Raw genomic sequence first — 533,968 nt, 5'->3', positions numbered from 1 at the left:
CATAATGTTATAGGGATGTTATTCATTTTGATTTCTGAGTTAAATTGTCTCTGGTTCCCAAGGTTACATACCAAAGGGTAACAGTATTCAAATTCTAAGGTATAAAACCTTCCATCTAGTAAAAATATTCTTCAAGGAAACACAATTGAAACTGCACTCTGAGCACAGAGCTCCACGTTCAGCTTACTCTTGGCCCCGTCAAGCCCTCATTCACGGGCCTTAAACCAGATTTTCTTTCCATTTCTCCCCTCTTGTAGACTGCATTCTTTCCTATGAGGTTCTTTATTTTGATAAACTCCACCACATCCCTCTAGAATCATAAGGAGGAAATAATGTCCATTTAATCTGGGACCCCCTGCTAACCAAGATACTAAAACAATTGTATTAATTATTATTTGGCAACAAGACTGGGATACTTCTTAAAAAGAAAAGTGATGAATAGCAGGCAGTAGAAATATTATTTCAAGTATCTCAGTAAGAAAGTCCACACTGCAATTTTAATGAACTCAGTGTAAAAGGACTTGTGCAGAAAACAAGGGAGGGTGAAAAGGAAGGAACAACCACGTGCCAGACAGTGTGCTAGCCGGCTATGTACACCAGCCAATTTAATCCACACCGTGAGAGTGGTTTCTATCTCCTTTGCACAGATGAGGAAACTGATGCTTAGACAAATTAAGCCATTTCCCCAAGTTCCTACACTTGGTAAGTGGCAGAGCAGAGCTGGAATTTGAATCCAGGAATATCTCACCTCCAAAGTCTATGCCCTTCTTTCTCTCACCATATTGGCAAACAAGGTGCCTCCTGGGAATCATATTTGAAATCTACTTTTGAGCTTAAAATCTAGTGACACTATGGGCAACATAACTGACATTTTATAAAGCTATAAATGAAGTATAACCTTTAAACTGTATTTTAAAGAATCAGTCTATTGTATATGGGTAACTTATGTAATACTGTACATAAAGTGAAAGTTGCTCAGTCTTGTCCAACTCTTTGTGACCCTATGGAATATACAGTCCATGGAATTCTCCAGGCCAGAATACTGGAGTGGGTAGCCTTTCCCTTCTCCAGGGGATCATCCCAACCCAGGGATCAAAACTATACTTTAATAAAGACTTTTTAATTTTAAAAACCTGCTGTGCTTAGTTGCTTAGTCATGTCTGCAACCCCACGGACTATAGCCCACCAGGCTCCTCTGTCCATGGGGATTCTCCAGGCAAGAATACTGGAGTGGGTTGCCTTGCCCTCCTCCAGGGGATCTTCCCAAGACAGGGATCAAACCTGGGTCTCCTTGCATTGCAGGTGGATTCTTTACTGTCTGAGGCACCTAGTGAAATTTAAATATGAACAATATGTTCTATCTACAATTAAGAAAAATGATAAAATTATTAAAGAAACACTTCACAACAATTATCCTGCCTCCTGGCATTCATATGCTAAACATATTTCATCTGATATTAAAGTAAATAAATGAGAGAGAAAATCCAGTGGGGATCCAAACCTGGATATCTGTTGAAATTATCAAATATTTGTTACCAACTCCAGTAGTCACGATGAAGAGATTTTAATTTTGTCCACATAAAAAAAATGAAATAATGCCATTTGCAGTGACATGGATGAACCTGTTTGCAAAGCAGCAAGAGAGATACAGACATAGAGAACAAAAGTATGGACACCAAGAGGGAGGAGGGGGATGGGATGAATTAAGAGACTGGGATTGACATATATAAACTACCATGTATAAAAATATGAAGTGGTGCTAATGGTAAAGAGTTTGCCTGCCAGTGCAGGAGACACGAGAGACCCAGGTTTGATCCCTGGTGCAGGAAGATGCCCTGGAGTAAGAAATGGCAACCCACTCCAGTATTCTTTCCTGGAAATTCCATGGACAGAGGGGCCTGGCAGGCTACTTTCCATGGGGTCCCATAAAGTAGGACACAACTGAGCAACTAAACACACATATGTATAAAGTAGATAACTTGATGACCTAAATGGAAAGGAAATCCAAAAAAGAGGAGATCTATGTATATATATAGCTGATTCACTTTGCTGTACAGCAGAAAGTAACACAACATTATAAAGCAATTATATTCCAATGATTTTTAAAAAAAAAATATTTTAAATAAGGTATAAACTGAAGGGCTTTTAGGGCAGATTAGTGGTGAAAGGTAGAGAACAACTATCCCCAAGACAGAGCAGGCTGTACATCAAAGAAGGGCAAGAAACACAACAGTCAGCCCATATGAGACAAGGCAAGGCCACAGGTGGTCAGAGAAATTAAGGACGCATCCAATTTTTATTCTGATCTGGTTTCAGCCTCCTAAGATATAAACACTTCCCTGGCAGAGCATAACATATGGGATTTGGAAGATAAAACCTTAATTTTTTTTCTTAAAAAAAATTTTTTTTTCAATGTAAAAATCACTTGACATTGAAATGTCAGGGTTTTTATTTACATGGATATGAATTTGAATAAGTACATTAGTGCTCTATTGCTCTGTAACAGATTACCACAGATTCAGTTGCTTAAAACAGCTTATCTTTATTACCTTACCATGCTGTAGGTTATTCATCCAGGACAGGTCTCATCAACTGAAACCAAGGGGTCAGCAGGGCTGTTTTCCTTCCTGGAGGCTCTAGGGGAGAATTGGTTTTGTTGACTCTTCTGGCTTCTAGAGGCTGCCAGCACTCTTTGGATCACAGCCCCTTCTTCCATTTTCAAAGCCAGCAACATCCCATCCTTCTGACCCTTTTCCTGTGATCACATCTCTGGAAAGGGTCTCTGATTTTAAGGACTCACATGATTAGACTGGGCTCACCTCCCCATTCCTAGGTCCTTATGCATAATCACACCTCCAAAAGTGTCTTTTGCCACGTTAGGTCACATTGTCATAGGTTCCTGGAATCAGGACTGGACCTCCTTGGGGAGCCATTATTCCACCTCCCATGGTAAAGAAAACCAGATCTTCATCAGAATGAGCTAAGCACACAGCTGTCTTCAAGTCATCCAGACGTCATCAGAGGCCCATGCCTTCTCCCCGGAGTGATGAGGAGTTTTCCTCTCCCCTTGTAATTCCTAAGTCCCAACGTCCTTCAGGCTGTGTTCTTTAACTTACTATAGGACCTGGTGCCTTCTACTGAATAAAAATTTCAGTCAGTGTATCACTTGATATATTTGTTGCTCCTTGAACTCAATTAAAATACTGTACTTACGAACTTGTTTTCTGTGCTTTTGTTTATCTATATGTACAACTGTTACATCAGACACTCTCCCAGAAGCAAGCACTGTATATTTAACTTTCTTCAGATGATTTCCACACAACACCATGGAGACAGAGGATTTTATTGATGCTTTTTTTTTAATTTAACAAGCACATGGCAAAACAAGGATATACTTTATAGACAGAAAACAACAGATAAGTGGGTTTCTTTTTCTTAGGTCAAGCACACATCAAATTAGGTGAAGTTGAAGAAAAGAACTTTCCAAAGCAAGTCACTAAAAATGTCCTTTAAAAATCATTTTTGGCATGGCTAAAATACAATTTTCCACACACATGCTTTGTCAGAAATTCACTCACTTGCTATTTAAAATCAGGTACCCCATTGATGAACACTGTCAGTTATCTTAGGGTTTCCCTGGTGGCCCAGTGGTAAAGAACCCACCTGCCAATGCAGGATGTACAAAGCTCGATCCCTCGGTTGGGAAGATCCTCTGGAGTATGAAATGGCAACTTGCTCCAATATTCTTGCCTGGAAATTTTATGGACAGCGGAGCCTGGCAGCTACAGTCCATGAGGTCACAAAGAGTCGGACACGACTGAGCACACACACACATTTCTCTCCTCAATAGAGACAGGTCATAGATGCCATAGGATATCGGAGCTAGAAGGAAACTTTGAAATCAAGCGTCTCCATTTTACAGATGAGGATGCTGAGGCTCCACAAGGTGAAGGGAATGAAAGCATGAGAATCGCGTTGGTTTTATGGGTTGGACCGCCTGTGAACATGATTCAGAATTTGGACTGAGAAGGAAAATATACTCCCAGGCTTCCAACCGACAACACTCTTTTTTTCTTAGTTGCTTTTTTCTTGGAGTAGAGTTGAATTGGAATTCTGGTATACAGGCTGCATTAGTTTCTGGTATACAACAAAATGGCTCAGCTATACCTACACATACCCTTTGTCATATTTTTTTCCATTATGGTTTATTACAGGATACCAAATAGTTCCCTGTGCATATGGTAGGACCTGTTGTTTATCCATTTGCACCTGCTAATCCCAAACTTCCAGCCCATCTCTTCCAGCCCCTCAGTCCCCCTTGGCAACCACAAGTTCTATTCTCTTGCATTTGAGTCTGCTTCTGTTTCTTGGATAAGTTCATTTGTGCCAACTGACAACACTCTTTGTCCACAGCTTAACCATGAGAATGGAGGCTGGCCACAAGCCAGTGAAGCAAAAGGCAGAGGAGCAAGGGGGTGTCAGACTGGTGGGGTGAGCACACCAACAATACAGGGGAGCCCATATAAGGTCCCAAGGCAAATATAGTTCATCACTGTTTCCCTCGAAGAGTCCGAGCTTTACTTAAACCTTTTCAACCATGGCTTGCTGGATTTTAATAACTAGGCAAGCTGATAATCTTTCTTCTGAGCATTTTATCTCTGGTGCTAAAACAGATCAGCCTGCTATGTCATTGTGCATTTTCACCCGAATATGAAAACACGCAGGAGCAAAGAGCGAAGCTCCCATGGCCGTGTTCCTTACCCACTCTCAGTTCCCCCCTCCACCCTTTTCTCACATGCGGCAGCTGCGAAGATGCCAGGCAGTGTTCTCAGTCATGATTCGCTCATCTCTCAGGCTCTGAAACCTCTGTTCTCACCCATTCTCCTACCTCAGATCTTCCATATCTGAAGATGATAGGAAAATGAGAAAATATAAGGGCTCATTAGACAAACACAACATCCTATCACATGCAGTGATGGAAGTTTAATTCAGATTCGTGCATGTTTGCTAAGTCACTTGGGTCATGTTCAACTTTGTGTGATCCTACAGACTGTAGCTCTCCAGGATCCTCTGTCTATGGGATTCTCCAGTCAAGAATACTGGAGTGCATTGCAATACCCTCCTCCAGGTGACCTTCCCGACCCAGGGATTGAACCCACGTCTCTTACATCTCCTGCATCAGCAGGCAGTTTCTTTACCACTAGCGCCACCTTTATTCCAGGCAAAAGTTTCACACAGAATTCGCTCCTGTGTCTTCACCTTCCCACGAACCCCAATCATAGGCAAAAGCAGCAGAATGGATTTTTTCCCTCAGTTTTACTGAGATATAATTGAAAAATAAAATTGTAAGATATCTAAAGTACATAAGGTGATACATAAGTATCACCTTATACTATATAGACACACACACACACACATTGTGAAAGGATTCCTTCCATCCAGGTAATTAACACACCCATCACCTCCCACATTCACCCTCTTTCTTTCTTGATAAGAACATAGAAGTATTAGTCTATTAGTAAATGTCAATCATACAATACTGTGTTATCAATTACAGTCACATTTTATATATTAGATCCTCAGCCCTTACATATCTCATAACTTGAAGAGTTTATACCCTTTTACCCGCCTCTCCCTATTCCCCCCAACTGCCATCCAGTGGCTACTACTTTTCTACTCTGTTTCCATGAGTTTGATTTCTCTTAAGATTCTACATATAAGTAATACCATGCATGATTTGTCTCTCTCTGTCTGGCTTATTTCATTCAGCATAATGTGCTCCAGGTTCACTCATTTTGTTGAAAATGACAGGATCTCCTTTTTTTTTTTTTTTTTCTGAAGCCTGAATAATATTCTTCTCTGTGTGTTTGCATGTGTGTATCACATCTTTGGATCCATTCATCTACTGATGGATAATTAGGTTATTTCCACATCTTGGCTATTGTGACTAAAGCTGCAATCAACATGGAACTACAGATATCTTATAGAGAAAATAATATGGGGTTTGGGGGATATATACACATAAGGGATGGCTGGATCTGTTTTTACTTCTTGAGGAACATCCATACCATTTTCCATAGTGGAAAACATTTCCCACCAACATTATACAAGGCTTCCCTTTTCTCCATATCCTTGCCAAAATTGTTATTGCTTGTCTTTTTTTTAAGAACTTCTTAAAAAACAAATTTTATTTATTTTTAGGCTGTGCAGTACATGGGAACTTAGTTCTCTGACCAGGAATTGAACCTGCATCCCCTGCATTGAAAGCATGGATTCCCAATCACTGAACCAGCAGAGAAGTCTCTCTTGTTGTTGGTTTTGTTTTTTTTTTTTTTATAATAACTATCCTAACAGTTGTGGGGTGATATCTCATTGTAGATTTGATTTGCATTTCCCTCTTGATTAGTAATGGTGAACACCTGTTATGTATCTATTGACTATTTGCATGTCTTCTTTGAAAAAATGTCTATTCAGGTCCTTTGCTCATTTTAAATTGTGTGTGTGCATGTTTGTGTGTGTGTGTGCATGTGGGTTTTTTGTTTGTGGGTTTCAGGCCTGGGTTGGTTTTTTCATTTGTTTTTTGGATTTTTTAATTTGTATTGTTGCTATTGAATTGTATGAGTTCCTTGGTATATAATTTAGATATTAACCCCTTACTGGATACATACTTTGCAGGTTATTTTCTTCTATTCCATGGGTTTCATTTTGTTGATGGTTTCCTTTACAGAGTGAAAGTGTTATAGTTTGATGTAGGCTCAATTGTTTATTTTTATTTTTGTTGCCTCTGCTTTTGGGATCAAATGCAAAAAAAAAAAAAAAAATCATTGCCAAAATCAATGTTGAGGAGCTTACTCATGTTTTCTTCTAGGTGATCTGTGGTTTCCAATTTCACATTCAAGTTTTCAATCCATCTGGAGTTTATTTGTGTGCATGGCAGTGGTCCAGTTCCATTCTTTTGCATCTGGTTGTTTTCCTAACGTCATTTATTGAAGAGACTGTTGATTCCCCATTGTATATTCGTGGCTCCTTCATTGTAAATTCACTGGCCATATATGTGTGGGCTTATTTCTTGGCTCTCTATTCTGTCCCATTGATCTATGTGCTTGTTTTTATTGCAATATTATACTCTTGTGATAACTATAGCTCTGTAATACAGTTTGAAATCAGGAAATGTGATGTCTCTAGCTTTGTTTTCTTTTTCAAGATTACCTTGGCTATTACAAGTTTTTTTTTAATTTATTTTTAATTGGAGGATAATTACTTTCCAATGTTGTTAGTTCCTGGTTGTTTTCCTCTTGCTAGAGTTCTCACTATGTCTTTAATTCTTGGTATTTTAATTATAATGTGTCTCACTGTGGGTCTCTTTTGATATATCCTATTTGATACTGTCTGGGCTTCCTGGGTCTGGACTGGATGTCCATTTCTTTCCCTGTACTAGGAAAGTTTTCAGCCATTATTTCTCTGAATAAGCTTTCTGCCCATATTTCTCTTCCCCTTTGGGGACCCCTGTAATGCACAGTGGTCCATTGGACGCTGTCCCATAAGTCTCACAAGCTGTCCTCACTGTTCATCATTCTTTTTCCTTTTTGTTCCTCTAACTGGATGAATTCCATGTCCCTGTCTTTGATATCTCTGGTCCTTTCTTCTGTTTCATCTCTTCTGCTGCTGAGCTCCCCTATTGAATTTTTTAGTTATTACATTCTTCAGTTCTGTGTTTTGTCTGGTACTTTATATATTCTATATCTTTGTTGAAACTCTCAATTTATTTATGAATTGCTCCCCTGACTTAAGTGAGCATCCTCATAGCCATTATTTTGAACTCCCATCAGTTAAATCACTTATCTCCATTTCATTAAGATCTGTTTCTGGAGATTTATTTTGTTCTTTTGTTTGGGACATATACCTGTTTCTTCATTTTCCTTGATGATCCATCTTCTGCACATTAGATAAAACATCCCCCTCTCCCAGCCTCGACAGTGATTTCACACAGGAAATGCCCTTTATCCTCCAGCCCCACCCAGGCTCTTGGTTGTCTCTCACTTGTCTGTGTCACCTCTTTTGTTGTTAGTGGGTTCCAGTCATTGAGGGTACACCAAAAACCAACATTATCTTAAAGGTGGGGGTCACATTCAGTGCCTAGACACAGGTTGACTGGATGCTGTATCCTCAGGAAGCAGCTAAGAAAGTGTGCAGTTAAGCCCATTCCAGGTAGAAGCTAGGAGATGGGCTTTTTTACCTCTTCTCTCTGCGTTGCTGCTGCTGCTGCTGCTAAGTCGCTTTAGTCGTGGCCGACTCTGTGTCACCCCATAGCTGGCAGCCCACCAGGCTCCCCCATCCCTGGGATTCTCCAGGCAAGAACAGTGGAGTGGGTTGCCATTTCCTTCTCCAATCCATGAAAGTGAAAATGAAGTCGCTCAGTCGTGTCCGACTCTTAGCAACTCCATGGATTGCAGCCTACCAGGCTCCTCCGCCCATGGGATTTGCCAGGCAAGAGTGGGGTGCCATTGCCTTCTCTGTCTCTCTGCTTTAGGCTTATGTATATAGTCATGAAGGAGGGATGCTCTTGCACTTTTTGTAGCTGCTTCTTTGATTGCTACAGTGCTGTGGGACCATGAATGCAAGCCCAATTGCTCTCAGAACCTGCAATCCAGGGACTCATCCCTTGGGCAACAGAGCAAAAGCTGGGCATACAGGCATGCGTACAAGCTCTTTCCAGCGAGAAACTGAAGACACACGAAGCAATCTATAGTGAGATAGTAGAGAAGAAACCATTACTTTCCCTGGTCTCCAAGGAAGGTTGCTGGGAGCCCCTAGACATGGGCTAAATTAGAAGTCTGATCCTCAGACAGCAGTTTTCAAAGTACGCAGATGGACCCCTTTCAGGGAGACACTGGGAGATGATTGGTCTTGTCTGCTCCCTCAGTGTGGGGAGTCCTGGGAAACAGACACAATGAGTGCTTGTGCCCTGTAAACAGCTGCTCCTCTGCCTGCTACAGTCTTGCTGGTCCTGTAGACACAAGGACTCTTTGGCTTTCAGGGCTCAATGCTATGGGGGCCTGTATCTCAGATGGGAGTCTTAAAGGTTGGGATGCTAAGCGTGGGCTCCAAACTTCAATTATGAGGGAGAAGCTGAGAGCTGGGAGCAACCCCCACATGGTATGGTGCTGTGCCAAGGGTGTGGTTTATGGCAAGAGCGTGTTCCAGCTTTTCCTACTTGTCTTGATGTGGGTATTTTTTCATTTTTCCATTGTGTAGGAGTCACTAGTTAGTTTCTGGATTTCTTTCAGATGTAATTGCTCTGTGTGTGGCCGTAAATGTCTGGCAGTCAGTGTGTCCGTGGGAGGAGAGGTGCTCAAGAGTCTCCTATATCAACATCTGGGTCAAACCTCTCTCCTCCAGAAAGTTTTTTTTTTAATTCCCTGAGAATCTCTTTATTTCCTGGATCCTTCTTGCAATCAAAGACTTTCGAAAGTTTGAAGGAGCTGACAGTCGAGTTGGAAGAAAGGGCAAAAGAAATCCATACACAGGGCATACTAATATTACAGACTGGTTTATGAGAAGTGATCTTTTCTAATAAATGCTTCCTGCTGCTCCTGCTGTATCTTAGGCTCTGTGATGGGTGCTGAAATACAGAGGTGAAGACATAAATCTAGTCCACAGAGTTTTGAGTATAGTGATAATTGAATAAAACTAAATCTTCTCATGAAAAGTAATGGTCTGGATTAAAGACTGAAACAAACTTTTTCACCTGGTTTGGACTGGAGGTCAAGACAAACTTACCACCTGATGTTAACCACAGTTTACACATGTACATATATCTGCAGGATTAAAATGTTTTCTTGGGGCTTTCCTGGTGGTCCAGGGGCTAAGACTCTGAGCCTCCAATGCAAGGCGACTGGGTTTGATCCCTGGTCAGGGAACTAGATCCTATACGCTGTAAGTAAAGGTCCTGCCTGCTATAACTAAGATTCCACATGACGAATGAAAGTAGAAGATCCCGAGTGCAGCACCTAAGACCCAGTGCAACCAAGTTTAAAAAAAAAAGTTTCCTTTTCCACTTTTTTTGGCCCTATTATAGATGGGCTAAAAATGTCTTTATACTCTGAATAGTTTCCTGAACCTAAGGCAATACCAGAAATATAGTTAATATTCAATGAATCTTTGATGCATGAAAAAAACTACAAAAAATGTTCTGCTCTAAGATTTATTTGTTGTATTTCATCCAGGAAGGTCCAGAATCCTTTAAAACAATAAAGCTGACATAGGATCAACAAAGCCAAAATGAAGGTATGTCAAAGGGCTCGTGCTGGAAAGGGCATGTAGATGCTCTGGTCACTCTAACTTTGATTAAATAGAGAGACTCAAGTGGTAGACAAGCCAAGGGAAGAAACAGAAGGTCTGTTTCTGGCCCCACCCCCAGGGTCTGGCTGCTTACTGAGGCCACTGTGTGTCACTTCCTACCTGTCAAGATTCTGGACCTCTCTCTTCTAAGCCCTTGGCATCATCCTGATCCCCTGGAAGTTATTTATCACTCACTGAGTTCGTCTAGTCTAATACACCTTTCTGACTCAGCTCAGGATCCCCGCAGGCCCAAACATCCTTGTCAGACCTCTCCTTACTGGCATGAACTTCCCACCACTGGGAAAGGATGCTGAAATCATAAAAAGGAATAGGGAAGAGAAAACAAGCCCTCACAAAAGATAACAAAGGAATAGTTTTAAAGGTAGAAGTAACACAATGTGCTCTCACACAAGAGATGTGTTGTGGGGGGGCAGACTTCCACGCAGGGTGGAAGTGGTCAAGGACAAGAACTTTGGAGACTCGCTCTGATAAGCAACTCTGCAGTTTGCCAAGTGGGCTAATTTGGATTTATTAATCTGAGTCTTAGCATTCATGCTGCTAAGTCACTTCAGTCGTTTCCGACTCTGTGCAACCCCATAGACAGCAGCCCACCAGGCTCCCCCGTCCCTGGGATTCTCCAGGCAAGAACACTGGAGTGGGTTGCCATGTCCTTCTCCAATGCATGAACATGAAAAGTGAAAGTGAAGTCGTTCAGTTGAGTCCGACCCTCAGCGACCCCAATGGAATGCAGCCTTCCAGTCTCCTCCATCCATGGGATTTTCCAGGCAAGAGTACTGGAGTGGGGTGCCATTGCTTTCTCCGCTTAGCATTCATAGATGAATAATAATACCACTTACCCTCATGACAGTCTGTGACCACTAAATAAGTTAATACATTTAATATCTGGCACACACATTTGCAGGGCTTCCCTGGTGACTCAGTGGTAAAAAATCCACCTGCCAATGCAGAAAATGCAGGTTTGATCCCTGGGTGGAGAAATTCCCTGGAGGAGGAAATGGCAACCCACTGCAGTGGGTTGAAACTTCCATGGACAGAGGAGACTGGTGGGCTACAGTCCATGGGGTCTCAAAAGAGTCAGACATGCCTTAGTGACTAAACAACAACAACATACATTAGCAGAGATGTGAATGGACCTAGAGAGTGTCATACCGGGTGGAATAAGTCAAAAGTGAAAAACAAATACATCTATTAATGCATATATGTGGGATCTAGAAAAATGGTACAGAGGAACCTATCTGCAAAGCAGAAATAGAGACACAGATGTAGAGAACAAACATACAGACACAGTGGTGGAGGGGAAGGGGGAGTAGGATGTATTGGGAGATTGGGATTGGCATATATACACTATTGATACTATGTATAAAATATATAACTAATGAGAACCTACTATATAGCACAGGGAACTCTACTCAGTGCTCTGTAGTGACCTAAATGGGAAGGAAATGCAAAGAGGAGGTGATATGTGTAGACATATGGCTGATTCACTTTGATGTATAGCAGAAACTAACACAACATCTTAAAGCAACTATACTCCAATTAAAAAAAAAAAAAACATCTGGCACTCAGCATGTTCTCAAAGTTGGCTAATATCATGATAATAATGTTCCTTGGTCCTTGACCCTTTCATAAGTGTATGGACAAATGTAAAAGATCCTAAAGTTTGCATTTATAATCACAAAATTAGTGCCATTTTTGTTCCCAAGGGACAAAAAAAAAAGTATTAGAATATAGGAAAGGAGCCTGCTTCACCCTCTGTATTCACAATTACACATATTTCTTCCTGGAGGGAGTGAGTTTGACAGATTGTGATGTACAGTTGACTCATTGGAAAAGACTCCGATGCCGGGAGGGATTGGGGGCAGGAGGAAAAGGGGACGACAGAGGATGAGATGGCTGGATGGCATCACTGACTGGATGGGCACGAGTCTGAGTGAACTCCAGGAGTTGGTGATGGACAGGGAGGCCTGGTGTGCTGCAGTTCATGGGGTCACGAAGAGTCGGACACGACTGAGCGACTGAACGGAACTGAACTGGACTGATGTACAGTTGTTAGCAGGAATGCAGAACAACCTCGCAGTAAATCAGTTTTTAATTTGTATTTCTGGAAAATTGGGAAAATGCTTTAAAATTTTCTGCAATTATTTGCAGGTGAGGATGTGATTCCAGGGACCCAACGCTTTCCCTTTCCTCAGTGGCAGCAACTCCCTCAGACAGAACGAGCAGGCCTGGTCTTTTTTTTTTTTTTTTTTCATGTTGTACATGGAGCTGTGGAGCCGCAGCTTCCAGGCTCTAGCTGGGACGGCGTCCCTCCAGTGGAGCCATTCCGGTCACATTAAAAAAACCCTACCTGTGGCTCCTTTCAGCAGCAATCTGCTCATGCGCTCACACCATCTCGCCTACTCAGTTCAAGCTCCTGGGCGATAACAATGAAACTAAAATGGGACTGGAAAAGAATTTGATGTCATGGATGGGGCATCATCAAACATGGTTGGGTTTTAGACTTTTCAAAAGTTGATGCCAAAGTCAATAAGAAGACCAGAGGATGAGTTCCTAGGAAAGGTGACTCTTGAATGGGAGCCAAGAAGCCTTGGATGGTTAGAGTGCCAGGGAGAGGATTCATGAATTATAAAAAAAAAAAAAAAAAAGAAGACAAATCCTGCTCAGAAAAGCCAGGCCACAAGAAAGCACCAAGAACCAAGAAAAACTGAGAGACAGGGACTTCGCTGGTGTTCAGTGGCTGGGACTGCAGGCTCCAAGGCAAGGGGCCCAGGTGTGATCCCTGGTCAGGGAACTAGATCCCACACGCCACAACAAGAGTCTGCATGCCACAACAAAGACCGGTACAGCCAAATAAATAAATAAATGAGTGAATAAACAGTAGGGAAAAAAAAAAAAGATTGAGTAACAAATGGAGTATCTAAGATTTTAGCATAGACAGTGTGCCCAGAAAGTCAACTTTGGGAAATGCTACTGGGGGACATAAATGAGACCTCTGGGGCCCAGTTGCCAGACAGTTTTAACCTGGAACCAAATAGAGAAGGGAGCTTGCTTGTTCAGGAAGCATAAGCACTGGGAAAGAGCAGTACATCAGGCCCTGGTAGACTGGATTATTGGTTAGCTGCCCTGTATCCATTCCTTCTTTCATCCCTCCTAACCAAACCTTAGTTTCTTTCTCTGGATTTTTTCTTCCCCCACACAGCCTTGGAGAAGGCTGACCCCATCTCCAGGTCCTAGGGTGAGTCTTAGCTGTCTAAAAGCAATCCCATCCTCCTTTCCAGAGGTTGGAAAATTGTCCTTTGACCCATTGAGACCATGGACCGGCTTCCTGGGGCTTCTGCTAAAGCTCTGCTCAATCTTCTAGTAGACATTCTGGACATTCCTCAAAGACTGTTCTGTCTGATGAAAGGCCCAGAACTGCTGCCAGCCTGGGAATGAAGTCAGTCCACTCAGGGGTGAAGAGCTGAAGAAATACATAGGGAGCAAGGGCCGTGGAATGAGGTCCCTCAGAAGTCACTTTTCCTGATTTCCAGTTTCACAAGTCCATCAAATCCTTATGGCTGAAGCCAGTTTGATTTCTCTGCTTATGTTATAGGTGATGGAACACCTTAGAATAAAAGAAAGAGACATCCCTGGTGGTCCAGTGGTTAAGACTCTGCACTTATGATGCAGGGTGTACAGGTTTGATCCCTGACTAGGGAACTAAGATCCCACATGCCTCAGGCCACTGCCAAAAAAAAAAAAAAAAAAAAATATATATATATATATATATATATATATATGAAGAAAGAGGAAGAGAAGAAAGAGGAAGAATTAGATATAAGATTTAGAAAAACTATTGTAGGTTTGGGAGAATGGCATTGAAACATGTATATTAGGATATGTGAAATGAATCGCCAGTCCAGGTTCAATGCATGATACAGGATGCTTGGGGCTGGTGCACTGGGATGACCCAGAGAGATCGTATGGGGAGGGAGGTGGGAGGGGGGTTCAGGATGGGGAACACATGTACACCCATGGCGGATTCATGTCAACGTATGGCCAAACCAATACAATATTGTAAAGCAAAAAAAAAAAAAAAAAAAAAAAAGTTCCTCTAAAAAAATAAAATAAAAAGCTTATTTAAAAAAAAAAAAAAAAAAACTATTGTAATTTGCAATACATCAGTACTCCAGCCCAGGTCCAGCTGACTTTGGAAGCCTGTCTGCCCACTCTCATCTCACACTGCCTTTCCACTGATGAGAAGAGATGAGCACACTCTTCATTGCCTGCCTCAGTAGGGTGTGCCATGGACCTCCACACCAGCTGGAAAAATAGCTTTTGCTTGAGAGACAAAGGGCTGTACATAAGAGCGAGGGAAATAGCAAGAATCCTGGAACTCAATCTTGAAAGAAAAACCAAGATCCTGTGGAGGCAGGAGAGGCAGAAACTGCTGGCTTCCCTTCTGTTTTCTGGCTTCCCTGGGTCATGTTTCACCACAGTGCAAATCCAAGCAGGAAGGGTAAAGAAACTGCTTGTAACTCCTGTTCAAAGGCCTTAACAGAAACAAGTTGATGGAGAAAATAAAATGCTACCGGTGGAGTCAAACTGGTAGAAAAATTGACTGAGTACACTTTGGTAAAACAGCAAGGAAAGTTATGCCCTTAACTTCATCTGTTTTTATTTTCCTACCCTTTAAGGTAAGTGAAATAAGGCATATATTTACCCCCTGTACGTCATGGAAATTCAGTATGAACATGCCTTTTTAGGCACTATGTACTTTTTCCTTGGAAAATGGCTTATTAACTTCCTAGATAACTTGATTAACACAGAACACTTTGATAATCCAACAGAACACTCTAAGATGAAGTTAATGGCTTCCCTGACAGCTCAGTGGTAAAGAATCCACCTGCCAAATACAGGAGATGTGAGTTCAATCCCTGGTTGCGAAGATTCCTTGGAGAAGGAAATGGCAACCCACTCCAGCACCCTTGCCTGGAAAATTCCATGGACAGAGGAGCCTGGCAGGCTTCTCTGTCCATGGGGTCGCAAAAGAGTTGGACATGACTTAGTGACTCAACAACACCACGATGGAGTAATAATACTCCATACACGTTAAGTAATACAGTTTCTTGATACAATAATAGGTGGAAGAGGTAAGATCATCTATTCTAGAATAGATTATCTCCCTGCCCAGCTCAGAAGGGGACCTCCTACCCCTTCTGAGACAGAATGGAAGACAGATTCTGATTCTTCCAGGTCCTGATGCGGAGGTGGAGGCAAGGGAGGGCACTCTGCCCCTCCCATGAGGGAGCTCCCATCACTTCCCAGTAACAGAAGGTCTACATGCCACCACATGGCCCAGGATTCTCCATCGAAGTCTGTAACTTCGATGGTAAGTCACATGAGAAATAGTATCAGACACCACAACTCCCTCATCTGGAAATACCCAAACCTGATTATTCTCATCGATCTTCACCCCCCCCCCCCCCCCCCTCTCCCCCACCACCCCGGGTCTTAGTTTCCCAAAAAGGGAATGATTGAACCCATGGGCTCAGCAGTGAAAGCCTATAGTCCTAACTCCTGGGTCACCAGGGAACTCTCCCTCCTTGATCCTCCTAATCTGCATTTGTGCTCAACAGTTATCTGATCTCACTGTGAATTTGTGATAACAAACCTAACGTGGGTGCGATGCTGCCTGGCAATTGTGATATATATTCCCTATGCAATTCACTTTCTCACTCTTCCAATTACTCCCTTTTCTCTCCTTAGGCCTCAAACATTTCCTGCCCTCTTCATTCTCAACCAATGGCTCTTCCTCTTACTTCAGTAGGAAAATAGATGTAAATAGAAGAGAATTCCATATCTTCCCAAGATCAAATTTTCCAACTTTTCATATATACCAGCTGGGTCTTAGGAAGCACTACTACAAACAAAGCTAGTGCAAGTGATGGAATTCCAGCTGAGTTATTTCAAATCCTAAAAGATGATGCTGTGAAAGCGCTGCACTCAATATGCCAGCAAATTTGGAAAACTCGGCAGTGACCACAGGACTGGAAAAGGTCAGTTTTCATTCCAATCCCAAAGAAAGGCAATGCAAAGAATGTACAGATTACTGTAAATTGCACTCATTTCAAATGCCAGCAAGATTACGCTCAAAATCCTTCAAGCTGGGCTTCAGCAGTATGTAAACTGAGAACATCCAGATGTTCAAGTTAGATTTAAGAAAGGCAGAGGAACCAGAGATCGAATTACCAACATACACTGGATCATAGGAAAAGCAAGGGAATTCCAAAAAGTTCCTACTTCTGTTTCACTGACTACGCTAAAGCCTTTGACTGTGTGAATCACAACAAACTGTGTAATATTCTTAATGAGATGGGAATACCAGACCACATTATCTGCCTCCTGAGAAACCTATATGCAGGACAAGAAGCAAGAGAACTAGACATGGAATAACAGACTGGTTAAAAATTGGGAAAGGAGTATGTCAAGGCTGTATTGTCTCCCTCTTTATGTAACTTATATGCAGAGTGCATCATGCAAAATGCTGGGCTGGATGAGTTGGAATCAAGATTGCTGAGGGAAATATCAACAACTTGAGATATGCATATAATACCACTTTAATGGCAGAAAGTGAAGAGGATCTAAAAAGCCTCTTGATGAAAGTGAAAGAGGAGAGTGAAAAAACTGGCTTAAAACTCAACATTCAAAAAACAAAGATCATGGCATCTGGTCCTATCACTTCATGGCAAATAGATGGGGAAAATGTGGAAATGGTGTCAGATTTCATTTTCTTGTACAGTTTCAAAATCAATGCAGATGGTAACTGTAGCTACAAAATTAAAAGACGCTTGTTCCTTGGAAGAATAGCTATGACAAACCTAGACAGTGTATTAAAAAGCAGAGACATCACTTTGTTGACAAAAGTCTGTCAACCATAGTCAAAGCTATGGTTTTTCTAGTAGTCATGTATGGATATGAGAGTTGGGCAATAAAGAAGGCTGAGCACTGAAGAACTGATGCTTTCGAACTGTGGTGTTGGAGAAGACTTTTGAGAGTCCCTTGGACTGCAAGGAGATCACACCAGTCAATCCTAAAGGAAATCAACCCTGAATATTTATTGGAAGGACTAATGCTGAAGCTCCAATTCTTAGGCCACATGATGGGAAAAGCTGACTCATTGGAAAAGACCCTGATGCTCAGAAAGATTGAGGGCAAGAGGAGAAGGGGACGACAGAGGATGAGATGGTTGGATGGCATTACTGACTCAATGGACATGAGTATGAGGAAACTCCGGGAGATAGTGAAGGACAAGGAAGCCTGGTGTGCTGCAGTTCATGGGGTCTCAAAGAGTCGGACATGACTTAGCGACTGAACAACACGTATTGCATGTGTGCTAAATTGCTTCAGTCGTGTCTGACTCTCTGCAACCCTGTGGACTGTAGCCTGCCAGCCTCCTACATCCATGGGATTCTTCAGGCAAGAATACTGGGGTGGCTTGCAATTTCCTCCTCCAGAGGATCTTCCTGATCCATGTCTCTTACGTCTCCTGCATTGCAGGCAGATTCTTTACCACTCCATCAGGGAAGCCTCATATAACAACCGTGCTTGTCGCCGGTTGGAATGACTGCTATCAAAAACTCTACAAACAATAAATGCTAGAGAGGGTGCAGAGAAAAGGGAACCCTCTTACACTGTTGGTGGGAATGCACACTAGTACAGCCACTATGGAGAACAGTGTGGAGATTCCTTAAAAAACTGGAACTAGAACTGCCACATGACCCAGCAATCTGACTGCTGGGCATACACACTGAGGAAACCAGAATTGAAAGAGACACGTGTACCCCAATGTTAATTGCAACACTGTTTACAACAGCTAGGACACGGAAGCAACCTAGATGTCCATCGGCAGACGAATGGATAAGAAAGCTGTGGTACATATACACAATGGAATATTACTCAGCTGTTAAAAAGAATGTATTTGAGTCAGTTCTAATGAGGTGGATGAAACTGGAGCCTATTATACAGTGAAGTAAGTCAGAAAGAAAAACACCAATACAGTATATTAACGCATATATATAGAAAGATGGTAACAATGATTCTATATGTGAGACAGCAAAAGAGACACAAATATAAAGAACAGACTTTTGGACTCTGTGAGAGAAGGTGAGGGTGAAATGATTTGAGAAAATAGCATTGAAACATGTATATTACCATATGTGAAATAGATGACCAGTCCAAGTTCAATGCATGAAACAGGGCACTCAAAGCTGGTGCACTGGGATGGCCCTGAGGGATGGGATGGGGAGGGTGGGGCGGTGGAGAGGGGTTCAAGATGGGGAACACATGTACACCCATGGCTAATTCATGTCAATGTATGGCAAAAACCACTAAAATACTGTAAAGTAATTAACTTCTAATTAAAATAAATTAATTAATTTTAAATAAAAACCAGGCTTGTCCCTATCTAGCCAAACCCTCCCCTTGTACACAGAATCTCAGCCCCTCTCATCAGCTCTTAATTATGCAAGAACCTCAAGGGGTTGGTGAGACTCCTGAAAATACATGCAAAATGTCCTGTGTATAAGCTTTTTTGGGGGCCTGAGGAAACAGCCATAACTTTCATAAAAATCTCAACTGAAACATTTAGCTCCACCATTCTAAAAGCTAGTAACTGCCAACATTTACTGAGCCTTCGGTATGTGCCTAGTATTAGCATGAATGGGTTAAATTAATGTTGCAATCTTTAAATTAATCTCAATGCAATCTTCTGATAAAAACATTACTGAGATACCTATATCACAGGTGAGCAAACTGATGCTCAGAGAGTTTAGATAACCTGTTCAAAGCTGTACAGTTCCAGTCGTAGGGCTGGAATTCTAGGCCAGACAGGAGCTAAAGCCCATCACACTAGGAGAACTGGCCACCAAGGGATAAAGTATTCCTGTCCCTCCTCTTATCTTTGGAAAACATACAAATACACACATACAAACAATATGCTATTTTACCATCAAAATTATTCTAATAAAACACAAGGCTAGGGAGAGGTAAATGGCTTTACCTCTTAAGTAATTTAAATGATATATTGCTTTCTACGTTGTTCATCATTTTTAATGAACTATTATGAGATATTATGCAAATTAAGTTATCAGCCTTCTGTAAATAACAAAAATATCTCAAATATTTAATCAGTGATTTATAATTGCTCAAGTGATCAAAGAAGGTAATTTAGCCTGTTCCTTGAATTCTGTATATTTAGACAATAAAAAAAATTGTTCAGTTTACATTATTAATGAAAAAATGTGACTCACTACAACACATCCTTACTTGTTACATCTTGGCCAGTATTTAGCCTCACTTTAAGTCTGCAGGTCAAGGGACAGGTGCTCAGGACATTCAACTGCCCTGCCTTGAAGCTTGTTTTTCCTGGTTCTCAATAAAGAAAACCAGATAATCTTCTGAAAATAAGACTGCCAAGATGTAGCCACCTTTCCATTGCTTCACACTGCCTAGTCTTCATTTCTTGTTTTGTAGAAGTCATAAACAACAAATCCAACTATTTGGAACAGATAGAAACATTTTCTTGAGTTTCTACAATCTGTCATAATACACAAAGTTTTTGAGAATTCTTGTCTTGCCTTGTAGTAGGTTCATTCCAAGTTACAATATAAAATGATGAGAGAGGGATTTACCACAGAAAACCAATCAACTGAGAAACCTTGACTCTTAACCTGTGCCTCTTGGCAGACAGGTTTCTATATCCAGGAAATATTTCATCAAGGATCCCTAGGTGCTCTTCAGTCTCTAGGCACCACTTACACCAAAACATTTGGAACATGGCAAATCTACCCCAAATTTCTGCAAATCTCCCAATAAGTTCCTTTACAGTCCATACTCCATCTATGGTGAGCTTTGCCATTCTGCAAAACCATTCTGCTGATGCTGGATTTGTTGCTTTCTCTGCCTGGTACACCTTTCCCTTCTTCTTCTTCCTCCTTGATTTGGCCAATTCTTCTTCCTTTAAACATCACCTCAGAGATGCTTTCCTTGAGCATCCCTGCCCTAACTCTGGGAGAGTTCCCCTAGTGGTTCCTCTGTTTCCTCTTGTGGTTCCCCTAGTCCCCTATTTACTCTTATCTTAGCAACAAACTGTTGTTATGGCCTATTGTCTGTCCTCTTGCTAGACTCTACAATTCCTGGAACAAAGAACTGTTTCTTCTTTGAGAAAACATTCATCTTTTATTATAATCCAGTGCCTGGATTAGAACAGATGTCAAATAAAAATTACTTGTTGAAGGAATGAATGACTGTCCTCATTTATCACTATCCTCTGTTTAGGGCTACATGCCTATAGATGCATGCAGGAAAGTGGTATATAGAAGTGAGTAGGCCAAGGACACAGATAAATTAAATAGAGAGAGAACAAAAGCCTTACCCACTCTCTAGATTCATCAGACAAAAACTGCCCTCCAAGGTAATTCCCAGGCAGTCCAGTGGTTAGAACTTAGTGCTTTCACTGAGAGGGCCGGGGCTTAATCCCTGCTCAGGAAAGATCCCAAAGGTGCACTGTTCAGCCAAAAGCACAAAACCAAAACACTGTCCTCCAAAAGTATCCACTTCCCTCATCAGTCTTTACGATAGCCCTCTTCATTTCTCATCAGTTTATTTTTTGCCATATCTCTTCTACTGCCAACTCCAGATCATTCTTACAACTTGCCTTTCTCTCTATGTCTACTAATGACCACTTTCATCAGATTCAAATTGTCTCTTTACTTGGATGTTAAAACAGCACAGAAATAATTTTGCAAATAAATGTGGTATAGAATACATAACACACACTAATTTGTGCCTTACAATACTATGATAAGGTATGTTTTCTAGTGTGTAGCTGGAGGACATATCCCTTCATACCTGGCTCTGATGTCCAGTGGGGCTTACATTCATGGGTTCAACAGGATGGTAGTGAACAAAAGACTAGTTCTGAACTGGTTATCATCCCAGGGCTCAGCACAGAGAAAGCAGACAGAAACACCCATCTCCCTGTCTTCCCCCTGAAAGAGATATATTTGCATACTTTAAAAGCTGCAACCTGAGATTCCATCTTCCAATCAGCCTGAAGCCGCTTGTTGACTGAGATTCTCCCAATCAGGGTACTGACAGGTCTTGGAGCACCCTTAACTACTGGGAGCTGTCAAAAGTAAAAGAGCCTGCTTGGCGATCACAAAGGTTTAAGAGAGAACCAAGAGCTCAGACAGGGTTGAACAGTAAGATTCATTGCCTACGTAATGCCACTACTTCAAAATTGGGAGAAGTGGTTGTTTTATCTAATGCTAGAAACCAGCACAGAGAATCAAGAAAAATGAAGAAACAAAGGAATATATTCCAAATGAGAGAATAAGATAAAACTTCAAAAAAAAAAAAAAGTTAATGAAGATTTAGCTGATAGAGCTTAAGAGAACAATCACAAAGATTACTGAGATCAGGAAAGTAATGCATGAATAAAATAAGAATTTCAAAAAAGAGATAGAAAATATTTAAAAGTACCAAACAGACACATAGAATTAAAGATTACAATAACTGAATGGAAAACTTCAATAGGGAGTTTCAATAGTAGACAAGCTGAAATGAGAAAAGGATCAGTAAACTTTAAGACAAGGCAATGGAATTCATCCAATTAGAGGAGCAAAAAGAAGAAAGAAAAAGCATGAAGATAGCTTAAAGGACTTACAGGACAGTACCAAGGAAACCAATAATTGCACTACAGTGATCCAAAGAGGAGCAAAAGAAAGGGGCAGAAAATTTGCTGAAACAATTAATGGCTGAAAACTTCCCTAAGCTGGGGAGAGACCTGAAATTAAAAAAAAAGAAAACAACAACACCTTTATACCTCAAGCAACCAGAAAAAGAAAAACAAACTAAGCCTAAAGTTAGCAGAAGGAAGGAAATAACAAAAGTCAGAGCAGAAATCAATAAAATAGAGATTGAAAAACAGTATAACAAGATCAATGAAACTAAGAGCTTCTTTTTAAAAGATAAAATAGACAAACCTTTATCTGGACTTACCAAGACGAAAGAAGATGCACATAAATCAAAAGAGAAATAAAAAAGGAAACATTACAACCAGTACCACAGAAATACAAAGGATCATAAGAAACTATTATGAGCAATTACACACCAAAAAAATTAGGCACCCTAGAAAGAATGGATAAATTTCTAGAAACATGCAAACTACCAAGACTGAACCATGAAGAAACAGAAAATCTGAACAGACTACTATTAAGGAGATTCAATCAGTCATCAGAAACCTGCAGACAAAAGCCTAGTACAGATGGCTTCAAAGGTGAATTCTATCAAACATTCAAAGAATTAATACTTATTCATCTTAAACTATTCCCAAAAATTGCAAAGGAAGGAAAACTTGTGAAGTCATTCTACAAGGCCAGCATTACCCTGATGCCAAATCCAAAGATCACAAAAAAAAGAAAATTACAGGCCAATATCACTGATGAACACAGATGTAAAAATCCTTAACAAAATATTAGCAAACTGAATTCAATGATACATTAAAGGGATTGAGAAATGGCAGATTTCCTGCCGTATCCATAAGCAAGGATGCCACAGCCATCACGGCTTCTGGCCATCCAAATGTAAATGCCCCAGAGGCACCCGGTAAAGAGAATAATACCTGCTAACCTGCCGCAGCCACTCCCCACAGAGCGTGGAGGGGATATGAACAATGCAGGACACTGGGCCCATATAGCTGAGATGAGTACGAAAGGAATGATTTCAGTGAGCCCAGGCTCTTGTACCTTCCCATACATAAAAAGCACTAAATCCCTTAACTTGCAAAATCTGGTTTTCCTTAATTAACAATAATCTTTTGAGGTTCAGACTATCTGCCCTTTGTTACAAACTTCTATATAACCTGACTCCTTCCCCTGCCTCCTCAGAGCAGTTCTCTTGGGGTTACTCGAGATGCTGTCTCCTGGGCCTAAAGTCCTAAAAATTCCCACCAAATAAAATAAAACTCTCAACTTTTAGGTTGTGACTTTTTAAGGCCAACAGTTTCATACACCACAGTGAAGTCTGATTTACCTCAGGGATGAAAGGATGGATCAATATTCTCAGATAAATCAATGTGATATACCACATTAACAAACTGAAGAACGCAAACTATATAATCATCTCAATAGATACAGAAAAAGCATTTGACAAAATTCAACATCAATAGATACAGAAAAAGCATTTGACAAAACTCATACATGGAATTCAATTCCAGGTATGGTTAAAAACTTCTCAATAAAGTAAATACAGAGGAAACTTACTTCAACATAATAAAGGCAAGTCCACAGCTAATGTTACACTCGATAGTGAAAAGCTAAAATCTTTTCTTCTGTAAGGTCAGAAATAAGATGCCCACTCTCACCACTTTTATCCAACACAGTATTGGAAGTTCTAGCCAAATAAATTTGTCAAGAAAAAGAAGTAAAACACATTAGACTCAGAATGGAAAAAAGTAAAACTGTCTCCATTTGCAGATGGCATGATATTATGTATGGAAAACTCAAAATACTCCATCAAAAAACTGTGAAAGTAAGCAAATTTGGCAAAGTTGCCAGATACAATATCAATAGACAAAAAAATACATGTGTGTCACCAACAAGGATCTATTGTTTAGCTCACGGCGTCTGCTCAGTGTTATGTGGCTGCCTGGATGGGAGGACAGTTTGGGGGAGGACGGATTCATGTATCATGTAAATGCATGGCTGAATCCCTTCACTGTTCACCTGAAACCATTACAACACTCTTTGTTAATTGGCTATGCCCAAAGCAAAATTAAAAGTTTTAAAAAATCAGCTGTGTGTCAATACACTAATAATGAATGCTCAGAGATCAAGAAAACAATCCCATTTACAACTGCATCAAAAAGAACAGAGTATCTATGAATAAATTTAATCAAGGAGGTAAAAGACTATACACTGAAAAGTATAAGACACTGATTAAAAGAACTGAAGAAGAAACAAATATAAATTGTAAGATATTCCATGCTCATGGCTTGGAATAATTAGTATTATTTAAATATCCATATTATCAAAGAAATTTATAGATTCAATGCAATTTCTATCAAAATTCCAATGGTACTTTTCCACAGAAATAAAACAATCCTACAATTCATATAAAATCACAAAAGACCTCAAATAGCCAAAGTAATCTTGAGAGAGAATGACAAAGCTGCAAAAATCACATTTTCTGATTTTAAAATATATTACAAAGCTATAGTAATCAAATTGCCAACATCCGCTGGATCATAGAAAAAGCCAGAGAGTTCCAGAAAAGCATCTATTTCTGCTTTATTGACTATGCCAAAGCCTTTAACTGTGTGGATCACAATAAACTGTGGAAAATTCTGAAAGAGATGGGAATACCAGACCACCTGATCTGCCTCTTGAGAAATTTGTGTGCAGGTCAGGAAGCAACAGTTAGAACTGGACATGGAACAACAGACTGGTTCCAAATAGGAAAAGGAGTATGTCAAGGCTGTATATTGTTACCCTGTTTATTTAACTTATATGTAGAGTACATCATGAGAAATGCTGGACTGAAAGAAACACAAGTTGGAATCAAGATTGCCAGGAGAAATATCAATAACCTCAGATATGCAGATGACACCACCTTTATGGCAGAAAGTGAAGAGGAACTCAAAAGCCTCTTGATGAAAGCGAAAGAGGAGAGTGAAAAAGTTGGCTTAAAGCTCAACATTCAGAAAATGAAGATCATGGCATCCGGTCCCATCACTTCATGGGAAATAGATGGGGAAACAGTAGAAACAGTGTCAGACTTTATTTTTCTGGGCTCCAAAATCACTGCAGATGGTGACTGCAGCCATGAAATTAAAAGACACTTACTCCTTGGAAGGAAAGTTATGACCAACCTAGATAGCATATTCAAAAGCAGAGACATTACTTTGCCAACAAAGGTCCGTCTAGTCAAGGCTATGGTTTTTCCTGTGGTCATGTATGGATGTGAGAGTTGGACTGTGAAGAAGGCTGAGTGCCGAAGAATTGATCCTTTTGAACCGTGGTGTTGGAGAAGACTCTTGAGAGTCCCTTGGACTGCAAGGAGATCCAACCAGTCCATTCTGAAGGAGATCAGCCCTGGGATTTCTTTGGAAGGAATGATGCTAAAGCTGAAACTCCAGTACTTTGGCCATCTCATGCGAAGAGTTGACCCATTGGAAAAGACTCTGCTGCTGGGAGGGATTGGGGGCAAGAGGAGAAGGGGACGACAGAGGGTGAGATGGCTGGATGGCATCACCGACTCGATGGACATGAGTCTCAGTGAACTCTGGGAGTTGGTGATGGACAGGGAGGCCTGGCATGCTGCGATTCATGGGGTCGCAAAGAGTCGGACATGACTGAGCGACTGATCTGATCTGATCTGATAGTAATCAATACAGGATGATACTGGCATAAAAACAGACACATAGATTAATGGAATAGAACAGAAAGCCAGAAATTAGCCCATACACACATGGTAAATTAATTTATAACAGAAGTCTCAAGAATGTACTGGGAAATGGGCTATCTCTTCAATAAATTGTTATGGAAGAACTGGAGAGCCACATGCTACTAGACCACTATGTATAAAAATTAACTCAAAATGGATTAAACTCGTACGTAAGACCTGAAACCATAAAACTCTTGCAAGGAAACAGGCTTTAAATTCCTTGACATCTGTCCTGGCAATGATTTTTTTGGATTTGACACTAAAGCAAAGGCAACAAAAGCAAAAATAAACAAATAAGACCACAGCAAACAAAAAAGTCTCACGGTAAAGGAAATCATCAACAAAATGAAAAGGTAACCTTCCAAGTGGGAGAAACTATTTCCAAATTATGTATCAGATAAGAGGTTGATATTCAAAATGTATAAAGAACTCATATAATTCAATAGCAAAAAGACAAATAATCCAATTTTTAAAACGGGAAGATGATCTAAATAAACATTTCTCAAAAGAAAGCATTCACATGGCCAACAAGCACATGAAAAGATGCTCAATATCACTAAGCATTAGTGAAATGCAAATCAAGACCACAAAGAGAAATCACCTCACATCTGTCAGAATGCCCATCATCAAAAAGCCTACAAACAATAGATACCGGAGAGGGTGTGGAGAAAAGGAAACCCTTTTGCACTATTGCTGGGAATGTAAATTAATACAACCACTATGGAGAACAGTATGGAATTTTCTTAAAAAACTAAACACAGAACTACTATATGACCCAATAATCCCATTACTGGGCATATAACCAAAGAAAATTATAATTCAAAAGACACATGCACCCCAGTGTTCCTTGCAGCAATATTTACAATAGCCAGGATATAGAAACAACCTAAATGTCCATCAACAAAGAAATGGATAAAGAAGTTGTGGTACATGTGGAATATTAAATACATAATGGAATATTACTCAGCCATAGCAAGGAATGAAACTGGGTCATTTGTAGAGACGTGGATGGACCTATAGAGTGTCATACAGGGTGAAGTTAGAAAAACAAATATGGTATATGAATGCATATATGTGGAATCTAGAAAAATGGTATAAACTTTATTTGCAAAGACGGAACAGATATATAGATGCAGAGAAAAAAATGTACGGACACCAAAAGGGAAAAAGGGGTGGTGGTGGGAGGAATTGGGAGACTGGGATTGACATATATACACTGCTGCTGCTGCTAAGTCACGTCAGTCGTGTCCGATTCTGTGCTGCCCCATAGATGGCAGCCCACAGGCTCCCCCGTCCCTGGGATTCTCCAGGCAAGAACACTGGAGTGGGTTGCCATTTCCTTCTCCAATGCATGAAAGTGAAAAGTGAAAGTGAAGTCGCTCAGTTGTGTCTGACTCTTAGCTACCCCATGGACTGCAGCCTACCAGGCTCCTCCATCCATGGGATTTTCCAGGCAAGAGTACAGGAGTGGGGTGCCATTGCCTTCTCCAATATATACACTACTATATATAAAATAGATAACTAATGAGAACTTACCATATAGCACAGGGAACTCCATTCAAGCTCTGTGGTGACCAACCTGGAAACGAAATCCAAAAAAGAAGGGATGTGTATATATGGAAAGCTGATTCACTTTGCTGTACAGAAATAATTAACACAACATTGTAAAGCAACTATACTCCAATCAAAGTTATTTTAATAAAAGAGAAACTAACTTAAAAAGGTATATTTACCCTCACCTTCACTGCAGAATTATTCACAATAGGGCTAAGTGTTCATCCGTGAATAAATGGATAAAGTGTGTTCAGTTAGGTTCAGTCGCTCAGTCGTGTCCAACTCTTTGAGACCCATGAATCGCAGCACGCCAGGCCTCCCTGTCCATCACCAACTCCCGGAGTTCACCCAAACTCATATCCATCAAGTTGGTGATACCATCCAGCCATCTCATCCTCTGTCGTCCCCTTCTCCTCCTGCCCCCAATCCCTCCCAACATCAGAGTCTTTTCCAATGAGTCAATTCTTCACATGAGGTGGCCAAAGTACTGGCCACCTTTAGCATCATTCCTTCCAAAGAACACCCAGGACTGATCTCCTTTAAAATGGACTGGTTGGATCTCCTTGCAGTCCAAGGGACTCTCAAGAGTCTTCTCCAACACCACAGTTCAAAAGCATCAATTCTTCGGCACTCAGCTTTCTTCACTGTCCAAACTCTCACATCCATACATGACCACAAGAAAAACCATAGCCTTGACTAGATGGACCTTTGTTGGCAAAGTAATGTCTCTGCTTTTCAATATGCTGTCTAGGTTGGCCATAACTTTCCTTCCAAGGAGTAAGTGTCTTTTAATTTCACGGCTGCAGTCACCATCTGCAGTGATTTTGGAGCCCAAAAATATAAAGTCTGACACTGTTTCTACTGTTTCCCCATCTATTTCCCATGAAGTGATGGGACCGGATGCCATGATCTTCATTTTCTGAATGTTGAGCTTTAAGCCAACTTTTTCACTCTCCTCTTTCACTTTCATCAAGAGGCTTTTTAGTTCCTCTTCACTTTCTGTGTCATCTGCATATTTGAGGTTATTGATATTTCTCCTGGCAATCTTGATAAAGTGTGTTATATATACACAAAATGGAATATTATTCAGCCATAAAAAATGAGGAAATCTTGCTATTTTTGACAACATGGATGGACCCTGAGGGCATTATGTTAAGAGAAGTAAGTCAGAAAAAGCAAATACCATATACCTCATGCATATGTGAAACTTTAAAAAATAAAAAATAGAACTCATAGATACAGAGAACAAATTTGTGGTTGAGGGGGTAGAGGGGTGCAAAATGGGTGAAGGAGGGTCTTAAGAAGGCACAGACTTCCAGTGAGAAAACATGTAACTCCCGGAGATTTAATGACCAACCTGGTGATTACAGTTAATAGTACTGTATCACATATTTGAAAGTTGAAAGTTTTCATCACAAGAAACAAAAAAATGTGTAACCATGTGTGGTAATGCAGGTTAACTGGGCTTATTGTGGTGATCTTTTGCAATATTACATATACTAAATCATTACTTTGTACACGTGAAAGAATACAATGTTATGTCAATAATGTCTCAATATGAACAAACACATATAACTAATTTCTATTTTACCTCCTCTGCATTTTGAACACAATCTTGAAATAACTGGGCAACGAGCAGATTTAAAGCTTCAGGTTTTTTCTCTCCGGTCCTTCCTACAGCCTTGGTGGGGCTGGCAACTCCTGCATAAGTTCTGGAAAAACTATGGCAGAGGCGGCGGCAGCAACTACTGGCCTCATAGATCCTGCCCAACTGGGCTGATTTCAGGCCCTGACTCTCCGCCCCTGCCCCGCCCCAACAAGCCTGAGATTTGTTGGAATTTTCCAACCAAAGCCCACTGAACCAGGTCATCCGGCCACTCATCAGGCCCTAGAGTGTGCCGTCTGTGCTGACTGGCAGGCGCCATGGCCAAACAACTGCGGGGAAATTCCAAAGTCAAAACCAAACCAAAACCAGTAGGAGGCAAAGCCAAATCTCCAGATTTTCCAACCACAGATCCTGGGCAGTGACATCCTTTTGGCCATTGGCCAAGCACACTAAAATAAGTTAAAAAAAAATTTTTTTAAACAACTATCAGTTCAGTTCAGTTCAGTCGCTCAGTCGTATCCGACTGTTTGAGACCCCATGAATCTCAGCACACCAGGCCTCCCTGTCCATCACCAACTCCGGGAGTTCACTCAGACTCATGTCCATCGAGTTGGTGATGCCATCCAGCAATCTCATCCTCTGTCGTCCCCTTCTCCTCCTGCCCCCGATCCCTCCCAGAATAGTCTTTTCCAATGAGTCAACTCTTCGCATGAGATGGCCAAAGTACTGGAGTTTCAGCTTTAGCATCATTCCTTCCAAAGAACACCCAGGACTGATTTCCTTTAAAATGCACTGGTTGGATCTCCTTGCAGTCCAAGGGACTCTCAAGAGTCTTCTCCAACACCACAGTTCAAAAGCATTAATTCTTCGGCGCTCAGCCTTCTTCACAGTCCAACTCTCACATCCATACATGACCACTGGAAAAACCATAGCCTTGACTAGACGGACCTTTGTTGGCAAAGTAACGTCTCTGCTTTTGAATATGCTATCTAGGTTGGTCATAACTTTCCTTCCAAGGAGTAAGCATCTTTAATTTCATGGCTGCAATAATTCATATTTATTAAGTCCCTACAATGTCTAGGAACTGGTTTATGAACTGTGCTATGAACTTGAAACACAGCAGTGAACAAACGAGACAGTCTTCACCTCCTGGATTTTACATTCTAGCAGTGAGACGGCAGGGGGAGAAAATCAACAAACAAGTAGTTGTAATATAATTTCCTTTAAGAGAACTAAAGAGGGCAATGGTATAGAGCAAGATGAGGGTCAGGAAAGACCCCTTTGAGAAGGTGTTATTGAGCAGAGATCTGAATGGGGTGAGGTTATGATTGTAGCCAGCTGAGGGAACAGCAGCAGCTGCAAATGCTTTGAGTCCTAGATATCCTTGGCAGGCTTGAGGAGCAACAAGGAAGTCAAAGTGGAGGTGCAGTGGGGAGGGTGGCAGACAACAGGGTTGGAGAGGTAACCAGAGAAGACTGCAACCCCTCACCTCTGAAACACCTGGGGAGCTTTACAATCTCACAGAGGGACTTCCCTGGTGGTCTAAATGGCTAACACTGCAGACTCCCAATGCAGAGTAGTTTGATCCCTGGCCCAGGAACTAGATCCCTCATGCTGAGATTAAAAAAAAAAAAAAAAAAAAAAGATACCACATACTGCAACGAAGATTGAAGATCCTAGTGCCACAATTAAGACTTGGCACAGCCACATAAATGAATAAAAACAAACAAACAAAAACACCTCACAGATTCTAGGTCCTGACCCCAGAGATCTGAGCTTGTTGATTCATGGTGGTACCCAATCAACAGTGATTTGTCAATACTCCCCAGGTGATTCTAATGTACAGACTTGCTTTAGAACTGCTGATGTGGGGCCTCATACCAAGTGTGATGGGAAGGTGTATTAGAGTTGAACAAGGGAGGGGAATAATCTGATTTACATTTTTAAATGATCATTCTGGCTGCTGGGTGGCACAAGAAAGCAAATAAGGGAACAAGAGCAGAAATAGGGAATACTAATTAGGAGGCAATGTAATAGTCCTGGTGAAAAAGATTTTGGTGATGAGGATGGTGGAGGTGAACATGCTGAGAAGTGGTCAGTTCTGTGATATGAATGTAACGCTGACCGGATTTGCTGGTGAATTGCATGTGGGATATGAAAGAAAGAATGCTTTAAATGATGGCTCAGAAAAGTTTTGAGCCTGAGGAATCAAATGTTAGTGAAGCAGAGTCCATCAGTGAGGGGATGGAAATAAAGGAGTTTGGGGGAGAAATCAGGAGTCTGTGTAAAAATAATTCTAAAAACAGTGTTATCAACACTTTTCTACATCATTGCCTTCTTTTTTACTTAGCTTTCTGTGGCCCCATCGTGACGCCCACCCTGTCTACATATTGTCTCATCTCTTTTGTGAATCCAAAGCTCACAGTGTTTCCCTACAAACTTTCCTGCACTGATGGTGGGAATGTCAATTGGTGCAGCCACTGTGGAGAACAACATGGAAGTTCCTTAAAAAACAAAAACAGAGCTACCATATGGTCCAGCGGGCTTCCCAGGTGGCTCTAGTGGTGAAAACCTGCCTGCCAATGCAGGAGATGTAAGAGATGGAAGTTCAATCCCTGGGTTGGAAAGAGCCCCTGGAGGAGGGCACGGCAACCCACTCCAGTATTTTTTCCTGGAGAATTCCATGGACAGAGAAGCCTGGCAGGATACAGTCTGTAGGGTCCCAAAGAGCAGGACACTACTGAAGTGGTTTAGCATGCACAAATGAACCAGCAATCACACTCTTGGACATATATCTGGACAAAACTCTAATTCAAAAAGACACATGTACCTCAGTGATCATAACTGCACGATTTACAGTAGCCAAGACATGAAAGCAACCTAAGTGCCCATTGACAGATGAATTGATAAAGAGGATGTGGTATATATACAATGGAATATGACTTAGCTATAAAAGAGAATGCAATAATGCCATCTGCAGCAACATAGACAGTCCCAGAAACTATCATACTAAGTGAAGTCAGAAAGAGAAAGACAAACACCATATAATATCACTTATATGTGGAATCTATGTGACACAAACTTATTTATGAAACAGAAACAGATTCACAGACATATAAAACAAACTTATGGTTACCAAAGGGGAAAAGGGGTGGGGAGGGATAAATTAGGAGTTTGGGGTTTGCAGATACAAACTGCTATATATAAAATAGATAAAGAACAAGGTCCTACTATATGGCACAGGGAACTATATTCAATATCCTGTAATAAACCATAATGGAAAATATATGAAAAAGAATATGTATAGTGATGTATAACTGAATCACTTGCTATACACAAGAAATAACACAATATTGGAGGAAAATCAATACCTCAGTTAATAATAAAAAGTTTCCCTATAGTAATATATCACTATAAAATAATGTACCTGGACTGGTTCCAAATAGGAAAAGGAGTACATCAAGGCTGTATATTGTCACCCAGTTTATTTAACTTATATGCAGAGTACATCATTAGAAACACTGGACTGGAAGAAACACAAGCTGGAATCAAGATTGCTGGGAGAAATATCAATAACCTCAGATATGCAAATGACACCACCCTTATGGCAGAAAGTGAAGAGGAACTCAAAAGCCTCTTGATGAAGGTGAAAGTGGAGAGTGAAAAAATTGGCTTAAAGCTCAACATTCAGAAAACAAAGATCATGGCATCCGGTCCCATCACTTCATGGGAAATAGATGGGGAAACAGTGGAAACAGTGTCAGACTTTATTTTTGTGGGCTCCAAAATCACTGCAGATGGTGACTGCAGCCATGAAATTAAAAGACGCTTTACTCCTTGGAAGGAAAGTTATGACCAACCTAGATAGCATATTCAAAAGCAGAGACATTACTTTGCCAACAAAGGTTCGTCTAGTCAAAGCTATGGTTTTTCCTGTGGTCATGTATGGATGTGAGAGTTGGACTGTGAAGAAGGCTGAGTGCCGAAGAATTGATGCTTTTGAACCGTGGTGTTGGAGAAGACTCTTGAGAGTCCCTTGGACTGCAAGGAGATCCAACCAGTCCATTCTGAAGGAGATCAGCCCTGGATTTCTTTGGAAGGAATGATGCTAAAGCTGAAACTCCAGTACTTTGGCCATCTCATGCGAAGAGTTGACTCATTGGAAAAGACTCTGATGCTGGGATGGATTGGGGGCAGGAGGAGAAGGGGACGACAGAGGATGAGATGGCTGGATGGCATCACTGACTCGATGGACGTGAGTCTGAGTGAACTCCGGGAGTTGGTGATGGACAGGGAGGCCTGGCGTGCTGTGATTCATGGGGTTGAAAAGAGTTGGACACAACTGAGTGACTGATCTGATCTGATCTGATACAGATATTCTAAAGATCTGAGGAAAGGCACATCTGGCTATGCCTACAACTACTAGAAAAGAAATTACAAGCGTATCCACAAGGTCAATTACTCTCTCCTGGGTGCAAGCTGGCATTTAAAATTTGGTTTAGTCAAATTTTTGAGAAGGAGCGGGCCCTGAAGCTTTTAAGGGTCAGGCTAACTGAATTTGAAGAAGTAGCCAATCTTCTCTATTAGCATTCTTGCATATAAAATGATTGCATCACTTAGATTTTGCAAAAATTTGATGCATTTCTTTATGTATATATTATAAACAAGGCTCATTAGATGTTCCTTTCATTTAAAAAAAAATGTTAAATATCCCCATTTTTTAAGAGAAGATTTGAACTTCTGACCCCACTTCTCATTTTAACATGAGGCTTTCAGATTTCTAAAAAGCAATATTGAATGTTTAAATTTTTCTAGTGGCTGATTTCCATTCTGGAATTAATTTGGCCTATCTATTTGAAAATATTCTTCTCTCTGCAAAACATTTTAGAATAACTTAACTTCAAAATGGCACTAGATTACAACTTTAAAGAGAAAATGGTTTATACCTTTATCAAATTTTCTTTAACAAAAAAAATAAAATAGTTTAAAGTTGATAAATAAAAGAAAGACTTCAAGAAAACTTTGAAAAATAATAACACAAAGACAATGAGGATTAAAATCATTTTAAAGATATATAACAGGACAACTAGCCTGTAAATATCATTTTTCATGTTCCAAAGATGCTACAAATCAAACCTTCTCAGGCTTCCCAGGTGGCGATAGTGGTAAAGAATCCCCCTGCTAATGCAGGAGACGCAAGAGATGCAGATCCAATCCCTGGACTAGGAAGATCCCTTGGAGGAGGAAAAGGCAACTCATTTCACTATTCTTGCCTGGAAAATTCCATGGGACAGAGAAGCCTGGCAGGCTACAGTCCATGGGGTTGCAAAGAGTTGGACATGACTGAGCAACTGAGCACATACTTGAGCACAAACCTTCTTAGTTAAACAATAAAAAATAGAGGCATCATGAGCAATAATTGGACTAAATTATTTCAGAATAAAGCTAGAGCCCACCATTCTGAATTTTTAACTTACTGGAAAAATGTAGGGGGAAAAAATAAATAAAGTGTCATAACAATGCTAGTGATAAAAGTTTGGTTTTATATACCAAAATACTGATGAAATATTTCACCGGAAGGACTGATGCTGAAGCTGAAGCTCCAATACTTTGGCCACCTGATGTGAAGAGTCGACTCATTGGAAAAGACCTTGTTACTGGGAAAGATTGAGGGCAGGAGAAAGGGGTGACAGAGGATGAGATGGTTGGATGGCATCACTGACTCAATGAACATAAGCAAACTCTGGGAGATGGTGAAGTACAGGGGAGCCTGATGTGTTGCAATTCATGGGGTCACAGAGTTGGACAAGACTTAGCGACTGAATGACAGCAATAACACTGATGAAAGAAAGAAGTTCATATATTTAAAAAGTATTGTATGTATGTAATGGGGAAAAAAGAAAACAAGGTCTGCCTTAGAAAAACTGATTCAGATGTGAGGAAGTTGGGGCTACAAATAAATCTTCAAGAAAAGAGAAAGTCAAAGAGGAACATATAAGCTCCTCTTGACTCAGGAAACAAAAAGATCAGAAATGTATTTTTCCTTTGGTGTGAGTGAGTTTCTGAACAGTGTTTTCCTTGCCAAAAAAATTGAAAGCACAGGAAAAAGCATTTCAAAGTGACAAAAAATTTCCCAGGAATGTTATAGAGTAGACTGATCCCATATAATATATATATATATATATATATATATATAGCAATTTTCTTGAAGACAAGAATTCATCTTGTGCTAATAAATTTACTGCTTTATTTTTCTGCTAAATTCCTTTGCCTTTGGTTGTTTCAATGCTTTTGAAGCATTGCTCAATTACGTAAGTTGCAAAAGCAATTGTTAATGTGAAAAATTAATGATGTTTATAAAATTATGTTGCCATACACTGGGACAAGCTCAATTTTTTATAAAAATGGAACAGCTTACTAAACTTTTCTTATAAATACATTTATTCAAAACACATAAAGGTCTAATTTATCCTAATGGTGTTAAGGCAATATTAACTTGATTGTTTACATAATACTAATGTGAACAGAAGAGTTTTTTTCCTGTTACACTTTAATTAAAAAATTATTTTCCCAGTTTTATTGAGATTTAATTGACATGTAACATTGTATTAGTACTCCTCTGTCCATGGACTTCTTCAGGCAAGAGTACTGAAGTGGGTAGCCATTCCCTTCTTCAGGGGATCTTCCTGACCCAGGGATTGAACCCAGGCCCCTGCATTGCAGGCAGATTCTTTATCATCTGAGCTGCCAGGGAAGCCCAGTTTAAGGTATACCATGTAACAATTTGGTATGTATATATTGTGAAATGATTAGCACAATAAGTTTAGTTGGCATCCATCACCTCAAAGTTACAAAAAAAAATTTTTGTGATGAGAATTTTTAAGATTTACTCACTCAGCAGCTTTCAAATTTACTATGCAGTATTGTAAACTATAGTCACCATGCCGTGCGTTACATCCTCTGTGATCTCTGTTATAAGGGCACTAATCCCATTGGTGAGGGTCTCACCCTCATGACCTAATCACCTCTTCAAATCCCACCTCCTAATAGTATTACACACTTGGGATCAGGTTTTCAACATATGAATTTGAGGGGAACACAAACATTCAGATCATAGCAATGCTAGAATTTACATAAGTTTGAGGCTCAGAATAGAGGAGTCTAGGGAAGAAGTCAGAATAACTTTGTGGGTTTTGAGAAACTGATTCTGGCCAGTTGAATTAGGGTAAAATAGTTTTTCATGGAAAATTGAAGAGATTTATTTTGAAATTTTCCAAATGTAACTCACCTGTTGTATATATGACTAGCAACCAGAAACAAAGGTCTGATGTCTAGCAGAGTTCTAGGAATTGGATTTTTATCAGAGAAATCTTAACCAAAGAGAAAAATATTTTAAAATAGTGGGTAAAGATTGCCCAGAAAAATATGGACAAAAAGGCTAAGGATACAGCACTTGAAGACCACATAAGAAGGGGAGATTAGATGAACAAACTATAAAAATGCACTGGAGTCATCAAAGAAGTAGTCTGCCCAAAGAAAATTATGATCTGAAACCCTGGAACCCAAAGAAAAAATACAAAGAAGGAATGATTTCAACCTAGAGGGGAAGAATGGTGTGATGTTTAATTTTATGTCAACTCCACTAGGCTAAAGAATGCCCGGATAACTGGTAAAACATTATTTCTGGATTTGCCTGTGAGGGTATTTCCAGCAATGAGTAGTGTTTGAAATGGTAGGCTGAGAAAACGAGACAGCTCTCCAAGGCAGGAGGACATCATTCAACCCACTGAGGGTCTGAATGGAACAAAGAGCTCTTTGTTTAAACTCCATATCCTCCTGCCCTCAGACCTAGGAAGGGAGTCCTGGTTTTCAGGCCTTGTGACGTGCTAAATCACACCACAGAGTTCCTAGTTCCCCAGAGGGCTGTCCACAGACCTGGGCCTTCTCAACCTCTGTAATTGCAGAACCCAATTCCTATAATAAATCTTATATAACATATATATATGTTGTTGTTATTGTTGTTGTTTCTTAGTCGCTAAGTCATGTCTGACTCTTTGCAACCCCATGGACTATAGCTCACCAGGCTCCTCTGTCTATGGGATTTCCCAGACAAGAATACTGGAGTGGGTTGCCATTTCCCTCTCCAGGGGAATCTTCCTGACCCAGAAATCAAAGACACCCTGGGTCTCTTTCATTGGCAGGTGGATTCTTTACCACTGAGCCACCAGGGAAGCATGTATATACACACACATACGTATATATATGCACATGATATATAATCATTATATAAATATAAACATACATACATATAATATTAATGGGTTGGCCAAAAAGTTCATTCAGGTTTATTCAATCTTATGGAAAAATTCCAACTTTTTGGCCAACCCTATAAATACACATTTATTAATATACATGCATTGGTTTTGTTGTTTCTATAGAGAACTCTGACCAATGCAAGGAGCCTTCTGAGAGGGATAAAATGGTGGCTTGCTGGAGAAGTCTGTGAATCTCTCCAAATCATCACACAAAAGAGAGAAACAGGAAAAAAAAAAAAAAGGGCTGGCGGAGGACAAAGAGGGAGGAAGAGAGAGAACATGTATGAGAAAGAATCCTCCAGAGACCAACAGGGGTGGGGGCAGGTCTTCCCTCCCCACCACACCCTCCCCCCACCACAACCCCCACCCCCCCCCACCCCAGCAGCCTGACCCAGCAGGGTAAAGTGTTTTTAGGGAAGTTTCCGGAGCTGGGCAACTGGGAGCTCCCACTGGGGATCACACCCAGAGGAAGACCCACATTCCAAGTGGGACTCTACACAGGCTGCAGGGTCTCTTTGGGATCTCACTGGGAGCATGGGCAGCAGGGAGAGGGAGGCGGGGCAGGGGGAGGGAGGCGGGGCAGGGGGAGGGAGGCGGGGCAGGGGGAGGGAGGCGGGGCAGGGGGAGGGAGGCGGGGCAGGGGGAGGGAGGCGGGGCAGGGAGTGGCTGTTCCAGGCAATCGCCAGCAAGGCTCTCACAACCCTTAAGTAAACCTTCCAGATGGACAAAGCGACACCCTGAGAGAACCCCCTGAGAACACAGTCCAAGAGCAGATTCAGGAAGGAGGGACCTGCAGGCGGCTCCAGAGACGCCACAGGTTTTAGTGCTTAGCAACAGCCCTGAGGCCAGGAGAGCTTTCTTGGCCCTCTCCCATCTCTTCCAAAGGAGCTCCTAAAACTGCAGGAAAACTCAGCCCATTTTTGCCTTGGGTAACACAGAAGATGGTGTTGAAGTCCCCTGCAACTATAAGAGAAAAGAAAGAATGGCCTAAGTCATATACTGGGGCAATTAATACATCCCAGGAAAAAATACATGGTCCTAAAGCAACTGATGACTGTCATCTAACCTTTCAGGATAAAATAAAGTAAGAAAATGGGAGAAGCTTTGAAGGGAAAGCAGAACACTTATAATGATGTACTGAAAACACAGAAGGAGATGAACACAGAGTTGGCAATGGTCCTAGGCTACTGAACAAAAGGGAAAGGGCAGAGAAATGGCAGAGAGGGACACTGAAGGCAAACGTCACAGGCATCACCGTTTACAAGCCAGTTCTCACTTTGAGAACAAACTCAGCCAAGTTCCCTAGCTCATGAGAAACAAGCGGCTCCATCTTGGTTCTGCCTTTTCCTGTCCCCACCTACAATATACGCAGACCCTTCTGCATCATCCCTTAGGTGTTCCTTTTTAAAAAATATTTACTTATTTATATTATTTAATTAATTCATTAATTGGCTGCACCCAGTCTTAGTTGCGCCATGTGGGATCTACTCCCCTAACCAGGGATCCAACTCAGGACCCTTGCTTTGGGAGCATGGAGCCCTAGCCACTGGACCACCATGGACGTTCCAGCTGTTCCTTCCTGCTTCATATAGTCTCCCTAACATTCTCTGCGCACATGATTGATATTACTACTGTCACCAGCAAAGCTCACAATGTCCATGCTCTCCAAAGAGTGAAAAGTCTTAACCTTGACACCCTTGTTGTTTCCTCAAAATCCTCCACCCACCCCACCCCAAGCAATAATTCAGACTCCGGCTACAGAAGTGACACTTGGCAATTGATGACAGTCTCTCTTGGCGAATGCGCATAGGATAAACAGAATAAATGTGACCTGGATAGTGTCAATGGGCAGATGCTATGGGCTGTAAAACTCTCATGTATCTTGCCTTGACCTTAAGGAAGTGATCATTGGAATAACTGAAGTCCAAATATCACCTGTATCACAAACAGCCATATTGAACCACTTGTCCTTTCATGGCAATGACAATCAGAGAGAATGGCATTAAAAAGGTATGCCAGTGATTCCAGAAGGAAGCATTCTCCTCCCACTGTCCCCCAAGCTCTCTCCTTTTTTTCTGACCATAGTACAGTCTCCCAGCAGCCTGAGTTTCACAAGGCAGAAGACTCCATCACCAAAATGAGGTACCATGTTAAAAAGGCTAAGAGAAGTCTCCAGGATGAATGACTCTTGTTAAGAAGGAAACATTTCTGGTTTTGTCAAGTCGATGGTAGAAATCTTAATTGTCCATCCCTCTCTGCCCTGTCCTTATTTTAAATGTTTTGCTCTGAGTTTTCCCCTGAGTTAGGGATATTAAAACCACCTTGACACCTAGAAAGCTATGATAATTTAGTTAGCACATAAATCTGAACTTAATATCTAAACCAAGAGTGTCTAAAGCCTGGCAGACTTTATTCTAAAGATGGCAGCATGTCCTCCCAAACAGCTCCCTGCCACCGCGTAGATGAGAGCCTGATGTCTGAGGATTAAAGTTGGCAATGATGAGCTTCCAACTCTGTTCATAAAAGTCTAAGTAAAGTTCAGGTAACATGATCCAACACTGATGAAATGAAATGACATTTCTGATCACATCACAAGCTAGGTAGGACCAGTCAAGATATCCTTTATGCAGGTTGCAGTGGTACAGGTGGCAGATGTAATGTATAAGCAAGGAGAAAGCCAATTCAGTGGAGTTTAAAAACAAACAAACAAAAACAACCCAGACGAAGGCTCAGTTAGTGGAGGTGGGAGCCAAGTGCAATCAGGATGGTTTAAAATAGTTCATCTTCTACATAAACAAATGTTGATGTGTGAGCATGTCAGTGCTATTTCTATAGTAATATCCTAATAGTTTGGTCACCTCCTGGGGAAATTATTTCTCCCTCTGCTCTAGCTGGGGGTATGTGAAACCAATCTCTTCCAAAATAAAGCACTGAGGACAGCACAAAATGTAAGCACAGAGAGAAGAAATGCATCCCATGCCTACTTCCTGATCTTAAGGAAGAAACAAAAAAATTGAGCTTGCTTTCTGCAGCAACTTTTGTCCACTGATTTGAACAAAAGATTGGAAAAAAATCTCCTTTCTTCCTTTTTCTGTTGTTGGTGAATTTCAGAAAAGGACAAATATTGCCAACAAGAACAGAGAATAGAGAGCTGTAATAGATGAATGATGAACAATGCCTTGTTTTTCCTCTCTTGGTTTCCTTTTTGGGTCAGAGCTTGAGATGTTTTTGCTTATTTAGAAGCTATGCTTTGTAAATTGCAGTAATTATTTTTAAGAAGAATAGCTTCTTAACCTAATATAAATTAATACAAACATTATTAATACCTATGATATCTCCCATTGTTGCTTAAATTAACTGAAGTCCATTTTGGGTCCTTCAGTTTCATGAAATCAAAATTCTGCAGGTGAAAAGCCAGGGGAATGCCACTCCACCCAAAGACTGTTTATTTTGTGTTTCAATTTAATACTGGATGCTTGGGGCTGGTGCACTGGGACGACCCAGAGGGATGGAATGGGGAGGGAGGAGGGAGGAGGGTTCAGGATGGGGAACACATGTATACCTGTGGCGGATTCATTTTGATATTTGGCAAAACTAATACAATTATGTAAAGTTTAAAAATAAAATAAAATTAAAATAAATAAATAAATAAATAAAGCCAATTCCTGTTTTCAGCTGCCCTGAGACACCTAGAATTTTTGGAATAATCTTACTGTCTGGTACCTCAGGGGAGCCCAGAGAGAGTGCGGGGCTGGGGTTGAGGTGGGACACTGTTTTCTTTTCAATCAGAATTTGTAAATGCTTCCCACTTTTCCAGTGATCTGATGGATGAGAAGATGTCTAGTGGATCTTGTCTAGGCTGTAAGGTTATAGCAGCTGAGACATGAGTCTTTGATATAAATGATTCAGTCAATATGAAGTATAAATCCAAGCTCTGCATCAGATGGTGTGACTACAAACTGCAAGCACCCAAAAAAATGCAGAAAGAATTCCTTGCTAATTACTTGGAAAATGCAAACATAGTCTTTATCAAGGGCAGGGAAGAGTTGGTTCTGCCTGGGAGAGACAGAGGAGGAGGAAATGAAGGGACCTCTTCAGCCAATACACTGCACTTTTATTTTCGTCCTAAACAGAATACACATGAATATATTAACAGCATGGGAGCAAGCCAGCAATGCCATTATTCATAGGAGTGTAGAAAGTGTGTGAAAATGTTGAGTCACTCAGGAAACTCAGGTTAGTATGAGATTACAAATACCTCTTCCCTCCCCCAACATCAGAGCATAAGCATCTTTGCAGGAATTATCAAGCCGCAGAAATACAGTCCTGGCATCAAGGGCAGCCTATAAGAATGGACTCAAAACAAGATTCATAGGAAAGAATCCGTGGCAATACAGTTTAGCCTGTTACCAAGTAGAAAGCTGGACAAGCACCTTCTTGTACTTAAGCCTTGAGACAAGAAATTCAAACTGAACAGATTTTATAAAATCCCTAAATGAAAGCTTATATCCCTTTCCTTGGGAAAAGCAAAGAAATAAGCCATTAACCTTTTTTTTTTTTTTCATTCCTAACTCAGCCAGCCTCTAAAATGCAGTGCAATGCAGGATATTTAACCCACCATCCTTTGCACAAATACAGATTTCCATAAAATCAATTAATCTTCAGAGCTGAAGGGGTCTTGGAGGTCAACACCGCCCCCGCCCTCCACTCCCCACAACACTCCCACAGCCAGGGGCTTATTCAGCCTGTGTTCAAAAACCTCCACATGGGGAGCTTACCACTGTTTCAGGCAGCCCCTTCCACTGATGAAGACTGACAGTTATTAGAATGTTCTAATATCGGGCTGAAATCTGCCTCCTGGTAATTTCCACCCACTGGTCCTGGTTTTGTCCTCTGAAGCATTTCAGAGTCTAACTCCCTCATTATCACCATGACAACTTTTCAAATATTTGAAGGCAATGAGAACCTGGTTGAAGACCCAGGCTGTACATCCTTGGTTATCACACCTCTTCATTTAGAGATAAACCCCTCACTCCCCCAAGACACCAACCTTTACTATATCCTACTTGGAGAGTATCTGTTAAAATACACTGACCAGAATGTGATACAGTATCACATTTGTGCCTCAGTGCAAAGCTTTCTGCCCTCTTCCATGAACATTCACTTTTCACATGAGAATAAATATTTTGTTCAATCACTATTCCTAGAAATGCCTAGGGATACCTAGTAATACCAGAAGCATAGGTGGTTGGACTCAACATGGATGTCCCCAGAACAGAAGTTTTTCACAGCAAACATTATATTATAAGATGTATTTCAGTTTAGTTCTATACATGGTTTCAAGCGCTCATGATACAGAAAGCTTTATGCTAGGGGATATGGAAAATATAAGACATTTACAAAAGTAGGGAAAAAATCAGAAAAAAAAGCACAAATAAGTTATGAAACAATACAGAAAGAGATAAGTACCCTAAAAGGTGTGTGGCAGATTATCTGGTGGACTCAATGCTTTCACTGCCGGGGCCTGGGCTCCATCCTTGGTTGGGGAAATAAGGTCCAACAAGTCATGCTGCTCTGTCCAAAAAAAGAAGAAAAATCCATGTTCAAAGAAACAGGATTTGACAGGCTCTTGAAGGATAGGAGAGATGTCCCAAGTGACATAGTGGTAAAGAATCTGCCTGCCAATGCAGGAGATTCAAGAGATGCAGGTTCAATTCCTGGGTCAGGATGATCCCTGAAGGAGGAGATGGCAACCCACTCCAGCTTCTTGTCTGTAAAATCCCAGGACAGAGCAGCCTGATGGGCAACAATCCATGGGGACACAGAGAGTCAGACACAACTGAGCTACTGAGGAAAGCATGGCACAAGGGATAGCTGAGAGTTAGATGAGCAGAGAAACATGTCAGGAGAGTGAGGGATTCCAGATAGAACAGACAATTGAGGCTGTGTGAGGCAAAAAGGGAAGAAATGGTATGTAAAACTTCAGAATCTATCTGAAGAAGTTGGATGTATCTGAACAAATTCTTACTGATTATGCTAATTATATTAACTTGACAAATCACCTAGTCATGGCTAGGACTTTTTTACTCAGGGTGGGAATCTGTAAGATATTCATTTCCATACGTTTAACACAGTCAAATAAAATTTGGCCACACAAAAACAATTAGAATGGCTATCAAGAAAAAGATGAGAGATAACAGATGCAGGTGAGGGTGTAGAGAAAGGGAACCCTTCTGCCGTATTGGTGGAAATGCAAATTGGTGCAGCCACTATGGAAAACAGAATACAGTCTCCTCAAAAAACAAAAAGTAGGAGCACCATCCAATCCAAAAATCCTACCTCTGGGAATATAGCCAAAGGAAACAAATAGAATACACTTGAAAAAAAATCTGAACCCTCAAGTTCATCAGATCAGATCAGATCAGTCGCTCAGTCGTGTCTGACTCTTTGCGACCCCATGAATTGCAGCACGCCAGGCCTCCCTGTCCATCACCAACTCCCGGAGTTCACTCAGACTCACGTCCATCGAGTCAGTGATGCCATCCAGCCATCTCATCCTCTGTCGTCCCCTTCTCCTGCCCTCAATCCCTCCCAGCATCAGAGTCTTTTCCAATGAGTCAACTCTTTGCATGAGGTGGCCAAAGTACTGGAGTTTCAGCTTTAGCATCATTCCTTCCAAAGAAATCCCAGGGCTGATCTCCTTCAGAATGGACTGGTTGAATCTCCTTGCAGTCCAAGGGACACTCAAGAGTCTTCTCCAACACCACAGTTCAAAAGCATCAATTCTTCGGCACTCAGCCTTCTTCACAGTCCAACTCTCACATCCATACATGACCACAGGAAAAACCACAGCCTTGACTAGATGAACCTTTGTTGGCAAAGTAATGTCTCTGCTTTTGAATATGCTATCTAGGTTGGTCATAACTTTCCTTCCAAGGAGTAAGTGTCTTTTAATTTCATGGCTGCAGTCACCATCTGCAGTGATTTTGGAGCCCAGAAAAAATAAAGTCTGACACTGTTTCCACTGTTTCCCCATCTATTTCCCATGAAGTGATGGGACCGGATGCCATGATCTTCGTTTTCTGAATGTTGAGCTTTAAGCCAACTTTTTCACTCTCCACTTTCACTTTCATCAAGAGGCTTTTTAGTTCCTCTTCACTTTCTGCCATAAGGGTGGTGTCATCTGCATGTCTGAGGTTATTGATATTTCTCCCAGCAATCTTGATTCCAGCTTGTGTTTCTTCCAGTCTGGCATTTCTCATGATGTACTGTGCATATAAGTTAAATAAGCAGGGTGACAATATACAGCCTTGATGTACTCCTTTTCCTATTTGGAACCAGTCTGTTGTTCCATGTATATATATGCAAAAAAAGAGGAAATTCTGCTATTTGCAACCACAGAGATATCTGGAATAACAGGCAAGTTTGGCACTGGAGTAAAAAATGAAGTAGAGCAAAGGCTAACAGAGTTTTGCCAAGAGAATGCACTGGTCATAGCAAACACCCTCTTCCAACAACACAAGAGACAACCCTACACATGGACATCACCAGATGGTCAATACCGAAATCAGACTGATTATATTCTGAAGCCAAAGATGGAGAAGTTCTACATAGTAAGGCAAAACAAGACTGGGAGTTGACTGTGGCTCAGATCATGAACTCCTTATTGAAAAATGCATACTTAAATTGAAGAACATAGGGGAAACAACTAGACCATTGATTTAGATGTGACCTAAATAAAATCCCTTATGATTATACAGTGGAAGTAACAAATAGATTCTAGGGATTAGATCTGATAGACTGCCAAAGAACTATGGACAGATGCTCGTAACACTGTACAGGAGGCAGTAATCAAAACCATCCTCAAGAAAAAGAATTGCAAAAAGGCAAAATGGCCATCTGCGGAAGCCTTACAAATAGCTATGAAAAGAAGAGATGTGAAAGGTAAAGGAGAAAAGGCAAGATATATCCATCAGAATACAGAGTTCCAAAGAATAGCAAGGAGAGATAAGAAAGTGAAAGTGAAGTCACTCAGTCATGTCCAACTCTTTGCGACCCCATGGACTGTAGCCTATTAGGCTCCTCTGTCCATGGGATTTTCCAAGCAAGAGTGCTGGAGTGGATTACCATTTCCTTCTCCAGGGGATATCCTGGACCCAGGGATTGAACCCGGGTCTCCCGCATTGCAGGCAGATGCTTTACCCTCCCAAGTAATTAATGCAAAGAAACAGAGGAAAACAATAGAAAGGGAAAGACTAGAGATCTCTTCAAGAAAATTAGACATACCAGGGAACATTTCATGCAAATATGGACACAATAAAGGACAGAAATGGCATGGACCTTAGAGAAGCATAAGAGATACTAGAAAAGCAGAAGAGATTAAGAAGAGGTGGCAAGAATACACAGAAGAACTAACTATACAAAAAAGATCTTAATGACCCAGATAATCATGATGTGTGATCACTCATCTAGAGCCAGACATCCTGGAGTGTGAAGTCAAGTGGGCCTTAGGAAGCATCACTACGAATAAGCTAGTGGAGGTGATGGAATTCCAGTTGAGCTATTTCAAATCCTGAAAGATGATGCTGTTCAAGTGTTGCACTCAATGAAGCCGAATTCTGCACTCAAATTCCAGCAAATTTGGAAAACTCAGCAGTGGTCACAGGACTGGAAACAGTCAGTTTTCATTCCAATCCCAAAGAAAGGCAAGCCCAAAGAAGGTTCAAACTACCACACAATTGCATTCATGTCACAGGTTAGCAAAGTAACGCTCAAAATTCTCCAAGCAAGGCTTCCACAGTATGTGAACTGAGAACTTCCAGATGTTGAAGCTGGATTTAGAAAAGGCAGAGAAACCACAGGTCAAATTGCCAACATCCGTTGAATCATAGAAAGAGCAAGAGAATTCCAGAAAAACATCTGCTTCATTGATTATGCCAAAGCCTTTGGCTGTGTTGATCACACAAACTGTGGAAAATTCTTCAAAAGATGGGATTCCAGACCACCTTACCTCCCTCTTGAGAAATCTGTATGCAGGTCAAGAAGCAACAATTAGAACCGGATTAGAACATGGAACAATGGACTGGTTCCAAATTGGAAAAGAAGTATGTCAAGGCTGTATATTGTCACCGTGCTTATTTAACTTATATGCAGAGTACATCATGTGAACTGCAGGGATGGAAGAGGCACAAGCTGGAATTAAGATTGCAGACAGAAATATCAATAACCTCAGATATGCAGATGACACTACCCTTATGGCAGAAAGCAAAGAAGAATTAGAGTCTCTGGATGAAAGTGAAAGAGAAGAGTGAAAAAGCTGGCTTAAAACTCAACATTCAAAAACAAAGATCATGGCATCTAGTCCCATCACTTCATAGCAAATAGATGGGGAAACAATGGAAACAGTGACAGACTTTTCTTGGGCTCCAAAATCACTGCAGATGGTGACTGCAGCCATGAAATTAAAAGATGCTTGCTCCTTGGAAGAAAAACTATGACCAACCTAGACAGCATATTAAAAAGCAGAGCCATTAGTTTGCCAGCAAAGGTCCATATAGTCAAATCTATGGTTTTTCCAATAGTCATGTATGGATGTAAGAGCTGGACCATAAAGAAAGCTGAGTGCCAAAGAAGTGATGCTTTTGAACTGTGGTGTTGTAGAAGACTCTTGAGAGTCCCTTGGACTGCAAGGAGATCAAACCAATCAATCCTAAAGGAAATCAGTCCTGAATATTCATTGGAAGGACCATGCTGAAGCTGAAGCTCCAATCCTTTGGCCACCTGATGCGAAGAGCTGACTCACTAGAAAAGACCCTGATGATGGGAAAGATTGAAGGCAGGAGAAGGGGACGACAGAGGATAAGATGGTGGATGGCATCACCAACTTGACAGACATAAGTTTGAGCAAGCTCTGGGAGTTGGTGATGGAAAGGGAAGCCTGGCGCGCTGCAGTCCATGAAGTCACAAAGAGTTGGACATGACTGAGTGACTGGACTGAACTGGATGGACCTTGAGGGCATCATGGTAAATGAAATGTTAGGCAGAAAAAGACAAATACTACGTGATATCTCTTATATGTAGAATCTAAAAACAAAACTCATAGAAACAGAGATCAGATTTGTGATCACAAGCAGCAGGTGAGGGGTGCAGGAATTGGAAGAATGTATCAAATGATACAAACTTCTAGTTAAAAGATAAATACTAGGGATGCGATGTACAAGAAGGTGACTGACGCTAACACAGCTATGTGATGTATATGCAAATTGTTAAGAGAGTAAATCCTAAGAGTTCCCATCACAAGGGAAAATCTTTTTTTTTTTCTTTTTTGTCTTCTTTTTCCTTATTATAGCTTTAGGAGATGATAGATGTTAACTAAACTTACTGTAGTAATCACTTCACCATACATGTAAGTCAGACCATTATGCTGTATCCCTTAAATGTATACAATGATATATATATATATATCAGTTATAGCTCAAACAACTAGAACAAGAACAACTAGAGGTATAGTATATATGAATATTTTTGCAAACACAAAAACAGTTAACATACTTTAATTCATACTATTCATATGCAGGCACTATACTAAGTGCTTTACGTGAATGAACTCATTTAATACTTACAATGTCCATATGAAGCAGGAACTGCTATTTTCTTCTTTTCATAGAAGAAAACTGAGGCACAGAGAAGTTAAGGAACTTTCCCAAGGTCACACAGCTAGTGAGTGGGAGAGTTAAGATGAGAACTTAAAATCTGGCTCCAGAGTGAATTTGCCACAGCATGCTGCTTCTCACATTAAACGTGCAGTAACTTATTCTAACAACCTGTTTATAACCTTACTTATTCAGGCTTTTTAAAAGCTGTTTTTAGCCTACTGGATGAGTTCAACTTCTGGGGTTTATATCTATCTGTTCATCTTCCGGAACTCTTATGCTATTCTGGATACTGATTAAGGGGCTCGTTTAACACACTGAATCCCAAGATCTCTGAATCACCATGGAGAACAAGTCGTTCCTCTATGGCTAACAAGAGGAAAACTTGCTGGTGATAAAAATAAACCTATAGATCACGCACAATTCCCCTCATCCCTTCTCTAGAGGAGCGTCCGTAATTGAGGGAGGCTAATCTCTGGAAGCTGCCACTCCCGCCCCACTCCCAGGATGGCTCAGAGCTGAACCACTCTAGACAGACAAAAATGTAACCTGCTGTGAAAATCTCCAGGAAAGAAAATTCCACAGCCACCCCCAAGGTAACAAATCCCTGGGCTTGACCCCTTGGAGTCATGCCTATTCATCAAATGAGAACGTTTATTTACAGACTTGCAATGAAATGGCTTTGTCCTGATTTCTTCCAGGGCCCTCAGGTCCCTGCAAACCTGCTTTGTTCCCCAGCAGCTGGCACCGGCTCATTCCATGATCCTTTAATTGGGTTGTGAACCTGTTTTCTGGTCCCTGACTCCTCCGCCACCAAGGAAACTTGCTGAAGTTAGCAGACTCAGCTGAGGAGACTTAAAGAAAGTTAAAGTGAAATGAAGTGAAAGTTGTTCAGTTGTGTCTGACTCTTTGCGACCCCATGGATTGTACAGTCCCTGGAATTCTCCAGGCCAGAATACTGGAGTGGGTTGCCATGCCCTCCTCCAAGGGATCTTCCCAACCCAGGGATCGAACCCAGGTCTCCTGCAATGCAGGCAGAATCTTTACCAGCTGAGCCACCAGGGAAGCCCTACAGGAAGCTGGTCCTGCTGAAAAGTGATGTTCTCCCTGACCAAAAACCAGGGCAGACATACAGATAGATCCAAGGTTGCATCAACTCAGGAGGTTTGCCTCCCTGTAAATCCTCCACCTTCCTCAGCTGAACTGTCTGCTCTGACTGGTTCATATTTTGGGGGGCTCACCTCACTTTTCAAGTCCTTGAAAACTCACAGGAATGAGCTACACTGGGTAAGAGAGCCCCAAAATCTGAGTGGCAAGAGGTTTTCAGACTCTTGAGGTGAACACTCTTGTGCACATCCTCAGGTCACAGAGCTGGGCCCTCTACCTCCTCCTACCAGCAAGGTGAGGAGCAGAGGACACAATCATTCCCTCCTTCCATCTCATACTAATGAGACAGGAGGGAAGGGGGTGGGGCATAACCTTTAAAAGACATGATCTAGCCATTGAGGACATGACACAAACTGGTGGGAACCTACTAGGTCTGAGATGGCGGAAGATTCAACTTCCTGTAGACTTGGAGCCTCACTATACACTCATTATAATATATTAGGATATGCTAAATGACACACTCACAGATGCCATGACAGTTCTGAGGATGAGCACAAAAGGCCAAAAAAGTGGGTGGTGGGCCAACTCCTAGAGAATTTCATCCCTTCCCAAAATACTGGGAACGATCCTCCCACTCAGCCTATGAAATTACCTAGCTCATAAAAACTCACCACCTCATATTTTGGGACCACTCTTGCCTTTTGGAATGGACTGAATTCTGTCTGTGGAGTATGTATCTCTCTCAATAAATCTACTTCCTGCCTATCACTTTGTCTCTGCTCAATCCCTTCTTGTGCTGAGACAAAAAGAATCTGATCTTCAGTAAGTCCTGAGACTGGGTGTGTAATTTTAATTAAAAGAGAGTAGGTTTGAGTCCTAGCCTGCAGGCTCAAATTCCAATCTGAATTTGGGCTGGGTTCCAATCCATCTGAGCCATAACTTGTTTCGGGCCCCAATCTTGAGGTATGACTTGGTGCAAGTCTCAGTCTGAGGTGTGCGGTTTCAGCTGGCAATTTCACTTTCATCCACAGGTTCTCCTGGTATTGCTAGATCTGGGAGACGACTATTCCAACATGAATGACTCCACTCAGAACAGCAGAGTCTCAAATCACCAGCCTCTCCCAACTCCAATGAGCCCCTGGCTGGTGGTCAATTCACAAGGCAGAAAGATTCTTTCACTCCTCTATGCTCCATTCATTTATTTGACAGACATTTGTCAAGCATCTACCAATTGCCTCAGACACTGCACCAAGGGCTTGGGGGCACAAGGATGAGTAAGTCCCGACCCACACCTTGCAGGTGAGATAGACCAATTATAAACCGAATCACTGATTCAGAGTGTCGTAAGTCCTACATTTGCAGTAATGTACTCACAGGCCGTGGGCAGGCACAGCAAGAAGTAAATAACTGCCTGGAGAAGTTGCAAGATGTGACATTTCAGCTGAGCCTTGAGAATGGAGGGAGCATGCATGAAAGACCAGGGGAATCAAATACTCATGCCAAAGAAATACTTTGAACAAGACACGAAGATATAAAACTGGACATCATATGAGAAAAGAGAGTGACTCTACTATGATGAGAGAGTGGATCTTACTAGGGCTGATGGGGGAGGAGAGACCAGAGAGAATAACTTGAAAGATAGGTTGTGACTGCTCTAAGGGCCTTGCCAAGGAATTTGGTTCATTCAGCGGGCTTTGGGATACAGTAGAGCCAGGAGTTTTTCTCTGCATTTTGGAAAAATCCTTCTGATACAGACCCAAGTACTGGCAGTAGAGTAAATAGAAGCTCATTCTAACAATCCAGATGTCTTTCTCTTGTCATCTGTATCTACGCGTGGGGAGGAGGGCTTCCCTGATGGCTCAGATGGTAAAGAATCTGCCTGCAATGCGGGAGACAAGGGTCAATCCCTGGGCCAGGAAGATCCCCTGGAGAAGGGAATGGGTACCCACTCCAGTGTTCTTGCTTGGAGAATTCCATGAACTGAGGAGCCTGGTGGGTTACAATCCATGGGGTCACAAAGAGTTGGATGCGACTGAGCGACTAACACACACACACACACACACACATGGGGAAGAGGTTGTGGGGAGGACACGACAGCTGCTGTCAGATACTGGAAGGTGTGTCCTGAGGAGAAGGGCTCGGGCCCCTTCTCTAAAGCCGCTGAGTGGGATGAAGCTCCATGTGTGAGTGAGATTTCACCTTGACAGATGGTTTGGCACTGAGGATGCCAGGTGCGTACAAGCGGTGCCAGGCTGTGGAATTAGAGGGGATGGTTGTTCTAGTTCATGTTTCTCCTAAATCCACTTAGAATCACATACAAGGACCTACAAAAGGATTCCCCTAAGGACTGCCCTATACAAACCCACTGCTGTCTGTGAAAAATACACTATGTTTTTAACTTTTTGGCTAAGCGACAACATGGAGATTGGTGGCTAATATAAAAACTGCTGAATATTACTCAATGTACACTGCACGCAAGAAGGAGCCAGCAAAGCAAATATTTACTAAGCCCCTTTTGAATGCCAGGGCCAAGGCCACAGCACAGTTCAGCTTTTATTTTGAAGGCTCTTGTTCTAGCCTGCCAGGGTTGCTACCTTTATTGATCATGGGGCTCCGTGCCAGACTTCATACTAGCTGCCTTGCTAAATAAATCTTAATCTGCACAAACACCACATGAAGAAAGTATTACTATTCCTATTTTGTAGATATTGAAATAGAAGCCCAGAGGGTAAATAACTTACCCAAATCCCAGTGCTGGAGGGTGGCAGGGGTGGGATGGAGTCTGAAACCCCTTCAGACTCCATCTGTGGGTTATCTCCCCCTTCCCACATCTTGTCCCACTATGGCACCACCTTGGGGAGGTCAGGTGAGCTCTGAGTGGTGCTCTGACCCAGAACATGGAAGCTGATGTTGGAGCTGGGGAAGAAAACAGATACATGGGGTGGCTCTGAGCAGCAATATTTTTTAATCTGCTTTTTCTATGTGCAGCAGCTTTCATTTCAGGATTTTTCCAACTATCTTTCAGGATAGAAAGAGGAATGGGTTACAGAACCTAAGAGGGCAAAGAGACTCACCTTCTAACTCTGCCTTTAGAGCCTTTGTTTTTTTCTTAAGTCTTTATTGAATTTGTTACAATCTTGCATCTGTTTTATGTTTTGGGTTTTTTTGGCCCCTTGGCCTGTGGGGGTCGTAGCTCCACAACCAGGGACTGAACCTGCACCCCTTGCTTTGGAAGGTGAAATCATAACCACTGGACTCCCAGGGAAGTCCCTGGAACATCTTTCTTGGGGAGCATAACCCAGATCAGCATCCACCCAAACTATGTTTAGGGAAATAAGGCTCCTAGAAAGTTTTTTTTTTTTTTTTTTCAAAATGTAAAAAGCTTGCTGATGTGCATGCTAAGTCACTTCAGTCATGTCTGACTCTTTGTGACCCCATGGACTGTAGCCCGCCAGGCTCCTCTGTCCTTGGGATTCTCCAGGCAAGAATACTAGAATGGGTTGCCACTCCCTTCTCCAGGGGATCTTCCAGACCCAGGGATGGAACCCTCATCTCCTGCATTGCAGCTGTATTCTTTACCTCTAGCGCCACCTGGGAAGCCCAAAAAGCTTGTGTAATGCAACAGTGCAAAAACTCACTTGACCACAGAGCATTTTTTCCTTGCAACACCTGGCACCCCACAGAACCGACAGTTCCCAGAACATAGGGTGATGCAGGTTAAAGAGCAATATCCTCCAAGACAAGCCCAGTACAGAAGTGTGCATTAGTCTCTTGGGTGATGATTCCACCAGAGCCTCCTGCTGTGGATGTGAAGAGCTAGAAAGTCGCCATGTTCTGATGTCTTATCTGGGGAATCATGAACAGCTTTGAGCCTCAGTTTCTCATCTGTGAAATGGAAGCAGCATAAGGTTGTGTTGGGGATCAATGAGATAATTGATTATTGGGTTTATAACTGCCTGACGCATAATAAGACTCAAAGAATGCTCAGTTCAGTTCAGTTACTCAGTCGTGTCCGACTCTTTGTGACCCCATGAATCGCAGCACGCCAGGCCTCCCTGTCCATCACCAACTCCCAGACTTCACTCAGACTCACGTCCATCAAGTCAGTGATGCCATCCAGCCATCTCATCCTCTGTCGTCCCCTTCTCCTCCTGCCCCCAATCCCTCCCAGCATCAGAGTCTTTTCCAATGAGTCAACTCTTCGCATGAGGTGGCCAAAGTACTGGAGTTTCAGCTTTAGCATCATTCCTTCCAAAGAAATCCCAGGGCTGATCTCCTTCAGAATGGACTGGTTGGATCTCCTTGCAGTCCAAGGGACTCTCAAGAGTCTTCTCCAACACCACAGTTCAAAAGCATCAATTCTTTGGCTCTCAGCCTTCTTCACAGTCCAACTCTCACATCCATACATGACCACAGGAAAAAACCATAGCCTTGAATAGATGGACCTTTGTTGGCAAAGTAATGTCTCTGCTTTTGAATATGCTATCTAGGTGGTCATAACTTTCCTTCCAAGGAGTAGGCGTCTTTTAATTTCATGGCTGCAGTCACCATCTGCAGTGATTTTGGAGCCCACAAAATAAAGTCTGACACTGTTTCCACTGTTTCCCCATCTATTTCCCATGAAGTGATGGGACCGGATGCCATGATCTTCGTTTTCTGAATGTTGAGCTTTAAGCCAACTTTTTCACTCTCCTCTTTCACTTTCATCAAGAGGCTTTTTAGTTCCTCTTCACTTTCTGCCATAAGGGTGGTGTCATCTGCATATCTGAGGTTATTGATATTTCTCCCGGCAATCTTGATTCCAGCTTGTGCTTCTTCCAGTCCAGTGTTTCTCATGATGTACTCTGCATATAAGTTAAATAAGCAAGGTGACAATATACAGCCTTGACGTACTCCTTTTCCTATCTGGAACCAGTCTGTTGTTCCATGTCCAGTTCTAACTGTTGCTTCCTGACCTGTATACAGATTTCTCAAGAGGCAGATCAGGTGGTCTGGTATTCCCATCTCTTTCAGAATTTTCCACAGTTTATTGTGATCCACACAGTCAAAGGCTTTGGCATAGTCAATAAAGCAGCAATAGATGTTTTTCTGGAACTCTCTTGCTTTTTCTATGATCCAGCGGATATTGGCAATTTGATCTCTGGTTCCTCTGCTTTTTCTAAAACCAGCTTGAACATCAGGAAGTTCATGGTTCACGTATTGCTGAAGCCTGGCTTGGAGAATTTTGAGCATTACTTTACTAGCATGTGAGATGAGTGCACTTGTACGGTAGTTTGAGCATTCTTTGGCATTGCCTTTCTTTGCTAGCTATTACCTTTAAAAAATCATATTAAATGCTGAAGGTAGAATTACATGAGACTTGTGAAAACATTAACCCAATAACACTATGTAAATATCAGTGATTGGTTACTGTTTTTATAGGACACTTCCTGGTTTCTGTAAAGTGCCACAGTTTCGGGTATAGTTTTCTTGGAACACTAAAGTACCCAGTTGTTGGAGACTGATCACTCAGCTTGTTAAGGCTTCGTTATTCATGCAGCCCTGACCTGCAATGGAAAGAGACAAGCCCTGACCTGCAATGGAAAGAGACAAAAGTCCTCCTCTTCCCCCTCTATAAATGGAAATTATTTTTCAAGAAGTCACTTCCTTTTGGAGCACTTGGGTGTATCCGGAAAAGAACTTTTCTGAATATGTCCAGCCAGTTATTAACTTAGCACTTGAGAAAATACACACAAAGACATTATCAAATATAATCATATTGAGAAATCAGAAAACTTCCAAGAATATTGATTATTTGTTTATAATCAATTAAGTATAAGAAAACTAAGAATATTAATGCAGATCATAAGAAAGTTTTAATATAGTAGTTCTCAAGGATCTTTAGAATATTTTGGTCAGGTGATCAGTTTCTAGCTATACATTAGAACTTCAAATATCCATGGGAAAAGGCCCTGGGAAATTATCCACTGGGTGAAGATTTCACACTGGGCCAGGCCTGGCCTTCTGGAAGCAGCAGTGAACACTCTCTGCTCATACACAGGCTCTGATGAACAACTTTCCCGTGTGAGCAGGACCTTTGTGAATGTTTCCTTTTCCCTGGGTCCTGTTTCCTGTCTGGACTCTCAGAGGAAGCAGGTGACACTCTCAGCTTAAAGCTGGCAGGCTGGGGCCCAGCAGGGTAGGATCCAGGCACCTAGAGTTTAACATCCTTTCCAAAGGGGCTAACTGTCTACCGAGGCGCACACAATGTGCTGGGAGAAACTGTCCTAAGACACTGTGGGCACTTGATATGTGAGCAGCAGCCAGCCCCCGGACTGTCCATCCCCTAGCCCTCCGGCAGGCTCATTTGCAGAACGTAAACTCAGAAACGGGAGCCCCTGCTCACGTCTGCCTGCTCCTTGATCTCTTCTCTCATCTCCTGTCCTGTCCACCCCTGTTCCACCTTCCTTACCCTCCTTCCCCCAAAGAAAATACCTTACCCATGAAAACCTTTCCAGTTTCTAAGGCAATTCCACAGCTGCCCTGATACATGGGCTTGGGAGCCCAGAGAGAGGAGTCTGTGTTTGAATCTCAGTCAGGACTCCTGCCATGTGCCGTTGGACAAAGCTGACTAACTTCTCTGAGACCCATGAAAGTCAGCTAAGAATACTGCCTTGCAGAACTGTTGGGAAGATTAAATGTTCTAACATATTAGAGCCTTTTCCACTGGGACTGGCATGGAGAAAGCACTCATTTACCCACAGTATTAGGTCCCTCTAAGTTAGGAACTAATAGTACCATTTTACATAGGAGGAAATTACAGCATAAAGGGAGGATGGAATTGCCCGAGGCCATTCAATTAATAAGAAACAGAACCTTAAACCCAAGGCACTTTTTACCAACCCAAGATACGTATTTCTTAGTAACACAGATAATGATTCCATGATATTGGCTTTATTTTTCTGGATCTGGTAGCTAAGAACTGACATGAATCCCACCATCACATGCTGCCCAGGAAACAATGGTCCAATTTGAACAATTCATATTTTTATACAATAAATACATATGTAACATACACATATGTATGTATGTATATTAAACTATAATCTTTTTGTCTAAGAAAATTGTAGGTAGGTTAGGGATAAAAAATCTGCAGTGACATTCAGGGACATTCAAGAACAAAGCACAGACTATTCAATAATGGTAGAGGAGAGAAAATAAATTCAGCCTCCATGTGGTTCCAACTCTGCTGCACCATTGCTGAGTCAGGCTTTTCATTTCTTCAAAGAAATGTTTGCAGTACCTCTTATAGTTCACAAGCCAGCTTGTGCTCAGTGTTTCATAAATTCAAAATAAGAATACTTTTTTTTAAAAGATGCAAGAACACACAATAATACTGAATAGTGCTGAGAAAGCACCATCATTTGGTACAATATATTTGATGTATAACTTTTCTGAATACAATCTGGCTAGTTGTTATCTTAGCACTTGAGAAAATACACACAAACAAAGACATTATCAAATATAATTATATTGAGAAATCAGAAAATGTTCAAGAAGCTAAACAAAACACTCATAAATAAAAATTATCTTTTATTACAACTTGCTTACAAACTAGATAGACAACTGCTTTCAGGTTAAAATCAGCCTTTTAAAATGCATTAACTGATACTGGACCCATTTGAAAACTCCTAAAATGAAGAAGTTGAGGGAGAAGAGTTACAAGTAGTTTCTTGGATCCCCTAGAATATTCCCTTGAATTCTCAAACCTGGGTATCCTTATGTTTTGACTTCCCAGAAATGCCCAGGTTTTAATGCCTTGTTGCTGTAAGGAAAGGAAGGCCTTGGAAATCCAAAGGCATCTTTGTGGAATCACTGTATAAGTGACTTACTCAAAGTACATAGAATTTTATTTCCTATAATCAATATACTTTTAGTATCTAGCATTAAGTAAACCTTTTTAAAAAAAAAAAAAAACAAGAGTTTATTTTTAGGTTCATAGCAAAATTGAGCAGAAAATGCAGAGATTTTCTTATATATCTTTTGCTTTCACACATGAATAGCCTCCCCACTGATCAACATCCCCCCGAAAGTGGTAGATTGTTTACAATGGATAAACCTACATTGACAAGTCACAATCACCCAAAGTCTATAGTTTGCACTATAGTTCACTCTAGGACTTGTACTTTCTATGGGTTTGGAGAAACATATGTATGCATATGTATATGTATATGTATATGTATCCGCCATCACAGCATCATACAGAGTATTTCCACTGCCTTAAAAGTTCTCTGTGCTCTGCCTATTGATCCTTATCCCGCCTACTCCCCACCTCCAACCTCTGGCAACAACTGATCTTTTCAGTGTCTTCACGGTTTTGCCTTTTTCAGAACATCATATAGTTGGAACAATGCAGTACATAGCCATTTCAGACTGGCTTCTTTCACTCCAGTATTCTGGCCTGGAGAATTCCAAGGACTGTATAGTCTATGGGGTTGCAAAGAGTAGGATGCTTTGAGTAGCAACTTTAAGTTGCTCAGTCATGTCCAACTCTTTGTGATCCCACAGACTATACAGTTCATGGAATTCTCCAGGCCAGAATTCTGGAGTGGGTAGCTGTTCCCTTCTCCAGGGGATCTTCCAAATCCAGGGATCGAACCCAGGTCTCCTGCATTGCAGGCAGATTCTTTACCAGCTGAGCCACCAGGGAAGCCCACTTCTTTCACTTAGTAATATCCATTTAAGTTTCCTCCATGTATTTTCATGAATTAATCGCTCATTTCTTTTTAGCATCAAATAATATTCCATTGTTTGGATTTCAATGTATCACAGTTTATCCATTCACCTACTGAAGGATAATAATATAATTCTAATCACAAACAGTGCAAATAATATGGAAATAGGATGGACTATATAAACTCTCAGAGTTTTAGAGTCTACGAGCTAAATCATATTAAACTAGAAAACTATGAAGAGATACTTTTACATCTTGGCTCTGTTACTTATGAGCTATGCGTTTTTGCACAAAACATTTATCCTCCATGAGCCTTTGTTTCCTCAATAATAAGGATAATAATACATACCTCTAAAGTGCTATAAGGAAAGGGTAAAATGCAATGCATAAAAACTCACAGTGAGATGTTCAACAAGATGCATGTAAATGTAACTGATGGTTGAATCTGAATCTGAATGGAATCTGAATCTGAATTAAATCTGAAGCCAGACGTGTCCACTTCTTGAAGGCAAGACACGTGGCTTCCAATTTCCTCACAGCCCTCATGCCATCCCATATCCCTGGAGTCACATTCAGAGAATGGGTGTTTTCAGTTCGTCTGACTGATCTTTCCTTTAGAAGATCTCAAAATTTTTAGACATAACTTCATTCTCAGAAAGCAAAGAACCATGCATTTTCTTTGAAAACACCAGTTTCCAAACATAAGGGGGTTTAGTTATTTTGTACTAAGGAAGACAAGCTTTATTAAACTGAAATCTTATGTTGAAGCATAGTCTCTCAGTAAAATTTGGGTGTACATGATGATGAAGGCTTGTGAGTTTGGGACGAGATAGGGTCTGGCCTCCAGCCAGTTTGTCTTCTCTCCAATGACCAACCTGCTCCATATTCCCCTAAATCCCCTCAGATAACTCCCAGAAATCCCTAGGTTTGTTTGAAAACTTGTGTTCTTAAAGAGACAAACAAGCCTTTCCATTCTATGGTAGGAGAGCTGCCAGGAATATTCTGCCACAGTACTCAGGACTGTGATCTTGTTCTTTCATCAGCCAGATGAAAATGCATAAAATCCTGGGAAAATCAGGACATTAAAAACCAATAGGATCACTGCCTATTGAGAAGTCACAACCAAACAGAGATCTGCCCCCTTATTTTATTTCAAATGCTTGTGATCTTTAATACTGTCTTGGGTCAGTTAATTTAAAAAGGCTCAATGTGGGATTTATTTTAACCTGACTTGGTAGCCCATCCTTAGTATTGGTTTGGCGGTGAGTGACATAAATGGAGGTCACATAGGGTATTTTTGATTTGAGCACAAGAGAGAAAAAGTGGATGGGAATGTAAGTTGGTACTCTCACTATGGAAAACAGTGTTCAGTTCAGTTCAGTCGCTCAGTCGTGTCCGACTCTTTGAGACCCCATGAATCGCAGCACGCCAGGCCTCCCTGTCCATCACCAACTCCCAGAGTTCACCCAGACTCACGTCCATCGAGTCAGTGATGCCATCCAGCCATCTCATCCTCTGTCGTCCCCTTCTCCTCCTGCCCCCAATCCCCCCAGCATCAGAGTCTTTTCCAGTGAGTCAACCCTTCGCATGAGGTGGCCAAAGTACTGGAGTTTCAGCTTTAGCATCATTCCTTCCAAAGAAATCCCAGGCTGATCTCCTTCAAAATGGACTGGTTGGATCTCCTTGCAGTCCAAGGGACTCTCAAGAGTCTTCTCCAACACCACAGTTCAAAAGCATCAATTCTTTGGCGCTCAGCCTTCTTCACAGTCCAAGTCTCACATTCCTACATGACCACAGGAAAAGCCATAGCCTTGAATAGACGGACCTTTGTTGGCAAAGTAATGTCTCTACTTTTGAATATGCTATCTAGGTTGGTCATAACTTTCCTTCTAAGGAATAAGCATCTTTTAATTTCATGGCTGCAATCACCATCTGCAGTGATTTTGCAGCCCAGAAAAATAAAGTCTGACACTGTTTCCCCATCTATTTTCCATGAAGTGATGGGACCGGATGCCATGATCTTCGTTTTCTGAATGTTGAGCTTTAAGCCAACTTTTTCACTCTCCACTTTCACTTTCATCAAGAGGCTTTTGAGTTCCTCTTCACTTTCTGCCATAAGGGTGGTGTCATCTGCATATCTGAGGTTATTGATATTTCTCCCAGCAATCAGTGTGAGGTTCCTAAAAAAAAAAAAACTAAAAACAGAGTTTTCATATGATCCAGTAATCCCACTCCTGAGGGGGGGAATTATAAAAGATATAGGAATCTTACCTTTGAAAAGATATAGGCATCCACTATGTTCATAGCAGTGCTATTCAGAAGAGCCACAACATCAGTTCAGTTGCTCAGTTGTGTCTGATTCTGTGACCCCATGGACTGCAGCACGCCAGGCCTCCCTATCCATCACCAACTCCCAGAGTTTACTCAAACTCATGTCCATTGAGTCAGTGATGCCATCCAGGCATCTCATCCTCTATCATCCCCTTCTCCTCCCGCCCTCAATCTTTCCCAGCATCAAGGTCTTTTCAAATGAGTCAGTTCTTCGCATCAGGTGGCCAAAGTATTTGAGTTTCAGCTTCAGCATCAGTCCTTCCAGTGAATATTCAGGACTGATCTCCTTTAGGATTGACTGGTTGGATTTCCTTGCAGTCCAAAGGACTCTCAAGAGTCTTCTCCAACACCACAGTTCAAAAGAATCAATTCTTTAGCACTCAGCTTTCTTTATAGTCCCACTCTCACATCCATACATGACTACTGGAAGCACCCTAAATGACCACTGACAGATGAATGGATAAAGAAGGAGTGAAATAATGCCATTTGCAGCAACATGGATGGAACCAGAGATTATCACACTGAGTGAAGTAAATAACACAGAGAAAGATGAATATACGATATCACTTATATGTGGAATCAAAACTATGACAGAAGCAAACTTATCTATGAAACAGAAACAGACTCTCAGACATAGAGAACTGAGTTGTTGTTTTCACAACTCTGGGGGAGGGATGAATTGGGAGTTTAAGATTAGCAGATACAAACTATTACATATAGAATGGATAAAAAAAATAAGGTCCTACTGTATAACACAGGGAACCATATTCAGTACCCTATGATAAAGCATAATGGAAAAGAATACGAAAAAAATAATGTATTTATGTATAGCTGAATCATTTTGCTGTATAGCAGAAATTAACACAGGATTGTAAATTAACTATACTTCAATTTAAAAAAAAAAGAGCAAAACTACCAGATTCAATATTCTGTAGGTTTAAATTCATCTAATGGTTAGCACCTAGCTGCAGACATCTTCCAGAAGTCTATAAAGACAGATTCAGTTCTTTTGGATCTATATTGAGCCAAGCAGGCACAGTGACATGAGTGTATTATAGATGAGGCCTTGCCCTGGGGTTAAGTTTACTTCAATCTCCCAAGTGAAAGGAATAAAGAAAGTACTATGCTTTAATTTGGGGGCTATTTATACACCTTCATAATTACAGATGTGAAATCAATGTCTTTTGTAAAAAAAGTTTGAGCTGAAACTATAGTTTTAAGAATCTGGATAATAGCTTTCCAGAAGCTATTTGTATTTCTCTTCAGGTTGACTATCTTTACTTATAGAAATGTGCTCCACATTGATTAATCTAAGATTATGACATTTCAGGAAAGAGAAAGACCCTCTTTACTTGGTTGGAAGCAGACAGAATATATCTGCACGAATCCTCTGTAGCCCCCCAAATTTTCCCCAGCTCGACACATAATAGCCAAACCCTTTTAACTATTGAGTAAAAGTGACTACACAACTATTTTCAGTCATAAGTTCACTTCCATGCAAACTCTATTTATAAAAGGCAAGTGTTAATAATACACAGGCTGCGGTATTTACTACACAGAACGCTATCCATTAATGGAGCTTGCTTCACTCTCTTCTAAAATGGGCCTTTTCAAATCAGTGAGTGGCTCTAATCTAATAAATGAGATCAGTCTGAATTTTTTACACTCTCTCTTTTTTTGCTCTTTTCCATCTTAGCTTGAACTAAAGAGATTTATTTAATCCTAGACTTTGTATTTGCTCTTGGAGAGACACAAGAAAAATTTCCTGAAAGAATCATGTTTTCCTAGTTATGAACTGCAGAGAAACAGGATGTGCAGGGTTGTGAGACACCGAACAGCCTAACTTGGAAACAGAACCTGCTGCTCACCCTTATGGCAGAAGTTTGGGAAGTGCCAATATTCTGGTCTGAACGGGTGGCTGAGTTTCATAAATATCCACTCTGTTGTGTGATTAGCCACAGAAAAAAGAAACTGTGAGTCACAGAAATGTGAGCAAATTAAAACAAACAAATAAATGAAAACCCCCCCAAAAATAACAAAGCTGTGATTCAGTGCCATAGGCAGGGATAAAATGCTGTGTTGTTGCCAATGGCCGCAAATAACACTCCCACATTTGCTGAAAAGTGTAGGAATTCACAGAATAGCACTTGGATTCAAGATGAAAGACACGCATCAGACTACCTTTCCTCCTCTTGTGTCTTATTGAAAAGGAAGAAAAGTTGGTTGTTTTTTAAATGGACCTATAACAGTGTTAGCAAGAAAGGAATCAAACAGAAGAATAGAAAGGCTGAAGGAAACAGCAGGAAAGAAAGCAAATATGGCCAAAAGAACAAAGAAGAAAAAGTAGGGAAATCAATATCTAAAACTAGTGCTCAGTAAAAACTTCAAGGTATGTCAACTAATGAAGCCAAGAAGAAACTCTGCGGGGTTCCTGGGGACAAATCCTTCCTGTGGTCTGCCCAATCCCCCACTCACCCCCTGTCACCCACCCATCCCCACCCACTGCCTGCACACCTTGTAGGAAATGGGCTTCATTAAGTCTCCTTGGCTGACACTGTCTGCTTCGCATTCACTTAGTCCTCCTAAGTGAACAATGCAAAGAAATAGAGGAAAACAATAGAAGGGGAAAGACTAAAGGTCTCTTCAAGAAAATTAGAGATACCAAGGGACATTGCATGCAAAGATGGGCACAATAAAGAATAGAAATGGTATGGACCTTACAGAAATAGGAGATATTAAGAAGAGGTGGCAAGAATACACAGAAGAACTATACAAAAAAGATCTTCATGACCCAGATAACCATGATGATGTGATCACTCACCTAGAGCCAGACATCCTGGAGTACAAAGTCAAATGGGCCTGAGGAAGCATCATTAGGAACAAAGCTAGTGGAGGTGACAGAATCCCAGCTGAGCTACTTCAAATCCTAAAAGATTGTCAACTACAAATTGGCACTTGAGAAGAACATTGCCAATGACTGAACAACAAAGGTATTTGCCATCTGTCTCTATGGAGCTTGAACCCCATGGTGTTGACCTTCAACAGCCTCTGAGGGAATTCAGGGTGGAGTGAGGCACTCTCCTCACCAGGGAATCTGGTGGGACAGGTCTTTAGATAGTTGAATGTTTTCGGGAACAGATTTTATAATCTCAATCCTTGCATCTCCTCATATCTAGACAGTACTAAATCCATTCAGAAGATATTAAGAAAAGGTGGTAAGAATACACAGCAGAGCTTTACCAAAAAAATTCTTAATGACCCAGATAAAGATTATGGTGTGATCACTTACCTAGAGCCAGACATCCTGGAGTACAAAGTCAAGTGGGCCTTAGGAAGCATCACTATGAATAAAGGTAAAAGAGGTGATGGGATTCCAGCTTAGCTATTTCAAATCCTGAAAGATGATGCTGTGAAAGTGCTGCACTCAACACACTAGCAAATTTGGAAAACTCAGCAATGGCCACAAGACTGGAAACAGTCAGTTTTCATTCCAATCCCAAAGAAAGGCAATGCCAAAGAAGGTCCAAACTACCACACAGTTGCACTATCTCACACGCTAGTAGTGCTCAAAATTTTCCAAGTGAGGCCTTAACAGTATGTGAACTGAGAACTCCCAGATGTTCGAGCTGGATTTAGAAAAGGCAGAGGAACCAGACATCAAATTGCCAACATCCGTTGGATCATAGACAAAGCAAAGGAGTTACAGAAAAACATCTATTTCTGCTTCACTGACTACGCCAAAGCCTTTGACTGTGTGGATCACAACAAAATGTGGAACATTCCTGAAGAGGTGGGAATACCAGACCACTTTACCTGCCTCTTGAGAAATCTGTATGCCTGTCAAGAAGCAATAGTTAGAACCAGACATGGAACGATGGACTGGTTCCAAATTGGAAAAGGAATATGTCAAGGCTGCATATTGTCACCCTGCTTATTTAACTTATATGCAGAGTACATCATGAGAAATGCCAGGCTGGAAGAGGCACAAGCTGGAATCAAGATTTCTGGGAGAAATATCAATGACCTCAGATATGCAAATGATACCACCCTTAAATGGCAGAAAGTGAAGAAGAACTAAAAAGCCTCTTGATGAAAGTGAAAGAGGAGAGTGAAAAAGTTGGCTTAAAACTCAACATTCAAAAAACAAAGATCATGGCATCCAGTCCTATCACATCATGGCAAATAGATGGGGAAACATTGGCAATAGTGACAGACTTTATTTTCTTGGACTCCAAAATCACTGCAGCCATGAAATTAAAAGATGCTTGCTCCTTGGAAGAAAAGCTATGACCAACCTAGACAGCATATTAAAAAGCAGAGACATTACTTTGCCAACAAAGGTTGATAGAGTCAAAGCAATGGTTTTCCCAGTAGTCATGTATGAATGTGAGAGTTGGACCATAAAGAAAACTGAGTGCTGAAGAACTGATGCTATTGAACTGTGGTGTTGGAGAAGACTCTTGAGAGTCCCTTGGACTGCAAAGAGATCAAACCAATCAATCCTAAAGGAAATTAATCCTGAAGGATTGATGTTGAAGCCGAAGCTCCAATCCTTTGGCTATCTGATGTGAAGAACTGACTCATTGTCAAAGACCCTGGTGCCGAGAAGACTGAAGTCAGGAGGAGAAGGGGATGACAGAGCATGAGATGGTTGAATGGCATCACCAACTCAATGGACACAAATTTGAGAAAGCTCCGGGCATTGGTTATGGATAGGGAAGCCTGGTGTGCTGCAGTCCAAGAGGTCACAAAGAGTCAGACACAACTGAGTGACTGAACTGAACTGAACTGAATTCAATCTCTTCATGGTGACATCAGATCCTCATGACTAGCAAAAAACCCTTTGTAAACTGAGTGCTTGAATTCCCCCTTCACTAAAACCTTATATATTGACCTTCTTCTCCCACTACCACTTTGGAGCAGTATCTCAAAGCCATCTGAGGTGCTACCTCCCGGGCTGCAGTCCTCATTTTGCCCCAAATGAAACTTAACTTGCAACTCTCAAGCTGTACATCTTTTTAGTCAACATGATGATGCTATTAATTTGCGTGACTTTCAAAGAGTCAGACATGACTGAGTGACTGAACTGACCTCAATATACTAGCAAATTTGGAAAACTCAGCAGTGGCCACAGGACTGAAAAAGGTCAGTTTTCATTCCAATCCCAAATAAAGGGAATACCAAAGAATTTTCAAACTACTTCACAGTTGCATTCATTTCACATGTTAGCAAGGTCATGCTCAAAATCCTCCAACTTAGTCTTCAATGGTATGTGAACCAAGAACTTCCAGATGTACAAGCTGGATTTAGAAAAGGCAGAGGAACCAGAGATCAAATTGCCAACATTTGTTAGGTCATAGGAAAAGCAAGAGAATTCCAGAAAAACATCTACTTCTGTTTCATTGAGTGTGCTAAAGCCTTTGACTGTGTGCATCACAACATATTGTGGAAAATTCTTAAAGAGATGGAAATACCAGACCACCTTACCTGCATGCTGAGAAACTTGTATGCAGGTCAAGAAGCAATAGTTAGAACCAGACATGGAACAATGGACTGGTTCCAAATTGGGAAAGGAATACATCAATGCTGTATATTGTCACCCTGCTTATTTAACTTCTATGCAGAGTACATCATGCAAAATGCCAGGCTGGATGGATTGCAAGCTGGAATGAGAATTGCCAGGAGAAATATCAATAACTTCAGATATGCAGATGACACCACTCTTATGGCAGAAAATGAAGAGTATCTAAAGAGGTTCATGATAAAGGTGAAAGAGGAGAGTGAAAAAACTGACTTAAAACTCAACATTCAAAAAATGAAGATCATGGCTCCAGTCCCATCACTTCATGGCACATAGATGGGGAAACAATGGAAACAGTGGCAGCCTTTATTTTCTTGGGCTCCAAAATCACTGCATATGGTGACTACAACCATGAAATTGAAAGACACTTGCTCCTTTGGAGAAAAGTTATGACAAACCTAGACAGTGCATTAAGAAGCAGAGACGTTGCTTTGCCAATAAGTTTCAGTGGAGTCAAAGCTATGGTTTTTCCAGTAGTCATGTATGGATATGAAAGTTGGACCATAAAGAAAACTGAGTGCTGAAGAACTGATGCTTTTGAACTGTTGTGTTGGAGAAGACTCTTGAGAGTCCCTTGGATAGCAAGGAGATCCAATCAGTCAATCCTAAAGGAAATCAACCCAGATTTCATTGGAAGGACTGAGGCTGAAGCTGAAACTCCAATACTTTGGCCACCTGATAAAAAGAGCCAACTCATTGGAAAAGCCCATGATGCTGGGAAAGACTGAAGGCAGGAGGAGAAAGATATGACAGAGGATGAGATGATGGTTGGATGGCATCACTGTTTCAATGGGACATGAGTTTGAGCAAGCTCCAGGAGATGATGAAGGACAGGGAGGCCTGGCATGTTGCAGTCCATGGGGTCACAAAGAGGTGGACATGACTGAGAGACTGACTGAACAGAAGCCTTGACCTTCCAAAGGGAAGATTCAAATAGCTACTAATCAGGGAAGCGATCAGTTCAGTTGCTCAGTTATGTCCAACTCTTGGCAACCCCATGGACTGCAGCATGCCAGGCTTCCCTGTCCATCCCCAACTCCTGGAGATTGCTCAAACTCATGTCCATCAGGGAAGGGAGGGGATGAAGAAACAAGGGAGGAGCAGTCAAGAAACAGTAGTATAGACTTGGGGCAGGGTCCTGGTTTCTCCTCAAGGAATATACATAAGGATATTTTTGAGCTTTTCTGCAGAACCAAGGCCCCACCCTGGGGGAGGATGGCAACTTCAGGCTGAGCACAGGATTCCTAGAGCACTGCTCTGTTACCTCACCACCAATCAATCAGAAGAAAATCACACACACTACAGCCAGTCCTCATCCCAAATTTTGCCTATAAAAACTTCTTCCCTTTGGGAATTCCCTGGTTGTCCAGTGGTTGGGACTCCATGCTTTCACTGCCGAGGGCCCGGATTTAATCCCTGGTTGGGGAAGTAAGATCCCACAAGCCACCAATGTAGCCAAAATATATATATATATATATATATATATATATATATATATATATAAATAAATAAAACTTCTTCCCCCAAACCATGGCTCACTCTCAGGCTCTGGAAGGAATCATCCTTCTTGAAACATAAGGAGAAGAAGCAGATATCCACTAATCCAGAAAAAGGCCTACATGCTCTAAATATAAGCCCATCTGCCCCTCCTCTAATCACTAGAGAATATGCCTCATCAGACAGCACACGTTACCCTCTTTCCAAGAGCAGGTTTTGCAGAAAGGAAGGTTGACAGGAAAGCCGGAAATCAAAGAAGAATGCAAACCCAGGAATCACCAATATTTTGATGTAGAACTTCACCAAGCATAACAAATGGAAGCACTTGCATCCTGAGGAAATACAGCAAACAGAATAAACCTTTAAGATGAGTGCAAATAATATTCTTAAAGACATAAAAGTGAGTATCCATATGTCATACTTTATCCATATGTCATACTTTATCCATATGTCATACTTTATGACATATCCATATGTCATACTTTATGACATCCATAAAGTAAATCCAGTCTAAATCTTTGAGGCTAAAACTGGTTACTGACTTAGCATGCTGCTGCTGCTGCTGCTGCTAAGTCGCTTCAGTCGTGTCCGACTCTGTGCGACCCCATAGACGGCAGCACACTGGGCTCTGCCATCCCTGGGATTCTCCAGGCAAGAACACTGGAGTGGGTTGCCATTTCCTTCTCTAATGCATGAAAGTGAAAAGTGAAACTGAAGTCGCTCAGTTGTGTCCGACTCTTAGCGACTCCATGGGCTGCAGCCTACCAGGCTCCTCCAACCATGGGATTTTCCAGGCAAGAGTACTGGAGTAGGGTGCCATTGCCTTCTCCACTGACTTAGCATACCTGAGACTAAAACAGTGTCTTGATTGAGAGGAACAAGATTCAGCTGAAGGATGGGTTACTCTATGAAAAACAGAGGAATGAGTGAAACTCGAGGTGCATGCAGAATCTTGAGACTACTTGCCCTGTTCCCAACTGGATCTCAGAATGTTTTCAGTAATGTTTTAATCCTCAGACAAAAAACTAGGAGATCCTCTGGGAAATTAGAACAGCCCCAAAGAACAGACCTAGGAATTGAACTGTCTGATCAATATCACTAAAATGCCCCATTCTTAAAAGAACATAGAACCAGGGATCAATATATATCTAAGGAAAGCCTAATAGGAAAGAGCAAAGCCACATCCAGAATGAATAAAGTTGGGAGAAACAGTCTGTTTTAAAGAAAACTTAAAAAAATACTGTCATGAATATTCTTGCAGAAATAACAAAATGTTACATCCACAGAATAAGATTAGGATGCTTTAATAAGGAGTTCCAGAGCAAAAAGGCATATATTAAAAATTACATATATGATGGATAAATGTCAAAACACTGGGAACAAAGATGATTCTAAAAACTTTCAGAGGGTAGAAACGGTTGTGTACAAAGTAATAATAATAATAGTAATCAAAATTGCATCGGCTTTCTCAAAGGCAAAAGTGGAAACTTAAAGAGAATAAAGAAATGCCTTCAAAAAGTCTGCAAGAAATGGATTCCAACACAGGATTAATTTCAAATCTAGCTAATAATCAATTAAGTATGAGGATAGAATGAATATGTTTTCAGAAATGTAACATGTCAAAATGTGTATTCAATGCATGATGTACTGTTTCTCAGGAAGCTACTGGAGGAGGTATTCCTCCAGAATGAATATGTGAAACAAGTCAGTGAGATCCTGGAACAGGAAACTGAACCTAAGTGAGGTGAGGAAATTCCCAAAGTGATGGTGAGAGGAGAACCAGCTAGGCAGCAAGCCTGGGAAGACATAGGTCCAAATTAGAGAAGTTCAGAAATTTCCAGTAAAGAATTCTCCAAAGAGACAAAATTGATAGTATACCACATGCACACAAATCTATGTATAAAGGATATTTAAATAATTTGCAAAAAGTTTGAGCTTAAATTAAGGATAAATGTATTTTTAAAACTAAAATGAAAAAGGAATGAATAAGTCCAGTGAGAGCAAAAAGATATGCAATATTTTTAAATAAAGTTAACATGGGCATAATCATAAAAATATAAAATTGATCGAAACAAAATTGTGCTTAAGTTCACCAGAAAGACAGGAGGAATGGAAGACTGCATGTAGAATTAATGAAAGAATGATTGATCTTCAATTTCCATGATAAAAAATTAATAGATAATTCCCCAAACAAAAAACAAGAAGTGGCAGTAAAACATGTTACTTAATAAGATTTTTAGAGCTACTTGACTCTCAATCAATAGCAACAATTTGGAGGAAATCATGAACTACTTTAATAAAAAAAATTTTTTTTAAAGATGCACACCTACCTACAAAGAAATGAGAAATAAACTGGCAACACTGGTTACTAGAGTACCAAGTTGCAACATCTCCAAAGGTCAAGAAAAAAATAATTTTCAACCTGGAATTTTATACCTATATGAGTTATCAAATTTGATGAGAATAAAAAGTTTTCAACTGTATACAGATTCAGAAAGTTTACATTCAGATATCTCATATGAAAACTTCAGGACCTCCTTGGTGGCAAAGTGGGTAAGAATCTACCTGCCAATAGAGAGGACAGGGGTTGGATCCCTGGTTTGGGAAGATTCCACCTGCTGAAGAGCAATGAAGCCTGTGTGCCACAACTACTGAAGTCCATGTGCCTAGAGACTGTTCTCCACAAGAGAAGCCACTGCAATGAGAAGCTTGCTGCACTGCAGGGAAGAGGAGCCTCCACTCAACACAACTAGAGAAAACCCTCATAAAGCAACAAAGACCGGCGCAGCCAAAAGGAAATAAATAGGAAAACTTCAGCAAAACAAGAAGGGGATACAAGAAAGAATATGCCATGAGATCCAAGAAATCATGGCAACTGAGTATTTCCTAAAAAATGAAAATAAAACTGAAGATTCAAATCCATTTTTGGGGGGGGCAATTTGGGTATTCTTTTCCCAGTAGTTAAGAGTTCAGAGACACAGATTTTGTTTTTCTAGAGCAAAAAGAAAACTTGGCAATAAAGCATATTTTAATATTGTAAATGCTATTTTTATTTGAGTTTAAAATTTTAGGTCAATCTAAAGATAAATCAGGGAATGTTGATTTCTAGCTATCAATCATATTGTAAATGTATACGTTCATCATAAAAAATAAGAATAAAACTTTTTGAAAGCAGAAAATTGAGGGGACTGTGGTTGAGGTACATATATAATAACTTCCTCATATTCCATAGTTGAAAATTAAAAGGTGCCATCCAAATTGTGGATTATGAGCTATGAACCATAATATCTAATTTAAATTATAAAGGATGAACCAAAAGATATAAACAAAAGTATAAAATATAAAAAATAAATATATAAAAATAATAAATATAAAATAAATAGATAAAACAATACATATAAAACAAAAGTAGTCAAAAGTAGCACTAGTATTCTCTTTGAGAAATAGAATTAGTGGTAGGGAGAGATGGCAAGTATTGACATTATTTTTCATTTTATATATATATATATTATGCTTTGAATGTTTTTACTATGTTGCTATGGTCTGAATGTATCCCCTCCAAAATTCATGTGTTGAAATCCTAACTCTCAAAGGTAGGGGTTTATTTATTATTATTGGGAAGTGAGGTCTTCAGAAGGTGAATATGTCATGAGGGTGGAGCCCTCACGAATGGGATTAGTGCTCTTACAAAAGAGATCCCACAGAGCTCCCTAGCCCTTCAGCCACATGAGGACACAGTGAGAAGCCTGCAACCCAAAAAGGGCCCTCACCAGACCGTAATCTCACCCCGGCCTTGGACTTCCAGCCTCCAGAACTGTGAGAAATTAATTTGTTTTTTATAAACTACACTGGTTGTTACAGCAGTCTGAATGGACCACGACATGCCTAAATAAAATTTTAACTTTCATAAAGTAAAGTGAGGTGAATGAAGTCGCTCAGTCGTGTCCGACTCTTTGCGAAGCCATGGACTGTAGCCCACCAGGCTCCTTCGTGCATGGGATTCTCCTGGCAAGAATACTGGAATGGGTTGCCATTTCCTTCTCCAAGGGATCTTTCTGACCGAGAGATCGAACCCCGATCTCCCACATTGCAGGAAGAGGCTTTAACCTCTGAGCCACCAGGGAAGCCCTAGCTTAGACTGAGAAGAGATGAAGATGGGTGCTCACCGCAGAGAATTGAAAGTATCTTCTCCAATAGGCAGTAATGTGTCTGTGCAACGGGATCCTGGAGGATGTCAGAAGGACAGAGGGGAGTTCAGATCAGTCGCTCAGTCGTGTCCGACTCTTTGCGGCCCCATGAAACGCAGCACGCCAGGCCTCCCTGTCCATCACCAACTCCCGGAGGTCACTGAGACTCACGCTCACGGCACTCATAAAAGGATGTCCATAATGTGGTGACAGTGACAATGTTTTTCATTCATTTACTCAATCGGTATTAGTCAAGGGACTCTGATGGGCCTAGAATTGTGCTAAGTACCATGTGAGTGTACATTGGAGAGTAACAGTTCTTATGGGACTGACAGTCTGGTAGGGAAGATAAACTTAGAAATATATGTACAGGGGCTTCTCTGATGGTCCAGTGATTAAGAATCCACCTTTCAATGCATGGGACATGGGTTCAATACCTGACTGAGGAAGTAAGATCCCACATGCCCTGGGGCAACTAAGCCCATGCGCCACAACTAGAGAAAGCCCACTTACCACAGTGAAGAGCCCGTGCAGGCAAAATAAAATAATAATAACTTAAAAATTAAATAATGAAAGAAATGTATAGTTACATTAGGAGTTCTGTACAAAGACTGAGTCCTAAGCAAAAGGCCTCTCAGTTGCAGAGAGTAAATATGTAATATGATCAGTTTTGTGTTAAAATATCATATAAATACAAAAGTATACGTTTAGATGTGAGTTTATGCATAAAAAGCCTGGAAAGATGTACACCAAGAGGTCAGACTAGGGAGCAGCAGGTGGAGGAGGGAAAATAGTTTCATTATGCACTTTCTTATTTTATAATTTAAACATCAAAAATAACACAAATTCATGGTTAAAATAAGCAGAACTCCATCAAGAAAAGTGGACAATTGAGCAATATGCTATTCATTGCTTCTGAAAGAAAAAAATTAAAACATCCTTCCCATGGATAGAAAGTTGCTAGCATTATTCTACCAAAAAGAAGAATGCTATTATTTAGCCAGCAGTGCTTTCTGGAGCATTCATTTAGAGTCCTTTAAGAATAGTGAATGTCTTAGGCATTGACACTTCTGTAGCATAAGCCTCATGCTTCAATTAAGATAAGGATTTTTGTGGGCCAGCTCAGTATTTGGCAAGTCTTTAAACTCTAATCATTCAATTCACTTAGATTCAACAAACTTTTGACAAGAGTCTGTGTGACTAGACTTTCCTAGGACCCAAGGGTCACAAAGATGTGTTAGACAGGAAAACAGCTCGAAGGAAATTCACGGAGGCAGCTCAGTGTTTGTACAAGGATAGCACCGCCCTCTTGAGAGCCCTGAGTTGCTCTCACATTAGCCTGTAGTTCTCATCTTCTCATTTCCATATCAAATTCTTTGATTAATTTTCAATGTAACCAGGAGTTGTGTGGCTCTTCTGGTTAATGAAGGTTTGAAATGTGGCCTTGGAGACAAAAAGCATAGTTGTTTACTATGTTTTTTTCTGGCCAGTGGTATCGACAACTGAAATTAGAATTGCACCATGTCCAGAACCTGGAGGTAACCAGGAATAATGACTCTGTCTCCTTAAGACTTCATTTTGCCCTGATGTGAAGGCAGCAGCGAATAGATTTCTACCAGGTGACTCTGAGCAGTTTAATTTCTCCTATATAGCTCCCTGCCTCTGGAGGCCAAAAATATCCAGTAACTCAGTGTTTGTACAGTAAGTCCCTTACATACAGATGAGTTCCATTCTGAGATCACATTTGTAAGTCCAATGGTTTGTTGTTGTTCAGTTGCTAAGTTGTGTCTGACTCTTTGTGACCCCATGGACTGCAGCTTGCCAGGCTTCCTTGTCCTTCACTACACCCCAGCGTTTACTCAGATTTGTGTCCATTCAGTTGGTGATGCTATCTAACCATCTCATCCTTGGCTGCCCTCTTCTCTTTTTGCCTTCAGAAGTCCAACAAGGTTACCCTCAGTTCAGTTCAGTCGCTCAGTCATGTCTGACTCTTTGCAACCCCATGAATTGCACATGCCAGGCCTCCCTGTCCATCACCAACTCCTGGAGTTTACCCAAACTCACATCCATTGAGTCGGTGATGCCATCCAGCCATCTCATCCTTTGTCCTCCCCTTTTCCTCCTGCCCTCAATCTTTCCCAGAATCAGGGTCTTTTCAAATGATCATGTCAACTCTTCGCGTGAGGTGGCCAAAGTATTGGAGTTTCAGCTTCAACATCAGTCCTTCCAATGAACACCCAGCTCTGACCTCCTTTAGGGTGGACTGGTTGGATCTCCTTGCAGTCCAAGGGACTCTCAAGAGTCTTCTCCAACACCACAGTTCAAAACCAGTATACCTAATTAACACATTCAGCAGTATAGTACTGTATTGTGATAGGTTTATAATACTTTTCATACAAATAATACATACATGAAAAACAAACACACACACAAAAATAAAGAAAACATTTTTAATCTTATAGTATCAGTTCAGTTCAGTTCAGTTGCTCAGTCGTGTCTGACTCTTTGCAACCCCATGAATCGCAGCACGCCAGGCCTCCCTGTCCACCACCAACTCCCGGAGTTCACCCAGACTCACGTCCATCGAGTCAGTGATGCCATCCAGCCATCTCATCCTCTGTCGTCCCCTTCTCCTCCTGCCCCCAATCCCTCCCAGCATCAGAGTCTTTCCCAATGAGTCAACTCTTCGCATGAGGTGGCCAAAGTACTGGAGTTTCAGCTTTAGCATCATTCCTTCCAAAGAAATCCCAGGGCTGATCTCCTTCAGAATGGACTGGTTGAATCTCCTTGCAGTCCAAGGGACTCTCAAGAGTCTTCTCCAACACCACAGTTCAAAAGCATCAATTCTTCGGCGCTCAGCTTTCTTCACAGTCCAACTCTCACATCCATACATGACCACAGGAAAAACCACAGCCTTGAATAGATGGACCTTTGTTGGCAAAGTAATGTTTCTGCTTTTGAATATGCTATCTAGGTTGGTCATAACTTTCCTTCCAAGGAGTAAGCATCTTTTAATTTCATGGCTGCAGTCACCATCTGCAGTGATTTTGGAGCCCCCAAAAATAAAGTCTGACACTGTTTCCACTGTTTCCCCATTTATTTCCCATGAAGTGATGGGGCCAGATGCCATGATCTTCATTTTCTGAATAGTACCTTGAAAAGTGCAGTAGTACGTACAACACCTGGCACCCAGGGGCTGACATGCATGCTCGCATCTTTGAAAGTTCACAACTTGAAGGCTCATAGGCAGAGGACTTACTCTACCTTTTTACAGTCCTCAGTGTACCACTTATTAGTTTCTGTGTTTACATGTCTCTCTTCCCCTTCTGGAAAGTGAGTTCCATGAGGGCAGGGGCTCTGTCTTACTGTTTTTGGTCTTCCCAGAACAGTACAAGATTTCTGGAAATAAACATCTGACTAAGAAGTATTTAATGAATCTAAAAAATAAATTACTTAGTGGACAGTTTTGATATGAAATATTTCTTGTTTCCATATACATTCATGCTCACTTCCTCCAATTACTGAATCTTTGACTCAGTATTTTCAGAGCATCTATGAGATTCTAGCCCTGATTATAGTTGCAACATGTACTGATTCCTCTTTATGTTCCAGACCAGACACATCCTAAGTGTGTGTGTGTGTGTGTGTGTGTTTATTTATATATTGTTATTTTAGCTTCATGACAGTCCATTAGTCAGATACCATTTTATCAGCACTGTACACAAGAAAAAGGCCTATAAGTAATATGTCCCATGTGAAGACACAGATAATAAAGGGTAAACACAGTATTTTAATCCACACTCTTCTATTTTAGAACCCATATTTAGATACTGCATTGTTCAGAAGATGGACTTCCCTGGACTGTAAGAGAAAAATAGTAAAGAAATGTATTAATCTCACAAAGTGGTAGAGACAGGCAACACCTTTTAGAAAGGCGTGGCTATAATTAAAATGCTAGTCTTTGGGTGTGGCAGAAGTTTATTCTATATAAATTTTATATCTATATAGTATATAGATATAATAGATTTATATCCACATAAGTTATATTTTTCTATATAAATAAATAGAATTTATTCTATTCTACCCAAGTAGAATAAGAAGTAACATGGAAAAAGAGACACAGATGTATAGAACAGTCTTTTGGACTCTGTCGGAGAAGGTGAGGGTGGGATGGTTTGAGAGAATAGCATTGAAACATGTATATTACCATATGTGAAATAGATCGCCAGTCCAGGTTCGATGCATGATGCATGGTGCTCAGGGCTGGTGCACTGGGATGACCCTGAGGGATGGGATGGGGAAGAAGGTGGGAGGGGGGTTCAGGATGGAGAACACATGTACGCCCATGGCTGATTCATGTCGATGTATGGCAAAACCACTCCAATATTGTAAAGTAATTAGCCTCCAATTAAAACAAATAAATTTTTTTTAAAAAGAATTAACATGGAATTCCCTTGCTTCAATAAGAATACTGAACTTGAAAAATTATTCCATTATGTTTCTCAAGCAGCATTTAGTCACTTATCACTTATGTACATCGTGGGAATAATTACAACTCATTTTGTAACCTGTACAAATATGCATAATTAACTATTTACAATATTTAGACCCATGATTATACCATGTAATTATAACATAATTTTTTTTACAAGTGTTGATAAAATTAATCTTTTGGGTTTGTTTTTTTTTTAAATAATGCCTTTTAAAAAACCCCAAAGTTTAATTATCAGTATTTTCCTTTCTTTCTAATATTTTTTAGTGAACTCCTTCCCCTTGCAATGGAATTGTTTTTAAAGCTTCAGAAAGGCCTGATTTTACATCTTGCTTCTGCCACTCTACTTGTTTGACAATGGACATGTTACAAAGCTTTAGCTATCTCCATGTAAAGCAGGAAAAAGGAGTCCAAACTTGCCAGATTCTTTGAGACGATAAAGTATATGAAACTCCTCACATGGGGTCTGGAACCTAGAAACAGTTATGAAGATGATGCTAATAATGATACCAACAACCTCTACTGAATAATTATCTTTGCCAGGCACTTCTCTGAGCACTTCATACGAATAAACTAAATTACACCATAAAAAGTAGTGGGCAGTTTTCCCTGTAACAGTAGTATTCAGTTTGAGGACTGTATTCCATGCCACCATTTCCCTATGGGAAACACAGTGATGGGAGGTTTTAAAAATTGTTTCAGGGTCTTCCCTCATTGTCCAATGGCTAAGACTCACAGTGCAGGGGGGCCAGGTTGATCCCTGGTCAGGGAATTAGATCCCATATGCCACAACTAAGATTCTGTGCCTGCTAAGTCACTTCAGTCATGTATGACTCTCTGCAACTCTATGGACTGTAGCCCACCAGGCTCCTCTGTCCATGGGATTCTCCAGGAAAGAATACTGGAGTGGGTTGCCATGTCCTTCACTAGGGGATCTTCCTGATCCAGGGTTCAAACCCACGTCTCTTAGATCTTCTGCATTGGCAGGTCAGTTCTTTACCATAGCACCACCCGGGAAGCTAAAAGAGCCTGAATGTGGCAACTAAAGATCTTACATGCCACAACAAAGATCAAAGATCCTGAGTGCCGCAACTAAGGCCTGGCACAGTTAAATAAGTAAATAAAACTTTAAAATGTCATCGCAATTCCTTGGTATTTACCCAAATGAATTGAAAACTTAGGTTGATATAAAATCTATGGGTGAGTGTTTAAAGCAGCTCTTTCAAAACTGCCAGAGCTTGGGAGCAACCAAGATGTTCTTCAATGGGCAAATAGATAAACAAACTGAGGTATATCAGTGCAATTAAGTATTTTCAGCAATTAAAAAAAAGAGCTATCAAGACACAAAAAGACATGTAGGAACCTGCAATGCATATTGCTAAGTGACAGAAACCAATCTGCAAAGGATACAAAATGTATGACTCCAACTCCATGACATTCTGAAAAGGCAAAACTATGGATACAGTAGAGGGATCAGTGATTGCTAAAGGTTCAGGAGGAGAGAGGGAGGGAAGGATGAATAGATAGAACACAAGGGATTTTTAAGAGAGTAAAACTACGGTTGACCCTTGACCAACATGAGCTTGAACTGCACAAGTCCATTTATATGTAGATTTTTTCCCATAATAAATACTACAGTACTGCAGGATCAGAGGTTGGTTGAATCTTTGACATGTGGAACTGCAAATACAGGGGAACTGCATATACAGAGAGCTGACTTGTAGATTTTCAACTGCACAAGGGATCGTGCCCCTAATCCCAGGGTTGTTCAAGGGTCAACTGTATTCTGTATGATACCGTCTGTAATGGTGGATGTGGGGGCTTTATACATTTGTCAAAACCTCCTCGGGACTTCAAGATTGCCAGGAAAAAATATCAATAACCTCAGATATGCAGATGATACCACCCTTATGGCAGAAAGTGAAGAAGAACTAAAGAGCCTCTTGATGAAAGTGAAAGAGGAGAGTGAAAAAGTTGGCTTAAAGCTCAACATTCAGAAAACGAAGATCATGGCATCTGGTCCCATCACTTCATGGCAAATAGATGGGGAAAAAGTGGAAACAGTGGCTGACTTTATTTTGGGGGGCTCCAAAATCACTGCAGATGGTGACTGCAGCCATGAAATTAAAAGATGCTTACTCCTTGGAAGGAAAGTTATGACCAACCTAGACAGCATATTAAAAAGCAGAGACATTACTTTGTCAACAAAGGTCCATCTAGTCAAGGCTATGGTTTTTCCAGTAGTGATGTATGGATGTGAGAGTTGGACTATGAAGAAAGCTAAGGGCCGAAGAATTGATGGTTTTGAACTGTGGTGCTGGAGAAGACTCTTGAGAGTCCCTTGGACTGCAAGGAGACCCAACTAGTCCATCCTAAAGGAGCTCAGTCCTGGGTGTTCATTGGAAGGACTGATGCTGAAGCTGAAACTCCAATACTTTGGCCACCTGATGCGAAGAGCTGACTCATTTGAAGAGACCGTGATGCTGGGAGGGATTGGGGGCAGGAGGAGAAGGGGACAACAGAGAATGAGATGGTTGGATGGCATCACCGACTCAATGGACGTGAGTTTGGGTAAACTCCGGGAGTTGGTGATGGAAAGGGATGCCTGGCGTGCTGCGATTCATGGGATCACAGAGAGTCAGACACAACTGAGCAACTGAACTGAACTGGGGACTTCCCTGGTGATCCAGTGGCTAAGACTCTGTACTCGCAATTCAGGGGGCCCAGATTCTATTCCTAGTCAGGGAACTAGATCCCATTTGCTGCAACTAAGAGTTCACATGCCACAACTAAATATCCTGCATGCCACAATTAAGACCCACCACAGCCAAAGAAGTAAGTATTTTTTTAAAAGCCCTACTGAATGTACAAAGAGGGACTCTGTATGTAAACTACGGATTTTAGTCAATAATAATGTATCAATATTAACACTGAATCCTCAATTGTAACAAATGTACCATACTAAAGCAAGATGTTATTAGGAGAAACTATTTGGGCAGTGTGGAGAGTATTATATGGGAATTCTGTACTTTTTGCTCATTTCCTATAAATCTAAAACTACTCTAAAAACAAAGTGTGTTAATTTGTGTAAAGACAGTAGTGAGTGCACTGTTGCTCAGTCATGTCTGGCTCTTTGCAACCCCATGGACTGTAGCCCGCCAGGTTCCTCTGTCCATGGGGTTATCTCAAAAGGAATACTGGAGTGGGTTGCTATTTCTTCCTCCAGGAGATCTTCCCATTCCAGGGATTGAACCTGAGTCTCCTGCAGCTTCTGCATTATCAAGTGGATTCTTTACCACTGAGCCAAACATAGCAGAATCTACACTTTAAAAACATATTATAATGTTCTTTCAGAAAATTATTATAATTTTTTCTTTAAAAAAAAGTCTTCGTAGAAAACTAAAACACTGTCTTACTTAAGATTAGATGTGTTGGGCTCATTACTATGTTATACTGCTTCATTTTCACATATACACAAGGAAAGAAAAGGAAAAAAAGAAGAGAGAAAGAAGAGGGACTTGCCTGGCAGTCCAGTCGCTAAGGCTCTGCTTTCTAGTGCAGGGGGAGTGGGTTCAATCCCTGGTCGAGAACTAGGGTCCCGCATGCTACAGGGTGCGATCAAAAACTTGAAAAAGCAAAAAACTAATTAAAAGACTAAAGGGAACCAACCTTGAATGCTCACCTCTCCCAGGCTGAGCAATCTCAAATGGAATAATCTCACATCAGTGATTCCTAAGATGTGGTTCCCCCAACAGCTGTAGCAGCTTCCCCTGGGACTTGTTAGAAATGCGGATGCTGCTGACTCAGGGGACAGGCCCAGCAATCTGTGCTTTCCCTCCAGGTAAAAGTGAGTGTGGTGTTTCCTGAGGTTCCAGAGCTATTGCTCCAAGTCTGTGCATCTCTACTTTATCCTTTCTGTTGTTGTTGTTCAGTTGCTAAGTCATGTCCAACTCTTTGCAACCCCCTGGACTGCAGCACGCCAGGATCCTCTGTCCTTCACTATCTCTCTGAGTTTGCGCAAACTTATGTCCAATGAGTCAGTGATGCCATCCACACAGCTCATTCTCTGTCACCCTCTTCTTCTCCCCTCATTCTTTCCCAGTCAGGGTCTTTCCCAGTGAGTCAGCTCTTCGTATCAGGTGACCAAAGGATTGGAGCTTCAGCTTCAGCATCAGTCCTTCCAATGGATATTCAGGGTTGATTTCCTTTAGGATTGACTGGTTTGATCTCCTTGCTGTCCAAGGGACTCTCAAGAGTCTTCTCTAGCACCACAATTCAAAAGCAGCCATTCTTTGGCACTCAGCTTTCTTTATAGTCTGACTTTTACATCTGCACACGACTACTGGAAAAATCACAGCTTTGACTATATGGACCTTTGTCGGCAAAGTGATGTCTCTGCTTTTTAATATGTCTAGGTTTGTCATAGCTTTTTTTCCAAGGAGTCAGCGTCCTTTTAGTAGACACTTAACTCGCAAGTGAAAGTCTCCCACGTTTGACAGTGGGGCTTCAGCATAAGACTAGGACTAGGGTGAGGCAGGCAAGTTACCAAAACATGCAGTAGTCAAAATAGATAATACTTTGATGCCGCGTTTTAAAAATCATAATTAACACAGAAAGTCTACAATAAACAAAATAACAAAATTTTAACAAAGACAGGATCAGTGTGACTGATTTTCCCTTTCCCCTCAGGCTGCAATGTGGCTGCACAAGGCGGCTCCAGCCGGGGGTGGGTAGAGCTGAGGCTGAGGGTGGGGGGCAGGGAGGGGCAGGGGGCTCAGGGCGCTGGTCACTGGGGCAGGGTCGTCTCTTCCTCCTGACCGAGCGAGGCACACAGTCATCAGTATCACACCTTCCACCTTCAGTCACTGCCTATTCACTGCCTGTTTTGACCTCCCTTCCCCACCCCCACTTAAAAAGGATGCTAATTGAGTGGAAAATGGAAGCTTTTCCAAAAGAAATGAAATAATTACTGCTCTCTAGAAACTTAGCCATTTCTGTGGGAAGAGTTTACGCACAGAAAGAAATAGCAGAGAACCCAGAAGATAATATCTCTACATTCAAGCAACAACAGTGCTGAAGTTTAACTTCTGGGGAATCACTAGCGAGAAGAGTTGAGGTGATTCTAGGTGACGTTCATTTGATAACTTCATAGAAGTGCTTTGTGAACTGCACGTCCATCACTACCAGACTGTTAGCTCTGGCCATTCTCTTCTCTTCCTGAAACAGGACAGCTTCAAGCCACGGTTGAGAGAAGTGAGGTCTACAAACCTGGCAGAGGGGATTAGAGAAGAGACAAACTCTCCCACAGCCAGAAGAAGAAATGAGAAAATGAAACAGTGTGGGAAATGAAGAACAGGTTTGCTTAGCTCCTGTAGGAATAAAGAAAATAGGCCGAGACTTCCCTGGCGGTCCAGTGGCTAAGACTCCACGCTCCCAATGCAGGGGGCCTGGGTTTGATCCCTGGTCAGGGAACTAGGTCCCACATGCCACAGCCAAGAGTTCGCATGCCAAAACTAAAGATTCTAGATGCTCCAAAGATCCCACGTGCCGCAACTAAAACCCAGTGCAAGCCAAGTAAACAAACTAATTTAAATAAAAAAGAAAACAGGCCAAAAAGGTAATGCAGATGTCAGAGAGAAAGGATATGTGAGACAAAGCGCATGGCGAAGGAGGCAGAGCTTGAGACTAAGGATCACTCAGCCCAGCCTTACCTGGATTCTGGAAGCTGAGACACTGCGGGTCCTGACTCAAGGGAGAAGTGGCAAATCATTCAAAGGAGCAAGTGACATTAAAACTGAATTAAACAATCATTGTTTCAAGTGAAGGGAGACATTAGCACAATTCATACTTGTTTTCCAAAGTGTTGAGGATGAGGGACTTCCAGAGCAATTTTTTTTTTTTTTTAAAGAATTAAAAGCAAAATGAATAGAAGCCATGTTTGGAAGCCCTGACCAATCCCTGGACACCTGAATCATTCTGAACAGAGACCTTCAAGAGTATCTTTGCTGTGGGAATCTACTACCCCAGAGACTGTGTCATGGCTGAATTTTGCAAACTATTTTCTTTTTGGAGAAATGCATTTGCTGCTCAGTAATTGTTGCTGAAGACCCACAGCTAAGACCCACAGTACCTGCAGGAGCCAGAGTAGGACAAAGCTTGGCAGGTTATAGGAACAAGGGTTCTGGCTCAAGCTGAGAAAGAGATAAAAAGGACTGAGACTGAGTGAGGTAAAGCTCATTCTTAACCCTAAATATTCATTGGAAGGACTGATGCTGAAGATGAAGCTCCAATACTTTGGCCCCCTTATGCAAAGAACTGGCTCATTGGAAAAGACCCTGATGCTAGGAAAGATTGAGGGCAGAAGGAGAAGACGGCAGCAGAGGATGAGATGGTTGGATGGCATCACTGATTCAACGGACATGAGTTTGAGCAAACTCCAAGAGATGGTGAAGGACAGGGAAGCCTGGCGTGCTACAGTCCATGGGGTCGTAAAAAGTCAGACACAGCTGAGCAACTGAACAACAATAACAACAACCTGTTACTAAGAAGTATTAGTAAATTGCCAGCAGACACTAGGATCAAGTAAAAATTGAACAGCAGTGTCATTGTTTTTTGAACTGAGAAGGAAAAGGATTCCTCAGAGTTATTGGTATAGCTTATGAGAACCAGAATTATTTAAGATCAATTTCCCAGGTACAGTCCATTAGAGATTTCATGGGCAGGTGATGGCATTGGGATAGAGCCTGATTGGGCTCTGATTGGGAAGAGTATGATTATTTCTTGGGATGGGGACCTGGCTATCACTTCTGTTTAGCAAATTGTCTAACCAGAGACATCACTCAGATTAGAGGTAAGAAAGAGTGGGATGGCCCCTACAAAGTGTGGACTCTGTGGAATAGGAAAGTGGAGTGGGTGAGTTCCGACAAGCTGGTGCTCACTGTCCTAGCCCATCAGTGCTAGTGACATGGGGGCTGTCCTGGTTGGAACAGCCTTCATCCAGGAGGTCAATACCAGCTCACTGGGTCCAAGAGAGGAATCCACTGAAGCCCAGCTCTGCATCTGAGGAGATGATGACGCTACGGCCATGCCAAGGGAGGAAAAAACATAGGTTCTGAGGGGTATAGGGAATTCTATCAGCCCAGAGCCCATGCCTATTTCAGGAATGAAACGAAGGAAAGAAATTCAAGGTTCAAATCCTATAAATTGTATCAATATGTAAGATCATGGTTTTCCTAAAGTTAAAAAAGAAAACGTTAACCCCCTCTCATTGAATAATGGTCTCCTTTGAAAACACTAACTTGTCTTTGAAAAATTGGGGGTAAATAACTTTTATAACTGGAGAAGGCAGTGGCACCCCACTCCATACTCTTGCCTGGAAAATCCCATGGACAGAGGAGCCTGATAGGCTGCAGTCCATGGGGTCGCTAAGGGTCGGACATGACTGAGCGTCTTCACTTTCACTTTTCACTTTCAAACATGGGAGAAGGAAATGGCAACTCACTCCAGTGTTCTTGCCGGGAGAATCCCAGGGACAGGGGAGCCTGGTGGGCTGCCGTCTATGGGGTCGCACAGAGTCGGACACGACTAAAGCGACTTAGCAGCAGCAGCAGCAGCAACTTTCATAACTACTCGAAAATAAAGACAAGGCCAAAACATTAAGATCTTTGCATTAGAGGGTGAAGAGCTTTTAAGATTCTTGAGTTATCCAGTGACATGATAAAACCCATCTTCAACAAGACAGAACTGAGCAGCACTGTGTACGATGCATTGGAAGAGAAGACTGAGGGCATTCCCCAGTGGTCCAGTGGCTAAGACTTCATGCTTCCAATGCGCCAGGTTACTAGATTCCACATGCCATAACTAAAGATTCCAAATGCCATAACTAAAGATACCACATGCCACAATGATGATGGAAGGTCCTGCCTCAACTACAACCCGGCACAGCCAAGAAATAAAATAAACCCTAAAACAACAACAACAACAACAACAACAACAAAAACAGAAGAAGAAGAATAAAAGATTGAAAATGGAAAGCCTGGTATTTCAGGCTGTGGAAATAATGTAAAATCTAAGGTAATAATCACTAGGACTTAATGGTAATAGTGGTTCAGTCATGTCTGACTCTTTGGCCAATACTTTGACCACCTGATGCAAAGAACTGAGTCGCTGGAAAAGACCCTGATGCTGGGAAAGTTTGAAGGCAGGAGGAGACGGGGATGACAGAGGATGAGATGGTTGGATGGCATCACCGGCTTGATAGACATGAGTCTGAGCAAACTCCAGGAGTTGGTGATGGACAGGGGAGTCTGGCATGCTGCAGTCCATGGGGTCACAAAGAGTCAGATGTGACTAAGCAACTGAACTGAACTGAATGGTAATAGTTTAAAAGGACAAATCTCTAGAAATGTACAGATCTGCCTATAGGCAGAAAAGCAGGAGAGATGGCTCTATGTTCTCTGTAGAGGGGACAAGAAAAATACTGTAGCTCTTTTTTTTAATATAAATTTATTTATTTTAATTGGAGGCTAATTACAATATTGTAGTGGTTTTGCCATACATTGACATGAATCCACCACGCGTGTACTGTAGCTCTTGACAGCAGTGGAGAAATTGGGCTGGAGTGACTGGTAGGACTTGGAGGGTGGGGAGGGCAAATAACGAATCACTTCAATGTTAGATTTTGGGATGAGTGGAACACTCATATTTTATGAGCAACTAGAGCTATGGGAGAAGGCAATGGCACCCCACTCCAGTACTCTTGCCTGGAAAATCCCCTGGACGGAGGAGCCTGGTAGGCGGCAGTCCATGGGGTCGCTAAGAGTCGGATAGACTGAGTAACTTCACTTTCACTTTTCACTTTCATGCATTGGAGAGGGAAATGGCAACCCACTCCAGTGTTCTTGCCTGGAGAATCCTAGGGACAGGGGAGCCTGGTGGGCTGCTGTCTATGGGGTCACACAGAGTCGGACACGACTGAAGCAACTTAGCAGCAGCAACAGAGCTATGGAAATGGAGAGAGGGTTAGAGGTCTAATAAGATTTAGAAAAGAAAATACCAAGGTTGCAACTATGTGTTTAGTGCAAGAGCAAAGAATCAGAGGCACAGTAATTATAATCACAACATTGGTAAATACAACTTCTACTACCTATTAAAGAGCTACTATGTTCTGGCCATCGTACCAGACTTTAATCTGTTTTATCTCTAGACACCAAGAAATAGATGGGAAATCGAGGTGCCAAGAGATTAAAAGACTTACCTAAGGTCACACATGAAGAACTAGGACTAGATTTCTTTTGACTCCAAATCCAGTCTCTTTACACAGCCTGTTCATTTTCCTGTATTAGGGTTCAGTCCCCTTGTCATAAAACACTTGAGACAGAGATATGAAAATACAGATATCATGGGAATACCACTGGAACAACTTTAAATAGAAGAGCGCAAAGGAAGTCACAGTGTAAACACTGGCTGGGCCCAACAGACTCACAGGTCTGGTGTTGAAGATGGGCAAGAAATTTGTCGTGTACTCCTGGGATGAAGGAAAGTTAGTAGAGGAAGCATTTTCTCCCTTGCCCTCAATGTGACACAGCACAAAGATAGAAGTTTGAAACAGAATTTGGTTTGAACTAAGTATGAACATTATTCTGAGCATTAAAAAATAAAGAAAGAAAATCTTGGCCTGGAATGGTGAGACGGGATCTCATCGGGGCGCAATGTTTGTTCTGGGCCTTGAGAGGTGAGCACAAAATTCCTGAGAGGCTCAAGGGCACATAAGAAAGAGGGAGTATTTTTAATTGGGGCAGAAATGGAGGCTGGAGTAATGGACTAGATTAGAACTGGGAAACAACCTACAATCTAATGGATGTGTTTAAAGGAGCCTGAGGGATGGGTACCCTTTGAAAGACCTGATATTGAACACAGTCCCATCAACTGAGGGTGGGAAGGGGATGGGGGATCAATAGCTGAGCCCAGGCAGCAGGGAGTATCTGAAATCTGAGGGTCACTGGAGCCATGATTCCAGGGCTCTCTTTCTGGCCTGGGAGAGACTTTGACAAAGGCTTATCCATGAGCTCAAGACAGAGAACAGTCCCTCTTAGTGTTACAGAGGTAAGAAACTGAGCATAAGCCAATACCTAGAATACAGCCTGAGAACATCAGATACCAGGTCTGGGACAAGACCTCACCCAGCCAGAATAAACTAGTTCTGATTATCTACTTCTGAAATTACTACCACAAGGATTTACAGGAGGTAAGTATTCAATATATATTTTCTGAACAACTGCATGAAAGTGTTTTTCTGCTATATTAAACTTGTTTTGTTTCTATTTCCTACAGGACCACAGGCTACATTATCATCACCATCAATCATCACCATAATCATCCTACTGGCTACCAATTATGGTGGGTTTACCACCTGCCAGATGCAAGGCTGAGAGCTTGGGATCTCTAATCCTCAGACAATCCTACAAAACAAACGTTATTAGCCCCATTGTACAAATGGAGAAAGTCGACTTTAGAAAGATTATTGTGCTGTGTTTAGTCACTCAGTCATGTCCCACTCTTTATGACCCTTTGGATTGTAGCCTACCAGGCTCCTCTGTCCATGGGATTCTCCAGGCAAGAATACTGTAGTGGGTTGTCATTTTCCTCCTAGAGGGGATCTTTCTGACACAAGGATTGAACCCATGACTACTGCATCTCCTGCATTGCAGATAGTCTCTTTACCCATTGAGCCATTGGGAAATTGGTCTTGCCCAAACCTGCATATAGCTAATAGTAAGTGGAAGAACAGTGGGATTTCAGAGCTGTGTGCTATCCAGTATAAAGAGCACACCTCAATAGTAAACAAATCATTTTAATAAACAATTTGGTGAATTAAAAGGAAGCAAAAGTCACTCTGCTCAGTGGGTATTGTAAGAATGAAACAGCTAAGTGAATTTTTTCAAAGGTTTTATTAAAGTATATATACACAGAAAAGTACACAATTTGATTAATTTTCACCAGTTGACAACATTGATTTTTCACGTTTTGGTTGTACATATTAAGAGTTCCATGAATATAGCACAATAGTCCCATTTTCTTTCTCTATTACAGTCTTCTTACAAATAAAAGGGAAGATGTAAGTTTCTAATCTGCAGACTTTTTCATGACCTGATTATAAAATTTACCAACAGCGTTTTGGCACCATAACTCAAGTATCTTGTCAATTTTTCTGCCCTTCACATGTTTAACAATTCTAATTACTTAAAATGTGCAATTAACTCCATCATCAAGAACGTCTACACTGAACTTCTACATTAAGACATTTTATTCCATTATATTCAAGTTATCTTCTCCAAAGAAATGTCTCAATTTGCCCCCCTGTCTCCTGAGGAAACTAGGCTCCCCTTAACTCCACCCTGAATGCTTCAGAAGTTAGAGATCTGGTGGAACCCGAGTCACCCCGTTTCTTCTCATCACACGAAACTGCAAAATATAGCAAGGGAGTTCTGTGTGACTGGCAAAGAACCTTGTAACATTCCATTTTTAAGGTGTTCCTGTTTGTCAGGGTGGATGAATTATGAGTCTCTATCCCCGATCGCTAAGCCTGCCCCCTCGCATGGAGGTGCCAGCTGCTGCCTGTTCACTAGCAACAGCTCTGTCACTTTTACTTTGCATCCTAATTAAGAAGACAGAGAGAGACACACGGAAGAGCAGGTACCAGAAGGACTGTGCTATCTGTCATACTGTCCTCCAGATGTTCTAAGGATGTCTTTGAATGTGGATGGAGGAGACACACAGAAAGAACGCCGGCTCCATGAAACCTTTCTGGGACTACTTTTTAAGAAAGACAATTAACAACCGAACAGCTGCTGATGGGAACTTTTAGCTGGAGAACTTGTTATGAAAAGCATTTACCTGTCCTCGGAGGAATTCATACTGATAAATACCGTAGTTATGCTCCTTATTTGTTCTCAAATGCACAATTTATCCTTCCTAAATCAGTTTCTTTCCAATACTAAGAGAGCTCATTAAGATAAGAAAGATATATCACCAATTAAAATTTTTTTTCTGTAAGCTCATGAAAGCCTACAACAGGAATCATTGCCCGAAAATGTTTTTAAAACTTTCCAAATATTTGACTGGTACCTGCTGGTATTGTATTATAGGGGAATTGCAAATAGTTTTGAACACTAGTAGATTCCTTGGTAGCTCATCTGGTAAAGAATCCGCCTGCAATGCAGGGTACCCCTGGTCGATTCCTGGCTCAGGAAGATCCCCTGGAGAAGGGATAGGCTCCCCACTCCAGTATTCTTGGGCTTCCCTGGTGACTCAGCTGGTAAAGAATCCGCCTGCAGTGCGGGATACCTGGGTTCGATCCTTGAGTCAGGAAGATCACCTGGAGAAGGGAATGACTACCCACCCCAGTATTCTGGCCTGGAGAAACTATACAGTCCATCGGGTCGCAAAGAGTCCGACATGACTGAGCGACTTTCATTTTAAACATTGCTGCTGCTGCCAAGTCGCTTCAGTCGTGTCCGACTCTGTGCGGCCCCAGAGACGGCAGCCCACCAGGCAGCCCTGTCCCTGGGACTCTCCAGGCAACAACACTGGAATGGGTTGCCATTTCCTTCTCCAATGCATGAAAGTGAAAAGTGAAAGAGAAGTCGCTCAGTCGTGTCCGACTCCTAGCGACCCCATGGAGTGCAGCCTACCAGGCTCCCCTGTCCATAGCACCAAATAAACTTCCTAGTTGGGTGTACTGCTAATCCACTGTTTATGATTTTATTTATTTATGTATTTTTGACTGTGCTGGGTCTTTATTGCTGCCCAGGCTTTTCTGTAGTTGTGTCGAGCCGGGGCTACTGTCTAGCTGTGGTGCGTGAGCTTCTCATCGCGGTGCCTTCTCTCGTTGCAGAGTGCTGGCTCTAGAATGTGCAGGCTTCAGTAGCCACAGCACGTGGACTCAGCAGTTGTTGCAGCTCCCGGGCTCTAGAGCACAGGCTCAGTAGTTGTGGCACTCAAGCTTAGTTGCATTGCCAGGTGGATTCTTTACCACTGAGCCACCAGGGAAGCCCTCGTTTTTAAAAAATACTCCGCTTGCATATAAATCAGTAAAGTTGAACACACCCTCACATCATACACAAAAATAAACTCAAAATCACTTCAAGACTTAAATATAAGACATGACACCATAAAACTCCTAGAAGAGGGCTTCCCTGCTGGCTGGTGGTTAAGAACTCACCTGCCAGTGTAGGGGACATGGGTTTGATCTCTTTAATCCAGGAAGATTAAACATGTCACAGAGCAACTAAGTCTGCAAGCCACAACTGCTTAAACTCACATGCCTAGAGCCTGTGCTCTGTAGTAAGAGAAACCACTGCAATGAGAAGCCTGAGCGTTACAATGAAGGGTATCCCCTATCCACCGCAGCTGGAGAAAGCTGATGCATACCAAAGAAGACCTAGCACAGCCAAAAATAAATAAATAAATCCTAAAAAAACAAAAGACTCCTAGAAGAGAACATAGGCAAACCATTCTCTGACACAACCCTTACCAATGTTTTCTTAGGTCAGTCTCGCAAGGCAATAGAAATAAAAGCAAAAATAAACAAACGGGACTTAAACTTAAAAATTTTGCACAGCAAAAGAAACCATAAACAAAACAAAATGACAGCCTACAGATTGGGAGAAACTATTTGCAAATATTTGCTACTGACAAGGGCTTAATTCACAAAATAAACAAAGAGCTCATACAATTTGTAACAAAAAACAACCAACCAATCAAAAAGGGAATTAGACTTAAATAGACATTTCTCCAAAGAAGATATGTGTGCATGCATGCTCAGTCAATTAGTTGACCCCATGGACTGTAGCCCACCAGGCTCCTCTGTCAATCTATGGGCTTCCCAGGTGGCACAGTGGCAAAGAATCTGCCTACCAATGCAGGAGATGAAAGAGACTCAGGTTTGATCCCTCGGTCAGGAAGATCCCCTGGAGTAGGAAATGGCAACCCACTCCAGTGTTCTTGCCTGGAAAATTCCCTGGACAGGAGAACCTGGCTGGCTACAGTTCATGGGGTTGCAAAGAGTTGGACATGACTGAGCGACTGAAAACACATGGACTGTAGCCCTCCAGGCTCCTCTGTCCATGGGATTTTTCAGGTAAGAATGCTGGAGTGAGTTGCCATTTCCTCCTCCAGGGGATCTTCCTGACCGAGGGACTGAACCTACTTCTCCTGCATTGGCAGGTGGATTCTTTACCACTGAACCACCTGGGAAGCACAAATAAGACATACAAATGGTCAATCAGTTCAGTTCAGTTCAGTTGCTCTGTCGTGTCTGACTCTTCGCAACCCTATGAATCGCAGCACGCCAGGCCTCTCTGTCCATCACCAACTCCCAGAGTTCACCCAGACTCACGTCCATCGAGTCAGTGATGCCATCCAGCCATCTCATCCTCTGTCGTCCCCTTCTCCTCCTGCCCCCAATCCCTCCCAGCATCAGAGTCTTTTCCAATGAGTCAACTCTTTGCATGAGGTGGCCAAAGTACTGGAGTTTCAGCTTTAGCATCATTCCTTCCAAAGAAATCCCAGGGCTGATCTCCTTCAGAATGGACTGGTTGAATCTCCTTGCAGTCCAAGGGACTCTCAAGAGTCTTCTCCAACACCACAGTTCAAAAGCATCAATTCTTCGGCGCTCAGCCTTCTTCACAGTCCAACTCTCACATCCATACATGACCACAGGAAAAACCATAGCCTTGACTAGACAGACCTTTGTTGGCAAAGTAATGTCTCTGCTTTTGAATATGCTATCTAGGTCAATAGACACAGGCAAACATGCTCATCATTGCTACAATAGCCAAGCCAAACCATGGAAACAACCTAAATATCCATCGACAGATGAATGGATAAAGAAAATATATTTTATATATAATACACACACACACATACATATATATAATGGAATACTGCTGCTGCTGATGCTAAGTTGCTTCAGTCATGTCCAACTCTGTGTGACCCCATCCATGGACGGCAGCCCACCAAGCTCCCCTGTCCCGGGATTCTCCAGGCAAGAACACTGGAGTGGGTTGCCATTTCCTTTTCCAATGCATGAAAGTGAAAAGTGAAAGTGAAGTTGCTCAGTCATGTCCAACTCTTAGAGACCCCATGGACTGCAGCCCACCAGGTTCCTCCATCCATGGGATTTTCCAGGCAAGAGTACTGGAGTGGGGTGCCATTGCCTTCTCTGATAATGTAATACTACTTAACCATAAAACATAATGAAATGATGTCATTTGCAGCAACATAGATGGACCTAGAGGTTCATACTAAGTGATGTAAGTCAGAAAGAGAAAGTCAAAATACTACATGATATCACCTATATGTGGACGCTGAAATAGGACACAAGTGAGCTTATCTACGAAACAGAAATAGACTTGTGGTTGCCAAGGCAGTAGGGGTGGTCAGGGAAGGATGAATTGAGAGTTTGGGCTTAGCAGATGCAAACTATTTGATACAGAATAGATAAACAAGGTCCTACTGTGTAGAAGAGAGAATTATTTCAGTATTTTGTAATAAACCATAATCAAAAAGAATATGAGCAAAAAATATATTGGGCTTAGAGTACTGTGACATACATCCACACCCTTCTCCAGAGGCGCTTACTACAAGTTCTTGCTTTGCATATATATGACTTACAGGAATTTGAAAAGGAAGAAAGAAAAGGACATAGTCAGTAATCCTTAAATTATCATTTTGGCAGCAGGACTTGTCTTTGGGCTTCCCAGGTGGCGCTAGTGATAAAGAATCTATCTGCCAATGCAGTGGGCGCAAGCTTGCTCCCTGGGTCAGGAAGATCCCCTGGTGAAGGAAATGGCAACCCACTCCAGTATTCTTGCCTGTAAAATTCCTTGGACAGAGGAGCCTGGTAGGCCACCGTCCATGGGGTCACAAAGAATTGGACACGACTGAGCACACACTTGTCTTTGAGGGGAGCCACACTTTATTATAACTACAGGGTATGATTGTTCTATTTGCGCTAAAGTGTAAGATAAAATTAAAAGGCATGTTTTTCATAAGGAAAGTTATCTTCAGCAAATTTTAATCAGTGTTGATGTCATCCCCTGAAGGGAGAGAAAGACTAATAAAATGGTCTTTTAAATAGAAACTCTGTCAATTCCGTCCAATTTCATTATTTTAATGATCCTTTTCTCCACCCCCAAAGAAAAAAGAACAATTTTTACTAATTTTCATAAATACTGTACCATGCAATCAGGAAATAATTAATTTAGAGCTCTTCATCAGTAATGGGCATGAAGTTTCTTAATGAACAGCCTCCCTTTAATTCAATGATGAGACAACTATTACTGAAATATTTATTGATATAAAATTACATCAGGGAAAGAAAAAAGCAACTTTCGAAAAACTTGTTAAAACTTATTCTAATCTCCATTAAGGTACAACCGATTGCTTGTCCTTATCACCAAAGTAATGAATTTCTGAAGAGTACTAGAACTTCAAAAAATATTCCTAAATATAATTTTTGTTAAAAATAACAGTCAAGTTTCTATGCATCTTATATTAAATGCACTATGGAGTGATACAAGTAAAAGAAAAGAAAATTACCTCAGGAAAATTACCATCTAACTCAGATTTTCTCAGCAGCAGCACTATTGACATTTGGAGCTGGATAATTCATTGTTATGAATGCATGTCCTATGCATTGTGGAATATTCAACAGCATCTCTAGCCTTTACCCAGACAATAGCACTACCCCTTTTCCCACTTTAAATGACCAAAAACATTTTGGACATTACTATATGTAACTTGGAAAGTAAAATTACTTCCGGTTGAGAACTGACTAATTGAAGGATCTAAAGCTCAAAAAACTTCAAGCTCATAGTTTGCATAAGTGGGATACAATGACAGATCAAATAATACCTCAGTATTAAGTGAGGCATCTAAATAGCTAGGTAATTGACTGATCTAGTGATTATGAGCTTTGACTGTAAAGTCAGATGGCTTAGGTTTAAATCCTGGTTCTGCCTTTTTTTATTGTAGGTAGATTGCCTGTCACCCCTAAGCTTCAATCTCCTCCTCTGCAAAATAGGGAAAATAGCAGAATTTGCACATAGGATTGTTTTGAGGATGAGGCAAAATAAAGCAGAGAAGGATCTCAAATGATTCATTTAACCTATTATCATAATAAATGGCATTCAAATACTTGTTGAATTGGATAGACTAGACTTATGAATATTTATCCATTATTGGAACAGACATTAACAAGTGCAAAATAACTGAATGAGAATTTTGGTGCTAATGGAAAATGTAAGCATTTATTATACATTTGTATAATGCAACTTACATTTTAAATACGTTTTATACCAAATATAACATGTCTAATCTCATGAGTTTTTCCTTTAGAGTAAAGAGTACACACTGACCCAGGAATAATCCAGAATGATCAAAATTGAGACATCCTACAAAAGTTCTTAAAGTTCAAAAACAAGCCAAAAATCTGGGGGGAAGCCAGGCCAAAAACAAAACAGGAGTATATGATGAGATGAAAAAATAAGGCTGATCTCAGATTTCTCCATAGGTTCCACTGCCCAAAACAAGTAAATCAATACCTAATGCATTCAAAGAAAGAATTTTGAGCTCAGGAATTTATATTCAGTCAAGCTATTCTTCAAGTTTTATAAAAGTTTCAGTCGAACCACTTAAAAATATGGAAAAATGTAGGGAATAGTGCCACGATCCCTCTTTGAGAAACTATTGGATAACAAGTTTTATCCAATCAAAATATAGCTGGGAAAAATATAGCAAGAGAAATGATGGTGAACATTGAATGTATTTCATTGTAAACCGAAGAAAAAATATTTCAACATGGTAACAGTAAGAAAACTTTGGACAGAATTGTGAAGGAAGATGATAAGTTTTTTGATTACGTCACCTTTCATACCTGAAAATGAAAGGATCTCAAAGGCAATAAAGTCAAATGATATGTTTCAACATACTTGGGAAGGGAAACATTAAAACAACTAATCTTATTGATAGAAATAAATTGATAAAGTAAAAGAGAAGCAGGAGAAGGAAAAGAGAACATGCTAATTTCAGTATTGCATATACTAGGAAACTAGTAAGTACAGTGTAAAACAAGGAGGAACAAGATACTACATAAAAGCATAATAAAAAAAATAATGAAAAGATAATTAGAACAAACATGCAAACTTCTTAATATCAGAAAAACTAAACACAGGCAAACAATGAAAAAAGACCACAAAGTAAAGGAGTCTTTGAAAATATTATGTGAACGAATACAGCAGAATCAAGATCAAAATAAGTTCTTTTCAATATATCTAAATGGTCCACACAATTTAAATATATTTATAAGAAAGTTATGTTTGATCTTATATATATGATACATATATATATATGAAATCTAAACTAAGGTGATTCAGAAAGTGAAAACAAAGAGATAGGCAGTATTATAAAAGCAAAAATGAATACAAAAAAAGTGGGACTTAAAGTTTTCACAACAGGCAGCATGGACTACAGAGCAAAAAGCATTAAACAAGACAAATAAATCAATTTATTATGACAAAATAAAAAATTTACATTGAAGATACAAGTGCTAGAATATTTCTGCACCAAATAACACACCAATATTATAACTAGAGCAGAAATTATAGGAGATTCAAAGAAATACCTAGAAATACATTACTTTTCTCAGTCCATTAACAAATTGTACAGAGGAAATGTAAGCAAAGTTATAGTAGAATAAAATAAAAATTAACATCAGAGATCTGATTGATAAATAAAAACTGTGCAACCTGAAAATAGAGACAATACTTTCATTTCATATAAACATCAGTTCAGTTCAGGTCAGTCACTCAGTCATGTCTGACTCTGCAACCCCAAGAACTGCAGCACGCCAGGCCTTCCTATCCATCACCAACTCTCGGAGTTCACCCAAACCCATGTCCATCGAGTCGGTGATGCCATCCAGCCATCTCATCCACTGTTGTCCCCTTCTCCTCCTGCCCTCAATCTTTCCCAGCATCAGGGTCTTTTCAAATGAGTCAGCGCTTAGCACAGAGTGGCCAAAGTATTGGAGTTTCAGCTTCAACATCAGTCCTTCCAATAAATACCCAGGACTGATCTCCTTTAGGATGGACTGGTTGTATCTCCTTGCAGTCCAAGAGACTCTCAAGAGTTTTCTCCAACACCACAGTTCAAAAGCATCAATTCTTCAGCGCTCAGCTTTCTTTATAGTCCAACTCTCAGGTTCATACATGACTACTGGAAAAACCATAGCCTTGACTAGACAGAGCTTTGTTGACAAAGTAATGTCTCTGCTTTTCAATATGCTATCTAGGTTGGTCATAACTTTCCTTCCAAGGAGTAAGTGTCTTTTAATTTCATGGCTGCAATCGCCATCAGCAGTGATTTTGGAGCCCAAAAAATAAACAGTCTGACACTGTTTCCACTGTTTCCCCATCTATTTGCCATGAAGTGATGGGACCAGATGCCATGATCTTTGTTTTCTGAATGTTGAGCTTTAAGCCAAGTTTTTCACTCCCCTCTTTCACTTTCATCCAGAGGCTCTTTATCCTCTTCACTTTCTGCCATAAGGGAGGTGTCATCTGCATATCTGAGGTTATTGATATTTCTCCCGGCAATCTTGATTCCAGCTTGTGCTTCTTCCAGCCCAGCGTTTCTCATGATGTACTCTGCATAGAAATTAAATAAGCAGGGTGACAATATACAGCCTTGACGTACTCCTTTTCCAATTTGGAACCAGTGTGTTGTTCCATGTCCAGTTCTAACTGTTGCTCCCTGACCTGCATATAGGTTTCTCAAGAAGTAGGTCAGGTGGTCTGGTATTTCCATCTCTTTCAGAATTTTCCACAGTTTATTGTGATCCACATAGTCAAAGGCTTTGGCATATTCAATAAAGCAGAAATAGATGTTTTTCTGGAACTATCTTGCTTTTTTGATGATCCAGCAGATGTTGGCAATTTGATCTCTGATTCCTCTGCCTTTTCTAAAACCACATTGAACATCTGGAAGATCATGGTTCATGTATTCCTGAAGCCTGGCTTGGAGAATTTTGAGCATTACTTTACATATTAATAACATATTCAGTTCAGATCAGTCGCTCAGTTGTGTCCAACTCTTTGCGACCCCATCAATCGAAGCACACCAGGCCTCCCTGTCCATCACCAACTCCTGGAGTTCACTCAGACTCACGTCCATCGAGTCAGTGATGCCATCCAGCCATCTCATCCTCTGTCGTCCCCTTCTCCTCCTGCCCCCAATCCCTCCCAGCATCAGAGTCTTTTCCAGTGAGTCAACCCTTTGCATGAGATGGCCAAAGTACTGGAGTTTCAGCTTTAGCATCATTCCTTCCAAAGAAATCCCAGGGCTGATCTCCTTCAGAATGGACTGGTTGGATCTCCTTGCAGTCCAAGGGACTCTCAAGAGTCTTCTCCAACACCACAGTTCAAAAGCATTAATTCTTTGGCGCTCAGCCTTCTCCCCCAAATAAACTTGCAGATCCAAAAAGTAGAAATCATGACGCCATTAAAATTAAAATTCTATCCAGAGATAGTAAAACTCTCTCTTAAACAACGCTTGGGTAAAATTTGAACTAAAACTGAGTAAAATTGGAACTAAAATGCAAATTTCCAAATGTCTAGAAAATAATAGTTATGGTAATGTAACATATCAAGATAAATGAGATACAGTCAGCACATTGCTGAAAATAAATTCATAGCCTTAAATGCCTATTTGAATAATAAGGAATAAAGACTAATGACACAAGCATCTAACTTTAAAAGTTATATACAGATCAGAAAAATTAACAAAAGGAAAGCATATAAAGGGAATTAATAAAGACAATATAATAGCAATTAGTAATTAAGAAACATGTGCATGATAGAGTTTCTAAATAAATTCAAAAACTTTTTATCAAGGAAAGAGAAAGAGTGAATAATTAAACATATCAAGAAAACCACAAAAGAAAAACTGCATATACTAAAAAGATGATAAACTGGAGATGGAAACATAAGGAAATAAAGAATCACAAGGGACTAATTTGCATAGAATTTGGCAAATTCTATGAAAATAAATTTTAAAACTTTTATGAAATAGATAACTTTCTAGGAAAGGCCATTTACAGAATCAGACCACAAAAGAAAGAAAAAAAAATCTAAAGTGTCAAAGAGCTTCAAACAACAACAAAAGCACGAAGTCTAATTTATTCACAAGATAATTCCAGCAAATCCCAATGACTTTAAACTGCTCAAATTATAGGTATTGACAGACATTTAAATTATTGCTGTGAAGCAAGCTTAACATTGATAACTACACTGATGAAAGAGCATAAAAATGAACACCAGAGACAAATCCCATTTATAAATATTAGTACAAAAATCCTAAATAAAATATTTGCAAACAAAACCTGGCAGCATGTTACCAGAAAAATATAACATAACCATATGAGATTTATTATGAAATTATATGAAAAGAATTTAATAATCATTCTTGAAAGAACAACATTCAGTAAAATAGAATAAGACAGATAACCTTCTTAATGTGGCTCCAAAGCCAACCACATGGTTAATAGTGAAATATTAGAGGCATTTTCACAAAAGGCATGAAGAAGAAGTAATGCCTGCCACCATTTGTGTTATTTAACATTTTACTACTGCTACTGGCCAAGATAATTTGCCAAGAAGAGTTAGAGGTATAAAATACCAGAAAACAGGAAGTGATTTTTTTTTTTTTGTAGATTATATGATATGTAGATTATATGATATGTAGATTATATGACTGTATATCTGGAACAGCCAAGCTAATTAACTGCAAACAGTAAGAGAATTCAGTAAAGGAACAGGGTTAAAAAAATTAATACAGTAGTAATCACTAACTTATATATGTTAAAATAACAGAAGATATAATAGAAAAATGACCTTATATATCATATCACCAAGGAATAAAATTAACAAGAAATGGACAAGACATTATGAAGAAAAGTTTAAAAGGCTACTGAATAATACAAAAGAAGGTATGAACAAATGAAACTGTTAGGATGATTCAATGTTGTAAGAAGGTCGACACTACCTAACTTAATTAAATATTTAATTATATCTCAGTGAGAATGCCAGTTGATATCTTAAATAAGCAAGTGGATTCTGAAATTTGCATTAAAAAAAGATAGAGAAGATGCAAAAAACTCTGAAAATGAAAGGAGTAAGTAGGAACGATAATCACTAGATTTTTATAAAATTATAAAATCTCATAAATTAAAACAGTACTCTGATATATGAACAGACAGAACAATTAGCTGAGATATAATCCTAAATTCATTAGGTGATTTAGGATGTTAAGAGGGTGACATTCTAATAAATGAGAAAGGGAAACAGTGCTGAGGAAAACGGGTAGCCATATGGGAAAAATATCCACACCTTGAAGCAGGGTCATTTCTAGATGGATTAAGATGTTAAAAGTAAAAAATTAAACATAAAAATACCTTGTGAAATGCCATGGGGGGATTTCATATAAAATATAATTTTCTAAGTTTGATGCAAAATCCAGAAGTCATAAAAGGAAAGACTGATAAATTTTGGGGGTAAGGGGGCACTTGGTGCAGCATATGGGATCTTAGCTTCCCAACCAGGAACTGAACTCATGCCCCCTGTGTCAGAAGTACAAAGTCCTAAGCACTGGACCACCAGAAAATTCCCAAGACTGATAAACTGATAATTTAAAATATACAAAACACAAGTTTCCACGTGGTAAAGCCAAAACACAAAGAAAAAAAGAAAAAAATAGTAAAAACAAAACAATACACACACATATTCCAAATGGCTAAGATTGCTAAAATAAAAGGACCTTCTACCACAGTAAGTAAAAGACCAACAGATAAATTTTTAAAAGCTCTGAGGAGTTTGCAGAAGTGAAAAAAAAAAAAAAAAGGCTCTTGAACATATGAAAAGACACTAAATCTTACTCTTAATATAAAAAAAAATGTTAAAACAACACGGAGATTCTTTTTTAACTTATATTGGCATAGATCAGAGAGATAATAACACACTGGGTTGGCTATGGTAAGGGAACAGGAGTTCTCATGCATTTCTGCTGGGAGGCCAAATTCACACAACAATCTTTATAATTACAAATGTCCTTACCCTTTAACTCAGAAATTCCACTTCTAGAAATGTATCCTACAGATAATATCCTACAGATAATATATACTCACATATCTATGGACTTGTTCAAGGAAATCCTAGTTACGTAAACATAGCAAACATTTGGAAATAAGCAAAATGGACAGCAACATGGAAATGGTTAAATAAATTTTGATACATCCATACGGTAGAATCAGAAAGAATAATAATGTGCTGAAATAAATGTGCTGAAGTGGGATGAATTCCAAGATATAATGGTAAGAAAGAAAAGGAAGGAAAAAGTGGTGTAGAACAGGGCGTATAAATTTCATTGGGAAATGGATGTACATGTGAGTTTATAACATGTACATAAAAACTATATGGAAGGATACAAAAGACATTTTTTAGTCTCTCAGCAGGAGGACAGTGGCAGAAGACAGGCTTGCCTTTCACTCTACAACCAAAAGATGTCTTTTGAACTTTCAAAAAATCTTTTTTTTTTTTTAAACTATAGGTTGGATTTGGCCTGTGGTTTTCGACTTTGAAATCTCTTCAAAAAAATGATTAAGCCAGAGGTGAAATTTTTTTTAATCATAAAATTACTAAATTGTCTAAATTTACATGTCTAAATGCATATAATATTTGCATTATGCAATCAACTTTACCCAATATGACTATTATTGCAATATAAGCACCGGAAGTCCTAATGCCCCAAATTCCAAGCCCATTATAAAAATCAACTATTTCACTATTACAGAGATGGGATTTTATTGCAGACTAACTCATATAGGGTTTTGTTTGACGATCCTTCTACCTCTGACACAATAACTGAATAGTGTAGGCTGATTCATCCAGACCAAAAAAGAAAAACCTGTCCATTTAGAAACTCAAGGAAGAGGGAGGTGCGGTCAAAACGGCAGAGTAGAAAGACCTTGATCTCATCTCCTCCCATGGGCACATCAAAATAACAAACATGTACATATCTACTATCTATGATAACAACCTGAAGACTAGCAGAAAAGATACAGAAAAGGAAACACAAGAGAGGTAGGAGGAGCAGATGTGGTGCAGTCAAGACACAACTTTATGCGTAAAACCTGAAACCACAAAATTCCTAGAAGAAAACAGATGCAGTTTTCTCCCTGACATTGGTCTTAGCAATATATATATATATATATATTTTGGATCTGTTTCCTTTTAGACAAGGGAAACAGAAACAGAAATAAACAAATGGGACTACATCAAACTAAAATGTTTTTGCACTACAAAGGAAACTATCAACAAAATGAAAAGGCTGCCTACTGAATGGGAGAAGATATTTGCAAATGATATATAGGATAAGGGGTTAATATCCAAAATATATAAAGAACTCACGCAACACAACATCAAAAACAAACAAACAATCTAATCAAAGAAATAGACAGAATACCTGAATAGACACTTTTTCCAGAGAAGACATACAAATGACCAACAAGCACATGAAAGATGCTCAATATTGCTAATCATCAGGGAAATGCAAATCACGACCACAAGGAGATATCACCTCATATTTGTCAATATGGCTAACATCAAAAAGAACACAAATAACAAATGTTGGCGAAGATGTGGAGAAAAGGGAACCCTCATGCACTGTTGGTGGGAATGCAAATTGGCGCAGTATGAAGGCTCCTTATGAAAACAGAACTGCCATAGGAACCAGCAGTTCTACTTCTGGGTACTTAAAGAAAACAAAAATGCTAATTTTAAAAGATATATACACCCCCATGTTCATTGCAGCATTGTTTATAATAGCCAAGATATGGAAGCAACCTAAGTGTCCACTGATAGATAAATGTATGAAGAAGATGTGATGCATATCATATATATACATACAAGAATATTACTTAGTCATAAAAAAATAATGAAATCTAGCAATTGGTGACAATATGGATTAGGCTTCTCTGGTAGCTCAGCTGGTAAAGAATCCACCTGCAATGAAGGAGCCCTGGTTCAATTCCTGGGTCAAGAAGATCCACTGGAGCAGGGATAGGCTACCCACTCCAATATTCTTGGGCTTCCCTGGTGGCCCAGCTGGTAAAGAATCCACTTACAATGTGGGAGACCCAGGTTCAATCCCTGGATTGGAAAGATCCCCTGGAGAAGAGAACAGCTACCTACTCCAGCATTTGGCCTGGAGAATTCCATGGACTGTATAGTCCATGGGGTCGCAAAGAGTCAGACACGACTGAGTGACTTTCACTCAGATGTTATTCTAAGTGAACTAAGTCAGAGATAGACAAATACCATGTGATTTCACTTGTGTGTGGACTCTACAAAATAAACCAAATGAACAAACAAGACAGAAACAAATTCAGAGAACAAACTGGTGTTTGCCAAGGGAGTGGTTGCAGGAATGGGAGAATGAGTGAGAGGTTAGAGATATTAAAAGTTACAAATTTCTAGTTATAAATTAAGTCACAAGTATATAATATACAGCATAGGGAGTATAGTCAATAATATTGTAATAACTTTGTATCGTGACAGATGGTAACTAGACTTATCGTGGTGATCACTGTGTAGTGGATAAAAATATCAAATCACTATACTGAACACCTAAATTTAATATAATATTGAAATTAATTATACTTCGATTTTTAAAAAGTAAGAAAAATTCAAGGAAGAGGAAAAAAGAAAGAGAATAAGGGCTTACTTTACTTTGTTTCTGAAGAGGAATGTATGTCACATTTGCTCATATTTTGGAGAAGAGTTTAAAAGCACAAAGATTGATAAATAGTAAGCAATCATATAAAAAGAGAGAAAACTACTCATGTCTGACAGCATAATCCCAGAAGAAAATTTTTCTTTTTTATCAGAAGGGTTAAGAAAAATATCACCTGGTGTTGACTCCCAAATTGCTTGATAGATTCAAGTCTGTTTTTTCAGTCCCTGAATGATCTGAATTTCTCAGATTTGAATGGTTTTTGACCTTCTTGTAATGTATATATTGCCAACTCACACGATTTCTTATATACGTTTCACTCTCAATTAAATCTGTAATGGGTTTTGACCAAACTCTTATTTCAACTTTTTTTTAGTGTCACATTTATGGAACCTAGTGCAAATGGTATCTACACAGTCACCGCATTTTAAAGTTTATCTTCCCAAAAGGCTATTTCAACTTCTCACCACATAAGCTGAAATTACACAGAGTCTCTATTGGACTGTTTGTCTTTATACTCTGGGCCATTATTTCATATAAAAGGTTTTGGGTGAAACAAGAAGCATGTTCTCTTGAACCTTGCCCTTTCATTAGTGTAAGCTCCTTGGGGACTGATAGCCTGACTTCATAGCAGGTAACAGAATGGATCTAGGCAACAATTCTAAAATGAAACATTCCTTCCAAATGTTTCCAGCAATCCTAAACTGTGAAATGCCTGCCAGCCCCCTGAGAAGACCGATAGAGCAACCACTGGGCACATAAAACAGAACCGCCCACTGGAAAGCCCAGTTAATGAAAATCCACGATGGACAATAGGTGTGTAATATAAGTACATTCTTACAGAAGAATGGATTCCCTTTATCTGTGCTTGGACTCCAGAGGATGCTCCAGTAAACAATTAGACCAGCAAAAATTAATACCCATCAACTTTAAACTGATTAAATAGCTTCACATACTTTAGATTATTATGGAGTTCTTGCGTTTAGGAATCAATAGAGTACTGATATTAAACACAAGCATTCTAGGGTCATCTTGAGTCACAAGCCTTTTTCTTTTTCTTTTTTTAAATGAAATTCAATTCAAATCAGCAAACATTAGATTACCTTTTGTAGAAAAAAAGTAATTTGTCTTTTACTGACCAGCACACTTATTCATGTCTCTTGGCTTGCTTCATTAAATTTAATGCACATGTATCATACATTTTTAAGAGGAAAGACATGCTCAAGTGTTACAGGCTCTTCCTAATAAATCCATCAATACACTGGGATAGGCTGCATCTATTTTGCAATTCTATACGAGGATAGAATCTCTCTTTCAACAGCAAGTTATTTATCTTCCTAACAATCCATCAAAATAAATATCTCCTAAGGTGGAGTATTATTAAATATTTTCCACAGCTGAAATTCCCCAATCCCCTTAGGCAGAAGTAATAGTTCTTTGCTCAGACATATATCATGATGCTTCTCACCTTTTTAATGGGTGCTGTTGTTGACAGATCTTTTATTACTACCAGATTGGGACCCCCCTGAAGGTAGAGAACAGGTCTTCTTCATCTCTGAATAAGACCTGTTCAATAACCATTGTGATGGAGATGTCCAGGCAGAGAAGAGCAGAGGGTTGATGCACAGCTCCTATCCATCCCGTAGCCCTGGTTCTCCTTTCTCCTCCAATTCTATTGCTATTTGACTCCTAGATTCACAGTATAACTCTGAATGTGGCAGCTGCTATGCAGAATGGAAATTTAGATCCATGACAGTTCAACGCAGGAACGGGCAGCCTGGAGCACTGAAGGTACCCAGTGGCATCTGAGGTCCCTGCTGGTGACAGTCTCTCATGCTGGCCCTGCATAGACCTTCTTTATTTCTTTCACGTAGGACTTCTCCTCTGAATGACTTCCTCTGGTTCTACTTTGCGACTGTCTTTCCTTCCCCCACTCTAGTATCTCCATTCCTCTATTTGTGCTCAGAGCAGCCCATGGGCTGCAAGTATTGCTGAGAAGGGCTGGAAAATGACGAGCAGAGTGCTGTCACTCTTCTTTCACTTGCCCAGAACAAAAACCATTAATTGGTTTTTAAGATTCTTATTTATAATCCATGGCACCCCACTCCAGTACTCTTGCCTGGAAAATCCCATGGACGCAGGAGCTTGGTGGGCTGGAGTCCATGGGGTCGCTAGAGTCGGACACAACTGAGCGACTTCACTTTTACTTTTCACTTGTATGCATTGGAGAAAGAAATGGCAACCCACTCCAGTATTCTTGCCTGGAGAATCCTAGGGACAGGGGAGCCTGGTGGGCTGCCGTCTATGGGGTGGCACAGAGTCGGACACGACTGAAGCAACTTAGCAGCAGCAGCAGCAAGTCCTACAACAGGGCTAGAGACATGTGTGTATGGGAGCTGAAATTTGTTTGTAATCTTTAGGGAATTTTTATCCTCTTGGAAGTGAAAATTATTAATTTATTTACGCCTTAGTATTGAATTGTTGAAAGGAAAAAAAAGCTTACTTTTTTCCCCCCTTAACTTTCCCCACTCCCCACTTCCATCCTAATTGACTGGGAGCTGTCAATTGACTGCCTCCTGGTGAACTGTGTTTAAAGTTATCAAGAGACAACATCCTGGCCCAATAAGAAAAAGTGCTTTAATTCATTAGCAATATCTTGCTAAGAAATCAAGAATAGAAAATGGCAACTTACATGCTAGATATTTGCTGCATTTGCCCTACTCTCTCATCTGGTAAATTACTCTTCCAATATCCTCAGTGTAATCATCAGGGCTTTCAAAGTGTACTTAATTTATTCCAATAATGAACTGAACTTGAGTTTGAGTTAGTTAATTACAATCAAGTATAAGCTGGCAGTATGCTAAACATGAGACATAAAGACAACTAACCACAGTCCCTAATGTCAAGCAACAAATAGTCTAGCGTCTAACAACCACAGTATTCCATTTGCTCTTCAGTAAAGCCAACCAGTAGGCAATGTTATCTATCCACAGTCTCACAGTTTAAGGGAATGGCTTGCATGGAACCATACTTTCACATAAACCATGAACTCTTAACCTTGGGCTTCCAGAAGCCTAAGCCAGTCACAAATCTTTCAAAAAGGTCTCCCCAGATTTTTTTTTTTTTACATTTGAAAGGGGCTAGGAGATGTAAATTCAAATAGTTAAATACTGAGTGTGCTTTCCCCAAAACCAACCAAAATAAATCCAAGACTTTTTTCTTTTCAGCTGTTATTCTCTACTCCAAGGTGAGAAGGGACATTCCGCCTCATTTACCTTCCCACCCCACCCCCTTCATTAAAACCAAATGGATCCACAGGACAAGGTATTTCCTCAAGGTGCAATCCATAGACCACCTGCCTCAAAATTAACCAAGGGAAATTTAAAATGCAGATTCATGGGCCCCACCCAGGTACTATTAAGGGTCCATGACTTTGCATTTTAACAATTCACCAGATGATTCATAGAGGAATTAAAGTGTAAGGATCCCCTTTCATTCTCTGGTAATTGATTCATAGGAAAGACCTTTCCCCATCTAGTTCTTAAAGGTATCTAAAATATATCAGCAAAACTAGTCGCATCTGTGCAGCTGTAACAGGTTGCTGTCAGTCTGGTGGACCCAGAGTAATCCTGTTCCCTGAAAACACCAGGCACACAGAGGCTGGATGGATGGATGTCTGCTGTGTGGTGATTCAAGGCCTGTTTACAGATGGGGCATAGAGCTTAACCCTCAGAGGGCCTCTGGCGGCCAGGTCCTGGACTTCGCAGGACGGGCAGAAGCTGCTGTAGCCCCTTTCCAACACCGGACCACCTGCCTTTCTAATTGTTGACAGATATTTCTGGCTCTGGCAGGGCAGTTTCCCAAGTGCCAGGGAGGGATTTCTGTCTGTATCTCTGGCTGGTGCAGCTCAAAGCTGAGCACCCATCCTTGCTCCTGCCCTGCTGGATCGAGCAGACACAAAACACTGGCAAGCTGAAAGTTAAACACGGCCACTGAGGGAAAGCCTACTGTCTGCTGATTTTCCCTGGTTCCTTTTTAAGAAAGAAGAACTCAGAGATGAATAGAGAAAAATCATTCTCTTGCTATTTTCAAATATCTACCCTTTAACTTTTTGTTTAACCTCAGTAATTACCTGAGTTGAGACTACTTTTAAAACCAAGTTCAAGTTAAATGCTAAGTTCTCTATTTGATTTGATTCACTCTAGATTTCCTTTTCTACTACCTCAAAACAGCAGTCATTTTCATTCAGGCACCCTTATTTCACATCACACCTTTGACACTCATATGAAAAGCCCCCATGCTAATACTGGTATAGAATGAAAAGACCTGGATTTCTGTATTTCCAAAGTATTTGTAAGCCTCTCATGCTTCTAGCAAATATACTTTACCAGGCATGTTCAGAACATGATTTTGTACAGTGATCCTACTTTCTCCAGAACTGTAAAGAAAGATCTACAGCTAATGAAAGAATAAAAAAAAATCAGAGCTGAAAATGACTAGAATTTAGTAGACAATCCTCATTTTGCAATGAAAGAAACTGGATTCTGTAGGGTGAACTCAAAGCTTCCTTCCAGCACTGAAACTGTGATTTGCCAAGTATGGCAGAGGCTGTTGGCACTCTTCACCATCAGGGTTCCCACAGAGGCCTGTAGCATCCTGCAGACAACATCTGTGTCTCTACCTGCCTGGCTCTTTTCTCTGGCCACAGGAGCACACGGAGCTTATGCATGGGTAAGAGGCAGGTTTGGGGAGTTAATGCTTCTGGACAAGCTCTCGGTGACACAGGAAATTAGATTAAACAGCTCCTCACCCTCCGATGACACAACCCTAAGGTATGCTTTACACCTTTTCCTAGAAACAAGTTACCCTCTAATACACCCTGTGTTGGCTTCCTTTCCCCACTTCACTCCCTGCCATGCTTACCCTCCCTTCCACTCAAATTGTTGCCTCAGGGTGTAATTTCTGGCAGAGCCCACCCTAATGCCCAAGGTGCCATAGCTATGGTGGAAAGGGAAAACCAAGTTAGTTTGTTTTTTTCTTTTTTAAAAGACAAATATATTGGGGGACACAGAGGAAGTCAATAGTTCCATCTCAAATAGTGTGAGAGGTCTTCATACAGTTCTTAACAAGTGCCAAGTTTTCAGGCACTTCTTAATACTAGGGTGTTATTCAATCAGGAGAGTATGGAAAAAAGGGAACCCTCCAACATTGTTGGTGGGGATACAAGTTGGTACAGCCACTGTGGAAAACAGTATGGTGGTTCCTCAAAAAACTAAAAATAGAGCTACCATCTGACACAGAAATCCCACTCCTAGGCATATATCTGGAAGGGCAAAAAGATACATGGACCCCTATGTTCATAGCAGCACTATTTCACAGTAGTCAAGACACTGAATAACCTAAATGTCCATTGATGGATGAATGGATAAAGAAGATGTGGTACATGTATAAAACAGAACACTCAGCCAGTTCAGTTCAATTGCTCAGTCGTGTCTGACTCTCTGCAACCCCATGGACTGCAGCACGCCAGGCCTCCTTGTCCATCACCAACTCCCAGAGTTTACTCAAACTCATGTCCATTGAGTCAGTGATGCCATCTAACCATCTCATCCTCTGTCATCCCCTTCTCCTCCTGCCTTCAATCTTTCCCAGCATCAGGGTCTTTCCAAATAAGTCAGTTCTTCACATCAGGTGGCCAAAGTATTGGAGTTTCAGCTTCAACATCAGTCCTTCTAATGAATATTCGGGACTGATTTCCTTTAGGATGGACTGGTTGGATCTCTTTGCTGTTCAAGGGACTCTCAAGAGTCTTCTCCGACACCACAGATCAAAAGTATCAATTCTTCAGTGCTCAGTTTTCTTTATAGTCCAACTCTCACATCCATACACGACCACAGGAAAAACCATAGCTTTGACTAGACGGACCTTTGTTGGCAAACTAATGTCTCTGCTTTTGAACATGCTGTCTGGGCTGGTCATAGCTTTTCTTCCAAGGAGCAAGCGTCTTTCAATTTCATGGCTGCACTCACCATCTGAAGTGATTTTGGAGCCAAAAAAAAAAAAAAAAGTCTGTCACTGTTTCCACTGTTTCCCCACCTATTTTCCATGAAGTGATGGGACCAGATGCCATGATCTTAGTTTTCTGAATGTTGAATTTTAAGCCAGCTTTTTCACTCTCTTCCTCTTTCACTTTCATCAAGAGGCTCTTTAGTTCTTCACTTTCTGCCATAAGGATGGTGTCATCTGCAATATCTGAGGTTATTGATATTTCTCCCAGCAATCTTGATTCCAGCTTGTGCTTCTTCCAGCCCAGCATTTCTCATGATGTACTCTGCATATAAGTTAAATAAGCAGGGTGACAATATATAGCCTTGATGTACTCCTTTCCCGATTTGGAACGAGTCTATTGTTCCATGTCCAGTTCTAACTGTTGGTTCTTGACCTGCATACAGATTTCTCAGGAGGCAGGTCAGGTGGTCTGGTATTCCCATCTCTTGAAGAATTTTCCACAGTTTGTTGTGATCCACACAGTCAAAGGCTTTGGCATATTCAATAAAGCAGAAATAGATGTTTTTCTGGAATTCTTTTGCTTTTTTGATGATCCAGCAGATGTTGGCAATTCGATCTCTGGTTCCTCTGCCTTTTATAAATCCAGCTTGAACATCTAGAAGTTCGTGGATTGTGTATTGTTGAAGCCTGGCTTGGAGAATTTGGAGCATTACTTTGCTAGTAAGTGAGATGAGTGCAATTGTGTGGTACTTTGAACATTCTTTGGCATTGCCTTTCTTTGAAATTGGAATGAAAACTGATCTTTTCCAGCCCTGTGGCCGCTGCTGAGTTTTCCAAATTTGCTGGCATATTGAGTGCAGCACTTATAAAGCATCATCTTTTAGGATTTGAAATAGCTCAACTGGAATTCCATCAGTTCCACTAGCTTTGCTCATAGTGATGCTTCCTAAGGCCCACTTGACATCGTGCTCCAGGATGTGAGGCTCTAGGTAAGTGAGCACACCATCATGGTTATCTGGGTCATGAAGATCTTTTTTAAATAGTTCTTCTGTGTATTCTTGCCACCTCTTCTTAATATCTTCTGTTTCTTAATATCATTTGCTTCTGTTGCCATTGTCTTCAGAATTAATACTTGGTCTGAATAAGCCCAGTGTCTCTATTTGGTTCACTATGTTTCAGGTTTGCTTTAACCAAGACACTTTTGCAATGATATTTCATTCAATTTGTGATGGAGTGATCCTACAAATACTTGATTGAAAACTAGAGTTTTTATCGTTTGTTTTTACTAACCTGGTATTTGATAACACTTCAGTCTCTGTAACGGTATACAATTTTTATCAAATAGGTTTTCTGGGCAAGCTGTGGGTTTTCAAAACAAGGCCTGTCCCTCTTCCATTGTTATATTGATGGATATTTAAGATACAAAAAAAGGATTTCCAATTTGAGCCTCCGCTCCATGGAGTCTGAGGTCACTGAAAAGATTAATTTAGGATGAAAAATGTAGTAATATGGTTTATTGGTACAATTTTCTTCCCAAGGAAAGATATTAAATATCTTTAAAAAATAGTCATTGCTGCAACAACACTGACAGAAGAAAAACATTTATATCCATGTTTTTCAGAACAAACCAAGACACTAAGGATTGCAAGTGAGCAAGTAAATTGCTGAGACCACTCTGAGCCAAAAGTGTAAGTAAAAATAGGCTGCAGGACACTAATTCCAGATCATGTTGTCTAGATAAAAAATATGACATTTAATCTCACTACCGAATAGAGGTGGATTTATCCCCAACTCAGTGAAGCTTAAACTTCAGTGCCCTAGATAAGCACGTGTCACTTCTAGAGCCCTGGGTGACCCCCGTCATAGGATCTCACATGGTGATAAGATTTTGTAAAATTTGCAAAAGTAAATTATTCTACCTGTAGTTCATTAAGATCAGTTTCCTAAAGAGGACCTTCCCAAATTTTATAAGCTTCAAATTCTACAAATTTGGAATCCTTTCTTCTGCTGGGTCTAGATGAACATTAGCTGTACTTGCCAGCTGAAAACTTACCCTACAACTCATAAACCCACCAAGATGTTTTCTTTTCCCAGAGACTTTTTAAAAAAATTATTTATTTTTAATTGAAAGATAATTGCTTTACAATATCGTGCTGGTTTCTGCCATATATCAACATGAATCAACCATAGGTATACATATGTCCCCTCCCTCCTGAACCTCCTTCCTGCCTCCCACCCCATCCCATCCCTTTAGGTTTCGCAGAGCCCCGGTCTGAGCTCCCTGATAGAGCAAATCCCCACTGGTATCTGCTTTACGTGTAGTCGTGTATACTTCCATGCTACTCTCTCCATTTGTCCCGCCCTCTCTTTCCCCCAGCCTCCTTGTCCACGAGTCTCTTCTCTATGATGTTTTCATCAAAGAGATGTTTTATTACAGCATTAGCTCAAGCCTCACAGCACCTCCCCAAATAATGACTTCACTAATCCATGGATCTCAAGAAAATATTTTACAATTACTCTGAACCTTTGTGAGAAACTTAGGAAGCTTTAGTGCATCAGTGAGCAGTTAACATCTGTGGGTTCCTACTGAGATCTGAGGTTTAAATCAATTAGCGGTAACCTGGACTCTGCAATGGGCTTTCATAGAGAATAAGCATATGCTAATGTTTTCAATTAAAAATACACTCTCCTATAAAAAACATCCACCCAGCATTCTCCTTCTTTGGTCCATGTGATTCTTATCGTATACTGCACTCCAAAAGTGATTATGGGACTCATGGAGACAATGAACTCCAAAAGAAAATATTTCTTTATAAGAAGACATAACTCTTTGAATCCCATTTTTTTTGTGTGTGAACTTTAAGTTGTTTAGTTCTTTTTATCTTTGCTTTTTTATGAGCCCCTGTAGCTTTTCTTCATTCCCCACTCCCAAGTCCCAGCCAAAGCACTCTATAAGAAGAGATGAGTCCTAATTTAATAACAGGACCAGGGATGGCGGAGCCTGGTGGGCTGCCGTCTGTGGGGTCACACAGAGTCAGACACGACTGAAGCGACTTAGCAGCAGCAGCAGCAGTGTTACCATGCTTCCAGGCTGAAGGGTAGACCTGCAGAGGAGCTGGCAACTCAACCTTCTCTCCAACTCTTGATACTGTAATAATGTTGTCAAGTCTCCTGCATGGGTTTCATTATCAATAATAATAGCTAACATTTATTGAGTTCAGATTATAAACCAGGCACTACCCTAAGAACTTGACATATATTATCACATGTGAGCCACTCAATAAATCTAGAGGGTTGTCGTTGTTCAATTGCCAAGTCATATCCAACTCTTTGAACCCCAACCCCATGTGATCTTCAACTCTTTGCAGCATGTCAGGCTTCCCTGTCCCTCACAATCTCCTGGAGTTCACCCAAGATCATGGCCATTGAGTTGATGACGCCATCCAACCACCTCATCCTCTGTCATCCTCTTCTCCTTCTGCCTTCAATCTTTCCTAGCATCAGGGTCTTTTCCAATGAATCAGCTATTCAAATCAGGTAGCCAAAGTATCAGCTTCAGCATCAGTCCTTCAGAGGATTCAGAGTTTATTTCCTTTAAGATTGACTAGTTTAATCTACTTATTTTCCAGGGGACTCTCAAGAGTCTTCTTCAGCACCACAGTTCAAAAAGCATCAATTCTTCAGTGCTCAGCCTTCTCTAGGGTCCAACTTTCACATCTGTACATGACTACTGAAAAAACTATAGCTTTGACTAGATAGACCTTTGTTGGCAAAATGATGCCTCTGCTTTTTAATATGCTGTCTAGGTTGGTCATAGCTTTTCTTCCAAGGAGCAAGTGTCTTTCAATTTCATGGCTGCAGTCACCATCTGCAGTGATTTTGGATCCCAAGAAAATGAAGTCTGTCACTATTTCCATTGTTTCCCCATCTATTTTCCATGAAGTAATGGGACCAGATGCCATGATCTTCGTTTTTTGAATATTGAATTTTAAGTCAACTTTTTCACTCTCCTCTTTCACCTTCATCAAGAGGCTTTTTAGAACCTCTTCACTTTCTGCCATTGAGGTGGTGTCATCTGCATATCTGAGTTTATCAATATTTCTCCTAGCAATTGTGATTCTAGTTTGTGCTTCATCCAGCCTGGCATTTTGCATGATGTACTCTGTATATAATTTAAATAAGCACCGTGACAACATACAGCCTTGACGAACTCCTTTGCAAATTTTGAACCAGTCCTTCAATCTTTCCTCAAGTAGTTTCTTGGCTGCTCCTCCCTTGATTAGCAACAGTTGGAATCCACCCTTTCAAACTCAGGGAAGGTCACAGAGGCTGGAGTCTTACCTATAAGAAATGGAGGGACAGAAAAGCCTCTGTGCCAGAGAATCCCACGGGTCCCCACTCAGTTTCAACATCTGTTATTTGCAACCGAAGAGTTCTAGTGAAAGTGAAAGTCACTCAGTCCTGTCTGACTCTTTGCAACCCCATGGACTATACAGTCCATGGAATTCTCCAGGCCAGAATACTGGAGTGGGTAGCTGTTCCTTCTCAAGGGGATCTTCCCAACCGAGGGACCACACCCAGGTCTCCCACATTGCAGGCAGATTCACCACACAACTAAATCTTTATACACTAAAGCCCAAGCTTTTAACGATGAAAAATTTTCATTTTTCTTCATGTTAATGGAGGCACAATACAAAAAGTGTAAGTTGTGACACTAATAACATAAAGGGTGTATGTGTAGGGTGGAATAAAAATGTAGAGATTTTGTATGTGATTGAGGCTACATTTCTATCAGCTTAAAACAGACTGTTAAAATTATAAGATGTCTTATATAATTCTCACGGTAACCACACAGAAAATACCTACAGAAAATACATAAAGATAGAAAAAAAAAGTAATAAAAGAATATCAGTACAAAACATCAATGAAACACAAAGGAAGATAGTAAGAGAGGAAAAGAGAAACAAAAGAACTACTAGACAGAAAATGGCAAAAGAAGTCCTTCCCTATCAATATTTACTTTAAACTAAATGAATTAATCCCCCAGTCAAAAGACATTGAGTAGCTGAATGGATAAAATACAATGCTCAACTATATGCTTTCTACAACAGATTCACTTTAGAGTTAAGGACACACACAGGCTAAAAATAAAGGAATGGAAAAAGACATTCCATTACAAATACTAAACAAAAACATGAGTGGTTATTTACTTCAGACAAAATACATTTTAAGTGAAAAATGGTCATGAGAAGAAGAGGATATAATATAATGGTAAAAGGATTAATTTACCAGGAAAATTAACAGTTATATATATACCCACCATCAGAGCATCTAAATATATAAAGTGAGCATTGACAGAAGTGAAGGGGAAATGGTGATGCAATAATTGTAGCAGACTTCATAACCCTGGGTAGAAGTGTTTATAAAGAAACAGCAGTTTTGAACAATACTATAGACCAAATGAAGCTAACAGACACAGACAGAACATTCCACCCAACAGCAGCAGAATATATATTCCTCTCAAGCACATATAAAACAGTATTGAGGATAGATTACATATCAGGATACTTAACAAATTTAAGAACACTGAAATCATACCAAATATTTTTTCTGATCACAGTGATATTAAATTAGAAATCAATAACAGGAGGATCACAGTAGAATTCACAAATATGTAGAAATTAAACAACACTCTCCTGACAAAACAATGGATCAAAAGAAAAGACAAAATGGAAATCAGACAGTGTCTTGAGACAAATGGAAACAAACAGACAACATTCCAAGATGTATGGGATGTATCAAAAGCAGTCCTAAGAGGGAGGTTTTTAAAAATAAACATCTACATTAAAAAAGAAGAAATATCTCAAATAGACAATCTAACGTTACACCACAAGAAACTAGAAAAAGAGGAATAAACTAAGACCAAAGTTGGCAAAAGGAAAGAAATAAGCAAGATTAAAGTAGAAATAATCACAGACTAGAAAAACAATAGGGGAAAAAATCAATACAGACTAGAAAAACAATAGAAGAAAATCAGTAAAACTAAGAGCTAGTTTAAAAAACAAAGTTGATAACCCCTTATCTAGACTAAAAAGAAGACACAAATAAAATCAAACATGAATAAGCAGACATTATAACTTATGCCAGAGATACACAAAGAATCATTAAAAAAAAAAAAAAACTAGTATGAATAATTCTATGCCAACAAACTGAAGAACCTAAAAGAAGCAAACAACCTACCAAAACTGAATTATGAAGAAATAGAAAATCTGAATAGACCAATTACTAGTAAGGAGATTGCATCAATAACGAAACCCTCCCAGAAAAGAAAACCTCAGGACCAAATGGTTTCATGCCTGAATTCTACCAAACATTTAAAGAAGAATTAACACCAGTCCTTTTCAAACTCTTCCAAAAAACTGAAGAGGAGGGAACACTCCCAAACTCATTTTATGAGCACTATCCAGATACCAGAGTCATTTTATGAGCATTATCCAGATACCAAAGTCAGAAAAAGACACTACAAGAAAAGAAAATTAGAGGCTAATATCCCCAATGAACATACATGCAATATTCTGAATACTAGTAAACCAAATTCAGCAATATGTTAAAAGTATCATACATCATGATCAAGTGGAACTTATGCTTAGGATGCAAAGATGTTTCAAAATTTGCAAATCAATCAATCTGATATACCACATTAACAGAATGAAAAATAGAAATCATATGACCAGTTTAACAGATGCAGAAAGAGCATTATATAATTAAATTTCCATTCATGATCAAAATTCTCAACAAATTAGGTACAGGAAAAATATACCTGAACATGATACAGGATATATATGACTGAGCCCACAGTTAACAACACACTCAATAGTGAAAACCTGAGAGTTGTTTATCTAAGATGAGGAAGAAGTCAAGGATGCCCACACTTGCCACTTCTGTTCAACATAATCTTAGCCAAAGCATTTAGACACAAAAAATAAATAGAAGGCATTCCAAGTGGAAGGGAAGAAATAAAATTAACTCTGTTCACAGATGATATGATTTTATACACAGAAAACTATAACATTTATACACACAAAAAGTTGTGAATTCAGTAAAGTTGCCAGACACAAAATCAACATACAAAAATCAGTTGTTCACAATTCTGTAAAGCAATTATCCTTCAATTAAAAAATAAATTTTAAAAAATCAGTTGTTTTTCTCTACACTAATAACAGACTATCTGAAAAGGAAATTAAGAAAACAATTCCATTTACAATCACATAATATAATACTTAGAAATAAACTCAACCAAAGATGTGAAAGACGTATACACTGAAAGTTGCAAAACATGGATGAAATAAATCAAAAAAGATGCAAATCAGTGGAAAAATATCTGTCTTCATGGGTTGGAAGAATTAATATTATTAAAATGTCCATTCTACCCAAGCAATCTACAGATTCAATGCTATTCCCATCAAGAGTCAAAAAGCACTTTTTTACAAAAATTTTTAATAATTCTAAAACTCATTAGGAACCACAAATGTCTCAGAGTAGCTAAAGAGATCTTAAGAAAGAAGAACAAAGCTGGAAGCCTCGTATAGGCCTCACACTTCCCGATTTTAAATGACAAAGCTACAGTACTTAAACAGCATAGCATAAAAACAGACATATAGACCAAGGGAGCAGAATACAAAGCCTACAAATAAATTCAGACATAAAAAGCCAACTGATTTGATAAGAGCCAAAAATACACAAGGAAGAAAAGACTAGTCCCTTCAACAAATGGTGTTGGGAAAATTGAATATCTGAATGCAAAAGAATGAAATTTGATCCTTATCTTACACCAAACAAAAAAGTCAACTCAAAGTGGATAAGACTTAAATATAAGACCTGAAACGATAAGACTCCTAAAAGAAAACAGAGAGATAAACATTGTGACATTGGTCTTGGCAATGATTTCTTGGGTTTGATGCAGACAACAAAAACATAAAAAGTGAAACTATATCAAACTAAAAAGCTTCTGCATGAAAAAAGAAACAAAGTGAGAAGTCAACCTAAAGAACGGGAGAAGATATTTGCAAACCACATATCTGATACTGGGTTAATATCTAAAATATACAAGAAACTCCTGCAAGTCAACAGCAAACAAGAAAAAGAAATATAACTCAATTAAAAAATGGGTAGAGGACGTGAACAGACATTTCTTCAAAGAAGACATACAAACGGCCAACCAGTAAATGAAAAGGTGTTCAACATCACTAATCATCAGAAAATGAAAGTGAAAATCACAATGAAATATCACCTCATACCAGTTAAGATGGCTGTTATAAAAAAGATAAGCAATAACAGTATACTATAGGTATAAGCAATAACAATATCCTATAGGTAAGAATGTGGAAATTGAAACCCTTGTGTACTACTGGTGGGAATGTAGAATAGTGCTGCTGCTATGGAAAATAGTATGAAGGTTCCTCAAAATATTAAAACTAGACCTACCATATGATAGAGCAATCCCTTTTCTGGGTATATATCCAAGAGGATTGAAATCAAGATCTCAAAGAGATACCTGCAGTTCCATGTTCACGGTAGCATTATTCATAATAGCCAAGATATGGAAACAATCCAAATGTCCAAATTAACAGGTGAAGAGATTTTTTAAAATGTGTATACAGACAACGAAATATTCCCTAGGCTTTAAAAAGAAGGAAATCCAGCCATATGTAATAACATAGATGAACATAGAGGACATTGTTAAAATTAAATACAAAATGGAAGCCAGGATGGAAAATTCCCTGAGCAGACAAAACCATTTAAACCACATAAGTCACACTTAATTTGGCTTATTGTGCAAAACAAATGAAACTTAACTTGGGCTACTTCTTGAAAATGCTCCTAAAAATCATAAAACAAATTTAAGTCACTTCCTAAAAAGTGAAAAGATAATCATTTTCAACCAATCCCCTGTTGTCTGGAAATCCCCATTGTAATAACTAATCATTGTAAGGTTAAACAACTTTCTCATTTTCACTTTATAAACCATCCTGTAACGTCATGCCCCTGAACTTTGAAAGTTCCCAGTTTGTGAACTGTTCTCATATACACAATGAACTCTTACTAAATACTTTTTATGATTTAGTGGCTTTAGCTTTTCCATTTCTATATTTTTGACAGTATATTGCCAAGTGAAACAACCTAATCACAGAAGGACAATTACTGCATGATTCCACTTAAATGAGGTATTGAAAATAGTCAAAATAATAGAAGCAGAGGATAAGCTGGTTTCCAGGGGCTGGAGTAGGGGGAAATGGGGAGCTGTCCAATGGCATGAAGTTTCAGTTATGCAACATAAATTCCTGTGATACAGTACCCAGAGTCAACGGTATTGTGTTGTGCACTCAGAATTCATTATGAGGGTTGATCTCATGTTCATACCACACACATAAAAGACACATGAAAACTTTGGAAGTAATGGATATGTCTATTACTTTGATTGTACTGATAGTTTTATGGGTGCATCAGTTCAGTTCAGTCACTCAGTCATGTCCAACTCTTTGTAACTCCATGAACTGCAGCATACCAGGCTTCCCTATCTATCCCCAACTCCTGGAGCTTGCTCAAACTCATGTCCATCAAGTCAGTGATGCCATCCAACCCTCTCATCCTCTGTTGTCCCCTTCTCCTCCTGCCTTCAATCTTTCCCAGCATCAGGGCCTTTTCCAATGAGTCAGTTCTTTGTATCAGGTGGCCAAAGTATTGGAGTTTCAGCTTCAGCATCAGTCCTTCCAATGAATATTCAGGATTGATTTCCTTTAGGATTGACTGATTGGATCTCCCTGAAGTCTAAGGGATTCTCAAGAGTCTTCTCCAACACTGCAGTTCAAAAGCATCAGTTCTTCAGTGCTCAGCTTTCTTTATGGTCTAACTCTCACATCTATACATGACTACTGGAAAAACCATAGCTTTGACTAGATGGACCTTTGTTGGCAAAGTAACATCTCTGCTTTTTAATATGCTGTCTAGTTTGGTCATAGTTTCTCTTCCAAGGAGCAAGTGTCTTAATTTCATGGCTGCAGTCACCATCTGAAGTGATTTTGGAGCCCAAGAAAATAACGTCTGCCACTTTTTCCACTGTTTCTGTATCTGTTTGCCATGAAGTGATGGGACTGGAAGACATGTTCTTAGTTTTCTGAATGTTGAGTTTTAAGCCAACATTTTCACTCTCCTCTTCCACTTTCATCAAGAGGCTCTTTAGTTCTTCACTTTCTGCCATAAGGGTGGTGTCATCTGCATATCTGAGGTTATTGATATTTTTCCCGGCAATCTTGATTCCAGCTTGTGCTTCATCCAGCATGGCATTTCAAATGATGTACTCTGTATATAAGTTAAATAAACAGGGTGACAATATATAGCCATGATGTACTCCCCTTTTCCAGTTTGGTACCAGTCTGTTGTTTCATGTCTGATTCTAACTGTTGGTTCTTGACCTGCATACAGATTTCTCAAGAGGCAGGTAAGGTGGTCTAGTATTACCATCTCTTTAAGAATCTTCCACAATGTAGGTGTATACCTATATCCAAACTCATCAAATTAAGAAAATGCAATGTTTTAAAATACCAATTTACTTCAATTAAAAGTATTTTTTAAAAGTTTCCAATCAAAGAATTATGTTTTGCCACTGACTTCCCTAATAAATCCAAATGTGCATCTCTAATGGAGTGAAGAAAGCCTATTCTTGAATGGAGTGTCCTGCTCTAAAAGATTTTGACCTAATTGCTTCTGCTCCTCCTTAACCAACCCCTGGTGGTCATTTAGTTGCTAAGCCATGTCTGACTCTTGAGACCCCATGGACTGTAACCCACCAGACTCCTCTGTCCATGGGATTTCCTAAGCAAGAATTCTGGAGTGGGTTGATTCCTCCACAGTGTAGCCCAAACATCAGGATTTTTAAAAATTCCCTAGATGATTTCAAAGTGCAGTCATGGTTGAGATCATCTGATGTACATTAGAGATTCTCCAACACGAATAAACATACACATCCCCTGGACATCTTGTTTAAAATGCAGATTCTGATTCAGGATGTCTAAGATGAGGCCCCAAAATCTATATTTATAAAAAGTTTTAGGAGATGTGAAGGCTGCTGGTCTATGACTCACTCTTGGAGCAGTAAAGCTCCCGTAGGTATCAGTATGTAACCAAAAAGGCAATTTGAATACTAGAAAAGTGACTTCTGTAGAAAATATAAACAGAGCTTCTTCAGCCTTGGCTAGTGTGGGGTGACTTTGTAAGGAATTCCATGAGTGGGACACCATTTTTTTTGTTCTGTTTCCCTAAACTTCCCAAGCAACCACAATATCATTGATCTGTTATAGTGATCTAAGCCTATTATTGTTGGAATGGGAAGAGAACAGCTCCCTTTTATGAGCAGAGACATTCTGGAGTGGAAAGATGATGCATTCATCTTTTCTTTGTATTGCATCTGCCTGTGACAAGCTGTAAACAACAGGGGAACTCATTTGGCACATTTTCCCTGCAGTCATTTGTCAAGTGTCATAATTCTATGAAAAAAAAAAAAAAAAAAAGCCTTTGGGAAAGTATACCGAATGTATTCCTCACTATTGAATTTCTATTTATGCTGCTATTTTTTTAAAGTCTCAACTTTTATCTGTATAGTAACATTATTCTAATATTAACATTATTAAGCTTTTTCAACAATTCTTACTTGATACACAAATAGTGTATTTGTGTAGTTTTAGTAAAATAGAACAAGTTTAACATTTCAGTATTTTCATTCTCCATAAAGTTTGTTCCTACAAATAAACAGAAAAAGACATATTTCTCACATTTATGATACCATCAAAGACTTTTATGGCTATTTTTTAATATCATAGAAATACAAATCTGGTTTTAATTTTCACAGAACATGCATAAAGGAAAGGACTTAAATGTGGACTTCTTTTAGTCCAGTAGTTCCCAAATGTTTTTGTCCCAGGATCCCTTTCCATCTCTAAAAATTATTGAGTAAACAATTGCTTTTGTTTATGTTATTTCTATTGATATTTACTCTTTTAGAAACTAAAACTGATAAATTTTCTATCCTTAGTAATTCATTTACAATAACAATGGTATACCCGATACATGTCACATAAATAATATATTTTTAAGACTAAATACATTTTCTAAAATAAAAAATATTTAACAGAGTATCAATTTTTTTTCAACATTTTACAAAATCTCTTTTGGGTTTGTATTCCTGGATATTTATATCTGCTTCAGCATTCAGTTAATTGTGTTATGTTGTATTTGTTAAAGTCATACAAAGAAAATCTAGCATCTTAAGATCTAGGACTGGACAGGAGAAAATATTTTAGCATTAAGATAATTGAGGATCTCTTTGACACCACACCAAAATTCAACAAGTGGTCACTTCTAAAAGATTAACTGCAATACTGAATCAGAAAACTCGACCATAAACTTTCGTTCTGTGTTACATTAAAATCTATTGGTCTAGCTTACTCTTTGAATGGATCTTTTACCCACGTGTGATTCTGCAACATTTAGAGCATACTGATTCACTGAGTTATGGCAGTCTTCTAAATGTTGGCAGATTTCATTATGTAACATCAAAAACACATCAGTTAATATCACCATGAATCTCATCAGAAAAGTGTTTATGTATTGGAAAGGTATTAAGCTCGTGGTGGCAGATAAAAGTTTTCCAAAATTCAAATTTTCATTCGATAAGTCGAAACAGTAAGTCAAATACCATATGACATCACTTATATGTGTTATCTAAAATATGGCACAAAACAGAAACATGTCTACAAAACAGAAACAGACTCACAAACATAGAGAAAAGACTTGTATTTGCCAAGGGAGAAGGGGGTGGGGGAGGGAAGGATTGAGTTTGGGATTAGCATTGCAAACTCTTATACATAGGATGATAAACAAGGTCCTACTGTATAAAACAAGAAACTCTATTCAATATCCTGTGCTAAACCATAATGGAAAAGACTATGAAAAAGATTATACATATACATATATGTATCAGTTTTATATATATATATAACTGAATCACTTTGGAAATTAACACAACATTGTCAGTCAACCCTATTTCAGTAAAATTAAAAAAAATTATCATTGACAACAAATGATGTCAGTTATTTTCCTTGAAGTGATAGGACCAATTAATTCATTTTTCTTTAAATGTCAGCTAAATATTCATGTATCAATACCAATTATCTGTAGGCCTTTTCTCAAGTGAAAAAGAAACATTTCCTGGTGTTTGAGGAACGACAGAGCTAGTTCAGCTACAACTCAAACAAATCCACAAGAGGTTTTCTTCAAAACAGACATCCTACTTCACAGGTACTGCTCCCTCCATCATACTGAGTCACCAGCAGTTTTCTTCACCATTGATTTTGCACCATGATTATGTCACCACAAGACATGTTCATTTATTTCGTGAAACTACTACTATCTTCTGCAACACTGTTCCATGGAACACATTTTGAAAAAGCTGTATTAAATACCCCTATTAATCCTTTTCCACTTCTAGATCTATGAAAAAATTTATGGTTGCAGAAATCTCTTTGAACTGACATATATTTAGGGGGTAGGGACATTTTACTAATTTTCGTTAGACTTCAATGTTCTTTCTTACATTCTACAAACCAAGTTTTAACTTAGGTCTCTAGTACCTAACACAGTGCCTGCAACAAGAGTAGGTGTTGAAAATGTTTGTTTCTTTATACTTTATCATTTTAAAAAGAGGATTTGAGGCATTTTACCAAAACAGTATAACAAGTTGTTATGAGGTTTTTAAAAATCTGATCAAATAAAAAAGTATAGCATGAACAATTATATTAAATAAATTGAAAATTTGACTCAGAACTTCTGCATTGTCAAAAAAAAAAAAAAATTAAATCTCACATGTTAGAAATCTCAAACGTTAGAAAGTCACATTAAAAACTTAGGTTTTAATAAGAATTAGAGGAGGAGGGGGGTTCAGGATGGGGGACACATGTACAACCAGGGCTGATTCATGTCAATGTATGGCAAAAAGCACTACAATATTGTAAAGTAATTAGTCTCCGACTAAAATAAATTAATTAATCAAAAAAAAAAAAAAAGTATTAGGCAGAAGAGAAGCCAGAATCATAGAAAGTGGCCCCCTACACATATCCAAAGGTAGGTTGACACAGTTTAATAAATATTAACATAGATTCCTGTTTCAATTTATGGGTGATAAAATATTATTTCCCTATAATTTTATTATTTCACTCATAGTCTTAATAAAGGAGAAGGCAATGGCACCCTACTCCAGTACTCTTGCCTGGAAAATCCCATGGATGGAGGAGCCTGGTAGGCTGCAGTCCATGGGGTCGCGAAGAGTCGGACACGACTGAACGACTTCACTTTCATTTTTCACTTTCATGCATTGGAGAAGGAAACGGCAACCCGCTCCAGTGTTCTTGTCTGGAGAATCCCAGGGATGGGGGAGCCTGGTGGGCTGCCATCTATGGGGTCGCACAGAGTCGGACACGACTGAAGCGACTTAGCAGCAGCAGCAGTCTTAATAAAAATCTACTTTCCAAAGTAAAATCTACTTAGAATTGCTATGAGAATTCAAGTTGTCCAAGAAGTGTCTGAGAGAATTATCTGTCTCAATCATTGAATAAGTTAAAATCCTTCAAATTCTTGACTATGAAAACTCAAGAAAATTTAGTTATCTCAACAAATAGTGCTGAAACAGTTTCATGTCAACATGGAAGAAAAAATGAATCACAAACTTTATCATGTACAAATAATTAATGTGAAATGATTCATATGCCTAAAAGCTAAAGCTAGAACTATGCCCTCTGGTACATGTGGCCTCCAAGGTCACATGGCAAAGAAGAGAGACCTGGAGAGTCATGTGATATATGTTGAGGGGTCAAGTCTAGAAATAGTTTATGTCTATGTCATCTCTGCTTTTATCTTATTGGTCAGAACTTAGTCACATGGTCCAAACAGTAGCAAGAAATTCTGGGAAATGTAAATGAGAACATGGATGTTTTGTGAGCATAAACAATCCCTCTCAGAGCATCTTCTGTCTCTAACCTCAGCAGGGAGAACAATGCCAGTCAAGATTCGAAGCTCAATATATGCTGACTACTAGTTCAATAAATTGAATTGAATTGAATATTAATTGACTGAAACCTAGGTTTTAGCTTTCTTTTAAACAAAGCACCCTTACAACTAATCCTTGTTAACCATGCACATCATTCAACACACACACACAAATCATGGCCTTCTCTGAGCTAGCTTTTCTGTCCTTGCCAGGTTCAACTTTACATTGTTACACTTGGGACTTCATAGATTGAAGTGATAGGCACACACCGAGATGGAAAAGAAAATTACACTGATGAAAAAAACCAACACTGTTCACTCTCCTTTGCCGTGAATTCAGACATTTGAAGGAGAGTATTTAGTTCAACAAGCAGCTTCCCTTTTGAGACAGTGAGACCTTTGGGATGCTTCACTTCCTGTATTACCTTCAAGGCCTTTATTATATCTGAGGACTGGATGGCCGAGTGACAGGAGAGTTGACAGTTCTATTAGCTATAGAAGCAGGACAGGTCAATCAAGACCTTTCACATTCCCAGGTAATGAGCTGAGTTTCTGAAGGCAACCCAGATTCCCGCAGGATGAGCTGAAGAGTCTTGTTACAAGATGAAATGGGCTCTCAAAGTCTGCTTTTACACTCAAGGATCCTTGGTCACCACTTGAAATGGAGCATGTTAGTCCTATTTCAAATTTGCCCTGCCAGCCTTTGGGAGTACCTCTTGCAGAGGACAGAAATACAAACTGAGAGGGAGAGAGCAATTTTCTGGGTTCCAAGGTGTCAAGAGAGCACGCTTCATCCTCAGCCACTTAATAGTCTTTCAGGAAGGAAAAGCTCCTGTGATGAGTACTTAAGATAAAGGAAGTCATATTTTCATAACATATATCTTATTTTTATTTTCCAATTAAAGCACAGGTCTCACAATGCTAAAGAATTACTTTGTTCAACAAGCTCATCTATTGGCAAGAAAATGAGAAAACTTTATGAAAAATAACGGAAGACATTCCAATGTGGGGAATAAAAACGTATTATTCAATGTCTCAATTTGATTTGTGTGGTGGGGTAATTCTAGTTAAAAACTAGATTGGCATTTTATTAGAAATCTAATTTTAAGAGAAATATAATTTTCACAGCATATCACAGAAAGAAGACTCATTGGAACATGTAGTATGTAGCTGCTGCTTTGAATCTCTGCACAGTACACAGCTTATTTATCTTCAAGTTCTCATAACAATGTCCAAAGGAACAAACAGTTAGCTTCTTAATTCTTGACCTTGAAGAGATGCCTTTCAAAAAGAAGCTGAGATGACTTTAGCAACTGTCACTGAGTTCCCTTTTCAGGTATAAAAATATAGAGTGGTTTAAACAAACATAATCAGCATTCAGATCCTTGCACACCCCAAGAAACGATTGGCTGAAAGAGACTGTATTTTAAAAATGCCAGTGTGGCTTAAAAGCTACTTCGCTGGGAGGAGTGGTTATTTCAGGAATAAATGTCTTACCTTTTGAGACATTGCTGTGGACATCTGGAAATTATAGCTGTCCCAAGATCCTATCAGCACACACTGCGCTACAGGTCAGTGCTTACCAAGGTGTTGCTGCTGCTGCTAAGTCGCTTCAGTCGTGTCTGACTCTCTGTGACCTCATAGACGGCAGCCCACCAGGCTCCGCTGTCCCTAGGATTCTCCAGGTAAGAACACTGGAGTGGGTTGCCATTTCCTTCTCCAATGCATGAATGTGAAAAGTCAAAGTGAAGTTGCTCAGTCGTGTCTGACTCTTAGCGACCTCATGTACTGCAGCCCACCAGGCTCCTCCATCCATGGGATTTTCCAGGCAAGAGTACTGGAGTGGGGTGCCATTCCTTTAAAAACATGAAAATAGTATTGCTCTAGAATCAGTTCTACACTCAATAAATATTTATTGGGGCCTATAATGTTCAATGAAAGTAACGCTACATAATTCTGAATAATTTTTACTGAGTATATAGAAAAGTGAAAGTATGAGCCTCAGAATCAGGGTTCATGTTTCAGTACATGGGTAGTGAGAGCAGGTCTAAGACAGAAAATATGTCAAATTGCATTGGCAGGCTCGTTCAAAGACTGTTGATGTAAAGAAAAGAGTTCTTATGCATTTTTTAATTAGTAAGACTTGGGTTTCTCCATCATCTCATCATTTTCTGTGAGATAATGGGAAAGCTACTTAAAACCCAGTGAGCCTCAGTTTCCTCACCTGTAAAAGAGACATAATATTATTTACCTTGTAGACCTGCCATAAGAATTAAATGAGAGATATATGAAAAAGCCAGGAATGCTTCCCAGGTGGCACTAGTGGTAAAGAACCCATATGCCAATGCAGGAGAAATAAAGAGACACAGTTTCGATCCCTGGACTGGGAAGATCCCCCGGAGGAGGGTATAACAACCCACTCCGGTATTCTTGCCTGGAGAATCCCATGAACAGAGGAGCCTGGCAGGCTATATAGTCCATAGGGTCTCAAAGAGGCGGACACAACTGAAGCAACTTAGCACGCATGCTCAATAAATAGGAGTCATAATTGAGCTATAGTTATTATTCAGCCTTCTGTGAACAGGTGACTATATTAAATGTTCTTTATCAGAAAGAATATGACTTCTGAATGTCTGTATCCCCCCAAAAAGTACATATGTTAAAATCCAATCCTCAGTGTGATGGTAATATTTGAAGGTTGGGCCTTAGAGAGGTAATGAGGTCATGAGAGTGAAGCCCTCAGGAGAAGGGTTAGTGCCCTTATAAATAAGTGAGACTCTAGAGAATTCCCTTGCCCCTTCTTTTATCTGAGGACACAGTAAGAAAATGGCCATCTATGAAACAGGAAGTGAGTCCTCACCAGACACCAAATTTACCAATGCTTTGATCTTAGACTTCCCAGCTTCTAGAACTGTGAGAAATAAGTTTCTGTTGTTTAGGAGCCAGTCTATGGGATTCTGTTACAATAGCCCGAAGGGATGAAGATGAAAAATCTTCCTTTGTAAAAATTTTAAAAGAATCTAAATGCATGATAATATGTTGGCATAACTGCTAACATCAAATATATGTTAGTTTGTAAATGCTTGTTAACCTAAAGAACTGATTTATGTTTCAAAAGAAATGAGGATGAAAAATAAGAGGAAATGAATTCTGACTTGCTATTTGATTATACTTTCTAATGTGTATTTGGATTTTTACATTTCCATTGACCTTTAAATTAAATGGTTTATGCGTCACAGAGTATATCCTAAACATTCTTTTAGACAAGTCCCTAGACAATTTAAAAGAACCAGGCTAAGGCTGGATATGAACTACAGTGTATACACTGAAATTTATCAAGCACCATATGAGAGAAATATGATTCCTGAGTCACAGAAACCAAAATTGCAAAAATGAAATTATTCTAAAATCTGCCCATTTTTAAGTAGTGTCTATGACATCATTCATCATAGTATGAGAGACCTGTTCACAAACACCGGAAGTTGAAGATTAAACTTATAGATAATATACCTGCTAGGTTTTTGCTAACAAGCCCATTGTCCAAAAGTAGTTTATTTTTTTTGGCATGGAAGAAACACATTTTTAGAGTTCTCAAAAAATTCTATTTCTAGAAAGCCATGGTCACAGCTTCTAAAAGAAGGACTTTTTCTTTTTAGAAGCCTGTCATCATCTTAATGGAAGAAAAAAGATTTACATACCTCAATTATTGCCCAAAATATTTGCTTTCCTTTTTAAGTATTTGTTGATTACAACAAACCTAAATTATCAGGGAAAACTATATTGTATTCAATATGGATTTTAATACATCTTACATTTTATATGTTCTTTTGCAAATTACTTATGACATTTCTTGGAGTAAGCATCATTTATTTGCGAGTTTAAGAAACAAGAATACTTCATTTTTTGGAAAATTATGATCTACTTAATGTTAACATATAATTTTTATGGCCACAGAATTCATTCTGAAAGAAGAATTTTAAAAGACACATATTGTAAAGAAATTAATATGTCTCTTTACCAATATGAAGTTTTGGATTTCATCTTCCACACTGTTTGACAGAGTTAAATGTCAGTAATCAGTAACAAAGCTTAAATGTTCCATGCCATCTCTGACAAGGGTGTAAATTAAAAGGCTGTCAAGCTATTTACTTTTAAAAATGAGTGGAGACTTCCTGGCAGTCACATTTTTCCACCACTGATGACTCTGACTGTATCCAGAGAGGATGTGAACTGAAAAAGCTGAGCCAGGCAAGGAAGGAGAAGGACAAAAGGAAGTGAGAAGCATAATGAAGGAAAGAGAAAAAGAACAGTTTTGAAACCAAGAATAGAAATAATCACGTTATTTTTCCAACTGCCTCAAAGAGAATTCAAGAAAATCAGAACTATTTTCTCAGTAAGAAGTGAAAAATAAACAAAAGGAAGCACCCCTTCAGGTCAAGTGTTTTTAACTTAGATGCGATTGTCCTTGTGTGGGAAGAGGTCCCTAAGGTCAATGTTTTAAAATCACATTCCAAATAGATGACATTTCATACTTTAGTTTTAGGAGTGGCCATATATTGGCTCTGCTATGAAATTCAAGCTGTGGATTCTGAAAGGAACAATGTGACCTCTCTAATGGACTGATTTGAAGAATGAAAGTGGGATTTGGGAAAATAATTGGATTTCTTATCTAATTTTCTGTTGGAAATAAATGAGATTCATTTCTTTCCCAGAAGTAAATTCCAGAACTAGGACTCATCTATGCTAATTTATATATAGATATCTGGTTATGTTCTTTCCTTTATACACATTACTACATCTGTATATTCCCCTATATGTGTGTGTGCTCAGTTGCTCAAGAATGTCCAACTCTTTTGTGACCCCAAGGACTGCAGCCCGCCAGGCTCCTCTATCTATGGGATTTCCCAGGCAAGAATACTGGAGTGCGTTGCCATTTCCTCCTCCAGGGGAATCTTCCCGACATAGAAATCAAACCCGGGTCGCCTGCACTGCAGGTGGATCCTTGACCACTGAGCCACCTGGGAAGCCCTGGATAGAGGACATGTCTGTGTGCAGGTGTGTGCTAAGTCACTTCAGTTGTGTCCGATTCTTTGCAATGCTATAGACCCCGCCAGGCTCCTGGTCCATGGGATCCTCCAGGCAAGAACCTGGAATGGGCTGCCATGCCCTCCACAGGATTGAACCTGTGTGTCTTATGTCTCCTGCATTGGCAGATGGGTTCTTTACCACTATTGCCACCTGGGAAGCCTGGATAGAGGACATACCAGACTTAAGCTGATGAGAACAGATACTACACTTGATCTTAGCCAAAATGCCAAGACACAGAAAAGATTAGTGGTAACCTCGTCAGATCACACGTTTCTGTAGAAGTCAAGAATGAAGAGGCAATAATATTTATTGTCAATACTATTAACAATATCCTATTGTTACAATAGGATACTATTCAAACAGATGGATTTAGGCATATTGTTGTTAAAACACATCTAAATACAATTACTCAATGAAAGGAACCAGGGTTCCTGTTCCAGGGCTGAAACAGGCTAAATGTTAAGATGAGCCTAGAACAACTTATGCCAGAAAATGCTCACAGAATAAATGAGATATTTTTAGAGAACAGAGAAATTATCTTGAAGGGGCTCCCACTGGCCAAACTGGAGACAATTAGATCATCAAAATAAATAATAGTGCTACTAGATTTTAACTCACTGAACTAGGAAAACCTGAGACAATACGTTATAAACAAATAAACTGAACATCTGATGAGGAACTGGCATTTACATAGTCTCAGGGCACATCCCCACACACATGAAAGAAAAAAAAATAAGCTTCTTGGGAAGCCTTGCAGACATCACCTTAATCAAGGGAAAGCGAACATCATCAGTGATGGGACAAATCAGGATTGGTACCACCTCTTAGAATGCAATGAGAAGAAGCCAGCATCACTTCTGTGATGCTCCTGCTAAGATTTAATCTGAATTAAATCATGAAGATATATGAGACAAAACAAACTTATGGATATTCTACAAAAATACTGACCTATAACTTCAAAAGTATCAAGGCCATGAGAGTCAAGGAAAAACCAAGAAAGTGGTCTAGATGGAATGAGACTAAAGAGACCTGATTACTAAATGCAGCCCATGATTCTGAGCTGGATTCTTTTGTTATAAAGGACAGTATTAGGGCATTTGGCAACTGGAGTCTGAAGATTAGATAGTACTTTATTCATGTTAATTTCCAGACTCTGGTGGTTGTAATGAGCTGAATTATGTCCCTTCTCAAATTCAAACCTTCTCAGATTCAATGTTGAAGCTCTAACTCCCAGTACCTATGAGAGTGACTATATTTGGAAATAGGACCTTTAAAAGGTGATTAAGTGAAAATGAGGTTGTTGGGATGGGACTTGCCTGGTGTTCCAATTTGACTGGTGTGCTTATTAAGAAGATGAGATTAGGACCTTCAGAGAGACACCAGCAATGTGCGTGCACAGAGGAAAGGCCATGTGAAGACATACAGAGATGAAGGCCACCTGCCGGCCAAAAAATGAGACCTGCTGCTGCTGCTGCTGCTAAGTCGCTTCAGTCGTGTCCGACTCTGTGTAACCCCACAGACGGCAGCCCACCAGGCTCCCCCGTCCCTGGGATTCTCCAGGCAAGAACACTGGAGTGGGTTGCCATTTCCTTCTCCAATGCAGGAAAGCGAAAAGTCAAAGTGAAGTCGCTCAGTCGTGTCCGACTCTTCGCGACCCCATGGACTGCAGCCTACCAGGCTCCTCCATCCATGAGATTTTCCAGGCAAGAGTACTGGAGTGGGGTGCCATTGCCTTCTCTGAAAATGAGACCTAGAAGAAACCAAACCTGCCAACACCTTGATCGTGGACTTTTAGCTTTCAGAACTGAGAGCAAAATAAGCTGCTGTTGTTTAAGCCACCCAATCTGGGATATTTTGTCATGGCAACCCTAGCAAACTAATAACCATGGTTGTATTGTGCTTATGTAGGAAAATGTCCTTGTTTGTAAAAAATTAACTCAAGTAACAGGATGCTTACTCTCAAATGGGTCAAAAACAATTCTTTGAAATTGTCCTGTAGATGTTCTGTAAGTCTGTGACTGTTTCAAAATAAATAAAAATAAATCTATATATTAAAATGTTTATATATTTTATATAAATATAAATGTAAAAGTTTATATATTAACTTTTAGAGAAGGGGGCAGCACAGGATGAAATGGTTAGATAGCATCTGTCTCAATGAACATAAATCTGAGCAAATCCAGGAGACTGTGGAGGACAGAGGAGCATGGTGAGCTGTAGTCCACAGGGCCACAAAGAGTTGGGCACCAATTTAGCGACTGAACAGCAACAAAATTTAAAAGTCCCCAAAGAAGTGCTTTCAGAAGAGGAACAGAAAGGTTTTTTGATACACATAAAGTGCTGCTTTTGTGTTCCAGATGACTGTGAATGATAGGCATAAAGAAAATGGGTTTAAACAGAAAGGCTGAATATATGGGTGGAAATGTATAAAATCTTCTTGTAATGAAAGAAGCTCTGTAGATCTCTATAAATGGAAAATTCCTTAAATTTTATTCTTCTCCTTAACTGATTCAGGCATTTGACTTCATCCTCTCCTAGCTGTGGTTTCAAACTCAATCTTGTGAGAGTTCTCGATTATGGAAACAGGTAAAAATGGAGTCATTCTGGATAAAACCATGGTTCTGGATGAAATAAAGTCATCTTCACTCAGCCTACCTCTTCCTCCCCCTGCCCCACCCTGAGCTCAGAAATTCTGGGATGTCCACAAAGTTTTTGAGGCCTGTTCTTATGAAGGGCTCCTTTGGCTCTTTAGAAAGAGCTGTGTAGATTTTAGGTCTTTATCACTACACACACCCAGGATTTTATGAGCATAGATATGGGTCAGGGAGTATCCATGGCAAAAGGTTGGTACCACGATGACAAGAAGGTGGCACTGACACCTGGATGTTGCTGGCCCTTGAAAGCCAGCCTTCAGTCCCTCCCAGGCTACACAGTTGTCCTGGTGGCCCAGAAAACCTCTAAAGCAAAGGTGATGTTGTACCATTTGTCCGGACCCAACCAGAATACTTCTAAGCCTACCTTGGGGAGCAAGGGCACTCTGGAGCATGACAGGAATGGTGCATGTAGGAGAAACAAAGACCTGAACTGCCCAACTCAAGAGGCTCTAGACTGGAGTTGCACCCAGATGGCTTCCATGATAGCAATGAGTTCTTGAGTCTTTCATGCTCTATAACCCATGTCCTTCTAAAACAACCCCAGGGGCTCCATGGTGGAATGCATTCTTATTCAAAAGTATTCACTGCTCCTATCTGGGGAAGGACGATACTTTGCTATCCCATTGATGGTAGGCTTGATCTTGTGATTTGTTCTTGGCTGTTAAAATATTCAAAGTGATAAATGTCACTTCTGGACAGAAGCTTTAAGAGCCAACACATGAGTTACTGTCTCCTTTCCCTCCATAATAAAACGCAATACTCCAGATTGACCCTGTTGCACCAGCTTGATCCCAAAGATGATGGGGAGAGAGTTGTAAGTTACCCATGATGTTAATGTGGTGTGGATGAAAAATAAATCTTTCCGGTGTAGGTCATTGGATTTTGGAGTTGTTTGTTAACACAGCAAACCTAGCTCATATTAACTAACACAATATCCAACTACCTTGTATCATTTCATAAAAGCAAAGAGTTTGTTGCTTTAAAAAGTCTTTTGAAAATATTTAGATTGAATAGCACATATTTAGTCCGGCATTTTAAAAGAGATCCTGATTTTTTTAAAAAAAAATTGTTGTTGCTAGATTGCTTTGGTCAATGAAGTAATCATTTGTTAGACAGCTAAAGGTAACAGGTTTGAAGACCCCTAGTTTGGGGTCACAAACATCAAGTCAAAAAGTACACATTGAAACAGGGCTTGCTCTCAACCTTCCAGTCAAAAAACACATGCTCATTTTTTGCCCTTCTTTATATCACACATTACATTATCCACATCTTTGGAAACAACTGTCCCCAATCACAAATACCTGGAGGTCATACGATTCTATTTTCCTTAGAGAGACCCACAAGCCCAGCTATCTCCCTATCCTAGTGAACTTTAAAGCACCAGAAAGTTCACATTTCTAGTCACTGTCTGAGAAGGTAAATCATACAGTTACAAGCCTCCTGGAAAATGACTGTTCTACTATACCAAATTATAATAAAATACATTTCTAAAACTTAACAGTGAGACCTAGCCAATGTCATTTTTCAATTGTTAGTGATTTTTTTTCATAAACAAAACTCATTAAAGTAGGAAAAATATGTAACCATGAATATATAATAAAGCAGTTGGAGCTCTTCCATGGAGAAGAATTTGTTTTTCTTACAGTGGACTGGATGTTAATTCCCAAGGGAATCATTTGGAATTTTAAAACAGGAGGTGGCAGATTGTCCCCACAGGCTCAGAGAGATAATTCACCTAATATAATTGTGTTAATGAAGTTGGAATTTCACCTAGAAATAATAGCTCAGCTCTGCCAGGGATTGATAGGATTTTTTTTTTTTAATTCAAAAGGTCATGCTAAGGTTTTTTTAAATTTCTATAAAACAGTATTTTTCAAACTGTACTCCTTGAAACAGTATTGTCCCACAAACTATTAATAAGAATTCTGTGAGAAAGGAATGTTAATGAACATTCCATGAGAAATATTCAAATATATTCTGAATACCATATCATTTCCTGTTCCAACTGATATTAGCGTACTAAGACTCAGAAGTCTTGCAGGAAAGGAACCTGCTTAACATCGTTTAACCGAGTGATTTACAAAATTATAGGGACCACATAATAGCATCCCTGGGAACTAATAATTCTCTGGATGTACTGAAAGATTAAATCTGTGTAAATGCTACAGGATGGTCAGCAGGGTACAGCCAATCCTCAAAACTGTCTCAGGTCCCCAGGGAATTCAGGCTATGTGACCAAAGATATCCTAGTTGGAAGAGACACAATTTGGAGCAAGCAATATTCCACATGATATCAGGCATGAGATGGTTATGTAGAAATGCTCCTAAATGATTCCTGAGGCACTGCAAGTAGGAAGCTATTGGTGTCACATGGGAAGTTTCACTGGCCTATACAAGGGGTGAATCCATTTTCAACTTCCATTGCAATTTGCAAGTTGTTCTTCCAACGGAAGGAGGTTCACACCCTTTGCTATTTCACCTAACTCCAGCCTCAGTTCTATAGTGTACAGAATGATGATCTGAGAGGAAAAGCATAGCTGGAGAGCACAAGGATCAGAGATAGCGACACCTACCACACACATCACAAAGCCATTCCTGTGGTTACTAGACAATCATATGATCTGTGATTAGTAATCAGAGAACCAATAACCTCACCTGATTGCAATCTTCATCTCTGCTGGCTTCTGTGGTTCAGAACCGTCACCCTTTCTGGCCTAAGTATGCCACGTGGGCTTCTGCTATGCTAAGTACAGAGTCTTAAAGCTCTCTCATCTGGTGTCCTGAGAGTTCCATAGACTCTTTTGAGCTGAGAACACAAATGCTTCCTCCAAGGAGCCCTCTTACTGGCTGCAGAGGGACAGATTCAAGTGTGTGTAACATCCTCTGTGTTATGCCTGCAATCACGAAATCACGACTTCATCATACCCTAAGCGTCTTCAGTGTTGCTTCATGAAACCTAAATTCCATTGTCTTCCATCCCCATTACCCATAAGATATATCTAAATTTCTGAACTTCCCTGGAAATCACAGTTTCAAGAGTGGAAAAAAAAAAAAAAAAAGAAAGTGAAAGTGTTAGTGACTCAGTCCTGTTCGACTCTTTGCGACCCCATGGGCTGTAGCCTCCCAGGCTGTCCATGGAATTCTCCAGGCAAGAATACTGGAGTGGGTAGCCATTCCCTTCTCCGGGGGATCTTCTCTACCCAGGGATCGAATCTGGGTCTCCTGCATTACCATCTGAGCCACCAGGGAAGACCTAAACAGTTCAAAAGAGGTTACTGTTATTGTTGTTTCCAGATTCTTTGGTCCCTATATATATTACTGGGTACAAACAATCACTTGAGGGAATTACACATTTCACACATTGCATTCAGACAAGTCTCAGTTCCAGACCATTTACGACTCTTTATATGTATATAATTTTCATTTCTGTGTACAGGTTCCGTTATTCTTAATGAAAGTGTTATACTGAGATGCTTGGATAAGCTGACTACTTCCTTGACCAACAGCGTCAAGAACCTGAGTCACTTTGTAGAATGTTCTTTGGGCATACTGGACATCATACCACACAACCACAAGTTCACTGTTTCTGTTTTTGTTTTTTTCACCCTGGGGCATTCCCACCCACACAAATGTACTTTTATCTTTCAGATCAAAAGACAGTATCAGTGAAGCCAATTGCACCTGTAAGCTTTAGCATATTCCAATTCAATTTCTCCTTTCTCCTGTTAGCGCAGGGTGTCTACCTTAACAATTCACCTTTTTCTAAACAACACTAATTTTTTTACTAACCTTGTGGAACCTGAAGATTTTCTCTCCTGGCTACTTGATCCTGAACTTTTCTTCCTAGATCTCAAGTTCTCATTCACATGTGAAGCTACTGTCTTTGTTTATAAAGGCTTCTTTCTCTTAGCCAAGGCAATGGCCAGACTCTCTCAAGGTTTCTATTACTGAAAAGACCACCAGCTTTTGAGCTGAAAATTCTAACGGAAGCAATAATGCATTTACAACACTTAGACCAAATTCTTGACAAATAATTTAAATATAATTGATTGACTTAAAAAAAACTGCAAATAATTACTAAATGATATCTTAATACTTTGGCAATAATATGTTGCTCCTAAAATATTTTTATAAAATATTATTGTGCTAAATATAACAGGAATTCCTTAATGATTTTATGTTGTAGTCATAAATGTAATAATTATTTTAAACATATAACTTTATAATATTTTAAATAATTATTTTATCTATTATTACACATATCCAAACTGTATTTATTGCTATACTCTCTTTTAAGACAAACAGCTGCACAAAACACAAATCTTCCATGTAACTTTTTCTCACATAGCAACTTTATTAGCAACAACAATACATTTAGATTCAACTTCTTTCAATTCCAAAACTATTTCCACATCATGGGGCAAATCCATTTGGAAGTTATTACTTCTCTAACACTGGAGTAGCATTTAGTGAACCCAAACAATAATGTTTCAGGCACTGGGAAATGGCTTAATAACTGCCATTCCTATAGGACGAAGAGGACTTCTATAGTTAAAAAAGCTTCTATGGGTTAAAAAAAGTAACTTCCCATTTCCAGTTTTGGGAAAAGGATGACATACCCTTCCCTTGGGCACTGATACTCCTTTACCTGTGGAAGTGAGTTAGCCAACTCTGCTTTTCTTCAGCCCCAGAGTCCTCCTCCAGCCTAAATTGCCAGACACACTGGAGAAGGGGAGAGAAAGCAGAGAAATACTGGGACGTGACTGGAGAACACAGAGGATGAGTTGCTCCTTGGGCTTCCCTGGTGGTCTGGTGGTAAAGAGTCTACCTGCCAACTTAGGGACACAAGTTTAATCCCTGATCTGGGAGGAGCCCACACGCCATGGGGCAAGTAAGCCCATGCGCCACAACACCTGTGCTAGAGCCCATGAAACACAACTACCGAAGCCCACACACCTAGAGTGCACGCTTTCTAGAGAGAACCAGTGCAGCAACCAAGACTGATGGCGGCCAAAAATTAAGTAAAGAAATAAATCTTTTTTTTAAAAAAGAGGTTTTTTGTTTTTGCACCAAGGCCAAGGAAAACAGCCATTAGGGGAGGGGAGCAGCAGGTAACGATATGAGGAGAGGGTAGTCAGGGTAATTTTGAAGTTACTAAGCATGATCTTAGTCCATTCAGGCTGCCATAACAAAAGCATCATAGACAGGATGGTTTAAACAACAACTTCTGTTTCTCACTGGAGAAATGGCTGCCCAGTCCGAAGTCAAGCCATCTGCGTATCTGGTGTTCAGTAAGAGCCCGCTTTTTGGTTCACTGACAGTCATCTTCTCACTGTGTCCTCATAACGATGGAAGAAGTGAGGGAATTCTGTGGAGTCTCTTTAAGAAGGGCACTAATCTCATCCATGAGAGTTCTACTCTCACAACCTTATCACCTCCCAAAGGTGGTGATATATCATCACATTGGAGGATAAGATTTCTTTTTTTTTTTTTAAAGAGGGGTAAGATTGTGAATTCTATTTTAAATATGGTAACTTTCTTTTTAAACATTTTATTAAACTTTTTACTTTGTATTGGAATATAGTCGATTAACAATGTTGAGATAGTTTCTGGTGGACAGCAAAGAAACTCAGCTATATGTATATATGTATCCATTTTCTCCCCAATTCACCTCCCATCCAGGCTGTCATTTAACATTGGGCAGAGTTCCCTGTAGGTTTTTCTTGGTTATCCTATTTTTTTCAATCAATTTTAAATATAGCAGTGGGTACACGTCAATCCCCAATTCCCTAACTAGGGGGATAGTATTTCAACACGTGAAATTGAGGGGAACACAGACATTCATTCCACAACAAACATATTTAAATAAATATAGTTTCCTTGTTTTCAGGTATACACTATCAGCAAGTAGGGAAGGAATTATAATTACACCAAGTTTCTTAAAGGAATTATTTTGAATAAAATCTGAGTGACTTGCAATGAATCAGTTATTTGAGGATAAATGGGTATTTCTGAAGGACTTGAGAGTGCCTAAAATGTTTTGTTCTTCTTCAAATATCACCAACTACCTACAGTTTTGTTTATGCCATTTATTTTAGCAGTACAGCTTTGTTTACAGCTCCTCCCAACAATGACCTCCACTTGACCTGACATGAGCTCTGCCACAATGCGGTGTCAATGATGAACTTCACCTTGAGCCTCCAACTGCTTCCAACTGACACCAAGGGTTCTGTTAAAACCTTGAGGCCTGTTGTTTTCCTTGGACCTGGCCCCAAACAGAAGCAAATCTTACTTTCTATGTTCTCCATTCATGTCTCAATATTTCTCTGTGCTTCCTCTCCCTGCCCCAATTTTTCACTAAAACAAGCTCCCTTCCATCTGTTAACTATTCACAAAAAGCATCTTCTATCCCTTTGCCCTGTCTTAAAACCTATCCCCACTAAGATTGCTGTTCCCAAAGATTATCAGCCTTCAGGAGATCATTCTAGCTCACTTTCTAACTTACTTTATACCCAAGGGTCTTGAAGTAGGGTTAGCATTTTCTTAAATCATGCATTCCACTTCCAGATCATTATTTTATCCTACTTAATAGTGAGCCCTGCTTAGTTTAGAACCTTGGCTGTATCACTGTGGCCCTTCCTCATCTCTGTCAGCTCTGATCTCCATTCACTCCACTCTATTCTGCAGAGTGTATGGCTCACATTACTCCTCAGCTCTCCAAGTACAGCCAACAGCCAGTGTGTCTTCACATGGATCACTCTCCCGGGCCCTAGACTCCTGGTTCCTCAGCGTTCCATGATCATAGCCTTTGTCATTCCATTTACTCCTTCCCACATCACATTGAGGACATCACCATCTCTCAGAACTGCTTCTCCTTTGAATTCAAACTCTATATTTTCTCTAACCTCCGGTCCCTCTTCCTTTAATGCCATTATAGCAATTCAGAAACCTCAGCAAGATTTTTTTTTCCCCTAACATCACCCTCTTCCAATGTATTAGTTTTTAATGTGTTCATTCTCCTCCTTGTCTTGGGTCCCAGTACCCATGGTCTGTCATTACTCCTTTACTCTCTTTTATATTATCCTTTGCTATAATTATTACTATCAGAAATCATATTAGCTCTCTTTTGCTTTGACTCTTCCACTAGCCTCCTGAAGTGCAGGGACTCCAGTTCACTGAAGCATCTCCAAAGTCTAATGGTGTGAACTACTAATGAACCTCACACATAGCACAGTTGCACTAAATAATTATAGAGAGAAGAAAAAGAACATAGATTTTTTTCTTCAATCCAGAGACTAAAATTCCTTATTTAGTCTAACAAATTTAAACCTGAAACAACTTTTTAGAAATGTGTATATTAAAACGATTCTATAAACCTAAGAATATCTTCACCAAAGAACTGATGCCTTCGAACTGTGGTGCTGTAGAAAACTCCTGAAAGTCCCTTGGACAGCAAAGAGATCAAACCAGTAAATCTTAAGGGTGATCAACCCTAAATATTTACTGGAAGGATTGATGCTTAAGCTGAAGCTCCAGTATTTTTGTCATCCGATGTGAACAGTGACTCATTGGAAAAGCCCCTGATGCTGGGAAAGATTTAGAGCAGAAGGAGAAGAGGGCATCAGAGGATGAGGTGGCTGGCACAATGAACATGAACTTGGGCAAACTCTGGGAGATGATGAGGGACAGGGACACCTGGTGTGCTGCAGTCCATGGAGTCGCAAAAAGATGGACACGACTGGGTGACAGAACAACAACAGCAATCTTATTCAACATTAGAAGGTTGATTTAAGGCTTACTGGTACTTCTATATAAGATAATACTGGGAGGTCAACGCTAAATGCCTCAGAAGAATACCCAACAACATGAAAAATTATTCCCATATATTCACAATATTCACAATAATTAACATATATTGATAAGTATAAAAAGCAATTATAGTACTGTATAGATTACAATCTCATGTGATAAAATAAATAGGAATAAAAAAAGACTAAAGAGAAAAATCTATGTGGCCCTGGATTTGGTTATGACTTTTTAGATAAAATGACAAAAATCATCATTCATAAAAAAAAGTTTGACTTTATTAAAATTTTAAAACTCTGCTCTGTCAAACGCACTGTTAAGAAAATCAAAATAAAAGCCACAGAGAGGAAGAAAATATTTATAAAATATTTTCACATATATTATAAAGGACTTGCACCCAAAATATGCAAAGATCTCTTAAAACTCAACAATAAGAAAACAAACAACCCAATAAAAAATGAGCAAAAAGTCTGAACAGACACCTCATCAAAGAAGGTATACAAGTGGCAAATAAGCACATGTAAAGATGCTCAACAGCTGTAGAAATTAAAACAAAAATGAGATATCCCTCCACAGATGTTATAATGGCTAAAATTAAAAAAACTAACCATCCCAACTGCTGTTCAAGATGTGGAACAGCAAGAACTCTCATTAATTCCTGGTGAGAATGCAAAATGGTATAGCAATTTGGGAGAGTTAGGCAGTTTCTTTCAAGCCTAACAATTGCATTCCTAATATGTCCAGTTGCTCAGTCATGTCCAACTCTGTGACCCCATGCTGTAGCCTGCCAGGCTCCTCTGCCCATGGAATTTTCCAAGCAAGAACACTGGAGTGGGTTTCCATTTCCTACTCCAGGGGATCTTCCCAACCTAGGGATCGAACCTGCAACTCTTGCATCTCCTGCATTGTCAGGCGGATTCTTTACCACTAGTGCCACCTGAGCCTTGGTGCACATTCAAAAAATCCAAAAACTTATATCCACACAAAAACCTTTATGTAAAGATTTACATCAGCTTTGAAGGGAAAATCAAAAGCAATCAACTTGTCCTTCAGTAGATAAATGGATAAACAACAATACTTCTTCAGTGACAAAAATGTGAAATACTATTTCGTGATAAAAAGAAATGAGCTATCAAGCCATAAAACATATGTGAATGTATTTTAAATGCACTTTTCTTGTTGCACCACATGGCTTCCAGGATCTTAGTTCCCCAACCAGGGATAGAACACATGGCCCTCAGCAATGAAAGCATGGAGTCTTAACCATGGGCCACCAGGGAATTCCCTGCACTTTGTTAAGGGAAAAAAAGTCAGTCTGAACAGGCTACATACTATATGATTTCAATTATAACATTCTGAAAAAGGCAAAACAAAAGACCAATTATTGGCAGAGATTTGAGACGGGTGGGTTAGAGCAGTAAAACTATTCTATACGAAATTGTAATGGTGGATATATAATGTGTGTGTGTGCACTCAGTTGCTCAGTCGTGTCCAACTCTTTGCGACCCCATGGACTGTAGCCCACCAGGCTCCTCTGTCCATGGGATTTTATAGGCAAGAATATTGGAGTGGGTTACCATTCTTCCCAACCTAGGGGTCTTCCCTATTCAGGAATCACACCTGAGTTTCTTAGGTCTACTGCATTGGCAAGTGGATTTTTAACCACTTCCCAGTGCAATTTAGGAAGCCCCTACCCCTGTCAAAACTCAGTGAACTTTACAGCACAAAGAATAAAACTCAACTGATGCAATTAAAAAAAAATCACTTAGGAGATTGATTCTAGCATGGAATGCAGAATGTGATAAAAGAATCCAATTGTATTATAAACGTTTGAAACAACTTCACTGAAAGAAATAGGGGGAGAGGTGTTGGCTAAGTAACTTTAGAAATGAGTGAAACAATAAGAGTAAAAGCAAAAGAAACTGCATAGAAATACTGTGGTATAGTTAGCAAAATTGGTTCCCATATGCTGCTGCTGCTGCTAAGTCACTTCAGTCATGTCCGACTCTGTGCGACCCCACAGACAGCAGCCCACCAGGCTCCCCTGTCCCTGGGATTCTCCAGGCAAGAACACTGGAGTGGGTTGCCATTTCCTTCTCCAAGGCATGAAAGTGAAAAGTGAAAGTGAAGTCGCTCCGTTGACTCTTCGCGACCCCATGGACTGCAGCCTACCAGGCTCCTCCGTCCATGGGATTTTCCAGGCAAGAGTACTGGAGTGGGGTGCCACTGCCTTCTCCCTCCCATATGAGTACCAGTTAACAATTCTAATTATGCTATACATGTGCTAAAATTGAACCATTATGCGCTTGCTCTGTCAGCTGAAAGGGCCTGAAAGCAATGACACCCCAGTAATGATAAGCACACCTAACACCCAGATCTTACTTCCTAATACCATTTCTCTAATAAAAGGACCAGGGTTCCTTGGAGAAATGACTGACTAGGACGAAGGCCATGAAGGTGAAGTGGAAGTGAAAGTGAAAGTGGCTCAGTAGTGTCTCACTCTGCCACCCCATCGACTATACAGTCCATGGAATTCTCTAGGCCAGAATACTGGAGTGAGTAGTCTTTCTCTTCTACAGGGATCTTCCCAACCCAGGGATCGAACCCTGAAGGTGAGCCTACACCATCTTACAGGACCAGAAAGTAAGGAAGTACTCAAACAAATAAACAAACACACTTATAATTAGGGAGGCTATGTCAAAAGGCAAGCACACAAGAGCCAACTAAAAGAGCTCCCAAAGCTAAAGCTGGAGAAAATTAAGCAAGAAAATAAAGCCATATTGAATTTCAACCCAAAGTATATAAAAGTATATTCATATATATTCAAAGTATATTCATAAGTTCACATTGATAAACAAATAAAGATAGATAAGAGGAAAAAATCTCCCATGCAGAAGAATCCCAAATAATCCATACTGACACTCAACCCTCAAGGAAATAGAATACAGCTTCCCACTCCATTAGTTTGGGTTACACATAGTGACTTCCTTCCAAAGAGGACAGAATGGGGATGGGGAGAGAACAGTCACTTTGCAGTAGAGAAACCTGACAACCACTACTTTATCCAGGTGATCAAGGTCAACTTCAACAGTGAAAAGTCATGTGTATAGTTTGTACCCTTGATTTGATGGAATCAGAATGGTCTTCCTTTCAACAACTCATGATTCCAATCTAATCATGAGAAAACGTCACAGGAGTTCCAGCTAAGGGACATTCTACAAAATACCTGATCAGTACCCCTGATCCGAACTGTAAAGGTCATCAAAAACAAGCGAAGTGTGAGAAACTGTGGTAGCCAAGAAAGACCTAAGGAGAAAGGATGACTAATGTAATGTGGTATCCTAGATGAGATCCTGAAATAGACATGAGATCCTGGGTAAAAACTATGGAACTCTGAATAAAGTACATAGCTTAGTTGACTATAATATATTAATACTATTCTATTAATTTTAACAAATACTAATACAAGATGTTAATAATAGAGAAACTGGGTATGTGGAAACCTCTATACTGTACTCTCCTGACAGCTTGTCTGTAAACCTAATACTTTTTAAAGTGTATATTTACAGAGGAAGAAAAGAACTGGAAAGATAAGCCCCTAAACTTTATCAGTGATTGTGCTTTAATGATGGGATGACAAATAGCTTTCTTTTGGCTATCTGTATTTTAAAATAATACTATTGGATTTTGATTTTTAGCTCCTGAAGGCTTGATATTAGCCTAATAGGTTTAACATTTGGTCTCCTTGCTTCTTCAGTAGGGTATTGGCCATTGTTAAGCAAGTGACACCTGTTACCCCCTCCAGGGAGGGCGTCTTACTGCATTGAGGCTCCCATTACCAGAAGCAGTGGCCCAGGATGTCAAGCCACTGCATGGTTTGCAGGTATTAGGGTTGCTAAGAAAGACGAGACCCTCATGGGCACTGGACAGAACAACACTTCACTCACACAGAAAAGAGACAGAACAAGATCATCCTCAACAGTGAGCGCTGGTCCCCCATGGCCAGTGCATCTGGTCTCACAACAGACATAGGTCTGCAGGCACCCCTCCTGTGATGCAGGCAAAGGATCCTCTTCCCTTCCTGCCAGGAACAAACACAGCAATGAGGTTGTCATGGTGCCATATGCACATGCTTGAAGCAGAACAAAGAATTACACATCAAACCCAGAATGGGAAAAGCTTCGCAAACGAGGCAGGAGGGCTGAGCACAGGCTAGGAGGGCTCCTTATCTCCAGGTAAGGAAGCACACTCTTACGCACCCCTGCCTGGGTCAGCAGGTTGTGTATGACTGCCTGTCCCCAGACCCCTCATTCATAGAAATACACCCCAGAGAGTGTAGCTTCCTTTTGAAAAATGAAATAAAGGAAACATAATTATCTCATAGTGAGTGATAGGGGTAAGCTATTTTAAATATCAAGGGAATACTGTGAGCCCTCATTTGTAGAGAAACAATTACTTCTGCAAATTACATTTTAGGAATTGTGCCAGAAAGATAGCTGCAAAACTAATAATGCCTAGAAGTAAAATCTCAAGCTCTCCAGACAGACAATCCTCTACATATGTTACAGAAGCCAGAGGGAGACCAACAGAGCAGAATTTCTCTCACAGGGGACGGCAGTGTCTCAGAGGGGATATGAGTAGATGTGGATCCTGTCCCGGGCTGGTAAAGCAATCCCTTTAAACTTGCCCTTCACATCTGCCTCAAGTGCCAAACTCCAGTGGCAGCAAGTTCATTTTGCCATCAAGGTGGCTTGCTTCATTTCAAGGTAGATTTCAAAACCAAATTACATAAATTTAGACTAAAATTCTCTATGATGATTTGTTTGTTGTCTGTAGGTGATAGGTCAGTGAAGAATAATTGTGAATTGAGAGATGAATGTTACTTATAAAATGGCTACTGTCTGTTAAACTCTAGAAAGGCTGTATAGAAGTGTAGAAGTTCAGAGCATACATTAAGATTCTACCTCGAGCAGTTATTTAACTTGCCAGTGCTTCAGTGTCTTCATCTGTAAAATAGAGATATTTGTAGTCCCTACCTCCAGTTGCTGCAAGGTTTCAATTGAATTAATATGTGTCAAGTGCTTAAAATAGTACCTGGCACGTAGCGAGTTTTAAATAAATGTTGGCTGTTGATTTAAGGAAGGGCACTCAGTGGCTTTTTGAAAAACTACTTATTTATTTATTTGGCTGTGTGGATCTTAGTTGCAGCCTGCGGGATCTGTCACATGTGGCATGCAAACTCTGATTTGTGGCATGTGAAATCTTGTTCCCTGATCAGGAATCGAACTGGGGCCCCCTACATTGGGAGCACAGAGTCTTATCCACTGGACCACCAGGGAAGTCCCGCAGCAACTTTTGACCATCTTTCTTTTACTCTTTCACATTCCACTCCTCTCTCCAAACTCAACATTAGTTTGCCTCTATCTCTTGTTCCTCTCTTCTTCATGATCAAACCATTTTCTGAGTTACTCAGGAACAAAGCTTTTTCTCTGCTTTCTTACTTTTGTCATTGGAATTGCTACATCCTTTAAGTCTCCCTTTGGTTATGGTTCTTGCATTTTTCTCCCTATCACCATCACAAACACTGAAATCAACAGTCAGTTGTAGTTTAGTTGCTCAGTCGTGTCCGACTCTTTGCCAGCCCAAGGACTGCAGCATGCCAGGCCTTCCTGTCCCTCACCATCTCCCAGAATTTGCTCAAATTCATGACCACTGATGCTATCTACCCATCTCATCCTCTGATGTCCTTTTCTCCTTTTGCTTTCAATCCTTCCCAGCTTCAGGGTCTTTTCCAAGAAGTCAGCTCTTCGCATCAGGTGGCCAAAGCACTGGAGCTTCAGCATCAGCATCAGTCTTTCCAATGAATATTCAGAGTTGATATACTTTAGAATTGACTGGTTTGTTCTCCTTGCACTAACACTGAAATCAATAATCTTTTAACCTGTTATTCTAGTTCCCTCATCCACCCCAATCACTCAAACCTTGATACCAGGTTAAATTTTTTTTTAATCTTAATAACAACTTGTTGAGATATAATTCACATTCCATAAAGCTCACACTTTTAATCAAAGTATACTACCATACTGGAGAAGGAAATAGCAACCCACTCCAGTATTCTTGCCTGGAAAATTCCAGGGACAGAGGAGCCTGGCGGGCTACAGTCCATGGGATCACACAGATTTAGACACAATTGAGCATGCACGCTCAGGATACTACCTTGGGCTTCCCTTGTAGCTCAGTGGTAAAGAATCCACCTGTCGATGCAGGAGATGGGTTCGATCCCTGGTCCAGGAGGATCTCAAATGCCTCAGAGCAACTAAGCCCATGCACCACAACTTTTGAGCCCGTGCTCTAGAGTGTGGGAGCCACAATACTGAAGGCCAAGTACAGCACAAGAGAAGCAATCACAATAAGAAGCCTGAGCGCTGCAAGTGGAGAGTAGCCCCCACTCGCCACAACTAGAGAGAAAGCTCATGCAGCAACAAAGATGCAGCATAGCCAAAAATAAAATGAAAATGAAAAAGTATACTACCTCAGTGATTTTTAGTATATTCAGACCTATGCAATTATCACCATCACCTAATTACAAAGTGTTTTCATCATCTCCCCCCAAACCCCATACCCATCAGCAGTCACTTGTAGTTCCCCACCATAGCCACAGACAACCCTTAACCTACTTTCTGTCTCTACATACTTGCCTACTCTCACATCCTCATCAACACTTGTTATTATCCATCTTTTTAATTAAAGTCACTTTGGTGGGTATGAAGTTTTATTTCATGGTTTTGACTAATATTTTCATAATGCCTGATTTCACATGCTTTATTAACCACTTGTATATGTTGTTTGTATGTAGTTTTCAGAGAGGGGCTTCCCTGGTGGCTCGCTGGTAAAGAATCCACCTGCCAATGCAGGAGGTACAGGTTCAATCCCTGGGTCAGGAAGATCCCCTGGAGAGTGAAATGGCAATACACTCCAGCACTCTTACCTGGAAAATCCCATGGACAGAAGAGCTTGGATGGCTACAGTCCACAGGGTCACAAAAGAGTCGGACACAACTTCGTGACTAAAACAACAAAAACAAGTCTTAAGAGAAATGTCTATTCAAAGTTTTTCATTGGGTTATTTGACTTTTTATGGTTGAGTTGTAGGGGTTTATTATATATTCTGAATATAAGTCTCTTATCGGATATACGTTTCGCAAATATTTTCTCTGATGCTCTGGGTTGTGTTTTCAAGTTCTTCATGTCCTTTGAAATACAAAGTTTTTTTTTTTTTTCATTTCATTTTTTTACATGTCATTCTAATGTACCTGATTTTTTCTTTTGTTGCTTACACTTTTGGTCTCATATCTAAGAAACCACATGGCTACCTAATCATGAAGACTTACTTCTGTGTTATCTCCTTAGAATTTTATACCTCTCATATTTGGGTCTATGATCTATTTTGAGTTCATTTTTTGTGCATGAAGTAATACCATAGCTTCATTCTTTTGCATGTGGATATCTAAGTGTCCACACCATTTATTGAAAATACTATTCTTTCCCAATTTTGAATAGTCTTTGTACCTTTATTGAAAACCTATTGACAATTAAGGTAAAGATTTGTCTCTGGACTTTCAACTATATTCCATATTCCATTACATGTCTATCTTTACGCCAGTGTCACACAGCTGTGTGGCAAGTTTTGAAATGAGAAAGTATGGGTTCTCCATTTTTATTCTTTTTCAAGATTATTTTGTCTACTCTGGGTCCTTTGCACTTTCATATGAAGTTTGGGATCAGCTTGTCAATTTCTTTCTTCCTTTCTTTTTTTTCTGGATGAACCATGTCAAATCTTAGCTCCAGGGATTAAACCCAGGCCCTCAACAGTGAGAGGGCAAAGTCCCAATCACTGGACTATCAGGGAATCCCCAATTTGTCAATTTCTGTAAAAAAAAAAAAAAAAAAAAATCTGGCTGGGATTTTGACAGAGATTGCTTTGAATCTGTAGGTCAGTTTTAAGAGTATTGCCATTTTAACATTGCAAATTCAAATTCATGAACATGGAATATCTCTCAATTTGTTAAGTTTCTTAAATTTCCTCCAACAATGTTTTATAATTTTCAGAGTACGAGTTTTACACCCTTTATGTTAAATTTATTCCTAGGTAATTTATTCTTTTTGATGCCATTGTAAACGGAATTGTTTTAACTTTATGTTTGAATTGTTTCTTGCTAGAGTATAAAAATACAACTAAACTTTCTATATTGAACTTGTATCCTACAACCTTCCTGAACTCATTTATAATTTCTAACAGTTTTAGGATTCCTTAGGAAAAAAGTCTACATACAAAAAAATCATATTATCTTCAAATAAAGATAGCTTTCCTTCTTTCTTTTCAAGGATTATCTTTTACTTCTTTTTCTTGTCTTCTCTAGACCGCAGTACAATGTTCAATAGAAGTGGTAAGCACGGACATGCCTATTTTGTTTCTGATTTTATGGAGAAAGCCTCCAGACTTTCACCAGTTAGTATGAGGTTTGGTGTGGTTTTTTTAATAGGTGGGCTCTCACAGCTGGATGTATTTTACACTTGCAAAGAGTGTGAAATTGGGGAGGAAGCAAGAAGGGAGGCTATGGTAGGCAGAACTTCCCTGCTCTAATCCCCAGAACCTATTGATATGATGATGTTTCATTTCTGTGATTATCTTATGTCCTTTGGCATTGCTGCTGTTGTCAGGAGCTCAGTCATGTCTGACTCTCTGGGACCCCATGGACTGCAGCACGTCAGTCCCCTGTCCTTCACCATCTCCCGGAGCTTGCTCAAACTCATGCTCATTGAGTCAGTGATGCCATCTGACCATCCCATCCTCTATCGTCCCCTTCTCCTCCTGCCCTCAGTCTTTCCCAGCATCAGGGTCTTTTCAAATGAGTCAACTCTTCACATCATGTTGCCAAAGTATTGGAGCTTCAGCTTCAGCATCAGTCCTTCCAAAGAATATTCAGGATTGATTTCCTTTATGATGGACTGGGTTGATCTTGCAGTCCAAGGGATTCTCAAGAGTCTTCTCCAACACCACAGTTCAAAAGCATCAATTCTTCAGTGCTCAGCCTTCTTTATGGTCCAACTCTTTGGCGTAGTTAATCTTTTTTTCTTATTTATTTATTTATTATTATTATTTTTTACTTTACAATATTGTATTGGTTTTGCCCTACATCAACATGCATCCGCCACGGGTGTACACGTGTTCCCCATCCTGAACCCCCTTCCCACCTCCCTCCCAATACCATCCCTCTGGGTCATCCCAGTGCACCAGCCCCAAGCTTCCTGTATCCTGTATCAAACCTGGACTGGCGATTCGTTTCTTATATGATATCATACATGTTTCAATGCCATTCTCCCAAATCATCCCACCCTCTCCCTCTCCCACAGAGTCCAAAAGACTGTTCTATACATCTGTGTCTCTTTTTCTGTCTCACATACAGGGTTGTTGTTACCATCTTTCTAAATTCCATACATATGCATTAGTATAGGGTCGCTAAGAGTTGGACACGACTGTGCGCCTTCACTTTCACTTTTCACTTTCATGCATTGGAGGAGGAAATGGCAACCCACTCCAGTGTTCTTGCCTGGAGAATCCCAGGGATGGGGGAGCCTGGTGAGCTGCCGTCTATGGGGTCGCACAGAGTCGGACACGACTGAAGCAACTTAGCAGCAGCAGCAGCAGCATACTGTATTGGTGTTTTTCTTTCTGGCTTACTTCACTCTGTATAATAGGCTCCAGTTTCATCCACCTCATTAGAACTGATTCAAATGTATTCTTTTTAATGGCTGAGTAATACTCCATTGTGTATATGTACCACAACTTTCTTATCCATTCATCTGCTGATGGACATCTAGATTGCTTCCATGTCCTAGCTATTGTAAACAGTGCTGCGATGAACATTGGGGTACACGTGTTTCTTTCAAGTCTGGTTTCCTTGGTGTGTATGCCCAGGAGTGGGGTTGCTGGATTGTATGGCAGTTCTATTTCCAGTTTTTTAAGGAATCTCCACACTGTTCTCCATAGTGGCTGTACTAGTTTTCATTCCCACCAACAGTGTAAGAAGGTTCCCTTTTCTCAAAACCACAATGAGGTGCCATTTCACTCCAGTCAGAATGGCTGCGATCCAAAAGTCTACAAGCAATAAATGCTGGCGTAGTTAATCTTAAGAAAGGAAGATAATCAAGGCATGCCCGAACTAATCACGAGCCCTTAAAATCATGTCTCCAACCAAAAGCACAAGAGAACTCAGAGAAATTTAGAGAATGGGAAGAACTCAGTGTGCCATTGCTGAATTAAAGATGAAATGGCCTCATGAAAAGGAATGCAAATAGCCTTTGGGAGCAAAGACCCACCTCTTACTGACAACCAGCATGGAAACAGGGAACTTCTGACTCACAGCCTCAAGGAGCTAGATTCTGCCAACAATATGAATGAGTCTGGAAGCAGATTATTTCCCAGAGACTCCAGATAAGAGTCCAGCCCAGCCTAGCTATGATCCTGATTTCAGCCTTGTGAGATCTTTACACAGAATGTAGTTGAACCCACCCAGACTTCTGATCTACAGAACTGTGCACTCAAGAGTGAGTGTTGTTTTAAGCGTTTAGATTTGTAGTAATTTGTTATGCAGCAATAGAAAACTAATACAAGGACTAATAAAATTCATTCATGGAAGTGGAGAAAGTCAGTACATTCCTCAAGAGTGGGGTGTAGTAAGGAATGTATCATGCTTGGAATACACTGGTGTGTGCTTAGTTGCTCGGTCGTGTCCGACTCTTTGCGACACCATGGACTGTAGCATGCCAGGCTCCTCTGTCCCTGGAACTCTCCAGGCAAGAACACTGGAGTGGGTTGCCATTTCCTCCTCCAGGGGATCTTCCCAACCCAGAGATCAAGCCCGCGAATCCTGTCTCTCCTGCATTGCAGTTGGATTCTATACCGCCTGAGCCATTGCAGAATACACTAGAGACACTTGGAAAAGCAAGCACTGCCTGGCAGGAGATTTCTCAGCCACGTAAAATCCCTCTTTCACTTGGAGTGTCTTGGACTTGCAACTGTCACTGGTGTTCCTATAGTCTGGCACCTCAAAAGCATAACCATTTAATTTTATTCCTCACAGATAATTTACAAACATTCAACAAGGGAAGGAAATGGAAGTAGAAATTTTGTTTTTTGGCTCCTTTGGATCATAAGTTCCTCAACCAGGGATTGACCTGGGATCATTTGCAGTGGAAGCATGGAGTCCTAACCCCTGAAGCACCAGGGAAGTCACAGGATTTGTATCTTAAAAAACACAAAACAGGAATACAATAACTGCTGAATCTTGTGTCTTTCCAGCAACTCTTGGATACATAAATTCATTGAAACTGAGCAGTACTGTCCCAATAAAGGGTGCATTTGCAACAAAATTTTACTTTGTGTGTTTAACTATATTGGTCAATATAACATTGCTTCCACTGTTTCCCCATCTATTTCCCATGAAGTGATGGGGCCAGGTGCCATGATCTTCGTTTTCTGAATATTGAGCTTTAATACAACTTTTTCACTCTCCTCTTTCACTTTCATCAAGAGGCTTTTTAGTTCCTCTTCACTTTCTGCCATAAGGCTGGTGTCATCTGCATATCTGAAGTTTTGATATTTCTCCCGGCAATCTTGATTCCAGCTGGTGCTTCTTCCAGCCCAGCGTTTCTCATGATGTACTCTGCATAGAAGTTAAATAAGCAGGGTGACAACATACAGCCTTGGTGTACTCCTTTTCCTATCTGGAGCCAGTCTATTGTTCCATGTCCAGTTCTAACTGTTGCTTCCTGATCTGCATATAGGTTTCTCAAGAGGCAGGTCAGGTGGTCTGGTATTCCCATCTCTTTCAGAATTCTCCACAATTTATTGTGATCCACACAGTCAATGGCTTTGGCATAGTCAATAAAGCAGAAATAGATGTTTTTCTGGAGTTCTCTTGCTATTTTGGGGGGCTCCAAAATCACTGCAGATGGTGATTGCAGCCATGAAATTAAAAGATGCTTACTCCTTGGAAGGAAAGTTATGACCAACCTAGATAGCATATTAAAAAGCAGAGACATTACTTTGGCAACAAAGGTCCATCTAGTCAAGGCTATGGTTTTTCCAGTGGTCATGTATGGATGTGAGAGTTGGACTGTGAAGAAAGCTGAGCACCGAAGAATTGATGCTTTTAAACTGTGGTGTTGGAGAAGACTCTTGAGAGTCCCTTGGACTGCAAGGAGATTCAACAAGTCCATCCTAAAGGAGATCAATCCTGGGTGTTCATTGGAAGGACTGATGCTGAGGCTGAAACTCCAATACTTTGGCCACCTCATGAGAAGAGTTGACTCATTGGAAAAGATCCTGATGCTGGGAGGGATTGGGAGCAGGAGGAGAAGGGGGACGACAAGGGGATGAGATGGTTGGATGGCATCACCGACTCGATGCACATGAGTTTGGGTAAACTCTGGGAATTGGTGATAGACAGGGAGGCCTGGCATGCTGTGATTTGTGGGGTTGCAAAGATTTGGAAATGACTGAGCGACTGAACTGATGGAATACATGTCTTGTTTTGATCAACTGTGCACTAATAAGTGTAATGGAAATGAGATTTTAAATTTTAGTAAAATAAAGTGGCATGGGAAATAAAAACTGTTGTTGTTGTTCAGTGGCTAAGTCACGTGACTCTGTGACCCCCCTCCCCACCATTGACTGTAGGACTCCAGGCTCTTCTGTCCTCCACTATCTTTCAGAGTTTGTTCAAATTCAAGTCGATTGAGTTGGTGATGCTATCTAACCACCTTATCCTCTGCCACCCCTTTCTCTTTTTGCCTTCAATCTTTCCCAGGATCAGGGTCTTCTCCAGTGAATCAGTTCTTCGTATCAGGTAGCCAAAGTATTGGGGCTTCAGCTTCAAACATCAGTCCTTCCAATGAATATTCAGGGTTGATTTTCTTTAGGGTTGACTGATTTGATCTCCTCGCAGCCCAAAGGACTTTCAAGACTCTTCTGCACCACTACAGTTCGAAAGTATCAATTCTTTGGTGCTTATTCATTCCAACTCTCACATCCACACATACCTTTGACTATATGGACCTTTGTCAGCAAAGTGATGTCTCTGTTTTCTAATATGCTAAGTTTGTCATAGCTTTCCCTTCCAAGAAGCAAGTGTCTTTTAATTTCATGGCTGCAGTCACTATCTGCAGTGATTTTGGAGCCCAATAAAATAAAATCTGTCACTGCTCCCACATATTCCCCTTCTACTTGCCATTAAGTGATGGTGTTATGCCATGATCTTAGTTTTTTAATGTTAAATTTCAAGCTGTCTTTTTCACTTTTCTCTTTCACCCTCATCAGAGGCTCTTTAGGGTCTCTTCACTTTTTGGCATTAGAGTGGTATTGTCTGCATTCTCTGAGGTTGTTGATATTTCTCCTGACAACCTTGATTCCAGCTTGTGATTCATTCTACCCTGTGTCCCACATGATGTACTCTGCATAGAAGTTAAATAAGCAGGATGACAATATACAGCCTTCATGTACACTATTCCCAATTTTGAACCAGTCTGTTGTTCCATGTCTGGTTCTAACTGTTGCTTCCTGTCCTGCATGCACGGTTCTCAGGAAACAGGTAAGGTGATCTGGTATTCCCATCTCTTTAAGAATTTTCCACAGTCAAAGGCTTTAGCATAGTCAATGAAGCAGACATAGATGTTTTGCTGGAATTCCTTTGCTTTCTCCATTATCCAACAAATGTTGGCAATTTGATCTCTAGTTCTGCCTTTTCTAAACCTAGTTTGTACATCTGGAAGTTATTAGTTCACATACTCCTGAAGCCTAGCTTGAAGGATTTTGAACAGTACCTTGTTAGTATGTTAAATAAACACAATTGTGCAGTAGTTTGAGCATTCTTTGGCATTGCCTTTCTTTGGGATTGGAATGAAAACTGACCTATTCCAGAACTGTGGCCACTGCTGAGTTTTCCAAATTTGCTGACATATTGAGTGCAGCACTTTCAATTATGGGAAGAGTTGTGATAGACCAGTAAAAGCCCTCCCACCAGGAAATACCATTGTCCCTCAGTATCTGAGGGTGACTTGTTCTAGGTGTCTCTGTAGATACCAATATCCACAGTTGCTCAAGTCCCTTGAAGTACAATGAATACAGCCAGCTCTCCATATCTGCGGGTTTCACATCCACAGACTAAAACCACTTTTGATCCACGGTTGGTTGAATCTGAGGATGCAGAAAATGGCAGGTACAGAGGGTCAGCTATATAGTACTATAAATTTTGAAGGAAGAGAGAAATGTACAGATATAGACTTGTGCTTGCCGAGGAGTTGGGGTAGGGAAGAAAAGGAATGGGAGCTTGGGATTAGCAGAAGCAAAGTATTATATAGAGTGTGGATAAACAACAAGGTCCTACTCTATAGCACAGGGAACTATATTCAATATCTTATGACAAACCGTAATGGAAAAGAATGTAAAAAAGAATATATATATACATATATATGCACGTATAACTGAATCACTTTACAGAACAAATTAATACAACATTGTAAATCAACTATACTTCAGTAAAATTATATATATATATGTATGTATATATATATATATCAGGAAGAGGAAATGCAAACCTAGCCTAAAATGAAAACTAGAACAATATAAAATTTCCAGCTGTTAATGAAAATCTTATTCTTATATTTTTCAAACAAGTGGTGATGTCTCTCAAATGCTATCTTACTTTGATTCCATACTAGATACATTTAAAATCAATGTAAACAATTTTATTTTAAAGTCAAACTGGAAGTTATGCACTCTTCAGGTGACTGTACTTTCTTTTGAAAATGTATACCATTTATTTCTATTCTGCTAGGGGTTTTCCTCGGAACATTATGGTGAATCCCTAGCACGGTGCAGTGCATAGTTAACATATTGACCTTAACCCAGATGATACAAAGATTTAAACATACTTTAACTACTCCACCCAATTTGCATAATATTAGTTGTCAAGTATTTTAATTCTGTTCTTTCTTTAATTCTATACAGATCATGTTTGTTTAGACTTATTTACAAGTTTATCAGTTTCTTTGCTCACTACTCCTTGCATCCCTTCTGGAATAATCTTTCTTCTTCCTTCAGTGCTTCCCTCAAAAGTTCCTAAGTATAGATCTGTTGATAAATTCTCTTTGTTTTTGGTTATCTGACAATGTCTTTATTTTGCCTTTATTCTTAAAAGCTAGTTTTGGTGGATACAAGAAAGGTATCTTTTTTTCCACCCCCCAGCACTTTGAAGATATTATTCCACATTTTTATACATTGTTGCTATTGAAGTCACTATAGACATCAAATTTCTAACTGTCTTTTCTCTCTAGGATTTATTTTTGGGTTTTGGTGTTCTAGTTTGATTACAATCTTTCTAGGTGTAAATTTCCTCTGATTTAAACTTCTTGGTGTAAGTAAATTCATGTCATCCATCAATTCACTATCTATCAGAACATTGCTTCTCCATTCTGTTTATAGTCTCTCTCTGAGATTCAAATCATGCATTTATTCACACAGTTTCTCAAACCTTTGGGTGCATATGAACCACCTGGGGAGTTTATTAACTAATGCACATTCGAATTCAAGAATTCATTAGGGATGCTGAGTCTGAATTCCTGACAATCTTCTAAGTGGTGGTTGTTGTTGTTCAGTCACTGAGTTGTGTTCTACTCTTTGCCACCTCATGAACAGCAGCACGCCAGTCTTCCCTGTCCTTCAGTGTCTCCCTGAGTTTGCTCAACTTCACGTCCATTGAGTCAGTGATGCCACCCAGCCATTTCATCCTCTGTCATCCCCTTCTCCTCTTGCCCTCAATCTTTCCCAGCATCAGGGTCTTTTCCAGTGAGTTGGCTCTTTGCATCAGGTGGCCAAAGTATTGGAGTTTCAGCTTCAGCATCAGTCCTTCCAATGAATATTCAGGACTGATTTCCTTTAGGATCTACTGGTTCGATCTCCTTGCTGTCCAAGGTACTCTTGAAAGTCTTCTCCAACACCACAGTTCAAGAGCATCAATTCTTCAGCACTCAGCCTTCTTTATGGTTGAACTCTCACATCCATACATGACTTCTGGAAAAATCATAGCTTTGACTATATGGACCTTTCTCTGCTTTTTCATAAACTGTCTAGGTTTGTCATAACTATTCTTCCAAGAAGCAAGCATTTTTTCAATGTCATGGCTGCAGTCACCATCTGCAGTGATTTTGGAGCTCAAGAAAATGAAATCTGACACTGTCTCCACATTTTCCCCATTTATTTGCCATGAAGTGATGGGACAAGATGCCATGATCTTAGTTTTCTGAATGTTGAATTTTAAGCCAACTTTTTCACTCTCCTCTTTCACCTTCATCAAGAGCTCTTTATTTCCTCTTCACTTTCTGCCATTAAAGTGGTATCATCTGCATATCTCAAGTTGTGGATTCATCCAGCCTGGCAATTTGCATGATGTACTCTGCATATAAGTTAAATAAGCAGGGTGGCAATATACAGCCTTGACATACTCCTTTCCCAATTTTGAATCAGCCTCTTGTACCATGTCCAATTCTAACTGTTGTTTCTTGTCCTGCATACAGGTTTCTTAGGAGGCAGGTCAGGTGGTCTGGTATTCCCAACTCATTAAGAATATTACAGTTTGTTGTGATCCACACAGACAAAGGCTTTAGTGTAGTCAATGAAGCAGAAGTCCATGGTTTTTTTTTTTTTATTCCCTTGCTTTTTCTATCATCCAGTGTATGTTGGCAATTTGATCTCTGCTGCCTCTGTGTTTCCAGCTTGTACATCTTAAAGTTTTCAGTTCATGTACAGCTGAAGCCTAGCTTGAAAGAATTGGAGCATAATCTTGCTCTCATGTGAAATGAGTGCAATTGTACAGTAATTTGAACATTCCTTGGCATTGCTTTTCTTTGGGATTGGAATGAAAACTGACCTTTTCCAATCCTGTGGCCACTGCTGAGTTTTCCGAGTGGAGCTCTTGCTATTGTTCCATATATTACACTTCAAGTAACATGATGTTACACCTTCTCTTCCTAACCTCCACAGCTCATAACATTTCTTTCAGATTTTACACCTCGTTACTTCTCTGTGTTGCATTCTAGCTAATTCCCTCAGGTTTGCCTCCCAGGTAACTATTTCTCTTACCTTATGTTAAATCTGTTCTTCAACCCATCTGTTCATTTTTCAACAATTACACCTTTCATTTCTAAAAATTGTATTTCATAATCTTGTATATGTGCCCAGACATTTTATTTTTTGACTCAGAGAACAAAAGAATGATATATGTATGAATGCATTTTATTGGAGTTCAGTTGCTTTACAATGTTGTTAGTTTCTGCTGTGAAGCAAAGTGAATCAGCTATACGTATACATAATATCACCTCTGTGTCACCACAGAATATTGAGTAGAGTTCCCTGTGCAACACACTAGTTCTTGTTAGTTATCTATTCTATATAGAAGTGAATATATGTCAATTCCAATCTCCCAATTCATCCCCACCACCCTGCCCAGACATTTCAAACAGTGCCTTGGAGCTTGCACATTTAGGTTATTCCATCTCTCTTTTTTTTTAATTTTATAGAATATCATTTTATGCTCCACATCTTAACAGAAGTCTATTTTATTGTTCCCACGTCAAAAGTCTGCAAGGTCTAATACATCATAGATTATCTAGGCTGTCTCACTCATGTAGCTTGTTCCTTTGCATTTCGGCAAATCTTTGATTGTAGGGTTATATTTGATTGATCTTATTGAGTGGAAGGGTTCCCCTGCTGATTCAGTGGTAAAGAATCTGCCTGTAGAGGAAGGGGACGCGGGTTTAATCCCTAGTCAGGAAGATCCCCTGGAAAAGGGAATGGCAATCCACTCCAGTATTCTTGACTGGGAAATCCCATGGACAGAGGAGCCTGGTGGGCTTCAGTCCATGGCGTCACAAAAATCTAAGCAACAACAATGAGTGGAAAACCAGAGTCTGAAATGAAGGTATTTTACCAAGGATTTGCTTTCCTTCAGCCTTGATCCAGAATAGGCTACCAACCTGTGACCACTTAGGCCACCTTCAAGCCTCCCAGGCTTAATCTAGACACTTAGGTTTAGGGAATTCCCATCCCCAGCTTACTCCAGGCCAATGCACAGTTTTTTGGAAGTGGTGATAGTTCAATTCCTGACATTGGAGAAATCCTTACTTTCATCCTGCTTTCATGTGTGTTTGCTATTTGCCGACTCCTCACAATTTTTCCTTTTTTGGCAGGTTTTTTTTTTTTTTTACCCTATATCTTTTGAGATTTCCTTGAAGTCTTTCAAGTCCCCAAATACCAACAATTATATCTCATGAAGTATCTAGGCTTTTTCCCCAGTGAGAAAATCCCCTCCATAATATACACAGACATAAATATTCAATGCATTATACTTCGAGAACTATAAGTTATGAAGAAAATTTTCACCCAAGACTCTCACAGTTGGGTATGTGTGACCCAGAGCCCATTACAATGGTTATTTCCCCAGGTCCTGAATATAATGTCTGAATACATTTCAGAAGCTGGAAAAATAATCACAGTAGACTTCCAATTCATACAGTAAGAGCTAGAGAAAAATAAGTCCACCTGGAGCCTGTGTATCTCTCTTTTTGTACAGAATAGTAAGTCAAAAGCCATACTATACCCCGAGGAGCATAGAGATTATTGCTACCATTGAAGGCTAGAAAATGCAGAGTGTAATTCTAACATGCCCAATGTAATTCTCTAGTTTAGCTGTGCAAAATACATTGATTCTAGAAAGTAAAAGTGAATTTTCATAACGTGAGTTAGTTGAAGATGCCAACAAATGCTGCTGTTCCAGATATAATCTTTTTAATGGACTAAATTAATATAGCCAATGGTACCTGGTAACTGGCTACTGATCCAGTAATTTTTTAAAATCTCTATAAGCAGAAAAAATACCAGAAACCATTAGAAACCCCTGGAATAGACAGTAGTATGTCTTTGTTATCTACTGTAGGATATATCAATTTCCCAGCTCTGTGCCACAATTTAGTACTCAAGGATCTTGACTTTTTCCTATTCTGCAACATCTCACTGGTCCACCATATTGATGATAACAATAATACAACCTGAAGAGCATGAAATAGCAAGTTGCCTGGAGGCCCAAGTTAGACATAGGTTCCATAAATGGGAGGTAGGTGTCACAAAATTAGAAGGATCTGATAGTTTAGTAAAGTTTTTGACAGATAGGCAACCTGGTACAAGACAGGATATCCTCTTATATATCCCCCAAATAAGTTGCAGTTTCACATACATATAATTTTTTGTGGGATTTTTGCATTTTGGAAGCTATATATACTTATTTACAAAGTAACAAGTTTATATGATGACCTGAAACTCTACTTAATTTGAATAAGGCTTAGAGCAAGAGAAGAGTTATTGTCTTGTCCCTGCTATACTGCAAAAGCTCTGTCCTTTGGTCCCTGTGCCTCATCCAATTCAATGGTACGGCAGTTTAAATACCCTGTGCAGATTAAGATAATGTATTAAGCTTGTGGCAAAATCACAGCAGAAGAGTCACAGTGAAGGCTCCCAAGAATTTTGAAGAAAGCCATGTCCTCTTAAGTGTGCAGCTACTTTTTTGGAAAACGATTCTTTGCCTGTCACTGAGTCCTGCTTAACATAGCACATCTGCTGATCAGCAACCTCAGTTTGTTACCAAGTCCAAATTCGTACTGCTCACTGAACAGCAGGGCAATAAATCAAGATACGAGCTGTTGTGGCAAGGAATAGCAACTTTAATCAGAAAGCCAGCAGACCGAAAAGACGGTGGACTCATGACCCAAAGAAACATCTTGCCTGAGTTAGAATTTAGGCTTCTTTTATACTTAAAGGGGGAGGGTTAAAGTCAAACATTTCCTGGTTCCGGTCAGACTCAAGAAAGGACGTGCTAATTTCTTCCTTCCTACAGTCATTGGGCCTACAGATGGGCCTGGTCAGGATGTTTTTTCGTGAGCTAAACAAAGGTACTTTAGCTTAATGTTCATTCCCTGGGATGCAGGATACCTAGAAATGGGCCATTAAATATAATTTAAGCTTATAGGCAACATCCCTTTAGCGATTAACTTGTAATAGCATACAAAGGTTCTTTCCTAAGTTGACTGGCATAAACTTGGAGTTTTCAGATAGAGCTAGCTCTACAAGTGTAAGCAATATACTACACAATCAAGGAGAAGCTGGTGTATTTAGAGACCAGCCTTAGGATGATCCTCAAGGGAAAAACTGAAAAAGGACACTGCCCACTTTTCTAGCAGGGCTACACCTCCCAAGCTGGTGTCTCTCCCTCAGCTCACTTCATGGGCTCATATTGCTTCATGGGAAGTTTCCTATGACTAGGTGATATGGAAGATAGATCTGTGGCAGAGGTCCACCACCAGGATATTAGAGCCCACTCTGGGGTGGCCCTGAAGAGAAAGGAAGTAAAGGAAAGAAATATTTCCAGTCGGCAGAGCTTCAAGTACATTTTTTTGGTCCATGTTGCCCAAAAGATCCTGATTAGTTTGACTTGGTGGGTTGTCAAGTTCTTAGAAGAGACAGGATCAGAGGATTGATGACAAAGAGAGTATCTGTATCTCATACTGATGCTGATTATAATGCCTTTACTGCATAGAAGAGCCTTGGTAATTAGGTGGAGCTCAACTACCCTGTGGTATGTTAGCCTTTTATCCAGTTTGCCATCCTTGTTCACTGGGGTTCTGCACAGTCATCCATATTGGCAGGGACAGAGGTAATACACAGACTCATCAAGTAGGACCTATTCTCACTATGGTTTTCTGGCTATTGTCCCACCAAATCTGCTAAAAACAGCCCACACCTTTCAATATGGTAGAATACTTAATTGAACCATGAAGTTATCTTGTGGAAGACTGATTATGCTGAATCCTGCTGCATGCCCTGGAACAAATACTTATTCTGAACTTGGATTTTACTTTGATATTGGAGAGTCTTTTTCAAGTTAACACCAACCATGGACTCACTAGATGGCTTTTTCATTCTCATGGAATGCCACACAACATTGCTTCTGGACAAGAAAGTCTTTTTATTATAAATAGAAATAAACCAATGCACTTAAAAATTCACTAATCATATCTGTTTCCCCATCACCCAGATGTAGCTGGAATTACTTATTAAATACTCAGTTATCATGTCAACTTGTACATAACAGTTTTCAAGCTTGAAATGCTGTCCTATAGGATATGGTAAATGCTCTGAAGAGGACTGGCTAGATGACATGAGTCCCAGCATCCAGATATGGATGAGATTGGCATCTCTTACAATTATACCCAGAGACTTACAAAATATTTACTCCCGGTTTCCATGATTTTTTACTCTGTTGACTTGGAGTTTTCAATATCCAAAGGAGAATTATTTTATCAAAGGATTTAACAATAATCCCACATAAGAGAGGCGGCAACATTCATGTGTTCATTTAGTCCTATTGAAGACACTAGATAAAACAGCAAAAAAAAAAAAAAAAAAAAGATGTTTGATCCTGCTACAAATGGGGGCATGAAGGAGTGTGGCTAGAACTCAGCTGATCCTAAGGTGCCTCTATTAAGTCAAGAATTAAAATTAGTGGAAGAGTCTTACAAGACAGATTGGACACCAAGAACTCAGCTTCCTCAGGAATGAAGGTTTCAGTAAGAAACCCAACAATCGGAGGTACTTGCTGGAGGCAACATCAACCATGGCTCATGGCACTTGCATACTTTCTTCTTGCTGTGTTTATGCACACGTTTATATACCTACACAAATGTCCTTCTCTCTTTTCATTTTCCCTCAGGATAATATTACTCTTTTGTACTTGTACTATAATGTAGCATTTGAGTGGTAACCTGACTGAAATCCTAATTAAACTTTAGTTTCCTCCCTTTGAGAGTTTCTGATCATTCTAAGGATGATTACACAACATTAAGCAATTTTTGGAAGTGTAAGTATGGGATTAGATTTTTATTTCTGTGCACAAAGCACATAACACAACATAAAAGGCAAGTATATACCTGAATAAATGTTTATTGAGTGAATATATAGAAAGGAAGGATTAATGAAAAGGTAGATGGATGAATAGATGGCTAAAGAGATGGGTAGTTATGATATGTAGTGATATGTATGTGATATGTAGTTAGAGCAAAGAAGAAATGTATGTAATAATTTCTTTTAAGGAGAATTCTACTCTCTATTTCCTCCATTTGGAACTTGTATTAGACATATATGTTAAAGCATCTCAGTCTATTCTTTATGTTTATTGCTAGTCCGTATCATCTGTAATTCTTCTATATTTATTTTTTATGAAAATACAGTTGAATTAAAATGTTGTGTTAACTACTTCTGCACAGCAAAGTGACTCGTGTGTGTGTATGTATATATGTGCATGAGTATGTGTGTATGTGTGTATATGTGTATGTGTGTGTGTTAGTCGCTCAGTTGTGTCTGACTCTTTGGGACCCCATAGACTGTAGCCCTCCAGGCTCCTCTGTCCATGGACTTCTCCAGGCAAGAATACTGGAGTGGGTTGCCATTCCCTTCTCCAGGAGATCTTCTCAACCCAGGGATTGAACTCAGGTCTCCCACATTGTGGACAGATTCCAAATAAATAAATATACATTCATTTTCATATTCTTTTCTATTATGGGTTATCACAGGATATTGAATATAGTTCCCTGTGCTATACAGAAGGACCTTGTTGTTTATTCATTCTCTACAGATACCAATTCGCATCTGCTAATTCCAAACTCCCACTCCTACCCTCTCTCACCCCACATCTCTCTTTGCAACACCAATCTATTCTCTATGTCTCTGATTTTGTTTCTGTTTCATAGATAGGTTCATTTGTGTCCTATTTTAGATTCCACATATAAGGGCACATTATCCATAATTTTAATTGAGTTACATTATAAGTAGTTTGCTTTGGATATATTTTTTCAGTTCATTAATTCACTTTTCAGCTGTATCTAATATTCGGTTTAATATATTCACTGTATTTTTAAATGATTACATGTAAATTTCTAGAGGTTCTGTCTCTTTGATACTATCCATATCTTGTTCTTCTATACTTTTTCTTTTAGTCATTTTAATTCACCTTTTAAAAGTCTAATAGATGGATGTAATCTATTTTCATAATCTGAATTTCATAATCTGGATATATGTAATCTAATTTCATAATCTGAATTTCTTCAGGTTATGATCCTGATGATTGTTTATTATCTTTGCCAATTCTAGTTCAGGGTGAATTATTTCCTTAAATGTTTTATACTTTTCAATCATGAGCTCATCTTTAGAGTGTCCATTTTTGTGGGAAACCTCTGTGACCTGGGTTGAGTGTTGGTTTTTCCCAGGTGTTCATGAGTTCCTGGGTTTCACTGACCTGTTGGTTTTCAACTTGTGGGTTCATAAATCATGCAATGCAGTATACATCTGAACCATAAATCTATGAGATAACAAGGCAATGACTATAAAATTATTCATAAAAGACTGACCTGCAGCAAACATGCTTAGTTTTAGAAGACTCCTTGTGAGGGTGAGTAGATTAATTTTTTAGTCACTCTTTTACGGAGGGTGCTGCCTTCAAGAGTCCCACCATAAAGGTCTCAGTACCAATTGCTACCTCATATAGGGCCCAAAACTTGTCATTGGTCCCCCCATGGTGCTATCATCTACATTTCCAGGTTATCATGACTTCTGGAAACCACCCTTCCTTCACACACACACACACACACACACACACACACACGAGTGTCAGATAGGGCTTTTTAATTCACTTGCTCCCTAAAGATTACGTCTTGTGAACTCATCTATGCATTTATAGGAAAGGTTTAAAAAAAAAATTGTTCTTTCAGTATTTTGTCATGGTAGGATTTTTAGGTTATTTCATATAAAATAACATCTAAAAAGAAAGTCTCAGGTAGTAAGAAATTGAAAGGTCTGTGAGATGATTCATCTTAGAGAAGGATTTTATTTGCTGAGAAAAAGAGAAAGGGATATGCATGGAGGTAAAGAGGAAAAAGTACCCAGGGAGGAGAGTAGCACTTATAAGAAAAATCTACAATAGGAAAAGGTAAAGCAATTGTATCCCACGACCAGAAGGAAAATCATTGACCCAGGCAGGAAAGGTTGTTAGACAGAGGGGCACGGAAAGATGGCGTGTGGGGGATTGTGTGTTTTCCGGGAGGTGACTGGAATTTCATATCAAAGATCTATCAGGTCACAGCTAAAAGCGGTAAATAGTACATGCCCACATTTCTAGTTCCATGGGGAAAGAGACAGAAGAGCCTGACAGCTTTTAAATGAAAGCTCATTTGACCAAAGGAGATCTAACAGAGCTAGGAGGTGACTGCTGATGTCCAAAAGGAGACTGAACCCTCTGATACAATTTGACATTGAACAAGTGTAGACAGATTAGCATCCGCAAGCACTTCTGACAAGATAGGGTTCCCTCGGGCTGTGGACAAACCTGGAAGTGGGTAACTGACAGCCTGCAGTACACTCACCACTTCCTGCCTCCTCATCCACATTTTATGATTACGAATCAGTTTCCTTTGACGTGCCCTATTTTTCACTGCAGCATCTTCGTCTCAGTGCCTGTATCAGTTATAACTTCATCAGAGCGTTTGAGTGCACCATTTACAAAATTGCTTCTGTGCCGAAAGTGAGCAAGTACAAAGTGGTGCAATTCTGCAGAACAAAAGAGAAGAAAGAAGTGCTACCCGGAGACGCCCGCACAGATGGCCTTTATTTGTCTAAGAAAACACCCCAGTGAGGTGTTTCGCCAATAAATATCTTTATGTGTTGCAGTAAGATGAAGTTACACTGAGTTGCTAATGCATGCAGATTTTCTCCATAGGTGGAGAAGAGAAGAGGGTAAAGGCCTGTGATAGGACCCATGCACAGTGATGCTTTGGATTATGAGATTATCACCTTGCAAGCTTCTTTCTCAAGTCCTTCAGCTCATAATAGAGTCAGTTATTCCTGTTCCAAATGAGAACTCGGTTCTCTTTGACAGGCAGCTCTATTTTATGCTCTTCCCTATCTGTGTCCTCAGGCTTCCCTAATATATTCACTGCAAGACCTAGAGGAGAAGACTGGCAGATCTGCTGCTTTCTAGAAGCTGCATGCACCATCCATTCAGTTTGGACAACCTTTCTGGCCAAAATGTATTTATTCTATTATCCTAGGTATTACTGTAATATTAATCACTACCATATGATCAGTGCGATGGCTTCACTCACAATGATGACCTGTGAATAATCCATAACCCCTGAATAAAGAACCTGGTAAGTATTATTTATGGAAGCAACATTATGTCCTTGAAGTCCACAGATTTCTCCAGGTATCAATCATGGCAAACAGGGGCTGGCTTTGGCAATGTAACCTCTGCTATGCCTCAAAGGTCACATCCCTGGGACCTGATCAGCGTCTCTGAGTTCTAATCCTCATTGCCATTAAGCCACTCATCCAGAGCAGGTCATTTACCCTCTTTCTAACTGTTTTTCAATCAGCAGAGTGAGAGTGGGCAACTGTTTGCAACTGGGCTAACAGAGTTCAATAAATGTCATTGAGCCCATGACTATAAATTTCCTTAAAATATGCTACAAATGTCCCAGATGTTATTGTCCTAGCTGCTAATTACTTCAAATTGCAAATATTTGGTTCAAAAGTTGAATTGAGGCCATTTTTATATTCCAGGGCCATTTCATATAACAAATTATCCTAGCTTAATACAAAATAAACACCTGTCACACTTGGGTATCCACCAAACCCCATCCCCCTTACAAACATGAGCCACACAATTTACTTAGCAAAAAAAAAATCCTCCAGCTGCCCTTATGGAAAGCTACTGCCCAGATGAGTGTTAACTCCCGAGAGTCTTAGAGTGGGTAGGCAGCTAACCCTTTGCTGAATCTGTTTTGTATGCAATCCAGTGAACAGGAAATGGCTAATGGTTATTGAAAGCCAATAGCCCTGCAGTGACGGGAAGCAGCAAGGTGCCCGTCTCTGCCCAGGGGGTCAAGTGATTCACAGAGCAGGCTGCTGTGGTAGGCCTGTAGTTGCTGTGCTTTTTCTCCTTTTTTTCCTTTGCTGGCAGTTCTAGCAGATGGATTCATCAAAGACACAGCGCCCATGTGCCCCTGAAAGGAGAGTCCTATTAGACTCAGTGTAGGAATAAATCTCTCCTTCACTGATGCCCGTTTTTTTGTTAGCAAATAAAACTGTTGACAGAGTAGGAAGGTTATTAAGTCAACCCTTCTCTGGCTTTTATCAGTGACGATGTTTGCATAAGCTATGACTTATTCTACCTTCAAATTGCTTTCCCCTTTTCTTCTTCCTCTAGTCACCTTCTGATTCAGTGTCAACATTTTCACAGAAGGGAAAAGGGCGTGGGTGCTCAGTAGTGACTGACTCTTTGCGACCTCCTGGACTGAAGCCCTCCAGGTTCCTGTGTCCATGGGATTCTCCAGGCATGAATACTGGAGTGGGTTGCTAATTTCCTCCTCCAGGGGATATTCCCCACCCAGTGATCTCCTGTGTCTCCTGCACTGGCAGGCGGATTCTTTACCACTGGGCCACCGGGGAAGCCCTTTTACAGAAGGGTCCACAGTATATGTTTCATGAGTGGCCTTGCTCAGCAGCTCTCCCCCAGTCACTTACAGTTTTCCCCAGCAACTAGCTCATCCCAGGGGTACTGCTTGGTGGGGGTGGGAGGTGCGGCAGGTATTGATGACATTCATACATCTGATCTGGCAGATCACAAATTTGTCTGGTTATGAAGAAAAATACCTCTCTCCTTTCGAATAGTCTATGCCTCTTCTTGATCTGCAGCTTATAAACTATGAGCCTCACTCTTAGGATGTACCCTGAACTTTCTCTTAACTCCTTTTTCCTGCTGCACAGGCTGAATCTCATCTATCCTGTCCTCTGTATTTTTAGCTATTTACCTTTGAAGCACAATTTCAATAAAAATCTGGAAAACTGATTTAGTAAAACCAATATCCATCAGTCCCAACATCATCTCTCATCTTTAAGAAAATACCATGACAGAGAGTCTTGCTCTGCCATCTTTGCCCTCTCACTGTTATTCTGTATGCCACTTAGGATGCCACCAAGGGCAGGGGCTCTGCCGCTGAGTCAGCTCCACCCCAGCCCCCACCAGCCTGTACAACCTTGGAGGGCTACTTATAGTGCCCATCCATTTCCTAGCCAGACTGTCCCCCCAGAACTGTCAGGCAGATGATTTCTCCTACCCAAGAGGTGCCACCTGGCTATATCCCACACCCTTCTCTCCCTTCTTGGTAACAAGCAGGAATTTTTCTGTCCCTGCCAGGTCACACAAGTATCCAGCGTTTTTCAAAGGAGCTCAACTTCAGGCCCTTCTTCCTGTCTGCAGGGACTTCTGTCAAATGCATCTCTGTGGGTAAGTTCACTAAGCCTTGATCCATTAAAAATTAGAAATTGTCTTTGTCTTAAAATGTCTGGCTTTTAAGGGTGTTCAGTTCAGTTCAGTCACTCAGTCGTGTCCGATTCTTTGCGACCCCATGAATTGCAGCATGCCAGGCCTCCCTGTCCATCACCAACTCCCAGAGTTCACTCAAACTCATGTCCATTGAGTCAGTGATGCCATCCAGCCATCTCATCCTCTGTCGTCCCCTTCTCCTCCTGCCCCCAATCCCTCCCAGCATCAGACTCTTTTCCAATGAGTCAACTCTTCGCATGAGGTGGCCAAAGTACTGGAGTTTCAGCTTCAGCATCAGTCCTTCCAATGAACACCCAGGACTGATTTCCTTTAGAATGGACTGGTTGGATCTCCTTGCAGTCCAAGGGACTCTCAAGAGTCTTCTCCAACACCAAAGTTCAAAAGCATCAATTCTTCAGTGCTCAACTTCCTTGACAGTCCAACTCTCACATCCATACATGACCACAGGAAAAACCATAGCCTTGACTAGACGGACCTTTGTTGGCAAAGTAATGTCTCTGCTTTTGAATATGCTATCTAGGTTGGTCATAACTTTCCTTCCAAGGAGGAAGGGTCTTTTAATTTCATGGCTGCAATCACCATCTGCAGTGATTTTGGAGCCCCAAAAAATAAAGTCTGACACTGTTTCCCCTGTTTCCCCATCGATTTCCCATGAAGTGATGGGACCAGGTGCCATGATCTTAGTTTTCTGAACGTTGAGCTTTAAGCCAACTTTTTCACTCTCCTCTTTAACTTTCATCAAGAAGCTTTTGAGTTCCTCTTCACTTTCTGCCATAAGAGTGGTGTCATCTGCATATCTGAGGTTATTGATATTTCTCCCGGCAATCTTGATTCCAGCTTGTGTTTCTTCCAGTCCAGCGTTTCTCATGATGTACTCTGCATATAAGTTAAATAAGCAGGGTGACAATATACAGCCTTGACGTACTCCTTTTCCTATTTGGAACCAGTCTGTTGTTTCATGTCCAGTTCTAACTGTTGCTTCCTGACCCGCATACAGGTTTCTCAAGAGGCAGGTCAGGTGGTCTGGTATTACCATCTCTTTCAGAATTTTTCACAGTTTGTTGTGATCCACACAGTCAAAGGCTTTGGCATAGTCAATAAAGCAGAAATAGATGTTTTTCTGGAACTCTCTTCCTTTTTCTATGATCCAGCGGATGTTGGCAATTTGATCTCTGGTTCCTCTGCCTTTCTAAAACCAGCTTGAAAGTATCTTCTTGCAAAACACTACTTCAGATTTCAGATGCTAATTTAAATTTTTCTTGTTTTTCTTTTCCCCTTGTTCTCCCCCACCTAGCTCCACCCTCCCACTATCCTACCCCTCTACCCTCACCTCGACACACCTCTGTCCTCTTTTATCTGCCTGCTAGTATAATCTCCAACCTTCTCAACACAAAGAATGCCCTCCGGAATAGTAGGAGGTCAGGGTTGGGGGAGGGAAGACAAAGAGCTATACATACATGCATAGCTTTTATATCCCCCTCACAAGCACCCACCCTATCTGCAACTCAGTTAAGCTGCCTGACAGCTGCAGGTCATTGCTCTGTTCTTCTCAGATCCACCTAATGGCGTGAGCCATACACTGTATGCTTCTTTCCCTTGAAATCACTCTTGCCACCATCTTCTTTTTCCCTCTTTCTCCTATTAAATCTCTGCCCTCCTTTCTCTGCCCCTTACACAGTGCAGATAGAGTCTTGATTGTTGCCGGAACTTCTCTTTCTTCTCCTCTCCTGGACTCTAACCAAACTTCTAACTTCTATTTTAATTTTTACTATTTTGACTTAAATTTCATCACCTCCATCCACCCCACCCACCATCTTTAGAAGTGCTTCTATAGCTGGGAATATACATTTTAATTTTCAAAGACTTCAGATTGTTCTTCCCTCAACTGCTTATGGAACACAGCAGGGATATTTAAGGCTGTGATCCAGGAAGTCTCAGAACCTATGTATGGACATACATTTTTATCTAAAGGCCCCCCAAAGAAAAATCCCTCAGCAAGAAAAAACCCCAGCCATCAAAATGGGGGGCCCAGCACTGTCCTTAGTACCCAGCTAAGAAACATTCAGGTGAGGAAGAGGTACAACAGGGTCTAATAACAGCAAGAGGCAATTTTTCATGTTATAGTTTTCCAGTAAGGCAGGCATTTTCCATAGCGCAGTGAAAGAAAAATCTCTAAAGACAACACTTAAAGTGAACAGTTATCATTTGCATATACATTGACCAGAGGCAATTTGCAATTAATAATAAGAACTCTGAAAGAAAAGAAAAACCAAACCTCAACACTGTTTTTTGAGTGTTTATCAAATGTGTTGGGCAAAATGCAAAATATTTTACATGCATTATTTAATTAATTTTCACACCAATCATATGAAATTGAATTATTATTATTTTGACAATCTCACAGAAGAAACTAATGATCAGAGAGGTTAAGTGAATTGCCAAAAATCACACAGTATACATGTGACAGAATCCAGATAATTTTAACACAAAGCTACATTCTTGGTTTAGATTCATGTGAGACAAGTAAACGACATAACGTGATTTGGGTAACAAAAGGAGAGGAGTAATTCAAAACAGAGATCCTTCTTGGACACCTAGATAAGGATAAACATCCAATATTTAATGAAAAAAGAACATGATATTGACATCAGAACCCCACTCAATAGTAAATATATAAAGCTAATGCATATACTTAAGCTCTAAAAATATACAATAGGGTTAATGACAGAGCAGGGAAACCATGAGCTCACTTCCTCCATAAACACACCAAAATTACAACTATCTACAGACCAACTATTAATGAGAACAACCAGAAGACGAGCAGAAAAGTTTGGCAAAACAAACAGAAAGTAAAGTTAGAAGAAGTCTAGCAGAAAAGATTTTTCACAATGAAAGATAAAAGAAGGAATTGCAGCAAAATGAGGAAAAGGCACAGAGACATGGGACAGTCAAGGCCACGGCAGAGATGAATATAAATGGGAATATAATCACCAGGCAGAGGCTCTCCCCAAGGACTAAGGGTTTGAGCCCCACACCAGGATCCCCACTCTGGAGGTCCTGAACTGGGAAGATGAGCACCTAGAAATCTAACATTGACAATGAAGCAGGTCAAAGGCTAACAGAGTTTTGCCAAGAAAATGCACTGGTCATGGCAAACACCCTCTTCCAACAACACAAAAGAAGACTCTACACATGGACATCACCAGATGGTCAATACCAAAATCAGATTGATTATATTCTTTGCAGCCAAAGATGGAGAAGCTCTATACAATCAGCTAAAACAAGACCGGGAGCTGACTGTGGCTTAGATCATGAAGTCCTTATTGCCAAATTCATACTTAAATTGAAGAAAGTAGGGAAAACCACGAGACCATTCAGGAATGACCTAAATCAAATCCCTTATGATTATACAGTGGAAGTGAGAAATAGATTTAAGGGCCTAGATTTGATAGATAGAGTGCCTGATGAACTATGGACGGAGGTTTGTGACACTGTACAGGAGACAGGGATCAAGACAATCCCCAAGAAAAAGAAATGCAAAAAGGCAAAATGGTTGTCTGACAAGGCCTTACAAATAGCTGAGAAAAGAAGAGAAACTAAAGGCAAAGGAGTAAAGGAAAGATATACCCATCTGAATGCAGAGTTCCAAAGAATAGCAAGGAGAGATAAGAAAGCCTTCCTCAGAGATCAATTCAAAGAAACAGAGGAAAACAATAGAATGGGAAAGACTAGAAATCTCGTCCAGAAAATTAGAGATACCAAGGGAACATTTCATGCAAAGAAGGGCTCAATAAAGGACAGAAATGGTACAGACTTAACAGAAGTAGAAGATATTAAGAAAAGGTGGCAAGAATACACAGAAGAACTATACAAAAAACATCTTCACGACCCAGATAACCATGATGGTGTGCTCACTTACCTAGAGCCAGACATCCTGGAATGTTAAGTCAAATGGGCCTTAGGAAGCATCACTATGACCAAAGCTAGTGGAGGTGATGGAATTCCAGTTGAGCTATTTCAAATCCTAAAAAATTATGCTGTGAAAGTGTTGCACTCAATACACCAGCAAATCTGGAAAAGTGAGCAGTGGCCATAGGACTGGAAAAGGTCAGTTTTCATTCCAATCCCAAAGAAAGGCAATGCCAAAAAATGTTCAAACTACTGCATAATTGCATTCACCTCACACACTAGCAAAGTAATGCTCAAAATTCTCCAAGCCAGGCTTCAACAATACATGAACCATGAACTTCCAGATGATCAAGCTAGATTTAGAAAAGGCAGAAGAAGCAGAGATCAAACTGCCAACATCCTTTGGATCATTGAAAAAGCAAGAGAGTTCCAGAGAAACATCTACTTTTGCTTTATTGACTACGCCAAAGCCTTTGACTGTGTGGATCACAACAAACTGGAAAATTCTGAAAGAGATGGGAATACAGGACCACCTGACCTACCTCCTGAGAAATCTGTATGCAGGTCAAGAAGCAACAGTTAGAACTGGACATGGAACAACAGACTGGTTCCAAATCGGGAAAGGAATATATCAAGGCTGTATATTGTCACCCTGCTTATTTAACTTATATGATGCAGAGTACATCATGCAAAATGCCAGGCTGGATTAAGCACAAGCTGGAATCAAGATTGCCAGGAGAAATATCAATAACCTCAGATTTGCAGATGACACCACCCTTATGGCAGAAAGCGAAGAAGAACTAAAGAGCCTCTTGATGAAAGTGAAAGAGCGGAGTGAAAAACTTGACTTAAAGCTCAACATTCAGAAAACTAAGATCATGGCATCTGGTCCCATCACTTCATGGGAAATAGATGGGGAAACAATGGAAACAGTGAGAGACTTTATTTTGGGGGGCTCCAAAATCACTGCAGATGGTGAGTGCAGCCATGAAACTAAAAGATGCTTCCTCCTTGGAAGAAAAGCTATGATCAACCTAGACAGCATATTAAAAAGCAGAGACATTACTTTACCAACAAAGGTCCATCTAGTCAAAGCTATGCCTTTTCCAGTAGTCATGTATGGATGTGAGAGTTGGACTATAAAGAAAGCTCAGTGCCAAAGAATTGATGCTTTTGAACTGTGGTGTTGGAGAAGACTACTGTAAGTCCCTTGGACTGAAAGGAGATCAAACCATTCTATCCTAAAGGAAATCAGTCCTGAATATTCACTGGAAAGACTGATGCTGAAACTGAAACTCCAATAATTTGGCTACCTGATGTGAAGAGTTGACTCATTGGAAAAGATTCTGATGCTGGGAGGGATTGGGGGCAGGAGAAAAAGGGAACAACGGAGGATGAGATGGCTGGATGGCATCACCGACTCGATGGACATGAATCTGAGTGAACTCCAGGAGTTGGTGATGGACAGGGAGGCCTGGCGTGCTGTGATTCATGGGGTCGCAAAGAGTCGGATATGATTTATCGACTGAACTGAACTGAACTGATGTGAAGCACCGACTCATTGCGAAAGACCCTGATGTTGGAAAAGATTGAAAGCAGGAGGAGAAGGGGACGACAGAGGATGAGATGGTTGGATGGCACCACTGCCTCAATGGACATAGATTTGGGTGGACTCCGGGAGTTGATGATGGACAGGGAAGCTGGTGTGTTGCAGTCCATGGGATCACAAAGAGTTGGACACAACTGAACTGAAGGCTTGCCTATGGGAGAGCAGGAGGGCTGTAGTAGACAGAGACTCCACTCTTAAAAGCACAGGTAAAATCTCACATGGTTCAAGTTCCAAAAAGAGTCAGCAATTTGAAAGAAGCCTGATCAGCCCCAGTTGCTGCTCTTAGAACACCTCCCAGAGTGGTGGAACTCTTCCTGGGGTTTAGACACTAGTGGCAACCACTTGGAGGAGCTCATTTTGCCAGGAGGACACAGACACTGGCAAGCACCATTTTGGATTTGAAAAAAGAAAACACACAGTTTAAGAGACCTCTGGGACAAACAAATGAAAACCAAAAAGACCCAAAAGATTTAAAAGATAATATCACAAACATTAAATATGGGAGAGAGAATGCAGGGTTGTTTGAATGCATTCAAACTTAAAAGATCATTAACTTAAAATAACCACATACATATATGTAAGCTGCTGTATTGAGAACCTCTTGGTAACCACAACCAAAAATCCATGCTAGATACAAACCAAAAAACGAGAGAGAGAGAGAAACGGATCCAAACATAAGTAGAAATAGTCATCTTAAGGGAAGAGAGCAACAGAAGAAGACAGGAACAAAAGAGAACTACAAAAACAGTTCCAGAATAATGAACAAAATGGCAGGTAGTACATACCTATTGGTAATTATTTTCAATGTAAATAGATTAATGCTTCAATAAAAAGGCACAGAGAGGCTGAATGGATGCAAAAACAAAATCACAAGAGACACAATTCAAATCTATAAAATCACTCACAGAAAGTAAGGGGATGGGAAAAGATATTCCATGTAAGTAGAAATGAAAAGAAAGCTGGGATAGCAATACTTTTATCAGACAAAGAAAACTTTGAAAAAAGACTGTAATAAATGACAAAGAAGGACATTATATAATGATTAAGGGATAAATACAATAAGAATATATAAAAATTGTGAATATGTATATACCCCAAATAGGAGCACGTAAATATATGAAACAAATATTAACAAACATAAAGGGAGAAATTGACAATAACACATAAGAGTAGGGAACTTTGACATCTCATTTACATCAATGCATAGATCATTCAGATTGAAAATCAATAGGAAAAACTGGCCTTAAATGACACATTAGGCCAGATTGAATTAATTGATAAAGGACGCCTATCCAAAAGCAGCAGAATAAACATTATTTTCAAGTGCACATGGAACATTCTCCAGGACAGATCACATGTTAGGCCACAAAATGTCTCTTAATACATTTAAGAAGACTGAAATTATATCACACAATTTTTCAAACCACAAAAGTATGCGACAAGAAATCAACTCTAAAAAATTAACTAGAAAAGAAAAAAAAAAACAATAAATACATGGAAGCTAAAGATATGATACGAAACAACCAATGGATCAATAAAGTAATCAAAGAGAAAAAAAATACCTGAAGACAAATGAAAATGATCTATGATCTAAAAATCTATAGGACACAGTAAAAGTAATTCTAAGAGGGAAGTTTATGGTGATACAAGCCTACCTTAGGATAATAAAAATCTCAAATAAACAACCTAACCTTACACCTATGGGAACTAGAAAAAGAAGAACCAGAAAAACCCAAAGTTAGTAGAAGGAGAGAAATAAAGAACAGATACAAATAAAATAGGACTTCCCTGGTGGCTCAGAGGATAAAGTGTCTGTCTACAATGTGGGAGACCCGGGTTCAATCCCTGGTTTGGGAAGATCCCCTGGAGAAGGAAATGGCAATCCACTCCAGTACTATTGTCTGGAAAATCCCATGGACAGAGGAGCCTGGTAGAGAGGAGTCCATGGGGTTGCAAAGAGTCGGAAATGACTGAGCAACTTTACTTTCACTTTCACAAATAAAATGCAGATTAAAAAAATAGAAAAGATTAGTAAACTAAGATCCAGTTCATTGAAAAGGTAAATAAAATTGATAAACCTTTAGCCAGACTCATCAAAAAGAGAGAGAGCTCAAATAAATAAAACAGAAATGAAAAAGGAGAAGCTTGTACCAACACCCCAGAAATATAAAGAATCCTAAGAAATTTCTGTAAACAGTTACATACCAATGAATTGACAACCTAGAATAAATGAATAAATTCCTGGAAATATTCCTCCCCAAGAATGAATCCAGAAGAAACAAAAAATATGAGCAGACCTATAACCAGTAATGATATTGCATCAATAATTTTTAAAATTCCCCCAAAACAAAAGTCTAGGACTAGACAGCTTCACAGGTGAATCTGACCAAATATTTAAAGAACAGTTAACACCAACTTTCTCAAACTATTCAAAAAATTGAAGAGGAAGGAATGCTTCCAAGCTCATTCTACAAGGTCAGCATCACCCTGATACCAAAACCAGACAAAGACATCACACACACACACACAAAATCACAGGCCAATATCACTGATGAACATAAATGAAAAAATTCTCAACAAAATATCAGCAAACCCTTCAATACATTAGCAAATTAGCAAATTCAACAATACATTAAAGGGATCATACACCATGATCAACTGGGATTTATCCCAGGGATGCAAGGATGGTTCAATATATGAGAATCAATAAATATTATATACCACATTAACAAATTAAAGAATGAAAATTATATATTCTTCTCAACAGATGCAGGAAAAGCTTCCAATAAAATCCAATGCCCATTTATAATTAAAAACTCTCAAGCAGTATAAAGGGGCAATACATCACCATAATAAGAGCCATATATGACAAACCTATGGTCTTCCCTGGTGGCTCAGTGGTACTGAATCTGTCTGCAGTGTAGGAGCCTCAGGAGACCTGGGTTTTTGATCCTTGGGTCAGGAAGATCCCCTGGAGGAGGGCATGGCAACCCACTCTAATATTCTTGCCTGAAGAATTCCAAGGACAGAGGAGCCTGGCAGGCTATAGTCCATAGGGTCACAAAGAGTCAGACATGACTGAAGCGACTTAGCACACACACACGCACACCCAGGGGCATGTGGGATCTTTCCAGACCAGGAATTGAACTGGTATTCCCTGCACTGCAAGGCAGATTCTTAACCAGTGGACCACCAAGGAAGCCCAGTCCTTGTCTTTAATCATCTAAAATTATACACTAACACTTTCTCTTGTTTAAACAGAGTTTTTTCTCTTGTATTTTTCTCTGTGTATTCTTTGCAAAGTGTTTTAGGTCTCAGAAATTATTTCAGCTATCCTAAATCACTATCAGAAAGAGTAACCATTTCACATTACATTTTAAAACCAAAGTTCTTTTTAGTTTGTGATTCTAGGAATCCTTTTGGTCTACTTCCTTTTTTGTAAATATTTATACTTGAAGTGTTAGTATGCTCACCTAAATAAATACCTTTCAGTTCTTTTTTTTTTTTCAGTCTGATGAGAAAATGTGATGGCACCCTAGAAGTGTAAACTCCTTGAGTTTAAAACAACTTATTAATGGTGTGTGGCAATGTGTTGGGTTCATGCACTAAAAGGTGTTCCTTTTAGTAAATATTTATTTACAGAATTGTGACTACCTCTGGGCTTAATAACAACAACAATAATAGAAATAATAATGAACATTTCCAGAGGGAAAGTAATAATTCACTCTGTGTTCGGCATTGTGCTAGGTTTAAAATAACTTCTTTCATGTGACTCTCATAGCAACACATTATTTCTACTTAACCAATGGGGAGATTAAACTTTGTAAAGGTTAAGTGTGCCGTTCCCAAGATCACACATCCAGTAAAGGAGAGAGCCAGATTCTGTCCCAGGGGTTATCTGTTTCCAAAGCCTACCATGCAAATTCTAATACTATCACCTCACTACCTTTTCAACTTTTCTTAAAAGCGACTGAATAACTTTTTGGCGGGAGGTGTGCTCTGCGACAAGCGAGATTTTAGTTTTCCGATCAAGGACTGAACCCACACCCCCCGCAGCAGAAGCGTGAAGTCTGAACCGCTGGACCACCAAGGAAATCCCCAAAGCTGCTGAATACCCTTTTAACCTCACTGTTTCCTTTCACATTTCCTTGCAAGATACAAATATTTACTGATTTCCTTCCCCAACTCCCCTCCCATTTAGATCTACACCCCTGCAAAACAAATGTCAGATCTTTTTACGCCAGTATGCTCATTATTTATGGTTCTTCCCAGGGGTGTGCTGGTAAATATTTAACAATCAACTTTGGGAGTAGAGGTTGGGAGAGGAATCCTGATTTGTAGTGTTCGTCTGATTTCCAAGGCATAAATCCTGCTACCATGGATAATTTCAAGCCACCGAGATGAGGACACTGAACACAGAGCTGGAAAGAGATGTGTATAGATCACTTTCTCTGTCTGGTGCAGGGTGCTTAGCATACTCCCATACTGACTAGTGCAAGCTGAAAAAATAAACTAAAAAAATCCTCCTTCTTGGATTAACTGTGGAGGAATAACTAGGAAACATATCTGCTTTAAACACTCACATACTGTTTGATGAATTAAACTTATTTTTTTGTTCATCCAGATCAGTGGTTGTCACAATGCGGTCCCCAGGCCAACAATATCAGCATCACCTGGGAACTTGTTACAAATGCAAATTCTGGGCCCCACCCCAGACTTACTGAATCAGAAAGATGGTGGTGGTTGGGGGGCCCGGGGGAGGTCAGCAATCATTGTCTTAATGTTTTAATGAGACTCTAGGTGATTCTGTTTCTAATTTCAAAATCTCTCTTCCATTTCAGCACTGTGAAGGTAAAGAAATCAAGGTAGACAAAGCTAATCTTATGAGAAGAAGCCAGTGTCAATTTTAATGGGGGAAAAAAGGCAGGAAATGGTCATAGGTCTAGTTAGTAAGTAAGTAATGCACACTGTAGAGAAGAAAGGTCTCATTTATTTACCTCTTACCTGATTACTGCTCACATCTGAGTCATAAGAAGTGACTGTGAAACCTGTCTGCAGACAGTCTCTCTAAAACAGAGGAGAAGCTCACTGACTTTTGGAGACTCATCCCAGAAGCAATGGGATGGATCCAACTGGAAAGCCTCACTCTTTGGTGTTCAGCTGGGGGAGCTCTGCTCTTCACCTAAGTGAGTTAAAACAAGCTTCCTACCTAAATACAAGCTGGGTGTCTACGGCTTCCCTGGTGGCTCAGACGGTAAAGAATCTGGCTGCAATGTGGGGACCCACAATGTGGGTCCAATCCCTTGGAGATTGGAAGGGAATCTGGAGAAGATCCCCTGGAGAAGGGAATGGCAACCCTCTCCAGTATTCTTGCCTGGAGAATTCCATGGACAGAGGAGTCTAGCGGGCAACACTCCCATGGGGTTGCAAAGAGGCAGACACAACTGAATGACTAGCACTAACACACCCTGGGTTTACTCGGGGGTAATTTTTTTCTGCTTTCCTCAGTAGTTGATCTGTTTCAGATTCTTCCAGAGGGTTTGTTAAAATACATATTGCTGACTGCCACCCCATACCCACCCAGTTCCAGGTTCACTAGGCCCACCTATTTGCACTTGTAGCCAGTTCTCAGTGATGCTGAAGCTGTTGCACTGAGAACCACACTGCACTCTGAGAATATTGGTTCTATAATATTGTACCTACATGCTCTAAGTTCTCTCCCCCTCTGGATCCTGTTCTTGGATTGTTAAGGAGCTGTTGGATTTTATCCTCAGGCTGGCCTGATGGAGTGGTTGGTGAGGGGATGTGTGCAGTGGAACTGGCAATAGCAAAGCTTTCATTTCTATAAAGCCATCACTGCAAAACAGAAACACAGTTTAATCAGAGCCATAATTGGTACATTGCACCAGGATTTTCATTTACTCTGCTACATCTCATTTTACTCTGAAGAGACATTTATTGCAGATAGTTTTTAAAGGAAAATTTTTATAATTAGAGAATGCTTTATAAGTGTAATCAATTTTGGCTGATGGGAAGGCTTTTCTAGAAATCAAAATGCACACTGGCATAAAAATACAAATACTGCAGAAACAAACATTATGCAATTGGCAAAGTATTCATCAATATTCAAATATACTATTTCCAGCATCTCATTCAGGAATGAGTTGATACTTTCTCTGTGAAGACTCACTGTTCCTATTCCCGAAATGACCCAAAGACAAGAGTCATCAGTACAGCCTATATTCATTGGGCTCCAAAGCACATGAATAACCAAATAGCAATCATTAAGTTTGCAGGTGGCATCAAGTTAAGTGAGAATTACTCCAAAGGAGAAAAAAAAAATACAGCACGACCTTGGTAATTTGGAGTAAAGGAGAGAAAATATAGCAACACTATCCAAGCAAGGTACTACACTGAAAAAGAAAATACAGATTGCAAAATAAAAGAAAGGTCAGTACTTAAGCAAGTTTGCCACTTATTCAGTAATTAATTATTGAACACCTACTATCTGCCAGGTTCTGGGATACAGCGCTAGGTAAAACCGACACTGTTTCTCACTGATGGAGCTCAGAGAGAGACAAGAGAGAGGGAGAGAGCCCTTAAACAAGTAAGCAAACAAATAAAACCTGAATTTCTAATTGTTATATGTACTTTGAAGGAAAAGAGCAGAGGAATGTGAAAAAGAACACCTTGGCTTGAGAGAAGAGGGATTATTTAGGTAGAATGGTCAGGGAAGCTTCTCTGAGGAGGTGACATTCATGAGCTGGAACATAAATGATGAGAAACAGCTGCAGGGAGGAGGCTATTCCAGACAGAGGACGGTTCCAGCCCAAGTGAACATCCTGTGGTTACTGCCTGGGCAGTAAAGGTCTAGGAACTGAGACAAGATCAGTGTGGTCTGAACACAGCAAACAAGAGAGAGGTAGCGAGAGGTGAGGAGAGGGGAAGCATCCAGGTAAACATGCATCAGCAGCACTGTAACATTTTAAAACGGAGGAATCAGGGACTTCCCTGGCGGTCCAGCGGGGGAGACTCCACCTTCCAATCCAGAGGCTGTGAATCCCATCCCTGGTTGGGGAAGGAAGGTACTACATGCCGTGGGGCATGGCCAAAAATTTTTTTTTTTTTTAAAGCAGGGGATCAGCAAACTTTCCCCACAAAGGGCCAGATATTAAATAGCTTAGAATTTTGTGGACCATAAGGTCTTTGTCCCAAGATCTCAACTCTACAGATGTAGCAAGAAAGCAGTCACAGACAATACTTAAATGATGCATGTGGCTGTGTTCCAATAAAACTTTATTTATAAAAACAGGTACTGGATGGACTTAGCCGGCAGTCCAAATTCTTTCAGTCGCCAACCCCTGAAAGACTAAAAGCAGAAATAAGACTGGACTAGAAAACATAAGCAGGAGCAGGAAATTCATCATCTGAATGACTCAGGAAACTCATTTTCTAAATGAGTCAGCACTAGTCAGACTATCACTTGATACATTTTCCTTGGGCTCCACACTTAAGTGCAATATCACATATGCATAAAGGTTCTAAACTAGTGATGATTATAGCTCTGGATAACTCTGACCAAGTGGAGAGTTTAAATGAGTTGACTTACTCAACACAACAGAGAAAAGGTAATAAAATAGTTCTCATGTGTCTGAAGTGTCACTTTTGCTGAGGATGTGTCCAGCTGTTTTCCCGGCTCACTGAGTAGAGAGACATGGAAACAAAGAGACAGGGAAAGTGAGATGTGAGGAGGAAATGGAACTCGAGGAATAGAATGGCCTGACGACGTAAAAAATTGTAAACATGCCCCCTGCTGGCTCTCCTCCCAGTTCTTGCGGCACACATGTCTATTCAGGACCATATTTTCAGGGAATATTTTCGTCCATGTGTCTTAGGTATACTACTATTTAAAGGAATGCCATCACAGGGAACTATACTCAGTAGCTTGTAACAACATAGGAAAGAATCGGAAAGAGATGTATATGCATATGTATAAGTGAATCACTGTGCTGTATGCCTGAAACTAGGACGACGTTGTAAATCAACCAGACTCCAATAAAAAAGGATGCCGTATGTATACTTGTCAAGTGAATAGTTGGCCCATAACTTAGACACTGCATCTTCCTTTTTCAAAAAGAAGCCTGCACGTGTTGATCGATCATTCTATGCCGGGTGTGCTAAATACTTTACATGGATTTTCTCATTCACCCCGCATGATACTGCTATGAATCAACATTATTCTTTTCCTCGTTTTACTAAAACCTGAGTCCTTGCTATCATTGTCCTCATTTCACAGAAAACCTAGACTTGAAAGTAGTAAATAACTTTCCCAATGCCCAAGAACTAGTAAATGGTAGACCCCAATTGTTTTAAAGTGAGGCAGTTTGAGGAATAGCTGTATTTACACTTCTTTTGTAAATAGCACTGAGTGATATAAATCATAAAATTTCCACCTTTCTTTGTTGGAAGCATCAAAGGTTAAGAGAGTGTACTTTTGACTAGAGCCAACTTAGCTCACCCACAACTCTGTAAACATTTCCAGAAGATCAATGATTTTTATTTATTGTGTGTGTGTACGTATTGTGTGAAAAGACTCAAATCTTGGAATAGTCTTAAGATGTAGGTTCATTTTTCTAAGCTCTGACAATATCTTTGGTAGTAATTAGGGTTTTGTTTTCTTTAAACAGGAAACAGAGTTGCTTAGTCATTTCTCTCATACTTCCAATATCTGAAATATTTGTGGGGTTTGTTTTTTACTCGGTGGGTTCTTCCTCTTGTGTCTGACCTCCTTATCTGCTTAGATATCTTTTACTCTAAGATGCTCATTTCCTTCAGAAAATTGTTTGTGAGAATTCTTTGAGGCCTAGGATGAAGGTGCAGTCCTCTGAAGAGCAATGGAACTTCCTTCTGCCAAGTGGTTGGAAGGACCACCAGTTTTAAGGTCAATATAAACAAAATTCACAGCCTGCATTTTATTAGACTGCAAATCTGGGCTGCAAATCTGTGTTCAGATCAATTTGCCATTATGTCTTGTGTTTCCCCCTTTCCATCACTGCTTGATATCATGATAAATATCCTTGTGTTCACTTGGAGGAGGATATGAATTGAATATTTGTGGTTTACCTTTTCCCTTTGAGGTCCCAGCCTGATGAGTGAAGGGTCTGCTATTATATTTCCCATAGTGGGCTTGGTCTTGTTCCCCACACCTCTTAGGTCAGCTGGATCAGCCCATCAGGACTAGCAATTTTCCTTAAAGCAGGTGTGGCCTCAGGAATTTTTCTGCCTCTCTGCACCCCACCTTCACTTAATTTTGCCCATATATTTCTGTTACCTTGTTAGGTCTTTGATGGTCTTAAAAAGAGGGCTCTTATATTTTATAGTACTTTTTTCTCTAGTATTTTCCTATAGTTGTATAGCAAAGAATTAACCTTACTCAAAGGAGGGTCTGACCTTTGGTCTTGGCTCCTGGGAGGTAATCTCTAAACTCTTGGAATGTTCTGCCTGATACAAGTGTGTCTTGGTTATCTAAGTGTCTTGGGTCACACCAACAGCCCATGGTAGGGATGCAAGTCCCTGGGTATCAACCAACAGACTGTCTGCCATGTTTAAGTAACCAAGCTCTTGTAGAAATTCTGGACACCAGGGCTTGGGTGAGCTTCCTTGCTTGGCAATACTCCATGTGCATGTTGTTATATATTGGTCTGGGAGAAGTTAGCCCTACATGTGACTCAATTGGTAGAGCAAGGGAAGCTTCACATGCTTCTACTCAACTGGTAGAGCTTCAAGCTTCACACAAGCTTCCTCCCTGGACTCTGACCTTATGTCTCTTCTCATGGTGGATTCTAATCTGAGTATTTTTGCTGTAATAAACCATAACCATAACTATAATAGCTTCCATTGAGTTCGGTGAGTTCTTCTAGCAAATTATCAAACCTGTGCATATCTTGGAAGCCCCAGATTTCCAACTGGTGTTAGAAGTAAGGGTGGTCTTGGGAAATTCCCTAACTCTGCAATTGTTTTCAGTGGAAAGTTGTTGCTTTCAATAGAAAGGTAGTCATATTACCTAGCCAGCCATATGACTGGAAATCAAAAAGTCTGAAATGATGACAAATGCATTTACCTACCTTTAGTCCATATTTTCATATAAAACTGTTGACTTGAGTTAAATAACATGACTGAATTAACTTTAATCAAAATATTGGAACAGGCTTTTATGAATCAGACAGTCAAATGCTGACTACATGATTTTTGAATGAAAGAAATGTCATTATACATGAGAATGTATAAATATGAATAAATGTAACATATGTATATATAGCTATATATTTATAAATATACCTGATTATCAAACGAGTACTAGCTTAGGACTCAAGAGATGTGGGTAATACCTGTATAATTGATTTGACTACTTTCTAGAAAGACAACTTTGGTGATTCATTCATTTCCTTGAACCTGCTTCCTCACAAATACAGTGACATAGGTCAGGGGTTCTCATTGGGGGTGATGTTGCCTATGAGAGGCCATTTTGGAAATGGAGTGGGTGATTTTTTGTTGTCATAACTTTTGAGAGTATTGACATTTAGGTAGAGTCTTGGATTTTAAATGTCCCACAAGCCATGGCACAGAACTGCTCAGAGAAGAACTGTTCCATATCCTATATGCAATTTTTGGATGTTTTACCAGACATTCATTTAGGTGAAACACCTGTTCATAATTAACTGAGCCTAGATGCAAACTCTATTTTATACATGAAAACAACATATGTTTTGCATGATTTTAATACATGTGGAATTTTCCAGATATACAACTGCTATGTAATTGAGAGAAGACTGCACGCTGTCTTGCCTGGCACTTTCCCAGCAATGCTGCTCATGTGTTTGAGTCCCTGAGACAACCCACCCACCCACCTGCAGAATTGGAATGCCATGGTGCAAGCACAGATGGCTTCACCAGGCCCTCTGCTGCTGCTGCTGCTAAGTCGCTTCAGTCGTGTCCGACTCTGTGCAACCCCATAGACGGCAGCCCACCAGGCTCCCCTGCCCCTGGGATTCTCCAGGCAAGAACACTGGAGTGGGTTGCCATTTCCTTCTCCAATGCATGAAGGTGAAAAGTGAAAGTGAAGTCACTCAGTCGTGTCTGACTCCTAGCAACCCCATGGACTGCAGCCTACCAGGCTCCTCTGTCCATGGGATTTTCCAGGCAAGAGTACTGGAGTGGGGTGCCATTGCCTTCTCCACCAGGCCCTCAGGGTGGTCCTAAACTGAGTATTTGCCTGATGAAATGGAGGTTATTATTATGATAAATTACTTCTTTCATTTCTTCACTGTATTGAAGTTAGTACATTATGGTTATTTAACATTATATATATATATATGTAGGTTATCATATCTACAGATTTCATTTCTGTGTGGTGTCCTGGTCTGCCTGTCAAATATTCCCCAGGCCACTTGTATACACACACACACACACACACACACACACATACTGCTGCTACTGCTACTGCTAAGTCACTTCAGTCGTGTCCGACTCTGTGTGACCCCGTAGACGGCAGCCCACCAGGATCCCCCGTCCCTGGGATTCTCCAGGCAAGAACACTGGAGTGGGCCGCCATGTCCTTCTCCAATGCATGAAAGTGAAAAGTGAAAGTGAAGTCACTCAGTCATGTCTGACTCTCAGCGACCCCATGGACTGCAGCCTACCAGGCTCCTCCATCCATGGGATTTTCCAGGCAAGAGTACTGGAGTGGGGTGCCATTGCACACACACATACATGCACACAAATGGGGAATGATTGGGATCCCCTTTTATTTGAAAAGACATTCCACATTAAGAATATGCCAAGGTAAAGAATTCTCTAAACTCTTCTTTCTTCATTCCACAAATTAGCTTGGACTCTATGTGATGAAACACTTTGGAAGTGTTTCTGTATAGCTTCATAATCACTTGTTCCTTTAAGGCGTGGTCTATAACCAAGGATCATCCTCTGGTTCAGAGAAGAAAAAAGGAACCCATTAAGTCCATTTTCCAAGGTAGCCTCTGCTTAGGACCAATTGAGCATGTCTTCATTTCTGCGTAATTCACTTCAGTGAGCTTACTTCTAAGCAGTGGAATCACATGGATGAGTAATGATCAGTTGATGAGGGTCCTTCATCAAAAAGGGCTTGTCATCTAAATGGAGAGAATGTTTTAAACTTAAAAGACTGTGACATTGTGCAGGGAATGGAAGAATCTGAAGGGTGAGGTACAAGCAAAATGCTGTGGGAGAGCTTCTGTGGGGAGAACTCATTTGACCTGGGAGAAGAGCAAAGGTTTTGAGAAGTGGGAGAAGGTGTTTCAGGCACTGAATCAACAGGAACAAAGTAGAAGCTAGAAAGTGTAAGGCTGGCCATGGGAAAGTCTTGCCCATGGTCTCAGAAATTTCACATCAGTGAAGTGATGGGGACAAGGTGAGGCTGGAAGGGTAGGTTGGTACCCGATCATGGAGGACCTTGAAAGCCAGGCTGAGAAGTCCTGACAGGACTGTGAGGCAATTCTGTAGCAAGTCATGAAGTTTTGCTGTTTAGTCACCAAGTTGTGTCCAATTCTTTGTGACCCCATGAACTGTAGCACAATAGGCTTTCCTGTTCTTCACTGTCTCCCAGAGTTTGCTCAAATTCATATGCACTGAGTCAGTAATTTGAGGAGAGTGATACGATCAGAGCCCTGGTTTCGGAAAACATTCTAGCTGACCTCTGCTGGATGCACAGGTAGAGAGAAAGACACTTCTGCTCGTAGGTGGTTATACCAGCCCACATGAGACTTCCAGGTGAGGCACCCAGGTGAGGCTGGGACACAGAGCAGCAGCAGCTGGGCTGGAAGAAGAGGGCAAAGACAGACAGAGGAGGAGGATGGTGAGGGAGGACTCCGCCTGAACACCTGAGTAAGGTGACAACACTATAGCCTGGATACCAATTACCAGGAGAGGGTTGCCCAGGAAGATGGAGGCGATAATGTGCTTGGTTTTCAGACCGATTGGATTTGAAAGACAGGTACCATATGCACATGGAGATGTCCAGCAAGCAATTAGAAGAAAGGGCTGGAGTGCTCAAAATTTTCCAGATTATTTGTCACTTCTCTACCGCCCTCTCCTCCTCCAAGAACCTCTCCTCTGTCAGGACTGAAAGGTTACCATGGTTACTGAACGTAGCACCACAGATAAGAACTCATGCTCTGGATATGATTGAGTTAGAGTCCAATCCTAGTTCTGCCTCTCTCTGGTTGTATGACATTGGGTGAGTCAGTGGATTTCTCCAAGTCTTAGCTTCCTCATCTACAAAATGGTGCTAAAAAAAAGTATCTTCAGTAAAATCATTCGACAAATAAATGAATGACTACCTGGCATATTGTAAATGCCTAAAAATGTTACCTGTTATTGAACCAGATGGCTTATCATTCCACAAACACACCTCAACTCTCTTATTTCTGGTCATTGGTCCCTGCTGCTGTTCTCTGCTTAGAATGTTCTTCTACCTGACCCTAATCCATCCACCAACAGACGTCACTCTACCTGTTCACTTTGCTTCCTACTCAAGATTTTGAAATCTTATTTCTCCTTGACTATAAGAGCTGGGGTTGGAATTTGGAATAAACTCGACTGGAAGAGTTTGCACACTCACTGTGACGATTAAAGAGTCTTGGCTGGCTCACAAGAGGCAATGCAGACTTTGTTCTCTTACAGAAAATACTCTGACTCTGTGAGGCTTTCCTAATATGTGTTACTAGAAGGATTATGTAGCGAGCATCTCACCAAACGCAGGCTTTATTGAGCATAAAAAGGACAAAAATGAAATCTTGGGAAGCCCAAACAAGTTTGGTGTTGTCTAATGTTTGCTATGCTTCAATCTTTGTGGAGAGTCGAGTACTTTTTCCTCGGCACTTCTGTTGCGGATTCCTCTTTGGCAGCATTTTCCCAGGTAGAAAGTGCTACCAGCCAGTTCTTTCCTGCTACCTTCCGCCCACGCTTTGTTTTGGCAAATATAACTTGCCCGGGAGCTTCAGAAATGCTGCTCTGCACAGCCCTCATGCCAAAGTGGAAGAGACTATTCTCTGTAAAATTAAGATAAGCGTTCAGAAGAGCCAATCTGCTTCCAAATATGATTTTAACAAAATTTTTAAGTCAACTGAAACAGCAGCTCAATGTCATTCTTTGGGTTTCTACTTTTTACAGTATCTTTCTTTTGTTTTCGAACAGTTCCTGTAGCGATATAATGAAAATAACCTTTATTTTTTTTCCAGCTGCAAAGAGAGAACCATAAATTATTCCTTACCCTAGTTTCCTTTCAGTACACACAAAAGCCAGTGCTTGCTCTGCCCCAATAAATCAAAGCTTCAAAAAGGGCAAGGAAGCTAATCAGAGAACGCAGCTTCCACTAACTAGACAATGAAATCCTGTGTCTGTCATCTTTGGAATTAATAAGAGATAAAGTGCCACTTTACACAAAGTTTCCAAACCAGGTCAGGAAAGAGTCAGGACATAGAATGGATTTGCAAACCTGGTCATTATAGTCATCTAAGAGCATATGATTCAATCAAGATTGGATTTTCATCTGCATTTCACAGCCATGGGTTAATGTCTTCAAATGCATTTCTGATAGAACCAAAGATTTAATCATTGTACTTCTGAAAAATATATTTTCAAAAGAGAAATATTTTTGAGCTGGTAAGGAGAATGTTTCTAAGAGAAACTGATATTGAAAACAGCCCTGAAGGATGTAGGAGCTTTCAACAGAGATGCACATTTTGTAAAAATGGATTGACTCAAACTACAGGATTGTGCCCAATTGATTCAACTTTACTAGTTTTCCATATTAATGTCCTCAAGAGCGTAATTAATGATGACAACACTTAATAAATGCCCTCTAACACTTAATAAATGCCCTCTCTGTACGAGATACCATGCTGAGCACAGGGTTAAGGAGATTGATGAAACACCTGGCCTGCCCTCAAGGGACTTGTAGCCTTCAAAAGGTTCGAACTCCAGTTTAACTTTATTACACAAAATGAAACAGAAAAATCATTATAAATTGATTTTGACATTCGGTTGGAAGCTCTACATGAAATTTTTGCTTCACAGCAATTTTCTCTGAAAATAAAATCAAATGACCTAAGATACAAAGAAGATGGTTCTTCTTTTTAAATTTTCATACTCTTTTAATTTAAAAAAGTATATTAATAAATCTGTGTAACATTATATATGATGAAGGTGTGCAATGTGTTACTTTGATACATTTATATCTAATATTGCCAATGAAGTAGTATCACCTTACACAATTAGTACAATATTATTATCTATATTCATTATACTGTGCATTAGATCTCTATGGCTTATTTACTACTTGTTTATAAGTTTGCACCCTTAAACAACAACAATCCTATTACCCTAGTACCCAGCCCCTAGTGACCACCATTTAACTCTCTGTGTTTTACAGGTTTGACATTTTTACATTTCACATATAAGTGATATCATACAGTACTTGTCTTTCTTGAAGACAGCTTTTCTAGGATAGAATATAATTGCAAAAATCAGCTGAATTCAATAAATTTTCACCATAGCCATAGCCACAAAATTAGTAATTCTATATAACTGCTTGAAACTTAAACTAGAAAGAAAAAAATTGGTTAATGCGTATAACACTTTAGTAAGGGTATGCTATGCTAAGTGGCAACCCACTCCAGTATTCTTGCCTGGAAAATCCCATGGACGGAGGAGCGAGGTAGGCTACAGTCCATGGGGTCTCTAAGAGTCAGACACGACTGAGAGACTTCACTTTCACTTTTCACTTTTCACTCTTGTGCATTGGAGAGGGAAATGGCAACCCACTCCAGTGTTCTTGCCTGGAGAATCCCAGGGACGGGGGAGCCTGGTGGGCTGCCGTCTATGGGGTTGCACAGAGTCGGACACGACTGAAGTGACTTAGTAAGGGTAGAATACTCAAAAATATGTAACTGTATCGGAGTCCCAGCTTCAAACAGTGCCATCACATGCGACCAAGAAACTTTCTGGAAGAAATTCATTTCAAAAACAAAATTCTGCACATGGGCTTGGCTCAAAAGTGGCATTTTAGTGTGTGGTACTCAAAATTTGTTTTAAGTCTAGCCACGGCATGGGGACTTTAAATGTTTAAAATTGATAATCAGTTTTCACTAAGTACAAACTATAGTCACTGGGGTGCAGGGAAACACTGCTTTGGGATTTATGTCACAAACTGAAACACAAAATAGAGAGATTCAACTTTTCCTCTTTCTGTAGGAGAATGGCTTATCCAAATTTCCAAGACAACTGCACCCTTTTGTTGCAATGGGGGACATCCAGGAGGAAGAGACACTACACTCACACACAACAGCCCCACCATGGATACCTTGGCAATGGAGATTATCCAACTGATGCTGGATAAAACAAAATGAAAATGCAGATGCCACAGGGAAGGTGACAGACTGTAGGGGATACACATGAACACCCCTTAGATAGAATTCTGCTGGGAGCTGCAGAATTGTCAGTAGCAGGTGAGGATAAGAACCAGAGAATTATGGTTTACTCCTCCTCATCTGACCCCATTTGTCTACTTCCCTATGCTGACGTTGATACAGTAGACTATACAAATATGAAAGTGTGCATGTTCGTCACTCAGTCATATCCAACTCTTTGCAACCCCATGGACTGTAGCCCGCCAGGCTCCTCCATCCATAGAACTCTCCAGGCAAGAAAACTGGAGTGGATAGCCATTCCCTTCTCCAGAGGATCTTACTGACCCAGGAACTAAACCCAGGTCTCCTGCATTGCAGGCAGTTTCTTTATCATTTGAGCCACCAGGGTTACATTACTCAAATATTAGGTCTTACTTCATTTCAAGAATACATTGAATTATTTTCTAAGAAGAAAAGGGCTCACTTATCTGAAAGTTAGTAATATATTCAACAACTTCTTTCCCATCTTAACTTCTGGTTAAATATTTTATACTGCTGGAGCCCTATAGCTTGATGCTGAACATAAGGGAGGGAGAAAAATACCCAAGAGAATTAAGAATATAACAGAATGGCTTGCTCACCATGAAGACTTCACCTTGTTCTCCTGAGAACAGTGACACTGAGCAGCAAAAAAGAACTCCTGGTACTTCTGGAAATTATATAAAAGGCACATTGAACTGGTTAGAAACTTCTGGGTTGGCTTCCTTTCCTCTCAAAGATTATTGCAAAAGTTTTTCTGCTCGCAAGAGAATACTGAAAAAGAACTCATTGTAAAAGGTCTATGTGAAAGTGCTGAGAATAGGTTATCCTGCACCGTGGTAGATCAGAGCTGACTGCACATGGAAAAGTATGTATCCTACTGTACTTTTAATGGCCTGCAAAAATAATTAACAGTAGAAAAGGAAAAAGCACTGACAAAATTTTTATGGTCGAGATGTCCTTTGACAGTTTTTTGGGAATTGGAAAGCCACTTCTTGTTTTGTAACAATAGATCATCCTTTTCTTCTCAATCTACTGGGTGTTTTGCTACCAGATTAATTTTCCTAATGTATCACCTTCATCATATCATTCTCCTGTTTAAAATTTCAGAAAATAAATTTCATAAGCAATGGGAAGGAGGAGTGGCAAAGAATAGCTAACTCATGGAATAATAATTATAGCTAAAATGTATGGTTCACAAGGCAATATTCTAAACACTACGAATGTGTTAACCCATGTAATACTCAAAAATTTCTGACATAGATACTAATTTTTGTACCTCATTTTAAAGATGAGGTTACAGGGACTTCCCTGGCAGTCCAGTGGTTAAGACTCCAAGCTCCCAGTGCAGGCGGCATGGGTGCCATCTCTGGTAGGGGAATCTAAGATTTCCCATGGGGCACAGAAAAAAATACATATAAGGCTAAAGATGGTCAAAAAATCACATGAAAAGATGTTCAACATAGCTAATTTTTTAGAGAAATGCAAATCAAAACTACAATATCACCTCATACCAGTCAGAATGGCCATCATCAAAAAGTCTACAAACAATAAATGCTGGAAAAGATGTGGAGAAATGGGAACCCTCCTACGCTGTTGGTGGGAATGTATATTGGTGAAGCCACTACAGAAAACATTGTGGAGGTTCCTTAAAATACTAAAAATAGAACTACTAAATGATCCAGCAATCCCGTTCCTGGGCATATATTTGGAGAAAACCAAAATCAAAAAGAAATACACACACCAGTGTTCACTGCAGTGCTTTTTACAATAGCCAGGACACGGGAGCAATCTGAATGTCCATCTACAGGGGGATGGATAAACAGGACGTGATACATATATAAAACAGAAGAGTACTCAGCCATAAAAAGAACACCATGTCATCTGCAGCAACATGGATGTACCTAGAGAGTGTCATACTAAGTGAAGAAAGTCAGAGAAAGAAAAATATCATATGATATTGGTTATATGCTGAATCTTCAAAGGCTACAAATGAACTTAACCTACCAAACAGAAAGAGAGTTACAGATGAAGAAAACAAACTTATGGTTACTGAGTGGAACAAGGGGAGGGATAAACTGGAATTGGGGTTGACGCATACATACTGCTATATACAAAATAGATAATCAAGGACCTACTATATAGTACAAGTAACTCTACTTAATACTCCAAAATGGCTTATACGGGAAAGAATCTAAAAAAGAGTGGATATATGTAAATGTATAACTGATTCACTTTCTTGTACACCTGAAACTAACATAACATTGTAAATCAACTATACTCCAAATTTGAAACAAAACAAATAAAAACTAAAGATGAAGTTAGTAACTTGCTCATGATTTCACCAGAGAAGGCAATGGCACCCCACTCCAGTACTCTTGCCTGGAAAATCCCATGGACGGAGGAGCCTGGTGGGCTGCAGTCAATGGGGTCGCTAAGAGTCGGACACGACTGAGTGACTTCACTTTCACTTTTCACTTTCATGCATTGGAGGAGGAAATGGCAATCCACTCCAGTGTTCTTGCCTGGAGAATCCCAGGGACAGGGGAGCCTGGTGGGCTGCTGTCTCTGGGGTCGCACAGAGTCGGACACGACTGAAGCTACTTAGCAGCAGCAGCATGATTTCACAGGGGACATTTCAACCAGGCAGTCAGACTCTCGTGCCCTTTCTCTATTAAACACTGCCGCTGAACCCCAGGGCTCAAAAGACCTTCAGAGGCACAAAAGAAAAATGTGTCCCTAAATCATGCTGTGCTCAGTCCTAAAAAGTCAGAGGGAAGATTCTCTGGTTGTATGATGGCATTCAGTGCTTTCTAATAATACAATCTAACAAGAACTCTTTTTCTGTCTTATTCACTCCCCCATCTCAACTCCTCCAATCTAGCCAAATGTTCTTACCACCCTGAAATGCTCTTCTTCTTGGGTGTCTTCATCTTCCTGTCTTCACAACTCTTAATGATCACTTACCCCCCATCAAAGCCTGCCTCATCGAACAAGCACAAAATTCTCTTGCCTGGAGAATCCCAGGGACGGGGGAGCCTGGTGGGCTGCTGTCTATGGGGTCTTAGCCATGTGCGTTGCGAGGGGCCTCTCTGGACTCCTGTGGTATAGCCACTGTGGTCTATACCAGTGATTTGGTATCATCACTTACCGGTCTGTGGGGCTCTCTTCTCAGGTGCTTTTTCTCTCCTCCCATTCTAAATGTTAATCCTTTCAAAATAAGGTCTCAGGACAGTATGCACTCAAAGAGACTCTGTTGATTGTGAAATACAACCATCAAATGTGCCCCAGGCAGCAGACGTTATGGAGAAGAAATCCTTGGTTTGACAGAACAAAGCAAAGGAACACATAAATACAAGTGTTTTCTAAAATTGCCTTGAACAATTATCACAGGGTTGAAAAGATACATAGGGAATGTGTTTTATTGATCAAGTCTCTTTTTTTTTTCTCTAGTGATTTCTAACACATATATCTTCAATTTGCTTGTGATTTCTTTACAAAAATTTAGAAATATATTTCAACTTATTTTTGTTAAAATAAAACAGCATACCCTGCTATGCTAGATGAGAAAGAACCTTGGCCAGTTTTTCTTTTATCTTGACATTGCTTCTCAGATTTAATTGAATTAGAATGTGGAAATTTAATTCAATCCCTTTGTTACTTTAGGTACATTATTTCAAGAAATCTCTCTTAACATTTGCACTAAACTTTGTAATCATGAACAAGTGAGAGGATTTATAGTGCCCTTTGTCAAGTTTATTATTCAGAATATTTGTAGGGGTTGGGGAGGAGCTGCAAATGAGTAACTTTTTTCCAAAAGTTGAAGTGGATGGTAAACCTTCTGAGCCCAATATGTACTACTGTGTATGTGTGCATGCTAAGTCGCTTCAGTCATGTCTGACTCTTTGCGACCATATGGACTGTAGCCTACCAAGCTCCTCTTGTCTATGGGATTTTCTAGGCAAGAATACTGGAGTGGGTTGCCATGCCCTCCTCCAGGGGATCTTCCCAACCCAGGGATCGACCCTGCGTCTCCTGTGGTTCCTGTATTGTAGGCGAGTCTTTACTGCTGAGCCACCAGGGAAGCCCAACATGGGCTCTATGTGGAGCATAAAACTAATGGTGACTGATTTTGTACTGTCACCATTCTATGAAGAGAAAGCTTCATGTGAAGAGGCCATGCCAGTTTCCAACCCTAAGTCTCGATTCTGGAAGGGAATATATGTAAGAGTAACCAAGGCAGGTGCTTTCGGCTCATTTTCCTGGAAACGGTACTCCTTAGGGAGAAATGAGAGGGTGGTGGTGGTGGGAAGCATAAAGGGAAATACAGGTCAGAGATCTGTGTCCTGTTTCCAAACACTGGTTTCCTAAGACTCAATGGAGAAATAGAGATTCCATTATTATATCAGCACTTACAGAACGTTTTGTTTCTATAATTCCTTTCCCCGCTTAAGTCTGCAGAAAGCCTGCCCTGGCCTCCTGAAGCCGGGGAGGGTTCTGGGCAAAGGGTAACAAGTCTGCTTTTCTTGAAAAACTTTTAGAAAAGGTCCAGCCAGAGACTGCAGTAGCTAGGTAGTTTACTCCTGCAATGGTTTTCAATTAGGTTACTCATTTATGGTATTCCCGATTTGGGTCTTTTTAGTAGATGTATTGAAATCTGCATCCAAAATACTGAAAGAGTGTATATAAACAAATTTTGGCCATAAAGAGTCTTCTCATCTTTTTTTTTTTTTTTTTTTTTTTTTTGGCCTCCAAAACAAGTAATAAAATAGCAGGAAGAAGTTTTAATCTATGAAATGTTAAGAGATCAAATAAAAATATTAAAGGTTGTGGAAGGTCACAGATTACCTCACAAGGGAGAAAGGGGACAGAAATCCTGCACTCTAATTGTACCTTGTAGTCCAAGGACCCTAGAATAAATGTGAAGCCTTGAAAATGGGTTTCTTAATTTATCTATAACAGGATTGAGAACAAATTCGTTTTGTCTATTTCCCAATAAAAATGGACTCATTTTTTAAATAAAGAAAATAGTATAGTTTGGATGCTTTTAAACATGTATTGATCAAGTGTTTCTCTTGTCATTCTTCTTAAAACTAGAGAAATTATCTCTTAAAATAACTTATTTCCATCTAAGTCCCTGCAACTTTTTCTCCCAGATTAAGGAATGGTGAGCTCCAGTCAACAGATAAAAGCTTGAAGTATCTCAACAGGCAAACAAAGAGAAATTTTTATATAAAGTCACACTGACTGTTGTTGAGTATTAAGATTATATTTAAGAATGCATATAATGGTTTAGAAAAAAGCAAGAGAGTTCCAAAAAAACATCTATTTCTGCTTTATTGACTATGCCAAAGCCTTTGACTGTGTGGATCACAATAAACTGTAGAAAATTCTGAAAGAGATGGGAATAGCAGACCACCTGACCTGCCTCTTGAGAAACCTATATGCAGGTCAGGAAGCGACAGTTAGAACTGGACATGGAACAACAGATTGGTTCCAAATAGGAAAAGGAGTATGTCAAGGCTATAAATTGTCACCCTGCTTATTTAACTTATATGCAGAGTACATCATGAGAAATGCTGGGCTGGATGAAGCACAAGCTGGAATCAAGATTGCCAGGAGAAATATCAATAACCTCAGATATGCAGATGACACCACTCTTATGGCAGAAAGTGAAGAGGAACTAAAAAGCCTCTTGATGAAAGTGAAAGAGGAGAGTGAAAAAGTTGGCTTAAAGCTCAACATTCAGAAAACAAAGATCATGGCATCCGGTCCCATCACTTCATGGCAAATAGATGGGGAAAAAGTGGAAACAGCGTCAGACTTTTTTGTGGGGGGCTCCAAAATCACTGCAGATGGTGACTGCAGCCATGAAATTAAAAGATGCTTACTCCTTGGAAGGAAAGTTATGGCCAACCTAGATAGCATATTCAAAAGCAGAGACATTACTTTGCCAACAAAGGTCCGTCTAGTCAAGGCTATGGTTTTTCCAGTGGTCATGTATGGATGTGAGAGTTGGACCATAAAGAAAGCTGAGCACCGAAGAATTGATGCTTTTGAACTGTGGTGCTTGAGAAGACTCTTAAGAGTCTCTTGGACTGCAAGGAGATCCAACCAGTCCATCCTAAACGAAATCAGTCCTGGGTGTTCATTGGAAGGACTGATGCTGAAGCTGAAACTCCAATACTTTGGCCACCTCATGCAAAGAGTTGACTCATTGGAAAAGACTCTGATGCTGGGAGGGATTGGGGGCAGGAGAGAAGGAGACAACAGAGGATGAGATGGCTGGATGGCATCACTGACTCGATGGACATGAGTTTGAGTGAACTCTGGGAGTTGGTAATGGACAGGGAGGCCTGGCGTGCTGCAATTCATGGAGTCGCAAAGAGTCGGACACGACTGAGTGACTGAACTGAACTGATACTAGTTTAGATAAGCAATTAATGGTAACCCTGCCTCTGATTTGTAAGATAAATGTTAACGCTTTTCTAACTGCAGAATAAGATGTACCACTCATCCCCACATCCTGAAAACCAACAAAACACGAACCCAATTAATCTTTGTTATACACTAAGAACAAAAACAAATGTTCCAGGGTCACCAACTAGCCTGGCTTTATCTATCAGGGAAAACCATTTAACCTTGTCAGCACTTTGTACTACAAGGGCTTACTGATGGGTTTAATTACCAAAGTGGTTACTACAAACCCAATTATATCTGGGTTCTAGTCAGTTCTTCTATAATCAGTGGAATCAAACAAGCTTTGCTAATATCCAGGTGTATCCTTGTTTAGCCAAGCCACTTTTGGCAAAAGATATATGGTTGTGGTTTCTACTCCATCTGCTGGCATTTAACAATGTATCTCCACAGTCAGTCCTAATAGAGTGGAAACCTTTTGTACATTTTAGGCTCAGCTTGCACCTCCCTTCACTCTCCCTTTATCCAGTTTTTTCTTATTGTACTTATTTTTAAAAATTATACTGCTGTATAGTATAACATGTGCATACGTGCTAAGTCACTTCAGTCATGTCTGACCCTGTGACCCTATGGACTGTGGCCTGCCAGGCTCCTCTATCCATGGGATTTCCCAGGCAAGAATACTGGAATGGGTTGCCATTTCCTTCTCCAGCGGATCTTCCTGACCCAGGGATCAAACCTGAGTCTCTTACATCTCCTGCATTGGCAGGTGGGTTCTTTACCACTAGCACCACCTGGGAAGTGCCATAACATAACATAACATAACATTAGTATTTTATAGTAACATATAGTACTTTTTTCAGAGAAGGCAATGGCAACCCACTCCAGTACTCTTGCCTGGAAAATCCCATGGACACAGGACCCTGGTAGGCTGCAGTCCATGGGGTCACTGGGAGTCAGACACAAGTGAGTGACTTCACTTTCACTTTTCACTTTCATGCATTGGAGAAGGAAATGGCAACCATTCTTGCCTGGAGAATCCCAGGGATGGGGAAGCCTGGTGGGCTGCCTTCTACGGGGTCGCACAGAGTCAGACACGACTGAAGCGACTTAGCAGCAGCAGCAGCACTTTTTTTGGTCAGCTCCCCCATGAGAGCTCTATGAGAACAGGGACTTTGTTTTATTTATTCTGTTGTATCCATAACTGTGCTCTGCATGTATCAATAGAAGGTGTTGGATAAATGAACTTTAAATAACAAAGTTCAGAAACTGGTTTGCAAAATGGGTGGCCAATAGAAATGTTCAACAGGGTATATGTACTGTAATTACACTAGGTGAGAATAGGTTCACAAAGCCACTTATTTAAGTTATATGTGATTTAACAGATAACCACTTTGTCGACTAAAGAAAAACACACAACATAAGGGTTGTTTGCTGAAGTTTTACTCAGGGTCTTATTGAGGACTATAATCCAGAGGACAGCCACCCAGTTACTTCTGAGGAAACTGCTTCAGAGAGGTAGGGGAGAGTCCTGTTTATATGTGACTTTTGGTGAGGGAATACACATAGTCAAGCACACATCTTAGTAAAAGATTACTGCTAATTGCAAAGAATAGGTTATCTTGAGTTCATGATTTAGTGCTTTCCTATGTATGGAAAGATGAAAGCTTGTTCATGATTTAGTGCTTTCCTATGTACTGCAGCCATGAAATTAAAAGATGCTTACTCCTTGGAAGGAAAGTTATGACCAACCTAGATAGCATATTCAAAAGCAGAGACATTACTTTGCCAACAAAGGTTCGTCTAGTCAAGGCTATGGTTTTTCCTGTGGTCATGTATGGATGTGAGAGTTGGACTGTGAAGAAGGCTGAACGCCGAAGAATTGATGCTTTTGAAGTGTGGTGTTGGAGAAGACTCTTGAGAGTCCCTTGGACTGCAAGGAGATCCAACCAGTCCATTCTGAAGGAGATCAGCCCTGGGATTTCTTTGGAAGGAATGATGCTAAAGCTGAAACTCTAGTACTTTGGCCACCTCATGCGAAGAGTTGATTCATTGGAAAAGACTCTGATGCTGGGAGGGATTGGGGGCAGGAGAAGAAGGGGACAACAGAGGATGAGATGGCTGGATGGCATCACTGACTCGATGGACGTGAGTCTGAGTGAACTCCGGGAGCTGGTGATGGACAGGAAGGCCTGGTGTGCTGCGATTCATGGGGTTGCAAAGAGTCGGACACGACTGAGCGACTGATCTGATCTGATCTGATGTATGGAAAGATGAAAGCTTGTACGGAAAGAACTTGTTAAAGTTCTTCCTGGGACTTCCCAGGTGGCCCAGTGGCTAAGACTCCATGCTTCCAATGCAGGGGACACAGGTTTGACCCCTGGTTGGTGAACTAAGATCCCACACATTGCACAGCCAAAAAAAAAAAAAAAAAGTTCCTTCCTGAGATATACATCTAAGTTTCTAAGGGGTCTGCTCGTCCAAAGCTCAGAGTACCTCATTTTGTTTTTCACCCTGAATTCCTCTCCGGGTGTGAGTGCAGTGTGTTACCACTTAACCTTAGTAGGTGAGCAATGCTTTTTGATCTTCATTCACAACTTAGGTTTAAGTTTTTAGAGGTATAAAAGATGGGCTGGGAATTGATATTTCACTATGTTTCTGGTCCTTGGTAGCCTCTAAATAGTGTCTCAAATTCTCTGTACCATTATCTAGGAATACCATGGAATAAGGTCTGGAATTGTATTCACAAGACAGAGGAGGCTAATGTGGAATGAATTGCAAGGGCAAACATTAAGGCTGTACAGTGTGTTTCAATTCTCTTAGTCTTCTTAACGTGGTTTACTTAACATAGATCTCTAATGCTGGATATTTCTTTCTCTCTCACACACCAGCATCCAATTTTCCCTGTACAAAAGAAAGGCAGAAAAGGTCCCACTTACCTTCTTTCCCCACCCTCTGTGGCCCCCCAAAATAGACTCTCCCAGGTTTAGACATGTCATTCTTGGACCTACCCAGTGACTAGACGAGAATAGCTCACTCTGGACACTGGCACAGTTGTGCTGAACTTTCCCTCCGTTGGGAGAACCAATGGAGACTGACTGAGCTCCAGTTGAGAACTTCACCATCTCAAGATTGCAGGTGACATGATAGATGCAACTTCACCCATGTAAGTGTAGTGTGTGGACAGAAATCTTCCCTGTGTGTGTGTGTCCCCTCGTCTTGCTCCTGCCTCTCAAAGGTACTCCAAAACAGGAGGGAAGGGAGCAGGTCACAACCTTTAGAAGAATGACATGGCTACAGAACATGACAAAAACTGGTTAGAACCAACTAGGTCCAAGATGGCAGATTTGATTGCTAGTAGACCCGGAGCCTCATTAATATGCTCATTATAATATATTAGCATATGCTAAACAACACACTTAGCAGCTCCATGACAGTTTTGAGGCTGACCATGGTTATTGTTGTTGCTTAGTCACTAATTGTGTCCAACTTTTTTGAGAGCTCAAGGACTGTAGCCCACCAGGTTCCTCTGACCATGGAATTTCCCCAGGTAAGAATACTGGAGAGGGTTGCCATTTCCCTCTCCAGGGGAACTTCCCAACACAGGGATCGAACCCACATATCTTGCATTGCAGGCAGATTCTTTACCATTGAAGAAAAGGATCAGCCACCAGGGAAGCTTGAGGCTGACAGTACAAGGCCCCAAAATGGGTGGTGGCACCATTTCTGCCATTTCCGGAAATCTCCGCCCCTTCCCCAAAATAATTGGAAAAATCTCCCCATTCACTAGCCTATGAAATTATCCAGCCTATAGAAACTAGCCATGCCTTATTTCAAGGCTCTCTTTCTCACCTTCTGAGAGAAGGCTTACATTCTTTCTATGGGGGATGTTTCTCAAAGTTATCTTTGAAATCATGATCACCTTTACCATCTAAACTGTAAACAAGTATCAGTATGGGAACAGTTCCTTTCATTTCCAGAGGAAGAAAAACTATCTCAAGGGAATTCTACTTCAGGCACATCTAATTTATTCCATTGCTTCATTAAATTTATTCCAATCTCCAACAATTAGATGAAAATAAACTGAACTCTTAAGAAATAGTCACACAAAGGTATTCAGCAGCAGCATTTATCTGCATAAACAATAGTATACTAAAACCAAGTCATGTGCCAGAAAAAGACTCAGGTTTTGTAATGACTGTTTCACTGATGAGCACCACTATAGGCAACCACCAAATCTCATTTTCATGACACAGCCTTAAGAGCAGTGGCTCTAAACTGAGGTCAACTTCAGCCACTAAATTTAATCCCTGGGTTGGGAATATCTCCTGGAGAAGGAAATGGCAACCCACTCCAGTATTCTTGCCTGGAGAATCCCATGGACGGAGGAGCCTGGTATACAGTCCATGGGGTCGCAAAGAGTCAAGACATGACTGAGCGACTTCACTTTCACATTTTTTTTTTAGCCACTAAGGTAATGTCTGCAGACATTTTTGTTGTCACAGCTAGGGGAGGGGGGAACTGGCATCTGGCAGGTGGAGGTCAGGAATGCTGCTAAACATTCTCCAATCCACTGAAGGGCACCAGAATGTTACCCCAAATATCCCACTTTGGCATAAGGATTATTTTGAGCTAAAGGCAACTGAGAACCGGCAGAGGCAAGAAAAGCTTTTTAATCTATCCTTAACTGAGTAAAAATATACATTTCCCCATTTGTAAAGGAAATTTACATTCATAAAAGGAAATTTCCATTTGTAAAGGTGTCTCTGAACCAGGAAAAGAGCCACAGCTGGAGACAACTCTTATTGTCATTATCTGCACAAGACAACCCTTGTTTCTGATGTATTTCCTCCCCTCACCTTCCTAGAACTTAATGCCCCCTGCCCAGAAGACTTAAACTCCCTTCTCTTTGTCTAAGATGGTATATAAATCTCAATCATCTGGTCACTTCCTAAAGTCTCATTTCTTTGTGGAAGAGGATAGTCTTCCATGACAAAAACTTAACCAGCTTCAAATGTAAATAGTACTAAGGTTGAGAAATGCTGTTCTATATCGACAGGTAGAAATCTAAAGCATTAAAAGTCACTGAGGTGTGTGGCAGCTTAGTAGTGTAAGTGAAGTCAAACCAAATTTCCTTTATGACTGTGAGTCTTGGAAAAAATACTAAGAACTACAGTGCTTCAAACTGTGCTTAATAAAATGACTCTGCAGGATCAAAAACAGGGTTTTTATTCCTATGTCCACCAGTTGCAGAATTAAGAGTGCTACACCACTGCTCTGCTAGTAGGACCCCTGTTTTGGTTAAACTATAAGAAAGAAGAAATTACGAAAGGTTCACTAAATTACAGTGCCAGTGACCCCTGTGTTAAGGGTGTTAGGAAATTAGGAGACAGGAACATTTTTGAGTAAAAAGGTATTATTAGATAGTCCACAGGGTAGAATTTGTGCCAGTATGAATCAGAGGAGGGCTCTGTGGGGCCTTCCTGGATACAACTTCTTTCCTTGTCTCCAGTTTCTTGTTCATTGGGTATAGGCTTCATTCAGCCTCCTTGATCTTCCCTGAACTCCAAAGGGCAGATTCAATTTCTCATCAGAGAAGGGAAGGAATGCAGAAACTAAGGAGGACCCATCAAGAAAATACAGTGCAGTGATTAAGGCAGGATCCTAGTTCCTTCTGAAGGGACATACATAACAATATGCTTGAGTTCTTCTGCAGGAACAAAGGGCTTCCCAGGTGGCATTAGTGGTGAAGAACCCGTCTGCCAATGCAGGAGACATAAGAGACGTGGGTTCGATGCCTGGGTCAGGAAGATCTCCTGGAGAAGGGCACTGCCAACCCATACCAGTATTCTTGCCTAGAGAATCCCAAGGACAGAGGAGCCTGGCAGGCTACAGTTCATAGGGCCACAAAGAGTTGGACATGATTGAGTGACTAAGCACACACGCACGCACACAGAAGCTAAAGGCCCCATCCTGGTGGGGGATGGGAACCCCAGGGAGAGCACAAGATTCTTGGAGAACAGCCTTGTTACCTCACCAACAGCCAGTAAGAAGAAAGTCTGCATGTGTGGGAAGATAAAGAAGACTCTGATCTCCTCCCCAAATGATTCTTCTTTTAAAAACTTCAATGGTCGAGTGGCATCTTTGGAGTTGGTTTTTGGACATGAGTCCGCCACCTCCTCAGGCTGCCAACCTCATGAATAAAGCAGGCTTTCCGTTCCAATCCACACTTGTCTCTGGAGTGTTGACTTTCAAGCAGCGAGTAGCCTAACATGAGTTTGGTAGCAAACAGGCTTGGTGAGAAGCAGGTATAGCTGCAGATCCAGAGACTGTCCTCCAGAATAAGGAGTGAGCAGGAAGGATCTGCCTGCCTCCAGCCCCGAGGTGGCTCCTTCTGTGAGATGACTGGCAAGTCTCAAACCTTCCCCCTAAGATGAGGGGCGGTCCTGTGCCCTGTAGGACCCCCTCCAGCTCTGTCATTCTCAGCAGTTCCCTTACCACATGCTCCAGCACATAAGGACTCAGACAACTGTGTAACAGGATGCCAGTGAGGTATATTTCTTGATCTGCAGCGTACTTGCTAATGGTAAAGGGAATAAAGAAGAAAAGGAACACAAGCAGTTTTGCATAAATGGGAAACCCTTTAATTTGACAATCAGGCATTCAATAGACATTTATTTACTGAGCATCCCCTCTGAATAAGGTATACAGAGTTTCATATTTTCTTAAAAAAAATTTTTTTAAACAAATCTGAGAAGTTTTCTGCAAGTTTATGTCCTACAGCAGCTAACATTCAATTCCACCAGTGAAGCCCCTCGCTGCCTCCACACAGGACAGATGGGTCTCCGCCAGCTCTCTCTCTCCAGGTGGAGCTGACACAGCACATATCTGAATGTTCCTCTCGGTGGGAAACAGAGATGAAAATTCTATACTTATCTTTCAACCTGCTACTATGACTTTCTTCACAGCCTCGGTCTTTCAGAGATTTAAAGTTAACTCTTCTCTTAGAGAACAGATGCGAGCAAGTAAACTCAGAACTGCAATTCCCTGTTCTCTTTCTGTAGCCGGGTTCTTGTCTCTAACTGCTGCCCACTGGGCTGACTGCTGGCTGCCGGTGCACCCCGTGCTGAGGAGAGGAATGTGTCGACTCCCTTGGCTACATCTTCAAAAAGGCCACCTGGAAAAGGAAGAAAAACCCACAGTGCTTTCCTTATATAATGTGATGAAATGGCTGAGAGCACATCAAACCCGGATCAGGTAAGTCTGATCAGTAAGGATGCTCGCTGGTCTACAAAGAAAATGACTCCTGGTTGGGCCAGACACTGCTGTTTTACAGAGGGAGCCAATTAGTCCTTCCATAAATAAGCCATACAGTAATTAAAATAATTCACATGCACTTTAAAGGGAAAAAAAATTAAAAATTGACACTAACATTGTACTGCCATGAAGTAATCCAGTTCTCATTCCCATTGGTTCAAACAGCTGCTTTGGATCTTCTGTGAACAGAGTTCCAAATCTTGAAGACTCCTGGGCAATTCCAGGTTCTTGTCATGATTGTTAATTACACTAATCTCTCTTCCGGTCATGCCAATGCTTTTAACCACACTTGACTATATACATGGGCTTGTCAGCGCAAGTTATCTTAAAATTTAGTTGTTTCAAAAAATTTAATTCATATAGATACAAAATCATTTCAGACTATTTAATAAGGCCCAGATCAAATGCATCAAATTTCTCAATAGTTTTGGATAATTACGAAACAAACATAATAAAGTCAACCATAAATGCTCTGAAAGTTCTAGTTCAGGGGTGATAATAAGTTGCGGAGAGTGTCAGCATCTGGAAGAGAGCAGCATGCAGTCAGAGATAAAGATGTGGAAGTTTATCCTGGGCCATTTTTTGGGGGGAAAGAGTGAGCAACAGAAGCAAAAATATTCCACTCTTGGACAGCTGGTACTTAAGTCCCCAAACGCAGTTGAAGGAGGCGTGTATTTAATGAGCCCTGTTAAGGGGAAAGGAAAAGGAAAGAGTTGTGCAAGGGCAGAAGGCATCTGCTTTTCGTCAAGTGATTCAGAAAGATGTTACTCTTCATACGATGCTGGTGAGAAAAGCCCCTGCTGCGTTTCCGTATCAACTTCCAGCTGAGTTTCTCTATCAAGTTCTGCAGTGAGAACAAAGTTGAAGGAGCAGGCAAAGAAGAGAGGTTAAGATTCCTAAACAAAATATAAACATGGGGTGGGGAGGAGACAGATAGCAGAGTAGAAGGACATGAGCTCACCTCTTCTTATGGAAAATGTAAACTTGGACAACTGGTGCAAACCTCAAGGCCTTAGAGTCAAGAGTCTGTGATAATAGTTATGAAAACACTTGTGTTTCTCTCCCTGGCCTCTCAGCTGGTAACAGATATTAGAAGCCCATGAATATTCAGATGAGAAGGGGCTGCTGAAGAGAGACCAGCTGGGCCCTTTAAGGGATGATCACAGAATCCCAGGAAGAGGTTTCAGGGGTTACTGAGTCTGACTTCTGGCTCACTGTGCTCAGTATCTCTGTTGGGAGACTCTGCTTCTTCAACAGCAGTTCACAGGGACCTTCCCAAGAAGCCAGTGCCACTGCTGATACTCACACAAAGATGACAGATGGAAACCAGTTATCCCTTTTTGAATTCTGAAAGCTGCTATGTCGTGGAGTATTCCAACCAGGAACTAATTAGAATAACTGACGGTGACAAATGTTGTCATAAAAATGGTTAAGAACTTTCGCCTTAGAACCACACAGATCAGTGGTCCTCTACTTGGGACAATTTTGCCCACCAGGGTACATGTGGTAGTGTCTGAGGATTTTTTTTTTTTTTTTTTTCCATGGCATGCAGAATCTTAGTTCTGGGACCAGAGACAGAACCCGTGCACCCTGCAGTGGAAACACGGAGTCCCAGCTGCTGGACCACGAGGGAAGTCCCTGGAGATATTTTTGGCTGGCACAATTTGGGGGATGCTAAAGGCATCTAGTGGGTAGAGAGGGAGGGATATTCCGATAATGCATGGGATAGCTCCCCATAAGAAAGAATAATCAGCCTGAAAGCATTAACAGTGCCAGTGCTGAAAAATGCTGAAGTTTAGACTTAAATCTCTCCGTGACCTTCAACAAGAAGTTTAGTTAGATGTCTCCACGACCTTCAACAAGCTCATTAAACTCTATAACAGGACCTGCCAGAAACTTGTAAAACACTTTCCTATTTTGATTCTTTTCATCCTCAGCAGTCTTATGATCTAGGCAAAGCAGGCATCTGAAACTTTGTTTTACAAGTGAAGAAATGGAAGCTCAGAAAACTTAAGTGACTTGCTCAGGATACAAAGCTAGTAAGGAGCAGTGATGGGTTTAGGAAGAAATTTTTATTTCTAATCCATGCTTTCCCCCCTGTAAGTTTACATATAGATGATCAAGATAAAATTGCACAGGTTGGGGGACTTTTAATCTTCATATTGTCTCATATATCAAAGAGTTACTTTCTTTTGCATGCTTGTGAACATGGGTGCAAGATGGAGAAAACTACATAAGAGGCTGCGCTCATTAAGCCAAACAATGCAAATTGCAGCCCCTCAGTCAAAAGAGAAAAAAAATTTAATCTGACCTACTATGTCTTTCTTTTTCTTGTTTGTTTTTATAGTGCCGCCTGCCAAGGACACTCTGTGTTTCTCAGGACTTAATAACAAGAAACTGCAATCATCCTTGGGAACAGGTACTGTACAATGTAGTTTAGCTTCTTTTTATTTAAAACATTTTGAGATAACATATTTCAAATGCAGATTTTGTTTTCCCTAGCTTTTATCCGTGACAGGAAAAATTGCTTTCTCTACCTGCCATTTATTTTAAGAGAGGATAATTTTATTTTGTTCCATTACACTGAGAAAAATCTCCGTATTTCATCTTTTTAGTTTTATTCCCCAAAGTAAAAAGTTTTAAAGCTTTGCAGAGTCTATGAGTACAGCTACAGCTTCAGGCTCCATTGTTGCATTTCTGGAGTATCTAGTTACAAAAGTATAACTAATTATTAGAAACGAGGGAGATAGGGCTCTTTGGAGTTTGCTGTAAGGGTTCACCCTCTTTGTTCTCTCCTCCTGAAAGTGGACACTTGGGAATGGAAAAGGGGAGGGAGAGTGAAACTGTCTAAAAATACTGTCTCTGCTTTGAGTCACCATCTAAAAACAATCTTAAGCCACCATAAGCAGGGCCAGGCTGCAGTAATAGTTGACCAAATGTTCAGTTTATAATGCTTCAGTACAATTGCGTAAATATGCTAAACACTTTTGAATGCTCTTTTTGTCTTAGTTAACAAAATTATACTATGAATTCTATTCCTCAGCATAGAGTTGGAATTTCAATCAATAGAAAGACATGCTGTCAAGGCAGCCTGCACAAGATAAAATTAACATTTTAAAAAATGCTACATAAATGCTTTGAGGTGCACAATACAAGACAGATAAAACTGTAAAATACTGAAAAATGTGAGTTTCATAGTAAAATTGAGCTTTAGAAAAGACTCTTCAGAATAAGTAGCACAGCTACACACAAACGTTCCTTTTAAAGGGTACTGTAGACTTCATAAGTAAATATAAAAAACTATGCCTTGAATATATTTTTTGTTTAGGTATGGTTCATGTTCAAAGTTATGTTCTGAAATAAATGTTATGACATGGAAACAAATTTTATTTTAATATTATAAAATCCAGTTTCTAGGCTCAAGCTTCATTTACAAAATAAAATATACAATATAAATGTAAATATAAAAATAATGAAAGAAAATTACTTTTTCAATCACATTATTTTGAGTCTTAAATGACAACAGGGTACAAAATGCTTCCTAACTTGCTAATTTAGCATCAATCAGGCCCGTGTTGATGACATGTGGACTCCACTCTTGGCACTGAATAAATAATATGAGATTTTCCTCTACTGGGCTGGCAAGCTGGCTTCATTCACTCAGTTCATTAAATGATTAAATACCATCTATATGTCTGTGACTGTCCAGTCAGAGAACACACTGAGAAGGCATTCCCTCATGGCACTAATATGTGAGTGGGGGAGACAGTCGAGTAATGAGATGATTCTAGTAGGTTGGGATAAGTCTAGGATGGACGCCTAACACCTGAGGACACAAAAAAGACCATTCTTGGGCTATGAAAGGAAGTAAGATTTCTCAAGAAGAAGCCTGAATGAGGTAGTTATTACTCTAATTAGGAAACCTTGTGTGCTAATAAAGCCTGGCATGGCACACAGTGGGATATACCTTTTTTCCCATTAAAAGAAGCTGGCTTTGCTAAATGAACTACTAGCAAACAGGAAGGATGGAATAAAGGACCAAAGTTGTGAGACGCAATACAATAAGGAAGACGATCCTATCCTTTTAAAATGACAATAAGTATGTGTACATCGAATGTGGACAGGAATACTAGACCAAGGAAACATCAGTGAAGCCTTCCAACTCAAATTCTGTAAGAGCCTTTAGAAAGTAGGAAAAAAGCAAGTAAAATCAGTGTCTTTAATGTCATTTAAACCTTTACCTTGTATTTTATTTACGCCATGGTACACTTGGAGAAGGCAATGGCACCCCACTCCAGTACTCTTGCCTGGAAAATCCCGTGGATGGAGGAGCCTGGTAGGCTGCAGTCCATGGGGTCGCTAAGAGTCGGACACGACTGAGCGACTTCGCTTTTACTTTTCACTTTCATGCATTGGAGAAGGAAATGGCAACCACTCCAGTGTTCTTGCCTGGAGAATCCCAGGGACGGGGGAGCCTGGTGGGCTGCCGTCTATGGGGTCACACAGAGTCGGACACGACTGAAGTGACTTAGCATAGCATAGGATAGCATGGTACACTAGGAAAATAATAGAATGAGAAAGACTAAAGATCTCTTCAAGAAAATTAGAGATATCAAGGGCAACTTTCATGTAAGAATGGGCACAATAAAGGACAGAAATGGTAAGGATCTAACAGAAGCAGAAAAGAGTAAGAAGAGTGGCAAGAATACACAGAAGAACTATACAAAAAAGCTCTTAATGACCAGGATAACCACAATGGTGTGATCACTCACCTAGAGCCAGACATCCTGGAGTGCGAATTCAAGTGGGCCTTAGGAAGCATCACTATGAACTAAGCTAGTGGAGGTGATGGAATTTCAGCAGAGCTATTTCAAATCCTAAGAGATGATGCTGTTAAAGTGCTGCACTCAATATGCTAGTAAATTTGGAAAACTCAGCAGCGGCCATAGGACTGGAAAAGGTCGATTTTCATTCCAATCCCAAAGAAGGGCAATGCCAAAGAATGCTCAAACTACCACACAATTGCACTCATTTCACATGCTAGCATGGTAATGCTCTAAATCCTTCAAGCTAGGCTTCAATAGTACATGAATGAAGAACTCCCAGATGTACCAGCTGGGTTTAGAAAAGTAGAAGAACCAGAGATCACATTGCCAACATCTGTTGGATCACAGAAAAAGCAAGAGAATTCCAGAAAAACATCTACTTTTCACTGACTACGCTAAAGCCTTTGACTGTGTGGATCACAACAAACTGAAAAATTCTTAAAGAGATGAGAATACGAGACCATCTTACCTGCCTCCTGAGAAACCTGTATGCGGGTCAATTAAGCAATAGTTAGAATTGGACAAGGAATAGCTGACTGGTTCCAAATTGGGAAAGGAGTATGACAAGGTTGTGTATCATCACCCTGTTTATTTAACTTATATGCAGAGTACATAATGTGAAATGCACAAGCTGGAATTAGGATTTCCTGGAGAAATATAAATAACCTCAGATATGCAGATGATACCACTCTTGTGGCAGAAAGTGAAGAGGAACTAAAGAGCCTCTTGATGAGGGTGAAAGAGGAAAGTGAAAAGGCTGGCTTAGAATTCAACATTCAAAACACTAAGACCATGGCATCTGGTCCCATCACTTCATGGCAAACAGAAGGGAAAAAAGTTGAAGTAGTGACAGATTTTATTTTCTTGGGCTTCAAATCACTGTGGACGGTGCCTGCAGTCATAAAATTAAAAAATGCTTGCTCCTTGAAAGGAAAGCTATGACAAACTTAGACAGACAGCATAATAAAAAGCCAAGACATCGCTTTGCTGACAAGGTCCATATAGTCAAAGATATGATTTTTCCAGTAGTCATGTATGGATGTGAGAGTTGAATCAGAAAGAAGGCTGAGCACTGAAGAGCTGATGCTTTTGAACTGTAGTGCACGAAAAGACTCTTGAGAGTCCCTTGAACTTCAGGGAGATCAAATTGTCAATCCTAAACCCTGAATATTCTTTGGAAGGACTGATGCTAAAGCTGAAGTTCCAATACTTTGTCTACCTGATGCGAAGAGCCAACTCATTGGAAAAGACCCTGATGCTGGGAAAGACTGAGGACAGGAGGAGAACAGGGTGACAAAGGATGAGATGGTTAGATAGCATACCGACTCAACAAACATGAATTTGAGCAAACTCCAGGAGATTGTGAAGGACAGGGAAGCCTTGGGTGCTGCAGTCACACAATTCACAAAAATTGGACATGACTTGGCAACTGAACAACACCAAGAACAACACAGGAGGAAAATTTACAGATCAATCAAAAGCTTGTGTTTTTTACCTACCAGAACCAGTAAAGCAAAGCACAGCTATGTTTTCTAGTCAAGGGCAGTGTGTGAAGTACCAGAAGGCAGAGATGTGAGTGAGATAAAGGAAGGCCCTTTCCTTCCCAATGAGGCTGGACACATGGACAAATGCAGCAATTCCTGGGACTTGAGCCTGTTTTTCAACAAAGCAAGAAATGTCTAGATGTCACCTTCCCATCACCTCTTTCACAGCAAGGGGGTTGTGGAGGCATTGCTGGTGTGGGATGGTGCTACTTTACAACAGCACTGCAGTGAGCAAGCATCCGGATGCAGCTGCTGGAGCTCCCACTTATATAAGGCGAACCCAGCAGCTTCACCCATGGTAGCAAACACATGCGGCAGACATGTAGATGGCAACAGTCTTGAGGTCATACATAAAAATGTATTTTCTCAAGCACAAAACACATTTGTTAAAAGGAAAAAAATCTATGATAGATACCAATATGGGTGGGTGTTAAATGTAAAATGGTAAATAGTGCTACCCCATTTAACACACTATCACTCATAAATCATAAAGTCCTTTGAATTTCTCATTCTTAAGGGATAGACACAGGAGGGAACTTGGCAGAAAGGAACAGTGGTCTGCTGCAGCTCTGGACAGAAGTGGTGTTTTGAAATCACCACTGCACTGCCCTTTCGACACCATGACTCCAATCAAACACATTTATTCAGAAATGGAGTTACTAGGGTTCAGAAATGGAACGTTTTTCTATAGTATTAATTCCTTAAAATTTTTAACAGCAAAACCATTTTAATAAATAGTATTTCAAGGAAGTCATGTTCATTCTAATCTATCTTAACCTTGAGAAGTGTGGGTGTTGAAAAAAACGATGTTTTGCGAACATCAGTATAGTTAGAAATTCCAGGAGGGGACATGAAGCCACATGGGGAACAAAACAGCTTTCCACAGAAGGTAACTGGTTTCTGGCATCTATATAAATTTATGTCAGGGATAATTTAACATTCCTATTTTAGGACTAAATATTAATTTTTCTAACAGAGATATTAGCTAGTCCCTCCTAGTCCCAAAGGAAGAACTAGCTTCGTCTAAATACTTCAACCCATCGTCAAGGACGAAGGAGGGACTAGCTTGGGAGGCTATAGCTGTGGATCCTACTAGTTAGCTGTGGAAAAGCTCTACGGAAACATCACCCAGGCAATAATGAGATGCTGTAACAAGTGGTCCTGGGGCAGGACTACTTAGGTGCACATGTACAGAATTCTGTCGAGGAAGAAGAACAGCACAAAGTGATCGCCCATACTTTTTAGGCTAAGGAAGGTCGTAGCTACCTTTCTAAAGCCTCCTAGACAATTTTATCTCATACCTGAAGAGCCTTATTTGTGCTGGTTGGTATTTAACCATAATTATTAAAACCTAGAGAAATCAGGAGTTGTTCTGCTCATGGGGATTCTTTGTTCTCATAAATGATCAATAAATATGAGTTACAGACAAAATTAGAAAACACAGAAATGGATAGAAAGAGGAAAATAAAATTTTTACAACTTTATGATTTAGAGATAACTATTACTGACGTTTTAGATATATCTTTTTAGATGTCTTTTCTGTGTGTAACTGGACATTTCTGCATATGCTGTTTTGTAAGTTTATAACCTAACGATATCATATGTAACTCCCCATGACAATGAATATTCTTCTGTGACAGTTTAAACGGCTGCATTATGCTCCACTATATATCTGGTCACTTTAAAAAAGGGTCAAACGAATAACTCATTCTGGAAAGCAAACCTGAGGGGTCCTTTGGAGGCGGATGGGTGAGGGGATACTACTAACTGTTGAGCCAGAAGGCACTTTAGCATAATCTGGCCTGGGTTTTCAGGGTGTCATCTCTGGTCCAGTCTCACTGGTATCTCCTGGAACTTGTATATCAGGCAGATTCTCCTGTTCCATTCTAGAACTGCTCAACCAGAGCCTCCAGGGGCAGGCCAGCAACTGGGTCCTGCAGGTCCTCCAGGTGGTTCCACCGGGAATTTCATCTAGCTTATTCAGCTGAGCAAACTTAGAGAGGGTAAGGGATGTGTTTATAGTACACAGCTTATTAGAGGAGGGACTCAAACACAGGTCTTCTAACTCCTAGTCCAGGGCCTTCATTTCTGGCCAGTGCAAAGTGAAGATGCTGATCTAGGGTATCCAAAAATCCTTTAAAAAAACATTTTTTTCCCTTATAGAAGACAGAAAGATTGTCACACAAGGGAGAAACAAATTATGTCCAGGCCAATATTCTGTTATGGGTATAGGAGATTGAGCCCAACAGCTATGAAATGAGGGTTGAGTCTATTTTGCTAGCTGCCTACAGACTGAAAAGTTCAAGTGTTAGTCACTCAGTTGTGTCCGACTCTTTACCATGCCATGGACTGTAGCCCACCAGGTTCCTCTATCCATGGGATTCTCCAGGCAAGAATACTGGAGTGGCTTGCCATTTTCTTCTCTAGGGTATCTTCCTGATGCAATGATCGAATCCATGTTTCTCCCATCGCTGGCATATTCTTCACCATCTGAGCAAGACTAAAGGGGTCAAATATTTCGAATTGACCTACTGTGTAAAGCTCATCTATGAAGATTAAGTGATTTTTTGGGGGGAGGGGGGTTGGAGGGAGGAGCTTCTGACATGCCCTGATAAAGTTCTCTTTTCTAAATCTACCTACTCAACATGGCTATCTTTAGCAAAATTATTTGGTTAGTTCAGAAAACTGTCACAAATAGGACTTCAGAATAATTTGGAAAATAAAAAAAGAAAAAGCCTCCCATACTTTGCTTGGAGTATGTCTATAAAACAGTATAGGCATTCTAGAAAATAGTTTGGCAGCGTCTTTAAAAACTAAACATGTAATCACTGTATAACCCAGCAGTTCCAGTCTCAGACATTTATCCCAGAGAAATGAAAACTTTATGTTTACATAAACACTTGTTTGTGAATGTTCATTGCAGCATTATTTTAATAGCCAAAACCTGGAATCAGCCCAGATGCATGGTTAATGATGGTATACCCACCATGAATACTTACTTGGCGGCACTGACAAGCAGCAAACTATTGATACATGCAACAAGTTGGAAGATTCACAGGCGAGTTAAGCCAAGCTCAAAGGGTTGAGCTTTCCATACTGTATGGTTTCATTTATGTATCATTTTTGAAATGACAAAATTTCACAACTAGAGGACAAGGCAGTGGTTTCCAGGGGTTGGGGATGGTGGGGAGTGGAGGAAGGGTGTGACTATGAAAGAGCAACAGGAAGGATTTGGTGCCGATGGAACTGCTCAGCATCTTGACTTCGGTGGATGTACAAACATACCAAGGGATATAATTACACAGAATCTCACACATTTGCACACACAGACGTACAGGAGTACAAATACAACCAGGGAGATCTGACTCAGATGGGAGGATTGTACCATGTCAATGCCCAGTACCACAGTTCTGTAAAATGTTACCACTGGGGGAAACTGGGCAAAGTGTACAAGCCATCTTTCACACTCTTTCTTACAGCTTTCAGTGACTCTGCAATTATTTCACTAAAAATGTCAGCTGAAATAATGCCACAGTACTTTGCAAATGACCTTGTCTGGCTTATTCTAATTCAGTTACCTAGAGTGTTGCTCTGAGATGCATTATTCAAAGTCTTGTTCACATTGATGTTATGGTTAATATATCACTGTGATCCCATTTTCCTTGGTGGAATGACCTGAGTAAGCTAGTGAGTTAATTTTGGAATGAGTCCTGAAGCAGATGGCCACAGTGAGACACAACACCGTTATGTTTAACATGGGTTGGGCTGACGGTCTGGCATTAAATGCTTAGGTTACACACAATAGAACCTTAAATCTTAGGTTGTATATGAAGTACTCACTGTAAAGAGTTCACTAAGCACACTTCTTTGCTTTTGTATTGCCCTGGAGTAAATAATGAAAAAAGATTCTGGCATTTTTTTTTAAGCCCAATCGCTATACCAAATTTTCTGGACACATAAGAGGCACTTGCCAAATATTTTTTTGGGGGTGAATACATTAAACTAAAACTCTAATTTTAATCTTAAAAGTAACAGTATCTTACAAAAGATTTGGGGAAACAGGAAAGAAGAAAAAAATATGCTCTAATACCCTAACATCACTTGGTCTATTCCCACATGGCTCTAAGATGAATTGTTCTCATATTGATTGCACTGTGCACGCATGCTCAGTTGCTTAGTTGTGTGTGGCTCCACAATCCCATGGACTGTAGCCCACCAGGCTCCTCTGTCCAAGAGATTTCACAGGCAAGAATACTGGATTGCATTGCCATTTCCTCCTCCAGGGAATCTTCCCCACCCAAGGATCGAACCTGTGTCTCCTACACTGGCAGGCGGGTTTACCACTGAGTCACCTGGGAAGTCCCTCATGTTGATTATCAGTGTGCATATTTTTTACATCATAAACATTTTTAAGTGCTGCTCAATGAATCTTTCTTTTAATAGCTGCAGAAGTCTATCATAACTTAATCTTTTACAAACTTAAGTTTTTCCCAGGTTTGTCAAGATCAAAAGTAATGATGAAATAATCACTATCATGTTTATAAGTTTTTTTCAACATTTTAGAATATTTCCTCAGAATAGAGTCCCAGAAATGGGATTACTAGATTGAAAGGTATGAATATTAATATAATTTGATGCATTTTTTTTTCAATGAGCTGTACCAACTGGTAATGCCACCAGCATCTGACCTTTTTTTTTTTTTTTTTTTTTAAATTAGTGCTAATTTTGGAGAAGGAAATGGCAACCCACTCCAGTATTCTTGCCTGGAGAATCCCAGGGACAGAGGAGCCTGGTGGGCTGCCGTCTGTGGGTCGCACAGAGTCGGACACGACTGAAGTGACTTAGCAGCAGCAGCAGTAGCAGTGCTAATTTAGTAAAAGGAAAGGACATCTCAGTGCTTTTTGAATTTTACTTAATTGCTATGAGTTTAAACATTTCCCCAGATGCTTAATAACTGTTTTTCTTGTAAACTGATTATGAATTCATGTCCTTTTTTTTTTAACCTACCAACAAGGGGGGTTAATTTTTTTGTTTGTATAAGCCCTTTGGGGCTTCCCTGGTGGCTCAGATGGTAAAGAATCTGCCCACAATGTGGGAGACCGAGGTTCGATCCCTGGGTCAGGAAGATCCCCTGGAGAAGGGAATGGCAAACCACTCCAGTACTCTTGCCTGGAGAATTCCATGGACAGAGAAGCCTGGCAGGCTACAGCCCGTGGGGTCGCAGAGTTGGACATGAGTGAGCAACTAACACACAAGCACAAGCCCTTTAGTAAATGTTAATATGTTTTTCATGCAGTGAAGAAATTAAGTGCCAGGTATCATCTCACTAAATCTTTATAAAATCCACTTGAATTAAATTTCTAATTTAATTGTCTCTAGATTATAAATGAGGAACCAAGGTGTTCCTTGGTTCCTACTAGAGAAGATGAGTAACTTTTGCTCACTGCTACAAGCTAGTCAAAAGGCTGCGTGTGCAATCGGGCCTTTGTTTTTGAGCCTAGTATTCATTTATTTCATCATCAAAGCTCCCTTCCATCTAATTATGGTGAGAGATAATTGCTATAGTAACTTTAGTTGAAGAAAGAATCCATCATATTCCAAATTTTTAAGCCACACTTAGTAGCACTTGAAATGATGCAGTCACTCTTATGTTTTAAGAAGAAAGTAGATTATTTCTTTTAGGTTAGACATAAGGAGGAGAAAGAAAAAGATAGAAGGGCAAATTAAAGCCTTACTTATAAAGAGAAAATAACTCTTCAATTAGAAGAAAACCTCTGGCAAGTAAAGTGAGCCAACAGGGTAAATGAGAAATCGGCCTGAAATCTCAGAAAGGATTTTTTGTCTGAAAGTTTAGCAAACAGGATAAGTTACACTGGCATAATCAGTTCAGTTGAAAAGATTATGACTTGGAATAATCAAATAATAGTTAAGGCCAAGAAAGAAAGGGATCAAATTATAATCAGATGATGTTATCTTCTTTAGCCACTTACTACCTAGACATTACTTTGAAAATATGATATTGAAGATACACAAATCTTTAGAATGGAAAGCATGCTACTATATTCATTTTAAAATAAACACCATTTATTTCCAAAGCCTATTATTTGGCGTTGCTGGAAATAAACGAGGCTCATAAAACTGTAATTTATTTATTTTAAAGGAGGTGCATGAGGATTTTATAACTATACAAAAAAAACAAAAGTAAGTGCTTGTGGAAAGGAGCACATCGAAGAAGACAATGTTTTGAGGGTTTTTTTTTTTTTTTTTTTTTGCTTTAAACCACACAGAAAGCAAAAAGGGGTTGTTGGTACAGTGTCTCCAAGTTAAGAACAGCTCAGGGTATAAGATCAGAAAAGGGCACATACTCATCAAGGGTTTCCAGGGTTCAAAGTGGTCAAGTTTTGCACCTGCCATCTAAGCTCCATGAGAAGACAGAAGAAATCAGGTAGATACGAGGAAAGTGCAGACAGGTGAAGCCTTATTATAACTATACATAAATGTTTTATGTATTTTAAATATTGCTACCAATGCATCTTCTCTGCTATTCATGAATAATCATGCTTCTTTAATTATTTTTAAAGGAAGAAGCACAAATGGCTGATTGTGTATATGAAATTTCCAAGGCTTACTATATAAGGCTTTCTCTCACTTATACTACCCTAGGACAATACTATCTACCAGTGGCAGGGAATGAAACTGCAGATGCTGCATCTGAAAGAAAAACTGCAAGCCTATAGGGTTTGCAAACAGAAGAATGTAGATGGCTTAGTTGAAAATCACCAGCTACTAGAAAAATAACTGAGCCCAGAGGCTACTGATAGGGATTATGTAAGGAAGGTGTGTAACTCCAACTCCATGGGGTTCAAACCAGCACATCCTTGGTTAGAGACATGATTCATTCCATAGAAATTCAGTTCTGAATCCAGTATTATTGACTAAGCCATGAGTCTTTAATACATGAAACCATCTGGCTGCAGTTACCAATAAATAAGCTTTTCCCCAATATATCCAACTCACAGCATTAACTATAAATAAGCATGACTGAGAAGGCAATGGCACCCCACTCCAGTACTCTTGCCTGGTGAATCCCATAGATGGAGGAGCCTGGTAGGCTGCAGTCCATGGGGTCGCTAAGGGTTGGACACGACTGAGCGACTTCACTTTCACTTTTCACTTTCACGCATTGGAGAAGGAAATGGCAACCCACTCCATTGTTCTTGCCTGGAGAATCCCAGGGACGGGGGAGCCTGGTGGGCTGCCATCACACAGAGTTGGACACGACTGAAGCGACTTAGCAGCAAGCATGACTGATAATTCATCAAAGCACTCTGTAAAGCAGTGGGAATGACTGGATGGACATAAATACGACCTATAACCACTCAATCATTAGTGTATTACAATGTGGATTGGTCCTTTCTGGCTTCTGGGTTATTGAATACCTGGGAGAAGACCAATGTCTCCAACTATATTTTGTTCAGAAATATCAGAAACCTTTAAAATCAGCTAACTGCCTTAAAATGCTGGTTTCCAGAGTTCACTATGAGTTCATGGTGCCAGGTTTCCACAGAAATGCATGTTCTATGAGATGGCGTCACAGAATGAATGAACAACTTGCATGCTTCAGTCAAGTCACAGCTGGCACAATTTACACCTGGGGATGCTCCCTGACTTAGGAGAAGAGCAAGTGTCTTCCAAAGGCAACACAGTCAGGTTACTGAGCCTCCATGCCTGAGTTGCTGCATCTATAGTCTGGGGCTTCCCTCTTCCTCTGGCTGGTCAAGGACTGGATGAGACACTGTCTGTGACCAGCCCCAGGAAGACCCTCTCTTCCTCCTCCACACTGATGAGGAGAGAAGCTTATTCAGCCAAAAGCCCCGGTCCTCCTACCTATGTAGGGTCTGAACCTCATGAACTGCAAGATTAACATCAAATACCTATCGGTCCTTCACAACAAAGTGTGAAAGAGTCATTTCAGGATTAGGGAAGTTCTGAGATAAGACGTAGAAAAATAAATTTTGACCTGAGGAGAGTAAGGACTGGAAAGCCATAAGAAAGAAATGCACCATATTTCGGTGGAAAGTAGAGAAAATTTTGAAACTTATATATTGTTTTAGGTGTCTTTAATGTAACTAACTTGCTAAAAGGCTGTGAGCATAAACAACTATTCCAATGAGTCTGTTGTGTTCTCAGAAAGATGAGGCCTATAAACATTTTTGAAAAATGTTCTCTATTTTCCAATGGTTTAGGGGTAAAAAACTTTTATTTGAGAAAAAAAAAGTGTGTATATATATATATATATATATATATATATGTATGTATATATATATATTTAAAATTTCCCTCGAATTTCTTTGAGGTCATCTTTCTAAGGTATGAGAAACAAATGGGAAAGGAAAGTAGGCCTAGTTGGGGGTCCTTCAGTAAGGGTTTTGAGACAAAGAATGCTGTATGAGATAAGCGTGCATAATCTCATTCCTCTCAAGAATGCTTGGTTGGTAACATTAGTATGATTCCAATGAACAAATGTGGAGAGAAAAATGTTGAGGACAGGTCAGATCAGTGGATTATTATCTTTTCATTCTGACAAACTTATGAACAAACCTGTCAATATAGGGCTCCTTGTTGTAACGTACAAAACTATTAAATCATGATGTTGTACACCTTGTATTTTAAGTATATGGAACTTGTATTTTAAGTCAATTTTACTTCAATAATAACAAGAAAAAAGACAGGGCTCCTCAAACAAGCCCTAGCATCCCCCATGGTCACCTCTCACTGTTCAGACTTCAGCCAGGGACCAATCTGCAGGGCACTTAGCTGTTTTTTGTTTGTTTTCAATTTATGAAAGATTTCAAATATCAACATTCTCTAGTAAAGAGAATAGTATTTTGATAAATCTCCAGATGTTATCCAGAAACTAATAATTACCAATTCCTGGTCATTTCATTTCATCCAAAGCTCTGCCACAGAACCCTGCTGAAGCAAATCACAGATATATATATTTTGTATATAACTCAGTATGTGTCTCTAAAAGAGGAGGATTGGTATAAAAATAAAACCACAATGCCATGATCACATCCAGAGCATTAATAATAATTCCTTAACATAGTCAAATACCCATTCGGGGACCAAGTTTCCCCAACTAGCTCATAAAATTTTTTAACAGCTGCTGTTTGTTCAAATTAGAATCCCAACATGTCTAAGTAGTGTTACAATGGTTTCATATGTTTTTTAACTTTCTTTTAAATCATAAGTTCCTCTTCTCTCCTTTTTTCTCCCTTTGATTTTTATGTTTTGAAGAAATCAGATCTTTCATCCTCTTGGTTTTCCATACACTAGAATGTGGAGAGTGTGTTTTGTGTTTTTAGTGTGATTATAAACTCAAGGATGTAAAATTCATCCAATACTATTTAACTCTACTATAGTCATTATTTGTATTAATGCTCACATACTCCGATCTGTGTCAGCGAGAACCTCTTCAACTTGGAGGCTAAGTCCTGAGGATGTGATCCCAGTCATTTACACTGTTTTTTTTTTGTTTCTTTGTTGGGCTGGTTGGTTCTTTTGCTTTCTGGTAGGACAGGACTCAGACTCGTCTTATCCCGGACATTCTCCCACAGAAAGTGGGTCCTTTGGTGAGGACTGGAATTTGGAGATAAGAACTAGAGCTTGTCTCACTGCTCCCATAGTGCTTTGGACATGTTACCTTATGTGTACACATACACACCTGCTACCCAACTCTGTGTATCACCATATTCCATTTTCAAAGTGCACTCAGATCCTATTCAGAAGCCAGGTCCTCAATCACTCAGAGATGAACCTTTCTGTCTGGTTACATAAGGTAAACAGGTTAGAAAAATACATCCTTAGCAACAGAGAGAGAAACTCCAACCAAAGAAGTCTCACGATTCCCTTCCTTTCCCATTAGAACTAAAAGGAAAAAGTTAAGCTCTGTTGCTGCTGCTGCTGCTGCTGCTAAGTTGCTTCAGTTGTGTCCAACTCTGTGCAACCCCATAGATGGCAACCTACCAGGCTCCCCCGTCCCTGGGATTCTCCAGGCAAGAACACTGGAGTGGGTTGCCATTTCCTTGTCCAAAGCATGATAGTGAAAAGTGAAAGTGAAGTCGCTCAGTCATGTCCGACCCTCAGCGACCCCACGGACTGCAGCCTTCCAGGCTCCTCCGTCCATGGGATTTTCCAGGCAAGAGTACTGGAGTGGGGCGCCGTTGCTTTCTCCGAAGCTCTGTTACCAGAACTTAAATGGAAAAAGGAATCTTTCTAGATAGAGAACTTACTTTTTTTTTTTTTAAACTAGGTAAAGACTTTCCTGTATAAGTAAAAGAAAAATGCTTCCTGAAAAAGGCTCACCAAGAAACCCCTTGGGCATGGCATGACAGAGGTGACTCACTGCTTTGCGTGGGGACAGGTCCCTGCATTAATTTGTTTGTCACAGCTGTGGAAGGATGAGGTTGAGACAGTTGTTGCAAAGGTTGTGGGTACTGGAAGTCTATCCCAAAGAAAATAAAAGTAGTTTTGTCTACTTGTTTGGCTAATTAGGGGGAGTAGTTCTGACATCACTAAAGGAAAATACCCTATAACCTCACAGTATCTTTGGAAAAGAGAAGAAAACAAAAAATGGAAGGGCATGTTTCATGGTAATTTTGATGATTTAGAGCAACCTTATTCAGATGTAAAACCTTTCCCAGCTACTGAGGGGCAGCAGCAGGTTCTTGTAAAACCTGAACGTATTATCAGGAGTGGAGTCTGGTTGTAACAGGGATTCCTCCAAATCAAACCATAAAAAGTCTTACTTTACAAAAGCATGTAAGTAACCAAAAATGAAAAGGTGCTCAGTATCACTGGTCATCAGGGACATGCAAATAAAAATCCTAACGAAATGCCCAACAGAAGAGCTAAAATGAAAACTGAACCATAAATAAAACATAAAGACAACTTCAGAATGGGAGAAAATATTTACAAATGAAGTAACTGACAAGGGATTAATCTCCAAAATATACAAATAGCTCATGCAGTTCAATATTAAAAGAACAACCCTATCAAAAATATGGGCAAGGGATCTAAATAGACATTTTTCCAAAGAAGACATACAGATGGCCAAAAAGCACATGAAAAGATGCTCAATATCACTACTTATTAGAGAAATGTAAAGCACAACTACAATGACCTCACACTGGTCAGAATGGCCATTATAAAAAATCTACAAGTATGCTGGAGAGGGTGGGAAATGTTGGCGGAAATGTAAATTGGTGCGGCTACTATGGAGAACAGTTTGGAGGTACCTTAGAAAACTAAAAGTAGAACTACCGTGTGTGTGCATGCTAACTTGCTTCAGTTGTGTCTGACTCTGTGTGACCCTATGGACTGTAGCCCACCAGGTTCCCCTCTCCTTGGGCTTCTCCAGGTAAGAATACTGGAGTGGGTTGTCATACCCTTCTCCAGGGGATCTTCCTGACCCAGGGGTCGAACCCACATCTCTTACATCTCCAGCATTGGCAGGTGGGTTCTTTACCACTAATGCTACCTGGAACTACATGACCCAGCAATTCCACTCCTGGGCATATACCTGGAGAAAACCACCATTTGAAAAGATACATGCCCCCCCAGTATTCACTGCAGCATTATTTACAATAACCAGGACATGGAAGCAACCTAAAAAATGTCCATCAATAGAAGAACAGATAAAGAAGATGTGTTACATATATATACAATGGAATACTTCTCAGTGGGGTTCAGGATTGGGAACATGTGTACACCCGTGGTGGATTCATGTTGATGTATGGCAAAACCAATACAATATTGTAAAGTAAAAAAAAAAAAAAAAAATACTGTTAGATAGGCTGACAAATTGGAATGTGGGTAATAGATTGGATAAAATATTGTACCAATGTTAGATTTATAAAGTGGATAACTACATCATAGTTACTTAAGAGAAGACACCTATTATTAGGAAATACACACTGAAGTACTTGGATGTAAAGAATCATCATATATACAACTTATTCTCAATTCATTAAAATATATATATTCATACACATAAAAACAAAAGAACAAATGCCATCTGCAGCAACATGAATGGATCTAGAGATTGTCATACTGAGTGAAATAAGTTAGATAAGTATCATATGATATTACTTTTATGTGGAATATTAAAAAAAAAGGGTACAAATTAACTTATCTACAAAACAGAAGTGGAGTCACAGATGTAGAAAACAAACTTATGGTTATCAGGGGAAAAGGGAAGGGGGATAAATTAGGAGATTGAGATTGACATATATACACTACTATATATAAAATAGATAATTAATAAGGATCTACTGTGTAGCACAGGGAACTCTACTCAATATTCTGTAATAGCCTATATGGAAAAGAATCTAGAAAAAAAAAGAATGTGGATGATATATGTATATGTATAATTGATTAACTCTGCTGTACACCTGAAAATAACAACATTATAAATCAACTATACTCCACTTTTTTAAAAAAGCAAACAACAACAATAAAAAGCAATTGGCAACACCAATAGGCAACACATGATGATCATGTGGGCAACAATATGGAACAGCAATGCTCATACACAGTTGCTGGGAGTGTAAAATGGTATAACCACTTTGCAGCAGTGTCTGGCAATTTATTAAAAGTTAAAGATACATTTACCGTACAACCCAGAAATTCCATTCCTAGATATTTACTGAGAAAAAGGAAAACACGTCCACAAAGAGACTTTTCCAGACTAGCCATAGCAACTTTATCAAAACAGCCCCTAACTAGAAACAACCCAAGTGTCCATCAAGAACAGAATGTACTAACAAAACGTGGTTTATTCATACAATGGACCGCTATTACAAAATAAGAAATGAGTGAACCACTGATAAACACAATAATGTGAATAATTGCAAACACATTATGTTAAGTAAAAGAGACTAGACACCCCCCCCCACAAAAAATAGTATACACTGTATAATTTAATTTACAAAGTCCAAATATAGGCAAGATGAATCTGTGATGATAGAAATGAGAGACAGTGGTTTCAGGGGAGGGAGGATTAATGAAAAGGCCTGAAGGGAACTTTTTGGAGGAATGGATATGATTTCTATCTTCTTTTTGGGTGGTACATCAGTGGTACATCAGTGGTTTGTACATCAGTGGTTCTCAACCAGGGGCAGTTTTGGTGCCCAGGGAGCATGTGGTAATGGCAGGAGACACTTTGATTGTCACCCCCCAGAAGGCGATGGTATTGGCATCTAGTGACAAGAGGTCATGGATTAATAGGACAGCTCCCTATTCCAAAATGTCAACAATGCCAAGGCTGAGAAACCTAGTGTATACCCAGTGGTCAAAACTCAAACATAACAACGATTATAAAATTTGAACATCTTACTGTTCATCATTACCAAAAGAAACAAAGAAAAAGAACTCAATAATCTCTCTCCTTACCCCAAAGTATAACTAAAGGGCAAGATCAGGGGGAAAATTTTCATATTTCAATTCTATGAGTTAAACTGTTCAATAAAACACATTTCATATCCAAATCATGCTCAGTTAATGTTGACTGACATTTTAAAATCTTGGGGGAAGTTCCAGTTGTACATGTAAGGTGCTTGGAAGTCACTACTCCACCCTAATGAGTAAAAGCGTGAACAGAATTAAAAATTAGCAACTTTTCTTCTATCCATAAGCAAGAAGAGGAAACAGGGCAAACTGAGGCTGGAGAGACAGGACAATGCAGGGAGTCATGGCTTACTGGAGGAGAGGTTCACTAGAGGGAACCAGAGCTGGGGTAGGAAACCTGTGCCACAGTTGAGGAACAGTTAGAGGCTGAGTGTGGAAAAGTCTCAGAGTTAAGGACTGTGGAAGGATCCAGTCATAATGATTCCTACAGGTTTATGAGATTTACCTCCTGAGGCTCCACCCATGTTCTCACAGTAAAAATGGGAGAAAAATCCCCTTGAACCTCCAGAGAGGAGAGGGGAATAGTAACCATTCAGAAAAACAGCAGAACACTCTATTCTTAACAAGGTCTGCACTCAGCGAAGCTAAGGGAAAAGGAGAAAAGGAAAGATATACCCATCTGAATGCAGAGTTCCAAAGAATAGCAAGCCTTCCTCAGTGATCAATGCAAAGAAATAGAGGAAAATAACAGAATGGGAAAGACTAGAGATCTCTTCAAGAAAATTAGAGATACCAAGGGAACATTTCATGCAACGATGGGCACAATAAAGGACAGAAGCAGTATGAACCTAACAGAAGCAGAAAATATTAAGAAGAGGTGGCAAGAATACACAGAAGAACTGTACAAAAAAATCTTCATGATCCAGATAACCATGATGGTGTTATCACTCACCTAGAGCCAAACATCCTGGAGTCTGAAGTCAAGTGGGCCTTAGGAAGCATTACTATAAACAAAGCTAGTGGAGGTGATCGAATTCCAGCTGAACTATTTCAAGTACTAAAAGATGATGCTGTTAAAGTGCTGCACTCAATATGCCAGCAAATTTGGAAAACTCAGCAGTGGCCACAGGACTGGAAAAGGTCAGTTTTCATTCCAATCCCAAAGAAAGCCAATGCCAAAGACTGTTCAAACTATTGCACAACTGTACTCATCTCACACACTAGCAAAGTAATGCTCAAAATTCTCCAAGCTAGTCTTTGACAGTACATGATCTGAGAACTTCCAGATGTTCAAGCTGGTTTTAGAAAAGGCAGAGGAACCACAGATCAAATTGCCAACATCCACTGGATCATCGAAAAAGCAAGAGAGTTCCAGAAAAACATCTACTTCTGCTTTATTGACTATGCCAAAGCCTTTGACTGTGTGGATCACAACAAACTGTGGAAAATTCTTCAAGAGATGGGAATACCTGACCACTTATCTGCCTACTAAGAAACCTGTATGCAGGTCAAGAAGCAACAGAACCAGATGTGGAACAACGGACTAGTTCCAAATTGGGAAAGGAGTACGTCAAGGCTGTATATTGTCACCATGCTTATTTAACTAATATGCAGAGTACATCATGCACAATGCTGTGCTGGATGAAGCATAAGCTGGAATCAAGATTGCCAGGAGAAATATCAATAACCTCAGATATGCAGAGGACATCACCCTTATGGCAGAAAGCAAAGAGGAACTGAAAAGCCTCTTGATGAAAGTGAAAGAGGAGAGTGAAAAAGCTGGCTTAAAACCCGACATTCGAAAAACTAAAATCATGGCATCCAGTCCAATCACTTCCTGGCAAATAGATGTGGAAACAATGGAAACAGTGAGAGACTTTATTTTGGGGGGCTCCAAAATCATTGCAGATGGTGACTGCAGCCATGAAATTAAAAGACACTTGCTCCTTGGAAGGAAAGTTATGATCCACCTAGACAGCATATTAAAAAGCAGAGACATTGTTTTGCCAACAAATGTCCGTCTAGTCAAAGCTATGGTTTTTCCAGTAGTCATGTATGGATATGAGAGTTGGACTGTGAAGAAAGCTGAGCGCCGAAGAATTGATGCTTTTGAACTGTGGTGTTGAAGAAGATTCTTGAGAGTCCCTTGGATTGCAAGGAGATCAAACCAGTCAATCCTAAAGGAAATCAGTCCTGAACATTCACTGGAAGGATGATCCTGAAGCTGAAGTTCCAGTACTTTGCTCACCTGAGGTGAAGAGCTGACTCATTGGAAAAGAGCCTGATGCTGGGAAATTTGAAGGCAGGAGGAGAAGGGGACGACAGAGGATGAGATGGTTGGATGTCATCACTAACTCAATGGACATGAGTTTGAGTAAATTCTGGGAGTTGGTGATGGACAGGGAGGCCTGGCGTGCTGCAGTCCAAGGGGTTGCAAAGAGCTGGACACAACTAAGCAACTGAAATGAACTGAGCACTCAGGGAAAACTAGTTGACTAGAATCTAGTGAGTGTAAAAGTGTTGGTCACTCAGTCGTGTCTGATTCTTTCCATCCCCATGGACAATAGCCCACCAGGCTCTTCTGTCCATGGAATTCTCCAGGAAGAATACTGGAGTGGGTTACCATTCCCTTCTCCAGAGCATCTTCCCAACCCAGGGATTGAACCTGAGTCTCCCGCACTGCACGCAGATTCTTTACCATCTGAGCCATCAGGGAAGCCTGTAACTAGAATCTAACCTGCTGGGTATTTGAGCAGAACTGACCTGGGGAAAGGTAAATGACCAACTCCAGTCCAATCTAGCTGTTGTGTCTCACTGAATGGAGGGAGAGACAAATTAAAACTTGTCATAAAAACGTCCAAAAAAATAATGGGGAAAGATGGATGGGGTATCAGAAGTCATCTTTACAATTCTCCCTTCAAACATACCCTTCCATCTCCCACTTCTTCTACTGGTATAATTTAAGCCATGGGCTACTCTACTTAAAACTTCTTGAATGAATTATATTTTGGCCTCGGGGAAATGTCGAAGCAGTCAGTGCACAGACAGACTGGGTGAAGAAGCTGTGGGGGCAGGGAGCCCGCCTGGCCCAGGAGTCCAAGCATCTGCTCATCCACCCTGGACACCACGCTTTTTCCAGCCCATCACTCTGAGCTCAAGAATGTCTCATGCGAGGCAGCCAAGGGGTGGGGTGGGCATGGAGCTGGGTGAGGACTTCCTTATGTCTCATAGGTCACAATAACAAGCTGGCAGCTGATTTCCATGGTTCTCTCTGCATCTCAGAATTTCTGGTACAAAGTAAAAAGCTGTTAAGTGGAAAGAAAAATGGATCCGGAAATGCAATGGCATGAACTAGTTTATGGTACAGGAGTTGTTAACTCTGATGTTTGCAGAAAGCAAGTTCATGACTCAGGTTACTAAAGCTGAATTTCATAAACATTTTTCCCTTGGGGGAATCTGAACTGTATACTATTAGCCTTCCTGCCAGTGAGTTTCATTCCCTAATGCTTACAGTGGCACCCAGAATACATTTTATGCTAAGCCTGGAGGCAGCCCTGAGTCAGCTTTTCCCATTACCCGTACACCTAAGCCATCCGAGAGACAGATTATTCAGAAACGCCTCTGGAGGAGATGCTGCTGAGCCTCTTCAATATTCTGGCCTTCTCCCCAACCAAGAACTTCTCCCTGAGGTTTGAACTAGCTGACTTTTAACACAAGCATGCATGTCTGTTTTCTCTCCCTTTGTGCAGGAATAACTAGCTGCTTCAAGTTTTGGGAGGGGCAAATGAGAACTCTCCAAGTTAGAAAAACGGCCCTCAAAAACCCGCATCCCTCACAGGCTCTCAGAAGCCCGAAGTTCCATGCTTGTCTCTAACCTTAGTGTTGATTCTCTGGGAGGCAAGCTCTCTGAGCAATGAAGACCATTAGCTAAGTTCTTTTGGAAATCTGACAGCCTCACACTGCACCCTGGTTCCTGTGGGCACATCTGCGGCCTGGTAGGGGAGTGAAATTGGATGCAGTCCTTCCCCCACTTCCCAACTTTACTGTTTAAACGGCACAGTTTTAGATGTGGTAGGTGGTAGGCAAGAAAAGCATTGTTACACTTTGGCCACCATCTTCAACATTGTTCATCATCCATTCAACACTTGAACTGCTGATTCCAGGGAGCTACTTTGTAGGGTGGGATTCAAGAAAGACAAAGCACTGGTGATTTTTATTTCCCAAACCTTGCATGCAACAACAGCCCCATGGAATGTTCAACAGCCCTTGCCACAACATGCCTCTTCCTGCTGACACTTGGCATTTTTGTTTTCTCAGTAAAAAAAAATCATTCTTATCCACCCCCACAAAAGGCAAACTTGCTTGTGGGATGGTAATGTCTTATCTAAATTTCTGTCTATCCCTTCATGGGGTCTTGCACACAGGAGGCTTTCCATACATATTTGTTAGCTGGAATGAAAAAATGATTAAATTAACGAGTAAAACTAGAACCCAGGCTTAGTTGTTTTCTATGCAGGTATCAAAAAAAAAGAAAATGTTTAATAGGATGGAGGTAAAAACAGACTGGGAATTTTGATATTTTCAACTCCAGTACTCCTAATACTTCCCTCCTGCTGGGCAAAGCATCCAGGCAGAAAAGGAACTTGGTTTCGACTATACTGCTTACAGCTTTACTGCTTCACAGGCCTCAAAGTTGAGACTGAGGGGCAGAGACCCTTTGCCCAGCACTGCCCTTCACAGCCCTGTGAGGAGGTAACTATGACAAAGTGGGGTCCTGGGGATTCCATGGTTATTTTGATTTTTTAAAAAAGTTACTAGTTGGTGTAATAGAAGAGTCCAAGAATAAGAATCGGGTGATAACCATTTTCATGACAAAAATGCACACTTAAAGACATGCACAATCATCAAGTGATCTAACATGCAGAAATTTAGGCGGGTGGTGACAATGACAATGTGAAGATGATCCAAAGGTTATTCTGAACACCAAGGCATCATCTGGGGTCTTAACAATGACCATGAGCACAGGGAACTCTTCTCAATACTCCATTATAACCCACATGGGAAAAGAATCTGAAGAACAGATATATGTATAACTGATTCACTTTGCTTACAGTAGAAACTAACATAATATTGTAAATCAACTATACTTCAATAAACACACACACACACAAAACACAGTGACCACAGCTCAGCAAGTTTTCCAGGCTTTGCTTTCCATGCACATTTTGTGTCATCCTAGTCTAACTCAAAAGATCTAATCCCACAAGATCACCTATAATTAGAGAGTGATGATGCATTCTTAGAAGACAAATATAGACACCAGAAGTGATGCATCAGCAGTCTGAAAATAATGAATGCTTATCCTTACAAGGCCACCTACACCAAGGCACTTGGGAACAGTTCAACCATCGCCGTGTCACAGAAGGCTGGCAAAATCATTTTTCTTACCTGCAGAAGTAGGTCACAGCAAGAACATTTGGCAAAGAAAAACCAGAGTGGACATGAATGGGTTTTGTGGCACAGTCTTTTCATTTCTCAGCTCAATGCAAGACAATCTCTGGGTCACTGTACTTGCTAATCATCTCCCTCCTTGGTAACAGGACCAGAATGAGGCTTGGAAATGCAGTATTAGGGGACAGAGCAAAAAGCCCCACTGCCAGAATACTGCTGCTACACTGAATTACCAGGGCTCAAGCACTTCAGGCAGCCACTGGGTTTTGATTTTATTTCCAGTGATATGAAAATAAAAACGACCATCATAAACGAGCACACTGGTCAGGAATCTGAGCTAGGCAGTACAGAGGCAAAGAGGCTAAAGGTTACTGCATTTCTCACAGCAGCCTTTTAAACTCAGCATACGGCCCCCATGTGGGACATTTTATTTCTGGTGAGACTAGTATTTAAACTCAACCAGTCAGGCTTTGCAACATGAGTGACGTCCGTTTTCCCTAGCATCACTGCTTTCTGAACAATGACTGCTTTTCCCAATGAGGATGGAGAAGGTAGAAACAAGAGGTGGACAGGAGCGAGAAGTGGAACCGTGACATTCACACTCATTGTGTGATCTCATTGTGTGATCAGAGGGCTGAAATCCACCTGCCCAAGAGCTTTATCCTGTTATCCCTCAGAAAGGCTCAACCCACATCCTATACTTGCAACTTTCTCTGGCTAATGCTATGTCTCCTGACCATCAGGCACTTGTGTTCAGACCAACTGATGCTGGACTGTCTTCCTAGGGAACAGACAAATTGTTTCCAGGACACCAGGCTTCTCTCCTAATTTATGCCCTTTCAGACCTACTTTTATTTTTTTAATTGAAGTATAGGTGATGTACAATAGAATGTAAGCTGTAGGTATATAATACAGTGATTCACAATTCTTAAAGGTTATACCCCATTTACAGGTAATATAAAATACTAGCTATATTCCTTGCGTTGTATAACATATCCTTGTAGCTAATTTTATATGGAATAGTTTGAACCTCTTAATCCCCTTGGAGAAGAAAATGGCAACCCACTCCAGTGTTCTTGCCTAGAGAATCCCATGAACAGAGGAGCCTGACAGGCTACAGTCCATGGGGTCACAAAGAGATGGACATGACTGAGCATGCATGCTTAATCCCCTACCTCTAAATGCCACTCCCCTCTTCCCTCTCTCCACTGGTAACTACTAGTTTGTTCCCTGTATCTGTGAGTCCATTTGTTTTTGTTATATTCACTAGTTTTTTACCTACTTTTAAAGGGATGTGCTCTGAAGTTCTGGTAAGGGCTAGGACCCGTCCCCTGGCTCCAATTCAGAGATACTCATTTAGTGCAGTCCGTCCTCCCTTTTCTCCCACCCCCGACGCACTAAAAAGCTTTCCACTGTCCTTTTTTTCTCCCTTTTCTTTCAGCTCAGAGCAATCCTGTTTCATTTTTCACAGAATATGATTTTCTGTGTCCGCTTTATCATTTTTACCCCTCTCAGTGTCATTAATGACCTTCGAGCTTAGTCAGTTATTCTATGCTTTTTCCTTCCACATTCATCCTTATTTCTCCCCCATTTCAGCACTGAAGGACAGTTGTACAATGAGTAAATTGTAAAGTTATGTCCCAGTTCCCCTAGGGACAATCTTCTTCCTTGAGCTATTAAGTTGGAAAATGGCTTTTTAAAAAAACATCAAGGTTTTGTCACAGAGCAGGTGCAATCATTACAATGTGAAATTAGTCCTTTTTCCAGTGAAAGTGGTACAATACTTTACTTGTAACTGCACAAAGGGATTTAGGAAATGGAATATAAAAAAACCTATCAAGAGCTTTAGAGAGTTATGTGCAAAGTTATGTGATATTTTGTTCCTGCAATACAGACAATAAAGCCATACTGGTGTGGAATGCCAAAGTTTTGCCTTCTGGTTTCGCTATTGCAAAATCAGCTCATTTAAACTTTGGAGAATGACCTGCTTTTTCCTCCATGCATGCATCCACTTAGTCTCTGCTCCCTATATTCACTGGGTTCCTCCAATGTGCCAGGCAGGGTGATGAATTAAAAGAAAACCAAAAGAAAAAAAAAGAAAAAGCAATCCTTTTTATCCTAAAAAACATGTCAATAATTATCCTCTATTCTAGGCGAGGCTCTCACTTCAAAAATTATCTCGCAAATTGTATTTACTTGCAGAAAATGAGGCTGTGCAGTAATAATAAACCTGCCTGCAGGCAGATTCACTAAGGCAGATGTGGTTTTACAGCACTCTGTAAAATCCGCGACTGTTTGCTAGTTATTAACTGGCAGCCCAGTGGGCTTGGGCTACATCGGGAGAAAAAAAAAAAAACAGCCCAGGCTTGGATTCTTGCTCTGTGGTATGAGGCTCATTTGGCTTTCACTTGGCCTCTCTGAGCCTCAGTTTCCTCCTGTGAAAAGCAGGACTAGCATTTCCCAGAGAGTGGTTCTTAGGACTGAATGAGATCCAATTGACAGGGTTTCTTTTACCGTGCCTGATGCCAAGTCAATGCACCATAAATTATAATTTTAGCAGCATCATTATCATGACTGGAGTTTACAGCCTGGGAGATAGGACTGATCCAAATAAGGCATTCTTTTTTTTTTTTTTTTTTTTTCTCAGAAAGAGAATGGCAGGACTAATTTCAAGGAGGTAGAGGAGACCTGGGTTGAAAATTGTAATGCATCCCTCGGTCCTAGCCTCCCCCCTCTTCTCTGAGTTGTGTGCCTACTTCCTTCGCTTATGTACCCCAATTATTCATTACCTCCATGAATGAGCCTCTCCATCAGCACCCCGTCAGTGATCCTTCCCTGTCACAATGATATTTCCTTCTATCGAGCCCAAACTTATTTAGAGATAGCTTAACTTGGGGAAATAGCTGACCACTTTAAATGAGTCAAACAAAAGGAAGAAAATAAAAATCAATTTTCTTTTTGCTTGCAGATGGAGATGATGGAAGAGGAAAAGAAGGACACAGATAACTGGACTGAAAAAAAAGAGACTTAATAATCCAAACTTAACAAAAGGAACTGATGCTTGGCTGCAGAAAGGATTATTGATTTCATTGTTCATCTCAATTTGGCTCACTGAATTGTAGAATACTGGAGAGTATTGTAGAGCTGGAAAAGATCTCAAAAAGCATTCAGTCTAATCCCATCTTTTTAGAGAAACTGAGGCCCAGAGAAGTCTTAAATGCAACCCAGCTCATGGCTACAGACCTACAACCAGACTTTACGTTTCTTACAGTTTCATTCCAAAAAGAATTTTAAATGATTTGGGTGTAGTATGTTTAGGTGGTTGAGGTTATCATATTTTGTCTCCATTTGTTTCCTGCCATGGTCTTCGTGTACCATGAAAAAGATGCAGTCTGAATAAATGGGTCTGGACTGGCGGGCTTTACTTTATGTGTTCCATGGTGGTGGTGGAGCGGTCTATGCCCTGACATTGCAGACAGAATTCTAAGTGGATAGACATTTTTCTAGGGATAGGATCCAAAACTTTAACATACTCCCAAAGGTGCCAGTGAGCAAAACAAAGTTAAGTGAGTAGACTGGGCCAGAGACAGGAGCGGCAAGCCCAGGATTTCCACGCTCTGCAGGTAGGGCTGCAGGTCGGAAACACCAGGGCAGACGAGGAGGGTGCACGAGAAGCTGGCCCGCAGAGTGGACTTCGCCCTCTAACTTGGCTTCAGGCAGTGTGGCTTTACTTTCTACCTGCTTTTGAAATCTGTGGTCTGCTTAGTTTGCCGAAGGAAAGGCTTCTGCTGCTGAGACTATGTAGTGAGGCTGAAACTACCATTAGAATATACTCTGCACCCTGGAGAAGGAAATGGCAACCCACTCCAGTATTCTTGCCTGGAAAAGTCCATGGACAGAGGAGCCTGGCTGGCTGCAGTCCATGGGGTTACATGACTGAGCATGTGTGCATGAGGGTGGAGGGTCACGGGTTGGTAGCAATAAACTGGTAGAACTAAAAAAAAAAAAAAAAAAAAAAAAAAGAATATACTCTGTAAAATCTCAACGAAGGTGTGAAACTGTTCATTAAAAAAATAATAATAATAATTTATAGCATTCTGCCAAGAGCCCTCTTGCGCCTGACTGTCTCTGTTGCCATTCTATTACTTTCATGTTTAACAATCAAAATGACAGATACATCGTGCCTTCTCAACATCTTCATGTTTGCCTGCTGGTGGCAAGAAAATAAGGACAAGGCATTGGAAGTGGCCATGGAAAAAAGAGCCCGAGCCCATTCTTTCTCATTCTGAGAGGATAATGGAAATTACCTTTTCTGTTTGCCTGGCATCTCACAGGCTCATCTTCGTCCCAAAGGTCTAGGTGCTGCTTACAGATGTATCAGAAACCCCCAGGGGTTGCCCACATTTTTTCTTTTTTTAAAAATCACCCCAAAAATACTCTCCCCTCCATTTTTCTCAGGCAATAAAGATGTGAGGGCATATATTTATAAATAAGACATTTAAACTTTTTATAATGTTTGATAACTTGAGATGGAGAAAAAAATGAGAACTAGCAAAACTCAATAAAGGTTAGAAAGCAATATATTTGGTCATTTTCACCCCAAATTAGAACTCTGTGCCCCTAAGATACGAGCCTAAATAATGTGGTTTCTGTTGCATTAACCTAAAGCTATAATATGGCAAAAGTAGATTATAAGAGATCACATTAAAAAAAAACTAAAACCTTAGCAGCAGCTAGCAGGAATATTTTTGGCAAGCAATCACTCTTACAGATTCAGTTATAAACATCAGGATCACTGTCTGGGCCTGCGTGGGTTTGTACGAAATTCAAGTACAATTAGATGATTTTAAAAACAAGTACCTGATGAGATACAGTCCATGGGGCTGCAGAGTCAGACACAACTGAGTGCGTGCACATGCTCACACACATACACACACACACAAGTGCAAATGTATCACTTCAAAAATAAGTATTGTACTGAAAAATGATCACCAAAAGATGTTTTTATATTTGAAGTTTGCTATCTCTCTTCTCTGCTTTTACCTTCTGACTTCACATGGTAATGAAGGCTCACAGAGCCCAGGGTTGAAGAGGTACTCAGCAATCAGCTGGTTCACTCTCTCTCTCTCCAGTTCTCCACAAGTCTAACCATTTCTACTTGTCCATATGGTCTGTCCCCTGGAATTAGAATTTTTAAAGCTATTCTCTCCTTGAATAGTTGGGCCGACATGCAGCAATGTTCCGGACACTGTGAATTATATAAGGTGATGTTCCCGTTTTCAAGGAATTTATGATCTCATTGGAAACTTTGGAACTACACTTAAGCAGTTACAGTCATAGTAGGCAATGGCAGCCTGAGCAGGAAGTGATAAAAGCACAGGAGTTAATTTTAGTCTTTTTTGGGATCCTTTATAGAATCTAATATCAGGTTTATAACATAGCTTGTTGAACTAGAGTAGTATATAGACAGCAGAGACTAGGGACCAGGTCTCCAAGAGTAATAAAAGTTGATGATCAAAAGTAGAAATAGAGGGAATAATCACAGGGATAAAAGAAAAGAACCACTTACTTAGCATTTATCTTTCTCTAAGCACCTGTCATATACTCATTGACTTTATAATTACAATTCTCATAAAGTAACTAATACTATTAATATACAGATGAACAAACAGAAGCTCAGAGGGGTCTTACAGTCAGCATGTAGAAGGGCTTAGCTTTCATACCACACCTGTCTGATTTCTGAGTCCACACTTAAAAAAGGATCAATTCCTGAACCTATTATTTCCGAGACTCTGCGCGTTAAATATCTAGTATTTGATGTCTTATTTAATTATGAAATATAGCAAAGTTCATAAAGTATTCAGACATTTCTGTAGAAAGTTTACTAATATCTAAGTATGTAATAATTTTCTACTCCTCACATTAATATACCTTAAAGAATATTACTAGAGCATCCTTAAGATGACAACAAAGAAGACCATGGGGCATACATTTTGTTTCCATAAACTCATATAGAGTGCTGGCACATTCAGAATATATTAATAACTGGTAAATTACTTAGTATTTTTTTTTATTTATTTTTCTTTTTTTTAAATTTAATTTAATTTTATTTTTAAACCTGAAACACTGTATTAGTTTTGCCAAACATCAAAACGAATCCACCACAGGTATACATACGCTCCCCATCCTGAACCCTCCTCCCTCCTCCCTCCCCATACCATCCCTCTGGGTCGTCCCAGTGCACCAGACCCAAGCATCCAGTATCGTGCATCAAACCTGGACTGGCAACTCGGCAACACGAGTTAGTATTTTATTTAGCTCCCATGTATGGAACACTGACTTGAATGGGAGTTATATAAGTATTGGGGTGGATAAAATGATGTTGGCGAGTAAAAGAAGATACAAGTCTGATAAAGATTTAATGGTACTGTTTTAAGAAAATGACTGTAAACACATATCATCTGCACACACTGCAAGTATAACTTTAAAACAGGAAAAACAAATACAATGGGATCTGCCCCCAGCATATGGAAAGGGCACTTACACAGGTACCATCTGTTGCTTGGAGAAAGTTAGCTGAAGGTATGCTCACATCTGGATGCGACAACCAATTAGGGGGAGTTACAGGTAACACCTGTGCATGTTCAGCTGTCCCACCTCCATGCCAACTTCAGACACGGAAGTTATTAAAATCTGGTTTCTACCCACTGATCCTGAAAACTAACACTGATGACTGTAGAGAAGTGATACAGGGGGCGCTTAGAGACCAAGAGAAAAGCTAAGATTCTGCCTCAAAAATCTTGCTTTCTCCTCCTTTTCTAAACGACGTGGAACAAAATGCCAGTACAAAATGAGAATTTTTTTTTCTAATGCTTTTTCCTAGCATTGAAAGGAATACATTCTTATAAAGAAAATGAATGTCCACCTTCTCTTGAGAGATCACAGAGGCTCTAACGGGAAGAAAGAAAAAGGAAAAGAGGAGAAAGTGAGGAGGCGGGACCAGTGCACAGACAGCAGTGAATGCCAGGAAGAAAACTAAGGTAATGACTGAGTTTTTGCTGCAGTTTTATATCTCTCTTCAAGTCATCGTTTAGTTTCTGAAGGGACAAGACAAATTTATCCTTCTATCAGGGAAATAAAGGGTAAGCCAAAATCTTTTCTCTACTGAAGCTTACTGTCACACAAGCCCTTCACAAATCTGAGCTTTTTTTGCTGTTTACATGCATGACATAACTATTATGAGATTTTTAAAGTCACTTTACAAATGAGAAAACGATGCTATCAGGCATTAAGAAACACACCTGAGTTTACTTGATGAAAAAGTTCAAAAGAAGACCAAAGCATTTTCCATAACAGATTCCGAGTTTAGCTTAGATAAAGTACCACAGAAGCATAAAGTTTGGTATTGTTATTCAGTTGCTAAGTCATGCCCTACTCTCTGCAACTCCACAGACTGCAGCACACCAGGCTCCTTTGTCCTCCACTATCTCCTCGACTATGGTATAATGAGATATAAACCAGTGCACTGTCTTTATTTGCTACTACGGATTCATTCACAAAAGAACTTATAAGATGGCTTTTGCTGTCCTGGCCTTACCTCATGCATAGAAGGCGCAGAAAAGACCCTAATGAGCATAACTCCTGGCCTTCCTTACTCTTGAGGCGAGAGCTTCCAAGGCTAGGGAAGTTGGCGGCCCCGCAAGGAAAAAACAGAATTCCTGAGATGAAAGTCAGGGGAGGGGTGGGTTAAGTTCCAAAGTGGTGGCAACTCCTGCTCTTTTTATAGTTTCTGGCTATAAAAGTAACCTGACCTGGGAGGGCAGATGACTGCAAGGTCAAGGTCATCAGTGGAGGTCCCAGAGGCAGCAGCATGGATCTCAATGACTAGCCTGGCACAGAGGAAGTCAAAACCCTAGGGAAACCATTCTTCTGGATTTGGACAGAGTGTCTTCCCAGAAACCTTTTTCTTCATTTTCCTGGACTGATAAAGACTGGTTACTTTGGAGAAACAATTGGCTGACTAGGAGAGAGAAAACTTGCTTGAGAAAAACATAGACATGGCAGTTTCAACATCTACCCCCAACTGCCAAACAGGAAACAATGTCACACACACACAAGAAGGTTCAATATAAACATTCACTAACCTGAGAAGTGGAGAAGGCAATGGCACCCCACTCCAGTACTCTTGCCTAGAAAATCCCATGGATGGAGGAGCCTGGTAGGCTGCAGTCCATGGGGTCGCTACAAGTCGGACGTGACTGAGCGACTTCACTTTCACTTTTCACTTTCACACAATGGAGAAGGAAATGGCAACCCACTCCAGTGTTCTTGCCTGGAGAATCCCAGGGATGGCAGAGCCTGGTGGGCTGCCGTCTATGGGGTCGCACAGAGTCAGACACGACTGAAGCGACTTAGCAGCAGCAGCAGCAACCTGAGAAGACAGTACTTCAAACAACACCATATGAAATTACTAAGAAAAGTCATTTTCCAAGTCTGATTCCTAACATTAAGGCTCAACTGGGGGAAAAAAAGTATATAAATTAAAAAAACACATTTTCATAAAGAGAACTACTATATATTAACACTATAACCAAATACCACACAGTTGGCTAAAGTTGTGGGAGAAAAGTGTTTTGGGATGAATTATGGACCAAAAGGGATCCACAATTAATTTCTAAAATCCGTGACCAAAGTTTACCTTCCCATCCAAGCTGATAAATGCGCTTTGGGATTTGATATTCAGAAAATCCTTGGGAAGTATTCTAGGAGTAATTTTTCTCTGAGGAGGCAAAGTAGTAAAGAAAGGAAGTTAAACTGCCTTCACTACTCCTTTGATATGCTTATCTTTTTAATAGGGTAACAGCATGCTGATCTATAATAACACAATTTAAATGGAAATTTAAGATATATTACACATTTTGATGCCTTTAAAAATAGCAATGTACCAAGTCTAAAAAGATTTCATCAGGCATAATTTAACCTTTTCATGATGATCCAAGGTCAAGATTATAAATTTCTTATTAGTTATGTTTGTTGTTGTTTAGTTGCTCAGTCGTGTCCGACTCCTTTGTGACCCCATGGTCTATAGCCGGCCAGGCTCCTCTGTCCGTGGGATTTTCTGGGCAAGAATACTGGAGTGGGTTGCCATTTCCTCTTCCAGGGGATCTTCCTAACCCAGGGATCAAACCTGGGTTTCTGAATCTTCTGCATTGCAGGTGGATTCTTTACCATGGAGCCACTGGGGAAGCCCATTAGTCCTGTTCAGTTCAGTCGCTCAGTTGTGTCCGACTCTTTGTGACCCCACGGACTGCAGACGCCAAGCTCCCCTGTCCATGACCAATTCCCGAAGCTTGCTCAAACTCATGTGCATTGATTCAGCGATGCCATCACCATCTCATCCTCAGTCGTTCCCTTCTCCTCCTGCCTTCAATTAGTTTTGTGGTCCTGGGCAATTCATAAGAAACTTGCTAAGCTTAGGTGTCATCTTTGCCACATGAATGACAGTACTTCTCTCACAGAATAGTGATGGTAATAGTTGATTAAATAAAATCAACCCTGTATAACACTTGGCATAGAGCTCATGGCATTCTTCCATACTCAAAATGGTATCTACTGCTACTTTTAACATATTTTTCTGCTCTTGGTTGTGACATAGAAAATTAAACTGACCTATGAGTGCAGGTCAAAAAGACCTTAGAAAGATCTCTCTTTAAGAAAACAAAAGATCTAACTCTAATACTGTAAACCTGATTTCAGAAGAAGTCCTCTCAGTATAAAAGACTAAATATGCTGAATAAACATTAAAAAAAAAAAAATTAAAGCCCATAGTTTAACTGTTAGGAGAAGAACTGAATCCCCTGGCAGGAAAAGAATCCGGTGCCTCCTAGTAAGCCAGGGCTGAAGAAAGAGTTTCCCTAAGGCCTCTTCCCATTTAGAAGGCCTAGAATATGAGCTTTAGCCTGTGGGATTTTGGTAGTCGAGGAAAAGCCTGGGGCCCTGCAAAATAGGAGGTTGGGTCAGAATCCCTGCCTCTCCCTTGCAATGAACAAAAAATCCATGTTCTAGAAGCAGACAGTGGGTGAGCCTGCTTGCCTGCCTTGGTCTTGACTCAGAGCCTGGCATGGGGAGCACGGGAAAGGCACCCCTGACAATTCCTAATCCCAGGGCAACACTAGTGCACGTTTGGAATTAGAATTCACCATGTTTATGGAGCCTCACAAATAATCCTCTCTGCAGGATCATACGTTCCACCCAGGCCTCGAAGAATTCCCACAGATGAAGTTTCAAGGAGAGCATGAGCTTGCCGGCACAGTTATCCTATACATGAGCAGCTTAGCAGGAACAAGGCATAGTATCAGACTCACAGAGCAGAAGGGATTTTAATTATGGACAAATAGATAAGTATGTATAAAGAAATAAAACAAGTATCAAATGTATGCCCAGGGAACATGAGACTTTCAAAACTTATAGGTAGATCTGAAGAACCTAACAGTATTTCTGAAAACAAAAAATATAAAAATTGACATCAGAAATATAATGGAGAAGGCAAAACACAAGATGGGACATCGCTGAAATGGTTAATTAGTGATTAAGAAGAAATAATAGTTGTACTAGCTAGCAAGGTCATGCTCAAAATCCTCCAAGCTAAGCTTCAATGGTACATGAACCAAGAACTGCCAGGCGTATAAGCTAGACTTAGAAAAGGCAGAGGAGCCAGAAATCAAACTGCCAATGTCCAGTGGATCATAGAAAAAGCAAGAGAATTTAAAAAAAAATTTACTTCTGCTTCACTGACTACATTAAAGACACTGACTATATGGATCACAACAAATTGTGGAAAATTCTTAGAGATGGCAATACCAGACTACCTTACCTGCCTCCTGAGAAACCTGTATGCAAGTCAAGAGAACAGTTAGAACTGAACATGGAACAATAGAATGGTTCAAAACTGGGAAAGGAGTGCATCAAGGTTGTCTATTGTCACCCTGTTTCTTTAACTTGGGCTTCCCTGGTTGCTCAGATGGTAAAGAATCTGTCTGCAGCACAGATCAGGGTTCGATCCCTGAGGTGGGATAATGCCCTGGATCCCTTGGCTACCCACTCCAGTATTCTGGCCTAGAGAATTCCAAGGACTGTACAGTCCACGGGGTTGCAAAGAGTCAGACATGACTGAGTGATTTTCAGTTCACACTTATTTAACTTATATGCAGAGTACATTATGTGAAATGCAGGGCTGGATGAACCACAAGCTGGAATCAAGACTGATGGGAGAAATATCATTAACCTCAGATATCATCAGATGACAGATGACATCACCCTTATGGCAGAAAGTGAAGAGGAAATAAAGAGCCTCTTGATGAAGGTGAAAGAGGAAAGTGAAAAAGCTGGCTTAAAACTCAGCATTCAAAAAACTAAGATCAAGGCATCCAGTCCCATCATTTCATGGCATACAGATGAGGAAACAGTGGAAACAGTGACAGACTATTTTTATTGGGCTCCAAAATCACTCCAAATGTTGACTGCAGCCATGAAATTCAAAGACACTTGTTCTTTGGAAGACAAGCTATGACAAACCTAGAAAACGTATTAAAAAGCAGAAACATCACTTTGCTGACAAAGGTCCATATAGTCAAAGCTATGGTTTTTCCAGTAGTCATGTAGGGATGTGAGAGTTGGACTATAAAGAAGGCTGAGCACCAAAGAAATGCTTTCGAATTGTGTTGTTGGAAGATGATTCTTTAGAGTCCCTTGGACTGAAAGGAGATCCATCTAGTCAATCCTAAAGGAAATCAATCCTGAATATTCATTGGAAGGACTGATGTTGAAGCTGAAATTCCAATACTTTGGCCACCTAATATAAAGAGCTGATTCATTAGATAAGACCCTGATGCTGGGAAAGATTTAAGGCGGGAGGAGAAGGGGACGACAGAGGATGAGATGGTTGGATGGCATCACCGACTTGATGGACATGAGTTTGAGCAAGCTCTGGGAGATGGTGAAGGACAGGGAAGCCTGGTGTGCTGCAGTCCAGGGGGTTGCAAAGAGTAGGACACAGCTGAGTGACCAAACAACACAACAATAGTTGTACTGTACCACACTGTGCCTAGTTGCTTAGTCATGTCAGATTCTTTGTAACCCTTTAAATTAAGCTTTGTAATACTCTTTGTAGGTTAATTATACCTTCCCTGCATACCTGGTAATTCAAAATAGGTAAAGCAATGAAAAGAGGGTAATTTCTTTCTTAAGTAGAAACATGCATATGCAATACAGAATATAAAGAAAAGCCAGAGGGGTAAAAAACTACTTAAAAGTCTTAAAACAGCCATTGTTAAACACATTTCTTTCTTTATTCAAAAACATTTACTGACTTTCTATTATAAAGTGAGACACTGTACCAGACAAGATGCACAGTAATAAAAGCAAAAAAGGTACAGCCTTTTTCTTGCAGAGCTTACAACTACTAACTGATAAAACAACATACTTTGGTGGAAAAGTAAATTGATATTAACTTTCTGGAGAGTAATTTGGTAAAATGTAGCAAAATAAAAAACATTAAAAATATTCATAACCCTTGACTTCAAAAATGATTAGATATTCAGCTAAAGCTTATAGATAAGAAATATTCCTATAGTACAATTCTAATTTTTTTTCCAAAAGCTGTATTTGTTTCTGAAAACTGCTGAGTAACTTTAGTTTGTTCAGTCTCTAGTAGCACAAATTCTAAACACTGTATTTTGCTTCTCAATTCTATTATATAACCTGAAAAGTGACTAGGCAATTTGCAAACAATTAATTACTGGTTATAGAGTATGTTTAAAAAAAATCCTTGCCCAAGGACTTCCTCAACGGTCCAGTGGTTAAGACTCTGCCTTCTACTACAGAGGGCCTGGGTTTGATCCCTGGATGGGAACTAAGGTCCCATATATCGCTGGGTGTGGCCAAAATTAAAATAAGAAAAAATATATATATATATACACACAGACACACACACATATAAACAACAAGGACCAACTGCGAAAAAAAAAAAAATTCCTTGTCCAGAAGGATACTAGTTTTATTTTTAAAATCACAGAATCTTCACATAAACTGGAAAAGTAAACCTAAGACATACATCTTTCATCTTATTCTATGTTTTAAAAATGTCATCACTTGTTTCCTTTAAAAAATTTCCATCCATTCAAAAATATTTTGAAGTTCAACTGTCTGATTTAAGTTAGGCTGTAGAAATTTTATAGTATTTAAATTAAACCTTAACCTTGTTCTTGACTGAACCTAACTAAGAACTCTGTCAGAGTCCTTGTTGGCCTCCTGGTCATGTTTTTCCTAAGATATGGAATCTCATCTTTAATGGTTATCACTGGTCTCATCTTTACTGGTCATTATTAAATGAGCCCATTGAGAATGAGTCCCATTCAGCTGTGGTGTGGCTTGACACGGCCCTACAGACCTACACTATCCACTGTTACTAACAGTAACTAGCTGACAATCTGTAACCTGCCTTATATGACATTCAAATAGAGACATCCATCAGACATGGTAATCCAGTTCAATGCTGGCCTCAAGTAATTTGGTATACCACCAGTGTGAACTGGTAAAGATTCCAGTCATACTTGTCCTCCTCACCATTCAACAAAGATATGTCTATGGCACTTGCTAAGGTTGATGAACACAGTTCATTTCTGATGAACTGTGGATTGAAGATGTGCATTGAGAGTATCATAGAATAGAGAATGTTAGTTACTATCGTTCGCTCAGCATCAATGTTATTGACTTGTATGGTTTCCTCATTCTTGGCTCTAATGACATCTGGCTTGGTGGGCTTATGCCTGAGGTTATGTTCACAAAGAGGGCCAGATCCCTCTCAAAGAACCCTCCTGCCAATGCAGGAGACATGAGGCATGGGTTAAATCCCTGGGTCGAGAAGATTCCCTGGAGAAGGGCATGGCAACCCACCCCAGTATTCTTGCTTGGAGAATCCCATGGACAGAGGAGCCTGGTGGGCTACAGTACGTAGGGTCGCAAAGAGTTGAACACAGCTGAACCAACAATGCAAGCTTGAGGCAGTGACAATGGCTAAAAGTACAGCACCTCCTCCCTTCTTAGCCCTCAAGAAGACAATGTGGAAATCCTGATAAGGTTACCACTAGGGTTAAAGGACACCGCCTTCCCAAAAATACGAGTGGTGCTTTACTTGCATTGAGACTGCCCCTGCAGTGAGTTTATAAAAGGACCAGAGATTTATTATATCCTTTGGCCATGTTTTAAAAAGACCCAATTCCTGAGTCTTCAGTCCAAGTCTTCAGTGTGATCTGGACCTGAGCTTTATTCTTAGAACTTCAGAGATTCTTTTCAATTATTTCTGTAAATATGATAAGCTGGAGTCCCCATCAAACAGCAGGCCAAGTTCTGCCCAGAAGTAAATAGGACTCCTTTGTGCCAGGCCTCCTGATCCCTGTTTCCATTTATCTGGGCATATAAGAGTCTTCTCTTTCTGCTTCAGCTTTTCACATTTATAAAGATCAAGACATGCCCCTTCCACTGCCGGGCATCACCAAGACCCTCCTCTGTATGAATTATCTTTGTCACAAAGCTGCCTGCACTCTGCTGGGAAAGCAACGCTGATATTTTCTTTGCCTATATTTTGATTTTCCTGCTCATTTGTTCCATTTGCCTTTTTGCAGGATGGTAGGGAAGCCAGGACACAGGCCATAAATGGTTTGTTTTGCCTGCCTTTGGAGGTGGTTCAGAATGATCAAATTTCTCTTGATGTTCCAGAAATCGGTTTATCACAATTATCTCTTGTCTATGTAAACTGTGGAGCATCTTTTGTTCCCTTGGCACAGACTCCTCAGACAAGGCCCTTTGTCATGGCTACGGTGGGGAGACCATAACCCCAAAGATGCTTTAAGCCCAGGCCCAGAGAAGGACTCTGTTTTTATCATCTTAAAAACTGGAAACAGACTTAGGCTTCATGCAAATATTCATACAAATGAACATTATGCAGTCACTAAATATTATGTTTGAAAATCACACTAATGGCCAGAGAAACTATTCACAAAAATATAACATTAAAGGAAAAGAAGAAAAATCAATACTATTTATGATTGAATATCATATAGATATTACAAATCATGTTTTAAAGTGACAGAAATCAACTGCTAAAGTGAAAAGCCACAGACAGACTCTAGAGTGAGATCTGAGTTTGAATCTCACCCCTCTCATTTACAAGCTTTCTGAACCTGGGTGACTTAAAATCTTTCTGTGATTCTGTTTCCTCATGTGACAAAGGTAGACATTGACAGTACTTATATTAGGGACTCTAGAAAATATTCAATGAGTTAATATGTATAAAGTGCTTACAGGAGTGACTACCATATTGTAAACACTCAATAAATATTAGCTATTGTTGTTATCAAATGATCAGTTCAGTTCAGTTGCTCAGTCGTGTCTGACTCTTTGCGACCCCATGAACTGCAGCACGCCAGGCCTCCCTGTCCATCACCAACTCCCGGAGTTCACTCAAACTCATGTCCATTGAGTCGGTGATGCCATCCAGCCATCTCATCCTCCGTTGTCCCCTTTTCCTCCTACCCCCAATCCCTCCCAGCATCAGAGTCTTTTCCAATCAGTCAACTCTTCACATCAGGTGGCCAAAGTATTGGAGTTTCAGCTTTAGCATCAGTCCTTCCAAAGAACAGCCAGGACTGATCTCCTTTAGGATGGACTGGTTGGATCTCCTTGCAGTCCAAGAGACTCTCAAGAGTCTATTCCAACACCACAGTTTAAAAGCATCAATTCTTCGGCACTCAGCTTTCTTCACAGTCCAACTCTCACATCCATCCAAGACCACAGGAAAAACCATAGCCTTGACTAGATGGACCTTTGTTGGCAAAGTAATATTTCTGCTTTTTAATATGCTATCTAGGTTGGTCATAACTTTCCTTTCAAGGAGTAAGCGTCTTTTAATTTCATGGCTGCAGTCACCATCTGCAGTGATTTTGGAGCCCCAAAAAATAAAGTCTGACATTGTTTCCACTGTTTCCCCATCTATTTGCCATGAAGTAATGGGACCAGATGCCATGATCTTCGTTTTCTGAATGTTGAGCTTTAAGCCAACTTTTTCACTCTCCTCTTTCACTTTCATCAAGAGGCTTTTAGTTCCTGTTCACTTTCTGCCATAAGGGTGGTGTCATCTACATATCTGAGGTTATTGATATTTCTCCCGGCAATCTTGATTCCAGCTTGTGCTTCTTCCAGCCCAGCGTTTCTCATGATGTACTCTGCATATAAGTTAAATAAACAGGGTGACAATATACAGCCTTGACGTACTCCTTTTCCTATTTGGAACCAGTCTGTTGTTCCATGTCTAGTTCTAACTGTTGCTTCCTGACCTGCATACAGGTTTCTCAAGAGGCAGATCAGGTGGTCTGGTATTCCCATCTCTTTCAGAATTTTCCACAGTTTGTTGTGATCCACACAGTCAAAAGCTTTGGCGTAGTCAATAAAGCAGAAATAGATGTTTTTCTGGAACTCTCTTGCTTTTTCCCTGATCCAGCGGATGTTGGCAATTTGATCTCTGTTTCCCCTGCCTTTTCTAAAACCAGCTTGAACATCTGGAAGTTCCTGGTTCATGTATTGCTGAGGCCTGGCTTGGAGAATTTTGAGCATTACTTTACCAGCGTGTGAGATGAGTGCAATTGTGTGGTAGTTTGAGCATTCTTTGGCATTGCCTTTCTTTGGGATTGGAATGAAAACTGACCTTTTCCAGTCCTGTGGCCACTGCTGAGTTTTCCAGATTTGCTGGCATATTGAGTACAGCACTTTCACAGCGTCATCTTTCAGGATTTGAAATAGCTCAACTGGAATTCCATCACCTCCACTAGCTTTGTTCATAGTGATGCTTTCTAAGGCCCACTTCACTTCACATTCCAGGATGTCTGGCTCTAGGTGAGTGATCACACCATTGTAGTTATCTGGGTCTTTAAGATCTTTTTTGTACAGTTCTTCTGTGTATTCTTGCTATCTCTTCTTAATATCTTCTGCTTCTGTTAGGTCCATACCATTTCTGTCCTTTATCAAACCCATCTTTGCATGAAATGTTCCCTTGGTATCTCTAATTGTCTTGAACAGATCTCTAGTCTTTCCCTTTTTAATAACCTAGATCTATTAAATGATACAAGAAACTTAAAGCCACAAAAGAAGAAAGCAGGAGTTAACATTATGAAAAATATACTAGTTTTGTAAAACCAACTACCTTCTCTCTTGAGCTTCTGCCACACACCATGAGCTCTCCCCTCCACACACATAGAGAAAACTTCAGAAGGAAATACACTAAATGCTAATACTGAAGGATACGATTCTGGAAGTTTTAGTTTTCCTTTTTAGGTATTTTTGTTTTTAAATATCCAATAGTTACTATATATTTCTTTTAAAATTAGAGAGAAATGCTTTTTTTTTTTTTAAAGGATTCTTGTTTCTTCCAATTGAACCATGGCACTCTGCCTCAGAGCTCACGTTCTCATCTTTTTTTTTTTTTTTTCTTCAAAGAGATCCAATTTAGGGACATGATTTTCAGGTTATTGGTAAGATAAGAGAATGATGACTAAAGAAAAACATATAAGAAATATCAGAACAGTGTCTAAAGGAGACTAGCCTATATCAGAAAGGAAAAATTGGCAGGTTCCCACATCATGGAGGAGAAAAGTAATTTCCATTTTTCCATGTAGAGAAATGGGTTAGCTAGTGATGACACTCACGATAAAAGTCAGCACAAGGTTGGGGATAAGGAAAATGAGTTTCTCCCCCCAGATTTAATTTGCTTAGGTTTTGTGTTTATGGCCTACCAAAGTCAAGATTTGCTATGCACACGGGGACAGATATTTGAATGATAAGGTTAAGTGACACAGATATGTCTGAAAACAAAGCCTCCTTTAAAAAATAAAATATATGATTTGAAGAAAGAATAATAAATCCAAGTCACCTTTCTTTTAATCTGGATATATTTTCTTTATGAATCAATCTACTTTAACAAAAATGTCCCTGGAGCGCTGTCATATTTTCTGCCTGCCCAGCACCTTGTGAACATCCTTGCAATGTTTACGGAAGTTCTTTCTTTATTATTGGTCCTTCTTCCCTAGTTCCCTAGGTCAGAAGACAGAACACTTTCCCAGCCTTTTATGAAGCCTAAAGAAGGAAATCTCAGCTTGCTTTCGTTGTTCAGTAGCTACGTCGTGTCTGACTCTTTGTGAACCCATGGACTGCAGCACGCCAGGCTTTCCTGTCCTTCACTATCTTCCTGAGTTTGCTCAAATTTATGTCCCTTCAGTCAGTGATGTTATCTAACCATCTCATCCTCTGCTGCCCACTTCTCCGCTTGATGTCAATCGTTCCCAGCATCAGTCTTTTCAAGTGAGTCGGCTCTTCCCATCAGGTGGCCAAAGTATTTACCCAATCTCTTTCTCAGACTTTTCATTTAATTTTCACTGTGACTTCTAAACATGAATGTAGAAATGGAGTGGAATCCATGTAAAAAGTGCAACATTTGGCCAGATGCTAAAATGGATCCTGGGAGCCACACACAGGAATGACTTTCTTTTTTAAGCCAATAGCTATCAACAACGAAAATTAAAACAAGTCTACAAATCTCTCGGGGATGTCTAAAAACATTATTAATAGTGTTACATGTATCGTAAAAAGCAGAGAAACAAGAAATAATATGAATTTTTAAAAATATAGCTCAATGAGATACTGATTTCTGTAATCAGCTCTATAATGCAAATTACCACTTCATCATAATAAATATGCAAATATATCGGGAAGCTTAAAAAGTTTTTTTAACACCTGTTTTAGGGACACCAACCACCTTATATAACTACCTCTGCACATTTAGAAAACAAGATTAATCTACCAAGTCTGCTTAAATTTTAAAACATGAACACATTCAGTGATAATTTTATTTTGCAGAGCAGAAAGAAGCACAAGGGAGCTTCTAAATGTTGGCTCTCATTATACTTCCAATTATTTCAATTATTTCAGATTATGCATAAGGCAATTTCCTCTCAGACAAATGCTGGATAAAGATATCCAAGGGAATCCAAATAGCAGCAGTATTTTTACATATGGTAAATTATGTTCTTGAGGTGGAGGAAGTTGTATGTTAGGTGATGTAATGTGAATTTGATTTTCTTGTGGAAACACTATTATAACAAAGGCTTAAGTAACTAAATCTATTCCAACTTTAAATATATGACTACAAACATCTTATTTAATCAACTCTTCTGCATTACTTCAAACATGATTCCAAAAACCAATATGGCAACCAAAATATTAAAACTATGTCAAGTATGATTCTTGCTTGGGTTTGTGATAAAAATCAGAGCTCAAAGAAATAAATCTCTCTTTGGGTAAAGGTAAGATATCCATTTAGCCCACAAGCCAATGAACCCTTTCTTAACGACTTTCTTAGTTCTTAGGCATGGCCGTTTAATAGTCATATTTGTCCTGCATAATCCTGGGCCTTGATTCCATCCAATGGAATAAATTCTGACCAACTAGAATTGTCTGCTGCATCATGGAATTAAGACTTTTTGGAGGAAAGGATCACTTTTATGCTTTTTGAGAAAATGCCATTTTTTGCTAAACTTCTTTTATAATTAAAGGACTATAAAAGGGCTTTCTGTAACTATAAAAAGAAGATATCTGATTTTCTTAAGATTCCAGTTTCTTAACACCACCATCTACACTATGAACCCTATTGTTAATGAATAGATATCTTTAAGACGAAGATAACCAACATTTACTTCTTTAGCATTTCCCTCCATCCTCCAATCCCTCAAGCTGTGAATTTATACCATCAAGAAACTTCAAACCTTTGAAATAAATGGTGGCCACACTAAAAACAATTAATTATTGTGCATATATTAAAACTTTCCATCTTAACCTCGTCTTATATATTATCTTACATATCATAGTAATAAAGTAACCTACTATCAGTGTGATTTATTTTTTATTTTTCATAGACGTATAGTGAATTTACAATGTTATGTTAATTTCTGGTTCATAGCAAGTGATTCAGTTTTACATATATATATGTATGTGTGTATATATATCCATTTTCATATTTTCTTCCATTATAGTTTTTTAAAAGATATTCAATATAGGTCCCTGTCTGACTTACTTCACTTAGTGAAGTCATCTTCTATGATAATTTTTAGCTCCATCCATGTTGCTGCTTCTCTGGTGGCTCAGGTGGTAAAGCATCTACCTATAATGCAGGAGACCCGGGTTCAGTCTCTGGGTCGGGAAGATCCCCTGGAGAAGGAAATGGCAACCCACTCCAGTATTCTTGCTTGGAAAATCCCATGGACGGAGGAGCCTGGTAGGCTAGTCCATGGGGTCACCAAGAGTCGGACACGACTGAGCAACTTCACTTTCACTTTAATGTTGCTGCAAATGGCATTATCTCACTCTTTTTATGATTTAGTAATAGGTACATCATACATATGTACCACATCTTCTTTGTCCATTCATCTGCTGATGGGCATTTAGGTTGCTTCCATGTCTTGGCTATTGTAAATAGTGCTGCTGTGAACACTGAGTTGCATGTATCTTTTCATTAGCTTTTTCTCCAGATATAAGCCCAGGAGTGGGATTGCAGGATCATACAGTAGCTCTATTTAAAAAAATTTTTTAAGGAATCTCCAAACTGTTTTCCGTAGTGACTGCACCAGTTTACATTTCCATCAATAGTGTAATTTCCCTTTTCACCACTCTCTCCAGCATTTAATTGCAGACTTTTTGATGATGCCAGTTCTGACCAGTGTGAGGTAATAACTCATTGTTGTCTTGATTTGCATTTCCCTAATAAGTAGAGAAGTCAATCATCTTTTCATGTGCTTATTGGCTATCTGTATGTCTTCTTTGGGGAAATGTCTATTTAGATCTTCTGCTCATTTTCTTGATTGGGTTTTGTTGTTGTTATGAGTTGTATGAGCTGTTCATTTATTTTGGAAACTAAGCCCATGTCAGTATGTGAGGACTTCCTGAATTGCATCCCTGCAACTTCTTGGCCTGGACCCTCAGATGGGAGTCTGGCTGCCCTCTAACACCTCTCTTCCTGAGGTGGTACCAAGACATTCCCTTTCTTAGGGCTCAAAAGATAAGCCCTGGTCTAGCCTCCCACTTTGCACAGAATATCTTTATTTTCTTTTTAGAATATCTTTATTTTCATTTTTTGGTATGACACCCATTATTTTAAAACTTTTTTATCTTCAGATAATTTTAGAGTTAGAGAAAAGATGCTAATATCAGGGGGAAGCTAGTTAGGGGCATATGGGATCACTCTACAGCATTCAACTTTGGGACATATCATCAAAGAAAGTTGAGACTGAAAGAACTGTATGCCAACAGACCCAGTTAAAATAATTACCTTCCTTTAGCTTTTCCACATATTCAGTAGTTAGTTACTTTTCCACAAATGCTTCTCTCTGTTCAACCTACTATTAAAGCATTTGAGTTTGCCATTTCTTTGATCTTCATTCCTTATGACGGCTCTTATGCCATGTAAAACGTATATAAACTTGTATACTTTTCCCCTGATAATCTGTCTTTGTTATTGTTGTTCAGTCGCTCAGTCGTGTCTGACTCTTTGCGATCCCATGGACAGTAACATGCCAGGTTTCCCTGTCCTTCACCATCTCCCGGACCTTGCTCAAACTCATGTCCATCGAGTCAGTGATGCCATCCAGCCATCTCGTCCTCTGTCGTCTCCTTCTCCTCCTGCCTTCTATTTTTCCCAGCATCAGGGTCTTTTCTAATCAGTCGGCTCTTCACATCAAGTGGCCAAATTACTGGAGCTTCAGCTTCAGCATCAGTCTTTTCAATGAATATTCAGGACTGATTTCCTTTAGGATTGACTGGTTTGGTCTCTGCAGTCCAAGGGACTCTCAAGAGTCTTCTCCAACACTACAGGTTAAAAGCATAAATTCCTCAGCGCTCAGCCTTCTTTATGGTACAACTCTCATATCCAGTAGAGTTGTACAGTAGAGTTGTACAGTACAGATATGAGTTGTATCCAGTACAACTCATATCAAGTAGATATGACTATGTGAAAAACCATAGCTTTGACTAGATGGACTTTTGTTGGCAAAGTCATGTCTCTGCTTTTTAACATGCTGTCTAGGTTTGTCATAGTTTTTCTTTCAAGGAGCAAGTGTCTTTTAATTTCATGCCTGCAGTTACCATCCACATTTAATTCTCAAAGACAGCCAAAAAAACCTAAGAGGGTAGAGGTAAAAATCTACTTCCCCTTCAGGTACTTTTTAACATCCTTCTTTATGTCATTTTTCCTTTTCTTGGTTATTTTCCTATCTTTCTTCAAACCTCTTATTAAATTTTCATTACAGTACTTTCACTTGGGCACTTTTTAATTAATTTTTCATTTCTGAAGTAATGTTATCTTTTTCTTTCATTTCTTTCCCGAGTTCAATGAACTCCTTCTTTATTTATCCAGGGTTTTGTCCATTTTGCATTTGATTTAAATGGCTTTTCATATCCTCAAATGCTTGTTTGAGAATTCTTAATTCTGTTTGGAGTGTGAACTTATACTTTTGTTTTGCTTTATGAGGATAATTTTCCTGAGATGATACTTAGGATTTTTTAATTGTTTGATTTTATAAAATTCCTTCTACTGACTTTCCTTTTGTTCATTTTTATTATACTGGAAAATTTTATAAGGTTCCCATCTTAAAAGATGCCCTTTCCTGTCAGTCCAGGAAAGGCCCAGAGCTTTAGTGGGGTTTTCTGTCAGTGTTTCAGTGGTAGGAAAGAGGTGTGATTCTCTTTTTACAAAGTACTTTTGTTTTTGCTTTTTCTCCTCCAGAAGCTATACTTTTAGAACACTGCTCCATTAAGTGATGTCTCTTTTAAATCATGCCTGCCCCCTTTATATTGTGTCTGCCTCTAAATGGTGCACCTGTATTGCATCTGGCCCTTTAAATCCCTTCGCTAAATTCCATACTCTGATCTGTTTGTACATTTCTTGTACATTTTTCTAGTATTATAAAATTTAGGCTGGATTTAATTTTTATAGTGGCCATTCTAAAAAGTTCTTAGGTACATTTGCTAGTCTTCCCCATCTCCTCTGCAGTATTTTTAAGTCTGCTTTGCTTCATCAAAAGATTTGTGACAGAGTGGAGATGGGGCAGAAATATAAGAAACTAAGTACTGGAACCTGTTGATTTTTTTTTTTTTTCCTATTTACTCACAGTCACTTTGCAGTTCTAGCATTCTCTATCTCCAGAATAATGCTAATGTTAATGCTAAAGGTGTGGTTCTGTGTAGAATTTTCATGGTTGGAAGTTATTTCCTATTGTTTTCACTTTGGGAGGCTGATTACTACATGGCTGTCACTGTTTTCTATGATATGGAAATGTGCAGGGAGCATTTTTAGACTCCGGATGATCAGAGAATGGAGAAAGAGAGGGAGACAAGATTAAAAAGAAAGGCCAGTTAAAGGAGAAAAGCAGGGCTCTAGCTTACTGTTGCCAAGACTATAGCAACAGGAGAGAAGGAAACCTTTAAGTTTTGTATCCAGGGTCAAACTCAGGCTGGGGCTTCTCTGGCAGGTTCTCAATACCCGACAGTGCACAATTTTGAGGTGTTTTTTTTGTTTTTTTTTGTTTTTTTTTTGTAGGGGAGGGAAAGACACAAACAAAATAATTTACAAAACTGATAAAAAGCATCATCTTCACAGTGAGACTCTCCAAGCCTTCTACATGATGAGATGAAACTAATCATCAACTGAAAGATAAAATTTAAAAACTCTTAAATACCAGGGCAAGATTAGTTTAAACAAATTTTTTAAAGCACCTAAATATGACTGCAAATTGTGTTTCGGATACTATCACTGGGTTATAAAAGAAATAATAAAGTTGAGGAAAAAATGGAAAATCCAGTGAATGGTTGAGCTAGTTCTACTGTAATTAAACACAATTTCCTTTCCATTTCACCCAAGTCTAAAAGTAAAAACAAAGCCACAATCCATTTGTCTCTAGAAACCACTGTGTAATTTGTGACCCGAACTGCTGACAACATTTAGTAGAAAACTAAAAAAGTGGGGATATTTAATTCTATTATGACCTAAGGTACTTCATTTCCTCACCATGCCGCTCACCCACGAAAAGGAAAATTGGACTCCAGAAATAGAGTAGTGGTAAAATGTGATACCAATTACATTAATTATAAAATGGCCACACCTTGCTTTCATTATTTACAAAGAGCTTTCACACAGGAAGGGTAATTGTTATTCTCCTACCACGGATGTAAAACACAAAGGTTATATCACAGAGAGCCAAAGATGACATTGAAAGTCCTTGTCTTGAATTCTTCAAATATGTGGCAGTGATGGATAAAATATAAGGGAAAGTTCCAAATCATAGCTGCACTCAACAAGCTAAGCATCTTCTTGGACCAGAAGCACAAAGTGGGGAGTCAGGGCCAAAGCGAGGGGCCTTATGAGGCAGAAGTCAAGGCCAGGCTCCAGGGTGGAGTAATGTTCACCAAAGGAGACCCAAGAAAGCTGCTGCTGTCACCTGCTGGTGGTTACGATTCACACGGACTCTGCCTCTGCAGCAATGGCAAGAGGCCAGGCTGCCTACTGGGTCAGCGGGTGGATGTGCACCCAGGATCAGCAGAGAGCTCTACCATTCTGGACTCGGTGCTGGATGAGGTGGGCCAAAGTAGTGGGTTACAGTCCATGGGGTCACAAAAGAGTTGGATACAACTCAGCAACTAAACAACAACAAGGATATAAGGTACAGCATGGTTACTCTAGCTAACAACTGTATTGTATATTTGAGACTCGTTCAGAGAGTGGACCTTAAAAGTCTTTGTCTCAAGAAAAAAAAATTTGTTAACCATGTATGGTGATGGATGCTAACTAGACTTACTATGGTGATCATTTTGCAGTATATATAAATATTGAATCACTATATTGTATATCTGAAATATAACATTATATTCAGTTATACTTCAGTTTTAAAAACCTTGATACCCTGGAAATGAAAAAAAATATTAACTGAACTAAAACTCTAGTTGGGAAAGACACCAGAATGAATAAACTGGACAACCTAGTAGCAAGGAATTTATCCTGAATGCACACATAAGAAATAACATTTAAGAGATAAGCAGAATAGACAAAGACTCTGCTGCTGCTGCTGCTGCTGCTGCTAAGTCGCTTCAGTCGTGTCCGACTCTGTGCGACCCCATAGACGGCAGCCCACCAGGCTTCCCCATCCCTGGGATTCTCCAGGCAAGAACACTGGAGTGGGTTGCCATTTCCTTCTCCAATGCATGAAAGTGAAAAGTGAAAGTGAAGTTGCTCAGTCGTGTCCGACTCTTAGCGACCCCATGGACTGCAGCCCACCAACCTCCTCCATCCATGGGATTTTCCAGGCAAGAGTACTGGAGTGGAGTGCCATTGCCTACTCCGCTGAAAGACTCTAATATATGTCTAATAAGATATCAATAGAAGGAAATAGGCTGGGGGAGGGAGATCATAGAGATTTTATATAATGGCTAGTGATTTTCCAGAACTAAAGACAGGAGTCCTCACTTGGAGTAGTCTCAGAATACTGAGTAGAATACATTCTTAAAAATGCACACCAAGACACCACTGTAAAGTTACAGTACATCAAGCATAAAGATAGAATCTTACAGACCAGTAGGAGAAAACAGATGGACCCCATACACAGAGCAACAGACAATAATGTTACAAAGGCTGTCTTATCAACAGAAAGAGATGGCAGAAGGCAATAAGTGATAGACCTTCAAACTGAAAAGGTATACAGAATTCTGTACCATCATTCAAGAACAGAATGAAAACATTTCAGAGAGAAGGTCTGTGAAAGGAATACCAAAGGATATGGAATGTCAGGGAAAGAGAAAACAAAAAGTATGTTACTAAGGTGTATATATGCAATGAATATTAAAATAATTAAAATTGATAACTTATTTGTTTTTAAGTGCAACAGTAGATAATAAAAATGGGGCAGATGTGGGGTAAGGGGAAGAAATGTGCTAAATGGGTAGTTAGAATACGATAAGGTGCTTGCCTGTTTGAAAAAGGTAAAGATACTGAAGAGTTTTGCTTTTACTCTACAACACTTCATGTTTAAAAATTCTAAGAGCAACCACTACAAGAGGAAACCTGCAAGCTATTGCTTCCAGGGCAGCAAAGGAAATGTTTTAGAAACGGATGAGAAAACTCTCAAGACAACAAAGAACAAGAAACAAAAAAAAAAAGAAACGATCAAGCGTGACAACCATAAAACACACACTCCACACTTCCTCCACAAAGATGGTAGATGTGCATCCAACTGTATTATTAATCACAGTAATGCAAGTTGGTTTAACTACTCTATTTAAAATAAAATACCAAGAACCATGTCTTCTGTTTGCAGTACTCTGATTTCTGCTAAAATTATCAGTACATTTGGGGGACTCTGAAGTGTTGAAAAGCAGCTGATGGTTCAGATGGACAATCTCTGAAATGTTTATGACAACCGGTTTGCAAATGGTTGTCAAATTGAAGGTAAGGAGAAGGAGATAATAAGGCCAATAGGGGCAGCATCAGAAATATTGGGACTATAGACAAATGTAGTTGCTTATAAAGAATTTCATTCAGCTCTAAAGAGACAAGAAAAGGCACCAGCATTTAAACACTACTTGGCTAATTCTTTAATTTACTTTGTGTTCTCTTATTACAGCTTCTGACAACACACCAGCCATCTTCTTGTATGTTACACGTTAATCAAACTGCCTTAAATTATCGCAGACTGACTGTTGATGCTCACTGCGTGAAGCCCAGGCTGATGCTACAGAAAGACTCTCTCTGCTGTCCCTGCGTCATTACTTCTCTGGGACTGTCATTCACAACTTGTCACTAGAAGGAAGCAATGTGCTGATCTCTAAGAGGGATGCCAGTCTCGGGCTGGATACTAGCCTGTGTTCTTTAGAGCAACTTCATCCACAAGCTCTCTCAGTTCTGTGAATCCTTCAACTCCTGACACTTAGAATCAGTGGATTTTTGAGCTGATGGGATGAGAAACCTGGAGTCTCAGAGGGAAGTGACTTGTTGCCCGCTGCACCGGTTGCAGGTACAGCATGCAAGCACAGAACTTAGACCCATCTTCTACCTCTGTATCAGAAATTATCCTCATTACATCATAGGTAAGGTCATCAAGAGCGAGAACCAGAGGAATCCTAAAGTCACTTCATTGTTTTTCCTCACAATTCCTCCGGCCTGGTCCCCTACACCTCTTGTTGTTCTAAATTTTCTCTCTACTGAGCAACCAGTGGTTACTAGGTAGGTTCTCAACGGAGGCTCAGAAGACTTTCCCTTCAGATTCATGGTTTCCTTAAAGGCTGGTATCCCTCCCAGACTACTGTTTTCTCCTAAAGCCTGAAAAGCTCCTTCAAACAACACACTGGCTTCCTCCACGGAAGAAACAAGTATATTCACTTCACTCTGCTTCTAAAACCTGACACACACCTTTAGCCTCCTCTTCAGAAAGTAAGACCAGGAAGTCATCTGATTAAACACAGCCATGCTTGGTGGCAAAGAACAAAGACCCTTTGTTTATAGCTCTGGGCAAGGGGAGAAACTCACATTTCAGAAAATTTTCTTGGAGTAACCATACTTACAAGTAAAATAATGCAAAGACAAAACCACTGGAAAACTCCTAAGCCACAGACATTTCAGTGTGGACCAGGATCCAGAGTCAGAAACAGAAGCTGAAACCAAAAGGAGGAGTAGCCTGAGGAGGGTAAAGAGGAGAGAAGCAGAGAGATCAAAGGCTGTGCAGAGAATATCCCAGGCTTCTCTCTCTTTCTCTTCTCTGATACTCAGTCTACCGGACGGTGTTTTGCATTTGCCCACCTTCAGATGAAGGGGTAAGCCGGGGTGTCTCAGGCAGTAAGAGCTGGGGGCCAGACAGCACCCTAACCCCGTTGTTTACCTTTCTTTGTGGTTGGTAGGAAGGTCCTGAGACAAGAGACCCCATTCTCTTGGAAAGGAGGAAAAAAAAAAACTACATTATGTGGCTTTCTTTGTGCTTTCCTTCAGTTAAACATTTCCAATATGTTCAAAAGAAATAAGAACCTAGTCCCTTTCAGTTCAGTTCAGTTGAGTTGCTCAGTCATGTCCGACTCTTTGCTACCCCATGAATCGCAGCACGCCAGGCCTCCTTGTCCATCACCAACTCCCAGAGTTCACTCAAACTCATGTCCATTGAGTCAGTGATGCCATCCAACCATCTCATGCTCTGTCGTCCCCTTCTCCTCCTGACTTCAGTCTTCTCGGCACCAGGATCTTTGACAATGAGTCAGTTCTTCACATCAGATAGCCAAAGGATTGGAGCTTCAGCTTCAACATCAACCCTTCAAGATTGATTTCCTTTAGGATTGACTGGTTTGATCTCCTTGCAGTCCAAGGACTCTCAAGAGCCTTCTCCAACACCACAGTTCAAAAGCATCAATTCTTCGGCACTCAGCTTTCTTCAAAGTCCAACTCTCAAATCCATACATGATCACAGGAAAAACCATAGCCTTGACTAGATGGACCTTTGTTGGCAAAGTAATGTCTCTGCTTTTGAATATTCTATCTAGGTTGGTCATAACTTTTCTTCCAAGGAATAAGCGTCTTTTAATTCCATGGCTGCAGTCACCATCCACAGTGATTTTGGAGCCCAGAAAAATAAAGTCTGACACCGTTTCCACTGTTTCCCCAACTATTTGCCATGCAGTGATGGGACCAGATGCCGTGATCTTCATTTTCTGAATGTTGAGCTTTAAGCCAACTTTTTCACTCTCCTCTTTCACTTTCATCAAGAAGCTTTTTAGTTCCTCTTCACTTTCTGCCATAAGGGTGGTATCATCTGCATATCTGAGGTTATTGGTATTTCTCCAGGCAATCTCGATTCCAGCTTGTGCTTCTTCCAGCCCAGCATTTCTCATGATGTACTCTGCATATAAGTTAAATAAGCAAGGTGACAATATACAGCCTTGACGTACTCCTTTTCCTATTTGGAACTAGCCCCTTAAAGGAACAACATATGTATATATATAACGTATATATATAACAATGAGTTATATTGTTCCGTCTGGGTGAATACATTAGGAACAGCAGGAAACAGACAAAATGACTCTATGTGCATCTACTTTCAATGCAACTTAGTCTTTTAACCCAACACCCTCACAGTACAAAGAACCAAAACCCAGAAATCAGGTTACCTGGCTAGGTCAGGGTCACAAAACCCAGGTGGTGCAGATCTCAGACTAGACCCTGAGTGTCCAACATCAGGGTCCTAGGAAGTCAGCCTTGCCATGAGCAGGAGAGGATACCAGGGTTACATGGCCCAGATGGAGGGAAGATTCTAGGTTCACAAATGGCAGAGGAGAAGGACAACTCACAGAGATAACTGACACTTGGATTCTACCAAGCATCTCAGTGCAGAAGGGAACTATCATGGCAGAAGAAAAAGATAGAAAAAGAAAAAACTACAAATTGTATGACTATGATTCAGTTTACCTCATTCGTTAGGGGCTGTGTTATGTGCAGATTAAAAAGAAACAGTGAAGAAAAGTGTGAAATAAGCTATTTGAGCTAGGTGTTCATCAAAAAGAAAGGTTTTCTTCCTGTACATTTCTCACTTCAGTGGGAATATATTCCATTATACTTAAGTATAATGGTTCTTGAAAGCCTTTTTTAGAGACATTTTGGATGTTTGTTACAATGCAGATGCCGGGATCTCCTTCAAGTTACTGAACCAGAATCCCTGAGGCTCTCACTAAGAAATCTGAATTATGAGCAAGCTTCCTATGGACGCTGACATTTTAGAACCAGTTCACTTCAGTACAGTTCAGACACTCAGTCATGTCTGACTCTTTGCGACCCCATGGATTGCAGCATGCCAGGCTTCCTTGTCCATCACCAACTTGTGGAGTCTACTCAAACACATGGCCATTGAGTCAATGATGCCATCCAACCATCTCATCCTCTGTCGTTCCCTTCTCCTCCCACCTTCAATCTTTCCCAGCATCAGGGTCTTTAAATTAGTCAGTTCTTTACATCAGGTGGCCAAAGTATTGGAGATTTAGCATCAGTCCTTCCAATGAATATTCAGGGTTGATTTCCTTTAGTATGGACTGGTTGGATCTCCTTGATGTCCAAGGGACTCTCAAGAGTCTTCTCCAAGACCACAGGTCAAAAGCATCAGTTCTTTGGCACTCAGCTTTCTTTATAGTCGAACTCTCACATCTATACATGACTATTGGAAAAACCATGGCTTTGACTAGATGGACCTTTGTTGGCAAAGTAATGTCTCTGCTTTTTAATATGCTGTCTAGGTTGATAATAGCTTTTCTTCCAAGGAGCAAGCGTCTTTTAATTTAATGGCTGCAGTCACCATCCAGTGATTTTGGAGCCCCCCAAAATAGTCTGTCACTGTTTCCATTGTTTCCCCATGTATTTGCCATGAAGTGATGGGACCAGATGCCACGATGTTAGTTTTCTGAATGTTGAGTTTTAAACCAGCTTTTTCACTCTCCTCTTTCACTTTCATCAAGAGGCTCTTTACTACTTCTTTGCTTTCTTCCATAAGGGTGGTGTCATCTGCATATCTGAAGTTATTGATATTTCTCCTGGCAATCTTGATTCCAGCATGTGCTTCATCCAGCATTTCTCATGATGTACTCTGCATATAAGTTAAATAAACAGGGTGACAATATGCAGCCTTGAAGTACCCCTTTCCCGATTTGGAACCAGTCTGTTTTTCCATGTCCAGTTCTAACTGTTCCTTCTTGACTTGCATACAGATTTCTCAGGAGGCAGGTCAGGTGGTCTGGTATTCCCATCTCTTTCAGAATTTTCCAGTTTGTTGTGATCCACAGAGTCAAAGGCTTTGGTGTAGTCAATAAAGCAGAAGTAGATGTTTCTCTGGAACTCTCTTGCTTTTTCAGTGATCCAATGGATATTGGCAATTTGATCTCTGGTTCCTTTACCTTTTCTAAATCCAGCTTGAACATCTGGAAGTTCGCAGTTCGCGTATTGTTGAAGCCTGGCTTGGAGAATTTTGAGCATTACTTTGCTAGCATTTGAAATGAGTGCAATTGTGTGGTAGTCTGAACATTCTTCGGCATTGCCTTTCTTTGGGATTGGAATGAAAACTGACCTTTTCCAGTCCTGTGGCCACTGCTGAGTTTTCCAAATTTGCTGGCATATTGAGTGTAGCACTTTCACAGCATCACCTTTTAGGATTTGAAATAGCTCAACTGGAGTTCCATCACCTCCACTAGCTTTGTACATAGTGATGCTTCCTAAGGCTCACTTGACTTCACATTCCAGAATGTCTGACTCTAGGTGAGTGATCACACCATCGTGAAGATCTTTTCTGTATAGTTCTTCTGTGTATTCTTGCCACCTATTCTTAATATCTTCTGCTTCTGTTAGGTCCATACCATTTCTGTCCTTTATTGAGCCCATCTTTGCATGAAATGTTCCCTTGGTATCTCTAATTTTCTTGAAGAGATCTCTAGTCTTTCCCATTCTATTGTTTTCCTCTATTTCTTTGCATTGATCTCTTAGGCTTTCTTATCTCTCCTTGCTATTTTTTGGAACTATGCATTCAAATGGGTATATCTTTCCTTTTCTCCTTTGCATTTAGCTTCTCTTCTTTTCTCAGCTATTTGTAAGGCCTCCTCAGACAACCATTTTGCCTTTTTGCATTTTTCTTGGGGATGGTCTTGATCACCACCTCCTGTACAATGTCATGAACCTCCATCCATAGTTCTTCAGGCACTCTATCAGATGTAGTCTCTTAAATCTATTTCTTACTTCCACTGTATAATCGTAAGGGATTTGGTTTAGGTCATCCCTGAATGGTCTGGTGGTTTTCCCTACTTTATTCAATTTAAGTCTGAATTTGGCAATAAGGAGTTCATGATCTGAGCCACAATCACTTCCCAGTCTTGTTTTTGCTGACTGTATAGAGCTTCTCCATCTTTAGCTGCAAAGAATATAATCAATCTGATTTCGGTATTGACCATCTGGTGATGTTCATGTGTAGAGTCTTGTCTTGTTGGAAAAGGGTGTTTGCTATGACCAGTGTGTTCTCTTGGCAAAACTCTTTTAGCCTTTGCCCTGCTTCATTCTGTACTCCAAGGCCAAATTTGCCTGTTACTCCAGGTATTTCTTGACTTCCTACTTTTGCATTCCAGTCCCCTGTAATGAAAAGGACATCTTTTTGGGGTGTTAGTTCTAGAAGGTCATGTAGGTCTTCATAGAGGCATTCGACTTCAGCTTCTTCAGCTGGAAGCAGCTTCTTTAGAACCAAAACCATTCATAATCCCTTCATGGGAGAATTAGTTGAACTCCATCTGCCCTCCAGGCCTCCCCACGCCCACTTCAGAGAGACTCAGCCCAAGACAGTGAGTGCCCTCCAATCAGAGGCTCCCAAGCCCTGACAGGTCTTATCCCCCAGCCAGGCCCTGAAGGACTGAACTGGTTTAATTTGAAGATTTCTATATTTTTATGCTAAAACTGCAAACAAGTATTGCTCTGCTAATGAAAAACATATCAAATTTTTCTATCATCAGAATGTATTTTTCCCTTCAAAGTTGCAGGGGAGGGGGACAGAGTGACTGACTTTCTGGGCTACACTTCTCTCAATAATGCCCAAGTCAGGGTACCCGGCGCCACCAGACTCCCCTACCAAGTGGCAGCTTCTTGGAGTAAAGGTCACGAGGTTAGACTATGGGAGGCCCAGACACTATCCCACTTTGCCTACAAGTCCAACTCTTTCGAAGGGACAGAAATTTCTGAGGAGCAGGGTGTGTGGCAGGAGATACCGGTGCAGGCAGCAGCTGCCTGAAAGACTCATTGTAGCAGCTGGAAGACCCGTGGGCTGGCTTACCCCCTGGGAAGCCTCCAGGCTCCTGCTGGGCCCCTCCACATTTTCTCTAGAATGTGGCCAAACAGCCAGTATGAGAGGAGATGGAGGAAGTAGCATTCAAATTAGAGAACTGTATCAATCTAAGGATTCCTGCTTATTTCCCCAAACCACAGCATGCCCTGAGGGGCAGAAAGGAAGGATAAGGCAACATCCTTTCCGCATCCAAATTGCTGAGGCACTTCTCAGAAGACTGTTTTAAGGAGACAGATTGAAAATAGCCAGAGCAGTAATCACTACCTTTGAGCCTGGATTCTCTAAATATAACGAGTGACACTCAATTTTGGATTATCTCTGCCCACTGAGGAGAAAAATGTCAGCAGGAAAGAAAGATGGTCACACCTCGGGACCTGAGGGTGCCAAGCTGAACCCTCTCGAATCTCTGGGACGTGCTCGTGGATCCCCAGAGGAACTTCCATCCAGCAAGTGGCTGCTGTCTTGATGAGGGTCTGCCTGCCTCCTGACTCCATCTGCAGCAACCTTTGGATATCTGGAGTGGCTTCCAGCCTCTCTCCCCTCCATTCCTACCTAATGACAGGACCCTTGTTTATAAAGCCCCCGAGAGTCCTTGACAGTCACCAGGAAGGCTGTCTTCATGCCAGTGATGACAGAGGAAAAAGCAGAATACTGCCAGTAACAGAGTCCCAGCATCTCCAGTGAGGCCAACTTTATGCTAAAATATATTTTCTCTGTGTATATAAAGATATATATATATATATATATATATATATGGAGAGAGAGAGACATTAACAAGAATTACCTTGTCAGTACTGCTGATGCCCGGTGATTTTAATTCCATTTACATTTTTTGGCATTTTCCAATTTCTTTTTTAATCATGAAGGTGATTATCTTTTTATAATCATTTAATAAAACATTACCTTAAATGATATTAATAGCTATAATTTACCTAGATGTGAACATGGCATATGACAGACAAAGCCATTTATGTCGTGCAGTGTCTAAAGCAGACAAGAAGAAAGCGGTATAGAGTCAGAAACTTCTCTTTCTCTTCTTGGTAGCCCCTTTGTTGCAACTCATCTGTAAAGTTCTCGGGCCTCTGCCTACCCATTTGTTGGAGTCCTTGGAGACTGCATATATCTAAAAAAAGTTCCTAAGTTTAAACCACAACTTCAAACTTCCATACTAAACCAAATTTTTATGTGTTATTTTGTTCTCCTCCTCTGTTCTGATATAGATATTAAAACAGGTACTGAAAAAGTAGCCAGATGATAATGTAAAATTATTCATTTCTGAACAGTTGAGAGGTTTAATAAAGTCAACCCTTGAAGAATGTGGAGGTTAATTTGTGTATAACTTAACAGCTGGCCCTCTGTATCCACAGTTCCTCTTCCCATCAGTGTATTTGACCAACCTCAGATTGCATAGTGCTGTGGTATTTACCACTGAAATATACTATGTATAAGAGAAATTGTGTGGATCAATCCCACATTTTTCAAGGGTCAACTGTATATGGTTTTTATATTATGGAAAGGGTGACATTTAAGTATCACTGGGTTTCTTAAAGTTAAAACCAAACTACATACAAGTAATATAATGAACTGAGAATTTCCTGCTCTGGAATAGTATATGAGACCCTTGGTTAAGGTGCTTCATTTGCTTCACCTTTCCCCAATTGAGAGTGTATGATTTCAAACCCATCAAGAGCTGAGGAAACATCCTTGACCAAGCCTATCAGGTGGTAACAGACACACTCTATTAAAAGCTTTTTTGTTTCTTCTCTTCTACATAATTTCATTGCCTTATGCAACCACATAGTATATACATAAAACTATAGTTTGATGAAGTTCAACATATTTGCCAGGATCCATACAGCTCAGAATACTCCCATAGCTGAAGGCTGTGGTTCTCTAAAGGATGATATTAATAAAAGATACTGCTGCTGCCATATGGTAAAAATAAGATGTAGAAGACCCCAGACCATTAAAGGGGACCATTTGCTACTTTCTCTGATGTAACTGCCATGGGATGGAATACATAATAGCTTCAGAACCAGAAGACCTAGGTGTGAAACACAGCCCTGCATTTACATGCTGTCATGATCTTGCCTATCCTGCTTACCTTCCACCTCCTTGATATCGGAGTTGTTGTGAGGATTTTAAAAAGGATAATGTCTGTGAAAATACTTGAAATTATTGTAGAATACAGCAATTTATCTGAGGAAGAAAAAGAAGCCTCAATTCTGGAGAGCTAAACCCTTGAAAACCTCATTCACACAGATTAGATGGTCTGGAGCAGTGGGTGGAGCTGGAGTTAGAGGTCAGGTGCTAGAGTGAAGAGAAGGGGTTTCTTCAACTTGGCACTGAGGCCATGGAACAGTCCTACCATCTCAGTTGGGTATAAGCTTTCAATAGACTCCCCTTGGGAATTCTCAGTGTGAGTCAACCCATCAGTTAGGAGAGAGACAGTTTAGCCAGATGTGTGCGCTCAGTCTCTCAGTCATGTCTGACTCTTTGTGACCCCATGGACTGTAGCCTGCCAGGCTCCTCCCTCCATGGGACTTTTCAGGCAAGAATACTGGAGTGGGTTGCCATTTCCTCCTCCAAGGGATCTTTCCAACCCAAGGATTGAACCCATATCTCCTGCATTGGCAGCCAGGTCCTTTTACCACTGAATTACTTGGGAAGCTTCAGCTAGATGGCTCTCTCTATTATGGGAAGTCTTTGCCACATTACTGTCAATACCCAGCAATGCTGAATAGAGTGGGCAGCAGGTGCAGACCCAGAAAGCAATGGGGCCAGGGGCCTGCTGGGGCTCTGGACTGGTCCTGTGTGCCCTGTCAGGTGCTGAAGGAACATCTTATTTCTGTCTTTCTGAGCAAGGTGGCCCTGACCAGGAGGAGAGCCACCTAGTCACTAAAGGGAGAGACATTCACCTTATTACAATCCATTGCTAAATCTGCAGCACTACTTCTTTCAGAGATAAACAAGGCTCTGAAGCGCATGTGTGTGCTGTGTGCATCATGGTCATCCAAATCTTTCAAGACCGGGCAGGACACTGTTTCCTCATTTGTGTTTTGAGAGCATTAATCCTATGAAATGCTCTGGACAGTCTTCCTGGTATCACATTTCAAAAATATTTACTACATTCTTCAGCTAGAAGGGTCATATTGCCCCTTATACACATGAAAAGGCCCTGAAAAACCTTGAAGTTAAGATAAACAAAATCTAATTTTATTTTACCAAACTTCTTTTAATAGGCAACATTATCTGGCAGTTAAGAATGGGAGGTATGGTTGTCTACAGCCAGGCTTTGAACCATATGTTCTTCCACTCACCAGCTGTATAAGCATGGGAAAGTTAATCTCTCTGGCTCAGTTTTCGTGCCTGTGAAATGGGAATAATAATACATCTTCCTCATGGTGTTTTTCATGAAAATGAAATGAGCTAAAAAGTACAGATCGCTGAGAACAGAGTCCAGAATACAGAAAGCACTGAATAAATATTAGCTATTATAATTTGTATGCTTATTATCTGATGATTAACTATCTGTTTTCTATGACACTTACTTATATCCTAAGCAACTTGTGTCCCATGGGATAGGGAAACAGAATAGGTAAAATCACTTGTAGCACAAAAAGTCTAGCAGAGGAATCAGAGTTTCAGCCTCCAATGTCGACTTCCGCTTCCTGTTTTTTATTTATAAAAATAAGGTCATTGGACTAGTTGATCCTTCCAGCTACAATAGTCCAAGATTCTAAAAAAGAGGCACAGAACCATTAAACGCAACGTCCCCTACCCAGTCCTGGATCCAACCTGGGTACTCTATGGTTCTACCTTCCAGAGACCTTGTTCAAATTTTAAGTTGCCATGGCAAGACTTCAGGTTAAGAAACCAGTTGCAGCTCTGCAAGATGAATGTGGAAACTGCATCCTGTCACCTCCCCGCAGAGCTGCGAAACGCTCAGCAGGGAATCAAGCTGACAGCGTTACAGTGGCAGCAGCTGCCACCTACCTGCTCCACAGTCACTTCAGCCCCCTCAGCCTCAGTTTCTGCACCAAAGTATCACTCCAATTTTTCCCCTCTTGTGGTCTCCAGGGCCCAGAAGGTGCCTGGACCTGTACACTGGTCACCTACTCTGGTTATCTTGGATACTGCATGCTCCTCCCAAGGGCCGAACTCTTCTTCGCATCTTCCTCATTTGTACAGAGCTCCAGGCTGTAATTTCAGATACCCATCTGTGCTCAATCTTGTTGACCTATCTCAAATTTGGACCTTACCTCTGGAGTCCACCCTGTCCCAGAAGGGGAAAGGCTGCTGCTTCTGCCCCGAGGGTGTCCTGTCCACACCTCTGCTTTCTCCTAGTTCAGTCTTTTGGAATTTTCTAGAATGTCAGACGGCTACACCACTTTGAATTTTACTTGTGAATCCATCTATTCATCTCTAGCAAGCCAACCAATATTTATTGAATGATTCCTGCTGCTACTGCTGCTAAGTCGCTTCAGTCGTGTCCGACTCTGTGCGACCCCATAGACGGTGGCAGCCCGCTAGGCTGCCCCGTCCCTGGGATTCTCCAGGCAAGAACACTGGAGTGGGTTGCCATTTCCTTCTCCAATGCATGAAAGTGAAAAGTGAAAGTGAAGTCGCTCAGTCGTGTCCGACTCTTAGCAACCCCATGGACTACAGCCTACCAGGTTCCTCCATCCATGGGATTTTCCAGGCAAGAGTACTGGACTGGGGTACCATTGCCTTCTCTGTGAATGATTCCTACATGTAAGCAAACTTCTAAGTTCTGTTGATGCAATGATGAGCCGAAACATTCTCCCTGTTTCCATTCAACACATATTTTAGTAGAGGAAAAAACTCAAACTCATGTCCATTGAGACAGTGATGCCATCCAACCATCTCACCCTCCGTCGTCCCATTCTCCTCCCACCTTCAATCTTTCCCAGCATCAGGATCTTTTCCAGTGAGTTAGTTCTTCACATCAGCTGGCCAAAGGATTGGAGTTCAGGCTTCACCATCAGTCCTTCCAATGAATATCCAATGATTTCCTTTAGGGTTGACTGCTTGGATTTCCTTGCAGTCCAAAGGACTCTCAAGAGTCTTCTCCAACACCACAGTTCAAAAGCATACATTCTTCTGTGCTCAGCTTTCCTTATGGTCCAACTCTCACATCCATACATGACTACTGGAAAAGCATAGCATTCACTAGATGGACCTTTGTCAACAAAGTAATGTCTCTGCTTTTTACTAAGCTGTCTAGGTGGATCATAGCTTTTCTTCCAAGGAGCTAACATCTTTCAATTTCATGGCTGCAGTCACCATCTGCAGTGATTTTGGAGCCCCCAAAAATAAAGTCAGCCACTGTTTCCATTGTTTCCTCATCTATTTGCCTCATCTATTTGAAGTGGTGGGACCAAATGTCATGTTCTTTGTTTTCTGAATGTTGAATTTTAAGCGAACTTTTTCCACTCTCCTCTTTCACTTTCATCAAGAGGCTCTTTAGTTCTTTTTCACTTTCTGCCATAAGAGTGGTGTCACCTGCAAATCTGAGGTTATTGACATTTCTCCCGGCAATCTCGATTCCAGCTTGTGCTTCCTCCAGCCCGGCGTTTTGCATGATGTACACTGCATATAAGTTAAATAAGTAGGGTGACAAAATGCAGCCTTGACTTATTCCTTTCCCGATTTTAAACCAGTCTGTTGTTCCATGTCCAGTTCTACCTGTTACTTCTTCACCTGCATATAGATTTATCAGGAGGCAGGTCAGGTGGTCTGATATTCCCATCTCTTGAAAAATTTTCCACAGTGTCTTGTGATCCACACAGTCAAAGGCTTTAGCATAGTCAATAAAGCAGAAGTAGACGTCTTTCTGGAACTCTCTTGCTTTTTCAATGATCCAGTGGATATTGGCAATTTGATCTCTGGTTCCTCTGCCTTTTCTAAATCCAGTTTGAACTTTTGGAAGTTCATGGTTCATGTACTGTTGAAGCCTTGCTTGGAGAACTCTGAGCATTATTTTGCTAGCATGTGAGATGAGTGCAACTGTATGGTAGTTTGAGCATTCTTTGGCATTGCCTTTCTTTGGGATTGGAATGAAAACTGACCTTTTCCAGTCCTGTGGCCACTGCTGAGTTTTCCAAATTTGCTGGCATATTAAGTGCAGCACTTTCACAGCATCATCTTTTAGGATTTGAAATAGCTCAACTGGAATTCCATCACCTCCACCATCTTTGTACATAGTGATATTTCCTAAGACTCACTGGACTTCGCATTCCAGAATGTGTGGCTCTAGGTGAGTGATCACACCATTGTGGTTATATGGGTCATGAAGATCTATTTTGTATAGTTCTTCTGTGTATTCTTGCCATGTTTTCTTAATATCTTCTGCTTCTGTTAGGTCTATACCATTTCTATCCTTTATTGTGCCCATCTTTCCATGAAATGTTCCCTTGGTATCTCTAATTTTCTTGAAGAGATCTCTAGTCTTTCCCATTCTATTGTTTTCTTCTGTTTCTCTGCATTGATCTCTGAGGAAGGCTTTCTTATCTCTCCTTGCTATCTTTTGGAACTCTGCATTTAAATGGGTATATCTTTCCTTTTCTCCTTTGCATTTAGCTTCTCTTCTTTTCTCAGCTATTTGTAAGGCCTCGTCAGACAACCCTTTTGCCTTTTTGCATTTCTTTTTCTTGAGGATGGTCTTGATCACTGCTTCCTGTACAATGCCACGAACCTCTGTCCACAGTTCTTCAGGCACTCTATCAGATCTAATCTCTTGAATCTATTTGTCACTTCTATTGTATAATCATAAGGGATTTGATTTAGGTCATACCTGAATGATCTGGTGGTTTTCCTTACTTTCTTCAATTTAAGTCAATATTTGACTTAAACTGACTTGTTGCCAATATTTGGCAACAAGGAGTTCATGATCTGAGCCACACATGATCTGAGTCCGCTCCTGGTCTTGTTTTTGCCGACTATATTATATAGGGTTTCTCCATCTCTGGCTGCAAAGAATGTAATCAATCTGATTTCGGTGTTGACCATCTGGTGATGTCCATGTGTAGAGTCTTCTCTTGTGTTGTTGGAAGAGGGTCTTTGCTATGACCAGTGCATTCTCTTGGCAAAACTCTGTTAACCTTTGCCCTGCTTTGTTTTGTACTCCAAGGCCAAAGTTGCCTGTTACTCCAAGTAGCTCTTGACTTCCCACTTTTGCATTCCAGTCCCCTATAATGAAAAGGACATCTTTTCTGGGTGTTAGTTCTAGAAGGTCTTATAGGTCTTCATAGAACTGTTCAACTTCAGCTTCTTCAACATTACTGGTCGGGGCATAGACTTGGATTATTGTGATATTGAATGGTTTGCCTTGGAAACGATCAGAGATCATTCTGTCGTTTTTGAGACTGCACTCAACTACTGCATTTTGGACTCTTTCGTTGACCATGATGGCTACTCCATTTCTTCTAAGGGGTTCTTGCCCACAGTAGTAGATATAATGGTCATCTGAGTTAAATTCACCCATTCCATCCCTCTGGGTCGTCCCAGTGCAGTCCATTTTAGTTCACTGATTCCTAAAATGTCTATGTTCACTCTTGCCATCTCCTGTTTGACCACTTCCAATTTACCTTGATTCATGGACCTAATATTCCAGGTTTCTAAGCCATATTGCTCTTTACAGCATCGGACTTTACTTCTATCACCAGTCACATCCACAATTGGTTGCTGTTTCTGCTTTGGCTCTGTCTCTTCATTCTGTCTGGAGTTATTTCTCCACTGAATTCTAGTAGCATATTGGGTACCTACTGACCTGGGGAGGTCATCTTTCAGTGTTTTATCTTTTTGCCTTTTCTTACTGTTCATGGGGTTCTCAAGGCAAGAATACTGAAGTGGTTTGCCATTCCCTTCTCCAATGGACCATGTTTTGTAAGAACTCTCCACCATGACCCGTCCATCTTGGGTGGCCCTACACAGTATGGCTTATAGTTTTACTGAGTTAGACAAGGCTGCGGTCCATGTGATCAGTTGAATAGTTTTCTGTGATTGTGGTTTTCATTCTGTCTGCCCTCTGACAGACAAGGAAAAGAGGCTTATGGAAGCTTCCTGATGGGAGAGACTGACAGATGAAGTGAGATCTGAAAAACAAGAGGGCCCAGCCTTGCAAAGGTCTGGTCCAGAGTGTTCTCCTGCAAGCACAGAGAACAGCCAGTGCACAGACTCAGAGGCCAGGACCAGGTCAGGAAAGGGGGTAGGAAGTAAGGCCAGTGTAGCTAGAGCAGAGCGAAGGGGAGTGAGCACATGAGACTGGGGACAGATGTTGCCGGCCCATGAGGTCTGGATTAAGGAGCCTGAATTTTGTTCTCATTGTGATAGGAATCAACTGTAAGCAGGGAGTGACATGGTAAATCCATCCTTCTTCTTGGGGCATGTGTTCCCAAACGATACAACTATAGTATGTGCTTAGCAATACATCAGTGATTCTCAACCAAATTCTACATTCTGTTTGCTCATCATCATACCAGGGATATTAAGATACTGGACCAGGGCTGAAGTGAAAATTATAACAAAACTACCCAATGATATCCCTGTTAGGCTGGGAATTACACTGTAATTTAAGAACTTAAGAAGTTAGAATTTCAGATACATTATAAGCTCTAATTAATAAGTCAGTCCTTCTGGGATTTGCTAGTGATAAAAGCTCAGGCAGCAGTGCAGTCTGAATGAATAACATTTTTACAGAAAAAGCAGGATTGCTCACAGTAACTTACTCGGCCTAGAAAGTTAGAGAACTGAAAATGTAACGATGGTATCTTTAACAAGTGTCATCCTACTACTTTATAGCTCTTGCCAATACAGGCCTTTTAAAAAAAAGTGTACTAAAGTGAGTTTCCAATTGAAAAGATAAACGCAGGCAACATTAGCAGCCCCATTCTTTGCCATTGTAATAAATGATGAGGTAGGTGTTTCAAAGATGAAAAAGCAGAGCATCCCTTTCTAATCTTGACAGACATCCTACCCTGTTCACTGATCCTGTATCTTGGAGTGAAGACCTGCATGGGGAAGTTGATTCCTGCAGTGTTCCTGGTGAGTCTTTCCAGGGGTAGCAGCAGGGACAACATCTCTTTAACAGACACTGTTCACGAACCTGTGCCCAGCTTATCTATACCATTGAAACTGGGAAAGCATGTGTGCTCCTGACAATCATATTTGGCAAATGGACTGAAATCAGTCACTAACAAGGGGGACAGTCAGTAATTAACATTCTGACGGCGAGAGCTCCTGTGATGAGAGGTGCCAGGAGCAAACGCTGATGGTACCTAGGGTGGGCCAGGCTTTTGTGCCTGTGTGTGTATGTGTGCTCAAGGTGAGATCCTCGAAGGGAGCTGGGTTTCCTCCATCTCCTGTAGAAGATACACAGTTGGGCCTCCTCTCAAATGCCCCATGCCTGGCTTAGATTACTCTTTTACCTTTAATCTCTTTAAGACTTGTGCGGAGGATACTTTGTAATAAAACGACTCTCAATTTATATCACCCATGGATGACTGTTCTATCTCCCCAATAGGCTATAAAATCCTTCAAGTCCAAGTCATCTCTTTTGCTCCCCACTCACCTGTCATATAAAAACAACCAACAGTGTAGGAGGGAGTGAAATAAAACATAATTGTCTTCAGCCTCGCTCCCCAAAGATAACCACTATTAAGTTCCTTGCATCTCCCATAAAAGTTTGCGGGCAAACTTCTGTGTTATTCAGTGTTCAATCCAAGGAGCAAAACTTAGAAGAAATATGGATTTATACATAGAATTTCAAATCAGTTCCGGTTCAGGGCAGTATGTGTGCATGTGTGCTAAGTTGCTTCAGTCTTGTCCGACTCTGTGACCCCATGGACTGTAGCCCACCAGGCTCCTCTGTCCATGGGATTCTCTATGCAAGAATATTGGTGTGGGTTGCCATTTTCTTCTCCAGGGGATCTTCCCAACCCAGGGATTGGATCCACATCTCTTAAGTCTCCTGCATTGGCAGGCAGATTCTTTACCACTAGCACCACCTGGGAAGCCCCACAGGGAAGTATACAAATAAATAATTATAAATTATTACTAATTAATTATAAATTAGTACATCAGTACATAAAAGGGGTGTACATAAATTATACATAAATTAGTACATAATTAGGTCTTCCCTGGTGGCTCAGTCAGTAAAGACTCTGCATGCAATGCAGGAAACCCCAGTTTGATCCCTAGGTCAGGAAGATCCCCTGGAGAAGGGAATGGCAACCCACTCCAGTATTCTTGCCTAGAGATTCCCATGGACAGAGGAGCCTGGCGGGCTACAGTCCATGGGGTCACAAAGAGTCAAACACGACCGAGTGACTAACACTTCAAGGGGTGTAGTGGACATTCCAAGGTAGATGAGACCACTCGGTTATCACAGCACAAGCCTGGTAAGTCCAACTCTGTCTCTAATATGCTGGCTGTTCTCTGGCCAACTGACTCCATCTCTCTGTATCTCAGTTTCCTCTCCTACAAAATCAGAATCTGTTCTCTATGGTCCTTGAATCCAAGAACTTGGAATTAACAGTTGAGTAATGATAAATACAAACAGGTATGCCACAGCCAAAGTCTGAAATGTGTTATCAGGAAGACAATCACAAAGACAATCAATGTAACAGAATTCCAGGAGAATACAGTTGCAAATTATTATGCAACAGTTATTACTATTTTTAACTAAATTCCTGAGGAAAACCCACATCTTGTTTTAACACAGAGATGCACCAAGCAATATCCTCTGATTCGGAAGTTATCTTAGGCCATCAGCAACTCTTCACAAGTAGAAACAACCACTCAGATTCACTCATTTCTCAGCAATGCATGTGGCCTGCTCACCAGCAGTAGAGGGCTCGGGAATATTTTTCCATTGCTGAGAGTTAGAGATAAGCTCAATAACATTTGGTAGCTACAGGGTCACACCTGAAGTGACTAGTCAACATCGGAATTCTCATATGCCACCTTGGTGACAACTAGCTGACTACCAGGGAGGGGGTCTTCCTAGTGGTCAGTCTACATGTGATGTTGTTTGACCACATCCAATACCAGGAGCACAGATAAATCTTAGAGGAGGGAAGGACTGGGACAGAGGAAAAGAGAGTGGGCAGAACATGATCACTGTTAATCCTCCATTCAGCAATGCGACTGCAAGCTAAAAGCAGACGACACTAATGATGGCTGAAAATCCTTGTTCTAGGGCAAAGCTGGGAAAGGGAAGTAGCATTCGCAAGTGTCTCTGCTGAATGTTCTTGCCTTTTCTCTTGGAGGCAGGAAAGACGGAGATAAAGAGAACCAATCCTGGGGTTAGGGAGATATGGGTTTGGCCACTACTCGACAATTACCTTATCAGTTTTGAGGTTCCATTTGTCCATTTACTTAGAATGAGTCAGAGAAGGCAATACTTGCATTATGTTTATGATCATGTGAAAATGTAGCTTTCCATGGGCTGTTCCTATGAAAGTCAGGATCCTTAAAACACAATGACAAGTCAAACTGAGAAATGACACCCTCAAGGAACCAGTCCTTACCTGGAAAGAATTCATACAGCGGAGGGATGGAGGCAGTGTGGCATTACTCTTCGACAGTATCAACAGCAGCTCCAGGCAGGTTGTAGAGGGCAGGGTGAGGGAGTGTACGCTGATGTCATTTTCCCACAAGCTGGAGAGCCTGAAACACACAGATTTGTGCAACTTCATCATTCCATTCAGCCAGAAGTATTTCAAAAATCTGATATAAGGAGAAAACTTTCTGCTGTGGGAGAGAAAGAGCAATGTACAAGAAACAGAAATAAAACGGTTATACTAAAAATTCAGAGAACATGAACAAGGCATTCTTCTAGTGCTTCTGATATAAAACAAATGAATAAGGCAATTTTTTTCACGTCAACATCTCATACTCAAAGGTGAAGAGTCATATGAAATGCAGTCTTATTTGTGAGGGATCTATGCAGGGTGTGCTAATATAACACACTGAATGCTTCCTTTGTTCTATATCCTGTCTCACATGCAGTATCTTGTTCAACCCCCAGATGCTACGATGTGGAGCAATTGTTATCCCATCCTCCAGATGTAGAAATTGTTTCTGACCTGGATATGCCTTATGAAATATCTAGTTCTGCTTTTTTCAAATACTTAAAATGTGACAGAATCCTTTTATTAAAAAAGCTTGTAAAAGCCCTGTTCGTAATGCAAACAAGAGCAAAGCTGCTCTGTTGGAAGGGGAAAGGTCGGCAGGAGGCCTCACTTCATCTGCCACAGAGGCCCATGGAGCAGCTTTGCTACTCCCTGTGGAACTTACTCGAAATTCCTCTCACAGCAACATGAGGGAACTGAGGGCTAGAAAAGCAAAGAGACTTGTCTGAAATGAGGCAGATGTTTAGAAAATACTATGGCTGGCTCTGGATCCTGTTTTCCTAACTTCAGAATCAGAAGGTGTTCTCTATGGTCCTTGAATCCGGGACCCCCATCTAGTGCTTAAGCAAAGGGAAAATCAGGAAAGCATTAGGAGAAAACAACACAGTAACAAGAGTGTGAGTCTTACTCTTATCAACTCTTATATTTACTCAAGTATTTCCTGCCTGAGCCCCTAACCAAAGTGTCTCTTATCACTGTCTTAATTTTTAAAGAGAAACGTATGTATATATTAAATAAATATATTTCTCTTTATATATACACACGCACACATACATATATATATATATATATATATATATATATATATATGTATTTGCCTTTCTCTAAACCTCTCTCTGTAAAGGTACCTTTAACGAAATCAATGGTGAATTCTGGAAGTTGAAAGAGCATCCGTGGTTGAGGGTATACAGGGTTAACGCTTTATGTGACAAGTCACAGCAGATGGTTTAGCTATATGGTCCATAGGTTATTAGGCTGATGCATTGTTGATGTGTGGTGGGGAGTTAACTCTTCTCTGAAGCATCTGTCTACTAGCAGGACTGGAATACAACACTGTCCACTTTCCTAAAAAATGGCTGTTTCAGCAAGCTGAGTGCCTTTTCTGTGTTTTAAAAATTACGATTTTATATTTAATGGCTGTGTTATTCTTTCCACTTTTACTAATCATATAACATTCCCATATTTCACAGGAAATAAAAATCTTGCTGTCTCTGGTAAAAGCCCAATGTCATACTAATGCAGTGGCTTGCAGCTCAACCTCTCCTCCACCCTCCTTAGGCTCCATAAACCACACTGTTCCTTTTCATTCCCTGAACTGATTTATACTACACATCCTGTGTCTTGCTCATACAGTCTTCTGAACCTGGAAGGTTGTTATCTTTCCTGGTGAACTTCTGTTCACCCTGCAAGATCCACTTAAGTATCACTTCCTTGGGGACATCCTCCTTTTTCCCTTATGAGAATTAACTACTTGCTTCACTCCACACTTGTACCTATTACAACACTTCACCACCACCCTCCCTGCATTCTTATCTGGGATGTGTCTACATCTTGGATTGATCCTAAATCAGACATGGAAACCACGGCCTGTGGATTTCTCTAATTCTGCAGTTAGTGTGGAAATAAAGATTAGTGTTGTTTTTCCTCAGACACACCCAGGTATTGACTTTTTGCTGGCTAAAAGCAATAGCAATTTTTCACTTTTATTGTATATTCAATAAACAACTTAAGTTTTTAGAATCTATACCCCCTGGCCCATCACCCACAACAGGTCGTTTTATTCTTGAGTTGAAAGGAAGCAGTGGCGCCTGCTTTTCATTGTTGTGTTGTGGTTGGTGATGTGCCTGCCTCCTGCTCTGAGAGACAGAAATGTCCTTGGAGCAGGGGAAAATCTGTCTGCTCTTTGAGACCTTAGTGCCTCACACATTATGAGCCTTCCATCTGTGTTAGTTGAATGAATAAACCAGTGGGTCCTTTGGTATAAAGTGTTTAGAGGTTTTGACCCTTTTTTTTTTGAGGGGTAGTGATAGTGGGGACCTTAAAGTATATACAGTAAACAGATATTTAAAAGGGAATCATTTTTATAGAAAGCAATTTTTTTATAATTTTCTAAATTTTGACTTTTCTTAGTCCATTGTTGTCACAGGGCTGTTTTACTTCTGTTTCTAAGCCAGGATTAGCTTTCTACAGTTCTTGTGGTGATAGCTTTTTGAAACTTGCTATCCGCACAGGAGATAGGAGAAAATAGCCATTACCTTGTTTAATCATAGTATTAAAGAGCTACTCCTGTACTATAAATAGGTTTTTGCCAAGTGTGGGTATTTCTGTTCCTTTTTGTAAATCCATGACATTTCTGTTTAATTCAGCAGTTTTTCATCAGGCAGGATCTGGTGACACTTTGCACCTGGCTAGAGGAGAAGACGGGAGAAGGCAATGGCACCCCACTTCAGTACTCTTGCCTGGAAACTCCCATGGACAGAGAAGCCTGGTGGGCTGCAGTCCATGAGGTCACTGAGAGTTGGACACAACTGAGTGACTTCACTTTCACTTTTCAATTTCATGCATTGGAGAAGGAAATGGCAACCCACTCCAGTATTCTTGCCTGGAGAATCCTAGGGGCGGGGGAGCCTGGTGGGCTGCCGTTTCTGGGGTCACACAGAGTCGGACACGACTGAAGCGACTTAGCAGCAGCAGCAAAGCTATTTTTATCCTGAATTTTTTTTAAGTTTCTTGAAAGGGTCTTTGCTTTCTCTAAATTGGATCTCTTGCCTCAAAAAGTAACTGCCTTGGAGCAGGAATGTCCCTTGGGGACTAATCTGCAAAACTTAACCCGGCTCATCCTGTAAGGGTGTCCCAAGATGAAGGGAAAACTGCCACTTGGACCAGGGCTGCTGTAGCTCAGAGTTAAGGCTCCTGCCAATCAGAGATCATCTTCATGCCACTTTCACTTTTCATCATTTTCCACTCCTCTTTTGCCAGTAATTATATTTGCAGGAGTAAAGGGAAATGGTGAATCACACAAATAAATTGTTTTAGAACAGAGTTAGCTTATGGTGAGAAAGTACTCTCTATATTTATGCTTAATTTGGACAGGTTTTAAGCCTTAGATTGCTTCTGAGTGCCGTCTCACCTGTGCCTACCCATTCAGAAGGCCAGGCACTCTCTTGTTGGTTGTTGTCTCTAACCTATAGCAGCCCTGAAAGGCAGACCCATTAAAGTTGAGGAAACCAAAGGTCAGAGAGTTTAAGTGATGGTCCAACATCACACAGCTAGTGGGTGATGGGACCAGGATTCACTCATGCAGGCCTGATTTCAGAGCCTGCTGTCTCCCCACGATGTCACACTGAGGACACCATAAGCACTGTATCCTCTCTAAGAAAACCATGAGTAGGACCAACGCCTGTTTCTTTTGTATGTGAACTCTTTAGTTGTAAAAGATACAGTTGAAAGCATCTTCACGTTTCTGTAGGAAGTTAGTTTATCGTTCTTAAGCTGCTGCTTTATTATACATATATTCTAAAATGTAAGAAAAGTGTACACCCGTGGTGGATTCATGTTGATGTATGGCAAAACCAATACAATATTGTAAAGTAATTAGCCTCCAATTAAAATAAATAAATTTAAATTTTTTAAAAAAAGGAAAAAAAAAAAAGAAAAGAAAAGTGGTAATATGGGCATAGGGAAAATAGCCATATGCCATGGTAAGTGAAAAGAGTTCTACAGTGAGAAAAAAGAAATCAAGAGGTAACACAATAAATATAAGTGGTTATTTCCATGAGAGGAATATAATAACCTGGGTTTTACATTTTCTTCTTTCTTATTTTCCAAGTGTTATTTTTTATAATCAGAAACAAGTTATGTTATGATGTTGATGTGATCTGTGGTACAGGAAAAAGAAATGTTCTAAGGTGTCAACATACTGATAAATGGCTATGGTGTGATCCATCAAAGAGGACACTCAAATGGAAAATAAAATACATTAGTACTGTCTTGTCACCCACCAGCACGTGACCTTGGACAAGCCAAGTTTCCTCATGAGATCTTAGAGTTTACACATAATCTATCCAATGTATCCAGTCATCAAAATTTACACAAAAGGACACATTCAATCTCACAAATGATAATCATAGTGGAAAAAGACAGTAAGTTATACATATTGTTAGGTTGATGCAAAACACAGAACCAAAGATCAAATTGCTAACATTTGTTGGAACACAGAAAAAGCAAAAGAATTCCAGAAAAACGTCTACTTCTGTTTCATTGACTATGCTAAAGCCTTTGATTGTGTGGATCATAACAAACTGTGGAAACTTCTTCAAGAGATGGGAATACCAGATTACCTTACCTTCTTCTTGAGAAATCTGTATGCAGGACAAGAAGCAACAGTTAGAACCGGACATGGAACAACGGACTGGTTCCAAATTGGGAAAGGAAAATGTCAAGGCTATATACTGTCACCCTGCTTATTTAAATTATATGCAGAGTACAACATGCAAAATGCTGGACTGGATGAAGCACAAGCTGGAATCAAGACTGACAGAAGAAATATCAATAACCTCAGATATGCAGATAACATCACCCTTATGGCAGAAAGCAAAGAGGAACTAAAGAGTCTCTTGAAGAAAGTGAAAGAGGAGCATGAAAAAGCTGGCTTAAAACTCAACATTCAAGAAACGAAGATCATGCCATCCAGTCCCATCACTTTATGGCAAATAGATGGGGAAACAATGGAAACAGTGAGAGACTTTATTTTTGGGGGCTCCAAAATCACTGCAGATGGTGACTGCAGCCATGAAATTAAAAGAGGCTTGCTCCTTGGAAGGAAAGCTATGACAAACATAGACAGCATATTAAAAAGCAGAGAGATTACTTTGCTGACAAAGGTCCATCTAGTCAAAGCTATGGTTTTTCTAGCAGTCATGTATGGATGTAATGGTAACCCACTCCAGTGTTCTTGCCTAGAGAGTCCCATGGATGGGGGAGCCTGGCAGGCTACAGTCCATGAGGCTGCAAAGAGTTGGACACGACTGAGCCACTAAACAATAACAATGATGTATGGATGTGAGAGTTGGACCATAAAGAAGGCTGAGCATGAAAGGACTGATGCTTTTGAACTGTGGTGTTGGAGAAGACTTTTGAGAGTCCCTTGGACTACAAGGAGATTAAACCAGTCAGGTCTAAAGGAAATCAATCCTGAATATTCATAGGAAGGACTGATGCTGAACCTGAAGCTCCAATACTTTGGCCACCTGATGGGAAGAGCTGACTCATTAGAAAAAAAGAGGCTGATGCTGCGAAAGATTGAAGGCAGGAAGAGAAGGGGACAACAGAGGATGAGATGGTTAGATGGCATCACTGACTCAATGGACACAAGTTTGGGTAAGCTCTGGGAGATGCTGAAGGACAGGGAAGCCTGGAGTGTTGCAATCTGTGGTGTTGTGAAGACTTGGACATGACTGAATGATTGAATAACAACAAAAAGTCATTGTGGTTTTGTATTGTTGAATTTTGCTGTTTGATATTGGAATACATTCTTAAATACATGAGGCTATGTTATATATCATTTTAATGAACATTTCTTGCTTTATGTTTTTTTGCTAATGGCATTGTTTACCATTGTTTATTTTATATTTATTTTAGACTATAGAAATGGTGTTAGACAAAAAGCAGACACAAGTGATTTTTTCTTTAATCCAGTTCAAAATTGGTCATAAAGCAGCAGAGACAACTCACAACATCAACAATACATTTGGCCCATGAACTGCTAATGAACATACAGTGCAGCAGTGGTTCAAGAAGTTTTGCAAAGGAGATGAGAGCCTTGAAGATAAGAAGTATAGTGGCCGGTCATTGGAAGTTGACAACGACCAACTGAGAGCTATCACTGAAGCTGATCCTCTTACAAATACACGAGAAGTTGCCGAAAAACTCAATGTTGATCATTCTATGGTCTTTTAGCATTTGAAACAAACGGCCAGGTGAAAAAGCCTGATAAATGGGTGCCTCATGAGCTGACTGCAATCAAAAAAAAAAGTTTTTAAGTATTGTCTTCTCTTATCCTATGCAATAATAATGAACCATTTCTCAATCGGATTGTGAGATGCAAAGAAAAGTGGATTTATACAACAACCAGTGATGACCAGCTCAGTGACTGGACCAAGAAGCTCCAAACCACTTTCCAAAGCCAAACTTGCACCAAAAAAAGGTCATGGCCACTGGTGGTCTGCTGCCTGTCTGATCCACTACAGCTTTCTGAATCCTGCCAAAACCATTACATCTGAAAAGTATGGTCCACAGATCGATGAGATGCGCCAAAAACTGCAATGTCTGCAGCTGTCATTGATCAAGAACTGGCCCAATTCTTCTGCATGACAATACCTGACCTCAGGTCGCACAATCAACACTTCAAAGGTTAAATGAATTGGGCTATGAAGTTTTGCCTCATCTGCCATATTCACCTGACCTCTTGCCAACTGACTACTACTTTCTTCAAGCATCTCAACAACTTTTTGCAGAGAAAATGCTTCCACAACCAGCAGGAGGCAAAAGAAACGCTTTCCTAGAGTTTGCTGAATCCTGAAGCACGAATTTTTATGCTACAAAAATAAACTTACTTCTCATTGGCAAAAATGTGTTGACTGTAATGGTTTCTATTTTGATTAATAAAGATGTGTTTGAGCCAAGTTATAATGATTTAAAATTCAGTCAGAAACCTCTAATACTTTTGTACCAACCTCAAAGTTATTAATGTTTCTACACAATTACAAATATTTGTGTGTTTTGTAAATCCAAAATTTACCTTTTTAGTCTAATCTTAAATTATTCTGTGATTTAACAATTTTTATCCCTACTGAAGCTCAGAAAGGTGAAGAATGTTGTCCTGGTCACACAGTCAGTGATGGAAAAGAAACTCAAGCATGTTTCTCTCTGTCTAAATTTCATTCTTCTTTTATTATATCTTAAACAAGTCAAAAGCATACTAGATATTTTTTAAAAAAATTCTACACACACACACACACAAAACTGAGAAATCCAAAGGCATATAACAGGATAAATTTTAGATATCTTAGAACTTGTCATTTTTTAGTAATTTGAACAGTCTTATTTTTTAAATCAGACAATCCAGCTGGAACTAATATGGCTCAAATTCCTAATATTCATCCTGTCCTCCTCCTCTCACCTCCACTCTGCATTATACACTTTATTGGGCCAGGACTTATTTTTTAATGTTAAGATTTACATATTTTCTTTATAATTTTAATTGTATAAAGTATTCCTTTAATCATATGAAACATTACATCCGTGAATAAAGAGAGAAAGTACTACATGAAAAATGAAAATAGTTGTTAGAAAGTTAGAACTAGTTGTTTAAAAAGTTAGAACTACAAGTAACTTTTCTCCAAAACTTGAGTTAATGTTTTCACTTGTTGTTTTTTTTTTTTTAATTTAGGAAGAAAAGAGATCAAGAAGGAAAGAGGAAGAAAATTCAGTTTATCTTAAACCAACTATCAAACACATTATGTGTTATTTAGGGTTAAATAACACATAACATTGTTTGTGTTAACATTGATTAAGCCAAAGATAATACTTCAGCTCAAATATCAATACAAATTCTATTAATGATAGCAACATTTAAGAAACAGGATTATAATAATCCAGAATTATTTCTGGTATTTCCTACAAAGATATCATAAACCTCAATCATGTTAGACCTATAAAATCAACAAGATACTTCAAATGGAATAATGAACTAAAAATCAACTGAAACTTATTTCAATTTAAACTTGTGATTTTTAAAGTACTGGGAGAGAGCAAGTTTTCCTAGGAGACCAGAGCTGTCAACCAGGTAACCTTAGTCTAAGAGATCAAATGCAAGCAGAGGACACACCATCCTTATTTCCAAACTTTCGCCTTGCCAAAATTCCCTAGAGAAGAAACGGTGGCCTATCTATTTTTAAAGAGGCAATGAGAAGGCAGAAAAAAGTCACCTCTAATAAAAATAGTGAAACTGAGACTGAATCAGACACCAATCAATATTAAGAAAAGAACCTGAGAAAATAGAAAGGTGATATATAGTCTTCTAGGAAACATAGGTCATTTAATGTAACAAAGGCAAAAATGACAAAATAGAGATGATATAGTGGAAACAGTGTCAGACTTTATTTTTGGGGGCTCCAAAATCACTGCAGATGGTGATTGCAGCCATGAAATTAAAAGACCCTTACTCCTTGGAAGGAAAGTTATGACCAACCTAGATAGCATATTGAAAAGCAGAGATATTACTTTGCCAACAAAGGTCCGTCTAGTCAAGGCTATGGTATTTCCAGTGGTCATGTATGGATGTGAGAGTTGGACTGTGAAGAAAGATGAGCGCCGAAGAATTGATGCTTTTGAACTGTGGTGTTGGAGAAGACTCTTGAGAGTCCCCTGGACTGCAAGGAGATCCAACAAGTCCATCCTAAAGGAGATCAGTCCTGGGTGTTCACTGGACGGACTGATGCTGAAGCTGAAACTCCAGGACTTTGGCCACCTCATGCAAAGAGCTGACTCACTGGAAAAGACTCTGATGCTGGGAGGGATTGGGGGCAGGAGGAGAAGGGGACGACAGAGGATGAGATGGATGGATGGTATCACCGACTCAATGGACATGAGTTTGAGTGAACTCTGGGAGTTGGTGATGGACAGGGAGGCCTGGCGTGCTGTGATTCATGCATGGGGTGAGCAAAGGATCAGACATGACTGAGCAACTGAACTGAACTGAATACCTCTACCAAAAATTACAATTATATCACGAGTCCAACATACTGTATGGTATAAAAGAGCTCAACTTGAAAATATTTAATCTCATGTTTCTCATATTTTAGTAGTTGATTTGGACGCTTCTGTCCTAAAAAAGATTTAAAAATAGACAATTAATGAAGTTGAAATATAATATTGTTTATATCTGTAGATTCTTAAAGTTCAATTTTAAAGCTATAACAATGATAGTCTCATTAATGTAAGCACTCAAGATATTAAATCAGGCAAATGATCAAAACTTGGTGCTAGAATCATTAAAAAAAATACTACCATTTAAAACATAATTTGAACAAAAAATAAAAATTTTAAAAATTCTTATATATTATCAAGAATACAAAATTCTGAAACAATGAAATATGCTGGCATAAAACTCCACCATATTTAAATATTTTAAAAGTACTAATTTCTAAAAATAGAACCTGAAAAATGTACATACCAACAACTGTTTATAAATTTCAAAATAAGGTTCATTAAGTAATGAACAGTATTTCTTCGAAATTACAGTGTTTTCTTCGAAAATCATAGAAAAAAAATGAGCTTTTAAAAGTCAAAAATGTCAACACAATTCTTCAATTTTCTTTTAATTAAAAGGGCTCCAGAGAGAAGAGATTTTGGTACACAATTCCTAAAAGCTATGGCTTTCAAACTTTGCTCCTAAGACCTACAAGCTTGTCAAGAGAGAAATACAGACTTCTTATATGCGGAGAAATGGTCCTGCTTAAACAAGATACCAACAAAGCAATCTCAAAATTAAGTGTATTAATTCATGTCAAGAGATTTTGCTTTTTTATAAATGCCTGTAATACTGTAAGATACCAGTTGTTGAGAACACACAACTGGCATTATCCTTATCACTGAAGAAGAGAACTGACTCTATAAACATGCCTGCCAGAAATGTCCTAATTAGAAGTAATATCATTAAAGATGTCTTAATTTGAAGAAGTTCATCTAAAGAGGCCAGCTCTTCCTTCTGTTTGTTTTTTTTTTTTAAACTTTCTGTCGTAGAAATGTCAAGTATACAAAAGGATATCTGGAAGAAAACAAATTTAAAAATCTTATGCCATACTCAAAATTAAAGTCAAGATATACTAATGGCATAGGCGTAAAACACAAATCAATAAAAAAGAATCTTTCCAGAAAAATCTAAGAAATTACACCAAACTCATAAACCATAAGGGATTTATATTTTTTAAAGTGGTATTGTTAATGAACAAAAAAAATCTTTAAAAGTTAACAGGCAGAAGGCTTAAACTGTTGTGATACAAAGAACTATTATATATTTATAAAAGGAGAACAAAAAATGCAAACTCATTTTTTAAAATGCTTGCAAGTAGTGCTTTCTAAACCATTTAAAGGTCACAGGTCTACACAATATGATTAAAACTATGGACTCTCTCCCTACAACAGTGTTCACTTATACAAAGAGAACTTTGCACAGAATTTTGAGTGTTTCTCAGACCACCTAATTCCCCAAGTCCAATGACCTCCTTTAATAATCATGAAATCATACAACATATGGCCTTTTTTTTTTTTTTTTTCTGGCTTCTTTCACTTAGCATGTTTTTAAGATTCATGGACCTGAGAATAAGAATCACTATTTTTTAGGTTAAAGTCTGATTTCTAATTTACCGTTTTTGATAAAATACTTCAAAAGTTTCACTAATATTTGTGTTAGCATATCTTAATGAGTATAACCATTTAGAAAAAAAAATTTAATAGCAATACAAAGGTATGGTGAATATAAAAATATTGCCATCCTCTGAACAAATTTATACTATAATGAGAAATTATTTGTGAACGTTAAAATGAGGGAAGCTTGCATTTTTAAGTCTAGAAAATAGAAAGATAGCAATACAATGTTTCTTGACGGTCAAACCAAAAAAGCTTATATTTAATTCATTTTAAAATAACAAAAATATCGATTCATTTCAATATTTGGCAAAACAAATACAATATTGTAAAGTTTAAAAATAAAATAAAATATATTAATTAAAAAAATAAAATAACAAAAATATTTCATTTATAACTAAAGTACTTTTTATTATAGTTTTTAATTTAATTTTTATTTTCTATTGGGGTATAGTTTATTTTGGGAGAAGGCAATGGCACCCCGCTCCAGTACTATTGCCAGGAAAATCCCATGGATGGAGGAGCCTGGTAGGCTGCAGTCCATGGGGTCGCTAAGAGTCAGACATGACTGAGCAACTTCACTTTCACTTTCCACTTTCATGCATTGGAGAAGGAAATGGCAACCCACTCCAGTGTTCTTGCCTGGAGAATCCCATGGATGGAGAAGCCTGGTAGGCTGCAGTCCATGCGGTCACACAGAGTCGGACATGACTGAAGCGACTTAAGAGCAGCAGCATAGTTTATTTATAATGTATTAATTTCAGGTGTACAGCAAAGTAGTACAGTTATACATATACATATATTCATTCTTTTTCAGATTCTCTTCCTACTTAGATTATTATAGAATATTGAGTAGAATTCCCTGTGCTACACAGTAGGTCCTTGTTGATTATCTATTTCAAATTGTAGTGTGTTAATGTTAAATTCAAACTCATATTTATCCCCCCTACCCCACACCTTTCCCCTTTGGTAACCATAAGTTGTTTTCAAAGTCTGTGAATCTGTTTTTATTTTGTAAATAAATTCATTCTTATCATCTTTTTATATTCCACATACAAGTGACATCATATGATGTGTCTGACTTTTTCTGACTTAACTTCGCTAAGCAAGAAGAGATAAGAAAGCCTTCCTCAGCGATCAATCCAAAGAAAGAGAGGAAAACAACAGAATGGAAAGACTAGAAATCTCTTCAAGAAAATTAGAGATACCAAGGGAACATTTCATGCAAAGATGGGCTTGATAAAGGACAGAAATGGTATGGACCTAACAGAAGCAGAAGATATTAAGAAGAGGTGGCAAGACTACACAGAAGAACTATACAAAAAAGATCTTCACGACTAACATAATCACGATGGTGTGATCACTCACCTAGAGCCAGACATCCTGGAATGTGAAGTGAAATGGGCCTTAGAAAGCATCACTACGAACAAAGCTAGTGGAGGTGACGGAATTCCAGTTGAGCTATTTCAAATCCTGAAAGATGATGCTGCGAAAGTGCTGCGCTCAATATGCCAGCAAATTTGGAAAACTCAGCAGTGGCCACAGGACTGGAAAAGGTCAGTTTTCATTCCAATCCCAAAGAAAGGCAATGCCAAAGAATGCTCAAACTACCGCACAATTACACTCATCTCACATGCTAGTAAAGCAATGCTCAAAATTCTCCAAGCCAGGCTTCAGCAATACATGAACTGTGAACTTCCAGATGTTTAAGCTGGTTTTAGAAAAGGCAGAGGAACCAGAGATCAAATTGCCAACATCTGCTGGATCATCGAAAAAGCAAGAGAGTTCCAGAAAAACATCTATTTCTGCTTTATTGACTATGCCAAAGCCTTTGACTATGTGGATCACAATAAACTGTGGAAAATTTTTCAAGAGATGGGAATATCAGACCACCTGACCTGCCTCTTGAGAAACCTATATGCAGGTCAGGAAGCAACAGTTAGAACTGGACATGGAACAACAGACTGGTTCCAAATAGGAAAAGGAGTACGTCAAGGCTGTATACTGTTACCCTGCTTATTTAATTTCTATGCAGAGTACATCATGAGAAACGCTGGGCTGGAAGAAGCACAAGCTGGAATCAAGATTGCCAGGAGAAATATCAATAATCTCAGATATGCAGAAGACACCACCCTTATGGCAGAAAGTGAAGAGGAACTCAAAAGCCTCTTGATGAAAGTGAAAGAGGAGAGTGAAAAAGTTGGCTTAAAGCTCAACATTCAGAAAACGAAGATCATGGCATCTGGTCCCATTACTTCATGGGAAACAGATGGGGAAACAGTGGAAACAGTGTCAGACTTTATTTTTTGGGCTCCAAAATCACTGCAGATGGTGATTGCAGCCATGAAATTAAAAGGCGCTTACTCCTTGGAAGAAAAGTTATGACCAACTTAGATAGCGTATTGAAAAGCAAAGACATTACTTTGCCAACAAAGGTCCATCTAGTCAAGGCTATGGTTTTTCCTGTGGTCATGTATGGATGTGAGAGTTTGACTTTGAAGAAAGCTGAGCGCTGAAGAATTGATGCTTTTGAACTGTGGTGTTGGAGAAGACTCTTGAGAGTCCCTTGGATTGCAAGGAGAGCCAACCAGTCCATTCTGAAGGAGATCAGCCCTGGGATATCTTTGGACGGACTGATGCTGAAGCTGAAACTCCAGTAGTTTGGCCACCTCATGCGAAGAGTTGACTCATTGGAAAAGACTCTGATGCTGGGAGGGATTGGGGGCAGGAGGAAAAAGGGATGACAGAGGATGAGATGGCTGGATGGCATCACCGACTCGATGGACATGAGTCTGGGTGAACTCCGGGAGTTGGTGATGGACAGGGAGGCCTGGCATCCTGCGCTTCATGGGGTCACAAAGAGTCGGACACGACTGAGCGACTCAACTGAACTGAACTTCGCTTAGTATGATAATCTCTAAGTCCATCCATTTTGCTGCAAATAGCATTATTTCATTATTTTTTATGTCTGAATAATATTTCATTGTATTAATACATAGGTATCACATCTTCTCTATCCAATCTCCAGTCAATGGACATGTAGATTGCGTCCATGTCAGTGTTGTATTGAACACTGGGGTGCATGTATCCTTTCAAATTAAGGTCTTCTCTGGATATATGCCCAGAAGTAGGATGGCTGGGTCATAAGGTAGTTCTATTTTTAGCTTTTTAAGGAACCTCCATACTGTTCTCCATAGTTGCTGTATGAATTTACATTCCCACCAACAGTGTAGTAGGGCTCCCTCTTCTCCACACCATTCTCAGCATTTATTGCTTGCAGACCTTTGGATGATGGTCATTTTGACTGGTGTGAGGTGATACTTTCTTGTAGTTTTGATTTACCTTTCTCTAATAATGAACACTGGGAAAGACCCTGATGCTGGGAAAGATTGAAGTCAGGAGGAGAAGGGGACGACAGAGGATGAGATGGGTGGATGACATCACTGACTGAATGGCCATGAGTTTTGAGTAGGCTCTGGGAGTTTGTAATGGATAGGGAAGCCTGGCGTGCTGCAGTCCATGCAGTTGCAAAGTTGGACATGACTGAGTAACTGAACTGAAGTGAATAATGAGCAATGCTGAACATCTTTTCATGTGCTTTTTGACCATCTTGTGTCTTCTCTGGAGAAGTGGCTATTTAGATCTCCAGCCCATTTTTTGATTGGGTTGTTTTTTGGATATTGAGCTGTATGAGCTCTTGTACATTTTGAAGATATCATAATCCCTTGTCAATAGCTTTGTTTGCAAATATTTTCTCTCATTTTTTGGGTCATCTTTCCATTTTGTTTATGGTTTCCTTTAATGTGCAAAAGCTTTTAAGTTTAATTAGGTCCCATTTGTTTATTGTTGGGTTTTTTGGTTACATTATTGATATAAACATTCAAAACCTATAAACTTGCTTTAGTTAGTGAAAGAAACATGTATTTTCAGTGGAAGTATACTTTTGGTACCAAAGTTCATCTCCTATTAACATCCCAGGCATCATCTTCAATTCTGCTTTCTAATATTTATAACACTAGCAAACTAGCTAACTAAACACTAAAACTAAACACTAGAAACTAGCAAAAATAAGTCACTACTTCAGAATATGAAACCCTCCAAAATCAGGACCTAAGTGATGACTGCTAATCTACACTGATATGGAAAGATAGTCACAATGTTTTCACAAGTTAAAACACACACACACACATACACACACACACACACACACACACACACAGAAGTAAAATAAAGAAAAATTCATATCGTTAAAATTAATTTCTGTAAAACAAAATCTTTTAACATATCTTTTTGTGTATATATACATAAAGAGATATGTACAAGGAAGAGTGCCAAAAATGTTAATAGCAGTTTCCTATGCAGACTGAAATTATAAGAATTCTGCTTGCTTTCTTAAACTGTATTTTCCTGTATTGTTTTAAATGTTTACAATGCAAATGACTATTTTGATGATCCTATAAAAAGTTAAAGCTATTTTCACTTTGAAAATACATGAAACTTATCTTTGAATGTTTACAATAGGTGTTAACATTATATGAAGATATAGTTTTTAATGCAAGAAATCAAGAAAATCATCTTACAAGTACTTTAAATCTTTAAAAATTTACTGAAACTAACTTAATCAGTGGTCTTTTCCATGAAAAAAAGTACTCAAGATGGTAAATTTCGAATCCAAGATTTTCATCATTGTCAGCGTCACTCAAGTTATTCTAGATATAAAAAATTGTGATTTTTACAAACTGACATATTTGGTGGTTGCTGTTAATAGCACTTTGTTTAGATAACAACAACAAAAAACACACAAGTGATACTACTTGAGGTGACCTGAATAGATATATTATTAGGAGACAATAAAGAGATGTTAATAAAACTAGGGAGACTTCTTTTAAGTGCCACAGGAAAAAAGGTTGCATGAAAGGAACATAAGGCAAAATTATTTCAGGTAATTCCCATGAAGTCAGAACAAGGTAAAAGTCTGTATTATTTGCTTTTGTACTTTGCCAAAATAAACAAGGGAGTGTGGCTTCTTTGGAAAGTCAGTGTTCAACCCACCATCCATTCGTCTTTTAGTTACTTCCAATAAAATTATATTAACAGCCAATCTGCCTGGTGCTATGATCCCATTAGGTCATGTAACCAAAGCAGAGCCAGCCTAAGTCTAATCAGACCAAACAGCTGTTTTAACAGTTGGATTTCTCCAAAATTAAAATATTCTATTCCTGACAGTGCCTAGCAACTCAACTGTTACAACAGCTGCTCAAATTGAAGAGTTAAAACCAAGTGTACATACAGTCTTCTTCCCATTTGCAACTGCTTTGAGATTAAGTTTCTAAACTGAAGTTGATTTTGACATTTTCCCAACCTGTTTAAAGTTTTATGCTTGTACTGTATCTACCTCTGGCCTTCAGCCAACATTCCTGCCATCAGCATCTCTCTCAGTGTTTGCCCTCTGTCTCCTCTATGCTCTGCATCATAATTGCCAGCTGGTAGCTTGGTGCTTCCCTCATTAGAAATATTATCTGTGTGCTTCACACCCTTATTCTTTCTTCTCTGTACTGTCTCAGAATCAGAGGTGGAAACTCAGAAGTTCCCAGATTCCACTAAGTGAAATACTACTTCCAAAGACTTAAATTAGTACTCTTAAGGTTAATTGTTGAGCTAATACCCTTAAAAAACAATTCACAAATGCTCACTGGTAAGAAGTTCTCATTTTTGATCTCATATGTCTTTAAAACTCCGCATTTGTCGCCATGATTTCACTCAGACGTGTCTGTTTGTTCAATTCTTTATACTCACTCTGTAACACAGAAACCTATCCACCAACAATCATATTATCAACAATAAGTTTTATCTGTCGATCCATCTCTCAACTTCACCTTTTTATCCACACATTCATCCATTTATCTACTCACCTTCTCGTCTTAAAATTTCTGCAAGCTGGGCTGAACACACCCAAGCTAAATTGACTGTGCTAAGTTCTTAAAGGCTGCAAAAGATCTTGTCCCTGATTTTGTTAACATTTGCTCTCTACCCTCACAAGGTCCTTACTCCCCATAATTGTACCGCATCACAGATAATTTAAAATCTTAACTCTCAGGGTCTAAAAATAGGTTCACTGCAGCACCCAGACTCATCAAACCAGCACATACCTACAAAGAAGCTGAACACGTTTTAAGACTGCAAAATTTTTCCTGCGGCAGCTTCAGCTCTTCTGCTGGGTTATGTACAGAGCGATTTGGGCGCATTAATCTTACAAACATTATCCTTTTCATGGCCCTCTTCTCAGCAGGGAAGAGAGAAGTCAAAAACTTTAACAAGTACAGATGCCATAAGTGAAAAATGCCCACAGACCTTGTATCAAGTAATACTGTCCTGGGGCAACTCAACTCCAATGAGGCACCAGAGTGCTCTGGGAAACAGGACTCTCGGGCTGAAAGCCCTTTTGGTAAGTCATGCACACCCTAAATTACCAGCATAGTAGAGTTAAATTTTTGTTTTAATTAAAGGAGACCTTGAACCACTGGTTCTGATGTTATTATCCCCTTCCTATCATATCAGTGCTGAAGACACTAGCCCCAGAGTTTCTGTACTTTATTTTTGAATCAGTCTGCAGAACAGGATTCATTCTCCCAGCTTTCAGTATTGTTAGGATCAGTTTTGCTTTCCAGGGCTAAACATAGAAAAGTTTTCATTTTTAATAAGAGCTTAGATAAATAACCCTAAATCCCAATGGGCCTCGTTAAAGCAGCCTCATAAAAGTTTTACACTTGCATATGAGTTTGGGGGAAAAAAAAAAAAAACCTGTCTACCTAGCGGTTTGAGCTCCTGCTGACTTCTCTAGCCTTGGGGAAGTTATTGTTAAAATTCATATGTCTTGCTATTTCAGATGATTTAAAGCAGTCTATTATGATAAATCACCATGAAATACACCAAATGAAAGACACTGTTCAAACAAAAATCCCAATTTTAAATCCATAAAATACACACAATGCACTCATCCGTGTGTTTAAATAGCATTAGGGTTCTGGTACGGTACTCATCTAACCACATATTTTATCCTCAGAGCCTATGATGCAAAAACACATTTTGTATGAGGTGATCTATTTTCCCTTTTTCTTTAGGAGGTCATTTCAACACATTCTGACTTAACCCTGGAGAATTAAAGTCTAGGCAAGAAAGTTCCTATCAAACTGGAAAATAAATCAGTTGGAATAACAAGAACATAAGTAGTGGGCAATGTTAACATTTTATCACCTCCCTTCCAAGACCTAGAATGATCAAGACTGACATGGGATATATTTAAAAGGTGAGAGAATGATTGGAAACAGAACAGAATCTCATATGTTCAAACAATGAAACACCAGAAATGGCTGGTAAGTGCTTAATAAATATTTGTTGAACCAATTTTTAAAAATCATTTTTTGCCATTTTTATTCCATCATAGGACTATCCTCACTAGTACTGATACTTCTCAGACATTGGAATCCGAGATCAAGAATTTCAGCCTAACTCTAAATGTTTGTTCGATTTCAACAACAGAATCTCAAAATTAGAAACCTGAGAAGAATTAAACCCCCCTGCAATATTCCTAACATGTGACTGTATAGTCTTGGCTTGAATATCTCCCCAATTCTTTAAATTGAGTGAAATCTATGCTTCACAACCAGAGCCCTTCAGTAAATATCTAACCCTTTCTCCTGATTTTTCTCTAAGCTAAACATTCCCCATTTCCTTATATCATACAGATGAGTCTCATTACCATTCTAGTTTTTCAACTTGGTGACCATTTATTAAAATATCGCCACCATGATCTTCATCTTCAGAGCAGAATGAAAGTCTGCATAATATATCTTATGCTATCAAAATATTTCATGTATATCAGTTCATTCAATCTTCATAATAACATTCCAAAATTGGTTTCATTACATGAACTTTACAGACAAGTAGGCTGAAGTTCAAGAGTTTAAATGACATGCATATGACCTCACAAAAGAACCAAGACTCAGCTCCAGTTCCTCCAATTCCTGAGTGTTTCCATTACTCTTCTGAACCTCAGTCTTCTCAGCTATAAAATAGGGGTAATAATATTTGGCCTTTAAACATCAAAGGTTTCTTGTGAATATCAAATAAGATAATATATGAAAAAAAGCATAAAAAGTAGGCTTTTATCACTGAAATCATTCATATGTAGATAAACTGCTCTTTCAAGTACTTAATTTATGAGTGAGAAAAGTTCAAGTCACAAATGATATAAATGTTACTGCTTTTGTTTTCAGAATTTAAAGCATATGGCAACTAAATGATCCAGGAGTTTTATGAGACTCAGTCCTTAAAGATATAGCAAAGTCACTCATCTTTTGGAGTTCTGAATTCAAAAAGAAAGCATTTTGCTGATCATTAAATACCAAAACAACAAACAACCCAATCAAAAAATGGGCAGAAGACCCAAGACATCTCTTCAAAAGACATAGAGATGAAAAGAGCCTCAAGATTGCTAATTATTAGAGAAATGCAAATCAAAAAAACAAAGAGATATTACCTCATGCCTGTCAGAAAGGCTATTATCAAAAACTCTACAAATAACAAATGCTGGAGAGGATGCAGAGAAAAGGGAACCCTCCTTCACTATTGGTGGGAATGCAACTTGGTACAGACACGATGGAAAACAGTATAGTTGGTTTCACAAAGAAACTAAAAATAGAACTACCATATGATCCAGCAATTCTACTCCTGGGTATATATCTGGAAAAAAAACAAAAATACTAATTCAAAAAGATACATGCACCCCAATGTCCACAACAGCACTATTTACAATAACAAGGACATGGAAGCAACTCAAGAGCCCCTCAACAGCTAAATGGATAAAGATGCTGTATGCATGCATGCATGCTAAGCCACTTCAGTCATGTCCAACTCTTTGCAATTCTATGGACCATAGCCTGCCAGACTCCTCTGTCCATGGGATTCTCCAGGAAAGAATACTGGAGTGAGTTGCCATGCCCCAATCCAGGAGATTTTCCTGATCCAGGGATCAAACCCACATCTCTTATGCCTCCTGCACTGCAAGTGGATTCTTTACCACTGAGCTACCAAGGGAAGCCCCAGGATATGGTATATGTGTATGTCTATGTGTGTTTGTGTGTATGTCTATGTGTGCAGTAGAGTATTACTCAGCCATAAAAACAGAAGGAAATTCTGCCATTTGCAGCAACATGGATGGACCTAGCGAATATTATGCTTAGTAAAGACAAATACTGTATGACATCACTTACATGTGCAATCTAAAAAATAATACAAGTGAATATATATGCAAAACAGAAGCAGACTCACAGATATAGAAAACAAACTTGCGCCTACTGAAGGGCAGAAGGTAGAGGAAGGAGCAAATTAGGGGCAGGGATTAACAGATACAACTACTATGCATAAAACAGATGAGCAACAAGGATATATTGTACAGCACAGGGAATTATAGCCATTATCTTATACTAATTTAGAATACAATCTACAAAAATACTGAATCAGTGTGCTGTATACTTGAAAGCAATATATATTGTAAATCAACATACTTCATACCTGAGAAGAAAAAGAGTTTTCCTAGAAAAATTATGTTATTTTTACCTTTACTGACCCTTAGTATCTTGTCAGTTTGTAGACTATACTATATTATGGATTAATAGATTTTTGTGGACTTGACTGGAAATCTATTTGATATTTATAATATTAGTTCTATGAGAACTAAGTTCTATGAGAAATATCCTTCTAGTTCTAAGGAACTGCCTCAGAAAGAAACTTTTGGTATATACCCATTTATAGGTGAGAAGAGTCTGTCTTCACTTTTTTTTTGGCTAAAGCCCATTAAAGGTTTTCTAAGCCATGTTAGAATTATTTTAAAATATTATTATATTCTAATTTTTCAAGAGGAAGTAGTAGTGTATATTCTAGATCTAGTTGCAGATCTAGAGCCTATCTATCTATAACAAATATGGCAAACAATAAGGTTTATTAAAAACTGAAAGAAAGTGAAAGTTAGTCAGACAGTCGTGTCCGACTCTTTGTGATCCTAAGCTCCTCTGTCCATGGGATTCTCCAGGCAAGAACACTGGAGCAGGTTGGCATTTCCTCCTCCAGGGGATCTTCCTGATCCAGGGATCGAAACTGCATCTCTCGCATCTCCTTAATTGCACGCAGATTCTTTACTGCTGAGCCACCAGAGAAGCCCTCACTAAATATGTGAGAAAACAAATACTCTTTCACTGACCTAACCAGCCACACAGACAGAATCTTTGAACAGTTGGCTTGAATACAGATGCATGAATCTGGTAACTGCTCTTCTCTGCTGAGGACATTAGACAGTGTTCACATAGGTTGATGTGAGCACATGTAACAGTATAGCAGGTATGAAGCTGGAGGTAGAGTATCTGGGCAGTAACAGCAGAAATAAGAAGACAAGACTGTACAAGACACTGACATGGACTATGCACCATTTCCTTTTGAGACTTATCCCAAACTGGATTACTGTTAAAGCTTGAGAAGTGTCTTAGACGTTAAAAAATAAACATTTTGCACAGTGAAACCAAAAGTATAAAGCAAAACCAGCTGTTTCCAAAAGGTTAACTTCAAGGAAACAGAATCTAACCTTAAATTCCAGAATGAAACCCAGTATCCTGAATATCACTTTTATACGGAAGAATCAATCAATAACTTAGTGATGAGTTCACAATACTATACAAAACAGAACTAAAATGGAAATTGACTAGAATCTAGCCCTCAAGCCTCTTATTTCAAAAGAACGCATCATACATAGGTCAGGTTTATGAAAATTCTTTGAGGGGGAAAAAAAAAGATGTCAAGTTATTGACACACATACAGAGGAAACAAGAGCTCCTTTATGGGTAACAAGTTACAGCAAGCTCTCCTATTTATAGCCCTCAGGGCGAAAGAGCCATTGTGAGCAGTCAAGGCCTCTGGGGTACTCACCTCTGATCCAGCATCATTAACCCCGGCCCTCTGTTCTACACACCTCATTTCTCCAGGAGGCTGTCTGGACAGCCACTTCTTCCTTACATCAGGATGGTAATTACTCCTTTGGGGCCTGGAGAATAACTGTTAATAGATTATTTATCTGTAACATAGTCTGCCACATGGCAAGGAGTGTACTCACTCACCAATTGGAAACATGCATCTTAGTTACTATTTTTAAGCCAGGAATGCCAGTCTCATCGCAGCATTAAAAAGTAAAGGTCAGTAAACCTTATCGCAAAGGGTCAGATCATAAATTTATTAGGCTTGTGGGATATGTCACAACTTATATGGCAAAAGAAGCCACGGACAATGTTTATACAAATGTACATGGCTGTGTATCAATAAAGTTTTATTTACAAAAGCAACAGAGTTGGGGGGATCCTGAACTTGTCCTGCTAGCTGGAGGCTGCCCACCCTGATCTAAAAACCAAGCACATTTTGAAAGAGAACCATCCCACGTGGCTGTGTAAGTTCTTTTCACTTTTTAAAGCCTGATTCAGTCCAGCTTTCGTCAGCAATACCCATCAATTACTTACACGTAAGAGATGTTTCCCACAACGAAACCTTTCTATCTTTCTCTGGATCCCACGGCTCTATTTCCTCTGAATAAAAACAGACTTGGAGCCTTTCAGAGATTAAAGTCTCCTCTTAGAAATGATGAAAGCTTTGAATACTTGCCAAGAGAAATACCCATGCATAATACACACAAATTTTTTTATCCAATTCCATGGGATTCACAGCCCCTGAAATTTGCTGGAGGTGAGGGCAGTATGTCCTGGGACTCCAGGTTTCTGTCTTATCCCTGCAGTTAGTCATCTGCTGCTGCATAATAACCACTCCAAAACTTGGCAGCTAAAACAAATATCTGATGGTTTCTGTGGGACAGGAATCTGGGAAGGGCTGAGCTGAGTGGCTCTGATTCAGGATCTCTCACGAGCTGGTAGCCAAGATGCCAGCAGGGGAGACAGTCATCTGACGGCTGGCATCTGGATTCCCCCAGAGACAGTCATTTGAGACCCACAGCAAGGAGGAATCCTCTGTGCCTTTCATAACCTACTCTCAGAATCCACTCTTGGGTACACCCACTTTGTTTTTTTGATTTTTTTTTTTAATGGAATTTGGTCTCTCTGCAACTCAGTTTATTTCTTTTTATTTTATTTATTTACTTATTTATTTACTCTGGCTAAGCTGGGTCTTTTGGGGAGCGCAGGCTTTCTCTAGTTGTGGCAAGCAGGGGCTACTCTTTTCTCACAGTGTGCAGGTTTCTCATTGAGGTGGCTTCTCTTGTGAAGCCTAGGCTCCAGCCATTAGGGCACTGTGACGTGTGGGCTCAGTAGTTGTGGTGCAGGGGCTTAGCTGCTCTGAAGCATGTGTGATCTTCCCGGACCAGGGATCAAACCTGAGTCCTCTGCATTGGCAGGCAGATTCTCAACCACTGGACCACCAGGGAGGTCCCCAGGCACATCCACTTTGTTCTCCTCATTAGAAATGAGTCCCTAAGATCAGCTTACATCCAAGAGACAAGAAAATTAAGCTTCATCTCTTAAAAGGAGGGATAAAGAACTGGTAGAAATATTTTAAAATCATCATACACCATCAAGTAATCCAAATGATACCAAGAAGGTGGTGTTTTATATTTAACTTGCCAGCAATAACTCATTTTTCCTATCACCATGGTTATTAAATGAATACATGGCACTGGTTTAGTAATATATTGAGTTAGGTAAGGATTAGGTAGTTTTTTCATAACAATCTTGTGAATTGGATAACAAACCATTTTTACAAGTATCTAAATAGACCCTTTAGTTATTTAGCTTTCACAGTGAGTTAAAGTATATAGTGAAGAATGGATGATGATTCTAAACTATGCCCTCAGTTCTTACAAGTAAATCTGCCATCCCCCAAAATTTTTGCTGAGGAAGATCTTATGTAAGAAAGTAAAAAGGATAAATTCTACTCATAAAAAGAGTTATCATTTTAAAGATTAAAAATAAAGAGAACACAAGCAGAGCAATCCATAATAAATTAACATTTACCTGCTAAACTGGCTGAACAAAAACTATCTTCCCCTGAGTATTTCCTGAATTCCCAACTTTTGGAATTTTCCCTTAAGGTTTTTTTTTTTTTTTTTTTTAAACCAAAGTTCTGATTAGCCATAAATCTGCCAAGCGCACAGCCTCAGGAAACAGAGCTACCAAGCACAATCACTATGGTTCCAGAGAATTAAATATACAAGTCACAGTAGCATTAATTAGTGTCACCTGCAAAAGTTTTAAGTGTATCAATTAAAAAAAAGTCAAGATCTTCATGCTAAAAAAAAAGTAAATTAAAAAATTTTATTAAATTTTCTTTTGTTGCCATAGATTTCAGTACAAACACAGAGAGTCTATATAAATATGCTAAGATGTCAAATAAGCCCTCTCACATTTATAGGTCGTGTCTCCAAGGTAAAGAAATGGGATCTGTAGTTTGTCTCTGTAAAAACACCTGCATTCTTTAGGGAAGGGAAGATAAAGTGGGAGAAACTCAGTTTTCCAATGGAAGTGAGAGCTGGAAGTGGGATGACAGTTTGGGGCCAGCTGGTTATCTGTCCACTCTGTGGGCCATGGGCACTAGAGTGAATAACACTAGCGGTGTGTGTATACTTGCATAATAAACCCAGTGGTTTTAATTCTACACAGGCTAGTTTACCTGTAGCTATAATCCTGGGAAGCCAGCACACTGGGCAGAGTCCAATTCAAGAGGCTAGTGGGCACAGAGGTACTGTTGGACACATTCTGTCTTGTGAACCATTCTTGAGATTACTTCTATTTGAGTCCTTTACTAAGAACTAACTTAGCCTTCTGGGTCTCTTCCATGTGGTCACCAGGTAAGTAGTGATATTCTTCAAAACACACAAAGCTAGATACAGATTAGTTCCACTCCTAGACTGCATATTCTACAGGAGCAACAGTTTTGTAGTTTTTATTTGCTAATGTGTACCTATCACCTGACATACCATCTATTCGATGAATTCATGAACAAATAAATAAATCTTCCATCTTCTCTGTGTGTACAGCAGGGTAGGGTTCTTGCAAGTGTGTGTTAGCAAAGTACAACTCATTATTTAAGTGGTTTAAAATACATTCATTTTAAAAGTGTAAACAGATATAAATTCTTTTATGAATCGTCTCCCTTTGGTAAATAGGCATTGCTGGAAATTAGAGACCTGTGACTGCCCTCCAATCTCCTCCCCTTGCTGGATGTAACCAAGCTATCCTTGGCACACACTGACACCAATTGGCTGACAAGAAAATGGCATGTGTGCATATATATGCATTCTTCAGTTTTAATCTCTTACTTCCTTAAACTCCTATTTTCAAACTTTGGTTCAGTTTATATCAGGAAATCTTGCTTTCTATATTTATTTTGTTCCATTGATACATAGGATCTTCTTACACAGTGTCTCAAAAATATATTCTTTGGACCCAGTGTTCCCATGGAACATATAAGACTCATAAATAGTAAGTACTTTAAGTTACTCTTAGTAACTCATATTTACCTTTAGAATATTAGGGTGCTGAGCAGGATAGCAGTTAAAACTATCTATATACACAGTTTCACTGAGTCACTGATTAACAAATTTGTTTAATAACAAAATGGTTAGGGTAGTAATAATAGGCAACAATTACTGCACAGTAACACTCTCATTTAGTGTTAGTATTATTGGACTTTGGCATCATTTTCTCTCCCCAAAATACCTATTAATATCTTTTGAAATATATTTTGAGAAATATATCCTGTAATTTCCCAATTTTGATCATCCTCTTTTCCTCTTCAACCTCTTTCCATTATCTATTTCTTCATTTTCAGATCAGATGCTACCTTCTCCATGAAATTTTCCTTAATTAGAAGCAATCAGAAAGCCCCTTGTTTGTCTATCATAGGACATAACATGTGTATCTTCTATGAAATTTGTCTAGAAGTTAAAATTCTGTCTATTTATATGTTTATTTTCTATGCCTCTAAGCAGAAAGTTTTACACACAGGAAACCTAAGTGAATGCCTATTGAAATGAATCTGAGGCTACACACTGCAATCATAAGCAAGGAAAACTAAGTGTTCAGTTTATTTAAAAAAGGACACACAATAAAGAGTTTGAGATCACACTCTGTAAAACGTTTGTGTGTGTCCAAAAGTCGTGGCATTGCAGAATGTTGAAGTATACCCACCCCAAAAGATGAGGAAACAAAGGCCATGGAGGAGACTGTCACTTGTCCTGTCACTGCAGCTAGTCACTGGAAAATCTGGGACTAGATTTCATGTCTGACTCCAATCCCATATTTTTCGCATTGTAAAATGTCAGATGCCCTCCTCCTACAACTCCTGAGTACCCCAAATGTTTCAGGCCATCTCAATATCAAACACCCTAACAAGCATCCCCAACTATAGGTGAGGGAATCTCTCCTGTGAAGTAGGCTGTCCTACTTCAGAATGCTGAAGTCTCATACCAGATAAGATTAAACTGAAAAATGCCCAGAAAAACAGAGAATTTCAGAAACTCTGGAGGCAACAGAATTCATTCTTTTATTTGTATGCAGAAGCTTCTAAAAGACAAAATGATTCCAAAAATAGCTTCATTAAAAGAACTTTTATATGGAAAAAAGTTAATAGAAAGTTTTAGCTATCTAAACAAGTAACATTAACTTAGTCTGTCTCCCAGCACCACAATTTTGCATCAGCGAATCTTTTGAGTTTTGTATTACTGCACTTGACACATGGCTAAAAATTTTAAGTAAAATCTACAATATCTACAAATCTAAAAAGAAGAAAGAAACACATGTCTACAACTGCATCAGGAAGCCCCAGGCCCAGCTTTTTAAATTAGAACAGGAAGTCAGTCCTGAATATTCATTGAAAGGACTGATGCTGAAGCTGAAACTCCAATACTCTAGCCACCTGATTCAAAGAACTGACTCATTGGAAAAGACCCTGATCCTGGGAAAGACTGAAGGCAGGAAGAGAAGGGGATGACAGAGGATGAGATGGCTGCTGGCATCACTGACTCGATGGACATGCGTTTGAGTGGGTGGGCGTTGGTGATGCACAGGGAGGCCTGGCCATTAGTCTGAAGCCATTAGTGCAGTCCATGGGGTTGCAGGGTCGGACATGACTGAGCGACTGAGCTGATCACTACTTTACTCTGTTCTAGTTCATACTACTTTTTAAGAACACATTGCAGGGTTATATGTAAGTTTAACTAATTACCTGAATACATCCATAACCATCTAAAGCATTATTTAGGTAAGAGTTTTGATAAAAACAAAGCATTTCTAAACTATCTCCTATCCTAAAGTTCTACTTTTGTTGCAGTCGTTTTTAAACACAGACTGAATGGTTTCACCAAAGAGGTAAAAAGTAGCTGATAGACCAAGGTGGATCTACAGGTGTTACAGTGCCTAATAAGTCAGTTACCTTGATGAGAAAGGAGTGAGGTGAATATACAAGTAGCTATCGGAATTAGGTTCAAAGGCCAGGGTAAGGAAATGTAGCAGGAGACCTAAATGAGGGCTCACTGTGGGGAATACTGGAAAAACAAAGTATCTGCTGAGAAGTCCTGCCTGTGAGTCAAATATGGAAAAGAAGGGGAAGGAGGTCAGCCCCCAAATCACCAAGACAGTCTGAAGCCATTAGTGAGTCAACGGTAATGCAGAAATAAACTTGGATGGGCTCAGGGGCAGCCAATTAAAGCTGCTGTTTGCAACCAGGAGGGAAAAAAAGAGTATGTATTGAAATCAGGTTTAAAGACAGTAGCCAGGTTTAGGCTTTATTAGGTAGATAAAAAGAGTGGATTAGTTACTCTTACTTATGGGTTTAAACAAGGCTTGAGGGTATAAATCTAAAGAATCCAAAAGCAGTGCTAAGTAAATAAATCCATTTCCACCACTATTTTTTTTTAGATGCTGGTCTGTTAATATTGATACAAGAAGGATACATGGCAGGCACAGTCAAAGGTTTTCAAGCCCTGTTTTTGAATCCTAAGTCTAATACATCTTGGCTGTGCCTCATTGGGCAAGTAACCTTGGTTTCTATAAATAATGATACCCATAGTACTTCAGGACTTCCCAGGTGGCACTAGAGGTAAAGAACCTGCCTGCCAATGCAGGAGACATAAGAGACATGGGTTCAATCCCTGGGTTGGGAAGAAAGATCTCATGGAGGAGGAAATGGCAACCCACTCCAGTATTCTTGCCTGGAGAATTCCATGGACAGAGGAGCCTGGTGGGCTCCAGTCCACAGAGTCATAAAGAGTTGGTCACAACTGAAGCGATTTAACATGCACGCATAGCACTTCTACACAGAGATGATATGAAGATTCAATGACATAATGTATTGAAAAGCTTAGGACCAGTCTGGCATATAATAAAATTTCAATCAGTGAGGGTATTATTATTATTAGATCATTAAAACTATATTTATCCTTAAACACTTTAAATAGGAAGGGATTTATATCAAGCTTGCAAAAAATAAGAGTACCTAATGCATAGAAACCACAAAAATATTAACCCCAAGGAAAAGTCAGAATGTAATGTACAGTATCTATATAAATCTTACTTGAACTTAGAGGCAATTCTATTCAGAAAACTTAACTATGCCCAAAACCCTTTTCAGAGTTAACTGGAACAACATAGCCTATAAAATGTCAGCTATGCCTCCCAATCTTCCCCTCTTGGCCTTATTGATTTAGAAACAAACTCTGTGATAAAATTAGTAAGGTTAAGCCACTTCACCAGTCAAGGAATTATGATTGTACACTGCTAAAATGAGAAAAAAGGATGGGAAAAAAAAAGAAGCTAAGGAAATAAAACTTTTTTAAAAATCCCCAAATTCACAGGACCTAGAACAAGTTTCTATGTATTTTTTATATAATTTCCTAAGATGTAAAAATAGTTTATGAGCCATGGATAATAAGAGAAAAAATATTTACAGGTTTGTTAATGAAGACCTTACCCATGCAATGATACTTATAAACAAGATATCAATTTCCATATAAATTCCTTTCTTATAGGAATATTACAAAAATAATAAGTATATAGGTTGAAATGGAAAGCTTAGAGTCCTATGGGTAATACGTATCTTAACAAATATGCTTGGCTTCCCAAGTGGCTCACTGGTAAAGAATTTGCCTGCCAATGCAGGAAATACAGGTGCAATCCCTGGGTCAGGAAGATATCCTGAAGAAGGAAATGGCAACCCACTCCACTATTTTTGCCTGGAGAATCCCATAGACAGAGGAGCCTGGTGGGCTACAGTCCATGGGGTCACAAGAGAGTCAGACCCAACTTGAGTGACTGAGCCCACATACAACTTAGTGACTAAACAACAACAAACACACTGAACTTTATATGATCTGCACAAATGAATAAATATTGGAGAAGTTGTAGAATTCCATTATAATTGGACATAACAGAACATGTGACAGGCAAGGAGAAGACAGGGCTGAGGTGGTTAGAGCTGGCTGTGAAAGTGAAGTCGCTCAGTCGTGTCCGACTCTTTGCGACCCCGTGGACAGTAGCCTACCAGGCTTCTCCATCCATGGGATTTTCCAGGCAAGAGTACTGGAGTGGGCTGCCGTTTCCTTCTCCAGGGGATCTTCCCAACCCAGGGATTGAACCCGGGTCTCTTGCATTGCAGACAGACACTTTACCATCTGAGCCATTTAGTTTGAGAGAAGAGTGGGCTGTAGCAGACCTCATACACTAATCCAAAGAGACGAAGACTGGGTACATGAAAGAGAACAAGGGAGTGGTGTGATTGGCATGACCAGCTCTGGCTGCAGAATATAGACTGATATAGAGAGTTTAAATAGGTTGAAGAAACATTTATAAACTTCACATGAAGAGTGACAGGCTTGAATTAGGTTGATAGTAATTATAAAGAGAAAAGAAAGGATAGATATGAAGGAGGTTTTGAAGGTAGAATGGATGTGACTTTATAACCGGTTGGGTGTTGGAGGAACAGGACACAATCAAAGGCCAACTTCAGGATTTAAGCCTGGCTGACTAAGAAAGTCATGTGGCCACTGACAGAGGCACAAACAAGAGGGAGCACAGATTCCCCAGGAACGCTAGTGCTAACGAGTTAACCTTGGCCATATTCAATCTGAGATATGAGATCAGAGGGATCTCTGGCAGAGACAACCTAGACAAGAGATGTAAGCACTGAACTTAAGTGAAAGGGAGGACTGAGAATGTAGACATGAAAGGTTTTACTCAGCTGAAATTAGCTTCTACCATGAGAGCAGATGAGCTCTGCAAAGGGGAAGACGGCATTAGTGAGAAAGTCATTTCCTAGGCAGGTTGATAGGGAGTCTAGGGGTCCCCAAGGAGAGAGGGGTCTGGAATTCTCAAGGAAGAAGAAAGCACAAACTTTTTTGTCTTTCTCTACATTCCTTAGGATTATATAACAATAATGTATCCTGCCTAAGGACAGTCTTTGGATTCAACCTTCTGTTATCTTAAAATGTTAATTATGGGAGTAGACCTGGTCTTTACAAGGATGTATCTTGCCTGAGGACAGTGTCACCTTAAGATGTAAATTATGGGAGTGGGTCTGATGAGGTCTTTGCAACCTCCAGACATTCTTTGGATTATATAACCTCATTGTTAACACTAGCAAGCGGGTACTCTTTCTGCCCCCTTCTGATGCCTATGTCAGAAGCTTTCTCTATCTCCTTTATACTTTAATAAAACCTTATTACACAAAAGCTCAGAGTGATCAAGCCTCGTCTCTGGCCCTGGATTGAATTCTTCTCCTCCGGGGGCCAAGAATCCCGGTGTATTAGTGTGATTCAACAACAACCTTTCATCTGGGAGATCACTGTCAGTAAAGTATAAGACAAAGCAGATGTGGCAGGAGAAGATGAGAAGAGGTCAAAAGAGTATAGGGAAGAGGTCAAAGAAGTCAGAATGAAAACAAGAGGATGCCAAGGCAACCATTTCCAATAAGAAATGGTGAACACTGTTCAGTGCTAAGGATTGAGAAAAAGCAAATGACTTTTGCTCAGCAGGTGACCACTTGAGATCTTTAGATGAGCAGTTTCAGTAGATGATTTGAGTAAAAGCATGATTGGCTGTGTTACACAAAAGAAGATCTCCTTAAGGGTGATACTGAAAGACTTCCAATTATAATTTTAATGTAGATATGATCAAAATGTAAACTTCTGTTTCACAAGGCATCATAAATCAAGTTTAAAATTAAGTTACAGGGTGGAAAAATATTTTCAACAAATACATAATTAATATCCACAATCTATAAGAACTCCTAATACCAAAGACACACACAAAACCACCCAGACTCATAGACATCAGCTTAGGCAGGCAAAGGAAGATGAACAGGCTATTCATGGAAAAAACTCAAATGGATAGTAAACATAAACAAACATGTTCAACCACAGAATCAGGGAAACACTCACTTAAAAAAGATACAATTCTATCAGATTGGCCAAAATTAATAAACCTGACATTATAAAGTATTGGAACAGGTATGAGAAGTAAAAGTGACAAAAAGAATAGTCCCTGGGAGAACAACTGAGCACTATCTATTAAAATGTAAAATACCAGCAGTAAGGATCAATTCCATTTTCCAATAAAAAGAACCAGGGCTTCTTTTACAGCTAATCCAAGGGTTGCAGCAGGGAAAATATGAGATGAGTCTGCAGCACTTTGCAGTATCAGAAAGTAAGAAAGTGATCAAAAATTAAAAAGTCTGAGGACATGTCAAACTACACAGGAGCCAGCTGAAAAGGACTCCCAATGGCCAAAGCTGGAACAACCTCAGCAACAAAATAAATAAACAACAAATAAATAAATACCATACTATATAACACAGGGAATAGAGCCAATTTTATAATAACTTTAAATGGAGTATAATATGTAAAAATACTGAATCACTATGTTGTACACCTGAAACTAACAATATTATAAATCAACTTTAATTCAATTAAAAACAAATAATTCACAAGGAAAAAGAAGTATTTATGTTGTTGTGTAGACTGGGAAGTCATTCATTTTTAATTGCTCAGTAGTATTCCACTGCGTGGCACTACAATATGTTTGTTCACTTATCTATTGATGGATATTTGAGTTATTTCCAGTTTAGGGCTATTAAAAATAAAACTGCTATGAATATGAAAATATAAATAAACAACATAATGTTGGTTTATAACCTAAGGTACGAAATAAAAATATATGAGTCCACCAGATAAAATAACTGAATAAATAAACAGAAGAAAAATCCCCAAATCTTCCTTAAGTGAAAATTTCAAATAATATATGTAGATAGTACACCCTTCCTGGGGGTGAAGCTTATCGTCCCCCCTCCTCTTTCAGTGTGGGCTAGATTTAGTGACTCAATTCCAAAGAAAAGAACATGGAAAAGGAAAAACAGTCAGTTCACAGTGAGGAAGACTGGGCAGCCTTACCTTAGCCAGGTAACCAAGGTGAACACTGTCAGTGATGCCTGTGGATTCCATGTACCCCCCCTGATATGATGTGATGTAACTGTATTCTTTTCAAAACCTATAACCTCAATCTAAGCAAGAGAAAAAAAAATCAGACAACCCAAACTAAGAGACATTCTAGAAAATGCTTAACCAGTACTTCTTTAAATAGTCATGGTCATGAAAGATAGGGAAAGTCTGCAGAGCTGCTACAGACCAGAGGAGGCAAAGGAAATGCAACAAATCAATGCAATGTGATATCATGGACTGGATCCTGGAATAGAAAGAAGATGTTAGTGGAAGACCTGGTGAAATCCAAATAAAGCCTAAAGTTTAGTTAACAGCAATGTACCAATGTTGGTTTCCTAGTTTTGACAGAGGTGCCATGGAAACCTAAGATAACATCAGGGGAAACTGAAAATGGGTGAAAGCTATGTACACAAGAACCATCTGTACTATCTTTGCAACTTTCATATAAATCTAAGGCTACTCCCATAAAAAGTTTATTTTTAAAAATGTAAAATAAATATATTCCAGGAGCAGCAACTGCAGTTCTATTCACTTGAAAGAAATCCTTACAGAAGTGCATAAGGATGCATGAATACAGTCTTCACTACAGAACTGTTAGTATCAGGGAAAGATTTTAAATAATTGTAATAAATGTCTTAAGAAATCATAAAATATCTGCAAGATGGAATATCAGACTGCAGTTTAAAAAAATGATATGTATCTACATGCACTGAGAATATATAATGTTGAGAAAAAAAATAAATTGCAGAAGGATATTATATGATAAGAAAAAAGAGAAGACAAAATATTTCCACATGTATTTCTAGGGCATACATACACACATGTCTATGTTTAGATAAAGTCTGGCAAGATACACAGCAACCTGGTTACAGAGGTGACTCACTGTCGGGTCAGGGGCTGGAACTGGAGATGGTGGTGGAGGACATGTGAGTTTTATCCTATGATGCTGAAATTTATTTCTCAGGGATGATGGCTTCCTCATTTACCTGCTGCTGCTGCTAAGTTGCTTCAGTCATGTCCGACTCTGTGCGACCCCATAGACAGCAGCCCACCAGGCTCCCCCGTCCCTGGCATTCTCCAGGTAAGAACACTGGAGTGGGTTGCCATTTCCTTCTCCAATGCATGAAAGTGAAAAGTGACAGTGAAGTCGCTCAGTCGTGTCTGACTCTTAGCGACCCCATGGACTGCAGCCCACCAGGCTCCTCTGTCCATGGGAGTTTCCAGGCAAGAGTACTGGAGTGGGGTGCCATTGCCTTCTCCGTCATTGACCTGGGGAATCAGTAATGATCTATAAGGTGCGAGGACAGGACAGAAAATGGCTAGAGGAGGGTTCTGGCAGTTAACCTGGTGCAGTGGTGGGAAGGCATTCCATGACCAGCAGTACTGCCTGAGGCCCACGGCCTGAAACCCTGCCTAGGTCCTGAGACAAGCACTCGCTGTAGGGTGGATGTCACAGAAGCAGCAGGCCTTAACAACAGGGAGGCTGACAATGGAATGTGCAATTTATCTTGGTTTTCAACATAGGTGCAAGCACCCAGAGGGCTCCTGCAGCCATCCGGATTTAAAAAAAAAAAAGGCCCCGAGTGATCCTGAAACTGACATTTTCCCTCTCCTCCAGATGATTTTAGAATCCAAGGCTCACTTTTCACCCCAGATGCCTAGAATAAGAGCAGAAGCAACCAGGACCACTGCTGTCACTTTACATGGTAAATGTCAACTACAACTTTGGCAGATGTGAAGAGGTATATATACCTCTTCCCTTATTCTCATCCCAAGGCCAATGCATTTCCTCACAAAGTAGGATTACAAAAATCCTATGGAAAATCTTGACAATTGAACTCAGAGTATATACTTAAATAATGTGAGAGCTCTATTTAAAAGTATACAGTTTTCCTTAATATATTTTAAGAGTTCTTTTCCCATCAATAATCTGGTGGTCTTTAACATAAGATTTTAGAAGCTTTAAATATATAATTAAAAGTAAATTTCTTCTTTACAACAACTAAGTCTCAGTAAATGATTGGAAGCTACAGCCCCTTTCCAACACTTGATCTTTGTTAAAACAGGTCATGTACATTCTGTGGTCCATCATATTAATATTTTGCTAATAACACAATATTCTTAGCATAGACTTTAATGCTGGTGAACCTAACTCTGTCTTTGAAATTTACTCTCAAGTAGATGATAAGTTGAAGAAAGTCACACATAGGGGAAGATTCATATCACCAGGAATTCATGGTCCCAAAACTCAAATGGACAATGAACAATGCCTACCAAACCCTCATCTGCTCCAAAGGATCATTTTTAATCTTCTCCGTTCTCCTCCATTGGAGAAGGAAATGTCAACCTACTCCAGCATTCTTGTCTGGGAAATCCTATGGACAGAAGAGCCTGGTGGCCAACAGTCCAAGGGGTCACAAAGAGTCAGATATGACTTAGTGACTAAACAACAACATTCTCCTTCTACCTCCACTGTCTGTGACCCTACCCCTTTCCCTCATGCCCGTTCCTCATCACTCCTATGTTACAAATAAAACAGAGGCCATCAGAAGAGTCTCTCTCATTTTTCCAAAACCCAATATGCAAATCTGTTCCACCCTCCACAGTTTTCATCTTCCTTCCTATCACAGAAAGAGAACCATTCCTGCCTCTAAGGCTGGTGGCTACATCTGAGCCTGGGGTACCATCCCCATCTTGTCAGAATTTTAGCATAGCAGGCATAACGTCTTTCTCTTGTCTAGTCAATTTCTTCTTCTCAACAGGATCCTATCTGTTGGCTTTTAAACAGGCTCAAGAGGGCCTGACCGCAACCTGCTTGCTTTCAGTCAGCTCCCTATCCCCTTATTCCTCCTTCCCTTCAAAGCCAACTCCTTGAAATGGTTGCTCACACGTGTAGTCTTTGTTTCCTCACCTCGCACTCACTGCTCACACATTCCAACCCAGCTCCCAGATGTATATCTATGATTCAACATCTTACCTGGTCTCTGAACAGCATCTGACCACTCTCACCTTCTTAAAGTACTTTCCACCATGAGCGTCTATGAAACAACACTTTTCAGCTTTTCTCCTCTGGCCACTCCTCTGTCTCCTTTGCAGGCTCATTCTTCTTTATCTGGCCCAGAAATGCAGTAGTCTTTCATAGCTCAGTCCTTCTATCTTCTCTTCCTAAACAATCTCATCTATGCCCTTGGCTTCAATTATGACCAATATGCAGGTGACTCACCCATTTACAAATACAGCTCAAACCTTTGATCTGAACTCCAGGTCTATATATTAACTTTCTATGTGCTGTTTCCTCTATGATGACTCAGTTCAGTTCAGTCGCTCAGTCGTGTCCGACTCTTTGTGACCCCATGAATTGCAGCATGCCAGGCCTCCCTGTCCATCACCAACTCCCGGAGTTCACCCAAACTCATGTCCATCGAGTCGGTGATGCCATCCAGCCATCTCATCCTCTGGCGTCCCCTTCTCCTCCTGCCCCCAATCCCTCCCAGCATCAGTCTTTTCCAATGAGTCAACTCTTCACATCAGGTGGCCAAAGTATTGGAGTTTCAGCTTTAGCATCATTCCTTCCAAAGAACACCCAGGACTGATCTCCTTTAGAATGGACTGGTTGGCTCTCCTTGCAGTCCAAGGGACTCTTAAGAGTCTTCTCCAACACCAAGTGTACCTCAAATTCAACACGTGTAAAACTGAATGTCACAATCTTCTCCCAGTGTTATCTATCTCAGTAAACTTCATCTCCCACATTCAATCAATCACCAGGTGCTGCAACATTACTAACTCAACTCTATCTTACCTACTATCACCCACTATCATCATTTCTTTTGAGTTTCTGCCATAGCTTTCTATCTGATCTATCATATCCAACTATTCTCTAGATGGTTGTCAGAAAATTCTTGGAAGGGTAACTTAAAACCACTTTCTCTGTGGATAAAATTCTTACTGATATTAGGATAAACACAAAGATAAAACTCTATACAATGCCCTTCAGGATCCTGGGTTGGTCTGCCTCCTCCCTACCTGTCCCTGTTTCTCTCTCCAGCAGAGCCACCTCTGCCTTCTTCCTAGCCCCTGGACTCACTGTGCTCTCTCCCATCACAGGTCCTTTTTCATGGACTTTTCCCCACTGTCCAGAGAATCTTCACATAGACAGCAGTTAAGCATCAATTCTTCATGGAATTCTTCATGGAATCTGAACCTGGATGGTCTCCCTATAGTTTTCTCTCAGAGTACCATTTATCTTTTTCATAGCACTGATCAGGTTACACCTTTGCATTTTCCACTAGACTCTAATAAGTCTATCATGTAAGGCATCAGATCCCTTTTAGCTCAATATTGCCCTTGCAGTACACAACACAGTAGTATTTCTTGAATAAATGACCATTTTCAACACCTCGCATTGGAAACTTTTAATGTCCAAATCCCAATGGATTCTTGAAATTCAGTCTTTCCTGTCTAGTTCCTCTTTGTACCTAAAATTACCTAAAACAGCCACAGAGGATAAACTCCCAGCTCTAGCTTTTCCCCATTTCACCCAGTCTATGTAAATCTGATAAGATGCTGTGGCAACATCTTACGGGCAATCAAGATGGTAACAGGAAAGGGGACCAAGTGAAAAGAGAGACTGCACGAGGAAAGGAAAGCTTCAAACCCTTCCATCTGAGCAGATCTAGCTTGGAGGAGAGAAAAGCTAGGAATGAGGGTCAGATGATCTAAAATATTACAACAGTTGTGGTGTTCAAAACTTAGCAGATCAATTTTTGGCAGCTCTGGATGAGAGTTTCTGGCAAGTAGGTTTCAGTCCCCAAAAAGGAAGGCCATTCTAACAATTAAAATGGGGTCCCTTTTCTAAGGCATGATCTAGTGAAGCAGGGTCTGGAGAAATGCATAGCCCAAAGAACAGCTGTTCTCAAACATTTTTGTACCAGCTGTGGAATCTTTTCTTCAAATGAGAACTTCTGAGGAGACTCTAACAGGCTAAGCAAGGAAATGGGAGCATCTCTGGGGGCAGATGACCACCCCTCCACCCCAGCCCCTCTGTGAGCAAAGGACCCCCACCCAGCAGCAGCAGCCACTGAGCTCCCGAGGACCCACCACAGTCGCCAGCCAGCCCTTTTCAGCTTTTACTGGGATAGGGGTGGAGTGGAGGAAAACATTTCTTAACTTTTCCCCATTTTTCTTTAATATAGCTAGTGAATACTATTTCCTGTCCCTCGACATGTATGCAGTTTTCTTTTTTTTTTTAAGAATTTGAGGCAGGGGATACATTTACCATGTTGCCTTAACCTTACTGCAAGTTCCTCTATGGCAGAAATCGCTATGTTCTTACTGTGGAGCACAGAGTAGGAGGTAATAAAAAAGAGGAAAAAGAAAAACTCAAAACTCTTCAGATGTGAAAGTTTAAGATAACTATCTCAGATTTGATAAAAAAACAAAAAAAAACAAAAAAAAACTAACACATGATTAGAAAATACAGAAAAGCGAAGAAATAATTTCATATACACATTCCCCTTCCTTCCTTTATCCAGTCCCAGTCACCCCATACCTCCTGCTTACCTCCACAGGTCAGAACAATACCTGGCTCATGTTCTTACACCAGAAGAAGGAAACCAGATTTTCCCCTAAGAAAGAAATCCCAAGAGATGAACTACTTTTCATAGGAAATCTGCTTGGTTAGAATCTCCAGGGAAAAAAAGTTCATTTTTATTATAAATTATTATCTTATTTCCTGTATTCCTGTATCTTAATGATTATAAATGAATTCATGGATAATACATGAATTCCAAATAAAACAAGCCTGAATTTAGGCCACCTTACAAAACACTGTCCACTCAGAAGAGGAATTTTTCCAATTACAGATCAAAAAAGTGGGTGTTTAACTTGCTTCATAATGAAGAGTGGTCTCTAGATGGGTAAGTCTTAGTGATAATATGGTAAGATAAAATGTGTAAAAAGTCCTTTCCAGAGAAGCATTTATATTTCCTGGAGGTACCTAATTATTTTTCTATACTTTTGGATCAACTTTCTTTCAATTGGTTTCTTGTCCTAAGAAGGTAAGGCAAGGGACATCTGAAAAAGTTACATTTGTAACCTTAAATTTTGACCTATAAGATCAGATATGAACACATTATAAATCAGAAGTTTTTGCTACTGAAGTTATATATTAACATGCATAAATATTCACTGAGTATAGTAGGGAAAGCAGTGTATTTTGAGGAGTAATCAAAATGCTGACATATTCTAAACTACCAAGGGACAAAACAGTTCTTGAGAAAGAGTACATATTTAGAGTGACATTTTTGCATCTCCTAAAACGTTATGGTGATGGACTATAGAACGTAATGACAAAGCACTGAATTTGGAATCATAACGTGGCTCTAATTGTGGCTTTCCCACTGCCTAACAAACTAATTGTACCCATTTCTCTTACTGCTCCTCAGTTTCCTTACTTATAAAAGGTAAGACTTGACATTCATTTCTGAAGTGTAGGTTTCACCTACTCTGCAGAGTCAGTGTCCCTAAGTGAGGTGCACTGACATGATCACATGACTCCTATGTGGGGAAGCAGAAGATGCCCACTTGAGATGGTATGATAAAGTGCTCTTAAGGGGCTGGTGACACATATCAATTCCTTCATTCACTTGCTCATTTATTTATTCATTCCAGCATTGTATTCACATACTATCCAAATATGTTCATGTGTAGTGTTTTAGCAGGCTATGCAATTAGTAAGTAACAAACTTGGATGTTCTGTTGAACAGAAAATTAGCATAAACTAATATCTATGTTTTTATCAGTAAAAAATACAAACTCAGTTAAAACACAAAATCACTTAATTTTAACTCCAAAGTATTTCAGGCAATGATAGTCTCTACCACGCTAGATACAGAGCTTCAAAGTTAAGGAGAATTTGGCAATGATTTGTCAGATATGACACCAAAACTACAGATGAAGAAAGCAAAATTAGATAAATGGAACTATATCAAACTTAAAATTTTTGTGCATCAAAAGATACAATCAATGGAGTAAAAAGGCAACCTACAGAATAAGAAAAATATTTTCAGGTCATATGTCTGAAGAGGGGTTAATATCAAAATATATGAAGAATGCTACAATTCAACACCAAAATATCAAAAAAAAAAAAAAAAGATTAAAAAATGGGCAAAGAACCTGAACACTTCTCCAAAGAAGATATACAAATGGCCAACAAGTATATAAAAAGAAGGCCAATCATCAGACATGAAAATCAAAACCACAATAAGATAATACCTCATATCCACTAGAAAGGCTACTATTAAAAAAAAAAAAAACAAAAGATAACAAGATTGACAATACTGATGAAGATATGGAGACATCAGAACCCTTGTACACTGCTGGTGGGAGCATAAAATGCTGCAACTACCATGGAAAATACTATGGAGGTTCCTCAAAAAATTATAACAGAACTACTATATGATCCAACAACCTCATTTCTGGGTATCCATCCAAAATACTGAAAGCAGGGTCTCAGTTATTTACACACCCAAGTTCATAGCAGAACTACTCATAATATCCAAGAGGTGGAAGCAACCCAAATGTCCATTAAGGAATGAATGGATAAACAAAAAGTGGTCTATGCATACAACAGAATAGTATTGAGCCTTGAAAAGCAATCTTGTTACATGCTACAACATGGATGAAGCTTGAGGAATGCTAAGTGAATTAAGCCAGTTACAAAAAGATAAATACTATTATGATTCCACTTACATGAAGCATCTGAAGTAGCCAATGTGATCAACTGAACTGTGGCTTCCCCAAAATTCCTAAGCTGAATATGAACAGTTAGAGCTCTAACCCTCAATGTGACTGTGTCTGGAGATAGGGCCTTTAAGGAAGTACTTAAATTAAAGGAGGTCAAAAGAATGAGGTCTCATCAGAGAAGGAAGTGATGCAAGATCCATCCCTCCCCCTCCCTCTCTCTGCATACGAGGACACAGGCAAGATGATGACCATTCACTTGGAAACCAGGAAGAGAAACTGATCCTAATGGCACTTTGATCTTGGACGTCTAGCCTCCAGAATTATAAGGAAAGCCATCTCTGTTGTTTAAACCGTACAGTCTGTGGCATTTTGTTATGGCAGCCCTAGGACACTAAAGCAGTCAAACCCATAAAAACAGAAAATTGAATGGTGATTACCACAGGCTAGGGGAAGCAGAAAAATATTATAGTTTCAGATTTGTAAGATAATAAAGTCCTGGAGATGGGTTTTACAATGATGCGAATATACAGCTGACCCCTGAACAATGAGTTTGAACTGTGTGGGTCCTCCTATATGCAGATTTTTTTTCAATAGTTAAGTACTACAGTACTATGCAATTCGTGGTTGGTTGAATTCATGACTGCAGATAAAGAGGAACCTCAAACACAGACTGCTGCTAAATTGCTTCAGTCATGTCCGACTCTGTACGACCCCAGAGATGACAGCCCACCAGGCTCCCCCGTCCCTGGGATTCTCCAGGCAAGAACACTGGAGTGGGTTGCCATTTCCTTCTCCAATGCATGAAAGTGAAAAGTGAAAGTGAAAAGTGAAAGTGAAGTCGCTCAGTCGTGTCCGACTCTTAGCGACCCCATGGACTGCAGCCTACCAGGCTCCTCCATCCATGGGATTTTCCAGGCAAGAATACTGGAGTGGGGTGCCATTGCCTTCTCCACAAACACAGACACTTGATTATAAATTACAAGTGGATTTTTTACTGCACAGTTGGTGTCCCTAACCCCTATGTTGTTCAAACTTAACATTTCTAAACTGTACACTTAAAAAGGATTAAGATGGTAAATTTTATGTGATTTTTACCACAAGAAAGAAAAATTAAGCAGAATTTCAAATTTCCTTCTGAAATAAAGGAGAAAACGTGAATAAAAACACACTTCACGAATAGAAACAACTAGTAATACTATTTTATGTATATGAAATGTATATGGGAGTGATTTATATGTGTCTTTACTTCATTAGGAAAAGCAATAACGATAACTATCTTAAGGTAAAAATAACACTTCTAATTTAGAACCAATATTTACCAATTTAGCCAACAGAGAGAAATCTTAGTCTGTAAAATTTAACCTCTAAACTCTACTAACATTAGGGGTGAATATAACACATCAACATTTCAACCCTCAATATCTTTTGCAAGAAAATGCTATTAACAGGAGAAAATAGAACCGTTCTCAGTTCAAATTTTCCAGATGCCTAAGTCAGATATTCTATCTTTTGAAAAGGTGGAAAGAACCACTACCAACAGTAGGACTCATGTAACTTATACAAAAGAGAATTCAATTTAGCTTTAAAAAGTCTTTATTTTCTCTTAATGATTACATTCCCCTAAGATCTATTCTCTTACAAATATGAGAACAAAGAACCTGATACCTGTGAAATCCTTCCTGTTTAACAAAAATATATCTATTCTTCATGTCTGCCCCAAAGAAACAGAAATCAGTATAACAATAATTACACTATTTTACCATTTAGCCTATTTATTCTAACAAAGTTAACATGCAGAAAAATAAAATAAAATAAACACGTGGGATTACAGAGATTTTGGACTCATGATGTTACTGAAATGCAAGTCTGGCCAGTCGCACAGTGAGGCCAAACAACATCAAAACATCAGTTTAGAGCAAACTGAAAAGTTTATTGAGGGCCATGCAACGAGATGGGTGGTTTCTACCTTAAAATATCTAAACTCCCCAAAAGCTTTCAGCAAAGCCCTTTTCTAGGAAAGGTGAGGGAGGGGTGTGGTTAGTTGTTGCAAACTTCTTGTCAGGTCCTTTGTTCTTGTGGTCAACAGTCAGGTAACAATGTTGCTGTAAATGTATACCAAAGGAATAACTTTCACCCTCGGAGGTCCAGGCCTGGCTAAGGGGACGGAGATCTCAGGGGCGGGCGGCTCCCTCAGAGCCAGGGCCCTAGACCTCGCCCATTGTCATTGCTGAGGCAGCCAGGCCAACTGGCCTGGCCCAACCCAGCTGGCCCTCAGGCTGCGCAAATTGGGGAGAGGGAGAAGAAGAAAGACTGTGTTCCATGCAGAGGGCCATTGCCGTTATGCTGCAGAGACAGGGACGGGGGAGAGGTTCACTGCTGGGCCAAGGCCAATGGGGCAGCCTTGGTGAGGGCTCTGGAGTCTTACAAGACACAGCTCCCAGCCTGTTCCCCGGACACACCAGCTCACTGACTGGCCAGAGGCTGGGTAAGCAAGAGGGCCCTGTGGAGAAAGCCAGGATCCACCTCTTACCTCACTTTCCACCTGAGGACCACCATTCCACCAGCCATTGGCTGAAAGCCCCACTAACGGTCAATCAGTGACAGTTGGTCGCTTGGGGGAGCGGCCCACTGTGGCACCAACCAATAGCTGAGCAGGACCACTAACGGTCACTCACTGACAGTGGCTTACTTTGGGGAGGGGCCCACTGTGGCACCAACCAATGGCTGAGCAGGACCACTAATGGTCCCCGTGGTAACCGTTACCTAGTAACGTGCAGCAGGGTAATGGCCCACAGTAATAGCAACAAACACATACTAAGGGCTTCTCTCGCCTGGCTCTATTATAACGCCACAATAAAATTTCTTGTATTCACTGGACTAAATACCATTTCAAGAAAAGTTCTGGCTGTGACACCCAGAGTGGAAAGGTAGACACAGCCTGGTTTCAGGAAATCATCAAGAACAGTATTTCTCAACTTTGGCACAACCGGAATTTTGGGACCAAATAATTCTTTGTTTTAAGGGCTCCAGAACATTTAAGAGCAACCCCATTGCCACCTACTTCTAGATGCCATTAGTCCTTCCAGTTGTGACAACCAAAAATATCCCCAGACATTACCAAATGTCCCTCGAGGGAAAAAATTACCCCCAATCTAAAGAATAGGAGGTAACAGGTGAAATAACGAATTAACAAAATTAAACTGCAGAAGTGAACTTAAGAGTCCAAAGCTAAAAAGTTAGTATTTCAGATCTAAACTTTGACATGCGAACTAAGGAGTGTGAGTTGTAAGATAACTCTGGCTGAGAGTGGGCAGGGGGAAAGAGATTAAAAAAAAAAAAATAGACTTCAAAATGTTAAGAGACATGTGTGTCTATTGCTAGAAAGAACATTCTAAAAATATTACATGCTACTTTTTTATATGTGCTCAAGGAAATAAAACCATAGTTACATTTGCTATTTTCCTCTTTTAGACTGCCATCTGGCAATCCACACTTCCACTAGAAAAAAATTCTAGCCAATTTGACTAAAATAGTTAATATACCACCCCAAGTACCAAAAATATACCAGGGAGTCTACAATTTACTCAGTCATGCCCCAACAGAGATACTAATGTCCTTAAAAGATAAAAGTAAATAATTCACAGGATGCTTACCAACCTGCGAACTTTCCTCCCCACCTTTGGCATTGAGGCAAACTAGCCAGAGGAAAAGCACAACAAATGTACTTCTACAGAATAGGCAAACTAAAGTAATAAGCTCATTTATTGGATGTCAACTTATCCCCAAGATTGAAGTTTTAAATCCACTAATAAATACAACAGAATACAATGGACAATAGTCACTACATTTCCAGTTAGAACACATGAAATGATGAGACAGGTGCACTGAGTCCTTGTTTAACCCTTCCAAAGAAAGGCAGTACAAAAAGTCTTCATCATGATGAAGTCAAGGTGTACCACCATAACTAATAAATCTGAACTACTTCCTTCTTCATAATAGTCAAAAGTTATCCAAAAATGGGCACATCCGGACTAGGATCTCCTGTGAGTTCTCTTTCCCTAGTCCAAAAAGGCAGGCTAAGGTAATGAAAACCGACAGTCATCAATAGCTAAAAGAGTGATTATGAAATACGAGGACGAACAGAAAACCACGTGTGATTCACTTCACATGGGTTGCACTAGATGTAAACATAGACTGCATGTTTGGAGCACTTCTGCGAGCACTCATCTAGATGGGGTAAAGAGTGAGACAATCAAGGTCCTGGCTCTCCTGGAGTTTACATCCTAGTGCAGGAATTTCAGTAAATTATCAAACATTTGGGAAAAGCAACACCATGAAAGGTAGTACCAAACACAATCGAAAGTCACTCAGTTGTGTCTGACTCTTTGCAACCCCATGGACTATACATATACAGTCCATGGAATTTTCCAGGCCAGAATACTGGAGTGGGTAGCCTTTCCCTTCTCCAGGTGATTGTCCCAATCCAGGGATCAAACCCACGTCTCTCACATTGCAGGTGGATTCTTACCAGCTGAGCCACAAGGGAAACCCAAGAATACTGGAGTGGGTAGCCTATCCCTTCTCCAGTGGATCTTCCCGACCCAGGAATAAAACCGGGGTCTCCTGCATTGCAGGCAGATTCTTTACCAACTGAGCTATCAGGGAAGCCCCTACCAAACACAAGGTCTCTTTTAAAAAAGAGAAAAGTTAGTAATATTCAAGGAAAAAGAGTTAATAAAAAACAGAAGACTTTAATTATTATTCTCACAGAGACTGAGGGAACACTGCATCTGTAAGGCAAGAATAGTTTATGACATTAGAGAAAATTCTGAATAAACACGTACATTTAGACCTTTGAATGAAATTTTAGAAACCAAAGATAAAGAGAAAAATCCTAAGAGACAAAAAGAGGTATAAGCCATTTTCAGATATTCAAGGATTGACTATATTCCAAGTTTAAAAGAACTATTAGACTTATCAAACAACTGGAACAAAGAATCATGACTTTAAAAACACTGCAAAAATATACATACAATATAATACTATTTGTAAATATTTTTAAAACCATCAAACAATCCTACACTTTTCATGTCTCTTAGCGACCCCATGGACTGCAGCCTACCAAGTTCCTCCATCCATGGGATTTTCCAGGCAAGAGTACTGGAGTGGGGTGCCATTGCCTTCTCCTTTATGGTAACACACTTATACAATAAAAATATAAAGCCATTTATAGTCATTATGCAGGAGTACAAGTGAGAAGTAAGCAAATGGGGTAGAACTTTGGCTTGATACTTCCTTAAGAAGAAACAACCATGGGACTTCCCTGGTGGTCCAGTGCTTAAGAGTCTGCCTTGCCCTGCAGGGGACATGGGTTCCATCCCTGGTTGAGGAACTAAGATCCCACATGGCATGGAGCAATTAAGCACCACGATGAAGACCTGATGCAGCCAAATAAATAAATAAAATATTTTAAAAAAAAGGAGAAGCAACCTCCATCATCAGAATTCAGAATCATAAATGATCTCACCAAAGGAGAGAAAGTATCTTAGGAGGGAGAGACTGAACGTGAAGCCTTGTTAAGAAAGAGAGTCGGGGAGGGGAGAACTGGGAGCTTGTAATTAGCAGGTAACAAAGTCCTACTGTACAGCACAGAGAACTATATTCAATACCCTGTGATAAACCTAATGGAAAAGAATATACAAAAAAAAATTTTTTTAAGAGTAGTTTCTTATTTTGGTGAAGAGAATGGATACTAAATAGATATAGGTATTGATAACCAATGTTAAAAATAAGTTTAAGGATGTGTAATAAAAATTTAACGTTAACCACTAAAAAACATTTTTAAATAGACATTTTTTACTTTCAAATCATCAAAGGAAAGCAACGCCACAGAGAAGGCCACCAGTGTAAAAGCAGACTAAGTTCAACTATATCAGTAATCACAATAAACAAGAATTAATTAAGTTCACCATTAAAATAAACAGACTGTCACACTGCAGTTTTAAAATATCCAGCTACATGCTGTTTACCAGGTATATGTTAACAAGATATAGACCTAAGATAACATGGGACAGCTGAAAAGAAACAAATGAAAAACAAGATAACAAATCAATAATTTTTTAAAAAAGAAAGTAAATATAGCGATAATAACATCAGGCAAACCAGAATTAAAGAAAAAGAGTATCAAGTGAAAGGAGAGAAAAATCTTACTGATAAAACATGCAATCAATCAAGTTGTTACGGCACAAACCTTGTACATACCTAATTACGTAGCTTCAAAACATGTTACGCAGAAAAAGGCATCAAAACCAGAAGAAAACGACTTTTCCATAACCATAGTGAGATTTAACATGCCCTTCGCAAAAGAGCCACATTTCAAATAAATAAAAAGGGTGAATTAAAAAGTTGTAATAAACTTGACTATATAAACCTAAACATATAAAGGTACACACACACACACGGGCGCCCACACATGCATGCGGCTCCCCTGCTAGCTCAGTGGTAAAGAATCTGCTTGCAATGCAGGAAACTCTGGTTCCATCCCCGGGTCAGGAAGATCCTCTGGAAAAGGAAATGGCAACCCACTCCAGTATTCCTGCCTGGGAAATCTTATGGACAGAGGAGCCCGCTACAATCCATGGGGTCACAAAAGAGTTGGACACAACTGAAGTACTAAATCACAACAAAAATACACACACACACATTCTTCAACAAAGTCCCCAAGGCATCAAATACATAAGCCATATTCTCTGATCATGCCTCAATAAAACACAAGGAGAGTCAACTGTCTGTTTCATTTAGACTGGCATCAGATGGGCAAAAATAAAATCTATGTGGCAGCTTGGGTGTGGGTATAGAGAAAAGGATATTTATAGAAACTTTATGTAGGAGGACAAGCTTGCAATGCCTTTTTGCAAAATAATTTGATATTACCATGAAAATTTTAAAAGTCATACTCTTTGACTTGGTAATTCTACTTTTAGAAATAACTCATAAAAACTATACATAATCACAAAACAAATGTATAACACGCACAGTGCAATACTACTTAAAGCAGCAAAAACATAATATTATCAACAGAAATATGGTTAAATACTTACAGTACATTCATTTCATAAAGTGCCAAGCATTGACATGGAAAGAATCTCCAAGACACAGTGTTGTTGTTGTTGTAAGTGTGAAAAAATACACATGTATCATTCAAATTACGTTAAGACGCAAAAAAGAAAAAACAAAGTGGAAAAATACAGAACATACTTTTTTCTTCTAAAGACGGACATGATGGAGAACCTTCATATTTTACTTTATGTAAGTCTCTACTGTTTGAATATTTTATGACTTGTACTGCTTGTATAATTCAAAGAAAAGACAAGCAATAATTTTTAAGAATTTCTTACTTACTTCCCAGAAGACTGGGATCTTTCTGTTCTTGGTACAAATTTGATCAAACCCATCAGCGAGTACAGGACAAGTATAAGCTTCCAATCTGTTCAAATAAGAACATTTTCTGTTCCCTCTGCCAGGAATGCTCTTCCTCAGAGACGGTTCACTCCCCTAACTGCCTTCACGTTTTCCACTTAAATGTCATTTTATCTGAGGAAGACTTTTCAGTATAAAATGCCAACCTCCTACACCCACACCTCCTCTCCCCAACTATCTTAACTTGCTTTATAGTTCACTAGAATAACTTAATGCCTGTGTCTCAGTGTCCTTGTCTTTAACACAGGGTGATACGTGTACTCACTGGAAAAGACCCTGATGCTGGGAAAGATTGAAGGCAGGAGGAGAAGGGGACAACAGAGGATGAGATGGTTGGATGGTATCACCGACTTGATGGACATGAGTTTGAGCAAGCTCCAGGAGTTAGTGATGGACAAGGAAGCCTGGCGTGCTGTAGTCCACTAGGTTGCAAAGAGTTGGATGTGACTGAGCAACTGGACTGAACTGATACACGCACCTACCCCACAGGATTATTGTTAGGCTTTGAATGAGCTAGGAGCCCTCAGATGAGCACCTGACTTACAGTAAGAGCTCTATCAGTCTTTGATGTTTTGTCTGTTTTGTTTACAGTCTGCCATCCCCCTGTGAGAATGACAACCCTAGGAAACCGGCACTGCATTTTGTTCACGACTGTATCCCAAATGCCTGGAAAGCGTTTATCAGTAAATATTCATGGCTGTCGAAGCCTGATTTAGTACTGCAGCCATATGCACAGACAGCTGAGATTACCAAAAAAAAAAGGGGGGGGGCAATTATTTTCAGTAAAAGTAAGCTTTCTGCACATTAGCATAAATAATCTATAATGATCCAATCTATTTTGAAAGCACAATATGTAGCAGTATGATTGCTAGCAGCATCCAGTAGGGAAGTGGCACAGTCCCATTGAATTCCTTAATTTCTTAATACTAACATGGCAGCAGAAAGGAAAACACAAAGTGGAGGGAGCATACGAAAGCATGACTTACTCTGCGTTCCGGCTTTTGATGCATGGCTGGTAGAGGACCTTGACTGCATTCCAGGCAGAACTGGAATCAGCCTTCAATACATCTTCCAACACAGGGAATTTTTGGATACTTGTGGACTGTCCCAAAGATTCAATCACCAAACTGTCTGAGTTTAAAAGCCATAGCTAAAGAAATGAAGAGAAAAGTCTAAGCATAAGCGTATTTAAAAAAAAGAAAAGAATTATCCCCACCCTATCCATATCTCATAAGTGAGTAAGTGAAGTCGCTTAGTCGTGTCTGACTCTTTTCGACCCCATGGACTGTAGCCTACCAGGCTCCTCTGTCCATGGGATTCTCCAGGCAAGAATACTGGAGTGGGTTGCCATTTCCTTCTCCAGAAGACCTTCCCGACCCAGGGATCGAACCTGGGTCTCCCGCATAGTAGGCAGATGCTTTACTGTCTGAGCCACCAGGGAAATCCTATTCATATCTCATACCACCACTCAAAAAAGAAAAAAAAAAAAAAAAACTATTTTAAAAGAAGATAAAACTATAAAACACCAAAAAAAAAAAAAATTGAAAAATCATGTATGCAACTTTGAAGTAGGGTAAGTCTTTCAAAGTACAATGTTTGTAGAGCCGCTGATAACATAGTTTCTAAAGACAATTGATTAGGAGAAAATATGTAACACAAAGTTATTATCCACAATTTATAGATAGCAATGACGGAGGAGCCTGGTAGGATGCAGTCCACGGAGTCGCTAACAGTTGGACACGACTGAGTGACTTCACTTTCACTTTTCACTTTCATGCATTGGAGAAGGAAATGGCAACCCACTCCAGTGTTCTTGCCTGGAGAATCCCAGGGACGGGGAAGCCTAGTGGGCTGCTGTCTATGGGGTCGCACAGAGTTGGATACGACTGAAGCGACTTAGCAGCAGCAGCAATCAGCAAGTGGGAAAAACAGACCAAGAGAGATATAGGTGAGGAATAAGAAAATAATCAAACAGAAGAAATAAGTAATAAATATATTAAAATGTGACTCTAACTAGTAAGGAAATACAAAATTTTTGTGCCACTCCTTTTCACTTATCAGATTGGCAAATACAAAAAGACTGACAACATCGAGCTCAGAAGAAGGGTTTGGAGCAGGTCTTCCCACACACTGCTTGTGGGAGAGTGCTTCTGGATTTGGATTCAGTTGATTAGTTGAGGATTTACTCTCAGGAGAAAGGGTGGGAGGGAAAGAGGAGAAGGCAGGGGAAGGAGTTGGCCAGTGATGTGCACTCAACCTAATCTCACAGGGAGCCCTGGAACCTGAATCCCACCCACAGAATCAGTCCCATTTTGAGACAGGAGATGGCAGGTTTTGTAGCCCAGGGTCAAGTCACAGGCAGTTGGCTGAGAAGGACAGGGGTGGGGGTGAGAAAGGACAAGAAACTCCCCAGGCCAGGCTACATCTGTCCAGACAGGACAAGTTTCTGAACGAAGGCAGCTGTGAGCCGTGAGCGGGCAACTCTCATTCCTGGGAAACGGGGGACCAGCCAAGGAGAAGGGACCTGGGTGGGGTACCAAGAATGTCTGTAGAGGGTAAAGGAGGTTTGTAAAAGATAAATTAGTCCAACTCTTTGGAGGCAATAATTATCAGAGTTTAAAATACACAAGTTCCAAGAGTGATGAGAAAAAGCTGTTTCTAACGGACTAAAATACACATGCAAAGATGATTTTCCCTGAAGCACTGTCTTTACCAGCCATACAGTGGAATTCTAATCATTAATAAGAGTCCATATTTACACCAACAAGAAACAGGACTCATGATACATGGTTGAGTCAAGTACACACGTTGAAGAATGATGCTAATCACAGCATTGTGTTATTTTTACAAATACTTGTGGGTGTATTACATATAAACAGGGTGAAAATGGACTGTTAATGATTACCTCTGGATGGTATGACACAGCAGGGCAGAAGAGGGGACAAAATGGAAGGAAGGAGCCCTTCTTTTATGTTCTTCATGTTGTCAGAATGTATTTCAAGAATGTATTACTTTTATAAGAATGAAAAAAATTTTAACTTAAATATACACTGGTAGTAAGTTTAAAAAAATTCCTACTCCTGATTTTCAACTTGAAAAGATGAAAAGAAAATTGAGGGAATTCCCTGGCGGTCCAGTGCTTAGGACTCTCTGCTTCCACTGCAGGGGCACGATCCCTGGTTGGAGGACTAAGATCCTGCAAGACTCGAGGTGGGGCCAAAGGAAAAAAAATGGTGGAAAAAAAAAAAAAGAAAATTAAAGCTGATTTCAGACTATGACTTAGTGTCACCCTTACTTAGAAAATATTTTAACCTTGAATAAAAATTATCTGGAATTAGAGAAGCATGAAGTCCCTGTGATGGATCGTCAGTCACAAAGCAGTATCAAGTAACAACTTCAATTCCCTCTCTCCTTTTAGCTACCATGCTCCCGTACTAGCGTGTGAGGTCCTTGAAGGCATTTTTGTTCTATCCTGAGCACCTAGGACAATGTCTTTCAAATAAGAAGTGCTCAATATATGTTTACTGGTTGAATAAAACTGATGTGGAGGCAGACAAGAGACTTGGGCCCGCAGTCTTGGATTTTTACATATTGTCCTAAACTCTTTTCTGCAGTTTAGTATTAGACACCTGTGGTTTATGTAGGGGATGATTCTGCTATCTGTGGAGCCTCTTCTCCAAAACTTGCCACTACTTCTTAAACATCAAAGTGTTGAAATCAGGATCTTGAAGAGATCTCTGCACTTCCATTTTCACTGCAGCACTGTTTACAATAGCCAAGATGCAGAAGCAATGTAAATGCCCACCAACGATATATGGATTAAGAAAATGTGGTGTACACACCCAGTGGGATATTAGCCTTTAAAAAGAAGGAAATCTTGTAACATATGACAATACAGATGAACCCCGAGGACATTATGATAAATAAAACAAGACACAGCAGGATAATACTGCATGATTCCATTTACGTGAAGAATTTACAATAGTTTAACTCTGATGGTGGAAGGGATTGGGGGCAGGAGGAGAAGGGGACGGCAGAGGATGAGATGGCTGGATGGCATCACCGACTTGATGGACGTGAGTTTGAGTGAACTCCAGGAGTTGGTGATGGACAGGGAGGCCTGGTGTGCTGCGATTCATGGGGTCGAAAAGAGTTGGACACGACTGACCGACTGAACTGAACTGACTGAACTCATAGAGGTAGAGAGTAGAATGGTGGCTGCCAGGGCTGGAGGGAGGGAGAAACAGGGAGTGGCTAATCAAAGCGTATAAGGTTTTAGTTGGGAAAGATGAGTAAGTTCCAGAGACCTGCTGTACAACATTGTGCCTATAATTAACAATGCTGGAATATAACATATAAAATAATATTTTTATAATATAAAAATCTGTAAAAAGGGTAGATTATGTTAGGTGTTCTTACCACACACACACACACACACACAACAATAAAAGCAGGATCAATAGAACATATTTTAAACATAAGAGTATCAAATAAAGAGGTAAAAAGCAAAAAAGAGAATTGTGTTAGACTGACAAAGAAAGCCATTAAAAACTGAAAGCAGAAAAACTTTATTTTGTGGCATGAGCTCCTCCAGAACAGGAATTAGGTTTTATTTCTCTGTGAATTCCTAGTACCTAGCACATTACTGTTGTTGTTTAGTCACTAAGTCATGTCCAGCTCTTTTTGCGAACCCATGACTACAGCCCACCAGGCTCCTCTGTCCATGGGATTTCTACACAGTGGCAGGTAAATCATTTGTTATTCAATTAAAGGCGCTTGATTTGTGAATTAAGCTGACATTAAAATTTTAAAAATTTTGATCACTTATTTTCTAGACTTGAGAATTAAGAATAACAAAACCCAAAGAATTTCTGAGCCCCTGAACTAGTAGGCTACAAAAAACTGGGCAAAAATCACTTCTTACCAGAATGTATACTTTGTCATCATGACCTTGAATAGTGAATCTAAAAGTGCTTCTAGCAGAGGAGAGTTCCACCATACACTGGGCGATAATGCTCTGTAGAAACTGAGACCTGTTTGAACAGAAACCAATTTTCTTAATGAGCCTCTCATAATAACTAACAATAAGAGCCCCAAATACCCACAGGGTACCGAAGAAGCAGAGGTGGCTGCATGCCAGATTTTTCTGTATGCTGCCCATTCCCTCACAATTTGTGCTAATTTTAATCTATTTTTAACGTATTTGGTATTTGTGCCAGTCTTTGTGAGATCTTAGTTCCCCAAACAGGGATCGAACCCATGTTCCCTGAAGTAGAAGCATGGAGTCCTAATCACTGAACCACCAGAGAAGTTCTTGAGCCAGTCTTTCTATACCCTATTCTTCAATCATTAATATATTTTCCACCCCAGCCTATCTACGTGAAAAGTAAGAAGTATTACTTGCTCAGTCGTGTCCGACTCTTTGTGACCCCATGGACTGTAGCCTGCCAGGCTACTCTGTCCATGGGATTCTCCAAGCAAGAATACTGGAGTGGGTAGCCATTCCCTTCTCCAGGGGATCTTCCTGACCCAGGGATTGAACCCAGGTCTCCTGCATTGCAGGCAGATTCTTTACCATCTGAGTCACCAGGGAAGCCTAACCTAAGTATTTCCTCCATGAAATTAAAAAAAATACACTGTTAGATTAGTCAATATTCCATTTGAGCTGTGGTAAATTAAACAGTGAATAACTAAGTTATAAAAGAAGATGAGAAATTTCCTTCCAAACATTAGACAGTATTATCTCCAATGTTTTCTATTTGCTTCCCCTCAGAGTGTCAGATCTGAGATGCATAATCAAAGTATTTATAAGAAGATGCAGTTCAAGGTTATAGTCAGAGGGCCATAATTTTTAGACATCAATAAATGAACTGAAAGACAAGCTACAGTTAACTTTGGTTTGCAAACTAAAAAGATTCAAAGAAAAGAAATACTAATGAATTTAGTGGATACGCAATATTCTTTTTAAAAACACAGAAGTCATTTGAAAACTAACCCATGTTGCAAGTAAGTTAAACTAAAACCAGAAATAATTACTCAAAAACCTATGGATGATTATAAGACCTTGGATATCTAGCACATAGAAAGAGCACAAAAAAATTTCAGAATTAGATTTATAAGAGCACAGTTGTTTATATCATTATGTAAACAAACCATAAATAAATCTTCAAATCTTTCATATCTGTGGTTTCATTCTACTACCTAAAAGCCCTTCCAAAGGCTTTCATTTTTCCTTTCCAAGCAAACAGGCGTATAAATAAAAATGAATTCCTAAATAATCAATTGTTCTCATCTTTCTTTACATGTGAAATTACAGAACAAACAATTTGCTATTTGTACCTTGGTATGATGGGAAAATTTCTTTCAGATGGCAGAATAATTATCTCCGTCATATAAAACTTAGTGGTTTCTAGAAACAAAAAATAAGAATGTTAAAAAGCTCCACAATTAGTATTTCTATTGTGGGCATGTTGGTCTCAAATTATGACATTCAAAATAAATATCTGATATACTGGTACAATGAATATTCAGTAAAACTTTTCTAAAAGCGACTTAGCTCCGGAAGACAAAGATTGATGAAACTATAAAATGACAGCCCTGAGCCTTCAGATAGCTCAGTGTTGTTTCAGAAGGGTACGCCCTAGATGAGTCTGGTGCAGCAAGACTGTTCACAAATATTCATGGTTATAAAAACTAGGCACATCACAACCATAGTCCACTCATCTAACACTCAGTCTTTTGGTTTCCTCATTTCTGTAGAGTAGCCACAGTCCTAGGAGTCACTGAAAAAGCCTCTTTAATCATAGTATTCTAAAGCCCAAGCACAGAAGCTGTGAACCTTACATTAATATTTACCCAGAATCTCAATGAGTGTATTAATATCCAATTTTTACCAAATCTGGTTATTGGATTACTTCATTTACAGAAAAATTTAAACTAAATGTTTAACAGAAATGAACATAAACATAACCATTTTTGATTTTTTAAAAAAATCCATGAAAAATGTTCACTCACTAGTAATGAAATGGAAATTAAAATGAAATATTTTTAGTATCAAATAGAAAAATATTTTTGAAAAATAAATAGTAGCAGCAATGATGATATGGAGAAACAGTTACACTTATTCTCCTTCTGCTGTCAGGATTGCAAATAACAGATTTTTGGAAAGCCACTTGGTGAAGGCATTAAAAATATATATACATTTTGGCTGAGAATTGGTTGAGAAAATCAAAGTGAAAAAAAAATATGCATACATTTTAACACCATAATTAAATGCCTTATCTCAAAGAAATACTCACAGATATCTGTAAACGTTTATCTATTAAGGTGCTGACAATAAACTAATAGAAAATACTACAAAATTAAATTTCTAAAAAGTGAGGATGGTTGAATTAAATAAACATCTTTATATTTCAGCAAGAGAATTTTATAGTCATTAAAAGTGGTGTGCCAACAAATTTTTAATTGTTTTAATAAGATGAAAAATTGTTCCTTGTAGATCTTCTGTAAACGTTTACAACTGCTCAATGCAACACACAGAAAAAGGCAAAAAAAAGGATTTTTTTTTTTGAATCATGATGACTTTATATATTTCCCCTTGAAGTTCAATTTTCCACTTTACTATTTAAAATCATGCTATTAGATGCAGAATTGAACTTTTTAACATTCTAAAGTGATCCTTTTGTCCCAGTTGTTGTCGAAACTATAGTTTAATTCCACAATTTTAATCCCACAAGGTAGTACTAATTTACACAATTAACATTCACTTAGTGTCACCAACATATTGACCACTTTCTTTACCAATCCTTCAAGAACTTAGACCCTCTTTCTGGAGTCATTTCTTTTGCTTAATATACTGGTAAAATTTCTTTTCATAAGAAACCAAATCACTAGAATTGAATTATCCTAGTTTTTGCTTGACAGAGAATATATTTATCTTTGTCTTGATTCTTTCGTATTAGGACATTTTCTCCTGATATAAAATCCTAGGTTAACAGTTTTTAACCTTTGTGCACACTATCATTCTCCTGTCTTCAGATCTCTATTTCTGCTGTCCCTTTGAAGGTAATGTCTTTTTCCCTGGTTACTTTAGAGTTTTTCATTTTCCATTTTTTTAATTTTCCCTCAGTATCACTGTGACATATCTAGCTATATATTTCTATGTATTTCTCTCATTTGGGCCTCATACACTTAGAATTCACTGGACTTCAGACTACAAATTGTAGTTCTTCGTCACTTTTGCAAAATCCTCAGCAATTCTCTCTGCAAATACTATGCTCTAGTCTATTTCTTTCTTCTAGAAGCACGATCAAACATGCATTAGATCTCCTCTGCGTTTTATGTCTCTTACCCTTTCTCCTGTATTTTTTACCTTCTTGTCTCTCTGTGCTGAATTACAGATTTTTCTTCTCATCTATCTTCTGTTCACTAATTCTTGCTCCATGCTGTGCCTAATCTGCTGTTAAGCTACCCACTGAGTTTTAAATTTCAATTATATTTTTAAGAAATTCTGTTGCAGATCTTCTCCAAATATGCTTACTGTTGCCTTTACCCTTTGATTATTTCAAACCTGTCTTTTATGCTGTTAAATACAGTAAGCATGGGAGAAGGCAATGGCATCCCACTCCAGTACTGTTGCCCAGAAAATCCCATGGATGGAGGAGTCTGGTAGGCTGCAGTCCATGGGGTCGGTAAGAGTCGGACACGACTGAGCGACTTCACTTTCACTTTCCACTTTCATGCACTGGAGAAAGAAACGGCAACCCACTCCAGTGTTCTTGCCTGGAGAATCCCAGGGACGGAGAAGCCTGGTAGGCTGCAATTCATGGGGTCGCACAGAGTTGGACACGACTGAAGCGACTTGGCAGCAGCAACAGTAAGCATGGTCATTTTACAGTTTATATCTGATAATTCCAGTAACAGGTATCTGTTTCTATTGTTTGCTGTTTTTGTTATTTCTCACTGATAGAAGTCTAGTTTACTTATGTGCCTATTTATGTTTGGTTGTATGGTACACACTGTACTTGAAAAATTCTTTGTGGGAATAATATAAGTTTTCACAATGAGGTATTTTCTTCCAGAGATGACTTGCAATTGATTTTCCCAGGCCCGTGGCATTATGTCTAGTTCAAAGCAGACTAACCACGTTCAAGATCTGAAATTCCTACAGTCTCAAAGGATTGATATTTGTCTGTAATTTCACAGGCTTGTATTCACTTGTGATTTGCCTTCACTGTGCCGTGTAGTCATTCAGGGTCTCATATTTTTGTGCAGTCACCTGTTAGATTCTCACTTTGTGTAGTCTTCAATATCAAAAGTTCTAATTTTAGAGCACTGGCAAATGCAAGGAAAAGATGGTTTTTAATTTTATGCTAACCTCTGTTGAGTGTGCTTTTGTGGTAATCTACATATTTTCCATTTATCTTGCTCTTCATTCCTTCCTGTGGATTCCAATTAGCATCCGCTTATCTTTCACTTCAGCCCGAAGAACTGTCCTTAGTATTGTCTGCTAGTAATGCATTATTTCCACCTATTTATTAAAAAAGTCGTTGTTTTGCCTTCAGTTTTGAGGTAGTGTTTTACTGGATATAGAATTATTAATTGAGAGGTGTTACTGTTTTCTCCCCCAATATTTTGAATTTCAAGATTCTCTCTTCATCTCTTGCTTTTATCAGTTTGACTACAATATGCCTGAGTGAAATGTTCTTTGTGTTTATCCTACTTGAATTCACTGCAATAGTTGGATCCAAAAGTTAAAATATTTCACCAAATTTCACAACATTTCACCCATTTTTTCCCTGATGTTTTTTCTCCTCACCTTCTAAAGCTCCACTTACACATTTACTAAAACACTTAACATCGTTCCACAAGTCTGATATTCTCTTCATTTTGAGACTTTATTCCTGCCTGTTTGGATTGATTAATTTCTATTCACCTATCTTCCCTGGTAGCTCAGATAGTAAAGAGTCTGCCTGCAGTGCAGGAGACCTGGGTTCGATCCCTGGGTCGGGAAGATCCGCTGGAGAAAGGAATGGCAACCCACTCCAGTATTCTTACCTGGAGAATTCCATGGACAGAGGAGCCTGGCAGGCTACAGTTCATGGGTTTGCAAAGAGTTGGACACAGCTAAGCAACTAACACTTTCATTATCTTCAACAATTTTTGTTTGTTTCTATCATCTCAAATATGAGGTTTTAGTTAATCCAGTGAATTTTTCTTTAGTTACTGTACTTTTCAGCTCTGTAATTACCAACTGGGTGTTTCTCTGAAGTTTCTAATTTGTTGAGATTTGCTATTAATTTGTCTTTTTAATTCTTTGCCATATTTATAATTAGTTATTTTGACATCTTTGTCTGCTAATTTAATATTTGTGCTTCTTCAGCATCCATTGACTCCTGCTTTTTCCTTGAGTATGAACCACTCCTGTCTCTTTCTTTGCATGGCTAATAATTTCTAGAAGGAAATAGGATATTATTGTAATCAGTCAGTTCAGTCGCTCAGTTGTGTCCGACTCTTTGCGACCCCATGAATTGCAGCATGCCAGGCCTCCCTGTCCATCACCAACTCCTGGAGTTCACCCAAATTCATGTCCATCGAACTGTAGTAATTCAGGATTTTCTTTTATCCTTTGAAGGGTTGTTGGTTTATACGTCAATTAATAAGCTTGGACTAAAAAACCACGAAATATGCCTTCCCACAGTATGTAGTCACCGTGTCTATGCTCAGTTGTCTTTTGCTTAGCCTGACTCCCTAGAGAGTACTTGCTATCTCTACATAGTTTGGCTATCAGCAAATCTAGGGCAAGGTTCTTCTCAAATACTTCAAACCACTAAGGCTTCCACCTTCTGCTACCCAAATTGTATATGGACTAAGGAATGAACCAAAGGCACAATAAATGTTCAGGTCTCTCTAAGCTTTCAGTTCCTAATGGACTCCTTGGCATCTATTGTATGTATGTAGAGTTTAGCAATCAGTCAGAGCTATGCTAAGAAGTTATTAGCTCAGCCCTTCCAGGACATTCTTGCTTTCAAAATATCCCCTCTTAAATTTCTACTTTCTCCTTTGCCTACCCTGAACCAAATCTTTAACCACCTATAAATAATAAAGCTGTGTTTTTTCTCCTTCCCAAATTCAGGGGCTAGGGAAAATACGGCAATGACCTCAAGCAAAAAAGCCACAAATTTGCCATTTTAGCCCAAAGCAGTAGCAGTTTTTGATAACGGAACATCTCTCAAATCATTGCTTCATTTCGGTTATTTTCTAGTAGCTGTTCTTCTGAACTTGTACAGTTCTGTACTTGATTCCTTCAGAGGGGAACTATGCATTCTCTTTATGCCACCATTTTTGAAACTATGGGTGTGCTCAGTCGCTCAGTCACGTCCAACGCTTTGGGACCCCATGGACTGTAGTCTGCCAGGCTCCTCCATCAATGAAATTTTCCAGGCAAGAATACTGGAGCAGGTTGCCATTTCTTACTCCAGGGGATCTTCCTGACCCAGGGATCAAACTCGAGTCTCTTGCATTTCCTGCATTGGCAGGCAGGTTCTTTACCACTGTACCACCTGGGAAGCTCCATTGGGGATTCACTAATTTACTTTTAGAGTAGATGTGGGTAACGTTCTCTTATATTACCCCCTGACACACGCTCACATACAATGACCTCCTAATATACTTAGGTATCACATCATAAAGATTTTTGGTTAAATTGCTATTCAGTGTTCACATGATTGTAACCATAATCATACCCTGGGATTGCTCCTTTTTTGTTTAATCTTCTGTTTCCCACAGTGCATAACTGCTTGCCTTTTCATGTGTTTTGTTTTCCAAACACGTTTAGCTAATTTTGCCCATATGACAAAATGGCTTGTCTCCAGATTATTTGTTATATGTGGTCAAACAATTCAATGACTATCAGTTTCGGTGTATAACTGAAAAAAATCTTTCTATTACAATCTTCTCTGTGCTTGCTTCAATCCAGACTGTTATTCTCTGGGCCTGCTGTACACCCCTCCCAGTGGGATTCCTTAACTCATTCTCCTGTGTTGAATAATCTGCTCCCCAAATCCCACATTTTTTCTTTTGAGGTTCAGTTCCTACTTTTGCTGATGCATAACCCTATGGTAGATTCCCTAAGGAAAATATAACTTTGAGGTCCATGTTTTGAGGCCCTGTAGCTCCAAAAATGTATTTATAATCTTCATGCTTGACTATCTGCTGAATTTTGGGTTGAAAATCTTTTTCCTTCTAAATTATGAGGGCATTTTTCATCATCTTCTAGCTTTCAATGCTGCTGTTAAGAAGTTCAGTGCCATTCTAATTCCTAATCCTTTGTACATTACCTGCTTTTTGCTCTCTAGAAGCTTCGTTCTTGGTGTTCGGAGATTACTCTGTGATCTGGCTTTAAGCAGCTTCCTCATCATCCTTCATTAATTGTTTAAGACAGTTAATGGACACTTTCAGTTTTCAGCCGGGGCCCATAAGTCCTCGTTCTAGGAAATATCTTTTTAGTGTGTTTTTAGTATTTTTGTTCTTGATGGATTTTTATTTGTTATTTTATTTATTTATATATATATAATATTATATGTATTATAAATATATTATTTATATTTTATTTGTTATGATGGATTTCCCACACCCTGTTGTCTCTATTCTCTTTCTAGAATTTTCAGCTAGATGCTGGATGTCCTAAAAGGCTCATTTCATTCACTCATTCAACAAATATTTACTGGGTACCCACTAGATGTCAAATACCATTCTAAGGGCTAAACTCATTGTGATAAATGAGATAGACAATATTCCTATCCTTAGGAAACTTACATGATCTTTTTTTTTTTAATTTCCTTTCCAATTTTCAATCTCTGTCTTTTGATCCTGATTTCTGAAATAATTCCTTAATTTTATCTTCTTTTGGTTAGTTTTTTTTTTTAAAGCTATTACATCTTTAATGTGACACTCTCTGAATTGTAGAGGCAGTATTATTTCATTTCTCCAAGGACATTTATTATGGTTTTTTAAGAGATTTTTTTTTTCTGTTTTATACATAATTTGTTTTTCAATGCCCATGCCCTGTGCACTTGATTATTTATTTGCTTTGGACTCTCTTTAACATTTACTGATTCTCAGAAATCTGTTCATATTTAAATGTAAAGTTATAAAATGCTAAGAGAAAGTTCTTGGGTGTAGTTATAAGGTTTGTTGACAGTAGAATGGCTGAATATAATTTTTTGTTGTTGCTGAATGATCCCTAAGAAGCAGTGTCTGCAGATCTTTTCTCTGGTTAGTCCACTTCCATTATTCCAAGAAAGGCTGCTCCAATCTCCTACCGTTAATGTACAAGCAAGTTGCAAAGAGAGAAAGAGTCTCAGGAATCTAACGGCTCCTATACAAACTTTGAATTAAAACTTCCTGCTTTCAGCCCCTTGTCCGTGATAACTGCTATCTCTCAATTCTGTCCATTTCTGGGATTCCACAGCTGAGTTCTGGTTCCCTCATGATAAGATGATCAGTCTTCTGCAGACACCACGGCTGCAGCCTCCTCCACACAGCCAAGTGTGTTCCCACCCCTCTCTCAGCTTTACAGCTTCCAAAGACGTCTGCTTACACCTCCGGTTCACATCACTGTTGTCTCCTCTCCACTTCTCTTTTGCCTCCATGGATGTCCTTTTTTTTTTTTTAATTCCTTAACTGACTTTTTAACTGGGCTTCAGGGAGGAGAGAAAAACATGAAAAAAGTCAATTCACCTTATTTAGCTGGAAGCCTTAAGATTTTCTAAACTGTTGCTAAGGGACTTGCTTTCATTCTCCAAAAATGACATTGAGGGTGGCATGCTATACTGCTACTCATGATTCCTTTTCTGTTCACTCTGAGCAAGTAACTACTTATGAGATTCTGATGATCTTAAAAAACAAACAAAAAATGCCACCATCTGCTTTCCCTTGAGGACGGCAGTTTCACTTAAATCCCATCTTCTAATTAATTATATTAAAAACAATTATTCTTCACCCATGAAGCTAACATGTGCTGGAGCTCTCTAGACATTTTTAAACCACATCTATAAAGAGTAATGAATTTTAATTATCAGGATTTTCATTATTAAACTTTATAGTGGCATAACACAGATTTTACACAAAATATAATTAACACTACTGGGAAAAAGAACAAGGATCAGAGTATACAACTCAGAATGTGTTTTCTTCCATTTCAACAACTTCTGTGTACCCCCCTCCCCCATTCCCAAGCCTCAAAACACAGCCCTAAGGCAGACAACAACCAAGAAAAGCATCTCCTCCATTATCCCTGGTAACCAATTCCTCTGACTGAGGAGTGGTATTTAAAAAAAAAGCTTCCATCTTCTTTGAGAAACAAACTTTATACTACTTTTTATCTACAAAGAAGATATACAATATTGAAACGATCCAAATTCTGAATGCTTAAGACTCATTACGATGTACTTATCAAGGTCAAAATACACAAACTTCTTGGCATATTGGATGATATATTAGTTGATTTCTATTTTTAAAAGCATCAATTCTCAATTCTATAACATGTATTAGTCATCTCTCTTTCATATAAATGTCCCATAAAATCTCCTGTTTTGTTTTTTTTTATACATAACAAGAAGGCAGTCATTTGGGCTTTTTTGTATTATGAAATTCTTACCTGATGACACAGTCTCTCCCAACATTACCTTGCAACGCTTACAAATTACTTTGGTATTTGCCTTTGGTTTCTGTAGAATAGAAAAATGTCATTTAAATGTCATTCAGCTTTTCTTAAAAGGAATATATAATTTTAACATGATCTCCCGAGTATACATTGAACTTTACATTTTATTTTGCCATCTCCTAAATACTGGGAATACACTTAGCTTGTATGCATAAACCACATGCACAGAGATCTTTCTTTTTCAAGTCTAAAGACAAAATAATGAACAGAACGATTATTCCAAACCAAGTCACTTCCTTATAATCTACATGTGCCAAGTAATTTGAACAAGAAGCATCTTAAAAATTCTAAAAAGCACCTCAATATTCTTGATTAGAATGTGTATGAGTGTGTGCTAAGTCACTTCAGTTGTGTCCGACTCTTTGCGACCCTGTGAACTATAGCCTGCCAGGCCTGCCAGGCTCCTCTGTTTAAGGGATTCTCCGGGCAAGAAAACTGGAGTGGGTTGTCGTGCCCTCCTCCAGGGGATTTAGAATAAAATAGGCAGGCAACAAAGGTAGAAAGGTAGGTGACTTGCCCCAACTCATATGTTTAGAAAACAGAAGAATGAGAACTTGAACTCATATTATTCTGACTCCCAGTCCAGGGCAACTTATGTAAAAGTAATCTATAATTCATAACCACCATGAGAAATTAAAAATACTTAACCCACTCATATAATTCTATTTTTCCATTTAATATATGTACTATACCTGAAAAGACAGAGACAGTGTTCTGAAACATTGTTAAACTTAAAAAATCCAACTTTATCAACAGGGATACAGATTAAAACAGCTAGCAGTTTTTCTAGAATAATTCTAGAATTATTAGAATAATTGTTTCTAATTATTAAGAAAACAAAAGACTAAACTTTTAAACACAGAGAACAGATCTGTGGTTATTAGAGGTTGCAGGGATGGGCAAAAATGGGTGAAGGTGGTCAAAAGGTGTTGTTGCTCAGTTGCTGAGTCATGTCTGATTCTTTGCCACCCCATGCACGGCAGCACACCAGACTCCTCTGTCCTCCATTATACAGATTTTACCAATTCTGTTAGACGTATCATCTGGTGTCAGGTTTTTTGAATCAAAATTCACACATTTGATTGTATGAGGCACTGTTTTTTTTTATAGTTTGTTTTAAATTTTTTTTTATTTATTTTGGCTGTGCTGAATCTTCATTGCTACACATGGGCTTTCTCTACTTGTGGTGTGGGGGCTTCTCATTGTGGTGGCTTCTCTTGGTAGAGCACAGGCTCTAGGTGCACAGGCTTAGTCGCCTCAGAGCTTCTGAAATCTTCCTAGACCAGGGACTGAACCCGTGTCCCCTGCATTGCCAGGTGGATTCTTAACCACTGGACCACCAGGGAATTCTGGTTGTTGTTGTTCAGCTGCTAAGTTGTGTCCGACTCTGCAACCCCAAAGACTGCAACATGCCAGGCTTCCCTGTCCTTCACTATCTCCCTGAGTTTGCTCAGGTTTGTGTTCATTGAGTTGATTATGCTACCTAACCATCTTATCCTCTGCTGCTGCCTTCTCCTTTTGCCTTCAATCTTCCCCAGCATCAGGGCCTTTTCTAATCAGTTGGCTCTTCACATCAGGTGGCCAAAATATTGGACCTTCAGCTTCAGCAACAGTCCTTCCAATAAATATTCAGGGTTGATTCTCTTTAGGATTGACTAGTTTGATCTCTGTGCTGTCCAAGGGACTCTCAAGAGTCTTCTCCAGCACCACAATTAGAAAACATCAATTCTTTGCTGCTCAGCCCTCTTTATGATCTAACTCTCACATCCATACATGACTACTGGAAAAACCAAGCTTTGACTATATGGACCTTTGTCAGCAAAGTGATGTCTCTGCTTTTTAATGCACTGTATAGGTTTGTCATAGCTTTCCTTTCAAGGAGCAAGTGTTTTTTAATTTCATGGTTGCACTCACTTTCCTCAGTGATCTTGGAGCCCAAGAAAATAAAATCTGTCACTGTTTCCACTTCTTCCCCTTTTATTTGCCATGAAGTGATAGGATCGTATGCCCATCAGATGCTAAAGGCCTGCTATTGTGTCACTGAGTAATAATTGTTTATTTTGTCTGGTGTGAAAATGACACTGTGGTCATGCAAAAAAGAAAAATCTATATAGGAGTGAATTGACATAATGTTTAGAATTTGCTTTAAAGCACTTGAGCAAAAAACTAAAAATAAAAGGGGTAGATGAAGCATACTGTATGAATCAAGATGACTGATGGAAGTTCATAATTCTATTTTTTTACATTTGCAAATGTTTACAAAGTTCAACACATTATTTTAAGAAAAAAGAAATCCTCATGAACTTAACAAAACAAACAACCAAAAAAGAAAAAAAAAAAAAAAAAGGTAAAACTGTTAGTCATACTTACTGGCAAAAATAGCAATGTTCAATTTCATTTGTTCTTTAAAATATAGGATGAAGTCATATGTGTGGCTACTTTCTAAGTCTAGAACAATATTATGAATCTTATCGAAAGTTGAGATGCCACCTTTATCAATCTGCTTATCAGATGCAAAATTTTAATTTCATTGGCAGGCATAAAAAATATCACAAGAGAGAATAGATCTAAGAATAGGGAAATCTTCAGTAGATGTCTTTTGAAAAGAAAAGGTATACTGCCGTATTCACAGAGGCACAAAAAAAATGCTGTACACACACAGGGGTATTGAAGGAAAGGAATAAGAGTTGAACTTTACATTTGTTTATGCTCTTTTTTGGTCATTTATGAATATTGTAATTCAAGAGATATGCTTTGGAGTAATTCATTGTCAAGGATGCCTTAAGCAGAATTAAAATATGCATTCCTCATGCTGAGGTGAGTTATCTCTTAAAATTTTTTCCCACAGTTAAAATACATTTTTTTAAAATAAAGGTTCACTTGTTCCCAGTCCCAGTAGCATTTATTTTAAAAATAAAAGTTCCTGTTCCACGTGGGCTCCTCATAAAATACGTTTTTATAATCTCCTACAAGTAGAGATAAAAAAAATTACTTCTACCAAATACTCAGACAACACGCAGAACGCATCATTCATGCCTGATAAGCTCAACTAGTCTTGATCTTTGAAATTAACATATTATAACGCTTTCAATTTTGTGAAAGAGAAACTCTGCTTTGCAGTGCATTTTTCTTGACCTATGCTTCATGGAAATAATCAAGCAAGTTGTGCAGAGCAGCAGCCTAGCAGTGTAGGAACTCTACAGAGCAAACATCAAAGACAGACATTGTTGTGGACTAATTAAATCAATATATCTGCACGATGGCACTGCTGCTACGAGAAGTGGATTAGCCGTCTGTCCTCATTTTTACTTTCCTTTGTGTGGCTTCCGTTCTAAGGACCCTTGATACTGTCTCACCAGAAAAATGTTTCCCAAGAGATACCATTAGGATGCTGTGCCACCGTGTGACATTTCAAATCCCTGCTAGATGGCTAGACGGGGCGATATGAGAAACAGGTTTTCAACAGCACAGAGAAGCCTTGTTCCCACAGGAGCCATGAGAGCACTGTGCAAGAGGTCCCTCCAAATTTATGTTACTATTTTGGTCACAGGCATATTCTTTCAACTGCTGCAATATGCAATTAAAGTGAAACTTCCATCCAAGCTAACTTGAAAACAATCTTGTCAACAGTAGCTTGTCATGACAGTAATTTCCCATCATCTCCTTGTTACTTAAAAAACACAAGATCTGACTATGACACAACTCATAGGATGGCTGCTCACAATTAAGAGAAATTCTTGTAAGTGGCATCATAACTGATAAAGACGCACATGTGAGGAGCTTGTTTTCATATAGAATACAGAGTTCATCTAAAAAGGGAAACTCATGGTTTTGTTTATTTAATCTTTCCCCATTTCTCTTCTACTCACATCTTCCAAATATTTTTAAAATGTATAGCTTAATTATAAAAATGAAAGTTAATATACATAAAAGAGTAAAGCACTAGTATATTTAGATTAAAATATAATTTTACCACAACCATATTAAATATAACAGATTTACATTAAGTGCTTACCATTTATCTTTGAAAACTATAGATGGCTAAAGCACTATAATTATGGAGGTATTCTAATATATATATATATATGTATTCTAATATATGCATATATTAGAATACATATACTTCATCTAATATATATTGGATAATAGACACACATACATACACTGAAAAGCAGAGGAGATCAAAGGAAATACAAGTGGTTATGACTTTATGAAAGCTTAAGATACTTACAGAGAGTTGGGGTGAGAGAGGAGAGAGAGAGTCAAGTATTATCATTTTAAATGGAACCTAAAGTTAAAGGGACTTGTGTTTATGGTGAAAGTTGAGACACTTACATAATTTAAACTGATAACCTCGACATTTGTCAAACTTCCTTAATCTCCCTTGAATTATGCTGCTGCTACTGCTGCTAAGTCGCTTCAGTCGTGTCCGACTCTGTGCGACCCCACAGACGGCAGCCCACCAGGCTCCCCCGTCCCTGGGATTCTCCAGGCAAGAACACTGGAGTGGGTTGCCATTTCCTTCTCCAATGCATGAAAGTGAAAAGTGAAAGTGAAGCCGCTCAGTCGTGTCCGACTCTTAGCGACCCCAAGGACTGTAGCCTACCAGGCTCCTCCGTCCATGGGATTTTCCAGGCAAGAGTACTGGAGTGGGGTGCCATTGCCTTCTTGAATTATGATACAGTTCTATAAACTAGCTGACAAACTAAGATCTTCTGGACTGCTGCGTATATCCTAGAGTGGTCTAGTTCTTACTACAAAATTTACAGGAGCTCTAAATGAAATTTAACACACAATGCCTTGGTTCCCACCAATAATCAGATGTTAAAAGGAAGATTCTCTGGCAATGATTATCTTAACGTTTTAAATCACATCTGTATTGACCTGCCATCCGGGGAACAATTTCTCACAAGGGCCAAGTCAATGCCATTGATTTTCTTTTAAAATAAGGTAAACCACTTGCTCTCTGCAGTGAGAGGAAATAGCCTTCTCCCTCCAGCAACTTTGAGAGCAGGAGCGCCTGATATCACTTGTCAGGCACCAACATGGAGCCTGTGGCCTGAGCTTACTTTCCACACTCCTCCACTTCCTCTGTTGCTTGATGGCATTTGCTTGTACAACACCCGCAGAAGTCTAGACTATGGAAAGACACAGGGAAATTACCTGGACCTCACAGGACAGTAGATATCCTACAGCCAAAGAACAATTTCCATTTAAATCAGACTCTGAGGATAAAATGCACATGGATTACGGAATACTGTCCTAAAAGCAAGGAAATAGGGCACTTTGGTTTGTAAAACACTAACATTCCCAAATCTATGCACAAAGAAGCCTCTTTCCCTTCTTCCTCCAGCCCCTGTGACTATTTTGGTTTAAGGCCTGTACAAGCCCTTTCTATATATCAAAAGAGCAGGGTTTGATAGAAGCAGTTGAAAAATCAAAGATTTTGGCCTTTAGGACTGCCTGTTTCACATGCCCTGAATGAAGAAAAGACTGGAGAAACCAGTTTCTAAACCCACTTCTAAATAAGCATTTATTTTAAAAGATATTTTACCGATGTTAGGTGGTTCTCAGAAGAAAGATGGTGTGTCTCCACTGGGGCTCCTTCAGGTCTTGGCTGCCACAAATCATTCTTTAAATTCACCAGGTAGAAACAGTCTCCGGTGAAACAGTCATTCTCTCGTGGATGAAGTGGCTTATTAGCAAAGGGGTCAGGATGACAACACCACTCGTCAACCAGAGCGCCCCAGTTATCGCCTGGCAGGGGGAGCACTCTCAGGAGCGTCCTAGCGGAAAGAGGAAAGATCATGGTCTACAGAACAAAACGGAACTGTGATCTCAAAATTAAATCAGCATAAAAGATGAAAGAAACTCATTAACCATATTGCTTGCAGTGTTATTTTTCCCCTTGATGACAACAGTAATATATACTCAATATAGACAATTGTGAAATACAGAGAGGTATAAAGCAAATAAAATCCATCTTTTCCTTACCACTCAAGGACAGGTAACTGCTTTTTTACATGACTGTTTATCTCCTTGCCAGCCTTTCAAGAGAGACAGCTGTACACATATGCACACCGTCTGAGAGCAAAGGAAATACACAAACTGTATCCTGCTTGCACTGCTGCTTTTTTTTTTTAAACTATATCAGGCTACTTAATGACTTTATTCTATTCCACAGGTATGCCAAAACTTTTTAGGTCATTCCCTCACTGTTAGATATTTGGGTTTTGAGTGTTGCATTATTAACAACATAACAATTATTATGATGAACAGTCTTTTTAGAAAATCTGTATACACATCTGACTATTTCCTTGGGAAAGAAATCTTTTAAGTGGGAGAGTATAAGCACAAATGATACACATATTTTTAAATCCAATTCCCCTATGGACAAAGTGCTCTCCAGAAAGTCTATACCAATCTATAATTCTTCCACTTACCTTTTCCAGAACTGAATATTATCATTTTTCTATGTAATGGGTGAAAATAAAAAAATTTTCAAAACTGCTATAATTGGCAGTTCTTTAATTACTGGTGAGATTGAACCAGCTTTTATATTTATTCACCACTGTATCTTTTCTGTAAATTGTGATCAATGGCTGTTTTCCGGTGAGGTATTACTATGTTCTTATTAAGCTGTACAAGTATATTCTGCATTAAGAATATAAGTCCTTGGTCTAAAATCTGTCACAAATATTGTTTCAAGGATGTTGACTTTCATTTCGTCACCATGCCTTAAATTTCAAATCACCCAACCCTTTCTTCTGTGATTTCTCTCATTACTATTTTTTAATAAACTTTCTATTTTAGCATAACTTTACATTTACAAAAGTTACAAAGATAGTACACACAGTTCTCATATATACCTCACCCAGCTTTCCCTAATGTTAACAGCTTACTTAACTAGGGAAGATTTGCCAAAACTACTATTTTTATCTGGATTTCCCCAGGTTTTCTACTAATGTCCCCCTTTTCTGTTTCAGAATCCGATTCATGACAACACATTGCGTTTATTTTTATTTGTTTAAACAAAATTTTAAAAAAATTTTCAACCACGCCACACGACACATGGGATCTTAGTTCCCCGGCCAGGGATCAAACCTGTGCTCCCTGCACTGGAAGGCAAAGTTTTAACCACTGGACTGCCAGGGAAGCCTCCAACACATTGTATTGAAACATCATGTTGCTCTCATCTCCTCTGCTCTGGGGCAGTCCTTCCTTGATTTTCAGGACCTTGAGATCTCTGAAGAGTAATGCCTGCTAAGTCACTTCGGTCATGTCCAACTCTGTGCAACCCTATGGACTATAGCCTGCCAGGCTCCTCTGTCCATGGGATTCTCCAGGCAAAAAGACTGGAGTGGGTTGCTGTGCCCTTCTCCAGGGAATCTTCCCAATCCAGAGATCGAACCTGTGTCTCTTACCTCTATCTGCACTGGCAGGTGGGTTCTTCACCACTAGCACCAGTACCGGTTGGTATTTTACAGAATACCCCTCATTTGAGTTTGTCTGATATTTTCTCGAGATCAGACTGGGGCTACGGGTTTGGGGGAAGTCTGCCCCTGAGGTAAAGCACTCTTCTTATCACACCACACCAGAGGGGACCTTTGTCAATACGACTTATCCCTGGGGATGTCAACCTCCATCACTGGGTTAAGGTGACATCTGCTATGCTCCTCCACTAGAAAAGCTCCTATTTCTGCCTTTGCACACTCTGTTGTTTGGAAGTGAGTCATGAAGTCTAGGCCCCACGCAAGGGGAGAGAAACAAAGCTCCACTCGGGCATTATTTTTACATTTAGAACATCCTTACAATTAAGAAGCCCCTTATATTTGCTACTATTTTTGTTTTATATTTTTCTTGTACAAATATAGACATCTGAGACTTTTGCCTGGTTTACCTCTACTCTAATCTAAATTGGGAAGAATCTAAGGGGAGAAAAAATGTGGCAAGATGATGAGGACATTTCAAAATAACTTATCCTGAAAAAAAGAGAAAACAAACATGCTCCTGGTCTTCCTAATGCTTCTGAATACTGTGAAAGCTTAGAGCACCCTGAATACTTGCTCACTTCTGCTCTAGTCAGCTGGACCATTTACCCGCTAAGGATCAACTGTATTTGATCACAGACCTGTTTATGCCACTTATACATGTTATTTTATTTATATAATTTAATCAAACACATACACCAAGGGAATATGAGTTGCTATTCCTCTAAAAACTACACATTTCAGAGTAAAGGAAAGTCAGTTATTAAAAAACATCACTGGTGAAATGTGGGAAACACAACTCTAAAAAACTGAGGTGAGGGAGAGTAAAAACCTAGAATTCTGCAATCAGACTGCTTCAGTGTTTAACTTCTCATTCGACTTTAAAGAACCTAAACTGGAAACTCTGGATAATGAATTTAGGATAGCATAAGTGAAAAAAGCTAAAAGAGTCCACAGCAGCAGACTCACATTCAACATAATGATATTAGTTTCATAATAAAAGACTAGTTAAGTTAAAGTACATTTGCATGTGTTAAATGAAAATATTTAAGATGCAAATGCATCATTTTTAAATGATTCCCTTGTGTGAATTCTTTTTCTTTGATTTTCCCAATCAATTCTGAGTCTCATAAAAGGGCAACCATATCATGGAGGAGGGCAGACATTTAATTTATAATTCCAGAAGACAGAAGTAGGAACAAGAAAGGCCGATTTTAGTTTAAGAGGAGCAAGAACATTCCCTTTCAAATTAAGCAATACTTCAGCACTAGCATCATTCAAAGTGCTGAGTCTGTTAAGGAGATTAAGAAGCAATTCTTTCAACATATACTTTCTAAAAGCCTACTAGGAGTCAGGTATTCTGCTGACACAAAATATCAGCAGCAATACGTATAGCCCCATTGTCAAGGTATTCACATTCTAGTAGCAAATATATATCTAGAAAGGAAAAACAGAACCAGAATATAATAAGTGCTCATAACAGAGTCGTAGTTCTAAATTCTCAGGAGTTGAGGGGGGAAAGGTAGGGGATGGCTCAGATCCCCTTTTTCACCTCTTTCTTCAAACGTACATTCCCACCTGCATATAAAATGTGTATATTACCTTAGGGGATCTGTGCATTTGCAAAACCAATCAACGAACTCAGGGAAATATGTACCAAGTGTTAGGGGAGTCGAGTATACACAGGCTTCAGAGAAGAAGTATAATGTGAGCTGACCTTTGAAGGATGAATAGGAGTTCTCTAGACAATGAAAGGAACTAAGCAAGCACATAACAAGCATAGGAAACAATATGAAGAGAGGTGCCATATATGCTTAACTTGCCACTGTAGTCCCAGCACCAGGCACAGTGCTTGACTCACTGTGTAAGCTCTCACTTGTCAAAGGAATGAACTATGAGGTTGGTGCAAACATATTAACAGCATACGTTGATAACTATAACATGTGAGGCAGTTACTGCAGCATACTCAAATGAAATCGTTACCAAACCTTTTCCTTGCATGAGAATGTGACCTTTAGTTTAACCACCTAGACCTGTTACCCTGGAAACCAGGTAGATGGTAGGCATTGATTATATTGCTAGTCAAGACCAACTGTAATAAAAATGATCATTGATTGGCATATTGCATCTGGACCAGGAGCAAGTCTGAATGATCTGTAAATATCCAATGAGGATGTCATGCTTTGGACTTCTCTGAATGCAAGCCTTTGTAGGGAACCCTAGAAACTATGCCAAAGAACTGTCATAAGGTGCGACTTCCCTGGGGGTCCAGTGGCTAAGACTCTGCATTCCCAATGCAGGGAGTCCAGGTTCAATTTCTGGTCAGGAAACTAGATCCTGCATGCCACAACTAAGACCCAGCGCAGCCAAATAAAAATAAATAAATTAAAAAAATTAAAAACAATGGAAAAGAATCAACATAAGATCCCTTTGAATCCTAAGATCCCTGCTTAGGGTATGAGGCTTCTTCTCAGGATAGCCCCTGCACCTGCTGATATAAATCTTATACTTTATACCTGGAACCGTGTCACACAGGGAGACAAGGGTCCCCAGAGGGTACATGACTTGCCGTTTGCTGCAGACAACTGCCCTGTCTGCAGGCAAGAAACACGGTCTGGCCGGGTAGTGCTGTGAGTCCACAAGGTCAGCTGAACTTAGGAAAACCTCAGGTAGGCACTACTCACACTTTATTGCATGTGATGCCCATTACAATTTCGTGAGATAAGAATCTCCATTTCCTTGTTATAAAGAAGGAAAGGGAGGCTCAGAAATGTTAACTAATCTGTACAAGTTCACAGAGTCAAAGATGATAAATGAAGGCCAGATCTTAGCCCAGGCCTTTCAGGCACCAATCCCTAGGAGAGAGGAGCCTGGCGGGCTACAGTCCATGGGGTCACAAAGAGTTGGACACGACTGTGACTAACACTTTCACTTCTTTCCAGGCACCAAACTCTTTCCCTTGGAATATACTCCCTCTCCTGGTCACACATGTCAGTAAAGGGGACAGGGAAGGTGGGATGGTACAGACCACATGGGGTGTGACACAACAGTCTAAGGGGTGCGGACCTGGTTATCCAGACAGTTGGGGAGCATCACAGAATTTAAGGTGGGGAAGTGACAGGTCAGATTTTTTTATATATATAAATTTATTTATTTTAATTGGAGACTAATTACTTCACAATATTGTATTGGTTTTGCCATATATCAACATGAATCCACCACGGGTGTACACGTGTTCCCCATCCTGAACCCCCCTCCCAACTCCCTCCCCGTACCATCCCTCTGGGTCATCCCAGTGCACCAGCCCCAAGCATCCTGTACCATGCATCGAACCTGGACTGGCGATTTGTTTCATATATGATATTATACCTGTTTCAATGCCATTCTCCCAAATCATCCCACCCTACAGGTCAGATTTTAACAAAGATGAGGAAGACAAACAAAGGTGCCCGCTTAGAATAACATGGGGGCCTGGACAGGCTTCTAGATCTGGACAAGCTCTCTAAGATTCTCTGTCCCCAGACATTCTGCACATAGTGCCAATAAACAAGATCCTCAGTGCAGTGTTCAAGGCAGCGATGTCAAGACCTGATACGTCATCAGAAATGAAACTGCACAGAGATTTACAGAGATCTGGGGGGCTTCACGCACATTCACCCAAAACGTGATTATTTCAAACTTGACCCGGAATCACAGTGAATAAAAGCTCTACGTAATCCCATAGCTACCTATGTAAGACATCGAGCAAGAAAACACCCAATTCACAAGTCATGGCAAAGATAAAACTGTTTTTACAGCAGAAGGAAATTTTCTGATGTTTGGAAAAAACATAAATCCTTTAAGAACAAAAGATGTATTTAGATCACAGCTCTCCTGAAAATATATCTACCAAAAACCCTGAAACTTTGATAGGATTTACTTCCCAAGAGAACTTTCAGAAGAAAATATATATTGTATTTTTTTCAAGGTAGTTTTTAGGTAAAAACCTGCTGAAGCTCAGAAAAAGAGTGAAATAATTTCTTAAACTTTCTCTCAGTTTAAGATTCTAGGATGAACAGCAACACATAATTATAATTAATTAAAATGTGCTGCTGCTGCTGCTAAGTCACTTCAGTCGTGTCCGACTCTGTGCGACCCCATAGATGGCAGCCCACCAGGTTCCCCCGTCCCTGGGATTCTCCAGGCAAGAATACTGGAGTGGGTTGCCATTTCCTTCTCCAATGCATGAAAGTGAAAATTGAAAGTCAAGTCGCTTCAGTCGTGTCTGACTCTGTGCGACCCCATAGACGGCAGCCTACCAGGCTTCCCCGTCCCTGGGATTCTCCAGGCAAGAGTACTGGAGTGGGGTGCCATTGCCTTCTCCTAAAATGTGCTAGTTATATTGAAATATATACATTACCATATATAAAACAGATAGCTAGTGGGAAGTTACTGTATAACATGGGGAGCTCAACCCAGCGCTCTGTGATGACCTAGAGGGGTGGGATGGGGGGCAGTGAGCTGTGGAAGGAAGGTTCAAGAGGGAGGGGACATATGTATACTTATGGCTCATTCACAATGTTGTATGATAGAAATCAATGCAACATTATAAAGCAATTTTCCTCCAATTAAAAATAAAAATGAATGTGCTAGTTATTTTTAATGCATCTTAAGCATAAAGCTTTTGGGGAAAAGAACTTAAAATGCACAATTTTAATAAATGTTACTGACTGATGGTGCTTTTTTAAAACTTAAACATAAAGAAGAAAATGAAATGCCTTAGCTTTAAAAGTGACCATTAATTACTGATAATAACAATGGTAATAATACAGACCTTTCACATTGGATTAGAACCAAGTGGATGATAAAAATTTTAAAGAAGCCATCAAGTATCTAAAGCTCAAAACATAGGGGCTGGAATTTAGATAAATTTAGCTGGCATTATTTAACTGATGGCCTACAAATACTATGAAACTAGCGTTGCATTTTATTATCATTATGTACATACTTAATGTATTATCAGTCCTGAATATTCATTGGAAGGATTGATGCTGAAGCTGAAACTCCAATATTTTGGCCACCTGATGCAAAGAACTGCCTCTGGAAAAGACTCTGATGCTGGGAAAGATTAAGGCAGGAGGAGAAGAGAAGGACAGAAGATGAGATGGTTGAATGGCATCACCGACTCGATGGACATGAATTGAGTAAGCTCCAGGAGTTGGTGATGGACAGGGAAGCCTGGCATGCTGCAGTCCATGGGGTCACAAAGAGTTGGCCACGACTGAACGACTGAACTGAACTGAACCAATTCGGTGTGTGCCTGTACTCTCTTTTCACTTCTTTGTTCTCCTTCATAGAAGTGTGACTATTCATAGGAGTAGTTATTTTCAGACTGCAATAATAGCTTGTCTGTCAAGGTGACCAATCAACTAGGTGCATATTCTGACATCTCTTATGTGGCAGTAAGTCTATTCTGCTTGTTACCTGCTAGAGTTTCAATGCCCTCAGAGCTGCTGGGCTGCCACCCAGCTCTGGTGGTGCAGATAGAACAGGGAGGGCCTTTTCAGAGACCTCAGGAGACCTCAAAAATGACTGAAAAGCAGGCTTAGGTTTCAAAGTCATCTGCTTAGCCAACCAATATAACTCAAGTCTGACATGCATTTATTTCTAAAAGACATACCAAATTCCAAACACAATGATCATTTAGCTGGTTCTGAGACTAATCACAATGAAGTAAATTTTATTATTGTTCTTGCCTGGTATTAGGGACTTTCACTGTCAACAAGAGCATAATCAAAAATTGTGTATGTTCGGATCATTTTTACAAAACAACTCTGCTGAACTAATAAGAATGCAAATTGGAGAATTCCACTGTAAAGAAACAAGACATTCTTTGTTTGTAAATAACCATAACAAACAGCTAGGAATGTGTGATTCTGAATGAAGAAAAAAAAATGGCTGTAATTAGCAGATTTTGTGCACCCCGGTGCTAATAAGTATTAAAAGCCATTAATGAGTCTTAATAGGTTAAACAGTCTTCTGCACCTATAATTTGCTTGATGAGAATCTTTTACATTAAAAAAAAGAACAAGCATGAGTTTTGTACTAGCCAAATAGTCATAATTCACAGAAGCCAAGGTGCAATTTTTTGAGGTTCACTAATCACAGAATTTTCATGCTGGCAGGACTCTCCCCTGTCTATCTAACTGAACCTCCCAATGTTTCAGATGAGGAAACTGAGAATCGAAGTGACTTGTTCCCAGATAGAAAGATTAGCCAGCAAGCAGATATTTAACTTGGCTCCATTGCTCCCAACACAAGAGCTCCTGCCAAGATAAACCACCATATTCCAAGATGCCTTTCTGAAAAGGATGCCAACAATGAGTTGATTGTGATTACAAGCCTGCTTTAAAATACCTTCGGCTTCACTTTCTACTTAATAAGCACAGCTATCCTTTCCACCTGCACAGAACAGGTAACTGAGGGAGAAATGAGAAGACCAGGGGGCTTAATGCAATCGGTCGGCATGACGTCCTTGTGCAGACACAGGAGGAAGCGTGGTTTTCCATCAAAGGGCCGGCTGCCTACAACTGAGATGGAAGCAAAGCTTTAAGTTGCCCACTAAGGATCTCTCCACATTGCCCAAGAGGCCTCCACGTGTCAGACCCACAGTTGTGACACACGAAGGCGTCCAGGGAAGCCTTTCTGTTAAGCAAGGGCGAGTCACATCCATTGTGGATCTTCTCAGAAAGATAAGGGGAAAAAGGGGGTCATTTCCCTGGCATGCCTAAAAAATTTGGAGTCCTAAATCAAAAAGGTTTGAAACACTGTACTGGGTTAATGTGCTGGTTTGCTGATAAGGCCAATTACGGAAAAGGGGGTAGAATGAGTCTGTAAAGACAATTAAAAAGAGCTTGTCAAGTACTCACTCCAGTTTATGTTATGGCCTTAAACGCTCTTCACAAGGGCTTCCCTGGTGTCTCAGACAGTAAAGCGTCTGCCTGCAATGCAGGAGACCTGGGTTCGATTCCTGGGTCGGGGAGATCCCTGGAGAAGGAAATGGCAATCCACTCCAGCACTCTTGCCTGGAAAATCCCATGGACGGAGGAGCCTGATAGGCTACAGTCCATGGGGTCGCAAAGAGTCGGACATGACTGAGCGACTTCACTTTCACTTTCTAAATGCTCTTCACAAGTTAGGAAAATAGGCCATCTTACAACTACACGAGTTGAGGTGAGGTGATGTGGACAAGGTTCCCCAGCCTCTGAGGGTAGAGCTGGAGTTCAAACCCAGGTCCCGTTCTCCCCTCCGCTTCTCAGTCCACAGCTTCCAAAGGTCAGGATTGGGACAGTGAGTATGGTCCATCAGTGTCAGCCTCTCAGCCCTTGTTCCCAGTTCCACGGTCTCAAGGTCATAAATGGGACTGACACAAGACAGAAGATACAGCATCAGCTGACAACGAACCAACTTAGTTCTTTAAGACGGGCACACCAGGAAACTCTAATCCTCTGGTGAACTTCTTTGAAGTTGCTCAGTCGTGTCCGACTCTTTGAGATCCCACAGACTACAGCTTACCAGGCTTCTCTGTCCATGGGATTTTCTAGGCAAGAATACAGGAGTGGGCTGCCATTTTCTTCTCTAGGGGATCTTCCTGATCCAAGGATCGAACCCAGGTCTCCCGTATTGCAAGCAGATGCTTTACCCTCTAAGCCACCAGGGAAGCTCCTCTGTAACTCCCAGGTCTCTCACTGTTGCAGAGGCACACAAGTGTCAGAGACTGTGAGTGACAGTTAAACCGAAGCCTGAAAAAGACGGAGAGGAGGAAAACTTTCCCGGTTAAATACCAGGGCAATCTGGAATCCTCTGAACCTTCCTGGGTCAAGCGGGCCTGTCCCCGACAGCACGCTCTGCAACCACCTCAGCTTTGGAAAATCTGAGCGAGGACGTCTCCCTCCTCTGCAGATTCAGAGCAACGCCCTGGCTTCCCCACGATCACCACTCAGACTGTGCTCTGCTCAGGACCCTGCACTTACACGAGCATGAGCTTCCGTGATCTTATCTACCCAGGAATCAGAGAGCAAGTGAGACAGACTGATGGAAGGCCAGGATAAGCACCCTAATATTTATCTCATTCAAAACGGTAAGAATTTACAGAGAACGCACTGAGCCTGCTGCCGCCGGTGATGACGATGAAGACGGTGGTGAGGCTAAGAACCACAGCAGTGGCTGTCACATGCTGAAAGCTTCCCAGTTAAACTCACTCGAGCCTCCCCAAAACCCTAAGGAGGTAGCTTTTATTGTTATCTAGATTTTTGTAATAATAATACCAAAGAAGAAAATATGAACGCACAGAGTGGTCAAGTAACTTCCCCAGGGTCACAGCTAGTAAATGGTGGGCACAAACCCAGATGGTCTGGCTTCCTGGTCTCGGTTACACCACACTGCACTCTCAACAGGAGTGGGGAGGTACGTGAGTAAGACTGTCCCCATACCCAAAGCCTACAGTTTAACTGGGAAGACAACAGATAAACCTCCAAGGGGTACACAGACCAACCTAAGGCTCAGGGGAGGCTCCCGGCAGGAGATGCTCAGTCTGCTGAGTCTCAGTTCAGTTTAGTCGCTCAGTATTGTCCAACTCTGTGACCCCATGGACTGCAGCACGCCAGGCCTCCCGGTCCATCACCAACTCCCAGAGTTTACTTAAACTCATGTCCGTTGAGTCAGTGACGCCATCCAACCATCTCATCCTCTGTCGTCCCCTTCTCCTCCCACCTTCAATCTTTCCCAGCTTCAGGGTCTTTTCAGAAGAGTCAGTTCTTCGCATCAGGTGGCCAAAATATTGGAGTTTCAGCTTCAGCATCAGTCCTTCCAATGAATATTCAGTCTAATGAATATGCTGACTAGAGAGAAGCTAATCAGAGGGAGATGAGCATGTTCTCAGAGAGGAGGTACGTTTCACTAAGGACTGCGGTGGGGCTGCCTGTGAAAAGACTGTGGGACTGCAAGCCCATCACCAGAGCTGTGCACAGAACGTGTGTAAATAACGGTGTGTAGTTTTGGGGGTGAGAGAGGAAGGGGCTGGGGGAAGGAGACTGAAACAGGAGGGGGCGGTGGTGAACAGAGTTCAGCTCCTCCAGCACCCCGTGTGGTATGCTGAGGGCTAGTGGAATCTATCCTGGAAGAAATGGGAGGCTTGGGGAGGCTCTGAATGGGGAACCCAGCTGCCTTTGGGAAGTGCTCTTTGGTGAGAGGACTGTGGCCTTGAGTAAGAGGTGGAAGAAGTGGAGGGGTATAGAGAACAAAGGAGTATCAGTACCCAGTGACTGGCCACCTCCCGGGACACAGGGATAGAGAGGACTGGTGTCTTCCCTCCACCAAGACCCCGAACGCCAGAGCGGGTCTCAGGTATGGACAGGCATCCACTCCCATCTAAATTTCTAAGGAAACACTAACAAAGAGCTCTGAACTTTTCCTTTATAGTACTGTTAACAGTAATAAGGGTTGCTCCGTCTTTCTAGCCTATGAGTGAATAGAAAATTCAGGGAGAACGGTTCATGCCCAGGCAATAAGGAGGCCAACAGGAGGAGAAGATGGAAAAATAAAAGAGACAACATGGGAATGCAAAGAGTACAGCAAAGGGCCCTCCCCATCACAATGGGGAAATCACTGCACACCACAAGAACAGGCTACAAGATTAACCTAAGCAGCAAGAAAAGGTTAATTTGTGCTCTATATGCTGTTTTAATAAGCAGGGAAATAGGAAACGGATTTTAGAGAGGCACTAATAAAAATAGCTCAAGTAAAAAAAAAAAATCGTGCTGCAAAAGCTTCTGTTATTTAGAAAATGCACTTCATGTGGAAAAGCTCATTCACCAGGATGACGCCTACAACATGTGATAGCTGTCGTGTCTGATTTCAGAGGAGAGGGGCTGGTCTACACCGGCTCCTGCACCCAAGACAAGCCCCCCTCCCTCAAAGCCAGCAGCCTGTTGTCCCCCTTTGTCAGCTGGAGGAGACCTAGCTGCCCTGTGATTGCTGGAGTCTGGGGGCTGCTTGGTTCAAAAAGTGACATTGAGCTGGCTCTCATCTGAAGGCTACAGACTGCCCTCTTGGCAGTTCCTTCAAAAATTCTGGTGGCAAAAGAAAACAGCCACTGCCAGGCACAGAATAAGTCAGTGCTAAACGTGCTCCTTACCTCTCCCTTATGATGACTTCACCACAGGACTGGCAATAAAACGTGCAACATTCTTGGTCTTGTGAGCTTTGATTAAACACTGAAATCAGTTCTAGAGGAAATCAAGGAAACAGCGTGTCTTAAGAGGTTTGGGATAAATATATTGACATACTCAAAGAGTTTAATAGCTGCAATAAATCATCACCAATAAACACTGTTTATGATCTACCCAGAAGTACACACTTAATTAGTATTATCTGATGACTCAATGCCAAGCAAATATTGGGAATGTTTTTTAAAAAACACCAGATTCTGCTACATGTTTCACAGCTAGGTATTGCCCTAAAAATTATGTATGTAACATACCACCGAGTTATCTCCCTCATTCTAGAAATACCAACACTAAAGATGAGAGAGAAGGAGCTATTTCTTCCACATCGAGCTAACTACACACAGCTTCTCCTTCCTCAGCTTTCTTCTGCTAGACTTAGGGACAGTTTTTCATCACTGAGACTGCTGGTAAACAGAGTTCTTAGATTTAATTCGATTTAAACAAAGCTGATGTCCGGTCTGGATCGTATCAGTCTGTACAAACAATATCAATCTTGAAATTGGTCTTTATTGGGCAGGTCTCTGGGAATGAAATAGCTCCTAAGAACAGTTTCATCTTACAAGAGCAAAACTCAATTTCTGATTAAAGCTGTGGGAAAACAAATTATTTCCCATAGTATATGAAAGAGCTATGTAAGACAGAATGTTCCCTTAGTTTCTGTTATTTCATTCACAAAGAAAGGAAACTTTCATTTCCAAAAAACCCCAAAGAACAAAAAACCCAATCCACAAAAATATCTGTTAAAAAAGTCTGAGGCGTCCCTGGTAGTCCAATGGTTAAGAATTCCCCTGCCAACGCAGGGGTTCAATGCCTGGTCTGGGAAGATTCCACATGCCACGGGGCAAGTGCGCTCATGTGCCTAGATCCCGTGCTCTGCAACACCGCAGTGAGACGCCCACACACAAATAGAGAGGAGACCCAGCTCACTGCGACTAGAGAAAGTCTGCATGCAGCAACGAAGACTCTGCACAGCCAAGAATCAATAAAATAAAAAATAAATTAAAAAAAAATTAGATTAAAAAAAAGTCTGAAGAAATGAGGTTATATCCATTAGAATCAAGCCATTTGAATTTTGTTGTTACTTTGTATCTTAAGATCTTTTAAAAAACATCCATCCATGCTAGAAAGTTTAAGCCTTGAGAGTTAAAAATTCATCTGTTTAATTTCTAAGACTGCCCTGTAGCACTAAGGTGAACCCAACAGTATTCTTTAACTCTGAGCAGAAAATAAGACACCCCAGATTTTCCTTTCAAGATGGATAAACAAATTTTCAACGACACACTGCCCTCTGCTGCTCGCCCAGCAGGATGCAGGCTCAGGTTCAAGTCAGAACCTTCTGATACAGGGGCATCCTGGGAAGTACTGCTGCCTGGGGATGAATCCAATGCTGATGCTCCATCAAATTTTACTGCAGCCAGTTCTGGGTCAAGGATCACGTCTGACCTATGTGTTCAGAACAGTGTAACAATATGTCTACTGTAGTCCTTAAAAGAGTATTCTTATAGTTGAAAAGTTTACTTTGCAAAAATTTCGAAATATAAGATTGAATGCTAAAACTGTTTGCTTCCTACCACAGATTTTGACTTATGTTTACAATAGTATGCACCTATCTGATATTTTGTACCTATCTGATATTTATTCATTGAGCAATGGTTTCAGTTCAGTTCAGTTCAGTTCAGTCGCTCAGTCGTGTCCAACTCTTTGCGACCCCATGAATCGCAGCACACCAGGCCTCCCTGTCCATCACCAACTCCCGGAGTTCACTCAAATTCACGTCCATCGAGTCGGTGATGCCATCCAGCTGTCTCATCCTCTGTCGTCCCCTTCTCCTGCCCCCAATCCCTCCCAGCATCAGAGTTTATTCACCACCTATTATGTGGAAAGCACTAAAGCAATTAAGCACTAAGGAATCTATTTTGCATACCCCTTAATGCACTGCAGAACAGGACTTTGAATGTTTTCCCTTTTCAGATGGTTAAGCAAAATATATGTTAAAAATGTAAAGAAACTGGAGATCCAAACAATATGCAAACCAACACACAGCAGTCAATTTACTGCGTCTGACAGTTAAAACCAAACAATAATGTTTGCTTATTTAAATTAAAAAAAAATAGTTCAAGTTTTGCTATTTGTCTAATAACTGTTACAGAATATGCGTAGGCAACAAACTAATTCTGTCTCTGGAAGGTTTCCATGCCTCCTTGGTATGGGACCTAAAATCATTGTCCCAGAAAACCAGCAGCAGATTTGAAAACACTCCACTGTGGCTTTCACGCCTGCTTGTCCCCAGTTTCCAGACGTGACCCCTGATTCCTGCAGTGGTTACTGTTCATCATCGCTAAAGAAAGGCAAGGACGTCACAGGAGTCTGATTCCCAAGGCCTCTTTCCTGAAACCACCCTCCCCCTGCCCATCATCAGGCACTCTCAGAGCATCTGTTAGTCTGTGTCCCATCTCAAAGGCCTATCCCTCCTTCCACGGTTATTCCAACAGTCATTCTTAGGTTTATCCTATGCCACTTCAGCTCCAGGACATTTCTTTCCTATAACCAACCCTGCTCAACTCAGACTGATTTTTCACTCATCCAGGACTTGAGCAAAAATCACTCTCTAGCAAAAAAAAAAGCGAAACTCCCTCTACTTCTCTTTCTTTTCAAACGCCAGGACAGAGGCTCCAGGAATGCCTGACATCTCCCCAAGAGCTCTTGGTTACCATCTTGCTGACTCTGCCTCAGGGCTCCTTGAAGCTCAGATGAAAGGCTTCATATCCACGTGGCAACAGAGAAATCCCAAATGCAGCTGTTAAGAACTTTAATCCTTCTCAGAGAATGAGCATCACAGCCATTTATTACAGCCTCCGCTTCCCCTTTTTACAGGATTTTCAATCCTCTGAAGCACAGTACTCAAATGGCAAGAGAGGAAATGTACCAATAAGGTCATTAAATTATTTTCAGAAACGATTCTATGGTCTTACTGAATCCATACGCCAATAACAGAATACTGGAAATCTAACAGGCATAACAACAATATGCATCAAACTTCAATTCGGAATCTTTCTACTGGGCTGGCCAAAACCTTTGCTTGGGTTTTCCCCTAACATCTTCTGGAAAAATCCAAAAGAACTCTTTGGCCAACCCAATGTCCTACTCTCTCTAGTTGGAAATGTCTCTACATGTATGGGATTCTTCCCATCATTGCATTCTCTGGTCAAATATCACTCTCCCAGAGTGATCTTCCCTGACTCTCATCTGCCCCTAGTCATGCCCTACACTGGTATTCTGCTTTACTCCTCCTACGGCACTTAAGTCTGTATCCAAGTAACTTGTGTGTTCAATATTTGTTTCCACCATTAGAATGTAAGCCCTATGAGGGCAGAGATCTTCTAGCTTATCTACTTGTATACCCCAGCACCTAGATCAAAGAGCTCATATTTGCTGGATGAATGAATGCCTTCATATAAGGCTTTAAAATCAACCAGGTCTGGCACACTCGCCCTCTGATTTCATCTTCCTATCAACTCTGTGAGCCAGGTTATTTTACAGTTAAAGAAACAAAGCAGGGAGGACACAGGAAAACCTCTGTACCTTTTGCTTCATTGTGCTGTGAACCTGAAATTGCTCTTAAAAAACGCAGTCTCATAGGAAAAAGAAAAAAAAAAGACTCTTAAAAAAGCCTGAAAGAAACAAAGTGACCTGTTCAACTGCATGCAGTTAATAATGAGCAGAGTTGGCCAAAAAAAAAAAAAAAAAAAAAAACAAACAACTTAGATCTTTTGGACCCTCAGCTCTTTCCTGCAGGTGATGAGCCTGATCCCTTCACTTGGGAAAAGTTCAACTTCCAAAAAAAAAAAAAAAATCACCTTTGATTTATAATGAAAAAGCAAATGCAGAGACAGAAAGGCCAGCGCTACTCACCTGGGCGGCTCTCGGCCCGCGCATGTAGCCGCAGGTGCAGCCCGTCCCCGGGCACGTGCTGCAGCCCGCGGCAGGTGGACGGCGCGAGCCTGACCCCTGCCGGCAGCCGGAGCTCCGTGCAGCCGCCGGGGCTCTGCATCCGGAGCGAGGACGGCGTTACCGAAACAGCCATGGGCAGACCTCCTTCCTTGGAATCCCTGGGAATTAGAAATAACAGGCGAGAGATGATTTCACATGGATGAAAACCAGACGATGAAAGAAACTAAAATGGCCAAGGAGCCCTCTGTTCTTCAATCAGGGCCCTGAGTCTAGTCACTGTCCCAGGATAAAGAAACAGCAGTGAACCTGTCATAAAAGAAACGGATCTATTAAATGAGGTCAGAGTACTTTCTTCTGTCAATGTAACATTCAAGTTCACAGACACATTTTTCATTCTTTTCTATTCTTTTTTTTTAATGTTAACCATGCATTTAAAGCATGCACTTTTTTCCCTTGCTAATGATCCTGAGTGCCAATCTCTCCTCTAACGCTGGGCTTCCTCCCTGTACTGAAGCCTGAACACCGCCCTCTCGCCGCCCCCAGCCATTCTGTTGCACAGCAGGCCACTTCCTTTCCGGACACCCCCTCTCCTGTCTCACCACTCTCTCTGTCTTCAGCTTCTGTGAACCAGCACAGCGGAATGCTGGTCGGTCAGACATCACTCCCTAGTTCATCAGAGTACTTCTGGCCAGAAAATTCAACAAGGTTGCCTAAGACAGTGGCTTATTCACCTTTGTTTCCCTTGACCCTAGCGTGGTTTGGACATTTATTCACTCACTGAACACCCCTTTTTTGGGTTCTACAATGTGCTAGGTACTGGGAATAGGACAACGACTAACAGGGTATTTTCTCTGTACGCTGCCCCCACCCCAAGTAGGGGACAGGCAAGAAAAATAGGAATGATCAAGACAGCATTAAAATGACGCTGCACTTACTCATGATAAACATAGGGGACTATGGAAGCAGTGGAGAAGGGCAGGGACTCTCCCAGGCCTAAGCACTAAATAAATGTTATGTGAATAATGAACGGATGAGCCAGTGACATATTGTTTCTGAGACCAGCATTTCAATGATGTTTTATGTTATTTATAGTAAATTAGGGTAAAGCATTGGTATTTGATATACAGGATTTTGATAAGGAGGCCTGCTGCTGCTGCTGCTAATTCGCTTCAGTCGTGTCTGACTCTGTGTGACTCCATAGACGGCAGGCCACCAGGCTCCCCCGTCCCTGGGATTCTCCAGGCAAGAACACTGGAGTGGGTTGCCATTTCCTTCTCCAATGCATGAAAGTGAAAAGTGAAAGTGAAGTCGCTCAGTTGTGTCCGACTCTTAGCGACCCCATGGACTGCAGCCTACCAGGCTCCTCCAGCCATGGGATTTTCCAGGCAAGAGTACTGGAGTGGGGTGCCATTGCCTTCTCCAATAAGGAGGCCAGGAGTACGTAAAACAAAAGGCACAGGAGAAAAAAAAAAAACACTCTGTCAATTTTAAGAATAAAAAAAGAATGAAGAGAACAATCTAGTGAGGTACGAATACCAGGCAAGAAAGGATCCAACCCACTACAAACACAGATCATTTGATGTAGAAACAGAGTAAAACACAGCTGCTGTCTACCAGGCACCAAAAGTATACAAGGGGATGAAGACATCTAGAAATGATCCCTCTGTGAAGCTGGAACATGCTTAGCATTGCACCAGAGCAGCAAAGCACAGCAGCAGCCCATCTGCTCAGTGTCACTGGAGTGCAGAAGGTGGGCCACCTGCCTGAACGTCATCCAAGTAGAGAGGTCACACCCTGTGTTCAGGTGTGAATCTTGGCCAAGCTTCCTATTTTGCCTTAGGAAGGTGTAAGATTATTTTATGGCTAGTTCCCTTTTGAAGCATGTGGACCTGCACTTAATTGGCAATACAGAATCAAGAACTAGAGTCTTGGGAATTTCCTGGCAGTCCAATGGTTAGGACTCTGAGCTTTTGCTGCCAAGGCCGAGGGTCTGTTCCCTAGTCAGATCCCGCACAGTGCTTGGCGAGGTCAAGAATTTTAAAAAGAAATTAAACAAGAAATTATTTAAGAAACAAAAAACATAACAAACAAAAAAAAAAACTGAGTCTTTTCCAGAGAAGACAATATCAAACTTAGTCAAAAGTCTAGTCTTCAGAAATGATGTTGAAGGCATAATCCTCTAAAGCAGATGTCAGAAAACTTTCTACATTAAAGGCCAGATGGTGAATATTCAGGTTTTATAGATCATATATGGTCTCCAAGGCACAGTCTACTTTTTTTTTAACAACCCTTTAAAAAATATAAAATCCATTCTTAGCTCACAGGCTGTTCCAAAACAGGCCACAGATTAGATCTGGCTCATGGGCCATGTTTGCCAACCACGGCTCTACAGACACAATTTGTCCAGTTGGTTACTTCAGTGACTTTCAAGCTGAACCGTGCAGTTGGCAATTGGAAGTGTGTCAAAGGAAACCACCAGGTTCCCAGGTCTCCAGCCCCCCATCCCTGGCTTACCACTCTTCCCCCTACCCCTTCCCCTTCCTGAAAGACTCAGTTACACAGGGCAGAGAAAGGTAGGCACCTGACCAAGGGCGGGAGCACCACCGCGGCCTGGGGTAGACATAAGAAACCCCGCTGGGAGAGGAGGAGAGCGGCGGCCAAGAGGGCCGCCCAGCGAGGATGCCCCGTCTCACCATGGAGTTTCTGGGCCTGTCTTGGTCTGCTCAGGTGGCCATAACAACACATCACAGAATGGACAGCTTAAACAACATTGATTTCTTACGGTTCCAGAGTCTGGGAAGTTCAAGATCAAGAAGCTGACAGACTCCGCTCTTGGAGAGGGCCTCCATCTTGGCCTTCTGTCTCCTCATCTGGCAGGCATAGGAAACTCTGGTGTGTCTTCCTCTAAGGACAGGAATCCCCTCATAGTGGCTCCACCCTCATGACCTCATTGAAAATTGATTATCTCCCACAGGCTCTATCTCCTAACACCCTGGCATTGGGATTTAGGGCTTCAGCATATGAATTCTCAGGGAACCAAAACATTCAGTCCATAACAGAGCCAAGGTGGGTGTCAATAAAGAGTGGAGGGAAGGGAAGTAGGAAAGAATGCCAGTGGAAAACTCTACACAGAGTGAAACTTACCGAGTATACTAATACACGGCATGAGGATAGTGGAAGCCAGGATTCGCACGGTGGGAGAACAGCTACAAAGAGGGCAAGGGAGAAAACCACAATGGATCCTGTGGTAGTAGACTAGAATCTGAAATACTTGGGCAAAATCATGATTTCCAATGCATATATTAGGTTAGCGCAAAAGTACCTGCACTTTTGCAAGTGCTGAAATTTGCTATTTGATATTGGATTACATTCTAAATAAATGTAATTATGTTATATATCATTTTAATGCACATTCCCAATTTTTTGCCAATGATTTATTACTTGCTATTTATTTTACTTTAGACTATGGAAATGATGCTACAGAAAAAGCAAATTCCAGTGATTTTCTTATTTGAATTCAAAATGGGTTGTAAAGCAGTAGAAACAACTTGCAACACCAACAACACACATGGCCCAGGAACTACTCATGATCATGTGGCACACTGGTGTTTCAAGAAGTTTTGCAAAGGAGATGAGCCTTGAAGACGAGGAGCGCAGTGGCTGGGCATCAGAAGTTGACAACAACCAACTGAGAGCATCATCGAAACTGATCCTCTTACAACCTCAGGAGAAGTTGCTGAACAACTCGACATCAAGCATTCTACAGTCGTTCAGCATTTGAAGCAAAGTGGAAAGGTGAAAAAGCTCGGTGAGTGCCTCATGAGCTGACCGAACATCAAAGAAATCATTGTTTTGAAGTGCCGTCTTCTCTTATTCTACGCAACAATGAACCATTTCTTCATCGGACTGTGACATGCAACAAAAAATGGATTTTATACAACTGGTGATAACTAGCTCAATGGCTGGACAGAGAAGAAGCTACAAACTACTTCCCAAAGCCAAACTTGCACTAAAAAACAGGTAGTGGTCACCACTGTTTGGTGATCTGCTGCCCATTTGATCCACTACAGCTTTCTGAATTCTGGCGAAACCATTACATCTGAGAACTATGCTTAGCACACTGATGTGATGCCTGCAAAAGGGAGTGGTCAGCAGAAAGGGCGCTATTCTTCTCCACAACAAGGCCTGACTGCACATCACACAATCAATGCTTCAAAAGTTGAACAGATTGGTCTTTGAAGTTTTGCCTCATCTGCCATATTCCCATGAACTCTTGCCAACAAATTTTTTGCAGGAAAAATGCTTCCACAACCAGCAGGAGGCAGAAAATGCTTTCCAAGAGTCTGTCCAATCCCCAAACACAGATTTTTATGCTATAGGTATAAACAAACTTATTTCTCATTGGCAAAAATGTATTGATTGTAATGGTTCCTAGGGCTTCCCTGGTATCTCAGCTGGTAAAGAATCCACCTGCAATGCAGGAGACCCTGGTTTGATTCCTGGGTTGGGACGATCCACTGGAGAAGGGATAGGCTACCCACTCCAGTATTCTTAGGGCTTCCCTGGTGGCTCAGTTGGTAAAGAGTCCACCTGCAATGCAGGAGACCTGGCTTTGATCCCTTGGTTGAGAAGATCCCCTGGAGAAGGGAAAGGCTACCCACTCCAGTATTCTGGCCTGGAAAATTCCATGGACTGTATAGTTTGTGGGGTCACAGAGTCAGACACTACTGAGCAACTTGATATAAAATTCATAATTCAAAACCAAAATTACATTTGCACCAAAGTAATAAATAAAGTTAATAAATATAGGTGTATTATGATATATTTACAAACACACATATTATACATGAATACATAAGCATAATACATATGTCATACACAGACTAGTTCTGTCTAGTAGAGGGTCTGGGAGAAGTGACACTCCAATAGTAACGAGCACACTCTATACCCAGATCTTGGTTTCTAAAGATCATTTTCTACTTAAAAACAAATGGAAAAAAAAAAAGAAACAAAACAGAGTTCCTTGGAAAAAATAACTACATCCAGGGTTGGGACAAGAAAAGAATGAGATGAGCCTGAGTCTGGAATATCTTACTGTGAAACTAAGTAAGCTAAGCTAAGTCACTTCAGTCGTGTCCGACTCTGTGTGACCCCATAGATGGCAGCCACCAGGCTCCCCCACCCCTGGGATTCTCCAGGCAAGAACACTGAAGTGGAGAAAGCATGTTCTCCAGTGCATGAAAGTGAAAAGTGAAAGTGAAGTCGCTCAGTCGTGTCCGACTCCTAGCGACCCCATGGACTGCAGCCCACCAGTCTCCTCCATCCATGGGATTTTCCAAGCAAAGTACTGGAGTGGGGTGCCATTGCCTTCTCCGAAACTAAGTAAAGAAGAAATCAAAGAATATTAAAAAAAAAAAAAAAAAAAAAAAAACACAAGCAAAGAAACAGACATCATCTTGAAGGTCTGGTTGTAATCTGAGGGGAAAAAAAAGTAACCCACTGAATGAAACACAACCACCATACTGAGATGGGTGTAAATAACTGAGTGACTGTACCTCAACTAAAAATAATAATAAATCAATCAATCTGAATAAAATGAAAGTATGAGGAGGAATAGGGCATTTCCATACTCTCAAAGCAGCTCTCCAATTAATACTTATTGATAATGAAAAGAAAAAGGGTAATTTATGGTGAAGAAGCCCGGCAGATACCACCTTATTTAAGTTCTCAAAGTTAACATGAACTTTAATTGAACAAATCAGAATCATGTGCCACCTGACAGGATGCAATGAGAACACAGCATCGACTTTGTGATATTCCTGCCAAAGATGTACAACCTGAATCTAATCTTGAGGAAACATAAGACAAAACCAAATGGAGGGATATTCTACAAAATAACTGCACTGGAATCTTCAAAGCTGTATCATTAAAGTCAAGGAAAACCGAGGACCTCTTTTAGACTTAAAGAGATGAAGAAAACATGAGGATGCAGGGCATCACTCTGAACTGGATTCCTTTGCTATTACAGATATTAAGTAGACAACAGGAAACACCAGAATAAGGTCAGACTGTAAGACAGCAGTAACACATTTCCCAGTTTTGAGAGTTGCATGCTGGTTGTGTAGGAGAATGTTCTCATTTGTAGGAAAATTCAGAGTAAAAAAAAATATTCAAGAGTGACAGCAACTTACCCTCAAGTTCACGATTGTTTCAAAACAAAGTTTTTGAGACCCTAATTGCCCACACTTTTTACCTGTGAGGCTTTTGTCACTATTCTCTTGTGTTTTTTCAGAAACTGCTTGAAACTACCTAATGACTTCACATCTCACTGAGTCCAAGCTAGGGTCCTTTCAATGGTCTCTAAAACCCAGTGATATACTAGAGGCAGTTGTTAAAATTCCAGGTATTATGCAAACCAACTGACCTCACTTTGGTAGTTTGACATCATCTACGGTGAAAGTATTTACACCTCAGGAATCAATAAATGCTGCAGATCAGAAAGGATTTTTGTTTGGTTGGTTTTCCTGGAGGAAGGTCATTGGTTTTCCTGGAGTAGGTCATTTCCTGGTGGTTATTTCCATTTCCTGGAGAGCACATCACTGTAATAGCCTTTACTCTGTGCTCCACCGGCCCACCCACATCTCTCTGAACCAAGCACCCCTTCCTATTTCTGTTCTCTCGGAGGATGACAGTCTTTCACTGGGTATCATACATTTCCAAACATCACCCCTTTCAGTTTATTGCTCCAATGTTAGTTTTTCATTTGGAATAAAGGGTTGGAATTTTTTTCCCTATCCCTTTTTCTGTTTTACTTTTCTAAAAGTAAAAACTAAATTTCCTAAAGCCTTGTGTGTTTATATTTGTGTGTTTTTGGCCCACCTCTTGCCACCATTAGACTGTAAGCTCATTGAGAGCAAATACTTTCATCTTTGCTGTATTTTCATCTGGCTGTATACCTAGCACCTAGAATCTTAGTTTGGGCCCTAGAACAGGAACTCTGTAAACATCTGTGGATTTAATGAATGGCCAAGGTTTATCCCAGGAATGATAAGATGGTTTAACATAAATAGATTTTCCTAATGCAATTCACAGATATAAAGAATAAAGGGAAAAAAATAGGACCATCACAATACGTGCAGAAATCCTTACAGAAAACACAATGTCTATTCATGATGAAAACCTTTAGTAAACTAGGAATATCCCATGGACGGAGGAGTCTGGTGGGCTACAGTCCATGGGGTCGCGAAGAGTCAGACATGACTGAGCGACTTCACTTTCACTTTTCACTTTCATGCATTGGAGGAGGAAATGGCAACCCACTCCAGTGTTCTTGCCTGGAGAATCCCAGGGACGAGGGAGCCTGATGGACTGCCGTCTATGGGGTCATACAGAGTCGGACACAACTGAAGCGACTTAGCAGCAGCAGCAGCAGCAGAAAGGGACTAAGCAATGTACCAAACAGACTTTTCCAAAAAGTCAAAATTATCACACTTAATGATGAGATGCTAGAAGTATTTCTTTTAGGATTAGGAAAAGAAAAATAATCATATCATTTACACTAACTGTAAATACACTAAAAATTCCAATTAAAATAAAGAGACTGTCAGAATGGATTTTTTTTTAAACTCCACTTAGTACAAGCTTTTAAAATTTTACATATAAAGACACAGGTTGAGAGTAAAAGGGTAAAAAAGACATAACATGAAAACAGTGTAGTCAGCTGATTTCAGACAAATATACTGAGTTATTTCAATGAAAGAAATGACAGCTATTTAATTAATGGTGATGGAACAAATGGAGATATTCTTAAAAAAAAAAAACTTGGACACCTACCTGATGCCAAATGCAAAAAGTAATTTGACATGATCACAGACCCAAATGTAAATGGTAAATCAATGCAATTCCTAGAAAATAGACATAGGAAAAAGTCTTACGACTTGGAGGTAGGCAAAGATTTCTTAAGACACAAAAAACACCAACTGTTAAAGAAAAAAAGGTGCAGTACACTGGACTTCACTATACTTAAGACTTTCTGTTCATCAAAAGGCACTATTAAGAAAATTAAAAGATAAGCTACAAATAGGGAGAGAATAGTCTCATATTCACAGGCACAAACAAAAAAGATCTTATTTCCAGACTATACAAAGAACTCTTTAAAATTCAACAATAAGACAACCTGATATTAGAAGACACTTGACAAAGGAACATATATGAATGACCAAAAAGCAAATGAAAAGGTGCCCAACATTATTAATCAAGGAAATACAAATTAAAATGACAATGAGATACTACTTTAATCCATTAGAATAGCTAAAATCCAAAACTGACAACTCTAAATGCAGACAAGAAAGTGAATTTGTTGGAATTTTTTTTTTTTTCCTGGCTAGAGTATAAACTGGTATAAACAGCTTTGGAGAACACTTCCTTCAGCAGTTTCCAATTAAGTAAAGTCATCTAGATGGCACTAGTTATAAAGAATCTGCCTGCCAATGCAGGAGACACAAGAGATATGGATTTGATCCCTGGGTCAGGAAGATCTCCTGGAGTAGGAAGTGGCAACCCGCTCCAGTATTTCTGCCTGGAAAGCTCCATGGGCAGACGGGGCTGGTGGGCTACAGTCAATGGGGCCGCAAAGAGTCAGACACGACTGAGCACATACCCCATGACCCAGCACAAATACAACAATGTACAAGTTTTATTCATAATAAGCTGGCTTGAGAATCACACAAAATATCCAGCAATAGAAGAATGAATAATGAATTGTCATATATTCTTACAGTGGAAAACTACTTGGCAGGAAAAAAAATGAATGGACTATTGATCCATATGATAACATATTAATAGATGAAACATGAATCTCAGAAACACAGTAGAAGAAACTAGAAACAAACAAGTACATACTATATGAATTCATTTATGCATGATTCAAGAAATGGCAAACTGATCTTTGCTGAATGAAATTAGAATAGTAGTTATTTTTTGGCTTGGAGCAATTGACTGGTGATAAAGCTCAACAGCCAAAGAACACTAGGGACAATGCAGGAGTCCAACAACATTAGGTTTCTTAACTAGCTTAAAGAAGGAAGAGTTATCCAGGGGAAGCATGAAGGGTTCCTTTGATGAGGGGAAGTAAGGATGTTGTCTTGTTTCCTTTTGCCTAAGGTTTTGGGCTCAGAATAACTTTACAAGGTGAATTTGAATTGGACATGAAGCACTTCTTTGAACTCATGATTTGAGAAAGGGAGGACACAGCAGAAAAAGAGAAAGAAAGAATCCCTATTTTACAATTGAAAAAAATCAAATTAAAGGATTCTACTCTGGTGAAGTAAAGCTAGGATTGAAACCAGTTCTCATGCCAAATCCAAAACCACTACACTGGGTACCTGGCTGGTTTCAGGCAAAGAGAAGGCTAAGCATCAGAGTGAAGTGTACCTTCAGAGTGGTTCTGTGTAATCAACTTCTCAGGATTTTAACATCTAACTTACTCTACTTGAAACAGTGGTCACAAGTGAACAGTCGAGGTACCATACACCACCAAACCAAACAGGAGAACACTTTTCCTGAAAGTTTTTTGTCTGTGTAATGAACAGCAAGTTAAATCTTTGCAGATTTCTTCTTGGAACTACGAATATGAAAGAAACAAACAGCTCCAAAAAGAAGCCTGAAACCCTTGCTAGCTGTTCACGGAAGACACATTTATTGAACGGGTGCGTGCGTTTCTCTGCATAGAGAACAGCTTGTGCAGAAACCAAACCAACAACAAAAAGAGTATATTTACAAAATAGAAAATTCTCATATTAGAACAGATAAGGAGGATCCCAAAGGGGCAAAGTATTTTTTGCACTGTTTTGTTGGAAGCACGGGGCACTGTCAGAAGTGTTGCACATTAGGGATCCTCAAACTTTAATGTGCATCTGAATCCCGGGAATCGTGAAGTTCCGATTCAGCAGGTAGGCTATGGGGTTGAGACCATGCATCTCTAGAAAGTCCCCGGGGGATGCCGAGACTGCTATCTGGGAAGAAGGTGAGGCGGGGTGGGGAACCCGGACGCGCGGTGTGCATGTGTGGAGAGGCAACTTCACTTTGAGGAACCCAGAGGCTCACTCTAAGCAACTGGAAAAAAGAAATTCAGAACCCTATCCTTCCGAGGGAGGCGGAGCCGGCCGGGGCGGCGTTAAAGCGAGCTCGGCTGCGCCTGGGAGGCCAGACTCCACCGCCCGCCTTACCCCAGAATCAGCAGCGCGCTCTGCAGCCGTCTCCGCACCTCCAGGAACACGCGCGCCTCCGCTGCAACCGCCGCCATGCGGACGCTCAGCCGGGAGCTCTGGAGACCCGGCCACCGGGGCCGGAAAGCGGCTGCACGTGCGGCTCGAGCAGGAACCGCGGCCGCGGTGGCGGCGGCGCGGGCCTCTAGGACCCGAAGCTCGGGTGCACGCCAGCCCACAGCGCCACCTGCCGGGCGGAGAGCGCGCAGCCGCGAGGATTCCATCAGGGAACATGAGCACTTTCAAAGCCGGTCTTTGGCTCAGAGAAAGGTGGGCACGGAGAAGCCAAACTGTTCTTCCACTCCGCTTCTTAAGGGCGCGACCTGATGCACCGGGCTCCCTGTAAATGACCTTCAAAGTCGGACCCCAGAACACTGCTTTGGGTAGCTTGGGGAGAGATGAGACTGGACGAGAGGGGTCTGTATAGGCAAGCATTTATCCCCAGCAGGGTCTAGAGCCCAATTCCCCACCCCAAGCGCACTTTATCTTGGATTTGGTTTTGTTTTAATGAACTAAAGTCTCTTTGGTTTTTGGTTTTGTTTTTATAAATCCTGGTCTGTGTTTGATAGTTCTCCTCTGTCTTGAGGCAACAAATGGCCAGGACTGACTTAGCTACAGCTTCCCAATTTAGACCAGAAGGCTCCAGAATGGAAAGGGTTGCAAAACTTTGAGAAGTTCTCTGTTGTCTGCACAAGAGAGAGTGTGGTTAAGTCCACTATCATGAAGCACAGGATTAAGCATTCCCATAACCTGTGTTATTTTGTTTCTGATGTTTTCTTTTTTTGATTAGAGTATAATTGCTTTATAATGTTGTGTTTGTTTCTGCTGAACAACAACCTGAATTAGCTATGTGTGTGTCAGTGTATCTATCTATCTATCTATATATCTATATATATATATATATGTATCCCCTCCCTCTTGAGTCTCCCCCAGTCCTACCCCTCTAGGTCATAACAGAGAACTAAGCCAAGTTCCCTGTGCTATACAGCTGCTTCCCACTAGCTATCTGTTTTACACATGGTAGTGTATATCTTCAAAAACAAGATAGCATATATGTGTGTGTGTGTGTTAGTCACTCAGTTCTGTCCGACTCTTTGCAATCCCACGAAATATACATGCATGTGTGCATGCATGCTCCATGGCTTCAGGCATGTCCGACTCTGTGTGACCTTATGGACTGTAGCCTGCCAGGTTCCTCTGTCCCTGGGATTCTCCAGGCAAGAATACTGGAGTGGGTTGCCATGCCTTTCTCCAGGGGATCTTCCTGAACCAAGGATCAAACCTGTGGTGTCTCCTGCATTTTCTGTATTGCAGGAGGATTCTTTACCACTAAGCCACCCAGGAAGCCCCATATATATACATACATACATGCTGCTGCTACTGCTAAGTCACTTCAGCCGTGTCCGACTCTGTGCGACCCCATAGATGGCAGCCCACCAGGCTCCCCCGTCCCTGGGATTCTCCAGGCAAGAACACTGGAGCGGGCTGCCATTTCCTTCTCCACATACATATATATATATATATAGAGAGAGAGAGAGAGAGAGAGAGTAATATTTACATAATATATGCTGTGCTGTGCTTAGTTGCTCAGTCCTGTCCGACTGTTATGTGACACCATTGACTGTAACCCACCAGGCTCCTCTGTCCATGGGGATTCTCCAGGCAAGAATACTGGAGTGGGTTGCCATGCCCCCCTCCAGAGGATCTTCCCAACCCAGACATTGAACCCAGGTCTCCCGCATTGCAGGCAGATTCTTCACCATCTGAGCCACCAGGGAAACCCAAGAATACTGGAGTTAGGTAGCCTAGCCCTTCTCCAGGGAATCTTCCTGACGCAGGAATCGAAGCAGGGTCTCCTGCATTGCAAGCAGATTCTTTACCAGCTGAGCTACCAGGGAAGCCCTTACATAATACACACACAGACACACACACACACACACACACACACACACACATATATATATATCTACAAGTTTGTTCTCTATGTCTGCCTCTCTATCCTGCCCTACAAATAGTCTAATCAGTACTATTTTTCTAGATTTCATATATATGCATTAATACACAGTATTTTTCTGACTCCATGCTATATGACAGACTTTAGGTTCATCCACATCACTACAAATGACCCACTTTCGTTCCTTTTTATGGTTGAGCAATATTCCATCATATATATATACTACATGTTCTTTATCCATTCATCTGTAGATGGACATTTAGATTGCTTTTGTGTTCTGAATTTTGTAAATAGTGATGCAGGAGAAGGCAATGGCACCCACTCCAGTACTCCTGCCTGGAAAATCCCATGGATGGAGGAGCCTGGAAGGCTGCAGTCCATGGGGTCGCTGAAGGTCGGACACGACTGAGCGACTTCACTTTCACTTTTCACTTTCATGCATTGGAGAAGGAAATGGCAACCCACTCCAGTGTTTTTGCCTGGAGAATCCCAGGGACAGGGGAGCCTGGTGGGCTGCCGTCTGTGGGGTCGCACAGAGTTGGACACGACTGAAATGACTTAGCAGCAGCAGCAGTGAACATTAGGATACATGGTTTTCTCAGGATATATGCCTAGTGGTGGGATTGCTAGGTCATTTGGTAGTTTTTAGTTTTTTAAGGAACTTTAATACTGTTCTCCATGGTGATTGTATCAATTTGTATTCCCTCCAAGAATGCAAGAGTTCTCTTCTCTCCACACTCTCTCCATAAGCATTCCTATAACTTTTGAAAAGAGGAAGATAAGAATGACTCTATATGTACATTTCTACTCTTCACTTTTGCAAAAGTAAAAACGGACTCAGGGAACTCTGTAATCTCATTGTTACTGTTACTGGCTAGGGTTCTTGGCATCCTTGCTGCTGCTGCTGCTAAGTCACTTCAGTCGTGTCCGACTCTGTGCGACCCCAGAGACAGCAGCCCACCAGGCTCCCCCGTCCCTGGGATTCTCCGGGCAAGAACACTGGAGTGGGTTGCCATTTCCTTCTCCAATGCATGAAAGTGAAAAGTGAAAGTGAAGTCACTCAGTCGTGTCCGACTCCTAGCGACCCCATGGACTGTAGCCCATCAGGCTCCTCCATCCACGGGATTTTCCAGGCAAGAGTACTGGAGTGGGGTGCCATTGCCTTCTCCACTTGGCATCCTTACTGAATAGGAATTGACCTGAAGCCAGACAAGAAATCCAGGCAAGGCTGTATTGGGCCCCCTGTTGCAGGAAGAGGGAGTAGTCTCCCACTTTGTCTCTTTGTATCTCTTGTCCAGAATTTGCCCTAACTGCACATGCACACAGCTACTTTTAGTCCCATAGAGTTTGTTTGTATTTTGTTGCTGGAGGAGAGGTGTGTCCAGGAGGAAGCATTGCAGCACTGCAGCAAAGGGTCCCGGGTCTGAGGCCTGTCTCACTACTGGCAGATGATTTTGGAACGTTTGACCCAGTAAAGGATCCAGTATAATGTAAGTACTTATCATGGGAAAATATTAAAATGTAAGGCCAAGGTAGAATTATAATGATTATTTTAAAACAAGAGGCTTAAAAAAAAAAAAAACCAGAAACAATGATTACTTGTATGTAGAAAATTGTATTAATATGTTTATTGATTTTCCATTTTATCATTTTGAAGTCATAATTATTACACACTGAACAGGTTAGTTTGAATATTTTGTAAGCAAATAATAAAGTCATATTCCTAAAGATACTAGTTCAAGACATTTTTTTCTAAAATCCATATTTGAAGTTATTAAAGTTTATTGTTTTGCCTCACAAATTCCTGTATCCATCAGAATAATTCAAAATCATGGATGAAGGTAAAAGCGCAGTTAAAAGAAGTTTACTGCTATTTCATCTCCATGGTGACAAAAGATGATGGTTTTGATGGAAGAAAATTTCACATATTAAGAAACATGCTGGCTTATACAGGATTTAACTGGAACTTTAGGCTAACCCATACAGCCTATTTGTGGCCCATTAAATATGCATTGGGGATATCCCTGGTGATCCAGGGATATTAAGACTGTGCTTCCACTGCAGTGAGCATGGGTTCAATCCCTGGTCAGGGAACTAAGATCCCAAGTGCTAACTGATACAGCCAAAAAAAAAAAGCATCATACATCTACTTCAACCATTAAAGTAAAAAATGCATTAAAAAATAGAGAATTTGTGGTTCAGACCTTCCAAAGGGAGCCAGGTGGCCACCATGGACATGGTTTCAGACATGTGCTTGTATTACTGAGAAATTTTTTGAACTGTATCACATCCAAGGACATCAATGAGCCTTGCTGCCAGCAGCTGCCAGTTGCAACTTTATCGTCTCAAGCTCTCCTCTTGTAACTATGTAACCGTTTCAGACCTCAGTCAACCCTTACATGACAAGCACCTTTCTTTGCCAGCTCCAATCCTAATTATTGACAAATATCTTATGACTTGGGGGCCTTCTGCCTTTATAACCCACCCCCATTTTGTAGTCCAGTGGAATATACTTCAAGTACTTCTTGAATCTGTCTCTCCGAGGTTATGGTCATCAATTTGGCTTAAACAAAACTCTTTTCTCTTCCTTATATATATATATGCTATATTAATTTATTATTTTTCTCCACTGTTTTGGCTCCTCCTATCTTCCACCTTTAATGTTCAAGGCTATTAAGTGCTTAAGTACTAATATATATTGAAATATGTAACATTCTTTCTTTTTCTTTCTTTTTTTTTTTTTTTTTTGTGCACTGGGCCTCTTGCAGGATCTTAGTTCCCAGACCAGGGCTTGAACTTGGATCACGGCAGTAAAAGTGCAGAATTCTAGGCACTATACCAGCTGGGAATTCCCTATGTAACATTCTTAATGCAGCATTCTCTTCACAATTTATGTTTGATTATTTTTAAGAATTGTTATATTTGATATACAGTCACATTTGCAAAAGAAACCATATTTGACCCTACACTTTAGGCACCAGGGTGCAATTCTCCTTGTAACTACGTGATTCTCGAGTTCTGCAATCAGAATAGCTTCTAATGTGAGAGCAACTATTTGTTTTCTAACTTCCCAAGTCTTTTAACCTCTCTAGGTTTGGAGTTCCTCACATTAAATATTGAGGAATCAGTTAAACAATTTAAATAAACACTTAAATCGTTGCTTGAAGAATATTTAAAAGTTATTTTCAACTCCTAGCATCCCTTCCATCTCTTCATCCATCCTGATGAGGCTGGCACCGGCGAATGGAAAACACCGGCTACAGGTCTACTCCGTTCATTGGTGACGATGGGCCGCTTCGGCGATAGTCCGCTTGAGGGCGCTGCGGCGACAGCGAGCGCCAGGAGGCGAGGAACGGACCGGGGGCGGGGATGGAGGGCCGCGGACGTCGACGCCGGCGTGGGCGCGGGCGCGGTGCACACTGGGAGCTGTCACTAGGCCGTCCGGCTCCCGACCTCCGTGTCGCTGCCGCGGTTGCCAGGAGAGCGGCGCCGGCAGGAGCGGCCGAGCCCCCGGCAGGTAACAGTGTCCCCGCCCCGCCTCCCCCAGCGCGGCTGCGAGGCCGCGGCCTCCGGCTAGGAGCGGCCTCCCCAGCCCGGCTAGTCCCTGAGCCGCTGGGACGCCCGATGGGTCCGCCTGCGGTAGCCTCGGGGGTGTTGCCGCCTGAGCCCCGCCTGGAAGCCGCGAAACCCGCCGGCCGCCCGCCCTGTGGTTTCTATGAAGGCGGGACTGGCGGGCCGGGGCCGGGCGGCGGCGGCGGCGGCGCGAGGGCGGCCCGGGGCCCCGGGGGCCGGAGGCGGAGCCGGGGCGTCGGGTGGTCGGGCCGAGCCTCCTGCGCAGGGGGCGCGCGGTACGCGGGGTTGGGGCGGCGGTCGCACCTGTGTGAGCAGATCGCGCGGACTCACTTCTTTGTTGGAATCGAGGCATCATCGTACTGTCTCTTGCATTTGGGGGGGTTCATGACTGAAGAGACGAGAATGCCCGCCCTGGTTAATAGTCCATATAGGGGGTGGGGGTTGGGGGCTGGAAAGGAGTGTACAAGTTTATTAGAGGAAGTCACATTAGTCATAAGGAAGTTGTTAACAGGCATCACCTTTGATTCTCAAGCCTTTTAAAGTTGCACCATAACAATCGTCACTTGTTAGTTTTCCTTCATTCTCGCCTACCCAGGGGAGGGAAGGGGAGTAACACACAACTACTCTTTTAAAGCCAAGTACATTATGTTTTGGTTATTCCTACACTTACAGAGTTCTGTAGGGTTTGAGAAAGAAAGATGGGAAAAATCTGGAGACTAAAGCAGTCAAAACATTTTTTAAAATAAATACAAAAAAGATAGGAAACTTAAGTTTTTGCCTGACAAGTAAGCCCTGAACTGTAGAAGGACAAAGATCCCTCAGTTTTGATGTTGTTGGCTGTCTTGATGTAGACATTATGTCTCGTGTTTTACTGTGGATTACATGTCAGTTTTATGTGCTGACTCTTCACCTGATAAACAACGGCGATTTCCTTGAGCTGACAGAAGTTACAACTAGAGTAAATTAAAACCAGTTGTAGTACCAATGCTTTCTTTTAAAATGATTACTTTCAGCTGCTCAGAACTAAATCATTCCCCAGAATTTAGTAGACAATAGCAGATCTCCGGGTGACCCTGATTATTAGGAACCAGAGACTAGACTGTAAGAAGTAAAAATATCTAACTTAATACACAAACCTGGAAATGTAATAGCGTAACCAAAATGTAAATATAAAGTGAAAGTGAAGTCGCTCAGTGGTGTCCGACTCTTTGCGACCCCATGGACTGTAGCCTATCAGGCTCCTCAGTCCATGGAATTTTCCAGGCAAGAGGACTGGAGTGGGGTGCCAGTTCCTTCTCCACGGATCTTCCTCGACCGAGGGATCGAACCCTGGTCTCCCACATTGCAGGCAGACAGAATTAAATGTTTGAGTATATGCAGTCAAAGAAGTCCTATTTAGTAGTTAAACTACGGGAAAGAACTCTGTGGCCTGGAAAGGAGAGATTTCATTCAAGACCTTTGTTCTGCTGACCGGGTGTTATCTATATAGGCCTCAGTTTTGTCATCTAAGAGAATTTCATAGAATCAGAGTTTTCCAAACTGTTTTCCCTGAACTCTCGTCTGAATCCATTAACGCTCTTACTGCCTCCAAACAGAGTTCTGTAGCAAATAATACTGGAGCGTGCATGTCCTGTGCTTAGTTGCTCAGTCGTGTCCGAATCTTTGCAACCCCTTGGACTGTAGCCCGCCAGGCTCCTCTGTTCTTAGGGATTCTCCAGGCAAGAATACTGGAGTGGGTTGCCATGCTCTCCTCCAGAGGATCTTCCCAGTCTACGGATCAAACCTGGTTCTTCTGCATCACAGGCAGATTCTTTACCTTATTCTTATCAGGCAAGCTCAGTATGGAAGAACATTGGTTTAGATCAGGCTTAACTTTTCATTTGCTTTTAACCACAAGACTTCTAGCCCTACTGTACTAATACACACATAAACTTCTAGAGTGGAAGCTTCCAGGGAAAGGTTATCAAAGCATTTCTCAAACTTACGTGGCCAGAGAGCGAATTTTGTCGTGGCCAACATGTTAACATCTCCTGGAGTATAATTACATAGAATACCCATTTGAAAATTACTGTAGTTGAGCAGACTCCCCTTTCATCTCTAAAATTTCCTACATTATATGCTTCTGTGGCCTTCAGCTTAAGCTTGCTTGAGCATGAAGATCAAATGCCAACTCACTAGACCAAAAGGCTTCTATTTGCCTTAGTACTGTAACAAGGATTCACATGGGTTACTGTGAGCTTTAATGCATTAATTTATGACAGAAGGGCATCTTCTTTTTTCTGGCCTCTTGATGCTTCTCTATAACTATAATTACCTCATTTTGGAATTTGATTTTATGGTTAAGTTATTGATCTTATTAAAAGTGGCATTATAAAGTTTTGACAAGTAAAGACGTTGATAATGGCATTGTTTTTACTATGATTACCCTTTCTAGTCATGTATTCTTAAAAACTATGAAATGTGACAAAAACCACGTGAAATGTACTTAATAACTAAATAATTTTAAGAGCTAGATCTCTGGAAAAAGTTAAAGGTTACAATGTAAAGTCTAAGGCAGTTATTTCTAAATTGCTTAGGAACAAGATGTAAGTGTTGAATACAATCTCCAATTATTTTGCAAATTTCTGTCAGGTATCAGTAGCACACAACTAGTATGGCTGCTTCTGTCTGTTCTTTGTTTGTTAGGGGTGAGTACTGTTTATATGTTAATGTGCTCTTTTGTTTGAGGGGATGAGGCACAGTGCATTTATTTTTAATAGGCAGGCCATAATTTTTGTAAGTTCTCTTTCTGAGAAGAAACTCTTAAGTAGAAGTAGTAGTTCACTCACTCAGTCAAGTCTGACTCTTTGTGACCCCAAGGACTGCATTGTGGCACAACAGGCTTCCCTGTCCTTCAGTATGTCCCAGACTTTGCTCAAACTCATGTCCATTGAGTCATTGATGCCATCCAACCATCTCATCCTCTGTTGCCCCCTTCTTTTCCTGCCCTCAATCTTTCCCAGCATCAGGATCTTTTCCAGTGAATCAGCTCTTCGCATCAGGTGGCCAAAGTATTGGAGCTTCAGCTTCAGCATCAGTCCTTCCAATGAATATTCAGGACTGATTTCCTTTACAATTGACTGGTTTGATCTCCTTGCAGTCCAAGGGGCTCAAGAGTCTTCTCTAGCACCATAGTTTGAAAGCTTCAGTTCTTCAGCATTCAGCCTTCTCTGGTCCAACTCTCACATCCATACATGACTACTGGAAAAACCATAGCTTTGACTAGGCGGGCCTTTTTTGGCAAAGTGAAGTCTCCGCTTTTTAATGCATTATCTAGATTTGTCATAGATACTCTTTCAAGGAGCAAGCATCTTTTAATTTCGTGGCTGCAGTCACTGTCCACAGTGATTTTAGAGACCAAGAAAATAAAGTCTGTCACTGTTTCCACTTTTTCCCCATCTGTTTGCCATGAAGTGATGGGACCAGATGCCTTAATATTAGTATTTTGAATGTTGAGTTTTAAGCCAGCTTTTGCACTTTTCCTCTTTTACCTTCGTCAAAAGGCTTTTTATTTTTAGTTCCTCTTCGCTTTCTGCCATTAGGATGGTGTCATCTGCTTATCTCAGGTTATTGATATTTCTCCCCACAATCTTGATCCAGCTTGTGATTCATCCAGCCCAGCATTTCCCATGATGTACTCTGCATGTAAATTAAATAAGCAGGGTGACAAAATACAGCCTTGACGTATTCCTTTCCCAATTTGGAACCAGTCTGTTGTTCCATATCCGGTTCTGACTGTTGCTTCTTGACCTGCATACAGATTTCTCAGGAGGTTGGTCAGGCGGTCTGGTATTCCCATCTCTTTAAGAATTTTCCACAGTTTGTTGTGATCCACACAGTCAGAAGCTTTAGTAGTCAATGAAGCAGATGTTTTTGTGGAATTCTCTTGCTTTTTCTGTGATCCAGCAGATGTTGGCAATTTGATCTCTGGTTCTTCTGCCTTTTCTAAATCCAGCCTTTACATCTGCAAGTTCTCGGTTCACATACTGTTGAAGTATGGACTGCTATTTTTGTGTACAGCTTTTATTGAAAATGTATTATATGCAAGTGAGTACTTTTGATCCCCTTCTCCAAATTGGGATTTCCCTTCTTGTATTGTGTTTACCTCCCCTTCCCCAAGATATCCAAGCCTGAAGCCTCAATGACTGTTCATTGCACAGGTCAAAGATACGGTATCACTCTTACCAAGGAAAAATTTACATGTAATAATGTGCATTCATTTTATGTGTACATTACATACACACTTGTCTAACGACCACCACAATCAAGATTTGGAACATGTCACCCACTACTCAGGCCTGTATTGTTATGTCTTTGTTCTCTTTGAATTTCTCCCTGTTTCTACATGTGTAAATCATAACTATTAAGTTCTAGCTCAAGCGCCACTTTGTGAATCTTTTTTACCTTCTTTCTGGCTTTCAGATTTACATTTCTTTGAACATTTTTTTCTATCCTTCATGATGGCAAAACCAATGGCATGCTCATGGTAAGCACTTATATTTGTTGACCAAATGGATAAGTGCAGTATTTCTTAAACTTGTTTAAATCATTCTTATATCATCTTCAAACTTTTGACCCATGTCTGTATACATCCTGTATTTGTTGTGTTGTTCAGTCGTTAAGTCTGTCTGACTCTGTGACCCCATGGACGGCAGCACGCCAGGCTTCTTTGTCCTCCACTATCTCCTGGAGTTTGCTCAAATTCATGTCTGTTGAGTCAGTGATGGCTACTAACCATCTCATCCTCTGCCACACCCTTCTCCTTTCGCCTTCAGTCTTTCCCAGCATCAGGGTCTTTTCCAATGAGTCAGTTGTTCGCATCAAGAGGCCAGAGTATTGGAGCTTCAGCATCATTCCTTCCAGTGAATACTTTCTGTATACTTATTTCATATTTATCAGTGGAATTATTAACATAATTTTTAAAGGAAACTTGAAGTAACCACCATAAATAAAAAACAGGTATCTGAGACATCCTGAAATAGTCAGAAGAGCTGAAAAAGGAAGGAAGGGAGAATGACTTCCTCACCTGATTCAGTGTCACTTAACCCTGTCCTTGGGCACCATAAAATCTTCTCCCTTCTGACTGGTGGGAAAAATTGAGGAGATACTGGATTAATCAGGGCCTGAGAATCCCTTAGAATTTTATTGGTAAAAGAATTGGGAAATAAAGCCTCAATTGGAAGTTAAAAGGTGCAGTTAGTTTTGTCTTCATATTGTGTTTTTAAAGTCAATCGTGATCATACTTGAATTAGATGTCAGTTTTCTTCAAAAATGTCTTTATGTTAGTAATGTTAATTTTATAAATAAAATACGTTTTTGTTAATATGGTACATTAGCTTTAGGATAAACCTTTGAATACAGAGAGATAAATCTCAATTTAAAACCAGTTAAAGCCCTTTATGGTGCCTCCCTAGTAGCTCAGTGGTAAAGAATCTGCCTGCTAATACAGGAAACATGGGTTCTACCCTGGTTCAGGAGATCCCCTGGAGAAGAAAATGGCAACCCACTCCAGTATTTGTGCCTGGGAAATCCCACAAACAGAGGGACTGGTAGGCTACAGTCCATGGGGTCTCAAAAGAGCTGGACACAACTTAGCAACTAAACACCACCACCACAAAAGCGTTTTATACGACGAACTGATGACTGTTGATTGAGGAGTGATGAAATGTTAATAATGTGTTTATCTGGCAAAACTCCTGTAAGAAAAGATAATAAACTTGTAAGAGTCTGCTGTCTCCTCTGCTTCTTTCTGTTGTCAGTTTTCTTGTTTGAGCTGTAGCTTTATATTTCCATCTTGCAGAAGACATTTCCAGCCTCTTTTCTTCTGAGGTAATGAGAAAGTCTCCTCTTTTATGGAGTTTTACATGAAGAGGCAAGAAAATGAATTCCCTACTTTTGTTCTATAGAATACACTGTGTAGTTGAGGTTATTTACCGGCATAGATGTGTATGATGCACTCAGTGTCTAAGTTGCCAGTATTTTGTGTTCATGAGCAACGAATTCAGGTGAATAGACTTATTTAGTTTGGTACTACTGTTTTCCAAAAACTAATTTACCTGGCTGGTGATACTTGGTTTATCAGAACAATAAGTTGGTGCTCAGTCAGGGGTCAGATTACTGTTAATCGAAAGTTCTGGGGTACAACGTCAATTTGAAAATAAGATAAGAGCACTTTGGATGAATATTTTTATTTCATAAAAGAGCCTTCACCCCAGCAGGAAGTTTCTTTTCTGTGTCTATACTATAAAATTAAGCAGCGTAATAGAAGCAGTGCAGATAAACTTATCATTTAAAAGTGACAGCTGACTATAGTCTGAAAAACTACAGAAGCACACCAGGCTTGGGCCTTTGCATTATATACGTAAACTCCATTATACATGTAAACTCCATTGTACACTTACATTTCCAGTTGGTTTTGTTTGTGCTGTTATATTATGAAAGGTACTATAAAATATCAGCTGCTGCTGCTGCTGCTAAGTCGCTTCAGTCGTGTCTGACTCTTTGAGACCCCATAGACGGCAGCCCACCAGGCTCCCCCGTCCCTGGGATTCTCCAGGCAAGAATACTGGAGTGGGTTGCCATTTCCTTCTCCAATATCAGCTCAGCTACCTTAAACTCTTAAGATATGTGTTATTGCCATCAATCATATTTTTCAGTTGGCTGGAGTTTTGGTTTTTTTAGTTTTATTTATTCATTTTTTTGGCTGCACTGCACAGCATGCAGCATCTTAGTTCCCCGCAGCGATCAAGCCGTGCCCCTTGCAGTGGAAGTACAGAGTCCTAATCACTGAACTGCCAGGGAATTCCATGGAATTTTGTATGTTTTTATACCACAAATGCCACCCCAGTCTGCAGTTAGACTTTTTGCTTATATTCAGCATGATGATGAGCTATCACTTGACCCAGTGGCTTTTCATACATGCTTACTGTGTCTTACAATGTGTCTCAATTTTTTTGTATTTATTTCTATTTTTTTATTGAAGTAGTGTTGATGTACAATATTACATAAGTTACAGGTGCATGATGTAGTGAATCACAATTTTTAAAAATTATATTCCATTTATAGTTATTTTAAAATAATATATTCTACATATTGTACAATAAATCCTTGTTGATTATGGCATACGTACTAGCTTGTACCTCTTAAATTTCCTGCCCCTGCCTGTATTGCCACTCCCCTCCTCCTCTCCCCACTGGTAACCATTAGTTCTCTGTTATCTGTGAGTTGACTTCTTTTTTGCTATATTCATTAGTTTGTTGTGTTTTATAGATTCCACATGAGAGTGCTATATAGTATTGTCTTTCTGTGACTTGTTTCACTTAGCCCAACACCCTCCAAATCCATCCATGTTGCTGCAAATGGCAAAATTTCATTTTTTTTATGGCTGAGTAATACTCCATTGTGTATATATATACCACATCTTCTTTAACCAGGGCTTTCTTAGTGACTCAGGTGGTAGAAAGTCTGTCTATAATGCAGGAGATATGGGTTCGATTCCTAGACGGGAAAGATCCCCTAAAGAAGGTAATGGCTACTCACTTCAATATTCCTGCCTGGTGAATTCCATGGACAGACGAATCTGTCAGGTTACAGTCCATGGGATCACAAACAGTTAGACATGACTGAGCAAATAGCACTTTTCTTTCTTCTTTAACCATTCACCTGTTGATGATACTTAGGTTGCTTCCATATCTTGGCAATTGTAAATGCTATTATGAACATTGGGGTACATGTATCTTTTTAAATTAGTGGGTTTGTTTCTTGAAGATATATACTCAGGAGGGGAATTGCTGAGTCATATGGTAGTTCTATTTTTAGTTTCTTGAGAACCCTCCATTCTATTTTCCATAGTGGCTTCACAAATTTACATTCCCACCAACAGTGAATAAGGGTTCCCTTTTCTCCATATCCTCACCAGCGTTTATTATTTGTGTTCTTTTTGATGAAAGTGATTTTTACAGGAGTGAAGTAATTATCTCATTGTGGTTTTGACCTTCATTTCCCTGATGATTAGCAGTGTTGAACATCTTTTCATGTGCCTGTCGACCATCTGCATTTCCTTTTTGGAAAAATGTCTGTTCAGTTCTTCTGCCCATTTTTTAACTGTGTTGTTTTTTCTTGATGTCATAAGAGCTGTTGATATGTGTTGAATATTAACTCCTTATCAGGCATATCATTTACAAATAATTTCTCCCAGACCATAGTTTGTCTTCATTTTGTGGATGGTTTCCTTTGCTGTGCAAAAGCTTTTCAGTTTCATTAGGTCCCATTTGTTTATTTTTGCTTTTGCTTCTTTTGCTTTAGGAGACAGATGCAAAAAAATATTTCTACAGTTTATGTCAAAGAATGTCCTGCCTAGGTTCTCCTCTAGGAGTTTTATGGTTTCTAGTCTTACATTTAGGTCTTTAACCCATTTTGAGTTTATTTTTATATATGGTGTTTAGAGAATGTTCTAATTTTTTTTCTTTTCCATACAGCTGTCCAGTTTCCCAAGCACCACTTCTTGAAAAGATTGTCTTTTCTCCATTGTATGTTATTGCTTCTTTTGTTATAGATTAATTGACTATAGATGCATAGGTTTATTTCTGGGCTCTCAGTTCTGTTCCATTGATCTATGTGTCTATTTTACCAGTAACATACTGTTTTGAGGACTGTATCTTTGTAGTATAGTATAAAGTCAGGGAGCATGATTCCTCTAGCTCAGTTCTTTCCCAAGACTGTTTTGGTTATTCAAGGTCTTCTGTGTTTCCATACAGACTTTATAATTATTGGCTTTAGTTCTGTAAAAAACGCCATTGGTATTGTGATAGGGATGCATTGGCTCTTAGATTGCCTTGGGTGGTAAGGCCATTTAATGATGTTAACAGTGTGTCTCCTGACAGAGATTTTTTTTTAATCTTAAAAAAGTTTTAAAGTTTCCTGACATATTTTTCTCCTGAGGAAAAAAATGAAACATAGTACTTTCTTTAAATAATGTCTGTATTTTTGGAATAAAAATAAATATTTAAGTAACTTACATATTGTAAACCACAGTTCCATAAGTTTTACCACCAGTTTTTAGTCAAGAGTTCGCCTGAATGAGGGGTTCTAGCAACATGATTTTTTTTAAATGGCAACTGGCATTTTACTGGAAATCTGTTTTCAAAGCACTTTTCTCCAAGCCTGCTGCTGCTGCTAAGTCCCTTCAGTTGTGTCCGACTGTGTGACCCCATAGACGGGAGCCCACCAGGCTCCACCGTCCCTGGGATTCTCCAGGCAAGAACACTGGAGTGGGTTGCCATTTCCTTCTCCAAGCCTACCTGATTCTATAATTTGAGGCTGCCTATTTTATGTGACCTAATAACTACTTTTTAAAATGTCCTAAGTTAATAGAGGTTGTGATGTTAAAAAGGAATTTATTAATTTGAGAATAAACTTTAGTTTTCTGTTGCTACATAACATTATCTCAAAATGTAGTGATTTAAAAGAACAATATAAATCTCAGGAGGGATAAGGGAATGACTTGTTTCAGGTTCTGGCTTGAGAACCAGTCATTTAAAGGTTTGCAGTCATCTAAAGCTTTAATTGGCCTTCCAAAGTGGTTCAGCCACATACTGGGAAGTTCTTTTTGCTTGTTGAAGGGAAGCCTCAGTTCTTCCCCACGGTGGCCTCCCCACAGGGCTGCTTGAATGTCCTCTTGGCATAAAGGTCAGCCCGCCCCAGAATAAGTGATCCAAGAGACATCAAGGTAGAAGCCTCAGTGTCTTTTATGGCCTGATTTTTCACTTCTGCAGTGTTCTATTTATTGTTCATACAGGCCAGCAGTGGGAGGAGACTACACAAGAGCTTGAAGATCGTTGGGGCCATGTTGGAAGCTGGCTACCACGTCTTGTAAAGCTAGTGTGTGAACGGATTGCTGAGTGATAAGTGGTACATGCTTACTTTTAGATGGCTTGTGCTTTTAGAATGAACACTCAAAAATTAACTTAAAATGCTCCTTGAAGATGACTAAACAGAGCAAGTACTTTATCAACAAAATTCTTAGTCTCCATGGTTCTTTGGTAATGATGGAATGACCCTAGATTCACATGTAACACTGAAGATACTGAGTCTGTTCGTTTTGATTTTCTTATTTCTTACGAAATGAAGGGGGGGAGGTTAAAAATGCCACATACTACATAGCTGCTCTTTGATGTTCCTCTGGGATGTTACTCATTCATGTACCTTTTAAAAAATTAAGCTTATTTAATGCCACAAAGAGGAAATGAATCATATGATTTTAAAAGTATTAAAAAGGTATACAGTGAAAAGTCTTCCTCTCCCTGGCCCCCATCCACCCAAGTTCCTGTGTGACCTCCAGGAAATAATCAGCTTTACTATTTTCTTATATGTTCTTTCAAAGCTATGTCAAATGTATCCAGATTATTTGAATATATATTTCCCTTTGGTCTATGTGTGTGTGTGTGTAAATTGAAGCATTCTATATAAATAGGTTTCCCTGGTGGCTCAAGCAGTAAAGATTCTGCCTATAATGTGTTTTTCTCTTCTGACCAAATCTTGGTAGTTTTTGAGTGATGACAGAATAGGACTGGAGTGCATTTCCTGTTAAGTATATTTGTAACAGGGTGCTTCCCAGGTGACTCGAGTGGTTTAGAACCTGCCTGCCAATTCAGGAGACATAAAAGACCCAGGTTTGATCCCTGGGTTGGGAAGATACCCTGAAGAAGGAAATGGCAACCCACTCCAGTATTCTTGCCTGGAGAATCCCATTGACAGAGGAACCTAGCAGGCTATAGTCCATGGGGTCGCAAAGAGTCAGACATGACTGCAACCAAGCATGTTCTGTAAACACCATCTATTCTGCACTTTGATTTATTTACTTGATATATTTTGGGAACATTTTCTAAATCAATTACTCTTATTCTTTTTACCACTTGAGTATATTCTACTGTCATTCAGTTTTTAATATTTATTCATTATTTACTATAGGTCAAGCATTGCTCGGAGCTGGCAATGGAAAAGCTAAAATGATAGGTAAAGACCGTATTAAAGGGATTAACATCCCTGGGAGTCACAGTTTAATTACAGTGAAACAAAGTAAGTTCTATAATAGAGGAGATACAGTGTGTAGTTGGAGTCCACAGGAAGGAATTGTGTATTTGAATGTTGGAGAGATGTAACGGTCAGGGAAGACTTTCCAGAGAGGGTAAAATCTGAGGCCTGAAGAGTGAGCAGATACTAGCCAGGTTAAGTTGTGATTCAGTGTTTCAGGCAGAAGGAATTTTTTTAAAAAGACTTGGTAACATATTACAAAGCTAGAGTAATCAAAACAGTGTGATACTGGCATAAATAAGACTGGAAACCAGTGGAATAGAATAGAAAGCCTCGAAATAAACCTAGGTCAGATGATCTTGAGAGAAAAGTTGTTTAATTGCTATAGTTGCAGTTATGCAAGATGAAAAATTTTGGAGATAAATTGCACAGTTCAAATATTCTTAACAACACTGAACTGTACTCTTAAAAATCGTTAAAATGATAAATTTTATGCATTTTTACCACAATTGAAAAAATGACATTGAACTTTTTGAAATGTAGCATAGGTGCATTTTTAAATACTATACTGTAATGTAAGCCATGTTTCCAGATATCAACAAATGATGTTGATTAAAGAACGAGCCAGGTCAGAAGGGTTAGATCAGAAGGTATTGTGTAGTCATAGCATTTTGAATATAGTTAGATAGAAAAATTTTAGGTGATGAAAAGGTGCATATGACCTATCCAGAGAAGAAATATCATATTGTAAAACCACCAAGGTGGGAGGGAGCAAGTCTTGAACAGTTGACTAGTGTTAAAGAAAAAATATTCAATGATAATTGTTAAAATGGTAAGGCCAGCCTTATTCAGGGTCATCATCATAGATACAGGGACACCTGCAGTGACATTTGGGGCTTCCCAAGTGGCACTAGTGATAAAGAACCTGCCTGGCAATGCTGGAGACATCATAGACAGGGGTCCTGTCCCTGGGTCGGGCAGATCCCCTGGAGGAGGAAATGGCAACCTGCTCCAGTGTTGTTGCCTGGGAAATCCCTTGGACAGGGGAGCCTGGCGGGCTACAGTCCATACCCTCATAAAGAGTCGGACACGACTGTAGTGACTTAGCACATAGGCAGCAGGATTTTACAGTGAAGGATAGAAATTGGCTTCAACTCTCAGCGTGGGCACGTGGGACTTTATGGCTGAGGAGTAGCTGGAGGTCATAGAATGGAAAACCTCTCTTAAGAGAAAACATGAGGGGTAAGAGGGGATTACTTTCAGTTTCACTACGTTGAATTTTTTTAGGATATCATTCCAATACAAGAACCCAGTCAAACACTGCTATTATTATTATTCTCTGAACGTCTTTTTTTTTTTTTTTTTAACTTTACTACTGAAGTAAAACAGCAGCATTATCTTTCCAATCACACAAGCTAACAGGCTTCTTGCTGCAGACTGACTGGGATGACCAGCAGTTGGTGTTGAGGATCTTGATCAATATTTAGCGTGATCAGTTATTGAGGATGAAAGAGATTCTGGTTAAACTGACATAGCAGTCAAAAACTACATTTTCCAAGAACAGGCACAGATGGGCCTAGGAGAAGCTTCCGAACCCTGACCAAAGTTTGGTCAAGCAAAGAATCCTTGTCACTAGGTTTTGCTTACCTAGAATAGAAATATGAATTACCAGATTGAAAGAATGGGTCTAGTTTATGAAAAGACTTTAGTCATATGAGTAAGAGCTTGCATTTACTTTCTAAGTGATTGAATGTCACAATTGTGGCAGTGATAAGAGTATTTCCTACGTGTTGAGTGAGCACTGGACTGAAGTGCTTTTCATGGTTTATAAACTTATTTTTCTAAGCTTCCAGTAGGGAGTAATATACTGAAACCGTGTTTTGCTGGGTGATATAATTGGCTCTTAGAAAGCTGAAGGTGGTGAAAAATAGTTATTGTAATAGTCCAGGTGAAAACTATTCAGGAGCCATGCATGGTTAAAAGGCCATTCTGAAAGATAATGTCTACCTTAGTCCCCTTCAGCTGAAGAAAAAAAAAAAGCTGAATTTGTTGATAGATGTGAATATAAGGATAGGGAATAAAGCCAAAGCTTGAACTTGTGTGATTGGGAAGATGATGATGCCATTTTACTTCAGTAGTAAAGTTAAAAAAAAAAAAAAAATAGACGTTCAGAGAATAATAATAGCAGTGCTTGACAGGGTTCTTGTATTGGAGTGATACCCTAAGAAAATTCAACATAGTGAAACTGAAAGTAAGGAGAGTCTAGTAATAATAATAGCGGTTGATAATTTTATCAGTGCTTTGGAGGATACTTAGTTTTTGTAAGTGAAATGAAAGTGAAAGTTGCTCAGTCGTGTTCGACTGTTTGTGACCCCATAGACTATACAGTCCAGAATACTGCAGTGGGTAGCCTTTCCCTTCTCCAGGGTATCTTCCCAATCCAGGGATCAAACCCAGCTCTTCCACATCACAGGGGGATTCTTTACCAGCTGAGCCACAAGGGAAATTTTTGTGAAGAGACTCTGAATAAAGATCAAGCAATATCTTATCTTGACTCTGGATTCTGTTTAGTGCTTCAGAATTTTCCAAAGTATTTAGAGTTAATTCTCTTGCAGAGTAGTAATACCTCAGCAAGCTTTTGTTCTTTCATATATGTTATTAATACTGTTGTTCTGTTTTTACCTCAACCTTAAAACGTAAAAGGGAATAAATATTGGAAGAGGTGTAGAGGCAAGGCAAATCTGCTGTAGATAGTACCTCAGTTTTCTCTGTGAAGTATCTTGATATCCTTCAGATTAATTCTAGTTTCTTTCCTTTACCGATTGAGGGATTTAATACCTGCAAGGCTACTTACTATCTAGCACCATTCTTTCATAGCTTTGAGCAAACAGATGTGCCTAGATACATGCATGTTTGTGTATAACACAAGAGCTTTTTTGTAAATCCCTGTATGTAAAATTATTAGTTGGCACCTTTGTGCCTGTGTAATATTTTGATCCTATCCTTTATATGCATCAGTTCAGTTCACTCACTCAGTCATGTCCAACTCTTTGCGACCCCATGAATCTCAGCACGCCAGGCCTCCCTGTCCATCACCAACTCCTGGAGTTCACCCAAACTCTTGTCCATCGAGTTGGTGATGCCATCCAGCCATCTCATCCTCTGTCGTCCCCTTCTCCTCCTGCCCCCAATCCCTGCCAGCGTCAGAGTCTTTTCCAATGAGTCAGCTCTTCACATGAGGTGGCCAAAGTATTGGAGTTTCAGCTTTACCATCAGTTCTTCCAGTGAACACCCAGGACTGATCTCCTTTAGAATGGACTAGTAGGATCTCCTTGCAGTCCAGGCATATATTAAATTTGCATCTTAATGAGTGTGTGTTTTACTCTTCATGATTATACTTTTGGAACAGTTTCAATAAAATTCACAAAGGAAAATAAACCTTACTGCATAGGATTTTTTCCAGTTGGGAAAAAAATGATATCATTTTTTATGAGCTATAATATTTGTTTACAGATACTCATGTAAGTTTAAATACATTATAGAAAAATTTGTTTAGTGTGTACAGTTTAGTGTTTTTATGTTAATTTGTATGGAAACCAATCTAGTTTAAAGTTGAATTGTAAAGTTAATTACTGGCATATTGTTCATTAACTTTTAATGCTGAGAATATTCTTATTAAATTATTAATTTAAAAAATTAAATTTTATTTGAAATAATCGATTAACTTAGTATGATAGATTTAATTATACTATAAAGATTATTGAGGTATGCATCTTGTTTCACATCTTTCTTTTAAATCACTGTGAATAGCTACTCATATTTATCATTATTGTTTTCATATATAAAAAAAGAAGCAATGTTTTCTTGTGTGCATGCTAAGTTGCTTCAGCCTTGTCTGCCTCTTTGTGACCCTATGGACTATATAGCCTGCCAGCCTCCTCTATCCATGAGATTCTCCAGACAGAAATACTGGAGTGGATCTCCATGCCCTCCACAAGGGGATCTTCCCGACTCAGGAATCAAACCTGCATCTCTTATGTTTTCTGCCTTGGCAAGTGTATTATTCTGATATTTACTCTAGGCTGACTTACCCTTGCCACCTAAAAAATTACTATTTCTTCCTCTCTCCCATCCCCATCAATAGAGAAATCCAGCAGATTTTAATATTAGCAAATGCTAAATGTTAAAAGGGTATATTTTTTAAAAAGCAAACAATAAGTCCCCAAAGCAAAATTTGGTTGTTTGAGATTCTGAGTTTTGAATTATCAACACAACCATTTCTTTTTTATAGATATGTTTAGTACAAATATATAACTAAACTAGAATAGGATAGATAATTCAATTGTCAGTGATGCCCACAGGTTTCAAGGAAATGTGAGAAATTTCTCTGAAATACTTGTTTTCTAGCATTTTGAACTAGCATTTTGTTCCCTTCCTTAACAGCCCTTAAAGGACTTACATCTCCCTTCCCCAAAAGAAAACCAAAATAAATGTCTTTACTGGGTCTTGTAAAGCATCCTTTCAGTGCTTTATTAATAGAATTTATAAAATAGAACATACCTCTGATTCAGCAGAATCCATCAGCCCTGAGTATCATTAACTTGGGGACAGCCACAGCTATACTGGTTTTGGACACAAAACTCAAACCTATAGCACCTCTAAGATTTAATCCCAATTGAGAGTGTATTTTTACTTCTTTGAAATTGTTTTCTCAGGCAAGTAGATTGTACATACCGTGTATAGTTGTTGTATACGCTGTATATATAGTACATATAGGTACATACATATACATATACTGTATTATAGTTCCTCTTCCATTGTAGTCATTTAATGAATTAGAATCACTGTTTTATAGATAACAACCAAGACAAAACCCTTTTATATAAGAATTTATAGTCATTTAGCCTTGTAGTTTAATTTAACCTAAACATTGTCATACTGTTCATGGGGTTCTCAAGGCAAGAATACTGAAGTGGTTTGCCATTCCCTTCTCCAGTGGACCACATTCTGTCAGATCTCTCCACCATGACCTGCCCATCTTGGGTTGCCCCATGGACATGGCTTAGTTTCATTGAGGTCAGTTTTCATTCCAATCCCAAAGAAAGGGAATGCCAAAGAATGCTCAAACTACTGCACAATTGCATTCATCTCACAGGCTAGTAAAGTAATGCTCAAAATTCTCCAAGCCAGGCTTCAGCAATACGTGAACTGTGAACTTCCTGATGTTCAAGCTGGTTTTAGAAAAGGCAGAGGAACCAGAGATCAAATTGCCAACATCTGCTGGATCATGGAAAAAGCAAGAGAGTTCCAGAAAAGCATCTATTTCTGCTTTATTGACTATGCCAAAGCCTTTGACTGTGTGGATCACAATAAACTGTGGAAAATTCTGAAAGAGATGGAAATACCAGACCACCTGATCTGCCTGTTGAGAAATTTGTATGCAGGTCAGGAAGCAACAGTTAGAACTGGACATGGAACAACAGACTGGTTCCAAATAGGAAAAGGAGTACATCAAGGCTGTATATTGTCACCCTGCTTATTTAACTTACATGCAGAGTACATCATGAGAAACGCTGGACTGGAAGAAACACAAGCTGGAATCAAGATTGCTGGGAGAAATATCAATAACCTCAGATATGCAGATGACACCACCTTTATGGCAGAAGGTGAAGAGGAACTAAAAAGCCTGTTGATGAAAGTGAAAAAGGAGAGTGAAAAAGTTGGCTTAAAGCTCAACATTCAGAAAATGAAGATCATGGCATCCAGGTCCCATCACTTCACGGGAAATAGATGGTGAAACAGTGGAAACAGTGTCAGACTTTATTTTTCTGGGTTCCAAAATCACTACAGATGGTGATTGCAGCCATGAAATTAAAAGACGCTTACTCCCTGGAAGGAAAGTTATGACCAACCTAGATAGCATATTCAAAAGCAGAGACATTACCTTGCCAACAAAGGTTCGTCTAGTCAAGGCTATGGTTTTTCCTGTGGTCATGTATGGATGTGAGAGTTGGACTGTGAAGAAGGCTGAGCACCGAAGAATTGATGCTTTTGAATTGTGGTGTTGGAGAAGACTCCTGAGAGTCCCTTGGACTGCAAGGAGATCCAATCAGTCCATTCTGAAGGAGATCAGCCCTGGGATTTCTTTGGAAGGAATGATGCTAAAGCTGAAACTCCAGTACTTTGGCCACCTCATGCGAAGAGTTGACTCATTGGAAAAGAGTCTGATGCTGGGAGGAATTGGGGGCAGGAGGAGAAGGGGACGACAGAGGATGAGATGGCTGGATGGCATCACTGACTCGATGGATGTGAGTCTGAGTGAACTCTGGGAGTTGGTGATGGACAGGGAGGCCTGGCGTGCTGCGATTCATGGAGTCGCAAAGAGTCCGACACGACTGAGTGACTGATCTGATCTAAAACGCTGTCAGGATCAAGCAGTGAGCTAGATTGGAGTATTCAGAGTTGAGCTTTAGTCCCTGTGCTTAAGTCAAGGTCTAGAAGGAATAACAGAGGTACTATTATTGTATTACATTATTATAGTTTTTTTTTTTTTTAAGAAATAACTGCAATAGGAAAAGAAAATATATCTAAAAATAGGGGGAGTTAAAAGAGTCAAGAAGGGCTGGATAGCCTGAACAGGCTTTTTAAAAAGAGAGGTTGGATATGCCAGGCAGAAGAATTAAGAGTTGTGATTACAAAGTAGTTCAGAGGAGAGGGAAATGGGAGGGGGGACATATGTATACCTAATGCCAGTTCTTGTTGCTGTATGGCAGAAACCATACAGAAATTGGCAGAAATCACAATATTGTAAAATAATTATCCCGTAATTTTAAAAAAAATATAAAGTTTTAAAAATGGTTAAAAAAATAATTTCAGAAAGATAGTGATTAAGGACCAGATCCAAGATTCAGCCTGCCAGAGTTCTTCCTGTTTGCTCCTTTTACTCTCTGTGGAACCTCAGACACCAGTGTTCATACATGCCTCATGGATTGGCTGTGAAGATTACATGAGGTAATTCATGGAAAAGAGCTTAGTGAAGTGCCTGCCACAGATTAGCAGTAATTAACTGCTAAGTCAGTGTCCATTGCTATTATTATCTTCAACTTGAATACTCTGTGGGCAGTGTTTATTTCCAGATGTGCTTTGGGGGCAGGATGGTTATCTGTAACTCAAGGATATATGTTTAGTCATCACTGTTACAGCTGTGTACAGTGTGATGCTCGCGACAGAATCCCAGCTGCTCATGAATGGATCATTTTAAGTTGTAATACGTGCTCACAGTTTTCTATTTTCTAAGTTACTTTTCTTCACACTGCTTATGTGTCACAAAACTCACAGGATTTAAAGCTCCAAGGAACCTTAAGATACCACTTTTATAGAATTCAAAGATGTTTTTAACAGAAGTATACTTTTGTATACGTCTATTAAAAAAAAGCAAAATTAAATCAAATTTGCCGATTTTCACTTTGATGGGATGCTGGGATTTTTCATATCTTAAAGTTTTAATTTTTACAGTTTTTACTGAAAGCAAAAGTAAAAATATAACTAAATATACACATGAAGTATGTGTGCATGCTAAGTTGCTTCAGTCGTGTCCTGACTCTTTGTGACCCTATGGATTGTAGCCCGCCAGGCTCCTCAGTCCATGGGATTCTTCAGGCAAGAATACTGGAGTGAGTTGCCATGCCCTCCTCCAGAGGCACTTCCCAACCCAGGGATTGAACCTGAGTCTCTTATGTGTCCTGCATTGGCAGGTGTTTTCTTTACCACTAGTTGGACAGGGAATCCTGGCGTGCTGCAGTCCATGGGGCCACAAAGAGTCAACATGACTGAACTGAATTGAGCACCATTTGGGAAGCCCTGCATAAAGTATAGTAAGACTCTTTGTCAAAATTTTCTTCAATCAGAGATTGGTACCTAATTAATTTTTAAAGATTAGACCGGTAGGAGTATCATATTTAGTGGATTTCATTTCACAAGGGCTAGAATGGCATCTTCCACATTAAGTAGTTATGCCTAATAAAAAATGCTTAAACTGAGCTAATTTTTAAAATATAATGGGATATAGCATGTTTTTTTATAAGTATTCTTAGAGGAGTCTTTTAAGTCTTTTAAAGCATGTAATAGTCGTTATGAATATAGTCTGTTTGAAGGGTGCATGTTGGTTACACTGGTTAAATACATAGAACTGTAATTCTGCTCTTTTCTACAAAGCTTTTCTCAGGGAAATGAAGCAAAATGGTTTGTGAACTGTGTTCACATTGACTGATTAATATATTTTTTCAAAGCATTTGAGGGCCTACTGCATCAGCCACTTTTATGAGACTGCTGATACAGCAGTGAACGAGGCCAGTAGGGTTCCTGGCCTCGTGACATTTGCATTCCAGTGAGGGAGGGTAGATGGAAACTAGCAAGCAGGACGATTCCAGGTGGTAATCAGTGCTAGGAGGGTAACCATGTGATATTCTGGAGTAATTGTGGGCCACGTGTGGGCCATGGAGAAAGGCTTCTCTGAGGGTTTGATATTACTTGGAGATAGCAAGAATTTGGCACACAAAGAGTTGACCTAAGAATTGCCAGGTATGCAGAATAGCAAATACAAGATCCTCTGCAGTGCAAAACTTGTTGCTGTGTTCTGTGTTTGAGTTTAGATGTTCTTACAATGATGCAATTTTAAAAGATGTCTGACTTCTCTGTGGATGTTGGATTATAGAGCTCAAGAATAGAAGTAGGATTCAGTGATGTGCTGGAGTTGACATCAACCGGTTAGAAGAATAGAAGAGGAAATAATAGAAGAGGCAGTTATGTATTTAGGCTATACCATTTAAATGCTGTTTGAAACTATAGAGCCAGAGGAGATAACTCAGGAGAGAGAAAAGAGGAGAGCTCTTGATTGAGCCTTAAGGTATTTCAGCATTTAAAAATAATAATAGCAAAATAAAATTTCAGTACAGCAAAGGAGCCAGCATAGACTGAAAAAGATTGGCTAGAGAAGTCAGAGCGTACCTTGAGGGCCAAGAACAAGGTACTGAATACTGCTGAAAAGTTGATGAAGATGAAGGCCTAGAGAAGTGACCTTTATATGAGTGGTCATGCATCTTTATATGAGTGGTCATGAGAAGTGACCTTTATATGAGTGGTTGTGCATCATCAGGCATTTTTTAAGTGGTCCAATGAGTGAATAGAAGATAAGGAAATGAGGTAGTGAGCACAGAGAAATTTTTCAACAAGTTTTGTAATAATAGAGAAAAGAGAAATGGGTTGGTAGCCAGAGAGCCTGTGAGGGGTCACGGGGAGGCTAAGGATTTTACTTTTTCACCCTGAGAGATTCCAGGGCTTATCTATAGCTGATGGAGAATGATCTTGGAGAGAAGGAGACACTGGTACTGAGTGGGGAGAGTAGGCCAATAAAGCAATTAGGGACAAGTGTAGAGAAGGTAGAGGAGGTGGAATCCAGAACACAGCAAAAGAAAGAGGGTACCTTGTTCCCAGGATAGGAGGGAAAGTAGAGAGTGTGGGTTTAAGTGGAGACAGGTTTGGAGATTTGTTGGAGGGAATATGAGAGCGTTCCTTTTTCTTCTGTTTTCTTACTTTGAAGCTCAGTCTTTAGCAATGATGGAGAAATGGTGGCATTAGAGCTTTGAGAAAAAAAGGTATGAAATAGTTGTCAAGCAAGTAAGGTTATGAAAGCAATGTAATGGATTAGAAGAGCATTTGAGGTTGGTGTTTCTCAATTTAAAGTGCAGTCGATCAGCTTGGTTGTGTAAGTTTTCTCCACCAATGTTCTGTTGCTTGGGTTCAAGCATAATTGAGCTCAACCAGGATTGGGATTTTGCCAGGTAAGTGTTAACAGGGGGAATAAGAAAGACACTTCACTCCATGGCCCTGAGTTAGGTTTGGCTATAAGAAGGAAAACAGTCTCCATGAGAGTGAGGAGTAGTGGTTCTGAGTTAGAACTCTAAAGCCAGATTGCTTGCATGTAAATCCCTGGCTCTGGCAGTTAACTGTATCATGTGTATTTCTATGCCTCAATTTATCTCTTAATTGGACAGTAATAATAGTAAGAAGCACCTATACTTCAAAAGATCAGATATGGTTAAATGAATGAAAATATGCCTGCCATTTAGTGAAGCACAGGGGTGGCAGCCGAGAGGAGCTACCCCACGTCCAAGGTAAGGAGCAGTGGCTGCGCTTTGCTGGAGCAGCCGTGAAGAGATACCTCAGTCCAAGGTAAGAGAAACCCAAGTAAGATGATAGGCACTGAGAGAGGGCATCAGAGGGCAGGCACACTGAAACCACAATCACAGACAACAGGCCAATCTGATCACACGGACCACAGCCTTGTCTAACTCAGTGAAACTAAGCCATGCCGTGTGGGGCCATCCAAGACGGGCGGGTCATGGTGGAGAGGTCTGACAGAATGTGGTCCACTGGGGAAGGGAATAGCAAACCACTTCAGTATTCTTGCCTTGAGAACCCCATGAACAGTATGAAAAGGCAAAAAGACAGGACACGGAAAGATGAATTCCCCAGGTCGCTAGGAGCCCTATATGCGACTAGAGATCAGTGAAGAAATAACTCCAGAAAGAATGAAGGAATGAAGCCAAAGCAAAAACAACACCCATTTGTGGATGTGACTGGTGAAAGAAGCAGGGTTCTATCCTGTAAAGAGCAATATTGCATAGGAACCTGGAATGTTAGGGCAAATTGAAAGTGGTAAGAGGTAAGAAGAGATGGCAAGAGTGAACATCAACATTCTAGGAATCAGTGAACTAAGACAGACTGGAATGGGTGAATTTAACTCAGATGACCATTATATCTACTACTATGGGCAGGAATCCCTTAGAAGAAATGGAGTAGCCATCATAGTCAACAAAAGAGTCCAAAATGCAGTACTTGGATGTGATCTCAAAAAAGACAGAATGATCTCTGTTCGTTTCCAAGGTAAACCATTCATTATCACAGTAATCCAAGTCTATGCCCCGACCAGTAACACTGAAGAAGCTGAAGTTGAATAGTTCTATGAAGACCTACAAGACCTTCTAGAACTAACACCCAAAAAAGATGTCCTTTTCATTATAGGGGACTGGAACGCAAAAGTAGGAAGTCAAGAAACACCTGGAGTAACAGGAAAATTTGGCCTTGGAGTACAGAATGAAGCAGGGCAAAGACTAATAGAGTTTTACCAAGAGAATGCACTGGTCATAGCAAACACCCTCTTCCAACAACACAAGAGAAAACTCTACACACGGACATCACCAGATGGTCAACACCGAAATTAGATTGATTATATTCTTTGCAGCCAAAGATGCAGAAGCTCTATACAGTTAGCAAAAACAAGACCAGGAGCTGACTGTGGCTCAGATCATGAACTCCTTATTGCCAAATTCAGACTTAAATTGAAGAAAGTGGAGAAAACCACTAGACCATTCAGGTATAACCTAAATCAGTTTCCTTATGACTATACAGTGGAAGTGAGAAATAGATTTAAGGGACTAGATCTGATAGACAGAGTACCTGATGAACTATGGACAGAGGTTCATGACATTGTACAGGAGATAAGAATAAAGACCATCCGCAAGAAAAAGAAATGCAAAAAAGCAAAATGGCTGTCTGAGGAGGCCTTACAAATAGCTGTGAAAGAAGGGAAGCAAAAAACAAAGGAGAAAAGGAAAGATATAAGCATCTGAATGCAGAGTTCCAAAGAATAGCAAGGAGAGATAAGAAAGCCTTCCTCAGCGATCAATGCAAAGAAATAGAGGAAAACAATAGAATGGGAAAGCCTAGAGATCTCTTCAAGAAAATTAGAGATACCAAGGGAACATTTCATGCAAAGATGGGCTCAATAAAGGACAGAAATGGTAGGAACCTAACAGAAGCAGAAGATATTAAGAAGAGGTGGCAAGAATACACAGAAGAACTGTACAAAAAAGATCTTCATGACCCAGATAATCACTATAGTGTGATCACTCACCTAGAGCCAGACAACCTGGAATGTGAAGTCAAGTGGACCTTAGGAAGCATCGCTACAAACAAAGCTAGTGGAGGTGATGGAATTCCAGTTGAGCTATTTCAAATCCTGAAAGATATGCTATGAAAGTGCTGCACTCAATATGCCAGCAAATTTGGAAAACTCAGCAGTGGCCACAGGACTGGAAAAGGGCAGTTTTCATTCCGATCCCAAAGAAAGGCAATGACAAAGAATGCTCAAACTACCACACAATTGCACTCATCTCACATGCTAGTTAAGTAATGCTGAAAATTCTCCAAGCCAGGCTTCAGCAGTATGTGAACCGAGAACTTCCAGGTGTTCAAGCTGGTTTTAGAAAAGCCAGAGGAACCAGAGATCAAATTGCCAGCATCCGCTGGATCATCGAAAAAGCAAGAGAGTTCCAGAAAAACATCTATTTCTGCTTTATTGACTATGCCAAAGCCTTTGACCATGTGCATCCCAATAAAGTGTGGAAAGTTCTGAAAAAGATGTGAATACCAGACCACCTGACCTGCCTCTTGAGAAACCTGTATACAGGCCAGGAAGCAACAGTTAGAACTGGACATGGAACAACAGACTGGTTCCAAATAGGAAAAGGAGTACATCAAGGCTGTATATTGTCACCCTGAATATTTAACTTATATGCAGAGTACATCATGAGAAACGCTGGGCTGGAAGAAACACAAACTGGAATCAAGATTGCCGGGAGAAATATCAATAACCTCAGATATGCAGATGACACCACCCTTATGGCAGAAAGTGAAGAAGAACTAAAGAGCCTCTTGATGAAGGTGAAAGAGGAAAGTGAAAAAGTTGGCTTAAAGCTCAACATTCAGAAAACTAGGATCATGGCATCCAGTCCCATCACTTCATGGCAAATAGATGGGGGAAACAGTGGCTGACTTTATTTTTCTGTATTCCAAAATCACTGCAGACGGGATTGCAGCCATGAAATTAAAAGATGCTTACTCCTTGGAAGGAATGTTATGACCAACCTAGACAGCATATGAAAAAGGAGAGACATTATTTCATCAACAAAGGTCCATCTAGTCAAGGCTATGGTTTTTCCTGTGGTCATGTATGGATGTGAGAGTTGGACTGTGAAGAAAGCTGAGCACAGAAGAATTGATGCTTTTGAACTGTGATGTTGGAGAAGACTCTTGAAAGTCCCTTGGACTGCAGAGATCCAGCCAGTCCATCCTAAAGGAGATCAGTCCTGGGTGTTCATTGGAAGGACTGATGCTGAAGCTGAAACTCCAGTATTTTGGCCACCTCATGCGAAGAGCTGACTCATTTGAAAAGATCCTGATGCTCAGAAAGGTTGAGGGCAGGAGGAAAAGGGACAGCAGAGGTTGAGATGGTTGGATGGCATCACCGGCTAATGGACATGGGTTTGGGTGGACTCCGGGAGTTGGTGATGGACAAGGAGGCCTGGTGTGCTGCGGTTCATGGGCTTGTAAGAATCGGACACAAATGAGCGACTGAGCTGCTTAGAAGGTATTTTCTTTAGAATATAATTAAGACCAGAAGGTGGCAGGGACTGCAGAGATTGTTGATTATGTGTTTGGAGTTTCAGAATATGTGCTATTTGAAGTTTTGTGATCAGGTCAGACTGGGAGAAATACAGGGCATCAGGACTGTAGTGGGTAATCTTAACCTATTTGTGAAATACCTAGTAGATCTTTTTTTCTCTCCATATTGTTAGCCCTCCAGGGACATTTACCAATTTTCTGGAGTAACTGGCTTTATAAATTGATTAAATAAATGATTTGCAAAAGATCATTTGCTGAAACTGTCAACGTCAAAATTTGGAACTTTTGATCAGAATGAAATAAACTTGTCAATAATTGCCACAGTCATCTGTTAGATGGTAACAGTTACTAATGATAATTTTTTGTTTCCTCAAAAAAGTTTGGAAAGATTATCTTCATAACATTTTTAGGTGTTTTTTCTTTCATAATAGACAGTTATGTTGTTGATATTATGCATTGCATGATGCTTTAAATGATATATTCATATACATCCTTGGGATGTGGTAACACACAGTCCCCAGGTTCAGTTCAGTTAAGCTATTCAGTCGTGTCCAACTCTTTGTGACCCCGTGAACTTCATCACGCCAGGCCTTCCTGTCCACTAACTCCCGGAGCCTACCCAAACTCATGTCCATTCAGTCGGAGATGCCATCCAGCCATCTCATCCTCTGTTGTCCCCTTCTCCTCCTGCCCTCAATCTTTCCCAGCATCACGGCCTTTTCAAATGAGTCAGCTCTTCGCATCAGGTGGCCAAAGGTATATCTTTACAATTGGTTAATACTGAATTGTTCTTGCTCACTTCAGCCTGCTCTTCTCTTTCATGCCAAACGAAGGAGGGAAGGGGAAGCTCAGCTAGTAATAAGCAAACCAGCTGACTGAAGTATCTTGGTGCAGTTACTCTGAAATTATGTCTAGTCATTTTTTATAAGCATTTAAGCAAAACTTTTCTTAAATTCAGATGCTCTGTTGAAATGTTTGATTTATTCCTTAGATTTTACCTTTTTACACTGTGAAGTGTGAAAACATAAACCTTACCACCTGATCATTTTCAAGGGTGTAATTTGCCTAGAGAAACTTATATCTTTATTTTTTAAACAACTACTTTGTTTCATTTTTATGTTTGAGTGACAAAACACTATACTAAACATGTTTTATGACATTTTGGCCTCAACTTAGCTTGAGATATAAGTTTGAAAGAGTTACACCTGAATTGTCAAGTAGACTATAGATCAAGTCAGAAAAGCTGCTTGTTAACAGCACCTGAGAGATTATAAATGCTATTTTGACTTATCTGTATCACTTTAAGAAAAAAACAAGTTACAGTTTTTACTTGTGTTTATTTTTACATTTTCTAGTTTCCTAGTTATATTAGTTTGTTATTGTATCTATTGAGATAAAATGGATTTTTTTAAAAAAATTTCAAACCAAAAGCTTATTTGATAGAGGTGATGGATATGTTTAGTTTCTTGTTTAGAGTGATGGAGATGTTCTGTATCTTAATTATGGTAAGAAATCTTGATTGTCATGATGGTTTTATGGGTGTATGCATTCATCACAACTCATCTAATAGGTGTGAGAAATATGTGTAGTTTAATAAAATAGTAAAAAAAGAAAAAACAAAGCATGTTTGACCATGATAGTTTTAATATGTATTCATGAGATAATTGGTAATAATTTCCCATTTTCCTTCCTGTAACTTCAGAGCCATATCTGATGCTTAATTATAGTTTATTAATCCTTATAATTAGCATACTTTCTTCCTAGTATTATGTTTAGTTTTTTATTGGTAATAATTTTGTTTTTAGAGCATTTTCTATGCCAGGTACTCTGATAACTTTTGTTGTTGTTGTTATTCAGTCACTCAGTCATGTCTGACTCTTTGAGATACCATGGACTGCAGCACACCAGGCTTCCCTGTCCTTCACCATCTCCCAGAGGCTGCTCGAAGTCATGTCCATCACATTGGTGATGCCATCCAACCATCTTATCTTCTGTCGTCCGCTTCTCCTCCTGCCTTCAATATTTCCCAGCATCAGGCTCTTTTCTAATGAGTCAGCTCTTTGCATCAGGTGGCCAAAATATTGAAGCTTCAACTTCAGCATCAGTTCTTCCAATGAATATTCAGGATTGATTTCCTTTAGGATTGACTGGTTTGATCTGTTTGTAGTGTAAGGGACTTGCAAGATCCTTCTCCCACACCACAGTTCAAAAGCATCAGTTCTTCGGTGCTCAGCCTTCTTTATAGTCCAACTCTCATATCCATACATGACTACTGGAAAAACCGTAGCTTTGACTCAGTTCAGTTCAGTTCAGTCACTTAGTTGTGTCCAACTCTTTGCAGCCTCATGAACCACAGCACACCAGGCCTCCGTGTCCATCACCAACTCCCAGAGTTCACCCAAACCCATTTCCATTGAGTCAGTGATGCCATCCAGTCATCTCATCCTTTGTCATCTCCTTCTCCTCCTGCCCTCAATCTCTCCAGTAGCTTATTGGGCACCTACCGACCTGGGGAGTTCATCTTTCAGTGTCCTGTCTTTTTGCTTTTTCATTGCTGTTCATGGGGTTCTCAAGGCAAGAATACTGAAGTGGTTTGCCATTCCCTTCTCCAGTGGACCACATTCTGTCAGACCTCTCCACCGTGACCCGCCCATCTTGGGTGGCCCCACACGGCATGGCTTAGTTTCATTGAGTGAGACAAGGCTGTGGTCCATGTGATCAGATTGGCTAGTTGTCTGTGATTGTGGTTTCAGTCTGTCTGCCCTCTGATGCCCCCTCTCAGTGCCTACCATCTTACTTGGGTTTCTCTTACCTTGGACATGGAGTATCTCTTCAGGGCTTCTGCCCCTGACCTCGGACGTGGGGTAGCTCTTCACTGTACTTCCGTGCAGTCTAGCTTTAACTGGATGGACCTTTGTTGGCAAAGTAATGTCTCTGCTTTTTAATATGCTGTCTAGGTTGGTCATAGCTTTTCTTCCAAGGAGCAAGCGTCTTTTAATTTCATGGCTGCAGTTACAGTCTGCAGTGACTTTGGAGCCCCCCAAAATAAAATCTCTTCACTGTTTCCATTGTTTCCCCATCTATTTGCCATGAAGTGATGGGACCAGGTTCCATGATCTTAGTTTTCTGAATGTTGAGTTTTAAGCCAGCTTTTGCACTTTTCCTCTTTCGCCTTCGTCAAGAGGCTTTTTATTTTCAGTTCCTTTTCACTTCCTGCCATTAGGGTGGTGTCATCTGCTTATCTAAAGTTACTGATATTTCTCCCTTCAATCTTAATCCAGCTTGTGCTTCATCCAGCCCGGTATTTTGCATGATGTACTTTGCATATAAGTTAAATAAGCAGGGTGACAATATTCAGCTTTTATGTATTCCTTTCCCAATTTGGAACCAATCCGTTGTTCCATGTCTGGTTCTTAACTGTTGCTTCTTGACCTGCATACAGGTTTCTCAGGAGGCAGGTAAGGTGGTCTGGTATTCCCATCTCTTAAGAGTTTTCCACAATTTTGTTATGATCCACACAATCAAAGGATTTACCATAGACAATGAAGCAGAAGTAGACGTTTTTGTGGAATCCGCTTACTTTTTCTATGATCCAGTGGATGTTGACAGTTTGATCTCTTGGTTCCTCTGCTCTTTCTAACTCCAGCTTGAACATCTGGAAGTTCTTGGTTCACGTACAGTTCAAGCCTAGCTTGGAGAATTTTGAGCATTACTTTACTAGCATGTGAAATGAGTACAGTTGTGCAGTAGTTTTGAGCATTCTTTGGCATTGCCTTTCTTTGGGATTGGAATGAAAACTGACCTTTTGCAGTCCTGCGGCCACTGCTGAGTTTTCCAAATTTGCTGGTATACTGAGTGCAGCACTTTCACAGCATTATCTTTTAGGATTTGAAATAACACAGCTGGTTTTCCATCACTTCTGTTAGGTCCATACCGTTCTGTCCTTTATTGTGCCCATCTGTGCATGAAATATTCCCTTGGTATCTCTTATTTTCTTGAAGAGATCTCTCGTTTTCCCCACTCTGTTGTTTCTGTTTCTTTGCATTGTTCACTTAGGAAGGCTTTCTTATCTCTCCCTGCTATTCTCTGGAATTTTGCATTCAGATGGGTATATCTTTCCTTTTCTTCTTTGCCTTTCACTTCTCTTCTTTTCTCAGCTATTTGTAAGGCCTCCAGACAATCATTTTGCCTTTTTGCACTTCTTTTTCTTAGGGATGGTTTTGATCACCGCCTCCTGTACAGCGTTATAAACCTCCATCCATAGTTCTTCCGGCACTCTATCAGATCTGATCCCTTGAATCTATTTGTCACTTCCACTGTATAATTGTAAGGGATTTGATTTAGGTCATACCTGAATGGCCTAGTGGTTTCCTCTACAGTCTTCAATTTAAGTCTGAATTTGGCAATAAGGAGTTCACGAACTGAGCCACAGTTAGCTCCCAGTTATATTTTTCCTGACTATTTAGTGCTTTGCTATCTTCATCTTTCAGTATTGACCATCTGGTAATGTCCATATGTAGAGTTGTCTTTTGTGTTGTTGGAAGAGGATGTTTGCTATGACCAGTGTGTTCTCTTTGCAAAACTCTGTTAGCCTTTGCCCTGCCTCATTTTGTACTCCAAGGCCAAATTTGCCTGTTATTCCAGGTAACTTGCTACTTTTGCATTCCAGTCTCCTATAATGAAAAGGACATCTTTTTTGGTGTTAGTTCTAGAAGGTCTTGTAGGTCTTCATAGAACTGTTCATCTTCATAGAACCATTCAACTGATAACTTTAATATGTTCTTTTTAAAATTTTGACACTGACTGAGGTAGATATTATCTCCTGTTACAGCGGAAGAAACAAGTTTGGGACATCTGGCACAAATTCATACTGCTAAGTAAGTGTTAGAACTAGGATTTGGGTTCCCAACTGTATTGACTTTAACCCAGTGCTTGGAGTCCCTGCGCTCTCCTGCCTGTCTTTCCATGGGCTGGATTTTCTACAAATTACTGTTTTGTTATTGAATGTATTTTTTGCCACATGCCACAACCCTTTTGGAGAAATGGCAGCATATAAAGTTTCCTCAGTGCAATATGGGAATATGTTGCATTTGCATTATAACCTAAGTCAGTGGTGTTCCGAGTGTGATTTGTGGGCCATTCATAAATTATTTAAGGAAACATAAGATAAGCATAGAGAAAAAAGTAAACATTTGAAAACATTTGTAGCAATGTGATCATATACATGATTTTACATCTTAGAAAAGCATCAGTCAGCTGTGGGTTGAAGGAGAAAACTGGTTCTTTACTGCAGATAGTTTGAAAATTACTCATCTAAGCTTCTTCAAAATAAAATATGGCGGGGGGGGGGGGGTGCCCAAGTACTGGAATTTGCATTTATTGTATATTTGATGGAAAACTCAAAAGTTGTTCATCATCCCTTGACCTCTCTTCTGATACATAATGAATAATTTCATTTGCATTCAAATTATTGAGGAGGTATAACCAACTCTGACCACCTTTTCATATGAAAGAAAATAGTATAGTTCACTGCTGATGAAACTTCTACAGAGTGTTCTGTCTCAGTTTTCAACTATTTTCATAAGATTTTGCTCTTGATGTTTTATCTAGTATTATATGTGTCCTGTGCAATATGCAGTCTTTTTAATCATGTTTAAAATATTTAGAACCTTTTTAGCTAAATAAATAAAAATCCAATTTGCTAACCTGACTCAACTTTTTTAGCTGTGAGCCTGTAACACAAGAACTTAGCCGGTCATTATTGGTTAGTTTTTGTTTTGTTTTTAATACCAAATAAGACATATATATCTGAAGGATATGTCAATTGAAGTAACATTACTTCACAATTACACTAATACCCCAGTTACAGATAACTCATTTTATTGTCAGAAGTTACTGTTAAATTGATTTTTAGGTTACTCTTCCCCCAGGTACAAATATTGTGTACCTTCAAATTGATATGTTATATCTTATACTGGAAATACTAAGGGAAAAAAATGTTCTTTTCAGAGAAATTTATGCATTTGCTTTATTCTTTCTCCTAGTAGTGCTTTCTTAGATTTAATGATTAGAATTTATAGTGATTTTGTACTATTTTTATACACCTTCAGAAAATCCAGTCAAGTTGATTTTTCCTTAAATTTAATTGGTTTTGCAGTTCTTTCTTTCCTGAATTTTCAGAAGCAAACTTACAAACATTTTAGTTTGTGTTCTTTCTAACCTTCATTCCATAAATCATTATGTATTAATATTATCAAAGTTTATGGCTTTAAATACTAGTAAAGTAATGCTCAAAATTCTCCAAGTCAGGCTTCAGCAATATGTGAACTGTGAACTTCCTGATGTTCAAGCTGGTTTTAGAAAAGGCAGAGGAACCAGAGATCAAATTGCCAACATCCGCTGGATCATCGAAAAAGCAAGAGAGTTCCAGAAAAACATCTATTTCTGCTTTATTGACTATGCCAAAGCTTTTGACTGTGTGGATCACAATAAACTGTGGAAAATTCTGAAAGAGATGGGAATACCAGACCACCTGACCTGCCTCTTGAGAAACCTGTATGCAGGTCAGGAAGCAACAGTTAGAACTGGACATGGAACAACAGACTGGTTCCAAATAGGAAAAGGAGTACATCAAGGCTGTATATTGTCACCCTGCTCATTTAACTTATATGCAGAGTACATCATGAGAAACACTGGGCTGGAAGAAGCACAAGCTGGAATCAAGATTGCCGGGAGAAATATCAATAACCTCAGATATGCAGATGACACCACCCTTATGGCAGAAAGTGAAGAGGAACTCAAAAGCCTGTTGATGAAAGTGAAAGAGGAGAGTGAAAAAGTTGGCTTAAAGCTCAACATTCAGAAAACGAAGATCATGGCATCTGGTCCCATCACTTCATGGGAAATAGACGGGGAAACAGTGGAAACAGTGCCAGACTGTTTTTTTCTGGGCTCCAAAATCACTACAGATGGTGACTGCAGCCATGAAATTAAAAGACGCTTACTCCTTGGAAGGAAAGTTATGACCAACCTAGACAGCATATTAAAAAGCAGAGACATTACTTTGCCAACAAAGGTTCGTCTAGTCAAGGCTATGGTTTTTCCTGTGGTCATGTATGGATGTGAGATTTGGACTGTGAAGAAGGCTGAGTGCTGAAGAATTGATGCTTTTGAACTGTGATGTTGGAGAAGACTCTTGAGAGTCCCTTGGACTGCAAGGAGATCCAACCAGTCCATTCTGAAGGAGATCAGCCCTGGGATTTCTTTGGAAGGAATGATGCTAAAGCTGAAACTCCAGTACTTTGTCCACCTGATGCGAAGAGTTGTCTCATTGGAAAAGACTCTGATGCTGGGAGGGATTGGGGGCAGGAGGAGAAGGGGACGACAGAGGATGAGATGGCTGGATGGCATCACTGACTCGATGGACGTGAGTCTGAGTGAACTCCGGGAGTTGGTGATAGACAGGGAGGCCTGGCGTGCTGCGATTCATGGGGTCACGAAGAGTTGGACACGACTGAGCAACTGAACTGAACTGAATGGCTTTATATATGTTATTATGTCAGTCTTTTGTATCTGAAGCATACATCGCTGTGTGGTTGTTCATAGGTGTGGTTAAGTCTAGTTTTAAGTAAAGAAACCATAGATTAATGAAGAAAGCTCTCACAGAATTTTTAATTTATTCCCAGTCTTAACCATTATACTTAAATCACTGTATATGAGTCCAGCTTCAGTTGGATTGTAAATTATGTGCTGTGTATAAAACATAGTTCTTGTTCTCAAGGACTTCTACCATAGTAGAGGAATTACATATCCAACTCTTCTGTAAAACAGAATCAATTTTGAAATGGAAGTTAGTTGAGATCAATTTTTATTTACTTATTTAAATTTGAAAGTCGTCTTGGATTTCTCAGAGTAGTACTTCAAAATACTGCTTTATGTTTGGGTTTGCTGCTTTTGAGAGTTCAGAGCATGAAGATAGAACAATAAAATGGACTTTTTTCCCTCATAAACTTTATTTTAAGCCCCTGGGGTCAGATAACACAGTTTTAATGAGAAAAGTAGATTAATTATCTTGAAGGATTTACCTTACTTTATATTCTCCACTCCCAGCCCTCCCAATGGGGAAAGTATCCTGAGATCAGGGATATTCTGTCTAGTAAGCATGCAGACATACTGGTTGGCAGTTAATGTGCTGAAGTGAATGATTTCATATGTCAAGTGACTCTATATTTAGGTGGTAGTCTCTCCAAAGATGGGATTTAAGATCTGTCTAGTTTTGTTTTTATGGATAAAAGAAGTGAGATAGAGAATTGGAAAGTGTGTATTGCTTTGTTTTGGAGTAACCTTACATAGGAAAGTTTCGATTTAATAGGGCTTTTTTAGTTTAGTTTTTTTTAATGCAAACAGATTTTACTAATGTAGGTTATATTCTCTAGAGCAGTGATTCTTAACATTTTTGCCTGTGTGCGTGCTCAGTCACATCAGACTCTTCGCAACCCTGTGGACTGCAGCCTGCCAGGCTCCTCTGTCCATGGAATTTTCCAGGGAAGAATACTGAGGTGGGTTACCATTTCCTCCTTTTGAGGATTACTTAAAAAAAACTGTTTTTGACACTGTAATAAAAGTGCACCATTCTCCAATAAAATGTAAGATATACATTTTGCATATAATTTGAAGTAATGCACAAATCCCTAAAGCCCATTTTTATATGTATACATATATATATATATACATGTAGATCTTACATATATAGATATGTATCTTACACATATACACATAAATATAGCTATATATCTTTATTGAGATACAATTCACATATTATGCAATTCATCTATTTAGAATATATGATTCAGTGGTTTTAAGTTCATTCATAGGGTTGTGTAACTATCCTTATAAACAATTTTTTTAATTGAAGTGTAGTTGATTTACAAAGTATTAATTTATGCTGTATATAAAGAGATTCAGTTACACACATCTATAAATTTCTTTTTTATATTCTTTTCTGATAGGATTTATCATAGGATACTGAATATAGTTCCCTTTTCTCCACATTCTTTCCACCGTTTTTGTTATTTGTGGAGTTTTTAATAATGGCCGTGCTGACCAGTGTGAGATGGTACCTCATTGTAGTTTTGATTTGCATTTCTCTAAGAAGTAGTGATGTTGAGCATCTTTTCATGTGCCTATTGGCCATTTGTGTTTCTTCTTTGGAGACATGTTTTTTGGAGACATATTTAGGTCTTCTGCCTGTTTTTTGATTTGTTGTTTGCTTCTTGTTGTTGTTGAGTTGTTTGAGCTGTTTGTATATTTTGGAAATGAAGCCTTTCTCTGTTGCATCATTAGCAGATATTTTCTCCCATTCTGTAGGTTTTCTTTCTTTCTTCTTTTATTTTATACAACAAATGCTAAAGGAACTTCTCTTGGCACAAAACGCAAGATAAGGAAAGACCTACAGAAAATAAACCCAAAACCATTAAGAAAATGGTAATAGGATCATACATATTGATAGTTACCTCAAATGTAAATGGATTAAATGCACCAAGCAAAAGACATAGACTGATTGGGTAGGAAAAAAACATGTGCATGTGTGCATTCCACTTACCCTGTCACTCTACTTAACCCCCTAAATTGTATGTATTTTATATTGTTAGGTTAATCATATTTCATGTTATAGCTTGAAATTGTAATTATCTTTTATTTTTTGTCTGGCTGTTGATTGTGAAAATTGATAAACATCTTTTACTATTGTGATTATGTAACTATTATTCACTTAATACCATTGTAGCATGCTTGGTTAACAGAAAATAATAGAATTCTCTACCACTACAACTATCATTTAATAGAAAAATAAAATATGTGGTGTTTTGTGAATATTTTTCAGTTAGCATAATGTTTTCAAAGTTCATCCATGTTGTCATATGTATCAGCACTTCATTCCTTTTTATAGTTGAATAATATTCTGTTGTTTTTTATTTATTCATCCATCAGTTGGTGGACATTTGATTTGTTTCTCCTTGGCTATTATGAATAATGCTTCTTTGAACATTAATGTACAAGTTTTTGTGTGAACGTGTTTTCGTTTCTCTTGTGTATGTGTACCATACCTAGGAGTAGCATTGTTGGGTTGCATGGTAATTCTATGTTTAACCTTTTGAGAACGGCCGGACTACGTTCCAAAACAGCTGCACCAATTTACATTCCTACCAGCTGTGTACCAGGGTACCAGCTTCTCCATACCTTTGTCAGTACTTACTGTCTTTTTTATTTTAGCAATCCTAGTGTGGGTGAAATATCTCATGGTTCTGATTTGCATTTTCCTGATGGTTAATGATGTTGAGTTTATCACTTCATGTAATTATTGACCATTCATGTATCTTCTTTGGAGAAATGACTATTCAGATTCTTTACCCATTTTAAATTATTTGTCCTTTTATTATTGACTTGTAAGAGTCCTTTATTTATATGATTCAAGTGTCTCATCAGAAACATGGGAAATATATTTTTTTCCATTCTGTCAGTTGTCTTTTTACTTTGTTGATGACATATTTTGAAGCACAAAGTTATTTCCTTTTTTTTTTTTTTTAAGATGCATTGATTTATTTTATCTACAGCTGCTCTGGGTCTTTTTTGCTCTGCGAGGGCTTTCTCTAGTTGTGGGGAGCAGGAGCTACTCTTCATTGTAGCTCATGGGCTTCTCACTGCAGGGACTTCTCTTGCTGCAGAGCACAGGCGCTAGGCTCGCAGGCTTCAGTAGTTGTGGCTCACAGGCTAAGTTGTCCTGCATGCAACATTTGGGATCTTCCCAGATCAGGGATCGAACCCGTGTCCACTGCACTGGCAGGCAGACTTTTAACCACTGGACCACTAGGGGAGCCCAAGCACAAAGGTTTTTCATTTTGATGAAGTCCAGTTCATTTGTTTTCCCTTTCTTGTGGTTGTATTGCTTATTCTGCTTTTAGTATTATTCCTGAGAAATCCTAAGAAGGCCTAGAATAAATCATGAGGATTTATTCTTGTATTTTCTTCTAAGAGTTTTATAGTTCTAGCTATTAAATTTAGATGATTCATTTTGAATTGGTTTTTATGTAGGTGTGGGAAAGATTTTTTGATGTTGACTGTTTTTAAAGTCTTTATTGAATTTGTTACAATACTGCTTGTTTTATGTTTTGGTTTTTTGGCCCTGAGGCGTGTGGGAACTCAGCTCCTCAACCAAGGATAGAACCCACACCCCAGGCATTGGAAAACAAACTCATAACCACTGGACCACCTGGGAAGTCCCCACATTGATTTTTTTAATTAATTAATTTATTTATTTATTTATTGGCTGTGTTGGGTCCCCATTGCATTGCGCAGGCTTCTCACTGTGGTGGCTGCTCATGCTGTAGAGTACAGGCTCTAGGTGCGGGCTCAGTCGTTGCAGCTGGCGGGCTCTAGAGTGCAGGCTCAGTAGTTACGGCACGTGGGCTTAGATGCCCTTCGTCATGTGGGATCCTCCTTGACCAGGGATCAAACCATTGTCCCCTGAGTTGCAAGGTAGATTCTTTCCCACTGGACCACCAGGGAAGTCTTCCCACATTGATTTTAAAATTGAGCCTCAATTAAATCCTTGCTAGTACTCTGTGTTATCTATTCTACTGCTGTGTAGCTGTTACTCCCTAACTCAGTGGCCTAAAGCAGCAGAATTTCTGTAGATCATGAATTCGAGAGGCTTAGCTATGTAGTTCTGGCACACAGTCTCTTGTGAAATCAGTCAAGATGTCAGTTGGTAGTACAGTCAAATCAAGGCTTGCCTGAGGATGAAGGATCTTCTTCAGAGATGGCTCACTCACAAGGCTGTTGGCAGAAAGCCTCGGTTCCTTGCCGCAGGAACGTCTCCATAAGGCTCCTTGAAGTGTCCTTGTGCTGTTGCAGCTGGCTTTCCCCGGAGCCTGTGACCTAACAGAGAGAAAGCAGGGACGAAGCTGAAGTGCTTTTATGACCTAGTCTTGGCCATTACGCATTGTCACTTCTGCCTTATTATTTTCATTAGAACTGAGTCCCAGAATCCAGCCCAAGGGACTGGAGAATTAGGCACTGCTTTTTTAAAGTAATATCGAAGAATTTGTGGACATATTTTAAACTACCACTTATGCTTGTCAGTCTTTTCTGTTTGCTGGGTCTCCGTTGCTTTGCAAGCTTTTCTCTAGTTGTGGCGAGCGGGGCTAGCGCAGGCTTCTCATTGTGGTGGCTTCTCTTGTGGAGCGTGGGCTCTAGGACACGTGGGCTTCAGTAGTTGGGGCACCATGGGCTCAGTAGTTGTGGTTCCCAGGCTCTAGAGCACAGTTTCAATAGTTGTGGTGCACGGGCTTAATTGCTCTGAGGCATGTCACATCTTCCTGGATAAGGAATCAAACCATTGTCTCCTGCATTAGCAGGCAGAGTCTTTACCACTGAGCCATCAGGGAAGCCCGGTTTTATTAGAAGTTTTATTAGTTCCAAAAAGCTAATGTTCTTTCATACTATATGCCCATACTTTTATTGCGTAATAAAATAAGATGATCTCCAAGTCATTCATTTCTTTTTTTTTTCTATTGTTGTTGTTTTTAAAGTCCCTGATGTTTCTAATCTAACCAGTTTTATTATATTTTAGGATCAAAACAAAGAGAAAGTGTATGTGTATGAGAAGTGTTATATTGGCAAATATGACAGAGAAATAACATGATTTCTAATATGAACTAAGTGCAGGAATATTTCCTACTTCTTCATAAGCCCTAAGTGCTCACAGCCATTTCTCCAGTCCCTAGGAAGGAACACATGAGTAGTTATGTCTGAAGCTGTCTTTGAATACTTCCATGACCCTGAATGCTAGCTGCCTAGAGTGTTGATCACTTCTAACTCAAAACACATTTTAAAGTTAGCTATTAGGGAGAGGGTGGGATGATTTGGGAGAATGGCATTGAAACATGTATAATATCATATAAGAAACAAATCGCCAGTCCAGGTTCGATGCAGGATACAGGATACACGGCTGATGCACTGGGATGACCCAGAGGGATGGTACGGGGAGGGAGGTGGAAGGGGGGTTCAGGATGGGGAGCACGTGTACACCCGTGGCGGATTCATGTTGATGTATGGCAAAACCAATACAATATTGTAGAGTAATTAACCTCCAATTAAAATAAATAAATTTTTAAAATAAATAAAGTTAGCCATTAGCTCTGAACCCATTTTAATACTTTCCTTTGTAACTTTGGTTCCTCCTGCAAACTTTGTTTTTGTAGGTAATGATTTTACATGACTTTGGAATTGGTCTCTAGGAGGACGCTGTGGGAGGATGAACACAGAAGAGCTGGAGTTATTGAGTGACTCCAAATACAGGAACTATGTAGCTGCAGTTGACAAAGCACTGAAGAATTTTGAATACTCCAGTGAGTGGGCGGATTTGATATCAGCACTTGGAAAACTTAATAAGGTATGTCTGTCTTGCTCATTTCATAAGACGGGATAAAAATCAGAAATCTGCATCTGTATTTTCTGGATTTCTCTAAATCTTGAAGTAAAGAATTTAAAAACAACCTCAGAATTACTTTTTAAAAATTCTCCAATCTAGAATATTTTCCTCTTTATTTTTTAATTGGAGGATAATTGCTTTACAATGTTGTGTTGCTCCTGCCGTACAACAATGAGAATCAGTTATAATTATATATGACTCCTCCTTTCTGAGCCCTCCTCCCCACTACCTTGCCCACCCCTCTAGGTCATCACAGAGTGCCAGGCTGAATTACTTTTGATTCTGCTATTTTACTTCATTAATTGCATGCCTTTGTAGTTAGGCTTTTTGTTTTGTTTTGTTTTGTTTTTGAGACCAAAACCACAACAGTACTTGAAAAATATAGTTAATCTATTATTACGTATAAATGCAAGATTAGGAAACAAATATGCTAACCATGAAGGTTAACAAGTTTTTGTAATTGAGTATCAGATATGGTTCTGGAGTTCCTGGCAGCAAAATGAAGAGCTGCACATGGAAAGCAGTAACTGCTGTGTCCTTTCCAAATGGAATATAGCATCGAAGAAATGTTTTATATCCAGGCAGTTCTTAGTTATACTCAGTGCTTTTTACAAAAGTGACAAGCAATTGCTTAGGCCTTGGAGTGAGGCCTTGGATGATCCTTCTTGACATGTCTGGTTTTTATCCACTGTTAATACGGTGGCATCACTGTTCAACTCGTAGCTTTGGATTTTGATCCCCTTTTTTTTTTAAACTTACATCAAAATTTTCTCACTTCATACCCATAGTTTTGATATTGGAGCTTCTTTAGGTTTGTTTTTAATAGCGTGTATTGAATATGAATGCTTCTAAATATTAAGTGGACCAAGGGAACAGATAGGAAAAGTGAGCACTTCTCGTAACTATTTTAACATCATCAGTTTATCATACAAGTTATCCCGAAATACATATCAAGGACAATAGTTTTCAACTTTAATACTTACTATAGATAGTTACCCTGATAATTTAAAAAGAAAAACTTCCATTTTCAATGTGCCATGGACTTATCTTAAAATGAGATGCACAAACTTCTTTTTGACATGTTGACTTCTAAAATTTATCATTTGAGATTTGATAAATTCTCAAAATTTTTACAATATCCTCAAGAAATTGCATCTAAAAGTATGAGTTTGTTTAAAGGTAGTTACGTTTTTACTTATCTTGAAGGGTCTCTTTTCTGAAGACTTAGTAGGAACTTAGGCTTGTAAAAAGCTTTTTACACTTTTGTAAAAGGCACTGACTATCACTCAGAACTGCCTGGCTGTAAAATGTATGTTTGGGGCTTCCCAGGTGGCACCAGCGGTAAAGAACCCACCTGCCAATGCAGGAGATGTAAGAGATGTGGGTTCCATCCCTGGGTTGGAAGATCCCTTGGAGTAGGAAATGGCAACCCACTCCAGTATTCTTGCCTGGAGAATCCCATGGACAGAGGAACTTGGCAGGCTACAGTCCATGGGGTCGCAAAGAGTCGGACACGACTGAGCAACTGACACTACTACTAGTAGGAACTGTGTGTAAAAGCAGTTCATTAAACTTTGGAAATTAATTTGCCTAAGTAAGTACATAATTTATAGTTATCCATATCATGAAAACAGATTTCACTGTATCCAGATACCACAACATAGGATATGCAATGCATCAGTGAAACTTAACTAAAGTCATGGTGATACAAGGCAAGGGTTATATATGTACGAATCTGTTGCAGACAGTCTAAATATGTTTTAGTTTAAAATTTTATCATTTATTAATATACTAAATTTCCACCTTATTTATACAAGTTTTCTAACTCAAATGATTTTAGAAAATAGTGCCGTATTTTGCTTTATTAAACATTTTTATTTGGTATTAGTAGAATTTCTTTATTGAAGCATTTTGTGTTATAGATCATTAACTTTCCTTCTGCAGAGGAACTTCTGGTAATAATTATTTATACTTTTCTTTAAAATATGTGTAAATATTGATTCTTTGCTCCTACATCTAAAATTCAATTTAATGTTTTAGAAATGAAAGGCAGCTAATTAAAAAAAATATGTTTTTGGAGTTGAATTCCTATTGATGTTGTGGCCTTGATTTGCTTTGCATTTTAAACTCTAGTTTTATTTATATTGGTTACATCCAATTTAAGACTGAATTGAAGACCATTGAAAATGTTATATCTAAGCGGACCTCAGACCCTTCAAATTTACTTTTTTTTTTATGAACTGGAAGGATCTAGTGCTTTGCTTTTGTACTGCCTTTGGCAAAACAATCATTTTATATATTTTAATCTCGGTTCTTTATTTTCTAAAATAAAGGACTTCTTTTGTGTTTCATCTCAATTCCAGTTCTTGTCTATTATACCATATTCATTCTGAATGTTTATTAAGTACTCTTGCCTGGAAAATCCATGGACGGAGGAGCCTGGTAGGCTGCAGTCCATGGGGTCACTAAGAGTCAGATACGACTGAGCGACTTCACTTTCACTTTTTACTTTCATGCATTGGAGAAGGAAATGGCAACCCACTCCAGTGTTCTTGCCTAGAGAACCCCAGGGACGGGGGAGCCTGGTGGGCTGCCATCTATGGGGTCGCACAGAGTCGGACACGACTGAAGCGACTTAGCAGCAGCAGCAGCAGCATTTTGCCATAATACTCCGAAGAACTTCATTTATAAATCTTCTATTATTTAAATAAATTAATCTCCTTTGGGTGGTATTTATGAGTTTGCATCTTCTATAAATTTTACCTTGACCATCTTTTCTAAAGAAATGCGGTGGTTGAATACAGCAATATGTATTTGGTCCAATTGGGAAATTAGTAAAAGCGAATGGACAAGTATAATCTCATGTGTGTTCTTGCTGTAATATGATATACTACAGCAGTGGTTGTTCCTCTTCCAACTACATGTTTTTATTGAGGTTCAGTTTTCTAAATGTATTTCAAACAGTGTATCAGAAAAAAAAAGGTTGAAGGCTGTTAAAAGATTTTCAAAAATCTAAAATAGTACCTTTCTTCTGAGCAAATTTATTTTGGAAAATACTATTATTTTTCATAAAAATGTTATTTCTGTTTACATGTAACAAGTTGATTTTTTAACTAATTAGTAAATATTTTTAAATCCTCAGTTTTAATTTTCAGTCTAGATTTACTGATGTAACTGACAAAAACAAAAGTTTTTTTTACATCCTCTATAATTTTTTCTCCTTTGAAGTCCTATATCAAGGATTTTTGATAATACTATGCCAGAAAATGGAAGTAAAATGAAATGCAATATTCTTTCTCAACTGAATTAAGATATTTTCTTCAAGGTTTTACAAAATAATGCAAAATACCAAGTAGTACCCAAAAAGCTGACCATAGGCAAGCGCCTAGCTCAATGTCTACATCCAGCACTACCGGGTGGAGTTCATCGGAAGGCACTTGAAACATATGAAATTATCTTCAAAATCATTGGACCTAAGCGACTTGCCAAAGATCTCTTTTTATATAGGTGAGATAATTTTACTATGTGTTTGCATGTAAATAAAGTATTTTAAAACTTTTTTATGTTTTTTGCAGTAAAAGCTAAACAATTGAAAACTCCTTAATGATGAAAGTTTTCAATATCAATTGTAATTATTTTGATAAAAAAGTACATTAGAAAAATTTACTTAAATTTAAAAGCATTGTGTTTTATTTATTTATTATGGCTTACTGCACAGCTTGTGAGATCTTAGTTCCCTGCCAGGATCAAACCTGGATCCTCTGGAATGGAAGCACAGAGTCTTAACCACTGGAACACCAGGGAATTCCCAGTACTCTGCAGTTTTACTGTGATGTATTCCTGCCTGGAGAATCTCATGGACAGAGGAGCCTGGCAGGCTACAGTCCATGGGGTTGCAAAGAGTCGGACGTGACTGAGCGACTAACACAACATTTAGAGATAAATGGGCTTCCTTGGTGACTCAGATGGTAAAGAATCTGCCAACAATTCAGGAGACCCAGGTTAGATCCCTGGGTTGGGAAGTCCCCCTGGAGGCGGGCATGGCAACCCCCTCCAGTATTCTTGCTTGGAGAATCCTATGGACTGAGGAGCCTGGTGGGCTACAGCCCATAGGGTCACAAAGAGTCAGACACAAGTGAGCAACTATCACTTTCACTTTCATCTTTTTATTTATCCTGGTTGGGATTCATTGGGATTTTAAAATATGTGAATCAGTGTTATGTATGTTCAGTCCCTAAGTTGTATTCAGTTCTGCAACCCCATGGACTGTAACGTGACAGGCTCCTCTATTCTCTATCTCCTGGAGTTTGCTCAGACTCATGTACATTGAGTCAGTGATGGTATCTAACTATCTCATCGTCTGCCAACCCCTTTTTCTTTGCCTTCAATCTTTCCCAGCCAGCATCAGGGTCTTTTCCAGTGAGTCTACTCATCCCATCAGATGGCCAAAGTATTGGAACTTCAGCTTCAACATCAGTCCTTCCAATGAATTAAATATTCATTCAAACCCTGAAGGTTGAATTGACTGGTTTGAACTCCTTGAAATCCAAGGAACTCTCAAGAGTCTTCTTCAGTACCACAATTCAAAAGCATCAATTTTTTAGCGCTTAGCCTTCTTTATGTTTCAGCTCTCAAATATCCATATATGGCTACTGGAAAAACCATAGCTTTGACTGTACAGAATTTTGTCAGCAAAGTGATGTCTCTGCTTTTTAATATGATGTGTAGGTTTGTCATAGCTTTCATTTCAAGGACTGTGTGCTGTGCTTAGTCGCTCAGTCGTGTCTGACTCTTTGCGACCCCATGGACTGTAGCCCATCAGGCTCCTTTGTCCATGGGGATTCTCCAGGCAAGAATACTGGAATGGGTTGCCATGCCCTCCTCCAGAGGATCTTCCCAACCCATGGATTGAACCCATGTCTCCCACATTGCAGGTGGATTCTTTATTGTCTGAGCCAGCAGGGAACAGGTGTTTATTAATTTCATGGCTGCAATCACTGCACACAGTGATTTTGGAACCCAGGAAAATAACTGTCACTGCTTCCACATTTTCTCCTTCTATTTCCCATGAAGTGATGGGACCGGTTGCCATGATCTTAGTTTTGTTAATGTTGTTTCAAGCCAGCATTTTTACTCTCCTCTTTCACTCTCATCAAGAGGCTCTTTAGTTCCTCTTCATTTTCTGCCACTAGAATGATATCATCTGCAATGTCTGAGGTTGTTGATTTCTCCCAGCAATCTTGATTTTAGCTTGTGATTCATCCAGCCTGGCATTTCGCATGATGTACCCAGCATATAAGTTAAATAAGCAGAGTGACAATTTACAGCCTTGTACTCCTTTCCCAATTTGAAACTGTTTAGCTATTCCATGTCTGGTTCTAACTGTTGCTTCTTGACCTACAGGTTTCTCAGGAGACAGGTAAGGTGGTCTGGTATTCCCATCTCTAAGAATTTTCCACAGTTTGTTGTGATACAGTCAAAGGCTTTAGTGTAGTCAGTGAAGCAGAAGTAGATGTTTTTCTAGAATTTCCTTGCTTTCTCCGTGATCCAGCGAATATTGACAATTTGATCTCTGGTTCCTCTGCCTTTTCCAAACCTAGCTTATACATCTGGAAGTTCTCAGGTTACGTACTCCTGAGGCTGAGCTGGAAGGATTTTGAGCTTTACCTAGCTAGCATATGAAATGAGTGCAATTGTCTCCTAGTTTGAACTTTCTTTGGCATTTCCCTTCTTTGAAATTGGTATGAAAACTGACTGTTTCCGGTCCTAAGGCCACTGCTGAATTTTCCAAATTTACTAACATTGAATGCAGCACTTTAACAACATCATCTTTTAGGATTTTAAATAGCTCATCTGGAATTACGTCACCTCCACTAGATCTGTTTGTAATGATGCTTCCTAAGGCCTATTTGACTTTACACTCCAGGATATCCAGCTCTAGGTGATGGACCACACCATTGTGGTCATTCATGTCATTAAGACTTTTTTTGTATAGTTGTTCTGTGTATTCTTGCCACCTCTTCTTAATCTCTTCTACATCTGTTAGGTTCTTACTGTTTCTGTCCTTTATCATGTCCATCTTTGCATCAAATATTGTCTTGGTATCTCTAATTTTCTTGAAGAGATCTCTAGTCTTTCCCATTCTATTTAATAGTTTTCTTGTATTTCTTTGCATTGTTTACTTAAGAACGCTTTCTTATCTCTCCTTGCTATTCTCTGAAACTCTACCTTCAGTTTATCTTTCCCTTTGTCCCTTGCCTTTCACTTCTCTTCTTTTCTCAGTTATTTGTAAAGCCTCCTCAGACAACCACTTTGCCCTCCTGCATTTCTTTTTCTTGGTCATGGTTTTGGTCAGTGCCTCCTGTATGATGTTATGAACCTCTGTTGGTCATTCTTCAGGCACTCTGTCTACCAGATCTGATTCCTTGCATCTATTTGTCACCTCCACTGTATAATCATAAGGGATTTGATTTAGGTCATACCTGAATAGCCTAGTGGTTTTCCTTACTTCCTTCCATTTAAGCCTGAATTTTCCAATAAGGAGCTCATGATATGAGCCACAGTCAGCTCCAGGTCTTGTTTTTGCTGACTGTAGAGAGCTTCTCCATCTTCAGCTGCAAAGAACATAATCAGTCTGATTTTATACTGACTATCTGGTGGTATCCATGTATAAAGTTGTCTCTTGGATTGTTGGAAAAGGGTGTTTGCTATGTCTGGCATGCTCTCTTGACAAAACTCCGTTAGCCTTTGCCCTGCTTCATTTTGTACTCTCAGGCCAAACTGGCCTGTTATTATGGATCTGTCTTCCTACTTTTGCATTCTAATCCCCTGTGATGAAAATGACATCTCTTTTTGGTGTTAGTTCTAGAAGGTCTTGTAGGTTTTCATGGAATCTGTCAACTTCAGCTTCTTCAGCATCAGTGGTTGGGGCATAGACTTGGATTACTGTGACATAGAATGGTTTGCCTTGGAAACAAACCAAGATCTTCCTTTTGTTTTTGAGATTGCACCCAAGTACTGCATTTCAGACTCTTTTGTTGATTATGAGTGCTATTCCATTTCTTCTAAGGGGTTCTTGCCCACAGTGGTAGATGCAAGGGTCATCTGAATTAAATCCACCCATTCCAGTCCATTTTAGTTCACTGATTCCTAAGATGTCTGTGTTCACTCTTGCCATCTCCTGCCTGACCTCGTCCAGTTTACCTTGATTCTTGAACCTTACATTCCAGGTTCCTATGCACCATTTTTCTTTACAGTGTCGGACTTTATTTGACTACCAGACATATCCACAACTGAGCGTCATTTCTGCTTTGGCCCAGCCACTTTATTCTTTCTGGAGCTATCAGTTATTACCTTCCACTCTTCCCCAGTAGCTTGTTGGACAGTTTCCAGCCTGGAGGGGCTCATCTTCCGGTGTCATATGTTTTTGCCTTTTTATATGATTCATGGGGTTCTCGTGACAGGAATACTGGAATGGGTTTCCATTCCCACCCACAATGGACCACGTTTTGTCAGAACTCTTCATTATGACCCATCTGTCTCTGGGGGCCCTGCATGGCATGGCTCATAGCTTCTTTGAGTTGCACAAGCGTCTTCACCACGACAAGACTGTGATCCGTGAATGGGTTTGAGTCAATACCTTACATCAATTCTGGAGTCTTTTTAAATTGCCTTTACTCCATATATTCTCTCTTCCTTTTTTTGGAGCTATGACTTAAAACATATTAGAACTTTTCATTCTGGCTTCCCCATATCTTATTCTCTCTTTCCTTTTAGTTTGATGCAATCCCACTTGTTTATTTTTGCTTTTGCTGCCTTTGCTCTAGGTTTCCTGTCCCAGAATATCACTGCCGAGACCAATGTCAAGGAACTTTTACGTATATATTCTCCTCTGTTTTATAATTTCAGGCCTTATATTTAAGTATTTAATCCATTTTGAGTTAACTTTTGTGAGTGGCATGAGATAGGGATCTTATTTCATTCTTTTACATGTGCATATTTAGTTTTTCTGTCTCATTCTTGACACGGGCGATACAGATGGCCTTTTGTACATTGGGGTCAGCCTTGTCATGAGTTTATCATATTTTTTAGTCTTTTTAAAAACAAACTTTTGATTTCATTGATCTATTTTACTGTGTATGTTTCTTCTCTTTAAATTCCTTGTGGATTTTTTGAAAGTCAGTAATAGGTATTTTTTAATACTGATAATACTGCTGTGTTGAAGAGCACTTTAAAAAAAAACTGAGAATTGCTCAGTGTTACATGTAATAACTGACAGATTCCTTCCTTAAGGCAAAACTTTTCAATATAACTCATGTCTGCTCCTTTTTAAACAGAAAGTTTATCTTAAGAAACAACTATTTCACAAAGTTGCAGTGTATCTAATTTTATTAGCAGTATGCTATATAAGAAGAATAAATTAATTCTAGAATACTATGTCTAAATATGGCAGACAGTCTTACATACACATACCTTATGGAGTAAAATTGTTATTCTGTATTTTTTAGAGTATAGCTAATTTAAAAACTAGAATTTGTATTATGTTGGATTTTTAAATTTTTAGTAGTTTAACCTCAAGGTTTATGCTTTAGCATAATTAAATACAAATACTTTTAAAGTTCTGTAACCTATTACATGATAAAACATATTGTGTCTTCAAGTTTATTTCTTTAATGTGATACAGTACACTAAGCTGTCACTAAGAACACTAGATGTGCAATTTGAGCCCCATAATATTTATTAAGTGGATATGTAAAGTAAACTTTTGCTAATACAAATCCTAGAGAGGGATTCTAGAGCTGACAGCATTCAAGTGGCAGAGAATGACTGAGATCAGCTAGTACCTTGTGAATAATAAGTAGAGAAAAGGAACAAGACCATTCTGTGAATATTTGCTCTGTCCTATCCAACTCTTTGTTACCCATGGACTGTAGCCTGCCAGGCTTCTCTCTGTCCATGGGATTCTCCAGGCAAGAATACTGGAATGGGTTGCCATTGACTTCTCCAGGGGATCTTCCCAACCCAGGATCGAACCTTCATCTCCTGTATCTCCTACATCGGCAGGCAATACTTTACCACTGAACCACCTGGAAATATTCATGGGAAGCCTTGTGAATATTTAGGAGTTACATTATTTAAAGGGCAGGTGGACGAAAGTAGTCAGTGGAAAGGAACAAGAGTCAGAGAGAGAAAATATACCAAGAGACAGAGCTCACCTGGAAGCCAAAACTGGAATGAGTTTCAAGAGAAAGTTGTGGTGAATAGTATCAAATACTACAGACAAATGAAACAGTCAGGACTGAAAGTAGACCAACAAATGTGGCCTTTAGTAGAGAATGGTGATGATATTGAGAACAGTTTTAATAGAGCGGGTAGACGTATCAGAAGGTGATAGACAAAAGTGGTTTTTTTGTTTGTTTTTTCTCCAAAAGTTGAAGTAGGAAGACAGCTTCAAGCCAGGAAGTAATTAAGATAAAGGTTTTAGAATTTTGTTGTCATTTCTTCTCTTTTTAGAATCATTGGGAGAGATTTAAGCACAGTTGTTAGTGGAGGAAGAAAGAAATTATATGAAAGAAAAAGTATGGTGGATAAAGCAGGGCCCTGGGAAAGGTAGACATTGGACCCTGAGGCAAGGCTACTACTGTAGTTTTAAGTCACACCGTACCTAAAGGTGAAGGCAGATACGTGGGAAGTTGAGGGAGTTCCCACTAGATGACCTCTGTTTTCAGTATAGTAGGAGCAAGACAGATTCTTAATTCATTTATTAAGCACTTTGTAAAGGCAGGACTTGGTTTTAAGCTCTTCAGTTCAGTTCAGTCGCTCAGTCGTGTCTGACTCTTTGCGACCCCATGAATTGCAGCACGCCAGGCCTCCCTGTCCATCACCAACTCTCGGAGTTCACCCAGACTCACGTCCATTGAGTCAGTGATGCCATCTAGCCATCTCATCCTCTATCGTCCCCTTCTCCTCCTGCTCCCAATCCCTCCCAGCATCAGAGTCTTTTCCAGTGAGTCAGTTCTTTGCATGAGGTGGCCAAAGTACTGGAGTTTCAGCTTTAGCATCATTCCTTCCAAAGAACACCCAGGGCTGATCTCCTTCAGAATGGACTGGTTGGATCTCCTTGCAGTCCAAGGGACTCTCAGGAGTCTTCTCCAACACCACAATTCAAAAGCATCAATTCTTCAGCGCTCAGCCTTCTTTACAGTCCAACTCTCACATCCATACATGACTACTGGAAAAACCATAGCCTTGACTAGATGGACCTTTGTTGGCAAAGTAATGTCTCTGCTTTTGAATATGCTATCTAGGTTGGTCATAACTTTCCTTCCAAGGAGTAAGCGTCTTCTAATTTCATGGCTGCAGTCACCATCTGTAGTGATTTTGGAGCCCAGAAAAAATAAAGTCTGACACTGTTTCCACTGTTTCCCCGTCTATTTCCCATGAAGTGATGGGACCAGATGCCATGATCTTCGTTTTCTGAATGTTAAGCTTTAAGCCAACTTTTTCACTCTCCACTTTCACTTTCATCAAGAGGCTTTTGAGTTCCTCTTCACTTTCTGCCATAAGGGTGGTGTCATCTGCATATCTGAGGTTATTGATATTTCTCCCGGCAATCTTGATTCCAGCTTGTGTTTCTTCCAGCCCAGCGTTTCTCATGATGTACTCTGCATATAAGTTAAATAAACAGGGTGACAATATACAGCCTTGATGTACTCCTTTTCCTATTTGGAACCAGTCTGTTGTTCCATGTCCAGTTCTAGCTGTTGCTTCTTGACCTCCATACAAATTTCTCAGGAGGCAGGTCAGGTGGTCTGGTATTCCCGTCTCTTTCAGAATTTTCCAGAGTTTATTGTGATCCACACAGTCAAAGACTTTGGCATAGTCAATAAAGCAGAAATAGATATTTTTCTGGAACTCTCTTGCTTTTTCGATGATCCAGCGGATGTTGGCAATTTGATCTCTGGTTCCTCTGGCTTTTCTGAAACCAACTTGAACATCAGGAAGTTCACGGTTCACATATTGCTGAAGCCTGGCTTGGAGAATTTTGAGCATTACTTTACTAGCATGTGAGATGAGTGCAATTGTGCAGTAGTTTGAGCATTCTTTGACATTGCCTTTCTTTGGGATTGGAATGAAAACTGACCTTTTCCAGTCCCGTGGCCACTGCTGAGTTTTCCAAATTTGCTGGCATATTGAGTGCAGCACTTTCACAGCATCATCTTTCAGGATTTGAAATAGCTCAACTGGAATTCCATCACCTCCACAAGCTTTGTTCGTCATGATGCTTTCTAAGGCCCACTGGACTTCACATTCCAGGATGTCTGGCTCTAGGTCCGTGATCACACCATCATGATTATCTGAGTCATGAAGATCTTTTTGGTACGGTTCTTCTGTGTATTCTTGCCACCTCTTCTTAATATATTCTGCTTCTGTTAGGTCCATAAATTTCTGTCCTTTATCGAGCCCATCTTTGCATGAAATGTTCCCTTGGTATCTCTAATTTTCTTGAAGAGGTCTCTAGTCTTTCCCATTCTGTTGTTTTCTTCTATTTCTTTGCATTGACTGCTGAGGAAGGTTTTCTTATCTCTTCTTGCTATTCTTTGGAACTCTGCATTCAGATGTTTATATCTTTCCTTTTCTCCTTTGCTTTTTGCTTCTCTTCTTTTCACAGCTATTTGTAAGGCCTCCCCAGACAGCCATTTTGCTTTTTTGCGTTTCTTTTCCATGGGGATGGTCTTGATCCCTGTCTCCTGTACAGTGTCACGAACCTTATTCCATAGTTCATCAGGCACTCTATATATCAGATCTAAGCCCTTAAATCTATTTCTCACTTCCACTGTATAATCATAAGGGATTTGATTTAGGTCATACCTGAATGGTCTCGTGGTTTTCCCTACTTTCTTCAATTTCAGTCTGAATTTGGCAATAAGGAGTTCATGATCTGAGCCACAGTCAGCTCCTGGTCTTGTTTTTGTTGACTGTATAGAGCTTCTCCATTTTTGGCTACAAAGAATATAATCAGTCTAATTTCGGTGTTGACCATCGGGTGATGTCCATGTGTAGAGTCCTCTCTTGTGATGTTGGAAGAGGGTGTTTGCTATGACCAGTGCATTTTCTTGGCAAAACTCCTTTAGTCTTTGCCCTGCTTCATTCCGTATTCCAAGGCCAAATTTGCCTGTTACTCCAGGTGTTTCTTGACTTCCTACTTTTGCGTTCCAGTCCCCTGTAATGAAAAGGACATCTTTTTTGGGTGTTAGTTCTAAAAGGTCTTGTAGGTCTTCAAAGAACTGTTCAACTTCAGCTTCTTCAGCATTACTGGTTGGGGCATAGACTTGGATTACTGTGAAATAGAGTTATGGTCTCTTGCCTTTTTTTTTTTAAGTCAGAATTCAATTTTATTTCACATTGATAGAACCATGCAAAAGATTTACATTTTCTCACGTTACAGTGCAGTGTTTCAATGGACTATTTCTTGCTTCAAATTAGATTTCACTGATTTGTGTCAGTGAAGCAACAGTTTATATTCTTATAGGTAAAGTAGAATGATTTAGTGATTGTTTAAAAATTGTAAATCCAGGTATAAATATATGGCTTAATTATTAACATCATCTATAGTCCATACCAAATCATTTCTATCATCAAGTAGCACCCATTTGTGCAGATGCAGTCCTAACATTGTTCTAATCAGTTGGAATCCAGCAGAAAAATTAACAACAGTTCAGAAATATCAAGCATACATTTTTGCTGTTTATTAAACTGTGTGGGAACTACACTATTTGTATTGAGTTCTGACTAAACAGATTTACCCAGAAATTTGTTTTCAAGTAATTTTAACCAATACTATAAAAAATCTATTTAAAATCAAATAATTGCTACTTTTATGTTTGCACAAAAGCTAACTTTAAAAGATCATCTGACTACATGAGAATTTCAAATTAGTCCATTGGCAAATAAGAGTAAAGCAAAATTTTTAAATTGTTCATTTCCTGCTGTAGTTGGTTTCAAACCTATGTGCAAAATATGTAAATTCTATGCTATGAGGAGTATCACCTTAGAGCAAATCATCTTAGAAATTACCATTTTTAAGATCAGCCTTAAATATCCCAGGACATAGTAGAATATGACCTAATTATTCTTTCACTTAATTACAAGAAAATACAGAATTATTCTCGTTACCTGGACTAAAGATTCTAGTAACTCTGCAGGTCTAAACTGTAGCTAAAGGTCCACTTTAAGAAGTAGTGTAGAAACTCTGAAAGGATGTCCGGTTTCTTTCTGTCAGTAGAAATATATTTTCAGTGCCATCACGCATGTGATCCAGAATATTAAATTACAGCACATATTGACAGCAGGTGTCTGTGGCAAAGAGGAAATATTTGGTCTGTTGTTAAGGATAAAAAAGAAGAAACACATTTCTTTTCTACAGAGAAAAAGAGTATTAAACAAAGTATATTCAGCAAAGAAAAAGCTGTTCCCCTAAAATAAAAGGGCCATTAATTGAAGAGAGCAATATTGCTCTTTATTGACACTTAGAAGCATTATCCCTTTTATTAGGAATAATGTAATCATACCTCATTCTTATTATGCATTATAATCATTAGGTATATATGAACACATATATAAAAATACAGATACTGCATCGTGACTTGGCAGTTTGGGGTGTAAGCCTGTAGTGTTAAGTCCCCACACACATAAACTATTTACATTTTAACTGCTCATTTATATCTGAACAAGTTTTCATTAAGCATGCTAATAATTTTCAAGTGATATAATAAAAAATCTGGTTGCAGTTATTTTATCATTTTGCTGAATTACATTTGGGAGAAAGAAGTTGGCTGCTTCTCTATTTTAATACTAGTGTATCAGTTAGTGTATACTGCTAGTTTAATACTAATGTATCCCAGATTATGTCATATACAAATATGTATATAGAAACTTCAAAGATCATGCATTTCCCATGAGGAGACTTTATTTAGCCTGTGTCATTGGTGTGTATTTGCAAAACATTTTAACACTGCAGACATTAGAGGTTTCAAAGTTGGGCACAGGCAGGAGTGTGTATTCTAATAGACGATGCTGGTATGCACTTCTACACAAGGCCAGTTAGTGGCATTAGTCAACGGGAGGTAGGAGTTGACTGACGAACTGCATGGTGTCCATCATCTCCTGTTGACATGAACTGTGCCTCAGGCTTCCATAGGTTTTGAAGGTTACATTGACTGGATTTACCAATGGTTTTAGCTTTTCTGCAGTAAGAGCACCAGACATTAGGGGTACTAAAGGGTCCAGATCTCCATGGCACTCAAGAATAGAAATGTCTCTCCTCAAACCACTGATACGGGCCCTGTGGAAAGGAAGCCCAGAGCAGTGACACCAGCCAGCTTCTGCTGTGTAGTCAGAGCCATGTACCATGGTAAAGCACCTTCCTAATCCTCCCCAAATAACTGTTAGAAGGATTGCTGTTCTTCATTTCTTGTGGAACGCTATTCTTCATCTCTTGCTCTGTCAAAGGTTTTACATTTTCTGCTGCTGCTTAGTTCTAGTTTCATCCTCCAGTGAATCCGGTGAAAGCCCAGTAATGTCAAACCAAGAAGGCATGACCAAATATGTAACGTTACAGGCATAACTAGCACATGGGGGCAGATGTATTTGGTGTGGACACTTCTGATCCTGGTGAAGGCTTCTGCCCATCTGTGCCCTGTGTCTCCCAGTCTACAAAGGAAGATCACCGCAGCAATGGCCTTCTGCAGCGGACATAATGGCAGGCAGCAGGGCCAATATATTATTGCCCTATACACACCAGTTCCACTGATCACACATCTGAAGTGAAAGGCAGAGCTGGCATCCAGCCAGGCCAAAAGGCCTCTTGATTTCTGATATTACAGAATTACCTATCAGAATTAGTCTTTCTCCTCCAGTTTTCCTGATAAACAGTTGACATACATCACTGTATAATTTTAAGGTATACAGCAAGTTGGTTTGATTTACATATATTGTGAAATGATTACAATAGGTTCAGCGAACATCATCATCTCATTTAGATACAACAGAAAGAAGGAAGAAAAGAATAATGGGGAAGATTTTTCTCCTTAGAGTACTCTTAGGGTTTACTCTTAGAACTTTCCTGTGTGTCATGCAGCAATGTTAACTCTAGTCATGTTTTACATCACATCCATAGTACTCAATTATCTTATAACTGGAAGTTGGTACTTTTAACCACCTTCCTCACACCCACCCCGTCCCTAACCATTACCTCTCATAACCACAAATTTGAGGACTCTTTTTCTATGAGTGTGGGTTTTATATTTGTCTTTTTTTTGTTAGTTAAGATTCTACCTGTAAGTGAGATCATACAGTATTAGTCTTTTTCTGTCTGACTTATCTCAGTATAATACATATAATATACATATGTATTTATATAATATAAAATTAATATAATTAAAGGTCCATCCATGAGGTTGTAAATGGTAGGAGTTCCTCATTTTATGAATGAATAATATTCCATTTTATATCTATCTATCTATCTATCTCACAGCTTCTTTATCTCTTCATCCATTAGTGGACACTTAAGTTTCCATGTCTTGGCTGTTATAAATAATGCTGCTGTGAAAATGGGGTTTCAGATAGCTTTTTGAGTTAGTGTTTTTGTTTCCTTTGAATGTAGTCCCAGAAGTGGAATTTTTACTTTCTTGAGGCACCTCCATACTGTTTGCCATAGTGGCTGTACCAGTTTGGAATCCCTCCAGCAGTGCACAAGGGTTCCCTTGTCTCTACATCCTCACCAGCATTTGTTACCTCTTGTCTTTTTGATGATGGTCCTTCCAACAGGCATGGGATGCAATCTCGTGGTGTTTTAATTTGCATTTCCCTGATGACTGGTGATGTTAAGCATCCTTTCATGTACTTGTTGACCATGTATCTTCTTTGGAGAAATATCTATTCAGGTCCTTTGCCCATTTTGTACTTCAGTTCAGTTCAGTTGCTAAGTCATGTCCGACTCTTTGCGACCCCATGAATCACAGCACGCCAGGCCTCCCTGTCCATCACCAACTCCCAGAGTTCACTCAAACTCACGTCCAACAAGTCGGTGATGCCATCCAGCCATCTCATCCTCTGTCGTCCCCTTCTCCTCCTGCCCCCAGTCCCTCCCAGCATCAGAGTCTTTTCCAGTGAGTCAACTCTTCGCATGAGGTGCCCAAAGTACTGGAGTTTCAGCTTTAGGTTATTGTTATTATTTGCTATTGAGTTGTACAAGTTCTTTACATGTTTTGGATATTAACCCCTCATCAGATATATGGTTTACAAATATTTTTTCCCATTCTATAGGTGGTCTTTTCACTTTGTTGATGGTTCCTTTTGCTTCAAGGAGTAGTATTACTTATTATTAGCACAGCAATAGATTTACTTATTGTTAGTAAAACAAAGTTACTTATTAGAAATAAGTAAGTATTGGGTACTATGTGAACATTTAATAAGGAGCCTAACCTAGTCTAATTAGTAGATAGTCTTCTCAGGGAAACAGCTTAGGCCAATTCCTGAAAGTCTAGGAGTCATGCAGACAATGAGGAGAAAGTGAGGGAGCAGGGATTGTACCTTTCAGCACAGCATTTGTGAAGGCCTGGGCGCTGAAGAGAATGCGGAAAGTTCTGAAGTGAACTTGAGAGGAATTGTTCAGTGTAGCTGGAGCAGAGGGTGCAGGAGTGATATTGGTGAGCATGCGTGGGCTGTACAGAGGTATGTAGTAGCAAGATGTTAAAGCCACAGTAAGCAGTTAGGCAATAACCAGCAGGAAACCAATGAAGGGTTTTATTGAGAACAGCTGCTTCAGAGCAACACTGAAGCAGTACTGGATAATTCAGTGATTAAAATATGATGTTTGGTAAGATGTGATTGAGATATCTTGGTGGTCTTTTCTAAGGAACTATCTGGTGGAAATGGAGAGAATTTATTATATTTACAAAAAATATCTAGGAGAATGGCTTGGAGAGAAAACTTGATGACTGATTCCAGTTTAAAGTTTTTATTTTTTTAAGGGTCAAGGATCACTTGGAGATGTACAGTTTTTGGCCAAACAGATGGGTTCTGTTGCCATATTTTGAAATGGAAATTACAAGGGAAGGATCAGGTTTTGGGGAAGGGAAAGAGGGAATTCTATTTACGAATTGTGGAATTTGAAGGCCTTATGAAACAGCTAGGTGACCTTTGGGTTTATGAGTATGAAGCTCAGATGAGAGACCTAGGTTTGTTTAATGGATATAGAAGTCATCACTATACAGGATAGATATGATTTTAAGCTAAGCAGTATAACTTACTATTTCATTTTAAGAAGATATATACATACATGTTGGTATATATGAATTAATATTTTGTAGTCATTTTGTCTCTCACTTTTGTTTTTATTTTTTAAAACAGTTCTGGACTCTTTCCTCTCCTTGCAAATGCTGCCATGTCAGTGAAACCAACATTGTTGAGTTTGTATGAGATATATTATCTGCCTTTGGGTAAAACACTGAAGCCTGGTCTACAAGGATTGCTAACTGGTATTCTTCCTGGCTTAGAAGAAGGATCAGAGTACTATGAGAGGTAAGATGCTACTGTTATTGCTGCAGCTAAGTAATCAAAGTCATGAATTTGTCAGCAAACGTCCTTAAATCATTAATATTAACATCACAAAAACTGATTATTCTAAACAGTTTAGTACCTGACCTGAAGATTTTTATAGCAAAAATAATTTTTTGTAGTATATCTAATCTATGTATCACACTGAAAATATAGCTGAGTAATGAGACTATAGACTTGGCTAGCTGGACTGGGTTCAAATCCTAGTTCGGCAGATACTGTGTGAGCTTAGGAAAACTTTTTCAACATTTCTGAACTTTATTCAGTTTCCTCATCTATTAAAAAAACATACTATTCATTGTGTTACTGTAATATTGAAATTACTTAGTCCAGTGCCTCAGCACTTGTAAGTCACTTAAAAAATTGTGACTCATAATTTAAAATAATAATACAGTAGATAGGACATTTAGATTAATAAAAAGAATGGAAGATTGGCAGTGTGCCATCCAGTTTTAAATTGTTAAAAATAGCCTATCTCCAGGTACAGCACTCTTTGAGTAGCTATTGACACGGTACTCTTGCCGTTTTAACTCTTCAAAGAAAATGAGTTGGTCTGTTTGGAGCTTATTATTATTTCTTTGGAAGTTAATAGTGGTATACAATGCTTGATAGCATTAAGTATCTTTAATATCTCTGTTACTGATATTCTTACCAAAAAGGAAATTATGAACTAAGATGTCAGAAATAGAAAATGCCAAACTTTATGAGTAGTCCTAATGATTTATATTTATATAATTTATTTAAACAAGTTACTCTATTTTTTGTATGTTCATCTGCTGCCATAATGATGTAGGAATCTAACCCTGAAAATACTGGATCACTCTTATAAAGCTACTTTGAGAAAAATTAATTTCCGTTTCAGGACAATTTTAGAAACATGATGTGAGCTAATTTTATTTCATTTATGAATCAGTTTTGTTTTAAATTGTTCTATTCTCTTAAGGGAAGCATAGAGTTAATATGATTTTGTAACTCTGCTAATTACAATTAAAAAGTTAACGTGGGGACTTTCCTGGTGTTCCAATGGCTAAGATGCTATGCTCCCAATGCAGGAAGCCTGGGTTCAATCCCTGATCCAGGAACTAGATCCCATATACTGAAATTAAAACATCCCTCATGCCATCAAATAAATAACAATAAAATTTTTTTAAATTTAACATGGAAATTGAATAATGATCTTTATGACTATGATATCTGTATGATTTATCTTGTTATGTGTCTTAGTCCTTTTAGCTTGAAAGCCCTTTGGCTTTTTTTAAAAAAATACCACAGACTGAGTGGAAATTTATTTTCAGAAATTAAAAAATATCCAGAAATGCAAGAATTCAGAAATAAATTCAGAAATTTATTTCTCACTGTTCTTGATTCTGGCTGTCAGAATCAAAGTGGTAGCATGATCATGTTCTGGTGAGTGCCTTCTGCCTGATTCACAGCCAGCGCCTTTTACCTGTATCCTGACCTTCTGGAAGGGGCTATGGAGCTCTGTGGGAATTTCTTTCATGAGAACACTAATCTCATTCATGAGGGTGCCCAAAGCCTCCATCTTCTAATGCAGTCACTTTGGGGCATCAAGGTATTAACATATAAATATTGAAGGGACAAAAACATTCAGATCATAGCATTATGTTTTGCCAGTTATTCAATACAAAAAGATGTGAAAACATGTTCTTTTAATGCATAAGTAGGTTGAGACCAGAAGAGATTACAGTGTTAGTATTAAATCACATAGCAAGTAAACAGTAGAACTTCATCAGATTCTCTTGATTCTGAATCTGTTATACAACAGTGTATTAAATTTTTGTGTATTACTTTGTTTATCTTGAATAATGCATCTTATATTTTGTCATAGCATAATTCATTCAAGTTGTTTTAAATTCAGTCAGTTCAGTTCAACTGCTCAGTCATGTCCGACTCTGCAACCCTATGGACTGTAGCACGCCAGGCTTCCCTGTCCATCACCAACTCCCAGAGCTTATTCAAAATCATGTCTATCGAGTCAGTGATGCCATCCAACCATCTCATCCTCTGTCATCCCCTTCTCCTCCTGCCTTTCCCAGCATCAGGGTCTTTTCAAAAGAGTCAGTTCCCTGTATCAGGTGGCCAAAGTATTGGAGCTTCAGCATCAATCCTTCCAATGAATATTCAGAAATGATTTCCTTTAGAATTGTCTGATTTGATCTCCTTGCAGTCCAAGGGACTCTCAAGAGTCATCTCCAACACCACAGTTCAAAAGTATCAATTCTTGGGCCCTCAGCTTTCTTTATGGTCCAACTCTCACATCCACACATGACTACGGGAAAAACCGTAGCTTTGACTAGATGGACCTTTGTCGGCAAAGGAATGTGTCTCTTTTTAATATGCTGACTAGGTTGGTCATAGCTTTTTTTCCAAGCGTCTTTTAATGTCATGGCTGCAGTCACCATCTGCAGTGATTTTGGAGCCCAAGAAATAAAGTCTATCACTCTTTCTATTGTTTCCCCATCTATTTGTCATGAAGTGATGGGACCAGGTGCCATGATCTTTGTTTTTTAAATGTTGAGTTTTCAGCTAGCTTTTTCACTCTCCTCTTTCACCTTCATCAAGAGGCTCTTTAGTTCCTCTTTGTTTTCTCCCATAAGGGTGGTGTCCTCTGCGTATCTGAAGTTATTGATATTTCTCCCAGCAATCTTGATTTCAGCTTGTGCTTCATCCTGCCTGGCATTTTGCATGATGTAAATTATGTAATATGATTTCCAAGAAAAGGAAATATCCTTTAAAATTTTGTAGAAAGTCAACAGAAGATATGTTCTTCTATGAAAAAAGTGAAAGTGAAGTCGCTCAGTTGTGTCGGACTGTTTGCGACCCCATGGACTGTAGCCTATAAGGTTCCTTATTATTAACTAAAGTGTGGGTTTAACAGTTCCTTGAGGTAGATGGGACTTGTGGAGGTGTTTTTGTTGTTATCTTTTTTACAGATGAGGAAACTGAACTCAAGAAAGACTAAGTGATTTCCCTAAATTACACAGCTAGCCAGTGGTGGAACCAGAACTTATACCCAGCCCTCTGACTCTGACCTGTATGGTTCTTCCCCTCCACCCAACTTGTGTCCAGGGCAGAACATACGACTACAGCAAGGATGCTTTCATACATTCTGGGAGAGTATAATGGTTTATGCTTAACAATGTGAAGCTAAATGTTTCCCTTTTTAAAGCACTTTATTTTGTACCTCAGAACAAACACTTTACTGGAAAAGGTTGCTGCTGCAGTGGACCAGTCAGCCTTCTACAGTGCCCTCTGGGGTAGCCTTCTCACCAGTCCTGCTGTGCGTCTGCCTGGAATCACCTATGTTCTTGCCCACTTGAACCGGAAGCTTTCCATGGAAGATCAGCTTTATATAATTGGCAGTGATATTGAGCTAATGGTAGGTCTACACGTGTTTGCTCATTTAACTAATATTTCTTTATAGCCAGATACTGAGAATCATGCCACAAATGATGTTCTTGTTTTCATGAGTCTTATATTTTTCATCAAGGAAACTTAAAGACCAAAATAGTCACATTATTGGTTTGGGAAATTTCAAGTTTTTTTCTTTTTCATAGAAAAGGCATTGTCATCTTCATTATCATCTTCATTATCAAGGGATTGTTATCTTCATTATCTATCAGTCAAGCAAATAAATGGTCTTTATTACCATGTTGCTAACTGATCAGATCATTGTTTACACAGCCACATTCATTTTATTATTCTAAAGTGAACCTTCTCTTGGATCATAGCTTTCTTCATAGGAAAGACAGATTTTAGACCAAGTAATAGGCCAGATTCTGTATGGGATTTGTGCAAAAGAAGGTATTACTAAAGCAAACAGTGAAAGATAGTTGGAAAAATTCACATCAATTGCTTGCTTGTACTTTTTAATTTAAAAATTAAGAACAGAAGGAAACCATTTATGCCTATAGAGTGTGTACTCTTAAAATGAACAATGAATGGAAAAACAAGAAAACCCTAGATGGTCCTTTTGAAAAGTTTCAAATAAAACTTTGTGATTACTCATCCTTTCCTTTCTCCCCATGTAATTATGAACTGGCAGATTTTTATATGTATTTTGGTTATATTAAAGTATAATTAGTATACATTGAAATTAACTCATCTTATGTGTACAGTTGTATGAATTTGACAAATACGTACAGACAAGCAACCAATACTATAAAATCAAGGTAAAGAATATTTCCATCACCCCCAAAAGTTCTTCTGTGTCCATTTATAGTCTCTCCCATTCCCCTACACCCCCAGGCCCTTGCAAACACTGCTCTATTTTCTATTCCTCTAGATTGTGCTTTTCACAGAATGTTACATAAGTAGAATCATGCAGTGTTAGCTGTTGTCTGGTGTCTTTCATTTTGTATAACACATTTGAGAGTCATCCATGTTTTGCATATGTCAATATGTATCAGTATCTCATATTGCTGTCTAGTATTTTATGAATGTACCACAGTTAGTTTGTTCATTCAGTGATTAACAAACATTTGCATTGTTTCCAGTTTGGGGCCGTTAAGAATAAAACTAATAATATAAACATTTTCATACAGTTATTTGTACAGATGTATGTTCTTTTTTTCCCCTACTCAGAACTATTCTTTTTTTAACTTTAAAAGTCAAGACACAACTGAGTGTCTGAGCACATGATAGTTGATTTACAATATTGTGTTCATTTCAAATGTGCAGCGAAATGATTCAGTTATACATATACATGTATCTGTTCTTTTTCAAATTCTTTCCCCATTTAGGTTATTACAGAATATTGAGCTCCCTGTGCTATATAATAGGTCCTTGTTGGTTATCTATTTTAAATATAATAGTGTGTATACGTTAATCCCAACCTCCTAATTTATCCCTCCCTGCTTTGGTAACCATAAGATTGTTTTCTAAGTCTGTGAATCTGTTTCTATTTTGTAAATATGTTCATTTGTGTCATGTTTTAAAAGATTCTGCATATAAGTGATGGTATATGATATTGGTCTTTGACTTGCTTCGCTTAGTATGATAATCTCTGGGTCACTGCATGTTGCTGCAGATGTCATCGTTTCATTCTTTTTTTCTGGCTGAGTAGTGTTTCTTTATATATATGTACCACATCTTTAAACAGACATTTTTCTTGAGAAAATAAATACCTAGGAATGGAATTCTTGGTTCATATGTTAAATATGTTTAACTTTTTAAAATAACATTGAGATATAACTCGCATGCTGTGAAATTTATCCTTTTGCATTGTATAATTCAGTGGCTTTTAGTATAATTCCCAAAGTTGTACAGCTATCACCATTATCTAATTTGAGAACACTTTCATCACCCTAGAAAGAAACCCCATCAATACCCATTAATCACATCACAATTTCTCTTCACTCCTGTCTCTAGCAACCACTGATCTATTTTCTGTTTCTATAGATTTGCTTAGTTTGCACATTTTGGATATTAAATTCTTATCATACATATGATTTCAAAATATTTTCTCCCATTCTCCCATTCCCAAATGATATAAATAGTGTAAATGTCCATCATTAGGAGCCTAGTTAAATTAGGATTAATCTATGAAAGGAAATATTTCTCTAGCTATAAAAACTGAAACTCTTTTTAGTGTTAAAGAAAGCACTTCAGAATGTGCTATTAAATGAAAAAGGCAGAGTTTGTGAATTGTTTTCTCACCTTCTTGATAGTGTGCTTTAAAGCACAGAAATTTTAATTTTGGTCATATACAATTTACCCATTTTCTTTTTTTTCTTTTTTCTTTTTTGAAGAAAGGGAGAGTGCAAGGGCCACGCCGACGCCCGCGTGCCGTCCTCCCTCCTCCCACCGGCCGGGGCAGAGGGAAGGGACACGCGCGCAGACGCGTGTGACGGCGGCGACAGGCGCGCCGCCGGCCCCCCCAATTTACCCATTTTCTTTTTTGTCATTTGTTGCTGATAGATATATCTAAGAAATTGTGTCCAAGATCAAACAGATTTACTTCTATATTTTCTTCTAATATATTTTTTATAAGAAACTACCAAACTGTCTTCCCATGTAGTATTACATTTCCTTTTAATAACTTAATGGAAGTGTTAAAGAAATCATTGTTTAAATTTTCTTTCAAAAACAAGTGTCATAACTGGAAAATAATTTACATTACTTCACAGAGGACTAACCTCCTTATTATTCAAAAAGCTACATAAATTAATAAGTAAATGTTAACAATCAAGTAGAACAATGGATTTGAACAGAATCTTAACCTAAGGAAATAAAAATAATTCAAAGATATTAAAAAAATTCTCAACATTATTTGTAATAAGAGAAGCAAGAGTTTAAACTATATCAAGATACCCTTTTTCATGTATTAGATTCACAAAAACAAAAAATGTGCAGGTAAACACAAGACACATTGCTGGTGAGAATATAAATATGCAAAACCTTAAGAGAAAACATTACTTTATTTAAATTGTAACAGCATATATTCCAAGATATGGCAATTCTGCTTTGAAAGATTTGTCCTACGGGTGTGCTTGTACATTATATGTCTATTGCAACATAATTTACAATAGTAAATGATATAAATAGTGTAAATGTCCACCATTAGGAGCCTAGTTAAATTAGGATTAATCTATGAAAGGAAATATTTCTCTAGCTATAAAAACTGAAACTCTTTGTAGTGTTAAAGAAAGCACTTCAGAATGTGCTGTTAAATGAAAAAGGCAGAGTTTGTGGTATATGCTTGCATGTTTTTTATTTACTTATATTTGAAGAAAATATTCACTAGTCTTTATTGCTTGCACAAAGAAAACTGGGTAATTAAAAACAGAGATGGGAGAGAACTTTTGGCTGTGTACTCTTTAGTTATTCTTAATTTTGAACTATTATAATATGTTTACCTATCTAAAGCAATGTCAGTATGTATAATTAGTGGTTAAAAAAAAATTTGAAAACGTATTTTTATTTTTTAGGGAGAACTGAAGCATTGTCACATTTTCATGGTAACTATTTCCCAAGGTAATGCACAATAAATACTAAAGGCTCTCTTATTTTAGGTAGAAGCAGTAAGTACTTCGGTGCAGGATTCAAGTGTGCTCGTCCAGAGAAGCACACTGGACCTCATACTCTTCTGTTTTCCATTCCACATGAGTCAGGTAAAACATTAATGCCAGTTTCAATATAAGGCATTCTTTGGAAATTCATAGATTCCTGATCTGTTGTTATTTTTAAAATTATATTTAAGTTGGATTCTCTTGTTTTATCAACCAGCAAGTACACAGAAAACATATTTCCTTTTTAAGGAATGGACTTTCTAAAATTTGGGGGGAAACAAGATTTATTGATTTGGGTAAAAATATGGAAAGTGAAATAGATTATTTCATACCTTAAGAAAAAAGTTCTAACCTATCAAAAGCAAGAGATATACTATATTCATTGCTAGCCATGAGTGAACCACAGCTCACTCTTGAGACCTTCTGCCCAGCTGTTATTTTTTCTTGGTTTGGTGATTGTGGGGATGTGTGTCAGGCCATTAGCAGAGTTGGCTATAATTTGAAAGCTAAATATCTAGTTGCTCTGACATTCTCTAGTACAGTTGAGCCTTGAACAAGTGTTTGAACTTCGCGAGTCCACTTATACACAAATTCTGTCCAGTAGTAAGCACTATAGTACTACAGGATCCATGGTTGTTTGAATCAGGGATGTGAAGCTGCAGATATGGAGGTCCAACTAAAATTTTCCTTGAATTTTTTCAATTAGCTGTCAGTTCCCCTTAACCTCCTTGTTGTTCATGGGTCACCTGTACTTTCATGATAGATGAGAACAGCTCACTTAAATCATAAATGAAGCTGGAATTTAATTGAATCAGTATCCTGATTTTTAAGGAAGTCATCTAAATTATTTTGAGTTGTAAACTCTGATGAACGAGTTTGAACAACAATGTGTAAGTATTCAGAATGGTGTTGCTACATGCCTAACAAATGTAATATGAATAAGTTATACCTTGGAAAAGTAAGTTTATTTCGCAAACATCATTAGCAGAAAAGACCATTATTTTGGGCTTTGTAAGAGCTGTTAATAGATAACTAGTGCGTTTTCATTACGACTGGCCATGCTCAAATTTTTCCTTATTACTTTATTCAGTTTGAAATTGAGTTGTTAATGATTGAAGAATTTTACACTTTATTGCCTATACAGCTCCTAGTAGTAGGAACAGTATGTTACAGGGGTAAGACATAAACTACCCCTAGTTTCTGTTTTAAGACTTAACCCATCCTTAAGCCAGGGGCCTTTGTTCTGCCTCTGACTTTTCACTGAAACACCTGCTGGGACATATCAGGATAATCTAAACTTACACTGTAGAGGTGGGCAAGCCGCTCACAAGGTAAAAATGATTTTCTACTTTTTAAAATGCTCATAAAAGAAAACAAAGAAGAATATGATAAAGAAACATGTGGCTCAAAAGCCTAAAATGTTTATTATCTGGCCCTTTGTTGAAAAAACTCATTAACTTTTACTCTTAAGCATTCCCATTGCTTTCTTCCCTTTCAAACATTCAGCAGTCTTAGTCCTTCAGTATACTGATAGAGGATTGAGCAAGACCTAAAGAATTAAGTCATGGTAGAGTTCACTTGAGAAGAACGTGTAATCTCAGTGGACTAGTATTTCTCAACCTTTTTCCAACATGAGCTTCCTTCAGAACTTGCTTACTCTACCACTTCAGTATCCCTACCAGCCAAGAAGATTTTCTTCTGGCTTCCTTCTGTATAATTTGCATTATGAAAACAATAGCTATGTTGAATATATTTCTTAAAAAGTACATACTCTACCCAGACCCAATTCTCTCTCCCCCATTACCATACCATATTATTGGGTTACCTGAGAAAAAGGATCAAAGGATCATGACAAAGTAATCTTTCTTCCCCACTTCCCTCCTTTCCATGTCTTGCCTATAATAAACTCATAACCAGTATCGGTTGTATTTGTAGTTGAAGAGAGCCTTTATTACCTTATCCCAAAAAGAGTGCTGTTAGGGGTGTTAGCACTTGCCAAGTTTGTTAGACTCTTTTTATTTTTTGTTTTTTACAGAAAGTTCCCAGGTGGCTCTAGCAGTAAAGAACCTGCTTGCTAGTGCAGGAGATGTAAGAGGCGAATTCAATCCCTGGGTCAGGAAGATCCCCTGGAGGAGGGCAGGCTACCCACTCCAGCATTCTTGCCTGGAGAATTCCATGAACAGAGAAGCCATGGTGGGCTAAGGTCCATAGGTTGTGAAGAGTCAGACACAGTGAAGTGACTTAGCATGACCCGAATCTCTAGAAGTTACACCTTTAATTGAGATTGTAGCAGAGTTTTTTTTCCATGTTAGAAATATGTGGTGATGTCAGTAGTAAACACGAAGTGACTTCTTTCTTTCTCAAGGATGGGTTTCCTCTCAAAATAAGATTGGAAGATATTCAGGATCTTGTGACAGTATCTATAATGTATATATCTGAGATTAAATAGATCAGCAGTTCTTTGGTTTCATGGGCCCATTACACTCTTTAAAAATATTGAGAATCCTAAAAATTCTTTTGCTTATATAGGTTAGATCTATCTATGTTTATCATATTAGAAATTAAAACTGATAAATATAAAATATTTATTTAAATATTAAATAAATATTAAAATTTTAAATTTAAATTCCCTTAAAAATAATAACAAGATTATCACACTATAACAAATAGTATTAAAGTATCTTCTAACACATGAAAAAATTATTACATTAGCACTGTTTATGTTTTTGTAAATCTCTTTAGTGTCTGGTCTAACAGAAAGCAGAATGCTGGTATCTACTTTGACATTCACTCTGTTGTGGTTTTTTAGTTTTTTTTTATTAAAGTATCTGAATTAAGTTAGAGCTCATACAGATACTAGTTGGAAAAGGAGAGTACTTCAATAGTCTTTTTTTGTTAAAATAGTATATTCTTCTTTGGTGCTTTCCAAAACTTGACAAGCTATAGTTTTTTTAAAAAAAACTAGTTGTAATATGAAGTCAAAAACCATATCTGTGAACTTTTCATAGTCTGTTTGATTAAAACCCACTGGTCTTACACTTTGAATGGATCTTGTACCATATATGCTTTTGTAACATGACAGTTGGCTGTTTGGAAAGTGTTGTTTTATTGAACTTTTTGTGTCTCTCAAGTGCTCACACTTGGGCTTCCCTGGTAGCTCAGTTGGTAAAAAAAAATCTGCCTGCAGTGCAGGAGACCCAGGTTTGATCCCTGGATTGGGAAGATCCCCTGGAAAAGGAAATGGCAACCCACTCCAGTATTCATGCTTGGAAAATCCTATGGACAGAGGAGCCTGGCGGGCTACAGTCCATGGGGTTACAAGAGTTGGAGACAACTTAGTGACTAAACCACAAAGTGCTAACACAGCAATAAATGATCACGTTTACTAGCATGACCACTGATCTCATCAGTAAGTTTGTTAGGTATTGGAAGCTTTCAAGTCAGTTCACTTCAGTATAATTTCAATCCAAATACAGATTTCCCAAAATCTAATTTTCTCTTGGAAGCTCAGATTTTATTATTTGTAACAATGAATATTGTTTTCCTTGAAGTGATAGGCTCACTTTGTTTATTTTTGAGAAAGTTTCTGCCAAGTGTCCAAGCCTGAAGAATCGTAGATCATGTCAGTCATTCTTCCAGGTGAAAGTAGAATGACAGAAGCTGGTAGTTCGCCTCACAGTTCACATAGTCACAGAAAGGTTTCCCTGAGACATCCATCATGCTTCAGTTTACAGAAGGAGTGCTTTATGTGTGCTCCTGTCATTGCACGAAATAGTGCAGAATACAACATGAACTTGAGTCAAACATTTAATGCAATAAATGTTTGCTGTTTAATCAGCAGCATTCTTAAGTGAAACTGACTTTTCTTCTTTTTTAATTTTTTCTGAAAATATATGACAGTAAAAAATACAGTCACTGAAAGTACAGTGGCTGCCACTGCCTGCGCTGTTTCTGTTTGTGCTAAGATGCGAGCAGTTTTACCCACTGTTGCATGAACAGAGCAAATGTTAACACGTACAAAAGGCAAATACCGACTTGGTATTGTGTTATAAATGTTTTCTTTACCTTGTGAGCCTCCCGAAGGGGTCGTAGAGATCTCCAGGAGTCTGGGGACCACCGTTTGAGAATTGCTTAGATTAATAGAAGATATCTGTGTTCCAATGAATAATAGTATTCTAGCAGCTCTTGATCTGTGTCCTTTAGCACGTCAGTTATTTCTCTAAGATTCCTTTAAAATAAGTAAGCTGGGTCAATCCCTTTCTACTAATGTCTGTCAAAAAGCATGGTGTAGTAAAAAGTTGCCTAGTATGATTAAGGAGAGGTGCATCCTCAAGCAGCTGGGGCACTAACCAGGCATTTAAATGCTTTGGCCCTGTGAGGGGCTCTGGTCCTTTATTCTAAAGTGGTTGTGAGACTAGTAGATTTCTACCTTACCTTGTAATGCTCACATTCCAAAATTCTAAAGCGACTATCTAGTGATATTCTTAAAATTGACAGCAATTTAATTAACTGCTTTCTTTTTGTCTTTGAACTTTAACCCTTTTAGCTAAAACCAGATCTCCTTTAGTAAATCATATTTTAAACATCCAATTATGGCTATTAGGAAAGAGGCAAAAAAAAATGAACTATTTCTCTTTAAAAAACCTGGAGTAAGATGAAAAAAAATTAAAATTTGTTAAAGCTGGGTGATGGGTTCAAAAAGGGCTCATTTATATTGTTTTCTGTATTACTCTATGTTTGAAATACTACAGATCAAAAATTTTAGACAGAACAAGAAATGAAAAACTTAGAATTGATGAAAACAGTGGAGTTCTAAAGAGTGTATAGTCAGTGTTGATACCACTGAAGACATAGTTTTCTCTTGTGTCTGTCCCTTCCTGCTCCATTTTCTTGGTTTTCTGTCTGACTTTGCTACTGTTGGATAGGATTAAGAACTTTAAAATGGAGGTTAAAATAATTCAGTTATAGTTTTAGCTGTGCAACTAAATAACTGTTACCCACCTTTTCTTATTGTTTCCTAATCTGTAAAAAATAAGTAATAATTCCTCTGTTCAGAAGATCGCATGAGATAATGTTATATGAAAGTACTTCATAAACCCTAAAGTTCTGAACATATTGTGAGGTATTATTTTTTTTAAAGAGGAAAAAAATGTGATATGTTTTTATATGGGATTAAGTACAACCACATTCCCAACTGTTGCAGGCCACTCGACCAGATATGATCCGGATCTTGTCGGCAGCGCTGCACGTAGTCCTGAGGAGGGATATGTCCCTGAACCGAAGACTTTATGCCTGGCTTCTCGGTAGGTGTTTGATGTGTGTGGTCTTATCTGGGAAAAGGATGAAGGGAAAATTTCCATACATAAGTATTATCAAGTTTATGTATGTCCTAAATGAAGAAACTAAAATTTACTTAAATAGACAACAGTAAAACAAAAAAAAACCAGTGATTAGCGTATGATATGAAGAAATCTCAAAAGCTTCTTAGTTGAAAAAGCTATTTCAATCTATGGATCATGTTCCCTTTGCCAAGATTTCTTTTTCTCCTTATAAATTGAAGCTGTTATACTATTAAGTATGTAGACAAAGAGGAATAAATTCATAATCAGAATTATGATGTAATATCCAAAACTTGAATCAGGACTATACTACTGCCCCACACATGGTACCTTCTCCCACTCAGGCAGTAAGTTACTGTGGACACTTTGCTTTTCCGTACTTTTTGTGAATGTCTGGCCTGTCTTTACGACTCTACTGCCCAGAGTGAGAAGACACAATACAACTTATTTTGAATTTTCTGAATCTTCAGTTATTTCACTGTTCGAAAAAAACAAGATAATTCTGAAAGTATACTATGATACTCACTTATGTATTGAATTGGTTTCCCTTTATTAAACTATCTAAAATGATCTCTCTTGCTGACATTGATTGGGCTACTAATTGGTAAGTGTTTAGTGCTGTTTCTGATATTTTGTTGTTTTGGTATTTAGTGAACAACAGTTTTAAGAATTCAGTTTTAATTTATTTTACCTTTGTTTCCATGGAGGTTTTGATAACAACGGTGCTATCATAGGACCCAGAAGCACAAGACACAGTAATCCTGAAGAACATGCCACTTACTATTTTACTACCTTTTCAAAAGACTTGTTGGTTCAGGTAATGGAGCTTTCTTTTTTTTTTTTTTTTTTTTGTTACTCTATGACCACTGTAGTTACTCAATAAGTAATCTGTATGTCAAAGTCCTGCCTTCAATGAATTAATTTACAGTTGAAGGGGTGGAAATAAGACTCACAGACCTCCTAGGAATGACTGTAACAAGCCAATGACTACAGTAAAATGAATAAGTTATGGTAAGCTAGACTCACTTCTGTGTAAGTCCTGAGATCTTTTTTTCATTTACTTTGTTTTCCTGACTTCATTATAACATAATTGCAGCCTCTTACCTGTCTGCCCCTGTAAAAGTTGGAACTGTTCCAAAAATAAGTGAGCGCCCGTGTTACTTACTCTGAAATTCCAGGGAAATTTAGGTCGAAACAGGAATCTCAATGTGGTACAACTACTATTATGATGGAAATGTTACAATGATCCATAGGTTTATTTCATATTATTTTTTACTTCAATTATGTTTATTCAAGATATCTCCAAATAAACTGAGGAAATACATGGTATCTGAAATATTTTGAAATGAGTGAGGTTATATAAGAATACAGTTTTGAGTTATCGAAGGGAAAATAATGGTGTAATAGCGATACTACCATGATAACAGGCAGAATTTAGGGCATGTTGACTGTCAAGAGAAGTGATTTTATCTTTTAGGAAATCAAATTCATAAATTTATTTTTCTAAATTTTCTTTAATTTTTCACCTTCTTTCTAGAGACAATGTAAAGTACTTTCTTTCAAGACAAATGAATATAATTATTTTCCCCCCAGCCAAGGAAAAAAGCCAGCTTTGGCAAAAGAGCTTCAGAAAAACAATAGGAGATAAAAATCTCTGTTTACATATGGTTGTATGTAAAAAAAAAAAAATTTTTTTTTTCTTTTTTTTAAGAAAAAACCCTTTAAATTTGTTTACTTAAATGACTAATATACTTTTTCTTTTTTGAAGGCAATGGTGGGAATCTTACAAGTGAATGTATTTGGAGAAGAGAGTACTCTAATGCAGGATTTAAAACCTTTTCGTATTTTAATCAGTTTACTGGACAAACCTGAGCTAGGTAATATATGCTATCCTAGGGCATAAGATCACATGTGGTTGTTTTGTATTGCTGCATAATAAAAATAAGACAAAGTAATACTTAGAAAAATTTTCGTATTTTGAGATGACCTATAAATACAGGTTTTCAATAATTCCTTGCTAAAATTTGCTCTGAAACAGAGGTCCCCAGCCTCCAGAATCTAATGCCTGATGGTCTGAGGTGGAACTGATGTAATCATAATAGAAATAAAGTACACAGTAAACTTAACGCACTCGAGTCATCCCAAAACCATCCCTCCTCCCCTCCAACCATCTGTGGAAAAATTGTCTTCCACAAAACTAGTCCCTGGTGCCAAAAAGATTGGGGACCACTGCTCTAGAACATTAAGATACAGATATACATTCAACTCTGAGAAGACAATGGCACCCCACTCCAGTACTCTTGCCTGGAAACTCCCATGGACAGAGGAGCCTGGTAGGCTGCAGTCCATGGGGTCGTAAAGAGTCGGACAAGACTGAGCGACTTCACTTTCACTTTTTCACTTTCCTGCATTGGAGAAGGAAATGGCAACCCACTCCAGTGTTCTTGCCTGGAGAATCCCAGGGATGGGGGAGCCTGGTGGGCTGCCGTCTATGGGGTCACACAGAGTCGGACATGACTGAAGCGACTTAGCTTATACATTCAACTTATGTGTTATCATACGTCTACCCTGTACTACGTAGGTAGCAGGGTCACTTTAAAGATGCTCTCTAAGCTCCTCAATCCTGGCTAAGTTACTGAAATCAAAACATTGATGATCTGTCATGATTGTCTTATAATTCCCAGAATTCAAGGACTTAGGCAAAAATATTTTAGTCATATCCCTCAACTTTCTTCCCCACATCCTGTTTTTTTTGTGTTTTCCCTTTCTTCATTGTGTATTTCTTATATATTTGATCTGTTGGGAAGGCAGTTATGGCAGCTGGTGCAGAAATTAAGAAAAGCCTGGACAAAATAAAATGAAGTAATAAGATGTAATTTTATTAAATTATATATAGGCATTTTAGAAAATAAGCATAAGTTCGCCTACCAACTCTTAAAATAAAAATGAAAAAATTTAAGTATAAAGATAACTTGAGTTGTACCAATGGCTTTGATAGTTAATCTTAACTATTAATGTGATAATAGATGAAGTTCAGAAAATTTTTTAAGATTGGTATCTCTTACAGCAATAAAGATTAGCCTTGTAAATTTTTGTATTATTTTAATTAATAATAGTAATATAAGTTACATTAATTGAATACCCATTATATTCTGGAAACTATGCTATCTATCTTACAAAATTTTTCCTAACCCTTAATACTGATCGTTCTATAAGTTTATTCTTATTATCCTCATTCTACATGAAGAAATTAAAATTCAAAGGAGTTTAAATTGTCCAAGCTGAAAGAGCTTTTAACTGGCAAAACCAATTTTCCTGATTCTGTAATTTCTAAATAAACATTTGTTCAGTTATTTACTATTTTGTGTTAGCTTCTCAGGATGTGAAGTTTAGTTTCACTTCTAGAAAAAACATTATTTTTTCAAAATACTTGTTTTAAAGCATACTTTAATTGTGTCAATTTGTAGATAATCATGATTTATAATGTTAATTATTATCTTTAATATGTGTATTAATTTTAGGACCTGTAATCCTAGAAGATGTCCTAATTGAAGTGTTTAGAACGTTATATTCTCAGTGCAAAGCAGAATTGGATCTTCAAATGGAACCACCCTTCAGCAAAGATCATGCTCAGTTAAGCAGGTAAATTACCAAAAAATTAAGCATGACACAAAGATCCTCATTTACTGATACTTAAAAGGAGACATTGGTGTATGAAATTTGTGTTATGAACGAGTAAATTTAAGGTCCTACTATATTTTAGAAATATGAACTTTCATAATTAACTGCACTGACCTTTCAAGCAGAGAATGACTGCTGTGTAGCCACCACCTTCCAGGGTTGGCTCTCAAGCTCGCCAGTTTAGAAAACTAAATTTTAGCCGTTAATGTGAAGATATAGATTCCAGGGAATTCATTCACACCTATCAAAGTCACAAGAGATTAGCTGCCACATATCAGTTAATAACGAAAGCTGTACCTTGTTTGGTAATCAGGACTAATAGTTTGCATGGAGGAGTGCCTCTTGGTACCTTGACATACTCAGGAGACCAAAGAATAGATCAGAAAAACACTTGAACAGTCATTTCAGATGAATCAAAGGGCAATAGGTATTCTTTACCGACTTTTTTCAACTGATTATTTCCTCTTTCAGATTGTTTATCTGTGTGTTTGTGGGTTAAGTCACTTGAGTTGTGACTTTTCGCAACTCTGTGGACTCTAGCCCACTAGGCTTCTCTGTCCGTGGGATTCTCCAGGCAACAATACTGGAATGAGTTGCCATGCCCTCCTCCAGGGGATGTTGCTGACCCAGGGATTGAACCCTCATCTCTTACATAAGGCTCCTGCTTTGGCCAGCAGCTTCTTTACCAGTAGCGCCACCTGGGTGTGTGTGTGTGTGTGTGTGTGTGTGTGTGTGTATATATATATTTTTTTTTTTTTTAATGGCTGGGACAAGTCAGATAATGTTAACATATCCTATTCTCTAAGTCAATGGTAGATACATATTGACAGTCTTATTTTTTCATTTCTTTTCTACTTTAAGGAGCATACTTCTTTCCCAGTCTCACCTATCATTATGACAAAGGATTCAAGGGAGTGATTTCTTTTACATACTTTGCATTTGATTTGATTTATTTGGCCACACTGTGTGGCTTGTGGGATCTTAGTTCCCTGCCCAGGAACTGCACCCAGGTCCTCAGCACTGCAAGTGCAGAGTCCTAACCACTGCACTGCCAGAAGGCTCCCACTGTGCGTTTTAGTAGTGCCACCTTGGTGAGACTTTGGAGACAACCTGGCTTTCCTAAAACATACTTTTTATATATTAAGCCTTTTAAGACACTTTTTGCCTTCTAGTAAGTAAAATCCTCTCCAATTTTTGTTTGAGAAGTAATTATTGACTAACCTCGTACTCTGTGTGTGTATATAAGTCACTCCGTTGTATCCCAATTCTTTGTGACCCCATGGACTGTAGCCCACCAGGCTCCTCTGTCCATGGAATTCTCCAGACAGGAATACTAGAGTGAGTAGCCATTCCTTTCTCCAGGAATCTTCCTGACCCAGGGATTGAACCCAGGTCTCCTCCATTACAGGCAGACTCTTTACTGTCCGAGCCACCCCAGGGAAGCCCACCTTGTACTCTCTTTCATTTTGTGCACAGCCTGATCATTTATTTTGTCCTATAAAGTATTTAGGGCTTCCCAGGTGGCTCACCTGCCAGCACAGGCAACAATAGGGGACATGGATTTGATCCCTGTGTTGGGAAGATCCCCTGGAGTAGGAAATGGTAACCTACTCCAGTATTCTTGCCTGGAAAATTCCATGGACAGAGGAGCCTGGTGGGCTACAGTCTGCGCTCCTGAGCACATAGAATATTTAATTAGCTTTGTGCTATAACGTGCTTGTTGTAATCGACAGTACCTCACTATATATAAAAACAATTGTTTTAATTGTTAAGGTTGAAAGGAAATGGTAGGTAGGTGAGTATTTAATAGGCTACAGGGTTCCCAGTTGAAATAAGTTATTTTTTCCTGGTGGAATTTCAGTAAGAATGTCTATTCACAGTATTAGTTCTTTTTGTTACTGAAACTCGCAAAATAAACTTAACCTTTCTCAAACAAATCCTGAATAGTGCAGGAAAGCAGACAAAATTCTTTCAGAATCAAGGCTGTCAAAATCAAATCACAGTTCTGTTTACATGTGCTAAGGAAAACAAAGGAATTTAAGCCAGATTCACAATCAGGCTCTCAGAATAGTTCAGAAAGAACTTCCTGTTCTGCAGGAAGCACAGCTTTTTCTCTTATGCAAAGCTGATTTCTGAGCTTAATCATACATTTAAGTTATAACAACTCAAATTTGGAAAAATAACTGCGCATAAAGTAGGCAAAAATTACTTGTTGCAGTATTGTCATTTTTAAGTTTTCTAGGAACATGTACTCCCCTAATAACTTTGCAGTCACATTTAAATTTGAATATGTAAATGTTAACATTTATCAGTTTTTGTATTTTTTTTTTTTAGTAAATTAAGGGAAAATAAGAAAACTGCAGAACTGATTAAAACTGCCAACCTTCTCTTTAATTCCTTTGAGCCTTATTATATGTGGGATTACGTTGCACGTTGGTTTGAAGAATGTTGTAGGTATGTTAAATTGTTTTATTCATTTTAATCTAATAGTCTTTGTTTTTTGAGTTTTTGAGTTTAATGAAAAAAATATTCTTTTATACAATCTAGTACTACTACTAACAATTATTATTTATTTAATGGCCATAATCTGTCTTTGCTGTGTCATTCTAGAATACAGAATCATAGATCATATAATCTTAGCTTTGAAAAGGAGTTTAGAGATGAGTAATTGAGTCAATAGAATAGATGAAAAAGATTTCCCCTTTCCAATCTATAGTAATCTAGGTTTTCATTGTTGTAGAGGAAATAGCAAATTTGTGGCTGGTCAGCACACTCTCCCAAAATGCTTCTCATTTTGAATAACAAAAAATTCCTTGGTCGCTTTTGTGTTTTTAAAAACATAGAAGCAGCCTATATTGTTATCCACCCCTTAGGACTTACAGCTTAAAAAATGCTCTAAAAACCCACTAATACTAGTGACTCTGAGTAGAATTTTTATCTGGATTCTAGATCAAATCCTCTCAGAACCAGATTAATTAAACTTCAAGACTCAAGGGCATATAGTCAACAAGTAAGCCTTTATGATCTTAGATTTAGAAGTCTTAAAACTATAAAGCATTAATCCATTTAATGATTTAGAAAGTTGCATGCTTACTCATTGAACTGCTACTGCTAGACATATAGAGAATCCCTGTCTTCAAAGAGCTCATAGCAACAGCCAGTAAGACATGCACACGCTTATTCCTAGTATTAAAGGCTTACAGGTACCTTAAGAGAGAGATTATGATGTGGTAGGAATGTAGAAAGGCAATGCCAAAGAATTCTCAAACTACTGCACACTTACACTCATCTCACTTGCTAGCAAAGTGATCATCAAAATTCTCCAAGCCAGACTTCAACAGTACGTGAACCATGAACTTCCACATGTTCAAGCTGGAGTTAGAAAAGGCAGAGGAACCAGAGATCAAATTGCCAGCATCCGCTGGATCATGGAAAAAGCAAGAGAGTTCCAGAAAAACATCTACTTCTGCTTTATTGACTATGCCAAAGCCTTTGACTGTGTGGATCACAACAAACTGTGGAAAATTCTTAAAGAGTTGGAAATTCCAGACCACCTAACCTGCCTCCTGAGAAATCTGTATGCAGATCAAGAAGCAAAAGTTAGAACTGGACATGGAACAACAGACTGGTTCCAAATCAGGAAAAGAGTACATCAGACTGTATATTGTCACCCTGCTTATTTAACTTGAAATTTAACCTGAAATGCAGGACTGGATGAAGCACAAGCTGGAATCAAGATACTCAGGAAAATATCAATAACCTCAGATATGCAGAGGACACCACCCTTATGGCAGAAAGTGAAGAAGAACTAAAGAGCCTTTTGATGAAAGTGAAAGAGGAGAGTGAAAAAGTTGGCTTAAAACTCAACATTCAGAAAACTAAGATCATGGCATCTGGTCTCATCACTTCATGGCAAATGGTGAAACAATGGAAACAGTGAGAGACTTTATTTTGGGGGGGCTCCAAAATTGCTGCAGATGATGGCTGCAGCCATGAAATTAAAAGATGCTTACTCCTTGGAAGGAAAGTTATGACCAACCTAGACAGCATATTATAAAGCAGAGACATTACTTTGCCAACAAAGGTCTGTCTAGTCAATGCTATGGTTTTTCCAGTGGTCATGTATGGATGTGAGAATTGGACTATAAAGAAAGCTGAGCACTGAAGAATTGATGCTTTTGAACTGTGGTGTTGGAGAAGACTCTTGAGAGTCCCTGGGATAGCAAGGAGATCCAACCAGTCCTGTTTATTCACTGGGAGGACTGATGTTGAAGCTGAAACTCCAATACTTTGGCCACCTGATGCAAAGGGCTGACTCATTTGAAAAGACCCTGATGCTGGAAAGATTGAGGGCAGGAAGAGAAGGGGCCGACAGAGGATGAGACGGTTGGATGGCATCACCGACTCAATGGGCATGAGTTTGGGTGGACTCGGGGAGTTGGTGATGGACAGGGAGGCCTGGTGTGCTGTGGTTCATGGGGTCACAAAGAGTCAGACGTGACTGAGCGACTGAACTGAACTCAACGTTCTACATTCACATGCACACACACACACACACACACACACACACACAGATGCTTGCACACATGCATGCACACACCCTTCTTTATTTGACCTAGAGTACTCCCTGAAGAACATCAAGTGCGCCTTAATTAACCTGGACTGTTCCCTGAACAGCATTAACTGAGCCTTCAAGTGCTGCTGCTGCTGAGCCTTCACTCCTGCTGTCTTGTAAAATACTCTTCTCCCTCGCCCATCTGGAAAGGTTCAATAAAGAGGTCCTACCCCCTCAAATCTGCATCAGCATCTGCTTCTCATACACTGACATTATTTGTCTGTCTGCTTATATTTCTTGCTGGCTAGGGACTGGATCATGTTCTTTGTGTCTTCAGGGTGTAGGGCAGTGTATGATCATTTAGCATTAATACAATGTAATGTGCATGTTTGTTGGAGGAATGATCTCTACTGCTTGGATCAGAAGAATCTTCCTGGAGGAGGTAACTTTTGATCTCAAACCTTGAAGAATGGCTGTGTTCTGGATGTGAAAGGATGAGGTTAGGGGTGGATGACAGTCCAGAAGGACAAGTTGGTATGAGCAAACGCTGGAAAATCAAGCAGCAAATAATGCATTTTAACTAAGAGAGGAAATGTATAGTGGGGGGAATGGAAATAAGTCCCAAATAGAACCATCCAGAATACTTGGAAGTTCAGGATAGGGGTTACAGGGAGAGGTTCAGCCTAGGAATCTTGCTTTGGGACTTTTCCATGTAGAGATGCAGTAGTGTCCTAGGGGAAAGGGAACATACTTCATCACAAGAACTTAATTATGTGCATCCCAGTGTTGATGTGACTCACATTAAAAAGGCAACAGTGTAGTCACGTGTTTTCAGATCACTTGATAGTATACTTGATAAAGTGAATTTTGTCCTTTTAGGAGGACACTGCATGCCAGACTTCAGACTGGGCCTGGAGATAGTAGTGAGTCATCTGAGTTACAGCTGACCAATTTCTGCTTACTGGTGGATTTTTTGTTGGATATAGTTTCTTTGGTAAGATCACCTTGGTAAAAAAATATTGGGGAAATGTAATAACGCAGCTCAAATATTTCACGTTGAAGATAGACCTCATCTTCAAATAAGTATCGTTTTTAAAATTAAATTGATTTTCCCTTTTGGCCTAGCTTTTTAAATAAAATTTTTCAAAGGTTTTGTCCTCTGACCTATATAATCTATAATACGTATATAATTCTTATATAATAAATGGAATTTATTTTGTAATTGCATGTTACTGAAGTCTTACATGTTTAGTATATAGTAGTCTATTGCTGCCTTTGTATTCATTAATGATTCTATTAAATGAATACTGTTGGAAATCTTTTCCCCTTTTCTCTCCTCAATTCTTTGCTTTCTCCTTTTGAAGCCTACTAGAAGTATGAGGGTGCTATGTCAGGTATGACATTCAGCCTGTTTTGTTTTTAACTGATTCTATTTACTTTTTTATATTATAATTTCAGTATTATAAGAGATAAAACTGGGGTTCTTCTATAATACATGCTTTGAAGTACTTAAATTGAGAATTTTGGAATAGAAATTTTATGTCCTTAGTAATAAATGACCAGTGTTAATTAAGAGCATGATACATATAAAACTATTTCCTTTTTCTATATATAGATTAAAAACAAATAACAAAACTCTGGGGTTATACACTGTGTAAACTTTTGTCATTTCACATTTATTTTCAGGAGACTTACATTGAAATCCAGACAGAACACTTACCCCAGTTGCTGCTCCGAATGATATCCGCCCTGACAAGCCATCTCCAGACATTGCACTTGACCGAACTCACAGATTCGCTCAGGCTCTGCTCAAAGATTCTTAGCAAGGTTCAACCTCCTCTGTTATCTGCCAGCACTGGAGCTGTGTTGCAGTTTCCAAGTGGGCAGAGCAACTCAGTCAAGGAGTGGGAAGAGAAAAAGGTAATGTTTCGCTATTATTTTTCGTTCTAAACCAAATATATTTCTTCAAGGCAGAACAGTTTCTAACTAAAATCACTGCACGTAATCATTTAAATATTAGTGAATCTTTCCTTGTTCCCAGTGTTCTGGCAGTAGACTGTTTTGTAGGCTTTTTTGGCTCCAGTGCAATATAACTGTCTGTATTCACACTTTGCAAGAGAAATATATATAATTTATATAATATATATAATTTATATACAAGCAACATATATAATTTAAAATTTTCTGGTAACTACATTAAAAAAATAGAAAAAGGTAAAAATAATTCTAATTATATTTATCCCATTAGAACAAATATATTGTCATTCCAACATGTAATCAATATAAAATTGATGTAACATAAAAAATATTAGACATTTTACATTTTTTGGTACCACCTTCAAAATTCTACTGGGTATTTTTTACTTATAGCACATTCAAATACTAAATTTTTATTAGAAGTACTTTCTCTGTACTTAAGTTTGTAAAATTTACATTTGAAAAATTAAATTCACATACCCAGGTTGTCCTAAACATACTTTAATGTTTTCTCGGAACTAAATTAAGTAAAATTTTATTTAAAATTAATTGTATTGAAAATTTTAATTTCTCTGTCAGATCAGCATATTTCAACAGCTCAGTAGGCCACATGTGTCTAGTAACTATCCTATTAAACAGCAGGCTTATAATCCAAACTTTATTGGTCCTTTTCATATGCGCACTAAATTTTTGACATGTTCTTGAAATCCAGAATCTTTTTGCTCTCCTCAGTCTTCCAGATTCTTAATGCTTACTTTATGATGTTGAATAGAATTGTAACATAGTTGACCCTTGAACAACACAGGTTTGAACTGAGTGGGTCCACTTATATGCAGATTTTTTTTCCCACTAAATATATTGGAAAATTTTTTGAAAAATTGTGACAATTTGAAAAAACTCTCAGATAAATAATATAGCCTAAAAATATCACAAAAATTAAGAAAAAGGTATGTTATGAATGCATAAAATATACATAGATATATAAAATGTGTTTTAATCAACTATTTATGTTACTGGTAAGACTTCCAGTCAACTGTAAGCTTTTAGTAGTTAAGTTTTGGGGGTATCAAAAGTTACATGTGGGTTTTTGACTTTGTAGGACCTCGGTTCCTCTAACCCCCACATTGCTCAGGATCAACTATAATTTTAATGTTTGGCACTAGTAGCATATTTAAACAAGTATGGAAAAATCAAGAATTTAAAAGCTTTCAAGTTTATAATACTACAATTCTTTTCTAGTGAATATTAGTGAAAACAGTAATGGAATCATGTAATTTCATTGAATATAGGCACAGAGGCACTGTGTTAAAACAAAAATTTAAAAATTTCTAGCATATTAGCATTTAAGGATTCATTGCCTTAAATCCTGTGTTTGTGTATTTGCCCATACTTTTTTGCTTTTTAATTTTGTCAGCCTGGCAAAATATTATCAGGATGATCTCATACAGCCTTTTCCATCAAGTCTTAACCCTAAACCTTTTTCCTTGTACCTCCTAAGTATATTGCTTTTCACATATGAAATGAGCATTACCACCAATTTACATATATCCCAGGATCATCCTACATAAACTAAAACTAGTCTGTCTGATTTTCCTTTCCTACATGCATATTATTTATATGGTGTACATATCAATTCCATTGGACAGTGCATTTTGTGTGCTGTTTTTCCTTTATGCCTCTAGTATCTTCTTAGGAATAAAACTAAAATAGATGTTAACTGTTAACTGGTTTGGTTTGTTTTTTTTTTTTTGAATGAGATTTTTGAAAGTTAGAGAGGGACTGTAGTGTTCTCTCAATAGCATATTCACATATTATGTAGAAAACATCTGGAGGCACTTTATTGGTGGTTAGAGGTAAGGTAAATAAGAACACCCATTCACGTTAAATGAAGAATAATTCAATAATATACTTTTGTAATATAGTGGTTGATTAACCTTAGATAGGCTTCCAGCCCACCCTACCTTTTGATCTTCTTGCCTATTTCCAGAGTATCTATGTTGTTTTTCTGTTTGGGGGGTTTTTTTTACTGAAACTTGATGGTATTATCTTCACTGAGATGTCTAAAATTGATAATATTTGAAAGCTGAGAGTATTTTCTGTATCTCTTTTTTTTGACACTGTAACTGATGGAATGATTCTTTTACAAATTATAAATCTAATTTTGTCTCCATGCACTTAGTACATTTTTGTAAAATCAGTGCCCTGGATCTCTATACCCAAATGTCCAAACATGTCATTCTTTTCTATTTTCAGAAAGTTACTTTATTATAAAGCTATCTGAACCATAGTTATGTAATATAGACCGTACAACTAAGTAATATAAATGTATGCAAGTGTAACTGAATTTATAGTATGAATTCTATTAACATAATGTCACCCATTGTTCTATAATCTTCATATGGAAAAGATTAATACAGAAGTAATAATAAGCTAATGACAGTTTTACCATTTAAACAAGATTTGTGTTTTTTTTAATGTATTAATACAAGATTTTTCAAAGGAGAAAAATGGACAGGTTCAGTTCAAATGGCCACCTTTAATCTTTTGCATTATAATGTGACAGTTCTTAATGCTGTTATAGAGACAGTGATCTGCTGCCATGAAGGGAGTATGAACTTGGAATCATCTAATCTGAGCTCTTCTGCTAAATATTAAGCTTATTTTCTGTGATCTTGGGCAAGTTTTGTATTGAACTTCCGTGAGCCTCAGTTTTGTTTTGTTTTTTACCTTTGAAGTAGAGAAAATAACCTCCCTCCATTCAGCACCCACTCTGTGTACCCAGCAGTGGACCAGGCATACCTTGGTGAACTCTGCCCTTCCCAACACTTTCCTTCTACTTGGGAGACACACATTAAAGAAATCATTACACATTTAATTATAGCTGTGATAAATGTATGAAGGAAAGTATAGAGTGGTCGGAATGTGGGAAATGGGGTGATCTGACCTAGATCAGGGGCCAGGAAAAGCTTTCTTGAGGAAGGGTTGTCTGAGTGCAGCTCTAGAGGAGTCAGCGCAGGTGCGGTGGGACGCAGAGAGCACTAGACAGAGCAGGGAGCATCTGCACAGGCGCCCAGGCGCAAGGAGCGCCCCGCAGACGGTGAGGGAGACACCGCTGTCGGCGCAGGTGGGGGCCAGGCCTTACAGACCCTTGTCACTGTACTAAGGCTTTTATTCTTTATCTTAGCAGCAATGGAAAGACACTGAAGGGAAAAAGGCAAGTGACATAGTCAGATTTGTGTATCAGAAACGTTACTCTGACTGCAGTTTGGGGTATGGATCTGAGAAACAGAAATGGATGTGGGGAGACGTGCAGTAGTGCAGTTGAGAGGTGGTGATAACATGTACTAACACCAAGGGGGAGTGAAGACAGAAATGGATGGATCAGCCATGTGTTGAGGAGGAAAAGTCCATAAGCTGTAGTAATGGACTGGTAGGGTAACAAGTGACTGCTAACATTTATTGTTTAATAAGTGGCAAGTACTGTATATACAGGGGCTTCCCTGGTGGCTCAGATGGTAGAGAACGTACCTGCAATGTGGGAGACCTGGCTTCAATCCCTGGGTCAGTAAAATTTCCTGGAGAAGGGAATGGCTACCCACGCCAGCATCCTTGCCTGGAGAATTCCATGGACAGAGGAGCCTGGCAGGCTACTGTACATAGAGTTGCAAAGATTTGGACATGACTGAGCGACTTACCCTTTCACTTTTTCCCCCTACTGTATACATTATCTTAACTTAATCCTCATAGTAATTCTTAAATGTACAAAATATTGCCATCTCTGTTACATAGATTAGGTAACCTGGGTTTGGAGAGGTTTAGTAATTTGCCAAATGAGAAAATATCAGAGCCTTAGCAAACTAATGGCCAGCACCCTTGTCCACTGTACTGGAATGGATGTAGGGAAAGTGTGGAGGAGTGGTGGATAAGGTAGCAAGAAGCGCCCTTAGCTGTCTGCCTTCCTGGTTGGATGAGCGGTTGTGTCACTCACTGAGGCAAAGAACTCTGGGTGAGGCCCAGCTTTGTGGCAGCATTTAGAGTGTATATCTTCAGGGATCATCCACTTTTTAGTCATCTTATTCAAGTTCAAATTATGCTCTGGCACAATTGCCCAAGGAGTTCATGATGTATACAGTTTTAGTTTACTTACTAAACCAGAAAATATGCTTGATGATTATACTCATCCTATCTTTATAGAGAAGGAACAGTTAATCTATTTTAGCTCTATTCTACTTCAGTAGTTGGTTCGTTTTTTGTTTGTGTTGTAATTAATTATCTCTTCTAGATTATAAATAATTCCTTTTACTGCTAGTACCTAATGTGGCAAATAGTATGAGTTCAGTAACTGTTGGTTGAAAGAGTGTAAGAGTAATGGCAAACATTAAAACAGAACTTTTACATATTTCAGACAGAAGTTTCACTTTCATATGGTCCTGAATAGAAGACCTAGTAGATTTTATTTCTCACTCTTAAAATGTAATTTTTTTAACCTTGCATGTCTCATTTCCATGCATTATTTAGACATTAGGAAAGTGATTTCACGAAGTAGATTGAATAAACTGTTAGTAGTTTGAAACAAGGATATAGATCTTAGAGAGTTTTATGTATACATATTTTGTCCTCAAGAACCTAAGCTTAAGTTATGCATATAGCAAATAATAAATATTTCTTGAATGACTTTATATTAATATATTAATTAGAACTGTGTCAGTATTTCCTGTTATCATAGGTACATGAATCAATTGTAGAAACTGTTTTAAGAGTTAACCAGATGTATGGATTAAACTGTGAAATGTGAGTTAAGTTGTGAATAAGTCTAATCCATAGCTGACGTCTTTCAAAATGTGACTATTTTAATTTCTAGTATATACATGTAGCTACTCAGCCTCCTGCTCTTTTTACTGACTACCAGGTCTCATCAGTTTCTCTTGAAAATCCTACCGAAGTGTTCGAAGATGGAGAAAATCCACCCAGTAGTCACTCGTCAGAGAGTGGGTTCACTGAGTTCATACAGTATCAAGCAGACCGAACTGATGACATTGACAGAGAACTGAGTGAGGGGCAGGGGGCAGCTACCATCCCGATTGGGAGCACATCCTCTGAAACAGAAACGGCCTCCACTGTGGGGTCTGAGGAAACGATTATCCAGCCCCCTTCCATAATCGCTCAAGGGACGGCACCCCGAAGTGGGAAGACAGCCCAGAAAACCGCAATGCAGTGCTGCTTGGAGTATGTCCAGCAGTTTCTCACCAGACTCATCAACCTCTACATCATCCAGAGCAACGCCTTCTCTCAGGCTTTGGCTCCAGAGCATCAAGGGGATCTCAGTGGAGAACAGGGAGAGGTTTCGAACTGGGACAGGGATTCCCAGGGGGACATAAAAGACAGAAATATAAGTAAACAAAAAACCTCAAAAGAATACCTCTCTGCCTTCCTCGCTGCCTGTCAGCTCTTCCTGGAGTGCTCCAGCTTCCCAGTTTACATTGCTGAGGGGAACCATACCTCAGACTTACGTTCTGAAAAATCAGACACTGGTAAGGTTGTCTCTGTTTTATTTATTTAAAAATATGTTCTATAGCATGCTTCCCACCCACTCACCCTTAAGGAATGCTCAGATATTAAAACTGGGATTTGATTTCTTTTTTTAGCCAGTTAATTTTTAAACGCATTGCTTTAATTTGTAAGTTTTTTAAAACAAAATACTGTCATTTTGAGGAGATTGATATGTTGGAGAATTTTGTGATCATGATATCTCACAGTTTGTTGGGGAGCAAGCAGACGTTAAGGAGGAAATTAACTCCTTTCTCTGGGAAAAATTAGTGTAACATTCAGATCTGCTGATTTCCTATATTATGACTAGCATCATATAAATTTACATTCCTTTAAATTTATGTATAACACACACAGAGGGCAGTGAGCTACATAATATTTGTTGATTAATAAACTTTTTTAGGACAGGAAATGGATTGTGTGACTTGGCATAAGAAAAATACATATTAAAAAATTTATGAAATTCCTGTTGCTGCTTTATTTTCTTGAAGCTCTAGTGTATATGAGAAACCATGGTTTTGTTCACAGAGCAAGGCCTAAAGTTCTTAGATATAAGTGCTTTGTTTTTAGAAATTAACTTGGAAGGCAGAATATGCGTGAAAGGTTCACTGTGATGGACTGTGTTGGCTTCCGGCTTCTCTTTCAGACTGGGAGCACGTGCAGCCTCCACTGTGGCTCCAGACGCTGATGAATGCTTGCAGCCAAGCAAGTGATTTCAGTGTGCAGAGCGTTGCCATTTCACTAGTGATGGACCTGGTGGGATTGACTCAGTCTGTGGCCATGGTCACTGGGGAAAACATCAACAGTGTGGAGCCTGCCCAGCCCTTAAGTCCAAACCAGGGACGAGTAGCTGTGGTGATCAGACCTCCTCTCACGCCGGGCAATCTGAGATACATAGCTGAGAAGACTGAATTTTTCAAGGTAAGTTCTAAGAACTACAAGCATGACTAAGACGACACTCAACCTGATTTGCTTAGCAGAGATTTCAAAGATGATAGTCAGGCTTAATTGAACACCTCTTAACATCATACTGTAAGGAAAAGATACCATGTACCATATTTGATCAGTACTGCTTAGCCAATCCTGTTCTCAGTTTTGTGAGGAGGAAAAAAGAATAAGAGGAGTATTGGGGTAAAAAGAAAACTTCATTTATACTGAAAAATATATTTCCAGCTGAAGTGGTTGTAACACTTTTGCTTTTCATAGAGTACAACCTTAGGTCTCCAAAATATCCAGAAAAAAGTTTTCCAACCCTAAATTGTATGATGATCATCTGTGATACATGCATATCCTTTGATTTGTTTCACAGCAGCACATATGATATCCTTGGCATAGAAAGAACATCAAGTCTATTTTGCTTAAGCAGGTAGATTATATATAAAAAATTTTAACCTTCAAGTCATTGTATCCCTCAGATAGTCCGTCCGGCTAGATTAAAGCTGAGCTATCATGTGGTGGTGGTGAACCCTGATGACTGTCAGAGATCACCATGTGCTGTGTTAACACATGTAGCACTGAAATACACACAGCCTATTTTATGTTTTAAGAAGTTTGGATATTTGAACTATGAATTGTATTTCACTTTGCGACATACAACCATAAACATTAAACTTCCTTCAGTGTGGGGTTTACATCCTCTTAAAGATAGTGTATTCTAGCATCACTTTACTAAATGTCACTAAAATAGTGAAATGGGGTCTTATCTGGGCCCTTTAAAAAGTGCTAACATATTTGGTGCTTAAAGTAAATTTAGTTAAAGGAGTGTCTGTTGTAAGAGATCCTAAAAAACCTGGATGACAAGAAGTAAGCAGATGGAAAGCTACACTTTTAAATCTCATTTCAGCGACATAATGAGTATTAAGACCTTCTAGGTCAGGCAGTCAGAGGCTTGTTTGTACCTAATAGGAAATGTTTAAAAGTTCTCATTTACAATTGTATAACACTGTGACTTTTACATCTTTTTTTAAATAGCATGTAGCTTTAACATTGTGGAACCAGCTGGGAGATGGGACACCTCAGCACCACCAGAAGAGTGTGGAACTGTTTTATCAACTACATAACTTGGTTCCTTCATCCAGCATCTGTGAGGATGTGATAAGTCAGCAGTTAACCCATAAAGATAAGGTAAATTCTTCTCTGCTGGTCCTGTGCCCACCTTACCCCCTGCTCCCGTTATACTGAAAGGCAAATTAAGGAAACCCTAGGAAAATTGTGGCATCTAGTATCTGAATAAGATAACTTCATTCAGAATGATTATCATATCTTTAAAATAAATGTGTTCTATTCTTCTTAGAGGAAAGTTCTTTATAAAAAGTGACAGTAATCTGAAAAATCAAGCAATCCAAATCAAATGCTGGGTTTATTTTGTGAATCAGGAGTGGGGATTGATGATTCAAGTTGTTGCTGGTCTGAGTTCTTGGGTCGTTTAAAGATGTATTCAGTGGTCTCCTTTATGAAACTGGTGGATTCATTTACTAATGTGTGTGAAATAACATTTGTTAGTTACAGAATGCTAATATGTGAGGTTATGGGCTTCCCTGATGGCTCAGATGGTAAAGAATCTGCCTGCAATGCAGGAGACCTGGGTTCAATCCCTCAGTCAGGAAGATCCCCTGGAGAAGAGAATGGCTATCCACTCCAGTATTCTTGCCTGAAGAATTCCATGGACAGAGAATAAATAAGGATTTTTTTATCCTATGTATATGAAGTGTGATTCATAAGTGTCAGTTAAAGATGGCTGAGTTATGAGCAGGCCTGAAAAGAAGCTGTAATGATCATTCTGATTGACCTGGTCAGAGTAACCCAATGAAGTTTGAGGTCTTCCTGTGTCTGCTTTCTTATATTAATAGAAAATTTTATTGAACAGCTTTTAGAAGTGGATTGCCCTCATTTTAAAAAATTCTAAATGCTAGTGAGTTTGAATAGGTTATATTCCAAAAGGCTTTCTATTGAGTAAATGAAGCATTTGGCAGCAGGGAAGTGGCAAATGGAGTGAATGAGAAGAATGAAAAGTTTATTCCAAGAGAAATGTTAATTTTCTAGTTCTCCTTCAATACATTCTTTCAGAATTGTTCAGAAATTTTTAAATAAAGCCTTGTATTTTAATGTAATAGTTTGTTTTATTTTAAGTATAAATCTAGGACAAATTATATCCCTGTTTACTTATATAACATTTCTAAGTTCTGAATAAGGATATTGTATATCCATGAAAAAATTAAAGTATCAGTTATTACTTTTTTTTATGTGTTTTTATTGGTTGATGTACAAATGCAAGCTTCATTGGAAAAGCACATATTAAGCTGACAGGAAAAGCAGGCATTCCTCTAACCTGTCACAGTTTAGACAGTTGCAGTCTGATTTGGGGAATTTTTTACTTGATGGATTCTACAAATGCTGGAAAAAGACTATACAATTTCTTATAATACTATAATTTCTACTAGTGCATTATTATCTAATATCAAATATTGATCATTCTAAATAATTTATTCTTACATTATTTTATTCATTGTTATCACATAATCTTTCCCAGATAATCCCAAAAGTGATGTAATAGTTCTTGTGTAGAAATAGTTTTTTTAAGTCCTTAAAATTTTAATCTAATAAACCAGCTTTATAAGTGATGATAAGTTCATTTGGAATTAATATATAATTTCTGGGAGCAAAAGCAAATTATATAGCGCCATAAAATTAGTTTTGACTACTGTGTACTTATATTAAAATGAAGGGGAAAGTGCTTCCTGTAGTCAAGATATAGTAACATGCACATTATTAGTTCTTTCCATCCCCTGTTATAAAATAATCTAGTAAACTAGTCACCTAAACTAAATAATAACTTATATGGCAGCATGAGATGATCCTTTAGGTTTAATATTTCTGTATATATTTAAGTATTTTGTGCATTTCTGTTTCCATAAAAAAATACAGCTTATTTCAGCATGTACTAGAGTACTGTGAACACTGAACATAATACTGTCTTAAATAGCAACTTTTTTTTTTTACTAAAAATCACTCAATATATTCATGGATAATAAAATCATCTCCCATATTTGTCCTCAGAAAATAAGGATGGAAGCACATGCAAAGTTTGCAGTTCTTTGGCATCTGACAAGGGACCTCCATATAAATAAGTCCTCATCTTTTGCACGGTCTTTTGACAGGTTGGTTACATTTTATATTCAGGTGTTTTTGAGGGGACATGAAGTAGAAAAGAGTAACTTTTATTGCTTTGCCAGGCAAAAGGGGCCACAGTGGGCTAATGCCCTCAAGATTGTATGACCTTTATATTCAGGTTTTATAGTAAGATATCTTAATGTTTCCGTTCTTGAATCCCCTGGCTAATTTGGCAGGAGTAGGAGAGAGCAATTTGCAGATTTTATAAAGAAATTTATAAATTATTTTTTTAATCTAAGCTGTATTAAAAGGCATGGCATTTTCATTTATCTAACCGATTTTCCCTCTGTATTTCTGGAGCACCCAGTGCCCCTTCGTTTCATCGGGTGACCTCATCAAGTTCCTCCTATGTGCCAGGCACCATTCTAAGTATCAGGGATATAGAAACAGGTGCAGCCTTCTTGAGTCTACATTCAGTGAAATTTCATATAAACAGTAGAAGGTATAAGTGTTTCTCTAACAATTATTCCCAATCTTGCCTGAACCAGACTTAGAATCTAGAACTAAAATATTGACACTTCTGTGGATCACTTCTGTAGATTCAAAAAATCTACAGTTAGCTGCCTGAGAGTGGTTTTGCTGTTTGTCTGGACTACATAGATGCCTCAGACACCAGAAATAAGATTTGCAGTAACTTCCAAGGAGATGCCATTTATAGGTAGATTTACATATATCAACATCAGATAGCAGGCTCACCAGCAAGTCTCATCAAGGTGGCCCCAAATCTAACTGTGCTTGAAGCCCCACTTAGCATCAGATGCTTGTTCTGCTGGATGTTATCTCAGATGGTATAAAGCAGCATCACCATTCTCTAATGGTCTGCTACCGAACCCCTCTAGTAAACTGGGCCCTGGGACTGGGTGCTTCACAAGTACCACCTCTAATTCAGTAACCACCTGTTCTCATCATGACAGTGAAGTTAAGTGATTTGCCCAAGATCATCATACATGAGATAAAGCAGACGGCCCAGATTTATCTTTGGTTTTCTGATCCCAAACCATACCTCCACACCTTTCACAAAAGGTCTTTCCTTGAATTAAGCACATGGCTTCAGCTAATAAAGAGAATGAGAGCAAAGGAGCACAGAGCAACATGGAAATAGTGTTGACTTGTAGAGGGACTAGATTTAGTGATACAAACAGTAATATGGTGCTGAAACAGACTAATTCTCAAGTTTTTTTCTTCTGTTTTTTACAGTATTTATCTTATAGAAATAATGTATGCTTGTGAAATTTCAAAAAATACAAGTGTATGAGAAAAAAGAGAGGACTATTTTCTCCTTTCTCGTATCTTTTTGGTTTTCCTTGTGGCTCAGATGGTAAAAGCATCTGCCTACAATGCAGGAGACCCGGGTTTGATCCCTGGGTTGGGAAGATCCCCTGGAGAAGGAAATGGCACCCCACTCCAGTACTCTTGCCTGGAAAATCCCATGGACAGAGGACCCTGGTAGGCTACAGTCCATGGGATCACAAAGAGTCGGACATGACTGAGTGACTTCACTCTCTTTTTCTTTCTTTCATTGTATCTACTGAGACTGGGGATTAAGGTTATGAAAACTCTGTAGTCAAAAGTTATTCTGAAATATAATTACTTTAAAATAGTTAATTCAATGTAAGAAATACAACTTAGAGCAATGTTAATTTTTAAAAACTTAGAGTATTAAAACTAAAGTAGGTGTTCTGTTCTTTGTTTTAATTATTGGTGTTTATTGTAGGTCACTGTTCATCATGCTAGATAGCCTTAACAGTCTCGATGGCTGCACCAGCTCTGTGGGACAAGCCTGGCTGAACCAAGTTCTGCAAAGACATGACATCGCAAGAGTTTTGGAACCGCTGCTACTGCTCTTACTGCATCCCAAAACTCAGAGGGTTTCAGTGCAGCGAGTGCAAGCAGAACGTTACTGGAATAAGGCTCCCTGTTTTCCTGGACAAGAGAGTGACAAGCATTTCATGCAGAACTTTTCCTGCAATAATGGTGAATATCACATGGAAGTAGAACAACTTTATTTAGAATTAAATTAATAAATAAAGAGAGAGGCGAACACACAACAGTGATTGTCAAGAGAACCCCACGTGAGAATTCCTCCATGGGCCGATTTTTTCCCCTCTGCATGCGATAGTGCTGCTTGCGTGTGTCAGTTTGTACCTCATCACTGACCATCTTAGAGGACTTAGATCTCTGTTATCAGCTGACTCTCTCAGGGGAGGCATTAGCATAGCTCTGGTGAGAAACATTCTTCAGTATTAGCAAATAACCTGTAGACTTTATAGTCCTGGTCCTGCAGTGTTGTATAGATACTCCACTGGGAATCTATAGTAAGCTTTCAGTGCACATTTCAATTTCAGGTGTCATCTCCCTCATCTGTAAGATGAGCATGATTATACCCAGCTCTCAAAACTTCGTGGTGAGTGTTGGGTGTGGTCATGCTAGTGACATGCTTAGTGCAGTGACTGGCATATAAATGTTTGATAAATGTTCACTGCTATGATTAATATTTGATAAGTATTTGCTATTACTATTAATAGAATACTATTACTAATAATAGAAATGAATAGACATTCACAAATTGTCAAATGATACCCTCTATAATACACCAATAATGGCCCCTTAGATTATTGTACTTTACGGACAAAAGAATCAACTTCATTTATCTCTCTTGTAAAATAATCCTGTAAGGTCAGGAATGAAAAGGTCATGTTACTGATGAGGCTGGGGCTTTCTCAGTCTCACAGCTGGTAGGTGGTGAAGTTAGAATGGAACTGTGCTCCTGCTTCATCTTGAGTGTGTTTCTACAGAGCCATGGTTCCTTTCTCTAGCTTCCTTTCCACAGCTTCCCCTGAATCCTCTTAAGAACATGCTCCACTCTGCTTATCGCCAGCACTTCTTTGCATTAACACTTTGCCTGCAGTAGTTCCTGCCTGTCTGCTGAATTCTCACCTCTCTGAGATCATTCTCAGACCTCATCTGTGGTGTCATGATGCTTTCCCTGAATTTGAAGCTTCTGATTTTGCACTTCTTGCCCATGCAAGAACTAAGCCTTCCACCCTCTCTGAAGAAATGCTCCCCTAAAGGCACAGAAATGGGTATTTGTGAGATCCCCTACTCATTTTAAAACTTCTCAGAGTAAAGAGTGATGTTTTTTCCTTTTCTCACGCTCTTCTCCTCATTTAGGGCCTTACTTAAACTAGATAATTTATAAATGCTTGTTGAATTTTGTTAAAATCAAGGAGATTATGTATTTATATATTAACTATATACTGAACTATTTTAAAAGAATATCGTATTTGGGGATAAGTGCAATGTTTTATATTTTATCTCTGTTAAATGTGCTATTTTGTTTAATTCAGTTGAATAATAGCCCTTCTAATGTTGAATTGTCTTTATTAAATTCTAATTAATAGTCATCTACATAATTTTCTAACTTAAAAGGTCTAACATTAATAAACGTTTTAATAGAAAAATATAAGTAAATAATGAAAGTAATGATTAAAAAATCTTGTTTGGTTTACATTTCAATTATTTTAATGTATTTTGTATTGTTTTTCTTTACTCTCTTTCTTTGCCAGTAAGCCAAGTACAACTCATGGCATCGAAAGGAAATGGTGAAAAGACACTTACCATGGACGAAATGGAGAACTTCAGCCTTACTGTTAATCCATTAAGTGACAGACTGTCCCTCCTAAGTACCAGCAGTGAGACAATCCCTATGGTTGTGTCTGATTTCGATCTGCCAGACCAACAGATAGAAATACTTCAGAGGTCTGACTCGGGATGTTCTCAGTCCTCTGCTGGGGACAACTTGAGTTATGAAGCCGATCCTGAGAGCATGACCGCACAAGACGATTCCCAAGCGCCAAGCGCAGGCTCCCCAGATGATGATGTTCAGCAGGTGGTCTTTGACCTGATATGTAAAGTTGTCAGTGGCCTCGAAGCGGAATCTGCATCAGTGACATCTCAGTCAGAAATTGAAGGGCTGCCCCCGAAGGACAGTGATGTGGATCCAGGCGAGGAGGTGACTAGCAACGAAGATCAGCCTGCTCAGCAGAGCCAGAGTGCTTTGCTGAATAATGACAGTTCTCAGTTTCTGTCTGTGTCTGCAGAGGGAAGCTGTGAGTGTATGCCAAATGGAATTTCCAGAAACAGCTCCTCACCTTGTATTTCAGGAACCGCACAGACTTTCCACGACTCTTCTGTTACTTCTACAGAAACCAGATGTCGACAGAGAAGTCACAGTAGCATTCAGTTCAGCTTCAAAGAAAAATTATCAGAAAAAGTCTCCGAGAAAGAAACAATTGTTAAGGAGTCAGGTAAACAACCAGGAGCAAAACCTAAAGTAAAACTTGCCAGAAAAAAGGATGATGACAAGAAGAAAGCTTCAAATGAAAAACCCAAGCAGACCAGTGTTTTCTTCAGCGACGGTCTGGATTTAGAGAACTGGTACAGCTGTGGCGAGGGAGAAATTTCTGAAATTGAGAGTGACATGGGTTCTCCAGGATCACGAAAATCTCCCAATTTCAACATCCATCCTCTCTACCAACATGTGCTTTTGTATCTCCAGTTGTACGATTCATCCAGGACTCTGTATGCTTTTTCTGCCATCAAGGCCATCTTGAAAACTAACCCCATTGCTTTTGTAAATGCCATTTCAACCACTAGTGTGAATAACGCATATACGCCTCAGTTGTCTCTGCTTCAGAATCTTTTGGCCAGACACCGGATTTCTGTTATGGGAAAAGATTTTTATAGTCACATTCCAGTGGACTCAAATCATAACTTCCGGAGTTCTATGTACATAGAAATCCTTATTTCTCTGTGTTTGTATTATATGCGTAGCCATTACCCGACTCATGTCAAGGTTACAGCACAAGATTTAATAGGCAATCGAAACATGCAGATGATGAGCATCGAAATTTTGACACTCCTCTTCACCGAGCTGGCAAAAGTCATAGAAAGCTCAGCAAAAGGTTTCCCTAGTTTTATCTCTGATATGTTATCTAAGTGCAAAGTTCAGAAAGTGATTCTTCACTGTTTGCTGTCATCTATCTTTAGTGCACAGAAATGGCACAGTGAAAAGATGGCAGGTAAGAACGTGATTGCCGTGGAAGAAGGTTTCTCAGAGGACAGCCTGATCAATTTCTCCGAAGATGAATTTGACAATGGCAGCACACTCCAGTCACAACTTCTCAAAGTGCTTCAGAGGCTCATTGTTCTCGAGCACAGGGTAATGACTATCCCTGAAGAGAATGAAACAGGTTTTGATTTTGTGGTGTCTGATCTGGAGCACATCAATCCCCATCAGCCCATGACTTCTCTTCAGTATTTGCACGCCCAGCCGATCACATCTCAAGGCATGTTCCTCTGTGCGGTGATACGAGCTTTGCATCAACACTGTGCCTGTAAGATGCACCCACAGTGGATTGGTTTAATCACATCTACTCTGCCTTACATGGGAAAAGTTCTCCAGAGAGTGGTTGTCTCTGTGACACTACAGCTTTGTAGAAATTTAGATAATTTAATTCAACAGTACAAATATGAAACAGGATTATCTGATAGTAGGTAAGAATTGATTTTTAATTTTGTCATTATTGGCATTTTTTACATGTATGACCACTTCATCATCTAGAAAGTCAGTTGCAATTTGGGTAAATAAATTAGAGGTTATTGTTAGGTTACACATAGTATGTTGTTTTCATAAACAAGAAAACTGAGGAATAGTATCCATAAAAGAATCAAGAATGGAAAACAGAAGGAGTAGATTAACAGGACTTTTTTCCTCCATAGAGCTGAAATTAATTTTGATGCTCTTCTTGACTGAGCTGGCAAAAGTAGCAGAAAGCTTTGCAAAGGGTTTCCTTGGTTTATCTGACATGTTGATCTAAGTGCAAGTTAATGTCACGCTAAAATTAATTTAAAATTATGAATAATTCTTTTCCCATCTGATTTTATTTCTTGTTTTGAATTTTCATTGTCTGGTGTCAAATTTTATATGTATCCCCAGGCCATATTCAAAATTAATCTGTCAAAATTTATCCAGGTGTTTAATAGACTAGTGTCTGGTTTATCTCCTGTGTGAGCTCAGGTACTGGATATAAGAAAACTGGCTGTATCCTTTAATACTGATATGCCTGCCATTACATAGTTGCCAGAGATTTGCTGGCTGTATTTATTTATTTTGTTTAGAATTTGTTATCCCCAAAGAACTTTAGTACATTTAATGTGTCACACTTATTTTATTAGATGAGGATATAAAAGCTCCTAATTTATTTATTTATATAATATTTATTGAGCCCTTACTGTGTGCTTAGTGCATGCTGGACATTTATTATTGATGAAACACGAACTTCTTGTTCACAGAACTTGTGTTCACATGGATGCGTTTTCTTCCAGGCCTTTGTGGATGGCACCAGTTACCCCACCAGATATGATTCTTACCCTTTTGGAAGGGGTCACAGCCGTTATCCACTACTGCTTGTTGGATCCTACTGCACAATATCACCAAGTAAGACTGCACAAATATTTGACTGGTTTTTAAAGACTATGAGGCCTAATAAGTCCCCATTTGTAAACCTCAGTAAATAATATGTTTCTTTTTCCCCTGACTTTGATAGCTTTTGGTCAATGTAGATCACAAACACCTGTTTGAAGCCCGCAGTGGAATCCTCTCGATCCTTCACATGATCATGTCCTCAGTGACACTGCTTTGGAGCGTGCTGCATCAGGCTGATTCTTCGGAAAAAATGACCATTGCTGCATCTGCCTCTGTTACCACTATTAACCTTGGAGCCACAAAGGTTAGATAAGTCACACTTCACCCTTGGAGCTCAAGAGTCTATTTGACAACTCTCCTAGAGATTATGTTCCAAATTTGTGAATAATTTGAGTAGTATTTATGATACTCTGTGTGGATTGTGTAATTAGTTACCAAGTAATTTTAACTATTTTCTTGAAACGACATTTTAAAAATCACACTTTTTAAGCATATATAATACTTTTTTTTTTTTTTTTTTTTAGTAAATTTGAAGCGCTATAGTATTCTCACCACAATCTAATGTTTCAACATAGCCGTCACCACAAAAAGATTCTTCATGCCCATCTGCAGGCACTTGGTTCCCATCCCTAACCACCGTCAACCCTTAATCTGTTTTCTCTGTATATCGATTTGCTTTTTCAGGCTGATTCCTATAAAAAAGAAATTATATATTATTTGATCTTTTGTGTCTAACTTCTTTCATGTGACATAGTATTTTTGAGATTCAGTCATACATGTTATAACTTTATTCCTTTTTTAGAACATTTCAAGCTGACCTTTTAATATGCAAATCTCTCCTGGAAAATAGTTTAGCAATATGTACAGAGATCTTTAAGTTACATAGTTTTTGACCTAGTAATCTTCTTAAGTAATGAATTCTAAAGTAATCAAAATTATGTAAATATGTATAATATTTATTATAGCCTTATTTATAATAAATATTATGGACTTCCCTCATAGCTCAGTCAGTAAAGAATCTGCATGCAATGCAGGAGACCCAAGTTCGATTCCTGGGTTGGAAAGATCTCCTGGAGAAGGACATGGCAACCCACTCCAGTATTCTTGCCTGGAGAATCCCATGGACAGAGAAGCCTGGCAGGCTACACTCCATGGGGTCACAAGAGTCAGACACAACATAGCGACTAAGCTACCACCACCACAGTCTTATTTAATGGCAAGAAAAAAGAGATCCTGAACAATAAGGGAATGGTTAAGTAAATTATTTACTCAGTGTTACATTATGTTGCCACTAGTAATCATGGTTTTGAAGAATTCTTAGTCGATGTAAAGTGCTTAAAAGTTTAGTAAAACAGGAATTTTACATAATTGAACAAATATTGTATTTCTAATTATGTTAAAAAATAATCTGCAGAAGAAGGAATAAAGAAAATTCATGAGCTAATACTGATTATCTCAGGATGATGAAGTTAATGGTTGATTCAAAAATTTTTTTTCTTCTTATACTTTCAGATATTTCCCAAAGTTTCTTCTTTATATTTAGAGGGAAATTATGTGATTGTTTAAAAGCATGTTTGCTATGGCCAGTCATCAAATTGATATCCCTCAATTATCTAATCTTACTCCAGATCTGACTTCTTAGACTTGGGAGTCATGGGAGCATTCCTGGCACTGTGGAGGAAGGCTGGAAATCAATAGAAAATTTAAATAAAATGATGTTTTATTTTAATATTTGGATTAAACTGTTACAGGTTATTTGTTTTCCTTTTGAATTAAAATGACTATAGTTGCATCTCATAACATTATTAAACTTTCCTCCACCATTATTTACCACAGATACCATTATCTACCACTCCAGTATTCTTGGGCTTCCCTGGTAGCTCAGCTGGTAAAGAATCCACCTGCAATGCGGGAGACCTGGGTTTGATCCCTGGGTTGGGAAGATCCCCTGGAGAAGGGAACGGCTAACCACTCCAGTATTCTGGCCTGGAGAATTGCATGGACTGTATAGTCCATGGAGTGGCAAAGAGTCGGACACGACTAAGCGACTTTCACGTCACTTCACTATCACGATTTAGGTGGTAAAACAAACAAGTTCTATATATTCTTCCAAGAAAAACTAAAAGTGCAGTCCAGTTATTAATGCTTTCATAAATTTTAATGCACTTGTAATTTGCTCAAATTTTTTTAGAACTTGAGGCAGCAGATCCTAGAATTATTGGGGCCTATTTCAATGAATCATGGTGTTCACTTTATGGCTGCCATTGCCTTTGTATGGAATGAGAGAAGACAGAGCAAAGCCCCCACCAGGACCAAGGTATGTGTTTATCTTTTCACTTGGTAAGCATATGGTGAATACATGTTGAGTTTCAGTTTTCCATTAGTTGCAATGGGATTAGGGGCTGGGATGGGGTGGGTCGCAGAAAAGTAAGTTTGTCTTCCAGTTTAGATAATAATATATTGCCTAAATTTCTTAAGTATAAAAGATACTTTATGTGAAAAAAGAAATTCATATGATATTAACACTGTAGCTGTATAGAAATGGTAATCAGATACAATGTGTTTTTTAAATGATAGTCATTTAAGGTGCATAGCAAGAGTATGGAGAGAAATTTTCATCTTGATTAGCTTTTCGTTACAATGTGACTGCTTAAATGTAATTCATATATTGTCTTTAGATTATACATGTGGAAATTTTGTTGCTTTGTGAGTTTGAAAGCTCAAAAAACTATTCTGTATTGGATATAAATACTGACTCACTAGAATACTAAGGCTGTTAAATAATTTATTCCTATGAGATATGTGATTTGTCTAGCTGAAGGTTTCTAATCTTATTTTTGTGCTGATTTCATATTACATGTATGCTGACACATTTCAAGTAATAAAAAATAAACATTCCGTTTATATGACAGTTTGCATGTAAGGATTCAGTAGTAGATATTACATTGGACGGAATTGGGATCTTGGATTATTTAAAGTTAGTTAAGTACATGTGCTTTAACATGGCATATTGAACACATGCATTTTTATCTTCCCTCTTACCAAAAATGAGAGTGAAACAATTTTAAATGACAAAACCTACAATGACAAAAACTTGGGAGGGGTAACCACATAAGTGTGGCCGTAAATGTCATATGACCACAAGTGTCAAAAAGTTTTGCATGACGAAAAACATGTCTGAGTTATAACTGACTTAGATATCAATATCAGTTTTCTCTGCTCTACTGATTTGCTGCAAGCAAAGGATCAATTACTGATGTAAATCTATAGACAGTCTGGAAGTAGAAGTATCAAGTACTTCTAAAGGCAAAGAGTTAGGATGGGGCTGAAATCTGGAGGACTGATTGAAAGTTTATAGTTCCCTTTTCCCAACCCAAGCAGCCACCCACTCCTCTTACCCTACCCTATCAGGATACTGGAGTCAAATTTACTTTGTGAAGAGTTTATGAAAAGAGACTCTTGATCCAAGGGCACAAGGTTCACAGTTCAGTTCATTTGCTCAATCAGTCCAACTCTGTGACCCCATGGACTGCAGCATGCCAGGCTCCCATCACCAACTCCCAGAGCTTACTCAAATTCATATCCATCGAATCGGCGATGCCATCCGAACATCTCATCCTCTGTTGTCCCCTTCTCCTCCCACCTTCAACCTTTCCTAGCATCAGGGTCTTTTGTACTGAGTCATTTCTTCACAGCAGGTGGCCAAAGAATTGGAGTTTCACCTTCAATATCAGTCCTTCCAATGAATTTTCAGGACTGATTTCCTTTAGGATGGACTGGTTGGATCTCCTTGCAGTCCAAGGGACTCTCAAGAGTCTTCTGCAACACCACAGTTCAAAAGCATCAATTCTAATTGGAACTCAGCTTTCTTTACAGTCCAACTCTCACATCCATACATGACTACTGGAAAAACCATAGCTTTGACTAGATGGACCTTTGTTGGCAAAGTGATGTCTCTACTTTTTTATATTCTGTTTAGGTTGGTCATTGCTTTTCTTCCAAGGATCAAGCGTCTTTTAATTTCATGGCTGCAATTACCATCTGCAGTGATTTTGGAGCCCAAAAAAATAAAGTCTGACACTGTTTCCACTGTTTCCCCATCTATTTGCCATGACGTAATGGGACCAGATACCATGATCTTAGTTTTCTGAATGTTGAGTTTTAAGTCAATTTTTCACTCTCCTCTTTCACTTTCATCAAGAGGCTCTTTAGTTCTTCTTCACTTTCTGCCATAAGGGTGGTGACTTCTGAGTATTTGAGGTTATTGATATTTCTCCCGGCAATCTTGATTCCAGCTTGTGCTTGATCCAGCCCAGCATTTTTCATAATGTATTTTGCAAAAAATTAAATGAGCCAGGTGACAATATGCAGCCTTGACATACCCCTTTCCCAATTTGGAACCAGTCTATTGTTCCATGTCCAGTTCTAACTGTTGCTTCCTGACCTGCATACAGATTTCTCAGGAGGCAGGTAAGGTGGTCTGATAGTCCCATGAAGAATTTTCCACAGTTTGTTGTGATTCACACAGTCAAAGGCTTTGGCATAGTCAATAAAGAAGAAATAAATATTTTTCTGGAACTCTCTTGCTTTTTCGATGATCCAGCAGATGTTGGCAATTTGATCTCTGGTTCCTCTGCCTTTTCTAAATCCAGCTTGAACATCTGGAAATTCATGGTTCACGTACTGTTGAAGCCTGGGCTGGAGAATTTTGAGCATTACTTTACTAGCGTGTGAGATGAGTGCAATTGTGTAGTAGTTTAAACATTTTTTGGCTTTGCCTTTCTTTGGAATTGGAATGAAAACTGACCTTTTCCAGTCCTATGGCCAACTGCTGAGTTTTCCAAATTTGCTGGCATATTGAGTGTAGTACTTTCACAACATCAGCTTGTAGGATTTGAAATAGCTCAACTGGAATTCCATCACCTCCACTAGCTTTGTTCGTAGTGATGTTTCCTAAGGCCCACTTGACTTCACATTCCAGAATGTCTGGCTCTAGGTGAATGATCACACCAGCATGTTTATCTGGGTCATGAAGATCTTTTTTGTACAGTTCTTCTGTGTTTTCTTGCCACCTCTTCTTAATGTCTTCTGCTTCTGTTAGGTCCATACCATTTCTGTCCTTTATTGAGCCCATCTTTGCATGAAATGTTCCCTTGGTATCTCTAATTTTCTTGAAGAGATCTCTAGTCTTTCCCATTCTATTGTTTTCCTCTATTTCTTTGCACTGATCACTGAGGAAGGCTTTCTTCTCTCTCCTTGCTATTCTTTGGAACTCTGCATTCATATGGGTATATCTGTCCTTTTCTCCTTTGCCTTTCACTTCTCTTCTTTTCTCAGCTATTTGTAAGCCCTCGTCAGACAACCATTTTGCCTTTTTGCATTTCGTTTTCTTCAGGATGGTCTTGATCACTGCCTCCTATACAATGTCACGAACCTCCATCCATATTTCTTCAGGCCCTCTATCAGATTTAATCCCTTGAGTCTATTTGTCACTTCCACTGTATAATCATGAGGGATTTGATTTAGGTCATACCTAAATGGTCTGGTGGTTTTCCCTACTGTCTTCAATTTAAGTCTGAATTTGGCAATAAGGAGTTCTTCTGAGCCACAGTCAGCTCCTGGTCTTGTTTTTGCTGACTGTATAGAGCTTCTCCGTCTTTGGCCGCAAAGAATATAATCAATCAGACTTTGGTGTTGGCCATCTGGTGATGTCCATGTGTAGAGTCTTCTCTTGTGTTGTTGGAAGAGGGTGTTTGCTGTGACCAGTGTATTATCTTGACAAACCTCTGTTAGCCTTTGCCCTGCTTCATTCTGTACTCCAAGGCCAAATTTGCCTGTTACTCCAGGTATTTCTTGACATCTTTTGCATTCCAGTCCCCTATGATGAAAAGGACATCATTTTGGGGTGTTAGTTCCAGAAGGTCTTGTAGATCTTCACACAATTGTTCAACTTCAGCTTCTTCAGCATTAATGCTCAGGGCATAGACTTGGATTACTATGATATTGAATGGTTTGCCTTGGAAACGAAAAGAGATCATTCTGTCATTTTTGAGATTGCATCCAAGTACAAGGTTCATACAGGTAGGAATTAGACATCATGCTTCAAACAGCAGTCAGGAAAAGTCTATATTCTGAAAAATGGAATCAACCTCACCCCAGCAAGATGGCAGGAAGCCATTATGTTGTTCAGGTAGGAGTTTAGGATTCCTCTCTAGGAAAATGGCCTGACCTAAGCTACTTAAATTTTTGCGTCTCCTAAAAACAACAACAACAACAACAACAACAAAGGACTCCAAAACTAGGCTGCTGGCACTACACAGGAAGGGCCACCTATCCAGTAGTCTTGCACCTAAATGCTTGGCTTCCCGTCACCTTGTAATTTCTTTTTGAAAGGCAGTAGGAATACAGTTGTTAAGACCTCACACTTTGAAACCAGGTCCCTGGGGTTCAAATATTGACTTCTCCACTCACTAGCTATATAACGTCCTCAGGTTAGCATTGCTGCTTTATGGGGTTGTGAGAATCAGAACCGGAGGGAGGGAAGAAGGTGGATGGAAAGAAGGAAGGGAGGGAGGAAGGGTATGCATATATATATGGCACTTACCAATATGTGGCACTTAATAAGGATGCTGTAAATATATTTGCATATAGTTATTATTATTGCTGTGCTGTGCTTAGTTGTGTCCAACTCTGCAACCCCATGGACTATAACTTGCCAGACTCCTCTGTCCATGGAGTTTTGCAGGCAAGAATACTGGAGTGGGTAGCCTATCCCTTCTCCAGGGAATCTTTCTAACCCAGGAATTAAACCAGGGTCTCCTGCATTGCAGGCAAATTCTTTACCAGCTGAGTTACCTGGGAAATAGAGAGCCAAGGAATACCAGTCACATGAAAAAAGCCTCTGAAAATTAGATAAAGACCAAAACAAGTAGATAGAGAAAGTCAAAAGTAATATGCAGGTAACAGAAGAAAATGTAAAGTTCACCAGGTAAAATTATATTACATCCATGAAATGAGAGATTATAAGAAGGACTATTGCAAAAATTTTAAATTGTCTTAAATGTCAAAATTTTTTAGCAGAAGCAAAACAAAATCAGTATAAGAGAAGTGAAAGTAGATAAATATCAGATATAGAATGTAAATTTAGAGTTGTGGAAAATAGAGGAAAGGAGATTTTTAAATTAGGGAAATGATACTGGAGGTACAGTATTTTTTTGAAGAAAGAAGAAATAGAAAAAACGAGGGGAGAAAAGTATCTAAGAAATAGTACAAGGAAATTCCCCAGAAGTAAAGGAAATGAATTTTTATAGGCACTGTGAAAAGAGATCTGTCTACATAAAGATCAGCAAGTAATGTCAGATCACAAGAGATGAAAAGGAGGTCTGAAAACCTTCTAAAGAGAAAATACTGGTCATATTCAATGGATGATGATATGACTTATCATTAGCAACACTAGAACTTATGATTGGAAAGTTAGTTTCAATCGGTAGTACTTTACCCAGCCAAAGTGTCACTCAGGTGAGTTTTGACTTTGAAGTGTCTCAAAAAAAATTGCAGTTGATTCACCCTTTCTCAAATACTGTAAGATGTATCTCCAGCAGAGGAGGAATAAAACAAGAAAGAAGGCAGTATGGGATCCAAGAAATAGGAGTTCCAACACAGGAAAAAAGAAAGGCTGATGGTCACAGGAGAAAAAACAAGATGATACTATATAGCAAGCCTAGAGAGTACCAAACCAGGGTAGAACAGAAAGACATCTATCAGATATATCTCAAGAAAAAGCATGAAGGGGAAAAGGTAGGTTAGTTATCTGATCTGATGGTTTTGAGCATGTAGTTAGAGGAGATTTACAGTTGTTGGATTCTTTGGGGATAAACTTATGATAGAGAAGGCCAAGCAAATAAAAACAGTGTAGACACAAATGCACTTGCGTATATGCACACACTTCTATTAAATATGTTGTGACAATTAAGGAAGATTTTTTTTGTAAAGATATAAAAATCCAACTGAAGTCACACTGCATAAGAAAAACTATGTTTTCTTGTGTATACTATCATATTTTTAAACACATTTACATATAAAACATTGCAAATAGGGCACTGTAATACTTTCCATTGATTTCCATTCATTTCATACATCTTCTGGTTGATATGTAATTATTCTTACATCTTTTATTTTTTTCATCATGATTTTAGTGAAAATTGGGGCAACATAAAATATGCATAAATAATTCTTCACATCATAAACCACTCTGAAATGAATGAAAGTATGCATAGGTAGTTCATCATATTCAGTGTTTCTTTATGAAGATCCTTAAAAACTATTAAAGTAAAAACAATTATATTGGGGCTTCCATGCGGTCCAGTGGCTAAGACTCCGTGCTCTCAATGCAGGGGGCCTAGGTTCAATCCCTGGTTGGGAAGCTAGGTCCCACATACCGCACCTGAGAGTTTGCATGCCACCAACTAAAGATCCTGCATGCCATAACTAAGACCTGGCACGGCCAAATAAATAGAAATAAATATTGTAATAAAACAATTATTTCTTTGAAGCAGATTATCTTATTAATGTAGACTTGTTAAGATTTTTCAGTTGGAATGAATAAATGAAGATTATTTTAAAAATTAGCACACAAAAAAAACAGTTTAGGAAAAACAAAAAGTCGTGCAAGAGAATATGTGTACTGGTAATATACAACATAACTATAAGTAATCATATGAATACTGGGTGTAGATTTAAATGAAATTATGATGTAACTATGGTGGAAGGATAGGGAGAAGAGTGTAATAGAACCAGAAGTTTGTCTTCTGAAGTAGGATGTCAGTAGATAATATGTAAAACTGAAGAAAATATTCTGAAATAGGAAAAATAACAACCATGAATATTACTCAGAAATGATAGGAAAGAGCCAAGAGTTGAGCCTGGTCACTTTGGGACATAAGTGCAAGCACACTGCTATTTTTTCTTAAAAGATACCTTGTCCTGTTTGTCTTTTTGAAACAATATATATGTATTATATTGATAAAAAATAAAATTTACCTAAAGTCATCAAGGGACATGAAAGGGCCTTTATATTAAAAGAGGCCATAAAATATTCTCTTAATTCTGTGATTTCTCTTAAAAGATTTACCTTTACCCGTACATAAGTGAATACAATGATGTGTTCTCCAGGTTATTCCTGCAGCCAGTGAAGAACAGCTCTTACTAGTAGAACTGGTTCGGTCTATCAGTGTCATGAGAGCAGAGACTGTTATACAGACTGTGAAAGATGTCTTAAAGCAGCCCCCAGCCATAGCCAAGGACAAGGTAAGCGGAGCTACCCTTTGATTTGTTTACAGTTGTGTTTCAGAGATGACCTTGGTAGGAAAGTTATTTTTTGTACAATGCATCCTTGTAAATAGATTGCAGAGATGAGAGCATGTGTTCTCACTCTGCCCTAATAAAAACAGTTACCAGTATCTACAGTGACCCGCTGGCATGATCCTCCCTGTGGCCAGTGAAGAGCAGTTCACTGCTCGTAGCGCTCCATGTATACGTCTAAGGCAGCGAGTAAGTGTGGGGCCAGATTCTTAGGTGAGATTTTTCTGGTCATGTAGAGGAAAAGCACAGAAGCCAGAGCCCAAGGTCTGTTCACTTCGGTTGTTTCCTTTTTCACAGCCTCTTGCTGCTCTCTATCTGCAATGAGGGTCTAAGTCTGTAAGCTCCTCACATTTTGCTATAACTTTAGTTCTAGTTGGTGTCATTTCTTGACCATGTACAATCTGTGCTACCAAGAAGTTAGTGACAGAGTCTTTGCACTCCCAATGCGTTGTCTCTAGTTAGGCAGACCTAAAAGTCTACAAGTTAGTAAAGTTATGAACTTGTCTACTTTTTCCGCTCCTTATTTCAGGAACACTAAGAGGTTCAATTTTCTTAAAAAATATTTACCAACTGCTAACATTAGACTTTAGGCCAAGCCAAAATAGGCCTGATTACTTCCTTGAAAGAATTATTGCACATATCTGAAAATATTGCATTATTTTTTCTATTGCCTAAAGAGTGTACTACTTGTGTACAAAAATAGCCAGTGTCCTTACAAACTTCTTAACAATTTCCTTACTGTTCTGTAATCACCGCTGGGGCATTTGTGATAGGATTTTAAATTTGCTTGTGAAAGCTCAATTCATTGTATTTATTTTGAACACCTACTTGTGCCAGAGACATTGGGCTATGTGTGAAGGATATAAAATCAAATAAGAGCAAGTTCTGTACTCCTCAACTGCTGCCAACCCTGTTCTCAATATACTAAGTTCTGAATTCATCAGATATTTGATTTTTCCTCATGTGGTACAAGGGGAAATTTTCAAGGGAATAGTTGGTGTCAAAACATAACAAATCAAATTGGGTAAATGAAAGTGGACATCAGTGTTATTTTCTTGTCTATTACTGATTTTTAAGGGCGGGTGCCTTCTTTTTATTATATGTTACATTCAGCACTAACTTTAGAGAATAGATTTTAGGCTATTAGGAGTTAGTTCAGATTTGGAACCAACTATACCTACCTACTGGAGAAGGCAATGGCAACCCACTCCAGTACTCTTACCTGGAAAATCTCATGGGCAGAGGAGCCTGGTGGGCTGCAGTCCATGGGGTCACAAAAAGTCGGACACAACTGAGTGACTTCACTTTCACTTTTCACTTTCATGCATTGGAGAAGGAAATGGCAACCCACTCCAGTGTTCTTGCCTGGAGAATCCCAGGGACGGCGGAGCCTGGTGGGCTACCGTCTATGGGGTCACACAGAGTCGGACACGACTGAAGCGACTTAGCAGCATACCTATCTACCTATCCTAATTTAACAGAAACTTGTGGTAAAATAGATTTAAATTCCATTTTATTAAAAAAAAAAAAAAAAGTCAGAACCTAAATCTGATAGCCCGGCCAAGCATAGGCTGATTAAAATAGTGTTGATGCTTATAGAGTCAATGGATCATTTAAAAATAATGACTGGGGTGTGCTTTGTATATGAGGGTGGGTCAGAATTGAGAATCTTTTGATTCTTTCTAAACCATTTTCAGCTTTTTAAATAGCTTTTGTGTTTTGCCTGCTACATGGAAGAGAGCTGCATGATTTGGATGACAACCTAGTGTTTGATTTTGTTTGCTTTTAATTTTTTTAATTTAAAACTGGTAAAATACAGAGTAGTTATAACTATGGAAAAGAAAAAGCAGCATTTTTCTTCACTATAAAATTGGTTTCTTTTGTTTATAGAAACATCTTTCTTTGGAAGTCTGCATGCTTCAGTTTTTCTATGCTTATATTCAAAGGTAAGATAACTGCTGTGGATCTCTCCTCACTTTATTTAGCAATGTATAAAAATTAGGAAACAAGGAAGAAGGCACCTGAATTCTTTCAAGAAGTTACTTATTTTTTTTCCTTCTAAAACTAAAAGAACTAATACTGGAAACAGAAAAACATTGTGGAAATATTAATAAAGGCAGTTGGCCTCTTAATGACCCAGTCATGTGGATCCTACAGATATAAAGACCTAAGTACATTAAAGTACACTGGACATTAAAACACTGAATTGTAAGAAAATAATAAACAAACAAACTACATCCTGTTCTTGAAACTATGCCAGTTTCCACTGATCCATTATTTTGATATAGGTGAGAACACAAGGTCGTCTAATCTGTTTTGTTTTGTTTTTTTTTTTAATGGAATAATATGACAATATCTTCTTGTTATGGCATTCCAGTTTTGCATTTAGCTGACATCTGAACAGAATTTCGTTGATTTGAGTTTTGATAAATTTACTCAAGAACCTTAATTTTTTCCATTTTAATCATCAAACTTGGCATCGGTTTGTGATTGATGACTAACATAAAGTTAGGTTAAACTGGTTGTGATTTAGAATAGGGACTGCCTAAAATCTAAGTTTAGGTAGAAGAGTTAGGGTTAAGGTCAAGAAGAAACAAAGAGAATCTTAATTTCTCTAGAGGTGAGAGACGGATATTCAGGATAGATTGACAGCCCTCCCTTAGATGAGATAAAGACTCATAGGTGAAGGAGAAAGAGCTAATATAAGAGAGAAGTGGAGAGAATAGGGAAGGAAGTAGGTAACTATGATGTCAATAATTAAACAAATTTATTGAGCTGCATTTTGAGAGTCAGTATGGTTAAGAACTGGTATTTCTGTGGCAAAATTTCTACTGTAATAAGTTACACTGGATATTTTAAGTATGTATGCTTGGTTTTCTTTTTACATATAATAAGAGTAGAAAATATAAAGCTTTCAGAAATGTTCTATAACAGTATCACAGTCTATCAAATTTAGAAATTTTTCAGAGAAAGTAGGAAAATATGGTAAAGACTGGGAAAATATAGGGAAAATTAAAGTTGATATTGGCTTTCTCTGTGTATAGAAACTGTGTTCATCTTGCAGAATTCCAGTGCCCAATTTAGTGGATAGCTGGGCATCACTGTTGATACTTCTGAAAGATTCCATACAACTGAGCCTTCCAGCCCCAGGGCAGTTTCTTATACTTGGGTAAGCAGTTTCACTTTAAAAATATGATTTCAAATGTATAGTGTTCATTGTCTCTGATTGCTGAATAACATGTTTTGGGTGATGGTGTGTCTCTACCTTCTGGGGGGAGTGGGATTGTGGAGGCAACATTGTGTGTTTATACATATGCAAAATGTAAACATGCTAATGTAAAACTTGCAGCAGTACTCACTTAGTGATGAGAAAGTGTGGGATTGAAAGGGGCAGAGGTGAGCAGGATGACTGAAGGGGAACTTAATAGTCATTTGAGTTCAGAATGCTGAACATAAAAAGTCATTCTCTGTCATGTTGTTTCCTGATCTCTGTTAATGTGCGTGATTATTTGGTAAATTCTAGTTACCCTTGACTGCAAGCGCCATGATGTCTGGACAGTATCTTTTACTCTCCATTATTCTTGGTTCATAATATGTCCCCAGGAAATATTTGCTCAGTGAGTGGAGATGGTAGGAGGGGAAAGCCTTTGTGGACCAGGGAGGGGATACTGGGCAAGGTGCCTTGTCTGCTTTGGCGGTGGTGTAGGCATAGCAGTGGAACAGTGGGTGAATGAGATGGGCATGGGAGCTGGAATGGGAAAGGAATTTACATTTTTTTTTTAAGAAATTTGGTCTTGGGCAGGGGATGGGAGTGATGGCAGGTTTTGAGGAGGGATATGACCAGCAAGTTAGTAGTAGAATAGATCATAGGGGAAAGAAGATAGAATTGTTTCTAATGGGACGTAGCAAGTTTGTGTGCTGTGGATTATGGGATTGAAATATAACAGGACAAGAAAAGAAGGAAAGGGGGCCAACAAAGGAGATAGAAAAGAAAAACATCAGAAAGGTAGAAGAAAAACAGGTATTTTCAGTGTTCTAGAAGCAAAGAGAAGTTAAGGCATGGTTAACCCCTTTAGAGAGATTAGGGAAGATGATGTATACAAAGAGGGTGTATTTATTGATGATCCGAAGAGGATTGGTAATTTAGGAGAAAAGAGTTGGATGAGATAATAAGCGCAGATGTTAAGGGCAAGGGTTAGAGTGAAAAAAGTTAGTGTGAAGTAGTCTTTGAGTTTGTTTGATCACAAAAAGAAAGAGAACTGACAAGGTAGCAGAAGAAAATGTGATTTGAAATGGTAAGGAAACCTGACTATGTTGAGTAGTGAACAGCAAAGACTCTGCCTGAATTCAAATCCCAACTCCTTTACTTCTTTGCTATAAGGCCCTGCACAGGTTATATAACCTTTCCATCTGTAAAACGGAGATGATAATAGTGCCTACCTCATAAAGTTGTTACAAGGATCATTTAGAGTTAGTGTTTGTTAAATTCCTAGAATAGTGCCTGGCTGATAATAACTATTATTTAAGGGGAGAGTGCTCCATAGGAGATTGTAGGGAGCGGGGGCCTCCTTGGGAGCACCAGATTCCAGAGACAGCTGGGAGGGGATGGAGACCAGGGAATGGCAGGGGTAAGAGTGAGAAAGAAGGCTGCATTTCCTCTAAAACTTTGGGACTCAGGTTGATCCTTCAACCAGCAGCAATAGAGTCACCTGGGAGCTTGTTGGAAATGTAGACTCAAGCTCCAACCCAGACCACCCGAATCAGAATCTGCAGTTTAACAAGGGTCTCAAGTGATTACATTACATCCTGGAATTTGAAAAGGACTGCTTAACACAGAAGAGGGGAATTCCCAAAAGGGAATAACCTTGTCTCCAACCTGTTTGCGTTACTTCAGACATTCAATGTGCTATTCCACTGAATGGGATGTAAACTCAACCACATGCAAAGAACTTCAACCTTAGTCAACCTCTGTAGCTCTGCTGGTGTTTTTTAAAAGTGTAGTTGGGTGGTTCTATATACAGACTTAGCTTCTCTGTTGTCCTGAAGGGAACCAGTGATTCTGCTTTGGCAACCAGTGGTCTAGAAAATTTTGAAGTAGAGGGAGGGTTGGGGTTAGAGGATTCTTTGGTAAAATGGACTTGAGATTTTGGTAAATGTAGGAATGTAGTCTTACACCAGGAAGCAGAGAGGAGGTGGAAGAACAAGGATGAGAGCGGGAGGAGAGCTGGTCAGCCTGTAGAAGCTGAGTAACACTGCGAACCCTAGCAATGATCCCTAGACCCTCGTGCTGTTTTCTAAACCAGAAATCTGAAGGGGTTTTACGACATTGAAGGTGTAGTGGAAAGAGCAGTGGACTCAGCATCTGCAATTCCTGGACCAAAGATAAAGATAATTAGTGTGTATGATAATTTTTATTGATGAGAGATAACTGTAAACCCTGGAAATCAGAACAGTGTTCCCATAAAGATTTCTGATTCTTCTCTTTTGATATCTAGTTCTAACTCTCATCTCTGGGACCCAGGGTACATCAATAAACTTTTCCAAGGCTATTTTCCCATCTGTCAAGAGTAATAATACCTGCCTTACCTATCTCTAAATTGTTCTAAGGCTCAAAGAAGGAATATATGGACAGCCCTGCTAATCTCATTAAAAATTAAAACCAACTGTCAGACTTCTACCTTCTCCCCTGCAAGATTTTTCTGTTTCATCACCTGTTTTTTCTTCCTTTCTCATTTCTCAGATAATGAAGTGTTCTACCTCCTTTTCAATGTGTGTATCTTCTGAGTATTTAAATTAAAAGTTGGGCATTTTCACTTATACTAGAAAACTAACTCCTTTTTTAAATTGGGTGGTTTATTTTTTCTCCCAACCAGTCCACTGATCCTCTAAAAATTCCTAATTATAAAATAGAAATTTATATGATTGTTCTTCAATATCACTTTATGTGTTAGTTTGGAAATAATTATGCATATAGTTAATAAAATCAAGTTAAATATTGAGTAGAATTTTAGCAAACAATGGAAATGGATTTCTTACATTCAAGAATTCTTTTTAATCTATTATACACATAAAGAAACCATTTTTATATTAGATTGGTGGGGTTTACGTTTTTAAATTTTTTGCTAATATATAAATCACAGAAAACATACAAATTATAAGTTATTACAAAGTAAAGATGTCAACTGTACAATCACAAACCTAAATTAAGAAATGAGACACCATATGTCCCCTCAAGTTCCCTCCTAATTACTGTCCTTTCCCTTCTCCCCAAGATAGTCTCTATTCTGACATATAGTGCCACAGATAAATGTTGCCTTGTTTTTGAACAACAACTCTGTTTTATGTCTACTACTTCATACAGCATATGTTTAATAAAAATTATCCATGTAATTTCATGTAGCTATAATTTGTTCATTTTCATTGCTGTTTAGTATTTCATATGAATACACCACAGTTTATGTCTTCTATTGCTGGACATTCTGATTTTATAAATAATGCTGCTATGAACATCCTTGCACAGGTGTTTGCATGCATAGGTTTATGCATTTCACCTGAGTCATAGAATGTCCACATCTACCCATATTCGTTACACATACAAAGTTAAAATTGAGACCATAAAACCACTTGCTGTGAAAAATTGTTACATCATTTTCTTTACACTAATATTTCCTGTTTGTTTTTTTTCTTTGACCCTTTCAGAGTTCTGAATGAGTTTATCATGAAAAACCCTAGTTTGGAGAATAAAAAAGACCAAAGAGACCTCCAGGTAAGTCATTCTGAATTGAGCGCTGTTGCCAAAACTCTGTTTCTCAGTGCTCTCAAAGCTAAAATGGGAAGGTCAGATAAGATAGTCTGTGAAGTTTCGTGTGTGTGCCTGTGTACACACAGAGATGTAATGGGTTCTCCTTGTTTCTTCAGGATGTGACTCATAAAATAGTGGATGCAATTGGTGCAATTGCTGGTTCTTCTTTGGAACAGACAACATGGCTGCGGCGAAATCTTGAAGTTAAGCCTTCTCCCAAAATAATGGTAGATGGAACCAATTTGGAATCTGATGTTGAAGGTATTGATCCCCCTACACTTAAGTTTGTATTTGTAGGCATCTGTCCCTTGGTGGCTCAGCTGTAAAGAATCTGCCTGCGATGCAGGAGACATAGGTTTAGTCCCTGGGTCGGGAAGATCCCCTGGAGGAAGAAATGGCAACCCACTCCAGTATTCTTGCCTGGAGACTCCCACGGACAGAGAAGCCTGGCTGGCTTCATGGGGTCACAAGAGACAGACACAACTTAGCAACTGAACACCACCACCACTCATGAAGAAATTATTTCAGCCAGCACTATAATTGCTGTAAAATCCTCCCTTTTCTCATGTTTAACATGTAGTTTTTTTCAGTGGGAAAAAAACCTAACTATATCTTTACCTGTCTTTTTTCTTATTTAGATATGTTATCACCTGCAATGGAAACCTCAAACATAACTCCTTCTGTATATAGTGTCCATGCATTGACATTACTTTCTGAGGTAAATATTGTCAGATTTTTTCACATGAACTTTCAAGTAAACAGTAAGTAGTTCTTACAAAGGAGATTTTAATTTGAAATATTATTTTGTAGTTCAAGAAATCAGTATAAAATTAAGTTTAGACTTTGTATTCAGATTAGTAGTTTGTTAAATATTAATGACAGCAATTTAGACCTTGCTCCCTGCCATGAACTATTTTTTTTTTTTTTACAAGTGTACTGTTTAAAAATGAACAGTGCTTTTGTATCACAGTTTGGTAGGGAAGGGTGGAAGTGGTATAACGATGCTGGTCACTATTAAGTATTTACAGTTTACCAAACGGTTTTATGGGCTTCCCTGATAGCTCAGTTGGTAAAGAATACACCTGCAGTGCAGGAGACCCTGGTTCGATTCCTGGATCTGGAAGATTCACTGGAGAAGGGATACACTACCCACTCCAGTATTCTTGGGCTTCCCTTGTGGCCGAGCTCGTAAAGAATCCGCCTGCAATGTGGGAAACCTGGGTTCGATGCCTGGGTTGGGAAGATCCGCCGGAGAAGGGAAAGGCTACCCACTCCAGAATTCTGGCCTGGAGAATTCCATGGACTGTGTAGTCCACGGTGTCACAAAGAGTCAGACGTGACTTTAGCAACTTCAGACATTGCTCCCCCCATGCACTATTTTTAACAAGTGTACTGTTTAAAATTGAACAGTGCTTTTGTATCACAGTTTGGTAGGGAAGGGTAGAAGTGATATAACGATGCTGGTCACTATTAAATATTTACAGTTTACCAAACATTTTTATATACATGCTCTGACATGCTCTTTTTTTATACCCTGTTATTCAGACAGACCTGCAGTTCCTTTTTGTTTCCCCTTTACAGATGTGGTTACTGGACCTTACAAAGATTAGAACAGTATGACTAAGGCAAATAGCTAATTGACAGAGTTGCATCCCAATTCATGAGGTTGGATTTTTCCTAAATCCCCTGGTAACCCAGTCAGGGAGAGAGGTACTGAGTTTCCAGTCTTAAATTTGGTGTTTACTCCCTAATCACATTGGAAGGTTCTTAACCTCTCTTTTTCTCTTCTTCCTAGTAATATTTGCCCATATGTATATTCTTTAGTTACAATGGAAAAAAATGCAAATAGTTGCATGTAAAAGTGGATTTAAGGAATTTGCTTTTACATTTTTCTAATTTTAAGGTATTCTAGATGTTCTTACAAACTGAAAACCACCTCTAGATGCTGTCAGTTTCAGCTCTCAGATTATACATTCCATTTCATTTATGTTTTTTTTAGGTTTTGGCTCATCTTTTGGATATGGTTTTCTACAGTGATGAAAAAGAACGAGTCATTCCTTTACTTGTAAATATTATGCATTATGTTGTGCCCTACCTCCGAAATCATAGGTACTACTATTATTTAACTAGATGTGTTAGTTAACTCGTATTCTGTTAAAAATAAGTTGTGTTCCTTTATTCCAAAAATGAAATTATCACAAAATGACTTTATTTTTACCTTAAATTATAGTGATAAAAATGTTTCTCTTACACAAGTGCTTTCTATTTCCCATCATTGCTTTAGGTAAATATGAATACTTATGAGTAACTTAATATGATGAATAGTTATAACATAGAGGTTAATGTGGTTTTCCTTCCTCCCAGCGCACATAATGCACCCAGTTATCGAGCCTGTGTCCAGCTGCTGAGCAGTCTCAGTGGGTATCAGTACACACGGAGAGCTTGGAAAAAAGAAGCCTTTGACCTCTTTATGGATCCCAGTTTCTTTCAAATGGATGCCTCTTGTGTTAACCAGTAAGTCCTCCTGCTTCTATTCAACATGCTAATGCATCTCACAGAATCTGTTGAAATCGACTGCTATCTGCAAAGTAGAACGCTTTTTAAATACTAACAACAAAATGTTAATTACATATCATGATCCTGGTTTCTTTCAGTTGGAGAGCAATTATGGACAATCTGATGACACATGATAAGACAACGTTTAGAGATTTAATGAGTGAGTACTATGGATGACAACCTAAGTGTCTTTCCTGTACATGAGCCATTCTTATTTGCTTTGCTCTTGTCCAGAAACTACTGAATTAGCTCTTTGTCAGGTTATAGTGATACGTAGTACCCTACAGGAATATGAAGTTGAAACTTGAAGAAGACAGCATAGTAGATAAATAATCAGTAAACTATTTGGCCTTGTCACATTTGTCTCTAACTTGTTTCCCCAGCACATGGCATGGAACCTGGCACTCAGTAATCACTGAAGGAAGGACTGACCGCCAGGAAGGCCAAGAAAAGCAGGCAACAGGGACAGACCTATCAAACAAGTCACTCTAAGTCCTAGGGCTCTGGGGGATTCCCTGGCCATCCATCCCATGGGCAGGACTCCAGGCTTCCACTGCAAGGGGTTTGGATTCCATCCTTGGTAGGGGAAGTGAGACCCAAGCTGTGAGCCAGGGTGAAAAAGAAGATACTGGGGCTGTGTTATCTCCTTTGAATGAAGAAAGAGAGGGGCCAAGAAGTCAGAATCACTTTCCACCCCACTCCTTCTCTATTTTGTTTGTTTATAAATTGGGGTTCCTCGATAGTATTTCATCTGGGGATGAAAAAAATTTTCTTGATTTTCTTAAAGTTTGAAAATTATCCAACTAATGATCTTAAATAGCAACGAAGTTGAATGAATCCCTAGAATTTTATGTCCCTTCTTAACCAGGCTGCAGTTTCCCCTCTGGAAAAGGGACAGTGTATTCTCTAATCTCCACAGGTTTGTTTTAAGGTTGAGATTCATCTTTTTAACAGTTATTTATTAAAATACAAAAATGCTCCAGGCATTATGCTCACCTTAATCCAATAAGTAAAATTATTTCAGGGAGCAAGTAAGAAGTTGTGAAGGAAATAGGGCGCTACAATAGATTTTAAATAACAGCTCAGGAGCTCACACTTGAGGTGAAACTAAAAAAAAAGACAGCCATGAGCATGCCTAGGAACAAAGTATTCTAGGAATAAAGGACAAAAATTATAAAGTCCTCAGGATAGGAGCAAACTTACTGAGTTCACGAAAGAGCAAAGACAGAATGGCTACAAAGAGGGAACGGGGGTGAGTACAAGACAAGAGGAGGGAGAGCTCGGTAGGCTAGGCTGGGCCAGGCCAGAAGTTTTTAAAACAATAAGAAGGATTTAGGCAGATGGCATAAAATAATAAAGGGCTTTATAAAATGGCATTGTTAGTGATTTCACTTTCTGAAACCTACAGTCAGTCCTCAATTTTCTTCTCTCTCCACATTGCACTTCCTACTAATTGGTCTCTGACTTGTGTATGCTGGTTCTGTGTGCCAGCCCATCTGCCTTGGAGAAGAGCTCCCCAGTCCTTCACCTGAAACACCTCTCTCTCAGATGTCATAGGGTTTCTAGACATTCTTAAAAACGAAAAGCACAAGCATCTTTTTTCAAATCGCTAGATGACCGTAACAACCTCTCTTGCTTTTTTGTCCCCCTCAGCTCGTGTAGCTGTGGCCCAAAGCAGTTCACTTAATCTCTTTGCAAACCGCGATGTGGAACTAGAGCAGAGAGCCATGCTTCTGAAAAGATTAGCATTTGCTATTTTTAGCAGTGAAATTGACCAGTATCAGAAATATCTTCCTGATATACAAGGTAAACAGTGGAAAACTATTTTCTCTATTTTCCAAACTGTTGAGTTTTTGTTGTTCCTTAGAAAATACTTTCCCTAAGTTATAAGTTGGGGTGAAATATTTACCAAATGTTGGTGGATGGAGAATGTTGTAGAATTGGAAATTTATTCTATTGAAACAACAAAAATTAATTATCACTCGTATGTAAAAGAAATCAAACTGAGTTCATAGGATTGCCTAAACATGATCTCTATTTTATTATTTGGGTCAAATTTCCTGGGAAGTCATGTTTGAGAATGAGGTGTAAGACTGTTTTGCTACAGCCAGGCGTATTAGTGGGTTTTTTTGTTTTTTGTTTTTTATTGTGGATGAGAGGTTATTTTAAAGGAGGAGACTGAAATAGACGCATAACCAGGAAATTTTAGCTAGAATCTGGGGACAGAGCAGCGGGTTGTGTAAGGTTTCTGATCGCCTTCATCACCTGGGTTTGGTGGTCCTGCGTCCTGGAGGTATCGGTGCCGTCATCGCCCTGAGCCGCCAGCGGCCCTGTAGCAGGAGTGAACTTGCCCGGGCAGAACTGTTTGCTGCACACAGGTCAGTGTGCGGGCAGCCACCAGCCTCAGCAGGCGGTGTGGGGACTGGGTTGAGAATGAGATTGTCATCTCTTTACAGAGATTATTCCTCTCTCTGAAGATAAAGGACTCCTTCTTTTCTGACTGTTTATACCTAATGTCCAGTGTACATCGTACACGCTACTTGTCCTGTGATGTTTTTAACATTGACTAGATTGGTGCTACTCAAAGTGTGGTCCATGGACCAGTATCAGTCTGTTATTCCATCCATGATAAGTACAGAAATGTAGAGTAAGCATTTTAAGCCTTTACAGCAATTTGATAGAATCTCTTGAATCTAGTAATGAGAACATGGCACTGAATTTTATATATCTTTCTTTAATTTGATTTTTCTAGAAAAAATCAAATTAATGAAATTATTAATCAAATTAATGAATGTATCTGCACCAGATTATAAATTTTTTAAAAAGTTGATTCTTCATCATAGTTTTGGAAATACTGCATCATATAGAAATGTTTATATGAAATGATTCTAAATATTTAGATATTGAAAATATATTGGGCTTTTTTGTTTGTTTTCAGAGAGATTGGTTGAGAGTCTTCGTCTGCCCCAGGTGCCAACTCTTCACTCTCAAGTGTTCCTGTTTTTCAGAGTGTTACTTTTGAGAATGTCTCCACAACATCTTACCTCGCTCTGGCCTACCATGATCACAGAACTTGTGAGTTAATTTTAGTTAATTTTACTCAGGTAGTAAATCTGAATTATAAAACAATGTGACAAGCATCAGCATGCTTACTGGATAAAAACTAATTTTGGAAGAGAATTGAACTCTAGTTAAACCTGTTACCGAAAATTTTTACAGCTGAAAATAGTGAAACAAGTCAGATTATGTCTCCATAAACTTTGGAATATGCAATATTCAGGGTTTTTAGCTCCTTGTGAATCATTACTTCATCTGATCTGGTTTCGTTCATTCTCTTCTACACGAACTTTTAACTGTGTCATGGTTGCCAGGCCTGGTTCCACCTATAGTGGAACCTCCAGGGTGATTAGAGGTGGGTTAGCTGGATTTAGGTGGCCTGAAGGCATGCATCACTCTGAAATGCAGCAGTTACCCAGATAAACTGCTTCAGAGACACTCTGATAAGATTTTGTAAAGTCCCAAACAATAAACCTTCTTAAGTCCCAGATACCAGCCCTTTCTCCTCTCAGACCAAACCATCACCCTCATCTGAACGACTTGAGGGGTGGGGGTGGGGGGAAGAGATGAGTAAGTAAGGAGAAAACAATCTTTTAACTCTGAAAACCCAGCCCTATACTTCCTCACAAACAAATGGCTGTAACATTTGTCTTTTTATGCTAACTATAACTTTGTTCCATAATCACCAAATAAGAGCATGCTTTCATCCCACCTCCGCCAGATGAGTAGCACGGCTCTGTGCTAAACATCCAGTTTTATTTTTAGAAACTAAGTATAATTTCATGATCCTAAAGTTGTATCCTAAAATTTGTGTTTGGATTGATGAAAATATAGCCTAAAGATAACTTGAAGGAAGGATTAGATAAACATTTGACACTTATTCCGTGGTCTTCAGGTACAGGTATTTTTACTGATGGAGCAGGAACTCACTGCTGATGAAGATATTTCACGGTAATATGTAATTCATTTTAGTATTGTCAGTGTTTAGTATCCTAAATCATCCAGAGTGTTACTTTACAACTAGGATGGAATAGACGCTATTTCATCTGAACAGTTTGTGTATTTAGTCTGTTGTTATCCAGTTTATCGCTTTGGGCTATAGTATAGGTTTTTAGACTGAATTACAGCATCCAGATTTGCGGCTGTGGGCCTCTAGACATAAATACGGTCTCAGGCAATGCTGTTTCTACAACTGTCACGGCAGTAATGTAGCGGCATCGCCATGTCAAGAAGGTTGGTTTTAGTAGGTCCTCCCTTTTCCCTGAAACATGCAGCAAAACCTGTTATGGCAGGTAACCTGTAACTCATGTATTCAAACGTCCGTATCTTCCAGAAGGATCTCAGTTTAATGTACTAGAATTTTATTCTTTTTAGTGAAGCAGTTTATTAATATATGACTAAACAGAATTTATTTTTATGTAGTAATTTTTGTACAAATCAGTTTATAAGTTGAAAAGTTCCTTTGACACTATGTGTCTTGAATTTGTTTGCTACTCTTCAGTGCTGGGTTTCTAAGTGTCCCCTGTACTAATAACCGTGGGGATTATGAGAGGAATTTCCCCTCTCACTGTCTTCACACTGAGATAGCGGGAGTAGCAGCAGCAGGCACTGAGTAGCAGGGAGGCCTGTTAGTTTCACAGCTTATATTTTTATGCTTCTTGAGTACAGTTATTCTCTGCTATTTTTATATTCTTAATATTTAAAAGAACAGAAATGAATTTTCGATTTGAGAACAGTATACTTTAGTCATGACCTTGCTTAGCAATTACTGGTACATTTATCAGACTGATTATGAAAAACACTAGCGGGCATTTTGAGATTTTCCGGGAATTACTTGTCAGAGGTACAGCTGCTGACGGCACCGCCCCTGCCGACAGGACCTCGGGCCCCTCCGTGGCTGGCCTGGAGACGACCTACACAGGAGGTAATGGCTTCTCTACTTCATACAACAGCCAGCGGTGGCTAAACCTCTATCTCTCTGCTTGCAAATTTTTGGATTTGGCTCTGGCATTGCCCTCCGAAAATCTTCCTCAATTTCAGATGTAAGTAAAATAAGGATATTAAATAGACATTTTGGAAATGCATTTGCTTTGGTCAGTGACATCTAAGATAGAACTTTTTGTGTAAGTCAAAGTATTTATAATTTTTATTAAAATGTAGTTCTTTTTGGCAGGAGTGTGGGGCAGCACTGTTATTGGGAGGTATTGGAAATGGTTGTCATGGATCTATTAAGACCAAGAGACCATTCAGTCAGCCGGCGTGAGGCAGTGGGACACCTGACTCACCAGCTTCAGGCCCAGTGCAGGAGGTGGTGGAGGTGGCGGCGTAGTAGCTAAGTCATATCCAACTCTTTTATGACCGCATGAACTGTAGCCGGCCAGGCTTCTCTGTCCATGGGATTTTCTAGATGAGAATACTGGAATGGGTTGCCATTTCCTACTCCAGGGGATCTTCCCAACCCAGGGATTGAACCCGTGTTTCCTGCATTGGCAGGCAGCTTCTTTACCACCTTTTCTTTCAGATGATAGTGAACTGAACTAGAGGTGACAGAGGGGAAGAGGGAGAAATTAATATAACTAAATTCTCATGAAATGTCTTGTTCATAAGTGCTCAAAATATTTAACTATGGTTTTTCATATTTGAGCTTCCCTGGTGGCTCAGCCAGTAAAGAAACTGCCTGCAATGCAGGAGACCCAGGTTCAATCCCTGGGTCAGGAAGATCCCCTGGAAAAGGGAATGGCTACCCACTCCAGTATCCTTGCCCGGAGAATTCCATGGACAGAGGAGCCTGGTGGGCTATAACCCATGGGGTTGCAAAGAGTCGGACACAACTGAACAGCTATCACTTTCACTTTTTTTCATATTTGTTAAAGTAATATGCAAGGACTATAAGATTGTTTCATTAATATGTGGCTAAGATAATTGGAGAAGTTATCCACATTAAATTATACATCTATAAATTGTGTTGTATTATTCTATCCAATATATTCAAGAATATTGGCTATTAATAGGGTGCAATGGAATATTAATAGGGTAAAGAGTAAGATACCAGGACCTTTTTTCTCTAAAAACTGCTGTTGCACAAGCTTACTTTTCATTAAATGTAATGGTAAGAACTAGAAATTTTTTTTACATCAATTCCCATTCCTTTTTTTTCCCCCCATTTGAAACCATATATATTCACTTCTTAATGAATTTCAGTGGTTGGATGTCTGTTAAAATGATATTACTCCTGAAGAAATTTAGAAAAGGATACTAAGCAGAACTGTAGGAAACTGTCCAAAATTAACTAGGAAGCTTATGTTCACAGAGGTAGTAAAACTATAGTCTTCATGCACCTTTCCTTTTTAACGTCCATGGTGAGAATCATAACGAGCTTACCCTCTTGTCAAGATATAGAAAAGGGATCAAAAATGTAATATCAACTACGTTTTTTAACTACTATGTCTTTTTTTTTTCTTAAAATCTATAAGGTGGTAAAAGAACATGGAGAATTTAATAATTTTTGAAAGAGTAGTATCTTTTTATTCATGATTTTTTCAAATGTTTAAAAAGATGCTCAGGCTTACTCATTAAGAGAAATTCAAATTAAAGTTATTAGTAACTATCAGAATGGTAAAGATCTAAAAATGTATCTCCTTTTACCCTTAAGTAGAAACATTCTTACTAGTGTTGGAAGTATGCATTGATATTGTCTAATTTTTCTCCCAAGAGGTTTATATTTACCAAAATTCAGAATACATATTTTCCTTAGGCCAATAATTCTGCTATATCCTATGATTTATCCAACCACTGCCCTCTCAGAGACATGCACAAAATTCAGCAATTCATAAGGGTATCCATTATGGCAGTATTTGTAATAGCAAAAAATTGGACAATGTTTAAAACTGGTTAAGTCAGTACCTTCCAACACTGGAGGACTATGTAGCTTATAAAAAGGATGGCATTTTATATGATCTTTCTCCAAGATATGTAATTAAAATAAACAGCAGTCATTTTTATGTATTGAAAGAGATGGGGGTTGCTTGTGTGAATTCATGCTTTTTTATGCATAAACTCCAGATGGATATAAACTGGCAGTATTGGTGGAACCTGTGGTGAGGGGAGACTACCTTTCTTTTGTACAACCTTTTATACTGTTTGAATTGTTTTCATAGATACTAATTTTACTTATTAAAGATGAAATTTTAAACACAAAAATAGAATGGACGTGTACTCAGAAGTCCTACTCAGATCTTTCTTATAACCTTTCAGTCCTTTGCCCACCTTACTATGTAGTAGGTAGGAAACATCTGGCCAAGTATGTGATAGAGATTTTTACCTAGTAATGAAACATGTTACTTGGTTGTGCTCATGAAAAAAACGGTGTTGAGTATTTTCCAGTTTTCATGTGTTCATTACAAATGTTCATTTACTCACTTCAACTCTGTGGGGTAGTTGACTGTCTTTACTTACTGACGAAAGCTCAGGTTAAGAAACAAGCTCAAGGTGACAGGGCTGCGGGCGGCACAGCTGAACATGAATCTGTGTAAGTGGTGGGGTCGTGATGTGTCTACTGTATTTAAGTGGCCTTGTCTTAGAGGCACAGCGTGTATCCTACTGATGCTGATACCATTCTTCTATACATAGGTACCGATGGGCCTTCATTCCAGAAGTCTCAGATGATTCTGGTTTGGAAGTCAGAAGGCAGGGCATACATCAACGAGAATTTAAACCTTACGTAGTACGACTAGCAAAACTTCTTCGGAAAAAGGCAAAGGTATTGCATTCTTTTCAATTTATTTTTGTTAAGTATAAGCAGGTAACATTTGTAAGATATAGCGTATCTTATGTACAAATAGTGAGTTTCTTACTCTCATCAGTAGGCCTTTGTTACAAATGTTTTGTCTTTTCTTTGCCTTCAGAAAATTTCAAAACGAAATTGTACAATTTGGGGACAGTCTGGGTTGTTATTTTGAGTACTAGTTTGTAATACGTGCTTTGAGTGCTCAGAAATTTTCCAGTCTTCTGGCGTCCCCTATTCAGGCAGCAGCTTTTAAACCGCATTCCACAGACTACAGAGATGGAATGGGGGACAGTGATTTCAAAGGAGGTTATATTTGAAGGACATGCAGAACTTGACTTAAAATCAAGTTGTTTCTTTAGGGACTAATGAGTAACAGAACAGAGATGAAGGTGAAAGTTGAATCCAGAGTTTAGGAGCACATTTGGGTACTTTCATTTTGATATTGCAGGGTCTGAAAAAATAATCATGACAACAAATCCAGAAGCTATGTGGTTATAGGTACATTGTCATCCCTGCATCTCATAGTAATGAGTTTTTATAGAACTCCTCCCACAAAATAAAAAAAAAATGTTTTATTGGAAAGCATTTTCTCATCCAAAACACCTTAAAACAAGGTCTTCATGGCCAAGTCCACTTTTCACTGGAGCAAAGGCTATGAGTTCTAATCTTTCCTTCCACAGGACAAGGAGGAGGACTTTAAGACAGTGATTTTGGAGGGATTGGAGATGGCCAGTCATCAGGTGAGGGTGGCTTTTTGATGCTTGTGATATGGCAGCAAAAGTTGCCACATCTGGACCAAATCTTGAGACACAAACCCAGGTCTGGGTTTCAGCAGTACACGAGAGGTAAAACAGGAAGGAAGTCTTTCCAGTGTAGACTGTCGAAGTGAAAGAAGTCGTTCACATGGAAACATGTTTGACTTTTTAAATTTTATTTATTACTGAGGCAGTGATTTAGTTCTGATTAAGAACAGAAGCACTAAAACAAGTGCACTCTTCTTGGTCAAGAGCTTTTTAGTAAAAAAGTCCTTCTATTAAAAGTACCTCTTCTTGACAGGAATATAATCAAAAGGTTATACCATAGTTCCTTACATTTGGAAATCGGCTGTGTAGATGGTTCAAGCATATCACTTGTTTCCCTTCAGACTCAGTTCATCTCTGCAGACCCTTAAATGGCTACTGAATCACACTTGGACTTAGGGCAGTAAAAGTGGTGTAGCTGCCAGTCCCGGGACTGTCATTAAAGCCAGCGTTACTAGGTGAGAGGAAAGGAAAGTGATTTTCTACTAAGAAATAAACTGATAGCTGCTGCTTTTTTTTTTTTAATTTGGCCATAGATAAAGAACAAAATGATCTTTTATTTGTTCCTAGAGACTTCTGAGAAGGGAAAATAGATTCAAACAGGATTTTAAGCACACAAGAAAATAAGCTAGATTTTGCATCTGCTTCTCCACTAGGAAACTAGTGATATTAAAATACTAAGTAAACAATGAAAGTTTCTCAGCAGCATCTTAGAAGGCAAACCCCATTTGTTAACAAATACAACCGACTATAATTCTGCTTCCTAAGTCCCACTTGATATTTTTTTTCTACCTGTTGTTTTCATTATCTTTACTCAGTATGTTTTCCTATCTATGATTCTGCCCCAGTTCAGACATCTTCAGATCTCTCAGAACATTCTGTAGATAGACTGTCTACAACTGTATTTGTATAATTTAGGTGGCTTCTCAAATTAGCTGCCTAAGTTTGTAGATTACTGTTTGTACTTGGTGGACAGTCTTCACATACATTCTCATTTGACTTCTCTGCTGCCCCATTTTATAGGTTGTATCTTGCCCACAGTAAGGACAGGCAGAGCAGGATACCAGCCCTGGAGTAACTTTGCCTCCAGGCCCAGCTCCCCTTCCCCATGCGGTGTGCAAGCTAGGAGCACACAGCAGGTCCCCCCTTGGCGTGCCTCCCCCTCCCCATGCGGTGTGCAAGCTAGAGGCACACAGCAGGTCTCCCCTTGGCATGCCTCCCCTTCCCTGTGTGGTATAATTACTCACCGGGCTCTGCTACTGTCCCGTGGCAGGTTTAAGCCTTCTGCCACAATGTGATTGATTGATGTACTAACAGTGACACGTATGAGACCTTCTGTCCCTTCTTCTGTGGTCATTTTATGACCTAGTCCTCGGGTACATTAGTGGGAGTCCAGAAATCTGGGAGCTTTTTGAGTATATGCAAAGCACAAGATGAACTTTGGTATTTGTCCATATCCAAAACCAATTCCGCTAATAACTAAGCTTGCTTGTGCACTCTAGATGGAAGATCTTCCTATAGTGTACAGTTAATAATTGGCACCAGAAGGCCTCAGTCAGAAGCAGGTGTTTTAGCAAGTCTGGAATGGAGACTTAATGTCATCATTTGTATTCATTTCTTAACTCTGTTTAAGTTTTCTCACAGACTGAGGCCTTCTGTTGCTAACAGCTGCCTCTCTGTTTTCTGCAGAAAAATCCGGAGGAGGACAACTCAGGGAGAGCACTGGGCTGGGAGCCGGGGCACTTGCTGCTCACCGCCTGCACCGTGCGCAGCCTGGAGCAGCTCCTGCCGTTCTTCAACGTGCTCAGCCAAGTCTTCAACAGCAAAGTCACCAGCCGGTGCGCAGGACACTCAGGGAGCCCCGTCCTCTACTCCACCGCCTTCCCCAACAAGGACATGAAGCTGGAAAACCACAAACCATTTTCCAGCAAAGCTAGGCAAAAAATAGAAGAGATGGTAGAAAAAGATTTTCTGGAAGGGGTGGTAAAAACTTGAGCACCACAAGTGGTTCCATTTAGTTTAAATGTAATTATTTAAAACATTTGGTCCTCAGTTGTATAGTTTTTTTTTTTTTTGTATGTAACAAAACATGTTTCAGGTTGTATTTAATTTAAATATTTGTAAATAAGAACAAATGTCTGACTGTGGCCTGAATCAAGTTTAAATAACTGTGGGCTCATGTTGATTATGGTGCCTAAGAGAGATCTATATATACGTAAATAGTCCACTATAGTCCATTGTTTTATTGTCCTGAGTTGTCTTAAATCTGCCAAATACACACTGCACATTTTTTCTATTCGTTTCAGGCTTTGTTTAATTTAGATGGGTTGGAGACTCTTTTGCTTTGACTTATTAACCACATTCTAGTATAAAAATGGTGTCCCTTCTCTGTCAGAGGCTTGGTAATGTCTTACAGCCAGTTTCTCCCACTTACCTTCACTAAGAGGAGTAAAGAAAACTGAGGCTTGGCCCATGCATCCTTGTAAGTCAATGTAGCTCAGGCATCTCCACCTCAGTACAGAGTAGAGGGCCACAGCCTCCCCAGTCACCCCTCTGAGTTCCCACTGATGTTAACTCAAGAGGTAAGTATATAAGAACTGCTTTGAAGACTCTGCTATGAAAAACACTGGTTGCATTTGTATTAAGTCTTCTCCACTCTGCTCAGCTGTATCACCAGTGGTGACTACCAGGACTGCAAAATGACATCGCGGGGAGGTAACATCGAGGAAAAGACATCACAGGAGTTGGTAATAAATAAGCTTTAATTTTCTAGCAGCCTTCATGAATTTTTCCTTGCATATGTTATAAAGTTAATGACTGAATCATATACTTGAGCTCCAGTACTTTACATTAGTGTGATTAATATTACAGGTGAATTTAGTTTCATTTTAAAAAATGAAACTTAACAAATATAAGGCTTATCTATTTCTAAAGAATGATTCTGGTAGTGTTTAAGAAAACAATCAGACCTAGAAACAACCCAGTAAGGTACACCGTAAACATTGCTATGAACCTGTCACAGCAGTGGCAGTGATATTATTCTGTAGGAACTTTTTTAAAAAGTTTTTTTAAAAAGTTCTGCTTTCTAAAGAATATAAAAATTGTCCTCAGAAACCTCGTTGAGGTCTTTCTCCAATTCCTCCAGCCAGCTCAAATACTGCCAAGCTCACTTCATATGCAAGGCTGTCTGTGTTTTCCTGCAAGTGACATAAAAGGATATTAGATGAAAAAGACACAGCAGCTACCAGGTTACTTGCAACTCCTGGGGAGGAAGCTTTCCAATTTTGTTTCACTAACAAATAATTCAAATGAGAACTTTTTTTCATCTTTCAGTAACAAATTACGATAGGTAAGTGGAAAACAAGTCACATTCTTCTAAATCAGGTAAGTTCCTAGCTAACTTTATTTTATAATCTGATTTGATTATCATGTTAAAACTCTGAATAAATTCAATAAGAAAAGATGTAACAATACGTCTCCAGTCAGTAATAGTGTGAAGAGTTACTGACTCTTTAGGCAGTAAGTTGTTAATGGCAAGAAAGCCACAATTGACCAAAAGAGGAAGTAACAGTTGAGGCCCCAGTTATCCTTTCCTCATGCACCAGGGATATTTATTTACTACATTCTGTAATGGCCTGAATTTCTGCAAAAAAGCTATCAGCTACTATATAAATTGAAAAGATCTTTTATTGAGGTTCTGGTCACCCCCCTGTAACTTTGCCTCAGCTGAAAAAACACTTTTTTCTTGATAGGGTCAGAGACTTGAGACGCACACAGCAAGGCTGTCATTTAAAGGAAAAATTTTTGAAAACCAAATTGAAAGCCTAGACACAAGGACAAATTTCAGGCAGCATGGGTGCAGTATCAGTGAGTTTAGAAATGAACTTCAAAGTAAGTCATTTTCATGAAGCAATAGGATGTTTTTAAATGAAGGAAAAAAGTATATTCCACTTTAGGATGCATAAGCTTAATTACTGTGTGTCAAACTAAGTATGTACTGGTACACTAAGTAGTATTCTTAGAGCAGTTAGAAATACGACCCTTTTAGGAAATATAGAATACATTACAAGAAGAATATCTGGGGGAGTTTTAGTCAACTATGTAACTACTACTGAAGAAAAAAGGCTCCATAAATGTTGAACATCAGAGGTTCCAATACCATTAAAATAGTTTTCTTTCCTGCTACCCTCCTCCACCTCTTTAGATTCTCACTGCACATTCCTCCTTCCTGTCTCAGCTTACCTGCGAGTCTGCTTCTGCGTAGACTCGGACTATGTCTTCTGTACCAGAGGGCCGGACAAAAGCGCGAGAAAGCCTGTACTTCTTCACCAGGTCATTGATGGCCTCCTGGAGTCCCGGAGGTTTAACTACTTGTCTTTCAGCATCTGTGGTGCTAATGACTTGCCTGTCTGCAACCTAGGCACAAGCATTTTATGTGTTTTTCTATATCATACTTCCTTTCAGAAGCTTAACCCATTCAACGTAATTCCCACTAAAAGATAATGGCTATTTCATGTCAACAGGAACAGACCTACATTTCAGCTGATTGTACCACCAAGTACAGTACTGAGATAGATCGCCACAGACTGTCTTATAGTCACTACTGAAATAATGGCCAGTACTGTATGGCTTAGTCATTGATCAAATAATCTTAGGTATTTTTTAAAAAGGGGATCATAAAAATCTCCTTTAAAAAAAAAAAAACTGAACAATCAGCAATCATTTCTGTGAACTCTGGATTCAGTATCTGTCTCTCAAAAATGTCTGTTGGTAAATGTGTAATCTGGTATATATCCATATATCCATATAGAAAACAATCAGCAGTTTATCTAAAATGCCTTTAAAAATTCTGTCCCTTGCAGCCCAGATTCTACTTCTCAGCATCTAGCCTCCGGAAGTACTATGTGAACCAAGAATAATGCAGAGGAAGGAGACATCTACACTTGAACCAACAAGCTATCCAGGGCTTGCTTCAAAATAATACTGGGGATGTGGAAGATACTAGTTGAAGCTAGTGTAAAGGGGGTTCATTATTTTGTTCTCTCCTCACATCTTTAAAATTTAAATAATAAAATCTTTTAAAGTGATGCATATTTATTATAAAGTTGGAAACCAAATACTTCTAAATACCAGAAGAATGGTTAAGAGAGATTCTGTAGTTTTTAAAGATGTGAGAAAATGCAATCTTTTCTATACAATACATATGTGTAGAATGAACTTATTTTAGTTAAGTTTTAGAAAGGGAGTGACCCGGCTCACACCTTAACTTTGAGCTGTCTGTTTGGAAGGTCTGTATAGAGAGCATCCCACTGCTGCACGGTCAGGCCCTTCAGAGCCAAGATGGCCTCAATCACCAGCATGTCAGAAATAGCATCACCAATTGTCTGCAAAATGCGAGAACACAAGCACGGCGTTGATACGAATGTCTTCTGTCAGAAAATCATGTCCTGGCTGCCTCGTCCCCCCATGCTGCATGACTGACTGGGGTGGGTAAATGAACTACGCTGAGGGACAGACCTGTATGGGAGGCAACAGTAAAAGGACTATGGAGAATACTAAGACCAGCCTGCCTTTAATCTCCTTGCTCACAGGTAAAGTGAGGTTAGGCTGGATAACTCTGAAGGTTCCAGCATTAACACTCTGAATCAACATTTTATTTATTACTAGATCCCTTCTGAGATATTATGCCATGATGGTGGAAGGCCTCATGCATGGTAAAGTGGAGCTTCTGGTGGTAAAACACACCTAAAGTTGGATACTCTGCCATACCCTGCCACTGAGTAACTCTTTAAGTCTGTTTCTTCATTTATAAAACAGGAGTTATGCCGACGACGCTTCCTGTTATGCAAGGATTACACACTGAGGTATATGAACTGCCCAATATGTGCAAGACTCTCAAATATAAGTTCTATTGCTTTCCACTGACCTACGCTTTGCTCTTCCACTGCCATAGTCTCCACTCCAGTCCCAATCATCTGACCCACAGATGTGCTTCATCAGAGATTATTTTTTCTGAATTCCCTTGACAAGGTTGGTTTCAAAACATATATATATGTATGTGTATATATTTAGCCTCACAGATATACTTCATAGCTGAATCTGTTGACCTCAGCTGTAAACTAATCATTACTTGAAAATCTGAAGCACATGAATGTTCTGCCACTGCATTTCAGTATAAATCTGCACAGCTGCAAGGAAGCTGCCACACCTTCTCCACTTCAGTGTCTGATGCAGTACATGACCCTGTCTACCTTCTGACTGTGTAACTAACCAAGAGTCCCGGAGGAGGGCATGGCAAGCCACTCTAGTACTCTTTGCCTGGAGAATCCCCATGGACAGGAGCCTGACGGGCTACAGTCCACGAGGTCACAAAGAGTCAGAGACAACCGAGCGACTAAGCACAGCACAACCAAGAGTCCACCATCCCCCCACAGTTCTCACCTGGTTAAACAAGTCAATTATATTTTCAAGCATCTTGGCAGCTTTCCTTTTCTCATCTTCTGATTCTTTTGCTAGTTGTTTTATCTTTGTTTCAGCAGCTTTACTAAACAGTACCTACAATAAAAGCATGCCAAAAAAATCACCAAACACTAACCATGCCCCAGTCCTAAAGTACCATCATCCCAACTAAACTACTTTTGAAACTCTGAGTGAATCTGAAGAAACCAAGGGGATAAAAATGGCAGCTGTAGAATATATGAAATTAAGATCAAATCAGAACTCAGAATGTATTATAGGATTATAAAATTGGTTACCAAAATGTGAAGGTTACCAAGAAAATAATCACCCTAGCAAAGGTGAATGAATGCACATGGTGGGTGTATGATGTTGCTGTCAGCCAGCTAAACCAGTTCTGGGCAACCAGCTTCCTTAAGCCTGACCTGTATCCATTCTACTTTGAAGAATATAATTCATTGCCATTAGTACAGTTTTCTTAATTTTTAACAACATAAGCTAAGTAAAAGTAGAAAAGAGGTTCGTCATACATATTACACTATGGCAAACAGTGCCATGGACATTTAATATAATACACATCATGCTGCTCGGGATTCCCGCCACTTTGAATTGCTTGCCCACACGTGACTTTAATGCCTTCAGAGGCCCAATACCGAAAAGGAGCAGCACAGCACGTTCGGTCACTCGATGAAACACAAAGTTTGTTGGTAACTTAAGCTGCACTGGTCACTTGTTTTCTGGAACCATGGCCACTCCCCTTCATTTACACTCTTCACTAGAGATCTGAGCAGATGCAACAAACCTTATGGCCTGTGAAAACTAAAATATTTACTAGTTCAAAAGCATTTACCAACCCTGCATAAGATCACTGAAGTTATATCTCAATTACATTTTCTAGTAACTTACTATTTTTCCTCTTATAGTCATGGCCTATTCAAACTAATTTTGAATTAATGAGAATTATCTGACCTAGATAACATTTTCTGTTAACCATCGCAAATCCATTTATGAAATGAGGCTAGTTATTAAAAAACATAAGAAAGAAAATTTCTGAACCTTATGAACATACTACAGACTTATTAATATATGTTAAAATGGTGAGTATCAGGATATGCAAATTATATCTCAAACTTTGATTCTCCCTCTAAGAGTCATAAAAAATTTTATATGCCTATTGCAAATTAAACTCATTTCTAATTGCTTATAAGTTAGTCCTCAACCTAACACTTTTGAAGAAAAATTTTAAATGATGTATAAATTGCCAGTTGCAGGGGAATTAAGACCCACTTATTTTCAAAGAAACATATACTATAGGAACAAATTAGTATTATCTCTTCACATTCGAAGGAAGATCATTACAATCTAAAAGAGAGCCACGGTTTCACAGAACATAAAATATCAGCTAAATCATTTCTATCACCATCCCAATCATTTCAACAAAGTGGAATATTACCTATTACTAACTAGGTACAGAATTCCATCTTTTAAAAAAAAAAAAGTGCACGCTAAAGGCAAGTCATTATTTATGAGAACTTACTGTGCCGTGCCCATTTGCTTCAAAATAAACACCAATGTCAAACTCTTGAGCTTTGTGGTGCAAATGTTTAACACCAGTTTTAGTACAGTAGACAGGTACCTGAAACACACATATTTATAAAACAGCAGTTAATCAGCAGATATTCACTGTGCACTTCCAACCTCGATGGTGTGGTCACTCACCTTGACCCAGACATCCTGGAGTGTGAAGTCAAGTTGACCTTAGGAAATATAGGAACAGAGCTAGTGGAGGTAATGGAATTCCAGCTGAACCATTTAAAATCCTAAAAGATGATACTGTTAAGGTGCTGCACTCAATATACCAGCAAATTTGGAAAATTCTGTGTAGATCACAATAAACTGCAGAAAATTCTTAAAAAGATGGGAATATCAGACCATGTTACCTGCCTCCTGATAAACCTGTATGCAGGTCAAGAAAAAACTGAACCAGATGTGGAACAACAGACTGGTTCAAAATTAGGAGTACGTCAAGGCTGTATATTGTCCCCCTGCTTATATAATTTATATGCAGAGTATGTATCCAGCGAAATGCTGGGCTGGAAGAATCACAAGCTGGAATCAAGACTGCAGGGAGAAGTATCAACAACCTCAGATACACAGATGATACCATTCTAATGGCAGAAAGCAGAGAGAAACTAAAGAGCCTCTTGATGAGGGTGAAAGAGGAGAGTGAAAAAGCTGGCTTAAAACTCAACATTCAAAAAAGATCATGGGAGAGAACAAGATGGCAGAGGAGTAAGTGGACGTAGAGTACATCTCTCCACAGATACATCAGGAATACACCTTCAGACACAGAAGTGCATGCAGAACACCAGATGAGAGCAGACAGGAGTACCTGACCACTGGAAAAGAATATACAGAACCATGCAAAACTCAGTAGGACGAAGGAACTAGGGGGAAAAACAGGAGTGTTAGTAAGACTGGACCTGCCCTTGGCAGATGGGGGAACTGAAACAGGGGTCTGATCCTCACAGTGGGGCAACTGTCTGAGTCAGAGGAGAAACATTTAAGGCTGAGAGTGAAAGAGCTGATGTGTCACAGCCTAAATGGAACGAGAATGAGACAGTCCTTGCCAAAGCCGTACATACCCCGGACAGGGACCCAGGTCCCCTGGAAGGCGCAATGGCTGGCAGCTGGAGTTTAGGGATTGTGGAGCAATCTCAGGGCAAGCGCTGCTGTGGACTGCAGAGAGATGGATCGAGGGGATGTGAGGGAGGAGACTGTGGTGGGAAATGCCTGTGGAGGAAAGCCAGGCAGCCATGGAAGCAAGGCGATACTGCTGAGTCATGCGTGGGGGTGGAGCCGTCACCGTGGCCTCTCTACCCCTACGTGTCAGCATCAGCAGCTGAACGAGAGAGAGGCTGGCCCGTCAAATGCCTGATGCACTGAACTACAGAGTAGGACCCCAGCCAGGGGGGCCCCCCCCTCTATGTGCCTGACTTGCCCAACAACAGAGAAGGACCCCAGGCAAGAGAGCCCTCTTAAGTGCCTGAACAGGCAGAGCTACGGAGAAAGACTGGCCAAAGAGGCCTTCTGATCGCCAGCTACAAGAGGCTCGAAAAAAGACTGAGAGGGCCGTAACTCCTGCAGTGGAGGCAGTCCATGTCCCTGCACATTTTGCACCACCAGGGTCCCTGCCAGCCAGGCAGTTGCACCACCTTCACACTCAACTCACACTGGGACAGTGCCACAGGCAAAATAAATCTTTTGTGTCTATGGGCGCAGGGTTGCTTCAGTTGTGCCCAATCCTTTGCGACCCTGTAGACTGTGCTATGCCAAGCTTCTCTGTCAGGGAGGGGGGTTCTCCAGGCAATATTGGAGCATATTGGTCAATACTGGTTGCCATACCCTTCTAGAGCACTGTATTTCCTGCTACCCTAGCTGCCAACTCTCCTGAGTACCTGGTGTTGCCAGAACCCCTGTGACCCAAGCAGCTGTACCACCTCCACACACACCTGGCCCTCATGGGGCAAACCCAAGTCCTCCAGGGCAGCCTCAGAAGCAAATCCCAGTGGACGACCCAAACATGCAGAGGTGGAAATAAAACCACAATTGAAACCCAGGGGCAGTGTGTCTAAGGAAGAAGACCCTAAACCTTCCCACCAGCTGTACAAGCTGCTGATTAAATCCAAACGATCAACAAGGTAGACTCCGTGTCCATGGAATATATAAAAGGACATTGAGAGCTCCCACATAAGAAAAAGCACTAGTTCTGATGGCTGTGGACACTGGAGGCAAGAACACAGAGGAGTAGGACCAGATGAGAATCTGAGCTGCCCCACAGAAGCTCCAGAGGTCAGCATCGTGCTGGAGGGCATCCTAGGGAGGTGGGGTGGGCTGTGACTCCCAGCAAAGGAAAGGACAGCAGTGACTCAAGAAAAACATTTAGTATTCTTATGCTTTGACTTGTTCTGTCGTTTCTTTTGGATTTTGTCTTTCCTTCCCCGCCACCCCTCACCTCTGTTGTCCATTTTATTGGCACGATGAAATCTAATTAAGCTTTTGAGCTTTTTTTTTTTCCCCCTCACATTTTTTATTGTTGTTATAAACCTCTGCCTATACCCTGAGGAAACCAAAATTGAAAAGGACACATGTATCCCATTATTCATTGCAGCACTGTTTACAATAGTTAGGACATGGAAGCAACCTAGATGTCCATCAACGGATGAATGGATAAAGAAGTCGTGGTACATACACACAATGGAATATTATCCAGCCATAAAAAGGAACACCTTTGAGTCACTTCTAATGAGGTGGATGAACGTAGAACCTATTATACAAAGTGAAGTCAGTCAGAAAGAGAAAGATAAATATTGTATTCTAATGCATACATATGGAATCTAGAAAAATGGTCCTGAAGAATCTGCTTACAGGACAGCAGTGGAGAAACAGACAGAGAGAAGAGACTTACGGGCACAGGGAGAGGGGAGGAGAGGGTGAGACGTATGGAAAGAGTAACATGGAAACTTACATTACCATATGTAAAGTAGATAGCCAACGAGAATTTGCTGTATGGCTCAGGAAACTCAAACAGGGGCTCTGTATCAACCTAGCAGGGTGGGATGGGGAGAGAGATGGGAGGGAGGTTCAAAAGGAGGGGATATATGTATACCTATGGCTGATTCAGGGTGGAGGTTTGACAGAAAACAGCAAAAATCTGTAAAGCTATTATCCTTCAATAAAAAGTTTGGGGAAAAAAAAGACCATGGCATGCAATTTCATCACTCCATGACAAACAGATGGGGGAAAAATGGAAACACTGACAGATTTTCTTTTCTTGGGCTCCAAAATCACTGCAGAGGGTGACTGCAGCCATGAAATTAATAGATATTCTCTCCTTAGAAGAAAAGCTATGAAAAACCTAGACAGCGTATTCCAAAGCAGAGACATCACTTTGCTGAGAAAAAGTCTGTGTAGTCAAAGCTATGGTTCTTCCAGTAGTTACATACAGATGTGAGAGTTGGACCATAAAGAAGGCTGAACACCAAAGAACTGATGCTTTCGAACTGTGGTGCTAGAGAAGACTCTTGAGAGTCCCGTGGACAGCAAGGAGATCAAACCAGTCAATCTTAAAGGAAATCAACTCTGAATATTCATTGAAGGGACTGATGCGGAAACTGAAGGTCCAATACTTTGGCCCCTTGATGAGAAGAGTTGGCTCACTGGAAAAGACCCTGATGCTGGGAAAGATTGAGGGCAGGAGGAGAAGGGGGCGACAGAGGAAGAAACAGTTGGATGGTATCACGTCAATGGACATGAGTTTAAGCAAACTCTGGGAGATGGTGAAGGACAGGAAAGCCTGGTGAGCTACAGTCCACAGGGTGGCAGAGAGTCGGACATGGCTTAGCAACTGAACCACCACCACCTACTATACTAGGGAACAAAGCTCCTGGAACTTAGTCTAGTGAGATTAAGCAATGAAAATACAAAGCCTAAGTGTCCCTGTCGGGGAGTGACTGCATAGCAGAAGTACACATGCCAGGGTAAAGCAGCGTGAGAGAGCTGAGGGGCCGCTTATAATGAAAGATTCCAACTGGAGGAGTGACCTGATCTGATCGTTTCAGAAAGCTGTTTAGTGTGGAGAATGGCTTAAAATCAGGGTCTTCCAGCTTTTACTATAAAGAGATAACTAATATTTCAGGCTTTGTAAGCCACGTGTCTCCATCACTACTGCCTGATTCTGTCTCTGTAGTGAGAAAGCAGTCACAGGGCCATATGAAAACAAAAGCATGGCTGTATTCCCATGAAACTAGAAACAGCTGGCAGGTTCCATGTGGCCCAGAGGCCACTATTTGCTAAGCTCTGGCTTAGGTTAGGTGGTTTCTATGGCTACTCCTAGTAAGAAATCAGTGACTGGAGTACTAACAGTGGGCAGCAAGTCTCGGATGGATCTGCAAGAGAATGGTTAAGGAAAGACAGCAGCAAAACTGCAAAAGAGCAAGCTCAGACGGGCCTGGCATTTGACTGGGTTTAGGAGACCTCAGGAATGGCTGGGGCTGAAAATATTGAATCTACAAGAGAATGTGTTGAGAAGGAAGTTATCAATGTTCAGTTTCCTCAACAGGGCATCTTACTATAAAAGCCATTTTTGAGACACAAATTAAGAAAATACAGAATAACCCAAACACCAAGATTCTCTGTGAAAGGCAGGCAAGTGGGCCCCAGATGGAGTCCCTTGAGTGGGCTTACTGTAACCATATATTTAAGGCATATATTTACCATAACCATATATTTAAGTCAGGGCACCAGCTAGTCACCTCCAGACATGTTTCATGTGGCCTAACCATTTCTTTTAAATGCTGAATCAGCTGCCAAGACTTCAGAGGTAAGAAATTCACACAAAAATTCAGATTTTCAGCTTCTCCTGAAGACTCTGACCAAAGGTGACCGCAGCTGGCCTGGCCACACCTCCAAGTGTGTGCCCCACGGCTGGACTCATCCACTTCTATCCAGATCCGAAAGGAACCTGACTCTGCCATTCCTGCTTTAAAAAGAATGGGATGGCCACAAAGACTAGTGAAATGCAGGAATTTGACAAGGAATAACACTCACGTTGGAAAATATAACACTAGCCAGGGAGAGAAAGAATTACTTTCTGCAGACCCAATTTGGGTCCTGCAGCCTCTGATTCTTAAAGCAGGTGGGATGTACAAGGGAGAGTCACCTGGTGGATGCTGGGGAAATGATTAGAAACAAAATCTCCTACCAACCCACAAAACATCTCCACAGAAGAGTAAGACAAGTTCTGTTACTGAATAACCAATAAGCCAGACTGTGATGCACATCACAGGCAATCTCTAAGACAGCGGCCCCCAACCTTTCCAGTACCAGGGGCCAGTTTTGTGGAAGACGATTTCTCCACAGACCTGGGGGCGGGAAATGGTTTCGGGATGGTTCAAGTGCATTACACTTATTGTGCACATTCTATTCCTGACATCACAGCCACTCCATCTCAGATCGCGGCACTAGATCCTGAAGGTCGGGGACCCCTGGAAAGAGACTGCAAAGACAGAAAGCAATCCCACCCTTTTACTCACCTCAAGATAACTCGTGACCAAGAGCTCTCCTCAACCACATGAGAGTCAGGCTCTTTTGAGCCTGAACAGGTCCTGTCCTTGGCCATGTCTCCAAAGACCCAGTTTTACAAAGAATCTTTCGCTCAATCACTTTAGCTGGAATCCCCTACCCTCCATATCAGCCCAAAGTCCCTACCCCGTACCATCTGACCACCCAGGCCTGCCGTCAACAGAAGTCCTGTTAGGTTGGTTTAGCCAGAACCCTCCCTGAGGTTCCTCTTGGCAATTTTCCATTCACCAACCCGCTCCCTGCCCCCATATCCTATTCCTTGGCTATAAAATCTCCACTTTTCCTTGTTGTATCAGGAGTTGAGCCCAGTCTCTCCCCCTACAAAACCCCATGGCAGTCTATCTACCGAACAGGTCACCTTCTCAGGAAGACTCTGCAGTAGGTTTTGTCATGCGTGTGTGTGCATATTAGTCACTCAGTTGTGTCCAGCTCTTTGAGATCCCATGGACTGTAGCCCACCAGGTTCCTCTGTCCATGGAATTTTCTGGGCAAGAATACCAGAATGGGTTGCCATTTCCTTCTCCAGGGGATCTTTCCGTCCCAGGAATCGAACCTGGGTTTGCTGCATTGCAGGCAGATTCTTTTACCATCTGAGCTATGAGGGTCTGTCCGAAAGCTGTGGCCACTGGGCTTGGCTAATTGCCCTTCTCCAAAGGAATGATACAATTTCTCACATCTCTCTGTCAAACAGATGGGTGCCCAGCTCTAAGTGGTAAGGTGGTCAAACTCTCAGGAGGCTAAGTGTTGGGATGCTACCTTCCTTGATGTTTATGTTTCAAAGAGGTACTCTAGGCCCTTATAGAAAAACCTTAACTAAAACTGGCCTATTTTGCCTTTCAAAAGACTGACATTACAAAAGGACAGAAAACTTAAGTTTGCTAAAAGAAACACTCTAGGAAAAGGGAGGAAGGAAAGTCTCTTTCGCTTTCTGCATTAGGGACAATTTAATTTTTTCTTTAATTTTGTTTGATTTCTAGTTACCTTTAAGTTCAGTTTCTCTAGTGGTTCAGACAGTAAAGAATCTGCCTGCAATGCAGGAGACCTGGGTTCAATCCCTGGGTCAGGAAGATGCCCTGCAGAAGGGAATGGCAACTCACTCCAGTGTTCTTGCGTGAAGAATCCTATGGACAGAGGAGCCTGGCAGGCCACTGCCCACGGAGTTGCAGAGAGTCAGACACGACTGAGCGACTAACACTTTCACTTTCTACCCTTAGGTAAACAACAGCTCAGTTCCATGCATTTCAATCTATTCATTTTTATGAGGGCATTATTTTCCTCACAGAAATACCTCACTTTAGGTTATGATGAAGAAGCTACCAAAAATTGGAAAGTGTTCAATACCTTCATCACTTCTTCCAGGTACCGTGTTGAACTTCCATTGGCATATGCAGTTTGTACAACACCGAGACTCAAACCATCTCCAATCTAGACAAAAACAAGGACAATTACCTTGCCATCAAAGGCAAAGACTACGAAAGCAAACCTATAAACAGAGTTCTAAAGGATGAAAAAATTATTGGCCAGTTGGGCCATCACTTAGTTTTATGCAATAAACAACTGACGGAAAATTTATATGTATGCCAGGAAAAACCTCAGTACTTTTTTGAGTATTATTTAAAGCAATTCTGCAAGGATTACATTAGGATTCATTCCTAGTGCTATATATTCTGCAGGTTTGGACAAATGTGTAAGAACACGTTTCCGTGCTTATAGTATGTCGAGTATTTTGAGCCCTAAAACATCCTCTGTGCTCCATCTGTTTATCCTTCAGCATTCATTTCTCCCCACCCCCTTGAAACCACTGATCTTTTAACTGTCACCATAGTTTTTGTGTTTTCGGTTTTTTTTTTTTTTTGCACAATATCCTATAGTTGGACCCATAGTGATATACACAGCCCTTTCAGTTTGACTTATTTCCCTTAGAAATATGCATTCACATTTCCTCCATGTCTTTTCAGGGCTTGATAGCTTTTTTTTTTTTTTACTGTTGAATAATACTCCTTTGTCTGGATGAACCAAAGTTTATTCACTTATGAAGGACATCTCGGTTGCTAAAGAATCCTTTTTAGAGAAACCTGTTGTTTCTTGATCTCTTCAGTTTTTAATAAAAATACACACTGAATTCTTAAAGTATACCTTTTCCATATTATGATAATTATCATTACATTTTATACTTAAAGGTAATCTGATATTTCCAAATGAGCATAATATAATAAACCTCACGTCACTAAGGTTATCATAATCATAGTAAATAAATCCCTCAGAGGAGACTTTTTATATAAACTCAAGGCTCTGGAGAATGATGTTCGTGGACCCCTCATTAAAATGTCAGTTACTGACTTTCCTGGTGGTCCAGTGGTTAAGACTTCACGATTCCACTGCAGAGGGTGTGGGTTCAATCCCTGGTTGGGGAGCTAAGATAACCACATGCCCCACAGTTGGGCCAAAAAAGAAAAAAGCCAGCTATGAAGAAACCAGAACTTTGTAAAGCTCCAAATCATGAAGCTCTCTGCCAAAAGAAAAGACTACTCCCTCTGGGTTCCAAAACCAGAGCCCTAATGCTGAAATGACAGGAATGACCATTTCTTTTTGTATTTTCTGGCCACAGATGTGAGGAACTCCCCACGAATCATGCCTCTGAGACGTTCAAGCAACTGCCTGATACGGAACAATTTCCCTAGTGAGTCTTGTTTGAAAGGGTGGTCAGCCCCAGCACCATACCTCCAACAGGAGCTCTTTGAGGAAACTGCTAATGAGGGTGGCTATCTTGTCTCCATCTATGAGATGAAACTGACCGTCTGCATCATGGTAGTAGTAAACGATCCTGTCTGCATCTCCATCGAAGGAGCAGCATCTTTCATTGGCCCTCATTTCAATTCCTAGCACCGAGAATAAATCAAAACACATTTCAGTCTAAGAAAGGGGGATAAAATTTAATGTAAAAAGTTTTAGGTTTTTCTCTCACACTAGTTACAGAGGGAAATTTTTTTTTTCCGTTAAGTATTGATTATAAGTGACCCTCTGTGTTATACAGAAGCATGTCCACTATGACTTTTCAAGAGGTGTTTAAAATTACCCTTCCAGGACTTCAGCAGTATTAAACATGTGCTAGGTAAAGAGTGAGCCTGTCCTTAAGATTTAAAAAAATCAAATTTCAGCTGAACAAAGTTTCTCCCAATTTGTGAACTGAAGCCCAGTTAAAAGGAAAAACTGTCTTTGCACCTACAGATAAAGAACCATTTCTATCCCTAGTGACCAAGCAGAGGGTATAATCAAATATAAGTAACTGGAGTATTTTGTCAATGAGGAAAATCCTGATCATTCCTCTTGTCTGAAGCTCTACATAAGCAAATTTTATTTTTGAACATGAATGGAGATAACTGTTTCAAAATCAAGGGAAGAGAATTCACTTAAATGGAAATAAAACATAAACACCCTTCCAAATAAAACCAGTATCTTAACCTTTAAATAGTAAACAGGTTTACTAGTATTTTTACACAGTAAATTCTTTCACAGCTAAGTGAAAAAAGAGCACTCAAAATCTACCTAAGCTGAAACCCTACAAGATACTAAAATAAAATTCCCTTCTACAAGCCAGTGGTTTGGCAACACAGATTCCCACATAGTGCTTTGAAAGCTATAGGTATTAAACTGAATTCAATTTCCCTTGTACTACATACAATGCCCATCCTTATATAAAAAATAATCATCAGCAGATACGGTATATACTTTAATCCTGAAAAAAGTGATTTTCATTTGTTTATATCAGTAACAAGAAACATTGGTATTTCAGAGCAAAATATTACAACCAGTGAGATTAATGTCTTGTGTAATTTGCATAGTTTACTGAAACCTGAGCAATGGTCACATCAAATTTTAGACACCATGACTGTTTCTTTACCACAACAGATGGACAGCAGAAAATGGACAAATCCACCCGAGACCTACAGAATCTGACCCCCTGGGGTAGAGCCCAGGAAATCTACGTGCTCACCAGCCTTCCAGGTGATTCTTATGTCTGCTAAAGCTTAAGAATCACTGCTCTAAAATCCCACGTAGTGATTTTGCTTTTTCCACCAGATTTCCTGCCCCCTGTGAAGAGTCACAAGACTCTCAGGGCCGAGAGCAGCCGTGTTCTGCGTGTCATCACGTGGCAACGGCAAGCGGACGAGGCCCAGATGTCTAACAGCAGCTGGGCCAGGACAGCTGCACGACTCTCTCTTTGCCACCTCTGTTTGAGTGACTGGTTTCAGACAGAGCTCTAAAAACACATTTTTTGCATACCCTGTGGAGGTTTCTGATGACTTTTCACAAAGTCGGCCCCACATAAATGATTGAGTTTCCCTTTGGTCCCATCGTTGAACAGCTGAACTGACAGCCCCTGGGAGAAGTAGTGCTTCATTTCTGCCAGCTTCAGGGCCCCTATGCCGTTTGCACAGTCAACCTTAAGTGTTCTGTGGTCATCTCCACTGCAGAAGGCCTGAAAAGGAAAAGAAATGGAAGAACAATTTCAAGATACCCAAGTGAAGCATAAAGCACAGGTATGCATATGTAAACAGCTTCCATTATTTCAGTTAACATGTCTATTTTAAGCCAGGAAACAGAAGGGTACACATGTTCATATGAAAACTGTACAACACCCAAGTAAGATTTTAAAACACCATTTTTTGGTCACAGATATTGGAAAAGTTTTACAGACCAAATAAATTACAGAAATGAAGCTTTATTATAATTTAGCAGGGTCCCTTATTAGTCTGTATTCCATAGCAGTCATTCAAATGTGGGCACGAGTATACAGATGAATGAGCAGCAATAATATCTGTCATGCTCTTCATAGGGTATGGCACCACCGGGCAAGTGGGTTTTTCCTGGCAGTCTCCTCTCCTACCCACCACCCTCACCCCAAAACGTAAGTTCTATGAGAGCAAGGACTTGGTTTTGGTCAACAATTCCTGACAATAACACATGCTCAATATTGGCTGATCAAGTGAATTATACCCCTCAAATCTTTGTTCAGGTTTAGGAAGCTAATACACCTTGAAGACAGATTTTCTTAACAATAGATGCTTCCAGTATGACGCCAACAGACCCTACAGTAACTCTAAGAGCAAATTCATCTGCATGAACACTTGTGAAAACTGCAAGTTCATCACGCTTCTCCCCCGGTGAGCTCAAAACGAGACAGGCTGGCACTTGAGAGCCTTTGCTGCAGCGCTTGCACCTGGACAAAGTCTCCTCCAGCAACAAAATACAAAGAGAAGAGGGACTGAAAATAACTGCATGCATGCAGTTGGGGCAAATTATGGACAAGATACGAAAACCATCCAAAAAAACCCAACTGCTACTTTTGAAGAGCTGGGAGCAAAAGCAAGGTACTGTGCATGCCCCCTGCACGCAACACCAGCTAAGGGGTGGACAAACCACCTAAGCCCTCCTCTCGCCAGAACCCTGGACACGCCTCTTCCCTCCAGTGTAAGGAACCACCTTGGCCTCGCCTCAGCAAGCAAGCGAATCTGTGGGTTTTGCTCCCTTCTGCTGCAGCACAGGCCCCAACAAAGCCCTGCCTGAATTTGTCTGGCCTCTTACCAATTTCTACTGATTAAGGAGGCCAAGAATCCTGGTCGGTAACAAGAACATACTATGTGCCTTGCCAAGTAAATGGCAACACAGAGTTAGCTGGGTACAAGGGCCAGACCTTGCAGAGCCCTGGAAAGAAAAAGGAGACAGGCCAAATTTGGGGGGAAAAAAGTGACAAATATTTAAATAAACTGTTCAACTGATGTTCTTTTAAGCAACTGCTCAAACTCTAACCACATTGGAGAGATTCTGACCTGTTTGGTGAGTTCCACAAAGGCCGAGGACAGTTTCTGGTAGTAACCCTCGACGGTTGCCTTTCCATACTGGCCTTTGCTGTTTCGACAGAAGACCATGTAGTGCAGCTGGGGCGTCGTCAGCAAGCCATAATCTGTCACAGAAACACAAAAAGTCATTTCACAGAGTTCTTAACAAAGCTGAAGACTCATACTGTGTCAATTCCAGGGTCATAAATCCTCTTTAAAAAAAGACATCTCAGAAAATACAAGAAACGCTAAGTTTTAAACCACCCCAAAATATGCATAAACATCCACTGAAGTCATTAAAACTACAGGTCATGCTATGATACTGTGATTTATACTAAGAATCATTCATTTGATCTGTCTCCATTTCTGGCAGAGCCTCCACAGAAAGCATCTTTTGTTATGCTAATGAGGTAACTTTCAGAAGGTCCTTAGAAACCTTAGGGGTGGCAGCTGGTTGCCCGGGAACCAACCACAGGATTAAAGAACTGAAACTTCTAGTCCTCCCTGCCCCCCTCCAACCTCCTCCCAAACTCCAGGGAGGGAAGAAAGGAGAGACAAGAGATTGAGTTCAAACACCAAAGATCTAAGCAGCCATGCCTATGTAAGGAGACCTCCATAAAAACCCTGAAGGATGGGGTTCCAGGATGGGGAGCCAGTGGAGACTGGGGTGCCCAGGGAGCACTGATGCTCCACGCCTCTCCCCACGTACATCTCTACCATCTGGCCGTTCCTGGGTTACACTCCTTATAATAAACTGGTACTCTAGAAAGTAAAATGCTTCCCTGAGTTCTATGTGTCTATCTAAACAAATTAATCGGCCCAAGGAGAGGGTGGTCAGGAGCCCAGGTGGCAGCATCTGAAGGCGGGGAGGGGCAAGGTTTAAGGCACTGAGCCCTGCATGCGTGGGATGTGGCTGCCAGGTGGATGGAGTCAGAATGAACTGTTTGGTGGTGGAAGAGGCACACGCTGGACACATACTCAGTTCTAAAAGAAATACGAACTACTACTGACAGCTGAACCAGTCATTTGGTATAGATCGCTGGCAATGTACAAAAGTAATAACTGAGTTCTATTTTCATAACATTATAAACTATGTAATTCAGATGAACCTTCCTTTTAAAAACAACCGAAAATGAAAGATAAAAGACTTTTATCTCTTTCAAAAAGAACTGCAGTGCCAATTAGGCCAGAGTTAAGTAAGAGAGAATTCCAGGATGCAAGATAAGAGAAGCCCGTTTTGCTCTGAGGGCACTTCTCTAAACTAGGAGTTGAGCAAAGGTTCTCTGTGTAGAAGGTCCATGCTGATCTAAGACGTGCAACCCGGCGGAACAGGCTTTCAAGTGCCTGAAGCCCCAAAGGCCTCTTCTTCAAAGCAGGATTCACATTACACACCCCAAGGTTCACTGCAGCGCTATTTACAATATTCACAACAGCCAAGACACGAAGCAAACTAGAAGTCCACTGACAGAGGAATGCCTAAAGAAGGTGCAGTACGTATCACAATGGGTTATCACTCAGCCATAGAGAAGGCTGAATGACGCCATTTACAGCAACGTGGATGGCCCTAGAGATTATCATACTAGGAGTAAGCCAAAGTCAAGTATCATATGATGTCACTCATATGTGGAATCTAATTTTCAAAAAATGAAACAAATGAACTTATTTAGAAAACAGAAATAGACTCTCTGACTTCAAAAACAATCTTATTGTACCAAAGGGGAAACATGGAGGGGAGGGATAAAGTAAGAGGTTGGGATTAACATATACACACTACTATATACAAATGGTAGCTCAGACGGTAAAGCGTCTGCCTACAATGAGGGAGACGCAGGTTCGATCCCTGGGTTGGGAAGATCCACTGGAGGAGGAAATGGCAGCCCACTCCAGTATCATTGCCTGGAAGACCCAAAGGACAGAGGAGCCTGGTGGCCTACAGTCTACGGGGTTGCAAAAGAGTTGGACACAACTTGGCAACTAAACAACAATTCCTCAGGGCAAGACAGAGTCAGAAGTGAGTAAGCCCCCAGGGCCTACTCCCCAGAAAGCTGACTTGGCACCAAACAGGGCAGAGGGGGAGTCCGTTCCTGAAGGGCTGTCACCACGAGTACAGGCCTCCAGGGACGCCCAGCCCAGAGGCACATCACCACAGGCATCCAGAAGAACGCTGTCATCAAAGAGCCTTATCACCCACCAGCCGGGTAGTACCCCGAGCAGATGCAAACACTAAACCCTGCCAGGGCAATACACCTTCATCGTAAACCTCAAAAATGTCCCACAGTAATTCTCCCAGAAAACAAACAGCTTCCAGTCAAAAATAGCTAAACACACAAGAAAGGGACTAGGAGTAAGAAGCAAGAAAAACAGCAAAAGTGGACCAGGATCCAATAAATACACTGTGACAAAATTTGTCAATGGTCTTCAAAGTCAAGCACAAGAGTCTGGACGGAAGGCAAACAGTCACTTTGTGTTCTTGAGCACTGCAGCTGTGTAACAGATATTTGGCTCTGGTATAAGGATTAGATGGGACAAGGTGGAAGAGCTTTAAGAAAAAAAGTGGGTAAAAGCTCAGACCAGCTCAGCGGCAGTGCATAAGGAGAGACAAACAAAAGTCCAGAGACACACACTGAAGGCTGAAACAAGTGGATTTTGTGACCAGAATCAAAATTACAAAATAAACATTTACTAAATGACAGTGACTCAATAAAAACATCACCATCCATTCAACAGATCAACCCAGAAACCGAGCAGCCATTCTTCACACCTCTAACCTCACCATGAATCACAAAAATCCTTTAAATTCATTACTAATTTCACCTTTTCCCATTTTTCTCACTAGCAAGTCTTGCATGAATCTACTACATAGTCTCCTAGCTGGTTTCTCTTCCTTTCCGATGACCAACTCCCTCCTCTAAACCACAGCCAGAGGGACTGGCTTAAAGTGAAAATGTGATCCCATTCGCTGGCATAAACTCCTTCAGTGGACTCCAACTATACTGAAAGTAAATCCCAATTCTCCCCACGACCTGTAAGGCTTAGAATGACCCAGCCCCTGCTCACCTCCCTAACCCTATCTTCTAGTAGCTTCTCCCAGTCTCCCTGAGCTGCAGCCACATCAACCACCTTTGATTTCCTGAAATACACTAAGTGGAAGAGAGCAATGAGCAAAAGATGTTTGTTTGTTTTTAAATCACTCTCAAATTTTCCTAGGTTCAAACACTAGAAGAGTGATGGTTCTAGAGTTAGAATGACAGAGCTGGAAAGGTCAACCATTCATTCTGTGGATGGCAGAAAGAACACGATTTGGGACAGGGGGAACCTGGTGGGTGGGCAGCCACCTACGTGGAAACATGACTCAGACCAGTGCTTTGAAATCCACCTGCTGGACATCCCTGGTGGTCTGTGGTTGGGAGCCCACCTGCCAACGCAGGGGATGGTCAAGGAGGAGTCCACATGCCACGGGGCAACTGAGCACGAGAGCCGCGACTACTGAAGCCTGAGGGCCTTGAGCCTATGCTCGGCAACAGGAGAAGGCGCCGCAGCGAGAAGCCCGCACGTCGCAGCTAGAGAGCAGCCCCCGCTCGCTGCAACTAGAGAAAGCCCGCACGCAGCAACAAAGACCCAGCGCAGCTGAAAAGAATTTCTTTTTTAAATTATTTTAAAAAAAAAAAACAAAAAACCCTGCCAACAGGTCATGGAATCTACTTAGCGAGACCCGTTCAGCATTTCTCCATTATTTTAATGAAACAGATGAACACATGTCATGGAGGATGGTAAGCACTGTTCTCTGAAAATTCTGTTTCAGTTATTCACACAAGCACATTAGACACATGTCATGATCCAAAATGAGTTTCTTACTACAGGCTAAGCTATGCCATGAAACAGACTCCTGGAGGGTTCTATGTAGCAGGTAGTCAAAACTGTCCAATGATCTAATGAATGAATGAATAAAACAATATTTGCAGCTGGAGCTATGGCAGCAAGGATGCTCATTCAGAAAAGAGGCAGAATGAAAGCAAGAAGTGAGCAAAGCCCATATTAGGAGAGACAGAAGAGGATCCTGCAAACAGGACAACATGGAGCAACAAAGTCAAGGAAGTAGGGAAAAAAGAGGGAGAGTTCACAGCGTGGATAGCTGCCAAGAGATCAACTGAAATACAAAAATTAAAATGTAAGTTCTGAGAGTTATTCTTAGGTCACAGATCCCTCTGAGTATCTGATAAAAGCTACAACTCCTCTCTCTAGACAAGCGCTTGTGCAGGTACAGGGTCCGGCAGCTTAACCAAACAGTCCCTGGGGAGGCCCAGGCCCCAGGTGAATTCCTGCTTCCTAGCAGATGAGTGTTGGGACAGCCATTTCCCTGGAGGGGCAAGGACGGGGATTCACTGCCAACAGGCTTCTTATAATCAGAAGAGCAAATAGAGAAGCAAACCAGGTGAGTCTGGAAGAGGCCGGGTTAACTGGGAATTGAGGGAACACACAGGAGGTTGAGAGGATCAAGAGAAGATACTTTTAAATGAGAGAGATCTGACACTAGGACAATTCACCTCCAAGCATAGTGGAGTCACTGCATTCTCAAAATGCACAACCAGTGTGAGAAGAGGATTCCAGCCTGTTTCGTTGCATTTAATTCTTCACTTGGTAAAATAGGAAAGATCATCTGTCAAAACTTAAATATCATGATTACAAGTCTGTCAAAGGTATTTTTCATCATTATTTGTCACACTGACTCCAAACATGATCAGTTATTAGAGAATACCTGCCTGATAGTAATAAGAACTCCCCAGAATGAGTTTTTCAAGTAACTTCAAGGGTATTTGTATCAGTATGTTCAACCTCACTAAAGGAAGTTGTTTAAGATCAGCACTGCCTACAGATAATCTCCTACAGGTAAAATATAACACGCATGACCAGAAAAAAAAGGTTTTTTTTTAACTTTTAACTTAAAATGCTATTAGCTTATATCTATAAGTTCACTTTATTTTCAAACTTTTCTAAATTAAATTATGTATTCACTTTGAGATTTTTTTTTTTAAAGATTAATTTACAAATCAGAACAAGTACATACCATGGAATTGACCTCCTAAAACTGTCACGCCATCTATTACAGACTGTGAAAGTCTCTCACTGCTGGGCCTAGGAAAGAATAGGACGAAAATATTACATCTAATCCAAGACCAACTGAGCTGCAAGTTCTAAAAGCAAACGCAGAAATTCTGGGTTACAAATTTCAGAATAATAAGTCCACTGTATTCAAACTAAATGAAACCTGCATAGCCCAAAAACTATGAAAAGAAATATATGGGTAAAGTGTAAGCATTTTCCAGTAGCCTTTCTCAATATGTTTCTTGGAAAGAGCTTTGCCTTTTAAATTAATTTAGGAAATAGATATAGACTTTAACACTAATCTAACTATAACACTAATTACTCCTACACTCGAACACTTTTTCAAGTTTGACGGTAAAACCACATTTACTGCTTGAAAACAGTAATGGTAAATACACACAGAGCGTGTGTAAGCCAAGGCTAGGTGTTAAACCACCAAGGATACAGAATCTAGTTTTCATGTTAAAAAGTCAGAATAAGTTATTTTTCTGTCTAAAAATAAAGATCAATATACATACCTGCTTTATAGAACAAGATTTTCTATATCATTTAAACTAGTAAACAGGTGAAAGGAAAACACATATGGATGGATTTACCGTGAGATGATATCTGCTTCAGAACATAAAGCCAAATCCACAATCAGTGGTAACATGTTAAGGGTAAAACACTTAATGGGTAAGGGCAAAATGGTAAGGCATTTGGAGACTGAGTAGAAATTTACTTGAGAACAAATCTCTGACTAGAACCAGATCTTATGCTAAAGAGAATGCTTCTGTTTCAAAGTACACTTTTAACCTAACATTTTACAGTAACACTTCTCTGTGAAAGAAGGCAAGAGCTGCTAAATGTGACAAACATGTAGAAATAATATAGATGGTTAACACTTTCCAACGAACTCTAGCAGAGGAAAATGATGTGTGAGCCAACAATAACACAGGTTATAATCTCTAAAGATAGTTAAGTAATAATCACGTGTTCTTATTCTACAGGGGAAAGGCGCAAACCTACAGAAATAAAGGGATGGGAGACATTTGGCAAGTGCCTGTCTTGTGCCAGGAAATAAGTGCATTGCCTATATTATCCTATGTAATCCTCAGGAAGTCCTGCATGAGGCAGGCTCACCATCAACACTACAGGTGAGCAAAGGTAGGCTCCAAAAGGTTAAGTGACTTGCTCAACTCGTGCAGTAAGCCTGAGAGCTGGGGCTCGGACACCAAGCCCAAGCTGTAGCAGTGACTTCACTCCTAGGTCCTACTGAAAAGACCAGGAGGAACCCGTCAGGGTGTTTCCATTCCACTTGACTCTTTCCATTTGTCTCGGGTGCTAAAACCGATACAACCATTTATGTGGCATTCAAAAATCAGCTTTCCCCATGGCTCTGATGGGCACCTGGTATCTCTACCGATCACCACAAAGGCATCTTGGTGCAGATCCACGGCTGCCTTCTCGCTGATGTCCACCAACACTCTCGGCAAATGTTGTTCCTCAGCGTTTGCCAAGCAGGTAGCATGCTCCTCCCAGGATGCTGCCAACATTTCACCCAAAGGATCCACCAATTTTACACCATTGTCTTCCTAAAAAAAAAAATAAAAATAAAAAATAATAAGTCATCTGTGCAGTCATGAGGGTGAGGTGAGGAAGCAAACCCAAGCTGTTTCTCCCCCAACAAAAGACAGTGACGGCTGGGCAGTCTCACTGGTGACCATGACTGAAGGCCGGTGCTGGACCAGGTACTGTACATACCTCACCTCAGTGAATCCTCACGACACATGTCATCCATCTAACTAATCCTCCTATGGTTACTCCAATCTCTGAGAAAACTGAGATTCAGAGCAAATAATCTGCTTATGTTCATACGGCTAGGAGGTGTCGGTGCTGATGTTAAAACCTCATCTATCTGACTCTTACACCCAACAGCTGCTGTGCCCCCCTAGCCTTTTAGAAGGCTGTCACCTGTGCATTCGCCATCAATTAACTGATGAGGCACAACTGCAGCAGAACCAGGGTCCCTGGAGACCCTTCTCCCTGTGGCTGCACTCAAAAGAACACACTGGAAGGCAAGAGCTCAAAATTGTTTTAAGAAGTGCTTCTGGAATTAACAATAAATGTGGGGTTCTGCCTACAAATCATTAAGCAAGTGTGGTGATTTCAACATTTAAACAGTTAACACATTTATAACAATCTACGTTTAGAAGCTGAATAAGCAACATCCTCTTGTTTTTCGGTGGGGGCGGGTGTGAGAGGAAGAGGTTACAATCCCTCACTAACCTGCTGATTTAGCTACAAAGGCAAAAGTCTTGTGTCCTAGCAACAGAACAGAAGCATATTATTTAAACAATGTTTTAGTGAGTTATAGGCCAGTACAGAATAAGTTAATTAAGTTGCAGCAGAGGAATACTTTAAAAAACTTGATTGTCATAAACCCTAGACTCATCAGGCCTGATCAATCAAGTCCAATGTTCACTTCTGGATCCCTGAAGTCACATGTCCAGCTGTTCACTCAGAACAGGAGACTATTCCCTAGCTATAGAAAACCTGTTTGAAAATTTTCAAAGTGTGCTAAGTCTTTTCAAAAATTTGTCCTCTCCCCTCCCCCAGCTTGCCTCCAATCTCTTCAAATCTCTGCCACATTAACAGAGGCAACACTTTATTACTGATGCTGTCTCAATACAACTAAGTTATAAGGACATTGTGTTATTTCTCAACATGGACACAATCCAAAAAATGACTGTCTCATTTCACTCTCTCCACAACTGTTAAAAGAGTTGTGAGCTAAATGACCACTTGTTAAGAAAAGTGCTTGTTCAAAAACAAAGGCATAGAACAAGGAAAAAGCAAAGTACTAGAATTAGAATTTGAATTGGGGTCAAAGTGCTCAGAAACTAAGGTTTGGTCTTGGAAATAAAATCTTATCTTATTGGAGCACTAAATGCATTACCTCAGGATTGTGTGACGCTGTTACCATGACTCCTATGGTAGATTTTGTCTGCTTTGACCTCAGGATAGCTAATAATCCCATTCGAAACATGACATGATCAAGGTGTTCTGCTTTCGTTCGAAATCCAGCAGTCCCATATTGAAGAATGAGCCCGTCAGGCTTGGCATGTAACACTGACTGCTTTGTAACAGCATCTAAATCCATGTCTGCAAAATAAAGGAATATTTTTCAGGTATAATAAGAAATCTTCCAAGGACCATTTGCTTCAAAACCTGTCATCCCAAACTAATACATCTGCCTCCTTCTGACCCTCCCCAAAGAAGCCTACGTTTGAGAGGGAAGAACAGTAGAAAGATCCATGGGTTAGCATTACCTGTTTTGTCCACTTCAGGACAGAAATCAGGTTGTCCCCAGCAATTCCTGGACACAAGGCAAACTTTCAAACAGTCCACTCCCAAGTTAAATGAAGATTCCACAGCACAACAAAAGATGCTGAATAATCAAAGCACTCTTGAGAAGAACAGGCACCACACTCCCTGATTTCAAAGTACACTACAGAGCTATAGTAATCAAAACAGTATGGCCTTGGTATAAAAAAGACAGATCAATGGAATAGAACAAGAGCACCTAGAAATAAATCTACACATATGACCATTTACGATTCACAAAATCCTACATGATCAGGGATCATCTCATTTTATAAATGGGAAAACTTAATTCTGGGTCTAGCTTATCCAACCTCAATTTTACATGGGGAGCTGCTGATGGACTGAGGCCTAAAGTCACATTCTCAAGTGGATCTAAGCTGCATATGCAAAATATATTGGAAATCTGTGAAGTTCTGCTATTCCTCCCAGGCTACAGAGACTGATTTCCAAAGGAAAAGCAAAGGGGAAAAGCCTCCTCTCCAAGACTGTCCAGACCTCCACATACACCATGGGGTGGATTTTTGTATTTTCATAAGGGAGGATCCTGATGCCCTTCTAAATTAAGCTCTGAAACAAGCAACATCTTCCTTTTACATTTAATTTTAAAGTCAAAGGTCAGCCTGTAGCCCACTAGGCTTCCTTGTTTTCTTTATTGTCCTTCATTACTTCAATGAACAACAGTTAAATGTTTTTGTTCAGCTGGAAAAAACTGGCATTTAGGAAGCTAATTTAGTTTGACCCAGAGTGATCAAATCTATTTTTCAAGCAAGAAGACATTTCATTAAAAACTGAGCAGTTGGCAATATACCATAATTATTCATAAGGGCGTAAATCTGTTTCGTCCAAAAGTCTTTAAAAAAAAAAAATCAAGATAAAATGCTTCCGTCATTTCAAGAGTTTTATGTCCTAAAACTACTTTTGATGAGTATGCAAAGGTTTTTTATTGAAAGTATTGTCAAGTCCAAACTGTGAGCACTCAAAAAAGCTAAGAACCATCCCCTTCCCTCTATTCAACCTTCAGCACCTGGTTAGTTCCCCTTCCTCCTCGCCCCCGAATCTGCCCACGCTTCCTGGCACCCAGCCTTGAGGCCCGCACTGAGGTGATGGACGAGACCCCTTCCCCCAGCTCGACCCTCGGGCCCGAGCCTCCAGCCCGCTCCCCAGCCCGAGGACGAGTAGGCGTGTCCCTCGCGGCCCGCAGCTCAGTCCGCCAGCCGGCCCACTAGCCTCTCGGGTGGCCAAACGCCCGCCCACCGCAACGTCCCGTTCTCGCCGCCAAGCCTCGGGCCCCGCTCACCTCCGCTAAGACACTCCCCTCACCCCCACCGCGCGGACCACCTTCCTCGCCGCAGCGCCGGGAACCGACTGCGGCGCTGAGAATCCGAAGACGTGGCTCTGCGTGGCTTCCGGCTCGTTGCCCCGCCCCTCAGCCAATCAGCACGGGGGACGGCCTGCTGGCCCCGCCCCGCCTCGTCGCCCGTCACGCGCGGCTCGCGCCTGCGGAACTGCGGATCCGCGTTGCGAGGTTGCGAGAGGGTTTGGGGCTGTTTCCCTTTGAATGACCAGGAAGGGTGAGGCCCCCGCCGTGGCCCGGGGGTTGGAGCTGAGGGTCGCAGGTTTGCCTGCGACGGGCAAAAAAAACCGCAGCCCCTGACTCCAAATTCGGGTCTCAGAGGGTGACAGGCCCACGTTCCTGGGAAGCCGGGGTTCCGAGTGATCCTGAGTGGGAAGAGGGTACTAGCCCCGAAACGGGGCCTCTAACAAGGTGGTCCCAGCCCCAGTGAGCGCCACTCGGCGCCCCGCATCCCCCTTCTCTACTCTGGAGGTTCATCTCCCAAACGTTTTATTCTGGGACGCTTTCTCGAGCCGCTCCTCCCCTCCCCGCCAGCTGGCATTAAACGTCATTTTATTTACCTGGAAGACCCCTCTCATTAAGCCGGAACCCCTGGGGGCACAAGCCAAGAGGATCCAAATCTTTGGGACTCACATTTGCCGTCCCGGTCTGGGGTGGCTCCTGCGAGAGGTGAAAGGCCCACCGGGCAGGGGTCCGTGGCTCAGAGGCCGCGGGGGCTGCAGCTGGCGTGGAGCGCGGCGGGCCTAGAAGACCCCGGAGCCCGGGGATCCTAGGCCTTGCCTCGCCGATACTGAGGGCCTCTCTGGTCGCTGCGGACACCGCCGCCCAAGCCCCACACCTTGGTGGGATTTGGAAGCTGGGCCCCTCGCCCTTCCCAGAATTCAAGCTTGCAGTGTCCGCAGGTGGTGCTTGCCAGCCATCTGCAACGGGATAACTCCGAACACTTGTTGAAAATCCAGATTACCTGGACCCAGATCGGAACCGGGGGCGGCAGGAGAAAAGAGAATCTGAATTTTAACGACACATTTTGGGAGATGTGTATGCTAGATCTGGGGGTCAGGAAATAAAGCGGAAGAGTGTAAGTGTCCGGCATTGTGCCCATAGCTCTCGGTGCGTAATAGCGCTCCTGCAGAGCCGCTACCACGGAAAGGGAACTGCGGGAAATTTCCCTGGATACCGCCGACGTTGACAAACCCAGTGTCCCTGGGCCTTTCCAGTTTTCCTGGCAGGTTGATTTCGAGTCAGCATGTCGGCTTCAATGAAGGAATGCCTTCAGCTTCAGCTGCTGGAGATGGAAATGCTGTTTTCTATGTTTCCTAACCAAGGAGAAGTAAAACTTGAAGATGTCAATGCCCTGACGAACATAAAGAGATACTTGGACGGCATAAGGGAGGCGTTGCCACCAAAAATCGAATTTGTGATCACCCTGCAGATCGAGGAGCCCAAGGTAGGTGCCCTGAGTTGTTTTCCTTGTTGCCAGGTTCCCGGATTTTATTGAAAACACGTGGAGCCTGAGCTTCCTCTCCAAGAAGCAGAGAATATTCCAGATGCATATTTCCTTTACTTGTTTGAAAGGAAAATATGCGATGTTAGTTGTCTCCAATAAAGATCTTGAATTTTACATACATCTGCTCACCGTTTAAACCAATATGCCTGGTTTTTTTTATTAAACACATCTTGCAGTCTTATAGTGCCATTATTCTGTCACTTGTCCAGTTTAACCAGTCCTGCTACTGTAGTATGGACTATCTTGTACATACGTTATGATTTCCCCAGATCTAAATGTTGTCTTTTTGGCAGCACTGTTTTTAAGGAGTGAATGACTGTTTCTTTGGTGGCACCATGACCCTGAAAGCAAATACAGGTGGAAAATCTAAATTCTGAAAATGAATTGACCTTCATTTTCTGATCTGTTTATCTCCAGCAGTGTTAGCATCGCCCATGTAACAAGTGGTCCAGGCATTTGAGAACCCCTGTTATTTACTGACTCAGCCTTGGGTCATCATTCCTTCATGGGAGACTCCCTGGTTCCCCAGACCTCGTGTAGCCCCTCTGGTTACACATTTCAGTGGATCCCTCTACTCTTCCATGGCCATGCTTCTCACCTTTGCAATGAAATACTTGCTGCATGTAATGATTTGTTTAATGTCTGCCCCCTTCACTAGGCTCTAGACTTCATGAAGGACAGAACTAATGTCTAGCTTCTTGTGAAGAAGAAATACCTTGAAATATTTTTTTCAGCATAGGGTACCTGACACGTGCTCAGTGTTTGATGAATGCATCAATGGAAGGAGTTTGTGTGTGTAAAATTGTGTTTGTAAAGTTATGCAGTGTCTGGCACACAGCTGACATGTAACAGAAGCAGTAACTATTGTTGATACCTCGATCAGAATCATGCAGTGGCCATTGATAAACTAGCTTATGTGATTTCACGGTACTTAAATCTATTTGCTTTTCATTTTAAGGTGAAAATCGACTTGCAAGTAACCGTGCCTCACAGCTACCCCTATGTAGCACTACAGATGTTTGCACGGTCTCCAGAACTTGACAGACAGCAGCAGCTGCTTCTCAACAAAGGCCTCACTTCCTACATCGGGACTTTTGATCCAGGGGAGCTCTGTGTGTGCGCGGCCATCCAGTGGTTACAGGACAACAGTGCCTCCTACTTCCTGAACAGAAAGCTCGTGGACGAACCATCGACACAAGCAAAGCCAGTCAAGAACACCTTCCTCCGGATGTGGATCTACAGTCACCATATATATCAGCAGGACCTCCGGAAAAAGATCCTGGAGGTCGGGAAAAGGTTGGACGTGACAGGATTTTGCATGACAGGAAAGCCAGGGATAATCTGTGTGGAGGGCTTCAAAGAGCACTGTGAGGAATTCTGGCACACAATCAGGTACCCCAACTGGAAGCACATTTCCTGCAAGCATGCGGAGAGTATCGAAACAGAAGGAGATGGGCAAGACCTGCGCCTTTTCCATTCTTTTGAAGAATTACTCCTTGAGGCCCACGGTGACTATGGCTTGAGGAATGACTATCACATGAATCTGGGCCAGTTCTTGGAATTTCTCAAAAAACACAAAAGTGAGCATGTTTTCCAGATATTATTTGGTATTGAAAGCAAAAGTTCTGACTCCTAGGAAGCTATGAAGAAGCCTACATAAGCTATAACTTAAGCTCACTAAGTTATATTTCTATTAATAAGAGCAAAATAAAAGGACTAGTAGCTGGTTAGCATCATCGGTGGGGAAACCTAGCTGCAGTATTTTCCGTGGTATTGAAACAAACACATAAGCCTTTTAACTTTATAACAGTGTGATGGCGATGTTACCTCTGTGTTCTTGTTAATTGAAAACTATTTCATGGTAAACTAATAAAAACCAGTCAGTCTAACCAGTGAAGCTAATTTGATTAAAAAGGAGTTTTCAAAGCCCAGCTGAATGGCAGTGGTCAAACTGCAGCTATGAACTCATAAATATTAACATTTCTCCTTGTCCTGTCGCTAGCAGGCAGGGGACGCCACACATTTTTCTCAGTCAAGTTGAAAATAGGAACTAAGAGAGAACATGTGTTTACACATTTCTTTAACTTAAACTCTTCTATGTGGCGTTTTTCCTTTTAATAAAACCAAATGCTAACTAACGGTGGGGACACTGTGCCCTGTGTTGTTTGCATCGATTAGTCATAATACAAAGGATCATGCACCAATATTCTTAGTTGGGTTCTTGTCCACAGAACCAAATATGGTTTCTTGCCCACACCGTGTCCCACAGATTGTGCACTCGGGTCTTCTTCCCTGTGCAGTTTGCATCGTTCTGGGGGCCAAGGGCATTGTTGTGGATGGCCCTTCACCGTCTGCTTCCTGGAGGACAAAAGTGATGTCACCACCCTCTCTTCTGAAAATTTCCAGCTCCACAGTCACCAGCCTTCATTAAAATGAGCTTATTTTAATGATAATAGCCCCTGTTTAAGCAGCTCTTACCGAACCTTTTTATTACAAGGCATCTACCCCTGGCCAGGAATTTCTAGGAGTCTCACCTGCGGTGAAGGACATTCCTGAGCACTCTCTACTCAGCTTTCTCTGGTTTCCTGGTCTTGGTCTCTCTTTACTACTGCCCTTTCCCAGGGAGCATTCCATTCTCCTGCTGGGTCACAGGCACTCCACTGATATACCCGGGTCCCCTAAGGATGTATCCACTGTGAGGATACCCCTCAGTCCCCCGAGTTGAGGGGTGAGATTCAGTGACATGGATGGAATGCCTCACTCCCCATCTCGGGATGCTGTTAGATGTCAAAATTGCTGCGTGTGCTGGCGGCGCGTATAGAATCTTTGGTGAAACAGTCCATTCCAGTGTCTGGTTTTCCTCTGTGTCTAGGATGCAGACACGTGTCATCGGGCAGGGCCAGGACGTGACAGATGGCAGACCTGCACTAAGCTGAGTCTCTTGACCATGAGACCTGGGAATGGGGTCCACTCTGTCCTGCCTGAGCTCTACTCAGCTCATCAGTTTCCTTTCAGGGCGCAACTCGGACGCTCACACCAAGACTCTTGTCATGGGCCTGCCTTGCTGCTCATCCAGCTTGCCCATTTGTGTTTTAATTGTGGCTTTGCACATGGCTGGGACTCATTTTCCCTGTGTATGAAGGGAAGAAGTAGGACTGACATTGCCAAAGATTCGTTCCTCAGTCTTTACCAGGACTGAGAACAACACAGCATAGGAGTCGGCTTCCCATGTCATCTCCCCAGGGCCATCAAGAAGCATAATCAGCATTCACAGGGTTCAGGCCCTAAACAGATGTTAACTGTTAACTCTTTCCCCTTTGAACTGAGACAGTAATAGGTGCCATTCATCTAATATGTGCCTAAGCCACTCAGAGTGTTTTCTATGATTAAATGAGCTAAAGTAGTCACAGAAAGATAAGTGTAAAGAATATGAAACAAAAATCATACATAATTCAAATGAAGGGAATAAATTCTGGTTTTTTAACACTTTACTGCTCCTGGAGCTATTTCTGATGATCGTTTTTCAGGACCTACTTTGACGTGTCAAATAGAAGCATGTGCCAATGTTTTGTTTTTCTTCCCTATCAGAAGTACTAATATTGTTCAGTCACCGAGTCATGTCCAACTCTTCACAACCCCGTGGACTGCAGCATGCCAGGATTCCCTGTCCCTTACCATCCCCCGGAGTTTGCCCAAGTTCATGTCCATTGCAGTGGTGATGCCATCCAACCGTCACAGAAGCACTAATAGTGTAGATTTTATAGAAATATGTTTTATTAATGATAATTCAAAACTCAGCTTTGTAGGTATTCTAGAGTAGACACACTGCTGGTTTGTGTGCCCAGCCTCATAGGAGCGGGTACCTCTTTACACACACACACACACACACACACACTTACACTAAGGAAATTCCCTTTCTCTGGGAGAGGTGACTGGAATCCAGCTGGCAGTCTCCTGGAGAGATGGTTTTGAACTCTTGCTGCTAGAATCCCTAATGCCACCCTCCTTCCTGGCCTATGGAATGCTCAGTTGACCAAAACCTCCTGTGAGCTATTAACACCTAACATCTGCCCCCTTTTTTTCCTGGAGAGTCAGAATCAGCCTCTGTTGCTTGTAATTCAAGAATCCTGATACTGTATACATATATGTTTAAAATGTTCATTTGGAAAGAATGCTCATTATACATGCTTGTGTCTTTTTAAAGCTTACTAAATTAAATCAATTTTTCTTCAAGTTTGTTCTCTGCTTTTCATTCCTTGCTGGTCTATTTTGTTAGGCTAAGGACAGAGGATACTCGCATAATGGATTGAAGAGTGGGTCTGATGAGCTGACACACCATAACACAAGGACTTCAAAAACATTCCTATACTAAAGCAGAAATATGTTGCCTGTGAACTTGAGTTTCTGTATGGCTGCTTACAAGCTATCCTTCTGAGAACTTGAGAAGGCTTTGGAGGAGCCTACCTGAGGCCTTCATATAACACTCTTGAACAGGACAATTTTCTTTCACTTCAAGTGGCCCAGTACTAAGTTAAAAGAATAGGTATTTTCTGAAGGCAGTGTGGTTTACTCAAAAATCCTGATTTTATATAAAATCCTAATTTGCTCAAAATTCTCAGCCCACTGGATCTCCCTCATAGGGTCCACATGGTAGAACCATGTTTCACTGCAACCTGATTCAGCTGGAGAGGCCTTTTTTTTCTGAGCCCAGTCAAATCTAGAAGCATTTGGATCAACCCATAAATGGGCTGGAGCACTGCACATAAAATTCAAAGCAAGCCACCAAACACCGAGGGTCGGCCTTAGTTGTAGGTGAAACAGAGCACACGATTTTCTCTTCACTATGGCCGGAATATTCCAACACACCAGGAAACTGGACCAGCACAAAGCTGGCTGAGGTGGCAGGCTCTTGTGCTTTCATGGGATTTATCTGCTACTGTGCAGCCTGATGTATCATAGCAGGTATATCCAGAGAAGCACATGACACCTGTGCTGTAGGTCTTATGAGCACATATCATCAATGTGTTAGTCCAGCATGATGCCCTGTATAATGAAATGACCAAGGTCTAGTATCAAGAATTATATAATGGGACACAGAAAGTTAATGGAACATTAAGAGAAGACAGTCTTTAATGTTCATTATCAATAAACTGAATGTTGAGCTTTAAGCCAACTTTTTCACTCTCCACTTTCACCTTCATCAAGAGGCTTTTTAGTTCCTCTTCACTTTCTGCCATAAGGGTGGTCTCATCTGCATATCTGAGGTTATTGATATTTCTCCCGGCAATCTTGATTCCAGCTTGTGTTTCTTCCAGCCCAGCGTTTTTCATGATGTACTCTGCATATAAGTTAAATAAAAAGCCTCTTGATGAAAGTGAAAGTGGAGAGTGAAAAAGTTGGCTTAAAGCTCAACATTCAGAAAATGAAGGTCATGGCATCCAGTCCCACCACTTCATGGGAAATAGATGGGGAAACAGTGGAAACTGTGTCAGCCTTTATTTTTCTGGGCTCCAAAATCACTACAGATGGTGACTGCAGCCATGAAATTAAAAGACGCTTACTCCTTGGAAGGAAAGTTATGACCAACCTAGATAGCATATTCAAAAGCAGAGACATTACCTTGCCAACAAAGCTTCGTCTAGTCAAGGCTATGGTTTTTCCAGTGGTCATGTATGGATGTGAGAGTTGGACTGTGAAGAAAGCTGAGCACCGAAGAATTGATGCTTTTGAACTGTGGTGTTGGAGAAGACTCTTGAGAGTCCCTTGGACTGCGAGGAGATCCAACCAGTCCATTCTAAAGGAGATCAGTCCTGGGTGTTCTTTGGAAGGAATGATGCTAAAGCTGAAAGTCCAGTACTTTGGCCACCTCATGCGAAGAGTTGACTCATTGGAAAAGACTCTGATGCTGGGAGGGATTGGGGGCAGGAGGAGAAGGGGACGACAGAGGATGAGATGGCTGGATGGCATCACTGACTCGATGGACGTGAGTCTTGAGTGAACTCTGGGAGTTGGTGATGGACAGGGAGGCCTGGCGTGCTGCGATTCATGGGGTCACAAAGAGTCGGACACGACTGAGTGACTGATCTGATCTGATCTGATCAATAAACTGCTGCTACAGGTGTCCTCTCCTTACTGGAATAAAGACAAAAAATGTGCTGGCCAAATTAATATCTACCTACTGATTTGCCAGGCCTCCTTCTCCATCACCAACTCCTGGAGTTTACTCAAACTCATGTCCATTGAGTCAGTGATGCCATGCAGCCATCTCATCCTCTGTCCTCCCCTTCTCCTCCTGCCTTCAATCTTTCCATGATGCATAAAATAAGAGTTATTCTGGCTGGAGTACCGAATGATTCACCAAGATAAATCCTACTATCAAAAGCTTTAAAAGAAACATGGGTGTGATTCTTATCATGTCCGGACTTAAATGATCTTTGGCATGTGCAAGAGACAGATAGGGCTTTAAGAATGACAGCATTATGTTCATTAATCAGATTGTAATTCTAACTGTAGCAGTTGTCAAATCAGTAGGCAGATATTAATTTGCTGCAGTTCATGGGACCATGAAGAGTCAGACATGACTGAGCAACTGAACTGAACTGATGCATCATGGATCCAGTGTGGGGTTGTTGTCTTAGATGATGAAGAAATCAATTCTAACTCTTCACTGTGAAAATAACTAGACAGTGGGTTCATTCATATAGCATATGCTTTATCTCATAGACCATCCTGGTTTCAGAGCTGTTGCCAGATGATTTCCAAAATGCCTAGTGGTTAGGGCTTCCCCTGTGGCTCGGCGCTAAAGAAGCCACCTGCAGTGTAGGAGATGGAGGAGACACAGGTTTGATCCCTGGGTTGGGAAGATCTCCTGGAGAAGGAAATGGCAACCCCCTCCAGTATTCTTGCTGCAAAAATCCCATAGAGCAGGGAGCCTGGTGAGCTACAGTTCATGGGGTGGCAACGAGTTGGACATGACTGAAGCGACTAAGCACATCTGTCTTTCTGCAATGCAGAAAATCCTAGTAAATGGAGCCTCAAAGGTAGATTTTGGAAACATATTTATGCGATTACAGAGTTCTTCACCGTAGAGGCCTTTCATTCATGTCTGTGCATGTAAGTTTAGTGAGGGCCTTGACACTATCTTGGTGGCTCTGATCCTGCTTTTCTGCTGTTATTGTTATACATACCACTTATGTGGGCTGCCCCCATTTTTTGGCCAAAGCCAATTTAATATTCAACTGGGCTTCACACGTGACACTAGTAGTAAAGAACCTGCCTGCCGGTGCAGGAGATGCGGGTTCAATCCCTGGGCTGGAAAGATCCCCTGGAGGAGGGCATGACAACCCACTCCAGTATTCTTGCCTGGAAAATCCCATGGACAGAGGAGCCTGGAGGGCTAAGTCCATAGGGTCGCCAAAGACTCGTGCACGACTATCGGGCATGACTAAGGCAACTTAGCATGCAACTTGCTGTTCAGTTGATATGCATTACTGTAGCTGTATCAGTTGTATACACCAGCACTCATTTTTCTAGATCAAGACCTGTGCTGTCCTAGTTGTTCAATTTTTTCAGCATCATTTCTGGCTCTGGGAGCCTGTGATTTACTGGTGACCGCCAAAGATTTCTGTAGGCCAAACTATACTTATTACACTGTCCTGGTTAGTATCCTTTGTCTCCAGTTGTTAGTTGCTGTGAAGTGCTGCTTTTAAGCATCTAGTAGCCCCAAGATTCTGATGTCTCTATTGAAATAAAGAGCTCCTTTTAACTATAGCAATTCCCAGCTTATAGAGAAGAGTCATTAAAATGCTTTTAATGTCCTCAATAAAATATTAGCAAATTAGATTCAACAAAGCATTAAAAGGATCATATACAATGATCAAGCAGGATTTATTCCAGGGATGCAAGGATGGTTCAACATCAGAATGTCAATCAATGTGATACAGTCATATTACCAAATGAAGGATATAAAATCAAATGATCACTTCAAATAGATGCAGGAAAGGCATTTGACAAAATTTAATATCTATTAAAAACTCTCAACAAAGTGGGTATCAGGGAAACATATCTCAACATCATAAAGGCATATATGACAAGCCCTTAGCTAACATCATTTATACTCAATGGGGAAAATCTGAAAGCTTTTCCTCTAAGATCAGTAACAAGACAAGGATGCCCACTCTTGCCATTTTTGTTCAACAAACCATTGTAAGTCCTAGCTACAGCAATTAGTCAAGAAAAAGAAATAAAAGACATCCAAATTGGAAAGTAAAAAGTAAAACTGTCTGTATGCAGATGCTGCTGTTACCGCTAAGTCACTTCAGTCTTGTCCGACTCTGTGCAACCGCAGAGACAGCAGCCCACCACGCATCCCCGTCCCTGGGATTCTCCAGGCAAGAACACTGGAGTGGGTTGCCATTTCCTTCTCCAATGCAGGAAAGTGAAAAGTGAAAGTGAAGTCGCTCAGTCATGTCCGACTCTTCGCGACTCCATGGACTGCAGCCCACCAGGCTCTTCTGTCCATGGGATTTTTCCGGCAAGAGTACTGAAGTGGGGTGCCATCACTTTCTCTGATATGCAGATGACATGATATTAAATATAGAAAATCCTAGAGACCCTACAAAATAATTTTAGAATAAAGAAATAAAGTTTCAGGGTACAAAATCAGTACATAAATTCTGTTGTATTTCTATAGACTAATAATGAATTATCAGAAGAATCAAGAAAACAATCCCACATATAATTGTACCAAAAAGAATATAATACCTAGCAATAAATTTAACCAATGAGGTAAAGACCTGTACACTGAAAACTATAAGACACTGATGAAAGAAACTGAAGATGACACAAATAAGTGTGAAGATATTATATGCTCATTAGGAAAAATAATATTATTAAAATGTCCATACTACTCAAAGCAATCTACAGATTCAATTCCTATCAAAATTACAATGACATTTTTCAGAGATATAGAGCAAACAATCCTCAAATTTGTAGAGCATGATAAAAGACTCTGAATAACCAAAGCACTCTTGAGAGAACAAAACTGGAGACATCACACTCCCTGATTTCAAAGTATACTACAAAGCTACAGTAATCAAAACAGTATGGGGAATTCCCTGGTGGTCCAGTAGCTAAGACTCCACACTGCAATGCAGGGGATGCAGGTTTGATCCTTGATCAGGAAACTACAATCCCACAGACCTCAGAGCAACTAAGCCTGTGCACCACACCTACTGAACCTGTGTGCCACAATTAGATGGCCTACACATCACAGCTACTGAAGCCCACGTGCTCTGGAGCCTGAGTACCACAACTAGAGAACCCACATACCACAACTACTGAAGCTCGCAAGCTACAAGTAGAGAGTCCATGTGCTGCAACAAATATCCTGCATGATACAATGAACATCCTGTGTGATGCAACTAAGATCTGATGCAGACAAACAACTAAATAGATGAATAAACAAACAGTGTGGTATTGGCATAAAAGCAGACACATAGATCAGTGGAACAGATTAAGAGAGCCCAGAAATCCACACATATATGATCATTTATGACAAAGAAGCTAAGAATATACAATGGCAAAAGGACAGTCTTCCCAACAGACGCTATTAGGAAAACTGGACAGTCACATGCAAAAGAAAGAATGCTAGACCACTGTCTTATACTATACATAAAAATTAACTCAAAATGGATTAAAGACTTAAATGAAAGACCTAAAGTCCATAAAGTAGAAGAAAACAGGTGCTAAGCTCTTTAACATCACTTCTGGCAATGATATTTGTGTTTGGCACCAAAAGCATAGTCAACAAAAGTAAAAATAACAAAGTGGGACTATATCAAACTAAAAAACTCTTAACAGCAAAGAAAGCCATCAACAAAATGTAAAGGCCACCTACTGAGAGAAAATATTTGCAAATTACATATCTGATAAAGGGCTAATATTCAAAACATATAAAGAACTCATTAGCAAAAAATAAAATAAAATCTGATTTCAAAATGGGCAGAGGATTTGAATACAGTTTTCCAAAGAAGATATACAGATGGCTAACATGTACATGAAAAGATGCTCAGCATCACTAATCATCAGGGAAACGCAAACCAAAACCACAATGAGA

The 533,968-nt window shown here is 39.8% G+C and overlaps 4 protein-coding genes, 1 long non-coding RNA gene, 1 other non-coding gene and 2 pseudogenes across 22 annotated transcripts; 4 read left to right on the top strand and 4 right to left on the bottom strand.

The window, feature by feature from the left end:
• Positions 1 to 13,988: 13,988 nt before the first annotated feature.
• TRNAI-UAU lies at positions 13,989 to 14,061 on the top strand. Its single transcript has one exon. It is a non-coding gene; the product is annotated as a tRNA-Ile (tRNA).
• Positions 14,062 to 128,049: 113,988 nt separating this feature from the next.
• On the bottom strand, positions 128,050 to 128,163 carry LOC112587670 (annotated as a pseudogene).
• Positions 128,164 to 188,522: 60,359 nt separating this feature from the next.
• Positions 188,523 to 366,155, bottom strand: UBE3D (ubiquitin protein ligase E3D). Of its 8 annotated transcripts, none has more exons than XM_044924485.2 (11): positions 365,667 to 365,881; positions 355,402 to 355,598; positions 351,399 to 351,489; positions 339,289 to 339,520; positions 333,669 to 333,738; positions 325,349 to 325,418; positions 323,934 to 324,042; positions 319,996 to 320,159; positions 271,444 to 271,582; positions 201,795 to 202,523; positions 200,984 to 201,539 (listed from the first exon to the last, which is right to left on the bottom strand). In XM_044924485.2, the coding sequence occupies exons 1-10, from the start codon at positions 365,741 to 365,743 to the stop codon at positions 202,368 to 202,370; spliced, it is 1,305 nt and encodes a 434-aa protein (XP_044780420.1). In that variant the 5' UTR covers positions 365,744 to 365,881; the 3' UTR covers positions 200,984 to 201,539; positions 201,795 to 202,367. The 8 variants fall into 8 exon arrangements, with proteins under 8 accessions (XP_044780419.2, XP_044780420.1, XP_044780424.1 ...); XM_044924489.2 differs by having other exon boundaries at positions 365,705 to 365,840; XM_044924483.2 differs by lacking the exon at positions 351,399 to 351,489 and having other exon boundaries at positions 365,667 to 366,155.
• On the top strand, positions 203,578 to 229,923 carry LOC102394791. Its single transcript, XR_329504.3, has 3 exons — positions 203,578 to 203,718; positions 204,027 to 204,098; positions 229,879 to 229,923. It is a non-coding gene; the product is annotated as an uncharacterized LOC102394791 (long non-coding RNA).
• A 4,872-nt stretch (positions 366,156 to 371,027) lies between the features above and the next one.
• Positions 371,028 to 495,380, top strand: DOP1A (DOP1 leucine zipper like protein A). 8 transcript variants are annotated; one of them, XM_025294826.3, is made up of 38 exons: positions 371,029 to 371,176; positions 409,086 to 409,276; positions 412,641 to 412,822; positions 426,728 to 426,898; positions 430,145 to 430,334; positions 433,969 to 434,067; positions 439,169 to 439,268; positions 440,012 to 440,121; positions 441,073 to 441,181; positions 442,826 to 442,946; positions 445,320 to 445,439; positions 448,420 to 448,534; positions 449,227 to 449,460; positions 454,427 to 455,048; positions 455,711 to 455,985; positions 457,036 to 457,188; positions 459,121 to 459,221; positions 460,949 to 461,208; positions 462,801 to 464,790; positions 465,622 to 465,733; positions 465,843 to 466,025; positions 467,913 to 468,038; positions 474,893 to 475,027; positions 476,972 to 477,027; positions 478,146 to 478,250; positions 481,781 to 481,847; positions 482,000 to 482,144; positions 482,522 to 482,601; positions 483,883 to 483,992; positions 484,248 to 484,397; positions 484,538 to 484,599; positions 486,093 to 486,245; positions 487,378 to 487,514; positions 488,392 to 488,447; positions 489,374 to 489,538; positions 492,126 to 492,255; positions 492,963 to 493,022; positions 494,772 to 495,380. In XM_025294826.3, exons 2-38 carry the CDS (start codon positions 409,139 to 409,141, stop codon positions 495,075 to 495,077), a joined length of 7,428 nt encoding a protein of 2,475 aa, XP_025150611.3. In that variant the 5' UTR covers positions 371,029 to 371,176; positions 409,086 to 409,138; the 3' UTR covers positions 495,078 to 495,380. The 8 variants fall into 8 exon arrangements, with proteins under 8 accessions (XP_044780412.2, XP_025150611.3, XP_006080364.3 ...); XM_006080302.4 differs by having other exon boundaries at positions 489,338 to 489,538; XM_044924477.2 differs by lacking the exon at positions 486,093 to 486,245 and having other exon boundaries at positions 371,028 to 371,176; positions 489,338 to 489,538.
• Positions 423,428 to 425,230, bottom strand: LOC102402587 (annotated as a pseudogene).
• A 446-nt stretch (positions 495,381 to 495,826) lies between the features above and the next one.
• PGM3 (phosphoglucomutase 3) lies at positions 495,827 to 523,038 on the bottom strand. Of its 2 annotated transcripts, none has more exons than XM_045161976.1 (13): positions 522,905 to 523,038; positions 520,563 to 520,768; positions 519,014 to 519,198; positions 517,587 to 517,654; positions 512,513 to 512,646; positions 510,966 to 511,161; positions 509,403 to 509,560; positions 508,023 to 508,106; positions 501,076 to 501,174; positions 499,524 to 499,637; positions 498,344 to 498,466; positions 497,325 to 497,498; positions 495,827 to 496,279 (listed from the first exon to the last, which is right to left on the bottom strand). In XM_045161976.1, the coding sequence occupies exons 2-13, from the start codon at positions 520,764 to 520,766 to the stop codon at positions 496,190 to 496,192; spliced, it is 1,629 nt and encodes a 542-aa protein (XP_045017911.1). In that variant the 5' UTR covers positions 520,767 to 520,768; positions 522,905 to 523,038; the 3' UTR covers positions 495,827 to 496,189. The 2 variants fall into 2 exon arrangements, with proteins under 2 accessions (XP_045017911.1, XP_045017910.1); XM_045161975.1 differs by lacking the exon at positions 522,905 to 523,038 and adding an exon at positions 522,288 to 522,432.
• Positions 522,522 to 525,740, top strand: RWDD2A (RWD domain containing 2A). Of its 2 annotated transcripts, XM_006080299.4 has the most exons (3): positions 522,543 to 522,561; positions 523,562 to 523,791; positions 524,810 to 525,740. In XM_006080299.4, exons 2-3 carry the CDS (start codon positions 523,591 to 523,593, stop codon positions 525,485 to 525,487), a joined length of 879 nt encoding a protein of 292 aa, XP_006080361.3. In that variant the 5' UTR covers positions 522,543 to 522,561; positions 523,562 to 523,590; the 3' UTR covers positions 525,488 to 525,740. The 2 variants fall into 2 exon arrangements, with proteins under 2 accessions (XP_025150613.3, XP_006080361.3); XM_025294828.3 differs by having other exon boundaries at positions 522,522 to 523,791.
• The last annotated feature ends 8,228 nt before the right edge of the window (positions 525,741 to 533,968 follow it).

Source organism: Bubalus bubalis, chromosome 10, assembly GCF_019923935.1.
Source record: "Bubalus bubalis isolate 160015118507 breed Murrah chromosome 10, NDDB_SH_1, whole genome shotgun sequence".
Taxonomy (NCBI): Eukaryota; Metazoa; Chordata; class Mammalia; order Artiodactyla; family Bovidae; genus Bubalus; species Bubalus bubalis.
Note: the sequence above shows the minus strand (reverse complement) of the source record. Positions and strands in the feature narration are given on the sequence as shown.

What these genes read in the sequence shown, in the direction of transcription:
- UBE3D (XM_044924483.2), bottom strand. Translation starts at nt 366,140, where the DNA reads ATGCTTGCCTATACAGACCCCTCTCGTCCAGTCTCATCTCTCCCCAAG. An exon ending in GCGGGCCGAGAGCCGCCCAG is followed by an intron (nt 339,521 to 355,401) that starts GTGAGTAGCGCT and finishes TCTTTCCGCTAG; the next exon opens with GACGCTCCTGAGAGTGCTCC. An exon ending in GGGAGAGACTGTGTCATCAG is followed by an intron (nt 325,419 to 333,668) that starts GTAAGAATTTCA and finishes TTTTGTTTCTAG; the next exon opens with AAACCACTAAGTTTTATATG.
- DOP1A (XM_006080302.4), top strand. Translation starts at nt 409,139, where the DNA reads ATGAACACAGAAGAGCTGGAGTTATTGAGTGACTCCAAATACAGGAAC. An exon ending in GGATCAGAGTACTATGAGAG is followed by an intron (nt 426,899 to 430,144) that starts GTAAGATGCTAC and finishes TTTGTACCTCAG; the next exon opens with AACAAACACTTTACTGGAAA. An exon ending in ACTGGACAAACCTGAGCTAG is followed by an intron (nt 441,182 to 442,825) that starts GTAATATATGCT and finishes TATTAATTTTAG; the next exon opens with GACCTGTAATCCTAGAAGAT.
- PGM3 (XM_045161976.1), bottom strand. Translation starts at nt 520,766, where the DNA reads ATGGATTTAGATGCTGTTACAAAGCAGTCAGTGTTACATGCCAAGCCT. An exon ending in TCAAAGAGCTCCTGTTGGAG is followed by an intron (nt 508,107 to 509,402) that starts GTATGGTGCTGG and finishes GTTTTTGTCTAG; the next exon opens with ATTGGAGATGGTTTGAGTCT. An exon ending in TAATTGACTTGTTTAACCAG is followed by an intron (nt 498,467 to 499,523) that starts GTGAGAACTGTG and finishes CGCATTTTGCAG; the next exon opens with ACAATTGGTGATGCTATTTC.
- RWDD2A (XM_025294828.3), top strand. Translation starts at nt 523,591, where the DNA reads ATGTCGGCTTCAATGAAGGAATGCCTTCAGCTTCAGCTGCTGGAGATG. An exon ending in TGCAGATCGAGGAGCCCAAG is followed by an intron (nt 523,792 to 524,809) that starts GTAGGTGCCCTG and finishes TTTCATTTTAAG; the next exon opens with GTGAAAATCGACTTGCAAGT.